Source organism: Anas platyrhynchos, chromosome 5 (assembly GCF_047663525.1).
Source record: "Anas platyrhynchos isolate ZD024472 breed Pekin duck chromosome 5, IASCAAS_PekinDuck_T2T, whole genome shotgun sequence".
Classification (NCBI taxonomy): Eukaryota; Metazoa; Chordata; class Aves; order Anseriformes; family Anatidae; genus Anas; species Anas platyrhynchos.
The window spans coordinates 53,466,451-53,944,735 of NC_092591.1; the positions used below are offsets into that span (position 1 = coordinate 53,466,451).

At 42.5% G+C, this 478,285-nt stretch overlaps 16 protein-coding genes across 94 annotated transcripts; 8 read left to right on the forward strand and 8 right to left on the reverse strand.

Annotated features, from left to right (window-relative positions):
* Positions 1-24,667: 24,667 nt before the first annotated feature.
* On the forward strand, positions 24,668-72,159 carry C1QTNF4 (C1q and TNF related 4). Of its 4 annotated transcripts, XM_072039077.1 has the most exons (3): positions 54,171-54,390; positions 56,602-56,657; positions 70,636-72,159. In XM_072039077.1, exon 3 carries the CDS (start codon positions 70,641-70,643, stop codon positions 71,742-71,744), a length of 1,104 nt encoding a protein of 367 aa, XP_071895178.1. In that variant the 5' UTR covers positions 54,171-54,390; positions 56,602-56,657; positions 70,636-70,640; the 3' UTR covers positions 71,745-72,159. The 4 variants fall into 4 exon arrangements, with proteins under 4 accessions (XP_071895180.1, XP_071895178.1, XP_027313501.2 ...); XM_072039079.1 differs by lacking the exons at positions 54,171-54,390; positions 56,602-56,657 and adding an exon at positions 24,668-24,691; XM_027457700.3 differs by lacking the exon at positions 56,602-56,657 and having other exon boundaries at positions 54,174-54,390.
* A 1,716-nt stretch (positions 72,160-73,875) lies between these two features.
* On the reverse strand, positions 73,876-83,207 carry FAM180B (family with sequence similarity 180 member B). Its single transcript, XM_005019239.6, has 3 exons — positions 77,419-83,207; positions 75,522-75,601; positions 73,876-75,240 (listed from the first exon to the last, which is right to left on the reverse strand). The coding sequence occupies exons 1-3, from the start codon at positions 77,483-77,485 to the stop codon at positions 74,797-74,799; spliced, it is 591 nt and encodes a 196-aa protein (XP_005019296.2). The 5' UTR covers positions 77,486-83,207; the 3' UTR covers positions 73,876-74,796.
* Positions 83,208-83,355: 148 nt separating this feature from the next.
* On the reverse strand, positions 83,356-88,092 carry NDUFS3 (NADH:ubiquinone oxidoreductase core subunit S3). Its single transcript, XM_027457702.3, has 6 exons — positions 87,909-88,092; positions 87,082-87,179; positions 86,674-86,823; positions 85,343-85,468; positions 84,779-84,898; positions 83,356-83,605 (listed from the first exon to the last, which is right to left on the reverse strand). The coding sequence occupies exons 1-6, from the start codon at positions 88,024-88,026 to the stop codon at positions 83,438-83,440; spliced, it is 780 nt and encodes a 259-aa protein (XP_027313503.3). The 5' UTR covers positions 88,027-88,092; the 3' UTR covers positions 83,356-83,437.
* A 33-nt stretch (positions 88,093-88,125) lies between these two features.
* KBTBD4 (kelch repeat and BTB domain containing 4) lies at positions 88,126-95,032 on the forward strand. 2 transcript variants are annotated; one of them, XM_027457684.3, is made up of 4 exons: positions 88,126-88,293; positions 89,503-90,123; positions 92,678-92,784; positions 93,361-95,032. In XM_027457684.3, exons 1-4 carry the CDS (start codon positions 88,275-88,277, stop codon positions 94,219-94,221), a joined length of 1,608 nt encoding a protein of 535 aa, XP_027313485.1. In that variant the 5' UTR covers positions 88,126-88,274; the 3' UTR covers positions 94,222-95,032. The 2 variants fall into 2 exon arrangements, with proteins under 2 accessions (XP_027313485.1, XP_038035905.1); XM_038179977.2 differs by having other exon boundaries at positions 88,157-88,179.
* A 146-nt stretch (positions 95,033-95,178) lies between these two features.
* Positions 95,179-97,593, reverse strand: PTPMT1 (protein tyrosine phosphatase mitochondrial 1). The gene is made up of 4 exons (XM_038180002.2): positions 97,402-97,593; positions 97,226-97,306; positions 96,501-96,692; positions 95,179-95,432 (listed from the first exon to the last, which is right to left on the reverse strand). Exons 1-4 carry the CDS (start codon positions 97,552-97,554, stop codon positions 95,292-95,294), a joined length of 567 nt encoding a protein of 188 aa, XP_038035930.1. The 5' UTR covers positions 97,555-97,593; the 3' UTR covers positions 95,179-95,291.
* A 96-nt stretch (positions 97,594-97,689) lies between these two features.
* On the forward strand, positions 97,690-158,063 carry CELF1 (CUGBP Elav-like family member 1). 22 transcript variants are annotated; one of them, XM_072039071.1, is made up of 16 exons: positions 97,740-97,868; positions 102,845-102,880; positions 112,418-112,442; positions 128,427-128,614; positions 129,246-129,328; positions 129,749-129,797; positions 132,269-132,400; positions 132,584-132,663; positions 132,976-133,137; positions 134,440-134,509; positions 137,480-137,608; positions 142,948-143,061; positions 143,235-143,420; positions 144,723-144,866; positions 146,301-146,469; positions 152,782-155,774. In XM_072039071.1, exons 4-15 carry the CDS (start codon positions 128,437-128,439, stop codon positions 146,426-146,428), a joined length of 1,455 nt encoding a protein of 484 aa, XP_071895172.1. In that variant the 5' UTR covers positions 97,740-97,868; positions 102,845-102,880; positions 112,418-112,442; positions 128,427-128,436; the 3' UTR covers positions 146,429-146,469; positions 152,782-155,774. The 22 variants fall into 22 exon arrangements, 21 of the variants coding, with proteins under 21 accessions (XP_038035925.1, XP_071895169.1, XP_038035926.1 ...); XM_072039068.1 differs by lacking the exon at positions 102,845-102,880 and having other exon boundaries at positions 97,704-97,785; positions 112,418-112,456; positions 132,266-132,400; positions 134,428-134,509; XM_072039069.1 differs by lacking the exon at positions 102,845-102,880 and having other exon boundaries at positions 97,707-97,785; positions 132,266-132,400; positions 142,951-143,061.
* Positions 158,064-159,557: 1,494 nt separating this feature from the next.
* On the forward strand, positions 159,558-173,809 carry RAPSN (receptor associated protein of the synapse). The gene is made up of 10 exons (XM_027457687.3): positions 159,558-160,207; positions 162,687-163,025; positions 164,317-164,475; positions 164,809-164,907; positions 165,005-165,127; positions 167,745-167,798; positions 168,461-168,660; positions 169,278-169,388; positions 169,889-169,969; positions 173,740-173,809. The coding sequence occupies exons 1-8, from the start codon at positions 159,992-159,994 to the stop codon at positions 169,348-169,350; spliced, it is 1,263 nt and encodes a 420-aa protein (XP_027313488.1). The 5' UTR covers positions 159,558-159,991; the 3' UTR covers positions 169,351-169,388; positions 169,889-169,969; positions 173,740-173,809.
* On the forward strand, positions 169,549-179,941 carry PSMC3 (proteasome 26S subunit, ATPase 3). The gene is made up of 12 exons (XM_027457686.3): positions 169,549-169,801; positions 169,889-169,969; positions 173,740-173,865; positions 174,944-175,048; positions 176,860-176,922; positions 177,910-178,047; positions 178,153-178,296; positions 178,516-178,664; positions 178,947-179,043; positions 179,203-179,348; positions 179,526-179,607; positions 179,730-179,941. The coding sequence occupies exons 1-12, from the start codon at positions 169,775-169,777 to the stop codon at positions 179,838-179,840; spliced, it is 1,269 nt and encodes a 422-aa protein (XP_027313487.1). The 5' UTR covers positions 169,549-169,774; the 3' UTR covers positions 179,841-179,941.
* A 449-nt stretch (positions 179,942-180,390) lies between these two features.
* LOC101804414 (transmembrane protein 178B) lies at positions 180,391-191,449 on the reverse strand. The gene is made up of 4 exons (XM_027457701.3): positions 190,832-191,449; positions 184,513-184,626; positions 183,175-183,312; positions 180,391-182,043 (listed from the first exon to the last, which is right to left on the reverse strand). The coding sequence occupies exons 1-4, from the start codon at positions 191,214-191,216 to the stop codon at positions 181,799-181,801; spliced, it is 882 nt and encodes a 293-aa protein (XP_027313502.1). The 5' UTR covers positions 191,217-191,449; the 3' UTR covers positions 180,391-181,798.
* A 1,903-nt stretch (positions 191,450-193,352) lies between these two features.
* SLC39A13 (solute carrier family 39 member 13) lies at positions 193,353-336,105 on the reverse strand. Of its 16 annotated transcripts, none has more exons than XM_072039072.1 (16): positions 336,015-336,105; positions 285,598-285,713; positions 250,529-250,661; positions 244,210-244,300; positions 213,957-214,975; positions 213,704-213,862; positions 209,456-209,514; positions 207,756-208,055; positions 207,240-207,353; positions 205,426-205,547; positions 204,018-204,170; positions 198,635-198,724; positions 198,194-198,244; positions 197,850-197,982; positions 197,638-197,737; positions 193,353-196,151 (listed from the first exon to the last, which is right to left on the reverse strand). In XM_072039072.1, exons 8-16 carry the CDS (start codon positions 208,021-208,023, stop codon positions 196,076-196,078), a joined length of 1,107 nt encoding a protein of 368 aa, XP_071895173.1. In that variant the 5' UTR covers positions 208,024-208,055; positions 209,456-209,514; positions 213,704-213,862; positions 213,957-214,975; positions 244,210-244,300; positions 250,529-250,661; positions 285,598-285,713; positions 336,015-336,105; the 3' UTR covers positions 193,353-196,075. The 16 variants fall into 16 exon arrangements, with proteins under 16 accessions (XP_071895173.1, XP_071895174.1, XP_021134607.1 ...); XM_072039073.1 differs by lacking the exon at positions 209,456-209,514 and adding an exon at positions 212,696-212,763; XM_021278932.4 differs by lacking the exon at positions 213,704-213,862 and having other exon boundaries at positions 213,977-214,975.
* SPI1 (Spi-1 proto-oncogene) lies at positions 244,819-264,961 on the forward strand. Of its 2 annotated transcripts, XM_005030008.6 has the most exons (6): positions 244,819-245,204; positions 251,570-251,663; positions 258,708-258,895; positions 262,050-262,139; positions 263,058-263,214; positions 263,915-264,961. In XM_005030008.6, exons 1-6 carry the CDS (start codon positions 245,160-245,162, stop codon positions 264,229-264,231), a joined length of 891 nt encoding a protein of 296 aa, XP_005030065.1. In that variant the 5' UTR covers positions 244,819-245,159; the 3' UTR covers positions 264,232-264,961. The 2 variants fall into 2 exon arrangements, with proteins under 2 accessions (XP_005030065.1, XP_005030066.1); XM_005030009.6 differs by lacking the exon at positions 262,050-262,139 and having other exon boundaries at positions 244,827-245,204.
* MYBPC3 (myosin binding protein C3) lies at positions 275,528-334,670 on the forward strand. The gene is made up of 34 exons (XM_038179973.2): positions 275,528-275,688; positions 284,233-284,499; positions 286,366-286,461; positions 286,723-286,809; positions 286,957-287,105; positions 288,050-288,167; positions 288,967-289,015; positions 290,241-290,285; positions 292,606-292,662; positions 296,931-296,954; positions 297,708-297,874; positions 298,568-298,700; positions 298,934-298,936; positions 299,400-299,524; positions 300,132-300,237; positions 304,062-304,228; positions 304,615-304,780; positions 305,746-305,852; positions 306,180-306,209; positions 306,368-306,504; positions 308,102-308,179; positions 309,433-309,592; positions 311,055-311,159; positions 312,812-313,000; positions 314,996-315,130; positions 316,359-316,526; positions 317,990-318,078; positions 323,126-323,321; positions 327,678-327,817; positions 328,339-328,498; positions 329,066-329,202; positions 331,521-331,707; positions 332,792-332,834; positions 333,274-334,670. Exons 1-33 carry the CDS (start codon positions 275,664-275,666, stop codon positions 332,800-332,802), a joined length of 3,813 nt encoding a protein of 1,270 aa, XP_038035901.1. The 5' UTR covers positions 275,528-275,663; the 3' UTR covers positions 332,803-332,834; positions 333,274-334,670.
* A 7,336-nt stretch (positions 336,106-343,441) lies between the features above and the next one.
* Positions 343,442-408,504, reverse strand: MADD (MAP kinase activating death domain). Of its 35 annotated transcripts, none has more exons than XM_072039083.1 (38): positions 408,346-408,504; positions 396,439-396,630; positions 392,488-393,102; positions 389,576-389,879; positions 389,106-389,237; positions 387,798-387,911; positions 386,981-387,061; positions 385,143-385,199; positions 384,212-384,390; positions 383,499-383,734; positions 382,799-382,955; positions 381,688-381,788; positions 380,634-380,827; positions 379,700-379,980; positions 378,976-379,115; positions 377,648-377,749; positions 376,912-376,950; positions 375,803-375,862; positions 375,240-375,342; positions 374,026-374,212; positions 373,697-373,847; positions 373,108-373,314; positions 368,800-368,853; positions 365,690-365,787; positions 365,254-365,337; positions 363,487-363,645; positions 362,658-362,766; positions 362,046-362,108; positions 361,556-361,676; positions 360,674-360,779; positions 359,478-359,588; positions 358,441-358,548; positions 358,192-358,356; positions 356,766-356,838; positions 356,272-356,378; positions 351,493-351,562; positions 346,613-346,659; positions 343,442-344,985 (listed from the first exon to the last, which is right to left on the reverse strand). In XM_072039083.1, the coding sequence occupies exons 2-38, from the start codon at positions 396,498-396,500 to the stop codon at positions 344,878-344,880; spliced, it is 5,085 nt and encodes a 1,694-aa protein (XP_071895184.1). In that variant the 5' UTR covers positions 396,501-396,630; positions 408,346-408,504; the 3' UTR covers positions 343,442-344,877. The 35 variants fall into 35 exon arrangements, 34 of the variants coding, with proteins under 34 accessions (XP_071895184.1, XP_071895183.1, XP_027314607.2 ...); XM_072039082.1 differs by having other exon boundaries at positions 381,688-381,791; XM_027458806.3 differs by having other exon boundaries at positions 381,688-381,794.
* A 1,571-nt stretch (positions 408,505-410,075) lies between these two features.
* NR1H3 (nuclear receptor subfamily 1 group H member 3) lies at positions 410,076-439,638 on the reverse strand. Of its 4 annotated transcripts, none has more exons than XM_027457469.3 (9): positions 439,482-439,638; positions 422,757-423,004; positions 419,858-420,124; positions 416,742-416,950; positions 416,319-416,498; positions 415,826-415,925; positions 413,315-413,428; positions 412,410-412,504; positions 410,076-412,008 (listed from the first exon to the last, which is right to left on the reverse strand). In XM_027457469.3, the coding sequence occupies exons 2-9, from the start codon at positions 422,872-422,874 to the stop codon at positions 411,862-411,864; spliced, it is 1,230 nt and encodes a 409-aa protein (XP_027313270.1). In that variant the 5' UTR covers positions 422,875-423,004; positions 439,482-439,638; the 3' UTR covers positions 410,076-411,861.
* Positions 439,639-449,131, forward strand: ACP2 (acid phosphatase 2, lysosomal). Its single transcript, XM_038180021.2, has 11 exons — positions 439,639-439,800; positions 439,893-439,988; positions 440,061-440,147; positions 441,656-441,808; positions 442,146-442,244; positions 442,389-442,478; positions 444,502-444,634; positions 444,710-444,798; positions 445,419-445,525; positions 445,748-445,923; positions 446,001-449,131. The coding sequence occupies exons 1-11, from the start codon at positions 439,663-439,665 to the stop codon at positions 446,135-446,137; spliced, it is 1,305 nt and encodes a 434-aa protein (XP_038035949.1). The 5' UTR covers positions 439,639-439,662; the 3' UTR covers positions 446,138-449,131.
* A 1,193-nt stretch (positions 449,132-450,324) lies between these two features.
* VPS51 (VPS51 subunit of GARP complex) lies at positions 450,325-457,183 on the reverse strand. The gene is made up of 10 exons (XM_027458831.3): positions 456,878-457,183; positions 456,099-456,228; positions 455,854-456,000; positions 455,143-455,365; positions 454,082-454,823; positions 453,321-453,539; positions 452,476-452,697; positions 451,909-452,030; positions 451,385-451,472; positions 450,325-450,965 (listed from the first exon to the last, which is right to left on the reverse strand). The coding sequence occupies exons 1-10, from the start codon at positions 457,103-457,105 to the stop codon at positions 450,705-450,707; spliced, it is 2,382 nt and encodes a 793-aa protein (XP_027314632.3). The 5' UTR covers positions 457,106-457,183; the 3' UTR covers positions 450,325-450,704.
* Positions 457,184-478,285: the final 21,102 nt, after the last annotated feature.

A 478,285-nucleotide genomic window follows, 5' to 3' on the forward strand; every position in this document is an offset into this window, starting at 1 on the left:
TTAACATCCTGCCTATATGCCTGCCAAAGCCCAAATTAACATTCATATATGGTTCATTTACAGTTCTGGGGGGTTAATTCCAATTCTGAGCTGTACCTATAGCATTTCAGCCATCAACTGAAAACAGTGAAAGACACTTGGACTCCAGAGCAGCTGTGCCTCTTTCCATGATATTCCCATTTTGTTCCTCGGCCCTCTTCCTTTCTGTTACAATCTATACAAAACCAGGATCTGCTTAGCAGTTTGTCTGCTCCTGCTGCGTAACCCTCTGCAACACAACCACTGGCAGGAAGGTTCTGGCAGTGGGTAGTGCGCAGTGGCAGGAATGAATGAACTTGAATGGAACATTTTATTTCCATGCAAATTTCTTCTAGAAAGACAGAGGAATGCTGAGAAATCAGCAGAATGGCTTTTCAGTACAACCACAGAATTTGCAGGCAGTCCCCCAAATCCATCTACCCAGCTCTGCCACAGCACTTTCGAGCATTTAAACTTCTCCGTATCTCAGGCGTCTCAGCCGCAAAGCAGGGACGAAGTATTCACAACAAGGGTGTTTTGTTTCCACCTCAAGACCGGGCTCATAACTTGGGCACTGCCAAAGCATTTTCAGACTCCCAGAGCTAGGTTTAAAAGTTATTAAACAGAGAAGACAGACGAATTCCTTCACAGAATATGCTTCCAGCAGGGCTCAGTGTTTTCTTAAAGGGTCTTTGTATGGTAATGTGACATTTTGCAGCCTGCATGTAGGCAATTATCTTTGAAAGAAAAATGACCAATTCTTTTATTCTTTTTTTTTTTTTTTTTTTTTTTTTTTTGAAGGAGAGAGGAAGCTTTGATTAAACCACATTTCTGGGGGAGCTGATATGCAAGGACTGCATGTGGGTACAAAGCTGAATCAAGAACTGGAGCTGTTGTTAAAGGCTCTAGAATTAAGACATTTCAGGATGCCTTAGCTAGAGGCATTCAGACAGCATCAGACTCTGAAACCAACTGGAACCAGTTTAGGCTGCTGTGTCTGTAACACATTATTAGTATCTCCTAGAAGGTCTTCCACAACTAGGCTGCTGCGCTCCATCATGACTCTATGCAAATGACAAGAAAAGAGCAATTAAAAGCCTCGTTGGTGCTGCTTAGCATCTCAAAAGTGTTTTGACTACTGCGTAAACAAGACATACAATATTAAACCTTAATAATAGCTGGTTATACTGGTATGTGTGCAAATTTACTGATAATTCTCACTGACCTCAGAAAGAAACTGTTATTACTTGCTCCTACAGCAAGGAAGTCAGTGGAGTTTTTACGGTGGGAACAGCAACAGGTCTTACAAGTGGAGGCTTTGAAACCACATTTCAAAACATGCCGGTCATCTGCATCCGCATGGCACCTTTGCTGCCTGAGCAGAAATACTGCTTCTGCTTCAGCTCACCACCAGCACTGAGAGGTGCGCTGCCTGTCGTGCATGCGGCATTTCCATTTGCTGTGTGAACGGTGTCATTGCTCACTCAGGCTACAGGTGATCAGATGCACTCCTCCATCACAAAAAAACAACTAAACAGGACTCAAGGATGCTTGTAGCTGGTAACATCCAAGCCAGGAACATGCAGACAGTATTCACAACCATTCCTACCGAACCCATTCGTTTTCCCACCTACATTCCTCCAGCTATAATTTGACACCCATCTACCACCCTGACATTCCAGTTACACCAACAAAAGAATAAATGTATGTCCCTTCAAACGCTTCCTTTAACCACTCCCTCCTTCCATACTCTCTCTCCCACATAACAGCCTTACATTTACGGATCTACGGTTGAGAGCTCTCACCGCGGGGATAAGGAGGCAGGAAGACAGGTTGGGCAGCAGGCTGAGCAGACAGATGCAAATGCCTTCAGGATTCAGCATTTCACTGTCTGTGCTGGAAGACAGTGCTTTTCAAGTAATGTTTTCTCCATCTGCTTCTTTTGCTGTAAAGTCCAGGAACTTTGAAAAATAACAGAGCCTTCACTTGAAAACACGGAAAGCAACAAGCAGTCCCTTTTTGAGATCTGGGCAAGAACCATGCAAATATAAATTGCAACCAGACATTTCTAAATTAAAGGTGACTAAGAGAAGGTGGCGGGGGGAAGAAAATAAAGTTTTTTTTTCATTCAGAGCGAAAATGCAGCCTGCTTCTGGGCAGCTTCATTCACAAGCCTCTGATTGTAAGTAATAAGCAGTCAAGTACAGTAAGGTTTTAATTCCTTCTCCTTCCACCTTGTTCAGTGTTTTTTAGCCCTGGACCTGAAGACAGAACGTAAGCCAGAAAATAAGCAGTTGGTGGACCAGGTCCAGTACCACTCCTCCTCCTCTGTCAATAAAGTAAGCTGCTCAGTTTTATTATGCAATAGTTTGCCTCTTCCTGAGCATCTGAAGAGCAAACCAGGTTGACAGAACAAGGACTCCAGTGGGGAGCAGCAGCCTTCTTACACAATTTCCCATTACCAGAGAATCTGTCAGAGCAGCGAGGTGTTTATTCTACTGGAAAGCAAATGTGGTCTGGTGATGCTCAAACCTTCCAGCTGAATCATCCCTAACATAAGAAACCTATTCCCCCAGCGGCTTTGTTTTTTTGGCAAAAAAAAATAATAAATCTTGGAAACCAGGTTTCAGTGGTTCCACCGCTGCTGGAAACACTCATTTGACCTTTGAATGTCAGGTGAGAGATAAAAAGGCTGTTAATGCTCCCTATTATTGCAAGAACCATGTAATACAGCTTTCTCATAAACTGATCACAATCCATCCTAAAATCATTTATGTTTCTTATCCTACAAGCCCAGTTAAAAGGCTGTCCCAGAATGTCACCACTCTGATTGTCAGAAGCCTGAAAATCAGAAGGAAATTCAGTTTTTCTTGGCCAGTTTATATAATTTGCTTCAAAGCCAACACCATCCTTTAACTGACAGACCTCTTCCCTCAGTTCCGCTCTCCCCAGACTCCAGTAGGGGTTTCCAGAAAGCATGCTCTTGGTTTACCAAGGTTAAACCAATCCCCTTTGTATTACAAACTCCATTCCTGTCATCATCTGCTCTGTCCTAATTCCTGTCTCCTGAACCTGCCTGCCCAGAATTCTACACAGCTGTGTCTTGTACCATAGCGTCAGTACCTTATTTCTTCTCTGACTTGCTTTATACAACTCCCAAGATCACACTCGCTTGTTTTTAATGGTTCTGTTACACTAATGGCTCACAGATACCCGTGTCTTTCTCCTCCCTTGATGTTTCTGACTCAGGAATTCCAAGCATGTCCCAAAATTTCTGGTTATTAATTCCATACATGATCTTAACACTTTGAAATATTCAAAGTCAACCTGTTTCACAGATTCAGACCCTTGAGGTCATTTGGTTCTTTCTGCACCATATCCCAGTTTGTCATACAGTGGTATCTTCCTCCTCCGGCCCACCACAAAGTTTCACCAACACACTTTCATTTTTCTGCCAGCAACATAAGGGAAACTATAAATTGAATTAGTCCCAGAACTGATCCTTTGGACACTTCATCACTGATCCCTGTCTAAGCTGGTTTTTCCTTCACAATTACTTCTTACCCTAATTTTAATGGCTACACCGCCCAGTTAATCAGTCTCCCCCTGTTGCAAATTCTTGCATATTCCAAGATTTGTGCCCTTTTCAGTCTTCCCATTTCAGCCCATGATGAATTACTCCTATATACTAACACCCCCAATAGTTTCAGGCTGTATCTCAGAACTACATCGGTCACAATGGCCAGTTTTGCATTAATAGGATCCAGCACAAACTCCTCGCCAGCCACAGATGATAATTAACATTTTTCACCTCCATTGCTATTGATTGTGTAGTACAGGCTAAGAGGACCCTAAGGCATGCACTCAATGGGAGTGATTGTTGTTGAGGGAGAGCATTTCCATCTGAGCACTCCTCTGTAGCTTCATTACTGTCTTATCTAACTTCAGCCAGAGATAGCTGCTCATCTCTTCAGGGCAACTGGAAGCTATGAGAGCATGATGGTTTCAGGTCATATCAGGCAATCTAGAATGGAGTGTCATCCATGCAACACTGGGACTTCAACTTTCCTATCTCGTCACCTTTCCTGATGGCCCCATACGTGTACTGATAGAGAAGCTGAGCTTTCAGGCCTCATGTATGAAAAGAGAGAAAAATTGTATTACTTTCAGCTTTTGTGCTCAAAATCAGAATAGTGTTGCTTCTACAGCTCTGTTTCTGTGGGGTCTGAGAAAGGATGGCAGGGAAGAGCACACAGGGAGTGTGTCTGACTGTCTAAAAGGAAGGGTGAAAGTGAACATGCATAGAGGACATGGAGAATAAGCCAACTAAATAAAAGCAGAATTATTTTCAATATTCTTCAGTATAATTCAATTTTAAGAGTCTTAGGAGACTCTTACTTGTGATTGTTGTTTTAGCCTCCTAAGCAGAGTAGTGATTTTTGAGGTTATGACACCTACCACCGCTAAGACCAGTTATCTTGATGAGATAATAAAAAGGTGTCCTTCTCAAAATTTCACAAGATAAGGTGAAGTCAAAAGGCTGATCAGACTACCTTTTACAGTATTATCTTTTAGCTAAACACATACGAGCATTCCTCTCACAGTAGCTGTTTTTAGGAATTCACACAAAAAGTAAATTAGTAAAAAGGATCTGCCTTTAATACTTTTGGACAGAAGCTGGCTGCACAGAGGCTGAGATTTTCGAGACACTTCTTTCCAGTGGTCAGCATTCACTTCTCTCCCCCAAAATGTTGTTAGCATCCAGCCTCTGCTTCCAAGCACCAAAGCTGACAGCAATCTGCCCTACAAAACAGGAGCTACTCAGGCACTCAGGGATGATGGCAGAGCATTCCAGTAAACTACCATTTGTACAGGCTTTCACTGATCACCATCATTCATTTGTGAACACAATTAAAAGAGGTTTTTCCCTTAATAGGAAAACACATGAAAAGACGTTCAGTTTCCCTACCAAACATACGTCTGTAAACAGAGGAAGAATTTTGGAAATATGTCACTGTAAGACATTTGTGTTGCCCATTCATCTGCTGCCTCCAAGCTCACTGGCCTTGTCTTTTGGCCTGAGCAGCACTTGTTTGTGACCACTCTTTAAGACAGGAGATTGACCTGGTTGGCTCCTTCTATCTTACTATATTATTACACTCAGCATTTTCTATTCAGACACATCAGGCTCTATCCCAACAGATACCTGGAGCAGGAACGACATCAGCGCTGGTCGGCTGTAACGCACTACAGCAGCAAGAAGCCTCCAAGATGAAAGCCGGCAAATTCGCAAGCTGGATTTGGTGGTGTTGACAGAGCTACACTGATTGTCTGAGAAATTAACACACTCACAGCTAAAATAAAGCCCTCCAACGTATGTACTGTAGAAAGGGTGATTAATATTTGATGGTTTATTACCATTCTTTTGGTAAATTATTCAAAAGCACAGCTCGGCAAAGCACACGGGAAGTCCAGAGTGTCAGGTCAATTAGCTGTTTAAGCATTATGTAGAATTTCAATTATTTGTTTCAAGTTACAAAGTATAAATGTTACAAATGGGGAACGAGACAAAGTGAAGTAGGTTAGCTACATATTTTTTTTTTAATTCATTTAAATATTTGGGGAGCAGTACCCCAAGTGACAGACTTCTCCCTGTTGCTACAGTTTTTTGTAAAAATAGTAGTTCTGAAGCAAAAAAAAAACTAAGTTGCTGTGTGCTAGCAGAGAAAATTAAGACGTAGCTGAGGATTCAGTTTTTGCATGCCTTCATCTTGATTAAACAAACAAACTGGCCAGTTACAGACTCCTCTATCAGGGATCAATTAACAACCTCTCCCCAAATTGGTGGGCAGGTTGCGATTTCAGAGCGAGGAAGCCGTCATTTGCTGCTGCGTTCAGCTCCCTGCCACCGCGAGACTCCTCTCTTGTACGCTTCCAATCGATCCCTCCAGACCACTGAAGCTTTTTAAGTCCCATATATAAGGAACAATGCTTCCCTTTGAAGGCTGCTTAGACATCACAGAGCTCATCAGGAAAGACAGCCAGCCCAATTATTACTCTTCTTAATTAAGTCTAGCTTCTCCCGTACATTTCTCCCACTCTGGAAATAGCTCTAGTCTTTTGAGCAGTACATACATATCATTCCAGTGTGTAAACACCTTCAACATGCTTAGCTCTTAATTACTCCCTCAGTTTCACTATACCCGTGGGTGCTCCAGTTTCGGGGCATGAAACGTTTCAGCATTTCAATGTCAAGTTCTGCAATTATTCGCAGTTTTCCTTAATGACTGTTGTGGCAGTCCTCTCGTTCTTCCTCAGTCCTTGAGTACTCCTTTGCCAACATATGCACACCTACCCGTGCTGCACTGAGCATTTAATAAGTAATCTTCTTGACCCTGGTGCCAGCACCTCCTACAGCTTCTTGCTGCTTCTGCAGAGATCAGGGATGGGCAAGCACTCATCCTATAACCATTCTGTCTGAAAGTAATGTAACCAAAATCTGTACCAGTGCTGAATGGGATGGTCCTGCCCATGTGCATACCACTGAGCACTTATTCCCATCCTGTCCCTTGTTTCAGCATCGTTGCCCACACAGGTGCACAGTGAGCTAGGTCAGGTAACGGGCCTGGCAGGACAAGGCAAGGCAAAGGCAGAACACTGGAAGAGGGGAAAGCACACAAAAGAAAAGACAGCAGGGAAGGTGGTAGAGAGGAGGAAGGGAAAAGACTTCAGTTAGATGACTTTCCTGCTTTAGGTTATACGGCCACACAAATAGCGGTGCTTCATCGAGGAAGACAGAGGAAAACTTCCAGAAAGATATGGGGGACAACGTCTCTATGACAGCATGGACCTCTGCTGGCTTGAACAAACTGCACAACCACAGCTCACACATCACACGTCATGTCCTTCTGGCCAAGGCAGCACCCCTGCGGCACAGGAGCATCCTGACTTCATAGCTGAAACAGCTCCCCTTTACCTCAGGGTCAGGGACAAGCAGGCAAACAGATTGACATTTCAAGGAAGCAGAAGATACATTTGAGACTGTGTTGATTACAGAATAAAAACGATGAAAGAGAGGAAGGGGTACTGCAAATGAGTGCTTTAAGGCACATCAGCATAAAGGCAAGCTGACAGTACCATTCATTGACTAACTAAATAATTTCCAGATATATTCTGAGCAAGGGAAGCATACAGATTTCACATCATTCTCCATTCCCATTTAAACAGGGAAATTATATCTTGCTCTCCAGCACATTAGGCCCAGACCACAGCTAACGATCAAATTGGCAGTGCAATGGTGTGATTAAGTAATTCACATCAGTATTTCTAACACTTCTTCGGTTATTTCAAGAGACTCTCAAACTTCTGCAAATGAGGAACAAGTTACGATTCACGACAAGCTGATAAAGTACAAACAAACCTATTGCACAGTTGGAAAACAGAAAGACGGAGAGTTACTCCCTGTAACCACACAGTGAAGTAGCAGCATCTTGTGAGCTATATACCAAGATGTAAAATCTTTAAACTCTGATTCACCAACAGCACTAGTAACTGTGGGGCGGCCACCACCACTGGCTGTTGCAGTTTTTGGATTGACAGACTTCATGCCACACTGAAACAGTTCCCTCCATCTGCCACCTCTCAGCCTAACATTTTAAATACTGGCAAGACAGTATCATCTATGAGGTATACAAAATCACTTTATTATCCAACGTTTATGCTTACCCCAAAGGCAGGACCTAAAGAGACACTTGGTTAGCCACAGAAATGTCACTGAACTACAGAGACTCGCAGGCAATCACTGATTAGTTAAAAGGAAAAACACAAAAAGAAAACAGATGTGCTTATGAGAACCTGTATATTTTTCCTTTACCGCTTGCAGAGCAGTAGGGCAAGCCATACATCCTTTGGCACACTGCTTTCTGCTTTGCACCACGGCAAGATATTTGCATTAGTATCTGCTCCTGAGGCAGCTTTTCAAACAGTGGGAACCTGCTGGTACGAGCAGTGAAGCTCAGCTCTGTGGGATCCGTCTGTTTCCAACCTGGTACTAGCTGGAGGTGAATTTATACATTAAAAGACAGTGGAAACCTCAAGAAGAAGACACTGTACCTGTCAAAAGTAATTCTCTTCTGCCTACCCTTGCAAATATCCATACTGCTGATGGCTCTGATTAGGTGGGTTGTGGGTTTCATTTTTTTTCCATTGCCTGGGCCTGCAGGAAATTAAGTCTTCTCAAATCATTTAATGACACTGTTTAGTGCTTTGAAGGAATCTCCATTCCCCCTTTTGGCAAATGCAATGTAACCAACCTTCCCAACACACCAATTTAGCAGCCTGGCTGCTATTAGGTAACTATGCTTTACATTTCCTGCCTTACTGACTTTTGGCACCCGGGGCAGCTTCTTTAAGTGAAATGGTTCTTAAGGCACGAGGGAACATGAAACATCCTGCCTGAAAGCAAAAGGCAGAGACCCAACAGGTACAAAACCCAGCCTTTGCCTGGCCGTGTAACACAACTCCTGCAATACACACCAACACAACTGGCCCAGGCCAAGCCACAGCATGTCACACCTCTACAGAAACCACCCTGTGCCAAAAGCGTGGCACGTGCCACTGAGTAATATCTCTGCAACCACTTCAGAGGACGGTTTTACCTCTCCCACAACTTCCAGGCAAGCTTCCTCGAACCTCCCAAAAAGAAGGATGTAACTTCCATGATGCACTTTTTCACATTTGCATTTTCAGTTGATTCTCATTGCTCTACCCTATACAAAAATAGATGTGAAGTTTTTGGGAGACCTGTGTGCAGTACTTCTTGACAGTGACTCACTGCATCTCCACAGGAATGTGCATCTTTCCCCATGGAGCCGGAGCATGCTTCACACATAATTTAAAAGTAAGAGATCTTGAGAGTAAATAGGGACAGCAGAAAGAGATTCACATTCTGGAAAAAAAATCTGTTGGTTTGATCTTACATTTTCTAATTCTGGATGGTTAGCCTTGCAACTCTGAAATTATTTTACATGGAAAATTGACATTAAAACAAAGATTGCATGCGCACAGATCTCATTGTGAATAAACCAAGCTATAATTTTAAAACAGCCTACCAACATTCTGAGGGCACTGATGCAAAGGAGCTCAGCTCCAAATCTTCACATGGTTTTAATTTCACAAAAAAATAAAACTGATTATGGGTCTGCAAAAGTCAAAACCACAATCTCCTCTCCAACACAAATTGCTTGGAGTACTTCTCAATGCCCTTAAAGAAAGACTGTCATCTCAGCCTCCAATGAACTGCATGTTGTGAGTTCGGGCACATTTCAGCTATTTCACTGGTTCCTCAGTCTCCTTAGCTAACTTCGGGCTTTACTGTTATTTTTTTCTTACCATTTTTAAGATGCTCACACAAATGAAAAAGCAATGACTTTTTCAAGTCATAAAGACAATTGACTATATAGGTCAAACAGTAAGGATAATTAGACTTGAAGTGTAACCAAACTGGAAGAGGAAAAGATTTGTGAGGGGGAGTCCTTTTCTGTTATAATCTCTCTCTCAATTTTTGCATTACTTCTAGCATCAGGTGAAAGCATTCAGGTCAAATTTTATAACCAAATGTTCTTTCGGTAGGAAACCCCAGATCACTTTGTTTCCACACAACAGAAAAAAAATAACAACCTAATGAGCGCTCAGCGGTTCCTCCAGTTTTATACCAGGGGTGTACGTGGGGAAATGCTGATACATTATAGAGGACCTCCTGGTAGTTTCCCTGCTGGTATGCCCCATTAGGATCAGTATCAGCAGCACATCAGTGGCAAAGCACTCCACAGACATTTGCATTCAAGTTTCTTATTCCATAAATTCCTCCTGGAGCACTTGCAGCAAGTTCTCTGCATTACCAAAACGTTACATACAGCTTTGAAACATCTGTTAAGGACTCTCCCTGACAGGTAGCCTATGCATTTTTGTTTTTTGCTTCAGGCTACTGCTTGTTGTCCTTCCAAGTTTAGGAACTGCGAGCAACTCACTTGCATCTGTTATTATGCCTTATCATACAGACAGCACTGTAAGCATACATGATAGTTTACAAAAAAAAAAAAAAACACAACCCTTTCCCCAGAGTCACAAAGCACATATGCAACATTCCCATTCAGGCATAAATTCACGTACCACAAAGGAATATAGACGGCAGAGATACACAGAGAGAGCACTATACAGACAGAGGTATCCCACAGATGTTGGAAGTACTGGAGTAAGGAGGAACTTCAGCACAAAGGCCTGCGTGGGAGAGACACAGTGGGTGCCACTGAGAGACAAGACCGTCAAAACCAGCACATGGACCTGTGGGCAGAAAGGCATTTGGGCAGAGCTGCCAGAGCCTTGAGGGACAGGACAAGGAACATGACTGTGATGTGGATTTGCGATAGCATTGCTTGAGGTTGCTCTTACAGTTCCTTGGCTAACATTTTCAGGCTGCCCTGCCCTCGAGCACCTCCCTGCTCATGGTCGGCACCTGGTGAGCTCTGAATGCTGCAAAAGGCCATACAAGGACCAGAGTGGAAAGGGCAGAATAACAACAGGCAGGCAAAACGCCTGATGTGTACACAGAAACTGCACGGGGAGAGGCTTTCTAAGTGATGTAAGTCAGTCCAGGCAATCTCTGATCTGCCCACAGTGTTGTTTCCTAAAAATCTGAACCCAGACACTGTCCTATAGGTATGTAACAGGAGGGTGACTAACAGCAGGTCACCGACCCTCAGGAAACAAGTCTGACAAAGTTCTGCCAATACTTATCTCTCTGTCAGAGGGGTGAAAGACAGGCTGGTGGCACACAAAAGTGAGAAACACCCCGGCAAAGGACAACGACCTCGCTCCTATCGCCGCACTTACCTCACGGAACCTGAGGGCTGCAACATTACGCCCTGCAGCCCTGGCGAGCCGCAGCGCCGCCGGGGAGCTGGCAGCCTGCCGGCGGGGAGCCAGCAGCCGCCTTCCAGCGACACCTCCCTGGCCGCCTGGCACCCGGCGATGTCCCCGAGGTCCCCCCCGGTGTCCCCGAGGTCCCCCCCCCGGTGTCGGGGCGGGCGAACCCCGGCATGGCGGAGGCAGGCGCCGGCGGAGGGTGCGCGGGAAGCGCGCTGAGGCGGCGCGGCTGAGAGCTCCGCTGGCCTGAAAGTGGAAAAAGTTCGGCAAAAAAATACCGGTTAGGTGGGTCGTGAAGCTGGTGGCAGCTCCCCGAGTGCTGTAAGAATTTCTAGGGCAGCTGGAGGAGGAGAGAAATCTCACAGGTTTTGCCTCAGTGGAAAACAAACTAAGAAAATCAGTCGGTGGCTCTCAGATACTCTCTCAAGGCTTGGAGGGGGTGGAAGTGTGGTCAGCTTCGGGGCCTGCTGACAGAGCTGCAGCTCGCCTCTTGTGAGCTGCGGTGAACTTTGCCACAGTGGCAAGTGGAAAATGAACTCCCGAAAATGCTTTGTGTATAACAATTCTCCACAGACTGTGAGTGCCTGGCCTGCTCAGTCTTCACCGGCTCCCTCGGCCTAGCTTGGGAGGCAGAACTGGGGCAAAGTGAGTGAGGACGGTAATGGCCGGTAATTCCCGGCTCCTGCAGGCAGGAAGGCATGGCATTTATTTGTATCTACAGTGGTAAAGACAAGTGAAGGCATCCGGTGCCCACGCCGAGCAGCCTTTTTCCCATCAAATACACAGGAATAAGGTAATTGAGATTGCAGTCTTCTGGACGGCAGGAGCTACAGGGGGCAAAGCTTTCCCCCACACAGAGAACTGCACCTGTCATTTGCCATAACTAGCTTTAGAGGAAGGAAAACAATTCGCTCTCCACAGTGTCTTGATGACTTTCCATGTTTTAAGATACTTTAGAAAATAGACTGAACTCTCACATGTGTGAGACATGAATGTCCATCAGCTGCGACTCACATGAGGTCGTGATCTACTTGTACTTGTTCTTCGGAGGTGCATCATGTCCACAAGCGTCACAAGAGCTGAGACACACTAGTTTTTATAATTACATTAACAGAAGGAACTATTTCAGCTGTCAACTTTTCCAGTCAGCTTTGATTCCTCCTCCTCCCCTCAAACTAACTGCATACACATCTGTATCCAGGTTGAAAGGAGAGCTAAAGCCTGAAGACTAATGCATTGACCCACACCATCAGGTGGGGCGTGTGCCCGTATCCACGGGGTCCTCAGGAAGGAAATGTGGGCATGAGGTGGCAAGCCAAGTAAATTGTGCTGGGGAGGTTGAATATGGATTGTAAGTCATTAATTGCATTTCCTTTGCCAGCACAATGCTGAGCATGTTTTTGCTTGCCTATGTTAATCAGCTGCACAAAGCTTGCGATCAAACCTTAACTGGGTCTAGAAATGTTTTTTGCTTTGTACCATAACACAGCAATGTTTTCTGCTCTGGAGGAAAGCAGCAGCAAGCAGATGACATTTACTTTGTTGTAGAAACCCATTTAGTAAGAAGCAGCTACCTCTCCTGATCTCACGTTATTTGGAGCTATTCTCTTGCTGTGCCTGGTTTTACTAACAGATTTGCAATAGCCTAACCAAGTCAATTTCAAAACACCTACCCCCTCTTAGCTGCTCAAGAGGTTGCTTTCTTAGTGTGAATTATGGCACACTTCTGTAGTGTCTCTCAAAATATACTCCTATTTTCCTCATGGCTGAGGAAAGTTGTCTGCCACACCGAACCAGCCAAGCTCATTTAATCCTGGCCCGGCGTGCTCAGTAGTCAGGAGAGAGGGAGCTGCTTCAATCAGACATTACTCGGCGGCTACAAGGGCAGCAGGAACAGTGGCATTATTTCAGTCGCATTGTTGCAGGGTAGGCAATGAAAAGACACGTCCTTGGGATCTGTGGAGTGAAAATCCTGGTGCCCAGAAGTAATCTTCAAGCCACTCAATAAAGGAGGGGGGCAGCCAGTCACATCTCGTTTGAGGCATTTTGCAGAGAGACTCGCACCAGCAGCATCACAAAGAGGGGAAAAACAACAATCAAACTTCATCTGCAGCTGCAGTTAAGTCCGTTCCATCTTTCTCTGCACACCTCTTCAGGAAGAGATTGAGATTTTTTGTGAAAGAAAAGGGTGGTTTCAGAAGAGATGGGGGCTGGAGGCTCATCGAGGCAGTGCCCTTACCCTTCCCACATGGAGCTCACCCTGCTCCAGCCCAGGCCTGAGGACCCAGCTCCCCAGCATGGCACCAGTCGAGCAGAGGAGACCCATTCCAACTGGAGAAGTGAGGACAGGTGAGTGGAATGTGCCCCGTTGCTCAGCAGGTGATGTGGTGACAGCACAGGGTAAGTTAAATGAACTTGGAGAGCTGGGAGGAGTATGAAATGTTCACCACAAGACAGTGCTGTGAAGAGATCAACACAACTTGGTCTCGGATGGCTTCTTGGCAGGGGTTGCCACTGCATAGTTACTGTGCTCTCCTCAGAGTAGTCCCCTGCCACCCTGATCCCTCACCCTGGCTTTGAATTTTAAACTATGCAGGTATCTCCCCTGTGAGGAATCCCATTTTAAGGCTCAAAGCAGCACAGTGTCCTTCATTTCCTGCTGGACAGTCCAGGGACTAGCTGTGTCACATCACCCTGGTATCCTGTGCAATTCTGGAAGCTCCAAACAGCTTTTGTGCTTTGTTCTGCAGAGTCCATAGGTACCCTGCTCTAATTGCTGATATTATACAGTTTGACATCTCATGATTTTTTCTGCTATAGATTTACAATTCATTGTAAAAGAAGGGAATGAAAAGTATCCCGTGCACCACTTAATTAATTTTCAATGCAGTTTGCATTCACTGTATATAATGGAAGGTAGGCTGTTTCCCATCCCATGATGGTTGTCATCTTTACTTCTCTCTGGAGATGGCAGGGAGTGATTTACTAACACCTGTACAATTGCAATGTCAAATTCCAGCTCTTGAAATACAAGGCTTAGCTCTGAGATATATGGCAAGACATCTAATAGTGCATACATCATCTCTACAAAATCTGCCTGGGACCAGTCCTCAAGTCAGGCACCAGGGACCTTTATTAATACAAGCCTCTAGTGGCTGAAATTTTAAGTATTGTTTAGTGTTAACACATCATGAACTTCCTTTATTTTCACTGGTGGCTCATCTGGTAAATCCCGAATCTTTTTCTTTTGGGGGTATTTGGGAGTTATAGGAAAGACTTCTGCAACTAAGTATTCTTTATGGTAAGAAATTGAGTCAGCTGTCAGAAATATGAGAGTACTGACCTGTGGGCACTAGAAAGGTAATTTATTAACTTGGTATCTGACATCCTGAAAACTCATATAAGTTGTAACATTCCTGGAAGGGTAAGGAACATAAAATCTACTTACTGAAACAAGTTCTTGGTCAATGAAGCAACATTATGAAAGGGTGATAGGATGATGTATGCAACCCACTACAAAATTCCTTAGATTTCTGTAGGAGTAACAGTCAAGGCATCAACTGATTACGTTAAACTCTTTCTTTCCTACTCTGTCTGTTCCTCCAAGCAGTAGCTGTAGGGACTTAACATTCATAGTCAGCTTTTTTCAGTAGTGTCCTTGGAGTGAAAAATGATCTTTGGCAAGAATGTGAAAAGCCAAACACAAACTATTGGCACTTATTATAGCTTTTCATATACTTACACAGTTATATAGTAAGCATTTTCACTGCTGTTCCTACAGCCTGTTCCAAGAATCTCAGGAATTTACAAAGTAGGCTATTGTTTCTCTTCCTACAGTCAGGAATCTGAGGAATCAATTCTTATTCCCCATGTACCTAATAATCCTTGACATTCTTAATTAACAACAGGAACAATAGCTGATGTTACAATATTTAGGATGAGCCAAGACTGTTTTCATCTCCTTCCCTAAGCTATTTGTTTGCTTTTTAATCCATCTCCCACCAATTATTATTTAAGCAGGGACCAGGTCTGGTATCATTCAAACATAAAAGAGTGGTGGATGTCTCAAAGATAATTATGTCTCTACATGTCTTGTGCTCAGCAGGAGAAACCCAAGGGAGAGGCAGGAGGAACTGAACCGTTGCACGTTTCTGTTTGTCAGCAAATGGCTCGCAGCCAGCTGGTCTCTGGACCAGACGCGGAGCTTGGGGGCAGCTGGGGCTGTTGCTGGGGGGCATCTAGGGGCACGAAGTATATAGATCCACAATAAATGAGACTTTATTGTGCGGCTCCTGAAAAAAGCGTTTCTTAATTCTATGTTTTACTAACAGTTTTAGTATATCCTTCAGGATATGTGTCTTCCATTTTTATGTGCACATCTGGTATTTGGAAGTCTCCTGCAGAACAAAACCCATATTCATCTTGCAGGTCTACACAGTAGTAAATCTGAATTTTGGATTGCCATGCTTAGTTTTATTTCGGCGTTGTTTCTCTCTCTTGGTTTTCTCATTATTCTGAGGACAACTAGACAAGGAAATGCTGTGCTTGAACCAGGAGACCTCACTGGATGTCTGCAACTCAGCCCAAGCTCCCCATCAGTCTGCAGAACTTTCTGGTTTTCCTGCCTTGCAAGCTCTGGTTTGATCTTGGAAATCAGCATTCAATAGTTCTGACAGCTTCATGACCTTAGAATATAATTCAATTAGCCATAAATACATTTCTCTGTCATATCCAGAAGCCCCCCCTCCAGATTTTGCTGTGATTTGTGCAGGAATTCATTACTATATATCAGTTCTTTGTTTATTCTCTTCAGAAGCAATTATGTGTATCATATTGAATTGCCCTGTATCTTATCTGAATGATCCTTCCAAGTGGAATGAAATACCACTTCTCATCTGATTATATTTTTCTTTTCCTGGATGGCTTGTTTATATGTCTCTAGTTGCTTCCTTTCTCTATGCTGCTAGGATAATCACTCTTTCTTCTTTTAGTAAAATGCCCACCTTAATTTCTTCCTCAAAGTGCTGATATGGTACCTGCTTGTGCTCTAAATCTCTGCCTTATTCTGACCATCCTTTTGAAATTTCACTTATGCTAAATAAAATCTCTCTATGTAAGTTCCAGTGTGAAATTCTCTTAATTTTGAAATTATAAAAGCAGCATGCTTCACTACATAAATTTCATACCCATCGATATCTCTTTCATGTAGTATTGATCTGTTTATCACCCTACTCAAGAAATCCATATTTCCTCCCTTATTTATATTCTAGAGAAAAATCGTGTCCCTGTAGCTTCAGCATCATGTGTATAACTTTAGCTGGTGGTAAATGAGAAAGTTTCTTCAGCGTGAGCACATCCGGAATTCTCGCAGGCTTGTACTTCAAACATCCAGGCTGGGACCTGTTCTTACTAATTCCTTTTCAAAGTTGAGTTAGTTTCTTCCTTCTCAGAAGAGATATCAGGGAATGTACAGCTGACTGTTCTTGCAAATACTCAGACCTGCATTTCTGGAAGATGCCACTGCTGTGAGTACACCTGACAGGGGCAAATCATTTGTATTTGCTGTTTGCTAGTGTGTTAAACCACTCTTTCATCTTTCATCTTCCCTATTTCAGTAACGCTCCTAATATGGCACGTGAGACCTCCACTCTATGCAAGGATATGAAAATTTGTCTATTAAATGTGCTTATGAACATATAGCTTAGAAGATGGATCAGGTAAGTGAAGCTTACCCTTCTGGTAGGCTGTGTGGAAGGGCAAATATGACTTCTTACCAGGAAAAAAAAGTTTCAGTAGTTCCATCACTGGTGCACACGCCATGTGAGATTGTCCCTCTCACTAAAAGTAAAGATTGCCCATGCACAGGCAAATCCATTTCAATATTATTTTTGTGAGGGGATTGTTGTTTTTATTTTCACAAGCAAAACTATTTGAGTACCAGGGGTTTTGCTTGCTGCACAATCACACAGAAATTTCTAAAGTTACTTTGGCTCTTTAGATTCCATGGGCAGAGCAGCCATCAATGAAGGGAGATGATTCAAAACAGTTTCTGTGCTGCTGCACTTGTGGTGGGGACCAGCTCAGTTGCAAAAACATCAAGGCCAGCTGCAGGGCAGGCAGGGGAGAGAGTAAGAAGCTGTGCTAAACTAATAAAACAGAAGGAAAAGATTTAAAGTGTAATCACCTCCTCTTACCTGCAACTATCTATTACTTTTCCTTCATAGCATGCAGAGAACAGCCAGCACACTTGAGAGAAGAGATGTTGCTCCAGGCAGCCTCTGACATAGTTAATTTTAGATCAAACCTCTATCTGCATCACCAGACTACATGCCATCCTTTTTCTTGAGATCAGAGATGCATTTCAACACAGGGATTTGACGAGCCATTTGTAATAGCCCCAAACTCACAGGTATTGTTGCCATTTTGGTTTACTTGGCTGCAGAAGTCCCTCCTACACAGCCCTATTGCTATCTCAAGTTTAGCATTTGCAAGGCAGACTGAAGCAACTTTAATTAATAGCAACCTGGATCAAGGCATAGGTTATTTTGAATGAGGTGCAAACTTGGGAAGCTAAATTTCTCGTGTAGACACTCAACTCTCCCAACCTGGATGCATACTGGAAGTCAGAGAGAATTTTAAAATATATTTTACAACTTTACCTCTGTTTCCTTTTTTTTTCCTGGTACAATCAAATAGCTCCAAGCAGCTGGCAGGACCTTTTGGGTGATAATTTAAAAGTATGTTCTGGTAGAATGCCAAGTCTTCAGTTATATAAAACCCAAAATACACAGACCAGTCTTTGGGTACTAGCTCTTATTCTGTTACTCCGTGGAGAAGCTAATGTGAATATAATTTTCAGTATTTTTCAGCTGCCTGTGAATCCTATTCAAAGTGCCTTTGTTCAATGCAAAAGAACCAAAAAATTGAAGTCTTAAGGAGAAGTGAAACTTACTGGTCTATTTTCAGCATTCATAGATGAGTGAAAAACCAAACACTGCTAATGATGAAAAGCAAATCATTTTCATTCTTTCACTACTAGATGGTAACTTTAACATTTTAGTATGATTTTTATGGTGATGGCATCCCCTTAAAATAAAATAATAGCTTAATTAGGAAAGGAAATGTGTCCATAAATACATGCATAAAAAAATTAAATGGCCCCATATTTCTGTATGAGTAGGAGGTAGGGAGAGAAAAAACATACATCAAAAAGTTGGTCTGTACTATTTCAGTAAGTTGCTACAAGGTGGAGGAAGAGGGAAAGCATCTCTCATTGTGTGTGCCTTTATATCAAACCCATTGGAGTAACAATGATAGCAAAACAGTTTGCAGAAGCAGATCCTCATATAGCTGGGGCTTGCATCTTTAATGGAAATAAATGAACTCATCTGACATGAGAGGAATGTTTCATGAGGGTGGAAAGAATGCAAGGGCTGTTTGAGTGAGCAATCAGGGTTTAAGCTTACAGGAAATAAATGTCAGCTTGCTAGAGGTCACTTCACCTTCATATGACAGGCATTCGTGGTGCAGCATTCACAGCCTAAGCTGTGGGAAGTGAATGCTGTGAAGGAACAGAGGGTTCCTTCTGGTGACTGGGACCCCGAGAGTGATCCAAGCGGTAATGTACAGCTTTGTATCAGCGAGCAGTCAGAGGCTGTTTGCATATAATTAGGCATGTAAAGTTTGTTTTGTTTTTTTTTTTGTGAGATCACTTAGGGCTTGGAATTGGAAATAAAACATAAGTGAAAGTAAACCTGCACTGTAAACTTGCATGACCTGTCTGATGGGGAGGGCAGAGAGCAGCTTACAGGAGAAGAAATTCTGGTAAAGAAACGGGGCAGTTCCTGATGTTGAAGGAAGGCAACCTGATCATGCAAGGCATAAGGCTTTCAAGCACTGACTACTTAGTCTTCCCTACACTGACAAATAAAGATAAATTTAATAGGAAAGCACAGATTTGGAAAATGTTGAGAGATTGTGGATCCAGACAATACCACAGCTGAGTCCAGAATCAGAAGTCTCTGTCCAAATTCAGGTCCAGAGATAATGCTTCCCATTCCTGTTAAAATCCTAAACATAAGTCCCAGTGATTTCAAGAGCATCCTGTTTAGGTTGAAATTGGTGCCAGATAAAGGCTGCAACTAGAAAGCCCTGGAGTTCTGTTGTTGTGGTGTTTTGGCTTTTTGTTTTGTTTTGTTTTCAGCTATCTACAGAGTATATACAAGGCAAGAAATGTCAGAGCATGCTTTTCTGTCTCACAGATGCAAAACTGCTCAGGAGCTATATTTAGTCTGGGCCCTGGATACACCAAGTGCACAGACACAAAAAGTTCCTTTACTGATCTGACATCCCTCAGGTACCCTATGGCACTCTCTTGTCCCAGTGTACACACACCTCTGCCCTCTGCTGCACTTTGCTGCCCTTGTGTAGCTGTGAAGGTAAGCGGCAGAACAGCATCTTCCGCTGATCTGGAGTGACACCTGCAAGAGCATGAAAGAAGTTTGGTCTCCAAAACTTCAAAACCTTGGGGGGTTGGCATTAGATGATCTTTAAGGTCCCTTCCAATCCAAACCATTCTGTGACTCTATGATTCCAAGATCTGCTAAGCTTCTGGCCTCTGCCAGGAGCTGATATATGGCTAATTAATACCAGCTTTGATGATAGATTTCGATTTGGAAATTAGGTGGTGACCTGTCAGAGCACTGAAGTGTCAAAATTTAACAGAAATTTCTCAGTCCTTTCTCTCTTGCACTTGACTGTAAATATGGCCTTTGCAGGCTTCACAGGGAAGGTGGGCTGATTTGCCACAGTCTGTAATTATTGCTGGAGGAAGAGCAGACAGCTATGTGAAACCTCAAAAAGTTAAGGGAATAATTTAAATCACCAACAGATTCAGTTACACCGTGGCATATGAACCTGAAAACACAAAAACTTTCCACGATGCGCAGTCATTATCCTCCTCTGATGGCGGTGTTAAATTGTGCACAATGGCAAGAAAAGCAAAGATCCCAAACCTACCAACTGCTGAGATAAGAGAGAAAATCCTGAAGTGAACAGGACTGCAGTAGGATGGTGACATTTTAATGATAGTTTAGAAATACAAAAATGTCTGAAGTGGAGCCAGTCAGTCTTCTATTCATTCTCTTCCTGTGTGAATAGCAGTCCTGATGGAAGCATAAGGTGAAATTCATCAACTAGCCCTTCAGTTTTGTAGACATAGATTCAAGAAACTATTTTAAATCAGAAATAATTTTTACCTGAAAATAACGTGGCAAGATTTAGTTTTGCTTCTGCCAAGAGCTGTCTATAGTCAGTGACAGAAATACGTTGCACGTGGCCCTGCTTTCTTCTGTTGTTTGTTTTTTTTTTTTTCATTTTTTTTCCCCTAAGTTCACACAATCTGAGCACTACCTAATGAGTCAGAACCCCCCATATAACGTCTTCTGGAAATTCTAAGATTCTTCAGTCAGTCTGACATAAAGTCTGTATAACACATCGATACACAGTTGTACCTCTCTGACTAAATTGGGAAGTATTGCTCTGCGATTGAGATTGATGAATCTGTGCAGGTAGGTCAAGATGGAGAAACAGGGAGAGCGCCTGAGAAAAGTTCTGGGTGGAGAGAGAGAGATCACATCTAGACTAAGGAAATAAGTGCTGTTAAAAGTGTGATGTTTCAGTCAGTGCAGCCTCTAGGTTGCCTTCAGGACTCATTAAAATACAGTTTCCCCACTTCCGCTAGGACTTTACAAAGTTCAGCATTTCGAAAAAGCTTTTTAAAAATACATCTTGTATACAGGCAAACTATAGCTTTGAGGAAGTAGTGGAAGGAAAAACTGCGGAGTGGAGAGTAATTCACACAGTGCCTTAGGAAGGAAATTAAATATGTATGTGAGGTTTTGGGGGGAGGATCTGTAGCATGAAGGCCGATCTGTGGAACATTTTATTTGCCTTGCACACAGTCATACCACAAGACTGCTTGATTTAGCTCACGAAACAAAAGGTTTCATAATTTCTGGTTGCTTGATATAGTTGCATAAGAACAGTAAAACTGAGAAAATGGTAGCCAGACGGCAATTATTAGAAGTAATCAAATGACTGGCACCAAACTGCAAATAGGTGACATCCATCTGGCCAGGTGGGACGGGACTGACTGGATGTGGCCTGCAAGAAGTAATCCTTTGGACCATGCTGGTCCAGGACTGTGTTGAAGGGCCTACAAACAGCAGTGTTAAACAAGGGGTTAGGGGACAGGTGCCCACGCCATTTTCAGCCTTCTTCATCAAAGAGCTTTCAGTCCAGGCTATCTTAATCTCAGAAACCGAGAACCAAGACAGCGGCTTCCCAGCTAAAATGGCACCATGTTCACAGCGCGGTATTCTGAAGGCTGAGCTAACAGGTGGGATAAATGCTTGCACTTTAGCTGGTGATGGATGAGCTGCCTAGCTGAAGTTTTGAGACTTTGCCATGTCTCAGCCTCACAGATAGATAACTCCCGTCATGGTGGCCCCAGTCCTGTGTTTAAAATTGCAACAGATCCCACATGAAGAGCTGTGAAGTTTGGGGGGAAATGTCTCCCATGCATACTGGGTCTGGCCGGGATGGAGTTAACTTTCCCTGCAGCAGCCCATACAGTGCTGTGCTCTGCACTTATCGCTAGAACAGCAGTGTTATCACATCAGTGTTGTGTCTGCTGCTGAGCAGTGCTGCCACAGCATCAGGACTCGCTGTAACCCTCCTAGGGAGTGGGCAAAAAAAGTGAGAAAAGAAACATCCCCAGGGCAGCTGACCTAAACCAAAGGGATATTCCATACCATAAGATGTCACACTCAGCAATAAAAGGTGGAAAAAGGAAGAAGAGGGGAGTGGTGAGCTCTCGTTGTGAAAATGTCTGTCCTCCCGAGCACCAGCTACGTGCATTGAGGCCCTGCTTCGAGGATGTGGTCAGGCAGTGCTCATTTGTGGGAAGCAGACAGTAATTTCTTTCCTCTGCACTTCCACACAGCCTTTACTTGTTTTGTTTTGTTTTTTCCCTTTCCCCCTCCCTTTTACCCTTCCCCTCACTCCCCTTTAGATAAATTGTTTAATTAATAATCTTTCCTTATTAATTATTTTTTCCCTTTAATTAAAATATCCTTATCTCAACCCGTGAGCTGTTCTTTCTTCTACTTATTCCCCTCCTCAGCAGAGGAGGGGGAGTGAGGGAGCGGTTGTGGTGGAGTTCAGCTGCCTAGCACGGTAAAACCACCACACCATGTTTGAACCAAACATAAGGGAATCTGCATGTACTTGTTCGATTTTGAGGGACAATCTGTAGAGTCTGAAAGCACTGCTGTCAGAGACCAGCATGGCTTTATTTGAGCAGAGGAGCTGCAGAGCTGTGAGAAGTGTGTTTTATCCAGGGCCTGAGTGGACAGCTCGGTGTACCAGGCAGTGGCAAGGAGCTTCTTCAGTTCACAAGTCAGTAAAAATTTAATAGAAATTCACTGGTATAATAAACACGGCTGTCACTGACTACACATCCCAGGAGAAATAACAGCACCTGGTAGCCAAGCTTTTGAGGCTGCCTTCAGTTCTTCTCCACAGTATCCTGTTGTTCTTGACTGTCTCTCAGCCATTCTCTCCTATTCCATAAGCTCCTACATTCTCTTTCTAAAGCTAATTATGCTAATAATACATTGAGGCTCTAAAAAATTTATCATATGGGATTTAAACAAAATGCCTATTTCCCCCAAAAAAGGTTAGAGAATGGTTTTAAACATTGACCTTTTGCTCTTCTTTGCCTGGGTGAAATATGTTACAGCTCCTTTACTGCATATGAAAGAGAACAGGTACCTTCCTATGCCACAGAGAATGGAAATGAAATACATTTCTGCCTTCAGCACTTGAACAGCAAAATAAACAAAACAATTCTGGGAGCCTGTTGGAAAACAACACAGTCCAGGGCTCTTCAGTTTGTCATGGGGGTTTGGCAGACTTCAGCCTAAACTGAACACTGCTCAGGTATATATAAAGTCAGGAGGGCTGGCAGAGTGGACTTGTTTATCTGCAAGGGTGCGTACATGTTTAACAAGGAGTACGCTTTAAAGGTTTATACTTAGAGATGGAAATTATTTGTGTTGAACTCCTTGCTCATGTTAAACCACATTCACCGGTTACGTTTGCATTGGCAAATTTACAGTAAGAGTTAAATCAATCTCACTTGGATAGGAAGTTCTGTTTGTTCATACTAAACAGGGGTGGTGGTAGCTCTTCCTTTTAGCCAGCTGTTGATGTGAGTCACACCTGAGATAATCGATATTCCAGGCAGTGACAGCCAGAAATAACGGCAGTACAGGAATCCCAGATTCAGTTACGATAACGTTAACTTTATCCCCTGCCTGGTCCCACACTTCCACCTGTTCTCTGATACCTCAGAGCAACACAGCCCGTTTCCTCCACCACACAGGACAGACGGCAGGTTCAGAGGCCACACAGGAGCTGTAAGTGCTGGGCTGTGCTCCTGTAGCAGAGGCCCAGAGGCTCTCTGCTCCCGTGGAAATTTTGTCTTAAATTTAGCCCCTGGATTCAGTAAGCACAAACTGAGATCTTCCGCTTTTGTGCAAAGAGCACACACTGTCAAAATACACTCTTGTCTCCTCTTAGGTAGTAGAAATGGGCCGGCTGCAGTGCATGGTCCCTGCACTGCCAGCTGGACTGCCATGCTGTACTCAGAGAAGAAATTTTCATAATCCTTGGTTATGTTTCTCTGCTAAAACCCTTTGGATCGCAAGACTAATTCTGAGAATAAACCATTACGTTCCTCTTAGTTACGAGCTTGCTTACTGCTCTTTAAAACTTGCACACACTTTATCATATCTCACCTGTAGAAATCAATGAAATCTCGAGGTGCAGTCTATAGCATTTCAGCTGACGGTCAAAAGCTTGAAAGTAACATTAAGAAATATTTTATTAGAAATCTGGATTGATGGGAAGAAAGTAAAGTAATGCTTTTTATTAAACTTTAGGGTGGGGATTAATTTAATATTTTTCAGTCTTTGCAACTGAATATTTGGAACTACGCTTGCTGAATTATGATTAGTTCTGATATGTTTTTTATTTCTCTTTTCTGTGCCTTAAGCACGCTTCTTTTCTGCTGTTTCTAGTATGACTAATGGAATCAAATGCAAATAACATGGAAGTTAATATTTCATATGTCATAGCGGCAGAACCTTAAGTGTAGTTTAAGTTAAGAAATTTATTAAAGTTGTCCAGTATATCTCAAATCTCATCAAAAAAATCTGAAATATCAACGCAATTTTGAAAGACTAATCTTTTATTAATACAAATTACATTAAAAAGAAATAAACCTTGCAACAAGAGAAATATTATGTACGTTAAAAATGTCCAAAACCATAAAAAGGTTGCTCTAAATTTATTTTAAATTAAACATGAGAATCTAACAAAGATAAAAGTGTGATCAACTTTCCTTCTGCGAAAATGACAGCGAAATTTTTTGATGGACTCTGCCATCTACTGCATGATGTAGGAAATGCAGCATAAAAATGTGAAAACCAGGAGAAATTTACCTGCTGACAGTTCAACATAAAAATAGTTCTTATTTTATAATAATTCCAATGCTTAAATACCCTGCATGAAATGTTTTCTCTATCTTTGTAATTGCAGAAAACAGATGTGCGTGTCTCATCCATTCGGTGTGTCAGAGTCGCTCTGGAGCCATGATGTGAAACCAGGTGAAGGCTGAGGAAAGGTAGGAAACCGTGCGCAGTCTTTAAAGCTTCACAAGTCCTGGGGAGAACAGTAATCTCAGTCTACACTTGGGGCTAAAAGCTTTGCAAACTGCCTGTGCCTGATCTGTTTCCCACTGTGAGTTAGCAGTGTAGTTTGGACCAACGTGTCTTGAGGGCAAAACTTGGAGAACCTTTAATGTAGCAAGCCTGGTTCAAGCTGTGTATCTTCTTTTAGCATTGGAGACAGAGCATGCAGGGGAAAAGGAGTCCTCTTCTCTTGCTCAGAAAGCTGACAGGTTCCAGAGATCTTGCTCTAAGCAAGCTTTCATGCTGCTTGTTGTCTTGTCTCCAAAATGTGTTGACTGTTCAGGGATGCACCTTTAAAATCAGTTAACCTTTGTTCAGGAAACCATTGCCCCTGCACATTCTGTTTTTAGGAAAGAAGGCAACATCTGTATACTGTTTGGACCCACACTATCAAAAGAAATGGTGTTCATCTTGGGTATCCCGGATCCATTTCCATAATATTTTGCAATCTAGCTGATGATGATCTGGCCTAATTCCCTACTCCTCAGCACATTTTCAAATTCCTGCGAGCAGCCTTTCCGTGACTGTCCTTACATGACATAGCAGTGACACCTGCTCACCCTCAGCCAGCTTTAACTGCTAGCTGTTGTGAAAGACAGAAGATAGTGTCCACGACTGATAGACTGATAACCACCCAGATAAGCAAGCAGAACGATGCAATAGGACCTCTGCTGCCTGTATGCAAAGTGCTGATGAAAGGACATTTTATTATAGGCTTAATAATATCACCTAGCAGCATTAGCTGTTTGGCCTTAGTTGCCTCCTCTGAAAACATGCTCCAAGTCTTTGGATGAAATCTCAAAATATTTAGCCTGACTACATTCCCTAGCCCACTGATTCATTTAAAAAGGGCTACAGTCTGGACACAACTACAGATGTGGTTCTTCTAGTTTCTAAAAGCAGGGATTAGACTCCGTTGTAGGCTCCTGGCTATAGCAAAAATAAGGCTCCTGCAAGCATGGGATAAAAAAGCGTTTAATGGGTCATGAAGTCTTTGCTGTTACCCGCAGCCTTGTCAGAAAATCCTGTGAATAAACTCCTGTAGTTCTCTCAAGACTAAGAAAAAGAGAGAGATCAGAATTCCTTACCTCCTGATTTCCTCAGTATTTTGAATTTCCTTTGTCATAGTGGCATTTTAGACTAAATTTTAAATAATTGATTAATAGCTCACTTTTTCTATCTAAATGAGTTTCTAAATGAGAAATCCAGTACTGTATCATTTCTAATACCCTCATTTGTAAGGCCATCTCCAAGTTAAAATTCGTTAAATGAAAATTTAGTAATTACAACCTCCCTTATGTATACTGTCCATAAAATGTCAGCGTTTCAAGTTTTTAATCAGACTATAAGCCTTTTAAATTCTGTAACTGCATAAAATTAATAGCAATTCAAGAGCCATTGGTGGAGCTTGGCTTGAGACCTACTGACAAGACCTTATATCATTGAGAACTGGTCACTACTATGAAAATCAATTTAAAACACACCAACATGATAAAAATTGAATATTGCTTGGAAGTTAGCTACTGCTTAGATTCGGTGTTTGAAATTCAAACAAGATCAGCTTCAGTATGTATCTATGTGTTGCAATAGTGTGTGTGTTTGTCTAGGCAGATCTGCCTGCACAAAATTCTTGCTAACCTCTAATGAAGGGAGCATTTCAGATCAGGTCAAGTCTCATAAATTTACAACTCCTTCACCTGAGGAACTTGAGGACTGAAGAAAAAAAAAAAAAAAAAAAAGAAGTCAAAGCACGTTCACAGTAACTTTCCTGCAGTTCAAGAGGCAATCTGTTTGCTTTGTGATTTCTAGAAGATTTGGATGTCATTAAGGGCCATCCATTAAGTATAGAACATGTTTTGCATTTTTTACTCTTTCTTCTGCAATAAAGGACTAAAATATGAGAGAAGCCCCAGGAAAAGCCCTTGACTGTTGTTTTTGGCTTGCCACCACTTTAGCAAAGTTGTTATTCCAACAGCAAAAGTAATGGAGCTGTGTGACCTACAGAATTGTGTCCCCAGATTTTCTTCCATTCTTTCACTCCTTCAGTACCCCCAGATTGCTTCTCAGTTTTCTACTTACTTCACTATTCAAAAGGCAGCACGGCTCTCTGGGTTAATATTTTGCACTTAGACTTGAGCTGCCTCTGCTCAGTAGCTGCAGGCTGACTTCCTAGCCAGCCAACACCTCTGAGATGGATAAGGGTCTGTCTCTCTCCTCACAACGACATGGTATTTGTTGCACTGGAAAATCAGACCAAATTGTCCAGAGCAGACACTGATTTAGAGGCTTCTACCTGAATTATACCATGCTGGAATTTTCCAACAGACTGTTGTGCCAAATAGAGCATCCTAACTGGTCCTCCATTCCCTCCCTTTCTGGAAACTTCCAGGGAAAGTTGCCATGCTGCTTCAGATCAGGGTTGTGTTGGGGAGAAGTCCAGTGAGACAAGTACTCATCCCCGGCTTCCATAGAATGTGACTTCAGAAATGTGACTATTACATGGACTAGTATTTGCATAAAACAGGATTTCCCACTCAAAGTCAGCCCAATTCTAAAAGAAAAATGAAAGGCGGAGATCCATCGGTTCAATAATTCTGTTGAAAAACTTCCTTTTCTTCTGTCATCTGTCCTCATAATTTGACAAGGAATGTTAATTGAGGAAGACATTTTAATATGTGGGAGGGATTGTGACAATTTTATGTGGCTGCACAGAGTAGGAAGATGGCAAAAACTATGAAAGTGTGTGAGAATCTTAGCCTTTCACTTATAACACATTGAAATATTAGCATCTGACAAGTTTCTCCAATTTTAATACATTGAAATATTAACATCTGGTATTTCCCCAGTTTTCTAACATGTCTTATTGTGAAAACATGGACATAACTGGAAGTTTAATAACAGTATCCCTCGCAGGTAGTCTGGACAGGTCTTGCAACGCATACTGTAGGCCTGGGAGGGATTTGGGGATGTTTTGTCTTGCCTAAGAGTTCTTCACCCACAGCTCTTCATCCTGCAGCATTGATGGATGATTACTATGAAAATTGGAAAGATGAATTTAAATGTTAGATGACCTCTCAATCACCTTTTAGAAACCTGGATCCAATGCTCATCTATGTAACACAGAATCTTAGACTTTGTTCCTGTTACTTAGACTTTATTCCAAGGAGACAGCATATGTGTAGGCATGGGAACAAAAAGCCATTGTATATCAGCTGCTCAAGGGTAACTAAACTTTCTCTTAGAGTAGCTGTGAGGCAATTTGAGATAGTTTACCCTAAACTGACTTGTGCAAATATGTATAGAGAGAGGTTTTTAAATGTAAAAGGTATGAAATATTTTTTCCTAAACCAATACTGAAAATTAATTTAATGATTCAGAGCTGACCTACTTGTGGGTGTATACCATAATTTTCCTTTGAAAGAGCTCACATTTGCATATAGCTCTTGCTCAAAACTTTTGAGATCTTTTCTTTTTAAACCTTTCCAGTATTTTATGAATTTTTGTAGCCTATCCCAAACCTCAGTCACTCTCTGATCAGACTCCTACTCTTCATAGCTTCTCCCAGTCTTATAAAGCTGCAACTGTACACCTCTGTGTTGATACCAAATTCCCTCACTGAAAACAGCACTCAGAGAGAGTCTTTCAAGGGACACTATGCATATATTTTGTACAGTTGTTCTCTCTTCCTGTTTTACTGCACAAGATTTGATTCCTGCCAGGTCTTCCCTCATGATACCTCATGATATATATTTGTGTGTTTGTTTAATTGAGGACAAAATACATCTTCATTTTCAGAGAACTTTCTGAGTTCCTCTTCACCAACCAGAAGGAAGGGGAATCACAGAATCGCAGAATTTCTAGGTTGGAAGAGACCTCAAGATCATCGAGTCCAACCTCTAACCTAACGCTAACAGTCCCCACTAAACCATATCCCTAGCTCCACATCTAAACGTCTTTTAAAGACTTCCAGGGACGGTGACTCCACCACTTCCCTGGGCAGCCAGGAATGTCTCCTCGTTGTTCTAATTGTTGAAAGGTAGTGCTCTTTGTTCAATTCTTTGTTTGAATTGTTGAAGAGTAGGGGCATGAAGTTTCCATTTTTCCACTCACCGGTGACATCGCCTGAGTGCCATGAGTTGCCTCCGTCAACTATGACGGAGAGAGGCTTGGCAACTCCGTCAGCCAGTTCCCTCAGGACCTTGGGATTCATGTCATCAGGTCTCCCATAGACTTGTACTTGTTCAGATCCTTCAGGTGGTCTCGAACCTGCTCTTCACTTCCAGTGGGTGGGACTTTGATCCCCCAGCCTGCATCTACGGGTTCAGGGAAAGGAAAGGCTTGGGAAGGCCGTCTGCCAGTGCAGACAGAGGTGAAGAAGTTGCTGAGTACCTCAGCCTTCTCCAATTACTCGGATATAGAAACTCACTTCTATTATAAGAAGTTAGCCACCTATAATTGCTTATACCCTAATATTTTCACCCTTTAGTCTATTTTCACCCTTTAGTCTATTTTCACAAGTGTTAAAGATTCAAACCCATGGGGACTGCTCCTGTCACCCCAGCGCAGCAGCCCGAAGGAAGCTGGGTCCTCTCTCGTGCTCTTCCTCCAGGCTCTGTGCAGGAGATGCCACCTCTCGCGCAAGGGCTGGGGGATGGGAAAGAAGCACTCTCACAACCTCTGAGAATTGGCAAGAGGTGTTTATTGCCAGGACATCCTGCAGGTGACCCTGCGGGATGTCCGTGCTGTTCGGTGGCCCCAAGCTAATGCTTGGGGTGGAGCCGGCGCGACGAGTAGGGAGCCGGGCGGGCACTCCTGCGCCGCTGTTTGTGCTGTCCGATGGTAGACAGCGAAGCCGTGCCGGGGCAGTTCCAGGTCTGATCTGGTGGAGCCGGGTCCACTTCCATTGCTTCCTCTGCCTCTTCGGCTGGACCCAGCTCCATGGGCTCCACGGCATTTGGCAGCAGGAGCAGCCAGTCCTTTCCCGGGACTGCCCACGTGGGTTGCCTGGCACTCGGAGTGTTCTCGGGCCAGGGTGCCGCGCCGGGGGCTCGTCCGGTTCCGTGCCTAGGACCCACGCCGCTGTCCGGTTCATTTGCGTGCAAGGTTTCCACGCTGCCGTCTTTTTTACGGCCACGGCTGGGTCCCGCGCTGTAATCCGGACGACTGGCACGGCTCTGCTCCCCACGGCTGTCTGTCTGGCGCCGCTCCTTTCGCTCCACGCCACCGTTGTGACAGCGGGAAGGCCCAGGCCCCCTGTCACTGTACAGCTGACGGGGTGGCCTGTTCCCCGCGTCCTCGCGGTGCCAATGGTACCGCTGATAGTAAGTATTCATGGGCTGCACGCCTGAGGTGTCGCGGGCACTGGTGTTTCTTGTGCCATAGGCGCGATCCCTTTGCCCATGATACTTCTCTTTGTCGTTAGCTGCCTTTCTTCTTGGCTCTTGCCCGGACAGCATTGCTGCTCGTGCACGCCAATGAAGGCTGCCTCTCGCCTCCTTGCTCCTGCTCTTCTTCCTGCAGCACCAGCTGGCAGTCAGAGGGCCTCGAAGCTCAGCGAGTGGCGGGCCAGTGGCAGGGGGCCCCTTTTATAGGGCCTGGGGCAGGGGTGGCCACTGTGACCTCAGCCAGGCTCTGTGATGGAGTGGCCCAAGGTGGCTGTGTTGGGAGCAGCCTACAAGATGCCCTCGCGTGGAGGAAGGAGGAGGGTTGGGGGGCTGAGGGCCCCTTTTCTGGGGCTGGCTCCCCCGAGCCATTTGGCCTGCCAGAGAGAAGGGCTGCCCCATGCGATCCTGCCTCAACCCGTTTTTCTCCAGATCTCCCAGGGTTAGGATCTCTCATGAACAAAAGAAAGCAACGCCAACAAAACCAAAACAGGCCGATTCAAAAGGCTAAAGCAGTCAAAACTGAAGTACCCATCATGACTGTTAATAACTTGCAAAAGTTTTCACTGCACGTTTGGCATGTGACGGTAAAATTCTGCAACACGCACAGGGTGTGGGAGGAACAGAAATTACGTTCAGAGTCTGAGTCTGGAACTTTGTGCCAGAACAGGGAAAAACAGGGGATGTGTTTGATCAACAGGCTCAAGCGCTCTCTTCTTACAAGAGAGAAAAAGACAGCACTTCAACTATTTTTAAGGTATAAATCAGCTCTGGAGAGCTGCATGCTCATGCAAATGCATATTTTGGTATTGGTGCTTTTATTTTTTTATTTTTTAATTTATTCATATTTTTTTAGAGGAACAGAAGTTCAATCCCATCAATTTTTGTGCAGCTATCCTGGGAGGGCTGGGAGCTGTAGATACCAGCACCAGGATTTCTCAGTGGTAGGCTGAGATGAGCAATGTTTTACTTGGTTAGGAAGGAAGTGCCTCGGTGCAGGAATAAATACTGGATTGCATTATAGCAGCAGTTAGTAACCTATCTGGTTAGTGGCTTTTATGTCAAAGAGAACATTTAAATTAAAATAAAATGTTTTTGTGTCTACCAGGTGAAGGCTGTACTTTTCCTTTTCCCTAAGGTAAATGGAGCTTGCTTCTGCTCTCGCTCAGTGATACAGAAAACCAACTTCAGCTAAAGTGCCTTCAAAGGAACGGGGCTGAGTGCAGGACTTAGGCCCTGTGTCCTCTACAAAATAAAATGTGAGACAGAAGAGTTTCTCGGAGCCCTGTAAAGCATGCCATGGTCAATAATTAGGTCAAAATGAGGCTTGCTGGTAGCCTCTATCTATATATGTGTGTATATAGAGAGAGCAGCAGCAGACGTGCTGGGGACCTCACGTTCTTTGTATCTGCCACCAGCGTGCCCTCGCTTTGAGCATCTTCTTGGTGTTAAGTGTGGCACTAATAAGAAAGGTTTTAGCTATGTGTTCATCCAAGGGAAAGTGGCCCTGCAGGTGCCGCAGGTGTTAACCACAGTGCTTCTGTGTCTTGAAGAGATGTAAAGGATGCTTAAAGCGTGCTCTGAAGCACGCAATAGAAATGAGGCAAATTGGAATTTCAGCATCTACACGGTGCGTTCACGTGAATTCTTACTGCCATGTTCTTTAAGATCTTATAAGCCATGATTGATAATGAAATCCTTAAAGAGGAGGAGATGTGGTTTGGATGGTAATAATGCTTCAGAACAGTAACTACGACAGATTTTTGTTTTGTTATTAAATATTTACTATTTTTTTTTTTTTTAAGGAAAAAAAATGTGAAAGATGTTTTCACAATGGTCCATGTCATAAACACAAATCTTTGTAAGCTCAAGAGTCTATTTGGGTGTTAGTTTTCCATGGTAGCTGCATCTTCATGGACTAAACCTTTGAGGATCTTGGAGGCCATGGAATGCAGCTTTTGGGCTGTCAGAAGCAGGGTGAGAAGCATGTACCATTCTCAAAGAAGCCGTGATACATTGCTTATGTCACAGTGTCACAAAATGGTTGAGGTTGGAAGGGACCTCTACAGATCATCTTGTGCGACCTGCCTCCAAATGCTTGACTTTTCTTGATATCAGCAGGGCCCTTTTGTGGTTTGAATAGAGAGTAACTGGCATTGGTGTTGAATTTGATGAAAACAAAAAGTTAATAATGTACCTGTTTCTCAGTCCAGTTTTCTGATGATGGGGCTGACTGCTCTTTCTGAGCAGAAATGTCACAGAATCACAGAATTTCTAGGTTGGAAGAGACCTCAAGATCATCGAGTCCAACCTCTGACCTAACGCTAACAGTCCCCACTAAACCATATCCCTAAGCTCTACATCTAAACGTCTTTTAAAGACTTCCAGGGATGGTGACTCCACCACTTCCCTGGGCAGCCAGGAATGTCTCCTCGTTGTTCTAATTGTTGAAAGGTAGTGCTCTTTGTTCAATTCTTTGTTTGAATTGTTGAAGAGTAGGGGCATGAAGTTTCCATTTTTCCACTCACCGGTGACATCGCCTGAGTGCCAGGACTTTTCAACTATGACGGAGAGAGGCTTGGCAACTCTGTCAGCCAGTTCCCTCAGGACTCTGGGATTCATGTCATCAGGTCCCATAGACTTGTATTTGTTCAGATTCTTCAGGTGGTCTCGAACCTGCTCTTCACTTCCAGTGGGTGGGACTTTGATCCCCCAGCCTGCATCTACGGGTTCAGGGAAAGGAAAGGCTTGGGAAGGCCGTCTGCCAGTGCAGACAGAGGTGAAGAAGTTGCTGAGTACCTCAGCCTTCTCCAATTACTCGGATATAGAAACTCACTTCTATTATAAGAAATTAACCACCTATAATTGCTTATACCCTAATATTTTCACCCTTTAGTCTATTTTCACCCTTTAGTCTATTTTCACCCTTTAGTCTATTTTCACAAGTGTTAAAGATTCAAACCCATGGGGACTGCTCCTGTCACCCCAGCGCAGCAGCCCGAAGGAAGCTGGGTCCTCTCTCGTGCTCTTCCTCCAGGCTCTGTGCAGGAGATGCCACCTCTCGCGCAAGGGCTGGGGGATGGGAAAGAAGCACTCTCACAACCTCTGAGAATTGGCAAGAGGTGTTTATTGCCAGGACATCCTGCAGGTGACCCTGCGGGATGTCCGTGCTGTTCGGTGGCCCCAAGCTAATGCTTGGGGTGGAGCCGGCGCGACGAGTAGGGAGCCGGGCGGGCACTCCTGCGCCACTGTTTGTGCTGTCCGATGGTAGACAGCGAAGCCGTGCCGGGGCAGTTCCAGGTCTGATCTGGTGGAGCCGGGTCCACTTCCATTGCTTCCTCTGCCTCTTCGGCTGGACCCAGCTCCATGGGCTCCACGGCATTTGGCAGCAGGAGCAGCCAGTCCTTTCCCGGGACTGCCCACGTGGGTTGCCTGGCACTCGGAGTGTTCTCGGGCCAGGGTGCCGCGCCGGGGGCTCGTCCGGTTCCGTGCCTAGGACCCACGCCGCTGTCCGGTTCATTTGCGTGCAAGGTTTCCACGCTGCCGTCTTTTTTACGGCCACGGCTGGGTCCCGCGCTGTAATCCGGACGACTGGCACGGCTCTGCTCCCCACGGCTGTCTGTCTGGCGCCGCTCCTTTCGCTCCACGCCACCGTTGTGACAGCGGGAAGGCCCAGGCCCCCTGTCACTGTACAGCTGACGGGGTGGCCTGTTCCCCGCGTCCTCGCGGTGCCAATGGTACCGCTGATAGTAAGTATTCATGGGCTGCACGCCTGAGGTGTCGCGGGCACTGGTGTTTCTTGTGCCATAGGCGCGATCCCTTTGCCCATGATACTTCTCTTTGTCGTTAGCTGCCTTTCTTCTTGGCTCTTGCCCGGACAGCATTGCTGCTCGTGCACGCCAATGAAGGCTGCCTCTCGCCTCCTTGCTCCTGCTCTTCTTCCTGCAGCACCAGCTGGCAGTCAGAGGGCCTCGAAGCTCAGCGAGTGGCGGGCCAGTGGCAGGGGGCCCCTTTTATAGGGCCTGGGGCAGGGGTGGCCACTGTGACCTCAGCCAGGCTCTGTGATGGAGTGGCCCAAGGTGGCTGTGTTGGGAGCAGCCTACAAGATGCCCTCGCGTGGAGGAAGGAGGAGGGTTGGGGGGCTGAGGGCCCCTTTTCTGGGGCTGGCTCCCCCGAGCCATTTGGCCTGCCAGAGAGAAGGGCTGCCCCATGCGATCCTGCCTCAACCCGTTTTTCTCCAGATCTCCCAGGGTTAGGATCTCTCATGAACAAAAGAAAGCAACGCCAACAAAACCAAAACAGGCCGATTCAAAAGGCTAAAGCAGTCAAAACTGAAGTACCCATCATGACTGTTAATAACTTGCAAAAGTTTTCACTGCACGTTTGGCATGTGACGGTAAAATTCTGCAACACGCACAGGGTGTGGGAGGAACAGAAATTACGTTCAGAGTCTGAGTCTGGAACTTTGTGCCAGAACAGGGAAAAACAGGGGATGTGTTTGATCAACAGGCTCAAGCGCTCTCTTCTTACAAGAGAGAAAAAGACAGCACTTCAACTATTTTTAAGGTATAAATCAGCTCTGGAGAGCTGCATGCTCATGCAAATGCATATTTTGGTATTGGTGCTTTTATTTTTTTATTTTTTAATTTATTCATATTTTTTTAGAGGAACAGAAGTTCAATCCCATCAATTTTTGTGCAGCTATCCTGGGAGGGCTGGGAGCTGTAGATACCAGCACCAGGATTTCTCAGTGGTAGGCTGAGATGAGCAATGTTTTACTTGGTTAGGAAGGAAGTGCCTCGGTGCAGGAATAAATACTGGATTGCATTATAGCAGCAGTTAGTAACCTATCTGGTTAGTGGCTTTTATGTCAAAGAGAACATTTAAATTAAGATAAAATGTTTTTGTGTCTACCAGGTGAAGGCTGTACTTTTCCTTTTCCCTAAGGTAAATGGAGCTTGCTTCTGCTCTCGCTCAGTGATACAGAAAACCAACTTCAGCTAAAGTGCCTTCAAAGGAACGGGGCTGAGTGCAGGACTTAGGCCCTGTGTCCTCTACAAAATAAAATGTGAGACAGAAGAGTTTCTCGGAGCCCTGTAAAGCATGCCATGGTCAATAATTAGGTCAAAATGAGGCTTGCTGGTAGCCTCTATCTATATATGTGTGTATATAGAGAGAGCAGCAGCAGACGTGCTGGGGACCTCACGTTCTTTGTATCTGCCACCAGCGTGCCCTCGCTTTGAGCATCTTCTTGGTGTTAAGTGTGGCACTAATAAGAAAGGTTTTAGCTATGTGTTCATCCAAGGGAAAGTGGCCCTGCAGGTGCCGCAGGTGTTAACCACAGTGCTTCTGTGTCTTGAAGAGATGTAAAGGATGCTTAAAGCGTGCTCTGAAGCACGCAATAGAAATGAGGCAAATTGGAATTTCAGCATCTACACGGTGCGTTCACGTGAATTCTTACTGCCATGTTCTTTAAGATCTTATAAGCCATGATTGATAATGAAATCCTTAAAGAGGAGGAGATGTGGTTTGGATGGTAATAATGCTTCAGAACAGTAACTACGACAGATTTTTGTTTTGTTATTAAATATTTACTATTTTTTTTTTTTTTAAGGAAAAAAAATGTGAAAGATGTTTTCACAATGGTCCATGTCATAAACACAAATCTTTGTAAGCTCAAGAGTCTATTTGGGTGTTAGTTTTCCATGGTAGCTGCATCTTCATGGACTAAACCTTTGAGGATCTTGGAGGCCATGGAATGCAGCTTTTGGGCTGTCAGAAGCAGGGTGAGAAGCATGTACCATTCTCAAAGAAGCCGTGATACATTGCTTATGTCACAGTGTCACAAAATGGTTGAGGTTGGAAGGGACCTCTACAGATCATCTTGTGCGACCTGCCTCCAAATGCTTGACTTTTCTTGATATCAGCAGGGCCCTTTTGTGGTTTGAATAGAGAGTAACTGGCATTGGTGTTGAATTTGATGAAAACAAAAAGTTAATAATGTACCTGTTTCTCAGTCCAGTTTTCTGATGATGGGGCTGACTGCTCTTTCTGAGCAGAAATGTCACAGAATCACAGAATTTCTAGGTTGGAAGAGACCTCAAGATCATCGAGTCCAACCTCTGACCTAACGCTAACAGTCCCCACTAAACCATATCCCTAAGCTCTACATCTAAACGTCTTTTAAAGACTTCCAGGGATGGTGACTCCACCACTTCCCTGGGCAGCCAGGAATGTCTCCTCGTTGTTCTAATTGTTGAAAGGTAGTGCTCTTTGTTCAATTCTTTGTTTGAATTGTTGAAGAGTAGGGGCATGAAGTTTCCATTTTTCCACTCACCGGTGACATCGCCTGAGTGCCAGGACTTTTCAACTATGACGGAGAGAGGCTTGGCAACTCTGTCAGCCAGTTCCCTCAGGACTCTGGGATTCATGTCATCAGGTCCCATAGACTTGTATTTGTTCAGATTCTTCAGGTGGTCTCGAACCTGCTCTTCACTTCCAGTGGGTGGGACTTTGATCCCCCAGCCTGCATCTACGGGTTCAGGGAAAGGAAAGGCTTGGGAAGGCCGTCTGCCAGTGCAGACAGAGGTGAAGAAGTTGCTGAGTACCTCAGCCTTCTCCAATTACTCGGATATAGAAACTCACTTCTATTATAAGAAATTAACCACCTATAATTGCTTATACCCTAATATTTTCACCCTTTAGTCTATTTTCACCCTTTAGTCTATTTTCACCCTTTAGTCTATTTTCACAAGTGTTAAAGATTCAAACCCATGGGGACTGCTCCTGTCACCCCAGCGCAGCAGCCCGAAGGAAGCTGGGTCCTCTCTCGTGCTCTTCCTCCAGGCTCTGTGCAGGAGATGCCACCTCTCGCGCAAGGGCTGGGGGATGGGAAAGAAGCACTCTCACAACCTCTGAGAATTGGCAAGAGGTGTTTATTGCCAGGACATCCTGCAGGTGACCCTGCGGGATGTCCGTGCTGTTCGGTGGCCCCAAGCTAATGCTTGGGGTGGAGCCGGCGCGACGAGTAGGGAGCCGGGCGGGCACTCCTGCGCCACTGTTTGTGCTGTCCGATGGTAGACAGCGAAGCCGTGCCGGGGCAGTTCCAGGTCTGATCTGGTGGAGCCGGGTCCACTTCCATTGCTTCCTCTGCCTCTTCGGCTGGACCCAGCTCCATGGGCTCCACGGCATTTGGCAGCAGGAGCAGCCAGTCCTTTCCCGGGACTGCCCACGTGGGTTGCCTGGCACTCGGAGTGTTCTCGGGCCAGGGTGCCGCGCCGGGGGCTCGTCCGGTTCCGTGCCTAGGACCCACGCCGCTGTCCGGTTCATTTGCGTGCAAGGTTTCCACGCTGCCGTCTTTTTTACGGCCACGGCTGGGTCCCGCGCTGTAATCCGGACGACTGGCACGGCTCTGCTCCCCACGGCTGTCTGTCTGGCGCCGCTCCTTTCGCTCCACGCCACCGTTGTGACAGCGGGAAGGCCCAGGCCCCCTGTCACTGTACAGCTGACGGGGTGGCCTGTTCCCCGCGTCCTCGCGGTGCCAATGGTACCGCTGATAGTAAGTATTCATGGGCTGCACGCCTGAGGTGTCGCGGGCACTGGTGTTTCTTGTGCCATAGGCGCGATCCCTTTGCCCATGATACTTCTCTTTGTCGTTAGCTGCCTTTCTTCTTGGCTCTTGCCCGGACAGCATTGCTGCTCGTGCACGCCAATGAAGGCTGCCTCTCGCCTCCTTGCTCCTGCTCTTCTTCCTGCAGCACCAGCTGGCAGTCAGAGGGCCTCGAAGCTCAGCGAGTGGCGGGCCAGTGGCAGGGGGCCCCTTTTATAGGGCCTGGGGCAGGGGTGGCCACTGTGACCTCAGCCAGGCTCTGTGATGGAGTGGCCCAAGGTGGCTGTGTTGGGAGCAGCCTACAAGATGCCCTCGCGTGGAGGAAGGAGGAGGGTTGGGGGGCTGAGGGCCCCTTTTCTGGGGCTGGCTCCCCCGAGCCATTTGGCCTGCCAGAGAGAAGGGCTGCCCCATGCGATCCTGCCTCAACCCGTTTTTCTCCAGATCTCCCAGGGTTAGGATCTCTCATGAACAAAAGAAAGCAACGCCAACAAAACCAAAACAGGCCGATTCAAAAGGCTAAAGCAGTCAAAACTGAAGTACCCATCATGACTGTTAATAACTTGCAAAAGTTTTCACTGCACGTTTGGCATGTGACGGTAAAATTCTGCAACACGCACAGGGTGTGGGAGGAACAGAAATTACGTTCAGAGTCTGAGTCTGGAACTTTGTGCCAGAACAGGGAAAAACAGGGGATGTGTTTGATCAACAGGCTCAAGCGCTCTCTTCTTACAAGAGAGAAAAAGACAGCACTTCAACTATTTTTAAGGTATAAATCAGCTCTGGAGAGCTGCATGCTCATGCAAATGCATATTTTGGTATTGGTGCTTTTATTTTTTTATTTTTTAATTTATTCATATTTTTTTAGAGGAACAGAAGTTCAATCCCATCAATTTTTGTGCAGCTATCCTGGGAGGGCTGGGAGCTGTAGATACCAGCACCAGGATTTCTCAGTGGTAGGCTGAGATGAGCAATGTTTTACTTGGTTAGGAAGGAAGTGCCTCGGTGCAGGAATAAATACTGGATTGCATTATAGCAGCAGTTAGTAACCTATCTGGTTAGTGGCTTTTATGTCAAAGAGAACATTTAAATTAAAATAAAATGTTTTTGTGTCTACCAGGTGAAGGCTGTACTTTTCCTTTTCCCTAAGGTAAATGGAGCTTGCTTCTGCTCTCGCTCAGTGATACAGAAAACCAACTTCAGCTAAAGTGCCTTCAAAGGAATGGGGATGAGTGCAGGACTTAGGCCCTGTGTCCTCTACAAAATAAAATGTGAGACAGAAGAGTTTCTCGGAGCCCTGTAAAGCATGCCATGGTCAATAATTAGGTCAAAATGAGGCTTGCTGGTAGCCTCTATCTATATATGTGTGTATATAGAGAGAGCAGCAGCAGACGTGCTGGGGACCTCACGTTCTTTGTATCTGCCACCCGCGTGCCCTCGCTTTGAGCATCTTCTTGGTGTTAAGTGTGGCACTAATAAGAAAGGTTTTAGCTATGTGTTCATCCAAGGGAAAGTGGCCCTGCAGGTGCCGCAGGTGTTAACCACAGTGCTTCTGTGTCTTGAAGAGATGTAAAGGATGCTTAAAGCGTGATCTGAAGCACGCAATAGAAATGAGGCAAATTGGAATTTCAGCATCTACACGGTGTGTTCACGTGAATTCTTACTGCCATGTTCTTTAAGATCTTATAAGCCATGATTGATAATGAAATCCTTAAAGAGGAGGAGATGTGGTTTGGATGGTAATAATGCTTCAGAACAGTAACTACGACAGATTTTTGTTTTGTTATTAAATATTTACTATTTTTTTTTTTTAAGGAAAAAAAATGTGAAAGATGTTTTCACAATGGTCCATGTCATAAACACAAATCTTTGTAAGCTCAAGAGTCTATTTGGGTGTTAGTTTTCCATGGTAGCTGCATCTTCATGGACTAAACCTTTGAGGATCTTGGAGGCCATGGAATGCAGCTTTTGGGCTGTCAGAAGCAGGGTGAGAAGTATGTACCATTCTCAAAGAAGCCGTGATACATTGCTTATGTCACAGTGTCACAAAATGGTTGAGGTTGGAAGGGACCTCTACAGATCATCTTGTGCGACCTGCCTCCAAATGCTTGACTTTTCTTGATATCAGCAGGGCCCTTTTGTGGTTTGAGTAGAGAGTAACTGGCATTGGTGTTGAATTTGATAAAAACAAAAAGTTAATAATGTACCCATTAGTCCAGTTTTCTGATGATGGGGCTGACTGCTCTTTCTGAGCAGAAATGTCACAGAATCACAGAATTTCTAGGTTGGAAGAGACCTCAAGATCATCGAGTCCAACCTCTGACCTAACGCTAACAGTCCCCACTAAACCATATCCCTAAGCTCTACATCTAAACGTCTTTTAAAGACTTCCAGGGACGGTGACTCCACCACTTCCCTGGGCAGCCTGTTCCAATGTCTAACAAAGAGGAAGAGGAGGGAGAAGCAGGGATGAAAGGAAGGGAAAAGTGGTATTGCAGACCCATTTTGTAGATGAAACATGGCATTCTATGACTTAACCACACGCTCTTTGACAGTATGACGTAGCAGCAAAAATCAAGTTTGTGTTATCTAGAATAAGTTTATGTAGAGGACTGAGTCATATTTTAAGAGGTTAAGAGCTTTGACTTCAAAAGCCCTTTGTACCAGAAGCACTGCCTTCAGCTCTATATTTAACCTTTTTTTCCTTTCAAAGCAAAAGAAATTACATAGCCATTATACATCCCTTTTGAATTTCAGTGTGTGCCAGGGGCAAGCATGAAAGTTTCTTTCAGCATCTGATGACTCATAAGGTTGTTTCTTTGACTGGTCAGCCTTTGGCTTGGTATGGTCAAGAATCAAACCAAACAGTAATTGCCTGGTTTTGCAGACAGTTTTTTTTTTCCTCTAACAGGATGGTATTTCAGTTGGCACAGGAGTTGTCCCATAAATGGTTTTGATTTTCCATGTGAGTACATTATTGGTGCTTCTAGATGTCCACAACCACCCCATTTCTCCTCTTAAAGGAAGAACAAGAGGCATTTTGTTTTTACATTCCGCAGAGCTATGTCAAATGGACAAAGTGATCATGTGTCTGTTTCCAAAATCTAAAATATGGTCTGGCTCTAACCATCAGGGTTTCATGACTAACATTGGCCAGAGGGTGTGTTACTTGGATCATGAGCTTGCACATCTGCCAGAAGGATGCCAACCTGTTTGGTCAGAAGAAAAAGGCCAACAGCATTGCCCTGCAAGGGTGACTGCATGCATTTCATGGTGCATTTCCAACCAGGCACCTACAGCAATGGTGAGCTTAACTCATTGAGCTTTACAAAATCTTTTAGTCAAATCATCTTCTGTTGTGGCAATACACACTACATATATTAGTTTCCTGAAATTTCCACCAGGCGAGAGCAGAAAAGTTACACAGTTAGGTATTCTACCTTCAGCAGAATCTGAAAATATTCAGAGCACACATGAAATGCAGCTCTACAATGTCTGGGAAATAAACTGTCACCAGATAAATCCATCGGTTGAGTCCCCTTCTTTCTTTTTAGTTCCTACACTTCATTGGAAGATGTTAGCTTTGGAAAACAGTGAAGGACAAAGAGGTGGGGTGTCTTTCCATGTTCCCTCTCGTGCTGTTTTTTATTTTATTGTTTCATAATACATGGTGCTGTACCATTGATGAACTGAACTTTTCTATTAAATGGAATGAGAAAAACAACCAAAGAAAGCAGCTGTAAGTAATACTTCTTTTTCCAACAGCAGATTACATTTCACTGAACTGGAAATCAAGTCAGAAACCTAGCAGATTGTGCAAATCCCCCCTAGAAGTCCATTTACACCTTGGGCAAAAGATGCCTTTGAAAACTCTTCCCTAAAGGACTTACCTCTTAGAAAGGAGAATAAAAAGGGGGAAGGTGGCAAAGAAGAAATAGAAGGATGCAATGTGGGTTCTCAGAGTTATTCTTTATTAAACTTCATGTTGAAACCAACTGAAAATTGGCAAAGCTTCCTAGGAAAATTTAGCAAAGAAACAGCTTGCAGTAATCTAGCAACAAGGGTTACTATGGCAATAGCAGTACACTGTGAGATTTAGTAGATATAATTTTCCATGATTCATGGATATTTTTAGCTATTTTTCTTTTTGTTCTGTCATGCAAATTGCCTTTCTGAAGAAAAGGAAGGACAGAATCAGCTAGGTCTTGCCCTCAGAAAAGATAGAGAGGTGTAAGTTGGTGCTTAAAGGAAGTCTTTGTGCTCCAGTCTCATATGATCAACCATCCTAAAGAAATCTTGGGGTCTTTACTCCTACCCCATTCATCTTGTCTTGAGCCTTTAACACCACTTATTGTTCCCTGCTTCTTGAATTCCTTCCATTCTTTATTCACCTTAATTTCCTTCTCTAAATCTTCTCCCTCCTAGTTCACAGTCTGACCCCTACAAATAATTTTTCTCCCTTCCTTCTTTTCCAGCTATTATCCAACATAATTCTTTTCCATGCCACCATCTCTTTTCTTTGTGGCATGGTTTCAACACAGGCATTCTAAAACCTGGCTCCTAGCTCCTTGCCCTCCTCCTTCTGTGCAGTCCTCTCTTTGGCCTCTTTATGGCTTGCTCATAGCTGATCAGGAGTTTAACGTTCTTTTATTCTCAACCACACTGACTCAGTCGCCCTCTTAGCATTTAGATAAGCACCATGATTTTTGTATGGCTGTGATGTGCAAGCTATTACCTTTGTTTACCCTCATAATATCTCTAAGATCTGGCCCCCTGTTCTTTGACCAAATGTCAAAACTTGTCATTTGAGGCCTGTTCTTCTACCACATCTAGAGTCTCAGCTCCTGGGCTGCACATGCTCAGTCATTCAAAATGTTGATGAATTCATGATCTTCCCTATGCACTTCAGCTGCTGATCTCCTCCTCCTCTGCTATGACAGGTTCCTCAGCTGCATCAGCTTAGAACAAAGTGTCCTCCTCTATATTAGGGCTTCTGATCATCCCCTTCACTTTACCACTGTCTCCAACTTTTGTTATTGTATATCCACAACTTGTACAGATGTCTCAGTGCTGTGTTACATTGACCCAGAATATCTCCTTTAACTCCCATTTTGCAGTTCACCTCCACCACATTGTATGAAACAGTAGCATCTTAGTACTGGTTAGGCTACCAGAAAACTGCACAGAGTCATTGGCAATCACCAGAACATGCTCATGCTATTATTTCTTGACCTTCCTTACTTTTCACCTCTAATCATTTGTTTGTTGAATTCACTTAATTATTGTCGCTAATTGGACTCTCAGTGTTTTAAGAGTGGGACTGTTTGCCTGCTATCCCCCTTAGGTATACAGCTCAAAAGAAATGAAGCTCTTTGAAGCCTCTATAAATGTTGGAAGGAAGGCATAAATGGAAGAAGTGTTAAAAATGCTGAAAAAGAGCAGTTTGTTAACTTAGTAAAGGCTGGGGAGGCTTACAAGGATCTTTGGAAAACCTAGCAAAGGATCAGAATATAAATATCCACAATTCACAACTCCTCCTGATTTTAGTATTAGCTTCTAGTATCTGCATACATAAAAGTACAAATAAACACACACAAGATAAGAGAATATTCCTAAAAATGAAAAATTAAAAACATGCAGAAAAGCAATTTTGTCATGCAAAATACAATTATATAGCCAAACTTCCTACTATATTTACAGGAAAAAAAGCTGCCTGCTTGTTAATGTATATTCATGAGTTTATGTACATTCGTGTTTATGTATATTCAGTCAGTGGCTCCCTGTGCCTTGTCTCAAGACACAGCTGATCAGTAGCTGGGGCTGTGGTGCAGTGTTACATAATGCAACTTTATGACTTTGCAAGATGTCAATTTCCTTTCCAGCATTTCTATGTTTGTTTTTTTCCTGTGTTCAGAAAGTAAAGTATTTCAGATAAATACACTCTTTGCATGTTTTTTACACATTTTTTTAATGTGTCCACATAGGACACATTAGATAGAGTCATGGTGTAAATATAGGAATACAAATTGTCTTCTGTCACAGAGGATACTGGACTAAAGATGTCCTCGTCTGTTCTGTGTTAACACTCCTGTGTTTCTCAAATTAAGTTTTTCTTCTCTCTGAACCACTGTGATGTGTGGCAATATGGGCATAAGGTAAAAACATGGGCATAAGGAAAAGTTTCCCAACTCTGAGAAACTGTGTGTGTGTGAGGAAGAAGTAGCAATGCCCCATCCCTCAGAATAACTGATGGGTGCAAAACGCAAAGAATGGGAGTTCCTCTCTCAAGAATCAGCAGTACTGGGACTCCATCATCTTCTCTGTAGTGCCAGCAGTCTCTCCTGTTGCAGCAGGCTTAGCTGGGCAAAGGCTCTGCTGTGCTCCAGGGAGCACTGTGGGATGGGAGCTTTCCTCCAGTCCCCAGCACAACCGCCCTTCTGCCAGGCCCAATGTCTGACATCCATAGCAGCAGAGAGACTCAAGACTTTAGTTCACAACAGGCTTTGTGTTATCTGATACTACCAGATTTTTCTTTCCCCCTTTGGTGACTGTGAGTGCTGCTTTCTGGCTGCAGATTATTTCTTTGGGTTTCTTTGTAAATGTGCTCAAAGACCTTTGGTTATTAATGCAGGGTTCTACAAACAATTATTAATGATATTGTTATTGTTCTGCAGCTAACATAATTAATGTTATATTTGTAAGTAAATGCCAATATTGTAATTTCAGAAATATCTCCTACCTACAGCTACCACACAGCACTTTCTGCTACCAGAAACTAGGACTTTTTAGGTAGAAAACCTGTATTTACTCCCAATGTTTTACCAGAGACGCATCAACATCCCTGACAGGAAAGCAAATATGACACGTTATAAAAAAGGTGTTTGAACTGTTCAGCCTATTCTGAATGGCTTCCCAAATACACAGTATTGGTATATATTCTGTTTGCTGTTGCAGTTTCTAAGCTGTTGTCCCTGCACTATCCAGTAGATGATGCTAATGTATTACAAACCAGTCTCTGTTCAGTTTCCATCTGCGAAAAGATGATGATGGCCCCAAAAGTGTATTTCTGTCACATTCCAGACATCTTACAAAATTCTGTGTTGCTCTCTTTAATTCTTGTCTTTTCCAGTATGTGCAATCTGGAGTTTCAGAATGTGTTATTTTTCTGAAGTGGTTTTGTTACTAAGGTTGCCTCTTTCATGTACCTGCCTACCAATCTTTTTCATAACTGTCTGCTATTCAAGTCAGTCTGACACATTTGACCAGTCTCAGAAGTCCATTGCCATCTTTTTACCATCTATTGTCATCTATTACCATCGCTTTGCTATCTATTTACTCATATTTTGTGATGTACAACATTAGGCTTTGTGCTGTGTTGACATTTTTTCCTGTTTCCAGTCTGCAGCAAATACGTGAAGCTAAATCCTTGCACTATAAGGACAAAGGCAAGAAAGGGAAATAACATGTTCCATACGTATACATAAAGAAAAGGGCAGAAATGAGTTTCCATGAATCTCCCAGGATACTCAGCTTTTCTAATCTCATTCTCTAGCATAAGCATACCTTAATTATACACTATGGGAGGAAGCTATATAATCACTTCTCCTTTGCAATGGATTCTGATTTTCTTACATGGAGAGGCTTGCAGCTAATTTCACAAGAAGCCTCTTTAAAGATCTTGGAATTACTGGCAGAATGAGCATGCTCCTAATCATATATATCAGAGCCCAGGTTTTCTCAAACAGAGCAACGATGTCTGCGTGGCATTTACAGGCTTTATTTACATTTGCTGCTGAAAGGAAAGCAGATTTAAAAAACAGGTTTGCCAAGGTGGATGCAGAAAAAAAATTTGATCTCTCTCTGCTTCCCCCAGTCTCAACCCCATTCTCTGAAGTGGTGGGATCCTAGCCAGCCCCCTCCAGAAGCTGGGCAGCTAGTTAATATTTCTCCTGTGCTAGCAGACTAGCACTTGTGGTCCTTCCAGCCATTGGATCCCGACATAGCTGTTACCTGCTTGCTGAATTGACACACTACTAGAAGGAGACAAGCCAAGAGGAACAAATCCTGTCTTGCGAGGAGGAAAGAAAGAGGGAACTGAGCTACCTTTCTTTGCCCTTTGTTTCTTCCTCTGTCTTTTTTTAGCTTCTCTCCCTTGGGAAAAGTATGGGCACCTGAGGAGATGGAGAAAGAACTCCTTGCTTCCTGCAGCAAGCAGGTCTGATGTCTGTCCTTTCCAGATTGTGAAGCCGAGGCTAATTAGACCATTTGGCTTTTCTTATACTTTTTCCCCCAGGAGGGATGAGTTATATGAGAAAGTTGAAGCTTCTCGTGTCATTCTGCAGCAGGCTCAAGGACAGGCAAAAAACATTACTGATAATTGTATTGCAAGAGTTGGCAGCATAGAGGGGATCTAAGAATAGGCCACCCAGACAGCAGCTGGGGCATGAAGTAGACTTAGGAAATGCATGATTCAAGGTGTAGGCGTTAGGGCTTGCGTGTCTTAATCTAACACCTGGGTAAAAAGTTCCAGAACACATGAGTAAATCAGCATGAAAAGCTTCAGCAGAAGCATATTTAGTCATGCAAGGCATACAGGCTGAACTGCAGGGTTAGTTGTTGTGTAGTCATTAAAGCAAAGAAAAATAATCAACGGGTGAGCAAATTGTTTTAACAGAGAACGTAAAAGGAGTCATCTGATCCTTTTCTATTTCCCTGGCATCAATCGCCAGCAAATACATCTTTGTCATCATGTTCAAGGAGAAGAAGAGAGTGAGAGACAGAAAGAGAAGGCACAATGCTTCAGCCAACAAGTCCTCTCTCCTGGACTGGAACTGCTTGCCTGGCCAGAAGTGTGCCTCAGACCTGTTTTTGCGATGTGTGAGTCCCTTTGGAGGTAAACTTCATGCAAGTGTATCAGAAGACACTATATTAAAGTGTTGAAGAGAAATTGCTCACAAAATAATAATTTTTATTGATAGGTACTGAACATATCTCTAATAATCCAGGTACGGTCCTGTCACATGAAATAGCCAAATCGGCAGTCTAATAAAAAATACCTGCTTTTTTCCCCACAATGTGCTGTTGTATCAAGAACTAGAGGCATAAAAGAAGTACCTGTATTTTGCACATCAGATGTCTCTAGAAAAGAAGGGAAAGGAAAGGAAAGGAAAGGAAAGGAAAGGAAAGGAAAGGAAAGGAAAGGAAAGGAAAGGAAAGGAAAGGAAAGGAAAGGAAAGGAAAGGAAAGGAAAGGAAAGGAAAGGAAAGGAAAGGAAAGGAAAGGAAAGGAAAGGAAAGGAAAGGAAAGGAAAGGAAAGGAAAGGAAAGGAAAGGAAAGGAAAGGAAAGGAAAGGAAAGGAAAGCAGAAGAGAGAAGAGAAGAGAAGAGAAGAGAAGAGAAGAGAAGAGAAGAGAAGAGAAGAGAAGAGAAGAGAAGAGAAGAGAAGAGAAGAGAAGAGAAGAGAAGAGAAGAGAAGAGAAGAGAAGAGAAGAGAAGAGAAGAGAAGAGAAGAGAAGAGAAAAGAAAAGAAAAGAAAAGAAAAGAAAAGAAAAGAAAAGAAAAGAAAAGAAAAGAAAAGAAAAGAAAAGAAAAGAAAAGAAAAGAAAAGAAAAGAAAAGAAAAGAAAAGAAAAGAAAAGAAGGGAGAACTTTTTATAGAAGTCTAAAAGAAAGGGAAATAATTGAGAAAACAGGCTGTAGAGAGAGGTTGCCTTTGGCCCTGGCAGGCAAAAGAGCCATTGAACTGCAAGAAATACTGAAGAGCTGGATCTGTTTTGTTTTATCTTGAACTTTATGCACCCTGGAGAAGGGCAGACTTTTTATGTAATTGACAGGAATTTTAACACCCGAGTACAGCTGGTTGATGAGAAGAAAGCTGCTGGTTGCTGTAGTTTGACTTGATAGAATTTGTCAGGAATGGCTTTGCTTGCTGTGATGAGTAAGCATGGGAGACATTTCATTGCTACTGTGGGGGCTGTTTTTAATTCACTGTAGACATTTGGGTTGGGAAGCTGAGCTTTACGGGCCATTGTATTTAAGTAATTTGGAACAAGAGTTTGGAGTATTAGAGGGAAAGCTGGGTTTACAATATGTTAATAAGCATGAAGAAACGTTGAAGTCAGCCTGTATAAAGCTTCATTTGGAGCAATACTCGTAGCCTGCCTGTGAGCTTCATTGTACACATGGAGAAGGATTTTTTTTTAGTTTAGTAGAACAAGTTTATCTTAAAATGGTTTAGGTTTAGGTTATACAAGCATGGATTTGTGGGCTGAATGTTTGGGCCTGGAGAAACCTTTATATCTAATAAAGATCCAACCAAAGACTGATGGTGGGAAATTAAATGAATTCCCAGAAGATTAACAAGAGTGCAGACATCCAAAAGATGTCACCTACAACGGCCATAACGGGAAAGATGTTTCTCTAAAGGTATTACTTATTTCCTTAAGAGAAACTGAATTTTTACTGAGAAAAAGTTATACAATGAACATCCAGTTCATGAAATTTTAAGCATATAGCATGCTGAAGGAATATTGAGTTCTTTGTTGTTGCAAGCAGTGTACAGGGAAAGTACACTATAATTTATATCACTTCTTTGTATGCAATCTTTGCATGTGTAAATTGCTTAGAAAATTGTATAGCTAACAATCTGAGACTGCATGATTCACATGTGAGATTTCACGGGGGTTGGAGCATACTGGGTAAGGAATGAAATGTGAATATGAAGGTTTGGGATCTTGAGAAGAGCTGTGAATGTTCTAAACGGCTTAATACAGGGAAAATATAATTTCTAACAGAGTTAGAAACTGCCAAATAGAAGAAATCTGATCAAGCCTCCTTTTCCTATGGAAAATAAAATTAAAAACATTGTACTCCTTATGTGGGCAGGAGGACTGGCCAGGGGCAGAACTGCAGAGAAAGTAGGTCAGATGACAGTTTTGTCCGGTTATGTAGGTTATTTGGAAGAAAATGGAATAGTTTGTACTTCAATATTTTTGCTTCAATGAGCAACAAGAAAAGAAAGTTGTTCATGAATTATAATGAATGGAATGTGTGTTAAGTTCATCCTATACTTTCAATTAGAGGTCTGAATATCAGGAAAGTACTTTGATTCAAATTCTGAAGCTCTTTGTTTGAGGACAAAGGAACTGGCACTGATGGAAGACAAAAGTACCTTCTTTTGCCTCTTGAGTTAAGTACATATAACTTAACACAGATAGCAATTGCATAAGAAAACTGACAGTGTTACTTAATGGGAAAACAGCAAAGAAAGAGATTTTGGAAAAAAAAAAAAAAAAAGTTAAAAATAATAACGAGGCTTTGAACATTTTTGAAGAACTGTTTTTTCAGTGATAAAACTGACTTGGAGTCATCTTCCGTAGCACCAAAGTCTCAAGAATGAGAGAGGTGGTTTCCAAATGCAAGAGATGTCTTTGAGCAATATGCTGTTTGTTTTTCTCTCATAGCAACTATGCAGTCGGGGAAAACACTGAGTTATAGCAGATGCAATAAGAGACAGCTTTCCTACCATATGCGAGAAGACTTTGGCAACATGAAACTTCTCTGATCTATTTCTTTTTTCAAGATTAGCAGGACAGCCTTGAGTAAGAGCCAAGCTGTGTACACAATTTCATGATACAATTATTAGAAAAAGCAATGCAATACACATTTACAGCACCAGTTGTTTTCAATTGACGGTAATTCCTAGCAGTTATATGGCATTTGTCTATTAGCTTAGTGTAGTTATAGCTACATACATATATATATATATATACACTTAATACAGTCATACTTCATTAAGATGATTTTGGAAAAAATAAGATAATACATGGTCAGCTTTTCTTCAAAGTATTTTGTCAATTTGTATATATATATATATTTACTGAAGCTATTTTTCAGTTTCAGTGAAATAATGTATTACAAAGTCTGTCTGCTTACTGTAGAAAAGTTTTATGTATTTTAAAGGAGCAATGAGTGCATGTAAATTTTCAAATAAAAGAGAAAAATATTCAAAGTTAGCATCACTGTAATTGCAGGGCATTCTTGCTGAGGTGATGCCTACCCCCAGGCTTTGTCTGTGTTCCGTGAGGCACCATAGGAAATTTAGGAAATGAAGACCAAGTAAAGAAGCAGGTTAATGGGAGAGGATAGTGCCAAAGGGAGATGAATTAAAATTCTTACTCTACTTTGTCTCACATTTCCAAATTTCAGAGTTTTGGTTTTCAGTTTTTCATTAGTCAAAATTTTTCTTCTGGTTCTAATCCTTAGTAATACACATGGCACCATGAAACAGGTATAGGCTATATTACAGATAATAGTTTGTAATCTTTCAGGCTTTCAGCAAGGTTTTTCTCATTTATCCAGACTCCTGTTGCACTTGCTAGAGTGAATAAAACGCTAATCAGAATATACAGAAATATAATCAGAGAAAATTGTCTTCCTTTTATTTGTATCACAATCCTTGGATTTTCACCAAAATTTCTGTGGATTTCTCTGGGCAAATATTGTGCTCATCACTGGTGAAAGCAATTATACCCAGCTTTTATTCCTGGCTCTATAACCTCTGCAAAATGATGCAGTTGAGGATGATGCTGACCTCTGATCATTTATTCTTTTCAGGAGAATACATGTAGTGAGTGACTTAGAGACTTTGTTATGGAGATATGGGGTTCAGTCAAAGTTAGCTTTAACAGAGGAGAAGGGAAGTAAGAGTCTGCTATTTCACAGCACTGGTTGAAATCAAAAATAGTGAAGAAGTCATCACTCAAGAAATGAGACTTTATGGCTGTGTTCTGTCGAGTGGGCACAGAAGTGTAGAGGGGTGATTTATTACAGACACTTTTGTTGTGTTGTTATGCACCCAAAATAATGTGACTTATCACACATGCAGACTGGTAGTTTATTTCCACAAATACAGTTAAGTGCTAAATTGAGAACTCTGGAAGTGAAATAGGCTATCTTGAAGAGATGGAGTATATATGCATGCTGATCGCTGGCCTGGGATCAATTTTAGAGAAGGAGGAGTATTGCAGCCATGTAAGACAGTTGAAAGAGCTACCTAAGCACATCCAGGAGGCTTATATAAGCCTAAAATGATATTTGAAGGAGGCTGCATATGTTTTTGAGGCTGCCAGCTGACAAACAATGCTTCTAATGACAATGCTGCCCCAGGCTGTCCTTGCTGTGCCTGATTTCTGACACATGCCAGGACAACAGTTTGTGGAACTGCACAATGGGCAGGACCAGGGAATTTATCCAGGTGATGAAAAAAATTTAAACAATACGGAGAATCAAGTCTTAAACCCATGCAGATATGAGGAATATGGGTGAGATTTCTGGTAATATGCAGACTGTCAAATGAAAGTTTTGAAGAACTAGGTTACTGAAAAGGTTGATTGAACCTAGAAAGACTTCTCTTAGCATCTTTGGCTCACTTTCTCTTCTGGTTGTTCCTTTGGAGTGTGTATGAAGAGCTTGATATTCAGATTTTCAGGTAGAAATCTTGTATTTAAAAAGTAATTTTAGATATTGTGGGAAAATGCCCACATAATTCAGAATTTAATTCAAGAAGCTTGTAAGAAAAGCATAAGTACATGTATATAGGTGTGCACTGAGGACAGGATCACTTCAATATGGTTTTATAGTGTGCGTCGAATATAGAATCATGCTATTTTCATTTGGATGGAAAAGACAATTTTGTAAATAGATCTATGAGTTCTTAATAACGTCAGGCAAATGTTATTAACACTAAAAAATCTCTGAACTTAGCTATCACTAGATACATATTTATGTAAGATATTTGTGCACTAAGGAAGTAATGGCCTGCTCAGTTCCCTTCAGGAGAATTTTTGATATTCTTTTCTCCTTTCATCACAGTGAAATGCTTGATAGATCTGCAAATTTCTTGAAATTATAACCACAGCTTCCTTCTTACCTAGGTTATGTGAGCCCTCAACATTCCAGCCATGAGAATCATCTTGATACTTCAGGCTTGCCAGTTATATCACACCTCTTTTTATAGTCGAGAATTGTCATTTTTTATCCTTGTTCCTCAGACTCCAGCATTAGGAGATGAACAAGCAAAATGTATCTTTAAATTCCTTGACACCTTATGTGCGCCATACGCTGAGTTCAAACAATATTTTTTCTACCTTCTTCTTCTGTTGTCAATGTTATGTCTTTTTGGCTGCTTCTCCAGTGAAAAGGATCAGCATTCATGTCTATCAAGTGCAGCAAAATTGCAGCATGCTGCCCTGTTATCACTGTGCTGTTGGCTGCATCTGCCCTTTACATCATGGAGTCACCGGCATCCATTGCTCACCTTCTTACAGGAACTCCCATAAGATATCTTCTGCAATTTTCTGTTCCGTTTTGCTACATAAGTTCCTCAGTAGGTGACTTGCTGAGTGTCTAAAACCCATTTGATGAGTGCTTTCCAGTTGTCTATTCACTTTGTGTTGTAAGTTACTGGTCTGCTACTAGGGTTTCTGGTTTTCTGTGTTTTCCTACTGCTGACCCTTTTCCCTGTGACCCCTGCCAATTCATTCAAGGGATTTTAGTTGCTACTACTGTAACTAGAATTACACTTCAATCCCAAGAACATATCTTATGCTGCATTTCTACTGACTTGTACCACATGCACCTCAATATGCCACATTGCCCTGGTGAGAAAGAAAAACCAGTAGAGGCAGCTTCTGCACAGCTGGCAGAAGCAGAGCAGAGCTCATCTGGATTGACAGGACAATGCTAAGTATATGCCTAACTTATAATACAGCAGTATCTTAGTACTCAATCATTTTTGACCCCAGTGGTAATGTATGTATTTAGAATAACATTACCATCATCCTGTTGATAAATTACTCATCACTGCTATCATTGCTAGATGATTAAAGGAATGCATTTGTCTGGGCTGTGTTCAAGATGCGCATTCTCATCTCCTGGAAGTCAGTGGTCCATTCATTCTTCCAGGAGCAGTAAATTGGGTGTTGAGTAATCTGCCCTTTGAAATGTGTAAAGAAGCTGTTAAGAGAGCACAAAATATGTTTAGCCAGCAGTACCAGCTGGATGTGAGCCCACCCAGGATACTTTGTTCAGCTGACAGCTGCTACCAGAACCACATGAGAGTTGGTCTCTAACACTCTCATGTCTCATTCTGCTTGTCAGCTTCCCCTTTGCTTTGCTCTGAAGGGAGGTAGAAGGAGAAGGATATAGCATAGGGACAGAAGCAGCTGCTGGTGTGCAGAGGGCTAGGGAGGATTTGCACCAAGGCATGGATTTAATGTTGTGCCCGCCAGTTTAGAGATGCTATTGGGGAAAAGAGTCATGCCATAAATTGCATCCTTGTAATAATGAGGAAATGATGTTCTCGTCACTCCACCTGCCAGTCCTCTGCCTCTGAGGAAAACTGTTCCTTTTGTTTGTTCGCTTCCTTTCATTCTCTCCCTGTCAATTGTGGGGATCAGCCTCGTGCCTGGTACATGGGCACAGGTGAGCTCTGACACCTAGTGAAGAAGGGGGAGGAGTGGAAAGGGGCCATGTGGGAACCGACTCAAATGTCTTGGTGGGCAAGCCCAGTGCTTACTGCATACAACAGGGAAAGTCCTGGTGCCTGCCAGTAGAGGGGTAAGCAGAGATGGAGGCTGGAAAGCAGAACGTGCCAAAATGAAGCAACAACAGCTGTAGCATCCTCTGGGAGAAGCATGACTAGATGCCTCAGGCACGCTCCAAGATGAGGACACTGGCATCTGTACCTCTCCAAAAGCGGGGCTGTACAGCAGAGGGGAAGACCCTTGGTGTTGGAGAGCCAGAACCTTTTTTAACCATTCCAATCTTTACATTTTCTTTCTAGAAACCAGCATTTGGTGATTTGAGTGGGCTAACAATAAACATGCTTCACAAAACCCCAAATTTGCTCCTCAGGATAGAGCAGTAATGCGAATACCCCGCTATTTTGCTGTCAGCAAAAAATCAATGCAGACCTTCAAAGGAACAAGCAGTCGCTCTCTTGTTGTTAGGTGATGATCTCAGGCAGGGCGAGCTTTCTAGGGAGAGATAAGAGCCTTTGCTGGACCGAATAACACAGCTGCTCTACAGAGGTGCTTTTGGGCTCACAAATCTTCTCAGCAGGAGGGCAGAGCTGGACACGATCTCGCCCCCTGCTCTATCACCCGGTCTCCTTGGCGCCCTTACGGCTGCCCTGAGGGAGGGCCCGGTACCACAGGGGGGGTCCGGCGGTACCACAGGGGGCCGGTCGGTACCACAGGGGGCCGGTCGGTGCCACACGGCTGCCCTCGCCCCCAGCCTGTCCTCCCCGGCCGCTCCCCCCTCTCCCTGCGCTGCCGCAGGCTGCTCCTCGAGCCCCCGGCCCCGTTTGCCGCCGCCTCTCCCCGGGGCAGGTACCGCCGCCCCCCGCCATTTCCCTGCCCGCCCCCGGGCCCTCCTCCTCCCGTCCCCGATTCGGCGCCGCAGCCGCGGGGCCCCGAGCCCCCTCCTCTCCTCCTCTCCTCTCCTCTGCTCTCCCCGCCGCCTCCCCGCGGCTGCCGAGCTGTCAGTGCGCAGGCAGCGCCGCGGCCCCGCGCCGAGCCCCAACGGCCGCCAACCGCCGCCAACGGCCGCCAACGGCCGCCAACCGCCGCCGCGGGGCGGCAGCAGGTAGGGAGCCCGAACAGCCGCACCTGACAGGAACGGGGCTGGGGCTGGGGTGGGATGGTGGCCGGTGCCCGCGGGTCTTTTTTTGTTTGTTTGTTTTTCTCATTTCTGCTCTGAAATGTGGAGAGTGAGGAGGCAAGGGCAGGACGGTTTGGCCCAGCTCGGAGCCCAGCTTGGTCAGCTTCCCACTGGGAAGGGCGTCCTGGAGGGTTTGTGGGGTGGGAGGCAGCAGCAGGCTGGCACGGGGCTCTGCGTTAGCCTCCTGTGGGAGCCGAGCCCCCGGGGTTCTCCCGAGGCTGCGGGTTCTGTAAGGTGCCCGGAGCAACCCGCTCCAGCGGGAGGTGTCCCTGCCCACAGCATGGGGCAGGATTTGGGTGATCTTTAAGGTCCCTTCCAACCCACCCTGTGACTCTATGAACACGCAGCATTGTGTCAGGTCATCTAGCTCAGTCCTTCTCTGTGTGCTTGGCAAAAGGACTGCCGTCTCCTTAACCTGCTCCTCAGAAGCTCCTAGGGAAATGGGTCAGCGTCCCCAGCTGATGCACCTCTCAGACACTCGGTGAGTTCCCGCACCGCCAGCTGGCTAGCAGGCAGCACTGTGACCCTTCGGTTTATGCACATACTGAATGAGCCTGGCTTCAATTATTCATTCTGATGCTACTGTAACCTTCTACGGCTTCTCTTCTCCAGGGAGGTGATGTGTAACAAGACTTTGAAATACTTTGCCATTGAGTCTGTGATCCTGTCTAGGCACATAGCAGCTGTTTGCTCACGTAGCCATTCTTAAGGGTTAATTTATAGCAGCAAAATGCATGTCAAGGAAGAGTGAGGATTCACAGTAGAGCAATATTACCCTCTACATCCCTTCTGTTCCCCTCTAAAAAGCTGTGATAAAGCTGAGAGCAGAGTACTGAACAGTTAGTGGATGAGGCTCTACAAATGAGTCTTGTATTTTCTGTCTGGAAGAATTAATGCCACAAAAGTACATTTGGTTTCTAAAATGTAGAACCTACAGCTTCAACACGGTATTGGTTTAAATCTGATAATTTGTCAATGTGGTAGACAGTTGCTATTTTGCAGATGAAGAAACAGGTGCAGACATGAAATACATTGGAAACAGATTTGGCGGCAAAACTTGGAATCCTATTTGTTGTTATTTATGTTTTACTAGTCTGATCAGCTGTCCATTGCGCTGTCTTCTCCATAGAGTACTCATTGATAAACTGAGAACCATTCATATTTTCCAAATACAGGAGGCTGGGTAGACCCACAAAAGCCAGCAGCTAACTTACTTAAGTATAACTCTGACTGTAGTCAAGCAGCTTTTATATTCTCTATTTTAATAGCAGCCATATTTCCAAACAGCGGCAAAGCCGTTTTGTTGATCTCTGGTTGTTGGAATTCTCACCCGTGCATCAGACACTAATCCAGATGGAAACAGACAGAGAAATGCCTGAGGTGTAAAGAGCCATAATAGTTCAACCTCCTGTGCATAACACCCAATAGTATGAGGACCAGGAGAAGAAGATGCTAGTGTGAATGCAAAAATGAGCGTGTACTGAGTTTCCAAGTGATCGCTGTCATTCTGCCAAAATTTCACTTTCTTATGGTTAGTTGTAGGCAGAGAGCATTGAAATAAACTAATCTGATAGCAATGGTAGGTTTCTAAGATGGGAAGTACCTCTGAGAAGATAATATTCTCAGCTGAGGAACATCTCTCCTCAAGAGATGCTCATATCTACATTGACTCTTAAGGCATGAGATTAGAGCAATTGACTTAAAAACACTAGTCTGAAAAATGCTGAAGTCTAAGGCTTTGTTACCAACACCTGAAGTCAGATGTTAGGATTTGGTTGGTTTTACCCTTGAACTCTCCCATTCACTCATTCTTTTCCACTGCCCGAAGTATGAAGTGTACATTCTACTCGAAAGGTGCATAATTAAGGAGAATGAAGTTCAACTTGCATTAGAATTACAGCTTACTGACTAGTCTGTAGGGGTGAGCATCTTTGTACTGTCTTGGAATACACATCAAGGCTTGGCAATTTGACAGTTTGTCATACTTTATCAAAAAAATCTGCCTGACTGACTCCAGTTTTCACCCAGAGGAGATGAAAAGCTTCAGTTCTTAATTCCTGATTGACACTCATAGATTTGGTACAGATCCCAGCTTATCCAAGTGCAGGTAAATTATGACTTCATTCTTCATTTCAGCATTCCCAAACCTTTACTTTTGCCAGGAAAGGAAATTTGCCTGATGGTCAAATGAGGTAAGTCAATAATGTGCGACTGCTGTGCTGCTGACTCTCTCGTCAATCACTTTTCTTCCCGAGTGCTTTCTTGTTCCTGTAAAGCCTCTCTAGATGTATACATCCTCAAGACAGGTTAGAGAACAAAGGAGGAATTCCTGCTGCATCTAATCAAAGGTCTGAGGTTTCCAGCAGCGGTAACCCAGTCAGAATCAGGAACTGATCACAGAGCAGAGCAGTCAGAGACTACTCCTGAGGCTGTTGGTTGATTACTAGGGCTCCAATGGGAAACAGTACAGGTTCATAAAGTCTTATTTCTCCTTCTCCACCCCACAGCTGTTTAATCTATTCTGTGTGTATTTTCTGCTGTGTCAGAGACTCAGCCACAGTGCCAGCAAAACTGTCCATATGGGGTTAAAGAATCTGGGGAGACCATGGAAGTGATCCCTGGAATGGGAGCTAGATAACAAATTCAAGCCACTGTTGTCAGAAGGAACACTAGATCATCTTTATTCCCATGTACACAATGGCTTACCATCTATCATGTGTCTGTTTGTGACTGCTGTGACTGGTGTTGAGCTCTGAGGAAGGAACTTGCAGTCCTTTGGTCACGGGCAGATGCAAAGAAAATGTTTAGCCCATCAAAATCTACCAGATGTCTTAGTGCATCCCTTCCAATATGCAGCACATGCTGCTAGTGTACCTCAAAGTGAATGCAGTAAATGATGACATTTTGAATATATCCCTAAGTCTGCAAAGAGAGATGGCTGCATCTTTCCTATTCATGCTTTCAGTATTCCAGCAGATTCTGACAGAATGGGCTTTGGTTCATTTCACACATTAAAGGATTTTTTTGTTGTTGCATAAGTGAGAGATTTAATTCGTTTTAAAGTAAAAAGTGAAATTCTTGATCATGGCTGTACATTTAATATTTGCTTTGATGGGGTACAGAGCATAGCAGGTAAAGGGGGCTATAAATTGGGTTAAAAAGATTTTCTAAACAGGAAGATATTCTTTAAATAACATTAAAAGATACAGAGCTCATAATCTGCATGCTTTTTGTCTGTACAAATCCTTCAGAGAGGCCACAAGCTGCTTAAAACTGATACGATAGCTGTGTTGGTGGGTCCTGGATCTGCTTCTGTTCAGTGTTTTCTTAGGTTTCCTGGATGCGAATAAAAAGAGTGGGTGTATGACATTTCCGAAGGACAGGAAACTGTGAGACTTGAAGTGCTTTTGGTGGGAAAGATCAGAATTCAAACTTATTCCAACAAATTGGAAGGACTGAGGAGAAAAAGACCTGGATGAAATTTGGTAGGAATAACTGCAAGGTGCTACACTAAGGCAGGAATAATCAACTGTATAAGCACAAGAGAGAAGCAAATGACTAGGTTGCAACTCTGCAGAAAAGAACCTGTGTTGTGACAGATCACAAGCTGAACATGAGTCAATGTCATGCTGTTGCCAAAGAAGGCAAACATCTTGCTAGGATATATAAAAGACATATAGCCTGGAGAACGTATGAAGCAATCCTCCTGCTCTGTTCAGCATTGCTTATAGCGCAGTTTGGAGGCTTTGTGAAGTTTTGATTATTACACTTTGAGACAGGTGTGATTGAACTGGATAGAGTCCAGAGAAGGGGAGCAGAACTCTTCAGAGGTCTGGAAAGCATGACATGCTTTGACAAAGAAGATTTGAAAAAATTTAAATTACTTAGCCCAAAGACCAGCAAGCTGTCAGAGGAATACTACAGACTTCAGATACAAAATAGAGGAGGGAATGATCTTCTCTTTTGGCCTGTGGTGGGTTGAATAGAAAGCAAGAAATAGCAGAAAGATTGTTCTAGACTGTAAGAATAATTTTCTAGGACCAAGGATAATAAAACTGCTGAATATTTGGTCTGGGGAGGTTGTTCCATCATTTTAAGAACAAGTTAGATAATTATCTCTGTAGGATGAAATTAGGCTAGATCCTATCTTGGGAAAGTTCTTTGCACTATATGACTTCTTCAGTTCGCTTTGAGACCTTTTCTAACATTTTATGAAGGCAAGATGCTCTTTTAATGTAAATGAAATAAAAATTAGTTGTCTAGCTGTCCTGTACTAAGGTGTGTATAATACCCAAGGGTAACGCAGCCCCTGGATTATGGTGCAGCTCTTTCTGAAAAGAGCCTGAAAGAAAAGTAAGAGTTTAAAGAGTTTACTAGATGATGGTTAAAAAAGCTCTTTTTGGAGAAGGCATAGGGAACAGGGCATTCTGATTTCACTGAAACAGATGCTTAACTAAGTCTGTGAATGCTGAAAACAATGATATGGAAGAAGAAAAACCAATGAGGATAAGCAGTTACCAAAATGATCTGAACTGAAAATAAAAGCTCTTCTAATATTATACTCCTTGAATGAAAGACCATAATCCAAAGTGCTTGGGTTTTTTTTAGAGATAAAATGAAATAAAATAAAGCTTAGTTCTGCAGGTGATCTTTTTAGACATTTCTCCGGGGAGAGAAAATCTAGGTCCTGTAGTACTCATGGTTTAACATATATTGTTTAATATAAATGGAACAGATGGTCCCCCGTGCACGATGAAAAATACTGAATCTGTGAGCAGACAGGTAGAAAGAAAGAAGAGAGCAATGATCATCTCTTTTGGGTACTGTCGTGAGGAGCTGCACATAAGATCCTGAACAGAACTTGTTTTGAGTCCAAAGAATTTTTTAAACCTCTAAGGGGAGAAGGATTTTTCTTTTCCTTACACGTCTCCACTCAGACAAAAAGAAAAGCTCTGAGGAATTAAAGCCATACTGGGAGGAGTGGAAGAAATTTTTAGACCAACCAGGCAATACGGAATCCTTTCTACAAAAACAGGTACCCTGGGACTGAAAGGCTGCAAAGCAGTGCTGGAAAGAATCTGTGCTGAATGAACAGGACAAGGCAAAAATGAACAATTAAGCTGGGCTTTTTAGAAAGCTATTTTCACAGAGCTGTTGCTCAGTGAACTGTAGCATGTTAGCATTAGAATCTGATGTAGTTTAAACACTCTTACACTGGAATTACCCATGAATTGTTTGAAATCTTCATGTTTTGATTTACTTTGGGCCACACATGCACAAACTATGACATTCTATTGCCCGTCTCCCTCCATCTTTCATTGCCACTTGAAAACTTTGGGAAAGCTATTGATTTACTCAGAAAGCTGGTCACTTGGTGCCCCAGATATTTCCAGGTAAATTTGCACCCCCTCCACCCAAGGACTGACCAGTGATTCATGCTAGCTCCTATTGCTTTGCCTGAGTTTATTTGATCCTTCCTCCACCCTTCCCTTTGCTTTCTTTACTTTTCATATGAGTAAAACTGATTTCCCAATCCAGTCCTTGTCTGGGAGACAGAAGGGGTATCCAAAAGAAGGCTTACATTGACCTGATGCTAAAGCAGGTTCAGCTTTGAAACAACGTGGTTCTGGAAGGAAATGAAGCAAAGGATAGCTAATGTAAAAAATCTTGGTTTTACTAGTAGGAGGAGGCAACAATGCAGAAGGGTTGTTCTCTGTGAAACCTGGGAGGAAATCTGAGAGGATGGGCAGAATACGACTGGACATGCTGGAGGGGGTAATCCGCTGTTGGAAGCTGTTGATAATTGTCATGAAAAGGGAGAGTTTGGGACAGAAGCAGCTAGAAGGAAGACAGGAAACTGAAAGAATTTGACTAGAAGGAGCACTGGCTTGAAATAAGCACTGAATACGAACATTTGCTTACAGGCCACATGGCTGAAATTTCCCAGTGTGCTTGTGAAGAAATTGTGTAGGCTATTGCAAATGGCACTTCAGCATGCACCACATGTTTAATGCAAAATAACAGGATCCAAGCCTGCTTTAAATAAAGCATCTGCGTAGCAGTGTTCAGAGCAGCCATACCCTTCACATTAATTCATCTTTTTTCTCTTATATTTTGCCTAGTTACAGTCTTAAAGTAAGGTAAATCCTTCCCGGTGTGTTGCTGCAGACATTTCAGCAAAATTCTCTTTCTACAAGCGAAAATCAGAGGCAGCAGCTTCAAGCTGGCAAGGGCAATTTTGCCTAAGAAGAAGCTGTCTGGTCACGCAGATGAGACTGGAATCTGTGAACATTTGACAGGCTCTGAGCGCTTTCTCTGTGTGAATGAGGAACTGATGAGTGAACAGCAGTGTCCAGCAGCGCTTTTTGATGGTAATGCCAAAGCCTTTTACCAGCAGCTTCCCAGTGCAGATGGACTTTTACAGAAACAGCCACATAAACATTTCTACTGCCATTAAGAGGGAATGGGCCCTTTTTAAATACTGGAAACAATGCAAAGACAGAAAGCAGGTATGGGAAAGCTTTGTAAAATCATGTGTGTGAAATTATGTAAGGATATTGCTCTGAAAATGCTTCTCTCTGTTCTTCCATCCAAGGCAGTACACTATGCCTTGTGGCCAGCAGCACTTCTGTGTCATATGTTCACAGAAAAATCCAATTTCAGAAACACATTTGTGAAAACTTGAATTGTACAGGGTTTAGTGGGGGAAATTCATAGCTTCTTGTTAAAGAAGATGACAAACTGGTTAGATCTCTGGATGGAAATGTGCTCAGAGTTTTAAAAGTGGAAGCAACAACATGTGTTTTCCTGAAGATATCAGGGATGAATTCACAGCCCTGACTGTCTTATTTGCACCAGCTATAGCCTCCCGAGAAATAGCTTTTTGTAAAATGGATAAAAAAACAGATAGGGCTCAGGTTCCAGCTATCTATAGGCTTTCCACAGAGAGCTGTCATTGCAAGAGATTTGTTGGGAAAGACCACTGGAAGTGAGGAACTGCACATTGCAGATTTTGAAGGGTCACTGTGAACAAACATGACTAACTTTCCTAACTTGCTTTGCTACTTTTTACTGTGTGTCTGTGGACGTAAAAGAAAGAATGCTACCAGACCCAGAATTTGATAAACCTGATTCATCTCAAGCAACAAATACTAAGGTGCATTATGTAGACTGCAGGACTTCATTGGCAGAGCAGGATTTTCATCCTGGAGTAATACTGGGCTCTGCGTTGGTGCTGAGTACATCATGGTTGTTTCTTCTCTGTTCTCCAGCTCAGGCTTATGTCCTGTCCTAGCAAAAAGGAAGGTGTGCCAGAGCACAGATGGAAGTAATTCTCATGGAGATATGCAGATCTTAATGCCTTTGATCACCTTCTTCAGTAAACCACAGCTCAGTGATTTTCCAAATTGAGATGTTGCAGCATGTTGGCAGCAAAGAGCAGCACTGCAGTGCAATTCGCAGTGTTCCCTGAGTATCTTCACAGTAATAAAACAGCAGGACATGAAAAGAAATGAAGGTGATTTTTTGGCTGAGTGTGATGGCAGACGTTAAAAGACAGCATGCTTTCCTGCCTTACTTGTCAAGACAAGAAGAAGAAGAAAAAAAAAACAAAAAACTCTCAGGGAAAGCAGCATTCTTGTAGGCAAATACCCTTGTGTAGGATTTTCAGGTGGATTTGTGAAGCCTGCTGTTGGAACATACTAGTCAATAGCACAAGACATTTTTCAATGTATGCTGTAGTTCAGCCTTTGATGGATAAAAAGATAAAAGCAGTTATGTTTTTATTGGTGAACCATAGTGTTACAAGTTGCTCTATCAAGCAAAAGAAACTAAACCTCATTGATTCTGAAAATTTTCTCTTAACTGCAGGTAATCAAGAGAGAGACCAGAGTTACCCAGCTTGTGAACATCTTTTGTTGCATTGCTAAATAAACTCATAGCAGTCAATGAGCTCCAACATGACTAGGATACCAAAATGCATTTTGTTGTCTTTGCAAGTAATCCCAGCTGGTGCTCAGCTATCCATTAATTTCCTTAGGGGATGGTTATTGGACTCCACAAGCTCATCCTAACTTGTGATGCAACAAGCATCCACCAGCAAGAACCAGCATATCCCCTCTTGCTTTTACCTGCATGGATAATGTGGCAGGTCATAGCGCTGTGACCGGAGGGCAGCATTCCAGTGAGTGGGGAATTGGTTGGAATCAGCTACTGCAGGCACAGAGTTCCAGGAAAGATGAGAATCGTGTGCCCACTCAAGCACAAGAGAGAAAGAGAAGGTGTGCTTATGCAGATAGAGAAGAAAACAGACAAGAAAAATCTGAAACTTGTTCCCTTTTCCATGGGGACTTACATAGCAGTTAGTTATATTAAAATCGTATCTTTTCTGATACAAAGTACAAGAGCACAGACTTGCAGAAAGTAAATCGAGGACATAAAGCTGTTACAGAGATGACAGAGAACAAACTTTGAGATTATGCCACAGGTTCCAACATCTCATTATGATATCTCCATGATCTCATGTACAACAGTCTTCAACAGGAAGACTGGCACAACTGAACTTGTGACTCCTGTAGTGTACAGACAGCCAAAATGACTTTCCTGCTTAGTGCACTTTCATGGGTGGCAGGTTCCACCTGTTAGATCCAGAACAGATATACCTCCTATTAACAGTTGCTTTCATTCATAATGAGGAGAAATGAGAACATGAAAGGATCACTGCAAGATTTTCCCCAGCTGATCGTGCTGTGCCTGACTGGTCTGCTGGATGACTGGGCATGTGAATGAAAGTAGCAGTATGGAACAGGAAGGAAAACAAGTACAGCCTGTGTTTAACTGGAACAGTTACTCAAATCCTAATGAAATTTTCCTTACTTTCTCTAAACATTTGTTATAATTAAGGATTTAAGGAAAACCGACAAATGGGGCATCAACTCTGAGAAGAAATTAGGAACCTCCTGTTCTGGTCTGCATGCTTGGAGGATGAAAATATTCCTTCAGCTGTACTGAAGGAAACTGCTACTTAAATGTGTAGAGGAAAGCGTGACTAAGAATAATCAACAATTACCTATGCCTGTGCCTTTGAACTATTCTTAGACTTTCATTACTTAATAGAAGGAGTGGGAACTATCCTGAGCTAAGAACAGGATAAGCGAGACAGCTTAGGCCAGCTATTTGTCTGACCTACAAACAAACTTTTGTTCAGTGAGGCTGTCTAAATCACCTTTTCATTCTTTGTCAACCCTTTAAAGTCCTCATGCTGCATTAGCTCTTGGGAGAAAAAAAATCATAAAATTATTTTCCTACTTAAACTCATATTGAAAAGGAAAAATGATGAGTAACCTGTGATACTGAGCCAATCTGCATCTTCCTTAGGTTCTCAGTTTTTGTCTCCAATCCAGAAACTTACACAAACACGTGTAAACTTTCTCCCTTGTTGCCTCTTAGGAGAACCTCTGTGTAACCATCACCTTCTTCACATTCTCCTTTATCACTACTGTGGCACCAATGGAATTGTGTCTGTTGAGTCCAGCTGGTCAGATGACAAAACGGAGCTGTCCTACTGACTGACTCTTTTAGCATCTTTAATCCTGCAGGGGGAGGTTGTTTTTGTTAGTTTTGGTTGGTTGGTTTGACCTTATAATAGCATAGTAAAAGTGAGAAATGGTGTGCTGCATTCGCTTGTTTTTACCCATGTTCCCCATCCTATGGCCTGTAGATTGTAAGTGTCTTTTAAAAGCTCTTTTACAGAGTCTAGCAATGTGCAGTTTAGCAGGCTCCCAGCTTCTTTGCATACTACTGTGATTTGAATATCATAATTTAAGCAAGATAAGAAGTTTAATGTAAAATCATCACAAAGCCCCTCTGAGATCGTTATGGTAGATGCTGTCAAAGTGAGTTACATTCTGTAAATGCTCCTGGTATTCCAGGCAAACCTGTCTCAGCTAATCATTTATGCTAGTGTGATCTGCCTTCTGAGGCAGCAACCTGGCTGCTCTCGAAGAAACAGGATGCCTCAGCAAAGCCGTGTTCCACAGGCTCAGCATCTCTTGTGCACACCATAGAAAGAAATACACACGCAATCCAGGAAAATAGGAAATAAAGCTTGGGGCATGAAAGGAGGTAGTTTAACCTTGGCATTGCTGCAGGTGTAACTGGATCCATGAAAAAAATCCTGCCGTTGAAATGGTCTCAGTGTTTTATGTCTAAAGGTAGCAATGTTAAATAAACATGGGACAGCAACAGAGACTTCTGGCTTTCTCAGGCTGCAATTTTCAGTCTCCTCTGGCCTATGCTTTCGCATAAACCATTTATCTCTGAGCTCATTCCCAGCAGTAGCTTGTTTTTTTTTTTTACTACTTACTGCTGGTGTGATTTCAGTGACAGTTTAGTAAGTCTGTTTAACTGCAAGTGCAGAACAATTTCATAGAATTCAACACATTTTATGCACCGTAGTTTGAACTCAAATATTCTAGCAATGTTTTCTGTTGTTTTTCCACTTCAGATCAGTGCTAGAGTATGTTTCTTTGCTTTATGTTTTTTTGGTCTTGTTTGCTTGAGGATTGTGTATACAGTAGAAGGTTGGATTTTTGTAATTTGTTCATTTAAAAAAATATGTAAAAATGTGTATTACATTTTAGTCTGCTAGAATAATTGCTGGCTCCCACCTAGAGTTTATTCAGCCTTCTTTCTAAATTAATACACTTATACATATACATAATAGTCAAAATGGATGACATGGTGTGTCACCCTGGCACAGCAAATGTGGATAACAAATTTCCCTGAATGCTATTCCAGGAATAAAAAAGGTTAATATCAAAACTATCATGTTTCTGTTTTGATCAGTGCATATACATCATTTTATGTATCATCATTTTAGCTTAAACAGAGTTGTTAGAATTTCAGTTGAAATATAGAAGGTTTAATTAATATTCTGAAGCACAGGCTAACATTAGAAGCTTCTGCCAAAATACAGTCTCTCCATTTCCTTTTCCTGAGTATGGGCAGAGCTGAGGAATTTCAAAAGAATTTTCGTCTCTCCACAGATCTTGGGGTATACAGAAGCTGGTTTATTATGCTGACAGACTCTCTTGACTGAAGGAAACATTTTAAATGAAGTACTTTCTGTATTATTGCCATACGGTTCTGTGATTCTAAGTGTGGCTTATAATTTCCAAGAAGCATCCCAAATGCTTCAGACAGTGATTCACCTCTCTGGATTGATGCAGAGTTCAAAAACATGCATTCATCAAAAGCAGAGAAAGGTCAAAGTCCTAAGTGAGTCCCTCATTTTGTTACACAGTCCTCTTTATACTGACTTTGCTTTTGAGGATCTGCTACAATAAATTTCTCCTTGATATTGGGAGAAGTGATGCTCTTAATCTGTATCCAATGAGCAGAGCAGACAGTATGTGGTATCTGGGGAAAAAAATCTTGCTAACCACAGTCCAAGAAAGCTGTTCATTACGCAGGCTTTCACTGACTCAAATAATTGAAACATTTGCAGCTGTCCTTAAATATTAGAGCAAGAGCTTGGAAGAACAGGGCTTTGCTCTTGTAGCTTACATGGTTTTGCAAACTTTTAGTAATGGTGAATCCAGCTGCATTGCTTCACTTTGGTTTCTTATGTCATTTTTCAGTGATCTTATGATCTTAGGAAATTAAAGGACTCTTGCCAAAGGTAGGACTAGGGAATTTGGCTCGTTAATATTTTGGAATAAAAAGAAAACCCTCTTGAGTTTTACAAGAAGATCTGACCTACAAGACTAGAAATGGGGTGACCTTTCTATTATTGAAAGTCCTTTACTAAAATCCATGGATTTCAATAGAAGAATAAAGTTAATTGTCTTTCCACCGGTGGATTGATTCTGTTTCAGGACAGAAAAATCACCTCCAGCGAGCACAAAGGTATTAAAGTTTCCTGGGTCATGCACATGGTGAATTCTGTCATTTTCTTTCCAAAAAAGGGGTTTGCAATTCCTGGCCTGCTATGTGAGTCACTACCATTTTGGTCCAGTCTTTTCAGGTCATTGACGTAATGTCAGTGCCTTTGAGAACTGGTGAGCTCCATCACGTTTTTTGTGCCTCCTCTACCAAAATTAGTTTCTTGGCTTCTTCCCTGTAGGCTGCTGCCCCCCTAATAGGGGGCTAATAGGGTGTAAAGGTGCTAGCACGCCGTGTTTATGCCTTGGATCTGCTTGGCTTCATCGTATACCTCTGTGCTAACACCACAGGGGCACCATAATAAGGAATGGTAGGGTAGCAAAGTACCCTGCTCCATCCATAAACGGAATGAGGGTCACACAGCTGCTGTGTATGACACGTGTGACCCATGCTGAAGGCCCACTTTCCGCCTCTGGCCTGGGTCTCTCCTCTAACCCTGCAGTTTCCAAACTTATGCCACACTCAAGGCTGACACCACAGAGCCCATGGCCATCACATCCTGATGCTCTGTCTTCCCTTCAAAGCTATCACAGGAAAAGGTTTGAGCACCTTTGCCCAAAGACTTGTGCCTTTGCTGGGGCAGCAGTGGAGCATTTCAGAAGCTTCATCATGCAGACTTCCCATGCTAATTCTGAAGTCCAGGAGCTGTGAGTTGCCTCTGTTTATGGCAGCCCTGTAGTTAGCTGAGTCTTCCTAATGATTGGCAAGTGATTCTTAGATTGGTTTAGTGAGAGGCAGTTATTAGATACTTTCTAATTTATTTAAATAGATAAAGAACTTAAATAGTCCTGAAAGTGGTGAGTGGGAGCTGTCAAGGAAACAATTTGCTAATGGAAACACGGCATAATTAACTGCCTTATTTAAATGACTTGCCGGCACGTTACTGGGAAGAGCTGATAAACAAGGGACTCTGCAGCAGCAGGGAGTCTTTGCGACTGTAACTGAGAGATCCAGCCTTTGCAAAGCGACCAAATTACAGAGAAATTAGCTTTGGGACAGAAACAAGGATAGGGGTTATATGAAGAAACACAAGGTCAGACTCACCGTAGAGTTTATTAAACTGTTTTGTCTTTTCAAGATTGTTTGGCCAGCAGTGTCCTGCCTATAGTATATTCCCCAACTCCTATACAGTGTGGCTAAAAAAATGCATTCTTAATACTTCACTGTCATTTTTTGCCTCAAGAGCATGCAGGAATGTCACAGTCAGCCTGCTTCTCCGTGTGGCCACACCATGGTGATCATTGGAATAACAATGGATGAGTATGAATCACAAACATCTAATAGCCCTTACAAGTTTGCCTTTAGGGACTGTTTTACTAAGCTGGAAGCTGCAATGAGCCTGCCGTGCTAGATGTAGCACTGTGCAGAAATAATTCTGCAGAACCAGAGGCTAAGCTCACAGTGTGACTGTTTGGGATTTAGTTCTTGGTGAGATGTTAGGGCCTATTAGTATTGTTTAAACTGCAGCAGTGGCCAAATGCAGTACAGACATGGGAAGAGAGAGAGTCTTCGCCCTGAGCTCACAAGCTAAAAGGCAAAGTGAGGAAAAATAAAAGACAGCATGGAAGCAGATACATGGCTATTAGTTATGGCTTAATAGTTACATTAAAAATGCTTTCTTAAATTAATTTGCTGGATGAGAGACAGACAGCTGGTTAGTTCCTTGTAAGTGCCATGGGTAAGGTTAGTCGTTTTATCTCAGAAGGCAGGCCGTGTGGTTAGGTGTGATCGACCTTTAATCAATCTGAGCTGAACATTCCCAGTCATGTCCTTCTTTGTCTTCCCAGCACTGTGTTCCAAGAAGATGTACTCCATAATCTTCCCAAGAAGCAAAGTCAGGGGCTAACTGTCCAACCAGAATCACAAAATCACAGAATTTCTAGGTTGGAAGAGACCTCAAGATCATCGAGTCCAACCTCTGACCTAACACTAGCAGTTCCCACTAAACCATATCCCTAAGCTCTACATCTAAACGTCTTTTAAAGACTTCCAGGGATGGTGACTCCACCACTTCCCTGGGCAGCCTGTTCCAGTGCCTAACAACCCTTTCGGTAACGAAGTTCTTCCTAACATCTAACCTAAAACTCCCCTGGTGCAACTTAAGCCCATTCCCCCTCGTCCTGTCACCAGGCACGTGGGAGAACAGGCCAACTCCCACCTTGCTACAGCCTCCTTTAAGGTACCTGTAGAGAGCGATAAGGTCGCCCCTGAGCCTCCTCTTCTCCAGGCTGAACAAGCCCAGCTCCCTCAGCCGCTCCTCATAGGACTTGTTCTCCAGGCCCCTCACCAGCTTCGTCGCCCTTCTCTGGACCCACTCAAGCCCCTTCTTGTAGCGAGGGGCCCAACACTGAACACAGTACTCGAGGTGCGGCCTCACCAGAGCCGAGTACAGGAGGATGATCACCTCCCTAGCCCTGCTGGCCACACTGCTTCTTATACAAGCCAGGATGCCGTTGGCCTTCTTGGCCACCTGAGCACACTGCTGGCTCATATTCAGCCGCTTGTAGTTCCTCACGTTATCTTTCTTGCCCTTTGTGAAGATGGGTGCAACATTTGCCTTTCTCCAGTCACCAGGGATCTCCTTTCATCTCCATGAACATTCAGAGTGACCTCGATATATCAGTCATCTCTCTCAACACTCATCAGTGCAGCCCATGGGATCCCAAGGGTGTGTGGCATGCTCAGGAGTCAAAGCAGTTAAAGCTGGGCAAAGTTTTCTGAGTTCAGAGGCATGGAGGAAAATACAGAGATGCTTGTGAGGAGTGATCTAATGTAAAATTGGGACATGGAGGGATATTTCTTCTTGTCTTTGTTAGTGTGTCCCTTTTGATAATTAGGTGAGAATTTAATTTGTTGCTGCCTTCAGAGCTATTAGAGCTGCATTTCAGATTTCAGTTTTATTCTCAAGTATGAGGGAGCAGGGACTGTGGGTCAAACTGAATTCTTGTTGGTTGGTTATTGCAGGTATTGCATCGTGCCACAGCGGGATCCCATTACCTCCTCAGAGTCTATGCGGATTCCATCTGCTTTACTTCTATTACTGTCATCCCCCATTTTTTTTCAAATGTTTACCCCTTTATCATTTTTAATTCAGGATTTACTTTCACCCCTCCCGCAATGAGTAGCGTGTTTTGCTCCTGTTCTGCCAGTCTGTGAATTCATTGTTTGCTGGCTGGCAAGGCACCAGTTCTGGGGTGACAGATGGGGCAGACTGCAAAGCAGGCAGTTGCTTCCCAGCCTGAATGATATTTTAATAAGCACAGAGACGTGACAGAGGGAGAAGCTTCTCACTGGAATGACTGGCAGTTTTGTTTTCAGCCTGAAAGCACTAATAGATGATTTTTGGCCTCAGTCCAAAAAAAAAAATCAAAGAAAATAGAGGCAGAAAATCCCATTAGCTCCTAACTTATCCCTCTTTTTTAAGGGTCAGAGAAGTTTTTTCTCTGCAGTCTATTCTCTACATAGTGAGTTGTTTCCTTGTTTCTGGTGTTGTCAGTGCTCTCTCAGAGAGAACCCTCTCTCAGCGAGACTTGCCTTTTAATTATCTTTTATTTTCCTTCTTTTTTTTTTTTCCATTTCATTCATTTTCTCCATTGTCTTCCTCCCTAAACAATCCTTCTTCCTTTGGTTTCTTTACATTCCTCACAGCTCCACAGTGAAGGCTGTCTGAGTAATGGGGCCTACCAACTTACTTGGCTTCCAGTTTCTGCATCCTGTGAAACAGCTGCTGCAGTGCCAGGCAATGACATCTGCATGGGAATCTCGAGAGCATATGTCCTCATCTCCCTGCCCTTCAGCTGGATCTCAGTTACATAATACAAGGCCTGTGTAGAGCTTTGTTTCATCCTTGGTCTTACGAACAAAACCACTGCAAAAGAGAGCTCTGGCAAAGCCCCAGAAAGCTCTGAGATCCCTCTGCAGTGTGAGCAGCACAGTGTTCTGCAGACAAACTAGAGGATAGTGAGGCTTTCAGAGAAGAAGATTGTTTTTGCTTCCTAGAAGTACAGGGAAATAAGGTCCAGCTGTCACTGGGAAAATATCAAAATGGTTCTGGAATATGAACTGAGATACAGTCCCATACACTGGTCAGAGAATGCCGTGAGAACTTCTCAATATTTTCCTTAGACTTTGCTGTCTATTTAGCAGGATTCAGGTCTGGGTCTCAGCTGGAGCATGAGCTGGAAATTAATGGAATTCCTGCTAAAATGTGCTTCTTTTTCTTTTCAGATACAATGATGACTCTGAAGGTTCAGATTCTGATTGGCTTCCTCTGGTGCATGATTTTAATGCATGCAGATGGCTTCCCAGTAGACAGCAATACTGAATTTCGCTCTGCTTTCTCAGTGGCCCGAACCAGCAGCATGGAAGGGAGCTCTGAGATGGTCATTACCTTTGACAAAGTGTATGTGAACATTGGCAATGACTTTGATCCCAAAACGGGGTTGTTCCGGTGTCGGATCCCTGGAGCCTACTACTTCTCCTTCACAGTTGGGAAATACCCAAAGAAAAACTTGTCTGTCATGCTGATGAGAAACAAGAATGAGGTGCAAGTGATTGTGTATGATGAACATCACCGCAAGGAACGGAAGGTAGCCAGCCAGAGTGCCATGCTGCAGCTTGACTATGGTGACACAGTCTGGCTGCGTTTACACGGAGACCCCAAGTACGCTCTTTACAGCAACGTGGGCCCCTATACAACTTTCAATGGCTACCTAATCTATCCAGACACTTCTGCCTTCTTCCAAAATGCTCTTAGCTCTCAAGAGCTGGGGCCTCCCCGTCACCATATTCAGCAGCTTCCAGGAGAGCAGAATGAAGCTTCCCAGCGACACGTGTTGTCTGATCAGCCGAAGAGGGAGCAAGACCCTCGCTCTGCGTTTTCTGTTGCTCGCTCACAAAGCCTCCTGGGGACAGACGACAAGCAAACCCAGCATGAGCCAATCACATTTGACACGGAGTTTGTGAATATTGGGAAAGATTTCAATTCCTCCACTGGCATCTTCTCATGCCGCATACCTGGTGCATACTATTTCTCCTTCACCATTGGCAAAATGCCCTTTAAGACCATGTCAGTGAAACTTATGAAGAACCACAATGAGGTGCAGGCCATGATCTACGATGACAACCACTCCAAGAGGCGGGAGATGCAGAGCCAGAGTATCATGCTGCCTCTGCAATACGGGGACACCGTCTGGCTCTACAGCCATCAGCATGATGGCTACGGTGCCTACAGCAACCATGGCAAGTACATCACCTTCACAGGCTTCCTGATCTATTCTGAGGCTCAGCCAAAGCGGCTCCCAGGTGCCAGCTCACTCCAAGGGTCAGAAAATTAAACGCAGATGTGAAAGGAGCGTAAGAAAAGCCAAGGTGCCATGAACTTGTGTATAGCTCCTCTTTGGATATCATCCTCTACTTTGAGCATGCTATCATGTGTCCAGTGCTTTCCTTATGCTGCGCGCTTGTGCCTGACTGCAGGGCCATTGCTGTGTCTGTCGTTCATCCATAGAAAGGTCTTTACAGGATGTATGTGTGTGTCCAGTGTTGGTGTTTGATCTAAGCATAAAGCATGAGGTAGTTTGGGGCAGGGGTGGGGCAATGTAGTGAAATGCCAAGGATCAGAGAAACACTGCAGTGATGCTACTGCAGATCCCTAGCATCCAGAAAGCAAAGGATGTGGTGACTTTCCTTGCGTATCTGTTAAGGGAATAAATGTAATGAAATTGAATGTAATAAAAAATACAAAATATGTACGGTTTTCTCAGATTGGAATTTGTTGGTGGCTGTGAGACTTGTGTTCTTTTAACGGCCTGAGGTGCCAGTTCAAGAGGGAAAGAAGTGTGGCGATTGTACGAGCTGCGGTATGGGTTACTGAGCCAGATGGTTACTGGGGCTGTGCACACACTTTTCTCTTGTGTGTGTGTGAAGCGTTGGTGCCTGTTATGACTTTATTGCAAGTTCCATCATATTTGTCGCTTTTCTTAATCTGAACTTCCTGAAGTCAAGAAGAACACGCAAGACAAGTGTTTAAGAATCTCAGCTTCCATTTAATGAAAATAATTCATTTGGGAAAAAGAAACAAACAAACAAACAAAAAAAAAGTATGCTTCTAGCCTACTAGGATAGTAGGCGCTAGAAGGAGAAGGGCTCAAAGCTACAAATGGACCAACCTCTGGACACCCAGAAGCAAGGTAAGTAAAGTGTTTTTAAATCTATTATTTGAGTCATGATTTTTAAGTGAGTAGTATCATGCCATGCAGTGGCAGTAGTTTCCCCACAGATGAGCTCTTTGAATACAAGGCTATGGATAACCTTTATGCCACATTGCTAACCTAGCACGGACGGGATCAAAGGGACCACCACCAAGTGACAGGTTCTGTCTGCGTCGCCGCGGGTTGTCGTAGTCTGCACTCCGTCGAGCCGTGGTGCTGCTGCAGTGGGACTGCTGCGGCTGTAGAGGGCACTGGTGTGTTCCTACAGGGCAGCCGAGACGGGCAGCAGGACCCCAGAGTTGGGTGTTAGGAAACCAGGAGGCTGGAGGCTTTATCGCTGTGTGGTTAGTGCTGTTTCCGTTGAGCTAGATGCTCAGCTACACCCTGTTTTGCCTCCCAAAATACATAAACTGCCCAAGTGCCAAATCTTGAGCATGCATGGAACTTTGTGATATCACTGGGCTGCAATTTAGAGTTTGCTTGACAGACAGAAAAGCCCTCGAACAGACCCTAACAGAATCCTGAATTCAACAGAATGCCTTTGTATCTGAGTCACCAAGCCAACCCCCTCGATGTTTATCCAGAGACTTCTGGAGCTCAGGCTGTATATTCTCCAGCAAGGCAATATTTTCAGGCACTAGTGACATCCCAGCTCAGCCTTTCAGTGATGTTCTGTGCTCAAACTGGATGTATTTGCAGCCACTCCCTAACTCCATCACTCCATATGTATACTAGATGTTAAAGACTGAAGACTGAGGAAAAGGATGAAGGGTGGAGATAGGGCGTATATTAAAAACAAAAACAAAAAACAGGGCTGGAAGAACATGCTGGGACACTAGTTTACTAGAAGTTGTTTCAAATGACATGCTAATCTTCATCCCTACATTCTTCAGGAAAAAAAAAAAAAAAAAAAAAAAAAAAAAAAAAAAAAGATAAATCTGTCCTGTGGTGTCCTTTTGTAGCCCTAACCTTACCTCTAAACCCATTCTCTGTGGCATCTTGCTTCCAGGCTTCTTATTACTGCCTCTCCATCTGTTGGGCAGCAGTGGCTTGGAGAAAAATAAACTAGGTCAAAAGCTAGCAGTTCCCACTTTGAATGTCACATACCCCCCTTTTCAGCATGGAAAATTAAGAGTATATTGATAGAATTACAGATCCCACCATCTAAGCACACACAATGAATTTTCAAAATTAGTATAGCTAGAATGGCAGCAGAAAACCCAGCAGAAACAAAAACAACATCAACAAATCAAAATCCTCCTGTACAGATAATTATATTTATTTAAGTCCAGACAGCAGCATGTCAGACAGAAAAAAAAGGTTAAAGATCTACTTCTATAAAATAATTACATTTCTGATTTTAAGAATAGAGATTGTGTATTTGTTATGTTTGTCTTTAAAGTGCCATAGTTGTATAAAAAAAAAAAAAACCTTCAGAAGAGGTAAAATCTGCTGAAGAAATAACTAGGTCGCGATCCTTAGGAATTTAAATGAGACGTACAGAAGTGTATTCCAAACGAATAGCTGACACAAAGCTGTATACATACGTAAATATGATATGTGAGCACTAGGAAGCTTCCTGGAATACAGACATTTTCAGGTTGATCTTTAATGAACACGTGAGGTGGGAAATTACTGTGGACACATCAAATGTGATGCTGCATAACCAGAAAGCTGAAATTAAACACACCACCTCTATTGTGAAACACGGCAGCATCTGCTTCGCTGATTACTGGAGAGGAGAAACGACTGCATTTGGCTGAAACCACAGAAGGAATATGAGGCTGAACTGAATTATTCAAGACAAATTCAACTAGGACACCAGTGAAACATCCTGGAAAAAAGCTGCCAGGACATCTCCCTAGAAAGCATCAGTGATCAAGACAGATAACACATCTAAATAGCACTGCCCACTTCAGCTCAGCTCACTTAAAAAAAGAGAGAGAGAGAGAGAAAAGGGTGAGATGCACTTTTTGGTTTTGTCCTGGTTCATATAAAAAATTAAAAACCTGTGTATAAATCCTTAGAGGGTTGCCAGCACAATGCAGAAAGCAGTACAAAAAGGTGTGGCATATTTCTACAAAGTCCTGAATACTGAGGAAAGATTGCCAGCGTTCAAAACAAACAAGGACGCAGCTGAAGTCAGATGTGTCCTTTCCCGTGGCACTTTCCCTTTTTAAGTGTCTCTCTTGGTCCTGGCCAGGTTAGAATGATAGAACTGTTTCAGCGATGCTAAATGTGAAGGTTTCTCCTTCCAGGGCCAGGAAGCCATAAGGAGAGTGGAATTTGCAGGGCAGAGCCCCTTGCACAGATCACGAAAGATTTCATCAACTAGCTGGGAGAAGAAATGGATCCAGAGATTTTTATCCAGACCCTGAATGGAGCGAATCTGATAGGCACAGTAAACACTGGTGAAAATCAGACGGTCATACTCTCCTGGAGGCAAAGGGGTATCGATCAGTGAATAATATCTCAGTAGCTGCTCGATCTCCATCGGTGTTTTGGGAACTTCACTCTCTAAGATCTGCATGAACCGCCGTGCTGGGCGCAGGGAGGCCAGCTCCTCGTCCCGCAGCCGGATGGTCCCATTGGCCTCAATGTCCAGCCTCCCCCAGAGCATCTGGAAGAGAAGAGCAGCACAAACATCGCAAAGCCGCCTGCTCAGTGTCCGTCTCTGCTGGCCCCACACCCTTGGCCGCAAGCCTTGGCTTCCCCGCAGGGCCTTGTCCAGCCTCCCCCACCTCTCCCCCTGCCAGCCCGCCCTCCTGAGGCATCTTCCAGCAGCTCCCGAAATACGGCAGCGATGAGAAGGAGCAGAACAGGTGAGTTTTTACGTGCAAGCAGGTGGGAGCGCAGGTGCTAACAGCGCCTCTGCCCAGAGGCCCCCAACGCCCCGGAGACCTCTAACATGACGTCGGCGTCCTCTGGGCCGCGACGGGGTGTGTTGGTGCTGGCACCATCCCTGCTGCGAGGATGTTCATCTGGAAGACATCAGGCAGAGTGTGACACCACAAGATCACGGCCCTTCCCACTTGTTTCTGTCATTTGCTTGTCGATAAAGCCTTTGGTATTTCAGAGCTGTCACTCACAGCTTGCCAAATATGACAGATGCTGATCACAAGATTTCAATGACCAAAACAAGCTTCACAAGAGAAGCAGAAGTGGTTAAGGGAGGCGAGTATGAATTTTGGATATGATGACCCCAAATCCTGCCAGCACAGAGCTATAGCATGCAGCAGCAAAGGCATTTATCTTGGAAGGCTGCAAGGAGCCCCTTGCTCTGGGGTGGGTGCAGCAGGAGTTTGAGCAGATGGGTTTTGACAACAGGTTGTTTTGTAGCTTTTGCTAGGAGAAAGAAATGCTGCCCGATCAAAAGAGGATGCCAGGAGGCTCTTAGAACCTGGAAATATTGGTGGAAATATTACTTGGTGCTCACCCTGGTTTTGTCCTTGTTCCCTGAGCATCTGCCACTGGCAGATGCAGATTATGAGGCTAACACGGTCAAATCCATGGCTGTTCTCATGTCCAGCTAATTTCTTGCCAGGCCACCTAACCTCATTTAAACAGGGAAAAAATGAATACTAGGCCAGAAGAATTAATGTGAGTTACATTAATCCCAATAATCCTTTATTTTTTGTTTACTAATTCTTCTGATACTTTAACTTTCCTTTTCCCATATCTGTTCTTTCTTTGTGAAAAAAAGGAGACGCATGTATCCTCAGTCCAGAACTGTAAGATGGATGCTGCAACCCCTCCCTTCTTCATGCTGATTAGCACAGTCATGAGCCAAGACCCTCTTCTATGGCTCCTCTGGGTCAGGAAAATGAAATGCAAAAGCCGATATAAAATAGTAAGCTCTCTGACACTCCTCTTTCTTATTATTTTTATAAAGATAAAGCTTTTCTATATTAAAAAGAGAGAGAACATACATTGAACACTCTAGAGTTAAGGTCAGCAGGTGCTTAGAAATAGTAGAAAAATGATTTAATACTGTATGTGTGTGATGACTGCTACCAAAGCCCACTTCCAACTTTCCATTCTTGATTAAAGCTTTTCAGGGTGATAGATGTACAAGCTGCCTGGAGATCTGCTGTCCCTTCAGACTGAGCTTTGTTTCTCTGCACAGCTGCAGGATCCCTAATGTAAGCCAGCTGGGGCTTTGGAATGTGAGCTGGGCTGTAGCTGCTTTTCCTCTTCCTCCATGGATGTGCCAGCAAAGCTTTTACACCATCCGAAAATTTCTTTCCTGGGCTTCTCCTCTCAGCTAACTGATCCGCAAAATTCACAGATACCTCTAATGAAAGACATCTGCCTGGCTTGCACAGTCAGTCAATTTGTTGAATAGCCACCAAACTGCTGTTATTCATAACCATCTTATACATTTATGCAGCGTTAGGTTTTGAAGTACAGTAAGACAAAAATCAGCCAAAGCATAACAAATAATGTACTGAAATAATAACATAAATGTAATTTGGAGATGGGAAAAACAGTCCCTTATTTATCATCCAACAGTTGTTCTGTTCCCAAAAAAGCACCTAGAAAACCCACACACATCATTGCAGGAGCAGGCTTTTTCAGCACAGCCCCCCCGCCACCAGAAGCAGCAGCAGGTCTCCATCCTGCAGGTAGGTGGGCACAAAGCCCAGCTGGGACTGCAGCTAATGCGCTTTCCTGCGTCAGCACAGCTAGCAGATGCGTTTGACTTCATCTGAAGAAGAAGGCAAAGCGTAGCACCACGGGAATTGCACAAACATTTGCCAAGCCAAGGAGCTGCCCCACGACCAGGTGCGCTTCCTACCTGTCAGCCTCTGGGATCCAGCGAACACACACAGCACCAGCCAGGCGTTGAGCTGCACCTGGGCCATAGCAGCCGTGCCCAGTAGTGGTTCACATCCCCTCCGCGGACAGCGCCGGGTGTAAAGTGAGAGCTGTTTGCTTCTGTGTCTTTCTTGGCTGCTTCTGATCCCAGCAGCCTCTGCTGGAACAAATCTGCCTTGCTGTGTTTATGGTTGCAGTCCCGGGAAGGGCTTTGCAGTTGAACTGGCTGACCCAAGAGGCTATTTTCCATCATATTTTGGAAAGTTGGAAGACTTTGTTGTGAAGTTTTTGGCAATAATATTATTTAAGGTTCTCTTCCAAAGACTGACTTTCCACTGCAATTTATTATACAGAGCTATTAGTTGCAAGAAATTTTACTACACATGATTGCCTCTGAGGAATGGGGGAACCCTGTGGTCCCCTCCTCCACTGCACAGTGCCTCTGTCCCATCTCTGTGACCCTTCAGTTTTCCCTTTTATTGAGTTTGAAAATTTGCAAATGATCCAAAAATATCACACAGATAAGGCCACAGTCTGGGCAGATTAATGGTAGGGCAATAGCAGCCAAAATATACAAGCATGGAGAAGAAATGTTACTTGTTCAGCTCTGTAGCAAACCTTTGGGAAGGAATAGTTGGTGTAATGACCTAGCAAACTGCAAGGACCAGAGCCAGTCAGCCTTCAGCACCTCATCATCCTCTCTTGTGACTTATGGATCACAGTGAGCAAGGTCTGCCTTAGGTGTTGTGAATTATACGGAGGAAATTTCATCTGATTCCCTTCACAGCAGGTGTCTGTGCTGTACACATCCTTGCAGTTTCATGAGTGCCTAACCCTCACTTGAGACACGGTGTATTTCTCCTCTGAGTGGCGCGGTATTGTTGTAGGTTCACCGACAGGTTCTTGGATGTGAGGGCCATACAAATCAGTAATAAATATAAATAAGTAGCAATGCCGTCTCCCTCAAGCTAACGGTGTTCTCTGGGGAAAGAAGTCTGCCTAGAAAAGACAGGAGGAGCTGAAGTGCATACCCTCCTGAGCAAGTTGGAGGCTGTCGGTTTGTGGTGACTTTGGTCGCCAGCTATTTTATGGGATGATGTTCCAGTTAATAAGCTGCCAGTGTGCAAGCCGTTCTGCAGCTTCCAGGATCTGCAGCTATGCCCGGCAATATGTGCTCACAGCAGCTATCAAAAGTGGCACAGATTTATTAAGGAAGGAGGAGCCCTCAATATCTGGAGCCATTTTTCCCCTCTGTTTGGATCAAAGTAAGACCTGTATCTGTCATAGCCTTGGCTATCTTACAGTCAGATGACACTTCTTTCAGTTTTCATTATTTTCTGCTGCTTCTGCTTCAGCTGCATCCCTTTCTTCTGAGGTACCTTTTATTAAACTGTAAATAATATGCCACTCAAGAGGCAGACTCGGATGACCCATCTGCACAGTGAGATTGATGTGCCTTCTGTTTCGTGCCAGTCCTTTAAAATCCGCAGTGTACACATGACTCTGTCTAGAAGTTACTTTAAAAAAACAACAAAAACCCGCATCTTTTTGGTCATGAAATAGCCTCTCTAGTATGCATCTGGGGGGATTTTGGCAAACATCTGCAAAGGTCGTAGTTGATTTTGTCGGTAGGAGTGTTTCCTAGGAACAGCATGCAGCTGAAGGTCTAGAAGAGGGTACCCATGTGGTGGGAGGGAGAAGAGAGGAGGCTCACAGGCTGTGCTGAGGTGACTGATACAGCAGCAGGTAGGAGGCAAGCAGAGGTGGTAGACACTGCCTTGAGCAGGGGAAACTTTGCACAACTGCCTCACTATCCCACATAGAAAGGCAGTTGCAGAGCACTGATAAATGTACACTTTAGCTCTTTGTGAACCAGCAGTAGTTACACGGGATGTGCACAGAAGCAGGCATGAGTTTGTAACAGCTGCACACAGTCCCTGCCCGTGCGATTGCAATGTTAGGTGGTGCACCTGCTCCTCCTGAGGGATTCTGTTCTTGCCAGGTATTCACAGCTGAGCGTGCACAACCCTGCCACTCCATGCTCCCTCTGGTCATGCCATCTGTTGCAGGCGCAGTTTCAGAGTCTCACATCGAGCCCGGTTTCTGCAGGGTCACCCTGGCTGCTTGCGGCATTTCTACCAGGACTTCCTGAATCAGGAAGACGGGAAAGGGGAACAAAATCTGTAGGAGCTGGTTGGAGGTTGATCCAAAGTCTGTTCCAAGTAGCAGAAGCTTTGCCCATCACAGGGTAACGGTGCAATGGAGTGAGGAGCAACCAAAGAGACAAGTGAGGCAGCAGCCACTGTAACCCAGTTTGCCAAAGTCACAAGAGGCAGGATCTGCTGGGAAGAATTCCTCTGGTTCTTACATTATAGACCCCTGCAGGCTCTTGAACCTTGTTCGCTGTCATTTTTAGTGCCTCCATCAACCGTTATGTTTTGTGTTCAGGCCTTTTATTTTGCACCTTGTGTGGGTCTTTCTGATTTTTCAGTTGTAAACATACCCATAGATAGCAGTGTTTGTACAGGTGAAGCTAGCCGGCCTGTCAGCACTGTGAATTTCTGCTGCTTCCTTTTCCTGTTGCAGATTACATCTGCATGCTGGGACGGGCACCTTGCCACGGGGACCTGCACAGGCTGTGCTTAGGTATGTAAGAGGCTTAAGGCAGCACGAGAAGTCACAAGGTGTGGATAATGCAGCACCAGAAGAGCCTCTTTGGAAGAGATGTTTCTTTGAGATAGGACTGCAAAAAGATTGGCAGTATCTTCATAAAAGGGAAATTCTGCTTAAAAATTGAAAAAAACCTCTTGCTTGAAATGTCTCATGCACAATTTGGAGAGACCTCAGTCCCCTGCCTAGGCTTGTCTAGCAGGTCTGCAGGGGAGGAAGATGAGGAGATGAAGAATGGTGAGAGAACAGGAGAATAAAAGCTCATGGGAAAGGTGATGTTTGAATCACAGGAGAGGAAAAAGAAATAAAAGCTGGAGGGAAGTAGGAGTAAAGTACTGCCATAATCAGATGGGGCCTCCACAATTCAATCCTTTACAGATATGGTGCTGCTGGTCCTTAAGGAAATGGTCTCCCTGTCTTTTTCTTCTAGTCTGTGAGCCACGTCCAGCTGCTTGAAGCAATAATGTGTAACAGTCAAAGGGAGAGGGGGCACCACCCCACTGCACCTACTGAACAAAAGAGTGGGATGGGGCCTCTCACAATGGGAAGATGTAATGGGATGCAGGTAACATGACTGTCATCTAGCCTGGCCTTCAGTACTCCCGTAACATCTGCTCTGCAGGAGTCCAAGGCCCAGCTGAAATCCCCATCTGCATCTTGACTGGAGATCAGTCACCAGGGCCCGTACAGATGGCGTGGCTGCGATGCAGCCGGATACCCTAACACCATCGATAGCCACATCCCCAGGGACAAGAGGTTGCTTGCCCAGCTGTGGGGAGGAAAGCCAGAATGCTGGAAAACACCAGCTAAACACACTCAGGTGGGGAAGCTCAACACGGTGAATGTGAATCATCACTTGAAGTCTAGTTATTCAACTCTGCAGCATCAGAAAACACTTCTCCTGAATAGGGCATCTGTACATCAGCTACCACAGATATGTATCTCACCCAGCATCCCACTACATCTGGGAAATCCAACACAGACAAACAAGCTGACAGCCTCATGGAGGCTGGCAGCGCGGACCAGTCGGTGACAGAGACTTGGAAGATAACTTTGTGCTTGACCAAGCTGCAAACAGCCTTGCCCACCATGAAGTAAATGCCCACCAGCCATAAGGACCTCAGGGCAAGCAGGCTTGTGTGTAAGGATAGTCCCTGGGGCTCAGGAGCAGCGGAGGGGGTGTGCCAACACTGGCACTACTTTGTGAAGCTATGTAAGCTCCATCTCAGGCATCCAGGCACTATGTGCCTGCGTGACTGAACTGCGCTCTTCCCAAGTTCCATCCAAGACTTCTCTAATGAGAAGACATTTGGGTCCGTTAGCAATTATTCCACTTATTGAAGACCTATTGGTGCCAATGCCTGTCCCCACGGGGCTGTTTTGGCTCCAGTACACACATTCTTTCACAAAACTTGGTTTTATCTAACTTGACAGAGCACCGTGTCTAACCTTTCATGACACTATGTCAATCAATTTCTCCTGCTATACAAGCATTATGTTTAAATTGCTTTTTCCTTCTGTTCCAGCCACCATCAGTCTTCTAACTTACCACACTGGGAAATATATATTTTTATGATACATGGACCGCGACCCCTGGCATGGCGCCTCATGCACCCTGGGATGGGTGAGGGAGAATGCGGCGTGGGGGGCAATGTGCTCAACAAAGAACTTTCACAGTAACAGAAGTGGTGCCACAAACTTTTCTGTCTTGTGCAATGGGCATTCGCATGGAAAAAGAGCCCGTGCAACAGAAAACAGGACCAGCTGTGGAACATGTGGGAATGACTAAAAGTACATTTCCTTTTAATCAATCAAATTAATAGCAGACCATAAGGGGAGCTAGGAATCGTGTAGAACCCCAAACTTCTCCTGATTTCCTGTGTTCCCTTCTCCTTTCTTCTTCCCACAAGAGCTGTACTTTTTAAGGAAAGTGACAAATGCTATCAGTTTTAACTAGAGAAGGCTGTTCTGAGTCACATCCCAAACACTGCTGGCCATAGCAGCCTGAAACAAATTAAGGAAAAAAATAAAGAATTTGAGTCCATGCTTACAAGTCTAGAGTAAAAACAAACATGAAACCTGATTCAAACATGAAACCTGATTCTTACCATACGGTTCAGCTCTTTATTCTTGCAAACAGATCAGATTCTAGTCACAATGATTAACTGTCCTTTTTTTTTTTTCCCTTAACTGAATTTATTATTGTTCTATTTCTTCCTCTATCTCATATTCTGACCACCCCTGATTCTTCTTATTTAGTGATCTTACAATTTAAAGAGCCTTAAATAGCACTGGGATGATTTGGGTAGTCTCTACAAACTCTTCTGAATTATTTTATAAATTCTCTAATACAACAGTTTTCAGATTTTAAGGAGGTCAGTCAGCTTTCTGATGAAGAACTGCATTATGCATTTTTTGGACTAAGAACAAGGGACATTATTAATTGATGACTGCTGTAATGTAATCTCATTCAAACAGCTGGTGGGTGGACTCAAACTACAATATTTCTCCACTTTTTTTGGAGAGATGAGATTTTCCACAAGAGCAAAGATAGTGGTAATGCTATTATATCATAGAGCTCAGAGTAACTGGAATAGTGACAAAAAGGCACAGACTCTCGTCTATGGCACAAGGGAGGGGAGAGAAAAGGAGATATTTTTGACTGCAGGAAAAAGCAATTGGAGAAACTAAAGACTGCTAAATTGTGAAGAAAAAGCCGGCACGAAGTAGCATGTAAGAGGTTACCTGCAACCCCTTCTGCCAGCAGAACAGCCAGACCTAGCTCCCAAAGAAACAATGCAGACATTTCCACAATCGATTTGGTGTGGATCCAGGTACTTCTTGTGTTGTTCTACTAACAGCTGTTTGAGAACCATTTACAAAAGCTACGTGTGTTATGCTACATTATGATGATCTTCCCATCTTGGAGCTGAGATCCTGCTCTCCCATTACTTACGCCACACAGCTGTTTCAGAAGTCTCCTGGAGTCTGCATGAGTGAGTGCTCAGGCTATGACTTATGTCTACAGGGGCAGCTAGCAGAAGCTGTGTATCTACAGCATCTCAGCCATAGGGAATGCCTGGACTCCATTCAATTTCCAAGCCAAAAAGACAAATCCATGTCTTACAGTTCAAAACAGCAGATAAACACCTGCCAGTTGGACTATCAGGACTGTAAATTAACATCCCTCATCCTGTGCTTTTCATCTAGTTTGAAAACAACATCACTCATGTGACCACGACAGACATGAATCTCACATCAATTTTTATTATCATAAATACTATGTTAGAACAGAAAGGATAGTGCTGTGCACCTGCTCCATTCTGATGTTACTTTGCATCTTCTTTCTTAGCTCCTGCTTCTATTTTCAGGGGTTCTGGAGCTGCACGATAGGCAGGAAATGTCTCCCAAGGACTATTCAGATCAAACTTGCGAAATTCCTGAGATAGCTCCACAGGTTCTGCCACTACCCGTTTCACTTCATCATCATACCGCACCTAGAACAGTGCAAAGGACACAGGCCGGTCATTTTCATACAGCCCTCATGCTCCCTCCATTAGTGGATGTACACAGTAATGACCCAGACCACCCTCCAATACGAGTAACCCCAGTTCTTATGCCATGGATAGGGCTCGGGTCTCTGCCACAGCTTCAGTGCTCCTCATTCTTGAACAAGAGCCCTCCAGATGCCATCAAGACCTCTGTACTCTCCAAAAACTCCTCCTCTTTGCTACCAAGCACCCCCCATGTCCTGGCTAACCAACTTGAATTAGGAGAGCCCAGCCTACAGCCCACATGAAGTCTACTTGGAATAACAGATTTCCTTCGTCATACGACAAAGGAAGTTCTCCTGAGTCACTGCGATAAGGTGGTCCATCCACCTGGCAGAGCTGGGGACTACTCATGTATATTTATTAATGCCCATTAGGACAGCTTGTTTGGTTTCAGTTTTGCTTCCTAGCGTAACATTCAGAACATAGGTGAAGAGTAGTTGAGTACCAGATCGGCTTAATTTACCATCGTTGTGTCAGTTCCAATTTCCAAACCTGTTGCCTAGTCCTCGCTTACAGGATTCCACAATTTCTATTTTCTTAAAACCCTCTGTTGCCTACAGAACTTCTTTATCTTCTCCTGAGATTCAGCTCAGTCTTAGAACTACACCAAATATGAATGCTTCTGCAAGGCAGTCATTTGAAACTAGGCAGATACCAAATACACTCATTTCACATGTGGTTTACCACACAGAGGTAAACATTTGATAACAAAACTCTATTTGAACTGACTTGTCATTTATCTGGGCCTACAAAAACTCCACAAAGTAAAATTCCAACTGTATAAAGATCAGTCCAGTCATTCATTCCAATGGAAATCTCCAGTTTTGCAGTGGAAAGTTTAACGTTTCAGATGAAAAACAAAAAAGCAGAAGCACTTTCTCTGCCTTTGGCATACGTCTCATGAAATTTGCTCAGTGTTGCTGGCCTTAGGCTGCCTTATTATAGATAATACTTTGTGATGACTTGAAATGCTGGAGATGCATACGCACTGGAATACACACAAGTCTTTATACCCCTTTTAGATAAAGGACTACAAGGCATTCACATCTCTGTACTGAAACTCAGAAAAGAGTATAACAGAAATTTCATCACTTTAGACACAAGTGTATCTCCTACCTCCACATAACCGGAGAGCGGGAAGTCTTTCCGGAAAGGATGGCCTTCAAACCCATAGTCTGTGAGGATTCGCCTTAGATCAGGGTGGTTGGCAAAGAAGACACCATACATGTCCCAAACCTAAATGAAAGGGAGCCAAATAAATTGAATTAGATAGTCAATTACCATCTTAAGCTTTCCAGCACCTCCATGCTTCCCCACCTCATACAGAAAGGCCACTCCAACCAAGAAAACAAAGGACTTCTCTTTCTTTGTTTGTTTGAAAACACACTGCTAGAGGTAAGGCTCCTCTTACTTTGAAAAAAGTCCCCTTTGTGGACTATGTCCACAGAATTTCAGTTCCACGCCCAGCTTTGTGCAGTGCCAGTGTTCCATGCAGGAATTAATTTAAAAGCAAATTAATTTAAAAGTAAATTAAACAGTGTTTTTCTCCTATTCGGAAAAGACAGCCAGTGAAACACCTCCCCCTTTCTCAGGGTCTTAGATAATGACATTTTTTTTTTTTTTTAGGAAAATGCAGCCCCACCCAACAGAGACTCTGCTCCCAAATAAAATGGCACTCACCTCCCTTTCATACCAGTTTGCTGCCTTGTGCACAGACACTGCTGAATCGATAGGTGTCAGCTCATCAGTGTATGTCTTCACACGGATCCGACTGTTGAACCGCAGAGACAGGAGATTGTAAACAATCTGCAGTAGGATAAAAGAAGGCATTGGCCATGCATAGACTTTATAGAGATCTGTTCACAGTACAGTACTGGCTGAGCAAAGATGCATGAAGCATATTTCAAATATTCCTTCTCAGCAAAGTCACAGGCAGCACCTAAGAGCTGGGCATGAAAAATCACCGTAACTGAGGCTCTGATAGTTCTTCTTCATTCAAGAGTAACAAAAAGGATGTGGGACGTAGAGAACATCACTGATGAGGAGCTGAACTAAAGATTTAGACTAAATCTTAAAAAGGAGAATAACTGATGGGATGAAGACGCATGACGATAGTCTGTCTTAAAGAAAATGACTATTAATTACCCCCAGTATCCAGTGACTCCATTGGTAAGTGATTTGATACCACAAGATAAACCAAAAGGGGAAAATATATCAGCTACTTTTCATAATCTTTCTAACTTGCTGGGAACAAAACCAGTTCACTTCTCACGTCTGAAAGATGATCTGCCCAAATTGGACAAGGAAAGAAGGACATCTCTTCATCAATAAAGTTGCCTAAACCACAGTCAGCCTCCTGCAACCTGTGAACTCCACGTATTTTTTTCTGTTACAAGATTTTCCTAGGCTGAACTACAACAATGTCTTTGCAATAATACTGTGAACAAGGCTTTCTAGTAGTAGGTGAGAAGACAATACAATGAGCATCTAATGTCCTTCAAATAGATCCTGACTTTCAGAAGATGTTTTTAAAACTACTAAAGATTTTTCTTTTTTAGAAGAAGAGGAAAATTGTTAAGGAGAAAACTGGTGGAATTTAAAGAAAAACATGACTGACTGCGTCCACAGCAGCTGACAGACCTAGGTAGAAGAAGGAAGCGCACCAGTTCCTACTTGGCCAGAAAAAAAGTCTCTAGACACTTTAATGAAATCAAAGCAAAACAAACAAACAAAAGAATAATAAACAAACAAACAAAACAAACAACCACCTCCCTCCAAGGGGAGGGGGGAAGAAAGACTTTCAGCAGAATACAAAAGGAAAGCTAGGAACCCATGTAGTATTAGTTCTGCTACTGCTCCCAGGATCAACAGGTTAAACAAACCCAACACTTCAGAGTGGATTTTTTTCCAACTGTCAGAAAGCAAAAAAATGCAGTCAGAGCTGCAACAGCATCCACAGCCATCAGCAGGTGTGGAGCTCTCCAAGTCCGGCAGCTGTGAGCGGTTCTTACCTCAAAGCGGTACTGCCGAGATGGGACATCAACAGCAGTCAAGTCAGCCAAGGATTTGAACTGGGCATTGGTGTGATCCCGAAGGAAGGTCAGAACTGGAATAATCCCATCTGGATGGATCAAAAGCTCCAGCTCGTTGAAGCAGGTCACCTGATGAAAACAACAGAAGGGGAACTAGCACTGACACTAACAGGACTCAACGTTGCACTGAATCCGGCAGGACACATATACAAAGAAAGCATATGGTACAGCAGACGTGATGACATCAGAGAACAGGGCTCAATAACAGCCCTAATTTTCACGTAATTCTGACAATCTTTCGTCCTCATAACAACATCTAATAAGAAGTAGTGAGTTTATGGGTTGCAGTCACCTCCCAGCACGAAGAATTTCTTAAACAGCACTTACCTGTGCTTGCTGGATATACTTGGGCAGGATCTCAGCCACGTACTCCCCAAACGCACAGAGCTGCTTCTGTTCTACTTCATTTTTTGGTCTGACGGTAGCTAAAGAGAGCAACAGGAAAAGCAGTAACTCCCATCCCGTGCTTAAAAATCCCTTTAATCACTCTAACTGTCTCTCGGTAACTTCTGCAGAAGACAGGAGGATTCAAGTAACCCACAAAGCTTTCTTCTGGTAAATCCAAGCTAAACAAACCACACATGCGTAGATGAACAGAGGGCATATCACAGCGACTGGCCTATTGCTATACCTGGAGAACAGGAGGCAGAGGGGAGAGCTCGTCATCTCCACAAGTACCTGAAAGCAGCTTGTGGAGAGCAGGTGACAACTGACAGGACACGGAAATGGCCTCAAGGTGCCCCAGGAGAGGTTTAGATTGGATTTCGGGAAGAATTTCTCCACAGAAAGGGTGGGCAGGTGCTGGGACAGGGCACCCAGCGAGGTGGAGCCCCTGTCCTTGGAGGTATTAAGCGAGATGTGGACGTGGTGGTGCTCGGGGACATGGTTTGGAGCAGGACTCAGCAGATCATCTAACAACTGGGTGACCCCAAAAGGCCTTTCCAACACAGATATCCCAGTTTTGGCATGCTCCAGCGGCACGGCGGGGAGGGAAACAAGATGGAAGCGAGGGGCTGCCGCGGCCGGGTAACCGAACCCACCCGCTGCCAACACAACAGAACGGCCCCGCTGCTTCACAAACACAACCGAGCTTTCGCCTGGGGGCGACCCCTCGCCCCCTGCCGGCGCTCAGCGCCCCCCTCCCGCCGACTTACGCCGAGTCTCCGCGGCGGAGCCCCCCGCCGGCCGCGCCTGCCCCACCACCACCCCCGGGGCCGCTGCGCCCCGCGGAGGGCAGCGCCGCGCCAGGCCCCGCAACGCCGCCACCAACATCGCCACAGCACGGGCGGGCAAGGGCACGGCCCGGAAGAGGAAGGCGCCTCCTCCTCCTCCTTTTTTTTCTCCTCCTCCTCCTCCCTGCTCTCCCCGCCCCGCTGCGGCCGCTCCCCGGGCGCTTCCGGGTCGGTCGGCGGCGCCTGGCGCAGGGTGAGGGGCGAGGGGGAGCCGCTGGGGCACCCCGGGGCGGCAGCGGGAGAAGGAGGAGGAGGAGGAGGAGAAAGAGGCGGCCTCGGGGCGGCGGCATGAAGGGAGGCGCCGCAGGTGGGTGCCGAGCTGGGGGGGGGGGGCGGCGGGGAGGCCGCGGGGAGGCCTCCGGCTGGGAGATGAGGGGGGTTCAGAGCGGGAGCTGGGCTGTGGGGGGGGATAATCGCGGCACTGCGTGTGGAAGGTGCTGCCAGGGAGGGAATAGGAGCCCCCCTGAGCCCCACAGAGCTGTTGTTGGAAAAGGCAGGTTTGGGAAAATGAAGGGTGGAAGGGTAGCGGGAGGCCTCTTGGAGAAAAGCCTTGGCTGTAAGTGAGCGCTCCGCTGGAAATCGTGTTCAGGAATAAATAATTTTGGGTCCTAGTCACCAGGGTGGGTAAGCAAGGAGCTATTTAGAAGCTATTTCTACTAGGCGTAGAAACAGGCTTAGAGGGAATGCAAAGGGGCATCTCTTTGCTTTCAGTGCTGCTGAGCCGTGTTAGCAGAAAGTTCTTCCTACAGCAGCAGCTTTTTTGACCCAGAAACTGCTCAGAGCATTGCACGTAACCTCTGTTACCTACTAAGAAATGCAGCAAACTGAGTTATCCTCCCCGCTTTGGGGAAACGCTGGCTAACAGCATCTCGCATGTTATTTTGCATGCTGAAGATGTCTGGCACGTTAGCAGGCTGAGCATGACCACGAGTTACCTCATTTGGTTTGGTTGAAGAGCTGGCAGTTATGTCCGGCAGGCTTTTGGGTAAAAACAAACCCACCTGACTTGGTGGCACTGCAAAAATTCACCGCTTCACTTCTGGATGCTAACTAACCCCTACTAATGACATGAGCTGCTGCCTGTGCTCGTTGTAGTATGATATTCTAACCCCTTTTTCTTTTATCTAGCCCAGCTAAGGTACTGTCACTCTCTCTTGGCATTGCCAGTTTCCTAGGGAGGTTGCTGGCCTTTCCACTTGAATAACTGTTGCTGCATTTCTTTGTGTCAGTGAAATGAGTTGCGAAAAGATATGCAAATCTTGCAATTCTGCTGGGATGCGATGCTCACTGTACTGGAAGTTTTGTATACATTATAATCTTAATCATGCCAACTTCTAATTTGTTTCAGTTGTTTGAGGTTCTGAAACTCAAGCAGAAGTTTCTGGCTGTGCTATTTATATTCAGTTTGAAATATGCTGGCCTCTTACCAGTATGCTTGATTTTTCCCTGTATCCTGAAGCACTGCGTAATCGTGTTGGTGGGGGGAGAAAGCCTTATAATCGCTATGGTTTTACAGATTGCTGGAGGTCTGATCTGTGCAGCACCATGGACTCGTCAGAAGAGACTGGAGGCTCCTCTGCAGAAGAGAACTACTTTGTGAACTACACTTTCACCGACCGCTCCCACTCGGGCCGCGTGGCCCAGGGAATTATGAAGCTCTGCCTGGAAGATGAGCTCTTTGCTGATGTTACGATATCAGTGGAAGGCAAAGAGTTCCAGCTGCACCGTTTGGTCCTCTCAGCTCAGAGTTGCTTTTTTCGTTCCATGTTCACTTCCAACCTAAAGGAGGCCCACAACCGGGTGATTGAGCTGCAGGATGTCAGTGAGAGTGTCTTTCAGCTCCTTGTGGACTATATTTACCATGGGACTGTAAAGCTGAGGGCAGAAGAGCTGCAGGAAACCTATGAAGTGGCAGACATGTACCAGCTGACTGCCCTTTTTGAGGAATGCTCCCGTTTTCTGGCTCGTACGGTGCAGGTCAGGAACTGTCTGCAGGTCATGTGGCTGGCAGATCAACACAGCGACATGGAGCTCTACACAGCTGCCAAACACTGTGCGAAGTCACATTTATCTCAGTTGCAAGACACGGAGGAGTTCCTACACCTACCTCTCCGCCTACTGACAGATATCCTTACAGGTAAGGAGTTTTTGAGAGTAGCCATGCTGTGGATGTGGGAAGAGACTTTCAGCTTGAGAGTCTAGCAGGGATTGATCAAAACAGATGGAAAGATACAAACTTTCACAGTCACTGCCTATTCAGAAGCTTAGCTAAGCAAGACAAAATATTCTGGATAACTGAATTAGAAAAAACAAAACACCACAACACCATAAATTGTTAGTGGACATGCTATAGACCTGTCAGGATCTATGGTACAGAAAATTGAGATAGAGGATGCTGGTAATTCCCAGCAGTTCCTGAGCTAACAGACTGGAAATATTACATTTTTTAATGTAGTTTAATAACTTCTAACAATTTTTGTTTGCATTAAAAGTAAACGAAGAAGCATTTCCAAAATGAACACCTTAAGAACATCTTTTTCTTCTGTTGTAATTCTTAATCATTTAACATTGTAATGCAATGACTCAACATCTGTAAGAAGTCTTGAGCACAGGCTACCTTTCTAGACTATGTTAGTGTTATTAACAATTTTACATAATTGTTAGGATTATTTAGGCTAGGCAGTCAGCTGACTGAAATAGAGGCAGTGTAACATCTTGGGTAATACAGTAATTACTCTTAATGTAAAGCTAATAGTCTTCCATGGTAATGGATGCAATGACTTAGTGTTGTGGAGGATGTGTCAACATATTAACAGCTTGCTTTGTCTGACACCACTGCTTAAAGGTTTACTGCTGCCCTTATACACAGGCAGCACTATAAAACCTCTTCATGATGCTTCAGTCACTACTCCATTTTTCCATGTTTCTATATCATTGCTAGAGGAAGCAAGAGCGTAGGAGAAGCTCATACAGTCCAATGTGCCGGACTCGAGACTGGAGAGACTCCCCCTTTCTTGCTTTAATTAAAAAATAATTCAGTGAACAAGTAAATTGCTATAGTTTGTGTGTCAGTGGTTTATATGCTGTTACAGTGATAAACCTCCTGTAACCGTCTTCCTTGGAACACTGGCAAATCTCCCCATAAGACCTAAAGTATCCTCTAAAGTTGAGGTTATGCCTATGGGAGTCTTTACAGATACTCAATCGCAGTATTTGTTTTGCAACTAAAGAAATTCGCAATCAAAGGTATACATAGCTAAAATTTTAAGCAAAGTTGTGACTTCACTAAAACCCCAAAATGATTAAATAATGGGTGACTGACCTCTTACAGCTTTAACTCTTCCTCATTGTGATACCATGTAGTAATCATAGTTTCAGGACTTTGGCCTTCAGTGTTTGTGGTCCTTAATTAAAATAATTGCTTAAGAATTTTTTTTCTATGCATCACCTATTTCCGTATATAGAATCATGTTACTCAATATTTATGGCGAAACTTGGTCCATGAAAATGGATTAATGGATTAAGAGCTGAAATACACTCCTACTGCTGGTAGGGAAAATCTTTTGGAAGTGCTGCTGCTTTGTCTAGTTAATGGACAATTAAATAGAGGAAGCTATTAGTAGCAAGGATTAAAATAAACTTTATGAAGATGGTAATTTATTAAGCTTGCCTTCTGTTGCGCCCAGGGACCCATTTCAAAATCAAAGTTTTTCCATTTAACCACTACATCTGATAAACAGCTTATGGAAATCAATTTTACTATTGAACAGATTCAAAATAACCTGCTTTCTCTCCCTGCCCCTCCCACCCCCCTTTCCTCCTTCCTTCCAGTATGGAGAAAAGGATCAGAATTTGTCAGATGCCTTCAGCATCGCTGAATTCAGGGTTTGTTGGATGACGAAATCGGAGAACCTTTTTAAAGGGAAGCCTCTCAATGAGTACAGGCATAATTGCTGGTGTTAGGGCAACTAGCTGACTTTCAAACTAGAAGGAAGCACTTAAAATCTTCTAGGTAATGTGCTGCTGCTGCAATAGTTTATGGCATAGCTAAAACTTCCAGTTATGCCTGGAAACAAATCGAAATCTGATGCAGTCAGTTAAACATAAGTGTTTCCTACTGTCACACTACTAAAGAAAGCTGTAGTAGCTCACAGGGGATTTCCAAATGTTGACAGGAAAGCAGCAACACAGATGTTCAGTCTTGAGGGTCAGCTGTCTGACAGCACTCAGAGAAGAACAATTTCTGCAGATGACCTTTGCTAGATGAGTTTCTAGGACTAGCCAATGAGCCAAGAAACGCAACTGCTGAAATTTTCATTTTCAAATAAGAGAATCTTTCTACCTACATGCTTAATTACGTTACTACTTTTTTTTTATCATCTCAAAGCATGTAAGGGCTCTTCCCTGCCCTCTTTCTCTTTGACATAGCTTCCTTTGTTGAAAGTCATCCAAAATGCTTGAAATCTGACAGCTCTGTCTTCTGATATTTAACCAAGCAAATTTCATGTAGATGCCTGGCTGGCAGTGCTGATCACGCCTGCCAAAATCTATAAACCTTTGTATCTTTTTTTCCTCCTCTACAGGGTATGGTTTGTGGCAGGAGGGGGTGAGGGAGTTGCAGGAAAGGATTTTCTTAGGTACACGCACCTGTGTCTAGATACCATAAATTTCTTTCTGTCCCCAAACCGCAGATGGCGTTCCGTGTTCTCAGAATCCGACGGCTGCCATAGAAACCTGGATCAACTTCAACAAGGAGGAGCGAGCAGGCTTTTCAGAGACACTGCGATCAAGTCTGAAGGTATAAAAAGACCTTCTGTTCCAGGCTGGTGTAGCATTTGCTGGTGTTGTACTTCCCAAGGCAGGGTATATTCTGCTTGCAGGTGCGACTTGAAAGCCGCAAAACACAAACACCATTGAAATTCACAAGGTTTGCATGAGGGATACTCTCACTGTTATAAATAGCAACCCCACTGACAGCTTTTTTGATTTTAACCTGAGGTTGTTTTTGTTAGCGATTAGGGCAATGCCACAAATAACGCATTTCACCAGATACTGTTATCTGAGAGACCATGCGGAAATCTTACTTTGGCATTCCCCTCATAATAAGTACTCTCTCAGTGAGGTGGCCAACCCTTAACTAAACTGCAGTCACTCGGATTCCAATGAAGTCTGTTGCTGCTTTGCTGTCAGATATGACTGGTGTCTTGAAAAGACGCTGAATGCTCTAGGGTAGCAAGGCTTGGGAAGCAGAGTGCATGCCTCACGCTCGCAGGTGGGTCCTGAAATGCTGAAAAAAATCGGTCTTGGGCATCGCTGACATTAGTGTGAACAGACCTAATTGTGGTAAGGTTGACAAGCTCCTCCTTTCTCTTAGGTGATTGGGGAAAATGTTCACATCTACCTGATCGGAAAGGAGTCATCACGTACACATTCACTCGCTGTCTCTCTGCACTGTGCTGATGATGACTCCATCAGCGTGAGTGGCCAGAACAGCCTGTGTCACCAGATCACCGCAGCCTGCAAGCATGGCAGTGACCTGTATGTTGTCGGGGGCTCTATTCCACGACGCATGTGGAAATGCAACAACGCCACCATAGACTGGGAGTGGTGCGCACCCCTGCCCCGTGACAGGCTCCAACACACACTCGTCTCTGTACCAAGCAAGGATGCAATATATTCCCTTGGGGGGAAGACTCTGCAGGACACTCTCTCTAACGCTGTGATATATTACAGAGTACGAGACAATGTCTGGACAGAGACCAGCCAGCTGGAAGTGGCTGTCTCAGGGGCTGCAGGTGTAAACCTTAACGGTGTCATTTACCTGCTGGGCGGGGAGGAAAATGACCTGGACTTCTTCACCAAGCCCTCTCGGCTTATTCAGTGCTACGATACCAACACGGAGAAATGCCACGTGAAGCCATACGTACTGCCTTTTGCGGGGCGCATGCATGCTGCCGTCCACAAGGATGTGGTGTTCATCGTAGCTGAGGGGGATTCGCTGCTGTGCTATAATCCCCTGCTGGATAGCTTCACGCGGCTGTGCCTGCCAGACGCCTGGAGCTCAGTACCCTCCCTCTGGAAGATTGCCAGCTGCAATGGCAGCATCTATGTTTTTCGAGACCGCTATAAAAAGGGCGATGCAAATACTTTTAAACTCAATCCAGCCACCTCTGTGGTCACGGTCACAAGCGGCATCAAAGTGCTGCTCACTAACCTGCAGTTTGTCCTGGCCTAAAGGGGGAGAAACAGGCCCAGTGGTAGAAAAGGCAGCAGTGGTGTTGTGTAGCTCAGAGGCACCCAGCCACCCTCTGTACCAGTCCCAATAATTAGGAGTTCACAACATCCAGTAAAGAACCCATCCTTTACACCTGTGCAGAGGGAGTACAGGCTTTCTAGCTGTGGGCCTGTCCTTTTACATAGCACTATTCAAGTTGAACTGATGCATCTTAGATTTCAGATGGACTAAATGCTATTACTGTGATCCCTTGTTGATAAGCTGCTTGTGTTTGAGGCCCAAACTGCAGCAAGTGGCTTTTTTAGCCTGGAACCCATCCACCGATAACAAATCCTATAGCATATGGACGACATCCTCCTTGGCACAGACTGCTAGTTTTAACTGCCCGGGAGATTGTGGGTTGCTGCCATTGTCAGTCACAGAGAGATGTGCACTGTCTGTCCTCCAGGGATGTCCCCGTTTAAACGTTCCTGTGTCCCTGTTCCAGAAGGAGAGGCTGGCAGAAATACTTAGAGCAGACAGATTCCAGAGCTGTCCCCAAGACCCTGAGTAGGTTGCATTATGCAGCACTTCTAGAGGAGTGGTAACAAACGGGGAATCTGCTTACTGCTCTATCATCACCCAGCATAAAGAGGGAGATCATTTTTATGAGCATTGGCTTCCTTTACTGTACAGGGAATCCCTGCCTGTAATCATAGCATAGTGTTGGTGACAGATGGAACTAAGACCACTTCCTGCTACCCCTCTGTTGGCACTGTAACCCTTTGGGTAAGAATCTGAATAAAGTCTCTGCTGAGACAGTTTTCTTTTCTTTTGCTGCAACTATTTTAGAGCCTTCTGTGGATTGCAGTTCAGCTCAGTGCTACTGCTGTGCATGGGAGAGATCTGTGGGGCTCCCAGAGAAAAGACAAGTCATAAGAGAAGATGCTATAATGAAACAGCCCAGATTTACTGTAATTTATGTAAAAGTTTCTTTATTGATGGTCAAGAAGTACAGCACCTAAGCCTTTGTTAGTTCATTAAGGCATAAGTTTTCTTTAAAGGAGGCGAGACTGAGATTTTGATAGTTCTTACTGACCCTCTGCAGTTGTCCCAGCAATCATGTTCCTGTGAAATGCCTCCAGGACCTGGACTTGTTTACGACGAATGAGGATGTGGGGACGGATCTTGGCAATAGCCTCTATTGCTTCCTGGGGCGTCCAGTGATGCAGCTGAAAAGGCAAAAACCCTGCAAGTGAAAATCCATTCCACCCCTGCACCGCTTAATGGAGCCTTTCTAGATGCTACAGGCAATGTTAGCGTTGTTAGAGAACCTGCTACTTTGTCCCTTCTGGTTACTTCATCTTCCTCAGGAGGGCCTGAGTGTCAATACAAGTCCATGAAGCGAGTTCCTCGCTTAGAGAGATGGTTGCTGCCTTGGACCTTGGTTTTCTACCTTGCTCATGCTTCCTTCATGTTGTGAGTAGTTTCCTGTCCTAGTCCCACCAGACCAGAGAAAAAGGGCAGTTTTTTTTAATTAAAACTTCAGTAGTACCTGCATTGTACTTCAGCACTTAGAGCGTCATTATGGAAAGGCCTCCCAAGGGAGTGCTGAACAGCACCAGCAGTAGGATCCCCAAATGGGATTTTGTTTTCAGTGCTGGTTTACCTAGTTGGCTCTGTAGTGGAACTCAGAAAGCCAAAGCTATTTTTCTTGCTCCTGAATTGTATTTATAGAAAGGCACAGAGTGGCACATCGTTTCAGATAACCATGAAGTCTAAACAACAAAAACTGAGGCTTATCTGCTCAGTGAACCTATCGTCACAAGCAGCTTGTTATTCCCATCTCCATCTGTTCTGCCCTAGAACGAATTAAGAATCTCAGAAGCATTCTAAACGGGTTCAGAACTTGCTGTGTTAATGGGTCAGGAGACTGAACAGCTTCTTGAAGTCACAACAGCAGCTTCTCCTTCCCATAGGATCAGGACATCTTTGCCAGTACTTTTAAATGTCATAAGTGCAGATGAACAAGGTGTACAGAGATAAAATAGATTAGGAAAGAGAGTTTAGACTTCTGTTCAGTGAATGAAAGCTTCACTTGTTGATTTATCTTGCGTCTGCCAGGTTCCACGAAGCAGGGAGCGATGTGAGCTTGGGGCCTGGCTGCCCACCTCCCCTGAAATGCGTGCCCAGCCCAAACCCCGTACAATCACGGGATGGCAACGCACCTCAGGGCTCTTGAGCCAAACCAAGCTGTAGAAGCTGGCCATGCGTGCCCGGACTACGAGCACCCTTCTCACCTGGATGAGATACGCTGCCACCATGGTAGCGCTGCGGGACCGCCCGGCCTTGCAGTGCACATAGACGCTGTTACCTTGCTCGCGGTGCCTCAGCAGGAACTCGACGCCCCGCTGCAGCTGCTCCAGGCTGGGCGCCCCGCTCAGGTCCACGGTGCTGAGCCGCAGCTGCTCCACCCCCAGTGCCTGCCATTCCTGTCACAGACAGCCCCTTGAGCACTTAACCCCCTTTTATTTTTATGTTATTTTTATTTTGTGTTATTTTATTTTATGATATTTAATGTTATTTTGTGTTATGTTACGTTATGTTATGTTAATGTTATTATTTTGTTTACGATGTTTACATTATTATTTTATGTTATGTTATTTTATGCTTATGTTTTTTGTTATTTTGTTATGTTTACATTATTTTGTTATATTTATGTTATTTTATGTTATGTTTACATTATTTTCTGTTATATTTATGTTATTTTATGTTATGTTTGCATTATTTTTTGTTATGTTTACATTATTTTTGGTTATATTTATGGGTTTTTTTGTTATTTATGTTATTTTTGGTTATATATACGTTATTTTTGTTATATTTACGTTATTTTTGTTATATTTACGTTATTTTTGTTAAATTTACGTTATTTTTGTTAAATTTACGTTATTTTTTGTTACGTTTTTTATTCTATTTCATTTTTATTCCTTCGGGGGGGGCGAGCCCGGCCCCCGGGGGTGCTCACCTGGGCGGAGCAGCACAGGTAGCGGGTCTCGTACTCCTCGTTCAGCGTCAGCACGGCCCGGACCTTCTCCTCAGCCACCAGCTGCGGGCACAGGCGGCCCGGTCAGGCCCCGTTAGGCCCGGTCAGGCCCCGGTTCCCCCCCCATCCCCTCCCCAAGCCCCCCTCTCCCCACGCACCGCCCGGCTGCGGCCCCGCAGCGGCAGGGCTCCGAGCAGCACGGCGCGGTCGATGCGGTGCAGCCAGGGCCGGCGGGCGGCGGGCAGGGCGGCGCGCAGGGCGGTGTAGCCCAGCGTCGGGTAGAACAGCGCCCGCGCCGCCACCCCCCCCATCCTCCGCGCCGCCGCTGGGCGAGCGCACCTCACGCGGAGGGAAAGGGGGGAACGGAGCGAACGGAGGGGGGGGGCGGCTGCGAGAGGCGGGGCTGCGCCGCGTCCCTCCCCGCCTGTCCCCCCCCCCGCCTGGGGCGCGGCGTGGTTGGTCCCGGAAGCGCCGCCATCTTGCGGAGCCGGCCTGAGGCGGCGCAGGGAGCAGCGGGGCGCGGGCGGATCCCCCCGGGGCAGGTGAGGGCGGCGGCCGCCAGGAGGAGCTCGGGCCGGGCACGGCCGGCGGGGAGCCCGCCGACAGCGCGACCCGCCTCGCGCAGGTAACGGCTGCCTTCCTCCTCCTCCTCCTCCTCCTCCTCCTCCTCCTCCTCCTCCTCCTCCCCCTCCCGCTGCTCCCCTCAGGCCGCCCGGCACCGGAGGCCTCCTCTTGCCGCAGCGCAGCGGGGCGCTGGCAGCGCCTCAGGCGGCTCCGGGCCTCGGGGGCGCTGCAGGTACGAGCGCGGCCCCCCGGAGGCGGGGAGCGGCCCCTTCCCCGCAGCCCTCCCGGGGCTGGGGGGAGGCAGCGCCTCATCGCCGGGGGCTGCTGGGGGGGGTGGGGTGCGGGGTGCTGGGAGGGAGCGGGGAGGAAGAGGAAGAAAGCAGGGAGAGCGGGAGAGACCGGTCGTAAAGCGGGCGATAAGCGCGTAGAGGGGCGATAAAGGTTAATGACAGCGCCAGGCTTTTATAGGGAGGCTTTTATAATGAGGAGGAAGCAGAGAGGCAGCGTTACAGTAAAGCGTGGAGCCTTCGCCCCTGTAAATTCCTGAGGGATCGCGGTCCAGACGCGTTCACCTCCAAGGCACAGACATTCTCCTCCGCCAGAAGTTGTCAGGGAGCATTTTTTTTTCTGATGTTGCAGCTTTCTCGTGTTGTGCCGCTCGAGTGTGGCCATTGGGCGTGTTTCGCTGCGAGCTCGCTGGTTTACGGTGCTCGCCGGGGATTTGCATCCTGAAGCATGCTTTGCTGCTGGTCTGCTCGAGCTCGGACTTCCTGAGTGTCCTGATTGATTTATTTATTTATTTGCTTGTGTCTGTCTGTCCCTTCAGGCGTAGGTCTTTGAACTTGCAATCACCATAATTGCTAAATTATCTCCTGCTGCCTTTAGCTCTCATTTCTATCGGTTTTCTATAGATCAGTTCATCAGATCGAATAAAACTGTGTGTATTGATTTGGCATTGCTTATCCATAATAAACCTGCCACATTTTTATTTGTTTTTTTCTTCCCCATAGCTCTATTCCTGAGAGCTCTTCATAACGTGAGGTACTGTTCTTCCCTGCGTTGTGTTTGGACCCGAGTCTTTAACAGGCAGCCTTGTTAGAAATAATACTGCTGTGGCAGATGTTTAAAAATACTTGTTTCTTTACTGTGTTATAGGAATTGTTAAGGGGGGTACAACTTGCATCCTGCAGCTTTATGTCCAGTTACGTCTCTGCTGATGAAGAGTCCTCTGGGTAGGAGCACAGTTCTTATATCTGCTTGGGGACATGGGTGTGCCTATATGAACCAGCAGAACCCATAAGTAGGGATTTTAAAATATGACGATACGAGGGAATTTTTGTATTTTTTCTGAAGGTGTATGCTGTTCTCTTTCAGTCGGTGCTCACCTTCAAAATAATTGCTGGTATTTATTTAAAGGAAGCATAGGGCTTCGCTTTTTGGAATGATTGTTCTGCAATTGACGTGTTTTTCTTTCCATGTCTGAGTTTAGGAGTAGACTGTTCCTTAACTGTTTCTTGTATCTCTTTCTGCAATACGGCTATTGATTGTTATTTACGATATTTCTTCTTAATCTCATCCATTTGCCTTCTGGGTTCCTCTCACAAATCTCTTCAGAGGGCCTGCTCTAATTAAAGTTTTATTTCAGTGGGTTTCAGGCTACTTACTGAGCTAGATGAGAAGTAACATAAATTCTCCTTTCTGAAATTTCCTGGTTATTAGTCTCCAGCTAGGATCTAAGAACCCCCGATTGTTCTGGCTGTTGAAACAGAGGCTGTTGATCACGGATGTGTCCATGAGGCAGTCCAGTTTGCCAGCCAGTGTGTGAGATTTACCACTGAAACAGCAGTCATAGTCCAACAGGCTCAGATATGTTTCTGCATTCTTATTAATCAGTCTTGCCACAAATGTCTTAATGCTTTATTACAATCCAGGCATTTTCAATATTGTTTCTTGTCCTTTGGTTTACCATTCCCCAGGACTCTGTTCAGAGTTATTTGTTGCCTTGGTAACTGCCCTCAGGTGAGAAATATCATTTTTATACATTGATCAGTAGTTTGGTGGGCTAAAACCAGCCACAACGGTATAAATCAAAGCAGGATAAAATACTTAAACGTTTATTGGAATGGGAGTTGTAAATAGAGAAGAGTTATCTAGGCCCTCCAATTGTATTTTTCCATGAAGGTTTGCGACACGGTATCTTGAGTTGTTACCCTGTTGTGAGATTTCTTGGGAGTCAAGGAGCCTGTCTTTGCTGGAAGAAGTAACTGCTGGCTTTAATGCGCTTCTTTCTGTCATTAGAGATGCCTGTGTCATATGGAAAAATTCAAGATACCACCTTGTCTGCTGTTGCTGTCTCCAACAGATTGTCCTGACCAAATGCTTTGTGCTTGGGGCATAAATTCATACTTTCAAGCATAGGTTTCCCGAAAGTGATCTGAACATCATCTTGTTCACACCTGATTCAAAGCTAAAATATACATTAGGAGCAGGAAATTTGGCTAAGGTAAGGGAGAAAATGTAACCTGCTTTAAAGCTCCAGAGCAAATTAGGCTTCACTGTAGGGACAAATAGCTCGCAAGTTTGAAGTGTGATAGGCAGAGCTGGCTTATTAGTTTGTGACAGCAATAGTAGGGCACAGTCATCATCCCAGGTGAAGGAAGTCTTCTTTCTGACATCTTGGGAAGTCTGAAACTTTCAGCCATCTTAGCTCTGTGTGCTGTAAAAGAGAAACCATTGCTGCTAACTGAATTCAGGATGCACAGTGAGCAAAGAGGAGCAAGTACTGAGGACTCCTAGTTGGACAGGCATCATCACTAGTTTTCAACTCATAGAAAAGCATTTTGGTTTTGGAGAGGCAGTTTGTGGTATGAGTGTGTGTGTTTGTGTACCGTGAGAAAGCCTTAGCCCAGAACCGGAATCGTGCTCCATGAGTGGTTACAAACTAAGATAACACAAACTGGGCTGATCTAACTGCAGCTGTTAGATTTTTCACATTAAGTTACTTAATATTTAAATATAATTTGGAATAAATGGTTTAGATATTGCTGAAATTCGGGAAAATGAGCAGACACTTTGGGTTCTTCATCCTTTTTAGCAGCACTTCTCAAAGAGGTCTTAAATGAGCGTGTGAATTAGAGGATGAGTGATTGTTGAGTGTGTCATGCTTGTACATCTAGCAGGCTTTTTTTTCCAGAAAAATGTTTTGTTATGGTTGCATATAACGTGTTCTCTCAGAACCTAATTCTCCATTCTCAGAAAAGCTCAGTTGAATTCTGTGGTGGCTTAGGTTGTTTTTATGTGAAATTACTTGGAGTTTTTCACAGCCTTGTTTTTCTTGCCTCCATCAAAATTGGTCTTTCTGGTAGCTCTCCCTTCTATCTGCAGACTATTTCATACTTTGCTCTTCACAATAATAATGTAATTCTTTGCCGCTGCATTTCGGTATTACGGGTGTCAAAGTAAAACCACAGTTCTTCAAATATCTTCTCTAAAATTCTTTTTTCACTGAATCCATGAATATTTTTTGCTATTTTTGCCTTAAACTACGCCATTGAAAAGAAATTGTAGCATATGCATGATATGCAGGGATCCTTCAGAGTCTATTGGAAAAGGAAGATTTGTGCCTGTTCTCCCAGCGCAGAGGAGCTGTTTTTTATGAAGTCTGTAATTTTAATGAAGCATCTTAGCAGACAACATCCAAGTCCACATACAAAAAGGATAGCATCTTCCTTAATTTAATCTCTATAGAGATTTACAGGATGGACATCAAGTCTCTTAATATCAGCAACGTTTTACAAGGTAAAAGCTTTGATGAATGCTTCTTTTCTGTGAGAAAGCAATGAAATATTGGTCCTTCAGGAACAGAAAAAATATTTTGAATGTCACGTCTAGCTCTTGCAGTTCCTGTAGGCACAACAGTGTAAAATAAATTCTTCTCTCACTTGCAGTTTTAAATTCCCATGTAGAATGCTGTTTCAAAATTGTCTTGCCAAGTCACCTGCACCTGATCATTATTTACTATCCAAAAATTCCTGTTTAAATGTAAACTTCAAATTAAAAAAAAAAAAAAGCCTTCAGAGCAATAGAGTCTTTCCGTGGTGGTCATAGGAGCTATTACAAATGGCCATTGGGAATGGGCAGTGTGTAGGAGCTCTGGAAAAGGGCTGTATATTTACCTTGCGAAGACACACTTTTTATTGGTCAGTAGTCTGTGATCTCTTGCTGGGTGATTTAGGAAAAGTGCAAATATCCTGGTATTTATGGAGCAAAGCCACCCATATTACATTGTGGGCTGTGTATTCACTACCGGGGTTTAACCACTGTCAGAGGCTGGCTCTAGGTTGTGCTGTGTGTATTTCACAGTACAGTAGTTCCTGTGATGCTGATTCTCTGCTGCAGAATTTTCTTCAGAATTTCTTTGTTCTTTGAAGTATTTTCTCCTTCATTCAGGGCTAAATTTAATAGGAGTTTCATGATTGCTTTGAGGTAGCAGGACTAGGACATGTTCTGTATCCTATTTGTGAGGAAAATATTTCAAGATCTGCTTAGGCAGATGCTAACTCTGAGTGTACCAGTATATTCCTGAGTTTGGAGGGAGCCTAAACCATTATCTCAGTCATGTGAAATATGAAAAATATCCAGCTTGGTGCTTCAAATACAAGAACTTTGCTGCTTATTGCAGGTCACGTTAATGGAAGTGGCTGAGTAGTGCACTTCTTGTTCTGAATTAGTTACCACACTGCTGGTGTAGCTGAAAGTTACAACCTCCGCGTACACGAGAGAACTTTTCTGGTAACTTCTCTAAGATGGCTCCACATCACCACATACGATGCGTGATATGCTAAATATAAGAGATAAGGGGATAAACCTCTCATATGAACAATTCTGTATTTGTATATATAGATGAGACTGATTTTGAGTTTGCAGACTGTCACACCTGTGTGCTAAAACATCCAGGGATTCTGCTGCATTTTTTTTCTCCATGTACCTAGGCATTTGAGTTTTCATTTAAGCTGATTTTATGTCTTTCTTTACTAGAACATGAAAAGGAGCAGGAGGGGATGCTGCCTAGAGGTGGGTTTCTTCTGTTTTTATTTAAGAAGAATGCATAGCAGGAGGCTTGGTTTGTGTATAAGCATTGGCGTGAAGGGCCGCTAGGAAAGCAGACGTGGTATAGCAGGTCTCCAGGGTAGTTTGTATCAACCAGGGGGAAGGTTGTGCTTCTCAGTTCAGGAGAATAATTAAAAAGGGAGAAAGGGTTCAAAAAGATTACACTTACAGTAATTGCAAATTACAGTAATTTGATTTGGGGAGAAAAAAGTAAACCCGAAGAAGCTGGGTGTATTTGTGCTTCCAAAAGTGACAAGGAGGACCAGACCAGTTCAGTACTTACTTGAAGCGTCGGGATTCCCTGGAAGGGAGGTTTTTTGTCCCATGTCCGAGCTGCTGCCAGGTTCTGTTGGATGGAGAGTGTTGGGAATTTCTGTGTTACTGAGGCGTACTCAAGCAAAGTGGGTTTGGGCCACTTTCCAAACAGTAACTCCTTCCTGAAGTTTGTACACTTCAATTTTTTTCCTCCTCTGCACGGTGTGACAGCGAGCGAGTGTGCGTGCGTGTGAAGGAACTTGTTTTAGCGATGGTCTCTTTCAGAGACCATGTATGGGTAAAGCACTTGGGCTAGTTCAGCTCCCTGCTCCTCCCTCCCTCCCTCTCGGAGAGCCGAGCAGAATCTATTCTGCTGAAACGCTCGTTCCACTTTCTGCTTTCTATATTTGTACAGCAGCAGCACGCTAGCTAGCAAGGCGCTGGGGCTGGCCTGGTGTGCGTTCGGCATTTGCCAAGCAGAATTGAGAGAGCCAGGGCTTACAGTCTCTGTCGTTCCGTCCGTCCGTCTGTCTGTCTGTCTCTGCGTCTCTGGGGAGGACTGGCGTTCGAGTGAAAGGTGATCTGTTCGTGGATGTTTTTTGTTTTGTTTTTTTTTTTATATGTAAAATGCAGTTCGACCCAGCTGGGAGCCTAGGGACTGGGAGTGGAGGGGGGGAAGGCAGTTGTCTTGCAGGGAGGGTATGTAGTGGGTGGCAGTGGCATCAGCAGCATAGTTTTTAACTCCAAAAGAGCTGCTGTCTTCTGGGATCAGGGCTTTCCTATCCCTACCTGCCTTGGGGAATGGTTAGTCAGGGGCTGTGTCTGGCCATAAAAGGTCTGTTGTCACTGTCAGCCATGAAGATTAATGGAAATTAGATCCTGTCCTGGAAGAACTTAACGCTGCCATTGCCTGTTGCGAGGGGGATTGATGAGCTAGACGCTGGCCAGCACAGTGTGAAGAGTTAGTGCTGGGAGATGGAGTTGTAGGAAATACCTTTTTAGGAAGAGCTGGGAACTTGTAGCTTGGACTTCCCTGGCTGTACATTTGCATAAACCTCGTATTAATGCCCTGCATGTGCTGGGCTGGCTGTTCAGTTACTTTTCTCCAGCAGTAGGTCAGGCGAACAAATAGCACAGCAAGTCTGGCTGCTGGCAGTGCAGCACATGTTGATACGACGTTCTGTGAGTAGTGGAAGGGTGCTCAAAATAGTGGCAGCATCTGGATGCACCGTTAATGCCAGCGAGAAATTGAGAGGGGAAAAAAGGAAAATAGGATCTAAGTATTTTTTCAGTGTTTTAGCGGATACTGCCCATTACAAATTCTGCTGCCTTCTGGTTATCTATGCAAGCAGAAATCAGGCCTTTTGTTCCTGAAATTCGAGCAAAAGTGTTTGAATTGTGCAATAGAAGTAGCATCTTGTTAAAAATCTTTCTTGAGGACAATGCTCCAGAAACTCGGTCTGAATTATTTTCCTTTCCTGCCACTGCAGTGTCTCTAGCGTATTTCCTGCCGAGAAAGCTGTGTGTACCTCATACTTGGAAGGAGCAAATTTAGGAGGTGAACTGGGGAATCCCACTGTGCCTGCAGGCAGGGAGCTGTGATTGATGTGTGACAGAGGCTCCTCTCAATCTCGGACTGCTTGAACTCAAGCAACTTTGTTGTGTGTCTGTTTTCAGATCCTTCTTTGTGTAATGGGGATACAGTGTGGTAATCTTTCCATCTTCATCTGGGAAACCTGTGAAATTCATTGTGAACACGCAACTTCCAGGTGGCTAAGCTTTCTTTCTTAAGTGTCCTTGCGCGTTTCCGAATTCTCACATCCTCTTAAAGCCCTCTGCCTTTCTTCCTCCTTCTCTGTTTCCTGACTCCCCGACTGACATCCTTTCGTTTATACTAGCCAGAACAAAGTGGCAAAAACAATGTCAACTGTTTCTAAGTTTACAGTAGCAATTAAAAGCAAATTTTAGCTGTTTGACGCTGGTGATCAGGATTGTAAAATTGTATTCAACTTCTAAACATTCTCCCGTAGCATACTTCATTTTTTTTTGCCCATTGTAGCAGGCATACAATTAGGCAGTTTCAAAGGCCACTTAGAAGTACATGTACGCTATTTCATATTAAAAAAAAAAATGTTTTTTATCCATTCTGTGAAAGATGCTATGATAAATGGCTAGGACACTGAAGAAATGCATGTTCACCAAGTGCTTTGAGTAGGTGCAAGATAGAGCCAGGCTGTAGAATGGCACTAGGGGATTTAAATCTTCCATTTTGTAAAAATCTTCTTAACAGCACTTAAGAGTGACATTGTTCAGAGCCAAACTAAGCTGTCAGTGTGTTTTATGGGAGGTGGATGCTTTGAGTTGTGTAGTAAACTTGTCTTGTACCTATTGTCTGCTAGTGCAAAAAGAGTGACTTCGTACTTCGCCTATTTCCAGAAGCTCCAGTGATTCATGTAGCAAAATGTAATGCTTTAGATGTGTAAGGACAGGAAATCCTATTTGGTGTATATACTTTGAGTTTAAGGGATAATACTTGTTAATCCATTCTGTTAATCCATTCTGGATTAACTGCATTATTATCTTGTACATAGAAACAGTTTCATCAAGGTTGGAGACAACTTTTATCTGGCATCCTTTGAAGGGCCTGAAAAACCACAGGAAGAGTCATTTTCTGTATTTTCTTATTACTTTTATTCTTTGTAAAAATATTTTTTTTTTTCGTAGAGCATCATAATCATGCAGTTGATGAATGACGTCATGTTAAGGGTGAATGGTTAGAAAGATTATGGGAATTTGGAATTAAGTCCAGTGTTCATTTGAAGTTAACTAATTAATACCTCTGTTTCAACAGCCTTTAACTTCAGGAGGAAAAGATGTGAAAAGTGAAAGTTGAAAAGAATTTACCTTTGATAGCAAAAGCTGAATCATACAGACAAATCAAGGACAGGAACTGGAATGTCTTTAATGGGAGAAGTCCATGGATTAAAAAATTTGGACAGTAAAAGTAGTTGTATGGAAATGTGCACAGACTTCTTATAAAACTTTGTGTTTTCCTAATAGAAATATTGATTGGGGCCTTTAAAACTAATAGGGATACATGAGTAGAGAATTAAGAGAAGTGCAGCACCTAGATCAGATGATGTAGTTCCATGAGTAATCGGAGCATATGCTGGTATTGCTCTGAATAAAGCTTGTTCTGTCTTTCATGCGTTATCCCTTTCCTTTGTGCTGCCAAGAGCATTTGTGAGGTTGTGCAGTGAATTGAATCCTGGAAGAAGTCTGGGTTAAAACTGTTATTTTCCTGTTGTTGGTAGGAGAGATCAAACCTGGATCACTTCCTTCCTCAGGTCTGTTACACAGAGGTGGCAATGGACGGCTGGGGAGGAGAGAGTTGTGCTCTATTCTTCTGGCAAGAGCAGTGAATTAAAATGGATCTGCAGGAGGATTATTTTAGCCTATTCTTGTGCATTTTCTCCCCATTTCTTTGTCTTTTCAAAGAGCTTATATCCAGTCTTCTGTAGAAACACAGCCTCCCCAAATTAGTTAAGAGTTGTGTTACCTGCAGTGACAAATATCATTTGGTCCTAGGCAGGAAGGTACTAGATGTTGTCACGTTGTCATAACTTACTTCACTATTTATGCGGTATCTGATGCGTGCTATATTTGGTGCTGCTGTGCTGAGAAGCCTGCTAGTCTTTTTTGGGAAGAAATTGGTGAACATTCATAACAGGAGGATAAAGAAAAGATAGCGTGCTATGTTGATTGTTAAACGTGAATTTTTGATTCTGGAAGTATGAAGAACCTCCGGAATCTAGATGCAAGGTACAGAAACACAAAGAGAGAATGTGATAAGATATGTAAGAGGGTTTTGTCTGCTTTGTGTCCTTAAGTAGCCAAAACTGTATTTATAGCACTTTGTCCTAAAGCTTCTGGAGTCTCCTCCTGCTAGCAGTGGAAAGCAGCTGATGTCATACTGTGCCTTCCAGGAAAAGGGAATGGAAAGAATTGACGGAGAAACGAGTGCAGAACGTCTGTAAATATGTGCTTGAAACTATGAGCAAGTTTTGAGCCTCCAGTTCTTGGCACAGCATGTGGACGGTTTTGATCCTTCCCACCCTCTTCTTCCCTCTCACCTCTCCTCAAAAGCCTGATTGGGTGACGGCTCCAGCCTCTGCAGCAGGGAGCATTTATGGGGCCTTAGGTAGAGCAAGAAGCGAGTGAAGCTGCCTTGGCACAGATGTCCCAGTGCATTAAACACAAAAAATTAGCAGCCTGGATGGGGGGTTTCAGGGCCTCCAAATGAGCCTTGAGGGTGGAGTAGAAGGCGACTGAAGTTGGTTGGAAAAAGTCTCTGAATGTTCTGTAGATGTTCATGGCAAAGCATGACAATTAAGCTTCTTCAGGCAGAGAAAAGTTCATCTTAAGCATGGTGCTGTATTTGTGAATGGTGCTCAGAAAAAAAAAATGTTTCAGAGCGCTGCATATTGTTATTTATGAATGTGTTTTCAGTGTTTTAGACTGAATTATTGCAGAGAAAAATGTGTTTCTAAAATACATGCAGTGGTTTTCATGATAAAGATCATGAATAAAGTATAAATTAATGTTGAAGAGGCTGGTAAATATTGCCAAAAAAATAAAAAATAAAGAAACTGTTACACAAGTGAGGACAAAAGAAAAACCTTCAGAAAGCTTGAGCAGAAGCTTGGGAAGAACTCCTTTGCAATGAAATAGATCTTACTGCACTTGGGTTTTTGAACAAAAGTCAGGACATTCCTAAGTTAATGTTCCCACGGCAACGTTGTGTTTGCCTCTGATGAAGAAATAGTATGAAATATTTTTGAGAGTTTCAGTTCTATACACTCAATGCTAAATCTCTCAAAGCGTTAATAAAAAATTACCTGGTTTTGAAAGTTATTTGAATCAATATTCATTTTTTAAAATAGAGCATTGACGCCAGTTCTTTGTGGATGTAAATGAGAATAATTTGAGTGTTATATCCATGTGCTTCTGCAAAGGACTTGGTGATGTGCTCGTTACCAAAAAAAAAAAAAAAAGGTAAATAAATCACTGAGCTTATTTTTCCTCTTTAGTTTGCAGGCATGGCAATGGCAGGTTCTGCGTGGTGGAGTTCTTAGCAAGTATTTGTCTAGTATAAGCCAAGTAAGGGACACACAAGCTTAAGGTAAATGAGTCTTTCTTAGTTGGGCTGCTTTGAAACAAAATATGAGTGTTTATCCTTCAACATTTTGCACACGTGGAATTTCAGGCCTACTCAATTTCTTACTCAGATTCTGAATTTTAGAAATTGGGATGCCTCAAAATTGTTTTCTGTCTGAAGCTGACAGTAGATGCTGGAAATGGTCACGTGCACTCTGTCCTCTTTTACCCACTGGGTGCATCAGTACAGCATGGTGATGGCATCAGTTTCAGGATCTTTGTGAGGAGACTTAACCACAGATCTTTTCCCTCTGTGTTTGAGTCTATTCTTTCTTGGATCACATGGAAACAAAGTACATACCTAGCTGTCCTTATAACAGGCTTATTTCAACAAGGAGCTATGCAAGCTGTGTTTATAAACATTACACTTAGGAAAGTGAAAGTGTTAGTGTTTGAATCTTCTGGCTGAAATGGATGAGGTTGTTAAAGTTTAGTGCTGTTGCTTCTAGAAGTAGGCACTGTGTTTAAGCTGAGAATTTTGCTTCTGCTCAGTACACCTCAAACTTCTACCCCTAATAAGACATTAAACTCTGTACTACAGCTGGCAGGCCTTCTTGGGGCACGTGCAGTATCCATCAAGCAATCAGGAGATTTCCAGTCTCCTTTTTTGTTCTAATCTGTGCTGATCCCCAGATGTATACCTCTTTTATTCTGTGTTCTGTTCTTCCTTTTGCATCTGTTAATAGAACAAATGTAAATTCTGACAGTTGACGGAGCTGTCGCGAGTAATTCAACTGGTCTAATTACTAGCTGTACAGATTGTCTGGTAACCTGGGTGCAGCTTAGTATTTTTCCCTGCGATGCTGAAGGAAATATTTGACAGCACCGGCTGCAGAAATAAAGTGAGCAGGCACAGTGACTGGGAGCTGGCATCGAGCACGGTGCTGAGAGGTTTGGGCAGTGTCAAGATTGCAGTAGAAGACGGGAAATTCTCAGATTAGAAAGCGTGTCTGCCTCTTGGGTGAGTTTTTGGCACTGTAGGAGCCTCCAGGTCTGTCAGGTTTCTTCTTGCTATCTCTGTTGTCTTTCTGTCTCCTAAGCAATGCTTGCTAGAAAGTGGCGTACCCCCTGTGGGCTGGGACCCGAGCTGTGCAGTAAGTGAAACTTCACCTGCTTTGTGTAGGCCTTCCTCTTCACAGCCTCTACGCTCATGTTTCCAAGTGTTTTATATTGGTACTTAAAAGAGTATAAAACCACTGTGATGCCAGACGTAACATTGATTTATGTGAGAGATGGTTGGCATCAGGATGTATCTGAGATCGAGCTGTGTGGTCTGTTTCACTTGTTAGACTCTTTAATTGTAAATGGTAGTCTTGACATCCCACAAACATTAAATTCCTGGAAGGTGTAATCAGAAATCAGAACTAACTGGTCTAGACAAGTGCTGACTGTGACAGTATTATCATTGATCAGAATCCATTAATTGATCCGGTAATCGCTTACAGATGGTGCTGAGTGCTGGGGAGACTGAAGCTTCCCCACTAAGTAGCAGAGTGGTATTGCTGGGTTTATTGGGCTTGTCTCCATCATCTGGTACTTAGTGGCCAGAGCCATATATTCTCATTACCAGCTGCAGTTCTGTTTGAGTTGTATGGCATACCAGAAGTTACAGCTGTTTGTTTATCACCAGGAGTAGTTTGTCATTCCAGGCTCTGGCAGGGCTAGGCATTAAACCTTCCTTTTTCAACAAGGACTTGTTGCGTGGCGTCATCGCTCCTCCCAGCTGTGCGTAGCAGGGGTTGGAAGCAGCATCTGGTGCAGGACATCAGTCAAGGAGGGTAACTGCTGGGAAAAGCATTGCCAAAGCCACGATGTCCTGATTTACACCTATGAATTGTTTTGCTGTCCACACAAGAACCTACTCTCAAGCAGCTATGAAAACGGTTAACTCTCAGCCTCTAATGCTCGGCTGGGGTCAGTCTGCAGTTTGTACTTAAAGCCTAATGCTGTGACAGTTAATTACAGAAATTGCTCTGTTCCACACCTTGCTAGGTACGTGTCAGCTGTACGTGCCTTCATCTGAAGTATCCAAGTTCTGACTTTTGAGAAGAAATAGGTTTGCCAGATTCTTTGGCCCTTGGGCTAGGTCTGTCTGTGTAAACTTGAATAAAGTATTCAGTGGGTTTATGTTCTGCATGCAATTACCAGCCACACTGAAACAATTTTGGTTTGAGAAACACTTATGATTTAAGAGCGTTCTCCTAGACAGGTGGTCATCAGCTTTGCTACTTGCTTTTATAAAGTTTTTATTGCGCTGGATTTTCTTTGATTCAATCAGATGTCTTCTATTTTCCAAAGGTATCAAGAATTATGGGTTCCTCTGGCTATGTTAGCTGCACTTCATCTCCTTTGAAGTTTTTAAATTAGTTCTCTAATGTTACATAGTTATATGTGCTAAGGGAAGGTTTTCTTTTCAACATTTAAAAAGTTATTTACTGTTGTATTCGTAGGCATTTACATGATTGGTGAGCTGTGTAGTTCAGGTTTTACTGAAAGTTCATTATCACAGCAATACAACTCAGCATTTACAACAACTCCATAGGCCTTAAATACCTTGCAAAGTCTGAGATTGAAAGGAGGAGAAAATAAAATGTGTATTACATGTTTTTAAGCTAGGGCCATTAGCAGGATTGTGAGACCATGTTTTGACCATAAATAAATATGCTTTATTTAAACTTAAAAAAAAAAAAAAAAAAAAAAAAAGGCAGTGGAACGTGGATGAGGTGAAAAGAGGTGTACTCAGGTAAAATATTTGCTAGTAGGAGGTAGTGCTATTCTGAAATGTTATGAATGTTTCTTCTGAGTTCATTATTCTGAAACCAAACAAAAATGTAAAGTATAAAAATGTAAACTGACCAGTAGTCAGTTTTCAGTAATATTCTAGAAAAGATAAATGAACTCATCACTTTGAAAATGCACATTTCAGATGACTAAATTAAATTTCTCTGAATTCCTGGATTGGTTTTTATTTTTCTTAACTAGTTTTATAAGAAAACTCATTTTTTGTTGTGTTCAGGCTTATGAGTTCATTTAGCGGGTATAATACTTAATTAAAACAATTGAATTAATTAGGAATGATTTTTAAAATGACTCTAAAATAAGGATATAAAATCTCAAGAGATCTCCTTCTGGAAAAGAAGGCATGAGTACATGTGACAAATATCCAAGTATATTAAAAGATAAGTTAGAAGAGGATAAGGATCACTTACGCACACTTCTGAAAGAATATAGAACAAAGGTTATGGAGAGGCCTGCAAAGCAGGGAAAATGTGGGCACTCACATAGCCTTGTAAAACTCTTCGCATTGCAGATGAATACTGGTTTTGGTTGTTTGCCTATAGATATGTAAGCAGATGTGGATTTTTTGTTAAATGTTGCTAGACAGCCATAAATGTAGTTCCGCAAAATAGCGTACAACCTAGGAGGAAGCAGAGAAGAAATTCTTAATAAATAAATACTTCCAAAGTTTGTGTTTCGATATATGTTGGCTTGTGTTATGGGTCAATGGTTGAGTAGCATCTCCGACTTACAAGATGTTAGTGCAAAGAGTCTGTATAGTTCCTGTTTGATTTGCTTAAGAAATAACACTTGTTCCTTGTGGTGTTCTTTGTGTTACCTAACTCAGAGCTTTTTTTCATACGCTCCCATCTCTACTGTCTTACATTAGAGTTCACATCTGCAGGGTCATTGTCATCTGTTAGTGCTGCTGCTCTCAAACTGTAATGTAGGTTAGGACTGTGCGTGCTGCTGGTGGTAACACTGCTTCTGTCTTGAGATGAAAAGCCACACAGGTAGGAGAAATCCACAGAATAGTAATAGGAAACAAGACATCTGCTGCCCCTTTCTTTTGTACCCTTCTATTTATTTATTTGAAGTCTGCATAAGATTGTTACTACCATATGATAACTTGTTACTAGAAATGGGCTTTCATGTTTCTCAGCTGTTTGCAAGATGCAGTTCATGTTGTAATGATTGTTGTTATGATTCTAACTTGAGAGTACTCAATGTTTCTTGTTTCTTTTCTTTTAGAGTGAAGACTGGAAGTGTTAGAGAGGTGCGTAGCTGCAGGTATGAACCAACTAAAGTTTCTGTCCATCAGTTGCTTATTGGAGCTTCCTTTCAAAGGTTTAGACAAGTTGTCTTTACTTTCAGAGATATGTGGCCACTGTAGTGAGCTCAACCTTAAGCTCTTTGTAATTTCCTGCCCTTGTGCTGCTAAAGGGAGTTGGAAGTGGTAACAACTTAGGACTGCAAGTACCAAATAACTATGCTTCTTTAGCTCCATACGTAATTTAATAATGTTATAAATACAAGTAAATACAAAGTAGAAATGTTATTCTACTTTTGTAGTAGAATATAATACAACATTCATAGTTATTTCTTGGCCAGAATAAATCTCAAGTTCTCTATACTATATATAACTACAGGTTTTGGTTGGAAGAACTCCATGTGGACTGAGACAAATTTCATTATGTTCAGCATAACAGGAACGTGGTTGAGTGTGAAAATGTTTGGAGCCAATTGTGAGGATCTTCTGGTGCAGTCCTGCTCATGTCTGAAGTCCAGCAAGGGTGTAATTTCATGAGCCAATTCCCCCTTCCTGCTTTACTCAATTCCTAGTGCTGATTACTTGATGGTGTCTGGTTCTTATGATAGTTTGACTGCATGGTCAACAGCCAACTTGCTAACCCAATTAAAGTCTCTCTCATGAGCAAGTTATTTCTCTGGTTTAGTGACTTGGATTTAATGACACTGCTTTGACCACACAATAAAAAAAAAAAGCAGTGGCTGTAACTGTGCAGCTTTAGGACAATCAACTTGTGACTGCTATGTTAAGTAACACTATCATGCTCAAATTGTGGTGATTGTTGCTATTCTGAGAATTACCTCAGCTATGGCAGTAATATTTCAGATGTGCTTTAGTGTACAAACAGAGAAAGGAGGCTCTTTAATAAGGAATTATACTAGCCATGTCACTTTCCAACTCTCACACAGAATGTTGCTGATAGCTTTACCAAGGCCCTAAAGAGATGAAAAATGAATGCTTATTTCTGTAACAATAACAGTAGATCCTTTCCCTACCATACTCCTAAATCTAAAGTTTCTACAAGAAGGGGAGACAATGGCATTGATTGATGTACCTGTAGATATTAGGCGGTTAGTGACTGCAAAAAGCAAGAGTGGATAGGAAGGATGTGTTCCTTCTGTGCTATGTCCTTATCGAAGAACTCAGAAGTGTGGGTGGAGAGCAATGTCCCCTTACCGGCTTTGGTATGTTGACTTGCTCGTCCTGTCAAGACAGAAAAAAGAGCCAGGGATATCTGTGGAAAAAATGGCCAGGGGCAGACACTTGCTGAAGAAAGCAGAACAAAATAAGATGTGTGGTCAGTGGAAAATTATGCATAATTTGATAGCTCATACAAGATGCCAGTCCTGCTGGCTAGTCTGGCTATTCCTTTAGGTGTAGTGATGCAGAGTGTATGGGACTGACAAAACCTCCAGTGAGTAGCCTCTGGGCCCTGCTTGTGTTTTAGGCAAAGGCTTCAGAGGAAATACTTGTCCCATGTAGATCCAATTTGGTAAGGTCTTAAGGAAATCAGTTTTCGAAGCCTTTACTAGGGTTCGAAGTATGCTCAGGGTGGGAGGAGAAGCCATGACAACAGTCTTGCATGAAAAATAAAACTAGCTGGTGAGGAGTGCTTGTGCAGTCTGTGATTGCTCCCCATCCAGAGCAGGATTAGAGAGATGAACCTCAGTAGGTTTAAAAATACATATATTTTTAGAGTTTAATGTATCAAATATATGAAAAAAAGAGGCTATAATCATGTGTTGATTTCCTCTGAATATGGATGGATGCATACTTGAAAAAAAAGTATTTTGTATTTCTTCAAACTGTGGGGACACAATGGTTTAAGAAACAGGTGACAGAAGGAAAGGGACCTCTTTGTCCATAAGTTAGAATGCACTCAGTGGGGGTTGAATTTTGATATTGCCTTGAGGAGGGATTTGTTTTCTATCCATGGCCATTTGCTGTGATTTTCATAAATACACTGGTAAGGTTTTAGTCATGCCTATATTAGAAAGAAAACATAATTTGTTTTTACAATGCATTATATCCAGCCTCTCTGTAGGTTATTCATTAGAGTAGAAATAGCTGAAGTTGGTATCCAAGAATACTTCATTTTTGAGTGATCTTTAGCAAAATGGCTTTTGGTTGGAGGTACCAGTTTGAGGGCATTGGTCTCCAGGCATTGTGGGTGTTGCACAACAGAACTCCTTCCCTAAGTGGCCAGCCCACTGTGGTTTACCCTTCCTGCTCCTTTGCTGCCTTATTAGGTCCATACAGAAAGTAGAAAAGAGAATGTTGGCATTTGTGTTTTTTTTTTTTTCTGAAGCATTTCTGTCTTTTCTGACAGTCTAATCTGTGATTAGACTGAGTCTTACAGACTTCTGAAATTTTGCCAATTAACAAAACACAGTTCCAGAATCTGTTGGTTTGGATTATATAAATAACAAAATCTTCAAATTATTTAAATATCAAATTATTCAATTTTGCTGAAAATAAGCCACCGATTGGAACACATGAGTTTGCTGTAAGATACGTAATTTTTCGTCCTTATGAGGAAAAATCTTGAATTCATCTGTCTTAATGTGAATGTAGAAAGGTGTCCAAATGAAAGAGGATCAACATCTTCTCTTTAACATCTAAGGTTATATAAATCCATATTAATTATATTAATATATTAATCCAAATTATATATATTAGTTCCTTATTATACATACCAGTATAAAATGCCTCTTAGGATGAACTGAATAAACAAACTGCCTAGAGATCGAATCAGGGCAAAACTGTTGGAATTCTGATTAGAGTCTGGTTCAGAGAATTAAACTAAAGAGGAGTCAGCTTTGCTTTGAGGTGAGGAATCGGCTGTCCTTTTAAATAGCACTTGCCTTTGTTCCACACTTTTATGGTAGCTGCTGTCTCCAAGCAGACAAGTTTTTGAAATGGAGAGTTTACTCTGAGACTTGGGATTGGTCCTGGTATTCGGAAACTCTTATGCTACACTTTGCCAAAGCAAACTAAACAGTTATTCTTCTTGTCAAGTATTGCTGTTTTAAGAGGGCCTTGTGAGCACTGATGGTTTCAGGAGCGAGGAACTCCTACCTTCTGTTATACTTGTCAAATCTACGTGCACTATGCTTATATTCTTCCAGGCAAACAAATTTGCCTTAACAGTGTTCGAATGCCCTGTGAATAGAAGAGAGAATGGTTGTACCTCTTGCTGCCCTGGCCCTCCTTTAGGATGCTGCTTTTGTTTTCCTGAAGGTAAAATAATTAATTGTTTGGCACCCCTATTCCAAAAACCAGGGGAAGTCATGCCTTGCCATGGGGCTAGCCAGTGCTCTAAGTAGAAATGATTATTGCAATGATTGCTATTTTAACTGCTTGTTACACTCTGCTGGAGCTGTCTGAGCTGCCTGTGAACTTTTCAGGTAATGTGCAAAGCAAAGTTTTCATTTGGATAAAATGGGAGAGAAATATTTTATTTATTTTTAACTATAGTGTAATGTCAACTGTGCTGGTTTTGTAGCTGGTGCTATTAGAAGAAACAATTTAAGATTAAAGGACTTGTCAAAACAGCTTGCATGGCTGTTCTGATTGCTGCAAAGGACAATGAAACTTGAGACTTGTTGCTTTGTTTAGTCTGAAAGGTCTCTTGAAATTTAAAAAGGAAGGGGGGGAAAAGCCTCAATCATACTTGTAGAAGTTTTTTAAACAGAACTGGCTGCTATTCTAGAAACAGTCAGGAAGGAGAGGCCTGTAAATTATTCAATAATATGAAGTTTGTTCCTTTCAGTTAAGATTATTTGTTATGTTCCTGGAGTAAAACAAACAAAAAACCTCACTCTCTGACCAGTTCTTGCTTCCTCTAAATTCTTTACACAAACACTTGATGTACTACTTGCAATAAACCTCGGCTAAAAGTATTTCTCATGTGGGGTGATAGAACAATCTTCAGATGTGGTATTGTCCTGGCGCTGTACAGTCGGTTCTGCAGTCTCCCCTGGGTCCCATATGCAACAACATGGCAATGCTCTGTGTAAACGTAGCTGGTTGGCTTGCTCCTCGTAGCTCTGCGGTGTGTTTGGCTTGGAGAGAAGCAGACTGGTCAGAGCTTTCCAGGACCCAGTGGATTTCAAACTCCTTAGCAGAAGAATAATTTCTGGCTGTGTTTTAGTGGCAGAAAACTAACATAAAATGTGTAGTTGATTCTTTTTAAAGAATTCTGCGAATATTGCAGAGATGACAAAATGTTTGTTTTCGGTGCATCTTCTTGACTAAGTCTAGAGCTGCAGATTCATGTTGTATAGGGAAAGACAGCAAAACTACAGGGCTCTTTGAAACCAGATTTCTAGGTCGTACTTGTGTTTAGATCTCCAACTTCTTACATGTATAAAATACTTCCACAGAATTGCTTGCAGGATTGTTTCTTAGACAAAAGGCTGAAATATGTGAGGGTGAACTCCTGGCTGTTACCGCAGACAGAAAGAGGGGAAAGGTTCCTCTGCTTTCAGCGCGTGGTAGCTTGCAGACATTAGTATTCAAATTCTTTTCTATGGAAGACTGGGTGCTGAAGTACAGGTGTTGTATACCATCTGCACTTCCAATTTGAGCAAGTCAGAACTCAGTTAATAAACATAAGAAAAAAAAAATTAAAAAAGGACAGAACACTTCAGGCAGCAGCAATGTTTTGTTCTGTTTCCATTTCCTTTTAGTAGTTCTGTAATTTCACAGGGCAGAGATGCATGTCCTTGCTTCTTGTATTCTTATTTCCTGCCTTGTCTCCTGCTCTGTGTTATATTGCAGCCTTTATTTCCTCTTACTATTGTTGTGGCCAAGCTACTCTTCCTAATTTCTCAAGGTTTTTTTTCTGTGTTGCCAGCATGTCCACAAGTCTTTCAGATCTCTTAGGTATTTTTCTGTAGTTTGTCTCTTCCAAAACACATAAGCAGTGTTATGTTCTAGCACTGTAATGATAAAAACTCAAAATGCTTCCCAAACTGTCTGCTGGAATTTTGGCTGGTGTTTAAAAATAAATAAAAATTACTGAAGTCGTCTTTTGCATGTCTTTCAGTAGAGATTAAACAGTACCTGAAATTTTACAGTTATTGACAAAAAATTTGAAAAAACGAGGCTTACAAGATTAAATCCTTTATAGTTTTTTAATGGCTATATGGCTTTGTAAACAACAAGTTGGCAATGAGACCTACAAGGAAACCTACAAGCATCTGCTTCAAAAGCAGTTGCCCTGGGATTCATAAATCAATGCTGCTTCTTCATATCAATTATTAATTGTGAAGTGTCTTGCAAACAGGGATAAACACACAGTGATTACCTTGTCTTTGGTTTGACAAAATTAATTATTCTGGGGAGCCTGCATTAAGGCTTGCCATTATCTGTTCTACAAGTACAGCTGCTCTACTGGGTTGTCATGTGTTAATTGCTCCGAATTCATGATTTAGCCTTTTGGCAGTTTGTTCATCTGTATATATGCCTCGTGTCTTTCATAGAATTCCTCTTCAGCCAGGTCTTTGTCTACTTTGCATCACAGTAAGTTTTGCTGTGTTTTTTTTTAGTGTTTTTTTCTTTTTTTTTTAAGTTTTTTATCCACTACTACTGCTACCACCAAGAAACAGCTGATAAAGCTGATTTTTGTCTCCTCTATTCCTTCAGTCTGAAGAAAAATGAGGAAATATGCCAGATAAAATTAGGAAACAAAACTTATCTGGGAGAGACTGTTATATTTTTATGAAAATTAACAGCTATGTTTTATGTATCTTTGGGGAGCAGGTGTTAGAAGGAAACGGTGAAGCAACAAAGAAAAGATGGAGTTCATCAGTAAATATTTTAATGTGCAGTTTTTCCTAACAGATTTTTTTTATTGATTTCACTGTATTGTTTTAGTAGAATATTAACCTGATGGTGCATAGGTACTCTCCTTGAAAACAGGGTGAGCAGGTACTGGCTGCTGTTGGAAAAATGCCAGTATATACTGTGTCTGTCACTGTACATGGAGCTACTGTGATAGTTAAAATCCTTTGGAGTTTGTCTTAAAAAAAAAAAAAAAAAAAAAAGAAAGGGGGTAAGGATTCTGAAAATAATAGCTGTGATTTGTCTTTTTTTTTATTTATTTTTGAGCAACCTCAAAGCAGAGAGCTTTGGAGGCTCTGTTTGTTCTTCATTGCTCTAAGATAAGAAATTCCATGATTGGAGGTAGGTGCTAGACAAGCCCAAGGCGTTGTCAGGAGGCAGTTTCCTGGCCTGTTCACTTGTTTCTTCATTTTTGTAATGCCTCTGCAAGGATTTGTAGTGTCATCACTGAAGTAGCAGACACAGCTGCGGCAGGTCAAGCACTGGGTTAGCAGCCTCATGCTGCTGTGTTAGCTGATGGCTGTCCTGAGAAAGTAAGAGGGTAGTGTTGTGCAGCTGTTCTGCCCTAGAGAAGCAGGGCATTGTCTGCAGAGCTGTGGGCTGCTCATGCTGCTGAAGTCTGATACCCACAACCCCACTAGTATATTCACAGCATGCTCATGTTTCCCCATTCAGGCAAGCAGATGAAGACAACGAAGGGAAAATTGCAGAAGTTTGGGAGCCGCAGTCGTGAAGGCTTTGAACTTCATTTATCTGCAATAAGAGGGAATTAAGACTGATAATTCAGCTGTTTCTGAGTTCCTGTTACTAGCAGTTATTCCCAGAGCCAAACGTTGTTGCAGGTTTTTTTTGGCTTCTCGGATTTGAACAAATGGTGTAACCTGCTTCCTGGTAGATAAGTGCTCATGTTGCAGAGCTGTCATCTCCCATTTGGTGTAGTCCTCCTCAGGAGTAAGCCAGGTATTGAATATACCACAGATTGAGTTTATTTGGCAGTTACATGCTAACATACTGAAAGCAATTGCAAGGCATTTTAAAAGAAAGGAAAATGCATATATACTGATCACGGTCTGTGCTGTAGAATTTCTGAAGGCCAGAGGTGTGATTTACTACTTATTTTTGCTGCTTATGAAAGCATTTGAATACATTACCGGTAATAAGTTAGCATTTTTAATTAGCATTTACATAGTGTATGCATAGTTCAGCTTTTGAGTAGTTTTAACAGCACAACTTCTCTTTTTCTTTTTTTTTTTCCTGTAGTACTTTTTGCCATTCCTTTCTCCCAATACACATGCATAGGATCTTTGACATGTTCCAGACTTGCTGCCTTCCACATTTGTAGAGGGTAATAATCTGTACTGTTTGTTTTCACGTTGTCACCACAAAACTGACCCAGTAATCTCTCAACCTCTGTTTTCTGCTTACAGGAACCTCACCTGTTGTGGGTTTGTCTGGTAGCTTCCAGCTACTAGTCCAGTCTGTCCTTGCACTCATGTAAATTTATTGTATCTGCAGTATCCTGCCAGCAAGGAGTTTAAAAAATCTACAACCCTTTGCCTGAAAAAACATCTCCTTTCATCCTCTGAGAGGAGGAATACTGATTTATCAGCCATTAAGATTTTGCTTTCTTACCTGTCATTTGAAAAGTTGGTTAGCTTAGAGACATTATCCACTTGCAAAAATAGGCCACGTGTAACCTATTTGAGCTGATACACGTGTTCGCGTTAGTGCTTGTTTCAAATAAAAGCCAGAAGGATGACATCCAGACTTGTCAGTCAAATGGGTGTGTGGCAGTCAATGGAGAACTGCTTGGCTTCGCATTGGCACGGGGTAATACTGTATATACACATTTTCCCTATCTGTTTTACTTTTACATTATGGTCATTAAATTCTGTCAGAGCATTATTTGATTCCTGTTTGTACTTCCAGCAAAACAATGGCTTAAAGTCACCTGTCTGAATCCTCAGTGTTCGAGACTACTTTGCTGGTGCCTTTTGAGGAGCCCGCACACTAATGTGTGCATCACAGGGAGCAGACAGGAGGGACTGGATGTAGGTGTACAGCCTGTGCAGTCTGTGCTCCAGTCCAGAAGTATCTTGATTAATAAAAAGTAGTTGGATTAGTTGGGTTTTTATTGGCTTGTTTTTAAAGAAAACAATGCACAAGCCTTAATCTTTCCTGAAAAATTTGGAATTCACTTTTCATTTAAAAAAAAAAAAAAGAAAAAAAAAAAGAAGCAGAGCAGTAAACATCTCAAGGCATTGAGTTCCTAAGCGTTAAGTGAATGTGACAGTGCTTTGAGAAAGTCAAAACAAAACAGTCAGCTCCTTTCCTTTGTCTGGCATTGTGCTTGTAGCTCTGAACTAGTCCTGCTGTTGGCTGTTGAAGACATTGAAGGCTGTTGAGTTTTATTGTAAGGAGGTAAGATAACATCTGTAGGAACAGCTTTTTTTAGTTCTGCTTGTGGAATGCCTTGTCATGTTTGTAGGAAGGGTCAACTAACTAATGCTTAGGTTTATTGTCTAGCAAACAGTGTTCTCCTTTCTTTGTGTCTCAGGAAAGCATCTCTGCATCCTGATTGTCCTGTAAAACATCTGGAAACAGAGGAGCTAAGGGAAGTAGCTTGAATTTTTGCATCAGGTCTGTACAGAACTGGGAAAACAGTGTTCTTTTCTATCACAGTTTGTAATCCCGGATGGTACTCTGAAAAAGCAGCAAGTGGTAGGTCTTTTCTGACCAGCATAGTTTAGAACCCCTTTGCACAACCAACTGAGACAGGTATTGGGCTTTATATGCTGCTTTGACACATCAGATTTGTGTTCATGGTTGCCACAGAAAGGCAACTATGTTTTTAATCCACACAAAGTCTTCTGTTTTCACATGAAGAGTGTGTACTGGATCTGTTTTCACATGAAGAGTGTGTACTGGATATGTTGATTTAGAAAGGTAAAAAGTTGTTTCTGTGGAACTTGAGAAGTGCCACACTGGACTAGTAGAGTGCAGTCTAGATTTGTGTTTTGGTTCTCATAATGTGTAGTACTGCGTGCATTAGACAAACAGGTCTAAAATCTTACAAATGATTGATTAGTCTGTGTTTACAGGTGAGATTACTTAGTTGTTCCTTACTAATGTTAGCTAGAAGGTGGTAGGTTTGTATATCCAGTATTTTGATGCATATAACCTATTGGTTATCTTTTTTGTTTTGTTTTGTGGTTTTTTTTTGTTTTTTTTTTTTTTAAGTGGGAATTATATATATATGTGCACTAGATAGAAGTGGAAAAATATATCCCTGTAAACAAGCAGTGGTGCTCAAACCCCATCAATATTTTTCCAGGATTACAAAACTCACTGCTCCTAAATATTTTATCTATGAACTGAGTAAGAAGTCTTCTTTCTTCCATGTTTCTGACTTGCCTTTGCAAGTCTCTCCTGCTTAGTGAAATGAGTGGCAGGAATTTTGTTTCAAGCCAATGTTGCATTGCAGTAAGAAGGCAGGAAGAACAGAAAGATTTCCAAAGAATAATATGTATTTAAGGAGTCCTGTAGCCAATTTAAAAGGCAATGTGTATGTGTGTGTTTTTTTGTCTTTTTATAAACTCCACCGTTTGGACTTCATTAGTAAAACAAATACGGTCAGGTGTTAATGCAGTGCTTTACATTCTTTTCCAGAAAGATAACCTCATTCTCACTTTTTAGAAAATAGGTTTTGTGTAATTCATTTTGAATAATCTGTCTTTGCACTCTTATTTGATAGTAAGCTTAGGTGCCATTTTATATTTTCTCTTTCTAGGAGTGCTTACATAGAGAAAACGGGCTTTCTATAAGCTAAAGGAATAGGTGACTTGCTGCTTCATCTTCTGGCAGAGCTGTGAGTCATGCAGGTTGTTCAGTCAGACAGAAGTTCAGAATTTGTTTTGATCTTTCATAGAATTAATTGGAGTAGAAGCTAAAGGTAAACAGGATTTCATTCACAAGCCAGAGGAGTAGATTAAGAACATCTTGATTTACCTCAAATAGTGTGGTCCCCAGAAATATTTTGAAGAAACATACAAACAAACTCTTACATTACAAGCTATTTTTATAATGGATTTTACTTAAATTGTGCTAGCTCTAGAGAGTATAGACGATTTAAATGCTCTCTGCTATATGCATGAGAGCAAGCACCGTGAAACTGGTATTTCAGAGGTAAAAGCAGTTGTCTTCCCCTCCTATCATTTTCTCTATCTAGGAATTTCTATGAAAATCACCTATACATGAAAATGGCTTTCAGTTAAATTAACCTGAGTTGTTAGCAACCAGAAAATTTATTTATTTTGACGGTAAATTTAACATTCTCAATGTATCAGATTTGTGTACCTACAATGAGTAACTGTCATAGAGATTGTCAGAGAAAGCAACTCCATCTTTGGCTAGTAGGTGGGGGGCTTTTTGTACCTATTGAGATATGGGAAGACATTTTGGGTTCCACATACACTGAAAACATTCTGTTGACGTGCTTACACGATCAACAAAGAAACAATAAAATACTGACAGGTAGTTACTGTATTTTGATGTGTGTAACCTAGGGGTTATCTGCTGAAAAAACAAAACTGCAATTCAGCAGCACTGTAGGGATCTGGATATGCACAGATAATACAAGGGGAAGTTTATTCTAGGACCTGTCTCCTTCAAAGCTTCACAGTGTCTGATTTCCCCATAGCCTGCATCCTTTCCCATAGTTTGCTCTCACCATCCCAGTAGTCCCTCAGCTTCAGAGCTGTATATATTGTCTGAGGTTCAGATTGTATAAAATAAAAGATGGTCTTATATTTAGCTTTCAGTTAATTGCTTGTTGCAATGAATGAGGCTTTCTTAGTGAAAGAAAATACTGCACTTGGTTTTTGGGTTTTATTTTCAAGTTTTGTGCCCGAAGATGGGATGTAATTCTTCAAGCATAAAAATAAAAGCAAAACTTTCAACATTTATGCCTTACAATCTGAGGAGTTCATATGGTGATATATTCTGCAGCATAGCCTAGGGCTTCAGAAATATATATATATATAATTTTTTAAGTGAGATTTAATCTGTAATATGCAGAAGTTTTTAATGTTCATATTGTCAGGTTAGCACCACGTTTAAATTTGTAGCTACAGTACATAGAGCTTGGAATGTCAGACATTGTTTCTATTATCCTTTGAATAGAAACAGTCAAAGAATGGGCCTGGAAGCCAGCAGGAATTTGACATCTGAGCAAAAAATAAGTGTGTTTAGCTGTCTAATTTTTCTTTCTTTGTGAGCAATGGCTAGGATGGCTTTTGTGTTTTTATAATTCCAAAGAAATAACCTCTTTGCTTTATTCTTCCAACTTCTATGCAGTAGTGAAATACCATCTTTTTCCACTCTTTCTGATATTTTTATAAGAAAAGTCCGGAAGTGTTTTACTCTCATCAACTTGATTCCTTCAGCCAAGTAATGTTAAAACAAAACCATTCTCTGTACTAATGTTTTGTCACTGAAACTGCCGTCATTACTGTGGAATGATGGCACCGTGAAGCATGGAGTCGTGGCTAACGTACATTCAGCTATTTATCCACCATTCTAGTATTATTTTTTTTCCTTCCCTCAAATTGTACATAACAGCACGTGAAATATTTTTGGCAGTTTTTCATTACATGAAGTGAGCATATCAGAGGAGAAAAGAGTAAGTATAATGAGAATTAGAAATTAATATGTGGCAGGATAATTGTACAAAACTAATGTTTTAATGAGCAAAGCCAGAAAACTGAATTTGACATGGAGTGTAACAGTGTGACAGTGAAGGATGTGGGAATTTTTCTGCCTGTATCTTGTTGCATTTTTGTTTTAACGGAACAAACAAATATGCTTTCTATTCTGGTGAGCAGAGAGATGTGGGGGTAAAAGCAAATCAGAATGATGTAGTGATTTAAGCTAATCAATCCAGAAACGTTTTTGAAACCCATTTTCTAGAGTATCTCATACCAGCATCATTTTTCATCAAACCTACAATGACTATGGCTGCTGCAGTGTTTTACTGGCTGCTTAAAACTAAGGATGAGAGGTGTTCTGTTTCTGTCTTTGGTAAGACCAGAATTCACGGTGCTGACCTCTAGAATCATGGAGAAACAATGAGAAAACCCCTAGAAACAATGGAGAGAACCCCAGTATATTATCTGCTGCTTTGTAACCATATAAATCTGAAGTGTTTCTCTTTGTAGGTGCATTTTAGAAAAATCCATAAAGTAGGCCATGGGCTGAATTCAATGTTTGAATATGATGCATTTTATTCAGAATGGCATTTTTCAAGTAGGACAAGCCCGTGAGATGTGTCTGAAGGTAGATACTAACAATTTACTGCAAGCTAGTAAATTGACCTGTGTTCCACAGTGCCGACTTGCGTGCTTATGCCAGTGGTGCTTAGCAGGTAGCTTACACCTTCTCGTTTAGGGATAAGCCTCCTTGCATTTACCACATAGTAAGAGCATGCATGAAGTAGTTAGTGCCAAAATCTGATGTGTGATAAATTCAAGCCCTCTCTTATTTCGCAGTAATGTACGTCTCTCTATTACAAGGCCCAGCTCGCTGTAGGCAGAAGATGTGAAATGTTCTTTTTTTTTTTTTCAGAGGTTGGAAAGGGTTATTTATCTAAAAAATAATAGACATGCTCTATTTGTGCAAGCATAAAGAAAGCTGGTATACTGGCCAGTCTAAATAACTGCAGGTACGTGTTGCAGTCATTGATAGACAAGAAAAGCGATCACGGTTGACCCAGTGTGCGTTCCTTAATGATGCTCTAAGAGTTTATTATGGGGTTGTATTGGCTGTATGCATAAGGCTTATCTGGATTCATGTTGGACTTGAGCTAATCACACCACTTGGAGTGCTTGGACACACCCAGCTGGCTCTGTAGCACACTCTGCAATCAAATATTTCTGCATCTCACAATGTGGTATTAACAAGATTATCTCCCCGTTAGTTTGAGTACTGGAGGCTTAACAATAGGCCTGTATTATGCGTGTAATTATTACACCTCGCGGTTCCTCGATGAACATGTTATTCCTGTTTTAGTGATGAAGGAGCTAAGGTGTTACAATCAGTGTTTCCAAAGTTTATACAACAGTTTTCAACAAATCTCTGCCAGGAACAGTATAAAAACAGGAATGGTATTACCACTAGACCTGTATTTTTCCCTTTCTTCATTGTCTGTGTGTCTCTGGATTTACAGAACCATGATGGGCAAAGTGTTGTTTCCAAAACAAAGGATGTTCTGCTCCTCTAAAGAGGAGCTGTTGAAGCTCCTGTGGGAGTTGGAGATTTTTTGAGATAACAGACCTTAGCTTTGATTATTTTTTTTTGGCAGGTTCAGAGAAACAGTTGGCATTTGCCTAGAATTTAAGAGAGTGTCAAAAATGGCACAAGATGGAAAGAGTGAGATCATTAATCAGACATTGAAAATGTTTGTGGGGAAAGAACCTTTTGACTACACACAATGAATTGTCCACCTTAATGCTGCTGAGATGGGAACTGCCTGAATCTCGAGGCCTTGGGCTGCCATTTTGGGAGGCAAGGAGTTAGTTGGGGATGGAAAGACTGGAGTTTGTATTCTTTCTGCTCTGTTACCCATTGCTATCTTCATGGATCTGACACTCTGTTTATCTGACAGTGCACTCAGTACTGCTTCGCCAGGGAAAATTGCACAAAACAAGCCCAGTGCATCAGCATTTTCATTGTGTATTGAGCTGAGCCTCCCTTCACATGGTCACATCCCCTTTTTAATCTGGGATTCCATGTCCCTTTCCCAGTCCAGCCTGTTTCTGTGGTGTCTATTGCTGGTCTCCCCGAGCTTCTGTTTCTGTGGTTTGAGTGTTTTTTTGTGTGGCTGAGTGTTAAGACCTGCAGGACTTTTGGAAGTGCGTTGTTTAGGGGTTAGGCAATACACCGAGTTAGTGCTAGTAGTTTGGGACAGACTGAGGTGTGATGGCTGCGTTCAAGTTGGATTTCCTCCCGGAGATGATGGTGGACCATTGCTCCTTGAATGCTAGCCCTGTGTAAGTAGTCTACTTTCATGTCTAATTTTATAACTGAAGTGGGAGTTGGAGTTGCCGTCTCTGAAGTCAGTGCTGTCTCATGAATTCCCCTTGCCGCGGGGGGGAAGAGGGATAGGGGAGTCTGCAATTTGTTTTCTTGAGGAAACCGTAGCAGGCTTTGGGAGTTGATTCTGGATTCTGCGCAGAGGAAAAAGTTGGTTAATTTTGGGGCTGGGGGGTAAGGAGGAATAAAGCTATTTGATTGTACTGTTTACGTGTATGCTGTATGCTACGGGTGCTGATGTTCTAAAATCAGTTATTGAAATGAATTGTTGGGAGAACAATTCCAGTGCTTTCCTGTTAATGATTCCAGACTAAACCTTCTAATTAGGAATGAAGGATTCCTTGAAATCCTGTTGAGGTCATGTTAAAAATTGCTCACTTAACAGAGGACTGGCAGTGCTCCTGAAACTGTCCACGGGAGAGAAAGCAGGGCTGAAAATTATTACTGGAAAAGGTTAAGTGACTTCCAGTCGTTCTCATTTAGAACGAAAAAAACATGCAGTTTACCTCTTTGTAAAAGGTATTCTTTATGTTGGATATTTGAAGAGATGCTGACTCTTTTGGAGTGGAAAGGTTGAGTAGTGAAAGGATTTATGAGGATAATTCTCTTTCCTTCTAGTAAGAAGCTGTGTGGTTTCTGAGGTCAGTTCATACAGTTAAAAAACTTTGGCATCAATTCTTTATCGTACTCTGTACATCAGCGTATTGAGAGGGGAGAAAAAATAACTAAACGTTACCTGGTTTTGGAAAATTTTCTACAAAAATTATATTGAGGGAATAATGTGCCTATAGTAAACAGTGTTCCTGTCATTGCCTGTAATGTAATAAGCTATTGAAAAAAAATCTTTAAAAAAGAAAAAAAAAAACAAAAAACAAAAAACAAAGATGAAGAGAGCTGACTACTCGGGAAGAAGGCCACTGTATCCTTCAACAATGAGCTTGGGGAGCAGGCTGGGGGGAATCATTGCATGGTTACTGTTCTGGTCCCCGTGTTCTTTCTAGATTATGTAGGGGTTGGCCAGCAATTTTAGCATACTAATCACTACAGCTGCAATAGGATGTCATTACAGCCTTCCACAAAGATAGGTCCTGTGGTATACCAGCCTGTGACTGCCAAAAACAAGACCTCACATTGTATTCAGCAAACAGTGAGGAGTCAATACAGAAAGCAGCGTATGGCTTTCAGGTAGCTGGGTGAAGTATAACAGTTTTATTGACAGGCTTTAAACAGTTCATACAGCTCCATGTAGTGCCTCACATACAGCTCCATGTAGTGCCTTGAAACCTTTTGAAGAACCCCATAATCAAAGCTTGTGTGTTGTTGTAATCTAAGTAATGATTCTCTTTCTGTGTTAGCACCCTACTGTTGTTACTCAGTTTGATTTAGTCTGAGACTAAGATTATCCAGGCCCAACCTGTTCATCTGCAACCTGAACCTGTTTTTTTTCCAGATATTGTTGAAAGCTGCCTAGTTTCACAAAGCACTGTATCATTGTAAATCTTTAACAAGACTTCTCATTGATTCAATTGTACCTATTTTTCTGTTTTAAGATGTTTTTTCACCCCAGGATATAATTCCACATAGTCATCCTTAAACATACAAAAAAGTTACCCTCATTTATGCTAGTTATTAGTTTAGGTTCCTTCCACTTCCAGTTTTTCCTGTAAAATTTTACAGGATTGAACTAGTTACATTTTTCAGTCATCTCATCAAACATTTCCTGAATCCCAGATGTCTACCTTGTAAGAGCATGCGTTAGGAGAAGTTTTAAACAACTGTGCAGAGTAATTGGTTTCCAAGTAAATGACTTGCCAGTGAATGTAAATAATATTAATGAATATTCTCTTGCCATGCAGGATTGCAGATGTGCAGGAGTCTCTTTGTTTTAATCGTACATGTTTATATACTTGTTGAAATATATTTTTAATCTCACTATAAGCATGCTGCTTCTAGCTGCAGTGGCATGTAGAATCTGTAGTGAGTAATATAACAGAAATTCCTTGTTATTTTTCATAGCTCAAAGAAAATGAATGGCACACTGGATCACCCAGACCAACCTGATCTAGATGCTATCAAGATGTTTGTGGGTCAGGTCCCACGGAGCTGGTGTGAGAAAGATCTAAGAGAACTTTTTGAACAGTATGGTGCTGTCTATGAAATCAATGTCTTGCGGGACAGGAGCCAAAACCCCCCTCAAAGCAAAGGTGAGAACTGTCTTTCTCATGTTAGACTTGGGGTCTCAGCTGCTTTTACACAGTTCTAATCTTACCTGTTTGCTGTTTGGATTATAAATACAGAGCAGAACACCTAATAAATATTGTGTTGGCTGTAGAGCATTGCTATGATGTTATGATATGACCACAATCTTGCTGGAAGTGTCACAGTTTCAGATAAAATACAAAATCAAAAGTTTTATTTTTTTGTATATATCAAATGTTTAGTACCTCAAATCCTAACTAAATGCTGTAACCTGGGTTTGCAGTTCAGTAATATGCAATAATGTATTTCCTGTAAAACCAGATCTAAGATCTGGATACTACCAAATAATTGAGTTTAACAGTGGAAGTAGCCAAGATTTGTTTGCCAGATACATTTAAGTGTTTGTTTTAATGATATGTTATGGTATTGAATATATCCTGTTGATGGTATCCTGTTTTATTACACACATGAATCTTTTTCAAGTTAAAATCAGTAACACCTACCTATTTCAATGCCTAACTTCTATTTGTCATGTATTTTGCATTGGAAAGGTGGAAGTGGGGGATTTCTAATTTCTGTACAACACATCAGGATTCCTAGTGTTCTTACTTAGCTAGCATTTTGTTTCGATTGCAGGGTGCTGTTTTGTTACGTTTTATACCCGTAAAGCTGCACTAGAAGCACAGAATGCTCTTCACAACATGAAGATTCTCCCAGGGGTAAGTGAAGAGGCATTCTTTCTTCTCAGCTCTATCTCGTCTTTCTTTTCTGCTCTGGCAGCACAGATGTAAAACATACATTATTTTGCCCTCAAGTCATGTTTAAGAGATCTCACAGTCTTGCTCTTCTTAATATATTTGTACAATAACAGATCTTAAAGGAAATTTGGAGTATTTTGAGGAATAATATGGTAGTGAAGTGTGTGGGCATGGTTTCTATAAAAGTACTTTCTCAGGAGGAATGATGGTGTATCATTTGGAAAGCTTTTCTTTCTTCCAGAAATTTATGTATTGTTACTTATACCTTTCTGTAGAGACAATTCAGGCTACCGTCTCTTTCTTCCACTATTATTCTGGGAATATATTTCATGTAGCATGAAGCAAACACATCTGGGATTAAATAGTATTTTTGAATTTCAGATGCACCATCCTATCCAGATGAAACCAGCTGACAGTGAAAAGAATAATGGTAAGCTGTACTAAAGTCTGAGACTTGTGGCGCTATTCATGCTAATAGGGAAATTTCAGCTTCTGTTGAACAGCTTCTGATCGAGTCATATTGAACTGGAGACCTAATTATACAAAAAAAAAAAAGGCATGTTTTCAGTACAGTAGGTATTGTAAGTGAGCTCTCTAAAATTTCATGACTAAGTATCTTCCACTGTTGCTGCTTCTGGGGAAAACCATGGTGTCAGTTGGGGAAACATCCAGTGAGTTCTTGTTTGTACTAAGGTGTTTGAAATCCAGAAATGCTTTTCAGGTGTTTGACTAATCTGAAAGCCTGTTGTGGTTAGGGTGGGAGTCCAAAACTTTACCTTGTAGTATACAAGGAAGAGTGAGAATTCAAAAACAGACCATCAGAGAAAATACTGTGAGCATACTTCTACACATTGGCTATTTCAGATTAAGATGTTAAACATCTAACATTGCTTAAATGATTTATCTGTGCATTTCAATGATGAGTTTATGTACACACTCAAATACGTATATATACACACACACACAGATGTGTGTGTTTCTTGGAAGAATAATGGAAAGTGGAAGGTGTATTTAATGAAATTTTAAGGTGACAGCTCTGAGGCTATAACATGAATTTTAGTACAGGGTGAAGGTGAGTATATAAATAGGAAAGCATCAGTTAAAGTATTTTAACTTGACATTAAAATAAATTATGGAACTCTTAAACTAAAATGGAGTACAAAAAGGATTTGAAGGCAGTTTTATGCTCCAAGAGCTTGACAGTGAACTGGGTACAACATCAAGATTTACTAGTCAGTTAAAACTTGTCAGCTGGAAAGGTTTGGAGTTTTCCTTGTCAGCTCCAAGGAAGAGTCAGCAAAGAAATTGATTTCCCCTCACCATGGCACTAAATAGGAGAAGACTTTCTGTCCCAAAGCTTCAAATTGTGCTTCATGCCTTCGTCATGTTATATTGTGTTGGATGTTTATTTGCAAACTGTTTTAAATGTCCAAGTGGCATTCTGATTAATTTGCTTCATCACTTAAAAGTGAGTATTTTCGAGGTAATTTTAATCCTCAGATAAATAAAATGAGAGGTTTAAAGTTCTGATATTAGTAACCACCAACTGGCAAATTAAGAGAAATGTCTGTTTCTGCACCATTTATTTTAAAATAGTCCACACACTAGGGGTTTTTCTTCAACACTAATCTATCTGGTAGTGTCAGCATTTAGAGGAAAGATACAATAGCAGATGGATCAGTTTGGATGCGTCATTTTCTTGCCTTTGGTACAGATCAGAATGGATGACTGTGAAACAGAATTAAACAACAGGTGTTGCTTCTGCTGTTGAGACAGGAGCATGAGGAAATAGGCAGAAGTAAATTTACGTGATTGGCCCCCTATCACACCAATCTAATGAGCTAGAGAGAATCCTTTTGTGACTAACTTGCCTGTTTAGACACTGGTGAGGTATGTTGGCCATCTAAAGATAGAATGGACAGATGAGAGGATGAAAATAGTCCAGTAAAATAGACACAACTCTTCTCTTGCTAACCAGGAACTAAATGTAGGAGATATGGGAAGTGCTGCTGAATCTGATGCATTTTTTGGTTTTTTGTTTTTTTGTTGTTGTGGTTTAACCGGCCAGCAGCTGAACACCACACAGCTGTTTGCTTACCCTCCGCCCTCCCTCTCTGGGATAGGGGAGAGAAATGGGAAAGTGAAGCCTGTGAGTTGAGATAAAGACAGTTTATTAAGACAGGAATAATAATAATAATAACAATAATGATGATAACAGTACTACTAATAATAATGTGTACAAACAAGTGATGCACAATGCAATTGCTCATCACCCGCTGACCGATGCCCAACCTAACCCCGAGCAGCTGCCCCCCCCCACCCCAGCTAGCCACCCCTATATAATGTTCAGCATAACCCTAGATGGGATGGAATACCCCTTTGGCCACTTTGGGTCAGCTGTCCTGGGTCTGTCCCCTCCCAGCTCCTGCTGCTCCCCCAGCCTGCCTGCTGGCAGGACAGAGTGAGAAGCTGAGACGTCCTTGGCTTGGTGTAAGCACTGTTCTGCAGCAATTAAAACATCAGCGTGTTATCAGCACTCTTCTCATCCTAATCCAAAACACAGCACCCTACCAGCTACTAGAAGGAAAATTAACTATATCCTAACTGAAGCCAGGAGGGTTTTTTAACATTCTTGTAGCTCACGGGCTTGCAAGGGAGAAACAGACAGTAAAATATAAACATAAAAAGATTATAAAACAGGCATCCTTCAGGTTCATTGAGGTGTCACATATACATCTTCCTAAAACAAAGAGATTGCATTATTAAGAGTTGTTTTTTAACAAGCATCTACCCCAAAATAGAAGGAAAGTAATTCTATGGCTGATGGAGAATGTTTGACAAAATAAGATGTAGTAAGTATGTTTTTGTTGGTAATACTCTCATCCTTTAATTTCTTAGCAGTAGAAGATAGGAAGTTGTTTATTGGAATGATATCCAAGAAGTGCAATGAAAACGATATCCGAGTGATGTTCTCCCCCTTTGGGCAGATTGAAGAATGCAGGATATTACGGGGCCCCGATGGCCTGAGCCGAGGTAAGCAGGAATTTTTCTGACAGTTCAAGATTCTCCAAAAGGTGATGCTACCTTTTGTAGCTCAAGGTGGCATTTCAGCTATTTCAGTGATTTTTTTTTTTTAAAGGTATATTCATTGCTTTATTCATCCCGGTAATTGCTGATAAAGTGAGTGACTTGTTTCCTTCTGCATTCTTTCCCCAGGTTGTGCATTTGTGACTTTTACAACAAGAGCCATGGCACAAACAGCAATCAAAGCAATGCACCAAGCACAAACCATGGAGGTAAAGCAAGTTAGCGAATATCAGGAGAAAATAGTTACTGTGGAGTCTGGGGGGGACTAGAGAGCGGGGAGAGGACATTGTTTGCTCTCCTCCTAGAGCTCAAGATAGAAACCTCACCTGCAGAGAAAATACCAAAATATAAAATGGAATGAAAATCAAATGAGATTTTGAACCTTTAATAAAATGCATTGTTTGATTATATATATGTATGGGGAGGGTGTCAGAAATGCTTCTAATGACTGGGTCTTAATGCAGTAGTTTCTGATAACTGGAGGATAGCAAGTGTGTAATTGTTTGAATTGCTATTTGCAGGGTTGCTCTTCTCCCATTGTGGTAAAATTTGCAGACACACAAAAGGACAAAGAGCAAAAACGAATTGCTCAGCAACTCCAGCAACAAATGCAACAGATCAGTGCTGCCTCAGTATGGGGAAACCTGGCTGGTCTCAACACACTTGGACCCCAATACTTAGCAGTGAGTTTCTCATCTGAGTTCTTTTCATCTCTTCAGGGATTGCAGTGTCTGATTGTTTTGTAATGCTCAATGTATTCATGTTTAGAAGGCTCCTGATAAATAGAAGTAGGGCTTGTAATCCCCATTTTGTGGATGAGGAGGCTGAATTACAGGAAATTGTTATGTGCTAACAGCTAGTCAGGATGCATTTAAGCGAGGATTTCTGCCCCAGTCTCCCTAGCGCTAAGTGCTGAAACATTTTTTTTGTCTTCTGCAGAATGGCAGAAGAATTCCTGTTTCATTGTTCTTTAGCCAGCATTCCTTTCACCCCCTTCCAGTGAGACATAGGCTAGTACTTGGTGATGAGCAAATAGAAAAGGTGAGCAGGTGGAAGCAGCTCACAGTGTACACTAAACAAAACAACAACAAAAATAAAAACACACCAGAAGATAGACAGAAACTACTCTTCTCTATCAAAAATGACTCAAGAAGGTAGTCTACAGTTTGTCACTGGTTTCATTTGGTTTTGCTGGGTCCCTAGAGGGTGAACTTTCATAAACTGGTGTGCTCTGGCTCATGTGGATTACCACATAGCTATGAGAACTGTTTTCATGCAATTTGGGGAATAGAAAAGGAAAACTTCATCTCATTCTTGGTATAGTGTACTACTGAAGTGGGGACATTCTTTCTTTTACTTCTGCTTTAAGTTTGGTAGATTGAAATATTTTTTTTTTAACAACATGTGGTTAAGGGAGAAAAGAGTAGTAGGAAACCTCTCTAAATAGCTTCCTAGCAGAGGCTTGGAATTTCTCATGGCTGCTGTGCTTAAGAAATGTGGAGGAGATCACCTCTCACAGTGGCTCTTTGATTTTTGGTATGGCATTTGCCATTTGTCCTGTGCTGGTAATGTCAGCTGTAAAGTCCGGCTTGAGGTAAAATATCCTTATGGGTAGCAGTCCTGCCTGAGGTGCTTTGAATAGGTGTTCTGTCTCATTACTGATTCTGTTTTTGTCTTGGTGCATTAGATACAGACTTCACTTAGGCTAGTATACTGACTGTCCTGAGTGGGAAAAGCATTGTGGTGTTGCTTTGGCTGCAATGCGGTGCATGGGCAACATTGATTTTCACTCTGGTGGTGCTCTGGCTGTATTTTTGAAGAGGAATTCTTTTTACGCTTTGCTGTGATTTGGTGCATGGGCAGGGGGAATTCCCTTTGTGACGGCGCTCTGGCTGTGGTGTGATGCAGTTTCTCCCAGAAGCGGAGCCAGCCCTCACTCTCACTCTTGTTTTGTTTTTTGGTGTAATGTCTAGCTTTATTTGCAGCTCCTTCAGCAGACAGCAGCTGCCTCATCTGGAAACCTGAACACATTGAGCAGCCTCCACCCAATGGGAGGTGAGTTTTTTCCACCAGAAGACAAATTCTGTAGCCCCCCCCAAAAAAAGGCAGGTAGAGAAAGTAGCCAAAAGGCTTGTAGACATATTGCAGTTGTAGTAAGTAGTCCTGAGTTTACCCATTCCTGTGGAATGACAGAAATTCTCTGTTAAATTTGTGCATGTTCCTTCTTAATCTTAATTGTTTTGTCCAAGGTAAGTTGTGGTATCCTGTTTATCTCCCCTACCTCTGGCATTTAGAATTATCTTCCCTTATGGATACAAAAAAAACACTGTTTATTTTCATCCAAACTGATGCATATTTGAAGCACCGTGGTTTTGAAATAAGCACTAGTGCATATGTTTAATTGTTTAGGTCTCATATTTTAAATTATTTCTTTTTAAATGCCTCAAAGTTGAAAATGTATTGTTGCAAGTAATGTGAACCAGTCCTTCATTCTGTTTCTTTAATTCCTGCATTTGTTTTACAATTACTTACAATATTGCTGTGATGTGGGAGTATCAGCTTAACAGATATAAGCCAAATTCCTTGCTGTTGATTGCTAGTCAAAACGTAAGTGAAGTTATCTGAAGTATCCTTTAGGGTTATGGAGATAATGTAAAAGTTTCTGAACTGAGGCTGCAAATTAATTGCGCTTTCTGTCTTCACAGGATGGCGAATAATAAAACCCATGTTAGTAACTCTATTCATCACTTCCTCTAAATTTTTCTGGTGACAGAGAACCTATAGTTTTGGTTTTAATACTGAACATTTAATGCTTTTAAAATTGCCTCTTTGAGTTGTCCAGTAGTTAATAATATTACGTGCCCTGTCTGTGCAGAGGTTGACCTTAAAGTATTAAAAAGTAAAGTCTCTTTGTACATCTGACTTGTGCTGGTACATCCGCCAGCAACAATTGCGAGCTTTTTCAAGTGTTGTGTTGTCCATTCTAATAACTTTGTTGTTTTCTTGAGACTTATTCTAACCTTAGCTTCTTAGGTGTATTTTTTTTTTCCATGTTCAACCTCTTCAGAGTTCTTGGATTCTGGAGTTTCGCTAAAAGCAAGTTTAGTTTCACTAACACCTGTTTGGTGGTGTTGTAAATAGATTTTGTGACATTTTTTCACTTATTGCTTCTGTTTAAAAAAGCAGTCGGTGATAAAGGGGAAAAATAGTATAGCAGTTTGTATTTATTGTCACAACAATAGGGATGTTAGGGTGGCCCAGATAGATAAGGTTGTGTATGGAATTTTCAGGGTAATTCTGACTTTGCCATATGTTTTTAAAAAAATAAATAAAATGAGAACCCTAGCATCTAAGTAGCATGTTTCATTGTGTTTTGAAAGAATTATTCCAAGTCTATGGCTCTACACAGGAAGAGTTTGTTTCAAAGTCCCATTAATATCTTACTTGATTGCCTTTCCTGAAATTCTTAGAAAAATAAGCAGGTAATTAGATCCCACTCTGTATTAGGCTTATAGACAAAATTTAATCTTGACCCTATTTGAAAGCAGATGGGAAAACAATGTGATGACAAGAAAACAGGTGCAGCATGTACATGCCAAACTGCTTCAGAAAGGAAGCAAGCTGCTCTGTTCTTCACAAGCTCTAACACTTGCAGTTTTAACCCTCTGTAGCACAATAACAACAACAACAACAAAAAACCTTTTAGGTTTTAACTTCATACTTTTATTACAATTGCAATTGCAATTGTAATTTTTTTTATTGTAGATTTAGATTTTTAGATTACAATTGTAATTGTAATCTTTAAGGTGCAATTGCAAGTTACAATTGCACCTTAAAGAATATAAACAATATCAGGATCCTCATGTTTGGGGCACTAAATATGATTAAAGATACAGACCTGATCACAAAGAGAGAACAATTAGAGGAGGGAGAACAAAAAGAGGAAAAAAAAATAATACTAAAAGCAGTAGAAGCTACTTAGAGAACGAACAGTTTATGCTGCACTGCCATTTACATTCTTATGTTGTGTTTGCATTCTTAAAGTGCAAAACTGAGACTTTAATTGGTAGGTGTGCATTATCACCAAGTACTCATCTTCCAAAAGATGAGGAGCTGGATCTACTTAAGACATTTGGATAATGTTACATGAATGATGACAATTAAAATTTCTTGTGGAGATGTGAAAGGGAAATAAGGGAAAGGGAAGAGAAGCAGAAATGGAAGATTGGAGCTAGCCTGCTGAAGGTTAAATTATAACGCAAAATGAAGATGAGTCAGATGAATAAATGACCAGTAAAAGTTCATCGTCTCTTCTTCCTCCCACTGGTATTCCTGGCAGTTTACCTACAACCTGCCTGATGTTTTCCATTTTCCTTACCACTTTTGTTTGACCAGCTGGCTAGCCTGTGCATACAGTAGGTGATTTTGTGGTCAGGAATTTTGCCACTCAACATTGTTTTACAATTTATTGTTGCTTCTTGTCTGCCAAGGAGACCAGACAAAGCATGCTGATATTCAGCTGATGGCAGTTTAAAGGTATGACGCTGGCTACTGTGTTGTGTAGGCCTTCTTGAAAGAATTCTGCAGTTGTTGCTGCTCCCATGTAGAGAGGAGAGGGATATGAGACAAGATGAGGTTATTAGCCTGGTGTATAGACAAGTTCTCTGGCTTGCAGATGAGCTGTTACACCCTGTTTTAACTGTCCATAGCAGTTAAAACTGCTATGCTTTTATGACTGAACATAACACTGCCTGAAAATGTCTGTGCTCTGGAGTCTACATCTGGGATTGTGACTACTTGGTCTTTTAGGGAAATCATCCTTCTGGGCAAAAATTACATTTCATTTTAGTTGTAACAAGGAATCACAATGTAGAAGAGATCGGTAACTAGTACTGAAGTCTGTTTTTAAACTCCTGCCCATTACCACAAATCCCATTATGATGTGCTGAGGTTACTGGATTTGTTAGTTTTGGATGATGGTGGCTATTGTAGGAGAAACTCTGTGTATTCTTCAATGTGTTGCAGGACTGAATGCGATGCAGTTGCAGAACCTGGCTGCATTAGCAGCTGCAGCCAGTGCAGCTCAGAATACACCAAGTGGCACCGCTGCACTCACTTCCTCCAGCAGTCCCCTGAGTGTGCTCACCAGCTCAGGTAAGAGACTGCCTGTGTTGTAGTGTGTTATGGCATGGGTTGCTCTGGGAGTCTTTCCAGGATAAATGTCATCTGTTCTGTTCATCTCTGTCATGTCAGTTCTTTAACAGATAAGGAGTTTTTCCTGTAAATTTACTGGTGGTTGTTTAGGGTAGGTATCTTTGTCACCAGCAAAGTGTGTGTGTGTTTTTTGTTTTTTTTTTTTTTTTAACTGACTGTATTCTTGGTAAGTTTAATTTAGAGTAAAAAGGATTTTTAAGGTTATCATGAAGCAGAAAGGTAGGTGATCTCTTTCCAGTAATTTTACTACAGTCTCATCACGTCTGTAGTTTCTCAGTGAATTCAGACAGGTATGTAGCAGATGTACCCTCTTCCTGTGGACATGGGGAGCATAGGATGCTTTAAGCAGGAGGTAATGCATTCTGTGCAGTAGGAAAGACAGCTTTATGTTCCTCTGGCATTACTGAAAAGGATACTACAGCTGCCTCACAGAAGCAAAATACACAGTTTGATAGAACACTTATTGGAAAGAGGTTGTCTGGAACTGATTTTATCAGTTACACATCAAAAATCAGTATCTTGCTCTTCCATTCTATTTGTTTTTTTTCCTTAGGTCATGTACGTTATCCAGAGAGACTAGGATGTCTGAACAGTGTTCTTTTGCCACCTTATTGTTAAATGTGATTATTATTTACAACAAATAAAAAAAAAAAACCTTTGCTCACATCAGACATGATAAACTTCTACCGCAAATGTGGGTCAGAATCCTACTCAATTATATTTCTATCCTATTTTCAGTTATGTCTAAATCCTGACATGGGAAGAGAGGCACTGTATTTTTAGAGTGTCGGTTTTCCAGCATGTATAGAGTGATATGTAGGTTTATTTCTTCATAAAAATCCAGATTGCTTATCTAGTTCTGAAATACAGCCTACAAAGTTGACAACCTCACATGTAATTGTGAGACTCCAAAGGAGGTGCTTATGGGGGTGTTTTAGACTGCCACAGGTAGCTTTTTGTATTACGTAGGAAGACCAAGGAACTAGGTGAAGAGATGGATGATAAGGAGATTATAAGGGAAAGCTGTTTAGAAGACCTTAGGTCACATGATCAGGAGTTAAGCTCTGGGTGTTTTGCGCAGTTTTCTACTTAGAGAAATTCCTGAGAGAGAATTCAGCTGAGTCTTCTGTTGGTATACAGGCAGTGGTTTTTTTGTTTGTTTGTTTGTTTTTTAATATAAAAGTTTGGTGGTCTGCAGTCCTTGAAGATAAATTTTCGAAATAAAGTTTCAGAATTTATCTTGGGTACCAGCTATGGTATCCTATTTTGTAATTAAGAAAGAAACAAACAACCACACAACAACAAAAAAAAACACCACAGAGTTGAGGCTGTAGAAGAGCTACATTTACAGTCCATTACTACTGCTTCATTGTAGAGAAAGCATGGAAGTGAATGTAACTGAGAATTTCTCCCATATCTCTTCATGCAGTAGCAGTGCTGGAATTGCCAGGTTATAATTGGCTATGCCTGATGTTTAGAACCAAACTTTCCTTGTTGGCTCTGTCACTTACTGACTGCAGCAAGTTTGTTCTATCTGTTGAGGTGGGCAAGGGGACTGGTAGGCAGGTTTTGACGTTAGGGTCAGGCATACTAGAAAAGGTAGAGCCAGCTTCTTCTTGGAAGAAGTGTACAGTGGAAGGACAAGGACAGTGAACACAAACTGCAGCAGAGAAAAATCTGGTCGTAAAAGAAAAACACGGTTAAAGTCATTAAGCACAAGAACCAGTTGTCAGTGTAGCTGTAGAATTTCCATCAGTTTAGAAGAAGTTCAGAATTCAGTTTGAAAGGTCCTTGAAGAGGCTTAGCTAAATGGGAGGTTAGACCAGGTTTGAGCAGACAGTTGGGCTATATAATCCACAAAGGTCCCTTTTAACTGAAGTTATGCTGTAATTTCTGATTCTTTGGGACTGCTTTCCCTTCTGTGGATTTCAGCAGTCACACAGCACCCTGCAGGTGTCATTTCCTTCAGAGAGAGACATCTTAGGACTGGGTTCCCCTTTTGGTCACACTGGTGGAGAGCTAGGGGTGGGGAACAGCAGTCAATTTTTAAGTACCACCTGTGCTGAATCCAAACAACTTTTTGATGGCCAGCTGCATCAATAAATGCTTGTGTGTCACCAGTTGAGTGATTGTGATGTGTCGCTTGAATTAATATCCTATCCACATGTAGTAGTATACTCTTCACAGGCTTCTAATATGAAGCAGTCACTATTGTATTGCTCTTAAAACATAATTTCAAGTATAATTGTAAAAACTAGAGATTATCTTTGTTCAAAAGAAGTTCAAAAATGAAATTTGGAGGATATATGGTCTATATGTAGTCAATGAGCAATCAAACTCTTAAACCATTTCAGGGGCTTTTCATTAAAGCTATTAATATTCTTCACATTTTGAAACTATGTAAATTGAAAAGAAAGTCTCAGTGTATATAGACAGCATTCAGTCTCATGGTACTTCTCATAATTACAAAGCATGGTGGCTTTTCACTCTGAATTAGCTATTATCTCTTAAAAAATCAAACTTATAATTGTCTTTTGATTAATATTTGTATGTGCATTCACATTGTATTCACATGGAATATTGTTAAAACTCCACAGTATTCAGAGCATCCCTCTTGAACCATACCTAGACCCACTTTAACAAGATGGTTGATGTTCTTATACTAGTTTTGTCTTTGCTAGCTATTCTTTACTACCTGTTAAAAAATTCTGAAAACCCTTAGTTCCTTCAGTTAACAATCTTACAGTTAGCTTTTTTAGTTAAGTATAATTCAGTAGACTGATTCAAAAAAATATACTCAGTAGTAAGCAAGAAGGAAATAAACAACAGCAACAAAATAGAGAAATAATGTTAGGGATAGGAATGGAGTAAAGCACATGTATAAACCTATATTGGTTTTCCATTTCTATTGCTGTGGGCTGTTTTCAAATCTAAAATAATATATGAGAACTACAAAAAACAGAAAAAAAGAGAGAATGACTAGAACTGCAGAATTCTTTCCCTATTCAGTGCAACTAGGGGGAAACTTATGTAGGAGTTGGATATGACAGAAGCCTACAAATGTATTAGTGGTGTGATAAAGATGAATTGGGATAGACTGGCCACTAGATCTTCCAAGACGAGAATTACAGGATATCAACTGAAGTTACGAGCTGACAGCTCAAAAATGAAAAGATGTATTCCTTTGCATAGTGCATGCACTAAGTGGCAGAAGTCAGTGGCTCAGAATATAGTACAGTACAAAAAAATAAATTGTGTTCAAAATGCACTGTAATTAATGAGTGAAAATCATAACTTAAATGCAAAGATGTTGCCATTGACTGAACAAGTCTTAGAGCCACAGATTGCTGGAAGCTATGAGACCATACCTAAGAAGTATTGTTTTGTAATTGCCATGTATTTTTGCTCATCTATTATTTATATACCTTCTGTCATCATTAGAATGTGCTTTGCTGACTCAGTGCAGCAATTGGTATATACATGTGATTAAAAAAAATGCAAGTATTAAATTTTCTTGGTGTTTTCAAGCCAAATTATCTCATATTAAAGATTTTCTTGTTTTGCTTAAACAGATGTCTGTTAAGCTAGCTAAACTAAAATAACTGTGTTCAGCTTTTTGCAGTGGTTTAAATTAATTGATTTAAAATCACAACCTTTTTGAAGTTGGGAAAGGATCCATTCTCTTTTACTTTGCTCTCTAGCCTTGGCTCTATTCTTTTTTTCCCATGCTGCTACTTGTTCTTTTCTTTTGAAATAGTGTTCTCATCTGTCAAATGAAGTGTCTGCTTGAATTATGGAGATTAGCAATGAAGTGCTGCAGAAACAAGTGATACTCTAAAATCAAGGCAGCTGTATCATTTCTGAATGCTGGCTTTTATTCAGCCAGCTGTTCTGTTTTTCTACCAACTTGAGAATTACTCTAACTTGTTCTCTGTATTTTATTTTTTTTACAACATTTAATATGCTACTGACAGTAAGACAGGAAGTGTCTTATTTTCTTTGGAGTTAGCATCTTGAAATACAGCTTATCAATGTCTTCTAGACATTGTCTTTCAATTTCTGACTTGTTAAGAGTTTGTCTAGAACTTTTCACAGAGTAGGTTTGTCCTTTCCTCTGTCAGCACAAAAAGTGAACTGTAATACAAAGTGCAGCTCCCTGGGTTCTCATGCAGTTTTCATTGGGTACAAGAGCACGCTTTTGCCGTGGCTTGTTAGGTAAGTTTGCAGTACCCCATTTAAACGGTTAACCACATTCCACTCCAGAGACATTGTGAAACATGTATAAATTGATGGATATGTAGTGTATATAAATCTGCTTGAAAGACGATAACAATTATTTTCAAAGTTTTAATGCATAAATGCTGCATACTGAGAATTACAAAAAATGAGAAGGAAACTGAAAATGCTTGAATTTCGATTCCTTTGTTAGCTACTTGATATAAGTTTTTATGTTTGACTTGAGAACTTTGACATAAGTTCTGTTACCCACACAGATACAAATTCCTCTCAAAGGACTATGAGATGCTTTTACTGCTCCAGTTTTCAGTTCTAACTCTACCTATTGCAGAACGTGGCAGGCAATGTAAGTCAGCAGTCTGCTAGGGACTGCATCTGTAGACTTTACTTACTGAGGTAAAAATGGTTGAAGGTGTTAGTGGTACAGTCAACAGAGGATTGGCTCTATATTTTAGGTCTGTGTTCCAAATCTTTTCTTGGCCATAGCCCCAGCTGCTGCAGTAGGATTTTTTTAATGGAAAATTATTTAATGTGTCAGAATAATTTGAGCATCTGCTGTTTCTGCTCTGGTGGTATGGGAAAACCATATGTTCAGTCTGACTGGAGTTTTCTTTAATGTTGCTAATATCTGTGTGTCAGGTCTTTTTCACCTTATGTGGTGTGTCAAGGTTTGATGTTAATATATAGCAATTCTTACTCATTTCAGGCAGCAGTAATAAGCATTGCTGCTAGTTACTTTGACTGAGATACAAAATTTAGCTGATGATCGTATTTTGATTGAATGCCTTACACTTGATTAAATTATTACTGTTGCAAAAAGTGGATGTTGTTAGGAAGCAGAATTTTTTCCAAAACCTAGGAAGGGGTTAGATGCAAGTGGTGTGATCAAGTTGTGTGGGCTTAGGGCGGCTTTATTGACAGAGTCTTCTCTTTTGCTTTAGTCTGTTGCGTGCTAGCTTTTCTTGCAGAAATGATTTAATGAAGAAGTTGAGTTTTCAGAACCAAGAAGTATTGTTTGGAGACTAATTATCTTATTTTAATAGCAGGTTCCTCACCTAGCTCCAGTAGCAGCTCCTCTGTTAATCCCATGGCTTCTCTTGGAGCACTGCAGACACTGGCAGGGGCTACAGCAGGCCTGAACGTTAGCTCTCTAGCAGGTAAGCTGTGTGTTGTGGTGGGCTGAGGGAATAGCTGATTACTACTCCTCAAGTTGCGCTAGTTCTCTTTTATCATGTTCCTTTTCTTCTTATAGTAGTGTGGAGTATTGAAAGATAATTGTTTTGACTTGATGGCACTGCTTAGTCATCTTTACTTCCTCTTTCTTATACAGGAATGGCAGCCTTAAATGGAGGACTTGGCAGTGGTGGTCTCTCAAATGGGACAGGTAGCACAATGGAAGCCCTCACGCAGGCTTATTCTGGAATCCAGCAATATGCTGCTGCTGCATTGCCCACGCTCTATAACCAGAGTCTCTTAACACAACAAAGTATTGGTGCAGCAGGAAGTCAAAAAGAAGGTAGGCAGAAAGTTGTACAACTCAAGAGGACTTCTTAAAAAGGCAAGACCAACCCTTGAAGCTACCTTCATAGAATCATGGATTGGCTTGGGTTGGAAGGAACCTCAAAGATCATCTAACTCCAGCTCCCCTGCTGTGGGCAGGGATGCCACCTGCCAGATCAGGTTGCTCAGGGCTTCTCCCATTTTGGTCCTGATTGCTTTCAGGGATGGGGCATCCATTACTTCTCTGGGTAACCTGTTCCAGTGCCTCACCGCCCTCTGAGTGAAGCATTTCCTTGTAATGTCTAATTAAATCTCCCCTCTCAGTTAAAAAACATTCCTTCCCCCTTGTCCTGTCATTGTCTATCTGAGCAAAAAGTTGTTCTCCATCTTAATACTTTAAGTATTAAAGCGACCTGTAAGTATTGAAAAGCTGCAATGAGGTCTCCCCAGTGACTTACCCTATGTGCAGAGCTTTAATTTCATGGCATTGCTTAGAATAATGGTTATTGGGGGGGGGGGGGGGAAGGAAGGAAAGCCTTGGAGGTCCCTCTAAGGGCTGTCCAAAGTAGTTTTTTATACAGACAGTGTTTAGTATTTAGTAGTATTTAACAAGCCTTAAATGCTTAGTAGTAGTGTCCATCCTTTTTCTTAGGGGAGGGTATGGGTCCTCAGCCTGACAAATCCCATTGTCAGAGAATCAGGTTTTTTAATTTATTTCAGTTTATCAGTATATCAGTATTTCAGTTTATTTCAGTATATCAGTTTTTTAAATTTATTTCCTTGGTATTTCTAAATGTGAACTCCAGTGTCTTTGTTCTTCATCTCTTCCCTCAGATCCTTATTGCTGATCTCTTCACTCTTTTTCTGAATCAATTTAACACGTAGTGTAAAAGAAGAATATAGGAGTAAATTTTCAGCAGAATGTAGGATGATGATTAGGAAAGAATGTAAGATTACAAGTAATCTGATTACTTTGTTTCTGTTGAGATCTACGTAGTTTCTTTTGGCAACAAAATAAGCTCAAGTTTATTGTTCAGCTTTTGTTATGACTAGGATCTGTGAACCAGTTTTCGTAGGATGTGGAAATTGCGAACAAAAATGGTGGAGAAAGAGCTAGAATTACATGAATGCCCCGTCTCAGCAAAGGCTCAGGTTGATTTATTCTGGAATCAAGTACTCTATAGAAGTACATACAGCAATGTCATTGTTTTCTCTAGAAGATTTGACTTGAATGTCTCTTTCACTTTTTTTTTTTTGTGAAGTAGGCCTACGTTATTTATTCTTTTTCTGAGTTTATATTCCTACTTGTTGTTTAAAGGTCCAGAGGGAGCCAATCTGTTTATCTACCATCTCCCCCAGGAGTTTGGGGATCAGGATCTTCTTCAGATGTTCATGCCATTTGGAAATGTCGTCTCTGCCAAGGTTTTCATTGATAAGCAGACCAATCTAAGCAAGTGTTTTGGTACGTTGGGTCTATCTGTAGAGGGGTGGCTTCTTTCTAGTAATCTTTTCCAGCATATTGTTATGTCTACTTTGGTACAGCTCCTTCTCTCCCTCCTTTCTCTTTTCAAGAACTGTTTATGTTGCTATGTATGTTACTACATAATCATTATGAATTATTTCTATTTTTATGAAAGGTACAATACATTATGGGAGCACTGAACTCTCATGCTCTATAAATGTTTTGAAGGCATTTTTTAAAGCTTCCTCCTAATACTTGAAACCTTGGTAACTGAAGAACTATTTCAGCTCTTATGTACTACCTAAATTTGGTTGCATTCCTTACCCTAATTTTCTTTTAATTAGTGCGTGTTTAGATTGGAGATGCATCAGGGCAAGAAATTTAAACAAAAAATATAAATCGTGTCATGCTATTTTTACTATTCAAATCGATTATTTTCAGTTAACTGCTAAAGTCTGTGTTGTGAGCAAAGGACGTATTCTTCTTTAGCTTGTGAAGCAGAAGACTGTGCATGTGGACTGCACAACTCAATGGTTTCATTTTTCACCACTTTGAAAACAACAGAGAGAGAGCAGTGGTAGAATTTTTGTAGTGCTGTAAGCTCTTCTGACTGTGAATAGGAGAGATGAATCTTTATGGTTTCCATAGTATTGTGCCTTCATAATACCATGTGTTTTTTTTTAGTATTTTGATGGTCTAAAAGATGTGTAAAAGCTTTTGCCATGTGAAAACAAAACAAAGACGACAGCAAAAAATATGCTGAGCGTCAGGCTGTAACACCTGCATATGGAATGATCTCCCCAGGCAGTGATACCAACCATTGACTAGAGTTATTTAAAGTAGTAGGTTTCTTCAAAAACCTTGGGATCTTTATTTAGAGGATTCTCTTCTCCTGGAATGATACACAACTTTTCATAAGACAAAAACTTAACCTGTCTTAACAGCTACTTCACTCCAAACAAACCTACTCCTATAATTCCAAGATCATAGAATCATTTAGGTTGGAAAAGATCCTTAAGGCCATGGTTGGACTTGATCTTAATACTACCAAGTCCACCACTAAACCATGTCCCTTAAGTGCCACTTGCGTGTGACGGTGCTTTCAGTCCTCTATCTTTACTGAACTTGGATAGATTGACGTTTTCCAGGTTTGTTGTTCTCCCAGCTGTAAGATGTTACAGAACAAACATAAGTACTCTTTTTTTCCTGACAAAAAATATTATTTCAGTTTCCTGAGTTGTGTTTATCTTTTGACCGAAGTTCCGTACATCAGAAAACAAATCTTCGTCTGAGAGCCCTTAGAGTATTCCTAAAAACTTCTTACTAAACAATTGTGAGCTTTTGTAAATTGCATTTCATGCAAGCTTCTCATACCTTGTGAGTAGCTGTTCTACAACTTTGGCATGCAATAATAACGTATTTCCTTTTCTTCAGGTTTTGTAAGTTACGACAATCCTGTCTCTGCACAGGCTGCCATTCAGTCAATGAACGGCTTTCAGATTGGCATGAAGCGTCTGAAAGTACAGCTCAAGCGCTCTAAGAATGACAGCAAGCCATACTGAGCGCCCCTCCCCTCCGGGACTGGAGTGAGAAGGATCTTCTGGTAAGTTGGAGAGGAGCGCACTTAGTGATTCGAAGCCCTAAGGCTGTGTTTTTACAGTCCTGGAAGCTGATCCATGCCGTTCTATCTGGCACATCTTCCCCTGAAGACTCGGCTGCAGCCTCTGCTGAGAATCCTGCTTCAAATGGAGGACAAGTTTGTGCTTTTGTTTCCAGTGTTTTACTTTGGAGTTTAGGTGCCATATCGCTGAGGTTGTTTTTTTTTTCGTTTTTTTTTTTTTTCCCTTATTTGAAGTTTGCTGTGTTTGTAACCAGTGTGTGTTGAGAAGGACCAATGCCAGCTCCTTGGGGGTCGGGAGGTAAGGTTAAAGGGAGCCGCGGAAACTGACACCACACTGCCTTGGGGTAGAGAGGAGAAGGGGAAGCAGAACTGACACCACACTGCCATGGGGAGAGGAGAGGGGAAAGCAGAAATAACACTGAACAGCTGATGGAAACAAAGATGGGGAAGGAGAACTTAGTCCATCCAAGTTTGGGTGAGCAACGAACCAACTCCAAATAGCCTCTGTCATGCCACACCCACTCTTTTATGCTTCCTTAACTGTATGCCATGGTGGGGAATTAATAAATCATCTCTAAAGCAGGAGACAGATTGGAAGGGTGAACGCATTAACAAGCCAAAGGAAAACTGCAGCTCTGTTTGTTTGTTTTCTTGTATATAAAGTAGTGTGTATGTAGCACTGTGAATGTACACAGCACTTTATAAAATTATTAGTTAATGTCTCTGCCCAGAAAACTTCACTATTTACAGTTGAATATTAATGAGATGCAGTGAATTTCTCCCTATTTAAGAAAACTTATCCTTTATAATTAGCTAGGTTTAGAGAGACATAAGTTAGAGAGTCTAGATGAATACATCTGGGGCTGGAAACAGGAAACTTTTAATCCCTGATAACCTGCAGATTTTTTTGCCATTTTCTTTTTCCTAACAGTTCATCGCATTCTCCATTTCTGTGGAGTAACGTCCTTGTTGCAGAGTATTACTTGGAATTCATTCTGATAAGCATAATATGTGCTGTTTGTTTCTCTATTAAAATGACTGTTAAATTGAGATACAAAGCCCAGAGTTACCCTGAAACAGCTCTTGAGGCTCCTGCTTCATACGTGTTCTTACAGGATTTGCTTTCTCAGTCTTTCTGTTGCAAAGATAATTGCCTATTTAAAAGAAAAAGCAACTAATTTGTGCAGTGAATTAGTCTAGTAATTAGGTATTTCTTTATACTGCAGTTTTCCTTTAAGGTGGTGTGTACCAGTGCTAAACAGGGCTAACACCCATGCTGTGGAACCAGAGCAGAGCATTGAGACACTGCAGTCTTATTCTGCATTTTGGTACTGTTATCTTTTATACTGAAGGAAAATTGAACACAACCCTTCAATTAACACATTTTTTTGCACACTTCTGAAATTTCTAGTGCATTGCTAAGGGCCTTATACACTGGTTTTAGGGGACTCAGAGGACTTTTGACACTCTGGCCTGAGTTGTTTTAAGAAATCAGTAGAGTCCCATGTTATAACCATCAAAATCCACTTCTGTCACAAGAGGAAGTTTACAATTTCTGTGTGTCTAACAGAATTTCCATTTACCTCATATTTTCTCCTCTTCCTTGTTTCCTTTGTATTCCCAGTTGTTGATGCTGTTTCCCAGGGCATAAGCTAACAAACACTGCTGTCTGGGAGCCAGCTGCTAAATAATGTGTGTGGTCAGACATAGGGTTTGGATTGCCTGTTCTGCTCCAGCAGGAGGAGCACTAAACCCATCAAACCTGACTGAGATCATGTTCAGAATCTGAGCACCCACGCGTGGTGGTCTGTTGGGAATGTCATGCATTCCCAGGGATCTCAAACCTCAGAAGTAGAAGGCCTGACCCATAGCATCCAAGAAGAGCCTTTTCCATTGTTAAACTGAAAATCAAACAGTCGATGCCCGTCCACATTGACGGCAGACAGGTAAATCTGTCAGTATTAACACAGATCATTTTGTGGTGGCAAAGGTTCAAAGGCCAGACTGCCAAATTTCCCAGTTATGCTGGCATGTGGTACCCTTCAATGTTAATTATTTGGATCTCTCTAGAAACGTAAACACTTAAGTGAACCATGTACACTTGAATTCTGCACGACGGGAAAGATGTGTCCTGGTTTTCTGAGAAGAGAGTGTTGGAGTGTGAAGGCCTCCAGGGTGATAATGGGATTTTTTTTATAAATAATATACTTTTCAAAAAAAAAAAAAAATAGAAAAAAATAGAAAAAATAGTTGGGAGCAGCTGCTCCAGGTGCAACCTGCTGTAACCAAGAATGTTGTTTCTATTTTTATAGAAGTTTTATACCGCTCCAGGGTGGAGAATATTTATTACCTAAATTATTTCACTGGAAAAAAAAAAAAGGCCAGGGTTTTGTAGAATCCTGAATGTGATTGTTTTACACACATAATGATGTGCATGATTGAAACTACTGATTTTCAGTGTCCTGTTTGCAGCCCAACAACTGCCAAATGGGGAAGATGAACGCTGTGAACCAGTGGAGGAGAGCACTGTGCTCTGGGGTCTCTACAGTCACTCTTACCTTCTTTGCACCCTACCCCACTGTGCTGAGAACTTTTGTCCTGTTTTTCTTTTAACCTGATGCTCTGGCCTCTTTAGTAGTCATTTCAGTTGTCCAAAATTAGACATTTTAGCTTCTGCATCCTATAGTGTGTCCTCAGTACTGTGACCTACAGATCAAGCTTGGCATTGTTGCAGATAGGTGCAACTCCTGTGGACTTGAGGAGATTCACCAGCTGACAATGTGGCTTAGTTTGGTCAGTGACTCCTCCCAGACATAACCACCTTAGACACCTAACTTGGGCTAGCTCTTGTGCCTTACTGGCGTAACTGTATTATAATTATTGCCAAAAAAAAAAGAAACAAAATATCTATGCAGGTTAAATTCTAAAAGATGTGATCCTCAGATGGTTTGAATCAATGCAGTTCTGCTTTCTTCAGTGGAGCTGCATCAGTTTTCACCAGCTGAAGATGTTGCCCTTTTTCTGTATTTGTTTGAGATTTCCCTTTTTTTGGTGTATCAATGTATATGTTGCCAAAGTTAATAAATGTATCAAGTTTGTCACTTGGGCAGATTTTTCTGTTAACAACCACAGATTTTTTCTGTTAACAATCGATCAGATAAAGTCAACATTCCTGTGTTAGTTTGGTGGCTGCTGCTGACTATAGAGATTTATGTTCCTCCTGGCTTCAAGTTTTCTTTCTCGTTCATTGTCAGGAAAGTCTAGGATCTGGGGGGGGCTTGAGGATTCATTTCTTTTTTTTTTTCCTTTTTTAATTCCTTCATGCTCTTATTCAAGCACAAACCAAATCAGTCAGCTCTTGGGACCTCATGGGGTAAACTGCCCAAATCAAATGAGTTGGTTCTGATGAGCAGCTGGTGTAAAAGAATCTACCAAAATTCTTTGAGTAATGCTCAGAAATAATCCTGATGAGGAAATTGCCTGCAGAACAACAATGTAATAATTTTTAAAATGTGCTAGTATAGGTTAGGAACCATGAGACTGGAAGGGATGTTAGAAAGGAACAAGAAACAGAAGTAACAAAACCATTTGAGGCAAACTTGACTCTCCCCTCAGTATTTTAATGTTGGAGATTATAATCAGATAGGTTTCCTTATTATAATCTGTTCTTGTGCCAAATGCTTTATTTCCTGGATTGTACAATAAGAGTTGGACGAGTTCAAATAAATTGCAGAGGGATTGGCTTAACTAGCCCCCTGGGCAAAATATTGTGTAAACTCAAACCAAAGAATCTGAATTTTCTACAACAAAAGCTAGTAAGATGTCTGATAAAACAGAATTATATGTTATGTGTGTCATAAGGAAGTACTTAAGTATTTTCTAGAAGCAAGATGGAAATGCTGGTATATTTCATAGATGTGTCTCAGAAGACCTTTGATTTTACTAGATATACCATAATAAGATGAAAGTATTATGAACAATTGAAATCCTAGTCTAACATTGCTTAGTATCTATCTGGTACTATAGCAAATGAACTCATAGATTCTTCAGCCCCCTAGATAATCAACAGTCCAAAATTAGATATTTCCCTCTAACTTTTTTCCCCTCAATTGCACAAAACTTGCATTATTAGAAAATGCCTTTGATACATAGTCATTAAATTTAAAGCCTAAGCAGAATGAAAATTAGAATTTCTTAAACGTATGAGATGATGGTGACTGTCTTCTTGTATTTTAGTGATGAAACAGTTTACTAGCTGTGGGCTCTATTTGGAAAACAGATGCCTCAAAAATTCCTAGCAACACAGAACTCTGTAAGGAAAAAGCTTTACACCTAAATAATAAGTTAGGAGCGATAGGTTCTTCTTGCATCATACAATTAACTAAAATATTTCTTGTTAATAGTTGAGAGTTAGGTAAGGACAGCCAAGTAAAATCCATATAGTTACAGAGCTGTTCTAGCGGTTTCATTTGGAAGCACCTAAAAGCAACCTGAATAAAGCAAATTGCAGTTGAAGGGTGCAGCTATGAACAAGTAAAGTGCTTCTAGAGCTGCTTGTTGCAAACACTTAAGGATGTCATACATCCCTGAGCATGCTTACCACAAAGTATAAAATACAGAATGCTGAGCAGTTGCATTACATTATTACAGTTGTGAGAGTAACACAAGGACAAAATTAAATAACTTTCCCTAAGTCATTCAGTTCTCATTCAGCTTCTCATGGCTCTGCTGTTGTAGGCCAGTCCTTCCTAAGGGCTTTAATGAATCTTGGACTTTCCCCTCAAAATTGCTGAGTGAAATACTTAATCTATCCAAAAAGCCTAAAGAAATGGCACACACAATTCCTGTGGTGCATGCTAGATGTCACTTGATTTCATGCCTTTTATTTGTTCTCATGCCTCAGAGTTCATGATGCATTTGCCTTTGTGGTTTAGGACTGAAACCTCAGCTGTCTGCAAACTATCTAGAGTATTTCTAGAACTACAGAAATAACTGCAAGAGCTGCATTGTACTCTGCTGTGGTTGGTTTAAACTCCGTACTAAGTCCTTTCTCTAAACTGGAAAGTACAAAGAGAAAACTTATTTTAGCATTTCTGGTAAGTTTTGCAGATTTAGTGGGTGACGTGCTACTTTTTGCTTTGGCACTAGAATGCACTGCTTTATATTTTCAATCATGCTATAAATGCTGTATAAAAGTCTCATCTTGCCTTCGTCTGTAAGTTGTAGCTTTGAGGGGTGCTGAAAAAACAAGGCAGCGAACGAGATAAAGTGCAGTTCCAGGGACAGGGGTGAAGAAAACCTTTTCTCTGCCCTGCCTCCCACGTTCTTCCCAAAATGTTTCTTCTGTTTTGCAGTTCAGAGGCTGAGGGGAAGAAACAAAGTTATATCATGTAATGTAAGAATTAATGTATTTATAAACTTTGTGAAAGCTTCAGGAAATGCATTTTTCTACTCATCAAACTGGCAACAGTGACTGTAGAGCTTCTCAGAGCCCAGAATCCCCTCCTCACAAAGTCAGGGAGCTGGAGGCTGTTTATATAAAAGGTTGGGAGAGGAAAATCCCTGTGCAGGTCTAACGATATGAAAAGTGCTCAGCTAGGACAAGTCTTAACTTGCAGTCAAGTCTTAAGGAATTCTTTTCTAATATGTAGGGTTTTTGGTTCCACTTATGTCTTGTATAATCTTTTTTTTCCCCCTGTTCCAAACCACCTAACCCCAGTATCACGGGCTCCTAGGGAATGAGAAGGGAGTGTAGCTGAAGGAAAGAGTGTGGATTTCCTGGGCTACCACTGCCTAAGAACTTCCCATGTTAGGATGCTGGAAAAGTCTCAGCTATCAAACCACCTGTGAATCCCTTGTGTCCTGTCTTGTCTCTCAATCTCTGTGGGCAAACGTGAGCCCTGGAGCCATATTTTCAGAGTCAGTCTCCTGGGGAGGGTGCTTGCTCAGTTCTTCTCTTAAACAGAGCTAAGAGAGACACGGGGCATGGGACAAGGTGAATGCATGCTAGTCAGCATGTCACTTGGCTGTGGAGTGCTCCACGGACTGGATGTTGAGGGAAATCAAGGCCTCTGCTTCCATTTAGTTTCTGGCAGTTTGATGTTTACTTGGTGTCCTTCATGTACTTTGACTTTTACTTGTCCATCGTTGGCATGTGCTGCCCTTCCCTGTCAACTCCCTTCCCCAGGAGGTCTCATTGTACAGTGCCCATTCTTGTTCTCTCTCTCCTCGTTTGGATGTACTGCTCTGTGTAACTCAGTGGGTCTCCCTCTTTCTGGTTTGTTTTTTTTCTAGATTCCTGCCGTTTGTTCATCGTTGTGCCTAAAGCATGTCGATGTGGCGTTCAAGTACATCGTCCAAATCCTTGTCTCTTCAGCTTCTCTGATGCTTGAACTCTCACCTTTGACCTTGTGTTGACTTTTGATGCTGATGTGTATTTTTATTATGTTTGTTTCTTTCTTTGTTTTTTTTTTTTTTTTTTGTGCTGCCAAATTGGTTTTGCTAGAAAGACTGCTGAAGGGGGAATATTTAAACTTGCATTTGAATATAAAAGAATTTCTATTTTTCTAGACCTTCGTAAGATAACCACTTGATTTTGTGAATCTGATTCTTTGTAATTGTCTTCAGAGCAGCCTTGCTAGCATACCTTGTGGAGTATTTGTATTTCTGTGAACATACAGCCAATCACTTTCTAGGCTTAGTTTTTTTCTGTGTGCTTAGTTTTAAAAACACAGTTTTGAAGAAAAAGTCAATTATGTGGTGTGACTCAATCTTTCAGGAGACTTCCTAGTCACATTTTGCTGATCTGGTTTCTGTGCTTGAGGAGACAGCATGTGTTTTTATGAGTTCAAACTTGTGACTTGAGTGGCATCAGCAGAAAACACTTGAACTACATTTTCTTCTGATTGTAGCTACATTTTTGCCCTGGCATTTACTGATATTTTTTTTTTAGTTTTATTTTTCCCCCGCTTCCCTGTGTGATTATCAGTCTGCAGTGAAAATTTGATCAAAGTATCAAAGTTGATGTTGTATTTTGTTAAGCCCAGCATGCTTGGTTTTTTTCGTAACTACAATCTCCTCAGCAAAATGTGATGTTTTCGTTTTATTCTTTCAAACTGAGATAGTGCCCAGAAATGTTTTGCATGTTTCCTGCTGTTTTCTTCACACCCTCGTATATATCACCTTCACCTCTCTGTTTTCTATAGTTTGTGCAAAAACTGAGCAATTTAACGGGTTTCAAAGGTATCCTTTTAAATTGGTGTTTTTGGTATGGCAAATATCTGATCAGAAGCCACCTGAGGGCATCTACCTGTGCACTTAGACTGTCTGCCTGACAGAGCACCTGGACCTCGTTTCATCTCCAGTGCTGTCACAGGCTCCTGAGGGCTTGGTTGTGTTGTTCCTGTAGTAGGAGTTTTGGTGGAAGAGGATAGCTGGGAAGCAGGAAGGTGGGGGAACTTCACAGTATTTCTGTTTCTAAAGCTCTCTGAAGCTGGGGCTCCTTTGAAACACTCTTTACTAGCATTTTGTATAAATCAGGGCACATTTTTGTGAAGTCCAGCCCCAGCTTAATACCATCAATCAGACCTTGGTGACAGGATCCTGGAAGAATCTAGGGTAGCTCTTGAAACAAAGTGTTGGAAATCTTCTAGAGAAAGTATTTTTAAACCTGGTCATACAACTGCTGGCTCTTTTCCCAAGTGACAAGCACAATACAACAGCCTCTGAAGCTGTTACCTGAACAGGGTACCATCCCCAGCTCTCTTCTCAAGGGCCTTAGCTGGGGAATCTCTACGGAGATTTTTTAGTTTTTGTTTAGTTTTTAATTGGGTAATGAGCTAAGCAGTTTTTCTAGCTTGCAGGATGAAAGAGAACAGGTTACTGCTTTTTGTGTGGCAGGCTTCCCCCTACCCTACATACGATCTGCACAGGTAGAAACTGGGACGTAGCTTCTAGATGAAGGCACCTGAAGAGTGTATGCTGTGATGAAGTTTCAGTCGGAAGGCAAAGCGAGCTAGTTTAGGTATCTTAACAGTATAAAATAATGTGAAGTGAAATCCCAGGAGAAAGGGGTTTGCTGAGAAAATTAATTATGTTTGATTGTATAGAAATCTTACTTTTGTCCAGTGTTTGGGCTAATGAGGATGCAAAAGGATTTATCCTCCTACCCTACTCCTGAGTTGGCTGAGGATACTATATACTCTCAATAGATACTGGTTAGATTTGTGTAGAAAGTCCTTAATCTGCTCGAGACAGAACATTTTTTGGATATGGTACAAATACCTGGGAGTGAAGTGTGAGGCTGGGTGAGAAAAGGGTAGAGGCTTGTTTATTTTGGAGGTAGGGTTGTGGGCTGGCTGCTGTCATTCCCACAGTCTGATTGCACAGGGCCGGGTGTCACTGGGGGCACTGATACCCTGCAGTGTATTGAGCAACTGCCAATGCATTTCTGTACGTGCGCATGTGGTTCCATGAGGAACTCTGGGGAAACCTGTGGAAAAATATCCGAAGAAAACCAAAATGCCAAACGTTGGATGTTTCTTTCCTTTCTTATTTCCTTTTTCTTCCTTTGGTTGTTTTAATTGTTCTGTGGTGGTTTTAATGGATTTGAGACAGTGGAGCAGCAGCTGCCTTTCTGATTTTTGGCTGCTTTTTGTGAATAATTTAAAAAGAAAATTTACATTTTGGAGACAAACCTGTGGGCTTTTTTATTGGTACAAACATTGTATTTAACACTAGGGGTTTTGTACAGTTTTTTGCCTTTTCTACTAGAAAACAATGTAAAGTGATTCACAATGTGATGAGAAAACAAATTGCCACTATGACCAAATGTAGAGTCTGTTCTGCAGTAACGGAATTTAATCAACTCGAAGTCGTGGTTCAGTCGTAGAAATGCTTTTCTTTACCTTGTTTGAGCTGTTCCTTTTTTCTTGTTTTGATTTGCAAAACAAAATGTCTTTTTGTGTGAAATTGTGTTGTACTCTGTAGAGAATTACGGATTTTACTTTAATGGTTTCAAAAGTAGAGGAGCACATGTTGCTTTTCTGATCTGATCGCAGAGTTTGTGTAGTGGATTTAAAATGAAAAGATTTGTTACAAGTTTGGAACGAGCGAGTATGTGTTAAAGGAATTTTCTTCCTTTTGTGTGTGTGTTTTTTTTTTCTTTTTGTCCCAAAGGGCAACTTAAAGCTGTTTTAATTGCACAGACACACCGACAACAAGTCATTTTGTATATGCCAAGTGTGGTACCTTCCTTTGTTTATTTGCTATTAAACTGTTTGAGAAGAGTCCTTGTGTGTTGTGTTTGTGTCTTGAACTTGAGGTTCTTCTGGGGTACAGGTGTGGGAAGCTGAAGAGAGACGAGAGGACTGTCTTCGAGTTTTGTAGCCGTGAGCTACAAAAATTTTCATGGTCCAACGTTACCTTTTCTAGATGCACAAAATAGCCTTCCACGTAGATTAGCTACCTTGAGTATAAATGAAAAAGGGTTTGTTTCTGTAGCCTCAATTTGTATCATTTTCTAGTCAAATCCTAAAAATTGTGGATAATGCAAATGTGATACACTGGGGAGTGGGTTGTAGATATATCTGCGGCCTCACAGAAGTGCTGGGTAGCCATTTGCCTGTGCATGCAGTGTGCTGCGTGATGTTTCAAGGGCTGATGAACTTCAGCATAACACCGAACTTGAGCTATATAACAACAGCATGGATGCGTGGTGGTGTGTGGGATTAGATAAGCACTCTTGGAGAAATCAACTCATACCTCTCCTACAAACACCATACCTTCCACTCCCACTGCTTCCTTACTCCAAACAAGACCCAGCTTGCTGAGCCTGTCTTGGTTCTGCAAGGTGAAGGTATCTGCAGTCCCCAGTGTTCCTGGTCCTGAAAATACCACACAGGGAAATACAAAATGATTGGAATTTTCATAAAACCTGTTGGGGTTTTATAACACCGCAGGACTTATTAGCTCAGGTTTTGTGATAAGCTAAAGGTAGCCTGCTTTGCTCTTAGAACTAAGATATGTTAATTAAGTTGTCTAAAAATAAATATTTGCTGTAGTCAGAGTATAGTTCACTTTATAAACTTGACTGAGTTTGTTGTTAATATTGGCCCTCTGAGAGGGGAAAGTACCACATCAGCTATGACTCTGCCACATTTGTGAAAAATCCTACAAGTCAATAATGCTTTTCCTTCTGACTTCCATCTCAGGCTGCAAGCACTTTCAGGGCAGCTATGTTCCTCCTCCGTGTACTTTTTCTCTGTTATCTGGCATGCTCTGTTTCACCCCATTACTTCCTACATGATAATAAATCTGAGAGCACTTGCAAGCATCAGGATTCAGTGCTGCATTCCGTTCTCCGTAGCGCACCAATTGCGAAGCAAGGCACTGAGCCACCTGTTGCATAGTGTGCTGGGATCACTCGTTTTAATTTGCAGCTGTTGAGAAGGGGGGCTGGAGAGATTTCAGTTTAGATACGTCCAAGGTGAAAGATGGAGAGAAACAATTGAATCGGAGAAGTGGTTCGCTTAGCTGGGATGGAAGATTCCTTCTTGTGCAACAAAGCTGACTAGCGTCATCTCACACGATCAGTTAGCAACTTTGTCCATTATATCTTATGAAACTGAGACTAGATCTATCAATACTTAAATGTATTAAACTACAAATAACAGCCAGTGTATTAATTTCTGAAAATCACTGGCATTTCACATGGGTTCTTAAGTTCATCAACATGAAAACACACAAACCTGTACATTAAGTCCTGATGTTGAATGTTTAGGCAAAATTGTTTTCCTCTCACATTCTCCTCCAGCTTTCACTACTTGTTTTAACTCCAGGCTTCAATCTTCCTGACTTTACCAGCCATGTTCTGCTGTCTTCATATGGCCAGGAGCCACAGGGGATACATTATGAAGAGCAGTGGGGAAGGAGACGAGCAGCTCAGTGTGGTCACTCTGAGGAAGTGACCATGTGTATGACTATAGCTCCACAGCGTGACAGGTGAGATTCCCCAATTTAGTGTTTCCATGCACCTCACAGGCCTACGTATTTGCAGTTCCTGAGGAAAACTGTTGATCATTTAATGTAAAAGCTGTACTTTTATCATTTATAAACTAGACCAATCTTGAGCCACAGACTGACTGCTGCTGTTAATTTCTCAGACAGTCAGTGTCTTGGCGATGCTACCCATTTACCCTTCCATACTTAGGCAGCCTCATTTGACTGAAAGTGGTATGTTACATATCAGAGTATGTTTCTGTTTTTTGAAAGTGACCAGTTAGAGCTTGACAGTTCTCCTAGCCCTTATTTTACTAGGTTAAATTTTCATCTTGGCAGACTAGTTGTGAGTGGATTCTTAAGAAACTAAGCAGCGTTTCAGAGGAGAATAGCATGCAACTCAAAAGCAAGGAAGTACAGTGCAATCAAGAAAATGCAGGACAGATCACCTACCTGCTAGAATGGCTTTGGCAGACTGCAAGGCATCTCCTTTCCACTTTGACCTTTCCTCATCAGATATAAGAGCAGCATTATGGATGAAGAGTGCCAAAAGCATCAGGATGAGTTAAGGTACAGACAGGCTACTTGTGGAAGGTAATTTTACAAAATGGTCTGCTCCAGCAAATAATCGTGACTTCTTTTATTTCCCTCTTCTTGAGTCCTGCCTGGCTTCATTTTTTCATGCTGTCAACTGCAATGTCTCCCATCTCTGTCCCTCTTAACTTCAGTTTCTCCAAGTTCCAAAAACAGATGGCCTCACCATTAGCACCGCTTTCCATGGGGATCAACCTTCTGTATCATGTGTCCATCCTGCCACTCACCTTTATGTGCCCATCACCAGATGGGCATATAAAAATCACTGCTGGAAAGAGGGTTTTTTATATTCCAAATCAGACTTCTAATGAAGTCCTAAAATATACAGTAAACAGATATTCTAACAGTGCTGCTGAAGTGATCTTGGCGCATGAGCCAGCCCTGTGTCAGTTTTACTTTCCTGCAGTCTTCTATAGGTTTTTCCATAGTTTCTACTTCTAGGGTGTGAGAGCATGCAGTCTATTCTGAAGCTTCACCAAGCACATTACATCCCTGATAAACAATGCAAAATTAAGTAATGTGAATATCAAAAGCTCCCAGAAGAGAATGAGACATGCCTGCTTCAGCATCTGGGTCTGTTGTTAAAACTTTGAATTGCCATTTCTTCTATTTGGCCTGTAAAAGGATCCCAAACAGGTGTCTGCGACTTCTGTATCTGAAAAATGTTAAACTCCTCTGATGCATCTCCCTACTCCCCAGGTATCTCTTCTTCTGAAGGACAGAGTAAATCTATACATAACAAAGACTTAAGCCCATTAAAATTGCACCAGATCAATAGGGGTATGAAACTTGATTCCTAGAGTAACCAGTCTAACTTTACTCTTTCAAAGATGTGTAGGCGAGTTAAAAGCTACCTTATAATTGGGCTGACAATCCTCATATGTGCTTGCATCTTTCTTATGCAGAAATGTATTGCTTTCAGTTGTTGTTATCAGTTGTCATTAAAGATCAGAAAGTTCTGGAAGCAGAACTTCAACAGTGCCTTTGACAACTTCTACTGAAAACTTCTGGAGGACTTGCAGGTATCTGGTGGCAGTGAGTAACAGTCACGAACAAAGTTTTTCAGTGTGGTTAGCTTCTTGCTCTCCTAGAGAGGTTAACAAGTCAGTGGCACATTTGCAGCACATCAGTGGCAGAGATCCTGACTGTTGGCCACTAAAACTGTCCCTATTCTCAGCTTAGGTTTTAAGAGGAAGGCAGAATTTTTTAGCCTGGGAAAGTACTAGGCACGTTGCTGCAAGCATAATGTATGTGCTGAAACTTCAAATCATATCCTACTTCTTCAGACACGTATTGTTCCTAAAGCTACATTCCTAGATGAGGCTGCTACCTCCTAGGCTAGCCCGCCCCCCCAGTGCTTGCAAAAGAGGATGACAAGGGAGAAAGGCAAGAGAACTGAGACATCCCCATGACTTCAGCTGATTGTCTCTCCCTGGGGTATTTATAAGCTGCATACTGGCGGGCTGGGGTGGGCAGTTGGCTCACCCTGACCTTGGGAGCTGGGAAGCCTGACTAGCATTCCTGGGAGCCATGTGAGCAGGACTGGCAGGCGCAGCTGCAGCCAATGGGGGGGCCCAGCAGTGGCTGCTCAGATTGAGTTTCACTCCCATCGCTTGAGATTATTCTCTTTCTCTCCCTGTTGTGTTTTTCCTCTTTGTTTATGGGATTGGACAGCCGAATGCATTGACGGAGTCTTAGCAAGCCAGACGTTTGCCTAATGGATTTGGGATTCTGCCTTCAGTGCTGAACAACCACTCCTTGCCATTGCTTACCATAGCTCCAGCCCCCTTACACGGCTGGGCTTTTATGGCTCCAAGCTTTCCGAGCACACAACCTGCCCTGCTGTATTAGGGCATTTTATGTTGTGTTCTCTCTCAGGTACTTCCTTTTTGCTCTCCTTAGAGGTTAGTATATGAGGCTTTTTAATGCATGGGAGATGGGTCAGGACCAGACAAAGCAACAGATAGAAAAAGGACTCCATCTGTACCAGTCTAATCAGACCGAAAAGGCGCTGCAAGTCTGGATGAGGGTTTTGGAGAAGTCTGCGGATCCTGCTGGCAGGTTTCGGGTTTTGGGTTGCCTCATCACTGCTCATGCAGAGATGGGCAGATACAAAGATATGCTGAAGGTAAGGCAAACTGGAGATGAATGCATGCCATTGTGTCGCATCCACTATGGAGAGTGGCTGGAGATCAGAATGTAAAATCAGGGCTTTCATTGTGCATGCAGTCAGATGTACCAGCTACTGGGTGCATACTGTGGGCTGCCTCATTCACTGTGTTGACTAGCCCACAAGGTACACAGAGTACTGCTTTCATTGGGTCTGGTCCCTCAGGATTCCCAGATTAATGAGGTTCTACAGATAATCGTGGGGACCTTGATTTATTCATCATGTACAGGCACACTGTATGATCAGGCTTCACAAAAAGGCATGCAAACATGGCCTTTATTTTATTTTTTTTTTTTACTGTAAAAACTGTTTATAGCACGTGTTAGTGTTAAAAGAGATCTCCAAATAGAATCTATAGAATAAGTGTCAGTCTTGAGAAGAGGTGTCTGTTATCTTGTTCAGCTGCTGTTTAATATCTGACACAGATCTTACACTTTTTTTATTGTAACTGTTTGCATGGGGACTGATTAAGAGGGGAATGGAGATGCTTTTTTTGCTGGGGGATGAAGGGTGATGAGAGATGTTCCAAGAGGGGTCTGACAGGTTGAGGTCAGAGGTGTTCCCTATTGTCAGGATAGCATTGAAGAAAGAAGGACATAGGGCTTGATGAAAGGTTGGCAAAAAGAAGCTGAAGCTTCACTAAAGATCATGAAGATAAAGCTTCTGAATAACTGAACAAAAGGAAGCTGACAAGTGGGATCTGAGAAGTCACAGAATCCACATATAGTAGCAGGCAGTGTTTAGGAGAGTGACTCAGGAATCTAAAGACAAGAGGATGTTGTAACGGTCTTAAGAAACTATCCCAGCCTGAAATAAGGTCTTGCTAAAGGGCTTTGTTATTCTTGTTCTGATGGTTTTGGCTGCCTCTTAAGAGACTAATCATTCAACATTTAGCATAAAAAGTGAAGAAGGTGCTCACATCTCATTGAAAAGTTTTTGGTAGCTGTGTTTAGAAGGCCGGGGCGGGGGGAGGAATCCTCTTACTAGTAAACCTGTGCACATATCAAAGCCTTACCTACAAAGCAGATGCTTAGCATGAAGACGAAAGAGGGGTATTAATACACTTGGAAAACATTTGAAGAAAAAACAAGAAATTCTGAGAAACCGTGTGGGATTAAGTGGTGGCAGAAACAACGGACTGATTAGAGAAGAGAGAATCGAAAAGGTAAGATGTGGCTACCTGAAGAAAATACTGAAGGCTTCACAGAAACAAGAAACAGGCAAATGAATGGGCCCACAATGCTCGAGCTGTAACTTCTTGCCTGAGAAGAGAACAGAAAACAGGATCAGAGTAGATGAATTCTAGTTCTTCTAGTTAGGAAAGAAAACGGCTTCAGTCAAACTAAGATTTTACACTGCAAATGATCAAAGATAGAGGATGGAGAACTTTAGCAATAAATCATGGGGAGAGGAAATAACAAAAAAAGGGGGGTCTGTGAATTAAACACATGAAATTAACTGGGATTTAAGAAGAGTTATGATGCTCGATCTCTTGGAGAGAGAAATTACTTCACACCAAGGAACGAGGCTGTGACTATCAGGAAGTAATGAAGAACTGACACAAAGGTAAGGGAATTGAGGAAAGCATAAAGTAGTGCACATTGCTGGATACACACAGCAGCCTTCCTAAAGCACTAAGGAGGGGGTGAACATACATACCCAAGCATAAACAGCTTGATTATTTTTTATTTTGTGGAATATGTAATATATTCTAGTGGCTTAATTTATCAACTATTGCCAGTGTGCAAAAGTGAAGCAATTGGTGCCTTTGGGAGTTACCTGTAAATATAACTGTTAATCTCTAATGCAAACACATGGAGAAAATTGCTAAATATTTACCTTTGCTACAGGCATTAATTCCAGCCAGCAGTGTGCTTGGTTCATCACAAAACATACAAGAGAGTCCCTGCTCAGGAGAGCTTGTGGTCTAAAAGAAAAAGACTTTGAATCATTTGTGAGAACTGTATGCAACGAATCCTGAGGGTTATAGAACAAAAATGATTAATACGACTCAACTGTAATTTGACTGTATAAAACTGATGAATGAAGAAGCTTGCTTAGTTTCTTTGAGTACTTTAATAGCTTAAGCATTCCAGAGAAAGCAGAGTAAATTAAACCAAGTGAAAGAAAAATGAGCTGCATTGTCAGATGTTTTCTGCCTTACCTGCTTCTCTTCAGAGCCATTTAACATTTTTTTCCACTTATTGCCATTCCAGTTCATCTTGTCCAAGAGGCAGTGTGGAGAGAGGTTTCTTCAGACTGCTCCATGACTTGTAAACCTCTGGATAACTGCTCAATTTATACAGTGCTGCTCAGCCCATGCTGTGCTGCTCAGAGATGAGCCACTTCTCCAGTGCAGGATGCTACTCTGTGGGTCTTTGAGCTGTATTTATTTAAATTATATGCCTTTTATAAACACTGACTTTTCTACTTGAAGTTTGCAGTGGTACAGATTGACACAGCACGGGAGCTGGAAGACCCAGATTACCTTACAGAGGGCTACCTAAACCTGGCTCGCAGCAATGAGAAACTCTGTGAATTCCAGAAAACGATATCTTACTGTAAGACATGCTTGAACATGCAGGGTACCACTGTGAGCTTGCAGCTGAACGGCCAGGTGAGCCTCAGCATGGGCAATGCATTCCTGGGCCTCAGTGTTTTCCAGAAAGCTTTGGAGTGCTTTGAGAAAGCTTTACGCTACGCACACAACAACGATGACAAGATGCTGGAGTGTCGAGTCTGCTGCAGCCTCGGGAACTTCTATGCCCAGATAAAGGTGCAGTAACCTACGGGATGGGAGGATGGGGGGTGGTGGACTCATTGTGGAAAGAATTGAAAATTGTGTGAATTTCAGCTTAGATGTTTGCTACAGAAAGTGAAGCGCTGGGAGAGCGTTTCAAGTTAAAATCTCTACTTGGTAAAGTCATCAGTGAGTATTCCCCTTTGTAGTAAGGATGGGAGGATTAGTGGAATGCTTATACAGCACAGCAGAAGCAGCTGTGAATTGAAAAGATCAAACTTAACTTCAAAGAAGATCACATCAGAGGAGGCACTGTGCACACAGGGCTGGCAGCCAGAACTCATGGATTCTCTTTCTAGCTCTACCACTATTGCAGGCAAATAGCTATTTGTATGTACAAAACCAGGGAAGAACTGTGGGTGGGGTGATTTGCTAGTTCTAACTAATATCACAAACTCAACAAATAGTTTCACAGAAGTCTTGATTTTTTGTCACTAATGGAAGACTCGCCAACTAAAGTGTTGAAAACGCCTTAAACTTCCCTCATAGTACCAAAAATAAAGAGGCAAATATTATACTGTATACTTTTGAGGTATGGAATAAGAAGAGAGAAGAGAAACTAAAATGTTGAGGTTGCCTTTGTGCATCTTGGAGAATAAATAAATAAAAAAAAATAAAAGCTTTTCATTTTTGCAGCTTCATATATCTCATTTGAAAATGGTTTAGATATCTTTAATAGTTTTATGTACTTATTGTAAAATAAGATTTATTTCTAAAGAGTTTTTAATTCAGAAAGATGCTTAAAGTATTTTTATTAGTTATTGTCGATTTGGTAGGGCTGTAATTTTTTTGTTCCTGTTTCCTGCAATGCTGAATAACCAACCTCTCAGAGATCCTGACTCGCCATATGGAGAACATGAGGACTCCACGTAGATGCTGAAAGTGGAGCTGATGCACGAGCAGAGAGTTTTCAGCCTTTAGTTATAGAAGATGGCAAATGATTCTGGCAGCGTGAGGCTGATGGTGCAATATATAAAATTCATTTGCTGTGTCGTTTCTCCAGTGTCCTGAACACATGGAGTAATATGAATTCAGCATATGGCAATTCCACCTTCCGCAGTTTGATATCCATGTCAATTTAGAAAACCAGGCATGTAGAAGAGGACAGGCAGGGGAAGAAAGGCATACAAAAAAGCAGCTAGCTGTTGCAGCATTAATAAATCAAAAATGGTTGCTTTTTTTTTTCTTTATAATGGTTGCTTTTTTCTCCTTATTTTTTTTCTTTACTTTTGCTGTACCTACTTCTGTCTGCTTGTTTGCCTTGCAGGACTACGAGAAAGCTTTGTTCTTCCCATGTAAAGCAGCGGAGCTGGTGAATGATTACGGGACAGGCTGGAGCTTGAAGTACCGTGCAATGAGCCAGTACCACATGGCAGTGGCCTATCGGAAGCTGGGGCGCTTGGCAGATGCCATGGACTGCTGTGAGGTATAGGGTGCAGGCAGATGCAGAGCATCAGAGGTCTCAGCAAGGGTATTTTGCCTACAGGACAAGACTGAGAGGAAGAAATGCGATGGCATTCACACCTGACTAGATACAGATGTTGCCTCCATGTCTTAGAGTTGTGGTCTCAGTAGCCCTGGGTGCCTCCAAGTTTGGGCCTATGAATGTCCCCTACTTGGGAGTGTGAATGCAATTGTAGTTTCTTTAAAAAGGTTGTGCCATTTCTCTGGAGCTGACCCTTCAGTGGCTGGAGCCCAGCCCAGCCCTGTTCCGAACCAGAAGCAAGCTCTCTTGCTGACTAAAGACTATTTCTTTCAGGAGTCCATGAAGATTGCCCTTCAGCATGGTGACCGGCCTCTGCAAGCGCTGTGTCTGCTGTGCTTTGCTGATATCCATCTCAGTCGCAAAGATGTGCAGGTACAGCTCTTTCCTGCCAGGAAGGACATAGGGGATGGCAAGAGGGTGTAAAAAGCAGGCCAAAGCACAACATGCATTTTCCTCCCCGCTTCTGCAGACAGCCTTTCCTCGGTATGATTCTGCCATGAGCATCATGACAGAGATTGGAAACCGCCTGGGACAGATCCAGGTGCTGCTAGGAGTGGCTAAGTGCTGGATGATCCAGAAGGAGCTGGACAAGGTCAGTTATAAACTTGTTTCTACACAAGTTTTTTAGATGAGATAAGAGCAGTCATTTTCCGAGCTGAATGCCCATCCACATGCAGTAGAGCTGTTGCTCGTACAGCTGCATTTCTCCGAATGGTCCCTCAGTCAGGAATTTGTTGCTAACAGTATGAACATCCATTCTGAGTCAGCCTGATGTCTTACAGAACTGTCTCATTAGTCAGTCCTGATGACTTTAAACACTACTCTGAGAAACTGTTACTGGGGAAAGGAAGTCTGCTCCTTCCGTTGTAGGCAATCAGCTTATCCTTTTGCTCTGAAATAGATTCCACTGCCTACTTTTTAGCAATATGACTAAGCTCCTTATTGTTAGTGACGATTTTTAGACAGCTCTACAGCTCCACCATGTGCTCTGCAGATAAATGTGTCATCAAATTCCTGGAGGAAATTTGAAGGTATATAAACCATGATGTGAAACAGAAATGAGAGCAGAAAATGAGTTGGGAATAGACGACAGGTCAACACAGTGCAAGGAGGTGAAGTTACTTATTTTGCAAATACTTAGGCGGTGTATGTGTCTGAAATACCAGACTGTATTAAATGCTGCAGATTGCACTGCAGGAATGTTAGTGGGCTGCAGAGGGGCATGCTCAAAAGTTGGTCTTGAATGAGTGCTGAACAACCTGCAGAGCCTCTACAGTGACGCATCAAGATGCTGTTTTGGATGTAGATGTGCTGAAGTTACACTCTTATTAGTCATGAGAGACACAAAGTATACGAGGTAAAATGAAGCATCTCAGAAGGAAAGCAGTATGTGTCTGTCAGAAAAGGCAAGTTCAGGGCGCTGTCAGCATCCAAGTTCCCCATGGCAGGAAGTCAGCTGGGTGAGATACACCTTGCAATGTTAGTAACTAAATGCTACGTTTGCATTGGAAGAAGAAACATGTGGACATAAAAACTGCCTAGTGTAATCCCTTCCAAGCCTCACATCTCATATGTGTCCTGTGGTATAGGAGGCAGCAAGTAGGCCTGTAAACAAGTTGAATATTCAGTACTCATCTAACCCCTACATCCCCTGGTCTCACCTTTAGCCATTGCCACCCTCTGCTATCACAAACAGTTCTCACCTGTGAGCGCCTGATGAGGGCTTTGCAGACAATTCTCACCTGTGAGCCCCTGATGAGGGCTTTGCAGAGCCCTGATCTCACCAAACCCATAAAAGAATTGAATGAAGTATGGATTCTGCTCCAGGTGTTAGAGGCAAGTCTACCATGGTGGTCAGGAACCTTATGCCCATTTGCCCCAAACATGACCTCCTCAAATATTACAGTGGTGAATATTCCCCTCACTCCAAGCCTGTTCCTCAGTTTTACCAGTCCCAATTTCCATTTTTCATGCTGCTCATCCCAATATGAGAATTAAGTATGGCAATACTTAACTATTTCCACTTTCAGATTCCCTGCTCTTGTCCCAATCTTCTTTGGCCTCCCAGTCTCCTCACTTAGTCCCAGTCTCCTGTGACTACATGTAGTCAATACTATGCCAATTCCTTCCCTGCCGTTGGCACAGCCTGCTTGCCCAAACTCTTGTGCAGTCTTCATTTTCCTGTCTCAGACAAACAGTCCCCTGTACTTCTCAGCACCTCTTCCTCCGCCTCATGTGCTTCACTTTATTTCTTAGTCTCGGTCATTAATTCCAGGTTTTCCATTACACAGTCGCTCTGCCTGGGCACAGCTCTCAGTTATGTTCCTGCCTCCCTCCTTTGTGAGTTCCTTACCCTAGGCTGCTGCTGCTACCACAGGTCTAATGCCATCTCCACTGCATTCTAGGTGTGTTCTTTCATCTCAGCTGGTCCTCATCCCATAGAATAGTGGTGATGCCAAATTATAGGCTGAAAATTTAATAATGTTCCTCATTACCAATATTGTGTCTCAGGGAAGGTCTCTTCTTCCTCTTGGACCTAACAGTGGGGATCACTGTGGCATTTAAGGGAAAGTAGGGACTCAGCTGGTATAACATAACAGCTGCTATGCTAAACATTTTGCTTCAGACTGAAAAAGAGTGCTAGCAGTACACTCCTACACTGCACCACGTGTAAGTAGGGCAAAGCAGATATATGAAGAGCAGGAAAAAAATGGAGGAGCGTGGTATATTGATAGTGCTGATCCCTTCTCCTCCCTAAGGTACAGATGAAATTGGAGTTGTCTAAAGATTTTTGAGTTTTAGGGCAGGATGGGGAAAAGGCTTGCTTTGCTTGTGCTTCATCCCAATCCTGAAGACACTGTGATTGAGCTTAAATAAGTCTAAGTTTTCTCTGCTTATAAACACCAGCCTCTGCCAATGCCATACCCCTTCTTTGTGTGGTTTATGGCTGAAATGGAAATGTAGCTCTTCGATTATTTGTGGTCTTTCAGGGAACCATAAACGTTTCTTATGGATAAACTTTTTTTTTGGGGGGTATATCTGTCAGGCAGCCATCTTATGTCTCCGGAGTTGCGGGAATGCTTCTTTATCCAAATTCTACTCTGTACCTCTTTACCTCTTTCTTTTATTAACTCCCAGCAGGGTATTTATAGAAGTCTGTTTCTGTTATATCAGACTGAGAACTGATGATGTGTGCTCTCTGTTCACAGGCTCTGGAAAGCATTGAAAAGGGGCAGGAGCTGGCAGAGGGACTAGGGAACAAGGTAGGATACTGCAGCTTCTCTTCAGCACTATCTGTAGTCTTCTGTCAAGCAATTTAAGAAGTCTAGAGTTCATGTATCCACACTTGTTATTGCTTATTAAGGTCTCCATATTAATGATTAAGCGTCATTAATTCATGATTAAGCATCATTAATTGATGCTTGACTTGTTTTGTTAAGTGTTTAGTTGTGGGTATTAGCACAGATGATCATCAATGTGCAAGTCTGTAAAGCGAGGGAGGAATCACAGTGGGATAAACAGGGGAATGGGAAGCAGTAAAAATGCAGTGTGAAACAACCATAGAGCTGGAGGATTAGAGTTCACTTCTTGGCAAATGTTGTTGGCTGAGCAAGAGCTGAACAGCATGCTCGTTGGAGGCAGAGGAAAATGAAATGTAGCATATGTCATGCATAGTTCAGGAACACCATCTTGAAAAAGCTGCAGAGTGCCTCAAACCTGCTCTCCCCTTTTGTGATGCGAGGGTACGGTTAATGTCAGGAAGTGCTGAGAGACCAAATGTCCTTCTGACTGATCCTGTCCCTTGGTCAACCTCCTATGCTGTTTTTTTCTAGCTGGACAATGGGGCTGGAGTAGCCTCCTGTCCCTCTGCTACTGCTCTGTCTTCGTCTTGGTCACTTTTCTTGTTTCTGCCCTTCCTGTGCAGCTTGGCCTGCTGAAGCTCCACTGCCTGTGTGAAAGGATCTATCGCACGAAGGGGCAGCAGCGAGAATTGCGTGACCATGTAGTGAAGTTCCACGAATGCGTGGAGGAGATGGAGCTGTACTGCGGCATGTGCGGAGAGTCGATTGGGGAGAAGAACAACCAGCTCCAGGCCCTGCCGTGCTCCCACTTCTTCCACTTGAAGTAATGAGCTGGAAGTGCTCCACATCCCTGCCATGCCATTAGTCAGGGGCTGTTTGTGTCCAGAGCACACTTCTATCTATGTTATTCCTCAGGCTTTGTCATGCGTAACCGTGTCCCACAGCATCCCATTGAGTATCATGGCCTTGAAGGATGAGATTTAGCCCTAATGTCCATCCCACTTCCATCCTCTAAATGATTGTTCATGCACATCCTTGCCTTGTAGGCAATTTCTAGATTATTTCACTTAATTCCTCCAGGGCAATTCACTTTGGGGCAGTTTGGCTTTTTGCCTTAGGTAGATAAAATCTACCTTTTAGCTAGATTTTGTATGCAGCTGTATAAGGCATTTAGCCTGTTACTGTGCTGGTGGCACCTAAGGACCATTAGCTGTGCATACTTTTATTTTTAGACCTATGTGACAGAAAGTTGGTTCTGAACATCACCTATTTAAGAACACACCAAGGCTCACCCCAGAGGCTTGGCAGCGGGCTCTGCCGTCCCCAGCAGCCCAGGAAAGCAGAGTTGCTCCCCGGGGTGAGGTGGGGAAGGGGTCTGGGCTCTGCCCTGTCCCCTCACCGCCCCCGGGAGCCCGCTGCCAGCCGCCCCTTGCCTTGCAGGTGCCTGCAGACCAACGGGACCCGCGGCTGCCCCAACTGCCGCCGCCTCTCGGTGAAGCCGGGCTACGTCTGAGCGTCCCCGGGGTGCCCCCCTCAGCCTCTCCGCGCTCTGTGTGTACCGCAATAAAGCCGCACCGCAGCCAGCAGCCCGCTGCCGCCCGCGGGGGGACGGGGACGGGGCTGGGAGCGGGAGGGGACCGTGAGGGGGCCGGGGAGGGGCCGCGCGGGGCCGGCTCCGCCCCGAGATGGCGGCGGGGCCATCACGCAGCACTTTTGGGACCGCGCCGCCCCCGCCCGCAGATTCGCCACGGGCGGGCGCGCTGCGGGCCGCGGAGGGGGGAGAGAGAGGCTCTGAGGGAGGCTGGAAGGGTTGCAGGGACCCCGCGCGGACCCCGAGGGGCCGCCGCTAATTTTCGCCTCGCCGTCCGCGGAGGCAGCCGCGGGGAAGCGGCCGTGAGGAATCTGCGGCGCAGCGCCGGCCGCTGAGGGGAGGGAAGATGGCGTCGGTGTGGGACGAGTCTGAGGTGCGGGGCCGGGGCTGGGGGCCGGGGCTCGGGGGCTCGGGGGGCTCGGCGCGGGGCCCGCGGTGACGGTGCGGTTGTGCCCCGCAGGATGGCGTCGGCGAGGAGGTGCTGAAGATGTCCACGGAGGAGATCGTGCAGCGCACCCGCCTGCTCGACAGCGAGATCAAGGTAGCGCGGCCCGGCCCGGCCGGGGAGCGGGGTCCCTGAGGCGGCCGGAGCAGGGCGGGGAGCGGGCCCCGGCCGCTGAGGGGGGAATGAGGGGAAGGGGAGCGCCTGGGGAGCCCGGCCCAGCTCCCTCAGATCCTTCTCTTGCACTCCAGCCCCCTGCCCATCTTGGTGGCCCTGTGGCCCCTCAGCCCGGGTTATCGGCCCCTTTGCTGTAAGGGGGGCCCCAAACCGGGCACCGGCTGGGATCTAACAGCTGTTGAGCGCACTGGGGTAATTGCCTGCCTCCATCTGCTGGCTGCGCTCCTGTTGGCACAGCCCAGGGTGGTGTTTGCCACTTCTGCTGCCGTGGCACGTTGCGGGCTCACACTGAGCCTGTTGTCCCGGGTCTCTTTCAGCACAGCTGCTCCCCAGTCTGTGTCGCCACAGGGTACGCTCGGTTCCCACATGCAGGGCTTTGCATTTGGCCTTGGTGGATTTGTGTGGTTCCTGCACACCTGTTCCTCCAGACCCTCATGGTCCCTCTGAGTGGCAGCTCTGCCTGTGCCTGTATAGACCATTCTCCCACGTTTAGCGTTATCTGCAAAGTGATGATTTTGTACTCCATCCCCTCAGCTGGGTCACTCATAAAAAGGACAAAAAGAACCAGTCCTGGGGTAGACTTGTCCCAAGACCCATAGAGTGGTGTGGGACCCGTCCCATGTACAAGAGCACTTAAAACTTTCAGCTTGTCCCTACTACTTGAGGCTAGCAATATTGAGAAAAATTATTTCGTAAATTCTACAGGGCAACTTTATCCTGCTGCTTCAGGCTTTGCAAGTGTTTCTAACTTCTTAAATTAAAACACCAAAGATAAATTTGTGTCTTGTTTTTAAATAGAGTATGTAGTATAAGCAGCCTCCATTTTGTAGTAAGAACATCACCAACATGGTGGCAGAAATATTTATTGGCACCCTCCCTTCATGTGGTTTTCCTTTAGCATTTCCAATACTGAATTGAATCAAATTTATAAATTTTTATGTTTTTATATAATGCTTTATTTATCAGTGCCTGTAAAGGTTCTGCCCTGTGGATTATTGTGTGTTATACCTAAGTTTTTAGAGAAGAATGGATTTTCCATTAAACAGGACCAATTCAGGTGCAGTGAGTTCTGAGACCATTTGGGGTTACAGTCGGTGGGGCTCATGCTGTGCTCTCAAACTGTGTGACAGCGACCGGGAAAGGAGCAAAGTGCATGTGGGTGTCCACCAGGTGGCACTGAGCACCACCTGTCTTAGGTATGTTAGGCTTGGATGTAAACATGCTTACTGGTGGATGGTGATTACAGAGCTTTCTAATCTTTCAGCCCTTTTTCCTTCTAGTTAGTAGCAAAATCCACAGTAAAATTAAAATTATATAGACATGTAAGAAGTTGAGATTCTCTATTGTGCTCCCAATGTTGGGTTTGTGTGTTTTGTTGTTGTCTTTTTTTTCTTATAGAAAGGTTTTATATCTTATTGAAGCCTAGGCATAGGTCCTAGAACGTGTTTTGAGTAAATTCTGGAAGGTGTTTAGAGCAAATTTGCTGATGATACTAAACTGGGAGGAGTTGTGGACTCTGTTGAGGGTGGAAAGGCCTTGCAGAGAGATCTGGACAGATTGGAGAGCTGGGAGATCACCAACTGCGTGAAGTTTAACAAGAGCAAGTGCCAGGTCCTGCAACTGGGACGGGGAAAACCTGGCTGCACGTACAGACTGGGCAAGGAGATGCTGGAGAGCAGCCCCGCAGAGAGGGATCTGGGGGTTGGGGTTGACAGCAAGCTGAACATGAGCCAGAAGTGTGCCCTGGGGGCCAGGAGGGCCAACCGTGTCCTGGGGTGTATCCAGCACCGCATCGCTAGTCGGTCGAGGGAAGTGATTGTCCTGCTCTGCTCCGCACTGCTGCGGCCTCCCCTCAAGCACTGTGTGCAGTGCTGGGCACCACAGCACAAAAAGGATGTGAAACTGTTGGAGGGTGTCCAGAGGAGGGCAACAAAGCTGGTGAAGGGCCTAGAGGGGAAGACGTACGAGGAGCAGCTGAGGACACTGGGCCTGTTCAGCCTGGAGAAGAGGAGGCTGAGGCGGGACTCATTGCAGTCTACAGCTTCCTCGTGAGGGGGAGTGGAGGGGCAGGTGCCGAACTATTCTCCATAATCACCAGTGATAGGACCCGAGGGAATGGTGTCAAACTGCAGCAGGGGAGGTTCAGGCTGGACATCAGGAAGAGGTTCTTCACTGAGAGGGTGGTTGCACGCTGGAACAGGCTCCCCAGGGATATAGTCACGGCACCAAACCTGTCAGAGTTTAAGCAGCATTTGGACTGTGCTCTTAGTCACATGGTTTGAATTTTTAGGTAGATCTGTGGTGCCAGGAGTTGGATTTGATGATCCTTATGGGTCCCTTCCAACTTGGGATATTCTCTGATTCTAGGTTACTTCAAGGCATAAGCTACGGGTCATGAACTGAAAAAACAGCTCATAAATTGGAAGAGGTTCCGCAGGGGCGTGAGGGTGACCCTTTCACTGGGAGGGCAGTCAGGCAGTGGAACAGGCTGTCCAGTGAAGTTGCAGTCCCCATTGTGTAGTCCTATTCTTTGGCTCTGGTAATTAAAATTTTACAAGACTCAGTTGGGCTCAGTCCTGAGCTACTTGGTGGGAGCGCACAGCTGGCCCTGCTCTGAGCAGGAGGTCGGGGCAGAGGCCCCCAGAGCTTCCTCTCAGCCCGAGTTGTCTGATGAGCCCGATGAGGACCTGGCTATCTTCCTTGTGGGATGCAAGTCATGGATATTACCCTAGCGTTGAATGTTTTGCTTTTAAGAACAAGGAGGTTTTTTTCCCTACAGAAGCAAGTGATAAGTTTATTTCTCATATGGTCTTGTAGAACGTAATGGCTTTATAAAAATGGCACCTGTTTTTCTTTGTTCCACTGGGAGCAGCAGCATCTCACTGCAAAGTCCCGCTTCTCTCAATAGATACGAGCCCTAATTCTGCCATTCCCTGTTCATACCTTGTTTGCTTTCATGCTTTATTGCGATTCTTTTAAGTTTAGGGAGTTTCTTCCTGTTTGTTCCTATGCTATTGCTTGTAATTTAGGCTTGACATCAGGAGGGGCTTCTTCACAGAGAGGGTGGTTGCACACTGGAACAGGCTCCCCAGGGAAGTGGTCACTGCACCGAGCCTGTCTGAATTTAAGAAGAGATTGGACTGTGCGCTTAGTCACATGGTCTGAACTTTTGGGTAGACCTGTGCGGTGTCAAGAGTTGGACTTGATGATCCTTAAGGGTCCCTTCCAACTCAGGATATTCTATGATTCTATAATTGTGTCAGTGTTCCAGTACCCAATTCTTCTTTAAATCAGCAGAAAGTAACTTTTAAATGGATGCATGTAGATGTGTATATATATATAAATACATATAAAACAAATAATAATAAAAGCTAACAGTTTTTATTATTATCTAGGCCATATTGCAACCCTGTGAGCTGATGTGTTGATTGGGCCAAATGTATCAAGTGACATGGGGAGGAAATTACTAAGGGATATTGATTAGAGACCAGAATGGACTGCATAGCTCTAACTCCTAACGAGTTTTGGCTATTTTGCTGTCTTCTCTTTTTCTATTACGTTTCCCTTTATCTATGCTGTCTCCTCAGACTTAGGTTTTAGAATTGTGTTACTTTTAGAACAACGTATACGTTTTATATTGCCTTAGACTTCTGATGTTATTTCTACCTCTTTCTTCTGCATGCTGAATCCAGATCATGAAGAGTGAAGTGCTCAGGGTGACCCATGAGCTTCAGGCCATGAAGGATAAGATCAAAGAGAACAGTGAGAAGATCAAAGTGAACAAAACCCTGCCGTACCTTGTCTCTAATGTTATTGAGGTGAGAGCAGCGTGCTTTTCTGGAGCAGAGTGAGAAGTGTGCACAATTTATGTCAGGAGGGAGGAGGGCAGGGGAGCTCATTAGTAATTTGAGTCATGGCATATTCTCAAACCACTAATGATCCTGGAATCAGAACTTCAGGTTTTTCTCTTGGTTTCATTTGTGACCTGGAAGTGCTTATATCACTTGCCCATGTCTTGTCTGGGTCATTTCTCAGGCAGGTGTAAGCTGCTGGACATCTCTACACAACACAGCTGTCAGAGGCACTGCCTTGCTTAGCACAGACTTGGATATGTGAAATCTGGCATGTGCTTTCCAAAAGTTGTGGCTCAATGAATGGAAAGTGATGGCTCTGGTAATTAAAAATCTGTAAACTGTGCCCGGCTTTGCATTAAGATAAGTTCTGTGGTTAAAGCAACAGTAGCTAAGAGACCCTAATCAGAAAGATTTTTATGAAAGGAAAAAGGAAGAAGAGAATGGATTGGAATTTACAACATTTAGAGAGTTTTATTTTTAACTAATAAGCACCACAGAGCAGTCCCTGCTCATTCAGGGACTTGCTGACCAAGTCGTATGAATGCAAGAGCTTCTGTCCTTTAGCCACTTACACATCCACATCATCATATACCTGCCTTGTTCATTGTAAGAGGCTAGTTAAGTTTGCAAAAGCCTGGAGAAGGGCCAGATGCTACATTACATTCTTTTTGTAATTCAGTAATTTTGCTGATCTGATTAAAAAAAAAAGTGTTGGTGGTTCTACTTTTTAAAAGGTTGTTGTTTTGTACTTGTGTTTTCAAACTTAATGAACTTAAGTCTTAATGTGAGCTGCTGTAATGGGAAAAGAAATCAGTGCCATTAGCTACTGCTTTGTTATGGGCTTGATAGTGTCTTCCTGTTTGCTGCTTCATGAGGAAAGGAAGAGATGAATTTTTATAGGGTACTTTAAAGCATTTAGGATTCTACCACTAATGGATAACGGAAAGTTTTTTCCTACTCCATGTAGTTTAGAAGCATTAAATCTGGGGGCATGCTGCTAGCCTGGTTACATTACAAGGAATTCTCTTGCTCTGGTTTTCAGCTACTGGATGTTGACCCCAACGACCAGGAGGAGGATGGAGCAAACATTGACCTGGACTCCCAGAGAAAGGGCAAGTGTGCTGTCATCAAGACCTCTACGCGCCAGGTAAGAGCCATGTGCCCAACGAGGTGCGAGGAGCAACTAGGAATAACATCGGTCTGTTACTTCGTGAGGTTGGTCGCCTCACCGGTAGGGATGTAAATACAGCAGAGACATTTAACGCTGCCTTTGCCTCTGTCTTTATCACTGATCATGGGCCCTGGAGCCCTGAGCTGGAGGACCATGGCTGGGGAAATGATAAACTCCCAGCCAACCCTGCACTTGTTTGGGATTTGCTGCTCCAGATGAGTGTGCCAAAGTCTGTGGGTCAGATGGGATTCATCACAGGGTACTCAGAGAGCTGGCTGATGTCATCATAAGAGCTTTCTGTTATTTTTCAACAGTCTTGGGAATCTGGGGAGGTCTGAGCCAGCCAAGAAGCTGGCTAAATTTGCCCCAGTTTTCAAGAAGTGTAAGAAATACCCTGGTAGTTACAGGCCCATCAGTCTGACTTCAGTGTCTGGTAAAATGATGGAGAAGATTACTCTGGGAGTTATTGAAAAGCTGCAGTCATTGGTCATAACTAATACAGGTTCATGAGGGAGAAGTTCTGCTTAACTAATTTAGTGTTCTTTTACAGTAAGGTTACCCATGTAGCTGGCCAAGGGAACCTAGATGATGTGATTTAGTATTTTGATTTCAGCAAAGTTGTCAATACTGTGTCTCACAGCATCCTTCTGGACAAAATGCCCAGCACACAGCTAGACAAGTACCTAATGCAATGGGTGAACAACTGGCTGATGGCTCAGGCTCAAAGGGTTCTGGTAAATACAGTTACATCGGGCTGGTGGCCAGTCTCTAGTGGGGTTCCCCAAGGTTCCATTTAGGAATAGTTCAATGTTTTCATAAGTGATCTGGATGCAGGATTTGAATGCATACAAAGTGTGTGGGTAACACTAAATCAGGAGGAGCTGCTGACTCCCCTGAAGATAGAGAGGCCTTGCAGAGAGATTTTGACAAATTAGTTCTGAGCAATTGGCAACTGTGTGAAATTTAACACAGCAAGTTCTGGATTTTGCACCTGGGACAGGGTAATCCTGGACATATGTACTGAGAGGCTGGGCAGCAGCCCTGTGGAAAGGGATCTGGGGGTTCTGGTCAATGGCCAGACATGAGTCACCAGCATGTCCTGGCAGCCAAAAGGGACAACCACACCCTGGGGTGCACCAGGCACAGCACAGCTAGCTGGGTGAGGGAAGGGATTGTCCTGTTCTGCTCTGTGCTGGTGTGGCCTCACCTTGAGTACTGTGTGCAGGTTGTGGCGCCACAGTGTGAGGATATAAAGCTCTGAGAGAATATCCAAAGGAGGGCTACAAAATGGTGAAGGGTCTGGAGGGCAAGATGTGTGAGGTGTGGCTGAGGTCCCTTGATTTGTTCAGCCCGAGCAGAGCAGGCTGAGGGGAGGCCTCATGGCAGCCTGCAGCTCCCTCACGAGGGGAGCGGAGGGGCAGGCGCTGAGCTCTGCTCTCTGGGGACAGCGACAGGACCCGAGGGAATGGCATGGAGCTGGGACAGGGGAGGGTCAGGCTGGGGGTTAGGGAAAGGGTCTGCACCCAGAGGGGGTCGGGCACTGGGACAGGCTGCCCAGGGCAGTGGTCATGGCACTGAGCCTGCCGGAGTTCAGGTGGTTAGACAGTGCTATCAGACACGCCGTTTGATTTTTGGGTGCTGCTGTGTGGAGCCAGGAGTTGGACTCAACGGTCTCTGGGGGGTCCTTTCCAACTTGGTGTATTCTATGGGTCTGTGACTGTATGAATGCTGAAAAGAGTCTTACCGTAGTACAGCTGGTTTTGCTTACTTTGATCCCTTTCCTATAGACATATTTCCTGCCTGTTATTGGCTTGGTGGATGCTGAGAAGTTGAAGCCTGGAGACCTAGTGGTGAGTGATGTTGTGACTGTTAGGAATTTCAGAAAATTCCAAGTATCTTGTCCTTTAGAAAGGAGACAATCTGTCCAGATTATTTTGAGACCATTTCTATACTAAAATTCTAATAAAAATGAATATCATGGGTTTATTAATATTTGTAGTATAGAAAAGTAGTGGTGGGGGTTATTTATATATATATAAATATATATATATGGGGGTATAGATCTATATATGTATATCTATATACTTATATAGTATATAAGTATATACTATAAGTATATATATATAAGCTATATATATAGTATATACTATATATATATACATATATATATACATATATATAGTATATAGTATACTATATAGTATACTACATATATATTATATATTATATAGTATGCAATATATATATATATATTATATAGTATACTATATAGTATATATAGTATACTATATAATATATACTATATATAGTATATAGTATACTATATACTATATAGTATATATATATTATATAGTATAGTATAGTATACTATACTATAATATATATAAATATATATTATATTATATTATATATATAAATATAAATATATATTATATATATTATATTATATATATAAATATATATATAATATAGTATATAATATACTATATATATATGTATATATATATAGTATATAAGTATATACTATATACACTTTTATATATATACATATATGTGTGTGTATATATATATATGTATATATATAAGTGCCCAAAATTTGGATATCTCCCTAGTAAGCTTTCTGTTAGCAATCTTTTGTACCATAAGTAAATTGGGCCTCTTCCTTTTAAAACGTGCCCAATTTGTTGCAATGTTGTCCACCATGCCAAACTGTTGTGATTTGATGGTGTTAAGCTTGTTATCCCTGCATCCTTGGTGCGCAGAGGATCATGTCTGAATGTGTGTTCATTAACTGCTATCTGAAGGGCCTGTTAATAGCAAAGAGCTTGTGTTTGCAGGGTGTGAACAAGGACTCGTACTTGATCCTGGAGACTCTACCCACTGAGTATGATTCACGGGTGAAAGCCATGGAGGTGGATGAGAGGCCCACAGAGCAGTACAGTGACATCGGGGGACTTGATAAACAAATCCAAGAGGTGATACCAGTGTGACCAAGGACAGCAGTCTTTGAACTTCTCAAAACGGGCAGCCTGGATTCGTGGCGTTTGGTTTTATGTCTTAATACTTTTCTTTTGCTGCAGCTTGTGGAGGCCATTGTCCTGCCAATGAATCACAAGGAGAAGTTTGAAAACTTGGGTATCCAGCCTCCCAAAGGAGTTCTTATGTACGGGCCTCCAGGAACAGGGAAGACACTTTTAGCTCGAGCGTGTGCTGCCCAGACCAAGGTAAAATGCACCTTAGAAAATGTATGCTGCTGTAGAATAGTAGCTGAAAAAGAGTAAGGACACTTCCAAGGGGAAAGGGAGTATATCTACATACTGGTGTTACTTGGGAAGGTTGGGACTTTTTGTTTGCTTATTTGCTTGTTTTAAGTAAGAGCTTGTGTAGTACTCAGAACTGGCACTACTAAGAAACTAGACACAGGATTGTCTTTCACTTCCCAGGCTACGTTCCTGAAACTTGCTGGTCCACAACTTGTGCAGATGTTCATCGGTGATGGAGCTAAGCTGGTACGAGATGCTTTTGCTCTAGCCAAGGAAAAGGCTCCTTCCATCATCTTTATTGACGAACTGGATGCCATTGGAACTAAAAGGTGAGGTACAGGCCATGTTACAAAGCTCTTGGGCTGTCCCTTTTGCCTGTGTATGTGAGGGAAGTCGAGCTTAACACACGGCCTGTTCAGAAACAGGGTAAAACAAAGCACAGATACAGTGTTTGCCACAGTCCTTGGGCTCAAAGTACATGTGCTTGAGTGCAATACATGAGCTTAACCAAGGCTGTGAACTGCAGTCATTCTGCCTTTTTATGTGATTAAAAACATAGGGGCAGGGTGGCCGGGTTCTAGCTGATTTTCCCCCCCTTGTTTCATCCTCAGGTTTGACAGTGAGAAGGCTGGGGATCGGGAGGTGCAGAGGACCATGCTGGAGCTGCTCAATCAACTTGATGGTTTCCAGCCTAACACACAAGTCAAGGTTGGTGTCTAGCAGAGCACTACCAGGGGCCAGCGCATTTTAGCAGGGGAAGAAAAACAACATTAAAATTATGTCCAGGGAATAAGCTGGGTAGATCCATGGGGAGGAGAGAGGCCCGTCCTCCAGGTGCCTCAGTCTGATCACCGTGCTTCTACTTAGGTGATCGCTGCAACCAACCGAGTTGATATCTTGGACCCAGCTTTGCTCCGCTCTGGACGATTAGATCGCAAGATTGAGTTCCCGATGCCTAATGAGGAGGCCAGAGCCAGAATTATGCAGATCCATTCACGCAAAATGAACGTCAGGTATGGAAGAGGCATGACCTGGGGCTGTGTTTGCCACTCACATTGGGGGGTATGTCAGGGCTGTGGCGTGGTGGTAGGCACTGTACTGTGGTGAGAGCTCACTCGGGTCTTGGAAGCGCTGTCCCTTGCTTCTGTTTGGGACATGTGCTCAGACTTCTCCCTCCCTGCTCCTATCAGCCCTGACGTGAATTATGAGGAACTGGCGCGCTGCACGGACGATTTCAATGGAGCCCAGTGCAAGGCTGTGTGCGTTGAAGCGGTAAGTGTTCTCCTACAGCAGCCAGCACTGGTAAGGGGGGGATGAGAAAGCTCAAGTGGAGCACTTCATCAGAACTGATGTAGCGCTCACATGCCATCACTAAATACTGTCTTGTTGGGCAGGGGATGATTGCCCTCCGCCGTGGAGCTACAGAGCTCACCCACGAGGACTACATGGAAGGAATTCTAGAGGTTCAAGCAAAGAAAAAAGCCAATCTGCAGTACTATGCCTGATCTCTGCCCAGTCAAGGTTGTGGCCTTGGCAGAGCACAGGACTAGACTGGACTGTATCCCTTTCTGTCTGGAAAAAATAAAGCATTTTTTCCCTCTAAAAAGGGTGATGTGTTGGGGCTGTCGCCCTTGCTTAGTGGTTCTACATCTACAAAAGGCAAGGGGAGACCCGTCTGTCCTCGGTGCCCGTCGTGCTGCCTTTGGAGCCTTCTGCTAGGACTGGATTAATTCCTGCTCTGCTGCTTCAGAATGAGGACCAACAGGTACTGTTGTACTTACTGCAGTAAGTGTACTTGGATATCTGCGGCTCAGACAGCATTCCCCCTTTTTACCTGTGCAGCCAGGGAACAGAGTGTACAACTTTGTTACGATCGTAGAATTCTTTTCAGCAAACACTCATTTTGCAGGGGAGAGGTGAACAGGATTCGCACATGAACGATGCTGTAACTATAGCATTTAAACTTAGCTCTGGAATATTTTACACCATATGTACGTGAGCTTTCTGGTGAGTCAGTCTGGTAATTAGTAGCAAAGAATTCACAATTACGTCCACTGAGCAAGTCTTTCAGTACTTTTAATGCCAGTTGAGAATTAAAACTTCCATTTAAAAATTACACTTTTCATAAATACACTGACTTTAGCATTAAGTATCTTACATGCCACTGTATTGTATTTGAAGTACAATGTAAACATCTCCAAATGCTGGCCATCTCATCTTTATCTGTGCAGTTTTTGGACACTTGGGAGAGGGGCAGGGATGTAAGGGAAGAAAGAATAGGTGAATGAAAGAAAAACGCACCCTAAAGTACTTTGGCTGATGTTCCTGAGTTAGCCCTAGTACTTGCACTGGTTCCAAGGTCCATTTTAGAGGGAGCTTGTTCCAGTGGAGCATGCATGTTCTTGTCGTGCTGTGCTCAGGGGGCATTTGACATTATAAAGGGGTGGGTGGGTGGTGAAGTGAGCAGAAGCCACGTGTTCCTGAGGCAAATACACTGCAGTTCCTTTGGACGTGAATATTGGAGGGGGCTGTACATTCTGCTATTTCAGCAGTACTGCTATTTGAGCTCGGGGAAAATTACTCATCTCCTTTCACAGAACAGGAGTTGCACCCACAAGTTATTTGGGTGGTGAAAGTTGATCCCAGCAGCTCAAACTACGACTTATTTTCAGAAATGTACCCTGGCCTCTAGCTGAATTGTTACAAGCTGCATGTTGCATACATCTCCCCATTAAGCAAGGGGACATTAGCCAAACGAGTAACCTTACCTGTGGAAGAAGCTGAGGAAAACCTTCCCCTCCTCTCCTAAAGCCAGTAAGAAATTTTCAGAGGCTTGCTGTTCATTTACAGCAGGCTCCTTTTGGAAACAGCTTTAGTGGTGAGTAAATAGCTGATACTACAGCATAGAATAGCACAGATTTCTGCTTTAGATGAATTAATACTAATGATGGGCTAATTCTTTGGCCTAAACCTCGGCTTAGATCAAGGTTCTTTTGGGAAATGATGGCCTGAGCCAACACTAGACAAGTTTGTTGCAAAAGTGTTCAAGCCAACCTCACATAGCTCCTTCCCTAATTTGGGTCTGAATTACACAGACCTGCAGCAATAGAGTTGGTGCGTAAACATCCCTTACAACTGGACAATAACAGGACCATGGAGGTACAGTTCAAAAAACAGCACAAAAGAAGACACAGCCTTGGACTTAATCCCTTGTAAACAGAAGAAAACAAAAACAAAAGAACTGTCCCCCTTTAAACCATCAATGAGCAAATCAGCAATAATTCAAACCTGGAGTTACTTGCAACGTCTGTGTCCACGACGCGTCTGTAGCAGCGTCCCACAGGCTGGTACTTCCCACCGCTATGGCACTGCTCCCACGCGCTGACGTGCCACCTCTTCCGGTGTTAACCCACGGCTCTGCCCAGGCTGCGCATCCCAGAGTCTCTCCTCGCTCCCTCCGAGGTCACACGGCCCCGTTTTCTTGTCTGGGTTTTTGTACGGATGCCCGCGAAGTGTTGAGTGACGGGGCCAGTGTGCAGAGGAACCCCGCCAGCAGGGTGAGGCCCAGGCCTCCCCAGGCACAGAACATGGACCAGCCATAGCCATGACTGATGTCCTCTGGCAGCCCATAGACGTAGCGGGGATAGCGGGATAACTCAAAATTGATCCCGGCTACGCATGTGCAGAGTGAGATGATACAACACGTACCTGTGGGAGAAAAGCAAGAGGGTTCTACAGTGCCCTCGGGTTAATTACGCTGTTTGTTGTCTTCCCCCTAGGTATTTTAAAAGTCATAAGTTTTTCAAAAAAAGGCATTACACTTTTTCTCCTGCCAGTCACTTCTTAAAAAACAGAGGAAGAATTACAAAATATGTAGCATTGTAAGATACCTTACTTCCCAAATAAGTAATATTGTCTTAGTTAAAAAAAAAAAAAGACCAAAGAACATTTTTAGCATGAGTCAGTCCAGTGCAAGTCCCTGAAGCAGAGGGATGAGTATGCAGGCAGCAGCAGTCACTGTTCGCTGTGAAAACATTGACTATAAAATCGAAGTGAAATGCTTCGGGAAAAACTGTGACACATTTCCCTCCCAGTTTAACCATCTAATCCTTTTAGGTCATCTATCCTTTTAGGTCAGCGCTCACAACTCAAAGATTAGCTGTAGCTTCAAAAAACAGATACAATTGAGGCAGGGTAGAATTTAGCACAATCACATCTACATTAATTGAGCTAATCAAGTCACACCAAGCAGCTCAATGGTAGCAGCTCTGCCTTTCAATTAAGAAAAAAAAAACATGCCTCTATTTAAAAGTTGCCAATTTATTGCTTCCATTTAAAGAGTCAGCCTTGCAGCAACTCTGTAGCTCACCGTTTTGGTGCATTTGTTGCTACTATGCCCCTTTCAAGTAAAGAAACACTGGCCTAGTTTTTGAGGGCTGACATGTAAGCATCTGTGATCAGCAGCAAGGTGCTGTACGTTGATTATTTTGTTTAAGATTCCCTAGAGAAAATGATGAGATGAGCTGCCTGACAGGAGCAGCAGGCTGCACACAGTCAGGGCAGGCAAGAGGCCTGTGCTCACAGTCCCTGTGGCTACAACACACCACTCCCCAGAGCAGGAGGTGTGTGTGCATACAGCCAGGGCCACCCACCCAGGCACACGCACACCCACGTCCTGCCTGGTGCCAGAAGTGGCAGCCCCGTGCTGTGCCCATGGCTCGCTGCACTAACGAATCACTTTGGGTTTGCTGCGGGGCTGACTTGACTTTAAGAGCACCTCCCCAGCCAACTGTGCTGACTGGTGGCGCCAGGAACAGAACACACACAAAACGCTCTCACCTCCCATCAGGAAGAGCAGCCCAGCCACGTACTGCATCAGCTCCTGCTGTTTGCAGCAGCCCAGCACGCCAATGATCCACCCAAACAGGATGATGGAGACGGCCATGCCGATGAAGCCAGCTGTCATCCTCCGCAGATCTGAGGAGAGAAAGCAGAAAAGGCAGAAAGAAGAAATGAAGATGACGTCACCCAGACACGACAGCAGGGAGAAGAGTCTGGACAGATTTAAACTTGCTGTTGCTAAAGCTTGTACTTACACCCATGTGCTCCTCCTCCTGTAGCTTCCTTGTGAAAGTTTCAGTGCTACGTGCGAATTACCTACAGGCACCCAGCCAGCTGGCCTCCCTTCTGCTGGGCACTACAACTAGGAGCTCTCTTTCGCTGACCAAGAGCAATGCCGGCCAAACGCTCCTCAGCATTGGCCAGAAGGGGCACGTTATGAGTTCTGCAATGGTTTGTAAATGTCAGTACCACAAAGGCTTGTGTGTGTGCATTTCTTTGTGAGTGTTGAAAACAGAAACCAAAGGAGGAAGGGGACGCTGAAGAGAAGCAAAGCACAGGAAGGCAGGCGCCGTGAGGTGAAGACAGGAATAGTGGGAAGACAAGCAGACAGAAGATCAATACAGCACGAAGGTAACAACTACAGTAACAAACTCCAAAAATAAATCGCTTAGACAACCATGATATGAACAGCACCTCATCATCCACAACACAAGCAGTGGTCCTGCCTCCTCAGGGTTCAGGCTGTAGCTGAATTTCCTCAGCACTGTGGCTCACGTGACTGTGGCTATGAAGCATTTTGTGAGGCAATGGGACCAAACAAGTACAGGGAGAAGCAGGAGCAGAAGTGCCCGATTAAATCATTGTCAGCAACAGGCTACAGGTCAGTCAGCTGCGTGGGAAGGACTGAGGCACGAGGCAGCTTGTGGGCTGGGAGCCAGCGACAGGACAAACGGAGATGTTCCCTAAAAGAGCTGGTTGCCAGGGAGCTGCACCAGGTCGCTAGTGTGCACACAAGAAAATGCACCAAGCTCTGCACAGACGAGATGATGACGCAGCACCTTTGCTGCAAGCCAGCTAGAAACTGCCCATCCCCAGATCCAGAATACAGTTATACCTTGCAGCACACTTTTCTGTATTCCCATTTCACTTGCATAAGCCCCTCCAAATCTTACATCCCTTTCCACTTGTACTGCCAGCTGCTTTCCCATTTCACTAACAAATAGGTATTTATACCTATTTATACCTGTGAAGGGTATCTGATTTAAAGCCCTCACTTGGCATTACATTAAAGCATCACTAATCCAAACAGTCACGTGCATCACTTGGGTTACTTACGGAGAGCGTGCCACTCGTCCTGCCGGATGGTGTTGGTGATGTTGATGGGTAAGTTGCGAGGCAGAGAGCTGGAGGTGTAGTGGTACTTCACTGCAGTACAGCGCTGAATGACTCCTGCAAGGGAACACCAGAGTGAAACACGGCAAAATCCCCATGCCTTGCACTTGCTGCTGAGTTGGCTGGCCCAGCAGAGCTCACACAAGGGAAGTCTTAGTTCGGTACCAGAGCAAATACCATCAAAAAAGAACCATTTACTTAAGGGACTCAGATTAGGAGTGGAGAGAGCCTTGCTATAAGGAAACACTGGCTAAGGGGGAACCCTGCTACCCCAGGCAGGCCGCAGGAGGAAAAATCTGAAGGTAAACAGCAATGACAGCCACCAAAAATGGATCCAGAAGACTCCTAGAGGAACTGGTACAACCTCTTTGGGATAGCTGAGGAGACAAGAACATGGCAGAATACCAGCAGGACTGGTTTGTTTCTTAAGAGTACAGATTTCAATCGCTTTCTGAAAATTTTGAATGAATGCTAAAAAGTGAATTGAAAGGGAGAGAAGTTTGAATCTAATCTAGTAGTCATTTGCTCTTTGCTTTATTTTTGATGGACAATAGTACCCCTGCAGGCTTGTTTCCACCGTAGCTTAAAGTAAAGTGTATCCCTGATGCAAACGTGAACCTACCATACATGCTCTTCTCAAAGGGAATTTTTAGTTTTAGAAAACAGGGAGAAGGGGAACTAAACGTGGATAGAGGGAGGGAGAGACCAGTCAGAAAGGTAACAGAGATAAATAGCACAAAAAGTTCCCCTTAAACAATGGCCACAGGTCATTACTGGCACTTGAATGCTGGGGCAGAAGAACCACTCAAAAACAATCAGCTGGCCAGTGAGCTAATTAAGCTGGTGAACAATCACTAGCAGAGAGCTGCAGACTCAGTGACCAGCTTTGCAAAAGATGAAAGAAAACCCAGGAGAAGAAATGAGCTTTGAGCTGCTCCTGTAGCAGTGGGAAGCCTTATTTTGTTCTCTAACAGCACTCCCTGGGCCAGCGCTGAGCGGTTCCTGCAAGGAGGAAGCCCACACTTCACAAGGCCGGGATGAGTACACACAAAACCCAGCCAACTCCAGCAACCACGCCAGGGAGGGGAAGGTGATCTGAAGTTCCTCACGTTAATAAAACAGTGACATTTCTTACTGTAGTGGAACAAGCAGACATGCAAAGCGCGTGCCCCAAAGAGAAAAGCCCAACACTAGATTTCCACACAAAGCAGCAAAGCACTGCAAGCGGGCTCCTGTCCTCCGGTGCGCTCCCTACTGCCTCCCGAGCCACAGGGAAGCTGCCCGACCTGCCCCATGTGCCTCTCCCTGCTGAGCAGGGTTCCCGCCTGGCGGCTGTTTTGGAATGGGTCTGTAGGGCTGCCTGAGAACATCTTTGCTCCGCATTGCTACAACAGTTTACATATGGAATAAAGTAAAACCTCCACCTTCTTATACAAATCCGGTTGCTCAGACATTCTCAAATAGCAGTTCATTCTGCTTCTGGTTTAAAAAAACTTTCCTCCTCCTAATCCGTTCTTCTCCAGAATTCAAAGTGCTGACTTTATGTAGGCAGCACATAAGCCTGTATTAAAACAGCATGGTTGCAAAGTGAAGAAGCTCAGGAGATGGAGAATTCCAGGGCTTATGGTGCCCACTAAGCTCAGCTCTGACCCCTAATCCACAGACCTGGTGACAGCCTCTGATAACGACACCATAAGCCAGTCTTCCTCTAAGATCCTGAATGTGGGATGGACCTGCTCTGGTGTGAGCCGCAAGCAAAACACGGGTGGCCGCTCACTGTAGGTCCCTTTTCCATGTGATAAAAAAAAAAGCTGAAATACGTAGGCAAGAGTCAGAGGATCAGGTAAGTGGTGAGGGTGATCTCACAGCTGAACATGACCCACTTTCTCCCACAAAATTATTGCATGCACCAAGGCAAGCCTCAGTAGCCAGGTTTTGCAACTTCAGTGGCAAGTTCACGTGTCCAGTCTGGTCAGGTCTAAATCTGATTAGCAGAGACACCACGCACTCAAATACACACAGGCACTTCACGGGGCTGCATTTAGCAGTGTAACACCTTGTTCTCTAAGTGCTCACGAAAAAAAAAGAAAACCACAAAGTAACTACAAAATCAAATGCATTCCAAAGGTACCCTAATTAGTCCTTTGTCTTAAGTCCTTACACAGCTGAAATCATAGGCTATAAAACAGGGAGAGCATCCCGTCCTCCATTTCAGAAACCTGCCAGCAAAGTCATTTTGCTTTTGTTTGTAACAGACTCAGAAAAGCAGCACAGAAAAGCCTGCCAAAATTAAAAAGTTTGCCTTCAGGCAAAGGTTTGAATAGAACAGAGTAGCGTGGTGAACAAGGAGGACAAAAATTAAGGGAGCACTGTTGGTTTTGGCACACAAATAATTTGAGAATGCAGGACAGAAGGGGACACGCGCTTGAGAGATTCGATTATCATACGGTCTATGTACAAGTAAAAGGTTACACGGGCAGCCTGATCCTAGCAGTTCTTAGGAGCATTAAAAGAACGTTATGGAACTTGCACTGCATGTGCAATTTTCTTGATTAAAAAATAAACATGAGAAGCAGCAAAGTGCATCTGGCAGTGTCACATTGACACGTTCATGACCAACCCACATGACTGTAGCCTCCCACTCTGACGCTGTTTCTCACACCTTGCCCTCACATCCTTTTCCCTCAGGGCTGCAGCTGCAGACAGGTTTCCCTCCTCTGACCTCTCACTGCCCTTGGGGCACCACACGCCTGTGTCCCTGGATGCATTCTTTTTCCCCAGCTGAGCACTGAGGCTGGGCAAGACCAGAGGATGCTGGCTATGAAGAATTTACGGACCCCAGGTACCCAGGCAGAGCACAGGCCCCTTGTCCCTTGGCTGCCAGACACCTGGAAAGGGAGATCTGGGCCCACTGTAGCATATTCAGTTTGTAGTCCTGGGCTCTGCGCACCCTTTTTTTTTTTCTCGGTTTAGTCTCCAGCTCTCTCTGCCTTTGAAATGTGCGTGCCAGTGCTACGAGGAGGAGATGGAAGGCCCTCTCCTCACCACGGGTGAGGCCAGGGGCACCTACCGCTGAGCTCCCAGCGCCAGCTCTGGCCCTCCCCTGTCTCTTGCCCCAGCACCAAGTGGCTTCTGCAGCCCCCTGGCCTATTCCGGCTATTTTTCCCCATGACTGCAGAGAACCTCACAGCTCTGGGTTCACTTTGCCCACACCGCTGCCCAAAGCCCTCTAGATCTGGTAAATCAAATTTCTTTTTAAAAAATACAGCTCTTAACAACCATAGTTACTAACAGATCGTACTTACCAATGGCCACGACTACACAGCTTGACTTTACTAAATATCCCGCTCCAACATGAGCTCTGTGGAGCTCACAGCCACTCCTGTAACTCTTCCATTTTCTCACCAGCTGGAAAGCACTGGGAATACAGACACTGGGACAGAGCAGTTTTCTTTTAAGGGCCTCCCTCCTGCCACAAACTGCAGCGTTCCCCTGCTTAAGCATCTGGTGGTTCTCATCTTCACAGCTACGTCATGATACTAACAAGTCATTTTTACCCAGCACATGTAAGAACCACCAATCCCATCTCTCAGTCTTTTCAGACCAAGCTTGAAAAGCAATAAAAAGAACAGTTTATGAACAGTGATGAACATTTTTTGGTTTTCATTCCTTCAACTTACTCGTGTACAAATGCACATTGTTCAAAAGAACCCACCAAGTTACCCAAAGCAGCCCGTTGGAACTGATCTTTCCTAATTAATCATTTTCTACAGTCACCACTTCGCAAACACTGTTTCTCGTATTGATAGACAAGACCACTAAACAGCGTATAATGAGTCCCGGCAGGACCTCGCCACGAGTTCTCCATGCAAAATGATTTTGTTGCCGTCTCCAGTGTGGAATGCACTGAGCCCAGGCATTATTCGATGAGGCACATTGCTCAAGTTCTCATGCTCACAGAGACTCCCCCTACACACAGGGACCCTCTTAGTTCACCCACCATGTGGTTCAGTTCTTTGGCTGCTATCTCGTACTAATTGCTAATCTCCATTTTCCCCTTTTCGTCTGTCCATTTTTTTTAACCTTCTCAATGGTATTTTTAAAGTCAAACTGTCTATTTTTCCACAGATCCAAAATAGCAATGTTGCTTTTTAAGGAAACACCCACGCATTATTTCCCTCTTACATTTAAACTTTTCCCACCTCTCGGTTTTGCTCTGTTTTTTGACTCCTGCCTTTTCCTTTTAAGCGTATAAAGCAAGTATATAAATTACATATGTAAACACATCCGTCTATAGGCATCACCAGCTAAAATGCTCAAGTACTGAAGTTTCCACAGCACTTAGTTTGCATTAATAGCAATAGAAAAGGACTAGACTAGAAATCTACAGGATTATCTAAACAGAAAAGGACACTTATGGATTTAAGTAATTTAATCAGCACTCAAGAGACACCCAGAAAGAAAATAAACCTTACTCCAGAGATGCTAGAAAATGAAGAGTGGAAACCTTAATCAAAATGCCACTGGACTTGCACAAAAATTACTTACTCCTCTGTCACTAAAGCCTATAAAAATCTCTACTCTTGAGACTATCGAGAACAGAAGGAGGTATCACGCATCACCAAAGGGCTAACTGAAAACTTACTGCTAATTGAAGAGAAAGTAGGACACTCAGAGGAGCACAGTAGTGAGCTTCAGCTCACACTAGGATAAAAAGCCCATTTGCTTCTCTTTGGAAGGCATCTAGTAGCGTTCTTGAAAGAACAGCACAGCAACAGCCACACCTGGCCATCGGCTGGAAAAGGCTGCTTAATCATAGCTGTCAGAAAAAAGATAGACACAGTGAGAACACGGAGCGGCTGCTAGAAAAGCAGGTCAGGGGAGGGGATAAGACAAGAGTCATATCTATTTAAAGACCTGACTCCACAAGAACTATTATTAATAATTTTCTCTCTATAAGATGATACCTAAATCTGTACAGCAGCAACGTAGGCAGAGAATACAAGGGAAGCAAGGTTTGCAGGGAAAGGCAATGTCCTCTATTAGAACAGCTGAAGGAAAAAAATTAAGTAGAAGGAAAACCTTTTGTATTTGGAATCTCTCCAGTTTAACACATTAGGCCCTAAGGAAGATCACTGACCACTCTGTAACACCCTCACACATGCAGAACGTAGACTCTGGCCTCTACACCCGACAGCAGTAGTGTTGGCAAAATCCCTCAAAACCATAAGTATTGAGGGCCAAAGTAGTATTCCCATCCCTTCCCCCACCCTTTGCTAATCTCAGTAGAAGCTGAAAGCGTTTGGTTTGCTGTGAAGCAGAAAAACAGATAAACATTTTACATCATAGGGACAATTAATAGAATGAAATTAATGAACTGCCTTTTAGCGAAATGAGATCAACGTGGAAATAAAAATGAAAATGCATAAAATGGATGCTAGGAGATTAAATAGAGGAAGAAGGTAATAGCATAGCACTGGAGTTTCTAAAAGTAAGAGTCACTGCTGTGCGTTGGAAAGAACGGACAATGAGCTGAGCCTCGCAGTGCCAGTCTATCCATCCTCCGCTGTGCGGGATTGGCGTCACAGTTGGAAGCCACACTGAAGAACTGCTCCTGCTTTCTTAAGATAGCATTTCCATTTTGTGCCTCAATGGAAGCACTTCTCCCCACTCCTACTCTCCCTGTGCCAGTATGTACCTTCTGGAACACGAAGTCCTGCTATTTATCATTAATCATGCACACCATTTTTTCCCCTAAGCTTGTTTTCTATGACATTTATTTTGACTTGGTGGGTCAGCCCGCTACATTATTTGTGCTACCCAGCCCAGGAATTTTATCCACACTCCACAAACTGCTGGGCTTTGCACTGCACCACGACGGCATCACATTCACAGCTTGCTCTCCTGTCACACCTGGAGCCCTGTGTGACCCAGCCGGACACACACCAGTCACTGTGAAGGTCTGGCCATCCCCTGCAGCAGTGCGAAGCCCCCCAGGCTACAAGAGGCACAACAGGTCCCCATCTCCCTGCCACGCACCCACAGAGCTGCACACAGCCCCGCACGTTTCTCTGCGCCCAGCAGCGCGGTGCCGGGGCCACAACGCCCAGCAGCACCCTGCCCAGGCACCAAGCCACGGGTCCCACCCGGCGCTGCGGCACCCGAGCTGTGGAAACGGGGCCCCGGGAGCGGCTCGGGGCCACGCCGGGGCCCTCAGCACCACGGACAGCAGCGGGCCCGGGGCCGCGCCCGCTCCCCTCACCTTTCCGGATGAGCTCCTCGCTGTCCGGCTCGTAGCCCGCGCGGTGGCAGCGCCTCCAGAGCCCCGAGACGGTGGAGTTGAAGCGGCGGCCGCAGTGCGAGTCCAGCGCGGCGGCGGCGGCTGCAGCGGCCGGGGCGGGGGCCGGGGGCCGGCCGGGCAGCAGGGCCCGCGGGGGCCGTGCGCGGAGCGGCAGGTGCGAGCTGGGCGCCGACATGGAGCCGGGCGGGTCGCTGCGCTTGTGGCCGAAGCCGCGGCAGCGCTCGCGGTGCCGCCGCGCGTCCGTCTCGTACCAGGAGTCGGTGCCGATGGCCACGGCCAGCAGCGCCAGGGCGGCGGCGGCCAGCAGCAGCCCGCAGCCGCTCAGCGCCTGAGCCGCGGCCGCCATCTTACCGCGCCGCGGGCGGCGGGGGCGGGCGCTTCCCTGCGGGCCGCCCGGGGGCCTCCGCCCGCCGCGACGCCCCCGGAAGGGAAACGGGGCCGGCGGAGCCCGCTCCGCGCCGCCGGGACGGGCTCGGCTCCCGGGGCGGCCCCCAGCGCCCCCCCGGCCCGGCCCGGCCCGGCCCGAGAGGCCGCTCCCCTCACGGGGCCCTGAGGGCGCCGCTCGCCTCACGAGGCGCGGGGCTGCGCGCGCGGGGTAACGGTCGCGGGCTCGGCAACGGCCGCCAGGTGAGGGGAGGGGGCGGGGCGGGGCGGGGCGGGGCCGCTCCTCGCCTCAGGGCGGCCGCCACACGGCCCCCAGCCCCCCGGGCACGGCGGGGGGTTCCTAGGGTCCTGTCTGCTTTCCCCCTTTATTGGAAAATAAGCTGGAAGCGTCGCTCTGTGGTACACGAGGAGAAGCAGCGAAAGCCAAGCCCTGGGTTAAATGCAGCAGGGCCAAGGGCACCGCATCCCCTTGGGTCCTGCCCGCTGTGAGGGGCTCGTTCCTCCAGCTGCAGCACTGTTCCCACAGCCAGATTTTAGGGCATCACCTTTTCGAAGCTGGCTTCCAGCTACAGCAAGTCAAAATTAAAACAACGTCTCCTTTTCTGACACCCTTGACCTTGATATAAATACCTTAAATTGCCTGCCTGCAGCAACTGCCCACCTGTAGGAGATTTTGGTCCTGACCCTCCCAGCTGTGCTCAGCGCACCCAAACTGCCCCCCACAGCCCGGCTCCCAGGGGCCCTGCTGAGGGCAGGCGCTGCTTTTCTCCCCAGAGAACCATGCCTGGTGGGAACACGCAGCAGCCATGCATAAAGCTTGCTTTTGCCACATTTCAGCACGCTTCTCTCTTCAGCAGCGCGGACTGGACAGATGGGATTACCAGCCACGCAGCTGCACAGTCATGCCTTGAAGGCAGGCAAATTGAAAGGAACTGACAGGGCTGCTGCTGAAGGAATTTTCTTACACATACCAGCTAAATTACAAGTCTTCCACATCAAGAGTGAAAAATAATTTTCAAACAATTGGTGCTCTACATAACACAAGATCCTGCAATTATGACAGCTTCCTTGTGGAAAGACTAGAATATTCATGTCTCCTAGATCTGCCATCCTATTACAGCCCCCTGCTCTCCACATCAGTTCCTCAGGCTACAGCTTCAGAAGGCTGGCTCTGGCAAGAGCATCACCCTTAAACAGTTCCAGGTGTTGTTCCCCTCTGCCTTACAGCAATCATGCAAGAGCCACTGAACGACGCAGCTGACTCACATTACTTTCAAGAAAAAAGGGTTGGGGGAGGGAAGCTCAGAGCACAGCCCCACAGACAACCAAAGAGGGCAGCATGGTGAAGCTGGGGACAGAAATAACAAAAGCTACATTGCTGCCAAAGCCCCTGTACCACCATCAAATCATGCCCTTGATCACCTACCTACCTGTCTACATTCTTCCAGCTCTAGGGTTATCTTTTTCCTTCTTCTTAAAGAAGTCTTCTGTAAGAACCAAGAGTCATTTCCTACTATTCAGCATTTATAGCCTGAAAATCTTTCAGCTGAAGAGTGGGATAAGACCTGCTTTGAACCCATGTGTTTGAAGGGTAAAGAAAATCCCTTTACTCCCTTCTGGGCTCCTCCTATACATGACATTTGATGCCTTTGTCCCATATGTCAGGTAACCAGCTTAGCCCTAAGTGCTGAGGAGCATAACTACCAGACAGGCTCTGAGTTTTTACATGAAAAAAATATCACTAATCACAAAGTATGTTTGCCAAACTCCGAGTAGTAGTCAGTTACTATGCAAGTTCTCTGCTCAACTAGGAATAACTCACCTGGCGATACTTTTCAGGGAATGCAGGCTGGCAACCAAGAATTTTGATCAGAACACAGCGTTCCTGGCCCAGGGTGTCATGGCAGCAGGTACAGCAAACTGGGTTAGAAACTTTTCTTACAATTGTGAAAGTCAGACGAGTAAAGAACAGGGTCAGGCTCCAGAATTCTCTAAACTAACCCAGAGACATTGTTCTGTAGTTCACTGAAATTTGAATGTGTAATTTTAGTTAAATGAAAAGTAGCAATTTCAACAACAACAATAAAAAACGCAAACCCACAATGAAAAACCATTTATTTCATCTCTATTGTCTCCATACAGAGCAGACCAATACAGATGAAGTGGGAAAATGCATAAGAGTAGCTGAAAAAATAGAGCTTAGAAAATACTAGTCTCTCTGCATTTCCAAAAGTGACAAATGTGGTGGAGTGATGCTCCATTTCCTCCCAATGCTCTGCATCCTCAGCCCCAGGGCTGACGTTGCATGTAGTGGAAAGCCAGCCCCTCCTGTAAGCCCCGTGGATACCTTCTACAGGGTATCTTCCCAAGAACCACAACTCTCTCGGCCTGTGGTATCAGCCAAGAAAAACAACTGAGAAATTCTTTCTTCAGTGTCATCCACTTCACATTCCTGAACGCTGAGCACAAAATCCTGACTGTAGTTTAGCCTTGGCAAGAGTCAGTGCTGATGCAACAATACCAACTCATGGGCACTCACCTCGCAATGCTTCAACTTAAATACCAGCCTCATTTTGAGAAAGACATCTTGGGAAATGGCAGGCACCTCTTTCTCTACAAACTCATCCTCCAAAGCCCTACTACAGGGTCCAGCTAGCTCTAGTCCCCAGGGAGGGGGGAGAACAACAAAGTCAGAGCTAGGGAGGTTAATATATTCCCCTAGTCCCTGCGGGCTAATCAAATTAATCTTCCAGCACAGCGGATGCTACATTCAGACTTTCTGACAACTGAATGACAGAGGGAGAAGCTGACAAAGGAAAGCAACTTTGTTTTCCAAAACACTCCCCCTCCCCTAAGAAAAAAAAAAAAGCACTAAGCCTCCCTCACTGTGAAACTACTTACTGTGTGAGCCTGGGGTAAGGAAAGACGAAAAAAATTTAGACAGCAGTTCCTGGGCAGAGAAAGCTGCAAGCATGAGCTCTCCAGCTCTCCCTGAAAAGTAGGACAGGAGCTGTCATAAGAAAAGAACTGTCTACAGTTCAAGAATCTCTTAGGAAAGTAAATGCCTCTGCTGCGGGCAGCATACCTGCATCATTGCTCCGACCCAAATTACCCCCTCTAGGGACAAGCCCTCTTGATAAGGCTTTGTGCAGGCTGGAGAGCTGTGCTCATTTAGAAAAGCTGTTTAAAAACAAAACTGAATTGGTGCAATTCACATTGTGGCACCTGTTTTGTATCCAATGATTCTGCTAGTTCAATTAGACCAGCTTTTAAACAGATTTAAGCAAAGCGAGGATAAGCTTTGCAGAATGGATGATCTAGCAACTGACCATGTCTCTGTGGCACTAAAACATCCCTGTGGGATGAGGGCCTGGTCAGCCCTGTCTGCTTTGCCTGTCTGGGCAAAGTGCTAGAAACGTCATTCATTTTTATTGGTCTAAAATTGCCAAAAATGTTACCCCAAATATCATACAACAGAAAACTCTTTAAGCATGCTTAACACCACCCTTTCCTCTCCTTACTAAGCACACAACTTTTCCAGACCCATTTTTTAAAATCTTTTAACCAACAGTCTTACCTTTCCCATTTCACCCTCCCTCCAGTATTCCCTGCTGCTTTGCCCCTTCCCTTAAGGAATTCCAGTAGTATTGCTTATCCATTCATCCCCAACAGACTACCTCCACCATGAGGTAAGGCGGCCAGAAATAAGCTACCATCTCTAGCTTTGGTTATAGCACACCCTTAAACATGCTACGTTGATCAGAGGAAAAGCTAACGGGGTTATATGCTGCTGACCAGGCTGTACTGAATGGTGTCCAACCACTGCCCAAACTGACCTGAGCCATGATAGTCCAGGACTGCTGTAAGGTGCCAGGCAGGGCTGACATGCTAATCCTTCCTTCTCAAGAGGGCTTGGAAACTTGTGGGTGAATTTGGTCTCAAGAGCAGACTTGGCCATGTTCAGCTGGCAGTTATGAGGAGAGGAAGGTCATAAATAGCAGCTACGTGGCTTTCCTTTCACGTGTAGATGAGCTGATAAGTCTGGCAATAGAAGAATCATTTACTGACCATTTTTCAGAAACAAAATAGAAATAATTAGGCTGTGCTGGCTGTTGGAGTGGTAAGCGCTGAGGCAAGTGATCTCCAAGCTGAGCCATTTAATTGTAGTGACCTATCCAAAAGTGCCCCAAGTTCTTGGTTCAATTTCAACATAAGTAAATACTAAACAGACCAAAGAAGCAAACTGCCAAGGCTAATACTACCTTTAGGAACAAGTGATGTCAATTAAAAGCCAGAGGTAAGTTGGAAAGGAGCCTTTCCCCTCTATCTACAATGCAGGTTTTCATAGCACCGTAACTCCTCGTGGATAGGGAGTTCTGGCTAAAGCTGTTGCTTTACTGTTGCTTTGCCATCCCTGTTCTGTCTCCAGCCCTCAGAGTGGTAGAAAAGTTCTTCATCGGCTACAGGGATCGCCTCTGTTGTGTTCACACGAGAGCCTGGGAGGTACAGTTCCATCAGAATGAACCAAATAAAACGTTGTCCATTCTCGGTGGAGCAGTTGTTCAGTTCATTTCTGCTCACTGTATCTTTTGCTCCATAAAAAAATAAAAGCCCTGATGTGTGGGATTTTAGCAGAACAGGGAAAGGAGAGCCAGGGAACGAAGTCCTGCACACCCAGACCTCTTTCTCACCTGCTTCTCACACTAGCAGCCAGATCTGCACGCACACACATAGGAAATAACATTAGTGTTCCTTATTGCTTTGTAACAGCTCAGAGTCACTGCGGTGGCTCTGGGAGGCATCATGAAGTCAGCGCAGAGGTCAGTCAGTTGTGAATGAGAGTAGCACCATGACTGTAATGCCTGTACACAGGAGCAGAACTTGCTGCAGGGAGTTCCTGGGAAAGAAACAGCAAAATTAGGAGGGGTGTAGACCAATGCCAACAGGCAGCCATGTACAAGCTCGTGACTGTTTTTTTCTTTGCCCTTCCAAATCTATCACGAGGAAAACACAGCAGTTGTATGACACCATTACACAGCTGAGAAGACTCGTTCCCAGCACCCCAAACAAAGATGCTGTCTATAAACTGACATGCATTTGTTCCACTCAGCTGCAAGGCTCAACTTAAGGTTTCAAAACCAATTTACGCTGATTCAGCTGTGCAATTACCCAACTGCATATTCCTGCCCTTTTACTCACAAGAGAACCAACACTTCAGTAGCATGTTCAAAGATTGATTAGGAACCTCATTCAACTAATAAACAGCCACAATTTAATAAAAAGCTGATTAATTTTGATTAATTTTACCACTCTTAATCAAGCGTAAATCTAAGACGGTGCTACAAGTGACTACATACGTGCTACCTCTGTATACTCTGCGAACAGCTGGGCCAGCACAAGAGATTATCAACCCAAAAGCAAGCTCCCAGCTGGTCATTACCATTTTCCTACCAAATGTTCCTGCCTCCTCAGATGTAACTGTGGAGCTAGTTTTTGTTTTTTTTTGATCACTTCCTGATTTGTTTCAGCGAAAATGAACTAGGTGAGTGGAAGTCTCTCATTTAAACTACAGAAGTTAACCTGTCAATACAATTGAAATATGTGGGAACATTCAGGGGCAGCTCTGCCAGCAGATCTTAGAGGACACCTTTACTGTGACACAGCTCGATCTGGACCTGCCAAAACCTCAGTCAGGCTCCATGAAACTAGAATAATACAAACAGGGGAAGGCTATATATATGTACACCAGAATATAGCTATCTGTGTAGAGAAGGGATGATTGACTGAGGTGGGATACAGCGAAACTACGGAATGCAGAGTGAGGGAAAGAAACTTATTTTCTACTCGCACAGCAACACAGTGACATCTAAACAAAATTATTAAGCAAGAGGCTAGAAAATAAATAATATAAAGCATCATTTCGTGCAGTGCAGTCAAGCTATGGGAGATTGCAGGAAGCCAAGAGTAATGGATAGGGTCAAAAAGAGATGAGAAAAGGATGTGAAAGATATGTTCATGTGTGGTTATCACACACTAAGCCTGTATGGGGCCCTCGTTCAGACAGTCCCTAAGCCACTAGGTACAAGAGCTGAGAAGACAGACTGTGGAAAGGGTCACCTTACTGGACATGTTTCTGAGCAACCTGCTCTAGCTGCTTGGGCTTCATACTGCACTAGCACTATCTTAGAGACTGACCCAGTTGAAGGTTTTCACGTTTTATAGGGTCTCTGTGGTCCCATAAACTCAATAGCTAGCACAGCAGCCTTGTTAATGGGATTTGGAAAGCTAGCATTCATGTGCCCCCAGAACAGGCGTGGGGAACTGTCACAGCCCTGCTCCCAGGCAGTAAGAAGGGCAGCAGCACAACAGGAGGGAGCACTTACCACGGGTTCTTTTCCTCTAGGAGATCAGGCACAACATTTACCAAGGCAATATACAGAAATCCTCCGGAAGTGAAAGGGAGGATCCAAGCTACTGTTTCCCCTGCAGAAGCACAGAAAGCTTTCATTACTCCTGACACGAATCCATGGGAGAGAAGACAAACACATGGGGACCATGCTCCTCACATTCCTACTGAAGTCCCAGGGAGCCTCACCTGCTCCTTTTGGTGACTGAGCGCATATTGCAAAGCAGGCTCCTAGAATCCCCCCGAGAGCTGTGGATAGCTGCATCTTGGCTGCGCTCCAGCGGTCAAACCCAGCCCGAAGTAGGATTGCAAAGTCCCCAACCTACGAAAATCAAGAGCCAACAGTTAACGAACATTCTCAGTCAGAGGTCACCCTTAACAGAACAATTGCTTCAGGACTGTTTTTAACTTTCCACATTTCCAGTCTCCTAGAGAGCTTTCAAAGGGACAAGAAAACATAACTGGACTCAGCTCTTCTCATTCACACAATAAAGCACCCTTGAACCCCCCCACAAGATACAAAGTCCTCTCACCTCGTGTGGGATTTCGTGCAGGAGAATGGCCATTGTGGTTAAAAACCCAACCTACAGCAGAGGAAAGAAGGTGGTTAAGAAACAGTCCCCTAGATCTGAGAACGAGACTTGCAGGATTACATCACGGCCCCTTTCTCCATGTTAAGGTTCTCACTAAAAGTACAGATGAGCTAACCCTTCCCAAAATGCCAGGAGCTGGGGCAAACTGAGGTGTCAGGTTTGAAGAAGCTTGTAATCCTGTCCTGACCCTCTGATTCCTTTTTAATATAGACTACATTTTATCAGAAACTTCCAGAAAATAGGAACAAATTCCTCTTATCTTTGGTGGTTTTTTTTTGTTTGTTTGTTTGTTTTGTTTTGCTTTGGTTTTTTTTGCATGTTGCATCACACTTGGGAACAGACATCTCCACTTCAGTATACAGCTGGGGACAGAAACCTTACCTTTCTGCTAACCAGGAAGCTGGCTGCTACTGCCAGGCCATGTGTGAAATTATCAATGGTGTTGGCCAGCAAATTGAGGTATCCACTAATCTGCAAAAAGAGAAAAAGAGCCCCTGATAAAGAAAGAGACATACGATAAGAGGAGGCACCAGACATGGCTCTCACATGAGTCATACAGAACAATGATCAGATGGCAAAGGTCAGGACAATCTTAGAGTGTGTCAGAGCTCAAGTACAAATTAAACGCTCCATTCAGTTCTAGAGTAAATTCAGCTTTAGTGTAGGCAAGTACTGTCTAAGATTAGGAAAGACATCTTACTGGAAGAAACACAGACAGAGAGAGGGCAAATAACAAAGAAGCTTCAGATACAGAGAGGGAAAAAGAATAAACCAGAATATCTGATTCAAAATTGAGTTGATACTGGGCAACACTAATTTACACAGGTGACTAGCTTCAAATATGACCTGACCTTGTCTTCCAGCCATGTATTTTAATACCTGTTAAATATCTCCTCTTCAAAAGCTGGCAAGAACAATGCAACAGAACAAATGCTGCTGAAACAGCTTTTTATAACCATAAAAATCTTGAAACATTGCACTAAAAAAACTTCTGCATGTGGGTTTGCTTTCCCTTAACAAAGAATAAAGAGAAGATAGTGATGACAGTCACCAAAAAAACACCTACTAGAAGGCTGGATAGCATGTATATGCATTTGTATGCTGACAGATTTTTGAACATTAAAAGTATATGCCAGTTACCTTCTTCAGAATGCCAGCTCCAGGTCAGACTTCCCTATCAATGCTATGTTCCTGTCCAGAAAAATTGTGTACTTGACCGACCCAAAATGGTTTGAGGGTACCACACCATATCATTTGCTCAGAGGTTGTTTTCTTTATTTCGCATCATATTTAACAAAAAACTACCAGGTGTAGGTCCTGGGCCACTGCAGTTCACTGCAGTGTAAATTATCATCAATCCAGGAGTTAGCTACTGCATCAGGCTGTCTCTGGACTGCAAGAACTGGGGGCACACGTTACCTGCAGATACAGGGCAGCACCCAGTGAGCAGTAAGGAGAGACCACGTAGAAAACACGAAGCATTAACTTCTTATTTTACCATCAGGTAAGCCAAAATTTAGCTGGAAAGAACACGTGTGCTAATAGGTTTCACGGGCCCTTTTCAGTCTTCTCTTCCCTTTTTCTATCAAACTTTCTTTGGGGAATCTTTTCTTCCTGCCACCTGTACACCACAGCTCAGATGGAGCTTTCCATTAGGTATCTCTTTCAAAAGCATTTACTTTCTGCAGGTTACTTTCCCGTGCACAACCTCCAAACATGTTCACAGGCTTTAAACTTTTCACAGTGCATACATAGTTAAATACGAAAATAAGGAATTAAGCAAAGACTGTCTAAGTATCATGTTTAAGTAACAATCTAAGCAACATCTCCACAATGGATGCAGAAATTCCCTGCATGTTTTTACAAGAAGGAGGACACAAAGCAATGCGTGCATACAGACCCACAAACACAGCAGTTTTACTTCTCATTTTTTATTTTCAGTCAGATGTGACTGTCTAAAATTTCTTCATGTTGGGATTTTATGTGATTGCATTTTCCCCACAGGCTAGTAATAATTATTCAATAAGTTTTATATTAAAATGATTTCCCACACCACTGTATAGAGAAAAAAATAGACTTCATGATTAAAACATTATGACTTTTTCTTGTCAGTGGCTTGGGCAAAAGCTGTCACTGAAAGAAGCAAAGCCTTGGAGTGTTCAGAAATAAATTGGGTTGATTTGACAGTTATGAGCCTCTGACATTTACATTCTGTGAATACGTAATAGGATGTTCTCCTTGCTCATAAAGAGCACAGCAAGATGAAGTGTTTATGTTCATGCTTCAGAATTAATGTCACCGTGCAATAAAACATACTTCTACAAATCAGCGAGGACCCCTGTGCCATTGGGGAAAAAAGAAAAAGAATGAGTAAGGAAAAGGTACTCTACAAAGTTTTTACTTGATAAAGGAATAAAGGCTGCAATGCAGGGCAGAACCAATCTGTGTTTGGGTGCAAAGGATGCCTCCCACTTGCAGTGTTTAAGCTAGGACAAGTTGTTACAGCAGCAGCCAAAGAGTGTAAGTTCTAGTAGACATGGAGCAAGGATGACTGATTGCAGCTTACTAATCACTGAAGCCTTGAAGAGTGACATCTTTTTGTTTAAGTAGTATCTTTCCATTTTGGGAAAAAAAGATATAAGAAAAAACTGTTACTGAGCGCATAGGAGAACCGAATAAGCCTTTGCTATAGATTTCTCTTTCCTTTGTAGGCTCCTACCTTGCACACTTCAGCAACATTTTCTCTGCATGTTCTTTTCCCTACCCAGTGCAGTCCATGACAGCCACTTCTCCACCAGACAAGGCCAGTGAGACCTACCTGCTGATCTTCCAACCAGGCAGAGCTGCCAAGCAGCATGCAACATCTACGTTCTGCCAGAGTTTTTCAACAGGACATTAGTCTGCATTCCTCTTCTACTGCCATGCTGATTTTTATGGATCTTGCAGAAATCTGATTACCCTTCAGATTTCTACCCTCTCTGAAACTCTAGTAAAATTAATTATGGGTTCAAAAGTTATTGAAAAATGAAGGGCAGAACAGATGGACAGGCAGATGGAATGACTGCTTATGTTGTTTCCTAAGGAAACAAGGTAGAAATATCTTGATAATTTTGGTAATCTCCCCCCTACCAGAAAGGCTATTAAAATCTTCAGATTAAATGCCCAGAAGGTGGAAAGTTAAAATTATATACATTAACTCCTGAGTTTCTATTTCATGTGCATTCGTAACAGTCTGCAAGATTAAATAGACACGTTAGGATTTTAAAACTAGAAGAGGTCTCCATGATCAGCTAAGTCCTATATAACACAACTGAAACAGAAACCAAGTTTCTGCATAAAGCCCATTGTTTCTTAAGCTGTACTGTATTTTGTAGAAAGAAGCTTAAATCACACCTTAAAGCCCACAATTGATAAAGAGTCTATGTCTCTAGGTAAGTTATCGCACTGGCAAATTACCCTCCATCACAGTTGTCTTCTATTTCTAATCTGTTTTTATTTAGTACAGCTTTAGCTTTTCACATATAGTCACGCCTCTTGCATGAGTATTCATACACCTTAAAGTCAACCCTGATTCGTCACATCTATAGAGCTAAAAGCTGAAGAAAAATACTTAAGAAAAAACACGTACTGCAAACCTGAAGTAATTATTTCAGCTCTTTTCTGATCACTTTGCAATTTATTGATACTATTTTGGATATCATGAGTAATACTACAGAAAAAGCCAAATAAAGAGTCAGGTCTACTGATGAGGTCTACTATGGAAAGGAACACTTGCTTTTGGTCTTATATACTATTTCCTACTTACTTGGTCACCCTCCTGACTATAGCATCATAATGGAAGACTGTACTCAACCAATTTCCTACTATGATTCTCACATCTTTTTCCAAGGCACTGACTTCCTGGAATCTCTCCCTATTTTATAAGTGTGATCTGTATTCTTTCTTAATCTATTACTTGATATTTGCTTCTATCAAAACATGTTAAAAATTCATCTCTTTTGATCAAATTACTCAGTTTAGCAAATGTCACCAACCTCATGCAGTCACAACATGACATTTAAGAAAGAGAGTAGTATCTGCAAATGTAAAGATGTACTTTTCTTTAAACAATCAATTACAAAAATCACAAACCAGTAATGAACAGATTTGAGAGGGGCTGCATTAATCCAGTCCCTGCTTATAATATAGAATAACAGATTTTTTATATTAATAAGGTTGATTTCATGCAGTACCAGTTTTATTAGAATTTGGGAGAAAGCTGTCATTACCAAATTGTCAAACTACCAAATTGACCAGATTTGTCATTACCAAACAATCTTATGACTGAATAGAAGCAGGGAAAAACATCTAAGTGACAGAATATAATCTTCCATAATACCATATCAATTAGCAATAATTACATGATTATTTTTTACATTAGAACAAGGCACTGAGCAATTGTGTCCCCCATCAGTGTTTCATTTCTCCTTGAAATCAGGGGAGGACTAACCATCCACAAAGTCCCCAGTGCCTTATATAAACCTTTCTAAAATAAACACACAATGTTTCCTAACCCAGTAATACTGACTTCTTCATAGCTATCAGCTCCAGAACCACGAATGAAGCACCTTGCACTGTGTCATAGTGTTCAGATTACACAAACGTTACAGGTATCAAAACCACCCAGTGATCTCAACATGTCTTTCACATTGTGTAGTAACAGCTACAAGGTTACAGCAAAACAACTTTAAAATAGAAGGAGTGAATAGCCTCTGACTGACCACATGCCCAGGTTTGGGCTAGTTTGCGTAACCACACTTTCTGTTCATAGTCAATCTCCTACAAATCTTTCATATTTTTAAGTGCTTTCAAACTCAAATTATAGGTCCTCCTTGGTCAAAGTGATCTTTTATTCTCTTGCACGTAATGGTCACCCAGGCAGGGTTTCCCACAGTGCAAAGATAGTAACAAAAGCAAAGCCAATCTAGAGGTTAGCACTGGAGGGTGGCTACAGTCCTCCTTTTCTGTCCTCCACCTCCAGTCCTCTGAGCTCGCTGACTGATCTCCCTTATCCCAGCACTACTTTACATGGGAAGCTGATTTAAGATGATAAATTATGAAAGAAACCTACAGGCAAAATAATCATCATCATCAAAAAATCTTTGCCTGCTTAGCTCCCTGAACAGGCTCACTGTAGGGGTCAGATGAGGTCCAGTGCAAATGAAGTGATGAGAAATGCAGGTTTGGAGGCAGAAGTGGAAAGGAGGCTCTTTTGGGCAGCAGATGGCTGCTATTCAAAAAAAAACAAACCTGCATTTAAGTTTTACAGCTTCAACTGTCAAAATACATTCAAAAGGTGCCTTAAAAGGAAGCATGCTGTTCACAATTAATACAATGTAGGCACTGGAGAAACAATTAAGTCATTACTCAAAAAGTTAAGCAAATAAAGATATGCTGAGTATAAGATAATAGGGTAAGTTGAAAAGTACTGTACTTTGGTCTCAGGATTCAGTCAAAACACCCATCCCCAGGCTTATGCCTTCACAATAGTGATTTTGCCTCTTTTGCATAAGCTGCAGTGCAGATTTTCTCCCAATGAGTATCCTATTTCCTTCCTGCTGTGACTTTGACAGAGCAAAATTTAAGTGTAACTCCCTCAAACACTGAGTCCCCCACTCAGGCACACTTTTCTCTACAGACAACTCATCCTCCTGACTGAAAGATCTTTGCCCGGAAAACATAGGATGCGAATCATCTAGAAAAGGGCTGCTTGTGGGTCTCTTACCTTGATTCTGTTGTCTGTTGGACACGATGGTGGAGTGGAGCCATTACACTGAGTTGAACCTGTTTCCTCTCTTTGGGATCTGCCTGATACCTTTGACAGGGGGTAGCCACTTCCATTGGGAATCTTTCCAGCTGGTGCTTTGGAATCACAGCCCTAAATTAGCAGAAAACAACTTGTCACTGCCTTTTTGGCCTCAACAAAGAGCACAAATCTAGGTTAGAAATCCAACCTTCAGCCTTAATAGTTTCATTCTTACAACCCAAATCAGTAGCTTTGGTACCCAAATCTAACCATGACAATGACCAGAAACAAGACAGACTTCAGAGAGTGTCACACCTTGTCACATCTGCATAAGAGCAATGAATTCTCCGAGCATCAGGAGAGGGAAAATAGAAAGATATACAGGGAATCAGAATCAGGCCCCTTTGACATGAGCAAGGTTCCACTGGGAAGATGAGGGCCTCAATCTGTCAGTCCTGCTGGCAGCTACTGCCCAGAGAAATTCAATTCCATCTGGGAAAAAGAGTCTTGTTCTCCCCAGTGCATCAGGATAACTGAATCCCAAGGAGTTATTCTATAGCTGGGATTGTCAGCTTCCAAATAAACTGCTCATCTCAGACTTCAGTCTCTATGTATGAGCTGGAGTTCCTTTCAATTTAATCTTGAGTCAAAACAATGACTAATTGCTTACCCAGTTCCTGACCTGCTCTTTTCTCTCTCAAAAGGCATGGCACAGAAGTACTGAACAGCCTATAGGAGAGGTGCTGCTAGGAACCAGGCAGATGGCTTAGGACTAGCCACTGTCTGTCTTGGTGTTCCCTCCCGGTTCCTGTTTTGTCAGTGTTGCTTCTTTGCTGCTGGGTGACTCTTGTCTGAATCACTGCACAGCACGACCTGGCCAGCCATAAACCCTGCCTACCACGTTAGCAGCTCCATGGAACAAGCGCCTGGGTCAGATCACCCCCAGGAGTAGTAGACAGCAAGGAACATCTTCCAAAGAATGCTGGTCTTTGCCCTGACTGAGGACACAGGAGAGTGAGTCCAAATTACTCAGTAGAGCACGTGTCAGCAAACTGTTATTCCTCAGAGGTTATCTGAGGCAGTCTCAACTGCAGAGCACTCCAGCTCCCAGTCCATATAGAAGGGGAGCTCTTTTTTTGCACAAACCACATCAAGAACAAAACCAGCCCAGAGGTGAGAAATCTCAACCTAAAACCACACAAAGCCTGTAGAACCACGTGTCAAAGTGGCAAAAGACTCCCAAAGGCCTTTGATAAGCTACTCACAGCTCCAGGATCCTTTGCTGAGCCTGCCAGATAGGGCAGATGAGGTGTTTAATACAGTGCTTATGTGCCTGACTCACCATCTGAACACAACAGCACTCCCTCCCCTCTGGCTACTCACTTACCACACCAGGGCACTCCTTCTCTTCTTTCTCTAGGAAAATCTTCTCTAGCGTCAGGAAGGTCAGGAAGCCAATAATCACCCAGAGACCCAGAAGCTTCTGCTGCTGAAAGCTCTGCCCTTCTCCTAAGGGACAACAGAAAAAACCTGCATGTCACTTCTAAGAACAGTGTCTTCCCATATGGAAACCCCACCTGCCCCAGATAGTTTAATCACCAGTCCCAAGACAAAAATACAAAACAATAGAAACACCTCTTGCAAGGAGAGCAGCTGTATCTCACAGAAAATTAAGTTAACCTGCTCCTTGTTGATCTAAGTAAAAGGTGTCCTCATCTTGAGACACTTAGCATGAGAGCCCCCACCCCTTTTACTTCAACAGCACAATCCAGAACATTTCTTGACAACACTGGGAACTTCCCGGTGCCCCAGAGGCATGTGAACATTACATCAATAAAAATCCTGCAGCTCTACCTACTGAGCAGCAAGACCCAACATGAAACCTAACATCAGTGGAGCTACAAACTCACCTTCCCATTTCTGCCACACCTGGGCAAGTTATTAAGCCCAAAGCTACAAACTTTCTTTTCAATTACAGCCAAGCTTGTGAAATAATCATCCATTCAACCCGGCTGCAGAAATGGGGGTTGCAGTGGAAGAACAGAATGATTCTGCACTAGGGCATATACAGGTAATGAAAAATTTTATGCTTCAGGACAACATAAGAAGTAAACAAGCTAGAGCAGGAAGAGAGTCATTAGGGAACCACTGCAGGAGGAGGGGAAAAAGGACAGCAGGTAGTAGGTTCTGCTTACAGTACCAAAGCCACAAAAAGGAAGAGAACCACAGGATCAGTAGATCTCTGGAGCATTTAAAATCCCAGGAGATGGCCATAAGGAAGTCTGGGAAACCTACAGCATCCTTTTCACCACTCTTTCATTTTTAGTGATGAAAGAATTTCTTAGCTTCTCAACAGGTGGGATGCAGCAGCACTTGCCTTCTCACATCAGTTTGCCAAAGCAGAAAGATACAACTGCTGTGCGTTTCAACAAGTCTGGCCATCCAAGGGGTGAAGGATACACACCAATACCACAAGCTGCATCCCAACAGTGTTTAGTTTGCTGACAACACAGGTTTCTGTCACCTGTAATTGTTTTCCCTCCTCAGCTCCCCAGACACCATCTTACTCAATATCTCTACTGACAATCATTTTTTCCATGACTTCTCCTTGAACAAAGACTGAGAGGAGAACACATTTGGGCTCCAGCTGATGAAGTGGAGGTATCCCAGTTAGTTCCAAGAAAAAGGCTCTAGGAGAAGCACTGTGATATAGATTTACAGACAAGATGCACATGATAGGGCAAAAAAACTCCACCTAAGATAGGAGACATGTTCATGTATCACGTACCCAACCACACACAGATTCATAACTTTCCATCAGGTTAAAGTATTCCCTTTCCTTAGGGAAAGGGCAAAGGAAAATCAAAGATTTACAAGAGTCCAAAGCAAGGCAGGAAAAGTTGATAGACAAAAAAACTGTTAGAAGTTATTAAAAAAAGTAATCATGCTCATTTCAGGAAGTTTCTGATCTTACAAACTTTGGAGTACAAATAAAAATTATTACACATTTTTATTCTTCATATACTTTTCCCTAAGCATTTGCTTTTACACATTGTTCAAAGCAGAGTAACAAACTAGACCAGTTTTTGGGCCAGGGCTGACAGAGTCTGGCTGGTTTTGCATTTTTGGGATGGAACAGACTCAAAAAATGTAGCAGTAGGCACAGCACGAGCTGCTTCTATGCATATAAGGCTTTCATACCTGTTGTTGCACTGCACGTGTAGGCCCAGGCTTCGGGAAGCAGGTGCAGAAACACATTCCCCAGTAGCCCACCAATTGCAAAGCTCAACAACTGCTTCAAACGACGTGATCCAGCTAAAAAAAGAAACAAAAACCTGATTATAACTCAGCTTGAAGCCAAAACATCTCCAGCTGAGTTTCTGCACAAACAGACCTAAATTAGAAGCATCTGCAAACCAAGCTTTCAAAGGAGAGAGCATGGAAGAAATAGCTGGAGTGCAAAAAGAAGCCCTTGTACTGCAAGGCTGGGACAGCTGTGTGTGGGAGGGTCCTGGACCAAGCAGCTCCCCAGGGTGCACAACAAATGCTATTCTGTACGAGTTCCTTCCAGGACTTGCATTTGTTAGAGGATTCCCCATCAAATTGACAGGTAGGCCCTAAAGCACTGCAAATGGAATGCCTGCTCTAGAGGAGATCCTGTTCACCACAGTCACAACCAAGGACCTTCAGAAAGGCTAACACAGGTAGCAGGCTTACCTTCTGACCGCAGAGCAGCTCCTGTCTCAAAGGGGATCACGAGCAAGGGGAAGACCCCACTCAGCCCCACCATGAACGAGCCGATGAGGGAACAGATCCAGGCATCCAGCCGCTCACTGCTGAACAGGTTTCCCCAGGACTCTGCTTCCTTCTCGCACAGAGGGCCAGAGCTGGCAGCAGCATGACTCCTCGTGAGCTGCTGAGCTTCACAGGCCACGATCAGAAACAAGGAGAACGTCCCATCAAGCAGAAGCTTTTGTTTTGTCATCGCTAAGTGGTCTCAGCCAGGCTGGCCGATCTCTGAAAAGAATAGAGAACAGTTCTGAGTGCATGCTAGAGGCTCTTTCCCTCCACCCAGGAGAAAAGGCCTTGGTCACGCCATTCCATCCCTCAGCATCTTACTGCAGGGGGGTATCCCCCTACCCCCCATAAGGAAGCATCTGAAATTTTCCCCAATTTCAACACAGTACTAAAGGACACTGCTTATCATCAGGTATGTAAGATTGCGCATGAGACACCTTGCGAACAAGTCTTCCTTCCAGAATCTTCCCTCCAGTGGGCTGGACAAGGACTCCCCAGGCCCAGGACCCACTGGTAGCCTTGTCCTTCCCCTTCAGTTTCCCAAGGCTCCAGGAAAAAATCTTGGCCAGAGACATTACCAGGATCAGTCTTCTCTCTGCCTTTTCAGTGAGCTGCTCTAAGAGCTCTCTCTGGTCCTTTTTACCATGAAATTGGCATGTGAGAATTACAAAACCCAAGGGACACGTGGTTGTGGGAATACTGGGTAGAAAAGGCAAATGAAGAGATGGAGTAGCATCTAACAAATCAGGATGCAAGACAGGCAACTAAATGGGAAAGGGAACATAACAGAGGTCCATATAGTCATGACTGGTGTAAACAGCATAAACAGGGATAGATTATTCACCGTGTCTACAACCCCAAGTACTAACAGCCATCATGTGAAGCCAGTGAGGGTCAGCTTCAAAATGAAAACAAACATGACACCAGCTGGTAACTTGCGTGGCAGCATTTCTCCAAAACCAATGCAAAATTTTACATGGATTCAACAACAGACAGACCAGACACTAGGAAAATAAATCTATTGATTGCTCATGGTTAGACAGCTCGTGTTAGACGCAGGAAATTCCCTTATCTGAAAGGAGCTGCAGATCGAAAGAGTAGTTGGAAAATATCATATATACTTGCGCTATTTTTACTCCTTCCTACAAGTCTGCTGGGTTAGATGGACTCTTAGTCAAAGGCAGCACAGCTGTTACTAAGAACTCTTCAGTCATAAGAGAACTGGAGAGAAAAAGGGCATGTTAGACGTGGAAAATAAAGATAATTACACACTCACTGGCAAATAGGAAAGGAAAGCAAATGACACAAAGGCTGAAGTACAAATGCCTCCTTCAGTTTCCAGAAGGAGGAGCGAAACGTGGCAAGCAAAATTAATTTGGAAACAGGAGAACAGAGTGGGTTAGAAAAGAATGCCATAACAATTGCAAGGCAGCTGCAGATTGAGAGGAATAATGGCATTCACCTGAAAGCATTTAAGAAACCAGTCACAGTAATCTGAAGCATCTTTGAAATTTACAGAAATATGGGAAGGCCACAGAAGGCTCAAGAAGCATCATGCCTCATCTACCTTCACAAAAAGAAACAAATAAAAGGGGGGTGCGACTGAAGAAGTTACTGACCGGTAACTTCAATCCTCTGAAAGGTTCTTGATGAATTTAAGTGATCAGTTTGCATTTACCTATAAGATAAGAAAGCGATAAAGACAGCAAAGTATTAAATAACAGCCAAACAGAAAGGGGCCTGAAATTGTCAAGAAAAAAAATCAGGGTGTTGGAATCAATCTAAGGGCTCACTGCAGCAGAAAAGGACAACGTTGACCCTTGACTCCCCATCCTCTCAGGCAGCCTCCCCTTCCCATGCTCACACCCGACTCCATGAGCGAGTGGGTTCAGAACAAATCAGCAGAGACTTTTTAATTCCCAGCAGCTCTTCCAGCTTCGGTCCCTGAACTAGATCACTGCTGGAGGAAGGCCCAGCTGCAGCAAGCAACCAAGGGGAACAGTAAAGAACAGAACCTGTGAAGGAGGACACCAAGCTCCAAGCACAGTAACCACAGACATTAGAAGTAGGAAGGATACAAGAAGGAACTGCTGAAGATGCTAGCTTGGCTGGCTGCAAAAGAACCACTGAAACTTTTTGTGGAAAGATAACATCTATTGGAATGTAAACTATTGACCCATACAAAACCCATCACTTGTTTCTGGACAAGACAAAAATCCTTTAACATAACAAGTTTAAGCCAGCTCAGTTTTTTGTGGCATCTGATTGCAGTGTTATAATCTGGCTGTGAGAACCCTAGACCTACCTATCACATACTGTCAAACTAATCTCAGCAAAGATGAGCACAAAACGGCAGACTAATGAAAAAAAAAAAAAAATCAAATGGATACGACAAAATACTAACTCCAATGTGCCAGAAGGGGGGCAAAAAAAGGCATACATGATTACATTGATTCAGAAAATAAATCTGAGCCAGCAACACAAGCATGCCACTAAGCAGGCAAATGACATCCCAGGACATACCAACAGCTACACTGTTTGTGTGACACGGAGGCAGTGAATCCATTCTACTCCCCACAAATAAAACTTCAGCCAAAAGACCGTACCCACCTCACACACTGTACTTTATAAAACAGATGTAAAAATAAGAGACGTTCCAGTAGACAGAAACAAAAATATGAGTTTAGAAAGTACAACCTGGAAGAAAAGACTGAAGGACCTGGGTGTGTTTAGTCTAGAAATGATAAGATTGAAGGGAACAGAACAGTCTGCATACACCAGAAGTCACAAGGGGGAAAGTGCTCAACTCTTCCATATAGTGGAATCAGCTCAAGGAGTAAGCACAGTTCAACTTGGATATGAAGAAACTAGTTTACATAGTGCCAAAATGCTGATAGACTGGAACAGGTTACCTATGATGCAGAAACAGAAAAATAATAAGAGTAAGCTCCTTATCCAGATGCTCTTTCATTGCAATGACTAAATCCCGTCTTGAAGTCCCTCCCCGCCCTATGCCCCAGGCTTCTGCTCTCCTGGCAGGACCCTACTGCAAGTGGCAGCTCTTATCGCTTATTATCAGCACAGAGAATACAGAAGGCTGAGTGGCAGAAGTAAGAGACGTTTTCACCTCACAGCACTCCAAGTATCCATTCATCTCCGCCACTGAATTGAACAGGCACAGGGCTGATGCTTGGATTAGACCTTGAAAATGACTGAGAACAGCTTATTTGTGAGGGGCGAAGCCATTCCAGCCCCCAAAAATCAGGATTAATACAACCACCATATGTGTATGAAGACGCAAGGAATACACATAGCAAAACATCTGCTCTCCTGCAGCTTGGCAATGACAGAAAGTGGCATAAACTGGCCCCTTCTGTGCCACAATTGCCACAACGTTAACAGCTTTTGGGAATCGGTCTGGAAAAGAAATCACCACAATTGATGCAACAAGTCCAATTCTTCGATCTAGTTCTCCCCGCCCATAGCCTATGTCTTCCCCAAAGGACACCTGGAAGGGTCTCTGAGACTGAGTGACCAAAATCCTGGACAGAGACAGTAGCACATAGGGCAAAGGACACATCCAGGGCTCTGAAAACAGGCTGCATATCAGGCTTCATTTCCTTTTCCCAGCAACGTAAGGGACCAGGGTCCTCCCAGAAGAGATGGTGGTGAACAATAAAGAGTCACAAGGGGTATAAAACCAATTCCCCTAATTCAGCTGTGGGTCAGTCAACATTCTGAGGTTGACAGATCTTTTTTCTCTTGTTAATCACACCAGGGAAAAACAGTACATTTCTTCACCCCATGCTGGCTGACCATCATTACTTCATAGCTCAAGAACATCTCCAAATCTCAGGCAATGAATTCCTGATGTAAATAAAACAGCTATGAGGAACTCGGTGCATTATCCAGGACATACACGCATTGATTTTTGTGCTCAGCTAATTATTTAGAACACGCTTCCTGCATATGCTTCTTCACAATATATCATAACCACTTCATATCATAACTGCTTGCTCCAAAAAATGCAGGTTTAATTCCATACTCCTTTGTTTTTCTATCACATTGCTACATGCTCTTCATGAGACATTTACTTCAAGTCTCTGAAATAACACTGGCTACTCCCGAGACATATTTTAAGAGGAAGGAAGGGAGCAATCAGAACATAGTCCTAGGATAAAAAAAGCTCAAGAGAGAAAATAATACCCTGCACCACTACAGTTTCAGAGGATGGAAGATGTCTTTACCTACCTCTAATTTTAGGCATCAGCATCTGTTTTAGGTACGCCATAAAAAAATTTCTAAAGAAAGTAGTTGCAAGTTCTCAGAGAGATTCACTGCCACTATGAGGCAAAAGCATAACCATGTTTACAAGAGATGTGTTTTTTTCTCAAGAAAGGTAAATATATTTAAGAAAACGCTTAAGAGAAGAATCACCATTGCATCATTTACTCGTCAGTTTTGACACAGATGTCCTTTGCTATCACACCTCCCAACCACACCGGGAGCAGAACCTGTTCACCAGTACCACCAGCAGGTCCCGGAGCAGAGCACTGAAGTCAGGTCTGCTCTGACTGGGATTCTGAACTGAAGTAACAGCGAGGTCTTGCCAGCTCAGGAAAAACAAACATGAAAATTTGCCATTTACACACTCCTTAGTGGGAAGAAGGGGGAGACTGAACATCAAGTGAGAAGAGGACGTGCCCTCCTCCTGGGAGGCTCCCACAGCCTCCCCTGCCTCACTGAGCTGGTCTGAGGCTCAGTGAGAAAACAGTCAAAACTTACAATGCCAAGGTAAAAACCTACTGGAAAACAGAAAATAAAACATGTACACGATAAAGATTCCTGCAGCGACCCACCTCCTCCCTTCCTGGACACTGCCTTTTCAGACCACACAGCTTCAGCTCTGTCTCAGCACAATTGCTCGCTGCCACACAATGACATTTCAGATGTTGTTGCGAGAAGGGGAAAAAAAAAGATCTTTATAACAGCCGTTATAAACAACTGTTTTCCCTGGAAGCCAGTTGCTTGGCTTTAAGAGTTGCAAAAGAGTATTGCATGGAAAAAAAAAAAAAAAAAAAAAGTTATTTTTCCAGGGAGGAAGCATTATTTCCAGCCAAAAAAATCCTCCACTAAGCCGCCTCCCTCCATTAGCCCCGTGGAGGGCTCTGGACTCCTCCTGGATCCCTGACCCCGGGGGAGGCACAGCAGGCCTGCAGGCTGTCTGGGCACGCTGTGCCCCCCGGCACGACCCCCCCTGTTCCCCATTCCCCTGGTGGCGAAATGGGGCAGGCAGGACTCCTCTCACAGCGTGCAGCTGCGGGCACACGGGGCTCAGCGCAGCGGCCACGGCTCTGCCCTCACCTCACCTCACCCTCCTCCTGGCCGGGAGCTGCCGCTCCCACTCGGGGGGCCCGGAGTTACTTCGCCAACTTTTCTCCTCAGCTCGTCCCCTCGGCGGCGAGGCTCCGCGAAATGGCGGCGCCAGCTCCAGCTGCGAGCCGGTCCCCTCAGCGCCCCGCCGGCCCCCTCAGCTCCCCGCCGCCCTCACCGTGCCGCCGCCGCCGCCTCGCCCCGTTCCTCCGCTGCCATCCAGCCGCAGCCCGGCGCCTGCCCGGCCCGCCCCGCCCGGCCGCCCCCAGTCCCCGCCTCCCCCGGCCGGCCACGTCGGTCCCGGCCTCCTCGGCACCCGCCGCGGACCCAGCGCCGCGATCGCTTCCGGCCGCCGCCAGCGAGGGGCCGGCGCCGGGCCCGCTTCCTGCGGGGGCCCGGGGGGCTGCCAGTGCCCTGCTGGCGCTGCTAAAAGCCGAGCAGCCCTCTCTAACACTCGAGTTTTTTAAAAAAGATGAAGTCACTTTTGCGAGTACCTGGCGCTGGACGGGGTTCTGTAGCAGGTGGATGCGCTACAGCCTTCCTGGTGGGGATTTGGGTGACGCCAGGGCTCTGGCAACGTAGCCCTGACTGTTAATGGTGAAAATACCCACGGTGCTTACCGAGGTTTGCAGAAACTTCGTGTGCTCGAAAAACTAGGTCAGCAGAGAACAAAGATTTACTTTTATACAAGCCGAACCACCTCAGAGCTATAGTTTCCAATACACTTTCCAAAATACACTAACGTACCTTTCGGTTCCACCTCTTACCATTTCCCCTGCGACTCAGGACTCCGCGCTCACTTCAGTTTCCAGAACAAACCCCGTTCCCCTAGGAGACGCTGCTGATGCTGACGTTCCTCCTGTCTGCAGTCTCCCCCCGGTCTCATTACATCACTCCAATGTCACGCCGCGGAGCAGAGTTTGGAATTCAGTCAGCCATCAGTGGCCTGTGCTGGCCGGGCTGCTCTCTCTGCAGCCGTGTAATGGGAATACGATCCGACAGGGACACGTTGCGAAGGCAGCTTCCGAAAAGTTTGGTCTTTCTCAGTCAGAAGCAGAAAGTTTATGCTGGGAGCTGAATTCTCAAAGCAAGTTTTCAAAAGGAAAGGATTTGGTTCCGAAGTTGTAAGCTTTGTGGTTGCTGTGTTCCACAGCCGCCTCCCTATTGCCTGAGTAACTGTCATCAGTCCCAGTGGCGCAGTTCCCTGTGCTGACGGATCGTGATTGTATCTGTGATTATCACAGTTACAACAGGCAGGCACTTCCTCGGGTAAACCAAACCACGCTGAGCACCTGGGACTGTTGGAATCACGAATAGTATCCCAGGCTCAGTGAAGTAAATGGGTTTGCTTTTGACTTCAGTGGTGCAGGACTTCAAGGCATTGAGTTTCGATTTGTGCCCCACTGCAAGCCAAACAGGGAGTTTTGGAGGAAATGTGGACTCAGTAGCTTATGCCATCAAGCGGCAGCTGTACCACACTGCATCAAATGGAGCTTTTTCCCGGTGGGTGGCTGAATTCTTACCTGTAGTGAATTTTCAGCAACAGCCTGGAGATCAGTACGGCTGTCAGAGTCCAGCAGGCTGCGTCCAAAAGTAAAGGTGTAAAAACATAAAGATGGGTTCTGCTAAAACAGCGACGAGGCAACTGGAGCAGGGCGCAGGGACCTTCTCTCGCCTCCCTTGAGCCATGGAACCCACCTCTTCAGCCTGATTCCTCCAAAAGCGACTTTTAGGTTTCCCTGTTCTTTACTAAATGATGTTTTCAGCTGAGGAGAAAAAAAAAAAAAAATCAGGTCACCTGTAATTGCAGACTAACAAAACCAGCCACCATACATCCAGTTCTCCTCCTTTTTGACTTGTAACTGATGGTTTTGCCCCTCTAACATCTTTATGTGGGTGTTTCCAGCATTTACGCTTTCTTAGGAGCTTTGTGGTCCCTTGTGACTTTCTTGCTGGAGTGGGGCACTGTATTGGTGGAAATAAAGCAATTTTCCAGGAAAATAAATAAAACAAAACAAAATAAAATAAAATAAAATAAAGTAACATAAAATAAAATAAAATAAAGCCACTATAGCTCATGAAGACAGAGCTTGGGTCCCCAAAGGCTGACATGTTGTGTATCCACAAAAGTGAAGAGCTATCAGCAGAGCTTGATCCCTATATTGGGAAATATTTTTATTTACTGAAAAAAAAAAACAGTTACTGATACATATTAGTGAATTAATGACCAGTGCTGCAAACAATTTGATTCTCAAAGTCTTAACTAAAATGCAACTGCTTGACGTGTTATTGCACAACCAGAAAGAAATGCTAGAATTAGTGTATTGGGTCAAGAACAAGTTTAATTCGATCAAAAAGCTACTTTTTTGGTTGGATCACCAATCTAAAAAATAAATAAATAAATCAGTTTGGAGCACTCAGGATGAAAAACTGGTGGAATAAATATAAAATAAAAAATGGAAAATCAGTTATTCTCACACGTCTAGTTGGTTCTTGAGATTTCTGGAGTTTGGCAGCTCGAAATTGCTCGGGAGCCGCTCGATACCATGTTGGGAAAAGAGGAAATATTGTTACAGCTGTAATTCTGCAGGGACACCGCATGGAGGTGCCGCCTGCCTTCAAAACGAGCAGGTTGGGCCCGCACCAACTTCCCGTTTCCCTTTCAGGGTTTGAGTTAAAGCGTCTTTCGGTGGGGAAAGAAGGAATTTCAGCAGCATCAGGGCAGAGAAGAAGATACAAAGCTGTAGACTGTGTCAGATCTCTTACAGAGCTACTGGGCATAAGCAATTAAACCCGAGGGTGATAATACAAGTGGCCTTCAGAAAATCTCCTGAGGCAGCAGGGAGCATTGTACAGCGAACGCTTGCTAGCAGCCTGGCGCTGCCATTGCAATTCACTGCTCAGAGCAGGCTGGTACCTGGGCTTTGTGCACCGTCCAGGCTTGGGAACAAGGCTGGTGTGCCTGTACCACCTCCCCTCTGATGACAAAGAGGAGATGTTGTCAGCCTCATCCTCCAGCAGCCCCAGCCCAGGGAAGGTGCTTGGCCTCCTCCAGCGCTCTGGGGCTGTGGGAGAATTTCCTATAGCCAGGCCCAGCCTCAGTGGGAGTAAGACCCCATGGGTCTCATGGAGATGTCGCAAACATCTGCTCTTGGTTAAGGAGAGGACTCTCAGGAGGTGTTGGGGGGACGGTTGTCTCCCCGAGAAGGACATTTTAGCCCTTGAACTTCCACCATAAGACTTGCTGATGAAGGTACTGGAGTGCCTTACTAAACTGATGCTTCCTCACACCTAATAGTGCTCTCTGCACTCTGTCCCCAGGACATTTAAAAACATTTTTTTCCTGTTGTTCAGGCAGGAGTTCCCTTTTGAAAAAAGGGTGGAACCTGAATGGTGTCCTGGTAGTGCAAAGGGAAGGTACCAGAGCCTCAGCAAAATCTCCGGGAAGAGCACATAAAATATCCGACAGGAGCATATGTATAAGACTGGATGTTAGGTGCTGAGAGATGGGGCATGGGCAAGCAGAGAGACAGGGAGAGACTGGGAATCTGGATAGGGCAGGAAGATTTTTTAAAGGTCTTCACATTAAGAGTGGTCAGGCACTGGAAGAGGTGGCTAGGGTTGCTGTGGTCTCTCTCGAAGATTTTCAAAGTTCAGCTGGACATGACCTTGAGCAACCTGATGTAAACATGAAGCTAGCCCTGCTTTGTGTGGGACACTGGACCTACAGAGATCCTTTCCCAACCTCATGTTTTCAACAGTCCTCTGATTCAGAAAAAAAAAAAAAAAAAAACAACGGATTCAAGGGGTAACAAGTGGGAGAGCCCTTTGAGTGTGTGGAAGGACCTGTGAGGCCCTGAGGTCCCAGCAGCAGGCATTTTTGCCTGCTGTTTGGTGGGAGCCGAATGCAATAATGCTACTGCCTGGAAGTCCTGCTCTGACTCATCCCAGGACACATTTCTGCAAGGCACAGCAGAAAAGGAGAAGTGACTGCTGAGCCCTGAATGGGGGGGAGGGGACCTGGCCCCATGGAAGCTCAGAACAGGGAATTTTAGTCTTACTCATCATATTATTTTTATGTTTGGTTTTTCAGACGTAAACCTCAGTGTTTCTGCCAGCATATTAACTCTGTGTGCACCACAAGTTTGTCCACTGGCCCTAGTGACTCCTGTAAGCCTGCTTCCACGTACAGATGCACAACTTCCAGCTGGGAGCTCCATCTGACCCACTGCATTTTACTATTGCTAGTAAGGAACAGAGGGACTGACAGGTGAGGGTTAGTTAACCTGAGCAGACTTCAGTGTTGTGTTGGAGAAAAAAGGAAAAAGATGGGCCTGGTCTGGGTAAGATACAGCCAGAGCCAGATGAGTGAAACGTGGCAGATGTAGCAAAGACGATTTATGGAAGTTCACTGAGATCCATCCTGAAACAGTACTCTACGTAGTATTAACAAATGTAGGCGAGAAAAGGAAGGGATACCCTGTATAGAGCAAATAGTGCTGGAATAGCAGAAGCTGGACTTCTAGCAGAAGACCAGTATGGGTTGTGCCTTACTGAGGTTTCAGACTTAAATAATAAGGCTGCAATATCACCCTGCCAAGCAGGGTATCAGCATGTGTGTGTTACACAGTCTTTATCTTATATCTAGAAGTAGTTAATGCTGGGTTCTGACCAAGAGGTTTCTTACATTCTTCAATGTTCAGTAATGAAAATCACTGCACCCTGATTTCTGCAATGTAACACACGTTCTTCATGAATACAGGGTACAGCCCCAACCATGGTTCCTGCCCTTCAGTTGACAGAGGCAAGGCTGGAGCCCTGTGTAGGTGTTTCAGTATCAGTGTTTCAGATATACAAATGCGACATAACCAAGATTCACACTTTCATTCTCTGCATAGAGTGAGATGGACATCCCTCCCCAGTCAGGTCCGTATTTTGAATTCCAGTGCCAAGATTCGCACTCTCAGCTATTGCAAGTAGTGAGACCTATGCTGTCACTCACTGAGTGCTGCCAGCTCCAGAGTGGACAGTGTCACATCCCCTTTAAATGGTGTAGCAATTGTTTGTCAGGGTTGTAAGATTTGTGCTTACATTCTACAATGTGGAATGCAGAAAAGGTTAAATATCAGGGGTCTATAATGAAAAGATGCATGGAGTGCAAAAGGAAGCCCAAAGCAGAAATGGTGTGATTCCGGATAATACCCACCTCAAGCCAGCAGAGCCAGAATTAAATTATCCAACTTTTTAAATGCAGGAGGATCCATCATTAGTATTCACCACTCAAATTCTAAGTCCAAGTATTCTTGTCCACTCCAGTTTTCTTCCTATGAGGAGCCCACAACTATACAGTGGTTTATAGTCAGTATTTTACAGTTTTCTTCCAGACTCTTGGTGAATTTACACAGTCTCCCTTTGGGTAAAATACAAAACTTCACAGTCGGCTGCTGCAAACAGCTCTCTAAGAAGATCAAGGAGAGCATCTCTTGCCATGTTTGAATTTGACATGCTGCATTATGGAATACATTCTCAAAGGCGGAAGAAAACTTAAAGATCAGGGTTTTTCCATTTCTGTTTGTCTATAGTGACAGAGGCTGTATAAAGCTGGCAGTAAACTAGGTGCCATTGATAGCAAAGTTCATCTGGGGTACCTGAAAGTAGGTGGGGGAAGCCCTTTTTTTTTTTTTTTCTTCTCCAGCTGGCAAAGAAGCCCAGGACTGGTGCAATAGTGGGAGTGCCACAGGCAAGACTGAAATAGTAGCAGGCATTATTATGGAGGAGGATTCAGAACAAGAACAGCAAAGAGAATGGCCACTGAAGCTCAGCTGGCATTCATTGTCACACAGTCATCGGAGAAGCTTGAAGTAGTGTTTAAATAGAGCAACTTACATGCAACATCCAACGTAAGCAATCCAGTACAAAGCAATGTTTTCCTGGTGCTATGGGTCAGTGATGAAATGTTGCATGGAAAAGTAAATTTAGATCTCAAGCGGAATGATTAGAATAAGGAACCAAGTAGCCTGGGGCAAGAAGGGCTATATAGGGATGGATTCGAAGTAAGTCTTAGCAGGAGACAATGAGGAGTCAACCATGGCATCTCAAAGATGAGGTCTAGAAAGCTGATCTTAAGGTAGTTTGCTGTGGACAGTATCAGATGCAATAGCAATAAAGAAAAGATAGCTGAGAAAAGTGATACAGTACTGCCAATTTTCTTTTTTTTTTTTTTTCCCTTCACACACTACATGTTTTGAATTTTATCTTTTGTTTTGTGTTCTCAGAAGCCATAACTCTTGGCACACTGAGAGTCCCTGTGGAACCTCAGTTTCTCTTTCTTTCATCAGCTTTCTATCTTCATCTTAGGGCAGCTTGAAATATTTGAAAACATGGAACCGACAAAACCAAAAAATCTGAATAAAGAAAGAGATCCCCATATTAATACTGGAAGGATCTAAAGATGTTTTAATGAACCACAATATTTTTATTTTCATCCTGTATGTTTGAGCTTCACAGATCTTGCACCATCAGAAGTGGGGTATGCTCTGGACAGTAAACAGCACAGCTTTTCCAGGACAAGCAGTCACATACGCTGAGCAAATTCGTCTGCTGGCTGGCAGAGCCAGTGGCCCCACAAAGATCACAGATCCTGAGTGTGAAAGCTTTGAAAGCTTATCAACCTCCCTCATTTCTTGCTATTGCCATTCTTCTCAGCATTCTGGGGCTTTGCTCCCCTAATGCTGGGCTTGTCCTACACAGCTGCCCACCCCTGATAACACAGCTGAGGAGCCCAGAGGAAGTTGTACAAGATGCTTTTGTCAACACTCTTTCCCACACAGACCATCTCCTGTCTCCTTTGTTACTGTAAATTGACATCAGAGCTGCTGAATCATGATATGGGAGTCACAAAAATGTTATTTATGCTGAAGAAACAAGGCCCCCTCCCTCTCGTTGTTTCCTGCTTGTGTCAAAATGGAGCCACTGATTTTTCTTCTAGCTCCTCCTGTGCTGGTGCTCTGGGTGAAGAAAGATTTGATGCTGTCCTGTACTGGCCTGCTAAAAGACAGCCTTGCTGAGCAGACACTGTCTGGACAGTTCACTGTGAAAAGCCACTTGGAACCAGTGTCTAAGACATTTGCCTACAAGGTCAGAGCCCCAAGGGAATTTTTCAGATGATACACTGCACATTTGAAAAGCTGGCCTCCCACACAGAGGACTTACTTGCACTGCAAAAATGTTTTGTTAGGGTGCTTAGTTACAACAGGCTTTATTCCTAAGCTTATAGATGGAGATGAAGTGTGGTTTGCCTTTACAGTGCTGTAACTGGACTCCTAATGAACTGCTTTGAGAGGTTATGTAGAAAGGGAAGCATGGGCTAGGATTCGGAAAGCATTCGACAACACAGAAAGAAGAACATAGGCGAGAGCAGAGAGAGGCAGGGGGAGCCACGGCTATAGTCAGGGAGTCATTGATGGTCGGAGAGAAGTTACAGAGAAATATTCAGAATACGCAGAGAACAAGGCTAAGTTATGTCAAAGAGGAAGTCTGAGGGGCCTGGCAAAAGACAAGGAAAGAAAGAGATTATTATCAAGCTATCCAAAAACTTCAGCATTTTCTGCATATAAAGTCATAAACATATAACATTTTTATGTGCAGATAAATGCTTTTTGGACTCATATTTCCATACCCCAGTGGGGTATAACTTCCCTACTTTAATATATAGACTCCCTATAGGATTGCTAAAGTATGTAGGGAAAACTTCCAGACTTTTACTGCCTAAGTAAATTTATCAAAAAAAGACACCTATGGATCTTTTGCATAAATTCAATTTAAAACTGTGACATCACTTTAAGAAATCTGGGAAAAATCACAGATGAAAAGAGCTAAAGTTGTAATCTCTTTCAGTGGAATACTGTTCCTCTGCTATTCTTTTCCAAATTCTTATTTTACAACTAGCCAACAAAAAAGACAAAGCTGTAGTCAAAAAGAAAATGTGGAAAAGCAATAAAGATTTCAGTTCTTCATTAACTGACAGTCTTCCCTACTATGACTCACCCTAGGGTTATCAAAATATGTAATAAATTCAAAATAACAAACCACTCCAGAATTATGAAATGATGTTTTTGACACAACATTGATTCTCAACACATTACCAAATTGTTATTGCTGCTATTGTTGTTTTAGCAATGGTGAAAATAGCTTCAAGATGAAATGATACCTGTGCCAGAAAAATCTTGTAACCTAACTTGAAATCAAATGTCATAGGCAAACGACAGAAACTCTAGAAGAAATTACTGGAGACAAAAAGAAGACAAATTTTAAAAATACAGCTAGTGACTTATATTATCTGTGTGACCTAAGTCATGTGAAAAATTTCTTTGTTAACAACAAATTAAATCATCTCTTTTGTTCAGGCTGACTGTCATTGTTTGGCTCATAGCACACTAAAATACAGCACAGAATTAAAATACTTATTTATTACTAAATGTTAGTTAAAATCCGACCTTAAACTCTTCATAAAATTTCTTATCCTGTGCTTTATTTGTCTTGCAGTTTCAAGCATATCCATCCCAGTTCTGTTGAGTAAATATTCTTTTGTGCCACTACAATACGAAGGTTATGGAACTGGGCTATAATGTCATAGTCTGTTGAACCTCCTTTGGGAGTCTTCAGCACATGCTTAGTAAAGACAACACTGCTTTTGGCACCGTATTTCCATTAAATGGAGGGGAGATTCAAGAAGGAGTAGGTGATTTATGTCCTCTAACTGATAAGGGATGAGTGACAGCAGTGACAACCAAAGGAAATCTTTCCTTTTTTTTTTTTTTTTTTTTTTTTTTTTTTTTCCCACAGACATGTATGGATTTTAAGCTCTGCAGTACAGTTTCAACTGACTCGTTGTTTTGTGATAGTAGCATTTTGGGCTTATATTGCGTTTTTTATCATCAGACCGCAAAACATTCACTTCTTCTTTAGAAGCAGTATTTTATTTCAAAAAATGGCACTGAACACGTATTCCCACCACCACCATAACTGACAGGGAAAATAAAGGCACAGAGAATGCAAGTGACCTGTTCATAAGCCGAGGAGCCAGCAAATGAACCCAGTATCCTAGGTTATCCAAACAAGGTTATCCAAACAAACTATCCTATCCAAACAAGACCCCAAACAGTGGACCATACTCTCCTCCAAGGTTAGCATTAGTAATTCTATTTTCTTTTATGAAATCGACCTGTCCACAAAATCAATTGAGAGGTGACAGCTAATTAATGTGACATTTTTGCAAGTACTGAGGATTGAAAGAGAAACAAATTAAACAGCAAGAGAAAGAGGCTGGAGGGAGGACCTCTGGAGAAAGGTGGTCTGGAAAAGAGCACAACAATGTGGCTTTAGCACAACTACAGGTAAAGGCAAAGCAAAACTTGGGGGTTTTGGATGGTGATATTGGAAGCAGCAGATTAGTCACCTTTCATGTTTGGGAGGAGTTATTTATAGCTCTTTGTTTTCCACTTGGTTTGCTGTGGGACTCTGACAGAAAACACATGGTTTTCTGTGTTTGGCAGGATGAGGAAGATGACAGACTAGGTTTAAGAGCCAGACAAAACTACAGATCTCTTATTTTGCCAATGCAAAATAATAGTTTTCCAGCTAAGGGTCTTCAAAAAAAGGGGGGACAAGGGACAACCCACAATCCATCAAGTATCCTTAATAGTTTGCAATAGGATAAAAGTTTTAATTTTGGATAGAATATTTTTGGACACTGAATGGCCATGAGATTTATCCAGCTATATACGGAATATTTATTTTGGGTCTTATCATTGGAAATAATTTGAAATTGGTCAGTTTATCAGCAGGAAATCAGGATGACCCAAGTGCAGGCTTGCCACACAATCTCTACAATTTGAGCTTGTGTTTCATCAACCATGTCATACTCTCAATTCTTAAGGGACTAAGAGGATAAGCAGATGGTCTACAAAGCAAAACTATAATCTTTGAGGCTTGATGGGAGATCCGCACTTTGGCCAAGAGGCGTGTACAGTCTTGCCTGCTATTTATTTTCTCTAACATTAAGACACACATCCACCATTCAATAAATTGGCTGCAAAACAGCTGTTCCTAGTCATCACCTGCCCACCCTAGGAACAACAAAAGAACAATCAGTATTTGGATAATACAGAATAAAATAGTAGTTTGACAAGTTTCTCAAATACAGAGCATAGTTCTGTTCCTGTTGCATGATGGACACAAGAAAAGGTGAGGCAGGGACTGATCTCTGAAAAGGCTTTTTCCCTGAGAGGCTATTAAAGAAGCACAAAATCTGAAAATCACTCATATCTGACATGAAGGAGCTGAGCTGCTTTTTGCAAAGTCTTCTAAAGGGGGCTGGCCCTGCTAAGAGGCGAGGAGATGGTCTCAATGCACTAATGGTTCTTTCCATCCAAATTTCCTGTGTGTGTCACAGCTGCCGGTCTGTGCAGCTGTCTCAGTGCGTTGATTTTTTTTCTTTTTTTCTTTTTCTTTTTGTCTACCCCATCTCATGCTTTTAAATGGCTTTTAATTTTATTTTGCAGATCAGGGAGATAAAGAGTAAGAAATACTACTTCAATTTCTGTAACACATTGAGCATGAAACCCTCAACGAGCAAATATCTGTTGTGTTGGTTAGTAATTCAACAGTAATTCAACAGTAAACACTAATGCGTTCTTACTCAGGTAGACTTTTATCCTTGGGCTTTAAGTTTTCCTTTGTTTCCTGCTTGTTTTTCAGGCACATACGACCAGGGACTTATCTCCTGCCAAAGGCTTTAGAAGGCCTCGCTCTTCATGAACTGCAGTAAGCACCACTCTTCCTGCTGTAGAGATGACTTGCAGGAAGTGCACAAAAGAGTACAATCAGTTTCCCTACTTATCTGTAGGGCTCAACAAATTTCAGATCAAGAGGAGGATGATGTGATCTTTTAGTGATGGAACCCTATGGGAGCTAGCACTACCCTCCAGTTACCATAACTATATCCCCCTGGGGCACCGGGTGGCACTGGTGTTAGTCATGGGTGCCTTCCAGCAGACCGAAGCAGGTGTTATTACCCCAATTCCTTCAGATTTCTCTCATTTCATTCAGTAGTTGTTAGTTACATTCACTGCTCATCACCTACAGGTGAAGGTAACAGCTCAAGACAAAAAGAAAGGGCAGATGAAGAGCCCAGCCACAGCATGCCAAAGCTCACAGACAGCAGCATGCAGTGGTTTGGCACTGGTTTATAGGAGCATTGCTCCATAATTGTCAGTCCTTGTGCTGTCCACCCATCTGGTGTTCATGTCATCTGCTTTTTCCCCTTCCATTCTATGGGCAAATAGACCTCAGCTGCTGAGTGTTGCTTCAATGTAAAATAACACGTGGTGCTTGTGGTGTGGGAAGGAAGCTGGCTGTGAGAGATAAAAGTTGAGGTTAGGAGCAGACCGACTGTTACGCTCCTGGGGCTTTGCTGCTCTTTGTATAACCTTGGTGTGGCTTAGTGATACAAATCAGCACTACCTATTCTGATAAAATCCATCCACCAGAGGCAAGAAGCAGCCCTACCTCCATTTCATTTTGGAGTTATTGCTGCCCTGGTATTCCAAAGGGTCTGGACGGGTCAAAGGTTAGTTTTCCATTGTATTACTTACAGAGAGTGACCAAGTTTGTGTAGGGCTTAGAGACTTAGGAAAGAAACCGGAGAAGAAATACATCAGAGGAGCTACAAGAAACAAAAGCCTTCTGGGAAATTCCAAGATTGCCACAGAATAGAAGTGTCACTAAGCATGTTTTTGCAAAACTACCATCTTCTCCTTCCTTCCCTCAAGGACTAGCGCAACTCACTTCGAAAGAGAAAGAATCAGACAGCAATGAGCAGTTCACCCAGCTGTCCTGCTCTGCAAAGCTCCACTGCTCTACTTCACCCAAACCAGTAGGCAGGCAGAAATGCAAAATCATGCCATTTGCAACATACAGAAACAAAGCTCCATGTTTGCATGGGTGGGGGAGAAATACAGTCAAGCTTATCACCAACTACGACAAATGCAGGGTAGAAATGGTCTGGTTACTTTAACTTATTCTTTTCCCCTCCAAGCAAGCCTTCTATGATTCTAATTGATTTTCTTCCTAGGAAATGTAAATCCTAAATGAAGCCCAGCTTCTTTGTGCATAGTCAAAGAGACTGAGACTGATATTTTTGAAGGCCAAAGACTGAAACTAATGGTTCTGGAAGATGCTACAACAAAATCAATCTCTAACTCTTCAGTGGTAAATAGTAAGAAAAATACAAAAGACAGGAAGGAGTGGGGAAAAAAAAAAAAAAAAGAAGAAAGAAAAAAACAACAGAGAATATCTGAGCTAATCTCCTCAAAGTGGTCTTTAACCAATTGTAAAAAAGATTTTCTACCTGATCTTCTGAAGCTTTATGCAGTACAGAAAGTTGGTATGTTCCTGAAGGTATAGAATAAGCAAGTGTGGGTTTATCAAGCACCTCTATGGCAGCTTCAGCCATTTCCTTAGCAATGCCCAGAGCAGAACAAGCATTGTCCTTGGGCAACCTTGTCCGATCATTCTGTCATCTGATTCAGACTCAAGCTGTCTGCTCGAAGGGAAAAATTACTGTAAACATCTGTATAATTGAAATCTGGGAACAAGAATAATTTTAAATAGGGCTAAAATTGCTAAAGTGTTCACAAAGAAGGGAAACAAATATCTGTTCTTCCTTTGAATTCAGCTCTACGCTGACCATAGCTCTAGCTCTGTCACATAATTCCTGGCATAAGGAAATCACTCCCTCTCAGTGAATTTGGAGGAAACAGAATGGAATTGGTATGTAGAAACCCTCTGTCATTCAAAAGACATAATTTGCAGATTTTAGATACAGATTTTGTTAAGGTAAAGCCAAAGCATTTGCTTTAAGCAATAAAAAGGTAAAGAAAGAAATCAAAACAAATTGGTCTGAATTAAGAAATTTATGTTATAGAGTGGCTAGTGGAGAAATGATACTTTCTGTTGCTATGCATTTCTGATCCTTACCTGAGGATCATCTTCTATAGTCTCGGCAGCAACAGTTGAAAGAAAAGCTAGAGGAGCAAGCTCAGTGACTACCCAGGCAGAGTCATAGGCAGGAGAGATTATAGCAGCACAGCAGTCTGAAAAAGTTCTTTCTGAGGAAATATTAAGAAAGAACTGAAAGAAACAGACTCAAATGTAACTAGCTTAGCCTCTTTCAGGGCAGATTTGGGTCTTAAAGAGCACTGATTATGTCCACGTTTGAAAGACTGCTTTCCATTTTCAAAGCTTTACCCACATGACAAAGTTTAACACAAGTTACATGTATGCCTTCGTTCACTGAGGGAGATTTTTCTATCCTTAAAGGCAATTTTGTACCTGCTTAACTTGCAAAGTGTTGTGTTAAATCCAACCAATCAATGCTTTCTCTACTGAGAGGCCCCAAAAAAGTCTGACTACAGCAATCTCATAGCTTCCTAAACACTTAGAAGTCGCTAGTCCTGAACACTTTTTGAGTACATTTGCATAAAATGTACCCATTACCTTCTATTTCTTGCCTCACACATTTGATTATTTTCATACTGCATATTAAACCACTAATAAGGTACACTAATAAGGTACAAATTTCAGACAGCATGATCTAGTCTAACAAGTCTTAAACAAACTTTGAGAGGACTAAAATCCACGGTGTCCCTCTTCATCTACATTGCACGTTAGTGTAATGAAAATGAATAATAATTTGTGATTTTTTCCTCTCAGAACTTAAATTTTTATCTGCTGAAGTTAATAATACTCACTTTGGACAGGCCAAAAAGAGAAAAACAGTCTCCATAAATGTTAAGCTAGGCTAGAAATAGGTTGAGATAAATACATGTATCAGGCCTCTGAAAAACATCTGGAAGAAAGCTGGGAGTTGTGGTCAAAGTTTAATAAAGTAACTGGCGAAGAACTGCTGGAATAGTTTATTTTTGAATGGTTCCTTTCCAGAATATTTCCAGATATTCACATCAGCAGGCACAATAAGGATCTCCTCCATCCTTAGTACAGGCTATTTTTTTTTTACATTTACATGGAGCCCCAGAAGTCATGATATGGACTCCCAGAAGTCCAATTTCAAGTGTATGCACAATATTCCCAAAGGGACAGAATTTGATGTAGACCCCAGATTTTAAATGCGCTAGTTACTTTTCTGTGAGGATGCAGAGTAGTAAGATATATCTTGGAGCTAAAGGATGTGCTAGTTTGTCCACATAAAAATAATTAATTAATACCTCCATGGAAAATTTGTGACAAGTGTGTGAACTGGAAGATTTTACCAGGCACAAAAAAAGTGGCCAGTAATACTGGCTAGGGTAAGACATAATTTTTGTTTAGTTTGCCACCAAGAGAAAAAGATAACTATCCTAGTTATAAGGAGAAAAGAGCACAGCAGTATTATGTCCAGTAAATGTCATGATTTATGAATATTTGTAGAATTCTCAAAATAGCCAACAGACAGAATAACCATCACGAAGAGAGATGTTAGATCAAAATGAAGAGAATATGGACATATTAATATTGGAACTAAGCATGTTGCTAATCTCTGTGCACACTTGAAATGAAAATGCATTTCATGGCAGGAAAAAAAGAACAGTTATGAGCTTTAGAAAAATTCCGAAGCGTGTGCTGTTAAGAGAGTTAACGTAATGAGGGGAGTTACAAGACAAACTGAAGTTGCCCGCTGAATGACTGTGCAAAACGGAAACAATCTGTATACAATGAGTTACTTCAAAATGAACTATTATCATATTTTCTCCTCAGATTAAGTATTTTCAAAAGTAAGCTGTGCTAAAAGTAAAAAAATAAATCAATTCTAAAGCAATTTGGAGAGCAGAAATCTAGAAAGAAGAGTCCCCATAGAAACAGAAGCAGGTAAAATATTTGATTTATTTTTGCTAGAGCTGCATTTCCATTCACCATAGAATAAGATCAATTAAACTGTGGCAGACAAGAAAGACATTTGGGAGCTAACGCTAACAAAGAGATATAAGCATTTATCCACTCTGCTAAATAGGATATTTGTCTCTAACAAGAAAGCAAGCCTGGTTAAGGATCTGTGTGTAAGTTTGCTGCTTGAGTAAAACCAAGCCAACTTCCTAGGGATATTTCTCTAATGTTCTGATGACACTGCCTTCAAATCTACATTCACTTTCTGTGTAGGACTTTCAGCACTTCTGCAATATAGTTCTTAATATTTTTTGTCTTTCAGTATTGCTGAAGACCAGGTTTTAGGAATCTGAACTTTCTTCTCTGTTTGGTTAGAATTGTGGGATTAACTGACTTTCTCTGGCGAAAAGAAAAGAAAAGAAAAGAAAAGAAAAGAAAAGAAAAGAAAAGAAAAGAAAAGAAAAGAAAAGAAAAGAAAAGAAAAGAAAAGAAAAGAAAAGAAAAGAAAAGAAAAGAAAAGAAAAGAAAAGAAAAGAAAAGAAAAGAAAAGAAAAGAAAAGAAAAGAAAAAGAAAAGAAAAGAAAAGAAAAAGAAAAAGAAAAGAAAGGAAAGGAAAGGAAAGGAAAGGAAAGGAAAGGAAAGGAAAGGAAAGGAAAGGAAAGGAAAGGAAAGGAAAGGAAAGGAAAGGAAAGGAAAGGAAAGGAAAGGAAAGGAAAGGAAAGGAAAGGAAAGGAAAGGAAAGGAAAGGAAAGGAAAGGAAAGGAAAGGAAAGGAAAGGAAAGGAAAGGAAAGGAAAGGAAAGGAAAGGAAAGGAAAGGAAAGGAAAGGAAAGGAAAGGAAAGGAAAGGAAAGGAAAGGAAAGGAAAGGAAAGGAAAGGAAAGGAAAGGAAAGAAAAGAAAAGAAAAGAAAAGAAAAGAAAAGAAAAGAAAAGAAAAGAAAAGAAAAGAAAAGAAAAGAAAAGAAAAGAAAAGAAAAGAAAAGAAAAGAAAAGAAAAGAAAAGAAAAGAAAAGAAAAGAAAAGAAAAGAAAAGAAAAGAAAAGAAAAGAAAAGAAAAGAAAAGAGGAAAGAAAGACAGAATAAAGAAAATAACAGGAAGGCTGGCAAATTCATTTTCACCCTAAATCATTTTTAAAATTTTCTTACTAAAATGGAAATCCTCCAATACTTAATTATGAATTGAATGAAACATTTCTTTCAAGTCAAAATTATATATTTTTTCACTTCAAATTTTGTTAAATTTTGAAAGAACAAAAAATTTTAGTTTTCAACAGCTTCAATCATTTGGTCTAAAGAATTTACAGGATTTAACAAGAATTTACAAGTATTTTAGTTTCCAGGATCAGATCCCCAATTTCCCACTTATTGGACAAATTAAACATCTGGCAGAAAAGTAATGCCTAGATCTACTTTCAATAGCTAGCACCATCTTCCATTCCTGACCCTCTTCTGCCACCCATTATTGCACTTATTTTGCACTTACTTATTCTTTAATTCAAAAATTCTGTTTTTTTATTCTAAAAGTCCCCACTAAAATTTGATTTTCCCATCAACCAGCACAAAAGCTTGCATTTTCAAGATCATTTTTAGAACACGAGCACAATAAAAAAACTTCTCAAATTTCAAAATCCTTTTGCATATTGTATCTCATCTCTTCTGCCTGTTGTGGAATACCCTGTTCTTCTCTTTCAGCCTGTTCTGGTTCTGTATTCCATGTAGCACTCCCAAGGAATGGTGTTTCCTACTCAGAGCAAGTCATTGTGCTCCTCCTTTATATATAGAAGGCCTGTCTATTCTCTGCAATGTTATGGTTCACTCCTTTCTTTGCAACCAAGAGAGTGAGAAACACTTTTTCATATTTAATATGAAAAACATCTGAATCACAAGATGTACATACACATCTCCACCCTAAAACACCCTTTCTTCCAAGTTACCAAGGAAATGAGTACACAGTTAATCATGATGAACAAAACACGGTCCTCTCCATCTTCTCTATTTCTATATTTGTGTGTTAGCCCCCCATACAACAAGCCTCTTACAGTGCTTCTGTACAAATGCTGGGGATGAAACAAAACAGTTCAGAAGAAATCTTCACATTCTGGTAAGAGCATCCTACTGTACTACAGGGGATTTAAGTTGCGATGACTGACAAACACTGGACATGTTGATGACTGAGTTAAGCGATAGGCCTGAGAAACTGAAGCTGGGAACTGCAGAGGCACCCAGAGGTCAGCAGATTTCTCCTCTCTTTCTCTGTGTACCCTGCAGTGTTCTGTTAACATTTTGCAATAGGTTCAGCAGCTAAGTTTTTTGGGGTGGGTGTAAGAGCGCACCACTTCCTGTGGTGGCCGTTGTGCTTCCTGTTTTCTCAAGGCTGATGGAGACGAGCTGGCGGGGCTGCTGATTTTGAAACAGGGGCAGCTGCATGATTGTCTTGTGAGAGCTCAGAATGAATCACCATCCCATCCTTACAGAAAAATCCCGAATCTTTCCAGAGTTGGAACTCTACATCTGGTGGTGCTGGGCTACCTGCTTGAGCACTACAAAGAGGCTGGGGAATGCCCAGAGCGCCAAACAGTCAGAAGTCAAGAGCCAGACCACAGCTGGTCATGAGACTCATAGAAAAATCATAAAAGTCTTGGAAAAGATTTTTTTCTGTTCACTTTATCTTCCATTCTTAGAGAAACAGCCCATTCTCTATAATAAGAGCAAGATATATATATATATTTAATATGAAAAACATGAAGCATCATGGGGCTTTTAGAAAAACCACAAGTCAGTAACAGTGGATGGACAGGAAGGTTGCTACTGAAACACACAACTATCTTTACACAGACTTTTGACCAACAAACATTCAAACCATTGGAGGGTTCAAGGATACTAAATTCAGAAAAAAAAATCCTCTGATGTAGTATTAAGGATGCAGAATAAATCTGTCCTGTTACACCTTTCCTCAAGTATTGTTATTAAAATTTTCATATCGATATGAAACATTCTCTACTCCAATTTAGAGAGGAGAAGAGAAGAGAAGAGAAGAGAAGAGAAGAGAAGAGAAGAGAAGAGAAGAGAAGAGAAGAGAAGAGAAGAGAAGAGAAGAGAAGAGAAGAGAAGAGAAGAGAAGAGAAGAGAAGAGAAGAGAAGAGAAGAGAAGAGAAGAGAAGAGAAGAGAAGAGAAGAGAAGAGAAGAGAAGAGAAGAGAAGAGAAGAGAAGAGAAGAGAAGAGAGAAGAGAAGAGAAGAGAAGAGAAGAGAAGAGAAGAGAAGAGAAGAGAAGAGAAGAGAAGAGAAGAGAAGAGAAGAGAAGAGAAGAGAAGAGAAGAGAAGAGAAGAGAAGAGAAGAGAAGTTAAACTCATAGCGCACTGTGAGCTCCAGACTCACATTGGCCCCTAGATTGTCTAGAAATTTGAGGCTAACACCTGTTAGCTAACACATGCTAATAAATATGCTTGAGAAATCTTGCATAGACAAGGCGGTGTGCATTTTACCATGCACTAAGCTCAGTGAATTGAATATTAGGTTTTCCTCTATGCTTTAACTTATCCATCACAACACTAGACTTTTTTGTCAAACTAACACAACTTAGTCCATTTCAATTGAGATCCAAGCTCCCCCTGCTCCAGATAGTTTCACAATTAACGCCTCAAGTCACTGCTGTTGTCTTCACCACCATGCCCCAAAGCAGCCCAGGTCTACATTATGGAAATAATAACTATACAAAATGAAAAGGAGACAGTGAGAAAATCGGAGCCTAAAAGGCCTCTCTTAAGGCTGAAAGGAGCGGTGTCAGAAGGCAGGATGTGTGGGACCTTGCCAGGGAGCTATGTGTGGTCCTGACATTTGGGGCCAGACCAGAGAGGAACAGAGACTACTATTTAAAACAAATTGCTCTGTTACTCCTTGAGTTTACTGCAAATCTCTTGCCTCAAAGTGATATGTTCAATCCAGATGACTGCCAAATATTTAGGTTGTGCTGGATGCATTTAATACACATAATAGAGAATGCCCTTTGTATTCTACTGCCCACATGCTAACACCTCTGCTTTTAACTAGAGGTCTAGCTGGACCATACGCTACATCATCTAAAATATTCCCAAATACTTGCACAACATTTTCTACTTCCTGGATTTCTGTACCCTCCTGCTCTCACCTGGTCCTCTGTAATCTTAGACTGTATTTTACACAAATATTTAATGCAGATGAATGTCCCCTTGCTTTCTGAATTCTTGCTATGGGCCTGCTCTGAGTCTTTTCACAGAGAAGTGAATACGAAAGAGCTTGGGTTCCTCTCCCTGTACTGCATTTGTTTCACTTTCTCCTCTTTTCACTCACTGATTTAATCTGAAGCCCTCTGAGCTAAAGCGTGGGGTTTCTGAGATCCCAGTTCATAGGATAAAGACACTGGCTCTGCTGGAGAATGCAAGGAATTAGGACAAACTCTTAGATATCTTCCTTTTCTGGTTCTCTACCTTCATGTGCCCATTTCTTTATCCCCATTCTTTTATGAAAATCTCATCAAACTAGTTTAGCAGTATCTACACAGGGTTTTGCATCTGAAACACTAGGATAACAAAGGACACATCCCAATTTTCCTACACAGCATTGAGAAAAAGTCTTCTGAGAATCAGTCTATGATGCATTAAAAAATAGCTTACTTTTCCTTCCTGGCTTTAAAACTAGAATTACTGCAGACCTCAATCACATACATCTTTGAGTGTCTGGCATACTGCTGATTTTGTAGAGCTATGGAGCTACCATTGCTCCTGCAGGGCAATTCCTTCTAACCTCAGCTGAGGTGTTCACAAACTGAAGAAGCAGTGTGGAGAGACAGGTCTCAGAACATGGGGGGAAATGCAATACTAAAAGACGTGGAGGGTGGTAAAATGGAAGACACACTAGTTTTGGACAACATGGTGAATGACACTAATTTTCGCAAAATGTACAACAGTGTTTACTGGAACCGAAACAGCTTTCTGCAACTCAACACAGGGGATGAAATCACATCACTTTGCAGTTACTAATGTCCAGCAGTGGCTCCAAAATGCCTTCATGAGGAAGCAGACCTTCACAGACCTGTGTGATAAGCCTGCCCTGTCTTTTGGAACCACATCCCATGAGCGACAGAGCCCATACTGACCATAGAGGCTGCTGTCTGGCTACCCAAGACTGCTGCGAGTCCGTGGCTAACCATCAAGTCAACTGCCAGACTGCTGGGTGGAGGCAGGGAGGGGGGTTGCAATGCTGTTATGAAAGTTGTTTATCCACTGATTATCAGCAGCACGAACGTACGTGAAATAACAGCAGGCTTTTACAGAAAGAGCCTCTGAATTGCATTATGGTTACAGATGATGCACTGTGTCCATGGTCTGACCTCTGGCAGAGGACAATGAATAAGTTAACTAAAAGCAATCCTGATCCTCTCTTCTTCAAGGCTTGATAAATACAGACTGATGAACATCAGTGTGAACTGCACTAGCAAAGTGTGGGACGTGGGACTTCTAAGGAAATCATGCATATACAGTCTTGGGCAATCTGGCACCTTGTTCTTTCCCATGGAGATAGGCATCATCAGTGTCTGCTCTGGATCTGCAGTCTTGTCCTTTGACATAATACTAGTGTTTTCACTTCAGATGGTCAAGTGGTATGGGCATGAGTACAAGCTTGAGCCTGGAGCTATCAGTTAGATATATCTAAAGTCTGTTAAAGAGGAAAAGTTGCGGTGACAGAATTTCCCAGAATTTAACAAATTCATATCATTGTATAAAATAACATATTTGTGAGAAGTTGCAGGGCTGGATGACAACACAGAAGGAGGTAGTTAGGAATTCAGGGTCCAATTCTCATTTTGCAGATAACCTCTTTGCTCAGGACCAAGACCGTGTGTGAATATTAAATGTGTAAATTTAAAAATTTGGATAGAAAGGTAGGGAATATGGAAGAGGAAGACTTTGTGCTAATGCAGAAGACCTGTACAAGATCCTACTTGTGGTGCGTGTGTATGTGTGAGAGGCCTTACATTTTTTAATAGTTGGTGTTGAGCAGAATGTGTGCCCTTTATCCTCATACAGCTGGAAGGAAAATAAAGAAAAATAGAACCTAATCCTAACAGCCACTTTGTTCCACAACAAAGCCAACCCCTCACTGGTAAAAGGCATATAACACGTGAAGGAAGAAAGTGGCTTGCACACAAAAATCGAAGAATCAGAGACAGCAGAATTACATAGTCACTTTAAAACCACTTCAGATGTTTTGTTGATATTGACTCCAAGTAGATTCCACAACAACAAATTAGCAATTTCTGACTGCTAGGAAAATGACCAGTGGAGTCCTCACTACAGACTCTAGAAAATGTCTCCCAAATCTGGCATTCAATCTGCCTGTCAGGTCACAGAGTAATGTAATGTGAACATAATACTTCTAAGACAGGCTGAGAAAACAGTTTTAGCCTCATTGGAGTATGCTAAAATGCTTAAAAAAAACAGAGGGAGGCCCTATTGGCTGACAGGATTTGTGAGAAGAATGCCCTAGGATCAAGACAAAATCTCTGGACAAGGTGTTTCTTTCTGCAGCATAATACTGGATTCCTAATTTATGTTTTTTACTGCAGTTAAGCATCTTTTACCAGAGATGTTCCCAACACTGGGTTTCCAGATACAGTGCTTTGGAGTCAAGATGAAAAATTTGTCCTTGTGTCTTTCAAAGCAGATCTATTGCCTTTGATGGGACCCTTTAATGACCATAAAGGTGCTGAGGATCTGTTCACTAGTCTTGTCTCAGGGAATCATGGTTTTATGACTAGCTACAATAGCTCCATCCAGTTTGATCTATGAATTGATTAGATCATGAGAATAAACAGAAAACTACTTAGGAAACTTTCTTTCCGTGATAGCAGAAACTAACTGGGAGTGTTCCCTCAGTTATGCATGCTGCAAAAGAACTAAGTGTATTTGTTGGATGGAAAAGGATTTACACAGTGTCTCTCCACACTTACACATGGTGGCCACGAGGAGAATGCTCGTCTTTTCTGACCTCATGCAAGATTGAGATGGGAAGAAATGGGGAATGTTCTCTGACAGAGATTCTGAGGAAGAATACATATTGATTAGGCTATTCTTTCATTGTCACGAGATAACTTGTGAAGAGAAATAATTTTAGCCTTGTCTCTCTTGAAGATTTGATGTTCACATATTTCAGAGAGAGGAAAAAAAAGCACTGCAGATCCCACTCATTGCTATTTGCTACATGTAAATGGCTCTTACAACAGAACTGAAAATACCTCGGTATATACAACTATCTCAGGCACTACAAACAAACATACTAATAGGTTTGGTGCCAAAAAGTCAATGATAAAAGGTAATAAATGATTATTATAAATTTTGGGTACTTAGAAAACCCTTTACAAATGTGATCAGCATTCTAGCTGCCAGGGAAGTCACAGGATTCATGTGTTCTGCAGCCGCCCTTTGCCGCCCACATGCAGAGGAGACTTGGCCAGTGTTGTGACCCATACTGCAACCATGTGAGTTTAATGGTACAACCAGGGCAGATTAAACACCACCTCAGTTTATCCTCAAGGATCATGCCCAGTTCTTCTAGGGCGTGCCCCTAGAAGCCTTGTTCCGAGGATTAGCAGAGCTATTGAAACACTTTGTGGCACCTTTGTTTGGTTTTCATTGTCATTCTCTGTGTTCAGAGCAATGAATCTGCAAGAGGGTCTCTACCAGGTCCTTCTTGCAGGGAGCCAACTATAAAAATGCAACACAAAATTAACCTGTGGAATCCCAAAGGTCTTTTCCTCTGCAATGTTTTCTTCTTCCTATATTCTTCCGACAAGATCTACAAAAAGTTAATGCATCTCAACTAAAACACAATGAATCAAAGCTGCAACACAAAGTAAAGGAATCTCTAATCCAGCTAATTTTAATCATCAGCTTCTCTCACGTTATTTTCCTCTCTGCTTCCTGAGTTCAGCTATCCAGTTACACCCTCCCTCTGGTGCGGCATATCTTCTATTGCCTGGCTTAGCACTTGTAATAAGACCCAAGATATAACCTAACAGGAGGCTTGCCTTCTGGATAGAGAACCTCTGATCAGCTAGACGTCCTTCCCAATGTGAAAGCAGTCATCCTGTGCCACCGTCCCCAGCTGAACTCTTCAAGAGCACCTTCCCATAGTCCTAACACCCAATACAAGATGATTCAGTCAATAGTGCCTCAGATGATTTCCTGCTACTGGTAGTTTGAGGATGAGAAGCAATATTTCACTTTTCCTAGGTCAAGAGGAATAAAGTGAAATCCACAGCCTGAAGTGGACGGCAACAAAAGGAAACAAGCTTGAGAAGCTAACTCATCATACTGTGCAAAGGAGGAGTAAAATGGCAAAAGCTGTTCCAGTAAACTCCTATTTACTGGCATGTTATTGAGCAATAGCCTTGGTAACATGGTGTATAATATTCATACTTACATTCATACACAAATTCTCACATGTATGCATAAAAATACACAGAAATCCCTTAGAGCTGGGAGCCAATTTGCAGGTGGTGTTCAGAAAGGGATAAACATTGTTGGTCTCTCAGTTTGTGAGGTTATCGCTGTTCTTCACAGCACTATCACCAGCCACTTAGAGCCAAATCTATTTAAAAACAGTAAAGTCGGAGAAGTGAAGTTGCCTTTGGTTGTGCTTTTTTTTCTCTTTCCCGTTGTAGCTTCCTCTTTCTCTTCACCAGCTCAGCACTGCTGGCAGCTTTTTATAAACCACGATTCCTACTGCAGTCAGCTTGTTTGGAAACTACATGGTGAGCTCAGTCCAGCAGCTACTGCTGTGGGTTTCTGTTTAATTGCACACCAGATTTGCTTTAAATTCTGTACTCACCGCCATCATTTCCATTCCAAAGCACTGAAAGGGCTCTGCATATTCACAAATATTCAGTACAAAGCAGAATTTTGCTCTCAACATATATAGTTAAGTAGCATAAACTACAATGCATTCCCATAAACCAGTAGTAAAGAAATCCTCTGCAACCTCTGGAAGGTTAAACCATAGCAGGGCAGTCAGCAATGCAGTTGTTCTAAATTGACAGTAATCTGCACTGCGCGTATAAAGTGATATCATGAGCAGAACATTTGCTGTGAAGCAAGAGCAATACTGAGATCTTCATTTGTAGAGGAATTTTCTACGAGACCTCAGACATCTTTAACACCAGAGACAGGGTGGATGGGTGAGTAGAGTGCTGTCCAGAAACTTTATGGTTGCATTAAAAAAGAGTGAAAAGATCTTCTAGCCATAGGATCAAGGAGGAATTACTACAAAAAAAGTCAAAAGCAATCATGTGGAGGAATAGAAGAATGGGGAAACAGTGAAGTTGGGAAAGTGAGTTGAATAACACCAGCACTCCTGAGGTCTTCATCCTCTACCTACTGCACCAAAAGCAAATTTTGCCGTTGGTTTGGTGGAGAAAAATGTGGGTACTAACTTGGGACAGGTGCTTTTTACTTCTTCTCAAAACAGTGGAAATCTTACAGCCAGATAGGGACTGGGGAATGATGACAGCTTGGCTGGGGGCAAATGGTACTTATAAGAAAAGCTATACAAAGAAAATCAGTAGGTTCCTCTAGGTCACAGAGTTCATAAACTCTTTTACTTGCAGATCTCTGAAATGTTTCCATATAGATGCAAACATGCATTTTCAATTTAAGCCCACTGAAAACTTTTTGTTATTTTTCTCTGGTCCTTCAGAAATATTTCATGGTCTTGCCGAGGCCTGCAGACTATAAGCTGAAAAATCACTAAATCATGACTGGAAAATATAGATCTAAACACAGTACTTGTGTTAGTTAAACTAAATTGTAGTATTACTGAATTGAACAAAACCAACAACATTGGTAATAATACACTACAACTATCAACTACATAAAATGTAGTCCCCCTCTTAAATAAGCAATCCAGTATTTCAGTGGGAACAAGGTGACTGCAGAAGAGGGGAAGCTTCATTTATCCGCAGAGCACTTCTGTCATCAGTTTTACCTGTATGTGTCCATGCTGTAAGTACCTGCACATAGGATTCCTAACAGAACTGTAACTATCTAAATCCATCGTGTTAGAAGTCAACCATTAGTAAAAAAAAAACAACAAACTTTTTCAACAGACAAAGCCATTGGAAAGTCTGTCCTCTTCTCAGCTGGCAGGAATCCTGCAATGCGGGGACAGAGTCAGCTGAATTATAAATACTCAGCCATGACTCTGTTTTGGTGTCTACTCCTCTGTCTCCTACCATCTCCTACTCAGAAAAGAACCATTTCCCTTTTCTTAATGACCACTGAAATCATTTAGGGAATTTCCAGCACACGGTGTGCAGATTCTGATTCACTTTAACCCCAGAAAATGTTTAACTCCTTCTGGGAATTATTGTGAATTGATCCAGTTGTATACACTAAGATACCCCAAGTTCCTCTTTCCCTTTTTTTCCTTTCAGCCACACACAAGCATTTAACATCCAGAGCATTCTGCTGCTTTGCACTCCCACAATGCACATCTTGTTCTGGAACGAAATCTTCCTAGTCACGAGACTTTAGAGTCTCCACACTGTTTGTTTGGACTGATCTGTGGAGGTCTCTTCCCCTGAAATGGGAAGATAGTTTCATTTTCTGACATAGAGCTACACTTCTTGGCATATTCTTCTGCAATATTCTTTAAAACGTTTAACTGCTTCCACTAGTATAACATGGCAAAACAAAACCTCTCATTTTTCCTTCCCTTCTACCTTTTGAGCAAAGCTGTTCTTCCTACTCTCACTCTAATGCGGGTGTTGTCTCTGACACAATGCCAATCTACACAAGCAGGCTTTATCAAGGATGTGCAGCTTCCTCTTGCAGGACACCTGTAAGATCAAACTTTTTCACTTTCCTTTCATTGCTTAAACTCTCACCCACCAGTGACCCAAATGATGGCAGTCTCTTCTCCCTGGGCTTTCTGTCTTCAGATTCATTTTTTCCTTTTCTCTCCTTCCTCTAGCATAAGAGGGAATACTGTTCAAATTCTCTCTTTCATATTTCCACACTAAAATCCTCTGAATTACCACATCAAAAACAAGTTTTGAAGTCCTTTTAAGACCCTTCACAAATCTGGTCCTCCCTAGTCTTTCTTCAATTACTGTACTGTTATGTAATACTTCTGGCACAACAAGAAGTAGACTTAAATACAGTTCAGTACAGTTAAATACTGAACTGGAGTTACAGAAAACTATTTGCATTTAAAAAAAAAAAAAAAGCCAAGTTAGAAGACCAGTAGTTGCAGCTATGAGAACAATGGCAGAGAGGAAATACACTGTCAATCTAGATATTGTTAGCAGAACAACTTTATAAAAAATACAGTTGCAAAATACAGAGCAAAACATCTGCAACCAAACAACAAAAAAAAGGTCAGCTCCTGCAGGCCTGCAGTCTTTGCATGGCTGATGTAACCTTTGTCAAAGCAGTAAGCAAACTGTTGTTCTACCAAACTGAGCAGCTTAAGATGGAGCTACTTACCTCTAAGCTGTTAACTTTTTCTACCTGAAGATTAGTGAAAAATGTCAGATTTTTACCTTACCCTGAAGATTTCAAGGCTGAAAAGTTCCACAGGAAAGAAAGCAAAACTGAAGACTAAACAACCTAACTGCATGTGTCTTAATTTCTTATAGTAAAAGTGGCTTAGCATTTCAAAAATAAATAAATAAATAAATAAAAACTTCAAATACAATTTTTCTTATCAGTAACTACTTTTGTAAGAAAAATGTCTCTAGATAATATGCTACAGATTTTGTCATATGCAAGTCATACACGCCTGTCCCAGTCATACAAGTGTCACATAAAGCTGTAGCATGGGGTTTGTATGCACAGTTCAGCTCTTACACAGCCAAATGCTTCCTGTGAGGATGTACCCAGAGCACTGGCTTCTTGTGCTTCAGTTCTTCTGTATATGCAAAATTCTGGACACAAAGCCCTTGTGAAAGTGATGGCAGAGAACAGGAAGTGCAGTTGTAACCTATCTACCTAAAGAATTGGGGATCTGTGAATTGTGCTCTTCTCTTTTGAATTCTGGGAGATTACTCCCAGAGATACAAACCTAATGAGATGCAAGTGTGGAAAGCCATCTTCCTAGATACAGCTGCATTCTCAAAACAGAACCGTTAACTAAATATCCAAATCACATCTCACATAGCAGAGATATTTCTGATGCAGCTTGTGGCGGTCCCTTATGGCCCCCACTGATAGAATCCTAATGGTGGGTCTAGATCAGCAATTTAGTCGAGACCATAAGTGCACTTCCAAAATGAATCTCCTGATCCTTTCCACTTAGTGCATTTTTTTTAGAAATTTGCACCAGAGAGCACTTTGAGAGCTCACAAACTGGATTCATTCCTATGACAGTGAACTGGAAGATGCAGCTCAGGATTGCAACTACAAATGGGGGAGTTCAGTCCACGTAATCAGGCTGGAGCCAGTCTGAAGAGATGTCACCCCAAAGCAGATACAGGGTGGTTGTTAAGTTTTCAGCAACTACAGATATGCCCTTATTGAGCCACATCACAGATGCACCTCATATTTATAGTTTAATTTTGACTAGTAAAGTCAAAATTAATTGATTCGGCAGGGGACTCAGGGAAACTGACAGATTCATTTACATGGAACCAAGAGATTAGACAGGAGGTTCAAGGCATAACTCTGTGAAGGGATATTAAACATTACTGCTTGCATCTTACTGATGCAACTGACTCTGGAATGTAGAGTAGATGGCATTAGGACACTGCTACATTTTAATTGTTTGAGATGACATGAATGTCTTGAGAGATTAGATAGCTATAAATGAGCAGGAATGTGTGAATTGAAAATCTGTTGCCTTCAGAATGCAGAAGTGCAGAAGACCATTAAAAACTAACATCACATTTTACCTGTCTGAACATGCCTGCAAGCCAAAACAAGTTTTTCCATGTAAAGAAAATAACCAAATGTGGCAGGGATGTCAACATCTTGAAGCTGTATGAATTGCCAATGGGAATTTTTTCTACTTTGCTGAATTCTGCTTTATGAACATCTTAAAAGTTTCTAATAAAATGATAAATTAAGTGCTTTTCATTAGTGCAAGTGACTGTGTATCATAATATGTTTCCTAAAAAACAAATGAAAAAAATCAACCAAACAAACAAACAAACAAAAAAAACAACTATGAAACTTTTTGGATTAATACACACCCAAATTATTCCTCTTTCTCTCAAAGAAAACAGTTATCTTCACTCTGATTTGGTTTTAGTCCAGTATACACTTGAAAGTCTTTGCCAACATAGTGAAGTCAGTTAAGACTGTGATATTTTAATGACATTTTTATGACATTTCCCACTTGCAAAAGTGGACAGATGCAGTTACATACAGGAATTCATGAAAGCTCAACTGTCAAAAGCACTTTTTTGCCACTACAAACTGCATCAGTTCTAGGGAAGGATGCCCATACAGCCAAGTAAAGTCTTTGTTCAGCTGTATCCATCCTAATAAACCCATGGGTCTCACAAAGGAACATCACAGAGAGATTGATCACATTGGAACAGGGAGCACATATTTCAGTGGAGTCTACATTCAGACTGTCAAGGAGCCAAAGGTGAAGCTCCACATGAGAAAAAAGTGGTAACAAATTTTTCTCATCCAGCAATTTGCAGCAGGCATGTTCTTGCTGCTACTCTTTCATAATGGAAAAATGCAACAAAGACTTCAGCTCAGTGTCTTCATCTCAGTAATGGTATGGGTAATGAAGAGTTAAATGGAGAGGATTGTACTCCACAGCTCTAATCCCAACACCTTCTACAGTCAGAGAGACTCAAAAGCTCTTTTAAGAGAAGAAGGCAAACCCTTCATGCTATCTGAATGGATATTCAGTCTTGGAAGATTCACAAAGTACATCAACTCTAGATAAAACAAGTTCAATGGAGAACATAGCTCTGGGAAGAATATGGAAGATAGAAGGGAATCTCTTGTTTAGAGGTCTTGTCCTTACTGTTACAAGCAAACTCGGTAGCAGAATCTATGTAAACACCTGCTTCTGATTTAAAAGGCTTCAGAATGAGTGATGTTGTATGTGGTTTTAGCAGGGAGAAAAATTACCTTCTGAGCACCAAGCAAGGTTTGAGGTAAAGGGACCTCTCTGTGATGTGGCTGCAAGCTGAAAACCTTTTGCTTTGGCAGCTTGCGGTTAGAAATAGCTTGAAGAATAAATAGGTAGAGATAGGAGAGGAACTGCTTCAAGAAGCTGCACACAGTGAGGTGATGCTGACAGGGAAAATATCTCAGATTAATATAAATATTAAGTGTTTTCAGAAACTTAATCTTTCAGCTCAGCAGTTTCATCTCCAGTCCTCCAAATTCCCGTCATGGAGAGGGATCCCTACCCTAATTCAAAAGCCTTTTGAAGCAGTTGGCATCATATATCCCTAGAAATCAATTTTCTACCACACAATTGTTTGATAACTTCATCTGTTCTTCTGCATCTAAATCACCTAATAAATTGTTGCAAGGATCTGGGCCAAAAGCACTTCCTCTAGTAGGCCTTCCTTTAGGAGTGAGAAGATTCTGTGATGACAAACATAGGATAAAATACCAGTTATATCCAACAGTGAGAAAATCATCTATGCTGAATTTTAGCAAGATTGGTACTGGTGATGTTTCTAAATAGCTATAATAGTGTAAATGAGCTTTTTGTTTAATTTTTAGCATTTCCATTTATGGAGATTCTTTCCTTCCTAGGAAGATTAATCAACTTCTGGACTTCCTGCCCTTCCCCAAGCTTTATGGCCAATTGTTTTATTCTCATTCATTATACAGAGAATAAATTTGAAGATTTATATTGATAAGCTTCATGTGTTTATGATCACTCATATGTTAGACACAGTTGTTAATTCTGATAATGTTGGTAATCTAGCTTTCCCTGAGTGCATTAAGGCTGGTACAAAATATCTATCCTTATTAGGCAATTTCCTGTGCTAAGGGACAGTGCTGAAATATCCTCCAGTGTATTAAGCACAGTTACATTCCCCTTTAATAGAAGACCCTCTCTGTAAAACATTTTTAAACCTTCCAGTAACTGCTTAAGGTAACTTCCAGCATACTGAGAATCAGATTGCACATCATCTTTGTTCAGAATAGTCTTTTTAATACACATACAATTTCCACAGTTACTTTTATCACCTATTATCCAGTGATCCACTTTAAGATTGTGTATGCTATTGTTCACTCCCTTCTGTTCTGTTTTCACCAAATTTTACCACCAGGATTGTACTTTGTCTTTTCTCTTGTTCCCCCACGTGGATCTGATCACTCCCAGGCTTTTATCCAAAAGGAGACTGAAGAATCATCATTCAAGACAGAATTAGACTGTTCAGCAGCTTGCTTATTTCTAGCTTAATGTCAAGATTTACCAGTAAAATAAGAATGGAATGCCCATGGATCAACTGATGCTAGTGAAATTCCATCTGGGGCTTCAAGAGTTAATCTTCCATCATGATTTTGATCTTATCCAATTGTTAATATGGTTTGCTTGTTGGGTTCCTTAGGGTGGGGAACGAGAGGAACTTGTGAGTGGCCTCTGGTTTTACCAGTGTATGAGGGAGGAAGTTTGTAGTGGCTGAAATTCCCCCTCACACATAGACCCAGGTGAGTGGTGAACAGGCTACTTTCAAAAGCAGAACCTGTGGCACATGGGCATAGATTGAAGGGGAACAACCCAGACAAAGGAACTTCACTTTTCCAAGACACTAGTAACTAAATGCAAAGCAAGAAGACATTTTGCAGAATGAGAGAGTTCTCCCCTTGCAGCAAGGGCCCACCCTCTGCATCCTGAACGGCGACCCACTCGCCTCTGACACTGCTCCTGCCCAGACCTTGCTAAAAAGGACACACGTTCAGTGCAGCCAAAGCAGTAGCAAGTATAAGTGGGATAAAGAGAGGGGAAAAAACATGGAAAGAACTGAAGCAAAATCTCTACATGAAGTTTCAGCATCTGACTGTTCAGATACGAGTTTACAAATCTCATTCTCTACTCACTGTTAAAGGTACTTTTCTGTGAGAAGTAAAGCCATTATTTGGGGCATGTAACACTTTCTCCTTTCTCCCACTTGCTCTCTCCTTGCAGTACCTAGAAAAGAAGAGAAATCACAAGAAACAAGTAAGAGGACTCAGTATCTTTCACTGAATAATCTTGTTCCATAGCCAAATTTATGAAGAAAGTCTCACGGGCTTGGTTTCTATAAAACACTGGTTTTGTAGAAGAAAAAAAAATGCAGTGTTTCGTAGAAACTTAAGACTGTACCTGATACTGCATACTTTTTTTTTTTTTTCTTTCATTCTAAGTTTTGTCACATAATTCCAACACAGAAATGTTATTAAAGCAAGGCTATGCCACTGCACTGTCCTCACAGAAGTTGCCAGGCTTTATGATCGTTAAACCAGAGAGCAGCACCATCATTATGATTCCTCCACAGTGGGAAACACATAGGCTTCCCCAGCTCACTGTACCCGTATGCTTGTTTATTGGTAGCAGGCACAGGCTCTGGGTTGCTGATTATACAGTAAGCACCTGCCCATGGCAGATCTGGCTCGGGGCAGACTTCCTGTTACAGTGCCGCAGCTCCCTGAAATGAGATTTATGCAAACTGGCTAAAAGCTGTGATGTCACAGCGCACTGATAGACCCAAGGGCTATCTCCCTTTTACAGACATTTGATAAAATCAGGAACTTCAAATACAACTCGGGAAGAAGTTCACCTCAGAACCTATTAGGGCAAACTATGAAAACTTGTTAGGGTCTTTCTCGTATCTTGAGATCCACCACTGCAAAGGGACTTCACGGAGTCCAAGGATCTCACTTCTGTTCTTTTTTTTCTTTTTTTTCTTTGTTGTTGTTTTTTATTTTGTTTGTTTCATGTGATTTTTCAAGTCAGTTATTCTGGATGTTTGAAAACTGAATTAAGAAAAATTCACTCAGAAGTTGGCTGAATGTTGCAAGCTTGCAAAATGGAAGGATTTCCCCTCATTCCCCCTGTGAGTATATGGGCTTTATTCCTAATATGGATCACTGGGCTCAGTAGCAAAAGACAGAGTAAACCAGATTTTATTATTTGAGAATATCCTCCTTTGGTCTGTATTTGTTATGCCAGGAAGTTGGGCTCTGGTCAATATATAAAGCTAGGGACAACGTTACAATGAATGGGAAATTAACATTTCCTCCCTATACTTGTATCTGATCTTGATCTCCATTTGTTTTCACAGATTAAATGTGTGGTAGTTTTGTATGGTATGTGTATAGCAAGTCAGTAATTTTTTTTTTCTTCAGCGCCAGCTTTGTGGTAAAAGGCCGAGTTTTGCTTCAGATTGTAATTTTTAATAATCTGAAGACTGACATAGTTTACGTATTTAACTTTCTACCAATCTGTGAGAGAAATGTTGCTGAATACTGGTTTTACGTATCGCAAATTTTAGGACTCTGTGCTCTTTGTAATTATGGCATTTTGGTCTCTAGCTCCAGCTTCTTTTGAACTAATTCTCTTGAATTCACTTGCTTGAAAAAGCAATTGGTAAATGAGGGAAAAATCACACTGCTCTTAATTGGGTCTTTCAATATTTTCCGTTAGACACAAGTTCTTCTGTATGATTATGAGGCTGATTGTATCCTTTCTGTAACTCTGAAGTATTGTTACGCTACTCTTATGTATCCCATCATGAGTTCGGAGATAGTCTTTATGAAGAACATAATGGCACTAAGCTGTTGTTGAGAAAAAAAAAAAAAAAAAAAAAAAAAAGAAATTTCTAAGCGAAATGGGTAAAAGAGGCCCTAACAAGATTTTATAAAGTCTGTAGAAGCTGAAGAGATGTCAGATAAGGTGTTTTATGTGGCTGATGACTTATAGCACTTGGTATATGTGTCCAGAAAAGAGAAAAAAAAAGACACTGTAGATCCAATAGTCCTTCTAACAAAATTCATATCACGTTTTCTTTGTTCCATTCATGTCATGTTTTCATTGTCTCATCTACTGAAGGCTAAAGCCATGTTTCTTTATCTTCCCCTAAGAAAGATGGCCCTTTGAATTCTACTCCTGACTGGTATCCATACTGATTGAAAAAGTACTTTTTCTTATTTTGGGGAGGTCCTTTATTCTAGCAGTTTATCAGTGGTGTCCCTGAAATCCACTATCTACCCAAAGAGAAGACCCTGAAATAACTTTTCTTTTTTTTTTTTCTTTTTCTTTTTTTTTTTTTTTTTTTTGAACAAATCAAGTTGCCAGTGCATCTATTGTAAGTATGTCAGGATAGGAAGCCAAAAAGAAATTGAGAAAATGAAAAAATAACACATTGATTTCTCAATATGTCACTTGGTGAGCTTAAAAAAAATCCCCCCAAAACCACCCAAACCTTGTCCTCAACTACCCCAGAAACCAGCATCTCATTTTTGTTATTATTGTAGATTTTCTGTCCACACATTCACTCATAGCTAACTTTTCATTTATTTCAGTATCGAATTCTAGTGCATAAAATGAATAAATGGAGTTAAACTCCAACAGTCTCGCACACATGCTAATTTGTGTTGCAATTAATATTCAGTCTGAGCTGTGTTCAGGTGAATGATACAAGAGGCAGTGAAAATGTGATTACATCTTACAGGAACACTTGGCAGGGCAATTCGGATTTGATTGCTGCGATTAATATGTTCAAAAATCAATACTTTTGTGTTTCGTACTTTCAGAATTGTTTTAAGCGCACTTTGAACACTGCCAGTTTGAACCCCACATGGCATCACTACAAATGTCTGTGCCTCTTGGGACTTTTTCTGAGGGGAGGCATTCAACAGGGCTTCCTGTGAAGCAACACTTCCCTCCTCTGCCCCTCCCCTTTCAGTTGAGGGTGGGTCAGTAACTGCCTTCCTCTCGACTTTGGTAGGAAATTCTTACCCCTCACTTGGAAAATGCTGCTTAAAGGGTTGAGGAGTACTGCATCTTTCTCCGAAGACTCTGAATCTTTGCATGGAAGAGTTCTGTAACGTGGGCCCCAGCCTTCCAATGCATGAGAGCATGTAGTTGTGCTACTGGGCAGAAAATTGATAAACCAAATACATCTTTACATAAAGAGGGCCCCAGTTATATATGAATCCCTAAGTAGCCACCTGTAGAAATCACATCTCTGAAGGGAGGTTTGAGAGCAAAAAAGTCCCTCAGAAGTGCTCTGTTCCATATAACTGCTTTAGCACAGCAATCCAGTGAGGCTGGCCCAATGAGTGAGCGTGTTAGGATTTTTACTCATCTTTTCTAAAATAGTTATGCTGTAAATTTTTCCCAAGGAAATATGGTTAATCCTGGCCTTAAAACTAGTCTCAGAAGCACATCATTGGAAACTGTGGAGTATTTCTGAATCACATGCCAGTGAATAGTTATGTCAGGATAACAAAAAAAGATCAGCATTCAATGAATTTATGATCACCTAGAATCATCTGTCAACGTCCTGGTAAATAACAAGAATGTTCAGGTAGTTATTCAGTTGAGTCCCTTGTATCACTCGTAACTGATGCCAACCAAGCTTTCTCCAAGTAGTTTTGTGGCTTTTCCCTTGGTTTTCAGAGCAAAGAAGGAAGATGGAAGCAACTCTCCATTTACCAAAGTTTGTGACAGACAGAATACTGTTTGTTGACATCTTTCTTGATGCTGGACTATGGTCTTAGGTAACTCACTGCACTTCAGGGCATACAGGAAAGAAGATCAACTTCAGGAACAGCTATAGGTTACTAACAAAGCTTTCTCTCAGTATTTACAGGAAAACACTTGATAGAACAAATGCCCATTGAGATCAGTTAAAAACGAAATCATAAAATAAGCCATTCTTTGCCTTTTGTCTGGGCAAACAAAACAGTTCAGTGTCATGGCAGTACTGTTCGTAAGTAAGATGGTGAAATGTGTGGGTGGGTGGGTGGGGAGGTTCCAGAGAAAGACAGAATTAAGTGGTAATGATTGGTGCAAGAGGCACCAGCAGCACATGGCGAAACCTCTTCTTTCTAAATAGAGCAAAATGAGCTTTTAATAAATCTTAAAGAAAAAAAGTTAGAGAGAGATTAAAACAGGTTCTTGGAAATAGTTTCTCGAATGAATAAAGGAAAGTATTTCACCTTCCCATAAGATAAGGGTAATCAAGAAAAATATGATACACAACCTCAAATAACATTTAATATAAATCTTCCCATATTAGCTTCTGTACCCTCAAAGATCAGACACCAAGATGAAAAATGGTGCCATTTCAAATCCTTTGTGGTGATGGGTTGGTCCAGGTTCCATGAGTTAATACAGACAGACATACAAATATTTATCCAATGGACCACTAAGAAAAAAAAAATATTGAAAAAATCCAGGAAGAAAATTCCTACAATCCATAAAAAAGAATTTTTAAGTTCCAGACTTTCAACACAGAGTATATAAAACTGATCAGTGTAAAAGCAGACTGTTTTTAATATGCTGAGTATCTGCAACTCTCTCTGCAGTCAGCAAGATCTGTAAATACTAGGGACATCACTTTTTTAAGAGTCTAACACACCTTCCTTTGGCTCTGGTCGTTGAATGCATATGAACATTTACATCTGGACCTGAAAAACTAGCTACTGATAGTTGAAATACTTCATTCTTAGCTCTCAGACTGTGAAAGACTATTGATTGTTACTGGGTATGTTGGACTGAACTGTAGGAGTTTGAGAAATCTTAGGGAAGAAGATTAGGGAAATCTTAGGGAAGAAGATAGCTAAGGAAAAATGCAACTAGGCAAGTCAAGTGTTCTTTGCCATGCCTAAAATTCATACTATTTATCTATTTTTGGACTGTTGCTTGGCCTTCCTGCTAAGCTATATCTTTGTAAACGTGTGACTGATAGAGCTTTTGTTGTCAGCAGTGAAAATTTTATACCTAGCAATTTAAGCTTAAACAGACTGCACACTGATTTCTTTGGAAGTTTTTTTTACTTTTGGCTAAATATCTATGAGTTACAACTTTTGATGAATCTAGATATTGGAAAATTTGCATACTTTCAGTTGGTTTCTCATATTTGAGTTGAAAGGAAACAAAGATTTTTCTTTCAAATGATATATATTTATATGACTTCTTTAACCTAGATTTCTCCCACAGTACGTTGTGTATTTTCTATTTGGATGTTGAGGTCTCTCTGTTCACAGAATATGATTGCTTTCCTCTGAGTTATGACAAATTAACATTTCTGAACATGAAGGCTGTTATAAAGGCAGAAACGTAATGCTGATATTCTTTAGGCTGACAAAATTTTAACAGAAAGTATATATTTATGGAAATGGAGGCATAGGGTGAATTAATTTACAAAGATACTGAAAACTAGCAATTCCTTTCAGAACTTCATCCCCCTGTTTTGTCTATGAAGAAAGCAAAACACAGCCTCATTACTTCTATTGGAATCATATTGATTTGGAGCGGGAGACTGGACCTATTACCTAGAGACCAGAAATAAAAGGAGTCTCTTCAATGTTATCCCTGCTGTGGATACAATTAAATCATGATTTACTCCCTTTACTTCAATTTTTCCTTACATTGTCTTTATTGTGGGCTATCATTTTCTCAAGATGTCCCCAAAATATCTATCTACCACTATAAATTATAGATTATATTGGAAGCTGACAAGTAAGCAATTGATTTGCTCACAAGGCTTTGAGCATTCAATGGATCTGATGACCAGACAGGTTGTATTTTGGAAGTCATAATGTTTTAGGCAATCTTACCAGCACATTCTAATATGATACACTGATAAAGTACACAGCTGTCATTAGGGATCCAACAAGGTCCAAAGTACTGTCTAAAAGTATTTTCTATCCTTTTCTGTTCTAACATCTTAACCCTCTGGGAGCAACTCCCTATTTTTCTTGATCTGTTTTCCTCATAGAAATCATAGAAATCACATCCCTAGAAAATGGACAATTTTTAAATACAAAATTCCAGCAGAATGGAACAATGGAGTTAACTCGAAGAATTAAAGACAAGAGCTAATGAGAAATGGCAACTCTGATCTAGTTTTCACCAGAAAAAAATCTTTTCCTTTTGCCAGCTGCTTATCTCTGTCTGGATTTTAATGGCAGCTGCTGCCACAGGTTTCATTTTGTGAGCAATCTAAAAGAGCAAGAAAAAGAGAAGCTTGCCTGTGTTTTTGGCATGCTGTCACCGTTGCCTAAGCTTACAAATGCTGGTGAATATATGAAGGAATAAACATATGCACATATATGTCTATCATGTGAGTTACCATATTGTTTTTAATTTGTCCTTTTCTTTATAGTTATGCTAAAGACATTAACAGGAGAAAAATGGTTCTGTTAGTACCTTGCAGAAATAGTCTCCTTTCAGAGCAAATACCAAGTTTTTTTTGAGTTCTACATTGCTGTTGACATCACAGAACATTTTTCAAAGTGGATGAAATGACCGTAGCGAACTTAACTTGCTCTAATTCTTCATTCTGGAAAAAAAAAAAAAAAAAAAAAAAAAGTAAATGTTAGATGAAGCAACAGAATTGTGCACAAATAACAGACAACCTTTACTGAAACAACAGAAGAAGTTAAACAGTATTCACATTGAACTACTCAGAGTAGTGAGGAAGACAAGCAGGGAAGTTGCCCTACGTCACCTGTTTTAAGAAGTTAGAGAACTTGAATTCTGCACTGAAGTGTCTAATAGGTCACAACTCAATGTATGCCCCACATTTAGACTTTCTAAGTCTTCTCTGTGCGTAACAAACAGCCCTAAACAAATGATTTGAACCAGCAAATGTTTAGACCCAATCTTGGACAAAAACTGAGAAAGAAAACATTTTCATTTTCTTCTGTTGACATTGTTACCCTCCTACAAATTGTCACCATTTAGTGTCACCTCCTAGAAACGCTCCGAGTAAGATGCTTAGGCAAGTCAAGTTTCTGCTTTCTCTGCTGTGTACAAGACGAAAAAGAATAAATGTCTGTCCCTACCAAATTAAAGTTTTCTCTTCTGTGCTGTGCTTGTGTAGTGGTATTTTGGCTCAGGCCTTATGTCCCAAATAGCTGGACAGAAGGTTGGAAGGTGGGATATCAAGAACTTACAAAATGCCACAGGACAAATTCTGTTACACAGACAGCAGAAAGCTCTCACTGGCTGTAAAGAGATGGATTTCTCTCCCTTTCTATTATTATTATTATTTTATTTTTTTTTTTGCAAAACAGTGTTTGGTGTTGAACATTTTATTTCTGCTGGTTCAATAAGAACTTGAAGCCTCCCCTTCTTTCTCTAGGCAATATAAAACGTGTTGGCATCTCCTCTTCACTAACTGATATGAATAATTTTGAATGGATTTGTCTAAGCTAACAGTTCTAAAAATTTCTTTTCTCATTACAGCCCTCTGAAGATATGGTACCCTATGAGTCAGACCTCTACCGACAGCCCCATGACTATTACCAGTATCTCAACAGTGAAGGAGAGAGTCATGGTGGTAAGTCAAAAAATATCTCCTTGGAGCATAAACTCTCATGGTAGACCACAGGAAAAAGATTTTAGGACATTCAGGAAAAGAACAAATATGCTGCTGTGATCTACAGTGTACAGGCACATACTTTCTGATCAGAAACCAACAACAATCTATTCTGCTTAATGGCACTGTTCCAATCCAGCAACTGCAACACAGATTTCTCTGAAAGAGAATGTTATAAAACACTGAATGATGTAAGGAGCTTCCAGGACATTCAGTGTATTACCAGGAACGTGGGACCTCATGATCTCTATCCTTCATTATCTTCACTGTGTTTTAACTTTCCTCTACAGATCAAAACTACTCTGCTTGCTTCAGAAATCTCCAAGGACATGAATTTGCAATACTTTACTTCTCTTCTTGCATTCCTGTCTCCAATTCCTGTTTGACTTAGGTCCTAAATACTCGGTTAGTGCCTTCATTTTAATTCTGTTTCTCTGGCATTTGGCTTTGTTCAACTCCATGTATTTCTCTCTTTCTTTTGATCTCTTGCATGCTGCCACATGTAGCTGAAACTTTCACTCTTCCTCCAGTACACACAAGTACTTCCTCTCTCTAAATCTACGTAAAACTTCCTTGTAGCTGTTTGTACATAAATCTAGCTTAAAGTAAAATAAATTATTGTTAACATTATACATGTGATTTAAAGGTTTGGTGTCTTCTGCATTTTCACATCTTGTGGGGACTGGGCTCTAAATCAGTGTAGAAGGGATAGTCCAGCCCTGTGAATTTTGTCTCCTGTGCAAAACAATGGTCCAGCAACACCACCCTGGAAATATCAGGGTCAATATTGACTCAAGAAGGAAAAGCACCGTTCTACTGTATCACTTGTGGCAGTCCCTTCAGATCCTGGAGTTTCCCTAAAAGACTCCTATTGATATAGCAACTAGACCCATCACTGCTCAATTTAAGACATCTAACAGCTTCACAGCATAGCACTGTTTTATCTGTGGCAACAGAAACTACCTGAAGGGACAGCAAGTTACAGAATAGGATTGTTCTGGGCATTTACCTGGAAAAGATTCCTACCTAAATTTGTTCAGTACAAAACACCAATGATATTCTTAAGGCCTGGAAACAAAGAACCGATTCATTTTTTATAAGTTATCTCATGGCCTTTGTCAAGTCACATTAATCAAACCCAGCAAATTCCACATGGAAATTCAGGGTTTTTACAATACAAACTGTACCTGTTTACACACCCATAAAATGAGGATAAAATTTATTATCTCAAAAGGCAATTGTGACCATTAAACAATAAATACAAAAGATGTCATGTAGGAAAAAAAGCACTGGGAAAGAACTTTTCTGTCATTAAATCTAGGTTTCCTCAAGCAACAACACCCCTTTATCTTTCATAAACTTATCATCTCACCTGTTTTACTGCCCATTTTTCTGTTGGAAGGCTGTGTCTAAGCTACAGTGTTCAGCTCATTAGAATGTTTTTACTCATCATAATGAACACTGCAGTAACTCCAAGTCATCTATATGCATTATGGCCTATGTAGTACCAGTACTTGTCCAAAAGACTCCAAAAAAAAAAAGTTTAATGTTTTAACTCCTATAGTAAGTGGTTATGCAAGAGGCAACTTAATCCCAGCCTGAATATTTCAATCGATTTTTTATTTATGAAAGTGCCTGCAATGTAGTTGCTTATGTCCAAATATCTAATGTGCCCTATCCTCTCCTGAATTGCTCACAATCTAAGACAACAATGAGCAACCACAGCATACAGAGGGGAATGAAACACACAAATTATCTCATTTTTCTTCTTTTCTATAAACATTGATCAACCCAACTATAGCTTTTTTTTTTTTGTTCTTTTAACTTGACATAAGTAGTAGGTCTTGAGAAAAGCCATACAGAAGTGCTGGAAAGGGATATTACAAATTACTAAATGTTCAGAATAGTGAGGGTAAAAGTGTAAAGATTAACAAATGATGGGGAAAATTAATAAATAAGGTGCTGCAGTGATAGTGTTGAAGTGAAAGAGGTGAGAACGTGATTAGGTAAGAAAAAGGAAGAAATAAGTAAGACAGAATTGAGGAAAGAGTGTACAGGTTGGGATACAGTGAGATTATTGGGAATATTTAAAATATAATTTTGCAGGTCTACTCAGTAACACTGTGGGCCTCCAAGAAAAGCTACCAGATAAAACAAATAGATACTACAAGACAGAGTAATTCTTCTGACTGTGCAGATATGTGACTGCTAAAGAAACAAAGTCTTGCTCAAGAGTCAGACTACCTTTCTCTCACTGTTAGCAAATTAATTTTGTGAAAGAGGTAGGGCAATAGGTTAATCTGTAGATCTATGCTACACATAGTACTGTCACTTTTCTAGAAGATAATGCTGAAGACAACCCTTACACCTTGTTTACTTGAGTTGGCAGCAAAGCGCACACAACACTAGTTTAGTATGTAGGAGATTATTGCCAGTAAGTCAACACTAAATCAGACACATAACAATACACCATAGAAAATCCCTATGTTCAATCACATCATGCATTGTTTACATTTATTTTACATAATACAGTGTAATTATTTTGTAAATGCTGTAATAAACACAGGGACAGTCATACAAGGCAGAAACTACTTTAAGTGATTAGGATTAGTCCATCACCCTACCCTGAGCTTGTAGGCTAGTAAGTCTGTAAATGTAATATAGTGTATTTTGTAACACTACTGCAATCTTAGTAATTACAAAATTCAAAAATTCAACTGCAGTTTTGTCTCTAAATTCACTAAACGTCATTGGTTAAATAAAAATATTTTTTTGTATGAAACTGAATTTTGACCACTGCTCATTTTGCTGCTAGCCTCATGGAACTTACCAGATTTGGTAGGCTGGGATTTTATTTTCTTCCCACCTCCTGAAGTAATATGCTAATTTAAGAAACTCTGCTTTGAGTTTTTTTTAGGATTTTAGCCCATGTAGCAGTGGAGGAAAGTCCAAACATGTGAACCTTAGTCGGAAATAATATAAGGCAAATAGAAAGAATTCCAGACTTCATTAAAAAAATCCCCTCACTTTGAAGCCATTCTCGTGACGTGCTGGGGCCTGACTCATGGATTTTCAAACATTCAGCATTATTAAAACCATGAAGTTTGTTAATTTGTAAAGTGAGAGCTAATGTGATTCTGTTGTCATTAGAGATTATCCTGCTGCATTGCCACGGCATTTCACTCAACAGAGGGCGGTTCTGCAGGGACTCAAGACACGCGTTTTTCAGTGTCCTTCAATGTTTTTCTCATTTCCTCTGCTGCTTTTTTTTTTTTTCTTGGCTTGTTTTTTTTCAGATGAGTGAAACACAGTGGGAACATTTAAACTGTACATTGTGGTGATGTGTAAGAAACACTCTCCTAGCTCAAAATGAGTTGGAGTATCTGTGCAGCATAGAGCAGAACTGGCTGCTCAGAGACACTGATACTGCTCAGAGCTCGCAAGCAGAGCCATGTCAACAGAGTCGTCATCTTAGATCGGGCACAGGGCTGTGCTGAAAGAGCTCTCGTGCTTCCGGTTCGAGAGCTGGCTCATGAATTTCTGCGAGGTTTTGCACTGCATGATGCATATTTAGCCTGTTACTCCACTTTATTATAAATACTTTTCCCAAGCCTACTTCACCTTCTAGCTCCTGGTCCTGATGTTATTCATCTATTCAGATAGGAGCAATGCGATTTACATTAGGCACAGGATAACCCAGAAAGTTCAGTTCTGTTTCTTACTCGTAGAGCGCGAAACTACCTCCACAGCGAATATCAGCACAATGCCTTTAGGTCCAGTATTGCTTCCCAACATGGGAGGGAGTTTAGAACTCATGACTGTCCTTCCTCTAACCTTTCATTACATACAACACCAAAACAAACATGATCTCCATGTCTCTATAAGTGAGAATTTTTTTCACATCCTCTTTCACTTCACATGAAATTTCTCATAATGACTCCATTGTATACCTATAGCTTGGTTTTTAATGACATTTTCCTTGACCCAAAGAATAGACACTTTCCATTTCTAGAATCTTTCTCTCCTTTCTTTTTTCTTTGCTCCACCTTTATGTTTTTGTGAAAAGATCAGAATTACTGTGCATTGCTAATGTAACAGTAACAAGAACCCAGAAGGAAATAGCTGCAGTGCAGCTGATATCTCTAATACCTGCAGATACTGATAGCTAGAATTATTTAATCTTTTAATGTGCAATAACTTAGCCAAGAAGGGTAACTGCAAAGGACTCTGTGGATACAGAATTCGGAATTTCATTTTCAGTGCAACTAAAACAATATTTTTTTTTCCTAAGTATCACTGTGAAACTATCGATACTAAAACAGAAATAAGGACTTTTGTCCAGTCACAATTTTGGGCACAAATTTGTGTTGAAGTAGTTTCTGACTTGGTAACTTATTAGTATTATGTGCTCACTATAAGTCCTCAAATGTGTTATTCATAGTAGTGCTTTTATAGCAGGACATAATTCAATAAAAAAATATTTCAATAACAAGTAGGCTTAATGTTACATAGTGTTTAACACGAGTATGCATAAACACTGTTATACAGGTTAATTTATTTGCCAAGAAAGTATAAAATAACAATTCTGGAGGCAGCAGAAACCTTATTATAGGCTCCAATAGACTAAAAGTTATTTTGAAGTACAAAAACATCAGTGCTGATAAAAGCATTTAAGAAGAATCAGAAAGGTACCACTTGGAGTTTGCACAAATATTCAGGGCTATGCATGTTGGAAATGTACTGTCTTGACTCCTGAGCACCACAGCTACTCCTAGTAAGACACTCCACACCTGAAGACCTACTGTTGACAGCCTCAGAGAGTTTTGCCTGGGCTTTGTCATCCTCATGATTACACACTGATCTCATTTGCTGTATTAGATAATCAAAGACAAGAGGTCTTTGACAGATACGTTCATATCTGACAGAGGACCTTCTGCACAAGGAGTAAAGCCAGGTTATTCTAAGGAACAGGAGTGTAGATTACTCCTGTGGTGTATTCTCAACAATTTATTATATGGGTTACCAGAGATATATCGGGCCTCCATCATTGGCTCTAAGTAGAGAAATCTTCAGTAATTTAGCCCAGTAAAAACATGAGTTAGGCTGTATCTGTCTTCCAACTAAACAAATAAGTTTCAGACTGAAAGTGTCCAGAGCCTTGTACCAGGAGGATAACCTGTGATAACCTGTGCAGTCAGACTCATAGTGAGTGAAACACAGTGGGAACATTTAAACTGTACATTGTGGTGATGTATTTCATATATTTCCATATATTTCTACATATACATTTCTACAGGCCTGAGCCATAAAGGTCTACAAGGGCTTACAGCTTCCCAAGTACAAGTATGTTGTAATGATATATGTACAAGTATGTTGTGATGTTGTAAATGCAGATATGTAATAAACATATCACCAGGTTCCCTCCAAAGGAAGTCACATTCAAAGTCACTATCCTGGTTTTCAAACCCTCAGTGACGCTACACCTAATTGCTTGAAACATAAGTGAGGAAGGATGAGGAGACAGAAGCTGAGAGAAAGAACAAAACTGGTACTGAGGAAATAATATTCTCAGGACATTAGATAATGTCATACACAATAGCATCATATTGCAGAATGAGACAATTGCTCCTCTCTATTCCTTCAGTACAACTACCCTTGGAACAATATGTTCAGCTCTGTCCCTCATATTATGAGAACAACAGCTGGGAGGGAGCTTAGAGGAGTGCACAAGCATGATTAGGGGGCTGAATATACTGATTTATGTTGAAAGATTGAGAGCTAAATAAATGCAGCTGGGCTAAGTGATAATTAGGAATAGATTGTAAGTGTACATGGTAACAACCTGAAAATAATGAAGGGTAGGAAAGAAATTATTTATAATAACACAAAGGAAGAAAACTTGGAATAGCAAGATATAAATTAGAAATGTTGCACTGAATCATCAAGACATTTTTGCTGAGAAGTTAAAGTACAGAGGGCTAATTCCAAGCTCAGTCAGAGCAGAGGACGTGATGTTGACTTTGATTTTAAAAAAAGAGCACAAACAAATACGTGCAAAATTGTAAATACGTGCAGCTACAGTATTTGAGGCAGAAATAGAGTTTGCAATGCTTCAAATTCCCTCTAGCAGATTTTAAATTCTGAGCAGCAAATTTGAACATTTTGAAAATTTTGGAGAGGCTTATATTGAGCAACAATCTCAAACTGAGAACTGTATAGAATTTAATCTAATCACAACAGTTAATAAATCAAGTAGCAGTATATTCATTATCTGAGTACTTTTTAAATTTTTGAAAAAGAAATTGTCACAGAAATTTCTAGCTTAATAGAGAGATTAAAAACCTAGAGAAAGGGGCTACATTAGAATTTGCTTCAGCAATTAGAATTCATTTAGAATTGCACAATACTGTACACAAAATTGTTTATTCTTTTATTCTCTGGTATTGCTACTGAAAAATATAGTGCATATCAACACATGATTACAGGAGATAAGTCCCATGCTTTTTCTGTAGTGTTCCTGAAATTTTGCTAGCAGATGAAAATAAAGATTGAAGATTAGTGTAGAATGATATTCAGATCATCTTTATCAGCTCATTTCCATACCATGAAGAAAACTGTAATGACAATCCAACAATATGTAAAGCAGTATAATTTGTTGCCTCGAGAATGAAAACGTAAGATTGTTAGAGTCTCTTCTTGAGAAAGGTGCCAGCATTAATGTCTTTTTCATGTTCTGCTATATTATCATTGAAATCCATCACTCCACCTAAGAGCACTGTCCTAATTAAAGTGGCCTGAGCGTTACTTTCCAACCACAGGCACCTATGAGATTAGGAAGAGAAACATCACAGGAATCTATATAGGTTGTCACCAGAGACAGACAGGTCTACAGGGATGGCATGGAGTGGGCAGAAGGGACAGCGGTGGAAGTAGGGACCAGTGAAAGACAGGTAAATGCTATGTTTCTTACTTTTGTAATGACAGACAAGCTGCTGTTTTCTTTAGATCATTACTGGGAATATCATCCACACCACATGCACAGTGAGTTTGAGACCTTTGGAGACAACCACTTCACAGAACTGCAGAGTGTACAGCCTCCCCAGCTGCAGCAGCTCTACAGGCACATGGAGATTGAACAAATGCATGTCTTGGATTCTGCAATCCCAACTACACATATTGGACTCAACCATCAGGTACTGTTACCAATCCTTACGCAGAATTTAGATGATAGTTAAGGGCAAGGAACAGAATGTGTCAGGGAATGCATACAAGAGATTGCTGAAACAAATTATGTGAATTTTTGCTGTCCAGTAGTTGATATAAAACTCCTCATTCTCAGGACAAATGTGATTTAAGCTTTCTTTCTATCTGGATGATGAGAAGCCATGTTCCTCAAACAGTGCATAAAAAGATAGTTTCAAAATTGTGTTTAATTTGGAATGAAAATCAATTGCTTTGAAATCCTGCAGAGGAACTGGGCCTCAGAAGCTGTGCACTACCATAGCAAAGGTGTCCATGCCTCCGGGAAACATTCTGAGCCCCACTGTGGTAGGAATATTTTAAAAATTTCGAAGCATCCCTGGCAATTTTACCTGACCTGAGCAAAAAATAATAACAAAGAAAAGTCATTGGTGACATTACCACGGTGAAACACAGTAAGGCCAACCTACTCATGTTTTTATCTGAAGGAAGCTGAATCATGACCTGAGGCACAGTATCTTGTCTCTTCTCAGATTTTACAAAAAGACAGTCATCTGCCCATGAAAAAAAGGCATTCCAATGTGCAGTCATCACCAAAGTGCCAGTGAACAATCACTAAAGCTGAAATTATAAGGAGTTCCAGGGTCCTGCCAAGACACTAGAACAAAGTGAGCATTGAGATCCTACAGACTATGCTCCATGTCATTACTGGGAGCAATCAGAAAGCTGGGATATTTTGTGCCAAGGAGTTTCCCAGGGCAGGCAAGATACAGATAACATGCTGAATACAAGACAGAGCAGGAATGAGATCAGAGACAGAATTGTTTGCTGATTACCCTGCTGTGTATAATGGTGTCATTGCTAAGATTTTGTGAGAAAAATGGCATGTATGTAATTGTTATGTTAGGTTTCTTGTTCAAAGCAAACTGAAATAGTACGCAAATACCGTATTAAAAAACAAGGAAAAAAAAGAGTGATTAAGTTAACACTATCAACAGGAAACTGACTTACTGCAAGCCATCAAACTTCTTACCTACAACTCAAAAAAAAATAAAATCAGGAATAGAATATAAGATGTAGTTACAAACAAAGAATTAGGAACAGAAAGTTACAAATATAAAAAAAACGCTTCATGGAACAGAAGCCTGTGGGAAGCTTCAAGTCGTTTCAGTTGCTCAGTGCAACTGCTAGCACATAACAACCAACTGTGACAGCCAACCAAAGGCAAAGAAGAAAAGTTAGGTTTGTTTTGAGTGTCTTTGGAAGCACCACCAAAAATCATTTTCATCTTTCATTTCCATCTTTCATTTCAGGAGTACAGGCACAGAATTAATTGTGTTGCAACTTTCAATAGAGTGTTGTGTTCTGTTTCCCCCACCCCATGCCAAGCTGCAGGAGATAGTCACCATTACCCTCCTCTTCCTTACCAGCTGGGGATCTTTTTTTTTTTTTTTTTTTTTTTTTACTTTAACCTACTGTAGCTCATGCAAGTTGTATTCAGCATGCCCTGAGGTTCAGACTCTGGTGTGTGTCAGCCGCAGTCCTAGGCAGCACATACTATTATTCAAGGCATTTCCACAGAAAGAGAAGCAGGAAGCAAAGTTTATTCCTCAGCTGAATTTGCCAGTTACTAACTGCACCCATGGCTGTCGTGCAATGTCATAGTTACAGTTTACAAATAAAGGAAGAACACGAAAAGATACTTCTCCGATTTTCTGTTGATACCACATTATTTTGTGAAATCAAATTCAAAGCTCAAACTACTCTCGGACAACGGGACCTACAAACAGGTGGTCTCCTCAAGTACTAAATGAAGAAAAAAATATGGCTCTGAAGGGAGAATGAAAGGAAAGGCTGGAAAACTGTGAAGAGTTTTAGAAAGAGGAAAACCACAAGTGGATGCCACAGGCCTTGAGACAACACCAGAATATGGAAAGCAGCTAGCAGTTTAAGTTTTCTCTCTCTGAGTTGTATTAATGAGCTGTTTTCTTCAAACGCACTAGTGGGACCTCTTTAAGTCTATATATTGACCTACATTGAGTTTCAGGTGTGTGTGTAAGCAAAAATACAGTGAATAGGGAAAGGAGGGGTGGTGCAGGGGAAGCTTAGGATAGTTCTCAGGTTAGTCTGAGCAACCTCCTTTGCTTTAGACCCTGTTACTCCTGCACAGCATGTTCCCACCTTCCCCCTCCAGCCCCAGAGGAACTCACTCCCACTCCTCAACACACTCTAGCTTTCCAAAGCTTTTGCCTTTCCAGGTGCACCAAGCGGTTTTCCTCCCCTATAAGACACGGTTCCACCTTGTCATTCCCCTTCCCCCAAGACTCTCTCTCCCTCCCCTCCCACCCCAGAGGCCGCAGCTTTCTTAACTGTAAAAAAGCTAAAGGTGACTCTGTGGTGAGGGCTGAAGTTTCGCTCTTGGGGATGTGACAGGAAGCTTACACACACTCTTACCCAATCCTGGCCTTCCTGCCACGCTTGGCTCCAGCCAATCTGCCAACTCACTAACCGCCAGCTGCTGCACCCCAAACCCAGCGCTCGGCACGCTCCTTATTGGGACATTTTCAACTGGTGCAAAACTCATCTGAAAAGCACCACTCGGCCAAGCCTGACACGGGGTGGGTGGTGTGAGTCACGCACTCAACGCCCACTCCCTGCTTCAGCACCCGAGCTCGTACAAAGGGAATCACGCTCAAAATGCCCTGTTTGGTGGAAGGAACAAAAAGCAACTCAAAAGGAGCTCACCTTTTGTAATCTGGCTTATTTCATGAGAAACACATTTTATTTGCTGCTCAATTTGGGGAATTTTTAAAACTTTTTTTTAAATGTAGAAATTGAATTCTTACTCCACACCTATCAGACTGATTTATTTCTCCTTCAGTAAGGAGCTGCAATAATTCTTGGCAACTGGTTTCGATCCCTAGCAAACTAGACAGCAACTGAGAATTTGCAGAGCTGAGGTATATTCCATACTGCTTGTGGCAAGACCTCTATATAAGGGCAAGGGAATTCAGCACAGAAAACAGCTTGCCAGCTTTGCAGATGAGAAATCCCCATCGATGAGGAATTTTCAGATAAACACTTAGGAAAAGAGAACATGATCCAATATGATATATCCCTAGCAGTAAGGCTATTCCTCTCTTCAAGGGGGAAGTTCAGGACGAGAAGCTGACAAACCTGTGTAACCCTGGCCCCAGAGATGGATGCAGTCCTGCAGCGATGCAGTGTTGTCAGAAGGTACCATGTCTGAGAAAGGAGTAGAACAACAGAGCCAAAGGCAGTCAACGTGGCTATGCCAAGACAAAACTGATCAGATCTGCAAAATCTAAAAGCATGGTTCCAGAAAGGCCATGTTAGAAAAAAAGTTCCTTTCAAAAGCAGTTTTATACTAGGGATAAGAAGCACAGATCAGGAACTCATTAGGAAGAATGTTATCTTGGTATATAACCACTACATAGAAGGAACACAGTGATGTTTTGAAAGCAGTTAAAGTATTTTCAAAGCAGTTAGTACCAACAGAGCATTTTCTATACAGAAGGCTTGAGTATAAAACCTAGTTTTTGAAAAACGTTCACATAATTATCAATGTATTAGGCAGTGGCATCTGTTATATGAATATATATTCAACCAAAAACCAAAACAAAACAACAATAACAACAAACACAATGGAGTAGGTTCTTAGCCCATTAGGAAACGTGGTAGCGTGTGTGTCTTCTTCCACCTTCTTAAGTAGGGTTCTCCCACTTAAGCAACACAGCTTTCTCTACCCCCAGCAAGAAGAAATGTGTCTAAATTAGAAAGAGAAGGTTATTGAACTGGGGAGATATGGGAGAAGGGGCACAGGATCACTTGCATAGGATATAACCTATGGGAAAGTTCTAACTTTCACAGTTTTGTTCCTCCTTCCCTCTTGTAAATACTTATTTGAGATGCATCTTTGCACATGTATAAGTGTTGACTGTTATGTGTTTTTTTTTTTAGCTGCATAGTATTTATTTTAAATGCCAATGACTAAGCCACTCACTCTAAACAATCTCATGTATCTTTTGCTTTCCCACCCTTCCTCTGCACCTCTCTCCATGATATCTCCTTTTTTCTCTTGATGTCCCACTCTCTATCACTACTTCCTCCCTCTGCTATTCTTTTCTCCCAAAGGTTTCCTATTTGCCCCGCATGTGCCTACAGTACTCCTCTCCGCTGCAGCCCAGTTCTGATGAGGAGGACATAGAGAGGCAGAGCCCCCCACTGGAGGTGTCAGATGGGGAGACCGATGGTGTGGACCCTGGGCCTGGAATTATGCACAGTGAAACAGGTCAGTGAAAACAGAGGGACTTTCCTGTGCTGTGTGCTGAGCAGCTGTTACATTGCCATGACAATAAGGAATCAACTAGTAGAACTGCCATGCTAGTATTTTATCCCACTGCCAAAGCTTCACTTTCCCTGACTCCTTGCACTCTTGTCTTCTGAAACTTTTGTGACCATAACTGTGTCTGTATCTCAAATACCATTTCTTCTTGTATTCCTACTTTCTACAGCCCTGCTTATTCAGGCTTCTTCCCAGCTTTTGACATTTCTATTCTCACTTCCATTAGCAGATGGGAAAAACAAGGCAAGAAGCTCAAGGAACTGATTTTAAAAAATGCTGAGCTGTGTTTGCTCAGTACCTAAAAGTTTGGTTCTGTGTAACCTGCCCAAAATAGCTTCAGATTAGTTTCAAATTAACAATGTTTTTAATTATCTTAAAGTTAGAAATTATTAATTTCAATTAGAAATTAGAAATTTCAAAATTAATTTGGAATTCCTTATTCTCATTTTTTATTTCTTGGAACAGCAATCCATGTTATGTCCTCACGGGATAACTCTTTCTATTGCCATAAAGGCTGCAAATTGAAGAAGCTATGTGACTGACAAGCTAGCTGAAATGGTTATATGAACTATATAATTTCTTCTGTTTCATCAAGGACTACACAATAATACTAATGCTCCACTGCTTTTCTTCGTTTTTCACACAGGCAGCAAGAAAAAGATACGTCTGTATCAGTTCCTTCTGGACCTTCTTCGCAGTGGAGACATGAAGGACAGCATCTGGTGGGTGGACAAGGAAAAAGGTACTTTCCAGTTCTCCTCCAAACACAAAGAAGCATTGGCGCACCGCTGGGGCATCCAGAAAGGCAATCGCAAGAAAATGACTTACCAGAAGATGGCACGGGCTTTGAGAAACTACGGCAAGACAGGGGAGGTCAAGAAGGTCAAGAAGAAGCTGACCTACCAGTTTAGTGGAGAGGTGATGGGAAGGGGGGTCACTGATAGGAAGCTTTATCCTCATTGAGGCCATGGGACCCTAAGCAAGAAAAATATTAAGACCTCCAGGCTGGATACCAGCAGAGTAGATGGACGCATCTTTCTCTTTGCTTCCTGTGCCCCCTTCTCTGCCTTTAAAGGGCCTTTGCCGTCAGATGTTTCTGGTACGAATTCCCTTCTTCAGCATCTGAGAATCCTAAACGTGACAGAATTCTTTGCTTCCATCCTCCAAGTTGGACAGAGTTGGGAAATTTAAACAATGTACAAATACGTTATTGTCAGGAAAGATTTTTTTGATTGTATTGGAACTAAAGAATACAGCTGATGAAGTTTTGCCTTCAAAGGTGGTGCTGTGTCATTCACAGTGACACTGCATTAGCTTACAGCTTTGAAACTAGCATTAATACAGGCTCTGCCGCAGCTCTCAAGGCTAGAGAGAAGTTTGCAGATCTTGGAATGATACTCATTCTTTTAAATAGTAATAACATGTACATATTTAATAAAATTTGATATAATGAAGTCCTAGTGTTTGCATAATAAATGATTACTTCACAAACAAATCTCACGTGCATTCAATTATGCAGATATAGCTCGCCTGTGGTATTTGAACAAAAGGCATGCTGGGCTACTGGGCTTTATCTATCTGTCCCTACTTTTACTTAGAAACATATCAATGCTGTCAAACTAAGTAACTGAGATACTCGGTGAAATACATTACTGTGAAGAGGCTATAGTAATAAAGTCAATTTTAAAATATATTTATATATTATCATTATTTTTTCCTGTGCCAAAGAAGCCCTGCCAATTGAATAACTTCTATCGCTTATCCCAAGAGTGCCACTTATAGCTCTATCCGGTTCAGAACATAACAATTAACCATGTTCTTCTGTGGTTTCACTCATTTTCCTGCTCCTGTTCTTTCCTGTTGCTTGCTTACTCCACAGTGGTATCTTGATTTTAGCTTATGAACCTTCCTGGGAAATGAGTTGTCTTTAATCGTGTTTTTGCAGAATTCTATTTCAACAGGTTTTTAAGCTTTTAATTGTGGAATTTAGTCCCTACTGTAAAACAATAGTAACTAATAACAACTGCATTGTAAAAATTACACTCAAAATGCAAAATAAAAGAGAATTCAACACCTGAGATACAATGGTAAAGTTACCCCATGCCATGGTAAAATTACCCCATACCACGGGGTAAAGTTACCCCATGAAAACACATAAGAAAATCTACATCAACCAACACTGAGAAAATCAGCATTTTAGCATTTATCATTAGTTAACATATCTTGACTGTGGTTAAGCACTCAGAAATCAGGAGATGTCATAATGACTGAAATGAATGAAGCATTCTTTTGCCATTTCTACAACTATATTATAATAGTTTAGTTACACAGTTACAGTACTTCAAACAAAGCTGCAAAATATTCACCCCAACTCCAGTACGTACCTGAAGTACTGGAAAAATAATTCATGAGTTATTTATACTCAGAATCGCTGCATATATTCATAGCCTGTGATCATCACCAATAGAAAAAACTGTCTTTTGGGATGATATAACAAAAACCAGCAAACTAGGTGAGAGAAGTTAAATTCCGAAATTGATGAAGTGAAAAGAGAAAGGTCTAAAATAAAGAGGAGGGTTTTGTTTAACAATGTTAAGCAGCAGCAGAACTTGCAAAACACAACAATTTGGAAGACTCAACTGAACTTGGAGCTTTTCAGAACTTGCTCCTCATTGAAACCAGAAAGAGTTGAAAGTGATGAACTTCTTACAGACCTGTGTTGGGTAAGTTATACCTAAGCGTGGTCACTTTTATCTACACTAACAGTCTCAGTGTGGAAATGAAAAGTCTGGTGACATCACTGGGCTACAGTGAATCTTTGCAGCCAGAGAAAGAAGCTCTCGCTTTAAAAAGTTCGTGGTGCAGCACTTCCCAAATCTTGTTCCCAGTTCATGAACACAATAGATACATCAGTCAGTGCCAGAGATCAACTGGGGGTTAAAAGTAAGTAAGGGCTTCAAGGACTATCACTATCAAAGGCAATAATTATAGAAAATTTATTTCCATTTTACAAAAAATCTTGAAACCTAACTTTTCGTTACTGTTCTTTAAAGTCATGTATGTTCTCCTAGTCAAGTATTTTATATTAAATTAGGGTTAGGATATGTCAAAAGCTATGAAACAATTTAAGAAGAGATTTTGTTTCCAAAATTATATTGTAACAATTCACTTCCTACAGGACATAATGTAAAACTCATTAAATAAGACTTGTACAAACTCAATCTGCATCCATATTGTAATTGTAGGATGAAAGCTCAAGACACTGGAGCTCTCAGAGGACTAGAGCAGCACTTGACACTGAAATAATCAGGGTTTCTTCAGTCCTGAGCTAGAAACTCAGGACTTTTCTGCTTAGTAGTTACGGTGACTGTACGCCGTTGACTAGAAAGAGATAAAAGACATTTGCCCTTATCAGACTTGCAGATTTGATATTCAAGAAAACAGGAGGATTAATTCCTCTCTTCATAAAAATATCTAAATCAAAAACACAGCTGAAAAGCAGAACCGATCATTTTCTGACACTGTAGTTTGGAGGAGAAGGATCATTTCCTCTTGCAGGAAAACTCTGATAACTGAAAACTAGTAAGCTAATTGTGAAGATGTTTAGGAGATCACTAAACATATTTCAAGCTTGTAAAAAGCCTTCTTAGATCTCAGAGACCAGGTTTTCTGTTTTTCTAGCATGTCTCACATAGAAAACAATTCGATGTTGGAAAAATAATGCAAAATTAAAATAATCAGAAAAGACAAGAAGCTTTAAATGAGTGATTTGAGGTCTGAGCATTAGTCTAAAATATTATTTTAGAACAGCTGGTTGTGTAAAAAATTTGCATTTTACACTGGTTCTGTCCACAAGTGACATGGAAATGGAAACTGAAGAATCCGAGGAAAAATATTTCTGGGGACATTATTATTTATAATTAAAATCTTTTTTAAAATAGTATTGAATATAGTTTAACAAGCAGGCCTACAATTTTGTTTCTTTCCAAAGTTGAAATCTTTTTCTCTTCCTCTTGTTAATACTTTGAAATACTGTTTCTAAAAATATTCAATCCCCATCTGTTTCTGGTTAGTTTTTTCATCTGTGGCATAAAGAGTCTGAATAATCATGTGTTGCAGCTGTGAAGGAGACCAAATGATGATGTTTCTTCACCACAGTACCGTTTGTATCTCATCCAATCAAACTGCTCTGGATAGCAGGCTAATCAAGCTGAATTAGCACCATTCGGTTGCATATGCAAACAAGGAGCTCTTTGGCTGTTTTAGAGGAAAATAAAAATAAATGTAACAAAATCACTGGTTCAGAAAATTTACATAGAAGCAAGCATACTTTTCTCTGAAAGTGCCCAACTGACAGACAGGCAGAGGTGCTGGAAAAATGTAGATTGGGTCATTATTTGTACAGATGACCTACGATTAGCACAAATTTACTGGAACATTTTGCAGCCCACTGCTGTTAGAGATCAACAATCCTTCTTTCATAGCAAGCATTCAAACTACAGCGAGATATTCAATTTACATATGATCTTTGCAGCTTACTTTAAAGAAATCTAGCAGTTTTATTAGCTGCTGACTAACCAATTCTGGTGGAACAATATTATTCAGAAAGTTATTACTGAGCTAAATCCAAAATTCGGAACCTCCTACAATATTTTAGACTCCCTCCAACCATATACCAGGGTTGTACAAGGTAAAAAAAATTTGCAATGTTTGTACTGAGGGATAATCTGCTTATGACAATAAACAGAGATACCATATCTTTTTTAGCTCTATCCAGCCCAAGAGAGTTTTAGACATTTCTAGTTCTCAGCTGCTACTCAGCTACAGCAGGGAGAACTGCAGTTAAAGGTGCTATCATTTATTTTCCACCTGACAGTTCACATTTATCACATCCCACAGATTTCCTGAAAAATACATATATTCATATCCTAACACATTTACTGTTTTATTGTCTCCTCCTTTATTACCTTTTATCTTCATAGCCTCACTTCCAGACTCATATACTGCTAGAGACTTATATCTGTGTTTGTCTTCATTTTCTATTTCAACAGGGTTTGTACTCTGTGTTTGCCAATTTTTTTCCTCTATAAACCTGCTGCCTCAGTTCAGTTTTATTACTTGCATTTCTTTTTCTTTCTCCCATCTTTCTACGATTTTCTTCCCTCGTTCAAATCTCACAACAAAAGCCAATTCACAATCAAGCTTAATTCATACTACAGTGCCAACCTCATAACAAATTTATATATCACATGACAACTCAATTCAGTTTAGTACTCTGTTCCTCTAATTCACTCTCATTGCATATTATAAATTAACAGCAAAGACTTTACCACAGATAACAATACAATTAATCAGCATTTTTCTTTGACAAAGCCCAGAGCAGCATCTTCTCCATGGGAATCCCACTCTTAAGTATTCAAACTAGATGGCTTACTGGTATTAAGACTGGGATATCACATACACTGCAGCAATCTGGGCACAAATTCCAAGAATTTGCATTTATTTCTTATTTGTGTGTTGACTTGCTATCTCACCATCTTTCCTTGTTCTAAGCAATACTCAGATTCACATAATTTCACATATCCATATACCTAAACCACTAAAAATGTAAAGCTTTTAATAACCAAAGATACCCTAATGAATCCACCAATTTCATCCTACAATCAAGTAGACAAAGAGCTTTGCTCTTTGAGGTGATTTTAACATAGCTACAACTTCACTAAGTTTCACCTTTCCTCTCCAGCAAATGTTGCAATACAGTTGTTCAGTTCAGCCTGGGTATTAGGGAGGTCTGTATACAACTGAAGTCATCAGAGTCCTATTCCAAGAGCTGGGGAATGCGAACTTCTTCCAAAGAAGATGAAAACAGCAGTAGGCTGCAGATATCCTTTTTCACATTCTCCTTCCTAACTCATCCGTGTCTGCTTTAGCCCCATTTATTTCCCTCACAACATCTCACATCACTACACGCAAGCACAGAGAAACTCAGGCTGGAAGGGACCTCTGGAGCTGACCTCATCCATGCCCCTACTCAATTCGATAGGTTTCTCTGGACAACTTGCTTTTCATTCTGTTTCTTTCCATTCTCTCAGCTCATACAGCCACATCCCCCTTCTTTATGCCTTCTGCCCCCCTCGGTGTTACTTTTTACTATTGGGGACCCAAAGCAGTACGTGAGAATGAGCAGAGCAGTCTATGGACAGAAGGAGAATGAGGATGTGGTAGAGCAGATAAGGTGTAGCAGGAGGTGGTGGAGGAGAAGGAAGGGTGGGAGGAGGTGCTGGGGAGACCAAGGTTATGCAAAGGATTGGGGAAGCGGCTTTGTGGTAGGAAGGAATGCAGTTTCTGTGCTTTAAGGGCTCCCTCCGAGCTTTTGTTTTAACTCCCCAGCAGCAGAGCAGCAGCGCTCTTCCTATGAGAAGCCCTTTGACCACTGGTGCCTTAGTGCAGAATGCTCTGATGCCTCTGTTTTATGCAAAGCAAAGAAAGTTTGGGTGCTGAGCTGGCCATTTGCGTATACAAATTAGTTTGGGTTTTTAAAGGTTTAACTAACTAATTTTCTGGGTTTTGAGTGTTTGCTTTAGAAATATAATTCTAGAATTCTTCTTCAGATGTGCCCTCTTTCACTTTTTCCTACCCACCAACACTGTACCCTGTTCCTTTCTCAGCCAGTCCCAGTTACTCTTCTTTCAGGTTTTCTCCTTCTCCAGCCCCAGTCACCAGATGCCTCCGTATTTATTAGAACCTCGTGGCTTTATTCTTAATGTCCAGCTAGTCTGGCCTCTTCCTCTGACCAACTTTTCTCACATGCACCAGAGTCATCTTCTCATTATGCGAATGGTTCTCAGTTCCAATATATTTGTTCAGCCATTTATAGCTTTGCCATCCCACATCCTCTTACAGTTTCAGTCTTATCACCTACGGACTCCCAGTTCTCTTCCCTCCCCGTTTGTACACCAGCTCCCCATTCAATATTCCTGTCCTTTCAGGATCTATTTCAAACCCCTCCCACAACCTCCAGCCTCAATTTTCTTCTCCCCACCCATCCCCTTCATCACATGCTTTTATTTCCTTGTCCCACTCTATTTGGTCTTTCCCCTTCTCTCTCTGAAGGTCCAACCCTTTGCCCCCATGTTTAGATCAGGCAGCTTTCCCCTCTGTTTTGCATGGGCTGTAGAAAGATGTTATCTGGAACAAAAGAAGTACCTTCTGGTTGCTCTTAGTTCAAGTATGTGGATTCAGCCCAAGACCCATAACACACCAGAGAGAAAAATCTTCTGAACCCTACCTGGACCACAACTAATACAGTCAAAACTCTTTCAGAGGATAAAATCTAAGTCGTTCTCACTGAGCACGTGTAAACTGCATTTCTTTTCTATAATCTGAACGTGGAGCAACTCCAGTTAATTAGTATGCAACCAGTCAGAAGTGCACCTCTGCAATGAAAGCCACTTAGCTGGCAAACCTCCAGAAAGATCCAAAACACGGGACATAAAGGGCAGGGATACAAAATGCTTGTGCAGAGGCAAGCTCAGACGAGCAGGGTCAGTGCTACCCACATCTAGCAAGCCCCGGTAGACACCAGTTCTATCTGGGAGGTGAAGTGCCCTCGCCCAGCACGCCTCAAAGATCTGCATGTCAAAGGCACAAAGGAAACACCCTGACTGGTTTCATGGGTCGCAGCACTTCAGTGAGTGGATTCTGCTGGAGCTGTGCTCTGCACGCAGCCAGCTCAGCTGTGCCTGCAAATCCACAACCCCTGGAGCTGCAAGTTAATTATACCTACCTTGTCCTCAGAAACTGCTGAGGTTGTATTTTCACAAAACAAAACTAAGATGGAGAGACAAATAAACAGAGACGGAGCAAGAAAGCAAATGAAATGACAGAGGCTAAATGCAGAAAAAGACCCCAGAAGACAAGCAGTATATGTATTTTCTGCCTCAAGAGCTAGATTTGGGCAAAGTTGTAACAATCTAAAAAATAGTCTTTTAATGGGAAGTTGGTTAGTCCGAATAGCAGGAGGTGCTGCTAAATCTGTCTACAAATAACAAATCCTTGAGTGTTTTATATAAGCCGTGCTGCCACTATCCAAAATCAGGAAGATGCGTCACATGGTCTGTCAGTGCAGGCCATCTCTTACTGTCCTTTTTAAACTTGACTTTGAAATACATGAGTACAGCCACTTTCGGCAGCAGAGAACACCAATTTCAGACTTGCAAGCTAATTCCCCTGACAAGCAAGGACACCCTTTTCCCCCTCATTCACTTCTAATAGCAAAGCCCAAAAGACATCTATTATGCGTTGCTTCACTATGCCTCTACATCAGTTTCATTTGAATATAGGATGAAACTTCACGCACTTTCTAAAAAGTCGTCTAGTGTTGTGGTGTGCTGATAAGCAGCTATCATAATCCGCTACACAAATGCAGCTATTTTGGGCCAGTGTCGCAACCGCTACCAAATATTTCATTTGCATAGCAGTTTTGTTATTAACAGCAGTTATATAAATAAATAAATATAATGTAGAAAATGCTAGAAAAAATAAAGAATTATCACTACAATGCTGCCACCTGGTAACCAGAAGTGTAATAGCAGGGAAGACATTTATTTTGCCCTGCCTTGGACAACCTGACACTATTTTAAATAATATATTTAAAATCACAAAAATTGCTTATTTTTAACTGTGGAAGAGGATCATTTCCCTGTGTCAGCTGAAATAATTCCCATGGCTCTGTTTCACTGTGGGGAAGAAGTAAGTCATACCCTCCCAACATTAAACTCGATGTTGAACCCTGGAAAGTATCTATGGAGAATGACCAGCTAAGGGACTGACTCACTGCAGTACTCATTATACATGCCAGTTTTAAGGACAGAAATATTCAAGATTAAGTCAATTTTTAAAAGTGTCTATGTCTTTCAGTACCTTGCTGAATTAAAACTATACCACTAAATGTTTACAAAAAGAAACGTACCTACAGTAAGAAAGATATGGAATAGGTAACATGAAATCCTGATCAAAGAGATCCAAATAAAATAACCTGTCAGGTGTTTTCATGGGTGGAAAATCCATTCATGAAAAGGAAAATGCTGCAATCACATTAAATATGGAATATTTATTTAAACAGAGAAAAAAATATTATGTTTGGGAAACATGAAAAGCATCAGGAAACAGTTCCCAGGCACTTATGAGAATCCATAGTACCTCACATCTAAAAAATTTCTAACTGGCTGTGGTAAGTAAGAGGTGTGACAAGAAAACAGTATGAGCCTATTTACACGATCCTACCAAGCAGCACTGGGATGAACTCCTGCATGTTCCGCTCCCAGCATTAACAAACACAGTCCATTGCCTAGCATTCCTTTGTAATGCGCAGTGGGAATGCTACATCAGCTGGTTATATATTTGGTAGTGACCTAATATCCAATCATATTTTATTTTTCAGATCAGATTTTTTTTTTCCAATTCCCTAGGAAACAACAGCTCATAGACAGCTTCTGGGATACTATCCATAAATAACATACCCTTACAATTCTTCGAGAATTATCTACCCTTAGAGATAAATTTCCAGAGAAACACACAAACGCAATTCTTCTGCCAGCCATACGATGGCAGGATTAACTCCCTATCTCCCTGGAGGAAGCAGGACCTTTCCATCACTGTCACAGTGGTGGATGTGAACACTTCCATACACACCGTCGTCAGACACACGCCTGAGAATTTTACAGACAAATATATGATGAAAAGAAAGCAGCAAATAAATAGCAATGTTTCCATACCTAGTGTCAGGTTTAAAAGTGTTTTAATATAGAATTACACAGTTGTATTTTTTGTTCTAAGAAAAGTGGATGTGCTCTGATGAAAGTGTAGAAAACATTCAATACTCAGACATTGATGGACAATTTCTATTCTCCCAGAACAAGAGGATATTCTAATTAGAAACTGGAAAATCCAAACTCAAAATGGAATTCCTATTTTTACAATGTTTACTTCAACAGTGAAATCACCATGATTGGAAAACATTGAGTCCAAGGACTTAATAATGTCATTTCAGAAAGAAATGAGTATTTAGGTGACACAACACTATTAAGAGTTCCAAGAACTTAAAAGAAATATTGAAGATGTATTTAAGCCAATATCTGTTAGCATTCAGGATGACATCTGTGTTAGATATGAATTATCCCACATTTAACTCCTCCAAGGCTCTCAGGTCTTGCTTTGAAGCACCTCTTACTGGACACTCGCAGAGAACAAACACAGCCCTAGAGGATATGATAAATACTACAGGCCTGCATTTTAAAGAGGTTCTAAATCAGTACAAATTTCCTTTAAACCTATGCAAATCGGTTTATTTCCACTTACACTATTTTAGTTCATGTTAATAAAGGCCTATGATGCTAGCTGTAAAAAATGATGATGACTTGAACAGACTTCTGAATCCAGATCTAAGAAAACACTTCAGCATGCTGTGGTTTGTACCCTATCAACTACTTCAGAACATACCGTAGAGACTTTCAATAAAAATAACTCTTTGCTAATAGGTGAGGGAGAAAGGATGAAGTAGTGAAACTAACTTCTCGAAGCAAAGTGATTCCTGAGGAAGTGAAGCAGATTCTGATGGTGATTACAAGAGTTTCATGTTTTAAGTATTGCAGAAGTGACTTCTAGTCAGCTGATTTCCCCTGTAAACATTATTTCAGGGACACATGCCAGAGAGGCAAATAGGTTGAGAAGAAATGTGCATAACGTGGATAATCTGCATATTTTTTTTCTTTCTCCTTCTGTCAATCTATGTTAGTTCCGCCTCCTGTAGCCTCCCTTGTCTAAGGCTGCAGGGAGATAACCCTCTTTCCAGAAGGGATTTTGATGTTGTTCCAATGTCTGCTGGGATCTGGAGAGAATAACAGATTAATGGCAGTTCTTTAATAGAGAGAAATATTTAAGTAAAGAATAATGATCTTCACTAGTCGAGTGGCTGATTTTTCATACTGTGGGACTTCAAAAGACTTCAAGCCAAAGCTGACAGTCTGGACCTCCTGATTCCCAGTGAAATGCCACAGGATAGTATATCAAAAACGTATCATGCTAATTTCTGCTCCATTAGAAACAGAGGCAATAGGAGATGTATATAGGTCACATCATGATCAAAACCATGAGAGGAATAGCAGCATTCTTGCTTTTTTTTAATTAGTCAGCCTACCCAGAGACTCAGATGTGAGGGCAGATAGGAAACAGAGTGAATGATGTGCTGCATGCACATTTGTCATTTTTGAGCTCCCTACCAAAAGCTGAGATCCTTTAGACTGAGATTTTTACAGGTTAGTGCAAGTGGAAAACTAAAAACCAAGTATTTTTTTAATTCTCTCTTTTCTTTTCCTTTTTTCCAATACTAGTGGCTGCTAAAATATGCTAAATATTTGGCCTACAGACTTTCTCTGACAAAGCTTGAAATTAAAAATGAGACAGGCAAAAGTTACAGAAAATGGATGCACCACCACGTTGATAATGCAATGACTGGAGCATGAAATGGCAATGTGAGAGCTATTTCCTGGTGAGATTTCCCCCAGATCTGTTTTCCTGTTGTTTTGCTTTTGCCAGCAAAATTAAAACTTTTAGAGGTATCTAAAAGAACCCTGGAACCATATTTGAAATGGTGCTTTAAAAAAAAAAAAAAAAAAAGGTTGCTAGTTTTCAAGTAATGTGTGCTGCAGATCAAGTGGGTGGATGGGGAGGCAGGACTGAAACTATTTAAGTAGTGTCACGCTTTATAGTTGTGACTGCAAAGGTCAGTAAAGTGTCTGAAAAAGAAAGTTATTTCAAGAAGTTTTGCATTTAATTCTACAAGCATTTTTCAGTAGAGGAGAAAACTGAAAAAGAAAAAAAGCTCTGTGAGGGTCTGTCTGTTTCTGACAGGATTATAACAATAGCAAAGTGGCAAGAATACAAGCAGATACATACTTGTAGTAAGCACGGAACAAACATACAGGATATGTAATTATCAGATCCAGTTTACAGAATGTGCTATAAGCATGGCAGTGTAGGAATTCTTAATGCAATACATATGTGAGGCTGGAAAATGTACTGTATGCATATGCAACATCCAATTGTGCTCCGGTTTGCACCAACAGCTCAGCAGTAGCCACTATTGGATGGTTTGAGCTCTCCGGCTCCTGGAACTTGGCTATATTTATCCTGGCTGATGTAGCCTGTCAAGTGCGTCCTGCTGTTGATAAGGTGCCGTAGTTGACAACAGAGGGGGCTCAAGGGGGAGGAGCAGGATGGGGGCTTCCACCAAGAGTTTCTTTAGGGGGTCTCAAAAGCCCTGGAGACTCATTCCTGTTTAGCTCGGACCCTGCTTCCTAGATACAGCTGGGAGCTTCATCAGAAACAAAGTGAAGATGCCAGAGCCTGTAAAGAAAACAGGTAAGGATCATAACTGCCAAACAAAGGCTGAGAATGGCTTGACAGAGAAAAAAGCTTTCATATGCTGGAAAAAAAATAGATGCCTCAGGGGAAAAAAATGAGAAGAAAAAGAGATGGTATTTTATAAATGTGATCTTGCAGAGAAATCAGTGACAGGAATATCTCAAGAGACTTTGGATGAGGAAAGAATAGAGGTTTAATTCTTAGATTCCTTTCTTATCTCATTTCTTCTCACAGTCACATTCAGGGCTGTGAAAAAAGAAGCTTGGAATCTCTCTCTTGGGCAGTTGGGCAGTGTAAAGTCTCCCAAGTTGTTTTGGTGGTGGTTTTTTTGTTGTTGTTGTTGTTTTTGTTTGGTTGTTTTTTGATCCTGATACTTTTCAGGAAGTGTAAGTGGCAAACTTTGATGTTATTTGCTGGTAGTGAAATCTCTGTGAAAATGAAAGCAAATGGCACCTGGTTCAGAGCTTGCTCTTTCTAGTTCTCCCATCCAGTGACAGTAGAGCTCTATGAAAAAAAAGGAGACACCATACTATAAAGAATATATGCATATTTCCTTTCATTCACCCTCCTCAATCCTCTCCTGTTGAGCCACAAGATCCTATAATAACACACAGTTCTTAGAGTTAGTCAATAACAACTGCTGATACTTATTAAAGTAGGCCTTTGTACTTTGAACAGGCATCAGTCGCCCGTTAGGCTGGTCAATGGGAAAATGTGCTGTGCTCAACATTACAAAAGAGCCTACAGCTGTTAAGAAGAACTTTCATTTTGGCCAAAATATTTGGAATCAGACACTGCAAGAGACAGAAAACAAATCCAACCTGTATCTCACATTAAGAACTGCAAAGCGCTTAAGCATGATTAGCTTCAAGAACCTTCTTTATACAGTAACTGAAGTGACAGGGTTGGCACCAATACCTCGATTTTATCACTTGATGTTCTTCAAGCTGCAATTCTGAAATCTGATGGAAGTAGAATCTTATATAAAAATAAGTATAAACCAGACCTTGCAATTGTAGAGAAAACCCTGAAAATGTAAGTTGTAAAGGTTCAGCAATCACCAAAAAAGATGTTCATAATTGTATTCTGTTTTTAAAGTCACTTGATTTTTGAGATTCATTGAAATGTCTAATGCTTGTGATTGGCAATGCTAGCAAAAATAAGTATGACAGAGCAGGGAAAATTTGACAGTGTGATCTCCTAGGCATTGTGACTTGATTTGTTATGGTTCAACTGCCTTTAAATTAACATTTTCAACCTCTGGGATAAGAGGCAACTTCTCTGACTGTGAAGACGTCCAGCTCAGCTAGCTAATGGTGAAGATAAATTCTGTTCCAGTTTATTTCTCCAGAGGAAAGAAATCTAACAGGTGTCTAACAACACTAGTCCTACGCAATTCCTATGAACAAACCAGCCCAAACACTGTGATTATCGCAGCAGGGGGAGGAAAAGCTCTTATTACCCACTCCAACCGAGACAGAACCAGTCACATGCCCCATAACTTGGGAGGGATCTTCTCTTTCTCCTAAGAGCCATTAATCCCTCTGGTTTTCTATTTCACTTTGTTTATACAATTCAAGTCACTTCACGACAGGATAGTATTCAGCATAATCCCAGGAGGGCTGAATAAGCACCTTATAGTTCATACCTGGACAAGTCATGATTTCTGCCTTTCACATGCCATATAGTTAGAATACCGCAGAATGCTGAGAGGTCTTCGGTCGTTATTACTGAAATTAGGGCACCCGGTGTACAGGTAAGGAAAAATGCTTCATGCCAGAGAATGATCAGAGGTATCCTGCTGTTGTAACAAACCTTTCAACATGTATAAAAAAATTAAATAAACTAAAACTGTGAAATAGACTTCCCAACAGTCATTCTCTTACTTTAAATTGTCCAGCTGAAACCCTTCAGGATGAGGCTTTGTCCCATTTCTCTACACAACACCATAAGAACTGGCATGGCTTTCTGGAAAGTTGATACATTCCTGAAGACCAACAGCATTTAGAAAATCTGCAGCAATTCATTTTTAGAGCAAGCTATCAAACATTGAAAAACATTATCTTTTGCAGACTTCCATAGCAGAAGCATTATATTCTTTTCTTTGTGTCTTACACATTTCACAGTTGACCTCTGCTCAAAGACTGGCTTTTAAAAAAGCTTTAATCTATTTTTGTTGTTTTTGTGAAAACTCAAGAAGGTTAAAAACACCAACCATTTCCTTAACATTATTTTGTGACATTAAAAGGAAACAGCTGACCTTTTAACACCAAATTTAGTAGATAAATGGGACTTAATGGGAAATGTATGCATTACTAAATCTGGAAAAGGAGAAGTCTGCCATTACTCACCTTCTCTGAAAATCAGTACATTTTTTTTCATGTATTTTATCCATTGAGGAGTCTGGATTTTGCAGTTCAGACTTGGTATTTTTATCAAGGGTTTATAAATAATTTGGCTATAAGTACAGAGAAATTTTTGGCATTTCATAATAATAAGCAATTTTGCATATTGAAGGATAGCCTCTAGAATTTTAGCTGGAATATAAGCTCCTCGTTTTACGTTTGTAAGCACCTAGCACAGTAAAGTACTGCTCAGTGTTAAAATACTGGTCCATGATAATGAACTTCTGTGCACTACAGGAATATAAAAATCCGTAATAACAAATTTATAGATATATTTTCCTTTTTTCTTTTCTTTTTTTTTTTTTTTTTGGTAATTGAAGATTCAAAGTAAGCTGAATATTATCCCCATTTTACAGCAAGTATGATGGGTGCATAGAGAGAGAGGTGACTGGTTAGTGAAACTATTCCTTGCCTGTTGCTCATGTTACAGGAATTTACAATCTCAGCTGCTGAAGTAGGCAAGGAATGATAAGATTGAGTAGCTCAACAGCTTTTGGATCAAGGAATGATTAAGCTTGTAATTGCAAGAAGCCACTTAGGTCCTGAATGAGGAATGCACAGAATCTTTATATAGTTCCTCACCAAAGAATTTACAAGCTCCATTACTGAAGTCTGTTTATCCATAGTTTGGCTTTTCACTCAATGGAAGAGCAAATGGTAGAAGAAGAGAACTGAATGCCAAGTATAAGTACTAAAACAAAGACAAATTTTCAACATGAAGCCTTAACAAATTAAGGAACTACACAAGCTAATGCTACTTTTTAAATTTTTAATTCAATATGGTGCCCATGTACGTATTTGAATACCAAATACACAGAACGTGAAGTAAGCTGACTTGGCTCTGTAAGAGAAAACTGCTGACTATTTTTTCTAAGTTATACTCATCACAAGTTTCTGGTGGAGCTTGTAGGATGCGTGTTCAAGCAGATTGATTAGATTCTCCTAAAACACTTATACGTTTTACAGTTTTTACTTCAGAAAAGTAGAAATAACATTTGAAGTGCTTATTCTAACACACATTGTCCTTAAGTGCTTATCTCTCTCTCCTTTAAGGACTTATCACAAATAATGCGTGATGAAGAGCTAAAGTCAGAGCCACCGCTCTGAAAAGCGAGATGAAATTTAAAAACAAAAACCACAACGGGATGGCTCTCCTCTATCACTCTATCTAGTTAAAACCACCATTGTGGAATCAACACCTCTTTGATTTCAGGTACTTCACATATACTTCGAATTCAGTGATTTTAGGGGAACTTTTCCGTATAATGCTTATGATTCTTAACAAGCCAAATCACTTACAGGATGTGGCTAGGAAGTGAAATGATTCCAGTTAATTAAACATTATTTTAATACATATCTTCATTTTTTTTCCTGATAATCACCAAATAAGCATTTCCCCTCTAACATTTAACACTAGCTTTTATTCTTATTCAAGATACAACAGTACTTAGTTGCTATTTATTAGCTTTTCGATGCTGTACAAAGAAACAGTAAAATAGTCCCTGCCTCTAAAGAGTTACAAAAGAGAAGTCCAGTAAATGGACAGACAACTCAACAAGAGAGCAAAGAAAGCAATGGATAGTCCAATAGGTAGGAGCTTAGACATTTTGTTGCGTTTTTGTTTTTGTTTTGTTTTGCATAGGATAATATGAAAAAGCTTTGTAGCAGAACAGTAAACTAGGTTGGTGTAGGCATTAGAAGATTAATTCAAAGTAGGTCAGAAAGTAAGGGGAAAGCATAAAGACGCTCAGATGAAGATTTAACAAATGGCAGCTGTTGGAAAGCAGAATACTAATTTCATAATTTTACTTAGGAGAAAAACAAAGGTAGTTGGTTTTGGGATTAAATGATATAATTCTAGTTTAATTTGACCAAAAGCATATATATTTTCTATTTCTTCAACCTGATGATTGAAAGACTTATTAATAAATTATTATCAAAATGCAATCTGATTGTGGAGCTCCAAATAGAAAGTTTTTTATTACTATTTAATGAAGTTGTAACTCATGTAACATATATAACTGTATAGCTGATGTTTCCTGAGACATCTTCAGTTGTTACGAGACTCTTAGAGGAGTGCTATCAGATCCAAGTTTAAGTAGGGACAAAATTAGGCACAGAAAGTTTTCTGCAAGACTATTTCAGACCACATGGAGCCTGCTTCCCATTTTGTCACAGGTAGAAATTTGCTCTTTTACATTAGTCAGAAGTTATGTGAGGTTCTTATGGGTGCTGGAAGTGGTAGGAAAGTCTAGGATATGAGAAGTGGGTGCTGAAAAATGGGTTAGGATCAAGTGGCTCTAGACTCATTTCCTTTTATTAGCTCCACATCCCTCTTCTCACCCCATGTTAACTCCCCAAAGCAATTCCAGCTCCTTTCCCCCAACAAACGCACACAGCACACTTATCATTCAGCTTTCCTTCAACAACAATTCCTGTCATCACCAGCACTGATAATTCATATATATGTGCCTCTTCCCCTTCCCCCGAATTGTACACGTTGTTAGCATTACTGACTGCTCTCTCTTCCTTTTTGCTGGGTGGGTTAGACTTTAACGGCAAGCAGAGAGTTAAAAAAATGGGAGGCAGAGGACATGGGCTACTTCGTCATCAGGTGCTTCAGCCCAATGGCTCCTCTGCTCACATTTGACTGGAATCTGGATAAACATGAGAAAGTGCCTGAGATCTGTCAGTGCCTGACAGGCACAAGAGGTGTAGCCATTCCACAACATCACATGAGAGGTGTCACAGTTGCTGGGTTTTCCACAGCCTGATGGTGGTGGTAGCGTCAAAGAGCATTTTGAGTAAGGGAGGGATACATGAAACTCAGAGGGACATAGCTGGGTAGAAGCCAAATCAAGCGTTGAAGTGAGAGAGATCTCTAAGTGGGGAATGTGTTTCTGACAAAAGCAGGCAAAATCAAGGCTCTCAGAATGGGCAATAAGTTTTGAATGGTGATATTTTGGGCCATTCCTGTTGAGGAAACAGTTGGATTAGATTGGTATAACGATATGAAAAAAAATAAATCTGGTGAACTCAGATACATTTGTTACCTAAAGTAGGAGCCACAGTGAAGGAGAGGAGACTGTGAGCAGCTAACCTCTAACTTCTCTTTCTTCTGTTAAGCTGCCCACTTTTCCCCCACAAGGGAAAATGATAGGATTCTCATCGAGTGCTTGTTCAGCAATCACTCTTCTGGAACAAAGAAATTTCTTATAAAACCTCCAGCTGTACATCCCCACTTCTCCTTTGCATGCAAATATGAACAGTGGAAGATAAAAGGGAATATAAACGGATATACAAAGAGACACCACTTTGAACACTGTCATCCATTGACTCTGAAAATCTGGTGCAAGAAAATGACTCTCAGAATCTCCTTGCCTGTGAAAAAGTGGGTTCTCAGGAATGGTTCTTGCAGGTCTTAATTCTCATGGAAATTTTGGCCTGTTCCAATCACACGTTTTAATGGAAATATTCACAAACATTTTAAGTAGAAATTGAAATAAGTGAGTCTTTTGGCAGGAAAGGGAGAGAGGAAAAAAGAAAACACAGGGAGACTTACTTGTAAACTTCTACATATGTATTTAGATTTTCCACAAGTCAGAAATATGATGTGGTGGTGGAGATTTCTCACTGTGAATGTAGTTCTGTCCAACAATCTGTTTTTGTTGAGTCATCTAAAGTAAATGTAAGAAACCTTACCACTTTACACGGTGTGCAGCAGATCACAAAGTTATTTCTGAATACATGTCTTGAAACACTGACATTCAGAGGATGGAACCTTTGCAGGTGACATTACTGTTAAGTAATTAGTGTATTTATAGACTATTTTGTGCTTAAATAGAAGAGTGATGATGGTAGTACTCAGAGAAGAAGCATGTTCACTTTCCACCACATCTCTACAGTCACAGGGAGAGGAGCCAGCTGGTAGGTATTTCAGGAGTGGATTCAAGAAGTGACCTGGCTCCTCACTCTGTGGTAGCCTGGCCAACTCTAATTATCTTTTGAATTCTTTACATTAAAGTTGCTGTCTACAGTAACTCTCATGCAACTAGTCACAATGATACACTACATCAAGGATACCCTGGTGTGTTACATACTGAAGTACAATACTGTACCAAAAGATGTGCAGCTGATAGCAAGCATTTGACTACTACACTAAAGTACAGAGTATTACATTCTATAAAAATATATTTTCTATTTTATATTCTATAAAAATACCATATTCTGTGTAAGAACAATTATATCACTTACAGCCCTAAGGTTAGAAAACAAAAAACATAAAAACATCCAAGCACATTCCAGTGCCAGAGGAAATTTCATACACATGTAGAAGACGACAAAAGGAGCTCATTGAAGGCTACTTAGTGCAAAACAAATTTGTTTTCTCACCAAATTATAAAATGTGAGGGGGAAAAAAAAATAAAATAGGAATTTATATAAAAAAGAAAGGCAAAATGCAATACATCCTAAATTACAGTATTATTTGTAAGTCACTTTATTTGATGCTTGAGCAAATTGAATTTGATGCTTTGCAAAACAGTACAAGAAGAGAGTCCTGTTTCATTTTACAGTCCAAAGGCCATCAGACAAGATCTTTGCAGGTGTAACTCCACTGTGGTCTAGTTATGCAGTCTGAGCACATGGCACAGGAATGGAGATTTAGTGCAGATGGCATTATTAGTACTATAGCATTTATGCTAGCTCAAGCACCTGTTTGAACAGGAGTATGAGCTATTTCTTTTAGAGTGTTTCCTTCCATACCACGTTCCCTTCATTTTTATAAAGAAGAAACAAAAGCTTATGCTAATTATAACCATTGTTCTGGTGTTTAGGAAAGTTGCTGTTGTTGTCCAAGTAGACAAGCCATGGATACTTTGCAGCAAAGGTGACTGATGTAATCAAATGTGACAGAATTACGAGTATTATATAAAAGTATGGTTATAAAAGGGCAAGTCAATAATAAGATGACATAATGACACACAAAAAACATTTAATGTATGAATCAGAATGTAAATTACTGGTATTTTTATACACGAGCATGGCTCAGGGCAATTAGCAGAAAGGTAACAGATTTAATTAAGACCAAAACACGAACATGAAAAACTTGTTTCAAAATAAAGTTAAAAGATAAAAATAAATAATTCAGAGCAAAGGAAATGGTAAAGCAAGCAGTCTCATTAAAATCTAATCTTGAGAAAGTTTAAGATACCCATAGGCTGAAAGCACAATACATAGTTTGCTTTCCAAATTCACATCTGTTGTGCTACTTTGATTACACATAAGCCAAAATAGGTCATTTGGTTTACGCTTGTTCATCCCATATATTGAGAATTTAATTATTTCTCGTCATTAGGATCGTAAGTGCTCCTTAACATATAGAGGAAATATTTAGATCCATCTTGTAATTCATTAGAAAACTAGCTGTCGTAGGTAAGCACTTATTAATACTATTATTAATTATTAATACTAAACTTGCTATGCTCAGAATAATGATTTGAATGCAAACAATACTTGATAGTATTTTAGGTGGGATATAATTACAAAGGCCATCATAGGAACATGCATCCCTTTCCACTATAGCCTTGACTGGTCAAAACAGAAGGACTGAAGATGAACCATTAATTTATTATGGTATATTAGGACACAGGCTGCTGAAGTAACTGTAGTTTTGTTGGAGGAACAGATCCTGCTCCTTTTTAATGCCAGCATTAAGCAACTGTTAGGATAGAATTAAGAAGGAATTCCTATTTCTAAACAAAACTGCATAGCAAATTAAGACAAAAAGCTTTATATGTGAGAATATAAATCATACCAACTTGTCATAGATCAAAACACTCACGAAAAATCAGAGCTCAGTACAGGAGAAAGGAAGAGGAAGATGGACAGTGAGACAAGTTTACTATCCCTTACATTTTATCTCATGACAATATGGAGAAGACAAGACATCTCAGTCAGAAACAGAACTTGGTAAAAACAAAGACAATTCCACAACTTCTCTGTGGAAAGTGTAATTTATATCTTGCATGGGCAGATGGGAGAGAAAGGAGACAGCTGTTGCAGCCACAACAGCTGACTACACCAGATATCCCACAACTGCAAAACAGATTTTACTGAGTCCTCTCTCTTTTTTTAGTTTCTGCATTTACCAAGAAGCCGAAGACAACAGAGGTGACAGCCGGAAGTACAGCTGTGTTTGAAGCAGAGACAGAAAAAGCCAGCGTCAAGGTGAAGTGGCAGCGAGCTGGCACAGAAATTACTGACAGTGAGAAATATGTCATCAAGGCAGAAGGAAACAAGCATTCACTGACAATCAATAATGTAGTAAAAGAAGATGATGTGACATATGCTGTAATAGCTGGAAGTTCCAAGGTCAAATTTGAACTCAAGGTCAAAGAACCAGGTACAGTGTTTCCTAGGCAATTCTAATTTCAACAGTATTTTCAATCCCATGTTCAAAATTCATGAATGAGGCCCATGGAAATTAGGCTACTTTAAAATTGTAAAATTTCTTTACTGGCAATATATCTGTTTTGCCATATGATTTGAAACTGCAGTAAGATTTATAAAAAATGCTCTTTAATATTAACCTGAGGGACACATTTCCCGTGGGTAAGACCCCTATTTCCAGATGACAGAAGTCCACACAGTGGAGAACACAGAGGAAATCTCAATGTACTTCTTTAGAATTCACAGTCAAGCTTTTCTCTATAACCATTAGTGAAGTTGAAACGGAAAGGAAAGCAAAGCTAGTCTAACCTGAACTCACCTTGCATCTTAGGCCTGGTATTTAAAAAAAGTAATACATTTTTGTATTTAAATGGAAATTTAACAATTGACAAAAGTTTCCTAGTTATGCTGTTATGTTTTTAGGAGTCCATATGTTCCTACAAAACATCTCAAAATCACCTGCTAACAAAAGCTCATATTTCTTGAGGAACTTGAATGCAAACAATAACCTTCATATTATTTGTGTATCACCTATCATTACTATCTGTGCGGGCATTAAAGCAACAGCTAGATGGGAAATGGATGGAGACACCTTCCCCAGGCTTTCTTGGGAAAAACATTTTGACCTTCCTGATCCCTTTTTTTTTTCCTCCAAAAGCTTTGGTCCCCATTCAGCACTTTTTGTATTTTAATATTTGATATTTTCCCTTTTTAGAGTTGAAATTTATTTGGACTAGATCCAATGGGATACTTTCTAACAATAAACATTAAAATCATACTGTTTTCTCTTAAGACATAAATACATTTTAGGGTAAACGGCATAAATTTTCTGAGAGTGGGGTTGATTCATGATCATATATTCACAGGTACTATCTTGTTTTTCAGATCTTACAAAGGCTAGACTGGCAAAGTGTAACTGGATTACCCATTATTATTATCACAAACAATCATCTTTTCAGCTTCTTATTATCAAAACAATAGAAACTGTCTCCTTGCCTACCCAGACACAGCCACTTCCCTTTGTTACAGAGAAGCCACACAAATTACTCACCTCATGGCACAACATGTCCAGAAATCTCTGGTGGAAAAGATGCTGCATTAGCTGGGAAACAGCATGTGGGACTTGACTGTGAAGTAGGCAAGGCCCTTTGGAAGTATCTCTGTTACCTAAAGAGAAAAAAAAAAAAAAGTCAGCAGCTGATCTGCTTCAAGAAATTTTACCTCCCTCCTTCTGGTTCAGTTGCTCACTCCTACTCCCTTTTCATATGTTTCTATCTTCTCTATTGTGCCAAATGGATTTGTCTGAATTTGTCTGTGAAGCCATGGTTTAACTGAGAGGGCATAGACTTCCACAAGCCAGGGGAGCAAATGATAGTGAGATTTTAAAAATACTTTCTCCATACTGATTGCTAGTAATGTCTCGCATTTCTCCCAAACCACACACAGCTGCAGTGTATAGAACATTACATTCCAACCACAAAGTTAAACAAAATCTCATGAAAAAGCAAATTGTTTTAAAAAATCATAACTGCATAATTTTCACTACTTTTCCTACTTTTTTTTTATCTAACTGAGGTTAACAGCTAATAACAGTGCTATCATCAACCAAGATTTTACACATCAAAAACACAGAATTTGATATTTCAGGCATTAGCTCCTTCCTAGCCCAGAAAAGAGCCTTGTCATCCAGTAGGCCCTTTCTCCTTACAGCACATCTTCTAAATACTAGAAAACCACAGCTGATTTTTTTGCATTTCCTAAATATATCAAAGCTGTAGAAACACAGCTTTCTCTAATCTTGGTTTACATCCATTTCCAGAAAAGAGTGAGACGGTCACTCCTGCGGAAGCTGCTCCTGCCCCAGCTGCCTCAGAGCTGCCTGCTCCACCAGCAGAAAGCAGCCAAAACACAGAAGGTAATAAAGAACTGCTGCTCTTAGTAAGTCTGGTACATTAACAGAAGGGAAAAACTGGAACAGTGAACCTTTACAGTCTACAAGGTAGAGACAGTAGCTGAAAGGTGACTGCTGGTAATAAATGACAGAGAATAAAGAATAGTCTCAGAGACAGGAGAAACATACTGTGATATTTTGAAATGACTTAACAAATTTACTGCATACATTGTAAGAGAAGCTGATGCAGAAAGTCCTAACTAGAAGTTCTTGTGTTTGATTCAGTTCCTTCTGCTGGAACTCAACCAGAAGAGCCTGCGGACCCTATTGGGCTCTTTGTGACACGACCTCAGGATGGAGAAGTTACTGTTGGTGGGTACAAAATCTGAGTCAAGTGGTGTTCGTAGACTGCACCTGCTGCCTGGCTGTTTAGCTCTCCACATACAGGAGGGCAGCAGTCATATAACAGATATATTAAACACTACTCATAATCCTATTTTAACCTACTTGCCTTACAAGGTGGAAATATCACGTTCACTGCCAAAGTTGCAGGTGAGAGCCTGCTGAAGAAACCATCGGTGAAATGGTTCAAAGGAAAGTGGATGGACCTAGCAAGCAAAGTGGGGCAGCACCTCCAGCTACATGACAGTTATGATCGAAACAACAAGGTACAACTGGCAGAGTAAGATTCCTAGTCTTTTAGATTCTAATCTTTAATCTGGGGAAAACATAAGCGAATATAGGAATGTTTTGAGGTACCAAAGCTAAATACTATGTAATACTTATGAAGACACACTTATGTTTTGACCACGCAGATGAGACAAGCACTACATACAGACTCTTGTACATCTTGTTTATGATGAAATGAGAAAATATCTGGTGGACTGAGGAAGCAGTTTTATACTACCTACTGCAGAATGCTCTATCTTCCTCCCAAGTAATAGATACTGGTTATATATAAGAGAAAACAAAGGCAGATAGTAACATATCATCTATCTTCTTTTTATATAGTCAAGCATTCAGCTATTAGTGTTGGAATTTACTGTTCTCTTGCATTGACTAGACTACTCTAAATATCTCAGTAAGATCCATTTCTAGCACAAAAGTGTCCAAGGATACACAAACAGGAACACAAGAGATTCTGTACCATGGCTTCTCATCCCATGTGGGATATGAAGCACTAACACCCTCTTCTGGATGGAACAGAACTGACTTGCTCGTGAGTGAATCAGCCACTCCCGTTGCTGAATCCTAGGTAGAGAATATGCTTGTTTAATGGAAGATCTACATGTATTCCTGTTTCCAGTGAACATTCAGTTACTATATGTGATGACTATATACACCCATACATCAGTACAGTTTCCTAATATAACACTGAATGTTTTGGTAGACCTGTACTGATCATACCCTTTAGCTGTTCCCACTGAATTGGGGATATGCAATTTTGATGACAGTAATGAGTTATACATTCAGGAGATTCTTAATTCTAAAAGGAAACAGAACTGTATTTCATCTCTCGTCTTTTTCTTTATGCCTTAATATGCTGCATTCTAAATCTCTCTCAGCAGTTAATTTTCTAACTTACAAAGTGTATCACTGGTCTCTGTTCTAGGTGTACACCTTTGAACTGGAAATCATAGAAGCAAATATGACCTTTGCAGGCGGGTACAGATGTGAGGTGTCTACGAAGGACAAGTTTGATAGTTCTAATTTCAACCTGACAGTCAATGGTAAAATGAACTACTGCCACCTTGCTTCTTCCTGTTTTGTTTTGTTTTCTTCCTATACATATGCCCACCGATTCTTTCTGGTACACAGCAGCTACTAGACAAGGATAGATCTGAGGTATACACCTGCAGAGCTACAGGTGCACTTAGAGAAGCCTGCAGATGAAGATTGGGAAGAGTTGGCAGAGGTAGAGAACATTAGAAGAAAACAGTTGGATGTCATTCAAGTCAGAATTGTGATGCTCTGTAAGACAGCACTCAGAAAGATACAGAGCAGCCCAACTATTCTCTGGCTTTATTCTGACTTCAGAAGTTTAGAACAGAGCAATCAGGTTCTGTCTACGCAACATCCTTGGTGGAGTTCCTGTACATTACTACGTATTTCCGAGAATTTACCTTTGTTTTCAAAGGACTGATTGCAATTTAGAATGAATAACATTAGACAGTTGTTATCCAGTGGTTTTCTCATTATGGTTTCAGTATACCCTATGAAGCCAGTATCGAAACTAAAATTTACCAGCAGAGGAATTAAAAAAAGAAGAGATAAGACAATTTGTCATGATGAAGCTTGAGACTAAACTAAGTTATACATCAAACACTGGATGTTGAAAGCCAGTTAGTGAGGGTTACCTATTTAAAGATACTGCTTCACTCCTCCAATATGTGATTGATCACAATTTACAACATAAGAACTTCAGGAAAAAAAAAAGACTGTAACTGAAAAGCTTTATAAATAGCACTGTAGTTTCGCATTATTTTGATGTGCCACCTCATTCTTGTTTATTGCTCTTTGTCACATCAGAAGCACCACTGAGTGGAGACTTGGATATTCGTGCTGCCTTCCGACGCACGTGAGTATGCACAGTAGAAACTTACGTAGATCAGATTATACTTCCACGCGGAATTCATTACTTTCCTAGTAAAAGCAAAGGCATGGTACCAACAAGTACAGAGACAGGGATGTCTACTAAGAAAATATTTCTACCATTAAAATACTAAATAACAAATAACATCTAGGAATCATCTAAGAGAATTTTGACTTTGTACTAGTATAACAATCATGCTTGTCTTCAATTATGCAATTTATAATGTATATCTTTTTATGAAGAACTTCAGCATTTTTTTCCAGTGCTGTAGAGCACTCCAGATGTAAACCAACAGCGAGCGAAAAGATTCTGTGTAGTGCTTAGCCTTGATTTACTGTGGCTTGAGAAGCTACATGCATCTTAAGACAAACATTTGCTAAACAAATTCCAAAACTGGAATTTGATGTGAGCCCTGTAAGTAGCATAACACCAATAACATTAATGCATTTTGACTGTATTTGTTTTCATGTTCTATATTGATTGAAAGAAGACAATGGTACTGTAAATGTCTGTGTAAAAACCCTAATATATGCAGGTCCTAGAAGACTGCAAGGTGTTGCATTGGTGCTGAAAAGACTATTCTCACCAGCTCCGTAATATCATTTGAATTTATACATGACGTCATTGAATAAGATTTCCCTTCTGTTAGTAAAATTTGCAAATTTGTAACATCTTTTTTATTTCAATTTCAATATCTGGTTTTTATTGTTAAATATCTTTTCTCACTTTAAGTAAATCAGTTTCTGTTTTAATTTCTGTATATTTTTGTAGTTATTAGATCAAGCACATTCCAACAGGCATCAATTTCTCTAACATAAGAGAAAATTTTGCTCTGTAAACTGCTTGAATTTTTCCATACAAGTGCTATTTCTGTATGAGATTTGGATTTTGCATTCTATCATAAAGAAGTCTTGAAGAACTTATTTACAGTCAAATCCATCTGTAACTAGCTGACCAGCCTGCTCTGGTGCCTAAAAAAGGACATTCGGTGCCTACTTGCATTGTGTTATTTCACTGCAGTGGAGTTAGGCTCCAAGGGGTTCTCTTCTTGCTAGCGGAATTAAAAGAATTATTTTACAATCAGTTGAGAGCACGAGCGATATTAGCAGCTTCAGGCTGTTCAGATTTTCAGCTCTTTCTATAATAAAGAAGCCAGATTTTGAAATGAACTGTTTAAATCTGAAGCTCTGTGTCTGATACCCTCGCTCAGGAGCCTGGCAGGAGGGGGGAGACGGATGACTTCAGCCTTTCTCAGGTAGTCTCCACCTGTGTCAGCAGACAAATTCAAGTCTAACAATGAACTGTCTCTCTCTGATCAGGAAAACAAAATAAAAGAAAAAACAGAAAGAACTAGCTCCACTTTCTATTATAAACATTTGAATTCCTAATAAATCATGGTTTATAGTAGTGCTTATGTAAGATTAGAATGTATACCAGTAAGTAGTAATATGTCTAAGATATTGAAAAGAGTAGTTTGATAGTTCAGTGAGAGGCAGATTCATCTACACAAAAGGCTTGTGTTTGGAGAGAACTATCTTCACACAAACTTCAAATTATACGCATGTCTGCCCCTCTGTTTTATACTCTTTCCTCTATACTGAGCACATCCTGACTAAAACTGTCACTTCTCTGAGAAGTTTTTCAACACACATGCGTATGAAAATCTGTAATTTCCTGCCACACTCCTAATCCTATTATCATTAACTTTCCTGTCACATCCCTTTTGCTTCCAATGTCTTCTACCATAATTAAAATAGGAAGTCTAAGATTAGATTTAACTCTATGCATGTTAAAGCAATTATTAAGGTCTTACTCTGCAGGAAAGCCAAACACTGATTGGTGGGCTTTCCTAAAAATCTGATTGTAATTACCACCTGGGAAGCAATAATGTGACTAATTCTCCTTCCAGCTGTAGATTCTGGTTTTCTGAATATTTGACCACACGAAGCCCTTTTCAAATTTAGTATTATAATAGTAATCTCTATATACGATGCCTGTAGCCATTGAAAATCTTCTTAAAGCAAGGATAAAGAGGCCAAAAATACACTTTCTTGCTTGAGCATCATACCAAGAAAATAATCCATTCCAGTACTGTACTACCTTGAAATTAATCACAAAAGTAAATATGGTGCTTTCTTAATAAGCAGATCTCTTCTCACAACTTATTCAAAATAGTACTGATTCAAATTAAAAATGGTTTTGAATTGTTATTTTTTTCTCACCAACCTTGCAAGTACCAAAAGTCTGGCACTTGTTTCCCTTCCATTTTTATCACCAGTACTGGCAAAACGCCCATCCTTCATCTGTTGAAGCTGTTTTCTTACGTATTTTTATATTTGTTCCTGCCGTATCAAATATCCTTACATTCTGGTTATACTCCTACAGACAGACTGAAGTAACTAGCACTCTGTGTTGTCAGAGACAGCATTTTGGGCTACTGCTACCCTTGGTACATGTGAAAATAGTAATTTCTGTGTATGAAACAGTGATGAAGGATAAGGTGTTGCTGCTGGAGGAATCTAAATGCTGTTTGTTGGTATTACCTGATTCTTGCTCTCAATACCACAGAGGTGTAAAGGAGCCTCTGAACATCGATGATGGGAGACCAACTGAGGTGAAGAAAATTCTTTTTGACTTTCTAAACCCTGCCTGAATGCACAAAAAGACATTAAGACTTTTTTTTTTTTTTTTAATTGAACGATAACTAATCAGGAAATAGATTTAATTCCCAGTCAGTTCAGTACTTCCAAAACACATCTCCAGAATGATTATTTTTTTTAAGGAACTAAGCCCAAATAAGTGGTTTTAGAGACTGTGTGTTAAGTTTTCATAGTAGATCTGTACTTCAAACATTCAGAATCACAGCTAAAACACATTTGACTCAGAACACCAAAAATAACATGGTGTACTCCATCTGAGTTTAGCATATTTCAAACATCATTACATATCAAAAAATTCCTGCTGGCTGCTTCTCATTCTCATCAATCAATTCATCAGGTTCTGTGTCAAATCACAGGATTCCTCCTTTTGCTCGCCCAAGCACCAGCAATGTGATACTCGTTTCATGATAATGAGCTCTGGAATTGCAAAGAGCCTTAAAAAATTGCAGCTGGGTATACTAAATAAAATACCAGGAAAGAAAACAACAACAACAACAAAGTGATTTTGGACTTCAGGAAGTCCAAAAAAGGTTGGTTTAGTACTGCCCCCACTACAACCAATATCCATACTCCTGAAACTACAGCTTCCTAAAAGCACTAAAGATTCTAAATGAGAGCTTCTGCAACATCTACATGATAACCACTATATTCCAAATCAATATGACCACCAAGTTAATAACCTCTACAGTTTTCTTCTTAATCAGTACAGAAAAAATACAAGTTCATTAAACAAATTCCTTAATCTAGATCAATAATGAAAAAGAGCCCAATTAGGTTATGTCCCATGTCAGAGCACACTCTAAGTCATTCTAAACCCATCCACTACTCCACTGCAGAAATCTATCACCTATGTCATGATATAGTTTCGTTTCCATTTCCTTCTAAAACTAATTATATTTTTCTGTTACTACGCAGTACTGAGGGACATGACGAAGCTGGAGAGTTGAATTTTAGTGCCCTACTGAAAAAGAGGTGAGTAAAAATCCACTAATCTTAGAGAAATAAAATTACCTTCTGTAGAATAAGTCTGAAAACACTAGAACTAGAGCAAGTAGGAGGTTAGTAAGTTCAGAATCCTTGCAATTTTTCTAAAGCAGCTCTGAATGGAAAAAGGATAGCAAGTACTTATGGCAACTTCCCCAAATAGTCAAGACTTCCTGTATTCTTGCTGGGTTTATAGTGGAGCAAATAAATACATATTTTATTTATTTATTTTTATTTTCCCAAGAAAGAAAAGACCGGGACCAGTGCAATTAGTTGCTTACTTTTCACTAAAGAAAATAAATAAATTACAATACTTGTCTATAATGCTGTTTACTAAGAACTTTTTATCCTAAGTTTTCACAACACATGGCATGAGAGAACTGGGAAGACAAGCATTTTTATTATGTATCCAAACATTACTATTATTATTGTTACAGTATACAACTATATGTACTATATATAGATTTTTTTTTTTACAATAATAGAGATTCTGTATTGTATAAATATTTTATAACATATTTTAATGCTTTTACTCTAAGTCTTATTTCTTGCTTTTACTTGCACTTTTTTTTTTTTTGGTGGAATTTCTTCTTCCCATTGTCTGTCTTTGACACATCTGTTTCATAATCTCTCTACATATGTTTTTTTCTTTTTACTACCATTGTAATCTGGATATTTTGGATTCCACTGTTGACAACAGAGAGTAAGGTTTCTACTTCATTTGATTATAAATGCATGGGTCAGACTGAATATCAGAACCATTTGGTTTGAAATAATGCATGAATTTTTATCTTACATGTAAAGCATGACAAAAAATTATATAGTATGAAGGAAAATTATCAACTGCCAATTTCTGAGATGGAAATGTTTTTAAACAGTTAGAAATTAAGGACAAACTATCCAATACAAATCAATGTGTGGTCTTTTTTTTCTGCATGTCCTTTGTTTTTCACCATTGCTTTCTTTTATTAGTGGCTTTAAATAGTGCTTGAATCATCAAATTTTCTGGTTTAAATTCCTATTGTCGTAGGAAGTAGAAATGGGAACCTCTTCTTTGATCACAGATCATTTGCATTATTTGTATGCTGGTGCCTATCAAATATGCTTTCAAGGTTTGTTCCATACACCCTTAATCATGTTTAGCAAACATATTACCAACATCACCTATTCTGTAAATGTACAGACTTCCCTGTTGCAAAATATTTAATTTCGGGTGAGGTTTCCATTGATCGTTATCATCCCATCACTCTGAGCATGCTTCTGATCGCTGCCCATGGTCACTCATTTTTTGTCTCCTGAAGTTACTATAAACAATCATCACTAGACTCACATTCTAATCTCTGTAAGCAAAAAAAAAAATTAAAATTTTTAAAGTTTTTTTTTTTTCTTTTAAAATTTTGCATAAATGGAGGCCAAGGAAGGTAAAAACACTTGCTTAATTTTGTGCACAGCTGGAAGCCTTTTCTTAGAGGCATGGGAAGTGAGATTTTTTCTTCTGTTTCAAAACTCAGTTCAACCTGAACTCAGAATTCAGAATTCAGTTCAAACTTTAACTTTCAATACCATTTTGTTATGTACATATGACTTTGTGACTTCAGCATGGATTGAAGACCATGCCTATACTAATGAGAACTGAAAGGCATAAGAACTTACTGTGGAATGAAAGCATTTTTCATTAGAATAGGACAGAGAAAAAGGACCTCATGCTGAGGAACTCTCAAGAGCTATGTAGATTCAAACAGAATGGAAGATTATTCTTTCACCACTTTTGCTTTGTCCCAGCTAATTTACAAGTGCCCTCAATCCAGAGGTAATGAACATTCCCGCTGTAATAGGAACAGCTTCATTTAATACTGTATCTCCTATTGCTGTAATTTAATTAACTGGTGTTGACATACAGATGTCATGGGCCAAGGAGAGGTCATTGGGAAGAGGAAGGGAACAGCTGTCACAGAACTATTAAATGGGAAAGTTAGCGGAGACCTTGAAGGAGGTGACAGCTGACAAGGCCCAATCAGTTGACAGTAATGGGATAGGAAGGAACCATCTCTGGGATGTACAAAACTATTTTTAACCCCTCCACACATGTTTAAAACATATCAGCTGCATACTCCATTTACAGCAGATTCACTAAGCTGCATCTTAATGCCCCCAAGTGCATATTTAACCTATGAGGTGATCACTCTGGATAAGGATCCCCAGCGTCACGGAGAGTAGTGTAAGGGTGGGAGAAACTCCACGAGTCCAAGCTCTCATACGTTGCTTAGTTCCTGTTGGCAGTGGAAGAGTACAGTCTCACTGTGGCTTTATGTAATCAAAACGAATGTTTTAGCAAATATAAAATGGTGAAAAGGACTAATGGGATGGGGAAACTTTTTCTTAGAGGCATAGTAAGCTTTTCTTGTTTCAGAACTGAATTCAACACTGTAAGAATGATAATCTTTAACTTTTAGTACCATTTTGTTATGTACACGTGACTTAAAGCTTTTTCCCATAACTAGAAAATACCAGTACGTAGGAGGAAGAAACTACATTCTCAGCATAAGGGCTCAAATTTATTTTATTTCTGCTTGCATGGAAACAGCACTGAAACAGCACTGAAATGGTATTGCCAGATCTAAAAATGGGATGACACTGACTAATGGAAAAGCTAAAACAAAAATACAGGAAGTCTTCTCAATTGTGAGATATAATAGGCTGTGGAATTGCTTCCAAATTGGAAGATTTAACTCATGATGTATTTAAAAATAGCTCACACAAAACACTTTAGAAAATTTCATGAATAATGATACCCATAAATTTTCAGGTAAAGGGGTGTATATATATGAGCACATAAGTAGGCAGATAGACAGAGAGACCATCAATATTTATATAAGGACTGAGGGAAAATGAGAATATCTGAACCTGTTATGTCTTTCTTATCTCCTATGATTTTATATTTTCTTTTGAGATACAATTTACCTTGCAGAACGTTAATTGTGCTACTACAGATTTTACTGGAAATGTTATATAATCCTACTTTTATGTACATATATATCCATTCCAATTCATATGTATTTGGAAATATTTTAACGTTCATTGGTATGATCAGAGCAACTTACCCAAGAACTGGTTATGTTAAAAGATCTTAGTCTATCTGACAACTCAGTTGACAAATGAGTTCATTTGTCCTGTCTTCTGTCTTGCAGAATGTCAGACTATTTGTATTGCCAAACTAAATGATAGATAGAGAAGAGCAATTTGGATTAAATTTGCGGGTAATGTTGATGCACTGCTATGACAAAGCAAATACTCAGTAGACTTCACTTACTGCAAAGAGTCCAAACTTCAGATACACCTATCAATCCAGTGAGTGCTAGTGAATGAGGGCTTAGTGCTTAGTGAGTGCTATGCCACTCCAAAGATAGGAGATATTGCATGCCGTATTTCAACTTGCATTCACTGGGGTTTTCCTCCTCTTCAAGAGCTACGATGCTGGAAATCCAGAGTACTTTAATAAACATAACTCTCTTGTTATAAACAAGCCCTTTAGGGGAAATCACAGGAGTGCTAGAAATATTTGGTTACACCTGCTGTCTAGACTGACTACAGTCATGCTTTTTTAAGTAACAGTATTTCTCACAGACTAATGGGACTGTTCTTTTCCTGAAAAAAAAAAAAAAAAAAGAAAACACACACTATAACCCTCCACTCTTCTTTGCACTGCCTGCTGCATAAGTGATCTTATTGAGGTTTCTCACTGTACACGACTTCATTATATGAGAGTGTTCTGCTGCACTGGAAGTTTGCTTGGTCTTAGTGATAACAGAAACAGCAACCACAGGAAGTTTAGGTAAACTACAGAACGTTTTAAGAAAATGTTACTTCTTTTATCCTTACTGTTTATCAAAATGCAAGCAGTGACAGGCAACAACTCCAAGAAGACGGGGCTAAGTAAAGCTACTTATTTCCCTGTAAATCCGTCTGTCATAATTAGGAACAAGTAGAAGTCATTGCACTTATCATTTAGATTGCCGAGTGGAACTGTACAAACTGTGTGAGTTTGATTTTACTAGGGAACAGCATTTTTCTTAAGCTTATTTCAGAGCTTTTGCACGAGTTCCTTCATTTCCCTGCTACTGAAGCACAGGCTTATTCTGCTAAAGGTGAAGATGACATTCATGGCTCTCTTGTATTAACACATGATGCCCTCTTTCTTGCCTATTGGGATGCTGCATGCTTTTCCAAACGCTTCTGTGCATCGTTCTTGAGTTCAGCAGCTTCTTGCGCTCTGTAAATCGGTAAGATTACACCAATTTCTTTCTTAATTTGTGAACTTTTAACTTAAAACATGATGATGGGAAGAGAATGCCTTTCCCAAAGCCAGACACCTGAATTTTCGCTTGGTTTTGCTAAAGCAAGCATTAATTCTTCTGAAATCACTAAATCTTTGGTTAAACCATAAAATAAGTCATTCATTGTAAATATTGTCTCATTTGCTTATACTCATCAGTGTAAGTGCCTTTATGTTTCATAGATGACTAAAGCCAACAATTGCCTTTATAAATGATGATAGATATTTTAGTAATCTGTGATTCATTTTAGCATGCAGGGAAAATGTCCTGAGTAGAAAAGGATACCTTTCTTGTTAACATAATACAACTACCTTATTTTTAAAGTATTCTCAAGATATCAGTTCTGTTCCTTGCTTTGTCATGTTTTGCATATGATCATCATAGGACAGTACATCCCCCCTGCGTTTAGATTTGTTATTGTCCCCTATTGTTAAGGGAAGTTACAATTTTTTAGCTTTGTCTATCAGATAGTAAATCCTTCAGAACAGTGTTTGGATTTTAATCATCATATATACAAATTTGAGTAAAACTAGTCTGCTGTTTAATTTCATTATTTTGGGCAATAATATAGTAAAAAGTTAGACTGCTAAATTCTTTATTAAAAATGGTTTAATCAAACCTATACATAGCTTCCAAGCCTATGGCTGTTTTAAAATACTCCTAGTAGTGGCATTCAGATATTCTAATATCTTCATGCAGAGGTGATGGAAAAACTGAATCACAACCTGATGTAGATGTCTGGGAAATCCTGAGGAAAGCTCCGCCTTCTGAATATGAGAAAATCGCTTTTCAGTATGGTATCACAGATTTGCGTGGGATGCTGAAACGCCTCAAACGCATAAAGAAGGAAGAGAAAAAAAGTACAGGTTGGAAAGCTCTATTTCTTCCAAATACATTTGTATGAATATACTTGTTTGGGAGTTCTGCAAATGTTAACATCAACTGAATAGCAGCCAGACACAAGAGCATGGGAAATATGAGTGTGATACGGTTTCCTTTTCCAATTTTTGCATGATATTTACATTTCATTTCCATTATAAAGGTTTCTTAAAAACACTTGAAGCATGATGCATTTGGGATTCTTGAGTCTCTTTTAGTCCTGTCAAGTATAAATTACCTACTTTTAACTAATTTGTATTAAAAGTCAGAAGCAGAGAAGTTAAATTGCCTTTCATTAGTACTGAGAAGATAAGTATCATTTTCCTGTGGTCACACTTAGCTGTAACTGTATTTAGGATGTGTTGAAGTACATATTTATGTCTGATTTAGAATATTCTACTTCGCTCATTTTAGTTAATATCACAAGCCTTTCATTCTATGTTAATGAATAACAAAAGACAGCATGAGATCAAGAACAGACAAAAAGAAATGGTAAAAATGCAAACAGGGATGGAGAAAGTGGACAAGGTTTAAAATGGCATTAAACAAGAGGAAAAGGAATGCAGACTTATTTTCTTGACAGAGAATGTCAAGAAAAAGAAAAAAAAAAAGGAAAGAAAGAAAGAAAACAAAAAGAATAAAATTAAGATACTCTTTTTACAACTCATTCTTCATCACAGCATTCCTCAAGAAATTGGATCCAGCTTACCAAGTGGACAAGGGACAAAAGATTAAATTAATGGTTGAAGTTGCCAATCCAGATGCTGACGTGAAATGGCTAAAGAACGGACAGGAGATCCAAGTGAGCGGCAGGTAAACTAGAAGTATGAGAAATTAAACACAGAATGGCCTGAAGCATGGACAAAGTAGAAAAGCTAGCTATACTTAGAAAGAAACAAATAAAATAGGGAGAAATAGGAACCATGAAAGAATCTGCATAGCACATTGAGTTGTGGCCAGTTTACTGTTCTCATGGCTGTTTCTTTTTCTTCCCTGTGCTCTGTGTATCAACATGTGGAACGGGATGCTCACACCTACCTTCTTAGCAAGTAAGTCCTCTGATTATGCTCTGTTGTTTATGTATATATCCAGGGTTCAAAATTCTTTCTTACATGGGATATACTTTGCTGCAGCATGCTTGTAAAACCAAAATTTCATTGTAAAACCAAAATTTCAGTGATTTGGTAGCTGGAGCCTTAATGAGGAATTTTAGTGGTAAGTAGTCAGGTTTGTGTCTGTGTTAGAAAAGCATCTACAGTCACCAGCATCCCAACACCATCCACAGGGGTTTGTATGCCTCAGTTTAGTATGAAATCTCCATAATCCCCTGTGCTTGTTTTCAAAACACTGTTTCTGCCCACTGTGCTAGAACAGCGATTCAAGGATTGAATCTTAAAAAACCTTGCCACTGATGTCAGAAAAGAAGTGGGGAGCTTTCTTCTCTGCCTGGCAGGGGAAGACTGGATCCAAAGGAGGGAGTCTCAGATAATTACACTTAGATTCTCTTTTCAGATATATTTTTGAAGCTGTTGGGAATAAAAGAATCCTGACCATAAACCACTGCTCTCTGGCTGACGATGCAGCATATGAATGTGTGGTAGGTGAGGAGAAGAGCTTCACAGAATTATTTGTAAAAGGTGAGCAATGGCAGCAAAACCTACCCCCTAACATTTAGCATCAAATTAGTTAAATCCTTATTTACTCTCAAATTAGTTATCTCAAAGCAAATTCTCAAACATATGAGCAAAGGCTGAGATCTATCAAAGTAGGTATTTTTCTTACAATTAAAGGAAGACAGACTTTCCCTATAGCTGCAACTGAGAAAGCACAGGAAAATAGCTCAGTAATAGTTATTAATTCTCATTTGGAAAGTGCTGTGTTTCCCAACAATAGGGCTAGAAACGTACTTTAGAAATTAAATTCTGTTCAAGATAAATACGTACCTCAAGCTTTGCAAGCAGATCAAGTAGTACAGAAAAATAATGCCTCTGTCTGAGAATTTTGGAATATATATGAAAACTGATTAATCTTATGTTTGTATTCTGTCTCATAAAGTAAATACCAAAAGGTCATCTGATAATATTGGTAATATGATCCAGCATAGATAGTAAATCTTAAGTTCCATCTCAGAGAGCATCACGATGTATTCTGTCAGGGGCTTCTCCTGTAGAGCGCTGACTGAGACCTACTGCTGACATTCAGCCTTTCAGAATATTGTTTCAATAAAGGTCTCTTCATTTCCAGAGCCTCCAATCCTGATCACTCGCCCACTGGAGGACCAGATGGTGATGGTTGGAGAAAGAGTGGAGTTTGAGTGTGAAGTGTCTGAGGAAGGAGCTACTGTAAAATGGTAAGGGAATAGAAAAGGAAATAAACAAACAAACAAAAACCAGCAAATAAGAAACAGGCCATATTCCTCCATGGGACATTCTAGAACCAGTGTTTGTGGAGAAGAGCTGTGGACTAAAAAGGGTGAAGGCATCCTACATCAGTGCTTTCAGAAAAAAAAGTATTTATCCTCCTTCTATATATCAAATATTGAGTAGAAACTGAGAGGCCAGAACATTACAGAAAACAGATGAAACGTAGATATTTTATAAGTGTCTCTAGGATTTCTTGTTCTGTGGCTACAGGATGCTACTGACTCTACTGAGCCATTAACATTAAAGTTTTCTAAATGCTTGACAGCAACGTGTAACTATTACATGGACTAATTAGATTCACATTGTGATGAGCTCCACTCTTCTCAATTGCAGTGAGATTTTCGTTTCCTTAAGTAAAAAGTCAGCCTCTGCTGAGACAGAGGGAAGGCCATTGACTTATTTTAACATATGTGTTGTGGTGATCCGGCAAAGCCAGTCATTATGTATATGCAGCTAGTGGGATTAAGATGACAAACATTGTGCCCATAGAGCCCATTTTGTTGGGCATTCCAGCTGAGGGGAAGCTGGAAGGTTCACACTGCCTGGGCAGGCACAGCAGGCAGTGCTCACATACCAGGCCTTAGGCACACTGTTCTCACTTCATTTCTCTACCAGATGAAATTCTCTTGTGCTTGTTAACAGCTTCAGGCACATGGTTATCAACTGATCCCACAATGCCCATTACATTCTTGGAAAGTGCTATCACTCATCTGCTCTCCCAAAGGAAGGAACTGAGAATTTAAATAGAGCCCAAGAGCTGGTAGAGCATATGCATTACACTATTAAAACCACATGCACAGGCACACACATGCTATTGTTCAGGAACTGCTTACAGATGCCTGGTCACAAGAGATGGGGACAACCATATCTGTCCCTCTCAGGGCACATTGCAGCTGCCACACTTTGATCCTATGCCTTTGAACGACTCCCATACATCTTGCAGAGCTGTTATCTGTGGGATGGGCATTTGCTGTGACAAGGGCAAAACGGCAGCTGTCTCTGCCTGAAATGCAGCAAGTGGTCAGAGAAACTCTTCAATGCATAGCAACAGAAAACTGAGCAGCTAGATATTTACACTACACACATCTACAAAACGTAACTGTTTTTATGGGAGACTCAGTCAGTGCTCTTTGGCAAAAGGGGCACGGGAAAGAAATGTCCAGGAAAAACATGAAATATGGTATGGAGAAACAGTTCTGGTTTTATGTCCTTTAGGTGAAATGCTCTACAGTTTAAGCTAAGTAACAAGCACTAGCTAAAGGCACCTGTTACAGATCTTGCACCCTTTAAACCTAGGAGATGAAGTCACAAGCACATGAAAAGAAGCAAATATGTGACTTGCACAAGCCAGATAAGGCCTCCAGCCTCCTAAGCGTGACCATCGGATTAGGGCTTGGAGAATTCATCCTGTGGGTCTCTACATAGTTATCAGGAAAGACTTTCCTCTCAATCACCTAGAAAGATCTCATGTTATTCTTACACAGTACTAAGGAATAGTCATTTCTAAGCCTCAGATGGCCTTGGAAATAATACAATTATTGAAGAAAAAGATGTAATAAAATACGTAGTTTTGACTTGATTTTTCCATCTCTGAATGCTGGATGTATCATCCAAATGATACAGTTCCAGACAACTTCAAATGAAAACAAACTATAGCAATGTAATAATAACAATAAATCCATGTGTCCCCACTACTACACAGTTCCTATGTCACTAATATTTGTGAGTTTGGATCAGATGACCTAGGGTGGTCCTTCAACTAACACTTCCAGGATTCTATAAAATCCTCTTCTTACAATTCAGTGTTAGTTGATGTTTCTGCTTCACTGCTCTAGTTACCAAGGGAGGGGCTATAATATTACTTTATATAAAGTTTTTCCCTTTTTGCCACAGCAGTACAGTATTTTAAGTCAGGTGATGCCTGGGAGGTCTTTTTTGCAGTTTATAATTTTATCATTACCCTATTTGTCAGCACACCCATCTGCAAACACTCTGCTCATACTTTTCAGCAATCTGATAGTCACTAAATCAAACAAAAGATAAATATACTATTCCTTTTAAGCAGGTTTTAAGACACTGCTCATTGCAAATAGTCTATTTTCATTATTTAGACAAGACTTCAAGAGATCTCTTTCATAACCACGGGCTGAAGAGAATATTGAAATATCATTGACAATCCACATGTCAAAATACATCACCAAAATAAATTAGAATTTCATCTTTGGAACAGTAGCCATGGCATGTGTGTGTGCCTGTTTTTGTCACAGCAGCATTTTGAATTTCTAGATTATAGCCCATTCTCAGCAATTCAACAAAGGTTTGCGCATTGCATTGTAGCAGTTGCTCCAGAACTAAGTGCATACATGAGAGCATCAGCTAGGAGAACATCTTGCACCTGACATCAGACTCCTGCCACTCAGCAAGCAGAGGAAACATTATCCTGGCGTACCACTTAGCATTGTGTTTCATGTGGTGTTGCAAGCGTTCTGCTTCCTCCCTCACTATTGTTGTAGCCCTGTGATTTGGACGCTAGGCCAGGGTTTTTCTAATCCCACTGTAAATTCCAATAAGCTGTACTCTAAAGAACAGTTAGGAGGGGATAAACTGTAGGTATTTTGAAATGCACTTGCAGCAGGTACATCTAAATCACAAACTAGGATGCGTGTCTCTGCTTAAAGCTTTAATCTGTGATTTACATCAGCAGACTCTGACACAGGCAAAGGGTTTCTTTGCATGTATCTACTTTGAGATTAGAAATAGAGCATTCTAACGAGTCCCTAAACAGCACTGCCATTTCCTAGCCTGTAAAGCCCTTGGTTAAGTTGCATAGTCACCAGCAACAAACAAGGGAAATAACACTAGATAGAAAGCAACCTCTTACTTTACTAAAAGCATTACATTTTTTCTTCTCTTTTCACATAAATATCAAATAGAAAAAAAAAAGTTTACAAACTGCAGTGGTGTTCAGATAATATAAATACATTCTAATGATAAAAAATATAAAAGGCTACGAAAGGAGGTCAAGCTGAAGAAATTCCAAGTTATTTTCTTGGATCTTGTTTATGTTCTTTAGGATTAGGGACAGGAAAGCTATAAAAAGTCTTACATATTTTTGTGTGACCTTGACTAAACAGCTTGAATCCTCTCTGCTCGCTTCCTTTCATGATGATTGGAAATTACAATAATTAAATTTCCTCTCAGGCTGCATGGTGAAGTTTAATTTAGTAATGTCTTAAATATGCTGTGGCATCCTTTAATAGAAAGGACTAAAAAATCCAAAATACATTTTCATTTAAATCCATTCTAAATTTTTCTTCTTTTACAAACCATGAAATTATAATGACTGCAATTCACATTAGGAAAATTAAGACTTTATTAAGACTTAGGAAAATTAAGTCATTATTCAGCAAGTCCTTATTACCTTATGGCAGCTTTTAAGATAGTACCTTCACTGCTGGTACTTCTTCATCCCTATATCTTCTACAACATGTATTATAGTGTCGTGTGTATCTACAGAATATAAGTAATAACAATCAAGAAAAACCTTGTAAAAGAACAACCTTGTAAAAATTCATGGTCAAGCTAGTAAGATTTGTGTCCCTAGCAGTTCTGGCATTTGTGAAATAGTCTCACTTTTGTTAACTTGAAATGCTACTAAGATTGGAGTTGAGTCCTTCAATCTCTAATAACACTGAGCTGACTCTTACTTACCTCTTCCACCCATGAAAAATAACATCATTTGGCATTGCAGGGAGAAGGATGGAGTTGAGCTGACACGGGAAGAAACATTCAAATACCGATTTAAGAAAGATGGAAAAAAGCAGTATCTAATTATTAATGAGTCAACCAAGGAGGACAGTGGACACTATACCGTGAAAACCAACGGTGGGGTATCAGTCGCTGAACTAATCGTACAAGGTAAGCATAGGTAATGAAAAAGGAGAATCTGAAAACATGAAAACAGGCTGAAGGTAACCTTCTCCGGGATAGTGCAGAGGGATAGTGCATCATCCTTGTGCCAGAGAAAAAGAATATTTCATAGGTGGCATTAGGCTTGATAACAGAGGCCTCAAGGAGAACTCAGAACTGTGTGCCGGATGTAATGGATACCCTGATAGTAACAGGGGCTTAGCTATCAGTCTTGTTAAAGCCCTGCATGCTGTGGATTTTCCTTCGTATTTCACCTTTCCACAAACAGCTTGCTCAGCCCTAGCCTTTTCTACTCAGTAAAGCCGCACCAAGTGTTTATTAACAGATCTATTCTGATTTGTTGATTTGTGTACTGACTATTCTCGCAATATCAGAGAAAAAGCTGGAAGTTTATCAGAGCATTGCGGACCTGACAGTGAAGGCACGTGACCAGGCTGTTTTCAAGTGTGAAGTTTCTGATGAAAATGTGAAAGGAATCTGGTTGAAAAATGGCAAGGAGGTGGTACCAGATGAAAGGATAAAGATCTCCCACATTGGCAGGTTAGTCTTGTTTCCGAAAGCACGTACAAGTTTGGACATTACGTTACAACCCACAGGATTATCTCAGGGGGACAGGAATATAAAGCAAGACTTTGTCCTGGCTCCAGCTAAAATGAAAAAGTTAAAACCTTCTCATCCACAATCAGCAAATAGTCACAGGCTTGCTTTGGTATGTGATCTGGCATTTTGCATGTATGGAATCAGTGGAGCATCAGCAGAATTTATTTTCAGTTTTCATTTGGATTTCATGTTTTGTTGGTATTCAAATTATCTAGAAAACATGTTTTTGGTAACTTTAAAATTAATGGTAGTGTTTAGACAAATTAATAATGGTAGTGTTTAGACAGATTAATATAGCATTTATGTATAAGACCCTTCACAAAAACTACTGATTCATATATAAATATTAACCATTGCAGCATTTTGTGCTCAAGTTTCTTAATACCCTAACTCTTACTGGTAATCAAGACCAGGAAACTTCCTAAGATACACGAGTACTACATGTTACGTAAATTCTTCCTTGGTACTCCCTTTCTCTACTCTGTTTTGAATTTACAGTAATAGAGAGATGGAAGATCAATGTTTATCTTGTTTTTTACACAGTTTACTGTATTTACAGTCTGATCAAATTAAGTATGTCAGCAGTGCTACAATTGTCCTTTTTAAGGGTAAATGACCAGACTAACCAGAAGCAGAGAAACAGCTTCCTCTCTTCAGAGTAGACTATACATTAACCTTGACAAGAAAAATCCACTCACAGACATCATGCTGAGATGGATTTACTCAAATGCTGGAAGCAGAGCAGCCTATAGCCCTAGAGGATGTTGAATTGATGTTAGGGAAAGGGGAGAATAAATAGTGCTGTTTGTTAATATCCTATAGCCTGCACCTCATCTCTTGAAATAGCCTTGTTTCTCCTGGAATGGTAAGGTAAGGGAGTGGACCATATTTGTTCATGTTTCCAGAATCCATAAGCTCACTATTGAGGACGTTACGCCAGGTGACGAGGCTGACTATTCATTCATCCCTCAGGGATTTGCTTACAACCTTTCTGCCAAGCTTCAGTTTTTGGGTAAGTTGTCTTAGAATATACAATGGGATTTCCACAGGGATAAAAGGATGGAACTGTTCCTGGTCATACCAGGAAAGACTATGGAGAATCTCTTTCCAAATCCCTCAAGATGGGTGCATTACATTTTTTTGCCCGTTATTTTGCTATCATTGCTACATTGTTTTACAGAGCCCGTTTTCCAGTTTATTGCATTAATATACAGATGTACATGCCTTAAGAGGATTTAATTATTAATAAGTTTTAAATTACTTTTTGAATGCAAACTATATGAAAATTTGTTTTTCAGATCTATTTATCCTAACTCTCCCGACCTCTTTTTTTTTCCAGAGGTCAAGATTGATTTTGTACCAAGAGAAGGTAAGAATATTTGTTATTTATATGCAAGTAAACATGTTTTCAATAGCAAAGGAAACTGTATCGTCATTTTTAATGGGGAGTTGACATAAGTAGTCACCTCTTTTTCATACAGAACACTCAAACCATATTTTAAACTTATTTCTTTGCCTTTGCTATAGAGCCTCCCAAAATCCACCTTGACTGTCTGGGCCAGTCCCCTGACACTATTGTTGTGGTGGCTGGGAACAAACTGAGATTGGATGTTCCCATATCAGGAGATCCAACACCCACTGTCATCTGGCAGAAAGTGAACAAGGTAATGTGTAATCTGACACAATAGCTGAGGCAAGAAAGTCACACCAGGAAATTTATTTTCTTTCTCAAATCTGTCTGTGATTAAAAATTCTTATTTAAAAGTATTTTTAATTATTTTTTAAATTGTAGAGTATTTTTCAATTATTTATTTTATTTTTAACTCAAGAAGAAAATTAAATAGCTGCAACGTAGTTCACTGGGATTTATCTGTTTTTGTAGGAGTCACCTTGAACTGTGTTTTTTTTTTTATGAACTTGCCTTTTGAACTTGAGCTTTTATGAACTTGACTTTTTTTTTTTTTTTTAATGAACTTGACTTTTTTTTTCCTTCTAAAAGTAGGGGCTGTATCTATATGAGTAGACATACATACACGCATGTGGTCGGATACTATATAGGTTTATTCTCCTAATACCTCAGAGAAAAAGAAATTGATGATCAGTCATCCCCATGATCACACCGGATAGTATGGACAAGTTCTGGAGGTGGCAGTTTCTTTTTACCATCTTCCTCAATAAGTCTTCTACAGTTTGTGAAGAAGATGTGTTCTCAGCAGATCAGTGGGGTAAAGCTGTATTTGGTATAATGAAAACAGAGGACACTAGCTATTTGCCTAATCAGAGCACTTGCAAAACATCAAAGAAAAAAATTAGAACCTAGACACAAAAGTATCTAAGCGAGCTTCCTTCCTGGCTATCTCTGAACATCCACACCCCTCACCATCTGTGTGCTCTTGAGCTATAATGAGCACAAAACAGACATAATTTGCATAAGATTCTACAGCATCATTACACTCTCCACAGGTAGCACAAAAATAAATAGATATAGACAAAATAATATTGCCAATTATATTCATTTTCCCAGTCTCATTTCTTCACAAATTTGCAGAATTCTTTGTTCAGGTGGACATATTTAGTAACATTTAGGATTTCTTTCTGCAATGCAGAATTAGTATGGAACCTAACAAAAAAGCCATTCATCTCTTCTTAAGGAACCAGAAGCAGTTTTTCTGACCATCTCATACAAACATTTCAAACCCTACACCTTATTATTTCCAAGGTTTGAGGTCTCAACATGAGTAAAAGGAAACAAGTTTGATTTGAAGGATGCATAGCATATACTAACTACTGAAATCCAAAGTAAACAATACCAAAGCTTCAGAATACGTTGCTTTATGTATGTTACAGATCTGACTATGTTTCTGACCATTAAAACATTTATATTGACTTACTATCCCATCGTTACAGAAAAAGGTAAACCTTATTTATGTAGCTATACAAAATAATTTTTACCACAGGATGCACACAGACTCGGAAGCAGTTGCTGTTCTACTGCAGGAATGCATCTTTGTTTATGAAGCTGTAGATTCAGTTTTGCTGACTTATCCTTCCTTTAATTCGCTACAGTCCGATACATCTATTTCCATTTCTGCTTTTTACTTTCATATCTGTTGTTTCCTTCCCAGCACTTTTTGCTCTCACTTTGCTCACACCTCCATGTTCAAGCACCCCAGCCCACCTACGGACTCTTCTGACTTGCAGAAACAGCTTTAGTGTTCTGCTCAGAAAATTCAGCTTTCTGTGGTTTCTTTGTTTATCTAGAAAACTGATCTGCTTCGAAGCAATGATGACTCCATGACTCCCTCAGAAAACAGCAGTGATTTAAACACTGATAGTAAGGTAAGTTCCTTATTATTTTTGCAGACACATAAATATGCTTAGTGTTTTCCATTTAAATGGTCCTATTCAGACAAAAATAAAATTCAAATCAGTAGATTTTAAAACTGGTGAAGCAAATAGCACAGCAAGCCCAACATCCTGCCTCACGACAGCAATTACCAATGACTTTGAACAGGCAAAACAGATCTGGAAAGTGAATTTCAAGTTAGGTATTGGTCAAGGGAATCTCTAACCACCGTTACATGCTGGCTTGACTACAAGGAATCAAAGAAGCTGTTTAAAACTCACTTCAACGTATTTGTGAATGTTTATCCTCCACCTTTTTTAGTTGTTGTTTCCCCTAGTAAACTCTAAGCTTCAATAATATCTAGAGGAAGAAAACTAGGACAAAGTCTTACAAGACACAAAGAAAGATGAGAATGAGTCAAAACAGCAAGCAAAGTATGTACAAAACAGTCAAAAGAAGACTTATTTTCCAACAACTTTCCTTTTTTGTAATAGACAACTTTTTGATTTTGGTAGATACAAAAGATTTTATATTTGCTATGCAACTATACACCTTTCTCAGGGCACCTTTCTCAGGGTTAGGATTCTGCTGTGCTAGTCACTAGACGGGCACAAATGCTTTGTAATGCTTCTTCCAAGTCTGAAAATATGGGCACATAAAGAGGAGAGCATGCTACAAATGCACAGCAAAGTTCCTATATTTATGTTTAGACCTCACAGTCGAGAGAAGAGTAGAAAGTTATCCCATATCACATTCCTGAGTGACAGAAATCACACTGATGCCGTTAACAAAGAAATACAGTACCCTTTTTAGAAGGAAATTGATCAAATCTGTTATCTGATGCCAGATATTGTTGAACAGAAATGTTTGCCCAAGTATGTGAATTGAATTTGTAACCCCCTTTGAATTTACAATCTACCCAACTGTTATCCATGAAACTTTACATTGATGCTAGCAGCTATCCCAATTAGGAATCTGTAGTACCGGCTGTGTGAAACTAGCAATGAATCATAACAACCTGGGGACTTTCAGAACCAATTTTTCTCTAAATTACTTGCTTTATGCATGCCATTTAGTCAGTATTTTCTCTTTTCTCCATCCAAATGTGGAGAAAAAAATATTCATAGCTTTTGAATAATATTGATAATATTCAAAATGAAGCTTTCCATCAGCTTACGTAAAGGCTCATTAGGCTGTCTCTGGCACAACTTGCATTGACTTTTTCTGTTAATTTTACTGCCCACAGCTTCTTTTTGAGTCTGAAGGCAGAGTTCGCGTGGAGAAGCATGAAGACCACTGTGTCTTCATCATTGAAGGAGCTGAAAAGGAGGATGAGGGAGTATACAGAGTTATAGTTAAGAATCCAGTGGGCGAAGACAAGGCTGATATCACAGTCAAAGTTATTGGTAAGTGAAGGAAGGAAATAACCAGAGCATGAAAGTGTATTGAGTTCACTGAAACTCATTCAACTCTGAAATTGACGCAGGTTCTGAGTTTAAGCTTTAAAAATAGACAGAAAATGATCATAAAAGCAGGAATACTTTCAATTACAAAATTTGGCAGAAGTATTTTTCATAGGTAGTTGTCTGCCTTGTGAAAAGGAAAGTGAACAACTCCCAGCAGAAATCCACGTTTACTTTTTATATGTTTCCAGTTTCAAATGATCCTAACATTTTATAGATGACATTCCCTCCTAAGGAACACCCTTCAGGCTAGTATGAGATGAGAAAAACTTCCTGTCATTTTTTTGTGTTTTCCATTTTTAAACAAAGATGACTTCCTTCTGTACATAGTAAGCAGCTAATGGCATAAAGAGAGGCAGCGTATCAGATACAAGATAAACAGACTGACACTGTGAGTCACCGAAGAGCTGGGGGAAAATATGCTTTTGAGTCAGTAATTTTTATCAATTTTCTCATGTTCAACTTGTTTTTACTCTACCATGTATATGACAAATGCTCAGGTTATAAGCAAATTTTGAATTGATAAACTGGAATTATTTTCATCTGCAGTATTAAAAGTTAGTATTAACTGCTTTTCATCTTTTATATCTCCAAAATAACAAAATATATGAGACACACAGCTGTTATACTCTAGACAAAGTTTATTCTAGACAGAATAAGAAACCCTGGAACAAGTCTATTGTTACAGGATTGAGAACAAAACTACTACTAGGTTTGGATTGCTGGTTCTCATTTGAGTGGAGGACTGGTGAAGCTGTTTGCTAAAACACCTAGCAGAGTTCTGTCAAGTGGTTTGAGGTGAAAGAGCCAACAAATGAGCAATTTTATTTCTTTATGAACAAAATAAAGGCAGGAGGCATCATCCTCTGTCTACAAGAGATTTCGCTACATACCAAAGAAGGAAATACCAATGCTGCTTCCCACTAAGAAGTGGGTTCTGTCTGTTTTCTTTTTCCTGGATCATAGCATAAATCTATGTCAGTCGTGGATGACTAGATGCAATTTATCGCAGCTAGTACACAGCTGATTTCCCAAAACCTTGCATTTTGCAAAAATGTGATCGTGTCTGGAAAGAACAAGATGGCTGAATAATTAAACAGTATTTAAAAGAAAAACAAACTAACCTGGAAGCATCAAAAAGTAGGATTCACTCTGGATTAAGACCATGCATTCTATGTTGTATCTACTGTTGCAATCTGACAAATTTCTATCATGGCCTTTATAAGGCCATGATAAATACTACTACTACTACTAGGAAATTCCTCAGGATGTCTGATTTTTTTTTAAGATTTATATATATGTATGATATGCAGAAAAAAAAAATAAAGAAAGAAAATTATTTCATTGATTTGTGGACAATAAGTGTGACAGTAACAACCCCCATTCGTTTTCATGTTTTCTTCAGATGTTCCTGACCCTCCAGAAGCTCCCAAGATCAGCAACATTGGAGAAGATTACTGCACTGTGCAATGGCAGCCACCTAAATACGATGGTGGGCAACCAGTACTTGGTAAGAAGTGCTGAAACACAAAGTTGCCAGCAGCATCACCTATATTATTGCTGCTCCTTTACAACGATGCCAAAGGATTTCATAAGTGTATTCACTCTAGGAAGGCTGACCCTCAGACACTAACTAAAGTAGCAAATTTTCAAATAAGTCAATTCTGGCCCTTCAATATTAGGGAGAGGGTGCCCCCTGCCTGTGCTATTTGAATCCAAGAAATATTTCAGCAAGTTAGCAAAGCAGAAGATGCTAAAGCTAGGTATTCCCATTCAAGACAGTAATTTTAGGTCAGTATACATGCCTTTGACCTTGCTTAGGAATAACAAAACAGAGCCGTGGTCATGTCAGACATCAACTCCAGACTTCTGCAATCTCAAGCACTCATGCAATACATTTTATTTCTTTTTAGAAAGCTAGTTCATAATTCTCCTTCACATACAACCACACACCATGAGTCACAAAACATATTTCAAACTCTTTAATGACTTTAAAATCTGCACTAAAACTGGAGGCCAAAATCATCACATGATACAGGGAACAAGCTGAAGCAAGCTAGAGTATCACCCATACCATGGTAAGTTCTCTGCAGAGCATGGTGTTTGTCAGATAGAACTCCCTGTGACCCTCAGAAGGAAAAGGAAGTAAGGCAGGATCTCGGCTAATTTTAGAAAAAAAAATCCTCTAGACACCAAATCTAGGAATTTGTTTAATAAAGATCATTGGAATTTCAGTTTCTTTTTAAAAATACACTGAAACCTCCATGTAAGTCCCACGGAGATGCCAGAGTTAGAAATGTTCTACAATTCGTTTAATCCCTTGTACAATACTTTGAAGAGGGGAGTTTGTATTTGCTTTTGAATATTTTGACCGCATTCACTCATGCCTCATTTAATTCAATAGAAGTTACCTGTGGAGGTATAAAAAAGGTACTACTGGGCCAGTCTGTTGTTTGAGAGGAAACAAGCAAGAATTCAAAGTATTTGGTGCACAGATACATAGCAATAGCTGTCACGTTACCACAACCAACCCCCCTGCCCTTGACCAGGCAAAGCCCATGACTTCAGTTTGTATAGTTGTCAGGATATACATTTCATAAAGTTATTTGGTTTGTTTTCACTGTCAAAGGAATGATTTTGTTAACGTTCCACCAGCAACTCTTAGCACTACCTGAGGAAGTAGTCTTATGCAATTAGCATAATTAGCAATTAGCATAAGACTTTGCTAATAATTGAGCTAGACTAAAATACCTGAATGAAAGCCAAGAAGCAGCACCATCCATTCAAAAAAAGTTGCAAGAGCAAGTTTAAAGACAGGAGAAAAATATGTGTGCATTCTTGTCTGTCTTTACACTGTTACAGATTTGGGAATTCTACCACAGCCTTTATTATCTGTATCCAGCAGATATAGAAATGAAATTCCCAGCCCACCTTCACCTTTTTATGGGGCTCAACAAGTATAATTGTTTGGGTAAGAGTGTCAGACAGAAAGTAATACAAGAGGAAAGTTGTGGAAAATACAGAAGCCTCACAGAACTCAGACGCAGTAATTTTGGATAACATTTGGTTCTTTATGTCATAGAGAAAAAGGTGCTTTTCTTGTTTCCTGCATGTGAAATCATAATTTGCAGTTCCTTTACATCATAAGAGATATCCTTCCAGGCTATATTTTAGAGAGAAAGAAGAAGAAGAGCTACCGATGGATGAGACTGAACTTTGACCTTTTAAAAGAGCTAACCTATGAAGCCAAGCGAATGATTGAAGGAGTCGTTTACGAGATGCGGATTTATGCTGTGAATTCTATTGGCATGTCCCGGCCAAGCCCTGCCTCACAACCCTTCATGCCAATTGGTGAGTTCTACCCCACTCCATATTGTTTCTAGGACATAACCAAGAACAGGACAATTTTCACCTCTTCAACTGTCCTTATGTCCAAAAAGAACATGTTAGGAAAGAAGTTATACTATATTTAATCAGCCTTTTCCTTTCTCATCTCGTCATCTTCCTCTTCTCTGTCTCTCATTCCCCTTCCTGCGAAGCACAGAGTTTCCAGTTTCATGAAATTGCTGATGAATTTTTAGTTGTTATAATTAGAAGTGTGAGAGTCAAGCTGGATCTGGAAAGGAGGAGAACTAATTGACAGAAATTTCCCTGTCCCTCTCAGTTTCCCCCATTGCCTTATGGGTGCAAATATCACAGTATCCCACCCAGCACTCCATTAATCCTGGCCTCTCCACAGCTAAAAGGATAGCTGATTAAAAAAATATTTAAGGAATGATTTCCTATAAATAATCCTTCCCATCACAGCAGTACAGTATCTCCTGCAGTCTCTGAGCTGGAGCAGAGAGTCCTCAGGAAGCCTGTCTGCTAAGAGCTTTGGAACAAGGAGCCACAAAAATCCAACTAGCTGGAGATTAATATGACTAGAGTTGCTACATCTACAAGTATCAGTGAAGGGGGACAACCTGCTGAAGGAGATAACGTAAAAGCAGATGATGCAGTGAAGGGGTCAAAAGGAGCGGATGAACTGAAAGAAGGGTCTCTTAATTGTGGATTTCAAACACAAAACAGCTGGTCTGCAGCAAAAGAGGGCAAACGAAAACCATCAGGCGGAGCTACGGAAAAAAAAGGTCCAAGGGAGTTTTACTTGATTAAGGATAATGTTCTCACTTACTGCTTAAGAGGTTTGGGGTTTCGTTCGCGTACTGTGTGGTTGTGTATGCTCCCAACTGCTTTTGTCTCATTTGCAGTTCACTGTTCTTGATCCCATTTGAATATGAAAAATTTTGACATAGCTATAGAAAGGAAAGTGGATGATGTATTTTTTGTAATAATGTCAGGAACTGAGATCGATTTCAATCAGTTCCATAATTTATAAAGCTGTATTTAACTTACTTTATATATTACATATTTCTAATATGTAATATGTAAAATATCTTAATTATATTCAAAAGCTATCCAGTTTAGAATATAAATATATACACACACAGAGTATATCAAACATATATTTCTTTAACATTATTGCTTTTATGTTATGCATAATATTACATTCCAGTAATTCCAAATGTAATTTTGAACATGTTATCTTTTCTATTTTACGGTAGCATTTGTGCGTATTCACAATTTGGGATTTTTCAGTTAAGGCTTTTCTTGTTTGTTTCCTTTTTGATTAGTAGACAGGAGTTGTGCTTAAGAAGACTGAATCTAGCTAATGGTCTTCCTGAACTACGGATTTAAAAAGAGCCATGAGACTCCTGTTCTGAAAAGATATGAAATAGCTATATGTAACTGAAGTGAAAATTTTTCAGCCCCAAAATATTTCTCTCTGATATGTCTCCATTACAGATGAGCCAAATAGAACTAATGTTTCAGTAAACGGAGTCAAAACTTGTAGACATTTTCTTCACTGTTTGAGGAAAATGCATTACATCAAATTTAGCCACTAATGATTTTGTCTATCTACAAACAGGGTGTAAATACAGCATACAAATTGTATGTATTTTTTATTTTAAAATTTTTCTGCAGACTTCTGCTGTCTCACTCGCCTACAACTTCTTTTTTCATTGGCTTTTACATATTAAGGGAGCATATGTTAATAGGAACTACTGTCTTAACCTCTTATCTTCCACCCACCTCCCTCAAAACCCCAAATATAGGAATCTTCTGGCACACTTCTATTAAAATGAAGTATCAGGTATTACATTTTACAACTGAACTTCAGCTAAATCCATTTTATTAAAGGTGACAATGATATATAATTCAGATACTAATCACAACTTCTACAGCCTTTGAATTCTCAGTTACACTGCCATTTCTCAGAATTTACTTCTACATATTTCCTTACAGCTCCTCCAAGTGAACCAACCCACTTTACAGTGGAAGATGTCTCTGACAGCACCGTTGCCTTGAAGTGGAGACCCCCGGAACGGATCGGAGCCGGGGGATTAGATGGCTACATTGTGGAATACTGCAAAGAGGGATGTAAGTAAGCACAAGTACTAGGCAGCAGCAACTGAACATTATTATAATACTACAGTTGCAACAGTTTCACTGAAATATCACAATAAATAACCATATCCAGTATCTCTAAATTTGAACTCTAATCTTTTGGTAACATCACCAGCCTTACTCCGACATGACAGTCAAACAATGACAGTCACATCAACCATAACCTCATATTCACAATCATAAACGTCAGTAGAGGAAAGTATTAAAAAACACCAGTGCTGTTCTATAGCCACTGTTACACTTTTGTAGTATTCAAAAATTGTGTATTCTCTAAAAGCCAATATAATACCATGACTGTAAGAATATCAGTCAAAGTTGCAAGTAACTGCTACCTCATCTCATTTAATGCTTGTGGTCTCATAAGAAGAATAGCTGCACCATATCTACAACATTTGACTTACTGTGATGCTTATTGGTTTTGTATTTGATGCAAATGTTATTGTATATAACTTTTATGTTATAAAATCAAATAATCATTTCAGCCATGGGATTTTCTCTGATGCTGAACTTGTCATATGACCTAGACTAGGGTTTTTACAGGGTATAATTTATCCAGAACTCATTTCTAGTCTTTAGTGACATTGTCATGAAATTACTAGAACCCCTAAGTCAGTGTCACAGAAGAATAATTTTATCAGTAGTACTTCTGTGCTGTTAGAGTAACTAAGGAGGCCCTAGGAACTCTGTTCTACCACATCAAACAAGAAAGTAAGAATAAATTCCAAAAGTTATGAGCTCTATTACTGTTTTCAGTATATACAGCTCTCACCATTCTGTCTGGATACCCGCAGAAGATACATTTCAAGAAAAAAATGAAATTGAGGCTTTGCTTTCTAGCTAAAAATGCTTCCACAATTCCCCCCCCCCCCCCCCCCCACACAATCTTTTGCTAAAGAAAATAAATGTAGAGAAGCGCCAGCAGTCTAAGCTCCATAAAACAGAATGTCAAAGAAAGCACCCAAAGATGATTCCTGTACCCCTAACTATTTTGAGTAAAACAAAGTGTATGCATTCCTGAAGTGCATGTGTAAATACATCTTCTAGATCAAGAGTTCTTTCCCAGCTTAGTTTATTCCATTTTAAGCATGGTATTGCACGTTACATTCATTTTACCTTAATACAAATTAACTTTCGATTGTAGACAAAGCAACAGTTTGGAAAAATAAGATCTTATTACAATATGAAAATCGTGTACTTGCAGCTACAGAATGGATTCCAGCTCTTCCCGGCCTAACCGAGCGTACTTCAGCACTGATTAAAGACCTGGTGACAGGGGACAAACTTCATTTCCGTATAAAGGCTATAAACTTGGCTGGTGAGAGCGGAGCAGCAATAATCAAGGAGCCCATTACTGTTCAAGAGATCCTGCGTGAGTACCTAGATTGAATAAATCTCACTCATCTATTTCCTCTGGTCAAATATCTAATCGTGTACACAGTGCAGAAAAGATCTGGGACTGACAAGCCCATGCCTTCTTCTGAGGGTAACATCCAAACAGCTCTTTCAGTCTGACTACGAGACAAGTATCTTCTGAGAACATTACCTTACTGTCTGAGTCTTCTATTTCTGAAGTGCAGCTTTTAAAACAAAATCCTACTTTGTCCTTTCAAACTATGTGTGTTTCACCTCATACCAATAATGGCATTGTCTGCATTTAAGTGGCACATTTTTTAATATTTAGGGCTCTGCTGGAAAAGCTGTTATAATACTGCAAAATGACTGCATGGACCGGGGCAAGAGACCTCTTAACATAAAAACAGTCATCGCCACCTGATTCTCCTAGATTATTTATTAACACTCTGTTTATCACCCAATAGCAGTAGATTATAATTCATTTGGCTTGTCTCCAAAAGATAACATGAGCTGCTAACAGTGTATCCCTCAACCTTTACTCGCACAAAGTGTCTGCCAGAGTCTCACTAACAGTAAAACAACTCAGTGTAAATGAGAGTTGTAATGCATCTCAAAATCAAATGGATATGATGACATATACCCTAAGTGTAGGTTAATAAATTCTTTCTATAAATGACTGTGACAAGAACAAGGGACATGGGGAGAACACAGAAAGCTTTCCAGTGAGGTAGAGGAAAGCAGGGAATGGAAGAAAGAACAAGAGCTAAGGTCCTAAGGTTAGTGAAAAGTAAGCTGCTGCCCTGTTACTCCACCCCTTCAATTTCAAAAAAGAACTATAATGGATTGACTATAGAGAGGTACAGGAAATTCATTGATTGCTCTACTTTCTAAGTCCACAAACATCCCAAATGACAACTTGCAAAGAGCTGTAGTAACAACAGAGCAATAGATTAATCATTGTCTGTAGTTGCTCTTTCACTCCAAGAGTCCTGTCCGCAGTCCTGTTTTAGGATAGGATACCCAACCTGCCCAACGGGGCTTTGAGCAACCTCATTTAGGGGCAGGTGTCCTGGCCCATGGCAGCAGGGTTGGAACTGGCTGAAATTTAAGGTCCCTTCTAACCGAAACCATTCTGTGATTCTACTGAACTGAACTCCAAAGAAACGAAGCCCACACAGACAGCTTATATCCAACAGCAGTCAGCCAAGTCTACCATTCCGAATGCAACACAATTTCAGAAGTCCTGCTGTCAATGCAACCTGTGCATTGCTACTAAAATTGTATCTGGTAGCCAAATGCATTTGAAAGTGCTCAGGGCATAATCTGCTCCACAACTGTATAAACAGTCTTTGCACAATTTTCTTACGCTTACATGTATCCAAGCCCCTCCTCTTAGTGTTTTGCCTTATTTGTCCTATAAGTAATATTTCGAGTAATCTAAAGCCTGAGATTTAACATATTACTAATGCTTAACTGCAGAGCGCCCTAAAATCTGGCTGCCACGCCATCTCAGACAGACTCTGGTGAAGAAAGTGGGTGAGACAATCAATATTGTGATCCCTTTTCAGGTAAGTACTGGCTTCTATTTTGTCATAGCTATTTATCATTATCATAAAGAAGTTTACCTTATGTGAGTTCCTGCTGCTTCACTCACTGAAAAGTATTAAACAAAATATGGCTGGTGATTAAAAAAAATAATCTCCCAAACATTAGAAACAAAACAAAAAACTCTGGTTTCAGTCAGTTTATCTTACTGTCCCAGTTTCTTCCAAAAACCCTCCTTTTGGTGAAGAAGGTAACTGCTCTAACTCTACAGCCTTTTCTTGTTAATTGACCATAGGATACATCTTACACGCAAAAAAATACACACACACTCAAAAAAAAAAAAAAAAAAAAAAAAAAATGCAAGCAACTACACTTCTGAAGCCAGGGTATATTATATTACTGGGCCATTTCTTAGACAAAAGTGTGTAAATTCATTTCTGTAAGTCTGATTACAGAAAATTGAGTTTGTATGCAAATAGAATACGACAACTAGCCATATACAGAATCTGTGTGTACAATAAGAATACCTTAGGTTTTCTTAATAATAAGGTATTAATATACATGAGCTCAAGGTGTTAAAAGTAAAAAAAAAAAGGCATAGCATGGTAAGTATTGTCAAGAGTAGCTACATGTTGTTATGGCAGGCACAAAATTGATGATATATTCACACAGGCTCACCTAGGACAAGCCTACCCAGCTACCCTGTCTGTTTTTTCCACAGCTGTATGAGGAATTTTAATGGCTATTCATAAAACACCACGTGCATTTTTTTGGGTGCTATAGTCTCAATAAAGCACAAGAATTAATGTACGAAAGTAAAAGGTCTTCTAAGTGAGACATGGGAACAGAAATCATAAACTGCAGATAAAATCCAGTTCAGAGAGAGATCTACTGTAATAGTCGATGTATCATTTAGTCTATTCCTCAGTCATAATTTGAAAAAAATAAAATTTCTTTGCTGTCCACGATGAATCTTTATGATAATTTCATCACTACTATTATCAAAGAGTTTTGAAACTCTGTTTTAAAAAGTGCTAGAGGTATGCAAAAGATTTCTTCAGCAAGAGAGACATACATATTTCACATTACGTTCATTTGTTTGGAAAGTATCAACAGAGAAAAAAAGATATATATGACCAAAATCTATATAAAATATCACAAGTATTTTGCTTTGTGGTTACTGGGTTACATGAGAAGTTGCTTTTGCACAGAGATATATCTAATCAGTAAACAGTTGCAAACCAGCACATGGAGTAACTGCTTTGAATTGCATGCTTGCACTGCTTTGACATTATCATGTTTATTTTTTCCTTTCATGTTAGTTACCTCCAAAATTGCTAAAACGTCCCCTTCACTGAGGTTTAGCCACATGCAAAGTTCAACATTCTACGTGTATTTTTCAGTTACACAAATATTTTGGAATTTATGAAAAATAATTAAACTGATATTTTTGCTGCCTTAATGTCTGAGCTGAAGTCTGAACTTACACAAAATTGACAAGCTGTTTCCTAAGCAGAGGAAGTGATACAGTTTATGGGTTTATCCATTTGTGTCTGATGCCCCCTATACCTGGAACTTCCTAGCATAACAACCCTCTCGCTTAGGACAGCCTCATTGCAATACTCCCCAGGAACTGACAGTTCTTTGCCCTCCTTCCCTAAGTCAGCCCAACTGACATGTCCTCAGTTCCCTGGGCCAGAGAAAGCACACGCTGCAACTAATCCAGGGCTTCACTTACCTTGACTGATCATTCAGCTGTTGCCAAACAAAATACATAAAGACAAAGTCTTCCCTGACTTTTCCTCAGTGGGGACACTGAGCTTTCTGTTCACCACCCTGTCATCAGTTTTCACAAAGCTGTAATACATTAATCTGAAGAGATTTCTAGTCCGCTGCCAGATTTAGCTGAAATAATCCAAGTAATTCAAAAGTTATTTCAGTGGCTGATTGACAGATAAATCATGCAGTGGTATAAACTTCTGTCTCCTAAAAAGGTAAGGCTAACAAAAAATTCTAACACCTATCCATCAACACTAAATTTTTAGCCAGAGAGCAAAACCAGAGGATTTTAATTCAAGAACAACTGAAATAAATTTGTAGCTCTTCTTAAGCAATTCTTAATATCTTAAAAGCTTCTTAAGAGTACTTAAAACTGAGCATCTTTAAAAAAACAAAACAAAACAAAACAAAACAAAACAAAAAAAAAAAAAAAAAAAAAACAAACAATGCAAAAAGAACATTTAATTGTCTCTACTTTGAAAAAAGTTTTAGTTACTGACCATTTTTACCAAGGAAAAAGGCCCTAAACAGATATTATTGCAACCTGTAAATTGCAAAGAGGATATAGTAGTAAATACAGAAATACCGGAATTGCTCTGAAACCACGAGGCACTGAACACAAGCAGGAAGAATACTATCTAGCTAAAGAGTAGCTTGGTCTTCTATTATTTACAATTTTTGTGCAACCTGTCAAAATTGTCTGGCTTCTGTGGTCACTACTTTGTCATTTAAAACTGAGTTTCTATTACATATTTTGCCAAAATATCACGAGCTAAACTCTATTTGCAAACCTATTCAAATCTTTAGATTAAAATGTTCAGAGAAAGACGTGTACAACATTATTATTTATCAATGTATTTTTCTGTTGAGTGCATTAGAAAGGTGGGAGTATTACATGCTGCTAGTGGGTAAGAGTCACAGCATTACTCAGCAACATCCTTGTCTATTACATATGTGAAAATATAAATATCTAAAAGCACATAAATTTGCCATTCCCTTACAGTAAACTCCCTGAGGATACTTTGGTGTGCTATTTACCAACTCTGTCACTCACTGCTCTCTCTCATGTTACCTATTACACATTGCAGAAATCCAATCCTCTGTGATGTGTATTAGGAACGTGCTTTCTATCTGTTTATGCTTCTCACAGCCTATAAATATAAGACTATATGAAAACCAACACTGTGAACACTTGTAATCTTTCATTGCCACTCACAGCACCTCAAAAAGACCTATAATGAAAGCATCTGATCAACCACACTAGAGCAACAGCAGTTGCACAGCTTGATTTATAGGCAATATATTTCCTACAACAAAATAATGAAAAAGGATGCTTCGTAATGTTATCATTTCTCATGACCATTTTTATCAAGAAATGTAGTGCCAGACCCTCTGTTCACCTTAAAATATCAATCAAGAACTATTCGAACTTGTAATCGGTCTGAGAAATTGCCAAGTATTTATCAAATTGGAAATTTAAACAAACAAAAACCCTCTCTTCCATATAGTTATGCCACAGTAAGTAGACTTTCTACTTTGAAAGCATTCTCCTAGTCAATGTTTTAAAAAGGATTCCTCGTATCATTTTAAAGTATATACATATGCTGAACCTAAAATAAATTACTTGTCAGTGTCACCAATAATCAGATATGGCTAGGAAAACAAACAGACATTTCGTTTTCCTCGTTAAAGAATTTCTATTATAGCTTCCAGATGAAGAAGAGAAGCCACCTCACAGGTTTTTTTTTAAGAGTGTTCTAAGTGAAGGGTGAAGGTACACCAGACCAGGACAGAACAGCCTTACACCTAATACATGTACTTCAGAGCTACAGGCCAGATGGAAACATAATCCCTGACAGAAAACAGCAAGAAAACCAGTTAGCAAATGGGGAAAATGGAAGATCAAGAACCATTCAAGGTTTATTATTAACCCTGATGCAAAATGAATCACGATACAGCATCAGATGACTCAGACTCCAGAGAAGAGAGTGTCCATTAAGGAACAGCATTTTTTTAGGTGGTTTAGAATCCCTTTAAGTGCAATTTTGGACAGATCTCTGGTTTTGGCTTGTTTTGTTTTTTATTTCATATGAAAGAAGGGTGTTTTTTTTTCCTAATACTACTGAAAAATGAAATGATGTCGCAAAGTCTTTCTGAGCAAGTAGCAGACAAGCCTAGAACAAAGGGGCAGCAGCAAAACACACGGATTTATTTTTAAAGACACAGTCTTTCAAAGTATGTTCCAAGCACCCAGTGAACTGAAGAGACTTCTAAAGGTGCTTTCTCTTCTTGTTTTCTAGAGATGGTGACAAATACATGTCCTAACCTCAGTGCTTTGGGCTTCAGTTACAGGGCAGCCTAACCTGATCCAACTGCTTGCTTGGATGGTCTCACTTTTCTCCCCATCCATTTGAGCTACGTCTGGCATTTGTAGCCCTGTGCTGCACCGTTTTCACTATGCCAATCTGGCAAAAAAAAAAAAAAAAATATTTTTTAATATATATATATTTTACTTAAAAAAATATTTTCTCCTAGATTGGCCATAAATACAGTTAATAAATACGCTATGCCCCATTTCAGTTATATTTGGATTCTTGTTGTGGAAACATACTACAGAAGTAGCACTCAAAACTTCAGAAGAACTGACTACTATCTACCAGTTTTCCCAGAAGTGGCTGACTGACAGTGCTGTAAACCACAGATAGCTGTCTGATTACACAACACCATCTTTCATAGGTATGGCAACACTGTCTGTCTATACTAACAGCCAGAAAAAGAATTTTGCTATGCAACTATACAGTAAGTTTCACACCTCAAGACTTCAAAATTATAGCAATGTTTTGAAAGATATTGAAAATGCCAGGGGATAAAGAATCAAATGTTTTATGGGAAAGTGAGGAAAGGAGCAAACAACTAATTAACTCCTCAAATATTAAAGACTTCCATTCCTTAACAATCATCAGGGTGAGACAGATCAGCTGTTGGCTTCAAAGATGCCTGGGAAAGAATACAAAAACCAGCACAAGTTTTTTTTTTTTTCTGGGTGTGCTCTAATATGATTTCAATCTCCTCTCTAAATACATGGCATCGTCAGGTCACTGTGTCACTAAATCCCACAGATGAGAACAGATATTTGTATGCAAGAAAACAGAAACTAGAAAGTGTTTAGAGACTCTAGTAACTCAGCTTTGCATATTAAGTTAGGCTTCCTAAACTTACAGAACACTAAAAAACAGAAAAGTGAAAAATGACAACCTATTATAGTCTAAAAATATCCTTTTTTCTCTTCAGGGGAAACCTAGACCCAAAATAACGTGGACAAAAGATGGTCAAAGTCTAGACGCCAAAGATGTGGGCATTCGGAACAGCAACACGGACACAATCCTTTTCATCAGAAAGGCAGAGCTTCACCACTCAGGAGCATATGAAATCACTCTTCAAATAGAAAACATGACCGATAAAGTTGCAATAACAATACAAATCATAGGTAAGCACATGACATCACCAGAATTAAGCATATCATACGAATTAGTTGCCATACTGGTGCAATCCAAAGAGCCGTCTACCTCAGGACCCCTTCTCTGACAGTGGTTGACAGCAGGTGGCTGCGGCAAAGCTCAGAGCAGGGCCAGCATGTCACTTGGTTTTCCTACATTTTTCCAGCTTGGAATGATCTGTGTCCTAGAGACTTCCTGCCTGAGGGAGGATTATCTCCAAGAGCTCCTCAGGGAAATTTTCTTACAGGATTTTAGCCAGTCAGCTTTTGAATCTGTGTCTAGTTTCAGAATCCAAATATGCTTTTGTACAGAATTTCACAATTTAAATGCGTGTACAACTACCTGGTTTGGTTCAGTTCGAGTCTCTCTTCTGAAAATCTCATCTGACATCCATACAGTTTTGTAAGAGAAAGACCACAAAAAATCATTTAATCACCTTTTCCATGCTACTCATTTGCATTGTGTAAGCAACCCTTTAAAACAAAAATCTGTTGTGTAGATGCATCTATAGGTAAGTTAGCAGAAAGAATACTTGTAAAACTAGCCAGATACTGTGGAGGGCTATAACAGTAGGACAACTTGACAATAATTAACAAATAGCTAAAGTCATAACATCCATCTATTATTACATTATAACACTTTGCTTGCTGCAGTTACCATTTTTCATACCCACATAGATATTCATACATAGTATCCAAAATTCTTAACTTCAAATCAGAATAATTGATTTCTACAGAATGAAGATACGCATCTAGAAATAGATCAAGATTTTTTTTTTTTTTTATAAGTGTGATTCGAGATAAGATCAGATACATTTCCACATTGTCATAGGCAATGTTGTTCCTTTGACAATGTAGGTTACCATTTCCTCCTCAGAAACAGGGAAGAAAAAGAAAGAGGGCTCCACCTGAAGTTGGTAGCAGTTAAGCAACACAGAAGGCAGCAACTTTTTCTCTGACAGATTAGTGTAAACTAAAGAAAGGAAGAGAACAATAAATGGAACAAGAGCAATGCATTCTATGTTCCTTATTTAATTCCATGCTTGAAGCTAGTTGGCTTCAATACTTAGCAGTTTGGAAGAAGACAAAAAGGATTACAGCTAATTACAGTCTTTGATTCCAAAATGTGTCAGTGAAAAGAAAATTATGTCATGCTTTGACACAGAAAGTAACAGTTCACCTATTAACAGTCAAAGACTAGATTATTACTGTTTTACATATCCTTCTTTATGGAATTAAATTAAAAGCAATCTGTAATTGCATTCCTTTGATCATTTGTCATTTTTTTGGCTTTGATTAATTTACAGCTTAGCTACAGGAAGAGGAGACAGTTTTCATTCAGATATCCAGAATTATCCCTAGCTGTCGCTCACTTTTTCACAATACCATCCAAGCCTAATAATCATCTCCCCAGTAGACCCTGCAATTGTGAGCAACAGTTTAGCATACCAAAAAGGAGAACTAACATCTCCAAATTAAAACAGATTGCCTAAACAAAATTGGTATAAATGTGAATGGTCCTGAAAAGAAGGAAAAAAAATAAAATTATTATAGTATTATTTTATCTTTTCCACATATCTTAACAGATACAGCATTCTGTACTTCTTTGAGGGGTTGCTCTTTTACTAGTTATTAGAGAGAAATGTTATTAGCAGGCAAGCTAACAAGCACTGAAACAAAAAGAAAAAGCCAGATATAGTAGTGTAAGTACTGTTTATGCTATGATATATTGTTCATAACAATTGTGCATACATATTAAAAAGATGGGTCAGAAAATCAATCAGTCTGAATATTTTTTCAGACAAAGAAGCAGATTTGTGTTCTCGTTAACAGTACAAATTGTGAAAGGATTTGGAAACTCTTCAAGGACTCCAAAGCTGATTTGTGTCCTGTCTCTTAGGCAGTATAGTCAAAATCAGCAGTATCAGGTAACACAGATCCAAAAATCCCACCATGAACTTTCCACTTCTACAGAAAAAAAAAAAATATTCCCTGCTACCAGTGGGACCATTTTAGTCACATTACTTGGGATGTAATACATCCAAGTAGAAGGGTTCAACAGCATAGCTGATGGAGTTATGGCTTGGTGTCAACCCACACCTAGATTTTTGACTGTCTTCTGAAAAAAATCAGACCAACTGACAAGGCATACTTGTGGCAAAGTGAATACAACGGTTTTTGTGAGAATCTTATTAACTTTTTATACAGGTTAAAGAGGTTAGCAGACCCTTCAAAATAGTACAGTTTTTTGTTGCCAGGTTCCCTCCCCATTGGTTTTCAAACCAATCCAATGATAGCAACGTTAGTCTGCTTGTGTCAGATTTCTAACAGAGTTCCTTCTTTCAAAATGAGTTATATTCCACACAGAAGACCATGCCATTGCAGATTTAATTTCAGTTCAGAAATTATTTTTATGTATGAAACAAGAACTTCAATACCTGCTGTGGTACTCCATAGCTGTCCTTGTTTATAGGTTGCAGGATTATTATAGTGCGTAGGATTGGAAAAGATCACCGGGTTATTGAGTTGAGTTCCCTGCAACTGTTGCCACCAGAGAACTAGATTAAAGGCATCTATAGAGAATTTAAACATCATGGACCTCAAACCACTTACAGTGGTCCTTCACCATCAGGAATTCACATGCATGAAAAGTTCACTACAGGGACAGTAAGGAGGAATTTGGAGTTAATGAAGTAGTTCAAGGGTTAGGAAAATTCTGGATTATAGCAGTGTTATATAAAATTGCATCTCTTTAATAAGTTATATTAAAGGATATCTGGCTAGAACTAGATGAAAGTTTTTATTAGTATCCCAATTCTTTTCTTTGTGCTGTGTCCTATGAGTAAACTAAAAACTCTGCTGTGCAGAGAAATTAAATGATATTAACAGATTCTCAACGCATTCTAAAACTTGACCAGAAGGTTGTCAAGTTTTATCTTAGGTACAAGCTGTCATCCTGGCTTTCATCCCAGCATCAAAATCCTGCCAAGCACATTTCTTCAGAAAGCTTTGTTTTGCTTTCCTTGTTCATTTTAAAATACGCATGACAACGATCTAGTATATGGATTTCAAAAAGGTATAGAGAGCCACTGGTAATCACAGCAAAGAGAGCTTTAACGTATTTTCTTCATAAATCTTACATTATTTGCTGCTATTAAACAAGTCTAGCAGTCTTACCTACATGAAACCCCCAGAAGATGGACAGATATTGTCAGTACAGAACTAGATTCAATATTCTAAACACATTTCTTTGTTGAAACCACTTCACCCTACTTAGCATGCCAGCAAGTTCTCTAGAACCCTCTCCCTCTGCAGCTTTGGGAAACAGAGGTGACAGCCACAGTGACTGCTGACAGAAATGAGCAGAGGTGAGCATTCTTCTCAATCTGACAGTGTTAGGAGACCTGCCTGCATACCACAGCATTCCCCCAGCTTCACACAGGAATTGCCAGCGACCAGGCAGGCGTAATATGAATGGTGGCAGTGTTTAGTCTGGTAAGACCCCTCAGCTGCACATCTCTGGAGAAGAACAAAAACAAATTAGTAGCAATTTTATAAGGAAAAGAATATCTAGGACTGTTATTCTGCCATTTCTCAACAGGCTCTCTTGTATTGTTGATGCACTGCCTCATCAGTAGTACACAGCAACAGAGCACTTTCTTTCAAAAAGGGTATCTGTTTGTTGCCCCTAAATGCTATGATCAACTCCAAAACACCAGTTGGTGAAATCAAAGGATTTTAAGGCCTTTCATCTAGCCTTCAGTGATGGCTCAGAAAAGGTCATTTAAAAGCTGGGCAAGACACAAGGCTTGCAATTTTATTTCTCCAAACATAATGTAGACCTGTTCTTTTTTAATGCTATCTGTTTTCCAATCAAAAGTCACAAACGAATTGTCCAGACAGTCCCAAATGACTGCCCTCCCTTTGTTAAGAGGAATATAGACCCGGGTCTTTTGTTGTTACCACTCTCAGTGAACCTAAATGACCGCAAAATTGCACTTAGGTTAAAAAGCAAGTAATAAAACTGTAGTAAAGAGAGTGATCACGCCCATCCAAACACCACAAACTTCTTTATCAATTTTTACAAAAAGTTTGTCTCATTCCTATGTCCACTGTGTGGTCTATACATTTCTCAGCATGCTTCAGACCTCCTAGAATACTATTAAGAAAGACATTTGAAAACTTCCCATTTTAGCAGATTAGTTTCAACTTCACATAAATGAAGTGTATTGCTAAGGAACAATTACAGATTGCTCTCCAGTTCTATTTTTCCCCTGCACAAAAGGAAATGACAACACTGTCCATTCTTGAACCAGAAGCAAAGGTTTGTTCATGTCTCCTCTGCAGACAAGCCTGGCCCTCCTCAGAATATAAAGCTTACAGATGTTTGGGGATTTAATGCTGCCCTGGAGTGGACACCCCCACAAGATGATGGCAATGCACAGATCTTGGGCTACACAGTCCAGAAAGCTGACAAAAAGACAATGGTAAGAAATTGCACCCTAACTGCTTACTCTGAGAACACAGAGATTGAAGGAAAACTGCTAAATTCATGACCCTTCTTTAGAAGGGACAGATAACTGTTTAGAAGGTGGAATTATACTTTTTGCCTTCAATTATATTTTTGACAAATGCACGGAGAAACTGAAGGGGAGGAAGAAACTCAGCTGCTGGCAGTCCTGTATGTCAGTGAAAGTGGAAAATGTCTCTTCTCAGGGAAGGCCCCATCAAGGTGTCATGGCCTGAGGAGACACTTTGCATCAAGTTCCCCAAATGAGTAGAGTTGAAATGTAAAGAGTTTTTTTTTTTTTTTTTTCCTCAAAATGCAGGTATTTATACAGCTACCACATCAGCCAGAAAACAGACGAGCAGGGAGGAACACAATGTTCATTTCCCAAGCTACTTTTAAATACCTGTCTACCCATCCTTTCTTTTCAGTAAGAAGGATCTCTCCATAGCACGTCTCACCTCTTACAACATCTTTCTAAACAGTGCGGTCTCGTTACAGGAATGGTATACCGTTTTTGATCACTACCGTCGCACAAACTGTGTAGTGTCAGAACTCATTATGGGAAATGAGTATTTTTTTCGAGTCTTCAGTGAAAATTTGTGTGGATTGAGTGAAACTGCTGCAACCACTAAAAATCCTGCCTATATCCAAAAAACAGGTAACATTTATTATTCAAAACAAAGATTGTAAAAGCTTTTAAAAGCAAAGATTCTCTGATTCTATTACTAAATGGAAAATACAATATTACTAGATGCACTACCAGAAGTGTTTTCATTACTTAGTAGCTAGCACGTATGAGGTATTTTGGCATCAACAACCCTGACCAGGTAGGGTTTCTGTACTAACATGAACATCTCTTTAAAAATATTTAAACACACTGTCTTCCTAAACTGTATTATTTTAAGAATATAATCCAACTAGGAGATTATACTTGCATTCTAGGGTTAAAAGTGCAAGATCTCTGTGGTGAAGACTTCCCCCTGCAGTCATGGTTTTCACATTTTTAACAAAAGCAGAAATCCAATCATAGCCAGAACCTTTTATTTTAACTAAAGCGTTAAATGTACTTAAAGTTAACTACATTTAAAGATTTATTTCATCACTAATGTCAGAGCTTTCAAGCTTCCCTAAATCAAACAGGCAAATAAAAAAAGGCAACCGGGTGGTACAAAAGTCATCAGAACTGCAAACACAGTGCTTACTATTCTGTTTCTTTGAATTGCAGGCACCACTTACAAGCCGCCTTGTTACAAAGAACATGACTTCTCTGAACCTCCTAAATTCACTCATCCTTTAGTAAACCGGTCTGTGATTGCAGGATACAACACCACGCTCAGCTGTGCTGTGAGAGGAATCCCCAAGGTACAAGATACATCAACTGTCACTGATATTGTTTCACCAGGCTAAGAAGCTGCCTTTGGATTTCATGCCAGTTAGCGAAGTTAAAGTAACTATATTAAGAAAATGTAAATGTCCCTGAATTATCACCCCTAGAGATAGCATTTGTGTGGTTGTGTGCAGAACCAGAACAGGGGAATGCTCCACAGGAGTATCTTTATATCTTCTTCTTAGGTTATCATCTGTTTTCTCTCAACGAGTTCACCAAACACAGTGAGCTAGAGAGGGCAATACAGGCAGAATGGGAAGAACAAGTAGGGGGGGCAACACACCAAGGGAGACAGAGGAAAAGACAGAGAAGGAGTCACAGCTTATGCTAAGCCTGCCATTTACAGTATGTATATAAAATCTACTCTCTAAGGATGATAAAAAAAAGTAAATATATATATGTATGTATGCATCTTGCCACAATGCATATTTTTTTTCTCTCTAGTCTTTCAAGAAAACAGCAGTTAATGTAACACTGTCCTATTAACCTAAGTAATGCAGAGGATCACCAGTTTTTCTGTTGTATCAATACACCCACATCACGTTTTGAGAGTCTGATGAGTTATTTTGTGAAATTACCCAGGAGGTGTAAAGTGGTTTTTTTTGGGGGGTGGGGGGAGGGAGAGGGGTCTTTTTTGTTTTTTGCTTTTGTTTTGAATCTCAGAGGAATATTTTCTCACTCATATCTGTTGAAACCTCTGCAGAGAGCACAGAAAGATGTACTTTTTGTTTGTTAGAGTCAGCAACAAGCAGTAAGCACTGTATGAGCTAGGTGCTAAATTTAGGTTTCTCAAAAATGGGAAATAGACTTTTCGTCTGCAGCGAAGGAATTTACCGTATTATGACATAATCTTGTCATAAATCTAAACAACAAAAAATGCAGTGCACTTTTCCTTCCCCCTTCTGGTTGCTTATTTCCACCTCCTCTCCCTTCCTCATGCCAGCACACGGATTTCACAGCTATACAGCAAAACATGTAAGATCGCAGCTTGTTCAATTTAACTTAGGAAAAAAAAAAGAAAAAGAAAAAAAAGATTAACACAATCATTTGCTCAGTTCACTGGATGAAGAAGGAGCTCCAGACAAAAATCAAATATAAAAAAGCACAGCCACATAAATAGCTGCAAAATAACAAGAACAGTATAGAAGAAACATGAGCAAGTATGGGCAAAATCCATTTTCCAGTAGCTGCCTTATCTTAGATTAATCATGAAATTACAGCATTAGGAATGATGTTCCCTCTTGCTTAGCTGACCTGTTTGATTGCCTATATGCACTTCATTAGTTTTAAGTAAGATTGTAAGAAAAACTTCATATTTTACAGCTGTTCAGTACAGTACTCTGAGGCTTTTAAACATAAGCTTGCTAACTCTTCCTGCCACACTAGCCCAAAATACAAATAGTCCTCATCCTTCATACCTCATAGTCTTGAAGCAGCTTTTCCAGATACATTTTTGTATTTGCGTTGCCCAAATTAACCATAACAAAAAAAAACTTCTGTACCTAACATAGAACTCATCAGTAGGACATTTTCACAGAGTAGCTTATGTTGGCAGACCTTTCCAATCTTGAGTGCAGATTAAGTCTACCTGTATCTGTACGGCACAGTATGACCTGTATGGCATGACAGTCACCACTTCAGCAGAGAGATTTGTGCCCTGATAGCAGTGCTGAAATAAAAGACATATGCCCAGAAAGATAGAAATTCTATAGAAAAGGATGAAAAACATTTGAGTCAGGGAAAAATAATAACTAAAAAAAAAAAAAATAGTTTCTTTAAATAAAACTTTGAATGCTAAAATTGCTAATGGTGTGCTAAATGACTTGGAAAACCTTTTCCCAGAGCAAACCAAGGCATCCCAAATTGGACACATTCTAACAATTGTGCTCTGATAGTCTATGCAGTTAAATTCTCCTTATGTAAGATACCTGAAGCATTCAAATATATTTTAATATGCATAATAAAATAATCCCTGAAGGAATGAATTTGTAGCTAGTGAAGGGTTATAAAAATTGCAGTAAGATAGGGTACAGAGCTACATGTTCTACATGTTATTAGAAGAGTTAAAGAAAATACTGAACTCTTGAATCGTTAGTTGCATGAGTCTGAATGAGCAGAATAATGCTCATTCAGAAGATAATTCCTTGAAATTTCGTTGAAAAATAATTAACATTGCCATGTAATATACAGTCCTCGTAACGCATAGACCTTTTGTGGCTAAATTAAAGTTGCTAGACCATAAGTCTTTCATTTTCTGCTTTCTATTTTAATTTTTTTCTTGTGTGTTCTTCAGCCAAAGATATACTGGTACAAAAACAAAGTGGATCTCTCTGGGGACGCCAAATACCGCATGTTCAGTAAACAGGGTGTGTTGACCCTGGAGATCCGGAAACCCACTCCATTTGATGGTGGCTTTTACACCTGTAAAGCTGTTAATGAGTGTGGTGAAGCTGAAATAGAGTGCAAACTGGATGTCAGAGGTAATCGCATGAGCATTATGCATAACACTAATACTGCAGTGAAGTAACAACAATAATGGGCATCTAAATATATATATATATTCCCCTTTATCTAACACTTTCTTTATTTCCATCTGCTAACTACACAGAAAAGCAAGGTTGTATTTTTCATGTTAAGCTGTTACAACAGAATCAGATTACTTGCTAGGTAATACAGAAATTAAGGTAGATAACGTGTGTCTGACTTGGTATTGCTAAAGAAGGTTATTTACCACTGGAACAGAGGTCTACCTAAAACACTGAATTGTGAGTAACGTAACGCGGGTAATCTTTTGAGGTATACATACTTTGTGCTTGAAAGTTTTTAATTCCTTTCAATGACTCCAGTCACTAGCTGTTAGACATACGTAAGAGATACTACCTGCTACATTGCAAACAATTTTCAGGTAGACACTGATAATTTGTTACTGAAAAGGACAGGAAAAAGTCACATGTTTACACCACTGTAAAGGATATTGACTAAACATTTTCAGCAAAGCCACTACGAATGTATCTATTTGTCAGTATAAACTTATATGGCAACAGTTTAAATGTTCATCAAAAACAGGAAGAGTTGTGAAAGTGACCTGTAGAACAGACATTGGCAGAGATCTGTCTTCAGTACAGCAAGCCTGAAGATATTTCTACACAGGGTTTGATATTTCACTCAGTGCTGAATCAGGGATTAGCACACACTACACCCTGATATCCTTGCTCATTTGGGTCCTGGAAGCAAGCAATGCAGCTCTGATGAACTTGGTCTAAGAACTCTGAAAAGCCTACCTAATGTATAAGTAGCACCTTCTTAAGGCACATACACTACTTTCAGTACAACAGCTACCAAAGTACTTCTGTTCAGTGCAATACTGTACATCATGGACATGGCTCAAAACTCAATTTTATCATCTTCTAAAGCTTGCTTCAACATTAAATCTCCTTAGTATCAGCAGAGATCAAAACAACCATGACAAAGATTCCATATTTCCCCTTCAGCACCAGGTCTCAATTTAAAATTTTCTTCCTTTACTGTCTGATAACATAATTTTACATATTTTTCATCTTCCAGTACCTCAGTAAGACTCTGAATCTAAATTAATCTGCAAGCCAAGGTATGACTCAGAATAATTCATCTTTAGTTATGCATGTTATAGACTTTATGGAATTTTGATAGTCTGAGGGGGGGGGGGGGGGTGCATATTATGATTTCTGTCTGCTTTTAATAATTATCCTGTGATCACATTCTTGCAAGACTGTTTGATTTAAAGCCAGCATTTCACGGGTCTTAATCTTCAATACACTGTGCATTGTGTATAAATCCGTAAAGAATAAGAGTCCTTTGTTTATTTTATTTAACTCATTATAAGCATTCCATATAGAAGGTATGCTATTTATTAATATAGAGCTAAGTAGTATCAACAATTTCCGTGCATTAATCAAACATTGTTAAAATTACACTGCATCTCTTGTGAGACTTTATAAAAATGGAAGTGCTATAAGTTAGTCGATTCGTGTATTCAACACTAAATCCTTTCTCCCATTCTGTCTCAGCATCAGAGTGGAATTTGAAGAGAAGAAAAATGAAGAAATTAATGAAGGATAATTTCAGTTACACTAAAGAATCCTGATCACCTTAAAAGTGATTTGATACATGTGTATTGGGAGGTAGGGGTGTATTGCAGTGCCCTGCTTACTCAGCGTTATTTTCAGAAGATGTTTCCCTCCTTTCATACATCTGTTTTAGTTTCACTGTCCCTGTTTGCATGTGAAGATAGTCAGGGAAAGAATGATAAAAAATTTCCCCATTACATATATAAGATGTCTGAAAAAACAAGTACTAAAATTACAAGTGAAACCAATCCATTCCTAATGTCTGAAACTAGCATAAATTCCCCACTTTTGCAGTTTTCTCTCCATTTTTTTCTCAGACTTCTGAGATGCTTCATAAGAAACAAGTAGCTCAGAATAATGAAATACTAATGGATTATCTCTAATATTGAATCACCTTTCGTCATGTCAATCTCTGCACAACAGAAAGTAATTTTCATTCCTCCTCCTCAAGCATAGTACACTAATGCTTGAAGTGCCCACTTCTACGCTCTTGAGCAGACTTTTATAGAACCACGTCTGAAACACACCATTTGAAAATCTATGGGTTAGGCTACTGTTGTGCTTTATATAGAGAATAGATTATTTGATGATCTTGAGGTCTCTTCCAACCTAGAAATTCTGTGATTCTGTGATAATTACCCACTACTGTTTTTCTAGTTTTTAAAAAGACACCTGCATAGACTTCCAGGTATTTGATGTTTCTGCAAACAATAGAGATATCACAATAATGTACAGAGATAATTTCAGACATCAAATGAAATGATGAAAGATGTAGAGGAAGATTATTTGCACAAATATATATATATAAAAGCATGTAATAAATGCAATGAACTTACTGTCATCAATTATTACTGAAGGCTTTTGAAAATCTATCTATGTATGGTATGTATATCTTCTCACCTACCATTTTGAATAGAATTTGTGGGTTGAGGTTTTTCTGGATCTCCAGTAGTCTCTGGCTAGAAAGTATTTTTTCATGAAATCACAGTACAAGAGAAAGTGGGAAGATTAAATTAATCCAGGAAGCATTATGCTTTTGAAAACACAACACAAAGAACAGAAGTAACACTACTCCCCTACCTCCAACATGCCAGTAGAGAAGGAAAAGTGTGTCCGACACAGCATGTTAGTTGCACTACACAAGCAATTATGCCTTCATAATAAAATCACTTATTTAATTAGATGTGTATTTTGGTTATTTTATTACAGTATCAGAACAAAGAAAGATAGTCTACTGAAACCAAAGTTAACTTTCACAAGGTCAACGTTTTTCTGCTATACATTGTTATTATTTGACAAATAAATAAAAATGATGGAAAAAAACAAGCGAGTTTACACTGTCTTTTTCTTTCTTCTTCTAAGCAACACTATTATTTTAAAAATAAGACACATATCATATGTAAAAGTCAGAGATGTGTTCTGTATTACAAATAACTTTATTACCTATTAGCAGAATGCTAAGTGGTCTTAAAGGATCAACGCAGCAACTGTGGGATCTGTCTATTGAAAAGCAGAGACTGAATTGCAAGAGCTTAGATTACAAAGGACAGTTTATCCTGAAGAGAATCAGGTGCTATACCAAATGCATTCTATTATCAGAAAGGTGTTTCACAAAGAGAGTGCTTTCATGCTGTAATAGGGTACAAGATTGCAAGAGTACAAAAGTGAATCAAAAGTCACCACGAAAATTGTTTTTTCCACTTGATTTTTAGCTATTCAACGTGAGCATAATGCTTTTAGGAAGAGCAGTACTTTCACAAGTCCACATTTATTTCCACGGTAAAAAGAAGTGTGCTGCAAATTTATGCTTTCAAAATGTCAATCATTTTTCATGAAATTTTGTTTGAATAGTCTTCAAATACAAAATTCTACCACATATAAACACAAGTCCAAATCTGAAGTTACAAAAGAAGTAGTGCACTCAAGTTAATTTTTTAAAAATGATTTCTAAAAATGTGAATCCTAAAAAATGAAAATTCAAGTCACTCCTCACACAGTGAAAACTGGAAGAGGGAAAAGCTGTGCATGCAAGATCAGAACTTCCTAGCAAAAGTTCTAGAAGAATCTTTAGAAATTTGTGGGTGTTTATTACTTTTTTCCAGTCACCTAGTATTGCGGTTTATTTGTTCTATTACTGATCTTTACTACATATTTAATTAATTGATCATTAACTTCATGTTGTTAATAAATATATAAATTACTTTCATCCCAATCTAATTAAAGCTACATAGACCAAGCAGCTTCTCCCAAACGTAGCTGGTTAAGGACAATAAAAGTATTTCAATTTTTCCCTATCACACCTGTAAGGCAACTTGACAAATTATGGTTTTAATTAATACTTTCTTGTGGGGGGATCTCCTCTGCTACAAAATCAGATGGAATTATGGTCTCTGAATGTAATAGCAAATATTCACACCTTCAGTTGTTATGTACCGTTAGAAGGGCTGAGGAAGGCATTTCCTTTTTTTCCCTTTTATTTTTTCAAATCAGCAAGGTATAACCAAGTGTAAAAACATTATCAACAAAGACCACAGAATTAAAAAAAAAAAAAGAGTCTACTAACCGCTGTTGTCTAAATGTTACATCTAAATCTGATAAGGAAATACTGTCCTGGCCAAGGGAAGTTTCGCTCAGTAGCCTCTACAGAAGCCATAAAATGGAATTAAAGTGTCAATCCTTACCAGAACTCCTAATTTTCTTAAGTGCAATCCGTTTTGTTTTTTTGTTTGTTTGTTTGTTTGTTTTTTACAAGTGCAGATCTTGACTGTTATTCTACAAGAGAAAAAATAAAAGTAAAATGAGTTAATGGCTGACCATCACTTCATAAAAGTACAATAAAAGGAAAAATACCATATAAAATTCAGGAGAGAGAAAAAAAAAATCAAAATCCAAAGTGTACCATGCTTAACTAAACAACAACAAAAAAAGATAAAATAAAATAAAATAAAATAAAATAAAATAAAATAAAATAAAATAAAATAAAATAAAATAAAATAAAATAAAATAAAATAAAATAAAATAAAATAAAATAAAATAAATCCTTCAAGTGCAATTCTAAAATTGAGTAAACGCCTCAGTAATGAAGATTTGGATCTTCTATGACTACACCACATATTTTCTTACTAATTAATCCAATTTTAAAGCACTACCCAAATCTTACTGAAAAAGCGTAAAACTGAGCTCCTCTTCAGGCCACTCACAAGCTTAACTTCATGTCTGCGATTTTTTTTAATGCACTTTAATTCTCCCTTAAACGCTAGCACCTGACGGTCGGGCAGTGACAGAACCCCGTTGTGACAAGTATCCCTCAGCGCCTTTCTGGGGACGGCTGACCGGGCTCTCTTACCACCACCGGCGGGATGCCAGGGGACTCCCGCCCCATGTGGCAGCCACCCCGCTCCCAGGACAGCCTAGTTTGTCCCCATCAGGACATGGGGACACGTACGTGGAGGGGAAAGGGGGAAAATCTCCACGATCCGTCGCCGCCGGGGCCGGTCCCGTCTCCGCGAAATGGCGGCGCACCAGCCCTCTCCCTTCCCGCGCCGCGCTGAGGCGAGGCGCAGGGCCCGCGGCCGGGACCTGCCTGTGGCTTTCCCAAGCTCGAAGCAGGTTGAGCATAGAAGTGATGCTGCCTTCCTCACGCTGAGGTGGCAGTACTAAAGGAAATCGGATTTAGTGTTTTTTTTTTTTCAAATAAAAACATGTTTAGTTCATGAGTAGTATCTCTCATGTCCTTAATGCAGTCAGCACTTGACAATGTAAATGCCAACGTGCACACATGACAGGGAAAAAGAGAAACGCACGCACAACTGTACTGAGATCAGAAGATTACCAGGTGGATTTATCACCTTAAAATTAGATCAGTTCTTTCATAGGGATGGGGAATATTTCCTCAATGTTGCTTTTTTGACAGAAGAGAGCCCGGTTTTTGTCATGCTTGGGGAGCAGAAGCAGGTTCGGTGTGACTACACTCCTGTCATAAATCACACACACAGCATATTTCACGTTTTTCCTTCACACGGTAATTTTAAATGGATTTTAAAATAAGTTTCCAGGAGGCCTCTCGTGGTCTGAGAGAATATTACTGAGGCTTGTAAAGTCTGAACAAAATCATTGCAAATTGAGCGTGGAGGATTAAGGTAAAGGTTGCTAGATTTCATCCCATCCCAATGGAATATTTAAAAAGGCATAAACTGCCTTACTGGCCTCAAGTGTGTCTTCCTGGTCCCTCTACAAGAAGGGATAAACATTCTCTGGAATCACACCAACAGCATGAATAAGAACAGGTACAGGAGTTGGCCCGTTAGTACCTCAGCGCTTCTGTTTCCAACCAATTAAAAAAAAAAAAAAAAAAAAAAAGACAAAAAAAAAAAAGCCACCAAACAGGGCTGCCAGCTTGGCTGGTGTTTAATACTGCTACTCTGCAAAAGGCAACAGGAGTCTTTACTGATTTTTTTTCCTAAGCTTATTATAAGAAATTATTTATAAAAATTAAATTTGACTCATTGAAGATTACAGTGAAATGTCAAGAGGTTCCCATTAATTATGTAATAAAGCTTCTCTATGCAGGGCAAGGCAAAATTTAAGATGGTTTCAGCACACCTCATCTGCAGGTATCATTCTTTCTAAGAAAGGATTATTGTGCTAGCTATTCCAAGGGAGATATATAATTGAATAAAATGAATACAAACACAAGAAAAGACTAAATCACGAGCGTTTTTTACTATAACTTAATCATTTGAGGGTCATTCAAATGAGAGCTATAAGATGTTGATAAGGTGGCAAAAGATGTTTTTGGAAGTTAGAGAAGTCATTTATGTTGCCTTTATCATAGAGTTTCTTTGAAATAAAATCCTAATACATGTTTAGGAGAGACTTTTGTCACTACCACGTCTTAGAGCAGGTTTAGAAATAAAACCATTCCTGTCTCCTTACAAATGAATTTTCTAAGAACACTCTGCTGAGATTAAAAATAGCCCTACTGATACCTTTCAAGTGCCCCTCAACCACAGAACTCTATATTAGGGCAACAAAGGCTGACGGCGAGATATCCTTCACTTGTCTTTGAGCAGGGTCCATACAGCAGTCTGCACAAGTAATGTATCTTAAAACAGGTTGAACTGGTGAAGGTTTAAAAGAAACAGATAAGGACAGCTTCATTCTTGAGGTCCTTATATGGAAAAAATAGTCTAGCATCTGCTTCTTGTGCCAGACAGAAGTGTTGACAACAAGTAGCCACAAAAACACAGATAGCTATCCAACTAGCTATGAACACATTTCAGGTTTAATTCTGTATTGGGACAGCATTACAGAAGATGATTGATACAAAAAAAAAGTAATCCATATAAAACATGTTGATGAGAAAAATTATGGAAATTTATAGGCATACATGTTGGAAAAAAATAAGTGGTAAGTGTGCCTCCTTTTTTTCCTTCACCACGGAAAACCACCTGACTTTTATATTCATTATGGTGTATAAAACAAGTATTAGGAAAATCATATGTAGTTGTAACTGTTTTGCTTGGAAGTATGGACTGTAGGACCCAAATACATTAGGTCCGGATGTAGATGAAAGTAATTTAACCTTTATGAAGGTTGCATTTGCCTCGTATATAATGACATAATGACAGATAATAATCGCTCCAGTAAACCAGGTCTATTCCAGGAAAGCATGATCACAAAAAAGATGAATTACTAATGTAACTTTCAAATATGGCTTTGTTGTTTACCACTAGTTTTCGTAAACAAAAATCAGAAGGAAAAAAAAAAGTGAAGAATCCAGGATTTTCTTCTACTTCGGGTTGTGTATACATTGCCTTTAAAAAAAAAAAAAAAAAAGTAGATTTTGACCAGATAAAAGTCTTCAACAGTTTCAGAATGCATGATGACACTTCTCTCATCATCACTGAAAACATGTTAACTTAGACAGTTTTTTAGGTTACAAGTCTGTTTTAGACCCATTTATTTCTAATATCAGATGAAATGGTTGAACAGTTTCCAAGACGTATATGGAAAAGCTGCTGCTGGGTGCTATAGCTGATGAGCAGAAAATCTTTTCTGTTCCTTCAATAGCACTCTTTAGCACTCCACTGCAAACAGTTTAATTTTAATGCAAAAGGAGTAAGAGCAGACTGAGGCTGAGTGATGATAGATGATGAAAGGAGGGTGGCAGAGAGCTTGGTAAGAGGAAAAAGATTGAATGGAAGTTGGAAGAGGACAGAGAAAGATGAGCAAGAGAGCATAGGCCCGGACTGCTTGTGCAGAGGCTGGAACATGATTTACACACTATGATGGTGAGAAGAATGGATGAAAAAAACACTAAACAGAGAGAGACATCTGAGGAGAAACTGAGGTGTGGAACTGAGAATGAGTGGCTGAAGTGAGTCTAGGCCAAGAAATTAGGTGTGGGGAAATAGTGAGGAATCCAAGAAAAGAAACTGTAAGAAAAGCAGGGAAACTGTAAGGAAAGGGAAGGAGAGACTGCTCTGAAACCCAGAATGCTGTGGATAAAGATAGGTGCTCACTGGCATTATTGAGGGAAAATGAAAAGGCAGAAAAGAGTGGAAGAAAAGGAATGGAAATACAGAACCAGAGTTTTCATCTACTTAAAGGAAGCAACTGTTTAGAGCTTTACTTGGTGTTTTTCCTGCCACCGTTTGTTCCTTTTTACGTACTGCTATTTTAGGAGAAGGGGATTTCTATTTCTATATAGGTTCCTAAACCACGTTTATCACTATAGTAACTTGTAAATAGAAGCAACACTACTTGCCCTTGGTTGTTGTATATGTGGTTCTTTCTTTGTAGGACTGGTTTCTGGAAGAAAATTTGTCAATGCTACAACTGCTACGTCTCAGAAGTTTCAAAGCTTTGCACACATTCAACCAGAAAACTACCTTATTACAATTATTATAATTACAATTATACTAGGCAAACCTAAACAGAAAATCAACTTACGATTATACTAAGCTTGGCGTAACTGTTGAGCTGATTTTTATCATATCTGAGCACAGAATCTGCCTGAAAGAGGTCCTCTGTTGGACTCACGTGTACTCAAACCTCATTCATCACAAGCATCAAGCTTTCAAACCTTCGGATACAGCGCTGGAAAGAGCAATCATATACTACTATTATTTAAAGCATCAGCATGTTTCTGCTATTTTATTTCTACTATTTTATTGAATATCAGCACTAGGAACAGCTTTAGGAACTCAAAGCTCTTGCTCACCCTGAACATCTTATAAAAGCGTTATAAGACAGGGCTGCACAAAAAGGCATTGCAGCTAGCAGAGGCAAAATAACCCCACTCAGCTGTTTAGAAGTGTCTTGTCCTTGTGAGAAGCAAGGCTGGCTAAATTGTGAATTCTGGAAGAGTAAAGAGGCTTTTTGGTATTGCCTTGTGTGGCAAGGTCCTTTGCATAAAGTGGCTGCTTCTTGCTTCTACTCCCACATCTTTAGGAGCTAGGAGATGTTTTTCACCAGAACTTTGCTTGTCTAAGAGCAGTGACTTGGAGTTCCTAAATACCACTGCTGCAGTGCAGAAGCCATTTTTCTCACAGAAGCAGGAATTCATTTCACAGGCAACTTCTTCTAACTTCAATCCATTTGGCAATCAAGGGGAAGTGGGATCTAAATATTGCTCTCTTTGTGAGAATTAGATATTAGATGATCTTCAAGGTCCCTTCCTACCCAAACTCTATGCTCTATGAAGCTGAGCTTCTATTTTCATTTAGTTCTGTATTCAGTGGTAAGAGCAGTCTATGCCTGACACAGGGGTGAGTGGCTGGTTTGCTTCCATTCCTTACAAGCAATATTAGCAATTGCTTCCTTATTGGCAGTACACTCAGTGGGAACCAAAAGCCCTTGTCTGGCATAAGTAGCATGGCTCTAGAAATATTTTTATCTTTAGTATATTTATAATATAAAAGCTCCAAAGATGGCTTAGAATCATAGCCACATTTTCCCATCCACTCTAATCACTAAGAATTTTAGTTGTAAAACAAATCCTTCATAATTTCCATCTTCTAGCTATTTAGCTTTTGGGTGCCCAGAACAGCTTATATTTTATCCTACAAGCTCTTCTGTGGTCAAAGTGTCGAAGTAGGATTGCCAGGTGTATCTGAAGCTAGAAATCAGGGTGTAGGAAGTTTTTACATTAGATTTCTTGAAGCAATGAACCCTTTCCTTAATGTTCAACTTCACAGTTTTTACCACCACTGTGACACTGACTGATACTAAAACCTTTAATCTTTTAAAATTTAGGCCTACTCAGGTTAGAAATTAACACTGCATTTACAAACAAAAACAAAGGTACCTTTTTGGAACACCACAGTGAAGATCTGCAATCCCAAAGAAAGATAATTAGGAACTCCAGCTCCACTTTGAAAAACTGCTAGGAAGACCAGCCACAAACATTAATATTTGCAGGGAATGGTTACTGGTCATTTTGAAAACCAACTTCCACAAACAAAGAATTGTAACAGAGAAAGAAATTTGTTCAGGACAAGCAACTGCCTTAAGGTTTAAGGCAAGTTTATCAATCTTTATCACATAATTAATGCATTTGCCATTTGTGTAAGGGCCTTGGAAATATCACAAGTGTTAAAATAAAAAGGTTGTTAGCTTAAAATATTGTAACACTAAGTCACGGGCTCCTCCTAGTGGTAAAACCGGTAGGTTAAGCCATTTTGTTCCATGAGTATTCTTGCACTATTTATTATTACCAATATTCAGTCTTCCATTTGATTATGGAAGGCTTAGAAGCCTCTAAGTGCTTATGGCTGCTAAGGAATTTTTACCTAAGGATCAAAATAAGTAGGACATGACAAAACACATGTGAATCGCTGTAATTATTCTTTTCCTACAAAGAAAAGTTTACATACCTTCAACATTTAGGAGTGATGAAGCTAAGGTGGAAAGGGTAGAAGACTGCGTTCTGAAAGACTTACACTCTTAGGCCAGTTTTAAATGTAACCTCCAGAGCTGTATTAGATTTCCAGGGAACCACAATGAGTATTTAGCAGTGAAAACACTGTATGGCATGCCTTTATCTCAGATGAATGTGCTACGTTCCCTCAGTTAGCAGAACACCTGCCAAGCACAATTATACATCATCAAGTACAAGAAAGATTTCATACATTTCAAGAATTTCTTTAGTTGCTCTCACCTGAAGGCCAAAAGCCCCATGTCAGCCCATTTGCAGAGTCTGTTACTGATTCTTGCCTGTAAACAGCAACCTCTGCAACTGTTTAGCCACAGCCGTTCTGTAACAAAAATGCTGTTGAAAGGGACAGGAGGCGATTTTTCTTGTAAGGCCCTTTTAAGTCTTACTTGGGACTTAAGTTTTTCATCAGTCTATAATGCACAGCTCTAAAAGATTATACTTCTTGGTTTTCAGTCACACAAAAATACATCTACACAAAGACAGCTCTTAGAGGGGAAAAACGGTGCTGTAGATAACAATTAAACGCACATCATCAATTGTTATTTAAAACCTTAATCTTCTCTTTATAGCAGGTTTGAGTATGTCAATAAGCCTGCTAACATAATATTTAAAATTTAAAAATTAATATTGTTTGCCTAAATGGGACCCAGCACTGCAGTTAGTGGAACATTTATGCAGTCTAACATGATTTAAGTCTTAACTGAAGGATTTCAACCTGTAGTACGGTAATATAAAGAATACAACATTTGCTAAAAAATTCTAGTATTGCCATAAGAAAACTTAAAGTCTCAAAAGATCAAAGAAAATACAAAAGCTAAATTCAAGGTTTGTTAGTTTTTGTTTTCTTACTAGACAAGTATGAAAAATCATTTACACTTTGCTTCTATTTGCATGTCCACAACCAATATATCAGTAATTCAGATGTGTATGTTATTCCTATGTTTTTCACTTTTTAAAAAATACATATTACATGGATGTTACGATAGAAGAAAACAACAAAAATACAAGTTTCAACTACTGATGTGGAAAGAAATGTAATTTTCCATATATGTTTTGCTCTTTTTCATTATTTCACATATGTGTATGTTGTGTTTTGTATATAGCTACATTAATTTCAGAGTAAGCTGCATTAACAGAAAAGTTAAAGCACGGGAGGATAAGAACAAGTTGCTGGTTGAATGACATTTTATTTTCACATTCAGACAGCTGTACAGTTTCTATAAATAGATGTGGTACTGTAATATTTACATCTTTTCCTCACGCATTACTAGTTTATTCCATTCAAAACAGTAGAGACCCTGACCAAGCCAAAACAGGGTTATATCTGGGTTCATTTACTCAGAATCCTACATCAAAACATACAATACATCAGTATGCATCAGAGCATTTTTCCAGGTATTTTACATGTAACATTATTTTCTCCAGACAGTCTCTCCTCACAGCATCCTAAGAGCTTTCCATACAAGTGCAGTACATTTCAATAACAAAATCAGGATGCAAGAAACATTCATATTCAGTCTACTTAAAATAAGGAATGTGATGGATAATTTTAACTGAAGGAGTTTCATTACGCATTAACCCAGTATTTGCGAGATTCCTTGATATGCAAGTACAGATTGAAAAAAAAGCAATAGCTTAAAAATTTTGGAGACCAGATAATCCTTTGAGCTTCTGAGTATGTTCTGTACATTGCTATAGAAACATCTTGTATAGAATACAGTTACGAACCCAGAATTACATTGGTTTGACATGTGCTTCTGCCAATAATGTTTCCAAATTTTACATTTCCATTTTCTGCCCTCTGTGATTAACTGCTTTCAGTAGTGCTATATGTATCTATTAACTATACTGCTGAGATGTCTACAGATATTATCTAAACTCCGATTTGAAAAACCACATAATTCATGGGGTGCCAGGGTTTTTCACAATACACTACCTTCAGAGTTTCTTTCTTTCTGTCTCTCTCTCCTTTTCCCACTTGAGAAGCAGTCATCTCCGCAGACGGAGCAATTTAATAGCCAAACTTCAATTGTCACGTGATATTTTCAGACTACAGTAGCTAAAGTGTTCATTTCTACCAAAAGGGTTTGAAGAACTGTGTGACAAGAACTCCATGTTGGTGGGTAAAAATGAACAACACAGAAGGAAAACAATAAAAACATTACATTTAAACAACATGCAGGACTGGACTGCTTCCACTGTGCACATATGAGAGAATCTGAAAGCAGAAGCCTGCAGTTGTAAAGTGATAAATTTGGAACAAGTACCACTAGAAACAAAAAAACAACTGAACTCAGGCTATATTAGCCACCTTAAGAAAAAGGGAATTCCAAGGAACGGCCAAAGTAGGTCACTCACAGCTGGATGCTGATGCTCAAAATTGTCTGATGAACAGCTCATATAAAAACTCTGTTAAAGATGAATTCAGAAGGAGACTGAGCAATGAAGTCTTAGATTTTTCTATGGGGAAAGACTTGCAGGGTCATACATAAATAATCAAGTTCTCATAGAAGACAGCAAAGTGAGATCCAGTAACTGCAGTAAAAGTGGGAATACTGCAGCACGTCAGTGTGCCGAAGGGTAGGTACTTCCCAATGTCATGATCAACTGGAAACTGGCCGAGGTGGTTTGCTTTTGTTTTCTGCCTCTTTCCCACGAATGGCAGCCACATAAGAGAAGAGACACAGCACGGAGTAGCAGATCTCATGAGCCTATGAGAAGTCAGAAATGGAGATAACAAAATTCAGATGATTTAGCATTTTATAAAATCCACTGCACATTTTGTATTCTGTTGTATGCCTTCATGGGACAAATACTCTTGCTACAAAAAATAATTGAAATAAGTGCCTGATGCTATTTTCTAACTGAAATAGAGAAGACAAGCCTTATAACAAACAAAACACCTTGGGGATAAAAGTGTTAGTTGCTTGATAGTGTGACTACTCATAATTTTTAAGACTAGTACACTAAGTAAGAAAGTTGGACAGTGCTTTAGCAAAAACATCCTACATATTTGCTTTTGGCCTGTTGCATGAAGTTAAAATCATTTTTCTAGGAGGGGTTGAAAGAACTAACGAAAAACACCTGTAAAACTAAACATCCAATACTATACCTTGACTCAATGAGATGGAAGGATTCTTCCTTATTCACAATGGTAATCTTTTTATGCTCAAAAGTACAAGGACTGGTAATCCCTGTTATCTGTTAACCAAAGCTAGTGAATCCATGGCTAACAAAAGTTGGGATTTTTTTTTTAATTTAAATTTTATATATATATATATTAAAAAACAACACCCAACATTGCATGTTTCATACAAAAAATACCAAACATTTTTGTCACTGTCTTAGAGCAGAGGCTTTCACAAACCATTAGAAAGATTTACAAATAATGTCTTTAAATGATTGTCTACTGTTACTTAATAGAAAATCCTTGTCTAGCATGCAACTGGCAACACAATTCAGAAAAGGTAAGACAAACTCAGTCTATAACCAAGTTTTAATACTGGCTATTCTGGTGATCTGAAAAGTTCTTGTCCTGTATACTGAGGCTTATATTTACCATCTTTTTTAAACATGTATGACAGCATGCTTTGTTGTATTGTAGGACAAGCTAAAATGCTTCTGTAAATTATCATTCATTTTCATTGAACTGGCTTATTAAAAAATACAGCTATCTGCTTCTTAAGTTACATATATTCTAGGAATGTTGTTTATAACACATTTCTTGCTTCTTCAAGCATCTTACTTCTTTTCCCCTTAAAGGACTGTCAGCTTCCATGTAATTACCAAATGTACACACCACATTTCAGAGAAAATAACTGAAGAAATTTCAGTTACGATGATAATCATTGGTGTCTCTTTCTTCCTCCTAAGTACATATAAGCCCGATTATTATCTCTTGTCTCACTGCTCACTTTCGTAAAGAGAATGGAATTATTCATAAACTCAGATAGCAACCATTTTACGCCCAGGAATTAGTTTCCTTTTCCATCTGCTCTGTGGATTATGGATTGTGTTCTGCACTGTCTTCAGTTTAGCAGTTTCAATAGCATATTGTACTGAAGTTAAAGATGCAAGCTAGCTGGTTTGGCTTATCTATTTAGTGAAAGAGACCACACTTTCTACATTACCTGCGAGATTGTCTGGTGTCATAGGAACAAGAATCAACAAGTTTCAAAAGGGTTTTAATTAAGGGAAGGCTTTAATTAAGAGAAGCTTGTGCTTCACTGCAGTGTTAGCATTGCAAATCCGGCAATCTCAATGCATTTCTTTTCTCCATGTGACAATATAAAGATATATCCTCTAAAGAACTACCAGAAGGCATCACAGTTGACTCACCATTGGCGTCTTGTACTTGTGGCTCACCACTTCTTTAGTTTCAGGAACTAAAACCGGACGGGCAAGAGACAAAACAAAAAGTTCAAAAAACGAGAGGAAAAAGGGAAAGAAATAGCACAATGTTCCCATAGGAAAGGGAAGGGATGCACACAGACAGCAGGTGCAGGAACAGGGCATCTCACTATCCCTCACTTCTAGATACTTTTTTTTCCTCTTTGCTTACATTACACGTCCTTGATGATACTGGTAATGTCATAATGAATTACTCAGGTTGGCAAAATATTTCATTGTCTCTGTTTGGAAAATCACAATAGATATTTGATGATTCTTAAAGACTCTGGCTTTTCTAATAATATTTATTCCTGCTAGCCAGCAACATTAATGGCAAAATATGATTAATACCTAGTGCAATGAAACAAACCAACAATTCCATAGGAGTCTGTCAGTACTTGATTCCCAAAGATTTTACCCTTTAGATGTTTGAAACCTTCCCTGCTGACTGAATAACAAATCTCAAAAGAGCTGTTGGACACTCTGGTAGTAACCTAGTGAAATCCAGAAGGTTAAAAAAAAAAAAAAAAAAAAAAAAAAGGAAATTAGGGAGTTGTTTTTTTTTTTCTAAACTGGAAGACTGTTTCCCATCTGTATTTCAAGAGTTTCTCAAAATAGTCTTTTTCCTGTTTAGGAGGTGCGTGTTTGTTCCTTTTAACTTGACATACTCACTGAAAATGTTCTTTGCTTTTGAACAAATTGCCTTAAAGTAAAACATGGATTTCAGTTACATATCCTCATAAAATACCAGGCTTTACTTGTTTTGCAGATTTTATACAAAAAGAGGATTAGGGCACTGATGAAAAATCTATTACCCCGAAAATTTCATGTTGCTCCCTTGCACTGCCTCAAACTAACAGTAAGAAAGAACATAATAAAGCTAAAGAAAAAGTTGTGTTTTGCTCTCACTGTGGAATGCATAAAGTGAGCTGTAACCATCCCATCAGTGTGCACTGCATCCTAACTGCGCCTTTAACCTCACACTTGGTCTACAAATATTGTTGTGAACAGATACCATGGGAAATCACCAGGAGAGAACAAAGACCACATTAAGAACATACAAATGGCAAATTTTAAATGTTAAGATCAGCATAATAACAAGACCAACTCTGAATACTTCCCTTCCAGAATAGCTGCAATTTGCCATGGGATTTCTGTATCACAACAAAAAAAATTTTAGAAGCAGTAGTATAGAAATTATGCAAAACCAAACCATACCAGGTTCATAGAGGAAGGGTAAGTGATTTATTACACACTGTACTAATGACGAGAAAAGAAACAGAGGCAGATGAGTTCAGTATGAGTAACTAGGAAAAATCCACAACAAAGCCTATCCATGCAGATGTCATCTTTTCAACTATATGACACAGATAAACGTTGGAGAGGGAGACGGATCACGCTCTAGAGGGCCAGAAGTAGGCAGTGCAGACTGGGTTTGGAAAGGTACTTGAAGTACAAACCAGTGCCTACCAATTCTAGTATGCCATGGTATTGTCATTCCTGAAAAAAAATCTAGTGAAAACTACAGAATATGATTTTAAGAAGTAATGAAGTATTTGTTTGATTTTTCAGTTCTGTTTTCTCGGACAGATGGCTGTTACATTAATGACTGAAAAACGGGAAGTGCACACCCAGGCTGCACTGCCCCAGTGATACCAGTAACTAGAGTTGGGAAGATAAGGAGGTGCACATCCAAGCTACCTTACCCGTTGGCACCAGATGTTCCAAATTAACTCCATGTCACCAGGGGGTAAAGGTGGGAGTGAGGCTGGTGCACAGCCAAATAGGGTAGGATTTTTACAGCTGTGTAAGTCTCACTGCCCACTGGATAACATATAACTGTTCATATACTCTTCAAAAAGCAGGAAGGGAAAGCTGTAAGGACCTTGGGCCACAAGGGAAGGAGAGAAGGGAAACTGTAAAATCTCGTATCATAACTGATAACAGGAAGAGAGGGAACAGGAGAGCACCTAGGCAAGGTACCATCTTCCTCACTTTGCAGTCAGTAAAAATTGCCTTTTCTTTAAGTACAGTACTCCTTCACAGTCCTTTCAGTGTGAAAAATTCTCCTGAGAGGACTGGGTTAGGAAGAATAAAAAAGTGGGCTTGGATTTACACCCACAGAAGTCAAAGCACTACCACTGCAGAATACAGAAGGAAAAAAAAAAAAGAAAGGCAACCCCACCCAAAACTCAAATTAAGAGATTAGCAGAAGTACTTTTCTTCTAACATTAAAACTTAATCCTAATGCTGTTATCCTAAGTGGATGAAGGGAGTATATTATTAAGCACCATCCTGCAGCCTTTGGTCCTGTGAATGAAAATATGGCACTACCATAGAATGAGTTCAGGGGACATCACTTTACCTGCTGGAGAATGAAGGTTTTCATAGTAGCCGCGATGAAGGGGCCACAAGAAAGTAAAGCACAAGTACACAGCAGTAACTCAAATTCCAGAGGGAAGAACCTCACATTTCCTCACCTACTTTAAATCTCCATTTCCAGTTGTGGGCAACAATTCCTGAACTTCTCCTTGCACCCTGCTCTGAAATCACTGTTCCAATTTTCATGCTGTGATATAAACCCAGTGTTACACCAACTGACCTTTCATTTCCTGACATTGTTACAGTTGGAGCATTTACGCTTCACAGAATAACATAAAATCCTGTACTGAAGTATTTCCCATCAGACTGGAGTACCTGTTTAGCACACGCCACATTTCTAAGAAGAGAAGAGGAGGCACTACTTCAGCATACTCTCTCTATAGTGAAATAGCATGGCAAGGTTCGCGATGTTTAAACACAGCTTTATAACTTCATTTTGAAGAAGGCCATGCAACCTTTTGGTGAACACTATCGATTCACTTCTAAATTAAAATGTTGATTTCTTTTGAACAGATAAGTCTTCTCATCTTTTAACAATCAAAAGAGCAGCCCTCAGATAAACACTCAATTCTGTACTACAAGAGAGCTTGGCTTTTCTGCAACATCTATCTTCCTTTCTTCTTTTTCTTTATTAGCTGGATGGGCAAATCGTAAATCTCATTTAGTATCTTTAAATGGTTCTTCTCTCTGACCTCTATTTTGGGAGTAGGGTATTTTTACTTTATAAGTTATTTAATTTTTCAGCTTTTGCTTGTAGCATTCAGCTCCCAATTTTGTTTCTCTTACTTCTGAAAAATACCCTTCCGTAAGTTCCTTATCATACATCTAGATTTTACAGAAGCTCCTTAATTACAAATTTTTCTGTAAAACAACTTTCTTTTTTTCTTTACAGTTATTATTTAGTAGCTAAAAGTTGTATCGCAGAGTCATCAACAGAAGTTGATTGGGAATACCTAAAACAAACACTGTCTGTCTTCTTGAGCAATTTAAATACATTTTAAAGAACACTTAGTGTTAAGAGAGAACTTTGGGTCTCCAAAAATGACCCAAGATTCATTCCTGATCCAATCTCTTCTCTTGGAAAGGCTGAAGCCATGGTTTGAGCTAATTTTTTGGCTTCTGAACTCTCATATTTGTAAAATCCATCAATAAAGTTTTACCACCTTAAGCAGTTTCTGTGGAAAGTAAAATCAATCATGTCCATCAGGGTAAAAACATGATACTAAAGGAATATGCAACCATATAATGCAGTCATCATTGATCATTTAAACTACTAGAAAATTTTCTAGTGGTTAAATTCATTAATCCGATCATTTGAACCATGCATATTTTCAGACAAGGGGAAAAACTGTTAACAGTTTGAAATCCCAAAATTCTGGGAGATTAAATTCATTTATGGCAAAAAACAAGCAAACAATAAATGTCAGAAAGGTTTTACAATTTGAATACCTTATAACTTTGTATCACCAAAAGGAGACAACACATTAAGGATGAAGACATTAATTCCAGCACTCTCATACTAAATTTCTTTTACATCGTGAGAGAGAATCATCAGTCAGAACCTTCTATTCACAGCACCAAAGAACAATCAGTCTTGGTAAACGGAGCTCCAAATATAGATTTTGATTAACAGCCAAAGTATGCTGATCTAGTAAGGAAGCAAAACTGTAAATTGTATCGGAGATGGGTGGAAGAATAAATCAATCCAGGTCTGGGGAGTATTTCAAGAGAACAGTATGTATGGATAATTATTATGGAGAGCCACATCTACAGCCACTCTTTCTTTTTTAAGACAACTATTTAAGTATAGACTGACTGACACTGAATAGAAACCCAGAACTTTCTCCAAACTAGACTGTAGGCAGATTATACATAACGGCAATAGCGCGCCTAAATAACACAAATTCTCTATTCTTCTTAATCTTTACCACTCTTTACTAGTTATGCTCTGAAACAAAAGCCACAGCCTAATGTGCAACCTTACAAAAGATGATCTACAACAAAAATTAAACTCCACACAAAGTGAAGAAGAAACTTGTAGCAATGCTTTTTTTTTTTTTTTTTTTTGCAATGAAAGCACAGTATTGAGAAAGATCAACTGCAAGTCTTGCTCAGAAAAAGATGATTTCCCAGAATCATAAAAAGGAACATACCAAAGGAAAATCTTAAACAGAGCAAAGATAACTGCTGTTTTGTTTGCTTCACAAAACTCAGAACATCTTCTTTGTCTATTAACAAAGAATACTTAGGCCACAAATATTAATATGATGAAAATGAACACATAAATTTTTATGCTGTCACTCATCTCCCTGTTAGGCAACAACTTCTTAGTGCAATCTACATTCTTCTTCTATCTTTGAAACTGCAGTGTAACTCTGAATCTGAAGATTGGAAATTTGAGTTACTGCCATGTGAGTACAGACCTAATATCAAAATAATGTAATTACCAAATTCCTCCAGGACAAAGACTCCTCGCACAGTATTGCACTTTTTAATGTGATTCAGCTCTATGAAAACCTACAAAAACAGGAGAAAAATAACACAAAATTAGTAAGTTAAAAAAAATAAAAAAATAAAACCCAAAATTAAACAAAAACATCACCACAGCAGATACAACCTGAAGTGTTGTAGCATACACTACCAGTTCATTTACAGTTTAATATATAAATAAAGGGTGAAATAAATATTCAAAAGACAAACTTGCCACAATGCTAGAAATCAACAAATAACTTAAAAGTGCTAAGAAGCGAAGACAGCAGAAGATGAAGTACCTTCCGCTCCTTGCAGGAGGAGAAAGCATGGAAGAGAAACGAAGGAGTTAGTAACTCTGACATATCCAACAATGCTACCCCTTCAGGCACTCAAATGAGTTATTGCAAAAAAAGAATACCAACACACCTGAAATACAACAGAAGAGGGGGACGAGAAAAAAAGCCAGCTCCCAAATTTGACATCATTTGTAGCCTCTGATCCACCCCAGTTTCTGCCCCTCCATGCATCCTCCTCCGGCACAGAGGGCAGGTTATGGACACTACACCTCCCACCCTGACGCTGACCCTCCTAACCTATCCAGTAATCAAATTTAATCCAGTGAGAAATTACTAATCTCCCTTCTCCCTTACAGCCTTGCACCATTCAAGATTTTACTGCTGTTTATGATATTTAACCTGCTTACTTGCTCTTGAAACCGTCTCCTTTAAAAGTCAACATCGGTGTTCTGCTTTAGGCAGCATGGGAGCATTTGGGCCCTTCTCTATCATACGCTCATTTCACAAATGGCCACTGTCAGCTGGGCAGTCACTTAGAAAACAAACCTGCTTTTAATTCTTTTTTTTTTCTTTTTTTCTTTTTTACAAACATGAACCCCAAAAGGAAAAAACAAAACAAAACAAAACAAAAAAAACCACTACACAACAAAGTTTTCCAGCCTAGAACCTAACTGACAAGATTGTATGAATAAACAAGTTCTGAGCATATTAAGTTTGTTCGATATCCATTATGTTTCACAACATAAAACAGTCCCTTCATGTATGCACAGTTCCAAAAGGATAAGCAAATACACAGACAAAAGAAGCTGTAGAAAGTGCCATAAAGAATCAAATCCACACATCAGATTCTAATACTTTTGCTTTTTCAAGGCAACTGAAACACCAAGACTAACACTGCCCTAACACTCAGAGTGAGTCTATTTCCAGTACCTTAAAGATGCACTTACAGGACTATATTACAATAGCCTGGACTGACACTTCCTACATGCTTATGAAGCCATAACCTTAGGACCTCATTAAAAAAATTACTAGGTACACTACATTGTCTTGGGAAAAAAGGAAAGGAAATCACTGTAACACCTCCTAATCCAATAGTAACCAAATGCATGTAGCCCTAGATGATACACTACCCAGGAAAAGCAAAGGAAGTCAACACCAGAAACCTCACCAGAAGCCTTTTTTTTCTTTATTGAACAGACTTGTTTGTATCAATAGAGGTCAGTAAACATGATCACCATATATTTGAGACAAGTCAGGTTATCAAGTTATTTTTACTACCAGAGAGCTAACAAATAGTCCAAGGATGTTTTCTGATCTGTATCAAAACTTCTGATGTACCTAAATAGAAAATCTTAAGCTTGCCTTCTATTTACATTCACATTCTCAAGGAAAGGAGAACTAATCCTATCTTTTTTTTCCCTTTGTCAGTTTTCACCATGTCTGTATCAGTTCAGTTGGTCAAAAACATTTTTTTTTGAGGGATGGCAATAAAGAAAACCAGACAAAAACAAAACACTTACTTTATTGTACTTAGTTTTCTCTTTCTGTAATATTTTCTGTGAAAAAGTTTTTGCTAGTAATCAAATTTCAAAAATTAAATAGAAAGGCTCAGGTGAAACACTGCTATTTAGTCTGGTAACAGTAAAGTTGGATGAAAGACTTGACTGCCCCAGATTGTCATAATGTGAGCATACACTAAGTAGTGCAGCAAAAGGAGTTATGGGCCATATGATAATTTATTTGTCAAAATTATATTAAGTTACCAATTTTCAGAAGACATATCAGTTGACAGGCAATTTGTCACTACTTTAAGGGACAGAGATGCTCTTCTCTCAGTCAGAAAACAAAAAAGCGTGTAAATGAAAAAAGAGTTACTCACCCTGGGGAAAATGGTTCTTCAAGACAGAGCATTCAGTGTGGATCCTACTGTAAGTGGGTGTATGCCTGCTACATATTAAACTTCCATTTATTTTTGACACAGACAAATTCTTAACTGGGACAGTCACCCAATATTATAACTTGTAGATTTAAACTTGGAATTTTGTGAATAGCCTGCCAATGTCACAGGTACACCTGACTCCTCCTTATTAGGGAAAGACTTCCTCTGACCTGCTAGGCTCAGATAGACTTCAACATTTTTTTCTTCTTAAGCTTATTTACACTGCCAGTATGGTGAGACAATTTGCAAATGCCAAAGACAGCTAACATACTTCAGTAGTAGGCTGGCCCACCATGCATCTAAAACATTTCCAGAGGAATTCATATGAGGCAGTGCTAACGTACACAAGCTACAGATCAAGAGCCTTAAAAAACAGTTTCATGAAATCCAGCACCATTGTAACACTGAAACCAACTGTATTATTTCTGTGACTTTCAACCAAGAGGAGCAACAGAAAACCCTTCCTTTTCCAAGCTGTCTTGCCAAAAAAGAGTACTTGGAAAGAAGGCTGAAATCGGGATCTGGATATGGAGTAAAGAACTAAGACGAAGAGGAAGCTGTGTCTGATGAGGTCCTGTAGCCATTGCTTGGTCAGTTTTGACAGTTTTCAACAAAGAAATGGCTATAGGTTCCTGGTTTTAATCATATATGTGCATATTCTGAAATTAACTGCCTTAGGGAGCAATCCATTTAATTTATATGAGAAATGAAAAGGACAGTTTATCTAAAACAGCAGACTTCTTATTAAATCAATCTGATTGATGAGTATTAGAATAAGAATGCAAGCATCCTTCAGCTCCAAAGATGATGGAATTGAAAAGGATATTCTTGTATGGTACAACTAGTAGGAGTACTTTACATAAGTGCTACAGTTGTGTATTCTTTACAGACCCTCAACTGGCAGACTTTTGATGTCTACCTAGACACTATTTTGATATGGAGGAAAACTAGGGTGCATCTTACCTACTCAATTCCCTTGCCCACTGACAATGTAAATCTAACAGACTCAGGAGTTCAACATATTCAATATCCATACTAAATAATGCGAACTCATCTGGCTGCAGCCTCATTGGAAAGTGGAGGAAGAGAAGGAATAATTTTACAGGTGGGGAAGACAGCTGGCATATTTCCTGGGTCTTATCTGTCAATTTGCACAGACCATCCTTCAGAAAAGATGTACTAATTTTCATCACTGACAGCAAATTAGAACACTGTCAGCAAGGACATGCTAAAGCTACTACTCTAGGAGTGCTGCTGGTAACACAGGACTCAGTGACTGTAATACTAAATTCAACCATTAATGGTCCCTTCAGTCCCATAGTAAGAATCAGCACTAGGTTTCCCTAAGGCTTCTTTCAAAATGTCATTCCAGTCTTTCAGTAAAAAAAAAAAAAATAAAAAAATAAAGCCATAGAGGTAGACTGTTTCATCACAGAGCAGGTTTGAAATACTACAACAATAGGTCAGCTGTAGTCCAAGTTCTACCCTGGTAATAGGAAGAAAATTTAAGGAGGCTCACAACACTCCAGTCCTTATACTGCCATATATGAACATGACGATGCCGTGATCTTGAGAGAAGTATTAAATAAAGATTTTGAGATGGACGTGCACTTCCAGTGGGATCTACACTGATGTTTACTCAAAGAAGGACAAAGCTTGTGTGGAGAGAAAAGTCTAGTCAAGAGGAAAGGAAAGGAAAAAGCACTCCACAGAGGACTGACAGAAGCTTTTGTTACTTACACACACACACACACGCACTCTTTTTCTCCTAAAAGTGGATTCTACTGTCTAGCACAGCATGCATTTAATATCATATGCAAAACAAAAAAACACAAAGCAAAATAAAAAACAAGGATCAAAGGAAGCAACAGAAACTACATCCACAAAAATGAAGAAATGGCAATTCTAGTTGTGTTTCCTCTATGCCTATAAGATCCGCTCTTTGGAGGGAAAAAAGAATCAATAATTCATTCTTATTTTTGTGAATTACAGCAAGAGCCACTTTCTTGTTCTATTCTCATTCTAACTTCAACAGATTCCTCATTTTTTAAAACATGACAGACTACATATGATGTAAGTCACCTTTTGCATCTGCAGTATTCAAACACTGTATCTCTAAGGCTGACAGTTTATACCACCAGGATATGTTCACAATGTGAAGCATTATGGCAGTTTAGATTACCAGTGATCAATTTTTCTCTCCCTTGATATGCTGCTACCATTTGCTTTGTGCTTACACAATTCTGACCACCAGAAACAAGAAGTTGAAACCTGTATCAACTTTTTTTTTTTTCAGTTCATTACAGTTCTCATGAGGATCTCATTTCAGTGTGTTTTTACATATATGTAAAATGTGCATGTGTGCTTTTGTGTAAATACACACATGTACTTTTATTCCCATCAACATCCATCACACTATCCCTTGTTCTTCCTGATACCCTGGCAAGAGGAAACACAGATGTAGGTGTGCTGCAAAAAGCTTCATGCTCACATAGTCATCTTATGTATTTCCCTCATACCTGACTGTGCATAAATTTCAGGTTAATTCCTTCCAGTGTGACCTGCAGAAGACCTCCTTCACCAGTTTTCATATCCTGCACAGGAAACTCACCACCCAACTCAGGGCCTGTGATATGTTAAGAAAGAAAAAGAAACACAAACAAACACACACACACAACAGAGAGAGGGTATGGGAAAAGGGGAAGAAAAGAAGAAACAGAAAGCAGTCAGCCAAGTCGTGGTATGTTCAAGTATTTTCAAGTATTTTCAAGTTTGATTTGACTGGTAGTTACTCCTCTTTAAATATGACACTATACAGATGTTTTGCTTTTGCTTGGATCCAGAGTGAGATATATGGGGGCAAGCTAATGGTAACATTCTGTGCTGTGTACACACCGTACAAAGCTATTCTCAAATTTCCAACTAAAGGCCCTTATATTTAAAGAAATTAGTAACAAAGCCTAGATGATTGCAGATTAAGCAACAAATATTCCCAACAAGTAAGATCTTGTACCTGGTTTAATGCTTTGCTGTCTTGCTGCTGCTCGCTCCATGCTGTCTTTTACACAGTAGTATAATTCCCGACACTAACATATAAAAGAGTAAAACAGCGTTATTTTCCCACATTACAAGGGAAGCAAATAGCAAGATTCTAAAAAAAAAAAAAAAAAAAAAAAAAAAGCCTCATGTGGTACACAACAACAAAACCCTGTAAAAATTCAACCACAGCTAATTACTTTATTGTATTTATATATATATATATATAAATTATTTTTTTTTAAGTTGACAGATAAACTACTTCATAGCTAAATTGCCCAAGCTACAGTCCATGCCATGGCACATGGTCATGGAAAATATAACCAATATAACCAAGTTTACTCATTTTCCTAATGCAGAAAAAGCTTAAAAACAATAGCACAATCCCTCCCTTTCTCTCGTTGATTCAGAAATCAATGTTACCGGTCATGCTCATTTAAATTATCTATTCGTTATTTATGTCAAATAGAAAACTATGGCTTAAGGAAATTATCTAATTCTAACTCCCCTCTCTAATATCAAATAATAGTTAAGCCATAATCTCAGAGTAAAATTTAGGAGAAATTTCTATCCAAGGCCCAAAATACATACAGTTAGCTTTCTGAGTAACTTCTGTAGTGTACTGATTTTGTCGTTCTCTTTATGCCTGCATTACGATTACGTGGTCCATGTAAAATTATTTTTTTGAAGCAGAAATCTAATTCCTTTGCCTCAGAAATAATAGCTTTTCAACATATCACTTGCAGTTGCAAATCTTTATCTCTTGCTTGCTGGTCATTGTTCAGGCGTTACTGGAGTTTAAGAGTTGCTGGATTTTTTGTAATAGGTTTAAAGCTATTTCTTTATATTTGCAAATAATTCTAAGGAGAAGAAAATGGCCTTCAAATCAGTGGAGAAAGTAGACATGCATGAAATCAGCAAAATCATACATGGGCCAAAAAAAAAAATCATCTGTTTTGTCAGTTTGGATTTTCCGTTAAAATCAACACAATTAAATCCATTACTAAGGTAAAGTATTATTTAGCTTTACCCCATGAATCTACCACAGTATTTCAAATATCTTTGTAAGCCTCCATGCTCACTCAATATTTGGTAATTGAAGTGTTTTCCCTCATGGATCAGAATTCAATCAGACACTAGACTCTCTCTGTATTCTTCAAACCCAAAAAAAAATATATCAAGTAAAAGCTACCCTTTTTTAAAATTACATCCTGTTGTACTACTGCCTCCAGGTAAATGACAAAGCATAATGCCAACTTCAGGTATCAATGCTGTTAACAGCCACTGCAGTTTAATAATCAGTACTGGAGAGGGAATACAATTATTTGATTAAAACATGGAATATGACATACCAATATATTTGTTCTGCACTGACTTATCTCATTATTAAATAAAATGTGTACCTTCTTTGTGTAGAACTTGTTCAGTTGCGTCTCCTGACCATTCCTCCGCCAGAGGCACAGCACTTTTGTTTTGGGACAGTAAGTCATGTTTATGAGTTTCTCATACCACCAACGTTCATACACAGTTCCAATGTTGCTTCTCAGCACAATGCAATCATCACACACCTGGGAGCACAAGATGTTAGATGAGATTTCTAATACTATTTATTGAATGCTACTAGTTGCATTATTATTTGTTCTTGTCTCTACCTCCATGAAAAATATGTCTCCTGTTGTGTCTGTCCCAGCATGGACTACAAAAGTCTGCTTCTTGATGTGGCGGCTGCCGCTGGGTCTCACAGGGAGTTCTCGTCCATTCTAGATAAGAAAAAATGCCATCGTGAATGAATTTTGAAAACAATTTTCTTGAAAAATGTCCAGTAGGTGACACTAGAAGCATTTTCAACAAACAAGAGGAAAAAAAAAAAAAGTATTTTTAATACAGCTGATCAGAGGCAATTTTGGGCAAAGCCTTAGGCAAGCTACTGCACTAAATTCAATTTCAAAAAAAGTGACTATGAGAGTTATCACAGAAAAACCTTCAAGTCGGTACCACACTCAGTATGTGCTAGTGTGTTGTTTGGGTGCCAACTACTGTTAATATTGCAGTAAAATGGCCTGCTTATTCCTCCAATTAACTATAAGAGAATTACATATCCTTTCTGTACAGAAAAAAAAAGTTCCAGTTGTAGAAGTGCTCTGGAAAATTAGCTCTCAGGTGGCTTATTGTGCATCTACCCTGGTGAAAGCTGTGTTCAAAGCTCTCTAGTTTTATTAACTTAACTCTTAGCCTATATTCTTAATGAGCAACATAGAATGTAAAGTTTACTCTGCATTATAGCTGACAATGTGAATAGTTTTGAATAGAAACTGATCCAGACAAACCTTATGACCTGGTGACCCATGGAAAACTAAACACTTGCTACAGTTTTAGTAAGAACAAAGGTTCCCCTCAATAAAAGTGGTATTAAGAAAACATTAGGGTTGCAAAGATCTCTAGTACTGAAATCTCATGTTTATACATATTTATATCATAGTTCCATTTGATTACTGCATATAAGATTATAAATAGGGTCATATCATCATAGGCTTTGTGCTGTACTTATAAAGGCAGTTTTTAATAATCCAGTTTGGTTTTAATACTCCTATCTTAGTATTGCAGAGCATTTATAGAAGAATTTTGAGGTATCTTTTTCCCCTTATACTGGAACTCCCACAGATACATCACTCATCACTGTATTACCTACCAGATTGGCAAGCTTGTCTAGAATATCATTTATTTGCTGGCTGTGCACCAATCCAATATGTGATTTTCCCATTAGACGACGCACCTTTTTCCTAATATCATTCTTATTCACCTGGAAAGCACATATAAAGACAGTTACTTTCCTGTAATCACAGGCAACTCCTCATGTCTCCCAAATTCAATGTATTTTGGTTTCCATTGCTAAGCCTACTCATTGCAGCTCAATCATGCTAGGTCCTCTTTAGCCCAGCAGTACCAGCAGAAGTTGCACATGAAAGTTGACTGGGAAAAGTGGTGTAAGTGGTACTGAGCTAAACAGATTTCCTGCCTACTCTCGTACAACAAAGCAGCAATTCCATTACCCCCCACTTCTAACTACTGACATTCCAAATACACCCAAATGCCATCTTAAAACTTACCTTCACATTCCATTTATATCAGGAAAAAATCAATACCTTGCTTCTCTTTCCCCACCCAAAAATTTAGATAAAATAAGTTTTCAAACTATCACCTGCGTACACCTAGTTTAACTGTCAGGCTGTTGCACAGCATAGTGCATTAAAACTGTTACAGGACTGTCCTGGTAACATGATGTACTACAGGCAGTTCCAAACATGATAAAAATTTTAGAAGATTGATTTTCTAATGACTTTTGATGTAGAATTGCATTATCTACGAAGTAACACAAACTAAAAGAAAGATATTATTAGTAGCCACCTACAGTATTAAGGTCCACTGAATGAGGAAAAAAAAGGTTGCTTAAAAGTCATTGCAAATTATATGTTGAGTTGCATATTGATGTGCATATTTGCAACCTGCCCATATTCTCCTTTCACCTCTGACTTCCCTAAGAAAATCTGGAATTTGCAGTTGTAAGGGAATCTGATTAGATGATGCTGTCTACCTATAACTCATGCTCTTGATTGTAAGAATGTCCTCTTAAAGGTACTGGTAGGGCTAAAAAGTTTCTATCTTGAATAGAAGTGTATGTGCACACTCATTGCATAGGACTACTTAAACTCAAACAATGAAACTCAAAGAATCTCCACGTTCTGAAATAATTCCTTAAGATCCGATGTTTTATAGTATTATTTTTTACTATACTGTTCTGATCTCTGAAAAGAGATGTATGGTTTCCAAACACCACCAACAAAACATACTGCTTAAATATGAGGAGTGATCTATTAAAAAAGTTACCTTTATCATAAGCATATAAGCAATCATATTATGTAGCAGCGTAGCCAACAAGCGGTCCTCATCATCCTCCAAACGCTTTCGATCATGTTCTCCCAGGGAAAGATACCTGCAAGAAGAGCTAGAGCTGAAGTAGGCTCACAGGCATTCTTCATCCAACTCACTACAGCACTGACAGAGAACAGAACACTATTTGTAAAAAGTGCATGGTAAATAAAACCTCCAAATACACTAAGCCAAATGGCCATTTTCCACTAAATTGCTGTGATCACTTTAAACATTGCCATTATTATCTAGTGCCAGTAACTAATATATGCTCAGTTGTAAAGTTTTCAGTGGTCTACTGGACTTACCCATATTCTCTTTTCCACAATTGCAGCTTCATGAGAACTGCTATAAGAACATTCAACTCAAACAACAGCTACCCCCTTTAGAGCTTTACTTCTGCCTTGCAGCTGCATTTAACTCATGAAGGAAGTGTGCAGGCACTCTCTTTTTCTAGTAAGATAGATTTCAAACTGTTTATTTTTCCAAAAACTAACACCCTGGTTAACTAACTAACTAACTGGTATCTTTATTCCACAATACAATCCAAATAAATCCTATGCTTTATTAGTGATCCAGCCTATTGTATCTATTCACAGTATGATCACGATTCCATGACCTATTTCCCTGGAAATACCACCTCTCCATGAGCATTAAGAGAAACATATCAAACCTGAACGCAGTATTTCAGTAGCAGGAGATGCTGACCAGCAGACAAAAGCCTCCCTTTGGAATTGTCAGTTACAGTAACAAGGTTTACAAAGTGGCAATAGCATTTGCAACAGAACTTAAATTATATTCTTTTTACTGCTTAAGCCCCAGGTCTACTGAGAACTTTACCTGTCAATCATCTCCTGGGGTCCCTGGTCCATCCCCATTCCTTCTCTCTCTAACATCACAGCATCCAAAAAAGCATCTTCCCAGAACTGCATCTGGTCCCACAAAGTTGAGCGCTCTTTACCTATGCAACGCATACAAAAATTGGGCGTTTATTCCAGTCAAATACTTTAAGATCAATTATATTTCCTTCCCACACCTTGAAAATACTATATGTCAACACACAAAAAAATCTATTATTAAAATAGAAAAGTAACTTTTAAATCACAAGCAATATCACAACTGAAGTGTACAGTAGAAGAAAAGACATCTCTCATTCTAATTCACAGCATAATTTTTTGAAAACCTTAAAGAAAAGAACCTCTTATCCCTGTTCTTTAAGGAGAATGTTTTCTTCCATATATTGTTAACACTGCCTGAAAGCGACAGGAATATCTCACACAAACACAGATCACAGCAAACACACAGAGAAGTGGAAAGATGAGATTATTACTCATAGAGAAGGTTTCCATTGCAGCATCCTCTAACTGGTCCCAGACAGATCCTTTATCCCTACCTGCACCATTCCATGCAGGTAGGAACAATAAATGGAAAGGATGAAAAAGAGAGGAAGAGAGAGCTCTTGATTAACAGCAAGTCCAGATATACATTAAAAAAAGAACACATAAGAAGCCAATACACTGCTAATTTAAGGTCATGCTCAAAAGCCATGAGTTTAGTAGCCCTCTATTTGAAGACTTAAACTGAACGGTCTTTTGTAAAAGCTCAGCAATACATTTCAGCCTTATGTGCGTAACTAAGATCTTTCTGCCCTCCTTCCAAAAGTTTAAAGAACTAACTCTTATTCAAGAACAAGAGCCTGGAATAAGCTACGTTTTATGCAAACTACTCCAGTCACCCATCTTCTCTTATTCCATCTCCCCAGCAAATCCTTTGCTTTACTCTGAATGCCCTGATGCACCCTCCTATTTTATCAGCATGGACAAACAGGAGGTGGTTAAAATGGTCTCTGGTAATGCACAAATTCCAGTCTGAGCCAGACATGACTCCTCTTGAACCTCAGTCTAAACAATCCCCTTGCCCTCCCTCCCCCAAAATATTTTACCCAGAAGTCCTTCATAGAGATAGACACGCTGGTTCCCATCCTCTTGAACTCTCCCTGGAGTACTGCCTTTGTTATCCTTTACGCTCTGCTTCAGGTTATGAGACTTTGCCTGAAAATGATACAAGAGGTGTCAGACAATTTAATTCTGCAACCTGTAGGGGTGTTTCTTGCAGTCCACTGCAAGTTTACTTAACAGATAGGGTTTGAAAGTTATATTTCGTAAACACTTCTCCCACAAATGTTGAGAAAACAAAAAAATTACTCTGTTAAAAAAAAAAAAGAATTGAATTTTACTGCACACATATCTTCCAGTTAGAAGAGGATATTTAAATGCTATGACTACACTTCAGTTAGTTTTAAAGTATTGTTTAAAAAACAAAACAAAACAAAAAAACAGAAGAGCTGCTAAACCTATGATGATGGGTCATCACTTTCCTGTATCAAAGAGCTGCCAAGATTCTACCAAGCAGGGGATCAGTTCCTTTTAATTAAGTAAATTCAAACAGTATCACCTGAAGCTGTTTCGTTTCTGAAGGGTAATTAAATGACAGTTGGGTTGAGAGTAATATTGAATGAGGGTGTTAAGAGCCTGTAACATGGCGTGAGATGTGAACTGACTATTCTCAAAGAGCCACACATTGCACAGTGTATGAAGAAAGGTACATGGATCCATACAAAAAGTAATTAATTATTTAATATCTTGTTATTGTAAATCATTGTTGATTAACCCTTAGAACAGAATCAAAGAACCTCTTTCACACATTCACTAACATCAACATGATTACTGTACAAAAATTAAAATAAAAAGGAAGGTATGCAGCATCCTTACAAAAATAGAGCTAGTAGCAGAGTTTGTCTCAATTTCACTGTCTGACACAGTGCCCCTGGATCCTGTCAGATTGCCACCATTTTCCACACTTGGGCCATCACCAGCATTGCTGCTCAAGTCACTGTCAGCTCCTAATGTCTCTCCAGAGCTGTTACTAACCTGTGGAGAAAAAGAAAGCTGTTATCTTCAGTAGACAAGACACTGTAGAGAGAAAAGTTTTAAAATGTTTCCTCTTAAGGCATAAAATAATAAGCTGTACAACCAAAGGCCACATTTGCCTTTTCTCTTTCAGTGATACTATTCTTGCACAAAATCCCCATAAAAAATGAAGGTATACTCAATACAACCTTCAGAAAAAATACAGAACTGTTTAGTTTGGAAGCAACCTGTTAGGATTCTCTATAGTCCAGCCCCCCTGCTCAAGCAGGGTCAGCTAGTGTATGTTGTTGAGAACCATGTCCAAACAAGTTGTGAAAATTTCCACACACAGCAATTCTATAACCTCTGTGGACATGCTGTTTCAGTGTTTGACTGCCCTGAAAATAAAATATATAAGTGTCTTCTTGTGTTCAGATGTAATTTTCTGTGCTTTGACTTTTGTGTTGATTGCCTCTTGTCCTGACAGCAGGTACTACTACTAAGAAGAGTTTGGCTCCCTTATCTTCATTCCCTCCTGTATGGTATTTATACACATCAGTAAGATTCCCCCTGAGCCTTCTCTTCTCCAGGCTGAAGAGTCCCAATTCTCTCAGCTTGTCTGTGTTACGGAAAATGGTGTCAAGGGCTTTACTAAAGTTGTAGTAAACACATCCACTCTCTCCTCTCATACAGCAAGCTAGCCATCTCATTGTCTGAAGTTATCAGCTTGGTTAAATGTGATCGCCTCTTTGTAAATCCACATTGACTTCTCCCAGTAACTTTCTTCTTTCATGTATTTGGAAACATTTTACAGGAGAATTTTCTCCATCAACTTCTCTCTTTACTCTCTTCCAGTCTTCAAGAACCTCTCTCAACCACTGTAACTGCTCAGAGACAATGAAGTGTGGCCTTGCAGCAGCATCAGCCAGCTCCTTCAACACTCTTAGCTGCAACCCATTAGACCACATGGACATGTCAATCCAGTTTGTTGAAGTGCTCTCTAGCCTGATCCTCCTCCACCAACAGTAAATCTTCCTTGCTCCAGATGTTTCCTCTGACACCATGGGCTGGGAATTCCTGATGGTCAGTTTTACCAGTAAAGATTTGTCTTGGCTTTCCTAACTCTACCCCTGCCAGATGGTACAGCAAGTGTACAGTACAGGTGATCAGTAGAGCTGTACTGGAAGCAAGCAGACATTTTCATATGGTTCAAACACTTAAAGGTAATACGTCAGAGGTTTTTTCTTGCTTTTAATGCATCAAACCATCTGCATTTTTTGTTCTCAAGTTACATTCCTATATAGATGGTTTATGCACAACTAAGCCATATTTATAAAAGGATTGCAAACCACTAGTTCCACAAATACACCAATATGTACGAATATGTACCAGCAACAAGCATCACATATGATGAATACAATCTGCTAATAAAATGGTATATATATTCTGGCAGACACACATGCTTGCTACACAGTCAGAGGCTCTGGAAAGAGAACACATCATAGGCACGCTACTATGGGTGAGAGATAGTATGCAGTCATACTGTACACAAAATGTAGGCATGAAATGCCCTACCCCGCTTTACCAGGAAATGAATTACATCAAGTTTTCACTTTGGACATATCCTACCACTGTGCTAACTTCAGAATCCTGGCTGGTACTTCGGACCATAACTGCTGGTCCTCCACTGGGAAGAGAGTCGAAATCACTCTTCTGCAATCAAACATACAGAGGACAGGAAGCAAAGTCACATCAGTTGAGTTTTTATCATCATGAGAACCCCACTTCCCATTCCCTTGGGATCTTAAATCACATGCCTTATACTTCATTGGTTCATGAAGCCAACCAAGTAAGATACTACTGCCTGCAAGTCAGAAAGGCCTTGGGGTCCTACAACTGAGGAACTAGCAAAGACCAGTACCCTAAAGAAAGTGGGGTAAAGGGGAAGGAATTACTAGATGAGCCTATCAAGTATTCTCAAAATCTAGTTTTCCCATAGTTAAGCAGCCAACAGAAGAATCTTCCATCTTACCACATAAATAATGCAAGTGTAGGAGCAACTCACCTGAGAACCTGAGGCCAAACTGAGGCCACTGTCTGCACTGATCTGGGATTTTTTCTCATCTGTTTCTCCCAAATCAAAATGTTTCACACCTTCTGGCCCTGAGTAAAGGGAAAAATAAACCATTATTGTATCAAGAAAAAACAGTACATCAGAAGGCAGATGACAGACTGAAAGCAGGAACAGTACCAAGAAAACAAACTTGCTTTCTTGTTCCTTGTTTTTTATTCCTTGGTACTGTAAACAACAAGGCCAGCAGGACACATCTGCCATTCTTCAAATGTTAGTTTGAATTTCAAGTATTCAAAAGGCATAGCCCAACAGTGACTATCACTAAACAGTACCTTTGTTAGCCATTCAATAGAGAAAAGAGGACAGACAAAGGTCAAGTAAGCTTCCAGTTACAGTAACACATGCAGAGCAGTTGCCATTCAACTCTAGGAAGCCACTTCCTTTATTCCTGGCAAAAATAAGGGATACCTAATTGCTTGGAGTCATTATCCTTTTTAAAATAGCTAATTTGCTCAATGTCTTACAGTGCATTTGTTGCTCTGAGGTTGCCCACAGCAACTATCTCAGCAGTAATCAGGCAACACTCTACAAGAAATAATCGGTGATTATCAGTGTTACACTAGTTAGAATATCAAGGAAGAAGCTTGTATGATGCTGTACTTTGTAATGTTTGCCAATTATACAACAAATGGCTCTCCAGAGTTGGCAATCACACAGGTCAGTAGTGAGAGAAGGAAACAGCAAGCCTTTAGTCATGCATTTGTTAACCTGCTCAATTGAAAAGAAAAAAAAAAAAAGAAAAAAAAAAAGAAAAAAAAGAGAAAAAACTTTATGTTCAACTTCCCATGCAGTTCTAGAACCATATCATCTATTGTCCTCTGATGGGATGGCAGAAGGAAAAGAGAATGATGGACAGGTAGAGCCTGAAAAGAAATTTGGATAAGCACTGCATGAAGTAAGTAATGAGGCAGGAAAAGAATGCGTTATAGACTGTACACAGATTATCACTACTCTCAGAAAGGGGAAGAGACTGAATGCAACACTTCTGCCATATCCATATCTGCCAACTATTCAGTAACAGGAAGGCATGATCCGCAGCTGGAATAGTTGTATTAGATACCCATGACTCTATCCAGTATCTCTAAGCAAACAATGCCACAGTCTCTTATAACCACTAATCACAACAACCTGGGAATTATGAACATGTTTGTGTTATGTGTAATATTAGAGAGGGCAAGACAGCGAAAAGGAAAGAAAAAGGGAAGGGAGGCGAGAGAGGGAGAGAGAGAGAGAAGGATAATACACAAAGATTTGTGGGAGTGAGCTTGAGATGGTATGTAAACTCATGAATAGCAAAGCCGTAGGCGGGCTGTGCAGACCATACTAGCTTCCTAATCAACCACAAATTTTCCATGTGAAATGTTTTACAGAAAGTCAATTCCTCATTTATTGTAGTAGTCTGCCTATAGAACCATATGCCCTAGTTACTGTAAGTCAAATTGTAAGACTAATGTCAAACTATAAACAAAGTTATGAAAACTAAAAATATCCTTTATAAAATTTGTAATCTTATTTTCCACTGAAATATATATTGCTCACTTCTAACAGCCATTTTTTCTAGTCCTGAACAATGCCGCAGAAAAAGCTTTAGCATCTCATTAGTACAGCAAGAATACTAAACTTCAGTTGCACGCTTTAAGCAATTTCAAGAGTTCCCTGTCCCAGCACAATTCAGATATATTTCCAGCAGTTTGATTTTTAACACAAGTGAAGCTGACTGATGCAGTTTGGGCATTTGACAATTGTGAGCAATAATGGTAATTGAGTTTCAGAAGTACAATAACCACAATCATATTGTTGTAACTGTCACTTTACAGGCACTTAGGAACCTCCCCTCCCCTTTTTAAAAGGTTGTATATCCATTAGACATTTTTTAAAAAAATCTTCCAGTGCAGGCACCTAACTGAAAGGCCTGGTTTGGGAGAGTAGGTGCGTGAATGTGCTGTGTGTCTGTCACACACTCTCCCACCTCAGCAGAAAGCAACTCAGATCTTAAATGCAGTTTGCTGTACTGCAGAGGTATCCCCAGTTGCTTCCGAAGCTCCATGCACTTAACTGAAGTATTTAACTGGGGAGCCTGAAAGGAAGGTACCAAATCCAGGCCCAGCCAGAATGGCAGGAATATCACCCGTTCAGCTTAGCTGTTAGTTCTCCCCAAACTTCAGTCTGCAAAAAGGGACATTGGGTCTGCAAAGTAGAAATTACACTCATGGTTAGGAAACACCTACTACATCATGTTTTTTATAAACGACCTGTTGTCCTTATGTCATATGTCCCTTTTTATAACAGTGATAACCAAACCAGAAAAACCTGGTACTACAACTGCAGATAACACATATGCATATTTCAACAGATGTTAAGATTTGTGTCAATTTGGACTTCTATTTAGACTCTGCAAACAGGCTCAGGTCATTTCACTCCTCCCTTAATACGGGATATAAAAAACAAAACCTGGTTGATTCCTTATTATGAGGCTGCTCTCTGACAGCCTTCACTAAATACAGTTTTTCACATCCACCTTCTCTCTCCCCCTCTGAAGTGCTTTTTGTTGCACACTGACTGTGGTCAGAAACTGTTCATGGTTGAATGCCAAATAACAACATTTGCCATCCCAAGACTTGAAAGAACATAGACTTTTTCATTCCGGTAACATTCAACCTATATATTCATTTCAAAGACTTGTTAGTCAAAAGTGGTCTTTAACTTGTAAGAAAGGAGATGGAACACCTTCAAATTCTATCTGTTTCTGATATGGTGACGATGCAGAGTATCTGCTTCTCCTTCTTTGTAGAAGGTAACATTCAGGGGAAGAAAAAAACAAAAAAAGAAATAAAAAAAGACAAAAGACATTTGAACACAATTTCCCCAGGGCAAACTGATCTGTTTGGACTCCTCTATAAAACAGGATTTCCTGATAAACCTTTGTTCTTATGGGCATAAAAACTTATGTGCCATAGATGCGAGCTCACTCTGCACCTGGGGAGTTGGCAGTTATGGGGAGGCTGGGAAAATCAGTTTTCTATGTTTTATCGTTTCCTTACTCGTTTTTTCCAAAGATTTTTGCTTTTTCACTTCCTGGTGCTTGTTCCACAATTCTACCCAAGATGCATTGAAAGCAGGAGAGAAAGAGAAAGAGTCAGCGGCCAGTCAGACAGGTGAAAATGGGGAAAAAAAATGAATCAAAAAACCCACCCCCTTCATATAAAAAAAAAAATATGAGAACTACTGAGTGAAGAGTTAGTTAACACACTTTACAAGAAATCAAAGTCAGGATTTGAGCACTGTATCATCTCTCATTTACAGAATTCACGTTAGAGATGACTTCATACAGTTAACCAACTAAGCAAAAAACAGCTATTACAAACATATACAATGCAATTCATCACCGTTCCTGAGAAAGGCCTTTAAGACTGTCAGATATTTCATCCTCCAAAATATGTGCACCACAATAGCTCAGATTAACATAAATGTTTTCATGTTTCTAGTTTGTATTATTGAAAGGAAAGGCACAAAAATAGCAGCAGCAATTATAAGATAACCGAAACTGTAGGTTAACACAATATTTAACCAAAATAATCTTTTGAAAATTATCACAAAGTTTACAAGTTACTTTTGACCTCACGGTATTCTCAATAAATGCTTGGCTCCACCTTATCAACTAGTCCCTATACACAAAAAATAAAATAAAATAACTTCTTCTCATCCATTTGTTCCTATCAGTGTATGAAGAAAGGAAAACAGAGAAGAAAAATGCACAAAATATTAATCATGCTTAATGCTAACTTCCAAAAGCCTACTTACGTCATAACACCCTAAGCTAAGGGATTCCATAACAAGAAAAAATGCAGAGACAAAGGTAAAAAATATCTGGAGTCTGTATGCACTTTCTTCATTTGAAGCTTATACATAAGAAGAATTACTGATGAGATACTTGCACATTTCTAGCATTCTCACTTCTCAACCCTCAGAAATGCACTTAGCTTTTCTGCTTAGTAGTGCCAGATCGTTCCAAGTGCTGACCCGCTGGAGAAAGGAAACATTACAAGCCAACATGCTGAACTAAGTCTCAACGCAGGGGACTGTCCCCTCTCACTTGTATGGTTAAAGCTGAGAATGCTACAGAGGTAGATATGCTGAGAAAAGTAGCTATGGCAAAGGAAAGGAAAAAGCAGCATGATGTTCTTCTATTGCTCTTCAAGGAAAATTCCCGAGGAATTAAAAGGCCACTGAAAGTGTGTCAGGAATCCATCCCGTCCTACAGATGGCAGAAATTAAAGACAGGCTCTAAAAAAAAATCTGTTAAGCACAGTATCTACTAAAAATAATAAAAAATGGACTGTTTTACAGCTGTGGAGAACGGCTCCAAACCATTATCATTAATGTATCAGGAGCAAGAAAAGTTTAGCAAGGAAGAAGATCTAGAAAGACAGCTGTTGGTGTGATTTCTAAATCTGCTCCATGATTTATGGATATTCCTTCAACTTTCATAAGCATGTGGACGGAAAAGATAAAACTGCCTACGGATCCAAACAGCATCCTGTAGGCCTACCTAGCTGACCACACACTGACATATAACCATCTATTCAGAAGTCGTAACAAATCTAATTGTAAAAAGGCTCTTAAATTCTCAGCCTATATGGTTCTATACTAAACACCAGCAGGCTGAAAGTTACAATACCTGGCATTAAATGACTTTTACTTGACGTGTCTGTTAATTGATCGTTACAGTTACTCAAGTTTAACCTATTCCATAGGAACATTTGAGAGTCTACAGTATATCCTAGCACATTAAAAACAGCCTAGATTTTACTCTCATCTTCTCTGTAAAAGAGGAAAAGAACAATCTGGACAGCAGGACCAGAAAGGATTTGATGCAAACAGTGTAGGTAGTGCAATCTTTTCTGTTTCAAAAAACTGTCAATATAGAGTGATCTGCAAGCATTAAACGATTACTAAAAAAAAGTAGTAATGGAGACTTCAGTAAATACTGAAATTTTCATCAAGATTTACTACAACTAATCAGTAAAACCAAACAAACAACTGACATAAGGTGGGAAACTATTAGCTATCAATTTTAAGGCCACTAGTATCCAAATAAAAAGGTCAACGCTACATTAATAACCAAGGACCCTGGAAGCAAGTAAATAACTGATGAGCTTTTTGGAAAGAAAGGATCAGGAAGCACTGTCTTCACAACAAATTTCCCAGCTATGCAATAAAAAATATCTGTCATTGTTCACCTTAGAAATACGAATATTGCATACGAACAGCCTTCCCTGTTATAAGGAAGTATCTTACATACTTCAGATGTACACAAGTGGCCGACAACTTTCTGAAAGATGAGCAAGAAAAGGAGCTCAAGCAGGAACACATCCACCCTAAACTTCTGAAAACGTGGTGAAGCTCCTGACCATGGTTCCTCTAGTACAAGAAAACCACAAACATTCAGCTACTGTACCTCTAGATCCCAGAGATCCAGCTTAATTGCCACATTAATACATACTGCAGGCATGTCTATTGCAGACAACGTTGTACAAGATTTTACTCCTTCGTGTTGATTACTTACATTGCTATTTCCTCTGTCAGACTTGGTCAAAAGGGTAGCAGCTGAATTTGTATTTTGTCCATAGAACACCAACAAGTTCACTGAGATTTCTATTTACGTATCTGCAACCTGAGGCTGTAAGTACCTTCCAGATTTCATTGAATCAATGAATTGCTTAGGTTGGAAGGAGCCTCTGGAGATCATCTAGTTGAACCTCCCCACTCCAAGCAGGTTTCATATGAGCAGGCTGCTCAGGACCACATCCCAGTCAGGTTTTGAATATCTACACAGACAGAGCACCCACAACCTCTCTGGGCAACCTGTTCCAATGTCATCTCATCTTCACTTTAAAAAAAAATAAAAAAATTTCCTCAAGTTTAAATCAAGTTCCTTAAAAATACTTTGTTATTTCAGCAACATGTAAATGTTTACCAAATGCTTCTTCCCTAAAGAAGTTAGTCTGGCATAGGAAAGCCTGCATTTCACTCCAGAAGGAATTCAGTCTAGCCATGACTAATTCTGCTGCTGAATATCCAAAGCATTATTTTATATGAAAGCTTTATTTTTAGTTCTGTCAGCAGCATACCTCCTTTCTTCTCTTCTATGGAAAAGAAAAACACTTAAGTACCCCAAAGCAAGCTAAACTGAAATGCTGGAAATTTGAATCTCGTAGCTCCTTGGGAGATTTCCAGATAGAATGTAAGATCAGCTTCTGAGCATTTACCTCCACAGATTACCTCTTGAAACAAGAAAGCAAAGAAAATCAGAGGTGATTGCTATGAGCTCTGAAGGACTTAACACCACTCAGCCTGCAGCTATTATTACTGACTGCAGCCTGCAGTCAGTATAAGAATGTCTGCATCCTTTCAGCCACATAACTACCCAGTATACTCATTCCTGTTGCTTTATGCCACATACTGGAGGTACAGCCTCACAGCAGCACACTGCTTCCAGAAGACTAATATTTCATGCTATGATTTCATTAAAAAGTTCTTTTAAACAGGTTATAAGAAGCAATGGCTGAAATTTAACACACAATATTTTTGGAGCTGATGAAATATTTTCCTCATATGCTGATGGTCTCGCTAACAATCCACAGCAGGTTGGATCTAACCTAAATATTTTTTCTTTTTTTCTATTTAATCTATAAAGCCCTTTTAATGTAAAACAATCTAATGTTTGTCTTTTTTTCCCAGACATGGACAAAAGCCATTCCAGCTATGAAATAAGAGTGGGAAAATTTCTAGAGACCAGCCTAGCAGACACTGTAAAGAACGACATGAATTCCATTTGCTGTTGCATAGAAGGAAGATCCATCAGTACTGCTTACTGAAACCATAACACCACAGTTTAAACCTTTTGTCAGTTCTTATTACTAACAGTTAGCAGATCCTTGGTCCCACTTCTATCAATCTATATAATCCAGATGCAGTAAGGAATGATTTAAAAAATGTTTGTTTCATGTAGTCCCTTCCATGGTTGCCCTTTCCAAAGTCCTGCTGGCCCTGTTTCTCTTTTGACATTTCCTGTTACTTGAAAACATCAATCACAGCAAAAATGAAAGTTGACTGAAGTGTAATGATATTCAGAAAAAATTAAGATTAGAAAGCTTCTCAGAGAAAACTGTCCTGGACAGTTTAACCAAGAGCAAGTGAAAACACTTATGATAGTTCCTTGGGATCCAAGGTGTAAATGAGGCATGTTACAGCAGCAAATGTATTGTGTTAAAATGGAGACAATGCAAATAGAACCTAATGCCAAAACAGAAGCCCCCCCCACACCTCACATGCATCTCAATACACACCAATGGAAGCAATAAAATTTTCTTCCTTTAGACTCCTTGTGTCGAACTCCCTTGGCCCTTTGCCTGCAGGGCCCAGTCCCTTTGACATCAACTGAGGTACTGGCAGCTGCATTGCAGGTTTCAGCTCCACTCGCGGAGATGATGCAGGATCCTTGCCAACTGGAGTGACGGATCCATCTGTTGGACTTCGTTTTCTCTTTTCTGGTTCTTTAGAGAGAAAGAACAAAGAGTTGCCAAAAGAAAAAAAAACAAAGAAAAAAAAAAAAGACATAAGGAAAAAGGAAATGAAAGCAGCAGACCTCTTCTATCATTCTCTGAGACTTCATCTAATCATATGTCCCCAAAGGCAGTTTGGATTATTTTTCTGCATCAAACTGCATGATTTGAATTACAGTTAAACCTTCAGAAGAGAATACTTAAATTAAAATTAGGTTCCCAGTAAAGAACCTTCTGCAACTCTGCACAAACAATTCCAACAGCCGATTAAGCTTATAGTGAAAATTTCATATCCAAACGATATGAAATCCGGACTTCAAGAGCATACAGTGATAAAAGAGTCACTGCATAAAGCAGCAAACACTTTTCTTACCTTTGTTGTAATAGTGAGTATGTGCTATTTCTAGAAGGCCAAAAACACTGGCCATGCCTCCCAGGCCAGCATTTGCATATGACTGCTCCAGGCTCAACACAGTACACTTCAGCAAGTCCAGCATGCCTTTATAAACTTTGCGGCTGATCTCCTGCAATTAAAATCCCATTAGTGTCAAAATTTCAGAAGTAAGAAAGTAATTCAAGAACATAATATTCTAAAATTGCTGTAATATCAGCCTGTAGAAAGTAATTTGATAACAAAAATCTTCTATGAATTGAACCTAAGCATTCATTAGGTATGAGGACCCTGCGGAGTTCAGCACTCACCACATCCTGTATGACATCCTGCCGAGCATCTTCTTCTGACTGGATCGTGCGATTTAGCTTGCTTAGTACAAAGACTCGGAGCTGCTCACTCTCCAGCAGACGACGGACTCTTTTCATGTTCAGCCAGCCGACACCTTGCCCGTCGAGAACATTGTGTACCACCTCCTTCAGGAACTGCTGGTTCTCACTGATGGATTTAGAAAGGAAACAAGAAGGCAAGAGTTAATGTTCTGCTTACCTTAGCTTGCATGGGTATAGAGGTCTGGCCAGGACAAACCCATAGATGCATTTCCAAAACTAAATTTACAAGAAAAGAACCTCAAATCTTGCTAGATTTGCTGCTAACCACTGCTCATGGCCCAAGCTGTGTTCTAGGGGTGTAGCATCAAACATTTTTGTTTGTCCCTTACTTCCTGTAATAAGCTGTAATCAGCTTTTTCTCCAGTCCTACTATCTACCACTCTACTGCCCACTTTCATAGCACTCCTTAGAACCCATCAGAAGTCTCTATGCCACAACATTCTTCCCGTGGCTGCCTTGTCCCACCTATAGACTTTCTTTGCATTCATAGCACTAGTGCTGCAGCCTTAGCGTGCATACTGTTTCAGCTCATTTTGCTACAGGGGAGGGAATGGTAAAAAGGGAACACCTGTGCAGCCTGCTGTATCCCCAGTCTGAGCCACGCTTTTTGTCCTTAGTTATCTCCTATCCCCTTAGCTCAAAGTAAATTTCACTCTACATACAGCTGCTAGACAAGAAGGGAGGAGAAAGAGAAAGCACAGATCAGAAAATGTTTACTTCAGCATTCCAAGTCCATTTCCAAGCTTGAAAAAAGGATTTCTCATGAACTCATGTAATCAAACTGCTTCACATGACTCAGCTGATCCCCTGCTTGGCACACTAAACTGCTGGCTAGACTAGCCTGATCAGATTAGACTTGACTACAAAGAATAAATACTGTGTAAAGCAGGGTCTTTCATGACCTGGAATATTTTGGATCTCAGACAGGAAGAGGAAACATTTTGAAGGACAGAAAAACACAAATATGTGCTATTAACTGAAAGGCCGTCTGTACCAAATCTTCTCAATGTGTGCAAGCTTGGGGCCATAGAGAAGTACTATGCTATTTCAACAGCTAGACTTCTAAGGGAATGCTTGACAAGTATGACACCACTAACACCACTTTATGCTCAGAAAGCAATTAAAAATATTACCTGGAATTGCTACTTCGTCCCTGAGGCGATGGAGATTCTCTCTTCACTGTTGGGCTGTGCTTAATGACTGAAGACTTTTGATCTACCAGGGCTCGTCTGTTTCCTAAACAGGAGAGGAAAAAGGATGAGAAGAAGGGGGTGGGAGGAAAAGAGTCTGCTCCCAGGACAGTAACAAGCAATACTACGGTCGGCTAACACACCTATTCAGGTTACAAGTAACGAACTTCAAACAAAATGGAAACTCCAAAAAAGCAGCAGCATATATCATATTCTAGCATCACACATCGGCAGAAAACAGTAATGGGAGTAATGTGGAGAGAAAAAGAGAAGATGGTAATGGGAGCAGAAGGTGAAAGGCAGGAAAAATTTGGCTGCTCTGCATGCAGTTGGACAACAAGAACCATCTTCAAATTAGTCACTGTATGTAAAAGCATAATGCATCGGGGGTGACTAGTATAGATTAGGTGATACTGGTTACCCAATGAGAAAGGGAGCCCAAAGTCAGGCATAGGGAATGCTGGAAATTGTTACATCATGCACAGCTCATGCTGTAGGGAACCCACCTTCATTGCTTACTGGGCCAGCTTCAGTAATAATCTCCATTATAGTATTTAACCCAAATACTGGGACACAAAATATACAATTAGTAGTGTACTACAATATCTATGCTCCCCACCATCAGCATCAAAAAAAATAAATAAATAAAAATAAAAATAAACTACCAGCTTTTTCCCAGCCCTCCCTCAAAACAAAACCCAAATGACGCTAGAGCGGGAAGGATGCTTGAAAGCCCAAGACAAGGGCCAGCGTAATTAATCTAACAGATAGTGCTTGACTTGAAATTTGGCATCGTGGAACCACTGTACTGCATCTTCATGGATACTATTGCACATATCGAATTTCAAGGGCACTATCAAAAACATCTGCATCACTGAAGAAAAACAATGTAAATGGATGTGCATGAAATAAAAACTAAAAAGGAGGATGGAGAGTGATCAAACAGCAGCAATGAGATGGAGTCCCAGCATCATTTCCCATTACAGTTACAAACACAGAGTACCACACACACTTGGTAAGAACGGGTTAACGCAGCAATTTTATACCTGTACAACAGAGACAAAAACATTTAAAAAACAGAGAAGTGCCCAGGAGAAATCCCAATGAGCCAGCATGCACACACAAATGAACACGAACACACACACACACACACTGGCACATGCACAGAACGGACTGAGCTACTCCATGAATATCAGACCCTCGTATGCACACAGTAACATTGAAGGCCCTGCACAATTACAATCGTCAAGAAAAGAACACCAAAGTGCAGAAGATGAGGCGCAAAGCACGAACATGGAATGGCAAACCCCATCACTGTTTTCTTCCAATGTATGGAATTAATCATTAAGTTTACCCATGGAAATAACCCTGATATGAAGCATGTTTCGTACCCTGCACAATTGGACATGAAAATGTAACCAACTGGTAAAAGGTTGTCAAAAACAGCTGCGCAGAATCTCTGCTAGTGTTTTCACCATACCAGTCCTGTTCCTCCTCATTTTACACACAGGGAATGATTACTTGTCTCAAAAACAAAGTCCAAAGCAGAAACACAAAAAACAGCTTTTGGCCTTTGTTTCTACAAGGTCAAAGGTCAGCAAAACATCATACCAACCTTCATCCACATCCCTTCCCACTTCCAGATTAAAGTAATCTTTACCGATGAAAATGATGAGGAGGAAAAAATAAATAAAATCAACATATTAAAACAAAAGCAGCAACTTCTAATTAGAGTAACTCAAAAAATTTTATGAAAAGAAACCTTCCCTGATTTAGCAACTATTATCACATCCAGTGCAAGGATGACCAGGCTGTCTAATTTGAACGTAAGAGGGTCATTTCTCTAGTCCCTGGTTCAGTCATGCTATCTAACAAGAGATGTCCCAATTGGAAGATTGTGCACCTAAGTTAAAGATGGATCTTTAATCTCAATGAGCTGAAGCATGTTTATAATTTGAGGCTGATTGGAAAATTTCCATATAATGAATTGAAAGTAACCCGAGTTACCGAGGGTTAATCATGAAGACAGTGGCAGTACAACAGTATAACCTACCTCTTAGTTCCCATTCTATACACTAAGGACTTAAAAATAATACAAAACAAAACGCAAAATAAAACCAACATTCACAGCATACCCATTAACACAGGGTAGACTAGCTACTTTCCCATCCCAACACAGTCCAGTTGTTGGGAGGAAGTCTGACTGAGAAATATCAAGACAAATTATTGTCTTGATAACTAACCCAAACTACCAAAAGACTTCACCACCAGAATTCCTTTTAGGGATAACACCTCAGACTGCCCAGTAACAAGAATAGTAAAGGCTGTAAGGCAAAGGGAAAAATGGTTACCTTTCAAGCTGGGAAAGGGGGTATTCTTATCTCTCCCAACTTTGGTTGGTAGGGCTAAGTTGGACAGACTGAAACTTGTGCTGTGGTTTCTATACAAGCTGCCTATGACAAAATGGAAAAAACAACAACAAAAAACACAATTAAATGCCTCATACTCATTGCACACATCCAGCTTCCTGTAATTCACCTTCTTATTCAAGATTCATAATGATGGAAGTACGTTTTTTTTAATCCAACAACATTACAAGCATCATACCATCTTATTTACAATACACCCGCATCTGTAATCAGATTATTCTTAATTGCATAAAACATAATTCTTGGCTCTCATCTTACAATCACTGCCGTTGTGCCTTTGAGTCTTAAATGTACCACCAATATACACTTATCTCCCTGCACTTACACAGGTAACTTCACATCAACTGTGTCTTCTAGTTTGAGACTCCTCTTAGGAGTAAATAAATGGCAGGGGTCACATGAGAAAACAGGATGATGAAAGATCTCTAAAATACATAAGCTTGAAGTGAGAATTGTGCAGAGAGCCTTATGCAACTCTCTAAATGCGACACAAAGGATTGCTTTAAAACAGCAGCTTTCAATTTACGAAGAGAAAACAAGAGCTTTTCATAGCACCAACATATTTTTAATAGCATTAAGAAAACAAAAATGCACTGTCATCTGTTTAAGATTCCCATATAGCAAACCTCAAATAGTTCATTTTAAATGTCAGTGCACTATTACAATTTGCTTTCTTTTGTTTCCCCTCAGCCTTATCTTAGTAACAATCTTTTTAGCAGAAACATCCAATATACTTTCCCCACTGCTACAAACTTCTTGCCCTGCTCCCCACAGCAGCTGAAGATTCAACTGGCTATATCTTCGCTCTCACATCAAAATAATTTAGATTAGTTTTCCATACCTGTGGGTTTTATTATTAAAATACAATTGAAAATAGTCAAGAATTTAATTTAGCACCTAAACACAAGACATGGTAGCATGGAAAGCATACTACTGGTAAGACTTTTGTATCAATTTCATAAAATTACCCTTTTTTGTTTAATTTAACTGACAGTTGCTGATTTGTGCCCTGAAGTGTCATATAGTTCAACAGCCTAATGACATAACCAAAGTCCTTCTTACTGAAAAATATCTAACACGGTAGTTATCAGCAACGTAAATAAAAAAGTTCCTATGGTTCCCAGCACGGCTTCTGACGTCCTGCTAACAATTTGACAACCAAGTTATCCTCTTGACTAGTCATCCCTCTATTCCATCTCCCTGTAAACTCTAATAAATAATAGCAGTTTAATGAATGCATTAGTACATACTTGCAAAAGACATGATGCCCCCAAAACCTTCACTGCTGTTGTTAGAGACAGTAGAGTTCGGGGAGCTAGCCCTGGAGTCCGAATCTGCATCAGAATCATTGGCCAGTTTTAAACTGTTTGGACGGAGTAACTTCTGAGACCTTTGAAGAAATAAATACAAATGCTATTAGCTTTTTCTCCACCCAAAACCTTGTAGGATTATGAGAGGTCAATGCTGGTCTTGTTCCTTGTCTGTTTTCACCACACTACCTTTACCTTGTGTGTTAAATTAAGGAAGAAAAAAGTGAGGGAAGCATCTTTACATTCAAGCTTTCATTACCTTTCAGGACATGTTGAAAATTTGTTGGCAAAACTGCATTGGTGGATTTGTGGGTGAAAAAGTTGTGCTTTGAAAGCAACAACAAGAAAACCTAATGTCTTCAAACACAGTAGTAACAAATTCCCTCAAAGATTTCCAGGAATCAGTAGGTGATATACTAGAATGTTTCTAAGAAGAACTGGTAATTCTGTTAGCTCCTACTATTTAAATAAAAGCAAATACCTGAGTGAACTGAGCAAGTACCTTTACTCAAACCAGAATGGTTTGCAGAATTGGAACATTAAATAGAGGTGACCAATGCCACATTTCAGCTGCAAAAGACATTTGAATGAATGTTAAACTACATGAAACAGATAGAAACCCCAACAGAGCTGTGCGGAAGGGCAGGAGATGGGGAGGACTCACCTGCTTCCATTGAGATTCTGGTTAAATCTTGGGGTGTAGCTCTCTTCCTGCTCATCATCTTCATCCTCTGTAGGAAAACCATACTGTGGCTCGAAGTATGGATTGTCATACTCTCGTTTCCTCACCACCCCTTCTGAGGAGGTCATGCCGATAGCTGGGCTGTCACTCTCACGACGATCCAAGCTCATCTTGGGAAAGCTTGTTTGCAGTGGCAAGGAAGGGAGATGGTTTGAAAATCCAGCAGCCAGCTTCTCTTCCATCTCTGCTGAATCTGCAGACTCCTGTGGACCAGTCAAATAATAGATTTGTTTGAAAATTTTTATTACGTACAACTGAAGAGTGGGACAAGGAAAGCTATTTCAAACTGGGAAGTCTGTAGGGTCCTTGCAGATCCTGGCTCCCCACCCAAATCCCACTATTAGTCTCTCTAACCTAGGATTTTAGAAATACCGCAGTATTTGTGCATCGTTCTAGGGACTTTCTCCCCTGTAAAGCAGATCTTACTGTTAAGTGTTAGCTCCAGGTAACACCTCTCTGTTGTCCTGCTTTGTGGTTATGGAATCAACTCCCATATTTCCCAAATAACCACAGATTCATGAGTTTCCCCACCCCATTCCCTGTTCTTCCAATGCATTAGATTTTTCCATACTGATTAAAAGACATTCCTGCAGTCACACCCTGGACCACCACCCTCTGTTAATAATGTGTTTTTCAATACATGGGAGCTTCTAAGCACAGGAATGATCTGTTCCAGTATAGGAAGCTACCAGTAAACTCCACCTTGCTCAAAGTCCAGAATGAGCATGCAATTTAATCTGTGTGTAGTTTCACAGTCCCATTATCTTTTGCCCTTCTCAAAACAAACTACATTAACTCTCCTTCTCTTTATATCTTAATACACCAATCTTGGGGCTGAATTAGTCTCAGTACACACGTGATTCACTCCGTGGATGACAGTGCTGGGGCTGCTACTGGCTGTAGTACTGGAACTTGAACGAGGCTGGTTGTTCTCTTGGGAGTTCTCACTGTCCATGGCTTGTTCATCCAGGTCCCCTGAGTATTCTTGAAAATCATCAAATTCCACTTCACTAGCATCACCAAGGGCTGCATGTGTCAGGGGGTCAACATCTGTAAATACATCATTTTGCATTAAATAACACTCCCTTCCTCAGCCTTTTGCTCATCTAAATAAAGATCACTGGCAGATGGGGACTGCTGATCAGTAGAATACAGAATCACGTAAGAAGCTAGGTTGTGAAGGGGTTTTGGAGGTCATCTATTCCAAATCCCTACTCAAAGCAGGACTAACTTCAAAATTGGAGCAGATTGCTCAGGTCTTGTCCCACCTAGTTATGTAAGACTCAAAGGCTTGAAACTCCACTTTGACCCTCGGAACCTGTTTAACCATGCTCACTATGGAGAGCTTTGCCTTGGGTCCAGGCAGAACTTAGGATTGTTATCTCTTGCCCTTGGGATATAGGAAATGCATCAGCATTCCTGTATTTGGTTTATTGAAAAGAGTAATAATTTCCCAGTCTCGAAAGAGACACTGATGCTGCAGGTTCCATATAAACCACAGAGAATGTATTGTCCTGTCCCCACGAGAACGGAATGACTCATTTAAGTCAGCATTAAGAATCAAAAGCAGGGGCAGGAGAAAATTCATAATCTGCTGCCCATATTGCATCTTATCTACCGGCAGGTTGTTTCCAAATCAAGAGAGACAGTTTTGTTCAGCAGCACATATTTCTGTTCTTCTTCCTCCCAGTGTCATTTGGAGGGCACTGTACATGAGCAGAAACAAGGTCTTTCTTCAGCCTACCACTGGAAATTGAAGGAGTATGCTCTTTTTCCTCAGAGCAACACTACAATGGAACAAAACTTTGCTCTGATTAAGGGATATAGGAGAGTCATTTCCCCCCTCAGTGCAGATGAATGAGGAAGAGGAGCCTATGTGGACACTGAAAACGAAACTCAAAGTTACTCACTTGGAGTATCGCCATTAATGTCACATTTCATCATCTCACTGACAAAGTCACCAAGGGAGGAATAGGAGGAACTTGAGTCGTCATAGTCAACACTGTCACTGCCACTGCCACAACAGGTAAAAAAGAGAGATGAGTGGTAGCAGCATAGCAACAGCAGGGCCCAGTATTTCAAAGATGAGCATCAGCACACACTGTTTTCAAGGACATCTTAGAAATCTTGTGATATTACAGTTTCCACACAAACAAAACAAAAGAATCCTGGCAAGAGTACGGGGCCGGCTTCATGAAAAGTCAGAGCAAATTAAAAAATTTTGAGATAGGTAACAAGACAATATGGTATCACATTTATAGGCTCTCAGCAAAGTTAACAAGGTCAACCACAGGTGGACAGAAAGTAGTATATGAATTCTCTGTGTGTGCCAGAGGGGTGGAAGAAGCTTCAAGAGAAGTAGAGATCAAAGGAAAAGCATTCTCTTTTAATACTAATGATAAATCCCACTGTGAGGACCACTGGTGCTATGTAGAACATAAAAGATAAGCAATTCCAAGCCTGAGAGCCTCATAGGCTAAAAGAAAAGAAGGATAATAAAACTAGATGAAAAATTCTGGAAAACGTGGTCAAAAACACATTAACAAAAAATCATTCTAACTTTACTGAACATACAAGAAGGTCTCAGGCAGTGGGCAGTACTGGCAAGCTTTGCATAACCATGTGCTGATTAGATATTTGAAAGAATGGTAGGATGGGTGGGAGTAGTTATAGTACTGCAACACAAATAACCTGAGAGAGAACAGCATGGAAGAAAAAAGCATAAGGGTGGGAAGAAATGCCAAATGACAAGTAGCAAAAGAAAACAGCAAAGTACATATAGAGAATCACGTTAAGTGAAGGCTTGAGAAAACAAAAGCAAAGAGATAAGCTGCTGCTATGATGATGACAGTGCAGCAAGACAATTTACTTCAGTGTCAGTGTTCTGACCAGACAGAAGAAAAAAACATCAGCATGGAAGGCTAGAGGAAAAGGCTGCAAACAAGAAGTTGGAGGAAAGGCCCAGAATAATTTGAAGTAACTATCACGTGGCTATCACGTGGAGTTTTGTTCTCCACCAACCTGTCATCAGTGTGGTCAGAGTCTGTTTCTTTCTCTACTGGTACATTCAGTGCTTCAGCCAGTTGTGAATTACTGTCATAGACACGATAGTGGATGGGCTGCAGCTGGTGGGCATACCACTTAGGTTTGTCACCAATCAGTGCTGGATCAAACATGTCTGCATAAAAAGAAAAAAAAAAAAACACACAAGGAGAGTTAATTGAACTCATTTATTTGTGTTGAAGGCTTCATTCACAGTGAGGCTATTCCTTACTAAGTCTTACACAAAGGGAGAGGCAGACTTCTCTGTAAGCAAACAATTAACTGGAAAAATGAGGGGCAAACAGCAGTGCTAATTTGGTAGAAAACCCATCAATATATATAAATAGACATATATAAATATAAATAGAAAAATGTTCCTTAAACTGGATTTCTCCACCCAGCAGGAATGCTGAACTGTAACAGGCTCCCCAGGGAAGTGGTCATGGCACCAAGCCTACCGGTGTTCAAAAAGCATTTGGACAACGCTCTCAAACATATGGTTTGATATGATCCTGTGCAGAACCACGAGATGGACTCAACCCTTGTGGATCCCTTTCAACTTGCGATATTCTATGATTCTATGAATAGTATGGCATTAAGCTAAGTTCATCCCTTGAACCTCTCTACATTTTAAGAGACAAGACATCAAAAGTGCAGGTAACTTAAGACCAAAACTTACTGTTATGAATCCTTTGAAAAGCGTAGTTAGTAGGGTTGAGTGACCATTCTCCAAAATATTCTACTGCCTGTGTCCTGGAAAGCTTATCTGCAAAAGGCGTTTGCTTTGGCCTAGAGGCAAGAAAGGAGTTTGCCTGGAAGGCCACCACTGGTCGTGGAAAAAGACGAAGAGTGCGAGTATGCATCTGGAAACCCTGCAAAACATTTGGTGAGTTGAAGAATCTCACCATAGCAACCCTAAAAAGAAGCAGAGAATATATATCAGATAAAAAAGACACAACCTTTAAAATGTATGCATTAGGAAATGTTTCAAACCTTCAGCGAATGGTAACCTAATGCAAAAAGCTGTCTTAGAAAACTTCTTAAAATTTAAAAAAAAACCTGCACACACAAGAAATCACTTGGTTTAAATTCACCACCTTGAAACCAAGACCCACCCAAGGAGAGACGTTGTTCTTGGATCTGCTAGCTAATTTATGACTAAGTGTCCAGATTTTTTTTCCCTCAAGACATATAATTTTATTCATGCACTTAATGGATCTGATACAAATGCTGTAATTCCTTCTCTTTTTATTTTTTTCTATGTAGACTAGAACCTGCGGTAGAACCTGGAAGACCCTGCTTCCATCACAGGACTTACTTACAGCAGCATTTGTGCTGCCTTCAAGTGCAAACTTTAAGAAGACTCAACACTACCTTCCTGTTCAGCCTCACCTGGTAGCCACATCCACAGAGTCCACATCATTTCCATAGATCAGAGGGTTGAATTCCGTGGAGGGGGTAGACTGCAAATCATTCTGCGGTCTTCCCAGCAGGAGCGGCACCTCCTGCCCTTCGTGGAACTTCTCTAGGTTAAGAATGGGCTGAGTATTCAGACTCATGCTGGCCAGTGCCTAACAAAGGACAACATGATGCACACATTCAGCAATAAATTATTCAAGGAACAAGAGTGAGATCAGAGCTACTCTGCCTCTAAGCAATCACACCGATTATGCATGCTCCATTAGTTTGTCTTAAACTCCTTCTTCAACACTGAGTCAAGAAATATCTCCAGGCCCTCCTTTATGTGGACAGTCCAAATGATCTCCTCAATGACAAAACAGTCTTGGAGCTACCTAAGGGTTAGCATGGAAGTCTGTCATTCATGACGTGGGAACAGACAATCCAAATCTAACCACTGCCTGTATGGCACTGTACAATACATCTGAGAGTTATTCCCATGTGTAATTTGAATACACACTGAGACCTGGAGGCCTTGAAACTTGCCTTGCAACTTGGCCGTTCAGCCAGTGTGTTTGATATACTACAACAGTGCAGACACCTCTTACATAGGCATCTGCCTGCACCTATCCCTGAAAACCTACACTTCTCATCTGAATGATGTCTTCATCTCTCCATAAAGCCACCATCCTCTTCAACCCTCATAACATTCTCAGTAAAATGCACTGGAGCAGCATGACTGGCAAGTCGGTCCTTAACACCCAGATCCAACCTAAATAGGACCTCCCTCATTTCTCCCATTTGCCCACTGAGTCTTCACTGTTTTATTTCAAAAATAAACAATCATATAAAACAAAGTACAATCAAAACACCAAAGGAAAAGGGTAAAATGGAAAATCGAGGGGAAAAGAATAAAATAAAGAACCTTGTTGTCAGGAGTGAGCAGCTGTTGCTGAGTGATTGCAGTCATGCTAACCAGACACTGGAGGCATGATGGAAGATCATATGATAACACCAGCAGCCCATCAGAGCCAAGACGAACACATGACCACAGAGAAACAGATGGAGGGGGAAACAAAACAAAAATAAAATCTATTACTACCAAATATCACAAATAAGAGGAAATAAAAAGGACCACAAAATAGGCACGTGGAGAGAGGTCTAACTGCGCCACCCCCAAACATCCACATTTGGCTACAGTTCCTCTGGAAAGTGGAAAGGTTCCTGTCCTTATTGGTACAGCAAATTACTTTCCACTGCAGTTTAAAATCGGGTATCTCGAATTTTATTCATTGACACTAAGACCCAAAAGTAAAGAAGGGTGTTAACCTTAGTGACATGGGCCACAATTTAATCTTCTCTACTTTGTAAAGCAACCAGTAGCCCTCCTGTTCTTCTGCCAATAGTCAACTCTTGATGATAATGGACACAGGAATATATAGGGATGTACAGAATTTTGGTGAATACTCTGCCAATTTTAAATAGAAAGTGTTCACGGAAATTGCAATTTGTTCTTCTGATATTCAAATTTGCTGTAGTAAGACAGTTTTGCTGAATAGTGCCTGAAATTGCAAGGGGGTGAGGCAGAAGTAAGGGGAAGGTGGATCTAACAAAACTCCAAGCAACACATTGCTTCCATCAGTGCCGACAGCAGGTACTGGGGTATCACAGAGGTCACACACTTTGCTCTCCAGGTCTACAAGGAGACAGAGAGCAGACCTCATCAGGTCAGTAATACACTTTACCTTTAGATACTGCATGCAGCGTGCATAAGGAAAACAGAAATAAAGAGATAAAACCTGCTTGACATGATCAGCAAGGCTGACCCAAGCTGATTAATGGCTTAGCAGGACCTGAGAGAAGAGACAGACCTCACACAGATCTGTGAATGGAGGGGAAACAAAGATGATCATTGCTAGATGGATTGGGTCAGAGTTTAAGCCTGTGTGGCAAATGTAAAGAAGGAATCTGGAACTTTCTGCACCAAGCAGAAACAAGTTAGCCCCAAACAACAGCGAGAAACAAAAACCATCTACTGCATCCAAGAGCATTTTGAATTATCTTTCACTAGGCTAAGAAATTAACTGCAGTCATAGGCCTTAGTGATCACTTGCTTTTCCAAATTAGCTCTCTGCTTTAAGAGAAAAAAGCCAGCAGAGCTAGATACCTAACCCTTAACATTTGTATCCATTAACACCACTTTTAAAGCTTAACATGTTGCTCAATTCTAACATAGGGGATATTCTATCTGGACACCCATATGTAAGTGGTGCCTTAAATACCTTGACAGAAAATCCCTAGTCCTGTGCTTCCCAACCAAAGTGGAAGCAGCGGAGACAGCAGAAGATAAACAGGCAACAAAAATGAGCATGAAATTCCTTGGAAAACCTAAAGATCTCAAATGAGATAAAAGTCTCAGATTTACGGTTGACAGAGGAAGGCAATGTTAGAAAATCACAGAGGTGCTTGGGGGGCTCAAAAGAAAACATCCCAGTAACTTCTTCCCCCATTGATTAGCCCACCTCCACATCCAGAGCAGACCTTGCCATGACTGGCCAAGGGGCACCTTCTTGAACAAGCTTACTCTAGCATCCTCATATCTTATTCAAATCCATCTGATGTGCCAGGATACACACCTGCTTTTAACACCTTTTGCTTTACATTTGCTGACTGCATTCTTGTCCAGCACAGCAAAAGAGCTGTGCAAGACTACATCTGCTAAGCTCTACCGAACCCGAGTCCTTCTCCCAAAATGCTTATTACCTGTTTAAGATGCTTTTTCAGCTCTGATGCTTCTGGTTCTGGTAGTGCTGGCAAAGATTCTGCATTTGTAGGAACAATCACCTGGAATAAAGCACAAGCAACAAACTAAAAGTTACCCAGCTGTAGCCATTTCAAAACCAGAATCCCCTACATCACATCTCCACTGCTCCTGAGACTGGATAAAAGTCATAATATCAAATTTTTTTTAAAAAAAAAAGAAAAACACAAAACCAACCTCAATCAATACTTTGATTTTCACTTCTTTATGACTGTGTAAATAGTATTTACACAGGAGAGGATTTCACAAACAAGAGAGGATTTACTCTGTCATAAACCACAAAAAAAGCAAAGTTTGAATGAACCTATACTCATCCTTCAGGATTTCCATTAAGTGTAAGATGTTAAACACGCTTCCCTTGAAATAGCCTTGCTCATGCCACAATAGAAAGCAAGATATGTGGCCCCATTTGAATTGTGACAACCAGTGCTGCTGGAAGGCTCTTATCAGACCTAGATTCTTACCTAGGGCTATAGCAGACAGGGTCAAGTTACCCAGTGAGACAGCTTTATCATTTATTGAGGATTTATCTTCCTATAAAACAGCCAGACGGATTAACTGAAAAAGAATGCCTTATGAATAAAAGAAATGGGGACTTTGAGACAAGGAAACAGAATCCTGAAATTTAGGACAGTAGTAGCAGGGGCAGACTGAGGCCAGCCTATAAGCATAGACATTCTTAAACTCTCAGTGTGCACATTGATGAAAGTGCACGGTTCCCTGGAAACAAAGCCAAAAGTCCTTATGGGCATCACTTACCTTATTGGTATCCAGGTCAATAAGCCATACATCATCAGGCATTTTAAAATCCAATTTGTAAAGGAAGAAACTTGCTGGAACACCAATGATGTAAGGTGTAGGGGCTAGAAGCAACTGAGAGAGACAGACATCTTAAAAACGACAAGATCTGAATTTGTTATCACCATATTCTTTTTTTTTTTTAATAAATAACAATACAGTAGGTTTACATCAGAAGAGAAAACACGCAAGGCTTTGATAAATAAGTCACTAACTCCACACAACAGAAGCATTTCAAAACAAACAAACAAAAAAAACCCACTCCTGCTCCAAGAGCTTCAATTCTCATCAAGAAGAAAATCAGAGCTTTTTTCTGCCAGGGATGTACTTTTATATGACTGCATGGCTCTAAGGAAAAAAAAAAAAATAGCTCAACTAATAGCTTGCTATGTCATGGACCAAGAAAAAAAGATGTTCAGAGTAAAAGCTTGACTGGAGAAGCAGAAAGCAGCAAGTAAATACACCCTCGGCTCAAACCAAGACTGTGCTGTTGAGAAGATGTCATCAGGCTTAAAGGGCTTTACCATCTCTAGGAAGCCTAAGAAATAGGTTTTCCACATGTTTGTGTAAAAAGCACCTAACAAGAAATTCTTGTTATTTCTGAGCATCAGCAGAGGGAAAAGGTTTAAATCAATAAGCCACGTAGCAGCTTGAGATCCGCTGTTTGGGAGGCAAAGTTATCCTTTAAATCTAGAACACCTGGTTACCTGCAAGGGGAAAAACAAACCTGCAGCATCATTTGCAGGATAGCACTGAATTAATAATATGGCCTCAATTCTATCTTTCCAAGCAAAATAATGAGCTCCTGCAGAGCTGACTGTTATGAAACCCAGGCTTCCAAATGAAGTAACTTGACATTTCATATTTCTGAGGAAAATAAACTGCAGGCAGTAGTTTCTATAATCTGAATCAATAGCCCTCAAGATTCCTTAACTATTATGGACCCTCCCCAACAAACCTTAATATTCAGTTGGGAGGGCAAGGAGGGGAAAAGTAAATTCTTGCCATAATATTGTAGATTTGTGGCCTTTCAGTCCATTGCTTGTAAGGTACCGCTTTGAATCACATTATTCACTATGCAGGCTTTGAGAATGTTCTACATAAAAGGTGTTACCTACAATTTAGTCAGTGGTGCTCAAAAAACATCCTTTGCAAGGCAGTGTTACAGCCCCTGAGAAAGCGTGAGGAAGGAAACAAGGGCTGCTTCTGTATGTTTCAGACATCACAGAAACATCCTTTGCAAAAGACTAACGAAGGCAAAATACGTACCTGTTCTGCAGAGGCCATGCAGGTGGGAAGCAGAGGGATCACTGGAAACATGTACTCTAAGGGGTAGATCATAGCCACAAAGGCCATCACAGACATGGAGAGAGCGTTATAATCTCGGGACTGCAATACAACCTGCAACCACAGGAACTCCCATTAGCACTGCAGCAACCCTTCTCTTCTGGTACTCCCCCCAGAGCCATACAAATATCACAGTCTGCAGGACTCTGTTTTAACAGCTGTGAACTGGATGACCCTTCAACTCATCTGTCTGAAAGCAAACTTCAGGTGCTTTCTACAACAAGATCAAAACTTTTCAAAATAGGACTGTCAGAAGGAGCTATTCCTTCCCGCCGCCAGACAAACTGATCCCAAAGAATGTAGCAGACACACACCCAGCCTACCCTGGCTGTGGAGAAGGCAGAGCTTCCTAAGCTCTAAGTTGGTCCAAAGACCAACTCTTCCCTTCCTACCTTGTGCTCCAGAAGGATGCAGGTCAGCACCTGCAGACAGGCATCCACTCCCAGCAACTCCAAAGGCAGATGCAATGGAAAATCCACCAAGGTGAAGCGGGATGGATCAGGAAGAGCAAAAGTCAAAGCTGGCTGCAACTCATGCGGCAAGACTTCCACATCCACCCGCTTCTGACCAGCGACGGGCATCGGCGAACGCAGCAGCCTGTATATCCAGGCCTCAATCTCACGCAAGTCGTGCAGCAACGCGCTGGACTTCTCCTCCACAAGGAGCGAGCCTGTGAAAATCCGCCACATTGTGTCCCTGCACATGGGGAACAAGAAGATTAACACTCCACAGCTTCATTTGACAGCCGTTCCTCTTCAGGGTTGCAGGGCTCTTTGAGGGAAAGGGAAGAGTCACCAAGAAACAAAAGATGCAGCTAACACGTTTGGGAAGGGAAGACAGGGGTTTAACCTTGCTGAAACAACAACTGGGGGGAAGTACAGATCTTTCTGAAGCAGAAGTCAACACAAGTATGTCACGTTGGTCCGAGAGGTCATGCATTCATTTAAATGATCTGGTAAGGTCCAGATCTCTGAAGACACATCCTGAATTGCCCTAGTGCTTGAAATTCAGCCTGAAACTGGGATACTCTCACATCTTGTCCAGCCCAGCTGACTGTAGGATTGCGTCTAGCAGTTCTACAGACTTTTTCAAGAATATGAAGTAATAACTTGAGATAATAAAAATATGCCACACTGAGATCTCGTAAGTGTTTTGGCATCATTAAATATTTTTACATCCTCTCTTAAATTGCATTTTATCATCCTGACAAGCTGAACGACCCACAGCAGAAGTGGTTCCATTTCAAATGAGAACATAAATTTCTAAAAGCTGTCTGGGAAGCAGATAGGTACCTTAGCAAAACAAGCAGGCATTTTTCTATGCATTAAGCTAGCAAACTGCAAACTTCTAGCTCAAAGGCAGCATTGCTCAAGCCTTCAGTGCTTCAAAACTTGAAACTGGATCAGACAAGGGAAGCAAAGTGGATAGTCCATTTGATCCCTGTGAACCTGTTATAGCCACTAGGCACAAATTTCAGCTTGATAAGTATTTTTGGTTACTGTAATAGATCTGTTAGAATGGTATAGCTCAAATTAGAGCTCAAATAGCTCAATTTAAAAAAAAAAAAAAAGGATGACACTGGAGACCTCTTAAAGAACAAAAATTACATAATTTTGGAGGGGTCAAAACAAGAGCAATTTGAGATTACGCTGGCTGATATACCTCTCAGAAACTGTGATGCTTCACATCCTCTGCTCCTCCCTCAGCCACTTGTAACGCACAGGACATTAAGTTGTTAACAGGCACACTCAACCTTTCGCAAGCTGTAAGCTGGCATTTTTATTCTGCCACCACTTCAAAACCACTTTACTTTTCCAGGTCACAGCTTGCAAACCACACGGTAATTCAAACCAGCAGCTTTACTCGTCCCCCTGATGGATGCTTGGCCTCCTCCTCTTGCCTTCCTCATCTGTCACTCAGCTCTTCTCCTCTTAGCTCTAAGAATTACGGTCAACAACAGCACATTTTTAAAATACTACATGCCACTCAAACACTGGAATACATCAGCTCTCCTTTCAAAATTCAGTTGAGTTCACAGAGTTGAAGAAAGTCATGAAATTTAGCTCTTTTCTGCCTCGGAAAAGATTAGACTAGACCAAATGATGAAATAAGCTCCCTTAATACATACTTCCATTTAAAAAAAAATGATTTTTGTTCTGAGAGAAACATTTTTTCCTCACCATCAGTGGATTCAGGTGATAAATCTGTTAATGCAGGAATTGACACGAGCCCAGCAAAATCTCCTAGAGCTGTTCTGGGGCAGGAACCCACCAAGTAGGTCACCACTCTCTGAACAGGGGCAGACTTCCTCTTTCATAAAAAGCATACAAAGATGCAAGTGTCAGATGTCCTGTCAATTTTTGCTTTTGAGAAGTTTAAGCTGGAGCGTACCAAGCCACAAACTCACATTATGAGCTATCTCACAGCTCAATCCCTCCTAATAGTAAGGTAATCCCCTCTTTCTCCAGAGATTCATTTTATATTTGCTCTTACTAGTTCATGTATTGGAAAGGGAAAAAAATCTTCCTGGCATGTAGGCATCGGGCACAATAAACAAACATACATCCATAACTGATACACATAAAGACCTTGGTCCTTCTGTACCCTACAGTGCAACAGCTTTTGTTACATACCCAGCATTGTAATAGCAGATATGTAAGATTACCATATTACATAAAAAAGATACCAAGATCCTATTTAATTTGCTGTTGCAAACCTCCATTCCCATTTGCTTCATAGTCAGCTCCTTTGTTTCCTACCTCTCCTCTCTCTCCTCTTCAGACCTCGTACTTTGATCTCCTTGAGCCATTCCTGCTGCTCTAGTCTTCTCTCTCCCACGCTGAAGTTCAGATTGTGTTTAATGAGCTTATGAAAAATACTTTAATCATTTCCCTCTGGCCCCAAGTTGAAATTCTCCCTGCCATTTCTCAACTGCTTCTAATCTGCCAGAGAACCACCAGCCCTGACACGCACTGCCACGGAGCTTATGCACCAAAGCAACAATCGCAGCATCAGTGCTCAGCTTCACAAAGATCATGTTCAGTCAGTTGTTAGCAGTGCCTCCACAGGCATATCAAAAATTAAAATCATACCAGGAGACAGAACCAGATAGAGAAGTTTTACACAAATCATCACAATAATTTCCTTTTCCTAGTGTGATTCTGGGTTAAAACAGCAGAAAGATCAGCCACCAGTTTCTGCAGCTACACCTATGGAGACCATTTGCCATGACAGTTTGCCAATTGGAAAAAAAAAAAAAAAAAAAAGCAGTGGGAGGAAAAATTTTTCTCCCCCCTCAACATACCTCTGCACTCCACGAGGAATCCCCAACTTCTTGCCCAACAATCTTTCACTACAGCAGTCCACGAGTCTCTTGAGGGTGTACAAACATTCACGGAAGGTGGAAAAGAAGGGATAGTGACTAAGGATGCACAGAGAAGTAAGGGTGCTGTTCCGAGAGCGATGGCTGCCTTTGGCCAGCCGCTTGCTGCGTGGTGATCGATTCACATCTGGGGTAGACTCTGTACTTGGAACCTGCAGCGAAGAACCGCTCTCTGAACTCTCAGTGCCCGCATCCTCTTGGGGTGCAGACACATCCCCAGATTTGGTGGTTTTCTGTCCCTCCCGAGCTCGGTGTCCTCCCGTGCCTTCTCCCTTCTCCTTAGGTACTCGCTTCTGGAAGGAGCGGTAGAAGTTGACACAGATTCCATAGCGAATGACTCCTGTATCCTTGTCTGTGAGGGTGAAGACGAAAGAAGTGTCATCACGGAAGCTCATGCGTTTCTGCCGCACACTCAGGCATCCTTCTGGCTGGCAAAAGAACACAACGTCGGGAGGTAGAGGAAAGTCCACGTGGTCTTCTAGAGGATAACGTCGGAGCAGCTCAGGAGTCTGAGCAACACTATCACTGCTTGGCTGCCTACAAAAACAAATAGAAAAAAAAAAACCACACATACTCACTTGATTAATGTTGATAAAATCTTTGGTATCTCCCTAATGACGTGTCAGAGGCCTGCAAGTTCAGCTTCATCTTTGATTCTCCTCAACCCTAATACCCAGGGGAAGAGCAGCACCTCAATCACTAGCCACAGTTCTCAGTCACTAACACAAGCCCAGGAACTGCAGAAAGCTTAAAAAAAAGTCTACACCATCACTACCAAGGCCCAACAAGGAGTCCCTCTATTCAAATTTGACTCAGAAAACGAGTTTCAAGAGCATGATGTCCCCAGGGGAATAACATATTGCTATGTTTCCCTGACTTTGATTTCCAAAATGAGTTTAACTGCATGGGTCTCTGGGGAATACTCGGGTAGGAAAGACACTGTTCAGCAGATGAACAAAATGAAAAAGTTAAGAGAAAGCCCCCTACCAGGGCCTTGTGCACCTATTGCACGTCCATGGAATTTATGTAGACCTATAACGAAGACATACTGACAACATTTGGACTGTTCCTAGAGAGGTTTCTACGAAAATAATAAATTATAGTATCCTGCCAAGGCAAATAAAGGGGGACTGTGATATAGATTAAAACATTATGTCAGTCTTGAAAGCAACACCACAATTTTGCCAGGCAGGAAGCAGCTGTGACAGAAGTGTAACACAGCTAACAATACTGTGAAATGATGTATAACATATAAGTTTTAACAAGTCCAGCAGAAATGCATTGTAACCACAGGCTGAAAAGTAGAGGAAAAAACAAGAATGGTAATGCTTTTCCTGGATGAGTGTGGGAAGAGGATGAAAGCAAGCAAAAACAGCAAAAGTAAAGCTGCCTTTAGTCAGATCAACAGTCAACTGACCAAGTGATCCAAGTAATACAAAAAAAGATGTTAGTTTATTTGGTGAAGCACATTACAACCTGTTGTTGATTTTATTAACCCTAAATGACATTGGCTTCCATTAAGTTAGCAACAGAGTTTTTGACAAGTTCCATGAACGCAAAACCTCATCCTGTAAAATTCTCATTGAAAGGTTTTAACAAACGTGTGTGTGTGTGTGTGTTTGGTTTTTATTTTTTTTTTAGTTGGATTTAGAGTGTAAGCTACTACAAAAGCTGGGTAGTTGTATGCAGGCCTACTTAATACCGTGTCTCACCAATCTTTGTACAGCAAATCACTAATGGAACACAAAGACAAGCAACACTATCTATACCTGATTCCTCACCAAAGAAACAGCTTGTTTCAAGGCATTAACTAATTTTCCTACCACCACTTTCCCATGAAAGTTACCCAAATAACTGCCAGAGAAATAATATTGTGAAAACCAGAAAGCAAGGGAAGAAAAATATTCCCAAAACAATCTCTCTCTGGCTTGACCCCTTTGCTATAAAGTCTGTCCTCTTGCCATTTTCTACAGTAATTAGGATTTAGTAAGCACAATACTAAATGGGATGCAGGAGCCCTGGCTCTACCATCACTCTCGTGAGGGACCTCATGCGAGACATTTTCTCACCTTAATACTTCAGATTTGCCCATTTCAAAATAGAGATGAAACTTATTCATCTCTTATCTAAGAAGTGCTGGATTTAAAACCAAAACAAGCAAAAAAATAAAAAAGGACCACCAAAACAAAACAAACAAACAAACAAAAAAAGACAAATATCAATAGAATGTTTTTAATTTACAAAATAAAATCACTGGCATAAATAGTTCTGCTGAACATAGTTCTTCCAAACAAAAAACTTTATTAAACTAAAAATAAACATGCTTTAGTAAGATATAAATAGGTAACAAAATCTATACTGTCTGAATGGTTAAGTACTGAAATACTGTAAGAAAATAAGAGCCCTAAAATCTTTTATGTATCAGTATCCACTAATGCATCATCTGTTAAGAAAAATGTCAAATAATATTGGTACTGTTTAAAAAGTCTACTTGGAAATAAATGGTTATAAAAAGTCACCAACAAAGTACCAGTTAATATATCCTAAGGTCATGTTTTTGCAATACTATGAGCTACAGACAGAAAGACAGTCTTCTCAGACACTTAGAAGAGTTCTCTCTAACAAAAAGGAGTACTTCCAGAAGACATTGCCACTTGTGTGCTCTGGATAATGAGATGGGATGGTAAAGCCACACGGAGCTCCTAAGGAACCGGCGGTGGAAGTTACTTCAGTCAACTGCATCTCTTACCAGAGACACTTGTTGAAGTGCCTAATAAGACAACAGACCTCTAAGCAGTAGCAATCTAGCTATTGTTGCCTAGCAAAAAACAGAATTGATGCTAGCAAGTCCTTAAGTGAGGGCATCAGACACTGTGAGCATCACTGGAGGAGGCAGTTAATATTTCTTCCCTCTTCTTCACCTAGTTACGTTCCACCTCTCACAGAAAAATCGTGGTTATTTTTCTACAGACAATAAGAAATAATTAAACTATTGAATTATTCTGTCCAGAAAACACAATAATAAAACAGTTATTACTTAGGAAATTACTTCATTTCCTCCACTTAGCCTATTTCAATATTGCACTCAAAGCATTTTGAAAAGAAAGTAGGAGGTAAAGCAACAGGCTGATGCACATAAAATGCTGATATTTAGAAACGAAAGTACAAACATTTCAGAACACACCGTTAAAGAAACTGGCAGAAAGTTACCACAAACTCTGAACAGAGAAAAAGAACATTTGCTGAGCATCTGTGTATTAGATATAGGGTATATGAAATGTGGGCTTGATGTGTGCGCTGTTTAAGTAGACAAGCATAACATGTTATTTATTGATGACTAAGACAAAAAAAAAAAAAAAGGAATAAAATATTAAAAGGATTCATGTAGTTCCTAATAGGACAAATGAGTATTAGAAGGAAACGTGGCCAAGTAAGGTAAGTTTCAGACTCGTTTTTAAACTGGGTTTACAGACTACAGTTCAAAAGCTAAAGAAGCAAACCCAACCAGCATTTTACTTCCGTGTGGCTTTCAGTGTTTTCAGTTTGTGAATCAGCCTGTCCTGATGTCAGTGGAAGCAAAGTTGTACAGACTCACAAGCTATCAGTCATACATAAACCGGCTACTCTTAGTCACCCTTTGCAGACCCTTGTAAAGGTCTAAAGACCACAAATAAAAAACCTCTGACTGCAGCAGTATCTTTCAGAAAGCGGCCTAGGCAAGTACATGCCCCCTTTTTGCACACATTCCAGTCAACTCTTCTTCAGCACAAAGCATGGCCTCATCACTAGATGCCTGGCTATTTGTCGTGCTGCCCCCCACCCCACCACCTCTACTGCCTACAGAAAAGCACAGCTGAGAATCTGCTCCCTTACCTGGCTCCAATGATAACAAGGTAGTCAAGTAACCGAGGGCAGCTTTTCTTTTTCTGCACCATTGTCCTTGACCCCCTCCCTATGTCATCTCAGTGAGTTCCTGTTCATGGATCCAGCAGTCGGTTGTCCAGTCAGCCGTGACCAAGTGCCCTGGGGAGCAATTCGCTTTTGGAAATGTCTGGCCAGTTCAACCTACGATCAAGAAAAGCACAAGTGTCAAAGGCACAATCAGGAATACCAATTACACATATGTATTAATTACATTCCCCCAAAGCTTGTGTTCTGGGTAGCTACAGCCATCCCCAGACCTCCCTCTCTTCACGAGTATAAATACACAAAATGAGATTTATTTCCACTTCACCTGTTTTGAGTTGCTCATATTAATAATGCATAGGCTCAGAAAGTCCTAACCCCAAGCTGGGGCATCCTTCCTGAACCTGCACAGACATCAGAATGAGCAGCTCTCGTTAACGCGCTGGGAGAAATCTCTACCAAGGCCTGGCTCTCAGCATAGCAACAAGCTGCAGTTTACGGAGGGAAGCTCAATTACAGCACGAGTTGCTAATGGGAAGACAGGAAATAAAGAGTAAACACAGTGTTATTCTCAGCACCAGCTGATACTTTGCTTAAGGTGGAAGTAGGAGGTGCTTTCCAGAGGACACAGAGGCAGCAGAAAGTGAGACTGTAGTTAGAGCAAGATGATGAAGAAAAGGCACGATCCAGAGCGTCCACCACATGCAGAAACGCAGCAGGGACTGAACGAGGCATTTCCTCTCAGGTGTGATGGAAAGCAAAAATATAAAAAGGAACCCAGGGTGGTTTTGTTGCTTTATTATTATTAATAAATAATAGTAATACAGGAACTGTTTACATGCAGCCACAAAAGCAAAGCAAGATGAACCACACAATAAACAAGAGGATCACAAGAATGACCGCAGACAAGCAAAGAAGCCTGTCGCTGGCAGAGCTATTCATGAAATGGTTTGAGGCAACAGTGTCGTCTAGGCAAAACCCTGGGATTCCCATGTGCTTGGGAAAGAGCCTTAAATGGCAGCTAAACAATTGAAGCAAAAACTGCCACCTGCACTTTACGTGTCTGGTAAGCAACATAGCTAAAGAAGGGGTAATATCAAGAGAAGCCCAGCTGGATGTACTGCACCTCACCCTCCCAAACCCAATGACCTTCACGGCCCCAAACGACGGCAATCCCACCACTTTTTCCTGTGAAGATACAGACCTGCTGCATGCTGCAGCTTGCAAGAGCAGAAGCACTCCTTGTAAATCATACTGAAGTTTTTTTCACTGACTTTATTCCATTTCCTTGATCTTGTACATCTCATCTTGTACAGATGCTCAAACTGCACTACAAGTTAACTGAGCAGCCCACTAAAAGCATTAATAAAGCTATTTTACGTTTAAAAAGAACGAACAGATTGTCTTCTGGTGTGTATTGATAACGAGGTTTCTATTTTGATTTATCTCTACCTCCTAGAGCTAACACAGAATACAGAGAATTATGACTGTACTAAAACCTTTCAGGTCTGCAACATAACACTTAGATTTTATTCGTATAAAACAAATTTACTAACAAGCTGAAAACCTGAGTAAAATGAGGTAATTTTCTTGATGTTTCTCACATTACTTCACAACCAAAAGCTAGGTAAAGGCACTGTAACCATCAGTATCTCATAACCTCATTCAAAGCCTAGCAACACATCAGCTTTTTTTCCAGCCCTTCGTATTTCATGCACAGTTGGGGAAGTTCATTCATTATCCCTCCAAATAGCATTAAGAATAACACAAAAAATCTACGAACTGGTAAGATTTCCTGAAAATGAAATGCATACTAGAAAGCATTAATTATGGAGTAAAAAAAATTAAAAGAAATCTTACACATCCCCTCCACTCCCAAATATTTTTTAAGACTTCATGGTCGGGTTTCAGTAGATCCTAAATTACAGTTGGGGTAAGGTCTGTAAATGACAGCGGTATGAAACACCTTCTCTCAGCAGCAATATTTTTTATAAATTATCTTCTCTGAACAACAGGCACAGGAAGCAAAGCTCCTGTTTATTCATGTTAATGGTATCACTGAAAGCATTGCAGAATCTGTCCTGCGACAGCTCTTGATCCAACACACACTGTGAGTATCTTGCTGTACACAAACTTGAGAGGAACAAGATGAAATTGGGATGATCATATGGTTATTTTGCCTTCAGTTTTGAATGACAGAGTAAGTGAGAGGCTACAAGAACATAAGAACAGAACCTTAGCTCACCCCTCAGTGACCTGTCCATATCCTGTGTTTTTTCTTCAGTTGTGTAGCCTGGAAAACATTTCTTACGACTGCAATTCATAAGAGCACAAAGAGAACACCTCTTCTGGAAGATGAAGTTTTGGTGAATTGGAGCAAGAGCTAGAAGAATCAGAATGAAGTTTAGGTATTTTTTGCCTTCCTCTATTCAATCTCTTCTTCACAGATTTAGTATTTAGAAGGGTGATAACAACTAAAGAGCATTAGATCAGCATTTGCTGGAACTCACCTTCCTGCTCCTGGTTGCCACTGGACACCAGGGTTAACTTACAGGAGCCAACACAAACAGGCTCCACAGTCCTGCCTCTCACCCTGCAGCTGCCCAAAGCTCGCTTTCAGGCCGTGCTTTGTGCTGGTACAAGAGCTCGTGCAGTGACATGATGAAGCAGATCAGGGAACTGATAAGGACTAAAATTAACACCCTTCTTTCTTTCTTCTTCCTTTCCCATGCCACTTTAGTTTTTACTGGGTTATTTCTATGACTAGATTCACCAAGCGGCCACACAAGTGCTCGTGAAGGCACAAGGAAGAAGTAGGAGCGAGTAGCTCAGGGATCACGAACTACTACTGAGCTCACTTCTCTGCAGGCAATGAGGAGGTGAAGTAGCTTCTTCCTCAGGAATTTGCTACCATCCTTCCTCTAGCTTTTACAAACTGAGTACATTAGAACTGAACGAGACCAAAGATTGAGGAAGATCTCAGTTGCTTCTCTAATTTCTTCATGTTACTTCATGTTACCACTGGGACCTGAGGATATATGTCTGAACTGAGAGTATCTTGGCAGTATCTTGGCACAGGTTTTGACATTGATGGCCTGCTCTGCCTCTCAAGCTCCTTGAACTCTAGGTTGCTTTTTCTGAACATGCCTTCTGCAGCGTGTTCTCTCTGTACAAACATCTTGGATGCAGCCCTTCGAAGGCTGCACTGTCAAGCAGCATTTGAGAAGAAACTGCCTCTAACTGCGGCTCAAGGAAGGGGAAAGAAGAAGCGAAGGCCACCACAGACGCATACTGCACGAACACATCGTGTTTCAGAGATCAGCACTGTTTAAGCAAGCACTCAGAGGGACGGTGAACAGGTTGGTGAGAATGAGCACTACCCACACACCACAGCAGCTATCAGCAACCCTCATGAGGTGGTACAAACTGACACAGTAGCCCAGACATAAAGACACAGGCCAGAGCCAGCACTGCTCATGGAAAACCCATGGTTTTCCACTAACTGAGACAAAAAGTGTTCAAAACAACACTTCTATTATTGGTGCTACACTACTCTTCAAAATTCCCCAACCACCCACGTTTCGGTTGTGGTAGAACTTCTACAGGACAAGTTGTGTGGTATCCTGCAAGCTGAAGTCCTCCCAGAAATAAAAATCTCTGTGAACGCAGCAGGGAAAGCACCACACCACAGGACGGATATAGTAACAGGACAGAACTGCAGAAGCCTCCTTATCAGTTTAGAGGCATCCGCGTCAGACCGATACCCCGGCATTAGTCCCCCGGGAGACATGAACGGTGCGGCGCCCGTCTCATCCACACCTCAGGGTCTCCAGCCTTTGCTGAAACCTCTTTTCTTTCTAGATGCACAGCTAGAGGAACAAAGTCATTTAGTCAAAGAATAACTTGAACTCCAGCTCTGATAGACCAGCCTTACACTCACCTCTATGATAGCATGCATTTAAAGGACTCGTTTGCTCCAAAGAATGATACGAAGACAGCAGCAGATTATTTTCCAACAGGCAGATGCTAAGTCCTCCTGCCTGGTGCTTCCTCACCAGTTTAGGATGGTAGCAGAATGAGGTCTGTCCTTCCCTTATCTCTGGCTTTTATCTGACACAAGAAACATACTCAATTACAAGTACATGGATCTTAGAATATAAATTGGGGTCAGACAATTCAATTTAGTAAATGCGTAAGTAAAGAGCATACAGAGGGGCATTAATATCTGAGAGAAAAAGGAGGAAGCTCATGAAGAAGACAGCAAGAATTACAGGACAGAAGCCATATGAATTCTGGTTCATTGAAGCCTCATCTTGCAAAAGACCAGATTTCCAACCATGTCCAGAAGGAACAATTTTCAGTTCTAAAATATCATCGGAACATCTTGAATTTCTATTTATATTCGGCCAAGACAGTGTGTACTCAGCTCAGATCTATAGCCAACCTTACTGAGTTGTTTACTGAGAAATCAAGACATTACACATGAATTGAACTGAACCGAAAGCTGAAGCAAACACAGATATGGCCAGAAGCTTCAATGCCCCCTTTTTGGTTGACTTATGTTTCATTTTCTCATGTTACACACCTTGAGTACACTGAGGGAGCTACTTCCAGCCGTGACCTGTTTTAGCACATCCTACTTGTGCTTGTATTAAGCTTTTAAAGAAGCAGACAAGCAGTCCCCGTTTTGTATTAGCCATTCTATACCTTTGCTGCTTAACAGCTGTATTCAACACCGCTGTAGTTTTATACTTAAAACTATGCACCATCCTTCGGAAGCCCATTGTGCTGTTTCTCCCCTATCCAGGCACTATGGTGGCTCCACGAGCACAACGAACACAGACAGGAGTGCACGTGGCTTGAGAACACCCCCTCCTCCCGAGCCTGATGGAAGAGCTTGACAGAAGATGGAACAATTTCTGAAGTCAGACCTGGATGGACTTGCTATACTGGTGCAGCTGCTTCGCTTGTGCTACCTTGCCAAGAAAGCAGTGCATGCCAATGCTGTGACTCCCCAACAGATACTAGCACTGACACAACTTGGGGAGAAAAAAAAAAAGGTATTTTCAAAGCATTGCAGACATACCTAAGGCAGACAACGGTACACTCATCTAGCACAGGTAGCCTACAATGTAGGTGTGGCTCCATGAAACGCAGCGGTTCCAGGTATCAGAACCCCAGCAGGGAACAGGACTGCAGGGTGGTTCTGAAAGCATCCTCCCCAGGGCACAGGCATCGCTGGCGTTAGTAAGAGCTCTTACAGATAAAACAGCAGATGAATCCCAACTGCTTCCACTTCTTACACATATATAAACGGTTGAGAGACAGCATGTGCCAAGCTAGATTAAAGAAAATTATAGTATCAAGTGTGAAAACAGGTTTTGCTGGTACAAAAAGATGTCCTTAGAAGCCCTTGTGATGAATGTGAGTAACCCAAAGACCTCTTGCTTTCCTCCTACAGAAGGATGATATTACCTCGCTGCGTCCTGCACGTGTGCCTGACACTGCTGACACAGCCAAACATCTTCAGCCTGCACATCGGTTTCTAGCAAAATGGAGGTGGCTTGCACAGCCAAAAATAGGCCTAACGTGACCAGAGCGGCTTCACAAGCAGAAGCATCGCACGGCACAGCCAGAAGCCTTCTCACAGCACCACAAGACCGAAGCTGGGCTGGTTCAGGGTCTCAGTTGCCATGGTAACAGATTTTGGTGTCCTTGCCATATGCTGGCCCTCCGGCTGCCTCCCTCCTCGCTTCCCCCTGCTCCGGCCAAACGTCTGTGCGAAGCAGCCGGCGGCTGTACACGCGAGGCCACGCCACACATGCACAGGCTGTGAGCAGAGCCACGGGTAATCTGATTCAGATCAATCTCCATAGCAACCCAGCCTGCAGTCCCCAGATCCCGGCTGCTGGCCCTATTTATAGAGCAGCGGCCGCGCTCCACCGCCACGGCTCCCAGTGCTGCCGCTGCCACCGGCAGCACAAGAACCGCCTTGGGGTGCCCTCAGATGTGCCCCAGCAGCTGCAGGCCCCTGAGCTGGATGGCAGACTGGTGTCTGCAACGCATTAAGAGCCTCCCAGGCGGTCGGGTTCTCCGTGTGCGTAAGCACGGAGCATCAGCAGTGGTTACTGCTCACCTAACGTGAGGCCCTGCCGCGGCTGATGAAATTCTCTCATCTAGGTATGCACACGATGCTGCCACGGACGGCTGCTGCCACCAGTTCCTTACTCGTGTGCAGAAGGGACATGCAAAGCATGCCAGCACGACCGGGCAATCCTAACTGGCAGGCAGCAGAAAACACAAAGGAGTCGTCCCAGCGGTCCCCGTCCCGGAGGCGCAGCTGTACCCAGCGGCAGCTACTTGAAAAGCACGGGGCTCAGGTGTCCAACTGCTGTTTCCAAGAAGAAAAAGGAAAGAAAGAAAAGCCATGACCAAGGCCTTGCATTAGCCATGAGAGACCAGAAGGTGAGGATGAGCGGCATGTGAACACTGTGATCCATTTTATTCTACTGCACTCTTGGGGAAAGGCATCAGGGATACACTAATGCGGGAGAAGCACATGCTTTTACTTTTCTCCAGCTGCTAACAGAAAGGAAATGTCCGATTGTAGCCTCAGCCCTGCCTGCATTTTAAGCACTTCAATTTAGGTTACAGACCCTATTTGCCTCTCCTCCCTTACTGCCCGAAACAACCCTTCCATACCTGCCCTGCAGATCACGACTAACCATCCTTGTGCCAGAACACAAATTCTGGCTTAAAAACCCTCTTGTAACCCAGCCAGCCCTCTGTACAACAGCACCATCACAAAATACAAGAGTTATTTCTACCTTTGGCCTTTCATCAGTCCTCAAGTCTCCACTAGCATCTGCTCAAACACTTTGCAAGAACCAAAAAAAAAAAAAAAAAAAAAAAAAGCCAACCCAAAACTACAGAATGCCCTTGAACTAAATTGGCTTCACCTTCTGCAGCCACTACGGGATTCTCATCCTTTTCCAAACTGGAATTGCTTCCAGCTTGAGTTTTGAGCTGGGAAACCTCCTCAGGGCACTGGAAGTGGGTGCAGACCCCTGCCTGCCCTCGCCCCTCCATCCAGCTCAGCGCGTGACGAGCCGGCCATGGTTCCCGTAACGTGGCCACCTGCGGGTTTTTTCCACAATCCCAACACTGCAAACGCACGTCCATAAAAAATTAACCAGAAGACAACAAAGCACACGGCATCTGAATTGAGGAAACTGCTGGACGCAACTGCTAAATTATTCAGAGTCTCGCTCTTGCCCCGGGGCCTCCCCCAGGCATGGGGAGCAGCGCTGGGAGCGCCCAGAAGAGCCTCCTGCAAGAGGCAGCAGAGCTGCGGGGCCAGAAGCAGCGAGGAGCACACCAGCATGCAGGGTTCGAGCTGTGACACTACCCACTGAGCAGGTGACATCTCTGGTGATGCCACCACCAGCAGGCACGGGAATTCAGTTCTTTTCTTTCCTGGACATGGGCCGTGCCGGCACAAGTGATGGGCGCTCCCAGATCCTGACAATAATTCAAGGGGCAAACTCACAGCCAGCACGGAAACACCGAAACGTTGCTCAGGATAATGAGAACTGGAAAATAAGCAGAAGCATTTGAAATAATTGAGTTACTTTGCTGCTCTCAGAGCCACAGAAGTGGCGCCCAGAAGCTCCTCCTGTCTCTTCCCTCTTATCTGAGAAACACTCAGTCTGTCTCCCTCCATGTGCCACCCACCTTAATTACTCCTTCCACCTCCGTGCCTTCCCCTCCTTTTCATAAACACTGGGACACAGCTAAAATTCCTACTCTAAACTGAACCTACTATTAATCTGCGTGACAAGCGACAGCACCAGCTGGTCCAAACTGCAGGGAAAGCAAAGAGAAAAGCCCGCTCCCTCCCTGCCAGAGCCGTGGCAGGCGGGAACCACAAACCCTGCTGGCTGCATTTGACGACTGACACGAGAGCGAAGGGAGAAAGGAGATGGTGTGGAGGACAGAAGACAAACGCCCCAAGCACCAGCCCCAGCAGAGCAGGGTTTAACCACTATCAAGAGGAAACAGATGCAGACGCTGCAGCAGAGCGGCTTGGTGTTCGTGTGTGAAGCAATTCTGGTGAGTACCAGGGAGTATCATTATCACCAACCCTCCTCCTGTTATCTGATGAGCTGCACCAAGGCGAAGGAGGCAGAGCTTCCCATCCCGTGCCACAGGACACGGAGCAAGCAGCACAGAGCTCAGCAAGCAGAGACGTGGGGGAGCTGGTGTCGAAGCTGCACGTAAGGTGGAGAATGGCCACTTGATACCAGCAGTGGGAAATTTGGCCAGACTGGACGGGAAGCAGGACGCTCTGCTGTTGCTGAACTCGCAGACACAACAAAGAAAGTGCAGAGATTAAAACAAAATCGTAAGACTCTGCTCATAAGATAACGCCGAGTTCTGGAGGCCACCAGAAAGATAGCATCAGCCCAGCTGTCTCTGTCCCATGTGTAATAAAAACAAGGCTGATTTCCTGATCCTCACAAACACCACTGAGAGCGAGCGTTCAGAAATCAAGTCTTAAACAAACCAGAAAAGGTAGATCGTGACAAGCATCACAGGACAGATCCAAGGCTAGGTGATGACCAGCTTTTTTTTGGGGACTGCCCCAGCTGTGAACATTGAAGGCTGTGGAAGAGATGGAAAACCACAAGACTTTGTTCCTCTCTGTGACACTGAGGTGTTATTTCTCGTGCTGACATGAAAGAACACCAGTCTCTCACTTGACACAGCATCTCACAACCCGCTGGGCCCCAAAAGGGAGCCCCTCCATTTGGGTGCCCTCAGCCACAAGGAAACGCCGAGCTCGTGGCAGTGCGTGGGTCGTGTCTGCAGTGCTGCGGGGTTTGTGGGTTTAGTAGCTATCCTAGTGCCAAGAAACAAACGTGGAGCACATCTCTCGATTATCAACAGTAATACTTGCGTGGTCGTGACAGATTTAAAGGCCTCCAGCGACAGAGAACCTGATCTCTCTAAAATTAGTTTCTATCTCAGCCAGCAGAGCACAGACTAGCTGAATTGCACAGGGCCAGTTACAGACGGCAGTAACTTTGAGCAGCAGGTCATCGTAACAGGCTTTCATAGCTCCTGAGGTACGGAAGGAAAAGCCACAAACCCTTCCAGGATCAAACAAATACCACAATTACTCCACAGATTAGCGGATTATCCCATTAAAAATGCTCCCTTCCAACCAGTGCCTCACGCTACTTATTTTTATTCCAATTCTTCTCTCGGTAGGTCGCTGACGATGCTTTTCCTTCACTAGAATTTATACTTTGAGGTAGACGGAGATTGTTTAAGCAGTGGAAATGGCATTAATCTTACATATTAAGCTTTCCTTCCTGTTTCTAAATGCTTTCTTACACATTAATATCGCATTCTGGTTGCTAAATCCTTTCCTCACTCCTACAAATCCCCATGCAGGAGCTGCAGTCTGTATTTCCTACCTTTGCGTTGAATAATGATGTCAAAGCCCTTCTACTAAGGGGCTCGGAAACGTAACGCAGTACACCTTAAACGTCACCACAGCAAGGCCAGAGGACATCTGCAGGAATTAATCCAGGCTCTAACATATGCACGGCGGGAAGTAACGCTCGGCTCTGCACCTAGCTGTGGCAGAAAAGTGTCAGCTTCCATCTTGTGGGCAGGTTGGCGCTACCCACCCAGTTAAAACACCACAGCGTGGAGCGATAACGTGACTAAATGTAATGTCAGATGACTAAATTTTGCATCATTCGCTATCCGTACTCAGGCACTGAATCTCAAACAGTATTATTCCCCCCAAAAGAAAGTCATTTCTCTAACAGATTTTTTTCCTGCTATTTCTCCACAGACATATTACCTCAAGCGCTGTACATTAAGACCTGTAAGGAGATTTCTTCTCCCTGAATTCCACAGTATTTGTGACTTTCTAGTTTAATACCAGAAATTTTTATATATATACTTGTGTGTTTTTTTTTCAACTGACTCATTGCAAAAGATATTAAACAGACCAGACAGAATACCTCTGCAAAGATATTTTCTAACACATCCCACTACATCCAACTTGATGATTCAGTAAGGTGAGGGAATGAGCGATAAATTAGGAGCCTCTGTACTCCTCTCCCCAAGCCAGATCAAATCAAAGCCAACGTTAACTCAACGCTGACATCCTGTAATTAGCTACCGTGGCTAGGTGGGCACAGCTCACTGTTAAAAGTCTCTGAAACTTACATTTCTCATCTCCAACAACCTTCCGAAGCAGACTGAAGTTGGACTTCATCATAGGCACAGCCTGTCCGCTTGCAAAGGAATTACAGGACGGTACCAAGGTTGAAGAAGAGGTTTGCCCAGTAGAATATCTACGTACATTTCTTCTGTAAAAGCTTTAAACTAGAGGACCTATCTTTCTGCCACTTGCTACACAGCTCACCGCCATTCCTAATTTTACCACATAACGCATGCATCATCAAAACATATCCTGGCCACGTTATGCATCTTGTATAGAAATCATTCTTTCGGCTGGGACATGATTTCCCTTTTCCTTTTAGTCCATCCAGTAAAACTAGAACTGCTTTAAAAGTAGTAACAGTATGGAGAGAAATGCAAACTCACAGCTTGGAAGAGGAAGACGTTAATGTGGTAGAATCGCAAACAGCCAGACTTTCAGCACATCCACGGCACTGCTAGAGGTGCGTACAAGATCTGCTCGTGCAGACAAGATGTGTTATTTTCCAACCAAAAGCGTGCTAGAGACTTTCTAACGATTTTCCATTTTATTAAGCACACAGTAAGATGCATAAGGAGCATATAATTCATCGTAGGGTGTATTAAACTGGGTCCAAAAGCTATAAAATTTCTAATAATATGACAGTAAAGCAGAAGGACAATTTTATAGCCGGAACGATCGATCCGTTCCAGAGTTACGCAACACGCTATCAGATGATGGCAAGCTCGGATCTTGCAAAAACTGCATTTTCACCATGCCGGCTGTCTTGGACGCTCTCTCTGATGTGTCAGTGCTGCAGATTTTCATTAGTGCTGAAAACAGCCAGCACGTCTTGTGCCTGCCCAAAATAGTACCCAAGGTTCAAGCAGCAGAAAGGCCAAAAACGGAGGCGCCTCCCAAATAATCAGCGTTTGGATGACATTGGCTCGGTTACGTGACCCTCAGGACACCACAACACATCCTCCCTCCCTCACTCCTGCCCGGCGGTGGCCAGCTTTTGGCAGATAAGCGATGCTGCAAGGCGCAGAGCAAGGACACGGGCGAGCACGCCAAGCCGAGAGGCTGACCGTGGAGAAAATGGCTGGCCTGCCGGGGAAAGCAGGGCGTGCGGCCAGCTTCACAGCCCACCTCTCCACCACGGGCACCCAGGCTGCTCGGTGTGGTACCCGGGGGGAAAGGGGAAAGAGGAATCGCTTCCCTGTGGCGCTTATCGTTCCTCCTTCGTTACCGTGGCTCCACACCGCCAGGAAGGCAGCGCTCTGCCTCAGGAGGCGAGCCACCGAGGAAAGCGGCCATTTCCAAGCGGGATTAGACATTATTTCCCCAGAAATTGCCCAACGCCGAGCGGATTTCCTACCCCCATTGTCTGGAGGCGCAGCAGGACGCGCTGCCCTCAAGCCGAGGGGCACGGAGGCGCCTTCCCAGCGGCGTTACCTCAGCCATCTCCTCCTCAGCGCCTCCCTCCCACCTGCCCCTGCCCTTCCCGGCCGGGAAGGACCCAAACCCGCTGCCGGCACCGGCTCGGCCCGGGAGAGGTGCAGGCGGCCCCCGCTGTGCCCTGGAGCCGCGGGCGGCCCCTCAGCGCCGCGCCGAGATCACCTCACGGCCCCCGCCGCGCCGCCCGCGCTCACCTGCGCCACCACAGCCTCCGCCGCCGCCCCCCGGCCGCTCTGCGCCGCCCGGGCAGTTCCGCATCGAGCCCCGGGAGCCGCGGGGAGGGACAGGGGGAAGGAGGGAGGCAGGGCAGGGCGGAGCGGAGCCGCACACCGGCCGCGGGGGGGCGGCAGGTGCCGCCCGCAGCAGGGCGCAGCCGCGGGGCGGAGCGCGGGAAGGCGCTGAGGGGAGGCTGAGGGGACGGGCGGGGAGGGCTGAAGAGGGAAGGAGACCCCAAAATGCCGGCCTTGGCGCCCCTACAGGCAGCCCCCAGGTGAAAGCTCGTAGCAGGCGAGGCCCGGGGCTGCCGGCCTCAAGGGGTTGGGACAAGATCGAGGTGGAGCTTCAAGGATTTCTTCCAAGCGCTCACACGCTGCATCACCACCTCCCTTTAACAGCAAATGAACAAAATCCTAAACGCAACCACTAGCGCCACTGGCATCCCCGTGGTTTAAAAAACTACAATAAAGTGCAAAATGGTTAAAAAAATAAAAATAAAAAATTGTTTTGTTTTGTTTTTACACAGAGCACAAAACATCTGCGCTCTCCCCCTCATAGAGGAATTGGGATTTCAGAAATCAGCCCATCTGCTCCTGCTACCCCCATCCATTTGAGCCAATTGTGCAAACACAGCTTCCTTCCTTCCTTCCTTCCTTCCTTTCTTCCTTCCCTCCCTCCCTCCCTCCCTCCCTGTCACACACCGGTGACGCTTCCAGCACCCCACAACCTCTCCAGCAGCCAAATTAACAGCAAACCTGAAACAGGTCAGAGACAGAGAATGAGAGCAGTAGGTAGCATTTGGCAAATATTAAAGCACTGCTGAGCTCAAGGCAAGTTTTTCCCTCACACTTGCTTATTTCACCTCCTCAGGCTAATGCGGGAAGTGGCTGTAAAACTAAAAACCAATTCTGTACTCATTTGCACTAAGAAAAATAAAGAACGTAAACTAAGGACTTACCTTTGCTTACAGGATCCTGCACGAAAGCATAGAGAAGCCAGAGTCAAGGAAATTCACTGTTTTCACAGCTGCCATCAACAGCAGCATTACTGGTTGTAACTTGAAAATCCTTCGTGCTTCTATGCAGCTTTTATCTTCAGATTAATAAAAAATGAGATGGCAGATAGCTGCTCAAGCAGCAGCTTCAAAGCAGCGCCTGTTACTGGGCAGCAGCTTCACTGCCATTGCCTCTTCTGGCTGTTGACAGCCTCGTTTGTCAGCAAATCCTTGCAGCAGGGCCCAGCTGTCCTCTAATCCATGCACGGCTGGCTTGAGCTCTTGAGGTCTGCTCATTACGCCCCACCTCACACCCTGCTGATTCTCCTGTGGCTAGTTAATAGTTAGGACCCATATTTCAATTTTGTTGAGCTTGGCTATGCAGAAAGTGGAGTGGAGCACGTGGAATAAAAGGCTCAAATTCTGAGTGTAGCTCAAATTAAGGTAAAATATGTATGGATAATCAATAGCCTCACAACATTTGCTTAAATTCACTCATTTGCCAGCTACAGCACAAAGAAGGGTACATTGTAGGCTAAAATCTCACACTAGAGGTTAAAGGAAACTGCCTGGGTTTGCGCTGTTATTTTTATTTTGCTATTTCCTGCTTCTCCCCAACCTATATTCTCACTTTCTTATCAATTTAGAGTTTGTTACATCAAAAATATTCCGCCTTCCTCCAGTCTAATGAAGGAACAACAGAGAACGCCAAAATCCCGTATTAGGCTTTATTCTTTTATATAAACATTAACATTTCTCAAACAGATTAGTTAAAAATACAGATTTTAACAAGAATTTTTGCAATTGCAATGAGTTATAAAAAACAACAGATTATTTTACAGATTGTTACAAGTGCTTTACAAAGGTGCAGAGTGAAGGCCAGTGGCAGGGGACCAACCTCAAGTGCAAAATGGACACAATACCCTCACCACGGGCATAGCGCTCAGATACACAGCCAAAAAACAAACAAACAAACAAAAAACAACGAGCCATTGTGAACCTAGGCTCTTGGGATGCTCACCGGGCAAGCAAACAGACCCCTATGACAGAGAAGGCTTATGAGACTAAGCTACCAGGATACTTCAGGTTACATCTCTGAGATCTGCCATAAGATGTTATTTCTTGGAAAATAAGGAACAGGTTTTGGAACAGTATATTTCTCTTCTGTCAGACAAAATATTGCTGTAAATCCTAGAATACTTGAGGATGTGGATACTTAAGAATGTAGGGCATACATCCAGCGTGGATCTCACTGTGCCCAAAGCGACAAAAGATACAAGACACAAGAGTTCTTCTAAAGCAGTTGGCACTCCTCACACAGCGGGAACCTCCATATCCCACAACAATCACTAGAACCTTGAGCAAGTACCTTGGAAAGACTTTGGCATAAGGAAGAAGATGCAAGTGGATCTGGTTACACTCAATGTTCCTGCAACCCGCGATCTGAGTTGTGCAGCCCATAGCTTACGCAATGCCCACATATTTCACTAAATGCAGCATGTCCTCTTCTCCTTTGCAAATACATCTTCACACTCACCTTGGAACACATGCCACATGCTCCAAATTCTTGGAAGTTTCTGAGATCCTTCCACCACACCTACCTTGTCTAGGTACCAGTCCTTCCCACCTTCCTCTCTTCTCTTCCACTCCTAAAGATCAATATCTATGCCCTGATTTGTTTTGAACTAAAGTTTTCCAGGTGTTAGCAAATCAAAGGTAAAGTAAACTGTTTGAGAACCATCATGAGATAAAATTGCAATATATTATGTTAAAAAAAGTCCACTGCTTTATGCCTGACGTCTTCCTGATGTACAAATGTTCCCTACCCAGAGGACCTCCCTGTTAGACAAAGGGCATCACACATTAGAGGAATCTTCTTTCCAAAGAAGGGTCAGAATGAAAGGGCAACTCTAGAGATGAAGTCTCATAATAAAGAAATAACAGCTACTTCTCTTGGAATCTTTGTAAAGGGCAGTACGTACAAGAGATTTTATTTATCGGAAACCCAGTGAAACCCCTAGAACATCCACATTGACTTCCCTGAGCTCCTCAGATCCAGGTACACTGGGGACCCTGCAGAAGCCTTTTGAGCTGGGTTACTCTCAACAGAGATGGTTTGGCAAGTTCCTGCAAATTCATTTTCATAATCAACAAGAGAGGAAAGGATCAATGGGCCAATCCCCAGGACATGCTTAGAAAAGAGAAAGAGACTCTGAAGAAAGAGGTGTATGTGCGTGGGGAGGGTCTTCATTTCTACCGTTTTCAGATGTTTCATGCTACTCATTTGGGGCGTGGGCACTACATCAAAACCAACCCCCCCATCTGATCTACCCCAGCTGCCTCCTGCATAATCTCATGATAACACTGCAACCCCAGGCTCATCACTCCCTGCACTGCCTAGCCCAGAGTTCAGTGCTTTGGAGAGGGGAGGCTGGCTTCTTGTTAGCAAAGGCTGGGACATGGTGTTATGTCGGCATATCAGTGCCCTGGGAGCATGCAGTCACTCATGCACATCCCAGATTTCTGAGAGCAGGGGAGGGAGTTTCTTGTCCTGCAGCCGAAGGGCAAACACCTGTTCAGAGTGGACGTTACTTAGTGTCCGAAGACTGACCAGCTTCATTAACATCCGTGGAAACATCAGGTGGTCCTGCAGGGTCAGAGGAATTGGCAGCTGTTAGTAAATACAGATTAAAACTTTTTTAAAAAGAAAAAAACAAACAAACAAAAAAAAAAAACAGATGATGCATTGTAAACACAATCCCAATTTCCTCCAGAACTGGCATCCTCCAGCATGCGGCAGTGTAGAGGAACACAAATACTACACCGTGTCCCAAAACATGCTTGCTAACTATGGAACATGATACAGGACAGCAGGCTGTGACAGCTCACAAATCCTCCATTTATGGCTGCCACCACACAGCCACAGAAGGGAACAGCGTGAGAGTACAGGCAGTAACAGATCTGCTACAGACATCACTGCAGGGACTGTGCCTGCATAAACCCACAGTCAGTTTGCATCATCACCAAGGACGTTGGTCAGACACTTACGTTTGGTCTGTTGATGCAGATGTAAGAATGAAGGGCTTCCACATAGGTGTGCTGCAGTCTCTCCACCAGGGACTGGTCCTGCACATTCGGTCGGTCTGCCAAAAAGCAGGTTAGAAGTAAGCAGGTTGCTACAGGCAGCATCACTGGACATGACCCTAACAGCTGTATGGTTTCTCCCCAAAACCTCATCGAGAATCCACCCAGCACAGCCGGGAGTCATCCATGACTGCAGCAGCTGTGCCAGTTTTCTGTTACTGTTCCTTCTCAATCATATCTAATGCACATGGGGAGTCAGATCTGACTCCTCTAAGGTGAAAGGCTACAGACCAAACAGCACTGAATAGATGTGTTTGGCATCACATTTCTGTTCCAGTGAAGATGAGAAGCTGCAGTTATTCAAAAGGAATTGAAAGTTTCTCCAGCAGCTGAGAAAGTCCGATAACAGGAACAAAGACATATTCTTGATCTTACAGGTTACAAGACAGAAAACAGAAGCAAAGAGTAGAGGAGATTTCTTTGCAGAGCCCTTTCCTGACCCAGAGCTATATTGGTCTCTGATCAAGAGCATCTTTACTTGACCACTAGATGTCGCTCATGCAGCGCGACCTGCCTCAAGCCAGAGACCTGCCAACCACCTTAAGGGGACAGTAAAATAGCAATTTCTAAATGAGGAAGATTAATACTGGCTGATTTTGCTATACACGTTTTAATCAGCAGGGAATCTGATTTTGTCTGGAGGTAGCACTGGAAGATTCGGTGTATAATGAATACCCTCAGCAGGAATAACACTCTCCTTTATCACAAGACCCTCTATTACTCCTCTGCTGCTCATTACCTTCCTTAATTCTATATTCTTTACCCTACAACTCAGTGCTGCAGGCTTTCAGACCTGCCTTGCATTTTACCTGCAGAGAAAATGTTGATGGCGATTAAAAGTGCATATTCAGCATCGTTGAGTTGTAGCTCATTCATTCCCTTTGAGAATTCAAAGATGGGGTTAATGAACTCAAACTGCAGACCTACAACAAAAAGAAGAGGGTAAGTGTCAACAATGGCAACTGTCTCCTCTATCTCCCTTCCTCTCACAGGATAAGCTGTCCGAAACACACTCAGTATGCCAGGGAGCAGGGAAGGCAGGTAGGCAGGCAAATACCCTTATATTATATCCCAAGTGTGGTTGAAAACACCCTTCACATTGTACCACCAGTGGTGAACACCAACAGCAGGTGAGGACTCAGGCCCTAACCTTAACTTCTTGGTTTCCTTGAGCCTTACATGTCCCTCAACACGTTAGTAGGCAATATCTAAAGAAAAACGTCATCAGTTCTCAAGTAAATCCGTCACAAAGGCAGAAACCCACAATCACAAAATCTACACTTTCCACTCTCAAACCACCACCTCTTTCAAGCCTGGCAGCCTTCCTCCTTCCACAGAAGCTTTCATCCCATGCTGCTGATTCATCTGTAGTCGGTCTGAGCCAAAAAAAAAAAAAAAAAGAAATACAGTTCCAAGAGGTGTGAACTATTTGAATTCATTTCAAAGTGAGACAGATGAAGAAGAGCCTAACCTATGCTTCCTATCACCTTGCTCTATCTCTGGAAGCGTTCAAGGCCAGGTTGGATGGGGCTTTGACCAACCTGGTCTAGCAAAAGATTTTCCTGTCCATGGCAGAGGGGTTGGAACCAGATGGTCTTTAAATTCTCTTCCAATCCAAACCATTCTATGATTTTTTTCAATAAACACAGCCTGGCAGAAGTGCAATGATACTTCTGTCACAACACAGAGGACACCGTCACATCAAGTCTCCATGTGCTACGTGCTACACAAACATGCTGAAATCTTAAAGCCCAAAATAGCATCTAAGTTTCTCATTTCCTGTAGTACAACTGCATCAGAGCAAAGAAGAGCAAGATGGAGGAAACCTCTCTGGCTGCCTGCTTTTTGCCTTCCTACTAATCTGAAGAAAAGGCGAACAGTGAGAGCATCAAAGAACAATAGTGTTTATTTAAACCTGAAAAAAAAAAAAAGAAACCAAGTTCAGCTCCCTAGAGTTTTGAACCTTTGTTATGAGAAACAGCATCACAACTTCAAAGTGAAGTTAGGTGACATGCTGAGGCAGTAAGCTCCTAGAAGGCCATCAGGGGCCTGGAGGGCTGGAGCACCCTGAACTTGGCCCATGCAAGGTACAAAGAAACCATGGTTTGCAATGAGCCTTTGAGTCACACAATGAAAGTATCACCTGGCAGGGCAAGATGATAAGTGGAGGAGAGAAGGAAAAACAGCACGTACCTGAAAAGCCATCCTACAATTCAATTACCAGTGAGCAAGACCAAGGACAGTTCTAAACAGAAACCATGACAATAAGACGTAAAGGGCTGAGGCCTAACTCTTCTAGACCTTACATATACTGACACTGCAAGAGAACTTGGACAACCTGACACTGCTCCCCTATTTCATATGGTCTCTCAGCAAAACATGTGCATGGGAAGGCTTGGAAAACCTTAACAAGCAACAGTCGTATCACTGAGTGAGATTAAAATGCTGAGAAAGGCTACTATCAGGAATTCCTGGCTATACAAGGATGGGAAAGTAATGAAGGACACCGTGAATACAAGACCTTAAATAGCTACACAAGAAACCCACAAAATCACATGAAGAACAGCCAAAATCTCCTTTTCAGAAATGCTGAAGACATGCACTTCCTTTCACTTAATTTGAAATCACAAATATTCAATGCTCCTGGAAAAACACAATTCAGAAGTCACGTCACCGCTGATCATCACATACCAAGCCAGTGACGTGTCTGCAGCATTCTGCAGGGATCTCCAACACACGTTATAGACTTCATAACAACTTGAACATACTCACACTAACGTCATCACTCAAAGCAAGCCTCTACATTGCCAAGTGATACAGTGCAAAGGGGAAAAGACTGGGGTTTGATTTGCTGTCATCTGATAGAGCCCTAAGAACACATCCATGTCAGCTCTTTACCGCTAAGTTCACACCAGCTGCCAGCCCTAGGTGCACACCACCCTCACACAGTGAGCTAAGGGGAGCATCCACACCAGAAGTGGGGTACCCCAGAAAGTGAACTCAACCTCGGCTCCCTCAGCAAACAGGGTGCTAAGCTCAAGTGCATGCTGCAAGACTGCAGACATCCACACAGCAAGACTGTCACACTGTAAGTGTCCGAATTTTCCAAAGCAAGTTCACACCTAAAAAAAAAGACATTAACTGAAGCAATATCACATGTTAAAAGCAAAGAACATTTGTGGGGACATTGGTCTATCCCTGTTCTAAACTCCTCACCTAAGTTCAAGGCCCCGGATACCATTTCCACCAGCTCATATTGAAAAGGAAAAGATGAAACAACACAAGACAGAGAAGGAAGAAACACCTGTCTAATGCACCACCTGCTTTGGCGAAGTCATCCCGATTATAGCTCAGGTCCTTAAGAAAAGTGATGCTCTCAATCTCTGGATTGTAGCGTCGAGATGTCTCCAATAACATCACCTGAAACCAGAGATCAGGGATAGATATACTTGACTTGAATACAAGAAAGAACATTGCAACATTGATAATTTATTGATGGTTAGAGCATCACCAAAGGGAAAAAATATATATAAAAACTACACTTCTCCAAGAGTGCTTCAAAATTCCAGTGTAAATTCTACTGCATCCTTTGCACTGTTTCCTTCTGGGAAGGGAATTACTTGCTTTCCACTACCAAGGCTCTTGCCTCATTCTCCTCCATGGCCCTTTGCCAAGAGGGCCTGGCACTGCAGTAACAGCCCCATAGCTGTTACATAGGTCTTTCAATCTAGGATGTAAAATCAGTTCTGCATGTGGGTGCTCCAAACTCTTTCTTCTCTTCTACTACGCATTGTGGTGAAGCCAAACTCTCACCTCTATCGTAGATGTCTTCAATAAAGCGATCTGATCTTCCCTGGTGAGGTCCAGGAAGCCGGGCAGTTGCTTGGCAAAGTCCACAATCTCTTGCACAGAGATAATTGCAAGTTCTGTAAAGTGAGCAAAACGCTGCTGCCTCGCTTCACGGTTATTAGGGTCAGGAACTTGGGGCCATGGCTGTCGGGATCGAAAGAGACAGTGTGTATATGTGAAAGATGGAGAGAGAGCAGAAGAATGAGAAGATAAAGTGAACAGAGAAAAAGAGACACATTGGATTATTAGCCTTTGCTATTCACAGAATGTTAGCCCACAGATACAACACCTCAAACATTTAAATTCCCCCAAAATGCTTCACCCACAACCTCAACTCCCCACACTTCCACTTTTTCTTATCACGGTTCCGCTGGTAAGAGTTATTACCGTCACTTTGAGCCTGTCTGTGAACGAGCGCTGGTTGCACTGCTGCTGAGCGGCCACGAGCTTCTCTATCATGCTTAACTGTTGAGGCGTCAGTTTGTGGGAAGGGCTTGGTGGGTGTGGAGGGTTTGGACGCACCACGACTGTCCGAGCCTGATCGTCCTCCTGTTTCTTCAGCTTCTTCAGCCGGATTTGCTCTTCAGACAGAACATCTAAAATAGAAATGGCCAGAGATCAACCTTGACACAGGGGAATGCCAAAAACTGCACAGAGGGTAGCATGCAGTGGGTGGAGAGGCAGAGATTACAGCTGCTTGCATCTGGCTTATCAGAGTGTACATAATATAGACAGCAGGCAGTGATACCTATCATTTGTTTCTCCCTCTTTTTTCCACTTTAAGTTGTTAAGTTGTTCCATTGCCTTTCTTTTAATCATACTGTACTGCAAAACGTTCACAAAGGACAGTGAACACATGAACCTCCCTTCATGCTGCCCTGCAGATGTCAGAAACACATCAGTGGCTTTTCCCCTTGAGTGATTCCCCAGAATATCATATTGTAACATATTCCAAGAGGTGATTTCTCCACATCATGATGTGTCCATTACATTGTTATATTATCCTGTTATTTTGTCTTTTCCTCACATGGCTAAATTAAGAGTTTGTGGCGTTTCATCTTCCTCTTAAGACGTCAAAGTCAGTACTGGATGGAGCTTGAGCATGAAAGGACAATTCTCTACACAGCCCATCTGCAGCAGACTGTAGAGCAGTAACAAGCAGCAAGATGAGTAATTAAAGGATAGCTTTACATAAATCCTGCTGAGGAGGAATGCAAGTCTTTCCAGAGCAGGGCTGGAAGCCTTCTTCAGTCACAAACTCAAAGGGTGATGCCATTTAGTTTTAACGTTGTAGGGAATAAAACAAGCCAGAGGCATGTGTTATGAAACGTCTCACTGAACCAACTGCTCATTAGTTCATTTAAATAGAAAGACCTGTTAGAGGCCTGTAACTAAGTTAACTGAAGAACTTACTGGTTTGAACGCAGGTAAGGTTTGTTGTGTCTTTAGGTCAAAGCTGTAAAAACTATCTGCAAGCTGTATCCAAGCAAAAGGAGACTATCAGACATACTTGGATTCAAGGATTATCTTCAAGGTCACCCCCATGAGCTACTGATCAATGAACAAAACGCCAAAAATGGATTGACTGGAAATTAAACTTCAAAAACAGAGAAAAAAAGCTCGACCTTGCAAAAAAATATTTAAGAGGTGCTGAAAAAGCCTTTGGCCATTTTTCATATAGAGGTAACAAGGAAACATAGGTGCTCCCCAAGAAGGCAGGTCCCAAAGCAGAACAAGTATACACTTGCACTTCTCAGAAGAACTGTGTTAAACATGAAGGCAAGAAGTAGACAGCTATTGTGAAAGTGTGTTCTGAGGGGCACAACACACAGGATTGGAGGGAAAGCCAAAGAACATACAATATTCAAGCTGAGAATGAACCTTTATCCCAAACTTCCAACAGCAAGGGTGCATATGTACGCACACACATGCAAACCAGAATTCTAACGGCAAAGGTATTCAATCCAATAGCCATATTAAAGGTGACCTGTAAGATTGGAGAATGCCAGTCACAGTATGAGTTTGAAAAGGGAAGTCATTGATTCAGGCAATTGCAATCTTAGGTCTCAGATGCATGAAGAATTTACATCCAAGTTACACAGTAAATATTGGAGAACCCTGAAAACTGCCTATGTTAAAGCTCGTACACCATGCTAAATTCAAAATTATCTGAGTTACTCAGTTTTCTATGAAGATGATATTTAATCTCATGGTGCACACTGTTACAAGAAAGATAAATTGTCTGTGAATAGCTTCAGTCTGAGAATTAGAAGAATGTTTCCATCAATTAGAGGGAAGTTCTGAAATGACCTTCCAAGTGAAACAGTTGGAAAAAAAAAACACTCCGTTTTTGTCAAGATTAGCAAGGCAAATTTCCAGTGAGGATTCATGTTGACAAGAATTGCCAAGCAGTTGATAATAGCAACCCAAAGGTTCCTCTTGGCATAATTTCTCTGAGCTGAAGCATATCCTCTGTCCTCACCATAAGACAACAAGTAAACACCAAAACACGTAGAGGCTCTCTAATATCTACCTGTAACCAAAGAGTAACACAGTGGACAGACAGCCTCACTACATAACTTTTCAAATACATCTGTTTTGTAGCTCTCAGGAGCGAGGGGAAATGGTGCAAAGTCAGTATATATAGAGCTGATGCAAACCACTGCAGCAAAGATACAGATTACATGTTAGATGTGCTGTGTTTCAGCTTGAAAAAAATGAAAGCACATTTCCTTGCTGCAAGTTAACGGGGCTTATTCTTTTTGCACAAGTGTATTTTGAAGATGTTTCTGAAATACTCTGTGTTCCTCACTGCTCTGAGTACTGGATGGCAGAAAAAGAGACTTCACACAGAATTAGTATTAACTGAGCGTCCATTTAGCCAGTCTTGGCTAGAAGAGAAGGATGAAACCTAGGTGTCATGGCAGAGGATTGCTGTTCCTGATATGCAAGCAGGAATACTCTTGAATATTCAGAAAATAGCAGCCTTATGACTCCTGTGAGAAAAATAACTGAGCTCACTAACGGCCTCAACAAGGCTGGGTCTGCACAAACACAGCTGCAGCACTGTGGTGCTGCCCTTGACTTCTGTCACAAGGCACATAGGGAAAACACCTTCTGGCATTCAAAGAGCACGGTGACAAACCTCACAGTGCAGACCACGAGCCAGACAGAAGCCCAAGTTTACTGTGGCAGGCGACAACATACCGAAGAATGTGTAAATCTTAGTTGCGAGTCTTTCCCCTGATGCCATTCTCCATGAATTCTTACAAAACAGTGTGTTCAGGAAACAAAGCAGGGCTCATCAGCACAACAGTGTTTTTTCACCAACAGACACCTCTCCACGTAACGCCAACTAAGCCCTCAGTGACTTCCCAAATGTAATCCAGCATGCCGAGCGACCCCCCAGCACTCACACCGTCTCCTTATTACACCACCCGTTGGCCCCCAGCCCACTCCCACAGCACCACGGTGCGCCCAGCAGCACCCCTGGGTGCACTCACACTGCTCCCGCATGCCCGCCTCCTGGCACTTGCGCAGCCGGCACTCCTGGCACTTGCGGCGCATGTACATGTCCATCTCACACTTGCCGCCGTTCTTGCAGACGTACTGGGCACCCTTGATGACGCTGCGGCGGAAGAAGCCCTTGCAGCCTTCGCAGCTCAGCACGTTGTAGTGGAAGCCGGAGGCCTTGTCGCCACACACGCTGCACACTTCATTTCCCAGCATCTTTGGGGCTGGGCCCTTCTTCCGCTTCAAGGGGGGATTTTCTATCGAGAACAGCATCAAGAAAAAAAAAAAAATCACACATGGCATTTGCAACTGACTGTCCCATTCCTCACAGTTACTGATATCCTCATCCAAACCCACTATCTCCCAAACATATGGATGAAAAGATCAAGTCCTCCATTCCACAGCCTTTCCTTCCGGGCAAGTATATCTTCTAAAAGAAGTCAAATACTGACATAATCCAAACAGTTTCATGCTAAATGTATAAGCAGATATAGCTTTGCATTTGATCCACTTAAAAACAGGCAGAGAGAAAACTTGTTCAGGTCAGACATTCTTCTGCACTTCCCATCAGCGGAATGACACTAAGCCATGTAAGAAATTGTGACAAAAAATCTGAGTGGAAATCCAAGATTGCACAGAAAATATATTTTTTTCTTTTTTTAAAATTCACCTTCAGTGTTCTAACTTCTATTCTCTGCCATACTCATACACAAAGGTAAAGTAAAATGGTTCGGCAGTCAAACAGTCAAAGAAAAACAGTACCTAAACTGTGGCACTACAAACAAAACAGACTGAGTAGGCAATCCCCATAACTAGAACACCTGGGGAAACCTTCAAGATAGAAAACGCCAACTTCATGGAGTTAGGGGCAAGGAGCAGACGAGCACTGCATGAGCTCTGGGAACCTTTGGAACCCCACAGCCATAATTTCTTTTTCAAGACACCTCCTCCTGACTCCTACAACTAACGCATTTCCACATTGACAGTTCATTTACTAAACGTGGTTACGCCATTTGAAACACTGGGCCTTTGCTACTGTCTTGCATTTTAGATGGTCTTGTGCAGCAGCTCCCTGTTCTTCCTACATCATTCTTAGGGATCTGAATCTTGTCACCAACTGTACATTGTGAAAACATTTTTAAGACTGTCTCACTTAAGAGCACACTGTCTCTCTTAAGCATTCTACTCAAATGTTTGCTGAGGTTATTTGCGTATTCCCTCCCTATTAGCCATCTCTGTTTTCATTCCAATAATTCTAGCCACGTTGACATCTGGCACATCTTCCTGCACAGCTCAGTGCGTATAATTCTTCTGTCAGATATTATAGATCTTTCCATGACAGATGTTCATAAAGATCACAAACAGCACAGTCTTGATACGTCTCCAGATATGTTTAGATATGCCTGGAAAGCCTTTATACTGCAGTCAATTTATAGGGTTTGGTTTGCAGGACAACGCTGCTGCATTTCCTGATCAGCACCAAGCTTACAACAGCATGGTTCATTTTCATATTTATGGTTTTAATACTTCTCTCTTTATTCTCAGCTTTGGTTACTATTCTGCTCAGGTACCCCAAATAGTAAACAGCTAGGAAGTTTTAGATCAGTCTCAGCAATTATTATTAGTGTTCTTCACTCCATATTGGTTTTCAGTCTTAAGTATCTTGGTGTTGATTTTCAATCCCATTGACTTTACTAAGGTCTAGAGGTCATTCATCTTGGCCTGCACATCTCATTGCAGACTGGACAGCAGGAAAATGTCAACAGAAAGGTTAAGTCTCTGATATTCACCTCTCTTGATTTACTGTACTTCTCTTCACACGATCAGTTACAAAGAAGTTGTGCAATGCCTATTATTTATCTCATATTACTTAGTCCCTTAATACATATGCATTAACTGGTGTGATAACTTTGCAGAAGTCTCAAATCCCATTCACGTTTCTGACAGACAGCAGAGTAAGCCAATGACTTCCACAAGTTGCACCTGTTCAGTGCATACTGGATTTCTTCACTGTCTTTAAGGAGCTACATAAAGGCCTGATAACCATCCTTACAATTGTTTTATTGAGACAAATATACTTATTCTTCCATCTAAAGAAACTATTTTCCAGTTTTAACACTAGCCATTTTAGTTATACAGCTTATTACTGCCATTTTGTGCAACCAAAGATCAAGATATATCAAGCTTAAACCCCCCTCTGGTACCTTGGGCTCTCATTACAGTCCTCCTTTAGTACATACGCTATTTAATCATTTTCCTCACATTTGGTGATGCTTTTTCTTGCAACCTTTGCATTTTTTAAGTTTGAAGATATAGGATTCTGTGTGTCAATGACAATTATAACTGCAAAACTTCAGTTCTCTTTCCTGAGACATTTAACTTCCGTTCCTTGTGGCAGATTACTCTGTTTAATTCTGGTGCCTGTCTTTTTTTATGCCGTGTAGCTTCAAAACATCATGGCCTATTATGTCTCATTACTGTGAATACACACATGCAGGAGAAAAAAAATGTGTAGAGGAAAACTCTACTCTCCTGTTATATGAATCTGCAAGAACCTAGTACTTCATTGCATCACTAACCCTTGTGGGACTGTCACATACAGTAAAGCTTTGTTGTTCAGCAGTTTTTGATAAGGCAAACAAAAAGAACTCCATTTTACTGCCACGGACCTTGCCTCCAGGAGGTCAAATAAGCAAAGCATTCAACACGTTTATCAGCTGTATAAACCTGTTCATCTTCAACTACCAGTAAAGGATTCTAGTCTTAGACACTGGGTGCCTCAAGCGTAGCAGTAATCACCCTAAAATTTTGTTAAGTGTTAATTCTTTTTGCAGCTCAAAGAACGGAATTCATTTAGCTTGTGTGGATTGAATAAGAATTTTTCCATACCTGCATGCTCAGGGGGGTTCTCTGAGCCAGAGAAGAGTGAAAGCCCTTCCTCCTCCATCTCAAATACACTTGCCACCCTCTTCCCATGATCTTGTGTGCTGAGTTGAGTGGGACCCATGGAGGCCACACAGGAAGGGCTCGCTATAGTCTCATTGCTGCAGCATGGTTACTGCAGAGCAAGAGGCAGCAGGCGTCTTCCTTCAACGTCTTCGGTTTCTTTCTGCTACTGCAAGTCAGAAAGGAAGTACCTGTGAAGAAAAACAGATGCAAAAGAGGCAAGAGTTCAGCTACTGAGGCTGTTAACTCCCCAAAGCTATTACAAACTGCATCACAAGCAAGATTGAGATTTTGTTTCCTTATTTATTAAAAAGGGACAATTAACTTTATCAGTGTTTATTCCCTTGAAACACAACATTTTAACAAACTGTGGTAAAGGTACAAGGATTAGCGCACTCAGACACAAAATTGTCTGTTTATTGCCAGAATATTTATCAAAGCAGGACACATCTCTGTTACTGCTACCACCACCAGGGGAATTGAGCGCTGACCCCTCCCAAAAGTGTGAAAGGGAAATTCCAGACTTTACAACGGGTGGCCTTTGCTGAAGCTTCCAGTAACAAATTACTCGTTACTGCCAGTTGTGCTGGATTTTGTGTCACGCACTGCAGAACACAAAGAAAATTGTAGAAGATAATTTTGACACAACGATTTAGCAAAGACTAATTTCCCTATTACTAGCAACAGCCAAAGGCTATGCCAAAGATCAATGATGCATCAAATATGAGGATTACAAATCCTTCCTGGATCTACAAAAAGAACTGAATAGCCAGCACCACACCTAAGGGAAACAACCCTTATGCCACCCTCAGGAAACAGACTCAGCACCAACCTTCTGAGGATACAGCACTAACTCCACGCTACAGAACCAGAACCTGGAAAGTGAATCCAATCACTATTTTTCCCAAAAGCTCTGCACCTGCACAGAAAAAGCCTTACCAGTTTGACTGCACAGACTTAGTGAAACTGATGTAAACTGCTAGTGTAAACACGCCTAATCTGACTAAGCATGCATTTAGACCAGTTGATCTCAATTCAGTGATTTATCAACGCAAGCTAAAGGGATTAACTGATTTAAAAAGCAACTGTGTTAAAGGCCTGTACCACTTTAACTTGACCAGTTGAGTTTGGGACCAGAGGACTGTGACTCTCTAAAAGAGAGGAGGTGACAGAAGGCTGGGCAGCAGCCCAAATACGAACGCATCAGGTAGCCAGGGGCATGCTTCACACACTGCACTGCGGACTGGGAAAAGGCAGAGGACTGCTGTCCCCAGTCCCTTCTTCCCTCCTGTATGTTTGGACCAGACCACGAAGCTTCTCTTGGAATGACAAAGACAAAAGCAATAGTCCCACAAACCACCCCCTCCCAGGACTCCGAGAGCAACAGTCATCAAGTATAAATCCAGTCATACTGTCAAGCCTGCTGGACTCCTGCCATGTCCCATTACACTCCGGCAGATAATGAATGCAGGTCTAAAAAGCCACAGGACGTATTAATTTATGTGACCTTTATAAACACAGACTCAGACCGTATAAGGAATTCAAAGCTCTCTTCCCTTTGGTGCACGCAGCCCTGAATCACTGGCAAAACAGACCATCTATGATGAACGCAGTGGCAGCAAATACGAGATTCAAAGCCATAGGAAAAGTAAAAATCCTAATGTGGGAAACTGCTACATAACAGATCTGATTTGCCAACAATTCAAGAAGTCTCATAGTTCGCAAAGGAACAGAGTGGCCATCACAATCAACTTTAAAAAAAAACTCCACAGTAAATACTGCAGCCTCATGGAGAGGCACAGAGCACCACTTGGAGAGAGGAACTTCAATGAAAAAACCCAAATGTGCCTTGTACTCCGAGTCCTGTGTAAGCTCCTCATTGATGCAGATTACCAGATGTCTCTGGGCACGTTTGGGCACGAAACAGTGAGCTAAGTGTACTGCCTAGATGCATCTCCACATTCCTTTAAACCACGCAAAAGATTCATTCAAACGGTAATTATTGTGGAGAATGAATCACTACCAGCAGCACTGCAGTGCTTTTTGAAGCAAAAGTTTGATCCTCCAGCTGAGGCATTGAGTGACTGAGCTCAGGTCCTGCTGCATCCCGGCCATAAGCTGTGATGTATCCCGGAAAGTAAAAAGAGGAGGGCGCATCCTGATGGGATTCTGAAACTCTCATCCACGATTGACATTGCAGGAGTGAAACTTGCTGTCAGCAAGACATCTGGAGCCCAAAGGGGAGTTTCTAAAAACACACAACCACAAGACTGCAGACTTCCTGGCAATGTCTGACTAGTCTGCAGTTAGCACCAGGGAGGGGAGTATAAAGCTGCGTGCACACCCAGGACACGGCAAGGGGCAAGGCCTATCAGCCACTATCTTCGTGCTGCGAAACCAGCCCACATGCTCCTACCTCCTGCACCAGCTTCCCTAGCCTTCCCCCAGCGGAACAGGCCAGACAGGAGCAGGGCAGATGAGAAGCCTCTCCTACGAGACAGCATTTTTTAGTTTTGTAGCTGCAGTAATAGGCTGTGGAAAACTGACCGAACTGCAAACAGCAGCACGCTGGTGGGGCTAGGTAAAGAAAACTAAATCAGCATTTTCCACACAGGCACACATATATATGAGAGGCTATATGATTAGGCCAGCAAGTCAGTTTTCGTAGAAATATACAAGAATAGTTTCCAAATGACTAAAACCCTTGAGTTCTGTACTAACAGCCACGTTATTAGAGGTTCGTATCTCCCAATTTGCACCACCACTTCAACTTGAGATAAAGAAGGGTAATGCAAGCTCTAATTGCAAAAGGGAACAGAGTCTTCCTGACATCATCTGCTGTGCTGCCTCCCACCGTCTGTCTCAGCTTTATTAGTTTTAGAAGCCAGGACTGGCCAAGTGACAGAAGATGGGGCAATCACTTCTCTCTAACATAGCATCCAGGGCAGAGAAACCTAGTGAACATACTCCAGCGAGGAAGCCCATACAATTCTCTACCAGCCCTTGCCACTCACATCTCAAACAAGACACTAAACACCTCCAAAATGTGTTGCCACCAGGTTCTCCCTACTCCATTTCTTCCCTCTCTCTTCCTTTTCTGAGACAACTGAACAACTCTGAGACTGGTGGTTTCAACATCAGTGCTTCTGCAACAGAAAATTCTGTAACAAAGACCAGAGGTGGCAGCCCTGGCTCTTGCACTTCATGTTAACTGCCAGAAACCTTCATTACTTCCTCCAGCAACAGCCTTGTCTCAACCCATACACTCAGCTGAAAGTCTTCTTCCAAGCCCAGCTAAAGCATTTATGCACTCTTCTGGAAGTCTTTGACCTGGCCTGTCATCAACAGCCACAAAGCTGCAGAATATGCCTCATTTCTGTCCCATACTCACAGAGGGTAAATAAAGGATAAACGGTAAAGGCTCTGGGCAGCACAGCACATGGATAAAGAAACCAAGTGAGCCAGGTGCAGTTATTGCGACTCCTGCTAAAAACATCCGTCCTCTCCCTCTCCTTGGCATTTCTTCTCTGGTGCTTTCTGGGAGAAGTATAAAAGCCAGGAAGCAGACCAGATGCAAGTGCATCTCCAGAGAACCTGTACTGTGGAGCGCAGGAATAATGGGAGGAATAGCACAACAAGCCTTTTACCTCCAAGCACTGGAAGCTCCGATGAAACAGTAGCTTTTTAGGAAGTTTGCGCAAGCCTCTGGTATCTTTCAAAAGAAGAGTTACTGGTCAGAGTCCTGGTAAGTTACAAAATCCTATAGCCTTCTGCCAAGAAAAAAATAAATGGTTAGGTTTCAGTTCCAAAATGAATCACAAGTGCGCTCTCTGCAGCACGTCAGCATCAGCAGAAGAGACCTTGCATTTATATTCTTGTGTTAACGTGACTGTGCTTGTGTGTCACACACCTGCGTGGCAACAGGACTGGGTTTTTTTGGAGGGGGCATAAAAAAGCAGGTTGTTGGTGAACCACTGTGTCTGATAGGAAGGTTTATCTTTCACAGGTACTTAAAACAGGGATATAATTTGGCGTTTGGGGTTCTAAATGCATTGTGACATGCAATAGGAGTGCTGGCACCCATTCTGGAACTACCTCTGTGAGCTGGGTCAAAACAATGCTTAACAGTCTCTGCTGAAATCTAAATGCACAGTGTGTACACCACTGGTGCTATCTTTGGTACCAAAAGTTGGCTGCAGATATAAATGGCTGAGGGAAAAAAATAAACATGGTCGGACTGACATTTCATGGACCCTACAGCACTAGCAGGGAACAAAGCCCCCCAGGAGACACTGCTGTTCCAATTCTTTCATGAGGACTAACATAACGCTCTTCCTATCCCTTCTCTGGTGTGAGAATTTTCACAGAATTCCCCGAAGAACAAGGCAGTACCTTGCAGCTGGCCCAGAGAAACAAAAGAAGAAACATCCTAGCTCATTCTTCTGCAACATCTCATTTCTCAAGAAGTACCAACACAACTAAGAGGTCCATAGGAGGGTCAGAAGTACGTATATAACAGGTTTCGCTTTGTAAAAAGTGGAAAGAGCCACTTGTACCTTTTAGAGCAGAAAAAGAAATCTATGCAAATCTGTCACGTTGAGGGAGAAAACACGAAAATGCGTGCAAAGCAGTGCAACAGGATAGCATAAGGAGTAGTTCTGAACATTATGTTTACAAATAAGGCAAAGAACTGTACCGTGACTCTGAGGAAAAAGAAACTAGCTGGGCCCCAGCTGTAAGAGCCCAAGTTGCCCAAGTGCGTGGCACTTGCCTGTGAACCTTATGTGCTGCTGCCACCTCTGGTCCTACCAGCCGCTCCTAACCGTGCAGCCTGCTCCACTTAGGTCTCCTGTCCCCAGTGATACAGTCTTATTCCCACCTCTGCCTCTCTGGCTCTGAGAGCCCCCATCCTCTTACCTTGGCTCCGACTCCTGCTGCTGACCAGCTTCCTTACTACCCGTGACTTTGCTGACTTGTGGCGTGAGCTTTGCTTATGGCATTTGTCTCTTCCTTTGAAGTGGTGCATCCCTGAATTTGCTTGAGCTCTCGCTGCAGCACCCAGCTCTCATGGTGAAGCCTTCCTATGGGCTGTGCCTCCACCCCCGGCTTTCGTCTGGTCTCAGCACACAGCGAGATGTCTCCTAACCTGCTCAGCTATGGATGCCGTGGCAGTATTCAGAGGACAACAGCCAAAGTGACTAACAACCAGACAGACTAAAATATTCCTGTGTGTCACTTGGTCAAAAGAGTACAGGGAAGAGAAGCAGGAAGGTCTAATGATGGTGTACAGCAGGATGGGAGGGATTATTCTGAAAGATGGATTCCACCTATTCCTCGTAGACTTGACAAGGAAGGGACAGTCAGGCTCTTACAGGCAAACCTCCTAATGCTGTTTTTAGCTCTCTGAGACTGGAGGGCAGACTTCCTAATCTTCCTTCCAAAATCAGACTTTTTATTACAACAATGCAAATATTTCTGCGGACATTTATCAATCTGTATCCTACGTGACTTAGATGCTCCTGGCGTACAGAATATGCCTCTATAAGCAAACGACTGCAGCAGCAGAAATTGGAAGCCAGTTCCACCCACCTCAGGGAAAAAAAGAAAACAGGAGTGAAACAAAAGAGAAATCTTTCTCCAGTGAACATTTGCAAATTGGTTAGAAAAGTGAATTAGGGTCCTAAGCCACAAATGTACAACCAAACAGAATACCCTAATTCGGAGCAGAATCAGCCCCAAGCACTTCTGCTCTGTTCTGCATCAAAAACCAAATTCACTGCATCTTCACAACACAGTATGTGTTTCTTTCCCACACAGGGCAATTTGGGAACAGAGCTTCACAAACTGTCCCTGAGAAGACGACAGAATGTGCTGACTGCAAGAACGCCCAAGAACTTACAAGTTCTGCAAAAGAGCTTCTCACCCCAACAGCAATCGTTTTGCAAGAAGTCAGCTCTTCCGTTCACGTCGCATCCAGCAGGAGATGCTCCCTCCCCTCTCTCGTTACCTGTCTCTCATTATTCCTTGCCTGTCAAAGGCTGAGGTTTGGGTTTTGCCCTCGTCTTCACCTCTTGGTTTCTGCCTGATCAAAGCGTGCGGTGTCAACACAAGGAGCTAGGGGAAAAGAGTTACACCGTGTCTGCTTTCAGGGTGGGTAAGATCCTGAAGTGGGCCGTGCCTTTCTGCTTCCTCCCTCCCTCCCCACAGCCAGATGCCCTTGATCCCACAGCTGAGAGGAGAAGGGAGGTTACTGCCGTTCATTCACACCGAGCACAGGGAGCTCGCGCCTCTCTTCCTGTTTGCACCGAGGCAGCAGTCCCTCTGACAAAGGAAGAGAGTAAGAGGCAGAAAGGGAGAGAGAGGACAGATGCTGGTTAGAAAGGACAGACTCTTTCCTGGTTAATTACCTGGAAATGAATAACAAGTGCTATCAGGCCCGATGCGTCCACCTTGCTGACATGAAATTCCCCTAAAGGCCATTGACACAAGTTCCCTTGAACTCTGGAAAACAGCACGAGCCAGGCCTGGGTAACAAAGCTCGTCCCTTCCACTCCTCCCAGGCTTTCTACTGTCACCGCCACCTCAGCTTTCAAGCTTCTGGCTAACCTAGACTACAACCATCCCCCAAATGGCAAAAACTAGAGCACGCACTGGGTTATGGCAAAGTGATAAGCCATTTATCCCCAGCTCTGTGCAGCCAGGTGAGCTGGGGACTGGTGCCCCAGCGTGAGGAGCGGGCAGAGCCCTGCCACATGGAGCGCCACCGACTTGTGCGGCACCTGTGGGGGAGAACAGGAGCAGAACTTGCTGTTCGGGGCTGAACTGCAGTAATCCTCAGCATCTGGCTGCAAATCCAGCTCGAACCGTCAAATGACAGTTTGACGCTGCTATCAGCATCGACCTTCAGATGGCAGGAAGCACGATTGAGGCTTTGACTGAAGCTTCAAACAGGAAAAATCCCCTCTGTGCTCCTCCCAGGAGGATGGAACGCATGAAGCCGAGCAGCTGCCCCCTCCTGCTATCACGGGAGCAAAGGGCAGCTCCCTGCTGCTCCTCGGGAAGAAGGGCAAGGAGGGGATCCAGGCTGCAGCCCCGTCCGTAGAATGAATGGTTGTTAGCACCAGCAGTAACAGCAAGTTCCCCCTGTGGAAATTCTCTTTATAAGAGCAGCAGCGTTCTTCCACCAGTGCCACTCACAATTTCCCCATGCAAATTAAGCTAGCAGCAAGTCTTTTTTTCCCTAAGCATATCTACACCGTGGCAATTTTGCTTTGCTTGTTTTTCTTCCTAGGACACCTGCAACAGCTAGCACAATTCTTCTGTACTTTTACCCACACCACCAGACAAAAATCAATAAATAAATGAAATCATACTTGGAAAGTATTCAAGCAACCTAGGAAACTTCCTCTGATGAAATTATCTGCTAAGCAGCAAGACCCTGCTGTGGGAAACCAACGCTGAGCTGTTTGCAGCTCGCTATTTCTGCTGCTGACCTGCTCTTATGCATCCCACGTGCAACAACAGTTCATCACATCCTACTGAAGGCTGGAAATGAGAACAGATCTCACCTCAGTTCCCTTCTAAATGCCACTGCATGGCAGCACAGAAAACACAACCGGAGCGTCTGCTGTCTCTGGATTCTCTCTCCAGCTTTATACAGCCGCCAGTACCCTGTTCTGCAATAGCTACCCAAAATCTAACAGCCAGCCATTCTTTAAAGTTTTCAAGTAACAGCTTCAAGACGTAGTTTCCTCAGCCTTGTCAGAGAACATGGCCCAAAAAAAAGACAGGAAATACCCAGCGTCATCTAGATCAGAGGTAATGGCAACAACTAGCTAGGTTCAAAAAGCCTGATCGTGTTTCTTTTTGTTTGTTTTCTTAAATGGGGCTTGCACTGAAGTGAAAAAAATAAGAGTGAAAGAAACCTGTCTCTCCAGCCAGTATGGAGCACTGCATTGGCACCATATTGCAGAGAGCAGAACAAAACTCTACCTTGGAGTCTGTGTTCCTCCTTTACGACCCCCAGCCCCACAGAGGTTAGACCTCTGCTACAGGGAACACAAGTCTGAGGGATTTGGGATGTTATCCCAATGCTGTCTCCAAACTGGAGAGAGACCAGAACTAAGAAATAAAACAACACAAGAACAAACAACAAGGATGACTACCTAAAGTAACAACCTGATAGAGGACGTCAGGGAAAAGGACTAAACCCAGTCCCCAGCCAGTAAGAGGATCAAAGAAATTATGCCTAGAGAAGTTGGCCTTTTTCTGCATGCAGAAAGCGATAATGATAAATAATAACAGAATGTACTGCTTACCTGGTTGTTCCCTTAAAAATAATTTAATCTCCGCAAAACCCTACGAGGTCAGGGAATAACATCTGACTGCCGATGCCTATTCTAACCAAATGCCTTTAGCAGCTAGCAGCATTAAAGGGAAACCTGCTCAGCTCGCCAGCTTGTCTCAGTCCATCTCTTCAACATCAGCATCCCAAAGTGCTCTGAGCAGGAACATGGCCCAGTCCACTGTCAGCACTGAACTGCTGCTAGAACAGATAACAGCAGTAAGAAACAGCAGCAATGTTTTACCAGCAAGACAAGATGACGAAGGAGAAGTTCCCAAAGCTGTAAGATGAATCACAGCAAAGCCTGAAAGAAAACTTAAAAGCACTCAGCTCGCAGGCTCTTACCCAGCCCACACTCTCTTTGACACTGCTCTCCATCCTCTAGCAGATACGGAATAAAAGAACATGAGGCAAGAGAGGGAAGAAGAGAATAAAGGAGCGGGCTGTTAATGGCGCAGTTGTTTGTTCATCGTTCTGATTTCCTCCTTTCCTCCCACCCCAAGAGCACTTCCATCAGCACGCTGCACACCACCGTAACCGGAACAGGAGTGTTTCTGGGAAACAGCCTTTTTATGGAGTATCTGTAGAGCACTTAGTATCCAAGCACCATCCCACCTAAAAGCATCTATCAAAACAAATACTACCGCTCAGAGGCAAAACAGAAATACAGTACTGGATTGCAAAACAGGCAGGAAAATCATTAAGATTCCCTTAAGGGCAGTAGGGGAAAAGCGGCGTTTCCCATTCATAGAAATCTCATCCCTAGATGTAGCGCAGAGGGCAGGAATAAACAACAGCACTACAGAAATACCCATATAAAATAGATCCTGGGACCGGGTCTAAATTGCTTCAAAGAAAGCTTGACCATTCCACGTGTTGGCTTATTCCCCACTCATCCATTACCTGCGATGCATTTTGGCAAGTTTTGCTACCACTGCTTTTGAAAAAAGGAGAGAGGAGAGGCAGGGCCTCCCACCCCACAGCAGATCTACGCACCCAAACCTACATCACCAAGAAGACTGCAGCCGAGCAGGGAGAGAGAGGAGAAGTAGTGCCAAGAAACACAGTAAAGACTGGCATCGCAGCAGGGTGCAGGTCAGAAGAAAGGACCATTACGGGCTCTGTCATAAGGCAAACTTGCCCTGCTTTTGACTTTACTATTCCAGGCCCTGGTCTGCACGGGCTATTTTTGCTCTGGGGGTCATTTCTGCTGAACACTTCCAAGGTACAACATCAGCAGGATAAGGGAGGGAATTATTTTCCTTTTTAAATAAATCCAGAGAGTGAAAGCTACATGGGAAGGGTTAAAGGCCTGAAAATGAGAGAAAGAGGATCCGTGTGACAGGAAGGGAGCATGTGAGAGGGCGTGTGACAGCCTGAGCGGCAGAATGTGTGTGTGTGTGTGTGTGTGTGTGGATCTCATTCCCTCCGAGGCTCTTGGCCAAATGTGGAGCTGAACTTTCTGCAGACTTTGTCCTGCCAAGTCATGTTCCCTTCTCACACGGCCTGACATCACCACAAATGCTCAGCTGGAAAACAGTCCAGAGCCGGACAGAGTCCGGGACTCAAACAGCAGCCAGTGAAATGGCCGCGCGGGCGGCACACCCACCGGCCGGCACAGCAGCCCCGGGTCCTGCAGGTGATCTCCATCCAGAAAGAGCCCTAACGAAGCACGAAAGGGCTGAGGTGCTAACAGCCCGATGCTTTTTTACAGCCCCAAACAGGTTGAAAAAAAGCAGAACATAACCATGAGATTGTCAGGGTTTGTCATAAGGAACATACTGCACGGAGCCCACTCCGTTCCCAGCTCCTGCGCAATGTTGCCACGAGGAGGAGGAGGAGGAAGCCAATGGCAGAATTCACAAGCAGCCCACGGAAAAAAACACAAGCCAGCGGTTCTGCCCAGCTTAATGCCCTGGCAGGGGCTGTATGAAGCAAGCAAGCAAACATTGCACAGGTCAGCGAGCTCCTACCACCCAGCCGGTCAGGAATAGCTGCAGAGCCAAGTTCAGTTCTGGAAAACGTGAGCACGTGTACGAGCAGGCAGCAGGGCTGAGCCAGCAGGTGGCTGGCCTTCTTCTTCTGCTCCTTGCACCAAGGGAGGAGGGTGGGGATGGCCGCTGATTCTGGGACACTGCAGAAGGCACCACCCAGAGCAAGTATCAGGCAGTACCAGTTGGAGTTGATACCGAAGTGAGGCAGGACAAAGTCTCCAGGCTCTCCTTGGTTTTACCTCTTCATGCCCAAACTGCTGTTAGAAGAAGCATGATAGGAGAATAGTGCTGGTAATAGAGAGAAAAATCATGTTTTCTTCAGGAAGAGGTTTCTGCATTCACCACACCTGTGCTAATTGAAGAAAAACAAATAGCAACTTGGCAGCTTTCTACAGACCAAGGGAAAATTTTTCTTCAGTCCCACGTAACCCAGCAAGTTAATCCCCTTCTTCTCAGACACGCTTAGATAACAGGAGCTACACTGCATGACCTAAGCTCATCTGTATGTTATATTTGAAAAGACTCCTCACAACTCGTGTTCCCTCTTCCCTCACTAAAGGAATCCAACACCTTTCACCAGCGCAACTTCGCCTGCCCATGCGCTATACAGACCTTGAATCACAGCCCTAGGGCTTCCTGCCCACACCTGCTGATGCCCAGGAACGTGTCCCTCACCAACTGCAAACACAGAAGCCATCTGTCACATTTCTTCCCAGCCCTTCCACCGAGACCAGAAAACTGTTCCTCTCCCACAGAGGAAGGGGGAAGCAGTCGATGAGCAGAAGAGCAGAATGGCCAAGTCGATACCGGGAGGCAGGACAAATTCTCCTTCAGCTTCCTGAGCATGCAGCTGGGCGAGCTGCCCTGCCTCGGTGGCAGCACTCCTGCAAGCTGCAGCACGCTGGCGAGGGCTCCATGTGTGGATGCAAGTCAAGGCAAGAGCCACCAGGGCAAGCCTCAAAGGTTCTTGTAGCGCAGCATCAAGTGCCCGCAAACATTCCCCGTGGGTGCTCAAGGAGCCACTACATGTGCGTTATCTGACAGCGTGACAATGGAACAACGTCCAGGAAGTCACTGCCATAGCATGTGGAGTCCTTTGGGGACTGGCACATTTCTGCATGCATGGCCCTGGCAACCGAGACACACCACAGAGTTGTTTCAGAAGCCTACCTCTTTGCCCTCGTTTCATAAGGGCCCTAAATAGACTGCTTAAATTCCAAACATTTCTGTTTAAGTAGCAATTTACACGCATTTGTCCAAGCTTACACTCAGTAAATTTGTTTTCTAAAACAATGAGAAATTATGGTAAAGCCTAAAACAATCATTACAACAAAAGCAGGAATGCTCTCCAAGCAGAGAGAGCACACGGTTGCAGTGGAATGCTTAAAGAACGTGATTCCTAAACTTGAAGAAGTTCTTAAGGCCACGGAACCAGAGTCCACTGAAGTACCGATGGAAAAAGGACAGAAAGATTAGTTTCATCAATTTGATTATTAAATTAGTTCAGTTCACTGAACGCTGGGGGAGGGAAGCATAAAAGAGGGGGGAGATGTTTTCTCTCTTCTAATCTCTGAATAAAAACAACACAAGGGAGGATGAGTTATGCTCATTCTAAGATCTGGAAGGACACAATGACCAAAAACAACCAGTCCGTTTTGCTGAGTACAGATAACACTGCCTTGTTACACTAAAACAGTTTCAACAACAACACACTCCAGCAAGCATATTTTCTCTTCAGTATCGAGCCCTTGATTATAGTCTAGTTATAAAATATTTAGTTTTGCATGTTTCTAATTTGACCTTTTTATTCAAATGCAGTTTTGCACAAGTCATAAGGAAAGGAATTACTCATCCAGTAAAACCAAGTGACTATTTTCTAACATAAACATTTACTGTGATATAATAGCATAACGCGGATGCATGTATACACTATCATCCTGCTTAGCAAGAAATATTAATAAATTAGCTTCGCCAATTAGAAGGTACCTTCCTTTTAGGAAAACACCAAATGCAAAACCAGGCTTACGTGAATAACTTAAATCACCCACCGAGATTTAAAAGCAGCAAGTTGGAAGCCTGGCTTTAAACCACTCAGCTTTGTTTGTTTCACAGCTGGCCAAGAGAGCCCCTCTCCCCAGAGAGGGAATGGATGCCACTCCTCTGCCCCATTCATTTCAAGAAATTGTACAAGTTTATTTACCTATATATATATTTCTAAACCTTTGAATAAACTACAGAACCTAATATGCCAGGGAACACCTACTCTCTTGTCAGTCATCTGCTTTAGCAACCAGTGCAATACTCACCGAACATCTTTTATTTACATCCCAGAGAGGTATAATTCAGCTTGGCTCTGCAGCACGGCTTTGAAAGCCCTTCAATCCTCCCATCCCAGTTCTCCCGCTTAATCCTACAGACAATGGCTTTGGTCTGATCAAAACAAGAATTAGATTTCTAATTCTCTAACATCGTTCTCTCCATTTCACCATCAACTTCACACTAATAAACACGTATTTCCCTCCCCCCTTCCCTTAAACACAAAGGACAGGTTTTTCACTCTGCCCTCCTATGTGCACTACCTGAATTAGCCTTTGCCCTCCCCAGATAAGACACTTAAAAGCTTGGCAGCGTAGATTTCAACTCACGTTACGAAATGAGGCTGCTATCACCTTAACATTTTCTTTTGGACACTCCATAAAACGAGTGATTTTACCTTACAGGAAATCTGGTTTTGAGATCTCCAGGTCTAAAACCGCAAGCCACGCTGGCTCCCAGGATGGCTCCTTGTTAGCGAGGACACTAGCAAGGAGTTCGTCCATGCTCCAAAAATTGGAGAAAAAAGATATTTTGTCTTAAGCAGCAAGTCACAGATGGCCACCACCACACAGGGGGGCTAGAACTTTTAACAGAGAAACGAATGCCAGAACACGTAAAGCCTGATCTAATTTAACAATATCATACCCATCAGTCAAACCAAAGCTCGTTCCAATACAGCTTGCCAGCTGCCGTAACCGCAGTGGAAATGCTGGGTCAAACGTTGTACTTACATACGAGCAGAAGCAGAAGCATGACCAAGTTGAACCTGTTTGTGGCCTAGATGCAGAACTGTGCCTGACTGCAGGAAGCACTCCCCTGAATTCCCTCCCAAGATGAGGCTCCTTCCCACGGAGACGGTTTCCACAGCAAAGAGGATGCAATTCTGCCTTCCTGAATTATCATGCGGTGAGGAACACAGGGTAATACTCTGCAGCAGAGCAATTTTCCCCAGTGAAACAAAATATCTGCACATGTTAAGTTTCACCTCAATTCTGAAACAGTTGCTTTGCTCTAAGATTGTCAGATCTGCAGGTCTTACTGCTGGGGGGTTCCATCAATCTGACAAGTTTTCCTATTCGATATACAAAGACTCACAGACCTGTGGCAACCAGACTTTCACAGCAGCTGCTTCCAGAGCAGCAAGCAGGATCGCCCTTCAACATGTTCAAGACAAGGCACCTTATATTCTATATTCTTCCCCGGGAACATGACTTCTGGAAAACAGCAACAGCTAAAGGCCTTAAAATCAAAGCTTGACATTTTGAAAAAAGTCCTTGCTGATAGCCAGATGCTCACATACCAGATCCAATTACAAAAGATACAACTTTTGTGGCCTGAGACCATTCCCACTTCTAAAGACCGGATCGCACGTTTAAAGACAGCAGAGCATTCATCCTTCTCTCTACCAAAGAATGAGCGCTCTGAGAGTCCTAAGGGCTATTCCTAGAGAAAGCACCCTTCCTGAAAAACTTCTCTGAACAGAGATAGCAGCGCTGGAAACACCACTCTCCCTACAGGTGTGAGATGGGGATGAGGCAGCAAGCCACACTTGCCCAGCAGTAACTGCTCCCCAGCGACAAGGGTAACCCAAGGCACACGGCCAGGATGCAACAAGTCAGTGATAAAGTTTCCTGTTTGTTAGTTTTTGCTTTTTTCGGATTAGGCAATTTATATATAACTAGGCCCTGCTACAGTACTTCTGCTGTTCTTCACTACACAAACAGCTGCGGGGTTCCTCAAGGAGCCACCGAGCTCCTGAGCAGCTCCACACTCTGCCTCGGGTTTATTCTCCCAGCTATTTTGCTGGCCTCCTTCTGCAAAGAAGAACACACATGTGTAAACACAGGAGAAAGAAGCACTAAGCTCCACACCAGATTTCGACAAGGGATTAGGCCGGCAAGCCGGGCAGCCTGCTCTCAGGCCTTGCAGCAGGAGGAACCTTCTGGTGAGCACGTTGCAGGCGTGGTGGCAGAGAAGTGTGGCAAGGCCAAACTCCATCTTGCCCTGGCACAATGTGGACCATGTCCAATGCCCTCTTCCCACAGCCCAAAGGAGGGAAGGCGGAGCTCAGCAACACACGGCTGGAATTCTCAAGCCAAATCCGCTCTCTTAATTAGAAGGGGAGACCACTACTCGCTAGGGGAAGGAGCAAACAGCTTTTCCCTTTTCTGCCTGCCCTCATGTACGGCCTTCTCCCGGACACCTGGGGAGCAGCAGATGCTCCACGTTCCTCAGGACGAGCAGCAGAGCTCAGAGGATTGTCTTCCCTGCAAACATAACCTGCAGTCATAGCCAGGAACTGGCTGACACACAGTGATCCAAACGGTTAGTCACGAATGTGAGTCAGGGCTGGAGACTCCCGCAGAAGAAGCCTTGCAGTGAGGAGCCCAATGGTGCCTTTAGGGGAAAAAAAAAATAAATAAAAAAGGCAGGGGGGTGGGAAATCTGTGTCGGAAAGTATCTCTCAGCAGCGATCCGAGGTTTGTTGTGCTGTAACAAAATACCTGTTGCTGCACATCTCTGGACCTCAGCACAACATGTGGCAACGAAACGACACACAGAGAAATCACCACCAGCAGAAGCCCAGTTACCCTCTCACGGTGCTGTGTAAACTGATGGCCCTGCAGATGAGCCTGCGCCCCGGAAAGCTTGCGATGCAGGCTGACAGGACGCAGCGGGTGAAGGGGACAGCAAAACGCTGAGCTGAGCAGCGCAGACAAGGACAGGTGACGAGCAGGCACAAAACAAGCAAACACCTCCCCATCCTACACCCTGAAGCACCTCCAGCAGAGCTCGGGGCTCTCTGGGCACACAGTGACCGCCACAATCACCCGACCCCTTCCCACCGCCTGCCCCATCCGCTCAGAGGGAGGAAACCTTTTCCAGCGCTGTCCCAAAGCAGAGCCCTCTCTGCTCTGTGATCCCAGTGGGTGAGCGGCTCCTTCCTGCGCTGCCAGGGCCCCGTTTCCTTCCAGCACCTTCCAGCGCCTCCCCAGCCCCGGGAGGAAAGTTACCGGTGCTGCTGGCCCGCCACTCCGACCCGGCCGCCCACGCCACGCGTGTCTCGCCCCGCCTCGCCCCACTCCACCCAGCAGCCGCCCACTCTGGGAAGCTTGCTCTCGGTGCCCACCAGAGCAAGCCCCCGGTGCGAAATCCACCCTGAGTGCTGCGGGAGCGAAATGAAAGCTGGGGTTTGTGCCAGCAAACAGCTGAACCGAAGTCGGTTCCACACGCGTGGCTCCGAGCTGAAGGCAAGGTGGTGGCTTGCAGCCACGCCACGCGCTTGTGTGGCCGACGGCTCAGGGCGGGCGAGACCTCGGAGACCTCGCTCAAGGACGAGCAGCCCCTTCTGTAAAAGGGGCCAGATCGCTCCCCGGCGCGGTACGGGGCAGCGTGCGGTGACTGGTAATTGAGGCCGTGAGCAATCCTTTTCTTTCCGCATGGGTTGGAGCTGGGAGAGCTGGCCCGGCGTGCAAATTACCAGTTAGGGGCTAGGGTCAAAGCGAGCTCGCCCGGCACTGCCTTTACATCACAGCTCTGACCTCAGCTTCTGCCTGACGCCTGCTCCGGCCCCAGCGGCGCTCGAAGCTCTGCTTCATCACCGATTTCCTGTCAGCTTTCTCAAATCAGAAAAGAAAAGCAAAACCAATAGAAAAAAAAAAATAACAAAAATACCACAACCAAGTAGGTGGGTGCCTGCTGCGAACAACACCCGCTCCTCATCCGCGAATAACTTCTTACCGCGCCTCCCGAGCTGGGCAGGAAGGCTAGAAAAACACCCAGCAAGGCGCCCCTTTTCCAAGCAAGACGAAATATCCTCGGGTTCGTGACACATCCAGGCGCAAGCGGATTAAACAAACCGTTCCGCCCAGCTGAACCTTGGCCGCTGCACGCAGCGGGCGCGGACACAGCCCCTTTATACCACAAATAATTCATCACCCACACAGCTCCGCAAGGCTGGCGGCTGGGAGAGCCCCCCTCAGCGCGATTAGGGCACCGTGGTCGCCCCCTTACCTCACGCGGCCGCTGTGAGGGGCGCAGGGCCCTGCCCGCCGCCTCAGGGCCGCCACCGGCCCGGCCGGGCGCCGCCTCAGCCGGGCCCCGGGCAGGCCGCGCGCGCGCAGTGCTGGGGGGAGGCGGAGGCAGCGCCGGGCGGGCCCGGGGGGGGGGGAAGAAGGAGGAAGGGGGGGGCGCGATGGCGGCTGAGGCGCTGCGCGGCTGCTGGAGGGGGTGCTGGGGGTGGAGAGGAGGCGCCGCGCTGCTGCTGCTCCTGCTGCTGCTGGCGCTGTGCCTGCAGCCCGCCCGGCCCCGCAGCCTCCGCTTCGTGACGCTGGTGAGGGGAGGGAGAGGGGTGAGGTGAGGGGAGGAGGGGAGGGGAGATGGGGAGGGGGAGCGGGGCTTGCGCTGACCGCCCGCCGCCCGCAGGTGTACCGGCACGGGGACCGCTCGCCCATCAAGGCCTACCCGCGGGACCCCTTCCAGGAGGCCGCCTGGCCGCAGGGCTTCGGGCAGCTCACGCAGGTGGGTGCGGGCAGCGCGAAGCGGGCCCGGGGAGGAGGAGCGGGGCCCAGGGTAACGCCGCTGCCGTTGCAGGTGGGGATGCGGCAGCACTGGGAGCTGGGCCAGGCCCTGCGGCGGCGCTACCGAGGCTTCCTGGGCGCCGCGTACCGGCGGCAGGAGGTGAGTGCCGGGCCGGGGGGGTGGTCGGACAAACGAGGCAGACTGGGAGTCCCTGTAGGGTTTGTCTGGCCTTTGTGGGCTCCCCAGGAAGCACCCAGCTGGACGTGGCTCGGATGACACCCCCTCTGTCATCTGCTTCTTCAACAAAACTTCCAGTGTCAGCTCAAACGTGGAGCCTTTAACCTTCCTCAGTAGGATATTCATATACTCCGCTCTTACAAAGCTTTTGCCAGCTGAAGCTGTTTCTCTTCCCTTGCCCGAGAAGGAGAAACAAACCGTGGCATATGCAAACAGGAACAGTTCTGCTAACAAAGCCCGTAGCAGCTGGAGTTGAGCAAGCTCTCTTATGAGAAGCGTCGCCTCTGGTTGACACTGTGTGACCGTCTGTCACCTGACTCAGCGACAAGCTGGAGCCTTGGCAAAAGGTGCTGAAGAAAGCAAATATGCCCAGGGCTTAACTGTGTTTTTTTACGACACTTGTAAAATTAGATGCTTATCTTTTAAAATAGTTCCTTTTTTCAGAGCTTGCCTAGGATGAAGGCAATCCTGTCTAGCATGTACAGGATCAGTTGCTTTCAAGCCACAGTTGGGAGGTAAAAGTGGAATTGTCAGACTTTTTTGTCATGACTGGTAAGTTTTGAGATATGGGGGATGCTATACAGGGTGAGCATATGTGGTGGTTTTTTAGCACTTAAAACCCCAAGCTTGACATTCTGTTTGATTCTTCTGGTTTTTAGTTCTTGTTTCAGATCCAGTATGCTGGGGTTAAGGACATTCTTTCACACGTGTTCCTGCTCTTTTGCACTAGTTTTTTCCCAATCTCCTCCCAGTGTTTTTAGCACACAGATAACGGAACAGCAAAGTTTTGCCATTTTGACCTTCTGAACTCTTTAGTATTTTCCCTTTTCTTTCCTTTTTGGCTCAGATCTCTCTGAGCTCTGAAATGGTAAGTCTTGGCCCATTAACCCCAAGAGCCCACACTGATCAAATGATATCTCAGCTCTCCCCTTCTCTTTCTTAGACCACAGATTATTATTAATTATTTCTCAGATGGCAAAGCTGAGGTTTGGAGAAGCCAGGTTTTTGCAGGAGCAGCAGCTTGTTCCTGGAATGGAGAACTGAACACAGCAGTTTGCCCCAGTCCTGCTCTGTAAATACAGCGCATTTCCTATCTGTGCCCATCATTATCTGCACACCTCTGTCTTGCTCTTCTCTGACTCGTTTATTTTCAGACTCCCTTCTTCCTATCTGTAATCTCCACACAGTGCTTCTCGCTATTTCACTTACCCGGAACAGACTGCTGTAGCATTGCACAGCGAAGCTTCTTTCACATCCATCCTTAAAGTTTCGTCCAGGTTGACGCCAGCAGGCCCCATCACTTCAGTTCCTGTTGTCCACAAGCAGCTGCAGGGCACGTGGCAATGTTCCTCAGCACGTGCGTTGCCCTGCGTCCCAGTGGCACCGCTTACAGTGGCGTTACTAACGGTGCGCTGTCCCTGTCCTGGCAGATCTTCATCCGCAGCACAGATTACGATCGGACGTTGATGAGTGCGGAGGCCAATCTGGCAGGCCTGTATCCCCCAGAGAGACAACAGATGTTCAACCCTAACATTTCCTGGCAGCCGATCCCTGTACACACAGTGCCAGAGTCTGGGGAAAGGGTAAGTTAGTCCTGAGGATACATCCTGACTACCCAAGTGGCATGTTGTGCTGACCTCTCCAAAAGTCTTTACTTCAGGCTCAATTCAGATTGTTTTGAGCTTCTCCTGGGACCTGACTTGCAAAGATTCGTTTGTTCTCTGAACAAGATGAGAACTGAGGGGCTGTGTTTGTTCACTCACTATATTAGCTGCACCAGGCCACACACAGGCTGGCTGGAGCATGTTAGAGGGCAGAACTTGAAGCTGTAGATGGTTGGGGTTTCATTACCATTATGTATGTTTAAAATCCTGTACATATGGAATTCCCATTGACTTACCTGCTCTCATCTCTGCCCAGCTACTGAAGTTCCCATTGAGCCCCTGCCCACGGTACGAACAACTACAGAATGAAACACGGCACTCAGCAGAATACGTAAATAAGACCAGAGACAATTTGGTAAGTGATGGTGTGAGATAAAGTGGCCCTGTAGTTAAAATATCGCTTCTACATAATCAGAGCTCTGACAATATCATGTAGTGCATATCATGCAGCACAAAACTGGAAAATTGAAGGCCTCTCTCTTTCTGTTCGTACCTACAGCAATTCCTGCAGATGGTGGCAAATGAGACTGGGATTCGGGATGTCTCTCTGGAGACTGTCTGGAGTGTGTATGACACACTGTTCTGTGAAGTAAGTTTCCGCAGAAATGCGCATGGATTTGCACTTTGCTATGTAAACCTCCCACTTTGTAATGCCAAAGCCAGGAAAAAAGGCCAACAGCACTATAAATACCTGATTTGAAAGACACTAGAAAATGACCACAATCTGAAATCTTCCGATGTCCGCGGGCAATTCTGAATTAAGTAAGGTAGAAATGAGATCTCTGGAAGCTGAAGGAGTGCTAACTTTATGATTTAAATTAGAGGTTTTAAATTTGGACTGTTCCTGATTCTGCTTCTGTTAATTTGGATCGGTCACTTCTTTGTTTCTGTTAATGCCCTCTCTAAAGAAGTGCTCCACTGGGTTAAGTGGGGTTCACCGACATCTGTTTTTTGACCCATTATGAGGTCCTGTGACAAAGACTCTAGAGACAGACGTTACTGTTTTATTATCTGAGGCGAAGCACAAAACTCAAACGGAATTTTCTTGAAAGCACATCTCCTGGAAGCTTAAAAATAAAAATCGATTTAGCAGTGCTAATGCCAAAGTAAAGGTCACGCATCCAGGAGACTTATAGTTGTGGTACAGGTTTGTGTACAATCAAATAGCACAACGAAAAAAATTAAAGAGATCTTTAAATATCAGACTGGTAAGTGATAGAACAAAATGTAAACCCTGACACTGACGTGCTGCTTTTGACACTCTGTTGGTCCTATGGAGATGCAAGGGTAGTGAGATTGCTGGCAATGGTGCAGTAATGCAGTATATACTACATTAGGGATGCAAAGCATAAATCTGCATGGCATTGCACTTTGCTTCATAAAGTAGTTGCCTGAGTTGCTGCAACCTGAGAATATTCCAGCCCAGAGCTGCATTGCACTGTGTAAATTTGCCCTTTGTATCACAAAGCCAATCTCCTATCTTGTAACAGTGACAGTGAAACAAGTTCTGTCAGTAACAAAAACTCCTGGTCAGAGAGATCAAGAATTTCAAAACTGCGCTTTCAAGACTCACTTAAACAGCTTGCAAATTGGGCCCGGAAGCCCAGCTGACAACCGTCATATCCCTGAGAACCTGGCTGACAGCTCACTGTCCCAAAATGAAACTACACCGTAGTAAGGAAGGGTATTTACTGTAAAAACTATACCCTCAGCCTGACTAATGGCTGTGGCCACTTCGAGCTTCCTCTTATTTCTCACTTTTACAAACAGTGCCCTGAAGAGCAATGTTTTTCTCACCTGAGCCAGCAGATTCACTCTACCATCTGGGTGGAAAAAAAAAAAAAGGTCCAAGAAATACCTGAACTTTCCGGCTACTCTCTTTGGAAATTAATGAAAACCTAACTAAATACCTAGGTTGCTGATGGGAATTTCTGTGAACTGCTGAGACAGAATGGGCCCTTAAGGATATTCAAACTCGTCTTCTGGCAGTTTAACAGGATGTGGCATACAAAATTGCTCCATCCGAGTAATGCCAGGGAACCACAACCCTTGTTTGTCTGCCAGTATAACTAATCCTTTCTTGTAAAGGGTTGGCTGCAAAGTAAATTCTCTTGGTTCCCACTTCTGTGTGTTCTAGGTTTGATTACCGGGCTCTGTCAGTGGTGCATCCCACTACGATGTCCGCTAGCACTAAGTGCTTGCTAACTTTTCCTAACTTTTCCAACATCTTTCAGTGGCCCATAGAGCCTCCTGGGGAATTGTGCTGCAGGTAAACCAGAAACCAAATGCCCCAAGATTACCGTACTGTCCTAACACTTTAACCCTGCACTCCAGGTGTGCTTTCACAGAAAAGTAGCTCCTAGGTTCTAGTCTTGATGCTGCTCACAATTAGTTTCTGAAACAACATTTAAAAGGAACGACATGAACTATGTGTATTCTCTATATGCAGCACGACAGGGCGAGGACAGAATTCTAATCAGACAAGGGTCGTACTTAAACAATACAAAAAATCAGTGGCAGTATGGGCAGAACTCCAGACACCCTGACTCCCATTCTCTGATTAATCTGTGGTCTGTGCTGGCTCCAGCTGACTACTCTCTTTCTCTTTCTAGCAAGCACACAAAATGGATTTGCCACCATGGGTGACGCCAGATGTCATGTCTCAGTTGAAGCAACTGAAAGACTTTGGTTTTGAATTTCTGTTTGGAATCCACCATCGGGTAGAAAAAGCTCGTTTGCAAGGCGGTGAGTGCAGTAGGGAAGGAGCTTTGTGCTGCTCCACCTAGATTTTGAATCTTACTAGCTGTTCCCTTTCCCCAGGGGTCCTGCTGGATCACATTAGGAAAAACCTAACCAAAGCAGCAAATGCCTCTGCCCACCAGCACCTGAAACTTCTTGCCTATTCAGCGGTAAGTCAGAGGTTGGGTATGAACTTTGCTCCATCTCCTCCTCCTCACATTCGGGGTTGGGGCTTGCTAATGGTTTTTACCCTTTCTGGCTTCTCTCCAGTCTGTGCAGTGAGCAGGAGATGCATCTTTGCCTCTGGCTGGGTGGGATATGCAATACCTGGCATCGTTCCTCTGGGGCCCCCGAGGAAAATTCCCAAGCTGCACTTAGTTCCTGGTATAGCTTAGGCTCATGGATAAGACCGGCAGTCTTTGGGGAGCCACTGCTGTATTTATTTGGTGGATGGGTTGCTGCTACTCCAACGTGGTGTTTCAGCAGTACAGCTAGAGTCACCCCCCTTTCCAGCAGCCTGCTGGCTGGAAAGTCAAGCATCTCCCAGATTGCTCCCTAGAGATTAATCCTTAAAAGAACGATGCAGGATAGATATGGCTGTGTTTCACCTCCTCCCCTTCTCTGGCACCATCACAGATCACCTTTCCAACTACTGCTCCTTTCCCTTCTTTCAATGGAAGTTACAAAGGTGGCTTCCCTTCTGCACTGCCCTGCCCATTGCTGGTATGGTCTGAGCTGCCCTGCCACATTCATGAGGGTGACTGATTTGGTTTTTTTCCCTCTTTCTCAGCATGACACCACACTTGTGGCACTGCAGATGGCTCTAGATGTCTACAACAAGATTCAAGCACCATACGCCTCATGTCATTTATTTGAGCTGTACCAAGAGGATGATGGGTGAGGGCTGCAGTAAAGATGTCTGCTGTGATTTCACCTCAAGGGTTAGATACCTAGGCTAGGTGCAATCTAGGGGGATGCAAGCTTGCTCCTAGTGGCAGACTCTTAGGAGGAAAACTGTGACCAGACTAAAGGAAATGGTGTGCACTCTAAGATTTTTTTTTGGGAAGGGGTGACTTGAGCTGGAGGAAAAAAAAAAATCTAGCTGTGTTTCGTTTTCAGTGACTTCTCTGTGGAGATGTTTTTCCGGAATGAGAGCGGGAAGGAACCTTTCCCACTGACAATCCCTGGCTGTCAGCACAAATGTCCCCTGCATAAATTCTTGGAACTCACAGATCCTGTTGTGCCTCAAAACTGGGAGCAAGAATGTCAGGTAGCAAGCAGCATGCAAGAGACAGGTGAGCCCAGGCTGGACCAGAACGTGCAGAAGGGGAAAGCTTGGATTTACTCTGACCACTTATTTTCTCCCTTGCAGGACTGTTTGTGGGTCTGGCTGTGTGTGGATCCGTTCTCCTCCTCCTTATAATCCTCCTCTTGACTGTACTCCTTCGCGTACAGTCTCAGCCCCCTGGCTACCGGCACGTTTCCAATGAGGGAGAAGAGCAGGCCTGACAGTTGCTTCACCTGCTTCCCAGGCAGTAGGGGGGAGCAGCGTTGCCCCTAAGGATGATCGGGCACCTTCAGTAACTGAACATTCTTCTGCTTTGGCCATTGCTTCCCAGAATGAAGCTGAACTGTGATTTTTTTGGACATTTTCTAAAGGTGATGACCCAGAGAGAGGACTGACCTACCCTAATGGAAGTGATGCATTTTAATTCTGAGAAGCCAGGGTACTGTGTGGTGCCTCCAGCCCTCATACAGTCAGCCTGGGATTCTCACCAAGGCCAGTTAGAGCAGCTGCTCCTCATGAAGAATTTTCCTCCTTTCAATGATTGTAAATGTTACCACTCACCCTTCCTGTGGCAGGGGGACTTGGGCCTCCAGAAGGTGCCACATGGAGTACGATTAAGAATTACATCTCTCTTCAGGGTCATCCTGCTTTGTGTGCTTTTCTCTCACGTCCTTGGACTCATGGTGGTGAGAGGGCTGGGCTTGGAGCAGAAGGCCCAGCTCCCCCATGATGCACAGACACTCATCTGCTGACCATGCAGAGGGAGCTGCTGCAGAGATGGCAGGTGGTGAAAAGCATTTCTTGAGGCTGCTGCTAAGTAGTGGTTCATGGTCTCCTTTTCCCCTCATCAAAGTGTAGTTCAAGAGAGAACTGGCCTGTAATCAGGACAGGACTGCAAACCTGGCAGTGGTTTCTAGCATTCAGCTCAAAGTAGGTTATGTATGATCCACAGAGTAAAGAGTTTCGTAAAGGAGATGAATTCTTGTAGTCACAGTGCACCCCATTTCTTGTGCAATGGTGGCTCTAGAAAGGAGGAAGTCCTTGTAGATAGGAAACGTTTTCTATGTTTCTAAAGATTCTTTCTAAAGAATTCTAAAGTTTCTTTTCTAAAGATTCAGTCTTTGAATTTGCCCTCTGCACTTCAAGTACCTACTACAGGGGAGTATCCTGTACTGCAGGCAGTCCAGATTTCAGCTGGAGCCCAAGGAACATGCCTTACTGGCAGAAAGTTTTTATGCTATAATTAAAGAAACGTAGCAGAGCTGTTTACCTAAGACTAGACTGAATGCCAACTTCCAAAGTTGTTTTTTTTTTATTTTCCCATCCTCCCTACTGCACAGCCTTACCCAGAAAAAAATGGAAAACAAACAAACAAACAAAATAATAAGGATCAGACTTTGCAAGTAAATATGGGCCCCTTCATCTGCCACTCTTCAGCATTTTATCCAAAATGTGATTTTCTCCCAGCAAGCTGGATGGAAGCCACAATCCTCTCTCACCTGTCCCCATGATACCGAGTTGACGAGACAAACAGTCTCTTCCTTGATAGAACCATCGGATCAGATTTGAAGTCCTTCATTAGATGATAGGTGAAACCTTACCATGTTTGGCTGGATAGCAGGGAGTTTAGAAACTTTGTATTACTTGGCCAGCTTCATCTGTACCAAAATACAGACTTGTATCTCAAACTGAGGGCAAGATGACCCAGGCCTGCAGGATGTGTCAGCAGATTAGGTGAGGAAGTCATGCTGTGCAGGTGTGCTTGGATGTGTAACCGACTATGCTCAGTGTGCAGGCCCAAGACGAGAGAACACAATCAGAGAGAAGGAGAGGGCCTGAGCATGTACAAGGGCTGGGCTCAACCAAGGGATACAGTGAGGAAGTGTACTGACGACCACCAGACACCCACGGAGAGACCATGAGTGGAAACAAATGTGGATGTGTCAGAGAACTTTAAAGAGTTTAATGAGTTATGGGAAATAGTATGACTATGTTAGTAATTGGAAACCTAAAGAATGGTTATAACTGTATATAACCCCTGAAATGTGAACAATTTGGAACACACACTAGGTGTTCCTAGTTCCTGAGAATGCCTGCTCCCTAAAACTCCAAATTGAGTCTTAGAGAGTTTCTTTGACTGACTTTCATGCTATCACCCAAGGACAGGGCCCAGCTCCACACCCCCCTCTGGGGGACACAGGGTTGGAATCTCCCCAGGCTGAGGCCAGAAACACGGCCGCTGCTGCTCTGCCTCATCTCTTGTCATGGCTGTGCCTCAGTGCCACAGCCCAGGCTGCAGAATGCTGAAAGTTCTGGAAAGTTCCTCTGGAGTCGGGGCTGGAGGGCTGCCCCTGCCCCTCTCAGCTCCTCCCTGCCCTGTCCCTGGGCTCTCCAGGAGCCACGGAGCCGAGCCTTGGTGCGGGTTCCTCCCCAGGGCGCGGGGGGCCGCCCCCTTCCCTCAGCTCGCCTCAGCACGCGCCCTGCTCTGCCTGGCCGTTAGCAGCCGCCATGGCAGCAGCAGCGCCTGGGAGCGTTGGGAAGCCGGCTGCAACTGGCTGCAACCCGCTGGAACCCGCTGGAACCGGCTGGAACCAGCTGGAACCAGCTGCAACCAGCACCAGGCTGCCCGGCTGTGTTCTCCATCTTGTCTCGCTCTGTGCCCAGTGCCCGGGCGTTGTGCTTGTCGCCGCTCAAAGCCTTCGCTTCTTTGGCTTGCCTGTCCTCCTGTGCCCTCGGCAGGACTGAGGCATTCCCCCTTGGCTTTCACAGCCCTCCTCCTGCCCAACACGCCCATGCTGGCAAGAGATTTCCTGAGGTCTTGTCCTGGAATCCCTCAGAGATTTCCGTGCCCTTGGGCTCAGCCATGTCCAGATCTGGAAACGGGGGATGCTGGCCTTTGTTCGGCTGTGCCAAAATGCCAGCTGAGTGCTCCTGGGACTAGTTTGGGTGGTTATTTTCCGAGTTTGAGGAAGAACGTGAGGGAAAGAAGAGCGGGAATGGCGGCACCAAGGACTTTGGTTCTTCAGCTGCTTCTCTGTTAAATGTGGCAGCTCCCAGCAGTGTCTCTGTGTGGAAGAACGATGGGGGAATTGACAGACTGCTTTGAGTTCAGAAGCGGACAACTTCTGATGGAGTGCCACTGCAACAGCCCGGTCTTCATGAGGGTGGCCATCTCAGTTTGCTTTAGTTGTTGTAAATAAATATCTGGTTTTACATTTTTTTGCCCATGTGTTGTTTTTTTTTTATTATTTTTTATTTCTCCTCCAGCTCTGGGCCTTGCCCTGGCCTCCTGTCTCAAGCTGCTTCATCCTGTTTCTCCCTGCTTCCCATGCCCCTCTTGTGCCTGTTGACATGAGGTGTTAGCATGTGGCTGGAACAGCAGCTTCCATGTGTCAGCACTGCCAGGCAGTGATTTCCATCACGAGGATTTATCCGTCTACGGAATCTCTTATCAGGAAGCACCACATAACCATGCTTAAACCTCTGAAACTTACAACTGCAACATTTGGAAGTTCTTGGAAAACCTGAGAAAGTATAATCTGTACGCATGCTGGAAAATAGCCTCCCTCACCAGTAAATATTCTGAGAAAGTGCCGTACCTGAGACAATTTACGATTTCGAAGTTGGTATGCAGGGTAATAACAGCAATGGCAATACAGTAGTTGGAATGATGATAGGGTGTGCGTTCAAATCCGTAACAGTATTGCCACTCGGACATGAAGATATTCCCTTGAAGGTACCCTGCTGCCCAGGCCTTCAACATTATCTTCAACATTATTACCACATTTGGTTATTTGAGCACCTCCTTTATATTGGTTTCAGTGCCCTCCCAGAGTCCTAATACTGCAATTTTTTTGCTGACACACAAAAATTAGAGAAAACAGCATGCACCCTCCTTCCCCCCAATGCTGAATCAACAAAATACTTGCAGGTACCTTGATTGAAGTTCTAACAAAGAGAATTTGAATTAAGCTGTGAGCTGTTTTAAATATGGTATTCCAGCGCCATCTAAAGGTGAATAAATGTCGTGAATTCGTAACTTCCAGTTGCTGTGCCCGCAGTCAATAGCAATGGGAGATGTTTGCTCCTGAAGAGTTGATAACGTTGAGGATTCAGCTTGTGCTTTCTATCTTTTGGTGCTTTACCAAAAGCTCAGTATCAAGATCTTACTGTTACAGCGAGACAGAGAGACAAAAAGTTCTCATTTTGGTTGCTTTGGCCACTCCATTAGGGACCACGGTGTCTGCAACGCTCCCTCAACTTCCTGATCTCTTCTAGTAGGAGTATCTGTCCATCCATCGCTGTTCAGCTTATTTAGGGAGTCAATGGTGACCAAGCTTTTCAATTTAGTTTCCCCAGAGATGTCCCCACCCCACCATCCTCCAGCTGTCCAGGCACAGGGACAAGGCAGAGCTCACATGCATTTTATTTATTGTCCTCAACCATGACACAGGGGCTGCACCCAGCATGCCCCAGGCATCGGGGGAAGTCACCAAGGTAGTGGAATGACGTGGCATGGCACTGGGGTGGCAGGTACAACACAGGATTGGCATCACCGGGACGCAGGGGGGACAATGTGGGGTGTCACCAGGACTGTTGGGGGGACATGGGATGTTCTCGTGTGTTGCTGCATGTGTGGGATCACATAGGGTGCCCCAGGACCCATGACACAGCCCTCCCAAAGACATCCCCAACTCTGCTGCGCCCCACAGCAACACAGATGTCCCATATCCCAATGCCCCCCGCAATCCTACACATCCCCACGTGTCCCCCCGGCATCTTCAGGTCCTACCCGCGCTCGCAGATGAGCTCGACGACGCTGTGCTCCATGGGGACAGGGTCGAGGCAGCGGTGGGCAGCGCTGGCGGCCACCTCGTCCAGCAGCCCCTGCACCACGCGCTCGTCGGCGGCGAAGCGCCAGAGGTAGAGCTGCAGGTAGTGGCCGTCCACCTGCACCTGCTGCAGCCCGAAACGCCCCAACGTCCGCAGCCGCACGCACTCCAGCAGCGTCTTCAGGCTGATCTTGATGATCCCCGTCAGCACCGACACCTGGGATGTAGGGACAGCAGGGATAAGTGGCACAGTGGGGACAGGGACAGCCAGCGCAAGGTGGCTCAAGTTGTGTCCGCACAGGGATGTGGAGAAATTAGGGACACCTCTCTGGGGTCATCAGCACCTAGGACACCCTCATCCTCATCCTAACGTGTGTTAGGACATGGGGACATGTCACACTGGGGTTACAGAGACCTTAAGCCACATCAGTGTGGGGACACAGGAACATTGACACTCACCCCTGCCATCTGCCCCAGGGACCAACCCCCCTTGTCTTAGCTATCAGCCCCTGAGGAACCCCAAAACCCCAGCACTGGGGACATGGGGACACGAGGGACGTGTGACAGGTGGGAAGATGGACAGCTCAGGGACCTCGGGGACACCTGAGGGACACTGGGACATCCCTATGGCCTCACCTTGTTGAACTCGACCGGGCTGAAGATGTCAATGCGTTCGGAGAAGAGCTTCTGGATGTTGCTGAGCAGGTGCGTGTCCATCGGGGCACTGGGGACAACGAAAGCAGGACAATCGGGGGACAGGGGACTGGCAGGGGAGGAGGGAGGGCACGGGGACAGTCAGGGGACATGGTGACAGATGGGATGTGAGGGCTGTATGGGGACACAAAGGCAGGAGAACATGGGGATGTGGGTGGAGGATGTGGGGAGAGTCACAGCACGGGGACTTAAGGCACATGGGGATCATCAAGGGATACTGGGATGGTTTGGGGACACAGGGACCACCAAAGGATGTGGGGACCATGGGTGGATGTTGGGACAATTTGGGATATGAAGATTGTCACAGGGACACGGGGACTGTAGGGGAACATTGGGATCATTTGGAGCCATGAAGACAGCCAGGAGGACGTGGGGCTGGTCACGAATGTGGGGACAACGGGGTGACCCCGGGCTGACAGGGAGGTGACCCAGGTGACAGGGCTGACCTGGGGGTGTAGCTGGGGGCGTAGCGCCCAGGCGCCCGCGAGCTGCTGTAGACGGAGAAGGCGCGCCGGCTCGAGTCGCTGCTCTGTGCCCGCCGCACGCCCTCCTCGAAGAGCTGCCCCACCTGCAGCATCACACCATGCTCAGTGCCAGCGTCCCCCAAACCCACCCCAAATACCCCCCTGGGGACTCCCAAAACAAGCCAGGATCCCTCAAAACCCTCTGAGACTTCCCAGTCCGTTTGAGATCCTCTCAGACCCCTCTGGTCTCTCCCTAAAATCATTATGGACACCTCAGGGAGTCTCCTCTTGACCCTTCAGAGACTTCAGCCCCCCTGCAAGGAACCCTCTGGGACTCCAAAACCCGCCCAGGAACCCTCTGGGACTCCTGAGGGTGCTTTAGGGAGCCCCACAGGGACCACCTGCAACATCCTAAAATCCTCAATGACTTCATAGGGACGGCAGGCATGATTTCTGGCCCCTTCAGGGACCCCCAGGAACATCTGGGACTCCTCTATGGGTCTCCAGCCCCCACCCCAAGCCCCTATAAGGGCCCGGTGCTGCCCCAACCTGGACGTCGATGGCAGTGATGTCCTCGACCACGCGCTTCATGACGGCGCGGACGTTGCGGGGCTCGACGGTGCCCAACCAGTCGCGCGTCTCCACGCTCTTCCGCAGCATCTGCGCCACCGCCGCCCCCTGCACCTGCACGTAGTGGTCGAGCAGCCGCTGCGCCGCCCCCCGAGCCTCCGCGCACAGCGCCGGGCCTGGCGTCACCGCTGGCCCTGTGTCCTGGGGGCACAAAGGACATGGGGACACTTCCACACGCAGCCTGTGTCCTTGGGATTTGGGGACACAGGGAGATGGCTCCTTGGTGGCACAGGGATGTGAGGAGACGTGTAAAAGCCTCCCCCAGTGTCCCCATGCACAGCAACATCTGTTGTGAGGGTACACAGAGACATCAGGGGGCACCTGGGCTGTCCCAAAGTGCTGCATCCCTATTGTCCTCACATCGTTGTAGCATTTGGAGGGGCTCAGGGACATGCCAAGGCCTCCTGGGGACGTTTTGTGGATCTCCCACCCCTTAGGGACACTGAGGGACACTGGGACACGCAGGGACCCTTCTGCCTCCACACATACTGCTGTTCTTGGGGCCACATTCTGGACAGACATGGGGCCATAGTGGGACACAGAGAGAGGCTTGGGGACATTCAAGATCCCTTTGGGGACATTTCAGGGTCCCTCGTGGACATTTGGGGGCACACAAAGTTCAAAGGAAGATCCCCATGCTTCCACACACACTCCCATGTTCTGGACAGCCACTAGGACTCGGGGCTGCTCTGTGGCACCTTGGGGACATTCAGGGCCCCCTCTGAGCCATTTTGGGGCCAACGAGGGTGGGTTTTGGAGCTCACCTCAGGAGGAAACTGCTCGTCGGTAAGGGTGAGGATGTAGCTGATGGTGGTGGCCTCGTAGTCGAGGCAGAGGCGGGCGAGGAGCAGCAGCAGTGCCGGGGGTGCTGCGGGGGCTCCCCTCTCCGTGGGGCTGTCGGCAAAGCCCCGGGCGGTGCGGCAGAGCCAGCGCACGAAGGCCACCACCAGCCCTTCGCGCACCGCCTCTACGCAGAACTCCCCCTGTGGCCAAAAGCAGAGGGTTACACCTCCCAAAATACCAAACTGCTACCCCTGCCTGCTTAAAAGCTGCCACTGCACCGTAAAAGCCTCGGCTGCACCCCAAAGAACTGCTGCTGGGCAGCGCTGTCGCACCCATGTCACCGTGTAGAACGGCCCCGTGACCAAACCTGGAGGGTTACGTCCCAAAAATACCACCCTGGGTCTCCCAAAAACCTCCTCTGTATCCCCAAAACTGCCCCTGGAGCCCGATATTTTCCCCATGGCCCCCAGCAGCCCCTCACACACCACTGCCATGCACAACGCAAAGCACAACTGCCCCGTACAACCCCAAAACAAACCCAGTTCCACCAAGCTGTGCTCTGCAACCCCAAAATCACCCCAACAACCCCCCCAGGGACCGCCAATCTGCCCCATGCGATCTGTGAAGTAAACCCATGCTTATTTTAAGCCCGTGCAACCTCCACCCCACCCTGCGCAGCCCCCAGCCACCCCCAGTGACCCCCATACTTCCCACAAGGCTCCCCCCACTGCCCCCAGCCCACCTTGAAGTAGGGCAAGCTGGCGAAGGCCACGTCCTTGGCGGTGAAGAGCTGCACGTAGGCCAGGACGGCCTTGAGCTGGCCGAGAACGGAGGAGGACAGCGTGGCCAGGAGGTCGGGGAGCCCGGGCCCCTCTTTGCCAGGGGGCCGGGGAGCTGCCAGCGCCTGGCGCACGTCACCCAGGCACCCCAGGAAGAAGGTCTGCAGCGCCCGCAGGTAGCGGGCCACCCGCTCACCCGCTGCCCGGGCCACCAGCGCGGCGCCTGCTTCGGCCCCGGCCGTGGGCAGCAGCTCGAGGAGGGCGCGGAGGCGGCGGTGGAAGCGGTCGAGCGCCCGCACCAGCAGCGAGGTGTCGCCCAGGCCCCGCTCCAGCGCCAGGCGCCGCTCCAGCAGCTCGAAGTAGCGGGCGGTGAGGGCAGCGGCGAAAGCCTCCAGGCGGCCTTCCCCCACCCCCGGGCAGCCCTCGAAGAGGCTGCGGTACGAGGCTGCGAGCAGGCACAGGTTGCCCACGAAGGCCGAGCTGCCCCGGTCAACGAAGTCCAGGATGTCGGAGGCCGGGGGAGGAGTGGTGGCAGCGCCAGAGGGATCAGCTGGGGGCAGCTCAGCCTCCAGCGCCGCCAGCTCGGTCTCCAGGCGAGCACCGGCATGGCTCAGGAACTCCTCGCACAGCTCCTCAGGCGGCTCCTCCAGCTGCAGCAGCATCTCCACACACTCTGTGAGCTCCTTGGGGTCCAAGGTGTCGTCCCTAGAGAGATGGGGGGGGGTTAGCTGGGTGCTACGAGGTTCTGAGGTTAACAGCAGCACAGCAAAACAGGAAAAAGCAATAAAGGTCATCAGTAGGCTTCAGAGTTAACGATAATTATTGAAAAACAAAGGAGAAATGAGGACTTCATAGCATCAGCATGTTCCAGAGTTCCCAGTGGAATAAAGTTGTTAGAGGAACTGCTATCGTTACCCTCCAGAACGAACACCCTCTGTTCTCCACAGCCGCCACCAGTAGGCTCCAGAGTGAACACCCTCACAACCCCACCTCCTGCTGGCAGCGGGCTGCGGAGTGACCATACCGGAGGCGTGCCCGGAGGCGCTGGGCCAGCTCGGCCATGATGGCGTGGCTCTCGTCCTCGATGGCCCGGAACGAAGGCAGGTGGCGGTAGTGGCGCAGCACGGCCCGGGCGCGGGCGTAGCAGTGCAGGGCCCGCGCAGGATCTGCCCCCGGTGCCGCCCAGCGCCGCAGCCGCCCCGGCACCTCCACGAGGGACTGCAGCTTCCGCAGGAGCGCCTGCACGCCTGGAGGGGCCAGGATGTCAGGAAGGAGTCGGGCGTGGGGGAAAGGATTGGGCACCGAGGTGGGGGGCGCAAGGACCAAGGGGAAGGGCTACGGATGATGCAGGTCCTGATCGGCCCCCTCTGGGATCCCATTTCTCCCCCCCCATCTGACTCTCAGCCCCCTTCCCCGTCATCTGCCTCCTCTGCTCCCCCCACGCCGTTATCTGCCCACCCCACAAAGCCCAGGTGTGCCCCCAGATGGGCTCCCCCAACCCCGCTGGGCTCCCACAGTGTACACTCCAAACTACAAGAACCCTACACGCTAACATCTGTCTCCTCATCCCCTCATATTTACCCCTAAAAGGCCAAAATCTAATCCCCAGGCCCCTCCAAACCCCAGATCTGACCCCCAACCCCACAATCTGTCCTCCCCGAGTCACCCAACCCCAAGATCTGTCCCCAAACCCCATAGATTTGCCCTCCTGGGCTCCACTCCTCCCTCCCCATACCAGCCAGCTGGGCGCCCCGGCGGTGACGGTCCTGCAGCGCCGCGCTGACACGGGCGCTGGAGGTGCTGATGGCTGCCATGTTGGCAGCCAAATCGTCCATCTCTGCCTCCATGCGGCGGAAATCGACCTTCATCTTTCGGATAGTGTCTGGGGGGAGGGAAAAAAATGAGACCCATGGGTCCCTGAGCCACTTGGGATCCCACAGGTCCCCCCCCCAAATGCTTGTGTCCCCCCTGAGAGCCCACCTGTGGCAGAAATGAACTTGTTATAGTTCTCGTAGAGCAGCGTCTGCATGTCGCTGTCGAGAGCGCGGATCTCCCGCCCCAGCGCAGCTTCGCGGGCCAACAACTGCCCCAGGGGGCACTCGCTGCGCACCTGGAAGAGGGAAATCATGATAGAACCGCACCCTGGCCCTATGGCACCCCAACAACTCTCCCGCAGCCGCAACAACCCCCTCCCAGGCCCCTACATCCCTCCACAGTGGTTCTGGGCTCCTGAGCTGCCCCCCTAATTGCATGGTAGAGCCCTCCAGCTGTCTCCCCCAGCCCAACACGCTGCTCGGGGAGGCCTGCCTGCCACACAGCCACTTAGATGGCACCCTGGCATTGCGAGAAGGAACCCTAAGAGCTTCCAGCTGCACACCAGGGCCCTGCTGGGATCCACAACAGCCCCCAATAGCCCCATATGGCCCCTACACAGGGGACATACAGGATCCCAAAGAGCGCCTGGGGGGGGGGGAGATCTGTTGGGTACCCAGAAAACCCCTCTGTGGGGATCTGAAGGGGGTTGGAAGGTCTCTCAGGGACCCAGCACAGCCTGACGGTGGGGTTAATGGAGTCCCCACAGGGCTCTGGGGGCGGGGGTACAGATTGCACGGCACCGCTCACCCCATGAAGGCTGCGAGATCCCCATAGGAACCCCTTGGGATCCCCACAGGAACCCCTTGGGATCCCCCCAGGCGGACACCCAAACCTCAGGAGGTCCCCGGGGTGGGGGTGCGGGTCACGGCGGGGTCAAAGGTCACCTTCGCGAGGTAAACTTCCGGGTCAAAGTGAGGCCCGTTGATGTCGATGGGGTCCGGGGCGGCCTCCGCTGCCTCGGCGGCGGGCAGCCCGTAGTAGCGCTGCAGCGGGCCATGAGGCCGGCGCCAGGAGGGGCCGGTGCCGGTGCCGGTGCCACTGCCAGAGCCGGTGTCGGTCTCGGTCCCGGTGTCGGTGCCGGTGTCGGTCCCCGCCGCCTCCCCGTCCGCCATCACGCCGCCACTTCCGTGCCAGCGCCTGACTTCCTGCCCAGCTCCCGGCGTCACTTCCGGGCGGGGCCGTTACCATGGTTACCGGCCCCCGGCCCCTCCCCAGCCCCGGCCCCACCAGGCCGCACGGCGCCGCCTCAGGGGCCCCTTGTGAATAAAGCACATAAAGCACATAAAGCACAAGTCAGTGAAGGAAATAAAGCACATGAAGCACATGGCCTCAGTCAGTAAAGGAAATAAAGCACACAAAGCAGGTGGCCTCAGACAGTAAATACAGCACATAAAGCCCATGGCGTCTGTCAATAACGTAAATACAGGCCATAAAGCAATGGCAGCAGCCGTGTTCATGACTTGTGGAAAACGGACTCCACAATCAGAAAGACTGTAAATTAGCTGTGTTTATTCAGTGCTGCGCAGCACGGGGGGGTGGTGCCGCCAAAGTCGTGCACACCTGGCGTGGCAACTTGCCTTGGTTTTATGCAGAAAAGAGTGACATATGCATGGAGTTTCACACCACGCCTATACATATTCATAACCTGTCCCTGTTTAATATTAAAATTGGTTCCAAGGAGTCATTTCCATAAACTGCTCCCATCTGCACTTGCACAGTGTATGCTGGTGGTGGTCTTCGGCGGTCATGGGGATGAAGATTGATGACTCTTCCTCGTCTCTGCTCCTTGATCTCTTGTCTCTGCGCAGACTCAGTTGCTCCTTGTCTCTTGTCCATCCACAGGACCAGTTTCTTAACATAGGCTCACACTCTTATTAGGAGACTGACCTTGGTAAAGGGGCCCAAGGCTTCTTGCTTTAATTAGTTTGAGCATCCTAGTTTCATGCTATCACTCTATCTCTACTTGCTAATATTCCCCTAACGTCCTCTCTCAGTTCCCTAGCAGGGGAACCACTGTGAGCAGCCATAAATGCCCTCTGAGAAGGACAGCTGCCAAGGACCATGAGCTGTGGGCACAAGGGGGCAGGACCCAAACTCCAGAAATAACGGGGCATGGGCAGGGGGCTGACAAGACAGACACCAAGGCAGGACAAAGCTGCAATGTGCAGAAAAATCCCCCTTGAGAAAAATCTCACTCGGGACTCCATCGCCCACCCTCTCTTCCAACTCCTCTTGCAGGCCCTGGCACCTACACCTTACCCAGGCTGATGGGACCCAACACAGCCTACACAACTGCCAGCACGATCGCTTCGATGCAGACCTCTCTAGCATGAGCCATGCTTCCCTTCTTTTCCGCATTCCCTAGTGAACCTTAGGTGTTCTTCTCGTGCCACAAGGACTTCAAAGCCCACTGCATCCTTGCTTAGCACGGGCTTCTGTACACCAGGAGCAAAGCCAGTGAATCCACTGAGGCATACTCTAAGTCCTGGTGATGGAAGCTCCACAAGGTATCAAGGAGCAGGAACAGAGCTACTTATCACAGCCAGTTTGGACAGCGTGGGGATGGAACAGTGGCTTCCAAGCTCAAATCCCAAACCTCCCCTCAGACATCAAGTATTTAGGCACAGCCATGACAAGAGATGATGCAGAAATACAGTGGCTGTGTTTCTGCCCTCAGCCTAGGGAGATGCCAAGCCTTTGTCCCCAGAGGGTCAGTCAAAGCAGTCTGTCAATTCCCCCATCGTTCTTCCACACAGAGACACTGCTGGGAGCTGCCACATTTAACAGAGAAGCAGCTGAAGAACCAAAGTCCTTGGTGCCGCCATTCCCGCTCTTCTTCCCTGCACGTTCTTCCTCAGACTTGGCAAATAACCCCCCAAACTAGTCCCAGGAGCACTCGGCTGGCATTTTGGCACAGCCGAACAAAGGCCAGCATCCCCCGTTTCCAGATCTGGACCCGGCTGAGCCCAAGGGCATGGAAATCTCTGAGGGATTCCAGGACAAGACCTCAGGAAATCTCTTGCCAGCACGGGCGTGTTGGGCAGGAGGAGGGCTGTGAAAGCCGAGGGGGAATGCCTCAGTCCTGCCGAGGGCACAGGAGGACAGGCAAGCCAAAGAAGCGAAGGCTTTGAGCAGTGACAAGCACAATGCCCGGGCACTGGGCACAGAGCGAGACAAGATGGAGGACGCAGCCGGGCAGCCTGGTGCTGGTTCCAGCTGGTTCCAGCCGGTTCCAGCCAGTTCCAGCTGGTTCCAGCCGTTTCCAGCCGGTTCCAGCCAGTTGCAGCCGTTTCCAGCTGGTTCCAGCCGGTTCCAGCGGTTTGCAGCCGGTTCCAGCCAGTTCCATCCGGTTGCAGCCGGCTTCTCAACGCTCCCAGGTGCTGCTGCTGCCATGGCGGCTGCTAACGGACAGGCAGAGCAGGGCGCGGGCTGAGGCGAGCTGAGGGAAGGGGGCGGCCCCCCGCGCCCTGGGGAGGAACCCGCGCCAAGGCTCGGCTCCGTGGCTCCTGGAGAGCCCAGGGACAGGGCAGGGAGCAGCTGAGAGGGGCAGGGGCAGCCCTCCAGCCCCGAGTCCAGAGGAACTTTCCAGAACTTTCAGCATTCTGCAGCCTGGGCTGTGGCACTGAGGCACAGCCATGACAAGAGATGAGGCAGAGCAGCAGCGGCCGTGTTTCTGGCCTCAGCCTGGGGAGATTCCAACCCTGTGTCCCCCAGAGGGGGGTGTGGAGCTGGGCCCTGTCCTTGGATGATAGCGTGAAAGTCAGTCAAAGAAACTCTCTAAGACTCAATTTGGAGTTTTCGAAGGCAGGCATTCTTTATTTGCAGCACTGGGTGCCCAGCGGATTGCTCCATCTAGTGTGTGTGCCAAATCGTTCATGCTACAGGGGTAATTCACATATGTAAGCACTGAATAAATTTCCAATAAATACAGTATTCATACTGTTTCCTGTCAATCAATAAAACCTTTCAAGTTTTCTGGCACCCTGCACGCTGCTTTTCCTTGTCCACAGGGGGAGATAGGAGCAGGCTTACCGCCCCAGGGGTTGCAGCTCCTAAGGATGAAGGGCGCTAAATCCTTTCTCCTGCTCCAGAAAGTCTGAAAGGCCCCTTGGGCACCCAGAAACTAATCCTTGATCCTCAAATCTGGCCCTGCAGCTCTGAAAGCTGCCTCCCCCTGCGGGAGGAGCCCAACTTCACCTTTCTTAGCCTTGGAAGGCAAAGTCAATGAGGATGAGCTTGTCTGCCTGATATAGTATAAACTCACTTTAGGATAGAATAAATCTTGTGGTTAAAAGTTAGCAAGGACAAAGTAAACGACATCTTGTTATCTGTAGACCTTTTGTTATGTTTAAGCATCTTGTTATTTGAAAACATCCCAGTATCTGTTAACCGTTAGTCAGGCTGAGACTTGAGATAACTTGAATCAATTGTCTTGTCTTGTTAACTGAGACTTCCTGTTATCTGCCGACCCTCAGTTAAACTGAAAGCCAACTCAGCATTTTTACAGCTTGGAAAACAACTGATTAAGCAAAGGTGAAAAGTGCATTACGAGGAAGACCTACGGCCTTCCTCCCAAAGACCACTGCCCACATCCTGGAGACCCCGGCCCACAATTCTTGGAAGGCTTTGCGCAAGCGCAAGGACTGATAAGCTAATTAGCATATGAAGCGAGGGTAGGCGGGGTTATGTAATGAATATGTATGGGTGCGAATTGAATATTCATTGTTTCGCTGTATAAATATGAGATATTTTGTCACTTCGAACATGCACGATAGGCGGAAGGATCCCCTGTGCATCCAGCGCTGCAATAAAGAATATACCACTTAAAGAAATTTTGGCTTTGATCTTTAAATCATGCCACTGCTGTAGCTGCTCACAGTCACAGGGCACAGAGAGCTGCTGCAGGCAGGCAGAGCTCATGACAGACACTGACTCCAGGGGGGCAGCTGCCAGCTTTCATGGGGGGGGCACGGCATCATCATGGAAACGTATTACGAGAGCATAGAGGCTTCGGGAGCCTGGGAGATGGCATGTAGGTATTTAGAGCATATATTAGAGCATATATTTATTTAGGTATTTAGGCACATTTAGAGCAGCAACAGCCATGTTTCTGGCCTCAGCCTGGGGAGATGTCAACGTTGTGCCCCCCAGAAGGAGGCAGACCTTGGGGACAGGTCTCCATCTCCAGGCTGCTCTGCTGTGGGGTGCGAGTGGGTAGGGAAGGCCCTGAGTGCTGTCACGGCACAGCATTGAGCTCTGATGGCTCTTTGTGGGGCTGGCATCCCTCCTCAGCCAGGAGCTCCATAGCCTGCAGCTGAGGCGTGCTCCTGGGGCAGGGTGAAGGGAGCAATCAGGATGCAAGCCCCATTGGGTTGAAGGCAAGCAGGTGAAAAGGTGCTGGCAGAGCTGGCTAGACAGCCGGACAGCTGACAGACGTGCCCTTTGCATTGCAGGGCTCTCTTCTGGCGATTCTTTGCTGCGGCTTTAACCTTACAGAAAAGGCACCTTCCTCACTCACACCCCTCTTCCCTTCCTTCCCGTTCCTCTCCTCACAGCTCAAGAACAAACACGGTCTTTGGGGGAATCTTTTTTTATTCCACTATGAGCGGGGTGGTGTAGATGGAGTGCCGGATTCCAAAAGTGGTTTCGGGTGCCTGGAGCTTGATCAGCGTCACCTGGAAGGGGAAAAGATTAAAAAAGAAAAAAGAAAAGGGGTTTCATTAAGGGCGCTCGGCATTTCTCATCCGCAGTGAGAAGCCTGCTTGTTCTGCAAAGCCCCAGCTGCAGGGGGAGATGCTTGAGGGCTGCTTGTTGCAAAACACAGCAGGAGAGGCGAGCAGGCTGCCCTACCATTCCTGTGTGGTAGTCCGCAGGCCCAAGCTGGACAGTTCTGTCCCCTCCAAGTTTGGTTTGGGCTCCAATGGTGTAGATGGGAGCCCTTCTTTTGTAGGTATCCACCTCGATCTTTGGGAATGCGGCGGGACCTGGAGTCTGCGAGAGAGACAGGAACCTTTTTGGGCACAAATCTGCAGATTTCTCCTTCCCGAGTCCCCTCGAGGGCTACATGCCAGTGGCTCAACAGAGAAGGGGTGCGGGAGGCCTGGGACAACATCAGCAGTGGCCCAGTCTGTTCCCCTCCAAAGAGGGGCATTTTCCAGAGCGGCAGGCAGGTGACCATTAGGTCTGATGAGCTCTTGTTCATCCAAACTGCCAGAGCAGGAATGCGAGGCGCTTGCAGGTGTGGGCAGAGCCTCCCTGCGCTCTCTTCTCCTGATGGAGCACTGGGAGAGCTCTGTGGCCCCGCGAGCACAGCATGTGGCTTTGCTCCTGGTGTGGGGAAGGCAGCCAAGGTTCACAAGGCAGTGCGGAAAAGAAGGGAAGCATCGCTCTCCTTTGAGAGGTCCGTATTGAAGCGCTCGTGCTTGCTCTTCCATTTCATGGAGTAGCACGGGCTGGCAGTTGTGTAGGCTGTGTCGGGTCCCATCAGCCTGGGTAAGGTGTAGGTGCCAGGGCCTGCACGAGGAGTTGGAAGAGAGGGTGGGCGATGGAGGCCTGAGTGAGAAGCTACTGCTTCTGGCCCCACAGGTCAGGGGGACTCTTTGGAAACAGGCCCCTTGCCAAGGCCGAGCAGCAGGCTGTCCCTGGAGCTTGCTTAGGCTGCAATTCTCTTCCCTGCCTGGGGTCGCATTGCCTGCAGGGTGGTCTGCTCTGAAGGCCTCGTGCCAGAAGGCCATGGACTGCACAGGCGGGCACTTAAAGACGTGCTTGTTGGATGCCTCAGTGTGGTAATCGCCTGGGGCCGAGGGGGAGAGAAGAAAATCAGTCAAGTGCCAGTCTTCTTCTGCAGCCACAGAGGCAATATCCCGTGAAGGGGCTCTTCAGCAGGGCTGCGAAATTCCTGGCTCTCTGGCAGCTCCTCCTGCGCTGTGCTGGAGGACACAGGCAGCACCAACGGGGAATTTCCTGCACCCCACAGCTTTCTCCTGCCTTGCTTCACACTTGTTCTCCAGCTAGACTAGGGCCACAGTGAGGTGTTGGCATTTTGTTGGGATGAAGACCTGGAGAACCGTTCTGTGCTGAGCAGGCCAAGGCCTTTGTGCCTCACTGCTTCTGGCCTCCTCCCACTGGAATTCCTGCTGCTTCTTCTGGAGTTGTCTGCCATTTGGGGTCTTGGCTGTGGCATTGAGGCACAGCCATGACAAGAGATGAGGCAGAGCAGCAGCAGGCGTGTTTCTAGCCTCAGCCTGGGGAGATGCCAACCCTGTGCCCCCCAAAGGAGGGTGTGGAGCTGGGCTCTGTCTCTGTCTCCAGGCTGCTGTGCTGTGGGGTGTGAGAGGGGAGGGAAGGCCTAGCAGAACTCAGTAGCATGGTTTAGTGGTGAACCTGTCAGGACTTCCTTAAAGGTGGGAGTAAAAGGTCTTTTCCTATCCCGAATGACTTTATGATTCCGGATAATGCAATTTTTTGTTCTGAGAGAATACTGGAGAAACAAGTCCTCTTCTGAACCTTCTGTGCAGAGCAATGACTGATCTACAACTTTGGAGCTCGGACAGCTCTGCTCACATCCATGTATTTCAGTTCATGGAAGAAGCACCATTTCTCCAGAAAACAGGGAAACTGTGCTCTGAGGCAGCAGGTTCTCTCGAGTTTCAAGAGAACAACAGAGTGAATTCATCTTGGGTTTTAGCCATGAGAGCATATGCACAAAAATAAAAAAAATAAAAAAATAAAAATGGATAAAAGAACTCTAAAACCTGGTCTTTATTTACATCAGCTAGGGAAAACTAAGATGGCCACCCTCATGAAGACCAGGCTTTTTATCAGAAGTCGTCCGCTTCTGAACTCAAAGCAGTCTGTCAATTCCCCCATCGTTCTTCCACACAGAGACACTGCTGGGAGCTGCCACATTTAACAGAGAAGCAGCTGAAGAACCAAAGTCCTTGGTGCCGCCATTCCCGCTCTTCTTTCCCTCACGTTCTTCCTCAAACTCGGAAAATAACCACCCAAACTAGTCCCAGGAGCACTCGGCTGGCATTTTGGCACAGCCGAACAAAGGCCAGCACCCCCCGTTTCCAGATCTGGACCCGGCTGAGCCCAAGGACACGGAAATCTCTGAGGGATTCCAGGACAAGACCTCAGGAAATCTCTTGCCAGCACGGGCGTGTTGGGCAGGAGGAGGGCTGTGAAAGCCGAGGGGGAATGCCTCAGTCCTGCCGAGGGCACAGGAGGACAGGCAAGCCAAAGAAGCGAAGGCTTTGAGCGGCAAAAAGCACAACGCCCGGGCACTGGACACAGAGCGAGACAAGATGGAGAACGCAGCCGGGCAGCCTGGTGCTGGCTGCAGTCGGTTCCAGCCGGTTCCAGCCGGTTCCAACCGGTTCCAGCCGTTTCCAGCTGGTTCCAACCGGTTCCAGACGGTTCTAGCCGATTCCAACCGGATCCAACCGGTTCCAGCCGGTTCCAACCGCTTTAAACTGGTTCCAACCGGTTCAAAACAGTTCCAGCCGGTTCCAGCCGGTTCCAACCGGTTCAAACCGGTTCCAGCTGGTTCCAACCGGTTCCAACCGGTTCCAACCAGTTCCAGCCGGTTCCAGCCGGTTCAAACCGGTTCCAGCTGGTTCCAACCGGTTCCAACTGGTTCAAACCGGTTCCAGCCGGTTCCAACCGGTTCCAACCGGTTCAAACCGGTTGCAGCCGGTTCCAACCGGTACACCCCGGATCCAACCGGTTCCAACCGGTTCAAACCAGATCCAACCGGTAAAAACCGGATACAACCGGTTCCAACCGGTTCCAACCTGTTCAAAGCGGTTCAAAATGGTTCAAACCGGTTCCAACCGGATCCAGCCGGTTTAAACCGGTTCCAACCGGTTCAAGCCGGTTCCAACCGGTTCCAACCGGATCCAACCGGTTCAAACGGTTCCAACCGGTTCCAACCGGACCAAACCGGCTCCAACCGGTTCCAGCCGGTTTCAACCAGTTCAAACCGGATCCAACCAGTTCCAGCCGGTTCCAACCGGTTCAAACCGGATCCAACCAGTTCCAGCCGGTTCCAACCGGTTCAAACCGGTTCCAGCCGGTTCCAACCGGTTCAAACCAGATCCAACCGGTTCCAACCGGTTCAAAACGGTTCCAACCGGTTCCAAGCGGTTCAAACCGGATCCAAATTGTTCCAGCCGGTATCAACCGGTTCCAACTGATTCAAACCAGTTCCAGCCGGTTCCAGCTGGTTTAAACCGGTTCCAACCGGTTCAAACCGGATCCAACCGGTTCCAGCCGGTTGCAACCAGTTCCAGCCGGTTCCAACCAGTTCCAACCAGTTCAAAGCGGTTCAAACCGGTTCCAACCGGTTCCAGCCGGTTCAAACCGGTTCCAACCGGTTCAAACCGGATTCAACCGGATCCAACCGGTTCCAGCTGGTTTAAACCGGTTCCAACCCGTTCAAGCCGGTTCCAACCGGATCCAACCGGTTCCAACCGGTACAAACGGGCTCCAGCCGGTTCCAGCCGGTTTAAACCGGATCCAACCGGTTCAAACCCATTCCAGCCGATTCCAACCGGTTCAAAACGGTTCAAGCCGGTTCCAACCGAATCCAACCGGTTCCAACCGGTTTAAACCGGATCCAACCGGTTCCAACCAGTTCAAACCGGTTCCAACCGGTTCCAACCGGTTTAAACCGGTTCAAACCGGATCCAACCGGTTCAAGCCTGTTCCAACCGGTTCCAACCGGTTCCAACCGGTTCAAACCGGATCCAAACGATTCAAACCAGTTCCAGCCAATTCCAACCGGTTCAAACCGGTTCCAGCTGGTTCCAACCGTTTCCAACCGGTTCCAGCCGGTTCCAAACGGTTCCAGCTGGTTTAAACCGGTTCAGACCGGTTCCAACCGGTTCAGACCGGATCCAACCGGTTCAAACCGGTTCCAAACGGTTCCAACCAATTCCAGCCGGTTCCAACCGGTTCAAGCCGGTTCCAACCGGTTCCAACCAGGTCCAATTGGTTCAAACCGGATCCAACCGGTTCCAGCCGGTATCAACCGGATCCAAACGATTCAAACCAGTTCCAGCCGATTCCAACCGGTTCAAACAGGATCAAACCGGTTCCAGCTGGTTCCAACCGGTTCCAGCGGGTTCCAACCGGTTCCAGCCGGTTCAAGCAGGTTCCAACCGGATCCAACCGGTTCCAAACGGTTCAAACCGGCTCCAACCGGTTCCAGCCAGTTTCAACCGGTTTAAACCAGTTCAAGCCGGCTCCAGCCGGTTCCAGCCGGTTTCAACCGATTCAAAGCGGTTCCAACCGGTTCCAACCGGATGCAACCGGTTCCAGCCAGTTCCAACTGGTTCAAACCGGTTTAAACCGGGTCCAACCGGTTCAAGCCGGTTCAAGCCGGTTCCAACCGGATCCAACCGGTTCCAACCGGTTCAGTCCGTATCCAACCGGTTCAAACCGGTTCCAACCGCTTCCAACCGGTTCAAACCGGTTCAAACCAGATCCAACCGGTTCCAACCGGTTCAAACCGGTTCCAACCGGTTCAAACCGGATCCAACTGGTTTAAACCGGTTCTAACCGGTTCCAACCGGTTCAAACCGGTTCAAACCGGATCCAACCGGTTCAAACCCTTTCCAGCCGGTTTCAACCGGTTTAAACCGGTTCAAGCCGGCTCCAGCCGGTTTCAGCCGGTTTCAACCGGTTCAAAGCTGTTCCAACCGGTTCCAACCGGATCCAACGGTTTCCAGCCGGTTCCAACTGGTTCAAACCGGTTCAAACCGGATCCAACCGGTTCCAACCAGTTCAAACCAGTTCAAACCGGATCCAACCGGTTTCAACCTGTCCAAACCGGTTCCAACCGGTTCAAACCCTTTCCAGCCGGTTGCAACCGGTTCAAACCGGTTCAAGCCGGTTCCAACCGGTTGCAGCAGGTTCCAACCGGTTCAAACCGGATCCAACCGGTTCCAGCCGGTTTAAACCGGTTCCAACCGGTTCAAGCCGGTTCCAACCGGATCCAACCGGTTCCAACAGGTTCCAGCCGGTTCCAACTGGTTCAAACCGGATCCAACCGGTTCCAACCGGTACCAACCGGATCCAACCGGTTACAGCCAGATCCAACTGGTTCAAACCGGTTTAAACCGGCTCGAACCAGTTTCAACCGGATCCAACCGGTTTAAACTGGTTCCAACTGTTTCATGCCGGTTTCAACCGGATCCAACCGGTTCCAACCGGTTCAAAACGGCTCCAAACGGTTCCAGTCGGTTCCAACCGGTTTAAACCGGTTCAAATCGGATCCAACCGGTTCCAATTGGTTCCAACCGGTTTCAACCGGTCCAAACCGGATCCAACCGGTTCCAACCGGTTCAAACCGGTTCCAACCGGTTCAAGCCAGTTCAAACCGGATCCAACCGGTTCCAACCAGTTCAAACCGGATCCAACCAGTTCAAGCCGGTTCCAACCGGTTGCAGCCGGTTCCAACCGGTTCAAACCGGTTCCAACCGGTTCAAGCCAGTTCAAACCGGATCCAACCGGTTTAAACCGGTTCAAACCGGCTCCAACCAGTTCAAGCCGGTTCCAACCGGTTGCAGCCGGTTCCAACCGGTTCAAACCGGATCCAACCGGTTCCAGCCGGTTTAAACCGGTTCCAACCGGTTCCAGCCAGTTCTAACTGGTTCAAACCGGTTTAAACCGGCTCGAACCGGTTTCAACCGGATCCAACCGGTTCAAACCGGCTCCAACCGGTTCCAGCAGGTTTCAACCAGTTTAAACCGGTTCAAACCGGCTTCAACCAATTCCAGCCGGTTCCAACCGGTTCCAACCGGTTCCAACCGGTTCCAACCGATTCAACACGTATCCAACCGGTTCAAACCGTTTCCAGCAGATTCCAACCGTTTTAAACCGGTTCAAACCGGATCCAACCGGTTCCAATTGGTTCCAACCAGTTCCAGCCGGTTCCAACTGGTTCCAACCGGTTCCAATCGGTTCCAACCGGATCCAAGCGGTTTAAACCGGTTCAAACCGCCTCCAACCAGTTCCAGCCGCTTCCAACCGGTTCAAACCGGTTCCAACCGCTTCCAGCCGGTTCAAACCGGTTCCAACTGGTTCAAACCGGATCCATCCGGACCCAACCGGTTCCAGCCGGTTCCAACAGGTTCCAACCGGTTCAGACCGGATCGAACCGGTTCAAACCGGTTCCAACCGCTTCGAACCGGTTCAAACCGGCTCCAACCAGTTCCAGCCGGTTTAAACCGGTTCCAACCGGTTCAAGCCGGTTCCAACCGGATCCAACCGGTTCCAACCGGTTCCAGCCGGTTCCAACCGGTTCCAGCCGGATCCAACCGGTTCCAACCGGTTCATACCGGTTCCAACCGGTTCCAGCCGATTCCAACTGGTTCAAACCGGATCCAACCGGTTCCAGCCGGTTTAAACCGGTTCCAACCGGTTCAAGCCGTTTCCAACCAAATCCAACCGGTTTAAACCGGTTCCAACCGGTTCAAACCGGTTCAAACCAGTTCCAGCCTGTTCCAACCGGTTCCAGCTGGTTTAAACCGGTTCCAACCGGTTCAAACCGGTTCCAGCCGGTTTAAACCGGTTCCAACCGGTTCAAGCCGGTTCCAACCGGATCCAATCGGTTCCAACCGGATTCAACCGGTTCCAACCGGTTCCAACCGGATCCAACCGGTTCCAGCCAGTTCCAACTGGTTCAAACCGGTTTAAACCGGCTCCAACCGGTTTCAACCGGATCCAACCGGTTCCAACCGGTTTAAACCGGATCCAACCGGTTCCAGCCGCTTTAAACCGGTTCCAACCGGTTCAAGCCGATTCCAACCGGATCCAACCGGTTTCAACCTGTTCCAGCCGGTTCCAAACGGCTCCAACCGGTTCCAGCCGGTTCAAACTGTTTTAAACCGGTTCAAACCGGATCCAACCGGTTCCAATTGGTTCCAACCAGTTCCAGCCGGTTCCAACCGGTTCCAACCGGTTCCAATCGGTTCCAACCGGATCCAAGCGGTTTAAACCGGTTCAAACCGCCTCCAACCAGTTCCAGCCGCTTCCAACCGGTTCAAACCGGTACCAACCGCTTCCAACCGGTTCAAACCGGTTCCAACTGGTTCAAACCGGATCCATCCGGACCCAACCGGTTCCAGCCGGTTCCAACAGGTTCCAACCGGTTCAGACCGGATCGAACCGGTTCAAACCGGTTCCAACCGCTTCGAACCGGTTCAAACCGGCTCCAACCAGTTCCAGCCGGTTTAAACCGGTTCCAACCGGTTCAAGCCGGTTCCAACCGGATCCAACCGGTTCCAACCGGTTCCAGCCGGTTCCAACCGGTTCCAGCCGGATCCAACCGGTTCCAACCGGTTCATACCGGTTCCAACCGGTTCCAGCCGATTCCAACTGGTTCAAACCGGATCCAACCGGTTCCAGCCGGTTTAAACCGGTTCCAACCGGTTCAAGCCGTTTCCAACCAAATCCAACCGGTTTAAACCGGTTCCAACCGGTTCAAACCGGTTCAAACCAGTTCCAGCCTGTTCCAACCGGTTCCAGCTGGTTTAAACCGGTTCCAACCGGTTCAAACCGGTTCCAGCCGGTTTAAACCGGTTCCAACCGGTTCAAGCCGGTTCCAACCGGATCCAATCGGTTCCAACCGGATTCAACCGGTTCCAACCGGTTCCAACCGGATCCAACCGGTTCCAGCCAGTTCCAACTGGTTCAAACCGGTTTAAACCGGCTCCAACCGGTTTCAACCGGATCCAACCGGTTCCAACCGGTTTAAACCGGATCCAACCGGTTCCAGCCGCTTTAAACCGGTTCCAACCGGTTCAAGCCGATTCCAACCGGATCCAACCGGTTTCAACCTGTTCCAGCCGGTTCCAAACGGCTCCAACCGGTTCCAGCCGGTTCAAACTGTTTTAAACCGGTTCAAACCGGATCCAACCGGTTCCAATTGGTTCCAACCAGTTCCAGCCGGTTCCAACCGGTTCCAACCGGTTCCAATCGGTTCCAACCGGATCCAAGCGGTTTAAACCGGTTCAAACCGCCTCCAACCAGTTCCAGCCGCTTCCAACCGGTTCAAACCGGTACCAACCGCTTCCAACCGGTTCAAACCGGTTCCAACTGGTTCAAACCGGATCCATCCGGACCCAACCGGTTCCAGCCGGTTCCAACAGGTTCCAACCGGTTCAGACCGGATCGAACCGGTTCAAACCGGTTCCAACCGCTTCGAACCGGTTCAAACCGGCTCCAACCAGTTCCAGCCGGTTTAAACCGGTTCCAACCGGTTCAAGCCGGTTCCAACCGGATCCAACCGGTTCCAACCGGTTCCAGCCGGTTCCAACCGGTTCCAGCCGGATCCAACCGGTTCCAACCGGTTCATACCGGTTCCAACCGGTTCCAGCCGATTCCAACTGGTTCAAACCGGATCCAACCGGTTCCAGCCGGTTTAAACCGGTTCCAACCGGTTCAAGCCGTTTCCAACCAAATCCAACCGGTTTAAACCGGTTCCAACCGGTTCAAACCGGTTCAAACCAGTTCCAGCCTGTTCCAACCGGTTCCAGCTGGTTTAAACCGGTTCCAACCGGTTCAAACCGGTTCCAGCCGGTTTAAACCGGTTCCAACCGGTTCAAGCCGGTTCCAACCGGATCCAATCGGTTCCAACCGGATTCAACCGGTTCCAACCGGTTCCAACCGGATCCAACCGGTTCCAGCCAGTTCCAACTGGTTCAAACCGGTTTAAACCGGCTCCAACCGGTTTCAACCGGATCCAACCGGTTCCAACCGGTTTAAACCGGATCCAACCGGTTCCAGCCGCTTTAAACCGGTTCCAACCGGTTCAAGCCGATTCCAACCGGATCCAACCGGTTTCAACCTGTTCCAGCCGGTTCCAAACGGCTCCAACCGGTTCCAGCCGGTTCAAACTGTTTTAAACCGGTTCAAACCGGATCCAACCGGTTCCAATTGGTTCCAACCAGTTCCAGCCGGTTCCAACCGGTTCCAACCGGTTCCAATCGGTTCCAACCGGATCCAAGCGGTTTAAACCGGTTCAAACCGCCTCCAACCAGTTCCAGCCGCTTCCAACCGGTTCAAACCGGTACCAACCGCTTCCAACCGGTTCAAACCGGTTCCAACTGGTTCAAACCGGATCCATCCGGACCCAACCGGTTCCAGCCGGTTTAAACCGGTTCCTACCTGTTCAAGCCGGTTCCAACCGGATCCAACCGGTTCCAACCGGTTCATACCGGCTCCAACCGGTTCCAGCCGGTTTCAACGGGTTTAAACCGGTTCAAACCGGTTCCAAACGGTTCCAGCCGGTTCCAACTGGTTTAAACCGGTTCCAACCGGTTCAAACCGGTTCCAGCCGGTTTAAACCGGTTCCAACCGGTTCAAGCCGGTTCCAACCGGATCCAATCGGTTCCAACCGGATTCAACCGGTTCCAACCGGTTCAAACCAGCTCCAACCGGTTCCAGCCGGTTTCAACCGGTTTAAACCGGTTCAAACCGGTTCCAACCGGTTCAAACCGGTTCAAACCAGTTCCAGCCTGTTCCAACCGGTTCCAGCTGGTTTAAACCGGTTCCAACCGGTTCAAACCGGTTCCAGCCGGTTTAAACCGGTTCCAACCGGTTCAAGCCGGTTCCAACCGGATCCAATCGGTTCCAACCGGATTCAACCGGTTCCAACCGGTCCAAACCAGCTCCAACCGGTTCCAGCCGGTTTCAACCGGTTTAAACCGGTTCAAGCTGGCTCCAGCCGGTTCCAGCCGGTTTCAACCGGTTCAAAGCGTTTCCAACCGGTTCCAACCGGATCCAACCGGTTCCAGCCAGTTCCAACTGGTTCAAACCGGTTTAAACCGGCTCCAACCGGTTTCAACCGGATCCAACCGGTTCCAACCGGTTTAAACCGGATCCAACCGGTTCCAGCCGGTTTAAACCGGTTCCAACCGGTTCAAGCCGATTCCAACCGGATCCAACCGGTTTCAACCTGTTCCAGCCGGTTCCAAACGGCTCCAACCGGTTCCAGCCGGTTCAAACCGTTTTAAACCGGTTCAAACCGGATCCAACCGGTTCCAGCCGGATCCAACCGGTTCCAACCGGTTCATAACGGTTCCAACCGGTTCCAGCCGATTCCAACTGGTTCAAACCGGATCCAACCGGTTCCAGCCGGTTTAAACCGGTTCCAACCGGTTCAAGCCGTTTCCAACCAAATCCAACCGGTTTAAACCGGTTCCAACCGGTTCAAACCGGTTCAAACCAGTTCCAGCCGGTTCCAACTGGTTCAAACCGGATCCAACCGGTTCCAACCGGTTCAAACCGGCTCCAACCGGTTCCAGCCGGTTTCAACGGGTTTAAACCGGTTCAAACCGGTTCCAAACGGTTCCAGCCGGTTCCAACTGGTTCAAACCGGATCCAACCGGTTCCAGCCGGTTTAAACCGGTCCCAACCGGTTCAAGCCGGTTCCAACCGGATCCAACCGGTTCCAACCAGTTCAAACAGGCTCCAACTGGTTCCAGCCGGTTTCAACCGGTTTAAACCGGTTCCAACCGGTTCAAACCGGCTTCAACTGGTTCCAGCCGGTTCCAACCGGTTCCAACCGATTCAGACCGGATCGAACCGGTTCAAAACGGTTCCAACCGCTTCGAACCAGTTCAAACCGGTTCCAGCCGCTTCCAACTGGTTCAAACCGTTTTCAACCGCTTCCAACCGGTTCAAACCTGTTCCAACCTGTTCAAACCGGATCCAACCGGTTCCAAGCAGTTCAAACCCGTTCCAACCGGTTCCAACCGGTTTAAACCTGTTCAAACCGGATCCAACCGGTTCCAAACGGTTCCAACCGGTTCCAACTGGTTCAAACCGGATCCAACCGGTTCCAGCCGGTTTAAACCGGTTCCAACCGGTTCAAACCGGTTCAAACCGGTTCCAACCGGCTCCATCTGGTTCCAGCCGGTTTCAACCGGTTCCAACCGGTTCAAACCGGCTTCAACTGGTTCCAGCCGGTTCCAACCGGTTCCAATTGATTCAGACCGGATCGAACCGGTTCAAAACAGTTCCAACCGCTTCGAACCGGTTCAAACCGGCTCGAACCAGTTCCAGCCGGTTTAAACCGGTTCCAACCGGTTCAAGCCGGTTCCAACCGCTTCCAACCGCTTCCAACCGGTTCCAACCGGTTCAAGGTGGCTCCAGCCGGTTCCAGCCGGTTTCAACCGGTTCAAAGCGTTTCCAACCGGTTCCAACCGGATCCAACCGGATCCAACCGGTTCCAACCAGCTCCAAACGGTACCAACCGGTTTCAACCGGTTTAAACCGGTTCAAGCCGGCTCCAGCCGGTTCCAGCCGGATCCAACCGGTTCAAACCGGATCCAACCGGTTCCAACCGGTTTAAACCGGATCCAACCGGTTCCAACCAGTTCAAACCGGTTCCAACTGGTTTAAACCGGTTCAAACCGGATCCAACCGGTTCCAACCGGATCCAACCGGTTCCAACCGGTTCCAACCGGTTCCAAACGGTTCCAGCCGGTTCCAACTGGTTCAAACCGGATCCAACCGCTTCCAACTGGTTCAAACAGGCTCCAACCAGTTCCAGCCGCTTCCAACCGGTTCAAACCGTTTCCAACCGCTTCCAACCGGTTTAAACCGGTTCCAACCGGTTCAAGCCGGTTCCAACCGGATCCAACCGGTTCCAACCGGTTCCAGCCGGTTCCAACTGGTTCCAGCCGGATCCAACCGGATCCAACCGGTGCAAGCCGGTTCCAACCGGTTGCAGCCGGTTCCAACCGGTTCAAACCGGCTCCCACCAGTTCCAGCCGCTTCCAACCAGTTCAAACCAGTTCCAACCGGTTTAAACCGGATCCATCCGGTTCAAGCCGATTCCAACCAGATCCAACCGGTTCCAACCGGTTCCAGCCGTTTTCAACCGGTTTAAACCGGTTCAAGCCGGCTCCAACCGGTTCCAGCCGATTCAAACCGGTTCAAACCGGTTCCAACCGGTTCCAGGCGGTTCAAACCGGTTCCCACCGGTTCCAGCCGGTATCAACCGGTTCCAACGGATTCAAACCAGTTCCAGCCGGTTCCAACCGGTTCAAACCGGATCCAGCTGGTTCCAACCGGTTCCAACTGGTTCCAGCCGGTTCCAGCCGGTTCCAGCCGGATCAAACCGGTTCAAACCGGTTGCAGCCTGTTCCGACCGGTTCCAGCCTGTTCCGACCGGATCCAACCGGTTCCAACCGGTTCTAACCGGTTCCAGCCGGTTCCAACCGGTTCAAACCGGTTCCAACCGGTTCAAACCTGTTCCAACTGGTTCAAACCGGATCCAACCGGTTCCAAACAGTTCAAACCCGTTCCAACCGGTTCCAACCGGTTTAAACCGGTTCAAACCAGATCCAACCGGTGCAACCAGTTTAAACCGGTTCGATCCGGTTGGAACCGGTTGGAACCGGCTGGAACAGGTTTGATCCGGTTTGAACCGGATTAAACCGGTTGGAACCGGTTGGATCCGGTTTGAACGGGTTGGAACCGGTTTGAACCGGTTTAAACCATTTAAAACCGGTTGGAACCGGTTGGAACTGTTTTGAACCAATTGGATCCGGATGGATCTGGTTTGAACCGGTTGGAACTGGTTTGAACCGGTTGGAACCGGCTGTAACCGGTTTCAACAGGTTTAAACCGGTTTAAACCAGTTCAAACCACTTGGAACCGGTTGGATCCGGTTTGAACCGGTTGGAACCGGCTGGAACCGGTTAGAACCGGTTGGAACCGGTTGGATCCGGTTGGAACAGGCTGGAACCGGTTGGAACCGGTTGGAACCTGTTTGAACCGGTTTGAACCGGTTGGAACCGGTTCGATCCGGTTTGAACCAGCTGGAACCGGTTTGAATCGGTTGGAACCGGTAGGATCCGGTTGGAACCGGTTGGATCCGGTTGGAACCGTTTTAAACCGGTTGGAACCGGTTTGAACCGGTTGTAACCGGTTGGAACCGGCTGTAACCGGTTTGATCCGATTTCAACCGGTTAAAACCATTTGGAACCGGTTGGAACCGGTTGATACCGGCTGGAACCGGTTGGATCCGGTTTGAACCGGTTGGAACCGGTTGGAACTGTTTGGATCCGGTTTGAACCGGTTGGACCCAGTTTGAAGCCGTTTGAACCAGTTGGAACCGGCTGTAACCGGTTGGAACCGGTTTCAACCGTTTTAAACCGCTTTAAACCGGTTGAAAACGGTTGGAACCGGTTGGAACCGTTTGAAACCGGCTGGAACCGATTGGAACCGGTTTGAACCACTTTAAACCGGTTGAAAGCGGTTGGAACCGGTTTGAACCGGTTGGAAGTGGTTGGATCCGGTTGGAACCGGTTGGAACCGGCTGGATCCGGTTTGAACCGGTTGGAACAGGTTGGAACCAGCTGGAATCGGTTGGATCCGATTAGAACTGGTTTGAACCGCTTGGAAAAGGCTGTAACCAGTTTGAACCGGTATGAACCGGTTGGAACCGGTTGGAACCGATTGTAACCCGTTGGAACCGATTGAATCCGGTTGGATCTGGTTTGAACCGGTTGGAACTGGTTTGAACCGGTTGGAACCAGCTGTAACCGGTTTCAACCCGTTTAAACCGGTTTAAACCAGTTGAAACCGGTTGGAACCGGTTGGAACCGGTTTGTTCCGGTTGGAACCGGTTGGAGCAGTTTGGATCCGGTTGGAACCGGTTGGAAACGGTTGGATCTGTTTTGAACCGGTTGAAACCGGTTGGAACCATTTTGAACCGACTGGAACCGGCTGGAACCGGTTGGAACCGGTTTGAACCGGTTTAAAACGGTTTAAACTGGTTGAGACCGGTTGGAACCGGCTGGAAAAGGTTTGATCCGGTTTGAACCGGATTAAAACGGTTGGAACCGGTTGGAACCGGTTAGAATCGTTTGGAACCGGTTGGAACCAGCTGGAACCGGTTGGATCCGGTGTGAACCGGTAGGAAACGGTTGGAACCGGCTGGAACCGGCTGGAACCTGTTTGAACCGCTTGGAACCGGTTAGAACCAGCTGGAATCGGTTGGATCCGGTTTGATCTGGTTTGAACCGGTTGGAACCGCTTGGATCCGGTTTGAACCAGTTTGAACCGCTTGGAACAGGCTGTAACCGGTTTGAACCAGTTTAAACCGGTTGGATCCGGTTGGAACCGGTTGGAATCGGCTGGAACCGGCTGGAACAGGTTTGATCCGGTTTGAACCGGATTAAAACGGTTGGAACCGGTTGGATCCGGTTTGAACCGGTTGGAACCGGTTTGAACCGGTTAAAACCGGTTGGAACTGGTTTGAACCAATTGGATTTGGATGGATCTGGTTTGAACCGGTTGGAATTGGTTTGAACCGGTTGGAACCGGTTTGAACCGGTTGGAAACGGCTGGAACCGGTTAGAACCGGTTGGAACCGGTTGGATCCGGTCGGAACAGGTTGGAACCGGTCGGAACAGGCTGGAACCGGTTTGAACCGGTTGGATCTGGTTTGAACCGGTTGGAACCAGCTGGAACCGGTTGGATCTGGTTTGAACCGGTTGGAACCGGTTTAAACCGGCTGGAACCGGTTGGATCCGGTTTAAACCGGTTGGAACCGGTTTGAACCGGTTGGATCCGGTTTGAACCGGTTGGAAACAGCTGGAACCGGTTAGATCTGGTTTGAACCGGTTTAAACTGGTTGGAACCGGTTGGAACCGGATGGATCCGGTTTGAACCGGTTCGAACTGATTGGAACCGGTTGGAACCATTTTGAACCGGCTGGAACCGGCAGGAACCGGTTGAAACCGGTTGGAACCGGTTTGAATCGGTTGGAACCGGTAGGATCCGGTTGGAACCGGTAGGATCCGGTTGGAACCGGCTGTAACCAGTTTGATCCGATTTCAACCGGTTAAAACCATTTGGAACCGGTTGGAACCGGTTGATACCAGCTGGAACCGGTTGGATCCGGTTTGAACCGGTTGGAACCGGTTGGAACTGGTTGGATCCGGTTTGAACCGGTTGGACCCAGTTTGAAGCGGTTTGAACCAGTTGGAACCGGCTGTAACCGGTTTGAACCGGTTTCAACCGTTTTAAACCGCTTTAAACCGGTTGAAAACGGTTGGAACCGGTTGGAACCGTTTGAAACCGGCTGGAACCGATTGGAACCGGTTTGAACCATTTTAAACCGGTTGAAAGCGGTTGGAACCGGTTTGAACCGGTTGGAAGTGGTTGGATCCGGTTGGAACCGGTTGGAACCGGCTGGATCCGGTTTGAACCGGTTGGAAACGGTTGGAACCGGTTGGAACCAGCTGGAATCGGTTGGATCCGGTTTGAACTGGTTTGAACCGCTTGGAAAAGGCTGTAACCAGTTTGAACCGGTATGAACCGGTTGGAACCGGTTGGAACCGATTGTAACCGGTTGGAACCGATTGGATCCGGTTTGAGCCGGTTGAAACCGGCTAGAACCTGTTGGAACCAGTTGGAACCGGTTTGAACCGATTGGATCCGGTTGGATCTGGTTTGAACCGGTTGGAATTGGTTTGAACCGGTTGGAACCGGTTTGAACCGGTTGGAACCGGCTGGAACCGGTTGGATCCGGTCGGAACAGGCTGGAACCGGTCGGAACAGGCTGGAACCGGTTTGAACCGGTTGGATCTGGTTTGAACCGGTTGGAACCGGTTTAAACCGGCTGGAACCGGTTGGATCCGGTTTAAACCGGTTGGAACCGGTTGGAACCGGCTTGAACTGGTTTGATCCGGTTTGAACCGGTTGGAACCGGTTTGAACCGGTTGGAAACAGCTGGAACCGGTTGGATCTGGTTTGAACCGGTTGGAACCGGATGGATCCGGTTTGAACCGGTTCGAACTGATTGGAACCGGTTGGAACCATTTTGAACCGGCTGGAACCGGCAGGAACCGTTTGGAACTGTTTGGAACCGGTTTAAACCGGTTGAAACCGGTTTGAATCGTTTGGAACCGGTTGGATCCGGTTTGAACCGGTTGGAACCGGTTGGAACTGGTTTGAACCGGTTGGAACAGTCTGGAACCGGTTGGAACCGGTTGGAACCGATTGGATCCGGTTTGAGCAGGTTGGAACCGGTTGGAACTGGCTGGATCCAGTTTGAACCGGTTGGAACCGGTTTGAACAGGCTGTAACCGGTTTGAACCGGTTGGAACCAGTTGGAACTGGCTGGAACCGGCTGGATCCGGTTTGAACCGGTTGAAACCGGTTGGAACCGGTTTAAATCGGTTGAAACTGTTTGGAACCGGTTGGATCCGGTTTGAACCGGCTGGAACCAGTTTGAACCGTTTGGAACCGGTTGGATCGTTCATGCT

Bases quoted from the DNA above. Each gene is read 5' to 3' on its own strand.
- SPI1 (XM_005030008.6), top strand. From the start codon at position 245,160: ATGTTGCAAGCTTGCAAAATGGAAGGATTTCCCCTCATTCCCCCT. The intron at 245,205-251,569 runs GTGAGTATATGG...TTCTCATTACAG, and splicing joins GATTTCCCCTCATTCCCCCT to CCCTCTGAAGATATGGTACC. The intron at 251,664-258,707 runs GTAAGTCAAAAA...TGTTTTCTTTAG, and splicing joins TGAAGGAGAGAGTCATGGTG to ATCATTACTGGGAATATCAT.
- NDUFS3 (XM_027457702.3), bottom strand. From the start codon at position 88,026: ATGTTGGTGGCGGCGTTGCGGGGCCTGGCGCGGCGCTGCCCTCCGCGG. The intron at 85,469-86,673 runs GTAAGAACCGCT...ATCCTACTGCAG, and splicing joins CTCGGCAGTACCGCTTTGAG to ATTGTTTACAATCTCCTGTC. The intron at 83,606-84,778 runs GTAGGAGATACA...GCACTGTTCTAG, and splicing joins CGCTCTCCGGTTATGTGGAG to GTGCGGTATGATGATGAAGT.
- KBTBD4 (XM_027457684.3), top strand. The intron at 90,124-92,677 runs GTAAGGAGTTTT...CCCAAACCGCAG, and splicing joins ACTGACAGATATCCTTACAG to ATGGCGTTCCGTGTTCTCAG. The intron at 92,785-93,360 runs GTATAAAAAGAC...CCTTTCTCTTAG, and splicing joins CACTGCGATCAAGTCTGAAG to GTGATTGGGGAAAATGTTCA.
- C1QTNF4 (XM_072039079.1), top strand. From the start codon at position 70,641: ATGATGACTCTGAAGGTTCAGATTCTGATTGGCTTCCTCTGGTGCATG.
- RAPSN (XM_027457687.3), top strand. From the start codon at position 159,992: ATGAGGCTTTTTAATGCATGGGAGATGGGTCAGGACCAGACAAAGCAA. The intron at 164,908-165,004 runs GTACAGCTCTTT...CCGCTTCTGCAG, and splicing joins TCAGTCGCAAAGATGTGCAG to ACAGCCTTTCCTCGGTATGA. The intron at 168,661-169,277 runs GTAATGAGCTGG...CTTGCCTTGCAG, and splicing joins TCCCACTTCTTCCACTTGAA to GTGCCTGCAGACCAACGGGA.
- MADD (XM_027458806.3), bottom strand. From the start codon at position 396,500: ATGGTGCAGAAAAAGAAAAGCTGCCCTCGGTTACTTGACTACCTTGTT. The intron at 383,735-384,211 runs GTGAGGCTGAAC...GCTTCTTTTTAG, and splicing joins TCTGTGGATGTGGCTACCAG to GGTTGCTATGGTGAGATTCT. The intron at 360,780-361,555 runs GTAAAGTTCTCA...CTCTTCTTGCAG, and splicing joins CCCCAGGAGATGATTGACAG to GTATCTTTCCCTGGGAGAAC.
- CELF1 (XM_038179997.2), top strand. From the start codon at position 128,437: ATGAATGGCACACTGGATCACCCAGACCAACCTGATCTAGATGCTATC. The intron at 133,138-134,427 runs GTGAGTTTCTCA...TGTAATGTCTAG, and splicing joins TTGGACCCCAATACTTAGCA to CTTTATTTGCAGCTCCTTCA. The intron at 137,609-142,947 runs GTAAGAGACTGC...TTATTTTAATAG, and splicing joins GAGTGTGCTCACCAGCTCAG to CAGGTTCCTCACCTAGCTCC.
- FAM180B (XM_005019239.6), bottom strand. From the start codon at position 77,485: ATGGCCCAGGTGCAGCTCAACGCCTGGCTGGTGCTGTGTGTGTTCGCT. The intron at 75,602-77,418 runs GTAGGAAGCGCA...GATGTCTTCCAG, and splicing joins TGGATCCCAGAGGCTGACAG to ATGAACATCCTCGCAGCAGG. The intron at 75,241-75,521 runs GTCTCCGGGGCG...CTTCTCTTCCAG, and splicing joins ACGCCGACGTCATGTTAGAG to ATGCTCTGGGGGAGGCTGGA.
- PTPMT1 (XM_038180002.2), bottom strand. From the start codon at position 97,554: ATGGGGGGGGTGGCGGCGCGGGCGCTGTTCTACCCGACGCTGGGCTAC. The intron at 97,307-97,401 runs GTGCGTGGGGAG...CTGTGCCCGCAG, and splicing joins TGCGGGGCCGCAGCCGGGCG to CTGGTGGCTGAGGAGAAGGT. The intron at 96,693-97,225 runs GTGAGCACCCCC...TGTCTGTGACAG, and splicing joins ACCTGTGCTGCTCCGCCCAG to GAATGGCAGGCACTGGGGGT.
- ACP2 (XM_038180021.2), top strand. From the start codon at position 439,663: ATGGCGGCTGAGGCGCTGCGCGGCTGCTGGAGGGGGTGCTGGGGGTGG. The intron at 439,801-439,892 runs GTGAGGGGAGGG...CGCCGCCCGCAG, and splicing joins GCCTCCGCTTCGTGACGCTG to GTGTACCGGCACGGGGACCG. The intron at 441,809-442,145 runs GTAAGTTAGTCC...ATCTCTGCCCAG, and splicing joins TGCCAGAGTCTGGGGAAAGG to CTACTGAAGTTCCCATTGAG.
- NR1H3 (XM_027457469.3), bottom strand. From the start codon at position 422,874: ATGGGTCCCACTCAACTCAGCACACAAGATCATGGGAAGAGGGTGGCA. The intron at 413,429-415,825 runs GTGGTGCATTAG...TTTTTGTTGTAG, and splicing joins GGATGACTTCGCCAAAGCAG to GTCTGCAGTTTGAGTTCATT. The intron at 412,505-413,314 runs GTAAAATGCAAG...GCTTTTTGGCAG, and splicing joins CATCAACATTTTCTCTGCAG to ACCGACCGAATGTGCAGGAC.
- VPS51 (XM_027458831.3), bottom strand. From the start codon at position 457,105: ATGGCGGACGGGGAGGCGGCGGGGACCGACACCGGCACCGACACCGGG. The intron at 452,031-452,475 runs GTTGGGGCAGCA...GTGATGCTGCAG, and splicing joins TCACTGCCATCGACGTCCAG to GTGGGGCAGCTCTTCGAGGA. The intron at 451,473-451,908 runs GTCAGCCCTGTC...CGTTGTCCCCAG, and splicing joins GCCCCCAGCTACACCCCCAG to TGCCCCGATGGACACGCACC.
- SLC39A13 (XM_021278935.4), bottom strand. From the start codon at position 208,023: ATGACAAAACAAAAGCTTCTGCTTGATGGGACGTTCTCCTTGTTTCTG. The intron at 207,354-207,755 runs GTAAGCCTGCTA...TTCTTTTTTTAG, and splicing joins AGCTGCTCTGCGGTCAGAAG to CTGGATCACGTCGTTTGAAG. The intron at 204,171-205,425 runs GTAAGTGAGTAG...CTGCTAATTTAG, and splicing joins AGAAGGAGTGCCCTGGTGTG to GGCTGTGATTCCAAAGCACC.
- PSMC3 (XM_027457686.3), top strand. From the start codon at position 169,775: ATGGCGTCGGTGTGGGACGAGTCTGAG. The intron at 175,049-176,859 runs GTAAGAGCCATG...CCTTTCCTATAG, and splicing joins TCAAGACCTCTACGCGCCAG to ACATATTTCCTGCCTGTTAT. The intron at 176,923-177,909 runs GTGAGTGATGTT...TTGTGTTTGCAG, and splicing joins TGAAGCCTGGAGACCTAGTG to GGTGTGAACAAGGACTCGTA.
- LOC101804414 (XM_027457701.3), bottom strand. From the start codon at position 191,216: ATGGCGGCCGCGGCTCAGGCGCTGAGCGGCTGCGGGCTGCTGCTGGCC. The intron at 184,627-190,831 runs GTGAGGGGAGCG...GTTCCCTTGCAG, and splicing joins CGAGGAGCTCATCCGGAAAG to GAGTCATTCAGCGCTGTACT. The intron at 182,044-183,174 runs GTGAGAGCGTTT...TTTCTCCCACAG, and splicing joins GCTGCTCTTCCTGATGGGAG to GTACGTGTTGTATCATCTCA.
- MYBPC3 (XM_038179973.2), top strand. From the start codon at position 275,664: ATGCCAGAGCCTGTAAAGAAAACAG. The intron at 306,505-308,101 runs GTAATGTGTAAT...TTGTTTATCTAG, and splicing joins TCTGGCAGAAAGTGAACAAG to AAAACTGATCTGCTTCGAAG. The intron at 316,527-317,989 runs GTGAGTACCTAG...GCTTAACTGCAG, and splicing joins TACTGTTCAAGAGATCCTGC to AGCGCCCTAAAATCTGGCTG.